Source organism: Bos mutus, chromosome 25, assembly GCF_027580195.1.
Source record: "Bos mutus isolate GX-2022 chromosome 25, NWIPB_WYAK_1.1, whole genome shotgun sequence".
Lineage (NCBI taxonomy): Eukaryota > Metazoa > Chordata > Mammalia > Artiodactyla > Bovidae > Bos > Bos mutus.
In genome coordinates, this window is record NC_091641.1 from 12,984,237 (window position 1) to 13,558,275 (window position 574,039).

General features: G+C 42.9%; 1 protein-coding gene across 1 annotated transcript; it reads right to left on the reverse strand.

The window, feature by feature from the left end:
* Positions 1-3,096: 3,096 nt before the first annotated feature.
* Positions 3,097-417,691, reverse strand: CALN1 (calneuron 1). Its single transcript, XM_070362644.1, has 6 exons — positions 417,380-417,691; positions 371,349-371,473; positions 252,609-252,752; positions 187,499-187,611; positions 27,484-27,640; positions 3,097-10,544 (listed from the first exon to the last, which is right to left on the reverse strand). Exons 2-6 carry the CDS (start codon positions 371,464-371,466, stop codon positions 10,417-10,419), a joined length of 660 nt encoding a protein of 219 aa, XP_070218745.1. The 5' UTR covers positions 371,467-371,473; positions 417,380-417,691; the 3' UTR covers positions 3,097-10,416.
* Positions 417,692-574,039: the final 156,348 nt, after the last annotated feature.

The following is a 574,039-nucleotide window of genomic DNA, read 5'->3' on the forward strand; positions in this document are numbered from 1 at the left end:
TCATTCCTTTGATAAGCTGTCTGGGGCCAGTATCCTGAGTTCCCTTAGGGCTCACAGTAGGGAGTGGCTGCAGTCTGATGGCTGTTGATGGCAGGTGTTTTTTCCTTCCCAAGTGTCTAAGGGCTCAACGGCTCACACTGGAAGGTCACAATTGCTGATGACTGACATCCTTGTTCACTGATAAAAAAGTGAAAGTGAAAGTCGCTCAGTCATGTCCAGCTCTTTGCGAACCCACAGACTATACAGTCCATGGAATTCTCCAGGCCAGAACACTGGAGTGGGTAGCCGTTCCCTTCTCCAGGGGATCTTCCCAACCCAGGGATCAAACCCAGGTCTCCCACATTGCAGGTGGATTCTTTACCAGCTGAGCCACAAGGGAAGCCCAAGAATACTGGAGTGGGTAGCCTATCCCTTCTCCAGCAGCTCTTCCCGATCCAAGAATCGAACCAGTGTCTCCTGCATTGCAGGCAGATTCTTTACCAACTGAGCTACCAGGAAAGCCCCTTGTTCACTGTCAGGGCAGGAAATGTTCCACGTAGCCTGAGAATTTGCCTTTCTAGCAAGTTCCCAGGTTCTAGTTGAGGGAACACACCCTGAAGGCCATTGTGCCAACACGTGGCACTAATAGCACAGAATCTGCCTCCCAATGCAGGAGACACAGGACAGGCGGGTTCCATCCCTGGGTCCGGAAGACCCCCTGGAGGAGAAAATGGCAACCTGCCCCAATTTGATTGGGAAATCTCGTGGACAGAGGAGCTACAGTCCATGGGGCCGCAGAGAGCTGGACATGACCGAGCATAGCGCAGTGCTAAGAGGACTGACCTGTTTCTCTGGAAATGACCCAAATCAGAAAGAGTAGGAACCTGCTGCCCTGGTGCTTCACCCTGAAGACAATCCCCTGGAGAGCAAGCATCCCTGAGCCCAGGCTGCATCCCAGAGCGATGGAATCATGGCATCTGGGGCTGGTCCCAAGACTTTGGATTTTTTTCCCCAGGCAATTCCTATGTGCAACCAGGGTTGGGAACTGCCGCCGTGTTTAAAGATCAGTTAACTTCAAATTATCTTGACAGCATAGAAAAAAAAAAAAAATGGGGACAAGGTTTATGAGAGCCAGAGTGGGGCGCCAAGCCCCAAAGCGTCTACCAGCCTGTCACCTTGGCACAGCCCTGTAGCATCAATGGTACCTTTACTTCTAATTCTAGGAAATTCAGAAGTTGAGAGTGGGGCCTTGCTGCCTCTGAGCACTGCTACAGGGCTGGAGATGTCCCAAGTCAGAAGAGTCTTCCGGCTACACACTGGCCTGTGCTTGGGGGGCTGCAGCATGGCCCCACATACAGTGGATGCCCCAGGACCTGGGGACGATTAGCCAGGGGGCTGGAGAGCAGCCGCGTCCTCTCTTGGTCCATCACCAGTGAGTAAAGCACAAGTGTACTGGGTTGAAGTAAAACCAGGGGGGTGAGTGAGAGCAACCTGGAAACATGACCTCAGTTCCTCCATCAGGGAGGCCACCCATCCTTTTTCGTTCAAGGCCAGGCAACCTGCCACAGGTAGACCTTCCAGAACTGGCAGGAGAAGCGATGGGCACGGCTTTCTAATTTTTTTTTTTAAGACTTTTGACATGGACCATTTTTAAAGTCTTTTGTGAATTTGTTACAACGCTGTTTCTGCTTTTTTATGTCTTGGGTTTTTTTGGCCACAAGGCACACAGGATCCTAGCTCCCTAACTGTGGATTGAACCTGCACCCACTGCATTGGAAGATGAAGTCCCAACTACTGAACCACCAGGGAAGTCCCAGGGCATGGCTTTCTAATTGCACACAGGGTGGCAGACATACCTTTGTTTGAAAGAAAAGCCTTTGAAATTCACTTACCTTAAAAAAAAGAAAAAGACAAAGGCATTCACTTATCACCAGAAGTATGGAAAAATCCCAATAAATTCAAAGATACTTCACCTTCTGAGGGATAGCTTTGTTTTGTCCTGGATATTATCTCTGAGCCTTCAGGCTTCATGATCTCCATGGTCATGGGTCAGACTGGAGTTCTGTTCTCAGCCCTCTGGTGAGTCTTTTGTCCTGCATGACACCCCCTCCTGGAGTAAGTACCCAGGAGAATGAATATTCATCACTAACTATTCCCTTATAATAAAAAATAATTCTTAAAACCCAGATCAGAGATGATAAAAACTAAGTTATTATCTCACTGGAATTTGCCAGAGGCCCCTTTAACAGAAGGGGTGGGGGAACATGTGCTTTTTGTAGAATACTCTATATTTAGAATTTTTAAGCAAAAAGCAAAGCTTAGTGATTTTACCTCGTTAAGTTTCCCCTGAGAAGGTATATAAGATGCAGTACTCAGAAGAGAGGACCCTGAGACACTGCGAGACTCTACTCATAGGAAACTCAAGATTTTTGACTTAAGACATTTAGGAAGATCTCCTGGAGTAGGAAATGGCAACCTACTCCGGTATTCTTGCCTGGAAAATCCCATGGACAGAGGAGCCTGGGGGGCTATAGTCCCTGGGGTCGCAAAGAGTCAGACATGACAGAGAGACTAAGCAGAGCACAGCACATTTCCTTATATATATTATAAGGGAATGTGTGGTTTCTTTTTCCTATGCCCAAGAAGCTTAACTAACATGAAAAATTCCAAATGTTTAAGCAAAAGCTAAGCAGTGCCTGAATACTAATATTGGGAAGGGCTTGGCAAATGGAATCCCAGAGGCTGACACCATTAGCTTGGGTGTCTGCAAAGTTTTCTTAATTAGACTGTCTGCTCCCCAGCCGGAAGCTGGTTCCTATTTCTCACCATATGCTCCATAGTCAGCTACTGCCCCTGCTGTCAATCATTCCCCCTCCGAAGCCTCGCCAAAGACCAGATCCCCGGCAGCTTTCTTGCAGGCTTCTTGCTTCTTGGAAGCGGGTGATGTTGCTGGCCAGTCATCAGACAGATCTGGTTGCCCTTCAGGGTCATGGAAATGAATTTTACGACACTTTTGCAAATAAGACCCCCAGATAACAAGCTGAATCTCTCATCAAAAGAAAAAAAAAACTTTTATTTTTTTCTATTGCATAAATAATGGTAAATTAGACTCTTTTTTTTATACAGATTATATATTTACAGACAAGTTTGGTTAGAGAAAACATCTGGTAAATATGGCAGTCAGGTTTCCTTTATACACTAAGATAACATAATAATAATATGTACTTCATGAGATCAGTAAGTTGCATGCCAAGTTAATTTATATTAGTATTTACATTTTATATAAAGATTTTCTTCTGACTAATCTGCTGACTCTCTCATTATTTAATAGCAGAAATCATCAATGAATACTGAATGGAAAAATAAAAGAGATGGAATATGAATGAGGTAAATGGGAAGATTGTGACCCAGGATTGCAGTCTTAGTGGCCTATTCTGGATAGGAGATCTGCCAAGCTCTTGTCATTCTGCTTGTAATAATCCTTATCTGTGCTCCAATTTGCATCCCGCCATTTACCACTGTGCTTTGGAAAAAAACTCACATCTCAATTCCAAGGACCCCTAGGATCACAACAACCCCAACCCCCAGCAGATGACAGCTTGCCAACCCATTCCCCAGCCAGATTTGGGGGCTGATTTTCCTCCAAGGGCATTGTCTTTGGTGAGTCCTTGGACAAATAGCTTCTTCCTAGACTTCCAATTGGGAAAGAAAATCAAACCCCACTAAGAAGCCATTCAAAGACCCCCGAAGCCTGACTCCCAGATTAGAAAGAAAGCGCGTTCTTTGATTTTCCTTGGAGAGAGCCGACGGCGACTTGTGTCAATTTCCACCAGGAGCTCAGAGGACCCTTCCCTGGCCAATCTAGGACTTTGCAGGAAAGAGCAGTTGGGGCTCACTAGAAAAACAATGACTGGGACCTCCATTTACTTCAGGAAAAGAAAAAGAAAAAAACAGGAGAGAGACATAGGATTTTAGGTTGTCATGGGCAGAGGGCTGGAGACTTGTGTGGACCCTGTAACCGCCCTCTCTCTGCCCTTTATCCTTCATCATGGGTGGATCGCTTCTAAAGCAGGCACCTGTGCTCAGCATCACTCATCAGCCATCTAAGGAGTGTTGCTGGTGCCTGTCTCCCCAGACAGTTAATCGAATTCCTAACAATCCCCAGAGACCGTGACTCTCTTCCTTCTGCAGTGGTACGAATAATTACAAGCCACTATCACACGTACAGGAACTGCTGTTCCAAGGGTCAGAAAAATGAGTAAAGAAAGAAATGATCAAAAGTTGTGCTCTTTATACTCAGTAACTTCCAGTCAGGCTTTTTCAGATGGGGAAACTGCATCTTTTCCCGGAATCTGGCTTTGTTTTACCCTCCTTAGTCAGGAATTCTGATCCATGTGACCTGAGGTACAGTGACCCCATGCCCTTCATTTTGACCCTGGCTCAGACAGGACACAAAGCCCTTCTTGAATGCTCCCTTGAATCAGCAAGTCCTCAGGGAACAAACAAAACCTCCTGTCTACAAGACGCACTGGACATTGCATTGTTTCATCTACAGACAAAGGACACCAAAAGAGATACTTTACCACAACGGCCTCTGGGGATTTGTATTAAAAAAAAAAAAGTTCTTAATACAATTCATAGGGGACATAGGGACCCTATCAAGTGTGGGAATTCACTTTGATTTGTTTCAGATAGTCACAAGAGGAGGGCTCTTCTGAGTCATCAGGTTGACCTTTCCTCTTGTTTTAGAGATGAGAAGACTGAGGCTGGGAGGGAAAACCGCTCAGAATTATCTGACCGGTGGGTGGCAGAGGCACCTGGGGCCCTGCCTCCTCTGATCTTTCTGGCTGACCGAGTTGCTTACATATCCAGTACTAATGTCTTCTCTCCTAGCCTCAACAGGTCTGAGCCCAGACAGAGCACTCTGGGAAAGGCATTTTGGGGTTTGGCAAATCAGCATCCCCCAAGGAAAGGTGAGCTACCAGCCCCCTCTTGAAGCTCCCAGTGCATGTGGTTGGGATCAGGTTGGTGGGCAGCAGCCCTATGGCACTCAAGCCCATCTAGGCTCCCAGGGTAGACCAGATGTATATGGAAAATGTTCAGCGATCAGCCACAGCCACCTTTTAAAAACTTTTTCTCTCCCAGGTACAGGGATGAAGCAACATCATACTTGAATTTTGCATTCCCTGGAATATTCCTCCCTAATTATCCTGCTGCTCTACTCCCCTGGAAAATTCCAGCCTCTACTTCCGTTTCACTTGAACAATAATGTGTAACACTGCGAGAAGCATGGGTTTGAAAGCCAAGCCAGCTTTCTCAAGGAAAAGAGGCAGATGAGAGCTATGCCCAATATGGGGGGCACAGAATTGCAGGGGGGGGGGATGTGCTCAGTGGATAAGCTACCCAAGGCAGGGGCAGAAAGGCAGGATACTTGGCAAGTTTTTCCCAACTTCAGACGACTGTCTTTGGGGGACTGGCAGAACCTGATTCTTTGTGACTATATTTCAAGCCAACAATCACATTAATTTTGCCTCCAAGGCTTTTTGAGTATTGTTATCTGGTCTCTTGAGACCTTATAAAGAGGGTCCTAAACCAATATTCACTAGAAACCATGGCTATTTCAATGACTGTGGACTTAGCACAGAGCATAGGACACTAAGAGAAGTGCTTGGCTGGTCTGCACGCCTGACCTTTTCCCTCCAAACCAAGTGCCTATGACAAGGCCACATAACGGAGGACAGTCCCCTGAGTGACTCAGTCAAAGGAAGGAAGAAGTGAAGCTGAACAGTTCTGACATTTAAATTGTCATGGAGACAGTGTCCGAAAGAGGCAGCCTGAACCCTGCTCTATTTCTCCATTGCTTTAAATAATTCAAATTGAAAACCTTAGCTGTGGAATAATGCTTCTTTTCTGTTCCTGAAGGATATTTTTCCCCTTCTGGGGGAGTAGAGGTGGTGGTGGAGGATGGCTAGAGCCGGATCTTTAGGTTATGAACTCTTCACCCTGGCGTGACTGCAGAAGAGGCCAAGGAGAAATCTGAGCTCATTTCAGATAAATGATCTCCAGGGAAGATGGCTCCACAGTCCTCCTGGCAACACAACCAGTATATTGCCCAAGTTTAGAAGCCCAAATCCATCTGTATCATCATGGTATTATAGAAAAAGGGGCCCCTTCTTTTTGCAGTCGGGTTCCAGGCCTTCTGGGTATCTTAGTGGGATAGAATGAATAACACAATCACTACAGACTTTTGGACAAATAATCAGTGCAGTAAAATGACCAGTATGGTTTGAGGAGCAGAACTCAGTAGCTTCCATGGGGGCAGAGCACAAGAGCACAGCAGAACAGGGCTTCAAGGCGTGCAGCCACGCACGGCCATGCCAGCCGTGCTGAGGAGCTTGGGGGTCACACCCTACTTTTCCGGTCATGTCCTCTACTGTCCCAGGGAGGCTGCTAGCTATTGGTTACGAGCAAAGCTCTCTTTGATTTATGACCTGAGTCTGGACTTAAGCCGAGAGAAGGCGTTTGGAATAAAGGATAAATTTCTCTCTCCCAGCTCTTCAATACATCACTTTGTGATTCTGTGGATGGGAGGTTGGGATGGGGACATGATTATCAAAATAAGCGTGCGATCTTTCATTAGGTTCTTTTGGCTTAACAGCAGACAGGAGACCATTCGTCAGGTGCAAACTGAGACAGGCAGCAGGTTTCAAGACAGAAGACATGTTGTACAAGTCTTGTTCTTGGCAAATCAAACACCTAGAAACTTCTGAAACCACTGGACTGGCCGAGGACCACATGTAAACCTCAGTTCACTTTAGTTCACGTTTCTGGCTTGTGGGAAAGCTTCTCAACAGGCAAACAGATGCTTTTAAAGATGGGCTTAAAATATTTTTTGTTTTCCAGATGGCATTCCTGCCTTTTTGCCCAGATTCAGGGGGTCTTTGCTCTGGGCTCTGGGAGGTGGGGAAGGTACCACCTGGCTCCTGTTCTCCTGAGCAAATAGAAGGACAGGTCCAAACAGAAGAGACAAAGGCAGAGCTTCTTTCAGGCTAATTTCTCCCACCAGCGGGCTATGGATTCGGGGAGTCAGGATGCAAGCAGGCTGAGCCCAAGTGTTTGTTCTTTAAGGAAATGTTCCCTATTTTTGTGAGTCTTGGCACACTCAGGGTGGAATGCAAGGGTTTCCATGGCAACACCCTGGTTTTTTTTTTTTTTACCAGATTGGTGGTCATGTGGGACCCACGCATATGCCAGAAGCCACGGTTAATAGTTCCTGGGCTGGGTCCTGTCTGGGGGCTCTGGGAGTGATGGGAGACAGCTTCTCTGGGGATCAGGGTCTGTACCCCTTGTCTCTCACGCATATGACTCCCAAATCATCACTCGTGTGGTAGGAAGAGGTGGTATAGAGGACAAGAATGAGCCCAGCTTGGTTTGCCAGTCACTCAGCCACCCCATAGGAGATTCCTAAGTCTACTCACAGGGAGGACAGAGTAAGAGTTGAGTTACTCCCTCTCAGCTTCTGCAGAGGTCCCCTCCAGCCAGGGGCCGCATGGCACACTGGAGGACCGGGACTCCTAGAGTCTTCGTCCAGGCACCCAGGAAATCCCACAGTGTGGAAGGTGTTGACTGGCTTGAAGTATCATGGGTGTGGACAGGACTTGGAGTGGGACAGTGGGAAGCCAACATCTTATACCCAGTACCATTGACAGACCATCCAGGCAAAGCTGCCAGGGTGCCAGCTCTTAGCACCCAGAGCCTGCAGGTTGCCACTGCCTCTGGGCTGTTTCCACACACTCAGGTCCTGGCACAGTGTGTGAGGTTACCACGGTAGGAGGTTAACTTCAAGCCCATCAAAGTCTATGGCGTCTTTCTTGCCCTCTCTCCTTAGCAACATCCTTAGAAGTCATCCTCTCTAGGACACCTTCTCCTAGATTTTCTCCTGGGTAGGATGAACTTACTTCCTGGTCACTAGGAGAGATGAAAAGGGTCCTCTTTAGGGAGAGGATGCTGAGGACTTGTTGGGAAACAGGCTGTCGGTGTCTTTCTAGATTTCCTTGCTTACACAGCAGCTAATTTCTCTAAGGTTTAACCCTCATATCCGTCAAGGTCCCTTCCCCCCAGGAGGAGGCACAAGCACTTGTACTTTCTAGAAGTACTCTTTGTTTTTTGCCCTGAAGTCCAGCATCACCTGTAGCACTGCCCTCGCATAGGGCAGGGTCCTTTAAGAGTCATCCCTGGGGTCTGGATCCAGTCTACCTGGTGTCTCTCATACCCCTTTCCCCAGGAGGACATGGCTGAGTCATTCATGGAGTCCCTTTTACTTAAGTCCAGTTAAAAGAGAGAGAGAAGGGGCAAACTGCTTAGGGTGGAAACTAACGGTGAACTTGCCCTGTGCATTCATATTCTGCATTTGCACCTGTTCTTGTTCTGAAGTCTGGTCCTGAGGGATGGAGGTGAGTCAGGCAAGAGGGGAGAGAGGAGAGGCAGATAGACACACAGTGTCTGGCAGGGCTGGGCGGGCAAGAGGGGTGGGCAGGTCGCTGCCTTACTTGGCCTGGATGTGGGGGACCCTGGGCATTTTTCACAGAGGGACTCACTCACAACCTCCCAGGCTCCAGGGAGCTGACTCCTGCTCCTCCCTCCATGCTATGGCTCAAACCCTATTTCTACTTGTGCTCATTTTGGATATTTGCAGTGGGGAAATTTTGAGAGCTGCTCCCGGGCTGTTGTCCAAAGTGCTTGCAGGGGTAATTTGGAAGAAGACCCCAAGCTGACAGCTTGGGTGCTCCAAGTCTGAGAAGACTGGAGGGAGAGGGCAGAAAGGGACAGGAGGCTTGAGGAGGGATTCCAAAACACACACCGCACCCCCAAAACCACTTGGTGCAGCAAAAGAGGAGTCTGGCACCTCCATACTGAATGAAAAGGGAAAAGGGACGGAGGAAAAGCTTGTAGCTCTAGGATGCAATGGAAAGAAAGAGGAGCAAGACAATCCCACCACAGAAATCAAGACCTGAGCTTGGAAACATACAAAGGGAAGTACTACTACGAAAGATTACTGGCTAATCAGACTACTCGAGCTTGGGTGAGTGACGGTGGTGGATATGGCAACTAGGAAAAGTCCGGAAATCAGAGACTTGAGATGGGGTTGGCTTCACTTCCCTTCCCCAACAGAAATGTTTTACTTGTGGAGTCGGCTGAGCTTATTAACATCTTTTCGTTTTCTCATGAAAATGAGTCAGTTGCAGAATCCAACTGCAGGACCATGTTACATGAAATACAATCGTTGGATCCTTCCATCTTTCCCGTTGGGATGGTGTTTCTCTATCTGGGAAAGACAGACTAACAAAGCAAATCTGAAGATGAGAGAAAGGCGAGCGCACAAGGACCTTGACTTACAGAGGTCTCTTACACATGGTGATGTGTTCAGACTCCATCACTCTGGACAGCTGGGGCGTGGCTTGCAACAAACACCTCCTTCACCACCAGCCGCGGCCCCTCCCCATCCCCAAACGACCCAGCCCAAGAGGCAGGGATGTGTGTCGGAGGACAGGCTACTATCAGCAGTAAAGCGATGAGGGACGATGGATGGATGTCACACCTGAAGAAGCCCGATAGATACGTCTGTCTGTGTGTCAGGTTATAGAGATGCCCACGGCTATGCTTCTCTGTCGTCTAAATGGCAGCACAGGCAGCAAAGCTGGGAGAAAGGCTCTCTGCAGATTCCAAAATGCTGGTGCGCGGTGTGCTCTAGGAACAGAAAGCCAAGTGCCGACGGAAACCGAGGGCCCCCCAACTCTGCCAACAAGAGTCCCGTAGAAAAGGCAGTAGACCGGAAGCGGAGGGGTGCACCCTGCAGACCGCCGGGCGCTGCACCCCCTTCAATGGCTTTCCCCTCACGTCTGGGTGGGGAGGGGGCTCCACTGGGTGGAGGAAGGAAGCCAGGGTGGGACAGGAACGTCCACTTCTTCAGCAACCCAGAAGTCAGCCTCTTGGGACTTGAGGGTCGCCCTGGGGTGGGGGTGGAGGTGGAGGTGGGGGGAGTCTCCAGTTGACCCCCGGGGAGAACGAAGGGGGCGCGGTGGTGGTCAGCCTCTCTCTTGCTCCCTCACACCGCCAACCTGGATTGCCATGGGAATCCCGAGATGAACGTAAAGTTTATCTTTTCGAGGTCCTACCGGCGTTTGAAGCGGTCGTCCGGAACTCCTGGCTATTTATTGCATTTGGAAACAAGACCATTAAAGCATTGAAGACAGCCCTTTTGTGCACCTGCCAAGGGGATGGAGTGGGTTTGCCACGACACGGGGTTGCACTGCAACCTTGGGTTCTGCGCCAGACGGTGCCGCGTCTGCACCGTCCGCATCCGCTTGTGTGGAGGACGAGTCTGCCCGCGGGGCAAGCACATGCGCGGAGCTGGGAGCGCAGCTGCTGGGGAGGCGGCTACTCCATGCCGCTCCGGAGGATCTGGTTGGCCGCAATCAGCATGACGCTTATGATGAAGGCCATGGCGAAGGCGCAGATGAGGCTCTTCCGGACACAGGTCTGTCTGTTCTGCTTCTGGGAATGCACTGCGGGGAGGAGAGGAGAGAGGGGAGCAGAGGGTCAGGAGGCGGGGAGAGAGGGTGGGGAGGGGAGAGGAAAACGACACAGTGAGAAGGGGTTGGGGACCGGGCACCTCTTCCTCAACAAACCCAGGGACCAGACCCCAGCATGAAGACTGGTCACTTCCAACAAAGCATCTCCAGGTCAGCTCTGGGAGGACACTGGGCATCCCATGTCCTGGCAGGTGGTAGGAGGTGGCAAAACTTCTAGAACAAAAATCATGACAGATGTGATGTTCATTGGGAGGTACAGGCTTCTGGATGCGATAATGGAGCTACAGCAATGGAGGAAATAGGCAACCTTTTAGAGTGAGTCTCACCGAAGGCATCATTCAGGCCTGCCATGCCCGTTTTTTGCAGAGCACCAGCCTCCCATGTCTGAGGCAGCTGGTACAGACAGAACCAGGTTCCAGTGCTTCGCTACAGACTCCTTCGGGGCTGGAAGACACTTACCTTCCCTAGGATTGTTCCTAGGGTGGCTGATGGTTGAAGTGACTCTAAGCGACTTACAGCATTATGGCGAATATGCATGTCAGTGTCTCAAGAGCAGGGTTCCTGGGTGAGCAGCATGGCATCATCAGGAGCTTATTCAAATGCAAATTCTCAGGCCACCCCTGCATCCCGCAGATCTACTGAATGGGCAACTCTGGAAGTGGGTTCTTCCCAGGTGGCGCTAGTGGTAAAAGAACCCGTCTGCCAATACAGGAGACATAAGGGACTTGGTTTGATCCTTTGGTCAGGAAGATCCCCTGGAGTAGGAAATGGGAACCCACTCCAGTATTCTTGCCTGGAGAATCTCATGGACCAAGGAGCCTGGCAGGCTACAGTCTATAGGGTTGCAAAGAGTCAGATACGACTGAAGCGACTTAGCATGCATGCGTGAGAGTTGGGCCAGTGATCGTCCATGTTTACCCAGGTGACCCTGCGCCTGATGAGATCTGAGACATGGGGACCATGAGCACTGTGGACAGCATGAAGCAGGGAGGCACGAACTCCTCTCATACTTTTTGGAGGCAGGGTGTCCCTGCCCCCAGATTCTGTGGCACCAAGGGTCTAACCTTGGCTCCTGGGGTGGCACTCTCTTCATCTTTCTGTTGGGCAAGGTCTTGTGTCACCATTTTTATAAGACCCACAAGAAACCATTAGTTGGTCTTGATCAGGAAGCAATAACAAATATGGTTTACGAATATAGACCAGAAATAGGGAAATGGAAATAACAAGAAAGGAAAAGCTTTTTTTTTTTTTTCTTGGCTGCTCAGCACATGGGATCCTAGTTCCCTGACTAGGGATAGAACTCATACCCCCTGCATTGGAAGCATAGAGTCTTAACCACTGGACTGCCAGGGAAGTCCCAAGAAAGGAAAAGCTTTGAAAAAAAGAGGGACAGGTCTCTCCTCCAGGCATTGTTTCCCATGACAGAATTTCTTTTCCTCCTTTTTCCTCTTTTCATCTCCACCTCCTTCCCTGTCCATTCCTGGTCCTGCAGTGATGTTTATACACAGTTTCCCACCTACCGTGAGGCAGAAACCCCTTCCTGGGAGGCTGGTGGGAAGGCTGCCTACCTCAGGGCTACTCACTGGATTAGCAGCATCAGCACCATCTGGGAATTTGATATCAATGTGAATTCTCCAGCCCCTCCATAGGATGACTGAATCCAATCTCTGGGGCTGGAGACCAGGAATATGTGTTTTTAATAAGCTCTCCAGGCTCTAGTGATAAAGAACCCACCTGCCAATGCAGGAGACATAGAGACTGGGGTTCGATCCTTGGGTTGAACATGGGAGGGCATGGCTACCCACTCCGGTATTCTTGCCTGGAGAATCCCATGGACAGAGGAGCCTGGCAGGTTACAGTCCGCGGGGTCACAAAGAGCTGGACACGCTGAAGCGATTTGGTAAACGTGCACCAGGTGACTAAGGAATCTCTGGGCCCTCCCCCACTCAGAGCTTTTCATTCAGGAGGTCTGGGTGGGGCCCAAAGGTCTGAGAGAGTTTGAGTTGCTGGGGACCGGAGGACTGCATATGTTTATGTGCGTGAATGCGTGTGTGTGTCCGCGCGTGGGGATGGGGGTATTGTGGAAACCCAAGACCAGGACAGAAGAACATTTTCAGATTAGCTTTCATTTTGCAAAGGGGTCCTTCTGCTAGACATTCTATTGTACGTTGGTTTTTCTTTAGGCCAAATTAACTGGAGAAAAAAAAATATAATTTCCCTTAAAATTACTCTCTGCTAGAAAGAAGCATGGCAAAAGAAAATGGTCAAAGTAGGGTCCACATACCTTTTAAAAAACACCTGCAAAAGAGTTCAAGTTCCTCTCCTCCCTGACACTCAATGGCTCATCTAAAGCCCTAGAAATAGTAGAGAAGAAGCAGGTAGCGTGTGATGTTTCTAGCTTCCCCTGAGACAAGGCGTTGAGGGGCCTCTAAAAATTACATCCACCAGAAAGTTCCTCTAGCAAGCCGCACTCCACAGAGACCCAGCACTCCCAGCACAGCTTCTGTCACCCTCCTCCCCGAGACCTGTTGGCTATTTCTGCCTTCGTCTATCAGGCCTCGGCTTGTTATCTTTAATCCTTCTGGGCCCACTGGGCTTCCCTCGGGTGATTGAAAGTATTTTTGGCTCTGTTCTCTACCACTTGCTCATCATGCCTGGGTCTTAGAATCTTAAAAGTTCTTACCTGGAGGAAGAAAATTTCCTTGGTGCGGAGATGTGCCTGCCCCCAGGAATGGGCAAAACGTGAAAAGATAGCAGCCCTCAGGAAGGAAAAGGGAGGTAGCGTTTGGGAAGGAAGGGACCCAAGTAGAAAATAAGATGAGGAAGTGGAAGTGGCGCATCTCACACTTTCTGAGGACTAGCTAATTTATTCTGAGCTGCTCCTCAGCATAGAAATGCTTCGGAAGGCAGACTTCTACCTTCCTGTCCTGAGGGCTGGTGAAGGCTTAAGGGAAAGAAAAACTGTGTGACTGGGCTGAGGGAGGGATTTTTTGCGGAAGCCCTGCTTTGTGAAGGACACCCAGAAAACAAGGTTACAGGGAATAGGATTATCCCCCAGGAGAGCGGCTGCACCTTTGATCTAAAAATCCTTCAAAGCGTGGGAGGGGAGAAATAAGAAAGGACGGAAGGCCTGGGGACCTAATAGTTGGTTCCTGAGGCCATGAATCTGGATCCAGACCCGAGCCCTGTAAGCAGAGGGAAGCCTCCAGGTCACGCCTGGGTCGCTCTGAAACCCCTCATCATTGGAGTCTGATGTTCAGACTCTGGTCAAGAAGGAGACTCCTTTCACATCCAGTATTTTTTTTTTTTTAATATAATTGCTCTACTCTCTTTAAAAACATGTGTTTATTTAGCTGTGTCAGGTCTTAGGTGCAGTACGCAGGATCTTCATTGGGTCCCATAGAATCTTTCCTTGAGGCACACGGATTCTCCAGTTGTGGCGTCCGGGCTCAGCAGTTGTGGCATGTGGGCCTCGTGGTTTCACCGCTTCTGAGATCTTAGTTCCCTGACCAGGGACCAAACCTGTGTCCCCTGCACTGCAAGGCAGAATCTTAAGCACTGGACCATCAGGGAAGTCACTCGCAGGGAAGTGGTGTGGCAGAGTGAAAAAGTCATGACTTCTGGAGCCAGACCCAAATCTGAATCACAATTATATTATCCCACACAGTAGCTGTTTGACCTTGGGCAAGCCAAGTTCCCTGGGCCTCGGTTTCCTCATCTGTAAAATGGGGGTTAATAAGACCTACCTTGTGGTGAGGATTAAGAACATAGGAAGGTACTGGGATGTTGTCTGTGCCCAGTGAGTTCTAATTCCCCTTTGTAAACCTTGAAAAAACTCTTTAGTTAGTGAACACCCACATCAGTGGGCAAGGTACACATTAGGTGCTTTATAGATGTCCTGGCAGAATTGATAGCGATAGTCCTCAAAGAGTTGAGTACGTCATCCTCATTCAGTAGGCAAGGGCTCTTATGTACGGAGAAGTAGAGTCCAAGATCATTTGACAAATGAAAACGGTGGGATTTGGACCCGGGTCTGATTCAAACATGGAGGTTCCAAAGTTCTGTACAAATTCTTGATCATTTGTTTAGCAATAGAAAAGTGCAGCCATAGAAAGATACAAAGAAAATGCTTTAGTCTTCCCAAAAAGAGAATGTTAACTACACGTTGCTTTCATTTGTCTCAATTTTTAAACTTTAGTTAAAAGGAAATACACTTCAAACACTTGGTGCGGTCAGCAGTGTAACCCGGCGCTAATTGCTGTGCTTGTTGATAATTGAATGCCTGTCTTTGGCTATCAGATATTTGCCTTGCACTATACTTTGGTGTTGGAGAAGGCAATGGCACTTCACTCCAGTACTCTTGCCTGGAAAATCCCATGGACGGAGGAGCCTGGTGGGCTGCAGTCCATGGGGTTGCTAAGAGTCAGACACGACTGAGAGACTTCACTTTCACTTTTCACGTTCATGCATTGGAGAAGGAAATGGCAACCCACTCCAGTGTTCTTGCCTGGAGAATCCCAGGGACGGGGGAGCCTGGTGGGCTGCCATCTATGGGGTCGCACAGAGTTGGACACGACTGAAGCGACTTAGCAGCAGCATACTTTGGTGTATTTTTTTATTCTCGATGTCTGTGCTTGGTTTCCCCAACAAGATGACAGGTCAGCCCAGGATGTACTGGAAGCTGGAGACATGACTTCTCCTCACTGCACTGAGGAAGAACCCTGGGCAAGAGGCTGAACTTCTTTGAGCCTCAGTTTCTCTCTCTGTAAAAGGAGCCAATGATAACTGTTCTGCTAATGTCAAGAATTAGTTCTGAGATAAACCAGCTCATAAAATAGTAAAAGCTAGGTGCAACCGTAACTTGCCAGAGAAATGCACCGTTTCCTCCCTGTATCCTCTGAGGATCAGAGAAAAGAGGTGCTGGTTTTCCTCCTGTTTCCTGCAGGAGTCCTGAGCTGAGCCTACACCAGATGCTCCCAGAACTTTGCCTTGGTCTCTTCCTTCAGTGATTCATCCTGCACTGCAGCCAGACTCACCCTCTTGGAGCCATGCTTGCTATGCGTCACCACACCCTGCAATCTCCCTGCAAAGCTCCCCCACCCCCTGCTTAGCTGGGGGAAGCAGTTCTGTCCAGCTCTTGAGCTCGGCAGGTAGAACCACAGATCACCTCCTATCTCCTTCTGTTCTGAGACCATAGCTCCTTCCCTCCCCCAGTAAGCTCTGTCCCAGCCTGGCAGGTTTCTTCTCTACCTAAGACTCTGCAGCACTGTTCATACTTTTCCCTCTGCTAATGGTGCCTACCTACCTTCCCTCTCATTTCTTCCAGGCCTAACCCCAACTTAACTTTTCCATGAGGCTTCTCCCGAACATCTATCCCGCTCTCAAAGTGCCTCATATTTAAATATTTTTAAATGATGGAGCTCTTTGTCTCTGAGTTAAGAGACTACCAATGCAGGAGACACAGGAGATGCAGGTTTGATCCTTGTGTCAGGAAGATCTTGTGGAGAAGGAAATGGCAACCCGCTCCAGTATTCTTGCCTGGAAAATTCCATGGACAGAGGAAGCTGGCAGGCTACAGTCCATGGGGTTGCAAAGAGTTGGACACGACAGGCATGAGTGTTCTTCTTTGTACCAGCTCTTAATATTTACTTACTTTTAATTGAGGTAGAACCCATGGCATAAAATTCACCCTTTTAGAGTGTACAATCCAGTGGTGTTTAGTACATTCCCATGGGTTGTGAAACCATCACCACCTGATTCTAGAATGTTCTCATCACTTTAAAAAGAAACACCAAACACATTAGAAGTCATTCCTCATCCCCTAGCCTCCCCAGCCCCTGGCAATCGCTGATCCACTTTCTGTTTCTATGGATTTGCCTCTTTTGGGCACTTCATATACACTGAACCATACACTACGTGACCTTTTGTGTCCGGCTTCTATAAATGGCACCCCACTCCAGTGCTCTTGCCTGGAGAATCCCATGGAGGGAGGAGCCTGCTATGCTACAGTTCATGGGGTCACAAGGAGTCGGACACGACTGAGCGACTTCACTTTTACTTTCACTTTCTATCACTTATCCTTTCCAGGTACATCTATGCTGTAGCACTGATGAGTACTTCATTCCTTTTTGTGGCTGAATAATATTCCATTGAATGGATGTGCCTCATTCTGCTTATCCATTCACCGACATTTGTGTTGTTTCTTTTTTTTTTTTTTGCTATTTTAAATAATGCTGCTATGAACGTTCATGTACTGATACAAGTGTTTGTGTGGATGTGATTTCAGTTCTCTTGGGTACAAATTTAGGAGCCAAATTGCTGGGTCATATGGTAACTCTGTGCTTAATTTCTCAAGGAACCTATTCCTTCTTGGATCTTTTTGAACACTTAAAATGGCAAGAATACATCACGCTATTGGTGATCTTTTCTATGTCTTTCTCCTGAGTGTGTGTGTGTGTATATAGAATTTTTTGGCTGTGTTGGGTCTTAATTGCAGCATGTAGGCTTAATTGCAGCATGTAGGGGCTTCTCTTGCTGCATAGCATGGGCTCTAGACACGTGGGCTTCAGGAGTTGTGGCATGTGGGCTTAGTCACCCTGCGGCGTGTGGGATTGTAGCTCCTGGACTTAGTGAGCAATTGAATCTCATTCCCTGGCACTGGACAGTAGGTTCTTAACCACTGGATCACCAGGGAAGTCCTCCAGCTAGATTTTGATCTCTCTCTACATAGTACATAGTACATAGATGTCACAGTAGGAGTCCAGAAAATACAGGGGGATGAAATGTGCATTGGGGAAGGTTGACACAGGAGGACATAGAAGCGAGGTTTTCTGTTTTCTTGAAAGCTCATTAGTGAATCTGTGCAACTCAGCAGACTCCTGGCTGCTGTGACGGGACCTGGGTGTGTAAAGGTGTAGTGATAAGACTGTTCCTTCCCCTTCTTATTTTAACAGAGATTCACACAGCTCCACTGGGCAAATGCCAGGCAGTAGCTCTTGAATTTTTTCCCAGAGACAGGAGTCTATATCAATTTTGCCACTGATCAGCTGGGTGATCCTAGATAGAATGGGTTCAAAATCTTTCTGGCTTCAATTTTCAGAGACACAGGCTCCCAAGTAAGGCAAATCAGGATCATAATAATTCTGGCTAATTGCCTCAACATAGACCCACGTAAGTGATAGTCCTGGCAGGGAGTCTGGGGCCCAAGGAAACGGTAAAACAATATAAAACCCAGCTCAGGTGATTCTCACTCATAAACCAGACCTAGCAGGTCTGGGAGCTATTAGAGGTCTGTGATCCTTCCAAGTCTGACACTTTATGATTGTATGAAATTGGATAGTTCCATAGCCTAGAGTGGAACTAATTAAGAGCTCGCAAAAGAGATTTTTCTATACATCAGTGATAACAGAAATGGCCAGGCACCCACATAACACCTGAAGTTAGAGGTGGAGGATGTGGCCTCTATGGAAACAGGATTGTGCGTTTTATGATGTTTTCATAGGAGGAGGACAGGCCACCTGTAATTGTGTGGGTATGAGCTGGTCTCTTTTCTACAAAACCTTCTCGGGTTTCTAGAGGTCAGACAGCTGTGTCTGGCTTTGCGGGTCCTCCAAGGATCCTTGGTGTGGTGTGGCCAGGTGTTATTGTGACCTTTCCAGTCGTCCTTCCCCCTCATGTAGCAAAATCTATCTTTTGGTTTAGGGATCTGTGCCTTTGCACCTGGTGGAATTCTCAATCCAGGGCCTCACCTTTCCCCCATAACAAACCAGATTGCTAATAGAGTACCCTGAGCTCTTGGCTTAGTCCAGAGATAGGCACACAGGCCACACAGATTTGATTGGAGTCCCTTTTCAGAATGGAAATGAATCTTAACAGAGAGAATCCTGTTTACCTTGGGGAGAGAGAGCCTGCTCAAGAATGATGCCAAGAGGGAAGACAGAACAAAGAGAGAGAGAGATAGCAAGACGAGGGGAGGGAGAGAATGTTGCTTGAGCTCTTTGGTTCCAAGTCAACCAAAGCTCATCCCTTTGACTTTCCCTATTATTTGAGCCAGTGTCTTTTAGTTTGAGGGGGTCTGGGTTGAGTTTTTGTTACTTACAAGCAAAAGAGTCTTGACCAATATTCATGGGAACTCCAATGTTGGCAAGGACTTGACTTTACATATCAAGAGGATATGGTTCAAACCCTGTAAATTTGGTCTCTGGACCATTTTTCAAAGATGTGGCGTTCCAGCATTACATACTCTGCAATGTCTCCAGGTTGAAAAATACAAACAAACAAGAAGAGAACTGGGGCCAGGGATTGGCCAGGGTTTTTTTTTTGGATGTTTGTTTTGAGTGCTTTTTTTTGTTTGTTTTTTTAAATCGTGCTCATGTTCAGTCGTGTCTGCTTGTGACCCTTTGGACTGTAGCCCGCCAGGCTCTTCTGTCCATGGGATTTTTCAGACAAGAATACCAGAGTGGGTTGCCATTTCCTTCTCTAGGGGATCTTCCTGACCCAGTGACTGAACTCTCATCTCCTATGTCTCCTACACTGCAGGCGGATTCTTTATCGGCTGAGCCATGTGTTAGGCATTGTACTAAATATTTTCATGTGGAGAATAGCATTGAAACATATACATTACCATATGTAAAACAGATGACCAGTGTGAGTTCGATACATGAAGCAGGGCACCCAAAGCCGGTGCTCTGGGACAACCTTGAGGGGTAGGGTGGGGAGAAAGGTGGGAGGGGTTTCAGGATGGGGAGGACACAGTTTACCTATGCTGATTCATGTTGGTGTATGGCAAAAACCATCACAATATTGTAAAGGAATTGTCCTCCAATTAAAATAAATTAATTAAAAAAATTCTCACGCGTTATATGCTCATAACAACCATATGAGGTAGGTCATGATATGATTCCCATTTCAGAGATGAAGAAAATTCAGCTCTTAGTATTTATTTAAGTGCTTTGCTCATGTAACCTGTATGTGGTGAGGCAAGATTTTAAGAAAGCCCTGTCCAGAGCTCAGAGCTGGAGTTGTTAACCATCATACCAATTTATCAAAAATAAATAGAGCATAGGGAGGGTAAAGACCTCCCCAGGTCTCTATCATGTATCTCAGAATCTCCTCACTCTTCACTAATGGCTCCAGAAAAACCTCCCTACAGGTTTGCTTTGATAGGTCCCCAAATAGTAGAAGAAAAATCCTTTTTTTTTTTTTTTTTGGTCCAAAGCCCTAACTTTCTTTCAAACTGTCTACTGTCTCACTACCTGCCATGGACCTCACCTACCCCTTAACCTCCAACACCTACCCCAGGAGAACAGGTTTTATTTTAGTAAAGTTATCACCCCCTCTGAGCTGGGAGCAGATGGTGTGGGTAACATGCCATGCCCTTTTCAGCTGGATAGGCATGTGATACCCAAGGTGCACGGCCAGGTCTCCAAATCCAGATGTCCATCTGACATCCAACAGAGACACTCTGATTTCAGCAGGGACGACTTGAGGAGACACAGCTGCAAAATTCTTTTTGACCTTTCAAGGAGCCCAGAAGTATTTGAATCTAGTTGTGACCACCACTGTCCAATCTTTCCATGGGATGAATGGAAAGAAAAAAAAAAAAGGCTCAGAGAGTTTTATTTTTTTCAGTCATTCAGCAAACATTTACTGAGTACCTGCTATGTGTGTGATTGTGCTAAATGCAGGGCATTTTTTTAAATTTTATTTTTAATTGGAGGATAATTACTTTACAATATTGTGTTGGTTTCTGCCATACATCAAAATGAATCAGCCATAGTTGTCTCTGACAACCCCTCCCTCTTGAACCTCCTTCCCATCTCCCACCCCATCAACACCCCTCTAGGTTGTCACCAAGCACCGGATTTGGGTTCCCTGAATCATACAGCAAAGTCCCACCAGCTACCTATTTTACAAATGGTAATGTATATGTTGGGTTTCCCTTGTGGCTTAGCTGGTAAAGAATCTGCCTGCAATGCGGGAGACCTGGGTTTGATCCCTGGGTTGGGAAGATCTCCTGGAGAAGGGAAAGGCTACCCACTCCAGTATTCTGGCCTGGAGAATTCCATGGACTGTATAGTCCATGGGGTCACAAAGAGTCAGAGACAACTGAGTGACTTTCACTTTCAATGTATGTTTCAATGCTACTCTCTCAAATTGTCCCACCCTCTCCTTCCCCCACTGTGTCCAAAACTCTGTTCTTTATGTCTGCACAACTCAGAGAGTTTTAAAGTAAGTTCCCTGGATCACATGGCTAGTCTACACAGGGCAGAGAAGAGAACCTGAATGACTGCATAGGAATCCTCTGGGGCTGCCTGGCCTGGGTCACCCCTCTGGCAGTTGTATCCCTTGTCCATCATGCTGAATGGTATGGAAGAGCTCTGCTGTGGCTTTCAGAGAAACTATTTATTCCCCAGTTGATGACTTTTGCTTGATTTCCCTCTCCCGTGCATGTTGTCAGATTGTCTACAGAACTCCGACAGCTGGTATTCCATTTAGGGACAACACTTGAGGGATGTGTCTTGAAAGGGCTCACACACAGATCCTGCTGCGTGCAATTCTACTCAACTTCCAGATATGTTAATAATATGATTTCATTCGAAGAAATGGAAAAGGAGTAAGGACAGTGAAGAGCCATTCTGTAAAGTGTCTTTGAAATGCCTAAGCTTGAGGAAATGACTCAGGACCACGAATGGAGAGCCAGGGCATGGTTTGGTCAGGTGGACCCAGATTCAAATCCTTACTCGCTGTTTGACTTTGGATAAATGACCACCTTGCTGAGTCTTGGTTTCCTCATCTGTTGCCTGGGGGCCACAGAACTGATCCCTTAGTACCTGCCTACAGGTCAGTCCAGTGTGTTAACAAATGAACAGCACTTGGCAGGCATGCCAGACAGCTATCCCTTATCCCAGTCCTCCTAGACTGGTCAATGTGAGTGAAGGAGTAAACATTCTGGAAGCAAACACTACTGAACTTAACATTCAACATGATTTATCGTAAGAATTCTGAAAAAGGCGTCAGTGATGGGAGAATAGATGATTCAAACACAAGGCCACTGAATTCCATATATGTCAAGGGACTGGAACCAAATAATAAAATGGGAAATTTGCCTCTTAGTGTCACCAAGCTTATGTTCTCCAGAGTCAAAATAGCCAGTGATTACAGGTGGTCCAACCAAAGCAAACCATCTTAAACCTCCCTTATTAGCATGAATGGGTTTCCCGGGTGGCTCAGTGGATAAAGAATCTGCCTCCAATGCAGGAGATGCAGGAGACGAGGGTTTGATCCCTGGGCCGGGAAGATCCCGTGGAGTAGGGCACAGCAACCCACTCCAGTATTCTTGCCTGGAGAATCCCATGGACAGAGGAGCCTGGCAGGCTGCAGTCTATAGGGTCACAAAGAGTTGGGCATGACTGAGTGACTGAGCAGGCACAATTGGGATGGATGGTGAGTGGGCATTGTGAGTGGTCACAAAGTCTTATATCTGACCTGTGCTGGCAGATGCTGACCTATCTATTTCACCAAATAATTGAGACACAAATACTGACAACACATTAGTACATCAGTTTATTCTATCTTAGTAAAGGAATTTTAAAAACGAGGGGTTGAGAGGGCCTGGAAGTTCAGCTTTTAGTGAAATAGTCTCATTGGATTGGGGACACAGAGACTGCCAACTCTGGGTAACACCAGGGAGCCCCTGAACTTAGTGGGGTTAACGACCTGTTATCCAAAGCACCCAGATGTGGCTTGACACCTGGTCAAGTGTCTGACTCAAGTTGATGATTTTCTCCCTATTAAACCAGGTGTGAATGATGGGAAGTCCACATCAGAATCTTTGTGTTAGATTCTTCTAGAGTGTTCTAGGCTCTTCTCTGCCTTCCTGGGGTTTTCTGTAAATGACTTCTTCTGGGGCTCTAGGAAAATCTACCCATGCTGTGAGGCCCTAATTCAGGACTTCCTGAAGATGTCAGGAAAACTTTCCTTATATGTAACTCGGAATTTCATTCTATTTCCTCTTGTCCTTTTTGTGGGAGAAGATGAGAAAAGTAATGCTTACCTAATGATTGCAGAGCCCTACCTACCATGAAGATAAGGCAGATCGGATTATGCAAAGGGCTGTGTGTGCATGAGGTGGGGTGGAGTGGGTGTGTGGTCTGTGTTGACCTAAAAATCCAACAAATAAAGTGAAACCAAAGCAAAATGAAACCTAAAAAGTAGACAACTGCCCCCCGAAACATCTCCTATCAGAGGCACCTCAACCTTCAGACCCGTTTCTTCAAATTTTTCCATTCGTGTGGAATAATCAATACTTCCTAACTTAATGATCAAAATCTGAACACATTTGTGAAAGTATCAGACCCAAGATTCATAAAAGTGAGAAATACAGCCATTGAGGGACTTCTCTGGTGGTTCAGTGGCTAAGACCCCAGGCTCCCACTGTAGGGAGCCTGTGGTTTGATCCCTGGTCCAGGAACTAGATCCCACATGCCACAACTAAAGATCCCGCGTGCCTCAACTAAGACGTGGCACAGCCAAATAAACACAAAAATGTATATTTTAGAAGACTTCAGTGTTAAATTGGCTTTCCTGGTAGCTCAGATGGTAAAGAGTCTGCCTGCAATGCAAGAGACCTGGGTTTGATCCCCAGGTCAGGAAAATTCTCTGGAGAAGGGGGTGGCTACCTACTGAGTATTCTTGCTTGGAGAATCCCATGGACAGAGGAGCCCGGTGGGCTACACAGTCCATGTGGCTGCAGAGTCGGACACAACTGAGTGACTAACACATTTTCACTGTTAAATAAATAAATAAAAGGCTAGTGACCTTTAAAAAAATACAGTCACTGACATAAAATGATGCTGACGGCCTTTGAAAACCCTCCTGTTAATTTCTAAGGGACTCACACTACAGCATTTTCAAACTTCCTTCACACTCCAGAAGCTCCAGCATTGCTGAGCTACAAGACATCTGACGTGGGCTTCTGCAGATTCTGACTCTGCTGCAAAATGCCTGTTTCCCTGGCTATCCCCTCCTTCTTTGCTCTGAAACAGATGTGCCCTTTCACCTTTTTAAGGCAAAGACTTCCTGCATCTTTAGGTTTTTATTCCTCCTTGATTCCTTCCTCTGATACCAAATACAGCAGAATTTCCAAGCACCATGGGTCATCCAGCTTTACAGGCAAGCTAATCAGCATGGGAATATGTTGGCTTCAGCAAAGCTCTAAAAAGAAGAGGAGGAAGAGAGAGCATCCTGGGTGGGGAGCAGCAAGAGGGGAGGTGGTCTGGGAGCAGGGCTCTGGGTCTGGGGGAATGTCCCAGCTCCCTTTCTCCATCGGTCAATTGGGGTTGCTGAGAAGATAAAATTTGGAGAGAGAAGAGTTCCATCGCGGAAATTCCCTGGTGGTCCAGTGGTTAAGAATCTACCTGCCAATTCAGGGGACAAGGGTTTGATCCCTGGTCCAGGAAGATTCCGCATGCCACGGAGCAACTAAGCCCATGTGCCTCAACTACTGCGCCTGTGCTCTAGAGCTCGGGAGCTACAACTACTGAAGCCTGTGCCACTCACAGCCCATGTTCTGTAACAAGAGAGGCCATAGAAATGAGAAGCCCATGCACCGCACCTAGAGAGTAGCCCCTACTCGCTGCAACTAGAGAAAGCCCTCGAGCAGCAACGAAGACCCAGTGCAGTCAAAAATAAATAAATAAAGAGGTCCATCACTGAAAGAAAGAAAGGGAACCACCATGTCCCTTCAGAGTTAGATGCTGCATTTACCAACCAAGATGTGTGATGGTGGATACTGCCAGGTTGGAGGGGGATTCTGAGATGTCAGCCAGGCTACAGGTGAAGTGACTGGACAGGCGAGCGTGCAGCCTGGATCAAGGGTGAGAGCAGACAGGAAGAGGTTGACCGCTGGCAGGATGCGTCAGCCCAAACAGCTGAAGGCCAAGAAGATTCAGGAAGCATAAGCCATGCAATTAGGCCATCAGACGGCGGTAGAAGCAGGGAGAGGCTCAAACTGCCAACAGGCCCCTGTCTGTGGGCAGCAGGCATAGGGGAAAGATGGAAGGGAGAAGGCCACGGTCACCACAAGGTCTCAAATGGACTCTCTCAGTCCTGGGGCACCAGGGTGAATTCTGTGTCTGTGTGTCCGTCTCTTTCCAGACATCTTTGCCCAGAGTGAAATCGGGGAGGCTCCTTCCTGAATCTGGGGAGGGCTGCAGGCATTAAATAAATGCACTGGGGACACGGATCATATCCCAGGTTGGAAAAATCTTACCACTAAACACACGAGGTTGTGTTTGGGGCCAAAAAGCGCTGACGTACTTTAAAAACCCTCTCTGACGTGAAAATACATAAAAGGGATTGTGTAATCAAGGTCACATAGGTCACTCAAGAAAGCAAGGTGCTAATCACAAATAATATTTCTTTTATTAAATAAGACCATGAATTTTAAAGCACAGTTTCCTGGTCCTTATCAATCACCCCTAAATGGGAACTGTGGCTAATCCTATATGAACTAATCATTAAAGCATACCCAGGAAACCCCTAAGTCAGCCATTTATTTTATTAATAGATGAGCTTTGGGGTAATAAAAAGACAGTGCTTAGAGTTCAGATGATTTCCCAGGGCAGTCTGACCTTTCTCAAATTACTAAGACTTGCGACATTTCTCTGAATAAAACACCGATCCATAAACAAAGGCTCTTGTGGAAAAAAGCAATGCCCAGAAATACTCTTCCTACCCGTCTCAAGAGTGTGTCTGACAGCTGGGGCCCACCCCCCAATGCTTCTACTGTGTGAGCACCGAGTCTATCAGCTAAGAACCAGATGGAACGGAGAAGCCAGGCCTGCTGTTATATGAAATTTTAATCCAATCCCTGCCCTCCTCACCGTTGTTCATCCTCCCACTTCCCCTGCCTGCCCAGCTGTAAATGGCATTGGCTGTGACCTTCCTGCCCTAGTGTGGTCTGTGTGGCTCCAACTCCAAATGCAGTCATTGATGCTATGGCCCAGGTCCCAGGCAGGGTGACCAAGGCACCTTCTGAACCACAAGTGGGTTTTGTTCGCTGTGTACACTGCATGCCAAGTCACTTCAGTCGTGTCCGACTCATAGCAACCCTATGTGCTGTAGCCGGCCAGGCTCCTCTGTCCATGGGATTCTCCAGGCAAGAATACTGGTGTGGGTTGCCATGCCCTCCTCCAGGGGATCTTCCTGACCCAGGATTGACCTGCACCTCCCGCATTGGCAGGTGGGTTCTTTACCTCTGGCACCACCTGGGAAGCCAGCACTTTTGAAACCTTTAAATGTGAACAGCATTAACAAGGGTGCATTGCTCTTAAGTTTACCCCAATCCCCTGCCTAGTTCCCAGACTTCGGTTACTTTTGCCGTCGCGGAGGATAAGCCATTTCCCGCAACAGTTCAGCCCAGACAGGGCCCACAGGTGCCCAGGACCAACTCAGCCCCATGTCGTCTGCCTGTTGTGGGGTTCAGCCGGTTCTAATGCAGCAACTCCAAGACCAGGGAACCAAATTGCATTCTGGTCTTTCTGTGACAGCTTACCATCTGCACATATTGGCTTGTTGCAATATGTTCAGGAAAAAAAAAACAACCAGAAGAAAGTAGTAGACCTTTTTAAAAAGTCTCAACCTTAAGTTAAAAATTGCTGGTAGCCTGCTATGCTGTTTTAAGGTAATTTTAAAAAATATCTGTACATCAGAGTTTTAACAGCTCTGACTTTCAAAGTTGGAAAGAGGGATTCAATTATTTAACTTCCCTGGAACTCTCTGCTGATTAGGGAATAAGGTAGGCTTTATTTTTCTTTCATGAACCTAAAAGAAATGACCTCTCATGATCTCATTTTTGGCCCTAGGAGAAGCTATTTCTTCTGTAACTACTTGGTGGGGTTCATCAAAGTTTTTCTCAGCATGGCTTTTTTTTTTTTTGGCCAGTGTGTTCAGAGACCATAGCATAAAAGTAATCCATTTCTAAGGATCTTGTGAAGTAGATGTAACTATCTCGATGTTTACGGGTGAGGATACACACTCAGAGAAGCTACACCCCTTGCCCAAGGTCACACAATTAGCCACTTGACTTGATCCAGTAGCTCAAACAGGCTCTTTGCACCACCCAAGCGGCCCCCACTAACTAAAGGCCCACATCACTAAGCCCCTCAGCAAGTCACAGACCTCAGAGTCACCAAAGGAAGGAAGGGTCAACACAAGTCTTGCAAAAATTCAGAGTTTGGGGGAAAAATAGAAAAAACAGAAACCTACTGCATCTTTGCACAAAGGATATTTTAGCTTTGGTCCTGGATTTGTGGGTTCCATCCATGGCCACTTCACCCCAGGAGTCTGTAAACACATTTTTCATCCAGAGGATGTGGAGGCGTTGGCCTCTTCTAAAGCAGGCAGAGAGCAGAAGCAAAGGTGCTTACTGGGAACTTCCCCAGTGGTCCAGTGGTTAGGAATCTACCTTGCAATGTAGGGGATGTGGGTTCAACCCCTGGTCGGGGAACTAAGTTACTCCCACATGCTGTGGAGCAACCAAGCCCAAGCACCTCAACTACTGAGCCTGTGTACCACGATAGAAGACCCTGCATGATGCAACTAAGACCCCATGTATGTGCTCAGTCCAACTCTTTGTGACCCCATGGTCTGTAGCCCACCAGGCTCCTCTGTCCATGGGGATTCTCCAGGCAAGAATACTGGAGTGGATTGTCATGCCCTCCTCCAGGGGATCTTCCCAACACAGGAATTGAACCCACGTCTTCCACATTGCAGGCATATTCTTTACCATCTGAGCTACCAGGGAAGCCCAAGACCCCATGCAGTCAAATAAATAAATAAATATAAAAAATAAAATAAACACTTACTTTTTAAACTAAATACTGATGATTAAAAAAACAAGGGTACTTACCGCCTTCAAACTCTGTCTGGCAATTCCCCGAGGTCTCATTCAGGCTCTCCTCCTCGTTGATGATGATGTTCTCAATGTCCTTCATCGTTAAGTGGTCCCGGAAGGCATGATAGAGGATGTGCTTCAACTCTTCTAGAGTTATCCTCTGCATGTCGAACTGTGGAGATAAAAGGGGCATGAGAAGGTCTGGGCACACGGGGGTGAGAACTCAGCTTGGGGCATGATGTATGATGTGTAGTTGCTTCAGTCATGTCCGACTGTGACCCCATGGACTGTAGCCCACCAGGCTCCTCTGTCATTGGGATTTTCCAGGCAAGAATCCTGGAGTGGGTTGCCCTGCCCTCCTCCAGGGGATCTTCCCCAACCTGTGTCTTGCGATTTGATCTTCTACATCTTACATCTCCTGCCTTGGCAGATGGGTTTTTCATCACTAGCGCCACCTGGGACATGACTAGCAAGTCCCAAGCCTCCTCTACGCAAACTTGTCCCAGCTTTTCAAGACATCAGATGAGCAGTTTTCCGCCACACTCAGCTTCAAGCACACTTGTGAACTTGCAGGAACTTCTCAGAATTCAGGGAGTGCGACATTCCCCGCTCCGTCGAGACTCCTGGTGAAAAACACGCCACCTGCTCGTTTGGCTTCTTCCTGCTCATCCAGCCATCTGCTATCACCCCTCCACACCTCGCGTACTTTGGAGTTGTGTCACACTTCAGACAATGCGTATGTCTCTAGAAAGTTTTAAACCTTCCAAGAAATCAGCAACTCTCATCTTGCTCTAAGTATGTATCTTGTTCTAACAAGATAAAATGCACGTTTGCACGTTCAAAGTCATGTTTATGCAGAACAGCTGAGAAAAAGGTGTAACGTTTCCACTTATGTTCTTCCCCTGCAAGGGAGATTAACCTTTCTACTCCATTTCTATCAGATTTGCTTCTATCACTTTTTTTGGCCAATGAAACGAGAGTAGAACTCACATAGGGTATTATCGATTAGACACTTTAAGAGCCATCATGTGGTTCTAGTCTGTGACCTTTTCCTTCTTCAATGAGAACAGCATGCCCTAAAAAGAACAGGTCCCAGAATGAGGATAAAGTGGAGAAGACAGCCCATAAAAGAAAAGTAATGTGAGTAAGAAATGTCCTTTGTCATTATTAGCCACAGAGGTTTGGGGCTTCTTTATTACTATGGTATAACTTGGTTTGAGTCAACAATACAGAAATTAGTACATAGAAATGAGAAGCTACCATAACAAAAATTCTAAAATATGATGTGTGGATTCCCGGGTCAGGCAGGCAGTGGGAAATAAGAAAACAGTATTGGGGGCTTCCCTGGTGGTCCAGTGGTTAAGAGTCTACCTTGCAATGCAGGGGACACCAGTTTGATCCCTGGTCCAGGAAGATCCCCCATGCCTTGGGGCAACTAAGCCCGTATTCCACAACTGGAGAGTAGCCCCAGCTCTCTGTAACTAGAGAAAGCCTGCACACGGTGACACAGAGCCAGTACAACCAAAACTAAAAAAGAAAGAAAATGGTATTGGTGGCTGGGAAGATAACAACCCATGTTCAGTGCAGTTCAGTTCAGTCGCTCAGTCGTGTCCGACTCTTCGAGACCCCATGAATCGCAGCACGCCAGGCCTCCCTGTCCATCACCAACTCCCGGAGTTCACCCAGACCCACGTCCATTGAGTCAGTGATGCCATCCAGCCATCTCATCCTCTGTCGTCCCCTTCTCCTCCTGCCCCCAATCCCTCCCAGCATCAGAGTCTTTTCCAATGAGTCAACTCTTCCCATGAGGTGGCCAAAGTACTGGAGTTTCAGCTTCAGCATCATTCCCTCCAAAGAAATCCCAGGGCTGATCTCCTTCAGAATGGACTGGTTGGATCTCCTTGCAGTCCAAGGGACTCTCAAGAGTCTTCTCCAACACCACAGTTCAAAAGCATCAATTCCTCGGCACTCAGCTTTCTTTATAGTCCAACTCTCACATCCATACATGACCACAGGAAAAACCATAGCCTTGACTAGACGAATCTTTGTTGGCAAAGTAATGTCTCTGCTTTTGAATATGCTATCTAGGTTCGTCACAACTTTCCTTCCAAGGAGTAAGCGTCTTTTAATTTCATGGCTGCAGTCACCATCTGCAGTGATTTGGGAACATAGAAAAATAAAGTCAGCCACTGTTTCCACTGTTTCCCCATCTATTTCCCATGAAGTGGTGGGACCAGATGCCATGATCTTCGTTTTCTGAGTATTGAGCTTGAAGCCAACTTTTTCACTCTCCACTTTCACTTTCATCAAGAGGCTTTTGAGTTCCTCTTCACTTTCTGCCATAAGGGTGGTGTCATCTGCATATCTGAGGTTATTGATATTTCTCCTGGCAATCTTGATTCCAGCTTGTGTTTCTTCCAGTCCAGCGTTTCTCATGATGTACTCTGCATAGAAGTTAAATAAGCAGGGTGATAATATACAGCCTTGACATACTCCTTTTGCTATTTGGAACCAGTCTGTTGTTCCATGTCCAGTTCTAACTGTTGCTTCCTGACCTGCATGCAGATTTCTCAAGAGGCAGGTCAGGTGGTCTGGTATTCCCATCTCTTTCAGAATTTTCCACAGTTTATTGTGATCCACATAGTCAAAGACTTTGGCATAGTCAATAAAGCAGAAATAGATGTTTTTCTGGAACTCTCTTGCTTTTTCCATGGTCCAGTGGATGTTGGCAATTTGATCTCTGGTTCCTCTGCCTTTTCTAAAACCAGCTTGAACATCAGGAAGTTCACGGTTCACATATTGCTGAAGCCTGGCTTGGAGAATTTTGAGCATTACTTTACTAGCATGTGAGATGAGTGCAATTGTGCGTTAGTTTGAGCATTCTTTGGCATTGCCTTTCTTTGGGATTGGGATGAAAACTGACCTTTTCCAGTCCTGTGGCCACTGCTGAGTTTTCCAAATTTGCTGGCATATTGAGTGCAGTACTTTCACAGCATCATCTTTCAGGATTTGAAATAGCTCAACTGGAATTCCATTACCTCCACTAGCTTTGTTCATAGTGATGCTTTCTAAGGCCCACTTGACTTCACATTCCAGGATGTCTGGCTCTAGGTCAGTGATCACATCATCGTGATTATCTGGGTCATGAAGATCTTTTTTTATAGTTCTTCTGTGTATTCTTGCCATCTCTTCTTAATATCGTCTGCTTCTGTTAGGTCCATACCATTTCTGTCCTTTATCGAGCCCATCTTTGCATGAAATGTCCCCTTGGTATCTCTAATTTTCTTGAAGAGATCTCTAGTCTTTCCCATTCTGTTGTTTTCCTCTATTTCTTTGCATTGATCACTGAGGAAGGCTTTCTTATCTCTTCTTGCTATTCTTTGGAACTCTGCATTCAGATGCTTATATCTTTATTTTTCTCCTTTGCTTTTTGCTTCTCTTTTTTTCACAGCTATTTGTAAGGCTTCCCCAGACAGCCATTTTGCTTTTTTGCATGTCTTTTCCATGGGGATGGTCTTGATCCCTGTCTCCTGTACAGTGTCATGAACCTCAGTCCATAGTTCATCAGGCACTCTATCAAATCTAGGCCCTTAAATCTATTTCTCACTTCCACTGTAAGGGATTTGATTTAGGTCATACCTGAATGGTCTAGTGGTTTTCCCTACTTTCTTCAATCCATGTTACGCAGTAGCAAAACATTTGGTAAAACTGTTGCCTGTGATAACTCAGAGGGTGGATACATATTGAATAATTCTGTGGCTTTAGGTAAAAAGTTTGGGTGCAGCAGGGTCTAGCTGCAAGTTGCAAGTGGTTGCTCATCTATAAGAAAGAAATCAACTCAGAGTGAAATAAACAGATGATACCTCATTGTAGTTTTGATTTGCATTTCTCTAATAATTAGTAATGTAGAGCATCTTTTCATGTGTTTATTGGACATCTGTATGTCTTTTCTGGAGAAATGTCTGTTTAGGTCTTCTGCCCATTTTTTGATTAGGCTCTTTGTTTTCCTGATATTGAGCTGTATGAGCTACTTAGATATCATGGAGATAAACCGTTTGTCATATTGTTTCATTTGCAATTATTTTCTTCCATTCTGAGGATTGTCTTTTAATCTTGTTTATTGTTTCCTTTGCTGTGCAAAAGCTTTGGTACCTCACACTAGTCAGAATGGTCATCATGAAAAAATCTACAAACAATAAATGTGGAGAGGATGTGGAGAAAAGGGAACCCTCCTACATGACTTACACAGTTGTGTCTGAGTCTTCATGACCCCATGGACTGTGGCCTGCCAGGCTCCTCTGTCCATGGAATATTCCAGGCAAGAATACTGGAGTGGACAGCGATTCCCTTCTCCAGGGATCTTCCCAGCCCAGGGAATGAACCCAGGTCTCCCGCACTGAAGGCAGATCCTTTACCATCTGAGCCGCCACGGAAGCCCTCCAAAAAGTGAAAGTTTCTCAGTTGTGTCCGGCTCTTTGAGACCCCATGGACTGTGCACCACCAGGCTCCTCTGTCCATGGAATTCCCCAGGGAAGAACACTGGAGTGGGTGGCCATTCTCTTCTCCAGGAGATCTTCTTGACCCAGGGATCAAACCCGGGTTTCCTGCATTGCAGGCAGACTCTTTACCACCTGAGCCACCAGGAAACAGAACTAGGGTCTAATGTAATCAAGTAACATTCTTCACCCCAAGGTCTGTTCAACAGGATTTCAGAATTGCTCTGAGGCTTTGGCTGATGTGTATCTTCCCTTGTTTGTTTTCTGGATGAGCACGTTCTTGGTGGTTAGCCCAACTCTGCCATTATTATACACGTGTGTGCATGGTGGCAGGGGAGGGTGATTTGTCTCCATAAGCTCATATGTCTTCAGATCAAGAGAAGTCACCTACATCTTGAGATTCTAGATCTTGAGTCTTCCATTGTCCTTGGGTGGGACTTCCAAGTGTCTTCCTTGGGGAGGGGATGAATGCTTTTTGTGTCTGAAGGGAGGGAAGTGAGTATTTAGGAAAAGAGTGTGGGCTGTAACGGGTTATATTATTTCCAATGATTTCTTCCCCTTTCCTGTCAGAGGATGTCTCCCTGCCCATTCGCACCAGGCTTTGGCCAATAACATGAGAATGAAATTTGTATATGAAAGTGATGGAATTCTGAGGAAAAGTTTCAAACCCATCAGTGTGTCCTGCCATTTCTCTTTTTTTTTCTGCCACAAAAGCACAAAAATAGGGGGTGTTCCTTCATCCTGGTCCCCAGAGTGAATGCAACATGGAGCTAATCCACAGGGGGCATGTAATTTGAGTGAGAAATAAACCCTGGTTGTCAGCCACTACGCCTGACATTGGGATTTCTGCAGGATAACTCACCCAAGACTGAATTCAGAAGTCAATGATTGAAGTTAGACTGGATCATAATGAAACGAAGTTTGAGGCATTTTTTGAAAATGTCTTTTAAATTGTCTTTTTAAAAAAGACATTTTCTTTCTCCCTGATTTCTTTGTAAAGCGATTGCCACCTTCCTTTCAATAATTTAATTGACAAATTAAATTGGGTTACTGGAACTTGCTGGAAACCTAAATGACTCGAGCTCAAAGCCATTTATATGAGTGAGAATAATTGAAGGGGGAGTGTGTGTGTAAGTGGATTTGTTTTCTGCATCACAGTTTAATTGACTGTGAAAGTGAATTCCGAGATACACTTAGGGTTGACCCATGACATCATCTCCCTTTAGATTTGAGAGGAGAACGTGTGGTTGTTAGCCTGGATGTTGAGAGAAGCCTGGAAAAATGTATGGTGAGGATGATGGACCTCACAGATGGGAAATTTGGGGTCCCTCTGCCACGGTTAGAGACTAAGAGTGACAACATCAAAGAGACTCTGAGAAAATGAGCAGCCAGTTCCTGGAAGACCAATCGAAGGACTGCAGTGTCTGAAAAATTCTCCCCAGCTGAGAATTTGCTGAAATTCAGGTATTAGGTGAAAAGAACTTCAAGGGCTGTAAAAAGAGAAGGAAAAATGGAGATTCCAGAAATCTATAGTTTTCCTTTAATTTGGTTCTCTGGGTCAGGTTGAATGTTAGAATACTATGGTTTAAGCAAAATCAGTTGAGTAGAATTCCATGTTTTCTATATTGTCATAATAGATCTTTTACAAGTTTGAAAGAAGTCACTATAAAACAGTATGGGCACAGTGCCAACAAGTTTTTTTTCCATCATGGGCAATCCATTTTTCTTGAGTCAATTTTGAAATTATGTCCTTTCTCAGAAACCCAGCAGAAAGGTTTTCATTATTGTTAGCATGGAACCATGCACAAGAGTACCACAATTTTACATTTCTCTCAATACTTCTTATATCTCACTTTGTATTTTTAACCCTATTTGTCTTCCTTCTAGGTGTGATTTTTGTTGTTTCTTCTGTTTCTAGTGGATCACAATTAAAGAATGTAGCCTGTACATCTGCTGTTTTTAGGACTCTAAGCAGTTTCCCAATATGGTAAAGTCTCTGTAGAGTTAATTACACAAATATAGTTGCCCTTGTTAATTATATTATGTAGCCTTATAAGTATAATCTGTATCTCCTGTAACCTTACTTTCTTTTACTTGAATTGTCAAAGACCATGAGTAATGCATTACAGTCCATGGAAAAGAATCGCATCTCCATATATTGTTTTTTTAGTCTTAATATTTTTTAAATGAGGCTCTTCTTTATAGCAAGACAACTGAGTTCCTAATTCAACAAATGGTTATGGAGGCCAGCTCCACACCAGACACTGTGATGGAGACACAGAGATGAGCAAGACATTGATCCTGCTCTCAAAAGGCAAGCAAACGAGCGATTTTGATTCAGTAGGATAACTGGCTGTGACAAGGGCAGCCCAGGATGGCTTGGAACCCCCTGGGAAATGTCCATCAAACAGCCATATGCTGAGTTCGTCTAAGGACTTGGAGCAGAAGGGTTTCAGGGATGAGGTGAGAATTGTGGTTGTGGTGCTAGTCAATAAACACCTGTATGCCATGATGAGGAGCTCAGTTGCTGCTGTTGTTTCTATGGAAGTATAGTTGGTTTACAGTGTTGTGTTAGTTCCAGGTGTGGGGCAAAGTGATGTAGTTATACACACACATACATATACATATATATGTGTGAGTGTGTATATATATATGTTCTTTTTCAGATCCTTTTTCATTATAGGTTCTTATAAGATATTGAATATAGTTCCCTGTGCTATACAGGACGTCCTTGTTGTTTATTTTATATATAACAGCATGCATCTGTTAATTCCAAACTCCTAATTTATCCCTCCCTCCCTCTCCCCTTCAGTAAGTGTAAGTTTGTTTTCAATGTCTGTGAGTCTGTTTCTATTTTGTAAATAAGTTCGTTTGTATCTTTTTTTTAAGATTCTACATAGAAGTGACATCATAGGATATTTGTCTTCCACTGTCTGACTCACTTCACTTAGTAGGATAATCTCTAGGTCCACCCACAGCTTGGTTGTTTGTTTGTCTTCCCGACCCCAGGGATTGAACCTGCATCTCCCGTGACTGCATCTCCCGGATTCTTTACTGATGAGCCACTGGGGAAGCTGCCAGGCCCAAGATGAAGCCACTTCTACCTGAGGCATCACATTAGCAAATCAAAACCTACATAACTTTCATGTCCCTGTAAACACTTCTCTTGACCAGAAACCCAGGATGTCCAGTCAGCCAATTACCAAATGCCAACCCAACTCTGGGCCTTCTCATCCCAAACAAGGGTGACCTTGTGACCCCAGCCAATCTGCTATTTCCTATGTTTCTCTTCTTTGTTCTTTATTCTTATCTTACAAAGGCTTCCTGCCTTCTGCCCCATGGTGTTGTTCTCAGAATGGAGACTGTCTGCTTCATGAAGCATTAAATAAAGTTTGCTGATATCACCAGAACTGTCTTCTTTAATCATTTTTTAACTGTGGGCTATGGCGACAGATAATCACAATGGTGTGATTACTGACCTAGAGCCAGACATCCTGGAATGTGAAGTCAAGTGGGCCTTAGAAAGCATCACTATGAACAAAGCTAGTGGAAGTGATGGAATTCCAGTTGAGCTATTCCAAATCCTGAAAGATGATGCTATGAAAGTGCTGCACTCAATATGCCAGCAAATTTGGAAAACTCAGCAGTGGCCACAGGACTAGAAAAGGTCAGTTTTCATTCCAATCCCAAAGAAAGGCAATGCCAAAGAATGCTCAAACTAACGCACAATTGCACTCATCTCACATGCTAGTAAAGTAATGCTCAAAATTCTCCAAGCCAGGCTTCAGAAATACGTGAACCATGAACTTCCTGATGTTCAAGCTGGTTTTAGAAAAGGCAGAGGAACCAGAGATTAAATTGCCAACATCTGCTGGATCATGGAAAAAGCAAGAGAGTTCCAGAAAAACATCTATTTCTGCTTTATTGACTATGCCAAAGCCTTTGACTGTGTGGATCACAATAAACTGTGGAAAATTCTGAAAGAGATGGGAATACCAGACTACCTGATCTGCCTCTTGAGAAATCTGCATGCAGGTCAGGAAGCAACAGTTAGAACTGGACATGGAACAACAGACTGGTTCCAAATAGGAAAAGGAGTTCGTCAAGGCTGTATATTGTCACCCTGTTTATTTAACTTATATGCAGAGTACATCATGAGAAACGCTGGACTGGAAGAAACACAAGCTGGAATCAAGATTGCCGGGAGAAATATCAATAACCTCAGATATGCAGATGACACCACCCTTATGGCAGAAAGTGAAGAGGAACTCAAAAGCCTCTTGATGAAAGTGAAAGTGGAGAGTGAAAAAGTTGGCTTAAAGCTCAACATTCAGAAAACGAAGATCATGGCATCCGGTCCCACCACTTCATGGCAAATAGATGGGGAAACAGTGGAAACAGTGGCTGACTTTATTTTTCTGGGCTCCAAAATCACTACAGATGGTGACTGCAGCTATGAGATTAAAAGACGCTTACTCCTTGGAAGGAAAGTTATGACCAACCTAGATAGCATATTCAAAAGCAGAGACATTACTTTGCCAACGAAGGTCCATCTAGTCAAGGCTATGGTTTTTCCTGTGGTCATGTATGGATGTGAGAGTTGGACTGTGAAGAAGGCTGAGCACCGAAGAATTGATGCTTTTGAACTGTGGTGTTGGAGAAGACTGTTGAGAGTCCCTTGGACTGCAAGGAGATCCAACCAGTCCATTCTGAAGGAGATCAGCCCTGGGATTTCTTTGGAAGGAATGATGCTAAAGCTGAAACTCCAGTACTTTGGCCACCTCATGTGAAGAGTTGACTCATTGGAAAAGACTCTGATGCTGAGAGGGATTGGGGGCAAGAGGAGAAGGGGACGACAGAGGATGAGATGGCTGGATGGCATCACTGACTCAATGGACGTGAGTCTCAGTGAACTCCGGGAGTTGGTGATGGACAGGGAGGCCTGGCGTGCTGCAATTCATGGGGTTGCAAAGAGTCGGACATGACTGAGCGACTGACCTGATCTGATCTGACAGCATTCAAGAGCTGTGTAAGAAAGAGGTGGACAAGGTGAGTCACTGTGTGTGGAGGTTGAAGCTGAATGAACTGGTCAGGATAACACCAGGTTTCGTGTTCAGCTGAATGGGAACAGAGGGAGAACAATCTTGAAGAGAAAGGTGATATGTGAACTCGTGGATGTGGTCATTGGCAGTTCGAGAGGGATAACCTAACAGAATAGCCCAAGAGGCAGTAGGTCGCACAGATATGGGCTGATGACCTGACAGTCATTCGCATACAGATGAAAATAAAAGTCATCAGAAAGGATGGTAACACCTGGGAAGAGTGTACTGAATACGAAAAAGCCCAGGCATTGGGAGGATATCAAGAGAAACAGATGGGCAGCCCCCATTATAGAATGGGCAAAGTGTGCATGATATTAGGAATTATAATAAGTATATATTTTGGTCTTCTGTCCATTGTTCCTGACTCACAGCTCCTCAGACGCTTGGAATTTCTTAAGTGAGAAGAGCAATGGAGTATCTTTGTTATCGTATTTGGTCTCTTGTCCTCAGTTCCTGAGAACTGTAAGTGGGTATCTGGTTATTCGTAACAAGCCCCTGTCATCCACAACAGAGTTTATGTTACTGAAATGACTTTTGGAAACCCTCTTCCCTGGTGCCTCAGATGGTGAAAAATCTGCCTGCAGTGTGGGAGACCCAGGTTCAATCCCTGGGTCAGGAAGATCCCCTGAAGAAGGGAATGACAACCCACTCCAGTATTCTTGCCTGGAGAATTCCATGGACAGAGGAGCCTGGTAGGCTACATACAGTCTGTGGGGTTGCAAACAGTCAGACATGACTGAGCAAATCTCTGACAGACAGACAAAAGATGGAGATGGTCACCAGGAGAATCAGTCATAAATAGCTGGAACTCTCAGTCTTATCTCCTGCTATGCAGGGAGTGGAGAAGGGCTGGATGTTCAATCACTCACTCATGGTCAGTGATTTAATCAATCATGTTTATGTCATGAAACCTCATAATAATTCAGAAGGAGGGGGTTCAGAGACCTTCTCAGTTAGTAAACCAGAATGCATCCATGCTCTGCCATGCCAGGCCCCCAGCTCCATGAGGTAGATGCCTCTTTGTTCACCATATGCATCGGGCCTTTATATCACCCTATGCATCAGGCCATCAATTTGTATCCTTTAACAGTCTTGTAATAAACTGGTAATCTAGCAAGTCACGAGAAATGCTGGGCTGGATGAATCACAAGCTGGAATCAACATTGCCAGGAAAAATATCAACAACCTCAGATATACAGGTGATAACCACTCTAATGGCAGAAAGTGAAGAGGAACTAAAAAGCCTCTAGATGAGGATGAAAGAGGAGAGTGAAAAAGCTGGCTTAAAACTCGACATTCAAAAAACAATGATCATGGCATCCAGTCCCATCATTTCATGGCAAATTGAAGGGGAAAAAGTATAAACAGTGACAGATTTTATTTCCTTGGGCTCCAAAATTATTGGATGGTGGATTAGTGGATGGTGACTGAAACTATGAAATTAAAAGATGCTTGCTCTTTGGAAGGAAAGCTATGACAAACCTAGACAGTGTACTAGAAAACAGAGACACCACTTTGCCAACAAAGGTCCATATAGTCAAAACTATAGTTTTTCCAGTAGTCATGTACAGATGTGAGAGTTGGACCATAAAGAAGGCTGAGCACTGAAGAATTGATGCTTTCTAATTGTGGTGCTGGAGATGACTCTTGAGAGTCCCTTGGACTGCAAGATGAAACCAGTCAATCCTAAAGGAAATCAACCCTGAATATTCATGGGAAGGACTGATGCTGAAGCTGAAGCTCCAATACTTTGGCTACCTGATACTCATTGGAAAAGCCCCTGATGCTGGTAAAGATTGAGGGCAGGAGGAGACAGAATGAGATGATTGGATGGCATCACCAACTCAATGGACATGAGCTTGAGCAAACTCTAGGAGATAGTGAAGGACAGAGAAGCCTGGTGTCCTCCAGTCCACCCAGGTCTCAGAGTTGGACACAACTTAGTGACTGAACAACAAGAAGTAAGTAAACTGGTTTCCTGAGTTTTGTGAGCTGCTCTAGCAAATTAATAGAACCAAGGAGTGGGTTGTGGGAACATTTGATTTATAGCCAGTCAGTTAGAAGTACAGGTGACAACCTGGACTTGTGATTGGCATCTGAGGTAGTGGAGTGGGTGGGCAGTCTTGTGAGATCGAGCCCTTAATTTCTGGAATCTGATACTGTCTTTGGGTAGATAGTGTCAGAATTGAGTTGAATGGTAGGACACCCAGCCAATGATGGAGAATTGCTTTGTGGTGGGGGAAAAAAATCCACACATTAGAAATGGGTATAGAATTGTGGCGTATCTTGTTTTCAGTATACCCAATCCATTATTAAAAAATATTTCAGTGCTTTCTGTTTGAAAAAAGTCAATTTTTACATCAGCATGGCTATGCTTGTTTTCTCTCTGTGTGCGTTTTCTATTAAACGTCTCTCTTCAGTTCAGTTGCTCAGTTGTGTCTGACTCTTTGGAAACCCCATGGACTGCAGCACACTAGGCTTCCCTGTCCTTTACCATCTCCCAAAGCTTGCTCAAACTCATATCTATTGAATCAGTGATGCCATCCAACCATCTCATCCTCTGTTGTCCCCTTCTCCTCCTGCCTTCAATCTTTCCCAGCATCAGGGTCTTTTCCAGTGAGTTGGCTCTTTGTATCAGGAGACCAAAGAACTTCAGCTTCAGCATCAGTCCTTCAATGAATATTCAGAGTTGATTTCCTTTAGGATTGACTGATTTGATCTCCTTGCAGTCCAAGGAACTCTCAAGAGTCTTCTCCAACACCACAGTTTAAAAGCATCAATTTTTTGGCATTCAGCTTTCTTTATGGTCCAACTCTCACATCCATACATGACTACTGGAAAAATCATAGCTTTGACTAGATGGACGTTTGTTGGCAAAGTAATGCCTGCTTTTTAATACACTGTTTAGGTTTGTCATAGCTTTTCTTCCAAGGAGCAAGTGTCTTTTAATTTCATGGCTGCAGCAACCATCTGTAGTGATTTTGGAGCACAAGAAAATAAAGTCTGTCACTGTTTCCATTGTTTCCCCATCTATTTGCCATGAAGTGATGGGACTGGATGCCATGATCTTAGTTTTTTGAATGTTGAGTTTCTTCACTCTCCTCTTTCACTTTCATCAAGAGGCTCTTTAATTCCTCTTTGCTTTCTGCCATAAGGGTGGTGTCATCTGCATATCTGAGGCTATTGAAAGAAATGCCTCTCATGTTATATTAAACACATCTCTTTATAAAGGTATGATTCTTGGCATAGACAGAACAAATGCATGGATACCAAGGGGAGAGGGAGGGTGAGATGAATTAGGATATTGGAATCAACCCATATATACTATTGATACTATGTGTAAAATAGGTAACTAATGAGAACATACTGTGTAGCACAGGGATCTCTATTGGATGCTCTGGTGACTTAATAGGGAAGGAAATCCAAAAAAGAGGGGATACATGTAAATTCACAGATGATTCATTTTGCTGTTCAGCAGAAACTTGACACAACATTGTAAAACAACTATACTCCAATAAAATTTTTAAAAATTCATGTTCCACATATTAAATAAGAAACATGTTAATAAAATAAAACATTTTTTATTTTCAAAAAAACCAGGAAACAATTTACAACCAATGAGGACAACATATAAGGAACACCTAACTTACTAGGTAACAGGTATTATCCTAAACATTGAAGGAAATAAAGACTCATGAGAATTAAGCTGAAAAATAAAAGGCATGACTCTTGGGAGGGATAAATTAGGAGTCTGGGATTAAAATATACACACTACTATATATAAATTAGATAACCAATAAAGAAAGACCTCCTGTAGAGCACAGGGAACTATATTTAATATCTTATAATAACCTATAATGGAAAAGAATCTAAAAAGGAATAAATATATAGTATATATACATATATATGTGTGTATATATATATATATATAACTGAGTCATTTTCTGTACACTTGAAACTGACCCAACATTGTAAATCAACTGTTTCAATAAAAATGTTTTTAAAACTTCAAAAAAAAAGCATATTCTTTATAAAGACAATAGAGTTGGATTAAAAAAAAATCTAACGAGATTCTTTGCCTTCAATGGTGGAGTCTAGTTACATTTTCATCTATCATTTAAACAAATTTGACTATACTTTCATTGTTTTATCTCCTGCTTTCTAGCCTTCAGATCTTCCTTATGCTTTCCTTGCCTTTTGTCTTTTAAAAAAAGAAAACCTACAGTATTCCTCATTTTGATTATAGTGGTGGGTATCTTTCCATTTATCAAATGCATTACTTAACTCATAATTTCTTATATTATCAAATTCAAGAAATTGAATTGCATTTTCTCATCTTTCTTTACATATGATAAGAAAACTCATAAACCTTCATATTCCTATCTCTTACCCTACACTTTAAAGTCTTTGTAAGTTTAATTTGAGATTTATCATGGCATGTTTTCTACTATTTTCATCTTGTTCTAGAATAGTATTTGGCATCCACATTTAATTTTGTAACAACATTTCTAACAGCTACTGCTGCTTCATTGTATTTTAATTGACTTCAATGCTCAGTTGCACTTTTCTATGACTTTCTCAACCCCAAGTCCCTGATTTCCATCCAATTATCTGCTACAAAACTTAAAAAAAATGTTTGACAATGAAACATTTGTGAACATTACCTTTTCTGAGTTCTTATAATCTGAAAATACTTAGCTCCATTCTCCACTTCCCATGACAGACCGCTTAGTCTCGTAGAAAATTCTAGAACTGCACAAAATTTCCCCTCAAGCTCCTTTGGAATGTCTCTATTTCCAGTGTTATTTATTGTGGGGGAGGAGCAAAGAGATTGGCCTAACTGCTCACTTTGAAGATAATTTTTTTTTCTACCTAGAAACTAGTAGGAATATTCTATTATCTGTGAAACTAAAAATAAATGTCTTCCATACTCTGCTAAATGATGTCTTTGCATTAATCTTGGCTGGAGTTTCATGAGCAGGCTTTTATTAATAATTTTTACACTCATGTCATTTTCTGCCTCCTGTTTCTTGACAACCACTTTAGATCTTGTCTTTCTCCTGTTCTATCTGATACCTTCCTTTCTCCAGAACACAAATACTTCTTAGATTTCTATTCTTTGTTTCCAAAGTTTTCATCTTTTCTCTAATAATTTTCATCACTTTGTTTTGTATTTCATATAACTCTTTTTTTTTTTAATGTACTGTTAATTCTGTTCCTACTATCTCTAGGGAAGATTTTAATTCTGCAGAGTAATTTTGTTTCCTTCCTAAATCTTATTACTTTATATCATTTATTGTATTATGTATTATATTATTATTTTATTTATCCATTCCTTTTGTGCTCCTGCCCAAGGTTATGGTTGCTGCTCTGAAAAAAAAAAAAGATCTAAAAGTCTCTTGCATCACTTTTTTTTTTTAATTGGGGTACAGTTGCTTTACAATGTTGTGTTAGTTTCTGTTATACAATGAATTGAATCAGTTATGTATATACATATATCTCCTCCCTCTTGAGCCTCCCTCCCACCCCAGCCCTATCCCAATAGGGTCCTCTGTGATAACCCAGAGGACCAAGCTGAGATCCTTGTACTATATACAGCAGCTACCCACTAGCTATCTGTTTTACACATGCACATAAATTAATCCCAATCTCCCAATTCATCCCACCCCCCGTTGCATCACTTTTAAAGATTAAAATATTAAGGAACATGTGACAGACCTCTTCTACAATTCTCACATGATAACTCCTTCTCTGCTCTCTTTTCCTTAGACTTGCTAAACTGTAATTAATCCAGTGCTATGGTTATTATTGTTTCTAAATACACAAATGAGAAACTGGTGACCCAAATGCTGGATTTGCCAATGGAGAAAGTGATGAGGATGTTTTGGGGCCCTATTACCCAGATGGTTGTGGGGATTCTGACTGAGCATCAGGCACTGTGTGTGTGTCCGTGAGCTCAGTGCACAAGTCTTACAGCCATTCCTCAGCTGCAGCTTTGTGATACAGATCATCTTGCTCAGGAAGCCTGGTTCTCCTAAAGCAGGAAGATGGCTGTTCATCCCTGATTCATCTAGCCCAGCGATTCTAAAGTGTGTTCCCTGGACCAGCAGTCATCTGGAAACCAGTTGGAAATGCAAACTTCCAGCTCCATCCCTATTCCAGAGTTGAATCTGTTAGGTAGTTAGAATAGGAAACAGGAGTCCCGAATGGCCGGTGGCTAAAAGACAAGGAAGGGAAAAGCCCGCGAGAATAGAACAAAAGAAGGTCCAAGGACCAGAGTGAGGACCTCAAGTAGAACAAACAACACTCCTGGCTAGCCCAATTTACATAGGGCAGGCCCAGGGGGAGGAAAAAAACATATAAAAAGAGGAGCCAAAAGGCGGGGGCTCTCTATCTCTCTCTCTCTTTCCCGTGCGCTGGTGCGCTCCTCCACTCTCTTCTCTTCATGTCTTTGGGTTGGCATGCCCTCACGCTTCGAGGATGGATTCTCCTGCTATCTTCTAAATAAAATAGAGCTGTAACACTGATTTGTCCAAAAGCTATAACATGGTCTGTCCAAGACCCGAGAGCTGTGACGCACCAAGGGCTTTAATGTCTGTCACTCCAAATCTTTGTTGTGATGAGACCGAACCGAGGAGCATACACTCACCTGACAAATCCTAAAGGAAATCAATCCAGAGTATTGATTGGAAAGACTGATGCTGAAGCTCTAATACTTTGGCCACCTGATGCGAAGAGCCAACTCGTTGGAAAAGACCCTGATGCTGGGAAAGATTGAAGGCAGGAGGAGAAGGGGATGACTGAGGATGAGATGGTTGGATGGCATCACCGACTCGATGGACATGGGTTTGAGCAAGCTCCGGGAGATGGTGAAGGACAGGGAAGCCTGGTACTGCAGTCTATGGGGTCGCAAAGAGTTGGATCCAACTGAGTGACTGAACAACAACAAAGCCCCATCCCAGACCTGCTGAATCACAGGCTCTAGGGGTGGGTCCCAGGAACCTATATCTGACAAGCTCTCTAGAGGATTCCAATGTTCACTCAAGGTATATAGGTAAATGTGTTCACTCATATATACCTATGTTTGTACAAAGGTATATAAAGTTTTAGTTCAAAAAGGAGACTCTTCTCCCAGCATGCAGCTGCCCACGGTGGTGGTGAAACATCCAAGCCTTCTGTGCTCTCCCCTTCATCGTACACTGGGAATCATCATCTTTAAATAGGTGCACTGGGCAATTGGAATGGACATACATACATAATTGATACTATGTATAAAAGAGAGAACTAACGAGAACCCACTGTGTAAGCACAGGGAACTCGACTCAGTGCTCTGTGGAGACCTGAATGGGAAAGAAATCCAAAAAGAAGGGATATATGTGTACGTATAGCTGATCCAATTTACAGTAAAACCACAACATTGTACAGCAATTATGTTCCAATAAAAATTGATTTAAAAAATAAATAGATGCATAAACAGAGGAATTGATGGGTCATAGAAGACAGGTAGCTCCGTGGCTCCAACAAAGATCCTTCTCTCAGGATACTTTCTGTTTTTCTCTTCTGGGGAATTGATATAGATGGTGGGGTGAGTCAAAGGATTCCCCTGGCCTTTTGGGGGGTCATCTCTCCTAGTTGGACTCAGAGGAAGGAGCATGCAGTATTGGCTGCAAGCTGGACCCTCTAGATGCCCCCCTCCCTCCACCAGTTCAGAGGGTTCGAAGGCGGGCAGCCCTGGAGCCTCAGAACTCTTTATCGCTGCTCTTCCACCGGGAGTTACTTTTGTCTGCTTATCAGCTTCTGCCAGTAGCTGGTGAGGCCTCCGAGCATGCACGGTGCCCTACACAGCATTTACACCCTGTCTTCTCACACAGCCTGTCCCAGCTGGATGCAGGACATACACTTGCTGAATGAATAACTGACTCCTCCACTGGCTCCAAAGCAGAGACTTCCCTGCATGCCTTTGCTCCCTCACCCAGTACCGCCCTCACCATATCTGTGAGAAGCCCAGGAAGCGCTCTCAGTGCAATGAAACCTCCCATGATCAAATTCTCTACCTTTTCAAGGTGAAAAAGCTGAGAAATTGAATGTGTTTTCCTGCTGAGAGAGGAACCTCAGGGGGCCCTGTGCCTCTAGGCAAGTCCCGAATCCTTGATCAGATAAAATGCGCCTGCTGAAAGGATGGAGCCTCTGCTCTCTGCTGGGTGCTATGGTCTCCAGACCTTTGTCCCCAGGTCCCATCCCTGCCTGAAGCTGGAGACCTGCACAGCTGGAGGCCACCTCTTCCTCGACCAGCTTTTGGATGAATACTAACTTATTTCAAATTTCACAGAAGGTGTGAAATGAATTTGATGACACAGACCTTTCTCCTCTGGGGAGAAGACAGTGGGACAGGCCCACATCTATTCTTTCCTCTGCTCATCTTCAGGAGGCATCATGCCCCCGAGACAGAGGGCTGCGGGGAAGATCAGTGGGTCAGCGCTTCTCAACCAGGGGTGGAAATGGTTACATTTGTCACGGTGGTGACCCCTGTAGTCTGGGGCATCTGGATATGTTCTGGGGCAGAGTCCCACCCACATGGCTCATATATTTATCTCGGTGCAGCATAAAAGTATCAGTTTAGTTCAGTCACTCAGTCATGTCCAACTCTTTGCAACCCCATGGACTGCAGCATGTCAGGCCTCCCTGTCCATCATCAACTCCCAGAGTTTACTCAAACTCATGCCCATTGAGTCGATGACGCCATCCAACTGTCTCAGCCTCTGTTGTCCCCTTCTCCTCCTGCCTTCAATCTTTCCCAGCATCAGGGTCTTTTCAAATGAGTCAGCTCTTCACATCAGGTGGCCAAAGTATTGGAGTTTCAGCTTCAACATCAGTCCTTCCAATGAATATTCAGGACTGATTTCCTTTAGGATGGACTGGTTGGATCTCTTTGCAGTCCAAGGGACTCTCAAGAGTCTTCTCCAACACCACACTCCAAAAACATCAATTCTTTGGTGCTCAGCCTTCTTTATAGTCCAACTCTCACATCCATACATAAAAATATAGCCATTTACTAAGTGTGCCCTGAACCTCATGTGGCAAGGTCATGCAATGTCATTAGAGCTATAGAACTTCCTGCCTGCACCTTTTGTTTTGTGGTTGGTGCTATATCATGGGCAACACAGGTTCCTCTGTCTAAGAAGGAGACCTTCCTGGAACTTCCTCATTGGTTCAGTGGTTAAGACTCCACCTTCCAATGCAGGGGATACAGGTTTGATGCCTGGCTGGGGAACTAAGATCCCATATGCGGTAGAATATGGTCAAAAATTAAAATAATAATAATAAAATATAAAACTTGTTTTAAAAAAGTTTTAAAAGATTTATATTTTAAAAAAGGAGACCCTCACAGGTGTGTCCCACCATCAGCCTGCCAATGGTACCCAGATGTGAAGTGCAGGCAACACCAGGGAGACTTCTAAAGTCCTTCCTGCTCCAAGATTTTTTCCATATGAAGAATAAACAGTGAGACTGAAATGAAAGGCTGTAGGAGTCCCTCGCCCCAACCATGAACAAAGAGGCAGGTACACCTGGAGGCTCAAACAAGGTGCACAGGTTGGGCAAGGAATGGGAGACTGGTAAGAGCACTGGAAAAAAGAAAAACAAACCAACCAACAGTGGGTGTCAGGCTGGGACGGCACCATCTGGACTCAGGCAGGTGTCCCTGCACTTGGGGCAGAGGACACGAGGACACAGAGAGGAGGAAAGCACTGCACTCTTTAGTTCTGTAAAGTGAAAGTGCGTGAAGTCTCTCAGTCGTGTCCGACTCTTTGCGACCCCGTGGACTGTATGCTACCAGGCTTCTCCGTCCATGGGATTCTCCAGGCAAGAATACTGGAGTGGGTTACCATTTCCTTCTCCAGGGGATCTTGCCGACCCAGGGATCAAACTCAGGTCTCCCGCATTGGAGGCAGACGTTTTAACCTCTGAGCCACCAGGGAATCCCTTTGTTCTATAAGGTATTGTTCAAATCAGCTCCTGGACTGGGTTGTAACACAGGATTCAGCCTTTGCAAACTCCCCCTGGAATGCAGTGGCGACTCAGAAGAAAGATGAAAACCCAGAGTCACACCCAAACTGAGATGGAGCACCTATTTACCACCAAGATCTGGAAGGAATTTCCCACTTCCTGCCAGCCCTATGGAGTGGACATGTGACTCCGAGTCCGTAGCTGACACTGACACGCTTTGCCTTCTGGAAATGTCTCCATTCTGAGTGACGGCAAGAAGGGGATGACACACCCACGGCAGGGTCCCCTCCCCGTCTCTGCTCCTAAAGCAGCTCGGACCCCAGCCCTCCTGGTGAGTGACTCTCCCTCCACTCCTCTTCAAAGGTGATGGACCACAGGGCAGCTGGAGGGGCTGCTGAAGAGGCCCGTTTCTCCCCATCGCCCGTCCAGCACCTGAAGTGGGCTTTTGCTGTTCCCTCTGCTCTCATTTCCACGCCAGGTGGCTCTGCCCACTTCAGGTTGCAGTAGTGCCTCCAGCTCCAAATTTCTTGTAGAGCATGGTCCTGAACACAAGACAGCCACATCAGTGATGCTCAGATGGAGAAATGGTCTCCAAGCTCTGGAGGAAACTGTGTGTCTACTGACACGCTATTGCCAAGAGTCCAGGGTCAGCTTGACTCTCTGGACTGTCGCCCTGTGACAGAATCAGGCTCCACAGAGGATGTGTTTGACCAAAGTGTGGGTGAGGGGAGGCTGCATTTCAACTGGCAAGTGCCCTTCCAGATGAAGATCCGTAATTCAGAGAACTCGTCTGGGAGCTGAGCTCACCAATGGGTCCTCTGGCTGCAGATCTGGGAAAGGAGGTCCCCCAAGACTGGTCTGTTTGGATACCAAATGCTTAGCATCCAGCTGGCCTGAATGATAGCAGGTAGGAGGGAAGGCTGGAAGAAGGGAAGCTTCTTCTGTGCCAGGTACATCATAGACCTCATTTAAGCCTCACAGGGGTTAATGTATTCAGGAGGTGGAGCCCACACTACACCCATCTTACAGATAAAGATGGTGGAGTCAGAGAGGTTAAACAACGTGGTGGAAGATAAGGAGCAAAGGGATGGGATGTATGACTTCAGATATGAACTGTCTGTGTGCACACGTGTAAACTTATGAGAGTTTGAGTTAGTCCTACCCCTGAAAAGTGGGTTTTGTGGTGGATTGAATAATAGCTCCAAAGTTACCCACATACCAGTCCCAGGAATTCATACATCTGCTCTTTTATGTGATAAAAGGGACTCTGCAGACGTGACTAAGTTAAGGACCTTGCAATGTGGGGTGGAGGTGGTGATTTCCTTGGCTTATCTGGGTGGGCCCTAAGTATTATACTTACTAGGGTCCTTCTGAGAGGAAGGCAGAGGGACATCTGGCTAAAGAGGAGAGGCAGTATAATGAAGGAAGCAGAGACTGGAGTGATGCTTTTTTTATTTTTTTGAGTTTTAATCTCTGGCCATGCCATGCAGCGTGTGGGATCTTAGTTCCCTGACCAGGGATTGAACCCAGTCAATTGGATGCATGGTGTCTTCACTAGACTGCCAGAGAAGTCCCCGGAGTGATGCCCTTGAAGATGGAGGAAAGGACCACAAGTCACATGATGCAGGCAGTCATCAAAAGTTGGAAATGATGGGAAAGAGTCTCCCCTCAGAGGCTTCAGAAAGAACACAGCCCTTTGGTTTCAGCCCAGGGAAACTGATTTCAGACTTCTGATCTCCAGAACTCTAGGAGAATGAATCTGTGTTGTTTTAAATCACAAAGCATGTGATCTTTTGTTACAGCAGCAACAAGAATCTAATACAGGCCTACATTTGTTTTCGTTTATAAAGTAAAACATTTAGGTCTGGAAAGAAGTCGTCTCACGTCTGTAAGTTTGGACACGGGGTAAGCCGGGGTTTGCTGGGTGAGGTGTCACAGTTCCTGGATGCACAGTTTGGGGGCACAGGATAAACTGTGAGTGCTTTCCTGAAGACCTTGCTCCCCTGAGACACAGGGAGAGGGTCCTAATGGGGCGCCCACTCTGGCCAACTCCTGGGAGATGTTTGCAGAGTCTGTGGTGTCTGAGGATGATGAGATGGGAAGATGGGAAACATGCAGGAGAGCACGGGAATAATATTCATTTCCTCATAGCAACTCTTGAGAATAAAAACATACAAAGTTCCCCTTTGCAGATCTAAAAGGATGTGCTGATGAGCCCAAGGGGCTCATGCTCTTAATGTGAGATAGGGTGTTAATGAAAGACAGATATGACTGAAGGGGAAAGAAGGCATAATGAAGAAGCCTCTGTGTGTGTGTGTGTGTGTGTGCGTGCGCGCGTGCGTGTGCACATGTGTTCTTGGTAGGAAAAATTGTGAAAAAGTCTGTAACCTTGATTTCTGTGTGAACTACGTAGTTCTGTGTAGACTGTCACATACTGACTGGATGGTCCAGTGAAAGCTACTGAACTTCTCTGTTCCTCAGTATTCCCTATGAAAAACAGAGAGAAGGACTTCCCTGCAGTCCAGTGGTTAAGACTCCGTGCTTCCACTGCAGGGGGCATGGGTTCGATTCCTGGTGGGGGAACTGAGATCCTGAAGCCTGCAGGCTAGAGTGGCGCAGCCAAAAAAATAAAAAGACAAATGAAAATAGAGATAATGTTATTCATGTCATTGGGTTGCTATCTGGATAAAGATCCTTTTATTCTAAAAGGCACAGTTCCTTGGACTTCATACATTTTGCTTCTCCAACTCTTTGTTTTGCTGTGGCTCACAGATGAAAAGTTATGTGCAACCTGAGTCACTGGGCTAGTTATCACAGATGTAAGACTCAACTGATGCCTACATGCCACGTCAAGTCCCTTCCTCACACTTTAGCTGGCAATGGTGGCAATTTCAGAAAAGAAAGTTAATCAGCTGAGTTATCTGCACCATCACATACATAAATACAGAAAGAGGTTCAGAGTATTTGGGGGGATTGATGGAAATGTCCTATGTGCAAAGACTCAACTCATGACCTAGAACAGGTTCTGCCACTATCTAAGTGTCCTTAGGCAGGTCACTTAATAGCTTGGACTCTATTGCCTCATCTGTTGAATAGATAATAGCAATAATAAAAATATAAGAATAGTAATAATGAGATAATAACAATAATAAAAGCAAGAAAAAGATCTGCCTTATCCACCTCATAGAGATTTTGTGAATATCCAATCAAATAAGAAATGTTAAATCTTTTTTAATGAAAACTGCGAGGCAATAGGAATATAAGGCAGAATTTTGATAGCCTGTTAATGATGGGCTATCCAATCTCATCTCTAATTTAGGTTCGTAGTATCCATGTCTGCTCCAGGCTGGAGGTTGAAGTTGGCCAACACATAATTCTGTCTGTCTGAGAAGAGTGAGACTTATGTTCCTCATGGCCAGAGCACATCAGCTTTTCTTTCTCATTTTAAGAATGTCATTTAGGCTTTCAGGATGCTCCTGACAGCCTCCATCTGGCTTTCAGCAAAGCAGTAAGATGATAATCACTGCATCACTTGTCTCACTCCGGAGCATTCCTTTGACTACACCTGTGACCCTAGACAAGTCATTCTTGCTGAGTACCTTCAGAGAGAGAAGAGGGCCATTTGTGATAGAGGTGGGGGTGGGGTGGGGGTGAGGGGAGAGCCATACAGTAACCCACTGCAAATATAGATAAGAAAATGTGGATCTTTGAGACTTTGCTGGTGGTCCAGGGTTAAGATTCCAAGCTTCCAATGCAGAGGCATTTGATCCCTGTTCAAGGAACTAAGATCCCTCATGCTGCATGACCAAATAAATAAATGTGTCTATTAGAAAAAGAGAAACTGTAGACCTTCTCAGGCTGTACAAATGAATGAGGTTTAGATTTATCCTGATGCTGTCTGCATGAACTGTGACCATTCTAGACATGAATACTTATTCTGAAACAAGGTCAAGAAGCCAAGTGACCTCCTGAAAATCCTTTCATGACCCCCCTGGCACCTTCACCACGGAGTCCAAGGTCTACAACGCAGCTTCCCATGTGCTTCTAGCATCTGGCCTTGCCATCCACCCTGCCTCATCCAACCCCCTATACCTGAATCCTTCCCTTGCCATCCATCCTAAGCTCCTCGAAGGCTGCCACATGTATTGGATATTCTTTCATCTCTGGGCTTTTGTCTATTCCCTCTCTCGAAAACACACTCTCTGCCCCATGTCCTCCTCCAAACCAATTCCTCTTTAAGACCTCAACTTCTTTGACATTGCTATGGTCAGCCTTTTGGTGTTGCATGAGGTTGAATGCTCTTCAACACCTGCAACAATGTATGAAGATCACCAGCTGACGTTTCTGCTTTGTCCACTAGACTACAAGATACTTTGGAATAGACCTGTTGGCAATTTTATCTCCAGAGTACCTAGCAGAAGTTAGCCCTTGATCAGTATTTGTTAAATTAGAGAACGAATGCCTGTTTTCTTGAAAAATGGGTTAAATGCATTAGTAACCAATGCATCAAGAAAGACCCCCGTGCATGAAGAGAAATGCATGGCAAATGAAAATATTCAACAAAAGGGGCCTTGAATGGATAGGAGCATTGAAGCAAAAAGAGGAATGGAACAAGATCTAGTGACAATGAAGAGAGCTAGAGTATATGGAAAATATGGGATGCAAAGTATATGAAGAAAAGAAAAGATGACCAAATAGAGGCTAAAAGAATCAGAAGACCCAAATCAAATGGGTCTAGGCTAAGTGGAGTGTAATAAAGAAAAGGAGCATGTAGAAGTGAGCAAAAGCATGGCAGGGTAGGGCTGTGTGTCCCTTCCATGACATAGAAATATTACTATCAATTGTTAAAAATTAAGATCCTTTGTTCTGAGATTGAGAAGTAAAACTAAAGTGGTTATTTTTTTCCTTAGAACCTGTCATTAGTTAGAATATCCTTAGCCCAATTTTATTTCCCAGAGGAAACCCTGTGCAGTTCAGCAACCTCCTTCTTCCTCCAGGAAAGAGCCAGACTGGAGTTCAAGGTTAGGTCCATGGTCCTCTGTTCATCAACCAAATCACAAAGGTAGATTGCATTAAGCCATGTGCCTCTTTATTTCAGTAACTGGAACCCAAATATGGTGTGTGGGTATGTAGGAGACACTCTGTTTTACTAACTAGACCACAGTCATGGCACTTGGTTAAGCCCCTGGCCTTCTGTTTTAGAACAGATCACAAGTGCAACAATGTGGTCAAGCTGCACGGTCATCTGTTCAGTAACCAGATCACCAATATGGCCCTTGTGTTAAATCGTGCTTTCTTCTGTTTTCCTCACCAGATCACAAATAAGGCACGTGGTGAGAAGTGACAACTCTGTTTTAATAACCAGATCACAAACAGAGCATGTGGGTAACTGGTAGGAATTTCCAACTTAGGAACCGAACGACAACCTCAGACCGTGGTTAAGCAGTGGCCTCTCCCTGTTAATAAACACATCACGCGGCTGGAGGGAAGCATTAACTCTCAGATCACAAATTGAGCGCCGGGCTAAGCTGCCGCAGAGCTGCCTTTATTGGATTCAATTATACATCCCAGTCTCATTTTTTAAAACTTTATTTGTTGCCTGTGAAACTCTAATTAGCTAAAGAAAAACAAACATTTTATAGAAATGAAATAACTGAGGTCATAAAATCACCAGCTCCATACAAGCACTAAAAAGCCAGGTGGAGATCGTTCAGAGGAAGTTACGGAGTTGAGGTAAAGGATTCTGGGAGAAACACACCAACTGCACCAGATTGGGTGATGTAAGGACATTTGAGCAGCAATGAGATAGACCGTGGACAGTCCATTTGAAGCTCTTTTGAAATTGTGAATCATAGCATTGAAGAAGAGAGTCATATTATAATTTGATTTATTGCAAAGCAAATATTTACCCCCTCCTCCCATTCCTACCATTGACTGGAGATATTCCTGTCCCATTGGTGTTAGACTTGGGCAGGTGATTTGCTTTGGCCAATGACACGGTTTTAGAAAAGATTTACCTCTCCTCCCATTTCTACCATTGACTGGAGAATATCCCTGCCCCATTGGTGTTAGATTTGGTCAGGTGATTTGCTTTGGGCAATGAGACACTTTTAGAAAAGGCAGAGGAACCAGAGATCAAATTGCCAACATCTGCTGGATCATGGAAAAAGCAAGAGATTTCCAGAAAAACATCTATTTCTGCTTTACTGACTATGCCAAAGCCTTTGACTGTGTGGATCACAACAAACTCTGGAAAATTCTTCAAGAGATGGGAATACCAGACCAGACCACCTGACCTGCCTCTTAAGAAACCCGTATGCAGGTCAGGAAGCAGCACTTAGAACTGGACATGGAACAAAAGACTGGTTCCAAATAGGAAAAGGAGTACATCAAGGCTGTATATTGTCACCCTGCTTATTTAACTTCTATGCAGAGTTCATCATGAGAAACACTGGGCTGGATGAAGCACAAGCTGGAATCAAGATTGCCGGGAGAAATATCAATAACCTCAGACATGCAGATGACACCACCCTTATGGCAGAAAGTGAAGAAGAACTAAAGAGCCTCTTGATGAAAGTGAAAGAGGAGAGTGAAAAAGTTGGCTTAAAGCTCAACATTCAGAAAACGAAGATCATGGCATCTGGTCCCATCGTTTCATGGCAAATAGATGGGGAAACAGTGCAAACAGTGGCTGACTTTATTTTTCTGGGCTCCAAAATCACTGCAGATGGTGACTGCAGCCATTAAATTAAAAGACGCTTACTCCTTGGAAGGAAAGTTATGACCAAACTAGACAGCTTATTAAAAAGCAGAGACATTACTTTGCCAACAAAGGTCCATCTAGTCAAGGCTATGGTTTTTCCTGTGGTCATGTATGGGTGTGAGAGTTGGACTATAAAGAAAGCTGAGCACTGAACAATTGATGCTTTTGAACTGTGGTGTTGGAGAAGACTCTTGGGAGTCCCTTGGACTGCAAGGAGATCCAACCAGTCCATTCTAAAGGAAATCAGTCCTGGGTGTTCTTTGGAAGGACTGATGCTGAAGCTGACTCATTTGGCCATCTGATGGGAAGAGCTGACTCATTTGAAAAGACCCTAATGCTGGGAAAGATTGAGAGCAGGAGGAGAAGGGGATGACAGAGGATGAGATAGTTGGATGGCATCACCGACTCAATGGGCATGGGTTTGGGTGGACTCCGGGAGTTGGTGATGGACACGGAGGCCTGGTGTGCTGCAGTTCATGGGGTCACAAAGAGTTGGACATGATAGAGCGACTGAACTGAACTGAAACAACAAGGTCCTACTGTATAGCATAAGGAGCTATATTCAATATCCTGTGATAAAACATAATGGAAAAGGATAAGAAAAAGAAGGTATATATATGTATAACTGAAAACGTTTTCAATAGATGGGGAAACAATGGAAACAGTGACATACTCTAAAATCACAGCAGATGGTGACTGCAGCCGTGAAACTGAAAGACGCTTGCTCTTTGGAAGAAAAGCTATGACAAACCTAGACGGTAGATTAAAAATCAGAGACATTACTTTGCTGACAAAGGTCCATATGGTCAAAGCTATGGTTTTTCCAGTAGTCATGTATGGATGTGAGAGTTGGACCATAAAGAAGGCTGAACAACGAAGAATTGATGCTTTTGAGCTGTGGTGTTGGAGAAGACTCTTGAGAGTCCCTTGGACTGCAAGGAGATCAAACCAGTCAATCCTAAAGGAAATCAATCCTGGATATTCATTAGAAGGACTGATGCTGAAGCTGAAGCTCCATACTTTGGCCATCTGCTGTGGAGAGGTGACTCATTAGAAAAGCCCCTGATGCTGGGAAAGATTGAAGGCAGGAGGAGAAGGGGACGACAGAGGATGAGATGGTTGGATGGCATCACTGACTCAATGGATATGAGTTTGAGCAAGTTTTGGGAAATGGTAAAGGACAGGGAAGCCTGGTGTGCTGCAGCCTGTGGGGTCACAAAGAGTCGGACATGACTGAGTGACTGAACAACAACAATAACTGAATCACTTTGCTGCACAGCAGAAACTAATGCAACACTCTAAATCAATTATACTTCAATAAAATAAATTTTAAAAAGCAAAAAAAAAAGTTGCTGCCTTAATGAGACTTATACTATTTTATGGCAAATTCTTTTCTATTACTTATCTTTCTTTATGCAAAGGATATTTGTATTGAAGGAAATGAGAACAGACAAAATTTGCAATCTGTGAAAGGGATTCAAGACATAAAAATTGCAGGAGAACTGAACATTATAGAGACTGAAGAAAACGTACTTTTGAAAACTGTTTATAGGAAATAAAAGTAAACTTTATCTAGCAATTGTGTTATGCTTCCTGAGGTAGTCATTGGTTGGCCAAAAGTTTGAGTTTCCCAAATCATCTTCCAGAGACTTCAAATGAACTTTTTGGCCAATCCAATATATACACAAATTTATTGATTAGAAGAAAGCTGGTTACTATAAAAAAGGAAATGTTTTAAGAGGGCTTCCCTGGTGACTCAAATGGTAAAGAATCTGCCTGCAATGCAAGAGACCCAGGTTTGATGCTTGGGTTGAGAAGATCCCCTGGAGTAGGTAACGGCAGCCCACTCCAATATCCTTGCCTGGAGAATCCCATGGACAGAGGAGGCTGGTGGGCTACAGTCCATGGGGTCACAAAGAGTCAGACATGACTGAGTGACTAACACTTTGACTTTTCAGTGTTTTAAGAATATAATAATACCAGAGCAGAAAGGACAGAGAAGCAGTAAAGAGCAAGATTTACAGAATAGAAAATAGACTCAGTGATTCAGATGGCAAAATAAATATTAGCTCTGACCTACAGAGAGAAGGATTCAGGGATGAAAAACATGTAAGAAATGGTAAACATGAAGAACATAAAATAGAGATATACAGAAAATCATTATTTCTAAAGAAGAGCCAAGAAGCAGCAGAACAAAAGCAAGAACCAAAAAAAAAAAAAAGAAAAAGAAAAGAAAAATCCACCCACTTTCTAAAAATTTAGTTCTCTGGATCTTTTAGGGCTTATTGTTAAGCGGGTAACATCATTTAAAACTGTCAACACAAATAGATGTATCTCAATGATGTGTTTGAAAAGCAAGAATAAAGAATAAAATTTTGCAAACATTTTGGCATAAAAAGTGGGTGAACAATAGGGTAAGAGAATCATGTCCTATGCAGCTCTTAACTCTAGGACACAGTGGTGAGATGTAATGGAGATTTAGAGGAAAGAGGTTTTAGAATTTGACACCTGGTGGGGTTATGGTTCATCTACAAAGCAACAGAGCATAAATCAGCTATGCAAGAGCTCAGAAAGCAAAAAATTCAACACCCTTCATAAATAAATTATTGAAAATCCTATCAGCCAACTAAGAGATGAATCAAAAAAGGGAATTCAAGAAGGTAGAAATCATGGTATAATGGAAACTTTTCTGAGAACTGAAACCATCCAGATCTAAAATGTAGTGAAATAAATGTATAGACTTGACTACAGAACCAAATGCAAATGAGGTGGCTATCTCTTAAAAGGGAAGATATAATACAAAACCCCAACAATTTAACCATAATCCATTGGATTTAAATCCCATACTGTGTAAACAGATTTTTTAAAAAGTAGAAACTAGAGGAATAAAGAGGAGAAAAAAAAGTTCTATGTAATTTCTTTAAATAGGGGCAGAGTTCTTAATTGCACTGGTTACTAGATGGATGTTAAATGCCAATTTTGGTAATGGGCACATTTGTCATGTTTCTGATTTTAACAGAAATACCTTTAGAGGTTGTATATAATTGTACTGTTTTTTTCCAATTTTTTTTTTTCTGTAGAAAATAGTTCCAGGAAGTGAAATGTTCTGCAATTGCACTCCACCTTAAAATTAAAAAAAAATCTTTCATGGTGAATTTGAATGAGAACTGTGGCATATGATTGATTGCCCTTACTGGAAATTAAAACTATGATTAGTATAAATGTTTCTGAGCTGTCTTGTACTGATAGTTAAAGAGATCAGCTTAACCTTTTTTAGTGTAGTGTTTGCCAGTAGTTAACCAGAGAGATGTTTTCTTGGGTAATATTGTAGGTGACATTGTGTTTGACATGTAGCTGGCATGTCCACTAACAACCATCCTGTTCCAGGTGGGCATGTGACCCATTTAAAAAAAAAAACAAACTGTATTTATTTATTTTGGGCTGTACTGAGTCTTGGGTCCTGCGCAGGCTTCTGTCTAGTTGCAGTGAGTGGGGGCTGCTGTCTAGTTGCAGTGTGTGGGCTTCTCATTCCGGTGGCTTCTCTTGTTGCAGAGCACAGGCTCTAGGGCTGCTGGGCTCCCGTAGTTGCAGCTCCCGGACTCTAGAGAGCACAGGCTCAATAGTTGTGGCACATGGGCTTAGTTGCTCCACTGCATGTGGGATCTTCTTGGCCCAGGGATCGAACATGTGTGTCCTGCATTGGCAGGTGGATTCTTTACTACTGACCCTCCAGGAAGCCCTCATGTGACCCATTTTTAAAGACATGTGCTGTGACGCCTGCTGAGGGTCTTTGGGAAGGAAGCATTATGTCCTTGTGGCTAGAGACAGAGAGTCACAGAAAGAGATGGCTCCTCTTTAATCTCCGTGTACTGTCATGTCTAACTGTGATGTCATCTTGTCACCAGTGTGAAAGTGACCTTGTTCTGGGATCACATTTTGTCTATGTTTTCTGAGACTGCATTTGGAAAGACTCAAAACCTGCAGCGACTCGACAGTTGGGGCTGAATTATCTGAAGATTCATTCACCCACGAGGTTGGCGGCAGGGCTAGGAGGATTCCAGACCAGGACTGCCAACAACCTGCTTGTGGGGCTTAGCTTCCTCACATCATGGCAGCCACAAAGTGGCTGGACCTCTTACGTGGCAACTCAGAGCTCCAAGTGCAAGTGTTCCAGTACGCAGACAACGCAGGCCTTTGCTGACCTAGCATCAGTGGGCCTGGAAACATCACTTCCACTGCATTCTACTGGTTAAAAGAAGCCCACCCAGACACAAAGGGTTGGGAGGTGGACTCCTCTCTCAACGGAAAGTCTACCAAGGTCACATCACAGAAGAACAGAGCACGGAGGCCATATTTGGAGAATACAGTCTCCCCAGGCATCACCATGAAGGAGGAGAAAAAGAACAAACCCATTGACTCACCCAACTCTGAAGCTCATTCGACTCTGAACTTCTGTTTTCTGTGATAATTCCTTACCCTTTAAGCCAATTCGAATTGCTGTTTTTGCTACTTGCAGCAAAAGCATTCTAACAGAAACAAACAGCTATTAACACCCCACAGAGCCAAGAGTGTGGAGAAAATTGCCCAGACAGTGTTTGTGTGCTCATAAAGAGTGCAGACATTTGAGGAAGATAGATGTGGAGATTTAATTGCTGGGTCTTCTTGGGCATTTACCCAACCTCTGAGGGCTAAGCCTCAGTGTCCTTATCTGTAAAATGGGAACGTAGAGTTGTTGTGAGGATGAAATGAACCAGCATTTGTGACATGTTTATCGCTGTGCTGGGCACAGAGAACACAATAAATGACAGCCTTCACCAGCACTGTTTTACCATGAAATATATGACATTTGGGGGAAAGAACCATGTTTAGGATATATATCCTTTCTATATTTTACTAGGATATGTCTGTGTGTTTAGGTATTTATTAGACTAACCTTCTTTCCCCCCGTAAGAATGTGTTTTTGAACATAAAAACTGTCGCTGGATCTGTCATAAAATGACAGCCGAGGGATCTTCAATGTCTTAGTGGAGAAATTTGGCAGAAACCTGGAAATCCATCCAAACTGAGTTAAGTAACAAAGAAGGGCTGTTTTGGAAGGATAGAGGGTGGGGAGATACAGAATTACAAGGGAGGGGCTTCCCTGGTGGTCCAGTGGATAAGAATCCTCTTGCCAATGCAGGGAACACAGGTTTGAGCCTGGTCTGAGAAGATCCCACGTGCTGTGGGGCAACTAAGCCCGTGTGTTGCTGATCCTGAAGCCTGCGTGTGCTAGAGCCTGTGCTCCTCAGTGAGAAGCCTGCATGCCTCAACTAGAGAGTAGCCTCCACTCGCCTCAACTAGAGACAGCCTGCGTGCGGCAATGAAGATCCAGCACAGCCAAAAAAAAAAAAAATAAATAAAGAATTATAACAGAGAAAGTGAAGGATACAATTCTCAAGACATCCATGATCCATAGAAAATGTGAAAGCAGGGCAAGGGCACCCCAGGAAGGCTACTCCCTGTCCGCAATCTGGGATTCTAAGACCCTCAACACTTTCTACTTCTCTGTGTCCACGGCAGGAAAGGGCCCTGCACCTTTCAGTTCATGCCAACAAAGACTGACTAAGATCACTGAGGGTCAACTTCAAGAAGGAAAGCATCTCCCAGCCCATGTCGGTCAAAGGTCCACCTGGGTTCTGGCTGTGACAGGAGGGAGACATGCGTAGCTTTGACCTCACTTGGAGAGGCAGGGGGAGGAGGATATATGGAGTCACATGTCTGCCTCAGAAGGACAGGGGTCACTGGGTGTGACATTTGGAGAATCACAGCTTGAGCATGGAACTCAGATGATTCAAGAAGGAAATGCCACGTTGCTTTGCTGGGGCTGTTTGTGGCTCCTCTGGGAGGAGTGGGGTCCACCCTGAGGGCTTGGCACTGTTCTCCAGCTGACTCTGACTTGCCTGGCGTCCTTTCCAAATGTCTCTTCTGATGTTGATAGCTGCTACCTTGTGTGGGTTCCCAGAGACTCAAAATCCATCTTTGGGGGATTCAACTCTTGTTTCAGAAGAATCAAAGATGATTCAGAGCTCTCAGTATTTTGCCCCTGTGGCTCAGCTGATCCTTCCTGGGATGCTGGTGGCATGGTCAGCAGCACAAGAGCAAGACATCCAAGTTTACAGTCAGTTCTAAGTTCAGCAAACTTGTGTGCAGCTTGGAATCCAGCCAGCGAAATGCACTGGTACATTAGCTTCTGTTTCCATTTGCAGTCTTTACAGATGCCTGCAAGCTGTGCTTTGAAAACATGGTAATACACTTAGTGAAGTAAAAAAGAAACAATAGGGCCTCTTGAAGCTTTCCTGGGTTTGAACCCCAATAACTATGAGTACTTCTGTAAGGAATTATCCCAAAGAGCCTATGGGTCTTTCCCTGAACCCTAGCATTGCCCAATTCCTTGGAATTCAGTTAGATTGTATTATAACTACTTTAGAATGAAATACTGCATTTTATCCAACCATAATCTATTTAGCATTTTTCTGCTCTCAGTGTTTCTTGGAAAATCAGTGAAGGAAAGTCCTGGACACTCAGAATTCTAGAGGGGTAAGAGGTTGTTAATTTGTTCTCCACTAGACTTTAACAGACAGAGATATGAGGACTGGACATCCTCAGAGCAAGAAATGTGGGTAGCGACTTCCCTGGTGGTCCAGTGGTTAGGACTCTGCGTTTTCACTGCCCAGGGCACAGGTTCAATTTCTGGTCAGGGAACTAAGGGCGCAAGCTGCACTGTGTGGCCAAAAAAGAAAGAAATGTGGGTAATAAACATACTTTATAGCCATCTGATACATGTCTTAGGCTTATTCTCCCTCAGCCTTGATTAACAAGGGGATAATCAGGTCTTCCCTGGTGGTCCAGTAATTAAGATTCCAAGCTTCCAGTGTGGGAGAAATGGGTCTGATCCCTATTCAAGCAAATAAGATCCCTTATCCTGCATAGCATGGTCAAATAAACTAAAAATTAAAAACCAAACAAATAAAACAAGGGGATAGTCATATTCTCCTCTTTGAATATGTCTTTTCTATGGTCCCTGAAGATCTCTTAAAAGTTGAGGCAGCTGGTAGATGCACTGGGCCACCATCCTGACTCACAAGTATAGAAAATGGCGGCCAACCACACCAACAAACCAATCACAAGTAAGAGTAAAAACTGAAAAAAAAAATTTTGGGGTTATTTCTCCATTTTAAAAATGAATGCTTTAGAAATATAGATTGTCTTCATTTTGATCTTTCACAGTTTGAAATGCACTGGGCTCTTAGAATCCTAGAATCTTGGTCCAAGCCAGCTGGAGTGCTGAAGCAGCCCATTGTTTATTCCTACAGCTTCTGTAGTGGGCAGGAGAGACTTGGAGACTGATAATGGAATTGATGATTGCCTAGTCTTGGGGTTCTGTAGCAGGCAGCAGAGGCTTGGAGATTGATGCTGGAGTTGATGATTGTCTAATCCTGGGCCAACAGGAACTCGTTGCAGAGGTTATTTGCTGCCTAATCAATCCCTACTCTCCCCTTTGTTCTAAATCAGTCACTGCGATGCCTAGCCTCCCTCACAGTTCGGTTCAGTTCAGTTCAGTTGCTCTTTGTCCAACTCTTTGTGACCCCATGAACCGAAACATGCCAGGCCTCCCTGTCCATCACCAACTCCTGGAGTCCACCCAAACCCATGCCCATCGAGTTGGTGATGCCACCCAACCATCTTATCCTCTGTTATCCCCTTCTCCTCCTGCCCTCAATCTTTCCCAACATCAGGGTCTTTTCCAGTGAGTCAGCTCTTCGCATCAGGTGGCCCTAAGTATTGGAGTTTCAGCTTCAACATCAGTCCTTCCAATGAACACCCAGGACTGATCTCCTTTAGGATGGACTGGTTGGATCTCCTTGCAGTCCAAGCGACTTTCAAGAGTCTTCTCCAACACCACAGTTCAAAAGCATCAATTCTTCGGCACTCAGCTTTCTTTATCAACCAACTCTCACATCCATACATGACTACTGGAAAAACCATAGCTTTGACTAGATGGACCTTTGTTGGCAAAGTAATGTCTCTGCTTTTTAATAAGCTGTCTAGGTTAGTCATAACTTTTCTCCCAAGGAGCAAGCGTCTTTTAATTTCATGGCTGCAGTCACTTTCTGCAGTGATTTTGGAGCCCAAAAAATAAAGTCAGCCACTGTTTCCCCATCTATTTGCCATGAAGTGATGGGACCAGATGCCATGATCTTGGTTTTCTGAATGTTGAGTTTTAAGCCAACTTTTTCACTCTCCTCTTTCACTTTCATCAAGAGGCCTCCCTCACAGACAAATTCAAAAGTAGTGAGTAGAGCTTGGAGTAACAGGAGGTTACTGTCAATGGGCAACCCTTTCCCTCCCTCCTTCCACTTCCTTCCTGCCTAGCCCTGATGGCTGGAGCAGCCATCTTAAGACAATGAAGAAGAAAGCAAGCAAATTACGGAGACCTTGACCTTGACTGTAGCCCACAAGGTTCCTCTGGGATTTCCCAGGCAAGAATACTGGAGTGGGTTGCCATTTCCTTCTCCAGGGAATCTTCCCAACCCAGGGACTGAACCTGGGTTCCTGGCACTGCAGGCAGATTCTTTACTGTCTGAGCTACAAGGTACCCTCCTGTATGAATGTTGTAAGGATTAAGTAAACAATCCCTGACAACAGTATATACTAAGCAGTACAAGTTCCACATTCTTTTTGTTTATAAAGAGAGCTAAGCAAGGTTCTTCATGGTGAAGCTAAGCATTGGTGTCCTCATTTATCAACTGCGGCTGATAGATGAAACTGACCCGTTATGCTCACTTCATGGGCCCCTGGGACATGAGACATGTTAAAATGCCTAGTCTTGTAGCAACAGGCCCTCAATAAATGTTCATTTCTTTCCCCTATGAGCCCCCTTTCTTCTTGTGTGGTGACTGAAGCCCACACATCAGATGCCCTTAGTAGCTCTACACAGTGTACTTTATTTTCTGGATTCACAGATAAGGGAGAAGAAGAGGAGTTAGGGAAGCAGACCAGACACTAAGCTTCAGGTGACTTAGGAATTATCTCAGCAGCTGTGTAGTCAATGGGATGCCCTGGGCCTTCTGGCTTTGTAGAGATGGACCCTCAAGGTAGGAGAGTCATGTCCCATCTGAACAAGAAGCGCATTGTGATGCATCTTCTATTTCTTTGGAAGGCCAGCCACTAAAAGAGGAGGCCTGATTTTCCAGGGGTGGAAAAGCTGTATTTCAGAAGCCTCAGGCTTGGGGTGGAATCCTTTTCACGTGGGATCCACTTCCTTCCTGATCAGATGTCACTTTCATCACCACATGACTCTTCCCAGGGAAATATGTTCAAGCAAGGTCCATTTTCTTCTGCTTCAGTCTTACTTCTTTATATTGGCTTAAAAACAGGTTGCTAGAGACTTCCCTGGTGGTCCAGTGGCCAAGAATCTATGCTACCAATGCAAGGAGCCTGGGTTTGATCCCTGGTCAGGGAACTAGATCCCACATGCCACAACTAAGACCCAGCACAGCCAAAAACATAAAAATAAATTTAAAATAAATATAAAAAATTGTACTGCTGCAGGATACAATGCAGTTTCTCAGTCTGTGCTCCCCTTACCCTGGAAAAAGCTTGCTTACAGAGAGAACCAGCTTCTCAAGTACAAATTTGGTATTGAGCCTTTGAATATCTATAAGCAGACAAATAACAAATGGGGAAATAATTTTGTCACTTAAATTGGAACAAATTCCCCAAATAATTTCTTGTTATCACTTTGATGAATCAGACTCCAGAGTTCCTAGGGAATATATCAAAATAGCTAGTTCAAGTTTTTAAGGTGATGGAAAAGGATTAATATTGAATGGGCTGGAGGGAATTAACGCACTTGTGGGAAGGGCAGAAGAGAAAAGGAAGAAAATCTGGATAAACTAAGACGTGACTGTAAAACAGACTCAAGGCTGCTAAATATGTTGGAAGAAGGGAAGAAATAGCATTGTAGATTAAATTCCACCTTAAACTGAGGATCTATGCCTTATTGAAAATATTACATTTTTTAAATTAATTAATGAATTAATTAGACCGCACCAGGTCTTTAGTTGTGGCACACAGTATCTTCCATCTTTATTGCGGCATTCAGGATCTTTAGTTGCAGCGTGTGAACTCTTAGTTGTGGCATGTGGGATCTAGTTCCCCAACCAGGGATCAAACCCAGGCCCCCTGCATTGGGAGCATGGACCCTTGTCCACTGGACCACCGGGGAAGTTCTGAAAATTTTACATGTTACAAACAAGAGAGAACATACTCTCCCATCTGTGCTCTCTAATTGTATCTTATTAGTTAAGCTTCACATGGCTCGACTCCCATCTCCTAAGTCTGAAAATCGGTGTCAACTGAGCATTTCATACTGGACATCTATACTGACAGAAGGCATTGCTCTTTCCAACTTGACATGCATGCTACCTGCCGTGAGGACTGAGGCAGGAAGGCCTGGGTGGGCTCACACTTGTGTTGTTTAGGTGTGCTCTGCCACTGTGTGTGTCAGTAACCCACCCCTTCTCCACTGTTAGAGGCCAGCATCCAACGTAAAAAATCTCTTGGCAACTTGGTGTGGTCCCTGGCCCATATCCTGGTCTTCCTCTTGCTCACCCCCTGCTGCCTGACTTCTGTGTGAGGCTTCTGACTTCCTGCCCTTTTCCCTAGCCCTGAGCTGTAATGCAGAGGTTCATCAGTATTGCCAGGAAACGGGTTAGAAATGAACATTCTCAGGCCCCAGAGACTCTGGGGGCAGAGTGGGGTCCAGCACGAAGAATCTGGGTGATTCTGACATATCACTTCTGGTGCTGACTTGGGTTTTCTGCTGGGTTGAGGCACTCTCTTCCCGGGTGCCCCCTGCTTCCAACCACACACGAGGAGGGCTGGATCTCAGGCACTGAGCGGGGCATTACAGGTATGCCAACAAAGAATCTCCCTGTGAGGTTAGATACACTTCATACTGGGTATATATTTAGGTCAAGGGCTACAGAGGTTGAACCCTCTCAGATGGTGTATCATTTGCAATTCTGATTATCTTATTTTACAGAGATTAGAGGACGTTTGGGAGATGTCAGGCTGGAGGTAGAGGCCAGAACAAGGCCCTGTCCATGGTTACGAAAGTAACATTACTGATCCTTCATGATGAAAGAAGGGCTTTTGGTTGTCTGCTGAACAGGAAAGGCACCAAGCATTGATCTTTGGGAAGCTGCATTAGTGAGGGTTCTGGGTTCTCCAGAGAAACAGAAGAAACAGGAGACAGATATTTTACGCATTCGCCACAACTGTGTTCCTCCATCCTCTTGTTGGTGGGAGTGCAGTAGCGTCTAGTGTGTCTAGTTCGCAGCTATGATGATCAGGCTGTTCTGAACCACCTTGGGCACATTATTTCACGGACTTGTATTTTCACTTCTCTTGGGAAAATTCTGGGAGAAGGTGCTTGGACTTAGGGTAAGTACATATTTTACTTTATTAGAAATGGCCTAGCTGTTTTCCAAAGTGATGGTACCATTTTGCGTTATTACCTGTAATATATCAGAATCCCACCCACTCCACCTCCTTGCCTACATTGGGTACTGTCAGTCTTTTCATCTTCAGCTTTCTTTGTGGGCATGAAGTGGGTAATTCATGGCTGTTTCAATTTGCAATTTCTCTGAGATAGTCAGTGTTGTACATATTTCCACTTATCGTGCTTGTTGGCCATTTGTGTGTTTCCCTTTGTGAAGTGACCAAATATTGTGTACATTGTTTATTGGGTTGTTTCTCTCTGCACCTTTCAGTTGTAACTTTATACATACATATATCTGTATATGTGTTTTCTCAGATATACATATTAAAAATATCTTTTCCTAATCTGTGACTTTCCTTTTCATACCCTTTAGTGGTTCTTGTTAAGGAACATAAGTTTTAAATTTTAATGAAGTTGAATGATTCAGGTTTTTCATGGTTAGAGATTTTTGTGTTCTGTCCAGAAAACTTTTGCCTATCCCCAGGTTGAAAAGATATTCTCCTATTTCTTTCTTGTCTCTTTATAGTTCTGGCCTTTTGGGTCTATGAATCACCCTAAATTAATTTATGAGTATGTGTGTAGGGTGTGAGGTAGGGGCCAAGCAGATGGCAGAATTTTAACTTAAATCTGGATCCTAGATTTTTGCTTAAAAAGTATCTCCACAAAACATATGCTAGAAGAAAACACTCCAAACTCATGACAGTGGTTTCTCCTGAAAAGGCATGGAGTAGGGAGAGACACTTCTAGGGTAGGCTAGGGTCTATGGCCTCTGTACAGCAGGAAGAAGATTCAGAAGAAGAGACCTTTGGCCCCTTATCCTTAAGAATAAGGATGTAGAGTCTCTCAGGGGGAATGAAACAGTCTGGGACCTGGGACCCTTTGCTCCAGTGCTGCAAAAGTTGTATCTGGACACACTTCTCCTGGAACAAAAAAAATACAAAGAAACTCTAGGGGACTAAAAATACGCTTATGCCTATGCAGTTGGGGCAAGTTCTGGACAAAGGATACAAAAAGACTGAAAAAGCCCAACTGCCACTTCTGAAGAGCCTGGAGCAAAAACCAGGTGTCCAGAGCAAAAGCAGGGTACTGCGTATGCCCCCTGAACTCAACACCACCTGAGGGGTGGGCAAACCATCTAGCCGCCCCTCCAGACTGACCCCTGGACATATCCTTATCCCCACCTTGTATAAGGAACGGCTCACCTCCGCTTAGGGAGTGAGCGAGCAAGGGAACCTGTTGTTTGCTGTTGCTCCCCCACTGCTGCAGCAGGGGCCCAAATGAAGCCTTGCCTGAAAGAAAAGGAAGAGCATATAAAACATATATCAACTAGATCAGTAATGTATCATTGTTTTTAAAAGGAAAGAAAAGGTCAGAAGCAATTGTAGGAAGTTGGTGATATTTTGCATAGTAACTACATTGTGTTTTTTGGAAAGGCATGCTCTTTTCCTTATTTAAATTTTTTTTCATAATTAAAAGGAGAAAAAATACATTATGATATAGCAATAAAGAAGTTATTTTGAACAATTAAGATTGGCAGCTTTATGTTAGACATTGCCAAATCTCTCCGGAAGGAGTACAGAAATTTTCAGACTTGGAGAAGCTATGTGGTTGAATCATTCTTTGTGAATGTCTGTCACTCAGGAGGTGATATCTGTCAAGATACCAAGAGAAACTATTTAATATGAAGCTAAACATAATTCAATTAAGCAAAGCAAAGAAACTATGGCTCTTCATAAATATGAATAGCAGGAAACCTCAGAATTCTTTGATACATCTCAAACTCAAACAAAAACTAAGTTGTCATGATGAGGGATATATATTGTAAAAAGCTGGCTGGTGTTCTGAGGTTCTGTCTAAAGAAATGTTGATGGCCAAAAGTGATTTAGGATTTAGGACAGAGAGTGATTCTCCATACCAAATATGAATACAGTTAAAACATAACCTTTGTGCTAATAAAAAAGAAAGTATCACATAATGCTTGCATCAATGTTGTTTGTACCATGGTCAGTCAAAAATTTATATGTGTAATATTTGTTTTCTCTTTCTGACTTACTTCACTCTGTGTGACAGACACTAGGTTCATCCACATCACTACAAATGACCCAGGTTTGTCCCTTTTTATGGCTGAATAATATTCAACTGTGTATTTATACCAAATCTTCTTTCTCCACTCATCTGTTGATGGACATTTAGGTTACTTCCACATCTTAGCTACTGTAAATAGTGCTGAAATGAACACCAGGGTGCATGTGTCTTTTTGGATTATGGCTTTCTCGGGGTAGAAGCTCAGTAGTGGAATTGCTGGGTCATGTGTGAATGTGTGTGTGTGTGTGCATGCACCTAGTCATTTTAGTCATGTCTGACTCTTTGCGACTCTATGGACTGGAATCCACCAGGCTCTTCTGTCCATGGGATTCTTTAGTCAAGAATACTGGAGTGGGTTGCCATGCCCTCCTCTAGGGGATCTTCCCAACCCAGGGATAGAACCTGCATCTCCTGTATCTCCTACATTGCAAGTGGATTCTTCACCCACTGAACCACCTGGAAAGCCCTTGCTGGGTCATATGGTGGTTCTATTTTTAGTTTTTTAAGCAACCTCCTAAAATCTAGAAAGATGGTACAGATGAGCCTGTTTGCAGGGCAGGAATAGATATGGAGACATAGAAAATGAACATGTGAACACAGGGGAGGGGAGGGGAGGGGAGGGTGAGTTGAATTGGGAAAGTAAGATTAACATATATATACTCTTGATGAAAGTGAAAGAGGAGAGTGAAAAAGTTGGCTTAAAGCTCAACATTCAGAAAACTAAGATCATGGCATCTGGTCCCATCACTTCATGGCAAATAGATGGGGAAACAGTGGAAACAGTGGCTGACTTTATTTTTTGAGTTCCAAAATCACTGCAGATGGTGACTGCAGCCATGAAATTAAAAGATGTTTACTCCTTGGAAGGAAAGTTATGACCAACCTAGATAGCATATTGAAAAGCCGAGATATTACTTTGCCAACAAAGGTCCATCTAGTCAAAGCTATGGTTTTTCCAGTAGTCATGTATGGATGTGAGAGTTGGATGATAAAGAAAGCTGAGTGCTGAAGAATTGATGCTTTTGAACTGTGGTGTTGGAGAAGACTCTTGAGAGTCCCTTGGACTGCAAGGAAATCCAACCAGTCCATCCTAAAGGAGATCAGTCCTGGGTGTTCATTGGAAGGACTGATGCTGAAGCTGAAACTCCAATATTTTGGCCACCTCATGCGAAGAGTTGACTCATTGGAAAAGACCCTGATGCTGGGAGAGATTGGGGGCAGGAGGAGAAGGGGACGACAGAGGATGAGATGGCTGAATGGCATCACCAACTCGATGGACATGAGTTTGGGTAAACTCCAGGAGTTGGTGATGGACAGGGAGGCCTGGTGTGCTGCAATTCATGTGGTCTCAAAGAGTCGGATACGACTGAGTGACTGAACTGAACTGAACTGTGTATATAAAATAGATAGCTAGTGGGAAGCTGTGGTATAGCACAGGGAGCTCAGTTGAGTGCTCTGTGACAACCTAGGGGATGGGATGGAGGGGAGGGAGGGGCTATGTGTATATAGATAGCTGATTAGCTTTGTTGTACAGCAGAAACTAACATTGTAAAGCAATTATATTCCAATTAAAAATTTTAAAATACACCAAAAAAAAAAATAGTGTATGTTCTAGTGAAGTGTTTAAAGTGAGGTGTTTGGAAGGGCAGGATCAACATCATCTGAGTGCTCTCTATGGATGCCAATCCACAGGTTTCACATCTGACCCACACAGTCTCAACTGGTACTGCCAAGAATCCATGATTTATGAAGCTCTCCTGGGAATTCTTTTCTGCTGGAAAATTACTGCTCTAGTGGAAATTTGACAATTTGTTTTTTGACAGAGGGCCCCTGTGATGGTTCATTTTCTGTATCAGCTTGACTGGGCTAAGGGATGCCCAGATAGGTGGCCAAAGCTTATTTCTGGGCCTGTCTGTGACAGTGTTTCTGGAAGAGATTAGCATGTCAGTTGGTAGACTGAGTAAAGAAGCTCACCCTCACCAACATGGGCCTCATGCAACCTGCTAAGTGCCTGAATAGATCAAAAAGGTGCAGGAGGAGGGACTTGCTCTCTGCTTGAGCTGGGACATCCATCTCTTCCTCTCGTCAGACATCAGGGCTCCTAGTTCTTGGACATTTGGATTCAGAATGAATTATATCACTACTTTCCTGGGTCTCCAGCTTGCAGATAGCAGATCGCAGGACATCTCAGCTTTCATAATCACATGAGCCAGTTTCTATAATATCTCCTCTTATGTATGTGTATGTGCGTGTGTGCATATGTGTGTGTGCATGCTAACTTGCCTCAGTGGTGTCCGACTCTCTGTGATATCATGGCCTGTAGCCCACCAGGCTCCTCTGTCCATGGGATTCTCCAAGCAAGAATACTGGAGTGGGTTGCCATGCCTCCTCCAGGGGATCTTCCCGACCCAGGGATTGAACCTGCGTCTCCTGCAACTCCTGCATTGCAGGTGGATTCTTTACCGCTGAGCCACCAGGAAAGCCCACATGTGTGCATATACACACATACATAAGGGGAGATTTATTATATCATTTATGTCTCTTATTGGTTCTGTTTCTCTGGAGAACCCTGATACAGCACCTAAGCTTCCTTTCTGTGCTTGGAGCATCCTCCACCCTATGAGCCCTGAGAAGTATATCACCCATCACCTGAGAAACGCCAAAGACCATAAATGCCACCAGCTTCCCATGCAACTGCAATTCAGGTGTGTGACCCAGGCTTGGCCAGCCAGATGTATCATCCCAGACATTGCATCTGTAGCTAGAGCTGCAGAGAAGCCCGCTAGAGGTTCTGTCTGACTTTGGGCAGTGCCACTGTGACACAGAGTGGGACTGTGAGTCTAGGGCTAGCTGGAGCAGTGGTGTCTAGACTCTGGTGCCAGCTACAGTCTCACGTATTTCATTTACCTTCCCAAAGCCTAGTCCGCCAGCCTTCTTATCAAGTCTATCAGATACCCAATGTTATTAAAATAAAATTATTTTATTTAAATTAGCTAGAGTTGGACTTCCCTGGTGGTCCAGTGGTTAAGAATCTGCCTGCCAATGCAGAGGACACGGGTTCAATACCTGGTCCAGGAAGATTCCATATGCCATGGGGAAACTAAGCCCGTGTGCCACAACAACTGAGTCCACACTCTACAGCTCGTGAACCACAACCAACTACTGGAGCCTGTGCACCCTCGAGCCTGTGCTCCGCAGCAAGAGAAGCCCCTGCAGTGAGAAGCTCACACACTGCATATAGAGAGTGGACCCCACTCACCGCAACTAGAGAAAGCCCACATGCAGCAATGCAGATCCAGTGCACCCAAAAGTAAATAAAATAAATAATAAAAATGTTAAATTGGCCAGGGTTGATTTCTGCGGCAGGCGCACAGCATCCTAACAACATGTGTATCTAATGCAGTGCTTAGTGATTTGTTTTACTTGTTTTTTCCCTCTGAAGGCTCTTTTTACTTTAATGGTATATTTTGGAGACAAAGGCATTTTAGAATGTTTTTAAAAAGTCATATATATGAAGATACCTAATCTGTATTTGGAAGTAAAAAATCTGGAAAAAAAGGAAACAGACTGCTCTGCTTTATTTTACATTTTACTGTATTTTATTATTTGTTTCCCCAGGGATATACATTAAGGTCCAAATAAAAAATTAGAAACAGTTCTTATTTTTGGACAGGATCATAATGCCTGTGTGTGTGTGGCATCTGATGTGAACTTTAAACTTACCAAGGCTTAGGTAGTGAAATCATATTATTCAAATGGACCAGCCTTCTATCTTAAAAATATCAGAAAATCACACAAAGATTTATGTCAGTACTATCTACTATAGTTATTTGTAATTAGCACAAAGGAAATGAGTTAAATCACCTCACAAATGGGCAACAGCTACATAAATTTTGCTGTGTCCTTATTTAGAATCTTATATGGCTATGAGATATTAGAATTTTGAAATGTTCATTCCATGTCTTCACGCTTTCTGGCACCATCAAAGCAAATGCCATCTTTCTGAGTTAAGAATTCAATATAAGGGACTCATAAGAAATTTGTGAAATGGGAATTCAGTCTGTGAATCAAAGAAAGTTAAAACGCTGGCTGGGACTGTGGCTCATCCATCCCGGGTGAGAGCTGTTGCCTAGGGCATCTCAAAGAGCTGATCCCCTTGGAAAGCATCAGAGGAGGTTTGCACCCATCCATTCCTTCCTTCTCGACTCCAGCCAATTGGAGGTCTCACTGACTCGTTTGCCCTCCCCTGTCCTGCTCTCTTGGCTGCTCAGTTGCCCACACTCATTTCATCAGACCAGCAGCCCAGGACTCTGATCGCCCCAGGCACAGAATCGGCAGTCCCTCGTGAATTCTAATGTAAAGTAAATTGTTTAATTTACTCGTTCCACTGGAGAAGGATCCAAGGACTGAGGTATCTTTAACCAAAATGACTTTTGAAAATATAAAACAGTAAGTAGAAAAGGAATGGGCAGAATAAGTAATAGCTGAGTTTCTCTGGTTCAGAAGCTCCACAGATCACACAGCGTTCATAGGAACATCGCTCATTCTATTGTCAAGGAAGGAAAGGGGAAAAGTTGGACAGTAATAAAAATGTTACAGAAGATTTAAACTGATCAAGTGTCCCTAAACTCCGAGTGCCAGGGTTCCTCTCCTCAGGGGCAGTTTTTCCTTTCTCAATTCCTCCCACGACACCCAGTCAGCCAACGATCTGTGTGGCTGTGTTCCTATTACTCAATGCTGTCTTTGAAAGGAAGGTTTGTGGGTTTTTTCAATCAGAGGTGCCTATGAATTTTGATTTCTCCTTCAACTTCTAACTCCCAATTTACATCGTGACCCTTGGCTCTATGAACTGATGCTGATGACAAGAATTCATTGTGGCTAGAACTTGCTTCAATACGAGATTTATAAAGAAAAAAGAAACACTAACTTGATGCCGGAGAAAATATACTGCCAAACAAGGGGGTCGCTTTTGGGAAGACCCCAGGCAAGAGTCTATCTGTGCAACTGACTGTAAGACCATAAATGATAACAGGAAATCGTGGCAGCTGGAGCAAACTGCATCATCTAAATCTCCCCCCAGTGTTTTCATTAAGTCTCTGGAATCCACATTCCACCCCAGATAATGATTTCTCAATGTACATTTCTAGCTCTAATCTCTCCTTTGGGCTCCATGTATGTGTATCTAGCTGTGAACTCTGTTGGATGTTTGAACAGAACAGGAATCTAAAATTTAGCATGTCCCAAGTTAAGTTCTTCATTTCCACCTCCATGTTCTTTTTGGTCTCAGAAAATGTTACCATCTTCCTTCTAATGACACCCAAATCCAATAACACCCAAAACCTATTCCATTGTCCACATAGCACAATCTTGAAAGATTGAGGGCAGGAGGAGAAGAGGGTGGCAGAGAATGAGATGGTTGGATGGCATCACTGACTCCATGGACATGAGTTTGATCAAGCTCTGGGAGATAGCGAAGAACAGGGAAAGCTGGCATGCTGCAGTCTATGGGGTCACAAAGAGCTGGACATGACTTAGTGACTGAACAATGGACAACTGATGTTAGTTTTATTTAAACTTAAATCAGATCTCCAACCCTGTAACTATGGTCCTTCAAATGGCTTTTCATTGCAACAGAAAAAAAGTACATTTTTCTCCATTTATGGCAAACAGAATTCTAAGATAATCCCCAATGACCCTCACTCTTCTATAATTCCCTCCTTTTTAGTGCAAGATACCACTCCTATGATTAAGTTATTAGCCAGTACACTTTGAATTCATCAAAGTCAATTACACTGGGAGACCCTGACCAAATCAGAGGATCCTTTAAAAGAAGGTGAAGTCAGAGAGCCATGCTCCAGCTGGCCTGGCAGAAAGCAAATATCCATGCTGTGAAATGACTATGTGGTCCACATGGCAAAACTGTGGGCAGACTCCAGGAGCTGAGAGTGGTTGCTGGCCCACAGCTAGGGAAAAAACAGGAACATCATTTCTGGAGCCACAAGAACAGAATTCTGACAACAAACCACAATAAGCCTGGCTGAGCCTGAATTCAAAATGAGCATCACACTGCAGCTGACACCTTGTGAAGCCCTGAGCAGAGAATCCAGCTGAGCCTTGCTCAGACTCCTGAGCAATGGGAACTGGGAGATAATAAATTTGTATTGTTTTAAGCCACTTAGTTTGGAGCAATCTTTTATGTGGCAATAGAAACTGAATGTAGTACGGTTCTCAAAGTCTTAATTTATTTGGTTCTTCCCTGCCTCTCTGGCTTTGTCTGCTATTACTCACCCTCCTCACTCATCATGCAGCTATTAAAACATAATTTCATCACGTGGTTAACCTTGGAGGGACACTTAGAAGGCTTCCGGTATATTGAAATATTCCGTTTCTTGATCAGGATACTGTTTGGGCAGGTGTTTCATTTATGAAAATTCATTCAGAATTTCAGTGTGCATTAAGATTTGTGCACTTTTACTTATGTATGATAGATTCAATATAAAGCTTATTTAAAATTACTTTTTAGATTAATATCTAATGACATGACAAATGCTTATTTTTGATATTTAAGTGAAAAAAGTCCAAATAAAATTACCAATTTTGGAAAGAATAGCAAACAGAACTTAAAATATATTTATAGCAGTTTTATGAGGAATGCAAAAATTATTTAATACTAGGAAATTTGGGATATAAAGACTCTGATGCTGGGAGGGATTGGGGGCAGGAGGAGAAGGGGATGACAGAGGATGAGATGGCTGGATGGCATCACTGACTCGATGGATGTGAGTCTCAGTGAACTCTGGGAGTTGGTGATGGACAGGGAGGCCTGGCGTGCTGCGATTCATGGGGTCGCAAAGAGTCGGACACGACTGAGTGACTGAACTGAACAGACTGAATTACATGTATATTATGCAATACACACATTACATACATGTATTATATATGTATATGCAATACATATATGTATTATATATATGTAACTATAAAATAACATATTACAGACATTTACCCCTACTTTTGCTATTTATTGTATATTAATTAACATAAACATGTAATAGGTTGAAAAATGCGAATAACTGATAAATTCTGGAAAGAGATTTGAAAAAAAGCAATGTTCAGTTCTGATTTTTAAACCTCTTACTAAGCTAATAATGGGATGAACAGAGCCCTTAACATGACTGGGATTATCTAATTGAAACCACTAGTTAACATACTATTTGATGGGGGAAGACTAGAAGTGGTGCAATTAAAATCAACAATAATACAGGATACCTTTCAACTTCAAAATACTCAAGAATTTCATTACTCTAGAATTTCAGACTAATATAGTATAGGCATAAAGTAGAAAAAAAAGATTTGTTATGGAAGTAAAGAGGAAGAATCACATTTAATTTTTTAAATAAATACATTTAATTAATATTTGCAGATATTTTGTCTACTAGAAAATCTGAGAGCACTTATAGTAACACAGAACTAGTAGAGAATGATCTGAAATGAAAATAAACATACAAAATCAATAGCTATCTTACACATCAGAAGTCTATTAGAAAATACGAGGAAAAGATCCCATTGACAATAACATAAAAACTACAAAACACATCAAAATATCTTTAGAAGCATAAAAGGCATTAAGCCCACTAGCACTAGACCACATTTGAATCTGTTTGATGGTGGGTTTCGGGAAAGATATCCTTTGGTGTTTTGTCATATGTCATATAAAACATAACAGGCATTCAGTAGGTTTTGAATGTGAAGTCAAGAAAGAGCAATTCAAGCTACTTTGCCACCATTTTAACCCGGGAATAATTTCACTTTTGTAACATATTGCATATATTTTTAAGTTTGTATGAGTAGTCTATGCCATACCCCATTCTTTCAGTTATTATGAAGGTAAAAATGGAATCTTATAATACAGTTGGAAAATATCATAGAAAGGTAAGTGAGTGAGGCTGATGACTGCTCCCATAGTGTACTGAGGATGGAGAGGTGGGGTCACCATCTCCGTGGGCTAGGCCTCAGCCTTGCTGAACAGACCCCTAGGGTTTTTTCCTAGTGCCCAGGTGGCCAAACCCAGATGACCACTGGTTAATGCATTGTAGGCAATAGACAAGGGCAGTAGTTATCTCTGGGGAAGGAGGGTGGGGCAAGCGGTGGGCATGGGCTTTCAGTTCAGTTCAGTTCAGTTGCTCAGTCGTGTCCGACTCTTTGCAACCCCACGAATCGCAGCACGCCAGGCCTCCCTGTCCATCACCAACTCCCGGAGTTCACTCAGACTCACGTCCATCGAGTCAGTGATGATTTGTTAAAAAGTAAAGAGGGACTTTCCTGGTGGCCTAGTGGTGAAGACTTCCTTCCCATTGCAGGGGTGCAGGTTCCATCCCTGGTCAGGGAGCTGAGATCCCACAAGCCTCCCAGCCAAAAAAAAAAAAAAATTCCCAAAACATAAAACAGAAACAATACTGTAACAAATTCAATCAAGACTTTAAAAATGGCCCACATAAAAAAAAAAAAAAATCTTAAAAAAAATAAAAGAGTGCTCTAAAGCACATATAGCAAAACGTTAACATCTGCTAATCTGAGTTGCTTGTTATCTTTTCATACTTGTCTGTATGTTTGAAATGATTCATAATTAGAGATTACTTTTTAAGAAAAAAGGCTGAAAAGAAAGACAAAATACTATTAGCGACTGTTTTTGAAAATGGATTTCCCCCCTTTTAAATTTTCTGTATTTTACAAAAATTTTATATTGAGTCTTAGTTACTTTTATAATTAGGAAAACATAAATTCTGAAACAACTACTTTTGTAATTAAGAAAAGCTTAAGTCATGTAACGCATCAACTGAGATAACTAGGAATGTACCGAGGAATACAATGAATCAAGGATGATGCTGATAAAATGGCAAATGGAAAAGGCAATGACAAAGCACAAATGTGGCTAAATCTCATGAATCTGTCCTTTACTTATTCTGAATTAATTAGTGGACAATTGGGTTGGACCTTGCACAACTGGTGAGGAATGACTTTGCTTATCAGGACCAGGTGGCATTCTCTACTTGATTCGTACTCTCTCCTGTAGTCCAACCACACAGATCCTCCAGGCAGGGGATGTGTTTCCTACAAGTTTGGTTTCTCTTTCCATTCCAGAGATTTCTGGGCCTAGACTGGCTGATGTGGAGGGGGATTCCCCAGTGGCTCAGACAGGAAAGAATCCACCTGCAATGAACGAGACCCAGGTTCAACTCCCGGGTTGAGAAGATGCCCTGGAGAAGGAAATGGCTACCCACTCCAGTATTCTTGCCTGGAGAATCCATGGAATCCATGGACAGAGGAGCCTGGGGGGATACAGTTCATGTGGTCGCAAAGAGTCAGACATGACTGAGCAACTAACACTTAACACTGGACTGGCTGACAACCCACCCCTGGAAAGGAATGATTCAGCACAAAAGGGGAGCAAAACTGAAGGGAGATTTTCAACATACTTATAAGAACAAACTCTTAATAGCTGTTAGCTCATTAAGTGTTGAAATGTAAATATTGTAGCTAATTAAATACAGCTTTATTTATTCATTTTAGCAAGATTCAGTGGAACTTCAATTATAGAATAAATTTTTAATGAATAAAAGAGCTTTTCAAAAAACTATGTATTTGCCAACACTAACTGACCTCTTTTTTTTTAATCACTGGGAATGATTATAAAGCCTCATTTCCCTGGTATGTATGGCCTGTTGGACTCTCTCAGACAAAAAATGGGGCACATTCAGATTGCCCTCTACTCCAGGTCTGCACTCACACAGCTGGTTGTGGCTGGAGGAGAACACCCACTTGGGTTGCCTGGACTCACCGGAAATTCACCACTTCCATTCCCAATCCAGTCCTGGGTGAAGGGCAACCACATTTTCCTGTCCACCCTCTCCTCCTTCCCTACCAAGGGGTCACACCTTCTCTTCCCCTGCCCTCACTCCCATTCCCCACTCTGTCCTCTCTACTGATGACTTGCACCTTCTACTTTACGAAAAAGCTTCAAACAGGAAGACTAGCACGTCCCCCAGATTCTACCTCACCTCACTTCCCTGCACCAGAACCAGTACACTGGCCCTCCCTTCCGTGCCCCTGCCAGGGCCCCCTTTCTTCTTGCCGGGTAGCTCAGCCCGCTCATTTATCCAGAAGTCTCCCTCCCCTGTGTCCCGCATCATCAATTTTCCTCTCTACTGGATCTTTCCCATCAGCATACAAATGAGCTATTATTTGTTCTTACATTACAAGAACAAAAACTCAAACCAAAACCTGCTTTGACCCCATTTTCCTTCCAGCTACCTCTCTATTTCTTGTCTCAGCAACTCTTCTAAAGCTGATGCTGCTGAGCGACCTCTTGTCCTCCATTCACTCAACCTCCCATTCCACCATGCCACTCCAATCCCCTTGTCAAGGTCACCGATGACCTCCACACCGTTAAATCCATTGACTCATTTTTTTAACTTGATCTAATCAGCAAGTTTTCAATATACATCGTATCTCGTAACACGAATGTTGAGAATGAAGAAGGACACTAACTGTGACAGGATAACAGGTGGACTGTAAAATGTGTCTGGCAAATCAGGAAGGAGGTATGATTATCTCACATATCACAGCTTTGGACAGCTTGAAACGTTTTCTTTTGTTTTCCAGGATGCCACACTCCTGGACCCATTCCCTCTCTGCCTCTTTTCTGGTCCCTCCCTATCATTCAGACCTCATCACATTCAAGTGCCCAGGTGGGTTCTCGGAACTTTTCTCAACCTACCATTACTTGCTGGTGACCTCAGCCAGATCTCACGGCCAAGACGCAAGTGATTATCAGAGATGTGCCTCTGGCCTGGACCTTCCTTCTAGACTCCAGATCCATGAATCCCATTGTCTCCTCCTCTTCTCCACCTTGATGTCTAACTGGCATTCCCATCTTACGTGCCCTACATTAAACTTGGGATTGTTTTCACCATGTCTTCTGGCTTCACAGTCGTGCACATCTCAGTAAATGGCAAGTCCATTCTGCCAGTTGCTCAGATCTCAAGCTTTAACTCCAGTTGGCTCAGTCCTGACTCTGCTCCCTTATATCCAGAAAACCTTGTGTCTACTTTCGAAGCATATTCAGAATCTAACCATCTTCCCACCTCGTTGCTACCAAGCCAGTCACATCATCCCTCATTTAGACTGGTAATTCTCCTAACTGGTCCTCACTTCAGCTCTTGCCCTCTTTCTGTCTGTGCATCACACAACAGCAGGATGATCAAGAAGGGACATCTTCCTGTGGCAGTAAGATGGCACTTCCCACCTTACATCTCTGACTTCGTCCCTACCGCTCCCCACTTGACATGGGACTCCTCTTGTTCCTGAACCACCCCAGACTTGGCTCCTCCTCTGGGCACTTGCACTTTCTGTTCTCTCTCCCAGAATGCTCTTCCCCCCGATTTCCATGCTTTACTCTCCTCTTTTATGTCCTTCCTCCCATGTCACCTTCTTAAGAGATATTCTCCAGATCAGTTTAAATGACAACGACCCTATTCCTCACATGGCCTGTCACCCTGCCCCACTTTACTACCCACCAGAATATAGTCCATCATATATCATAGTATAGATCAGTATTGCCCAATAGAACTTTCTGCAACTGGACAATTTAATTGATATGTGAGATCTTAGTTCCCCAACCAGGATTGAACCCATGCCCCCTTCGATGGAAGCATGAAGTCTTAACCACTGGGGCACCAGAGAAATCCCTAATGGCATTTGATTTTAAATAACTTAAGTTTAGGTAGCCAGGTGTGGCTTGTGGCTACTGTACTGCACAGAGTAAGTCTATAATTTATTACACTTTACTGTAGCTTACTTATCTCCCCACTAGTTTGTTCAAAGGTTGGTTACCTATAAATATGACCTTCATGACTGTAACATCCATAATCTGCTCCACTACAATGTAATCTCCACAAGGGCAGCTTTCTTCTATGCCTGCACAGAATGGGTGTTCAATAAATATTTGCCGAAAGAGCAGTGGTTACCTCAAGTTTATCATTTTAAGTGCCAAAGTTTGTTTCTACTTTAAACATTTTTTAGCAATCATTCTAAGATCTAGCGAGTATGTCCTTTTCCTAACTTAGTACCAAAATATATGGTTTCCTTGCAATTTCAATGTCACTTTCTGTACAGAAATCATGATGCTGCAATAAATTGTGTCCTTAGAGACCATTAATGTCATCCTTTCATTAACTGCACTGGAGTGCTGGGTTTTTATAGTCTTTCTACTAACTGACTGTTTATCAGTAAGCAGTCCTGCCGCTGTCTCTAATATGCAGCTTATTTATTTTTCAACAGAAATAACTGGAAAAAAGGCTTGAGGGTGCTTCTCTTATCCTACAGAGTCAAATGCATAAGATTTGTGACTTTTGCTGTGGTTACACTCACGGCCTGTTCAGAGAGGTTGGTTGCCTGCAAAAACAACCTTTGTGAAAATAATATCTATAATAACACAGAGGGTTATGGCTGGTTCCCTTTGATAGACTAGAAAACAAAAATCAAAGGATTGCAACCTAAGGCCACTGAGCTGGAATTAAGACCCAAGTGTTTTCCTCTGAGTCCAAAATTCTCTCATTGAATCCAGTTCTTCTCAAAAGTGCAGGTTCAGCTAATTTGCTGGTTGATGTTGTTGTTCATTTGCTAAGTCATGTCTGACTCTTTGCAACCCCACGGACTGCAGCATATCAGGTTTCTCTGTCCTCCACTATCTCCTGGAGTTGGCTGAAGTTCAAGTCCACTGAGACAGTGATGCTATCTAACCATCTTATTCTCTGCTGTACTCTTCTCCTTTTGCTTTCAATCTTTCCCAGCATCAGGGTCTTTTCCAAGGAGTCAGCTCTTCGAATCAGGTGGCCCAAATATTGGAGCTTCAGCTTCAGCATCAGTCCTTCCAGTCAATATTCAGGACTGATTTCCTTTAGGATTGACTGATTTGATCTCCTGGCAGTCCAAAGGACTCTCAAGAGTCTTCTCCAACACCACAATTCAAAAGCATCAATTCTTTGGTGTTCAGCCTTTTAATTTGCCTGTACTGTACAGTAAGTAGAGAAGTGATCAATAGAAAATGTGTTTCCATGACAGATTATACATCAGGAAATATTTCTAGATTCTTTCAGCACCTTCTGGGGAATAGAGAGATCCATTTGTCAAGAATGAAGACCTAAGAGGATATCACTGCCATCAAGACTAATAACAGGATTCTGAAAGGCGATTCTTCCTTGAGATAAACAAGGTCATGTATAGCAGAAGCAAGTGCATGCGCACTGCAGTTAAGTTCTCATTCTCCAGCTTGGTTTACAGAGCAGGTGATAATTTTGCAATCAAAAGACAGTGGATATATGAACTAGTGGTGACTTGGGTACAGTCACCAGCCACTGCAGGTCAACCAGGTCTGGAGGACAAGAGAACAACTTTTTTTCTGTGATTCCCCTGGAATATTTTTCTTTTTTCATTTTTTAAGTTGTTTTTTTTTTTTTTTTTTTTGATGTGGACCATTTTAAAAGGCTTTGTGCAAATTGTCACAACATTGCTTCTGTTTTATGTTTTGATTTTTTGGCCAAGAGACATGTGAGATCTTAGCATGTGGTATCTTCTTGACCAAGGATTGAACCCTCATGCCCTGCATTGGAAGGCAGTCTTAACCACTGGACTGCCAGGGACGTCCAACCCCTGGAACGTTTCTAACAAGAAGAGTTTCCTGGCAATGCTTTTGGCTTTTACCATGATTTCTAAGACTCTGAGTGGTGGAAGACAAGTCTGGAGGAGACCAGGGTTCAGTAAGGAGTTCAAATACATAAAGGCCCAGAGTGGGAAGCTAAGTCAAGGCACCAAGACAAACAAGGTGGCAGGCATCAGGAGAGCTGTGTGTGTTGGGATGGGGTTGGGGGTTGGTGGGGCTTCCCCAGTGGCGTTAGTGGTAAAGAACCCACCTGCCAATGCAGGAGACAAAAGAGATGTGGGTTTGATCACTGGGTCGGGAAGATCCCCTGGAGAAGGGCATGGCAACCAATACAGTATACTTGCCTGGAGAATCCCATGGACAGAGGAGCCTGGTGGGCTACAGTCCTTAGGGTCACAAAGAGTTAGATATGACTGGAGCAACTTAGCACAAACAAGGGGTTGGTAATATGAGAGGGTGGCAGGGACGCAGTCAGAGAGGTGAGGTGGGAAGTACCACCTTACCGCCATGGGAGGATGTCCTTGCTCATTTGGACAGAACAGCAAGGCACAAATCTTATTCATTTGACTGACTGACTGGTTAGGCATCCAGCTGTTGTGGGGTGCACAGACAGAATGGGGGCAAGGGCTGAAACAGGGACCAGTTAGATTTACCAGTTGTCTAAATAAGCGATGATGGTGACTTGGACCAGCATGGTAGCAATGAGGTGGGAAGATGGTTAAATTCTTGATGTGCTTCAAAAGTAGTGACAAGAGGATTTTCGGGATATAAAGGAGCAGAATCAGGGCTGAGCCAGCTGGAGTTAAGGCTTGGGTGTGAGCAATTGGCAGGACGGACCAGCCATTTACTGAGGGCACTAGCTGTGCTACTGAGGTGTGAATACAAGGAATGATGCAGGAGTCGCTCTATTTCCATAGATACTAGGAAGAGAGGATGAAGAGTGTGCCCCAAGTCCTCTGCTCAGCCACTGACCAAGCAGCTGCCACCAGGGCACTTGGAGAATGATCTGGAGAGTGGATCAGCAAGGAGCTGCCTGTCCTGCCCTGGAAGGAGAGAAAAGGGTGGGCTCACGGAGTCCATGTAAGTTCTCACCACACAGAAGAGGCTCAAGTTCCAGGGACCCCTATACTTTCTGTGCCTAGGAGATTCCGCAGGGAGGAAGGGGTCTGTTGGTACTTTTATCACTTCCTACTCAGTCCACTGCAGTGAGGAAAAGGTCACGCCCATGGACCAGGGTCAACAGGAAAGGTGTGCTTGACTGTGAGCACAGGCTCAAGGTCAACAGTCCAAAGGAAATTTTCAGCCCCCACCCCCATGGGAACCTATTTATCAGAGGAGAGGTTGGGGCCATTTGGCCAAGAAACCACATAAGTGACTTGCTCTGCTTCATGGTAGGTTAATTTTTGGCAGTTATCAAGGAAAAAGAAAAGCTTTTTAATGAGAAAGTCCACAACTGAGAGCGTGGAGCTAACTTTTTGCAATTCCTTGCAATTCTTATTCCCATAACCCTATAATGAAGTAGATACACCATTCTGTTTAGTAAGAGGAAACATGTGATTTAGAGAGAGGAAGCATGTAAGCAAAATGAATCCATATAAAATGGTTAGAAAAACACAGTAAAAATTCCAAAAAGGCTAGCCATTTTTACTGCCCAAAGCTGTCCAGGTTGCACGTGGCAGAACTAAGAGCTGGACCCAGATCTGTCAGGCTCTGACCCTCTACAAGATTATTGTTTCCAATTATTTTCTTTTTTACTTATGTTTTTTTTGTTTTTTTTTAAGTTGAGCTGGTCAAAGAGGAAAGAGCTCCAAGAGTCATTTATATACCTGCATTTGTAGCTCATGTACAACAGAGGAGCCTAGTGGGCCCTAGTCCATGGGGTCACCAAGAGTCAGACATGACTTACTGACTAAACAACAATTTGTATTTCAGCTTATCAGATTCATGTTGCTTTCCTCCCAGCCTCTTAGCTTCAGATAATTTATACAAGTAAGTAATTAGAATCCCTTTTTTCAGTGAAACTAATGAGACAGGAAAATTGATGGAGACAGTAACTTCTGTTTTATTCTTCCTACAGAAGGACACTCAAAAGAATGAGAAGAACACATTAAAAGAAAAAAAAACCGTTAAAACATATAATAGATGCTGAAAAGACATTTGATAGAAATCAACAGCTGTTCCTAATAAAAATCCAGATTAAAACTTGACTAGAAGGAAACCACTTAAATATAAATGTACAGGATTCCATAAGATGTTACAGAAAAACTGGAATGAACTCTTTGGCCAACTCAATATTAATGACCACCAGAGCCCAACAATAAATTTTATTCTAAGTGTTGAAACAGTAAAGCCATTTCAAATTAAATCAGGAACTAGACAGGTACATTCGCTTTTGCTATTACTTTTTCAACATTGTTCTGTAGGTCCTAGTAAATGCAGCAAACAAAATCAAGAAGGGTATACACATGAGAGAAAAAGAAATATGATCATCATTTTGTTGACAACGTCATTGCTGGAGATGACACACTACTGGAACTAAAGAGAGATTTTTAATGAAATGACTATGTATAAGATAAATATTTAGCCATCTTACAGTTTTCTTTCTAGTTCAGAAATGGAATGGGAACAGTATTTAACCCCATATAATTATCTCAAACTGTAATTATTTATAAATAAATTTGATAAGCCAGGAAACCATTATTAAAAAATGATAAAATCTAATGGATGACAAATGAAAAGACAGGTTTTTTTCTCAAATATAAACACTTAATGTCACAAAAATGCCAATTATCCCAACAATGATACTTTGGATTGGCCAAAAAGTTCATTTGGGTTTTTCCATAAGATGTTAGGAAACATCTCTGGCCGACAAAACTTTGGCCATACAGACTTTTTGACCAACTGAGTACAACAGATTGAAATTTCCCATTGGAAACACAAGTTTTGTTTTGTTTTGTTTTTAATTTGATGAACTTATCTTAACATTCCTCTCCCAACTTTGAACCATGCAGATGACACACCCTCTTATGGCAGAAAGTGAATAGGAACTAAAGAGCCTCTTGCTGAAGATGAAAGAAGAGAGTGAAAAAGCTGGCTTAAAACTCAACATGCAAAAAACTAAGATCATGGCATCTGCTCCCATCACTTCATGGCAAATAGATGGGGAAACAATGGAAACTGACAGACTTTATTTTCTTGGGCTCCAAAATCACTGCAGATGGTGACTGCAGCCATGAAATTAAAAGATGCTTGCTCCTTGGAAGAAAAGCTATGACCAACCTAGACAGCATTTAAATAGCAGAGGCATTACTTTGCTGACAAAGGTCCATCCAGTCAAAGCTCTGTTTTTTCCAGTAGTCATGTATGGATGTGAAACTTGGATCATAAGGAAGGCTGAGCACCAAAGAATGGATGCTTTTGAACTGTGGTGTTGGAAAAGACTCTTGAAAGTCCCTTGGACTGCAAGGAGATCCAACCAGTTATTCCTAAAGGAAATCAGTCCTCAATATTCATTGGAAGGACTGATGCTGAAGCTGAAACTCCAATTTCAGCTTTTCGCCACCTGATGGGAAGAGTTGACTTATTAGAAAAGACCCTGAGTCTGGGAAAGACTGAAGGTGGGAGAAGAAGGGGATAACAGAGGATGAGATGGTTGGATGGCATTACCAACTCGATGGACATGAGTTTGAGCAAGCTCCGGAAGATGGTGAAGGACAGGGAAGCCTGGTGCTGCAGTCCATGGGGTCACAAAGAGTCAGACATGACTGAGCAACTGAACAACAACAATCTTAACATTCATTTGAAAGAATACTCAAGAAGAGCCAAGAAAGTCTGAAATAAAAGACTACGTGGGAGGACTTCCTCATGGTTCCCTGGTTAAGAATCCACCTGTCAATGCAGGACACATGGGTTCCATCCCTGGTCGGGGTGGATTCCGAGTGCTGCAAAGCAACTAAGCCCACGAGCCATAGCTACTGAGCCCATGTGCTTAGAGCCTGTACTCCACAAGAGACTTCACAGCAATGAGAAGCTGGAGCACAGCAGCTAGAGAGTAGCTCCTGCTCACAGCAATTAGAGAAAAGGCCCGCATGCAGCAACGAAGACCCAGTGCAGCCAAAAAAAAAGACTACATGATGGGGTTTTGCTTTAAAAGATACTGTGACATAACAAGGTCATCTGAGAAAGCACATTTTAATGTTAGCTTGCATCAGAATCTGCTGGAGAAAAAAAAGAAGAATCTGCTGGAGGGCTTGTTAAAATACAGATTCCCAGGCCCTATCCAGAGCTTCTGATCCATTAGGTCTGGGGGCGGGGCCCAATTATCGGTATTTGTAGCAAGTTCCCAGGTGATGCAGCCTCTGCTGGGGTAGGGAATATTCTTTGAGAACCGTTACGGTAACAAATCTACATCAGATCAGATCAGTTGCTCAGTCGTGTCTGACTCTTTGCAACCCCATGAATCGCAGCACGCCAGGCCTCCCTGTCCATCACCAACTCCCAGAGTTCACTCAGACTCACATCCATCAAGTCAGTGATGCCATCCAGCCATCTCATCCTCTGTCGGCCCCTTCTCCTCCCCCAATCCCTCCCAACATCAGGGTCTTTTCCAATGAATCAACTCTTTGCATGAGGTGGCCAAAGTACTGGAGTTTCAGCTTTAACATCATTCCTTCCAAAGAAATCCCAGGGCTGATCTCCTTCAGAATGGACTGGTTGGATCTCCTTGCAGTCCAAGGGACTCTCAAGAGTCTTTTCCAACACCACAGTTCAAGCATCAATTCTTCGGTGCTCAGCCTTCTTCACAGTCCAACTCTCACATCCATACATGACCACAGGAAAAACCATAGCCTTGACTAGACGGACCTTTGTTGGCAAAGGAATGTCTCTGCTTTTGAATATGCTATCTAGGTTGGTCATAACTTTCCTTCCAAGGAGTAAGTGTCTTTTAATTTCATGGCTGCAGTCACCATCTGTAGTGATTTTGGAGCCCAGAAAAATAAAGTCTGACACTGTTTCCACTGTTTCCCCATCTATTTCCCATGAACTGGTGGGACCAGATGCCATGATCTTCATTTTCTGAATGTTGAGCTTTAAGCCAACTTTTTCACTTTCCACTTTCACTTTCATCAAGAGGCTTTTGAGTTCCTCTTCACTTTCTGCCATAAGGGTGGTGTCATCTGCGTATCTGAGGTTATTGATATTTCTCCCAGCAATATTGATTACAGCTTGTGTTTCTTCCAGTCCAGCGTTTCTCATGATGTACTCTGCATATACGATGGTGTGATCACTGACCTAGAGCCAGACATCCTGGAATGTGAAGTCAAGTGGGTCTTAGAAAGCATCACTACGAACAAAGCTAGTGGAGGTGATGGAATTCCAGTTGAGCTATTCCAAATCCTGAAAGATGATGCTGTGAAAGTGCTGCACACAATATACCAGCAAATTTGGAAAACTCAGCAGTGGCCACAGGACTGGAAAAGGTCAGTTTTCATCCCAATCCCAAAGAAAGGCAATGCCAAAGAATGCTTAAACTACCGCACAATTGCACTCATCTCACATGCTAGTAAAGTAATGCTCAAAATTCTCCAAGCCAGGCTTCAGCAATACGTGAACCGTGAACTTCCTGATGTTCAAGCTGGTTTTAGAAAAGGCAGAGGAACCAGAGATCAAATTGCCAACATCTGCTGGATCATGGAAAAAGCAAGAGAGTTCCAGAAAAACATCTATTTCTGCTTTATTGACCATGCCAAAGCCTTTGACTGTGTGGATCACAATAAACTGTGGAAAATTCTGAAAGAGATGGGAATATCAGACCACCTGATCTGCCTCTTGAGAAATTTGTATGCAGGTCAGAAAGCAACAGTTAGAACTAGACATGGAACAACAGACTGGTTCCAAATAAGAAAAGGAGTTCGTCAAGGCTGTATATTGTCACCCTGTTTATTTAACTTATTTAACAAATCTACATAATAATTAGCAATTACATTAAATTAAAAAAAAAAACAACAGTAGAATAGACTAGAGAAGCCAGAAACTAGCCTAATGTACATGAAAGTGAAAGTGAAAGTCGCTCAGTCATGTCTGACTCTTTGTAAGCCCATGGACTCTACAGACCATGGAATTCTCCAGAATACTGGAGTGGGTCTATCCTTTTCCAGCAGATCTTTCTGACCCAGGGATCGAACCAGGGTCTCCTGCATTGCAGGCAGATTCTTTGCCAACTGAGCTATCAGGGAAGCCCCCATACATGAATATTTAATAAATGACAAAGTATATCCATGAGGTGTGACTGAAAAAAAGTATGATGCATGAAAGTTTGTATAGTGTGGTCTCAAGAAAAAGGCAATACTCTGTGTGTGTAAATGTATGTATCATGTGTATAGATGGTTAGCATGGGTTGAGGGAAATGAAGATGGGAGAGAAGAGGAGTAGCAGAGGCCTAGCCGAAAGGAAAAGAAAAAAATAGCAGTGTCAAAAAGCTACCAACATATATGATATTATCACATTGATATATTTGCATAAAATCACACATGGCCATGATTAATGGTGTGTTTATGACTGTAGAGTTTGAACTGTGATCCAAAGACAACAGTAACTATGTTCCAAAGTGAGATGCCAGGCACTCCCATCCATCATTCACTCCACAAATAAATATTACATGGCTACGATGTATGAGGCTCTGATCCAGACAGCAAACAAAATAAAGCCCTCTTTCACGGAGTTCACATTCTAGTGAATCTGTGCCATGATGAATTTATCAAACAGAAAGTAAGAGAACCCTGTTACTGGGCCCACATCACAGGGGTTGGCACCATTGGGAAGACGATGCTCAGGAAGAGTCCCTCCCATTGGAAGAGGGAGGCACCCGCCCCTCCTCTCAAGCCTTGAGAAGGGTCTCCAGTGGGATTCCTGCAGCTCAGAAGCAGAGCGGACTGTGGGCTGATTTCTGCCTGGGAATTTAGACGCTTGCTAAGTGGCAGAGGAGGCTAGAGGGAAGGAAAGAGGGCTGTGTTGGGTATTCTCCACTCCCAGAAGTTGCGGAAATAGTAGAGTGGCCACATAATTTTTTTGTCCAAAACGGGACACTTTTAAGTGTGAAAATATTATGCTCAGAAAAGAGGCATAAATAGAATGGTCCTAGGCCAACTGGGTGTACAGGTCCCTGTAGACACTGGATGAGCTTCTCATGGACCAGATGGGCCATGTGAGACAGAGTTGGTATGGGGCTGTCCACAGGGCCACTGTAAAAGAATATATATGTACATAATACATTGAATATATATTGATCTCTGATCCTGGTTCCTGGCACTGAGCTCCTGGAACCCTTATAATTTCCCAAGTGATAAGAACACTAAGAGCATCTCTTATTCTAATATTTGGTCTTTGATCCTGGTTCCTGACACAGAGCTCCAAGCACCCTTGGAATGTCCTGTGTGACAGGACTGACTTTTGCTCTATGAGGCGACTCTTGGTTGGCTCCTGGTTAACTTCAGAGTTGGGGCTGGTCACCAGAAAGACCACGCCATCAAAACTCAATGACACATCATCTCACAGTCGTTAGGATGGCTATTATCAAAAACATAAGAGATAACAAGGGACTTCTCTGGTGGTTAGACTCTGCACTCCCCATGCAGGGGACCCGGGTTCAATCCCTGGTCAGGAAACTAGATCCTATATGCTGCAACTAAGAGTTTGCGTGCTGCAACTAAAGATCCTGCAAATACATTACCACATGTAAAATACATAGCCAGTGGGATTTGCTATATGACGCAGAGAACCCAAATCTGGTGCTCTGTGACAATCTAGGGAGGTGGGGTGGAATGGGAGGTAGGAGGGAGGTTCAAGAGGGAGGGGACATATGCATACCTATGACCAATTCATGTTGATGTACGGCAGAAACCACCACAATATTCTAAAGTAATTATCATCCAATTAAAAATTAAATAAAAAATACTCCACATTCCCTAATGAAGATTGAAGATACTGCATGCTTCAACCAAGACCTAGCACAGCCAAATAAATACATGACATAAATAAATATTTATCAAAAAAGGAGAAAACAAGTGTTGGTGAGGATGTGAAGAAAAGAACCCTGCCTGGTGCACTGCTGGTGGGAATGTTAATCGGTGCAGCCACTACAAAAATCAGTATGGAGGTTCCTCAAGAGATTAAAAACAGAACTACCACACGTTTCAGCATTTTCACTTCTGGTATTCATCTAAAGAAAATAAAATCACTATCTTGAAGAGGTATCTGTACTTACAGTTCTTTGTGGCATTATTCCCAGTAGCCAAGATGTGGAAACAAACTAAGTGTCCATCAATTGATGAATGGATAAAGAATATGTGGTATGCGTATATAATGGCATTATTATTCGGCCCATAAGGAGAGGGATATGGGCATCATGAATGAAATTCAGGGGCATTATGCTAAGTGGCCTGCCTGCCAATGCAGGAGACTAAGAAACGAGGTTTCAAATCATTGGGTCGGAAAGATCCCTTGAGGAGGGCATAGCATCCCACTCCAGTATTTTTTGTCTGGAGAATCCCAAGGACAGAGGAGCCTGGGGAGCTACAGGCCATATGGGTCGCAGAGCTGGACATGACTGAAGTGACTTCACACGCACGCACATGCTATGTGAGGAGGTTTTAACCAGCTGGCAAACCCAGAGAGCTGAGATGCCAGATCACCACAATGGTGCCAGTCAATAGAAACACCCCCTCCTTCCCTGCATTCTGGCCCTGCCTGCTCCTTGACGTCCTGGTCCTCAGAAGCCACAGCTACGGGGCTGAAGGAGGAGCAGGAGAACCAGGTGGGAACAGAGAGACATGTCACCTAAGCCTCTTCCCTAATAATTGTTTCCTCCCAGCAACCCAAGAGACTGGTGACTTTAAATCAAATTTGCGTGTTCACGACTAAATGGAGACTGTGTTACGTGACTTAAAGTGACGATAGCACAGAATGTTTTTATTGTCTGAGAGGGACCGGAAAAATCTGCCTGAGTTTTCCCCTTATGTCAGGGGATAAAGCAGAAAGGATGCTGAGAGATGAAAAGAGAATTGCTTTATTCCAAGAGTGCATTTGTTCAATCTAAGAGTTACATCAACTTACAAAATACATAAATGAATTTCAATAGATAAAAACTGAGATGTACTTTTCTCTCCCCATTAGAAGAAGGTTACCTCTGCTCTGAGTCGGGGATACCATATCTTGGGGGTCATAAATAGCTGAAGAGTTTCAACACCAAGAAATGGAAAGGTCTGGTATAGGGAAGATAACCTCATCCACATTCCTATCTGAATGTTCTGTGGTGGATAGGCACTTCCTTTCCAGAGGCTGAGAAATGGCATTTCTGAGAGTTGTAGAGATCTGACCTTTCTTGAAGAGGTGAGTGCAAGATAACTGTCAGGCTGGTCAGTCTTTCCTCAGGCTCAGAGAATGATGTCCAAATATTAAGGATACTCTGAGGGGCCCAAGAGATAGCAGAGAGGAAGTTCCCAAGCATCATTCCACAGCAAAGGGCAGGAGGGTAACCATGGCAACCTTCAAAGAAGGGCCAGAGGATCCTCCCAGGGCTTTGGGTACCGCTTGGATTCTCACAGGCCTCTAGGATGAGGAGGCACTCCTAGAACATGACAGAGATTGAATTTCCTGACACGCTGGTGAAGGAATCTTAGAGCCAGATTAAATCTGATTGTGAGGTGAGTTAATAGACACTCGGGAACACAGCGGATTTTGGCTATATTTGTCTATGCCCCGAATGTGCACTGTAAATGAAAGTCACAGAAAGCAGAAGAGTTTCACATGTTCCAACAATTACTCAAGGGTGATTAGTTTGATCCTTAAATTGATCTCATCAACCTAAGGTGAGGCTGGGAAAGAAATTAACCTGACACAGCGCTAATTCTACATTGGATGGCATTCTCAGGGTTGACTCTATTTTCTGGAGCAGCTTGGATGCCGCCACAGGAGGAATGTAACTACTTCATCACTATTGTCGAGTGAACTTTGCTCTGCCTTTCTGTGGTTGCATGGCTCAGTCTGGCCTCCAAATTCAGGAATGACCCCAAGCCCAGTCCACCTCTACTGACCTCCTTTCCATCCCCTCCCTTTTCCCATCTGGTTCTCTGTGGATGACTCTTGTATTTATTTCTCTGGTACAATCTCTTCCCTGATGAGATGGATAAGGCATGCCCTTCTTGTGTTTCTCCTTTCCTCTCATGGTATTTCCACACTCGTGATACTCCTGACATTAGATGTACAGGTTTTTCCCACATCAAACAATTGTCTGTAGGACACCAGTACCTAGGAAAGTCTGTGGCACAAAATAGGGACTCCAAAGCATTTGATGCTGAATGAATAAATGAATGAACCTCCACATACCTAACAATGTAGAATGAAAACAGGAATGAGAGGCTGCCTTTAAGAGCTCTCAGAACTCAGAAGCATAAGGCTCCTAAGTTGTCAATTCCTCTTTTCCCCTTCCTCCTATTTCTTCTTAGGAATACAACGAGCAAGAGGTAACAACCTAAACAGCTTGCACATCTCAGGAGAGTCGAGATGCCTCCCTCCCCTGTAGCAAGGCATTAGACAGGGCTGAAGAATTACCCTATCAAGCCACAGAATTCCGTGAAAATCAATGGGATGGGAAATGGGACAAAGGCTACAGGTCCTGGGGAAGGAGGAGGTGGGTAGTGGGCCATGAAGTCATCAAACTCTGTACTTGGGCCATGTTGGTCCATCAGTGGTAGGAGATGCTGGGGACAGATTCTTAAAAAAAAAAAAACACAGTCTTTCTCTTAGAAAGTGAGCTCTGTCTGGGCAAAGTGAGTAAAGTCAGGAAAGTGCTGAGCTTAGCACATTTAACGACAAATGAAACAAATAAACAAGAGTGAGATGCACTGACCTAGGGCAAAGAGACTTGCCAAATGTTTCCGACTATCACAGATCCCTGACTCTCCATCCCTACAATTCTATTTTCATCCTTGTCCCTCTTCGGGGAGAAATTCACAGGAGTATTGCAAAGGTTGCCATACAGCCTGAAAATCAGGAAGGAACCACAGAAGTAATAAATTCATTTCCATAGTAACAGGCTCCAAACCACCCCTGCTGCCAGTAGAATGAACCGATCTGATTCATTCCAGCAAACGTATCCACAGGAATGGTGCAAAGAAGTCAGTCTGAGAGTCCAGAGAAATAGCTTGCTCAGAAATTCAGGGTGGGTTCCAAGTCCTAACAAACAATCTGACACAATTTTAACACAACTATGAAAGGAAGTAGCAAGTTTTCTCTGCTTTGAAGGGAGTGATTCATCATCTCACTGTAACCCACAAAGCCCTCATCCCCTGAGGCAAATGTCCCTTTTGAAAGCTTCATTATTAAATCCAGCTGGGTTCACATGACAACTCAAAGTCATGGCACCCCAAGCGGCCCGAAGTGCCCCGGGAGAGATTTCAAAGCCAGCCCTTCCTTCAGTGTCCACCATTTTCACCGCTTCTGCTTCACCTAGCAGTCAAGTCCTTGTGCTGAAAGGGATGGAGACATAGGTTCACCTGCTCATTCGTTCATTCAACAGTTCTGACATGTCTTCTATTCTATGGGTGTGGTATTAAGCACTGAGGAGGCCAAAGGGCTGAGAAAGGGCACTTGTTCTTAAAGAACTCATATTCTGCTGGGGCACAGGGACATGTCACAAAGCCACAACAATGTGGAAATGTCAAAATAGGATCAAGAACTTAGAGGAGAGAGTCTACCTCAATCTGAGGTGATGGAGTTGCATCTTACAGAATGAATGAGATTCTGCAAAGGGAAAATTCTTTTCTTTAAAAATGTTTAATTGGATGATAATTGCTTTACAGCATTGTGTTAGTTTCTGCTGTATGACAATGTGAATAAGCTCTTAGTATATGTATACACACATTCAAGGGCTTCCCAGTTGGCGCTAGTGGTAAAGAACTCATTTGCCAATGCAGGAGACCTAAGAAATGCAGGTTCAATCCCAGGGTCAGGAAGATACCCTGGAGGAGGTATGGCAATCCACTCCAGTATTCTTGCCTGGAGAATCCCACAGATAGAGGAGCCTGGTGGGCTACAGTCCATAGGGTCGCAAACAGTTGGACACAGCTAAAGTAACTTAGCACACATGCATGCGTACACACATTCCCTCCCTCTTGAGTTTCCCCCTCCCCTTCCAACCCATCCCTCTAGTTCATCACAGAGCAGTGAGCTGAGCTCCAAAGGGAAAATTCTTAACAGAGGAAATTCTAAAGTTTCAAACATGAAGACATAACAAGGATGGTGCATACAGGGAGTGGTGGGGATTGTGTGTGGTCGGGTGGGGGTGTTGAAGGAGAGCTGTGTGAGGTTGGCAAGGCAGGTTAGGTTTTTTATCAGGCAGGACTTTGCAACTCTATTCAAGTCTGTGGGCTTGATCCATTAGGGCAAGTGCACTGGGCAAACACTGCTGATGGTCTTTGGCCAGCAAGTTCGTGATGATGTCTGTAGTTTAGGAAGAGAGCCTGGACAGCAACTGCGGAGGCAGGGAGACTAGATGGCGGGGCTGGGGGTGTGCTCTAATCTGTAGGAGTCAAAGCAAGAGGTGATAAATGTGTGACCTAGGACAGTTGCTGCTGTCCAGAGAGATGGGATGCAGACAAGACATGTTTAGGAATTTAGAATCATCAGAACTAGGTGACAGGATGGAGTTGGAGGATGAGGGAGGAGGAGTACAGGATGACATGGCTTATCCTTAGTGACAGAGTGAACAATGCTACTGAAAATGTGTGTGTAGAACAAGCTGCATCGGAGGAAGAGCACCTCTGATGGTGGAAAAGGTGAGTGGGCTTGAAGGTCGATCATCCTTCACTGCCCAGGACAGCCTCCCACTACAAAGAATTATCTGGCCTCCAAATGTCATGTTGAAGTTGAACAAACTTGTTTTAACCTGATGGCTACAATCTAGTTAAATGAGATAAAAATTAAATTGAGATTAAAACTAAAATAAGTTAAAATGAGATGTTTCTGGGATGTCTGAGGTTATGTTCAGAATTTCTTTCTTTAAACATATTTCATTTCATTTTATTATTCATTGTTTAAGAAAATATTTATTTGACAGTGCTAGGTCTTAGTTGCGGCATGCCGGAGGGATGTGAGGTCTTCAGCTGGAGATCCTTTTTAGTTATGGGATGTGGGATCTAGTTCCCGGACTAGGGGTTGAACCTGGGCCCCCCTGCATTGAGAGCATGGAGTCTGAGCCACTGGACCACAGGGAAGTCCCTATTATTCATTTTATTTTTATTATTTTTGACCACACCACATGGCATGTGTGATCTTAATTCTCTGACTAGGGATCAAACTGGCACCCTGTGCAGTGGGAGTGCAGAGCCCACCACTGGACCACTAGGGAAGCCCAGCTTAGAATTTCAAAAACACAGTACTGTGAGGTGGAGCCTTAGGATTCCCTCTGAGCCTTCATTCTTCTCGAGACTTGAATCTTTGTGGGAATGGAAGGAAAGACTTAAGGAGAGGCTAAGGAAATAATGCTGGGTCAAAGGTCATCTTGGGGCACTCTGTGGATGTTTGCTTTGCCAGTCAGGGTAGAGCTGCCTCCCATGGTGCTGCCCAGCAAGATATTATGAAGTTGATAAAACCTCGCAAGATTTATCAAGCTTGGAAAATTTGGTCTCTTCTATTTTGTCAAGTTGCCCAGGATTCAAAAATCCCATCGCTACTGAAAGTGGGTCCTGGCACCTAATACCCTAACCAGATTTCCAAGTCCTATTCCTTCATCACATCCTCTGGTTGAATTTATATACGGGTTTATTTCTGGACTAACCCATCATTCTGTTGATTTCACTGATTTAAATCCTGTAGCGTTATAAAATGTTTTATTATTCTGTTGAAAACGTTAATTATTCTTTCCAGCATCACTCAACCCAAAATTTCTTTTCCTCTTCATATTCTCAAGATTTTATCCTTCTAGATAGAATTAGAATACATCTGTCATTTCACTAAAAGTTCCATTGGTATTTTGATTCATATTGCATTAACTTATGCATTAACTTGAAAAAATAACCTTATATCTTTACTATATTTATTTTGCTTTCTGAGAGATAGATACGCTTCTTTAATCAAATCTTATTTTAACTCTTGGTAGTTTACTTTATATCATTATTGTATATTTCTTATTATGGTTATTCTTCTGTGCTTTGTTTTTGTTGTTCTTAGGAATGAAGTCATATTCCATATTTCTCACTGATTTTTTCTAAATAAGGAAAACTGACTTTGTAACATTTTTGTTGTATTGTGCTTTATTGATGAATTCTAATTTTATTTCTAGAATTATATCTAGTGATTCTCTTGTCAGTTTTATCACATTTTAATTGTTCTGCTTGTTTTTAGTTCATTGGATTGCCTACAACTTTTAGATGAATGTCAAGTAATTATGACGATCATGATTTTTTATTCAGTCGACTAATGATTATTTTGTTTCTGGTTTTGGTGGGAATGTTTCCCGTGCATCATCTTTGGCTGGGTTGATTTCCCCTCTTCCCTGGTGGGTGAAATTTCTGATTTGGTCTCATGGGGACTGAATTCTGACATAAATATTGCATTCATGCCACGAGGCCACCAGAGCTGCCTCTAAGAGTTATGATAGAATAACAAACTAATACAAAGGGGAACAAAATTACCTTGAAAAAAGAAACTGAGAGGAAGAATTAGGTCTTCCAGAAATGCACTCACTGGTTACATCCACCCAGACAGAGTTCACACTTGACTCCAGCTGAGTACAAAGCAACACGTAAATAGTTCCACAACGTTGTTGTCTTAGATGCTGAACTAGTTGGAGGGCTGTTACAAATTTCAATTGTTAAGAAGCTTGGAACCATGCTGGCCATAAAAATATCTTGATATGCTTATTTCCTGAAAATAATGATCTCAGTAAGCCATCTAAAATAGGAGTCGAAAGCCTATATAATGCCTGCTGTGTCTCAGAAGTCAATTGAATTCTACAAAGGGCACTGGTTATTATGAAAATGACACATACAATGTCTTTCAGTTTCAATAATGTATGCTTAATTTTTTAAAACAGTCTGTTCATTTGGAGGCATCACCCAGATGTGAGAAAGGGTGTGACTTGATTGCTAATGTCACATTTCTTTGCAGGACATGAAGCCTCACAGACAACGTGAATACTTAAAACTCTGGGACTCTATAAACTTGATAGTTGATGGCTGATTTGTCACAAACGATCATCTCTCTATTAAGTCAGCATGTCCTGGGAGAATTTGGTTCTCTCTTGCAAGCTCAGCATTTTCTAATGTTTAATAAAAGATTAGGTTTCCAAGAAATAGCTGAGCTGGTTAAAATGGGATCCACTTACAAGTTCTGATGCAACAGTTTCCAAACTCTCACTAAAATACGTGTGAAAGAACAAGAAATAATAAACGCTGTAATTAGACCAGAATCTTGAAGGAATCCACAGATGAAGGCCTGTGGTGATGGATTAACAAAGCCTTGTGTAGGTCCATGAAATTTCTTCCTCTAGTGTATGAACAGAAGGGGAAAAAGGCTTTGGAAAACCATCAGCATCTCCTTCAGGCCCTGAGAGCCACAGACTAAATCAACAACAAAGCTGTTGAAGGTGGAAGAGATATGGGGGTGCTGTTAGCCCCTCCCTATCTTCCCTTCCACCATAATCTCTTTCTCTGCCCATGTGGAGTCTGCAACCCTCAAATAACACTCTGCTCCCAAGTACAGGACTGGAGAGCTTCATGGAAGGAAGGTCCTCACTTGCAAAGCCCTACATGTGGACCAATTTGGAGACTGGAATGTGCTGAGGTAGAGGTTTTCCTGTACTTTATCTTTTCTCTGTTTCAGGAAACCAGAAAATAAAGGAAAGTGAAAGTGAAAGTCGCTCAGTTGTGTCCCACTCTTTGTGACCCCATGGACTATACAGTCCATGGAATTCTCCAGGCCAGAATACTGGAGTGGGTAGCCTTTCCCTTGTCCAGGGATTGAACCCAGGTCTCCCGCATTGCAGGCAGATTCTTTACCAGCTGAGCTGCAAGGGAAGCCCAAATAAGGCCACAGAAAGACCTCATCTCAGTCCAATAGAAACTTACTAGATGAACACTGGTGAAAAGCAAACAAAACACAAGTCCCTGGAAACCTGCAAGCAGCTCTGGACTTAAACGCATCCTCCAGACACAGATATGTCAGGGTTTTTCTACCAGCAGCCAAAGGGGCTTCCCTGGTAGCTTGGTGGTAAAGAATCTGCAAGTCAATGTAGGAGACTTGGGTTCGATCTCTGGATTGGGAAGATCCCCTGGAGAAGGAAATGGCAACCCACTCCAGTATTCTTGCCTGGGAACTTCCATGAACAGAGGAGCCTGGTGGGCTATGGTCCATGGGGTCACAAAGAGTCAGACATGACTTAGCGACTGAGCATGCACACACCAGCACCCAAAGTGTCAGTGAGCAGAGCCAAGGATTTGCCACACGGGCCATGTGTTGGTAAATACTAACTCTGCATACATTTCTTCTTGTTCAAAATCCAAAAAAAAATTTTAAACTTAACAATGGACCTATGGAAAGCTACTCTAATCCAAAGTAAAGGGGATATAACCATGAGTACTCAGGGTAAGTATGTATCTTTGATATATATTTCCTAAAGATACAGAAGGCAATAAATCGAGTATTTGTTCAATATCAACAGGATACAAGGAGAAGAGGAGCTGGAGAAAGATAACATCTTTCTAGGCTTCAAAATATTTCAATACGTAGTGTTCACATTCAAGGTCCAGCAAACATTCAAAAATAGTGTGGCAAATGAAGAGAACACACCATGAGCCAGGACCAATAGAAATAACAGAGAATAGAAACAGACCTGCAGGGGCTTCAACACTGAGGTTACAGATACAGACTGTAGAACAAGGAGGCTTACAATACGCATGATGAAATAAACCAGGCTTGACAATTTTGGCAATGAATTGGAAACTGTCAAAAAGAACACAGACATTGCAAATTTTAAAAAGAAACAGAGAAAAGAACTAAATGTGATCATCACCAAATATTAAAAAGTTAATGGAAAGGGTTCAGGAGCAGATTTTACACAGCTGATAGAAGGATTTATGAATTGAAATATAGGTCAGACAAATACTCCAGAAATAAACAGATAGAGGTAGAAGAGTATACCAGACATAAAGGATGCAGGGAGAGGATCTGACATAAGATAATTTGAGTGGCAGAAGGAGGGGAAAGAATGTGGCAGAAGTACTATGTGAGGATTTAAAGGCTCATATATGCAATCCATGGTTTGAAGAAGCCCAATAAAGCTCAAGGAAGACACATAGAAATCTATGGGACTTCCTTGGCTGTCCAGTGGCTAAGACTCTAAGCTCCCAGTGCTGGGGGCTCACGTTCAACCCCTGGTCAGGGAACTAGATTCCACATGCCACAGCTGAGAGTTTGAATGCTACAATGAAAACCCAACAGCCAAATAAATAAATATTAAAAAAAAAAAATCTGCCTTGCAATGCAGGGGACTTGGTTCAATCCCTGGTCAGGGAACTAAGATCCCACATGCTGCAGAGCAACTAAGCCCATGCACTGCAACTACTGAGCCCAAGCACTGCAATAACTGAGCTCGTGGGGCACAGCTAGAGATCATGCACCACAACAAAATATCCCACATGACACAATAAATGTTCCATGTGCCTCAGCTAAGACATAAGGTAGCCAGAAAATAGATAAATAATTACAAGCATTTTTTTTTAAAAGAAAGAAATCCACAACTAGGGTCTTCACTGGTGGTCCAGGTTAAGACTCAGCACTCCCAATGCAAGGGACCTAGGTTTGATCCCTGGTCAGGGAAATAGATCCCACAAGCTGCAACTAAGAGTTCACATGCTGCTACTAAAGATCCTGCATGCCACAAATAAGATGGAAGATCCAGTGTGCTGCAACTAAGATCTGGCCCAGTCAAGTAAATATTTTTTAAAAATCCACAGCTAGACAAGTCGTAGTAAAACTGCAAAATGCAAAGAGAGAGCAGAACCCCTCAAAGCGGCCAGAAAAAATAATGACAGACAATCCTTAAAGAAGTGAAAAATAGACAGCTGACAGATTACTTTCACAGAAATAATATTCATTGTATTTTTAGCAACAACAGAAGCAAGAAGAAGATGGAATAATACAGTCACATCAAGGATGGGGAAGGAGCTATTTGCCTAGAAATTTATTTCAGAAATAAGGGGCACAACTATCAGAAATTTGAAGGCCAAAGTATAATGGTTGCTGCTGCTGCTAAATCGCTTCAGTCATGTCCAACTCTGTGCGATTCCATAGACGGCAACCCACCAGGCTCCTCCGTCCCTGGGATTCTCCAGGCAAGAACACTGGAGTGGGTTGCCATTTCCTTCTCCAATGCATGAAAGTGAAAAGTGAAAATGAAGTTGCTCAGTCGTGTCCGACTCTTTGCGACCCCATGGACTATAGCCTACCAGGCTCCTCCATCCATGGGATTTTCCAGGCAAGAGTACTGGAGTGGGTTGCCATTGCCTTCTCCGATAATTGTTGAACTCTATATAATCATATATCTATGAAACCAAAAAGAATCAGATTCAATAGGATTAATGAAATTCAGTAAAATCCCGAAACTTCTCTAGAGCAATATGATAAAGAAAAAATTCCACACACACACACTCACCACACACACACACATACACACACACACACACAAAACTTCCCTCTTCTATCGATACTTTCCCTCACAAACCCCCAACCACACACATACCCTTTATAAAATGTCAAGAAATAAAGCTAACAAGAATATATGAGACTTTCATGGGAAATAGTGAAAATCTCCACTGAAATTTATAAAGGAAAAATAAACATTTAGAGAGCTATTCCACATTCTTGAATGGCAAAAGCCTATATCTTAAAGGTGCCTGCTCTTAAAGTAATTTAATAAACATGCCAATGATATTTACTTTGGAATTAGAAAAAGCATCCTAAAGTTGATATGAAAAATAAACATAGAATAATAATGTGAAAGGACTGAATCTCCAGATATTAAAGCATAAAATATAGCTCAGAATAATTGACAAGCTGTGGTAATGATGGAGTAACCAACATATGTGTCTGTGGCCCAGAATATGCCTCGATGTATACAATGTATTAGGATATTTGGTTCTCTGGGGAAAAACTCAAGTGAAATACTCATCATGTAAATAAAAGTAAATTCTAGAAAGATTTAAGAATTTAATGTTTCTAAACCAAGCTATATAAAAAAGACCTTCATGACCCAAATAACCACGATGGTGTGATCACTTACCTAGAGCCAGACATCCTGGAATGTGAAATCAAGTGGGCCATAGGAAGTATCACTAATGAACAAAGCTAGTGGAGGTGATGGAATTCCAGTTGAGCTATTTCAAATCCTAAAAGATGATGCTGTGAAAGTGCTGTACTCAACATGCCAGCAAATTTGGAAAACTCAGCAGTGGCCACAGGACTGGAAAAGGGCAGTTTTCATTCCAACCTCAAAGAGAGGCAATGTCAAAGAATGCTCAAACTACCACACAATTGCACTCATCTCACACTCTAGCAAAGTAATGCTCAAAATTCTCCAAGCCACACTTCAACAGTATGTGAACCGAGAACTTCCAGATGTTCAAGCCGCATTTAGAAAAGGCAAAGGAACCAGAGATAAATTGCCAACATCTGTTGGATCATCGAAAAAGGAAGAGAACTCCAGAAAAACATCTACTTCTGCTTTATTGATTATGCCAAAGCCTTTGACTGTGTGTATCACAACAAACTGTGGAAAAATTTTCAACAGATGGGAATACCAGACCACCTGACCTGCCTCTTCAGAAATCTGTATGCAGGTCAGAAAGCAACAGTTAGAACTGGACATGGAACAACAGACTCATTCCAAATCGGGAAAGGAGTACATCAAGGCTGTATATTGTCACGCTGCTTATTTAACTTATATGCAGAGTACATCATGCAAAATGAAAGGCTGGATGAAGCACATGCTGGAATCAAGATTGCCAGGAGAAATATCAATAACCTCAGATATGCAGATGATACCACCCTTACAGCAAAAAGGGAAGAACTAAAGAGCCTCTTGATGAAGGTGAAAGAGGAGAGTGAAAAAGTTGACCTAAAGCTCAACATTCAGAAAACTAAGATCATGGCATCCAGTCCCATCACTTCATGGCAAATAGATGGGAAAACAATGGAAACAATGAGAGACTTTATTTTGGGAGGCTCCAAAATCACTGCAGATGGTGACTGCAGCCATGAAATTAAAAGACGCTTGCTCTTTGGAAGAAAAGCTCTGACCAAACTAGACAGCATATTAAAAAGCAGAGACATTACTTTGCCAACAAAAGTCCATCTAGTCAAAGCTATGGTTTTTCCAGGAGTCATGTATACCCATGAGAGTTGGACTATAAAGAAAGCTGAGTGCCGAAGAATTGATGCTTTTGAAGTGTGGTGTTGGAGAAGACTCTTGAGAGTCCCTTGGACTCCAAGGAGATCCAACCAGTCAATCCTTAAGGAAATCAGTCTTGAATATTCATTGGAAGGACTGATGCTGAAGGTGAAACTCCAATATTTTGGCTACCTCATTTGAAAAGACCCTGATGCTGGGAAAGATTGAAGGCGGGAGGAGGAGGAGACGACAGAGGATGAGATGGTTGGATGGCATCACCGACTCAATGGACATGAGTTTGAGCAATCTCCAGGCATTGGTGAGGGACAGGGAAGCCTGGTGTGTAGCTGTCCATGGGGTCATGAAGAGTCAGACACAACTGAGCAACTGAACTGAACTGAACTGAACTGCAACCAAGCTATGGCAGGCTTCCCTGGTGGCTTAGCCATAAAGAATTCACCTGCAATGTGGGTTTCATTCCTGGGTAAGGAAGATCCCTTGGAGAAGGAAATGGCAGCCCACTGCAGTATTCTTGCCTGGGAAATCCCATGGATACAGGAGCCTAGTGAGCTACAGTCCATAGGGTCACAAAAGAGTTGGACATGACTTGGTGACCGAAGAACAATAACAACAAACCAAGCTATAAATCATAAAAGTTAGAAGGATAGCTATCTAACTCATGACTAAATGGGGAAAGAATTTTTAATTATAAACACGATGGAGTAAATAACAAAATTAAAAATTTCTGGTTCTGTCAACTTCAAATTTTTAAAACTTTACCATGACAAGAAATGAGAAACAAAACAACAACACAAAGGAAACTTGTAAAATATTCTCCATGATTGTGATAGCCATTTAACATCCTGAATCTTGGAGCTTTTGTACATTAATAAGTGAAACAGTTGCTTTTAGAGATTAATAAGGAGACAGTTTGGGTCACAGAAATGAAAATGCAAGTAGCTCTGATTATCTTTTGAAATGGCGTATTTAAATGAGAAACTTAAAAAAAAATATCAAATTGGTAAAACTTAAAATACATACATATATACACATTTATGTATTATTTTGACATATATTTTAATGCTGAGAGTGTTTAATGTTGTGAAATGGACACTCTCAATGGCTCTTCTGGGGGCAGTGTACTTGGTGTAACCTCTCCAACATGTTCTGTCAGTCATTACTATAAATGCTTTTTGCTGTGGAGTTTGGCATCAGTTAAACATAACCGTCCATTCTCCAAGCTTTGGAAAGTGCAGTTCAGTTATAGACAATGTATTTCCGGGCCAGGAGCTAGCAGGCAGTGAAGGAAACTAAGACACTGAGCCAGAGGCTTGGGATGTGTGGGGAGCTGTTTACGGGGTTCAGAATTCAGGGAGGAATACAAAGCCCAGGACAGCAGGCACAGGTCACAATGAGGTTAAGATCAATGGATATCAAGTTTCAGTTAAGCAAAATGAATAAGCTTTAAAGATAGGCCATACAACAATGATCTTGGAGTCAACAATCAAGTATCGTACACTTGAAATCTGTTAAAAGGGTAAATTTCATGCTAAGTCTTTTTACCACAATAAAATTAAAAACAAAAAGCAATAAACTAACTTTAGTCAGGAGCCAAGAAGACAGCAGGGCTTCCCTGGTGGCTCAGAGGTTAAAGTGTCTGCCCTCCCTGGGTCGGGAAGATCCCCTGGAGAAGGAAATGGCAACCGACTCCAGTACTCTTGCCTGGAGAATCCCATGGAGGGAGGAGCCTGGTAGGCTACAGTCCATGGGGTCGCAAAGAGTCGGACACGACTGAGCGACTTCACTATACACTATAAGAAGACAGCAAAGAAGGCAGCTCAGCTGGATGGAAGAGCCTTGACTCAGCAAATAATAGAGAACAGGAGCTTTAGACCAGGCCCTGCATGAATGCTGTGAATCCAATTGTAACAAGATTGATGCATTCTAGCACCAGGGAGTTGATAGTGTAGCAAGGGAGACTGGAAATAAGATAAAAGCACTCCATCTGCTCCTTAAAGCAGGCAAACAGACAAAATAAGGCAAGTTTCCATTGAGTGTGATGAAGGAAATACACATGACACTGAGACAGAGTTAGGGTGTGGGCTCTACTTACAGAGTAAAGAAGAAGGGAAGGAGGTGAGACTGGCAGCAGCCCAGTGACAGTTGTGTTGTTCAGGTGGTAAACAGGTGCACAGTGTCTCTTTGCGGGGAAAGACATGGCTGCATGTATCTTTTTCTTTTTTTTTTTTTAAGTATAGTCAATTTACAACTTTGTGCTAGTTTCAGGTGTACAGCAAAGTGACTCAATTATACATATCTTCTTTTTTAGATTCTTTTCTCATATAAATTATCACAGAACATTGAGTTGAGTTCCCTCTGCTATACAGTAGCTCCTTGTTGGTTATCTATCTTATATAGACTAGTGTGTGTGTATTCATCCCCAGCTCATGATTTATTCCTCCCCTCTCTACTTTGGTAACCATAAGTTTGTTTTTGATTATCTGTAAGTCTATTTCTGTTTTGTAAATCAGTTCATGTACTTCTTTTCTTTCTACTTATTTCAATTAGATTTCACATACGTGTGATACCCTATGGTATTTGTCTTTCTCTGTCTGGCTGACTTAGTATGATCATCTTTAGGTTCATCTGTGCTGCTGCAAATGACATTATTCCATTCTCTTTATGGCTGAGTAATAGTCCATTGTATACATGTGCCACGCCTTCTTTACCTGTTCCTCCATCAATGGACATTTAGGTTGCTCCCATGTGCTGGCTGTTGTGAGCAGTGCTGGTGAACACTGGGGTGCATGTATCCTTTCAGATTATGGTTTTCTCTGGATATAGGCTGCATGGACTGTTGAGGCCCATGGCTCTGCTCCACTTACTGCCTTCATGCATTTGGATGGGGAGGTGTCCTGCCTGGTTCAGGTGGGGGCTGGAGGGCAGGGCCTGAGGCTTCCACCCTGGGCGGGGCCCTGCTGGCTATGGAGCGGGAGCTGTGCTCTGGATGTGGTTTGTGTGTGTGCTTCCTCTGGCCTTTGCTGCGTAGACTAATTGAACATTTAAGTGATTGTTCCACTTCATAAAGTATGGTCCAGGGAGGCACTGTGCAAAATGCTAAATCAATTTATTTCTAAACAGAAATGAGGTTTTAAAAAATAAACCAGTTAAATGAAGTCTTGATGTATTTCATCACAGGGTCCACAGAACAGTGCACTTTCCTCTCTGTAAAGTCATGTTCACACATTCTTGCATGGCAAAGCAAAATGATAAATTGGGGGAGGTGGGGTTTGAATGGTAACATTTCTTTTCTCGCTTTCAAAGGTCAGTGATTCTCCATGCATAAACTATGAAGAACACCAGGCGGGACTTCAATATCAGCAGAATAATATAGTGGGTAAGAACCTGGTTTGCAGTCAGGAAAAAGACCTGAACTCTAATTTCAGTTCTTTTTTCATGTGGTTTTGGGGGCAAAATGCTTAACTTCTGGGCCCCAGTTCCCTCATGTCTGAAAGCAGTAACACTTACTTTACCAGGTCTTGCTGAGAATTAGACGATTCATAATAACAGTAGTAATCAACCCATATTAAGCCCTTATTATGTGAGAGGCATAAAGGTTAGCACTCTGTGGATTCTCAGATGCAGATATCTCTGAAAGGTGAAAACAGCTGAATTCCCATTTTAGAGCTGGTATTTGTAATGCACAGAGTATACAAGGCTTGTTCTTCTACCAGTCTGTAAGATGACTTGTCATGCTCATATTTTGTATTCAAAAGTGTTAGGTCTGATGATATCTTGTCCCCAGAGATAAAAGACTAACAAAAAATGTATGTGCATGAATATGTATGTGTGCATGAAAGATTACTCTATCAAATTAGAAATGTTCCCACAGAAGATTACTGTGGATTTAAGATATAGACTTCAAACTATTACTCTAATCATCTTTTGACATCTATTTCACTTATGTTGGCCACCCATGTGGCATGTGAAATCTTAAGCTCCCCTACCAGGGATCAAACCAGCACTCACTGCATTGGGACCAAGGAGTCTTAACCACTGAACCTCCAGGGAAGTCCCTGTCCTAGTCATTTTTACTTGGTTCTGTAACCCTTAGGACACAAGATTTTTCTTGACTTCTCATTTTGCATCTGCAATGAACTCATATTTAATCCTCCCTCTCATTCACTGACTCTCATTGCTCTCAACCTCCACCCCAAATTATCCCATTTTGGGCCCTTGCCTCCCACTAATTTAAGCTTCAAATGTTGCAAACTGGGACACTTCTTCTATACTTACACCCCATAATTTTTTTTTAAATCACATTGTTTTATTTTGGAATTATCTTTCTTCCAATTTAGACTCAATCACAGAATGTAAGAGAATAGCTATTTCCAATGCCAAAGGAAGACAGAACATAAATCAAAAAGTTCATGTTGAAAAGATACTGAGGCTCCTGGAGGAAGACCAAACCTAAAGGTGACCAGGGAAGTAGGGAAGCTCCAGGGATGGAAGACAAAAATTACTTTCCTTTAATTTTCAACATTCTCAGATTTAGGGGAAGAGCAGACAATAGTAAAGGACACCATGAAATGCACTGAACAACGCATAACTAGGCTGCTTTGATCCAAAACTCTACTTTCTCTCCTGTCCCTGTTTGGTGTCTTGACCACTTCCTTAAGAAGGGTTAGGCCATTATACCTTAATTAAAGGTTGTAGAGTCTCTCAGTGGGGAATGAGTCCAACTGGGACTAGAACCCTGTGCTGCAAGGCTGCAGTGTTGTGTGCACACAGTTGGGGCAGATTCTGGACAAAAGATGCAAAAAGACAAAAAAAAAAAAAAAAAAGCTGAACTGCCACTTCTGAAGAGCCAGGAGCAAAAGCAGGGTACTGTGCTACTGTGCCTGCCCCCTGCACTCAACACCACCTAAGGGGTGGGCAAACCACCTAAGCCACACCTCTGGCCAGACCCCGGAACATACCCCTTCCCTCCTCCCCTATAAAGAACAAGCTTGCCCCCCTCAGGGAGCAAGTGAGCAAGGGAACCTGTTACTTGTCCTCACTCCCCTCCTGCTGCAGCAGGGGCCCCCATAAAGTCTTGCCTGAATTTCTTTAAAAAAAAAAAAAAAAAAGTGGGATAAGACGAGCACAGAAATGTCCTCCTCATTCAGCATTCAGAAAGGAAATGGAGCCAGGGGCTTTAACAAGTGGTCAACCCGGCCTGCTTGAGCTGACAATGCCAAGTCAAAAGTGTTCACCACCAGTCCCTGTACCAATGAATTAACTGGGCCTTTTGATCCAGGACACATCAGGGAAAATCCATATCTATATCATCTAGGGATGTCCATTAGGGGATCCAGCAACTTCTTTTTTTCTAATTTTTATTTTACGTTGGGATATAGTTGATTAACAAAGATGTGTAGAATGGGCATCATCAAAACATCTACAAACAATAAATGCTGGAGAGAGTTTGGAGAAAAGTGAAAACCCTCCTATACTGTTGTTAGGAATGTAAATTGGTAAAGCCACTATGGAAAACAGGATGGAGTTCCCTAAAAAACTAAGAATAGCGCTACCATATGATCCAGCAATTCCACTCCTAGTGGTATCTGCAGAACACCATGGTTCAAAAGGATACATGCACCCCAGTGTTCATCACAGCACTGTTTACAACAGTCTAGACAGGGAAGCAACCTAAATGTCCATTGACAGAGGAACAGATAACAACTTCTAGTCATACTTTTATGCATCTTCCTGTTTCCTTTCTGGACATAAAACCTTAGGATTATATAATCATAATCTTATTTTTATACAATATTTAATTTTAAGGTTCCCATTGTGTTAAACTAGCTTTACCTGTCAGACCTAACTTCCTCGAGATGAAGTCATGTTGTAAGGACAGATATATTCTTCTCATACAAAAAAATGATTCCTCCTTTACACAAACACTTGCTGATTAAAAAACAAAGAGCAAGACAAAAACAAACAAACAAACAAAACCTATGCTGGCTGCTAAAGTGGGTATTTTGTGTCTGACATCTTAGGCATATTACCTTCATTGCCCCATAATAATCCTCTCAACCTGTGCATCTCAGACTGATGGGATGAAGTTGGGCAGACACTCATCAGAACAGGATTGGGATGAAATACAGGCCACCCCAACTTTATGTCATACTGATGGTACTTCAAGCTGAAAGTCAGATTTCTCCCCAAGTTACATGGTGGACCTTTGATATCACTGGGTTCCCTTTATATGAACGCTGTTTATAATTCACAAGTGGATGCACTGTTTAGGAGAATCTGGGTTATGCTGCTGTAACATGCCAAAGACCGTCAGTGACTGTCCCTCAGAGACAGAGGTTCCATTAGTTTATGATGCTGCCATGTGGACACAAGGCCCAAGGGTTTGCCTTGGTTGGGGGAACATGTGCAGAGTCATCTAACGGCTCTTAAATGTGTTCGTCCCAGAAGCAACGCACACTGATTCTGCTTTAGTTTCACTTGCTAAATCAAGCCATGTGGCCATGCCTAACTTCCAGGGGATGGGAAAGGTACTCCTCTCATGTGCTAAAATTCAAGATCAGGAAATCTTGGGGAACACTAGCCATGTCCACATGCAGGACATTTGCTGGTGTGGGCCACTCAGCATCCTCACCTAACAGGGCAGGTAATCCAAGCTGGACCAACTGTACCCTCTCTCCAGGGTATCCAATCCACCAAATGCTTCAGCTGGCTCCTCCCAAACAATGTTTATTTAGCCTGAAATACCACTGAATGAGCTGAATCTGGAGATCAGAGTCTCTCCAGAAAACTTTGAGTGGAGTTCTTGAGCGGAATTCAAAAACAACAGGAACAAAAATGGGCTCGTTCATTCTAGCTGCCTCCCTCAGCTAATCCTGTCAGTTACGCTCTGTTATCTAGCCCGCCTTCCCCGGAAGCTGCCCTTGCTTTAAGGGTAGTATTTATTTATAGATTTGACTGTGCCAGGTCTTAGTTGCGGCATGCAGGATCTTTAGTTGAGGCCTGCAAACTTTTAGTTGTGGCATGTGGGATCTAGTTCCCCAATCAGGGATTGAACCAGGCCCCCTCCACGAGACGCATGGAGTCTTAGCCACTGGACCACCAGGAAAGTCCCATTTTCTTCCCCTTTTTGCTCAGCCTGTTTCATTAGCTTTTCTATGAATTTTGAACCCTACCAATAACCCATTCCAGCATTCTTGCCTGGAAAATTCCATGGATAGAGGAGCCTGGAGGGTTATAGTCCACGGGGTTGCAAAGAGTTGGACACAACTGAGTGACTAAACAACAAAACTTTCCCAATATATTCCAATATATTTTTGCTAAGTAATACAGAATTTTTGTTACCTGCATCCAAAACTTTCCAAACAGAAAAAAGCTGAAAACAGAATGCCCAGCTGATGTGATCTGGGCGTGAAAGGATATACTGGTGGGTATGTATTGGCTGGGACATGCAGGAAAGAAAATCAGACTTGAAGCCAGGAAAATCGGGTCCCAGTCTCAGCTTTGTCATTCGTCTTGCTGAGCAAACCTGAGCAAACCCCAAAACTCATCTGTATAATGACGCTCTGGGACGAAGATCTGAAGTTGATCTTCAAAGATCTTCCTGGCTCCAGTGAACCGTGACTGTGTCATTTGGGGACTGCAAGCACAAACTCTATATTTTGGTTCCTGATTGAAACTAAAACCAGGCCCCACACTTTGATAAATAACTTGTCAACTCCACACGTTTGCCTGGAATCGCATTAGCCAAGGAATTCGTGGATTGCTTATATTTTATGTTTCAAATGCACAGAGATCCTGACATCGCTCTGGGGACAAACCATCCACGGTGGGAATTCATCTCAGCATCAGGAGTGACATTCAATCCAAGTGATGATGCTCATCACTCACCTGATTCCTACTCATCGTCAGTCACATCTTTTAGTTTTTCAAGATGAGTTGAGGGTGTCCTTCATTTCTACATCACCTTAGTAGCCATCCCCAAGAAGCAGAAGAACCTGATATTTCCAGAACACTGAGATGTATTAATATCAATAAAAGTAATGATTATAAAACTTTCAGCTCTCTGGCTCTGATTAGAATAACCCCAGGCACTGGGCAGAGAGAAAATCCTAAGTATTTCTCAGCAGGTGGGTGCACAGATGAAAAATGAGATGACTTTTCCTATGAATAAGTTTCACCTCTGATTAAAATTCTGCCCAGAAGAAAAGGATGATGTTACTGAGATATGAATGACTCACTAAATCAGAGGGGTCTTTCTGTACACATTATCCTTCCTGCCTTTAGCCAAAATAGACTCTTCCCTCACTCTTAGATTTATAAAAAGGGATTTTTCAAGATATTCAGCCCTGGTGAAGTAAGAATGAAGTCCAGGCACTACTGGGCATTGATGATGTTTGGTCTTGCACACACATGAAGGGGCTTCACCAAATCACAGCAGACAGTGGTCAGCGGAACCTCTGAGCTGTTGGTTCCGCATGCTGTGGTCAGAGACAACCTCTGGTAATGAGATTTTTTTTGCCTCTCTGAAAAGCTGCCCGAGTTGAAAGGGCTCAATCTAAAGGCTTGAGCGGTTGAGCAGAAGAAGCATTGGTTACCCATAGATTCCAGAAGGTCCTGACAAGCCAGGGCCCCTCATGTGAAACTTGAGACTTTCTTCTGGGTGCAAAATCCTGATGGAATTTGCCCAGCAAACACTCTCGGTTCATAATTTGAACGTCTGGTTGCTTTAGGAGCTCAGGTTCTCAAGTGTTTCAAAAAAGCTGTTTTTCTTTTTAACGTGGTTACAACTGTTATACCTGCGGCCACTTATGAATAGAGAAACCACCCACGCAAAAGAGGTGCCTGTTTGCGTTTGATGTCAGAAATGTGGCTTGAAGCGTTTCCGTCTGTAATGTAGGGTAGGGGGTTTTTTTTAAATGATTTGCTTCCCTCTCCACTCCCCAGTTCTGGCTACTTCCCAGCTAGGACTCACCCAGCAGATTAATTGAGTTCCTGCTGACCTTGGCAGGACAGTAGGAACCCAAGAATTTGGCAGAACGGAAGCTGTGTCAGTGCAACCCAAGAAGCAAGGAGTCCGGCTGGGGATGCAGTGGCTTGGGTGGGGATTACCCTCTGTGTCCGGGAATCCGGTGTCCAGTGATTGTGTTATGGCCTTCATCCTGGATCTGGCAGCTCTGAGGTGTGTTTTGCAGTGTTGGGTTCCAGGACACCATCTTGTAAAAACAATCCACACGTGGGATTCTCACAGACTCAGCACTTTTGGCTCAGACAGGCCTGAAGAACTGAGCCAAGGGTGCAACCGCGCCAGAAGTCCTCAGAGCGAAGGCTTGGGGTGCTGAGCTGGTGGCGAGCCAGCACCTATAAAGTGGAGGCTGGGTGCAGCATCCAGCACAAACATTTGCAGATGAGGCTTGAAAGAGTATTTCCCATTAAAGCCTGATGCTTGGACCAGATGTGCACCCGACCCCCAGGGCTACCTGCTCACCCCGGCTGGTTGCTGCTTCCTGCCAGGAGGAAGAGGTGAAGGGGTGAAGAAAAAAGAGCAATGGAGGGCTTGCCTGGCTGGGCATGGAGGCTGGTTTCCATTAGTTCCGAATTCCAGCAGTAAGTCAGTCAGGGGTACTCCTTGGCTTGCTAGGCTAAGTCTTACAGCAACTCTTAAAAGATTCTGCCATCTAGCTTCTGAAAGCTCCTCTAGCTGGGGAATTACTCAAAATATCAGAGGGTCAGGAATGACCTAGGGCCAGTGTTTCAGCTGAGGAAATAAACAAAATCCATTCCTTGGGAGCAAATGCATTTCAGGTTAATGGTATGTGTTGCAAAAGGTTTCTCTTTGAGTTCTCCTTTGGCTCCAGATTCTTCACTGACAAAATATGGATAATAATATCTAACTTATCTAGAAAATAGCGTTAGCATAAAAATCAAATTGAATAATGCATAGACGAGTGCTTTGTAAAGTGTAAAGACATAGGCGCCTACCATTCATCCTTACCAATAATGAAACACTAAAGATGCCCATGTGTGCTGCCTGGGTGAATCATTTTCATGAAGCTCTGTGAGAAAAAAATGTCTCTTGTCATCCTTGTCCAGCTGAAGACTTCCCAAAGTGTCAGTCTGCTCTCCATGAAATGGCATATCTGGGTGAATCAGGGGTGTGAACCAAGGCTTCTCAGTATTAAGCTGATCCAAGACTGAAATTGAACGAAGATATTAACATCTATGAACCCTAAGTTGTTTCATCTGCAAAATGGGAACACAAACTCAGTCCCTTAGAATTTCTGATGATTAAAGGAAATGGCGTGGGACTTCCAGGGTGGTCTAGTGGTTGAGAATCTGCCTGCCAATGCAGGGGACATGGGTTTGATCCCTGGTCTGGGAAGAGCTCACATACCTCAGGCAACAAAGCCCACTAAGCCCGTGCACCACAGCTACTGAAGCCTGCATGCCTAGAGCCAGTGCTCCACCACAGGAGAAGCCACCACAATGAGAAGCCCCCTGCTCACTGCAACTAGAGAAAGCCAGCGTGCATCAGTGAAGACCCAGTGCAGCCAAGAACAGGCAGTGGTGTGTGCAGGCTGCTTTCTCACCAGTAGAGTGAGGCATGTCGAGGTTTTTGCTCCTTTGTTTGCTTTTGCATACAGGCACCAGAATGGGAAAACCTGGAGGGACAGTTGGCCCTAGACCTGAAATTCTCGAAGAAGAAGGTGTGGGGGACAAAGACATCCCTCACCTTCCCAGGCAGAAAGTGCATGTCCCCGGGAAGGTGAGAACCAGCCTGGACCATGAACACTGGCTGAGAGTCACCAGGTAGGGGCCCTTCTTGGTGTCCACCAAGTGCTCAATCCAGCCCCAATTCCTTGGAATTCCATCTACCTCTTGAGGCCATTCTCAAGTCCTCCCTTCCTTTGTTAGATATTCCCAGACTTCCTCATTTAGAATTTCCATGGTTTCTCTAATTCTCCCACCTTTCTTGGTCCTACTACCTTGAGAGCATCCTTCCAGTTTTCATAGTTTATTATTTGTGTGCATCTTGGGCTATCTCCCCTATGAGATTTCTGAGAGCAAGGAGTATGTATTTTTCATCTCTGTGTCCCTTACATTGCTCCATAATGATATCTGCTTTTTGAAATATATTTCAAACTCTCACCTCATCATCTGTCTCGAGCCAGTCCTATAAATAAGCAATGAGAGCTATCTTTCCCTCATCACATAATGCCTGGGATATTGCAGCACTTCTTTATAGACCTCTTGTCTTCAGACTGGCCTCCCCGATTCATCTTATTTGAATGCCATTTTAATATCGTATTTAAATTTTCCACTCAAAATATTTTAAAGGCTTCGCACTGCCTACATGAAAAAGTAAAAACTTCAAAGCCTGGAGGGAAAGACTTTCCACCAGCTGGCTCTAGTCCAGAGAATAAAACTCTTCTAATGCATACATTCCCAAACCAGTGAGGCTGGTCAGCTCATTCACTTGCTCACTCTCCTGTCCATCCATCCATCCATCCAACATGAGTTAAGTGCCTGCTCTACACCATCACTGTGTTAGGTTGCAGAGATTTATATATAAAAAGGCACCATCCCTGACACCAATGCAATTACTATCCAGTGGATTGAAAGAAAATAAAGAAAATATTACAATTCTAAGGGATAAGAGATCCCAGCAGTGTAGAAAAGCCAGTGCCCAGGTTGGCCTAAGGGAGTCAGGGGAAACTCAGCAGAAAAGGGACCAAGTCAAAGTGATTTTCCAGGAAGACCCGGTAAGGTGGGGTAAAGAGAGGGAATTTGATACAGAGAGAAACAAACATGGAAGAAAACCAAGGACATTAAGAGAACATGGTGTAAATTTATAGGTGGTTCAGGAAGACATATTTGGAGCTGAACTCAAACTAAAAGGGATCCTTGAGGTGTGTGAAGTAGTATTGATTATTTATGTTAGTATTGCTCAACTCGTGTTCCTGAACTCAGTTTTGAGAAGCAATCAGGAGGACTGCCATCAGGATAAAAAAAATTTTAAGTGTCCTACGGTTAAAATTTTGCGAAGTATTGGGTTGGTCAAAAAGTTCATTCCAATTTGTCTGTAAGAGCTTGTGGCTGAACCTGAGCAAACATTTTGGCCAACCCAATAAATACATGCTGTCTTCCACTTTGGGAAGTTACAATATTCCTAAGCATATTAAAGGTTCTGCTAAGTCTTGCAGGACAACAAGCTGTTTAAAGTGTCTCAAATTGATCTAGCCAAAGAAAATACCACCACTGTGTATTCCCTGCAGGATGGGATCCAAGGACTGCCAACAGTATGGAAACACTGGTCTATACTTTACCCCCACAAGGGCTTTGGGAACAAACACATTGGTTTTGAATATTATATCCATCACTTCCTTACTGTTTGATCTTGGATGAGTTACTTAAATCTTTGATGGACAGTTTCCTCATCTGTAAAATGGACATAAAATATACTTTCTCTATAGGGTGGTTTCATTAAGCACATCTGCCTGACTCATAATCTGAGCATAAAGAAGTCCCTTTCATTATCATTGGCTCAAGATTATGAATCAAACACATTAGCTGAACCTTCTGAGTTACATAGCTAGGTTCTTCCCTTCAAATTCTAGTGCCATTTCTTTACAGTGGTTCTCAAATGGTTCTTGTTTACTGATACTCACACGTCAGTCTAAAAGAATTCCCTGAAATATTCCAATTATAAAATTGTAAAATTATAAAAATTATAATAAAAAGAAGAAAAAATAACCTTAATACATGTGTGATCATGAACATACCCATCTTCTTACATAAGGTACCATAATGTTGGAGTAACCTGATGCTCTATAGTGACTGAAAAATAAGCTATATAAAATGTAGTCTGGAAACAGAAATATTTACCATGTTCAGTTCAGTTCAGTTCATTTCAGTCACTCAGTCATGTCTGACTCTTTGCAACCCCATGAACTGCAGCACGCCATGCCTCCCTGTCCATCACCAACTCCCAGAGTCCACCCAAACCCATGTCCATTGTGTTGTGTTAGGATCAAGATTATGGTATGTTAGAGTTGGAAAGAATCTTAAACAGCAGAGTTTGAAAAGCAGGTGAGGCAACACTCTTTTCCATATATGGCCTAGAACACATGCTGTATCATTGACCTTGAAAAAACCCTTTCTCACTTTGCCTCACTACTCCCACACATCCTTGAAGATACAGCCCAAGCAGCATTTCTTTTGAACATCATCCTTGACTCCCCAGGTTGACTTATGTAAAACCCTCTGGGCTTTCTGAACACTTCCATTAGGCAACATTTAATGCTTTCTTACTATGTTGGGTGGCGCTAGTGGTAAAAAAGCTGTCTGCCAATGCAGGAGACGTAAGAGACACGGGTTCAATCCCTGGGTCAGGAAGATCCCCTGGAGAAAGACATGGCAACCCGCTCCTGTATTCTTGCCTGGATAACCCCATGGACAGAGAAGTCTGGCAGGCTACAGTCCATAGGGTCACAAAGAGTTGGACATAACTGAAGCAGCTTAGTACATATGCACACCATGTTGAAAATTTTTTTTCATAATGTGAGACTTTCAAGTTAAGTTTTATTTGGGGCAAAATGAGGACTGCAGCCTGGGAGACAGCATTTCAGATATCTCTGAGAAACTGCTGAGGAGGCAAGTGGGGAGCCAGGTTATGAAGAAGTTTTTTTCTTCTTCAAACTTTAAAGTTCTTATTTTGTATTGGGGTATAGTCAATTAACAATATTGTGGTAGTTTCAGGTGAACAGCTAAGGGACTCAGCCATACATAGGCATGTATTCTCCTCTAACCCCTACTCCCATCCAGGCTGGCACATAACATTGAGTAGAGTTCCATGTACTATACAGTAGGCCCTTGTAGGTTATCCGTTTTGAATACAGCATTGTGCAGATGACCTTCCCAAACTCCCTAACTATTCCTTCCCCCTCGAGAAGTTTTGCAACAAAGAGCAGGTAGTCTGAACATCAAATGATTATTGTTAATTAAAGAAAATCAGATAACCCTAGTTAAGGAATTTAGCACTTTTCTATGTATAGGAATATGCAAGAGTCTGGTCTCCCTGAGATCATTCCTGTGATATGCAACTCAGCAATCTGGGATCAGGATCCTGTTTTGTATTCTGAATTCCTTCAGAGCTCACTGTCGAGAGTGGCTGCAATCTGATGGCTGCTAAATGGCAGGTATTCTTTCCTTCCCGAACTCCCTCAGGGCTCACCAACTTACCATGCTTGTTGGCTATAACTGTTTATGACTGTGACATACTTGTTTACTAATATGGCAGGACATTTTCCATTTCTCTCCAAGTGGCTACTATGGAAGGGGATCCAAAGATGCAATTGAAGGCCAAACAGAGGTGGTCCTGCCCTCCTGGAGCTTAGAGCCTGATGGGACAACTGACACCAAACAGGTAAACAGCCAGGCAAAGTACTGTGAAGGAATTGCTACGAAGGAATAAAAGAGATGTGAGAATCAAGTGATTTTGTTTTAATGGTTTACCTTGCTGTCTTCTCTGCTGGTTGTGAAGTATTTGAGCATAATATCCGGTTCCCATTTGTATAACTTGGCATAGTACTGTGCGCACATCTTCTGGGCATGTATCACCTCTGGACTGAGTAAGTGACTGCTAAATTCAATAAGTGAAAACCGGGATATGTAGGTCTTGCCTGAAGTGACAACTAATTAGTGACAATTTAGGGCATTACTCTTGTTTAAAGTGGAAGAACACTTGTAAATTCACAGCCAACCTCAGAACAATGACTTCTGTGTCCTGTTGGTATTTGGGTTTATTTGACTGTTTGGTTCTCTCAGGCCCTGTAAAAACACAAACATAATCGATGGCTTCAAACTAGAATGGGCTCGAAGGAAGAATGCATTTTATTTAGGACATGGAGGCTTCCCCCCTGCACTTGTGATTAAAGACAGGAGGAAAATATGTATGATTCATCCAATTAACCTCAAAGGTGTGCCATTCAAGCAAAGTTCAGACAGTAGACTCACCCCATTATTCCAAAATCCTTCATTAAACCAGTTCTATCTGTAGCCCACTCCTTCCTCCTTCCATGTGATTCCGAGGGCCAGAGAGTGTGACCACCTAACTTAAATAAAGAGCTAGCTGTTTGTTTCCTCTGGGTGCCAAGAAGATTTAGAGCAATGACCTGGCTCAGGGATAATATCCTCATATACAATTTTCAGATTCTATGAAAAATTAGAAAGTGTACATAAAGATGTTCTCATCCCTCCAGGAGAGACGTAGACAGACATGCACACATTTTTTAAAGCATCACTAGAGACAACACAGCCCTCTCCCCCAAGGTCACTTGGTTTTTAAAAGCTATCGGTGTCAGGATCATCTTTGATGAGTCTGTAACCAGACGCTCAAGACTGAGACTTGGATTTCAGGTGTTTTTGCTTTTTACAGTGGCTGATAGAACTAACCCCATCTTCCTCAGAATCTACTTTTCCAGATACAGATTATATTTTCTTGGTAGGAAATATGAAATTAAATAATTTCCAAATTTTTAATATAATAGTTAATATATATAAAAGAATGCGGGTATATTTCTTGTGACTCTATTAAGCATTATAGACCTATGAGGCCGTTGTCCACCGTAAGGCCCAGAACATAACCAATACTCTTGCCTTTATCTATGCAGTCTTCCTCATCCCATCCTTTTGCATACTAGCTCAGATAAAACAGTATTTGAATGCTGGAGAGAGTGTGAGGAAAAGGGAACCTCCTACACTGCTGGTGGTGATGTAAACTGGTGCGGCCACTATGGAGAACAATATGGAGGTTCCTTAAAAAACCAAAAATAGAGTTACCATATGATCCAGCAATCCTGCTCCTGGGCACATATCCAGAGAAGACTCTGATTCTAGTTTCTGCACCATTATGTTCAGAGCAGCACTATTTACAAGAGCCAAGATATGGAAATAACCTAAGTGACCATCAATAGATGAAACGGATAAAGAAGATGTCGCATATTTTTTACAGTGGAATACTACTCAGTCATAAAAAGGAATAAAATAATTCCATTTGCAGCAACACAGATGGACTTAGAGATTATCATACTAAGTGAAGTAAGTCAGACAAAGACAAGTACCATATGATATCACTTATATGTGGAATCTAAAATATGACACTCGTTAATTTGCCTATGAAACAGAAACAGACTCACAGGCACAGAGAACAGAGGGGAAGGGAGTAGGTGAAGGTTGGTTTGGGAGTTTGGGGTTAGTAGATGTAAACTCTTATATATAGATAGACTGTATAAACAACAAGGTCCTACTGTAGAGTACAGGGAACTGTATTTAATACCCTATGATAAAGCATAATGGAAAAGAAAATTTAAAAAGAATGTGTGTGTGTATATATGCTGCTGCTGCTGCTAAGTCGCTTCAGTCATGTCCGACTCTGTGCGACCCCATAGACAGCGGCCGACCAGGCTCCCCCGTCCCTGGGATTCTCCAGGCAAGAACACTGGAGTGGGTTGCCATTTCCTTCTCCAATGCATGAAAGGGAAAAGTGAAAGTGAAGTCGCTCAGTTGTGTCCGACTCTTCGAGACCCCACGGTCTGCAGCCTACCAGGCTCCTTGGTCCATGGGATTTCCCAGGCAAGAGTACTGGAGTGGGGTGCCATTGCCTTCTCCAGTATGTATATATACATGCATATATATAAACTGGGGCTTCCCTGGTGGCTCGGTGGAAAAGACTTCGCCTGCCAATGCAGGAGACTTGGGTTCAATCCCTGGGTCAGAAAGATCCCCTGGAGAAGGAAATGGCAACCCACTTCAGTATTCTTGCCTGGGAAATCCCATGGACAGAAGAGCCTGGCCAGCTACAGACCATGGGGTTGCAAGAGACTGGAACACGCTTAGCGACTAAACAACAATACGTATAACTGAGTCACTTTGCTATACACCAGAAACTAACATAACACTATATACCAACTATACTTTAATTTTTAAAAAAATCACCTGAGGGGTAGGAAACACTATTTGAAGACTGTGTTTCTAACTTTTGTTTTTAAATGGCTGTAGCTTTTTTTTTTTTGTATAAGATTTCCTTTTCTTTCTGTCTGCCTTCCTGATTTCTCTTTAACTTGAAATTTCAGCATTTTGGCTACGATTTCCCAAATTTCCAAGAATTCAATGCAACATGACACAGACTATAACCACCTGAAAACAGCCCTCATCCCAGTTCTTCCCTCCCATCTTTTATTCTACTGTTGCTATGCATCTAACTTTATAAGTGCTACAAACACGCAAAACCTTACGACTATTTTTACTGTAAAAGGCCAGTAGAGAATTCCCTGGTTGTCCTGGCATTAGGGCTTGACTCTTTCACTGCCCATTCCACAAGCTTGACTCTTTCACTTCCCATTCCACAAGCTGCAGTGTGGCCATAAATCAACAAAGGTCAACAAATCAACAAATTTTTAGAGTGATTAAAAATTAAATTTATATTGCCCTACATTTCAACTATTCCTAGAAATCTTCATTTTTACACTTAGGTCCACGTTTCCCTCATTATCTTATCTGTTCTGCTTTAAGAACATCCTTTTCATTTCTTGTCATACAGTTTCGCTGGTAATGAATGTACATTCCTTTAGGCTGAGAGACTTTTTAGAGTAAACATTCTAAGTCACACTGCTGGGCTCACAGAGATATTGATAATTATGAGCCTTGGAGGAGTCGGTGGGTGTCAGCTCCAGGGCCAGAGAACACAAGTGGATGAAATACAATTGCAGGACAGTCGAGGCAGCAAAGATGCAGGAAACTAGAAATGGATCTCAGTGCAAAAGTAGCAGCTATGCTCAGCTTCATTGAGGCTGCCATGTGGGAATGCAGGCCTGCTCTTTCCAGAACAGTTGATCTGAGTTGTTATACGAAATCGCCCTATCTTACAAAGCAAACAAATAAAATAACAAAACAGAAGCAGACTCTCAGATACAGAAAACAAACTAGTGGTCATCAGTGGGAAGAGGGGTGGGGGAGGGGCAAGTTGGGGTAGAGGATTAAGATGTACAAAGTCCTCCTTATAAAATAAACAGGAGACAAGGACATATTGTACAGCACAGGGAATATAGCCAATATTTTGTAATAACTTTAAGTGGAGTATAATCTATAAAAATATTGAATCACTATTCTGTACACCTGCAACTAATATAATATTATACGTCAACAATACTTTGATTGAAAACATAAAGAAGAAATCACTCTATTTTAACTTGTTGGCAACCAATTAAAAATTTTTAACTTGCGTTTTCCAGACAAAATAGGGCTTCGGGTTAGGTCTGGATCACGGGTCAGCAGTTTGCAACCTCTGTCTTCCACAGCTTTCACGACAACCCAAAAGAAAGGAATTACCAAAGAGAGATCATGTTTGATGAGAACTGTTCTTTTTTCTATCTCATTCTGAAAACATTCTATCAAGAGTGCCAAGTCCTAACCACTAGATCACCAGGAATGGTAAAAACATTCTATTGACTGGACTTGATGGATATCCCAGGGAAAGTTGTTAGTATTCATGGGATATGCAACGCTGAGGTCACCAGCGTAAACTGAGTCATCTCTGGGTCTGGGCTAGATGCAAATGCTTGGGAGGTCCAAGACAAGGCAGTGGTGGGGGCTTTACCAGAGAACAACTGGACAGAGATCCACTAGCATGTATATCCACCCAGCAAAGGCGTTGTCAGCTTTTTGTAGACCAGAGAGGGTTGCAATGAAGAAAAGAGAGCAGGGGACAGAATAGAAATTATTTACAAGACTGAAAGAAAGACAAGGCAGGGACTTCCCTGGTTGTCCAGGAGTTAGGAATCTGCCTGCCAATGCAGGGGACGCAGGTTTGACCCCTGGTCTGGGAACTAATATCCCACATGCCATGGAACAACTAAGCCCATGCACCACAGCTACTGAAGCCTGCGCCTCTAGGACTCATGTGCTGCAACTCCTGAAGCTGTGGCTTAACTTTAACCCTAACCCTAACTGAGAGGATGATCCAAATTAATAAAGATGATTACATTGTCAGACTTAGCTGGTGGTTCAGTGGTTAGGAATCCACGAGTTCTATATCCTGTCTGGGAAGATTCCACATGTCATGGGGCAACAAAGCCCAAGTGTTCCAGCTACTGAAGTCCATACACCCTGGAACCCAGGTCCTACAACAAGAGAAGCCACCACAATGAGAAGCCCACGCACCGCAACTAGAGTAGCTCCCACTCATTACAACTAGAGGAAGTCTGTGCACAGCAAGGAAGACCCAGCACAGCCAAAATAAAGAATTAACATTTAAGAAAGAAAGACAAGGCAGTCACGGCCCCAGCAAGGAGTGGAGAGGTCTGTCTGCTAGGAGCTAGGTTGTCTGGTCATCGCAAGGAGCGAATGAAAAGGCACCCCTCCTGTCACTGTACACAGCCCTGCTTTCCCTTCTCCCTCCTTCAGCTATGAGTGGGATGAGCAAGCTCATCTGGCCCATGGTAACAGAGGACACTCGGCCACAAAAGGCAACCTACAGGAGAAAGATGCATCCGGTTTTTGCTCTTCTCTGAACTCTTGCCTATAACCTCACTTTGACAACACAGGCAGAGGGGGAGTGCTGACTTGTCAGCATAGTATAGACTCCCAGGTGTGCGGGGTGAAGTTGTGCAGCGGATTGGGAGATTCTTAAAATAATACCCTGGAAGTTCTTCTCTGCATGACTTGAAACCATGTCAGGCCTCTAATGGCATAGCCTGCTGAGTTAGAAAAAGGCTTCTAGAAACCACAGTTTTAATCTAACAATAAACAGTCTCCCAGGGCCTCTTAGGCATGGCTGCATAAATCTGACTGCTTAAAAATAGAGGTGCACGGAGCTCTGTTTCACTTCATTGGCATTGAACACTGAGCCACTGAGACTACCCGACCACTCTCTGGGTCTGTGGGAACTTCTGATGGGAGATAAATGTTTATTCAGGGATCCAGGACACAGAACCCTCCATGTTGGATGCTGGACTGCAACAAAGGCTCCACGTGGACGTCTAGGTCTCGTCTGCCAAGCTGCTCTCATTTCGTTCATTGACCTTCCTGAAAGGCATGCTCAGTTTTGTTCCCCAGTCCCAAACTCCACTAGGCAGCTCTTTAAATATTCCAAGGCTGTGTCTAAGTCTCCTTCATACTTGCTATTTTTTTAAGGAAAAAAAAAAATCCAGGTCCCATCAACCACTACTCAAGTGAAGCAGAGGCCATGGTTCCACCAGTCTGGTTGCCCTTTTTCAGAAGCACACTTATTTTTATCCATGTCCATATTTATTCAACACAGATCCATGCAGCACTCAGAGTGGTCCCTTGAGGGAGTCAGGGAAGGTTTGACATTGTAGGTGACATCAGACTTGAGGCTTGCAGAAGCAGGAGTTCAGCAAACAGAGTGGGCAATGAACCCAAGAGATAAAATCTGGAAGCATCATAGGGATGAGGGTTGCATGGTCTCCTGGTGCCAAAGAGTTCCCAGTTACCATCCGCCAAGAATGCTGGACCTTCATGCTGTACAGATAATTTCCAGACAGAGATAAGCAGCTGTCCCTACCCTGTCTAGAAAAAGAGGGTTTGTTACTGTTCACTGTTATATCCTCAGGGCCTGGAAGACAGAAGATACTCAACAAACATTTGGTAAATAAATGAGCAAATGAATGGAGTGAGGTCAGCGATAAGAAAGGCAGGAATCAGGGCAGGGTCATTGATCAACCTTCCAAGAACTTCCTATCAGGGAATACAATAGCCATAGAGTGTGTGTGGGTGGTGGGGGGCAGGAAAGGGTGGATGAATGAGGATGTGAGGGATGTGAGAATGAAACTGAGCGGGATCCTGTGGGGCTCCTGGCACAGAAGTCTTTACATGTCCCTCATTCCTTGTTTGCAGGGAACTAACTCCAGCCTCTATGACCTTCCCTGAGTCCCAGTAGGCAGATTAAAACAGTTTCTAATCAGCAAAGGGAGGGGATGCAGAGACAAGGGAGAACAGCCAAGAAACAACAGTGAAACCTCGGGGCAGGGTCCCGGTTCCATCTCAAGGGATACACCTAACAGTATCTCTGAGCTCTTTATAGAACTGAGCACTCCTACAAATGGAAGATGTCAGCTTCCTTCATTCCAGAGAAGACCACTTAATGTCAGGTTAAAGGACTAGAGAAGCTCATCAAGAGATTACCTGAGGTCAGATTAAAGGAGTGCAGGCCCCGCACACACCCTGAGCCCCACCCTTGAACTATTACTATAAAACTCCTCACCAAATCCTCCTGGGTTGGGACACACAATTTTTCAGGACAGGGACCTACTGTGTCCCCTTTTTCCTGGAAAAGCAATAAAGCTATTCCTTTTTACTTCACCAAAAACTCTGTCTCTGAGATTTGACTCAGCACCAGTGCCCAGAGGCCAAGTTTTTGGCATCAAGAGGAACAATATAGGGACTTCCTTGGCGGTCCACTGGCTAAGACGCCATGCTTCCAATGTAGGGGGCCTGGGTTCAATCCCTGGTTGGTGAACTAGCTCCCACGTGCCACAACTAAAGATCCTGCATGCTGCAACAAAGACCAAAGATCTTGCATGCCACAACTAAGATCTGGCATAGCCAAATGAATAAACAAATATCAAACACAAAAAGACGAACAATATAAGGATGGTGCCTGCATATAGATCCATCTTGAGTCTAGAGAGGTGTGGTGGAATGGTAGGAGGGGAGACAAGGTTTAGAGGAGCAAGAGACAGTCCAATACTTGCACTTACTGCTTCCAGGACAAGTGAATAAATGAATGCCTGAATCTTAAATGGAATGTTGGAAGGAAGCAAAATGATAACAGAAAAAAAAAAAAAAGACTTTCAGCAAAGTGTTAATAAAAGAATAAGAGGACAGAGTAAAAAGCAGGTATAAATATTAAGCTTCTTGCTGCACAAATGGTAGGCAAGGGCAAGTCAGGTCAGGAAGCAACAATTTTGGGCAATAGATAGGATTTAATCTGTGCTTACCACATGCTAGAGATGGTACTAGACATATAGTGGTGACCACAGTACTAATATACTTAGTGCTTGTAGAGGATAGTTAGTAGTGATGATGTGTGTGAGATAGAAGCTTCAGTTGTGTCTATTTGGGACCCCATGGACTGTAGCCCACTAGGCTCCTCTGTCCATGGAATTCTCCAGGCAAGAATACTGGAGTGGGTTGCCATTCCTTTCTCCAGGGGATCTTCCTAACACAGGAATCAAACCTGGGTCTTCTGCATTGCGGGCAGATTCTTTACTATCTGAGCCATAATTCCTCCTATTCTATAGTTGGGGAAATTGGGGCAGGAGGAGGCAGTAAGATGCCCACGTTACACTGTGTGGAATGATGGAGCTGACTCTGGGACTCACAGACAGTGCTCTGGGTCCACTGTCCACCATATCACCTACTGGGCTGCACACCTCTAGAAAACAACATGCTGAGATCCAAGGGTGGGGTTCTGGCTGCTGCTAAGGTTGAAATCCAACACAGCTTGCTGGCTTCCTTCTTGAACCTATCCTGGAGAGTTCCCAGGAGCAAGGATTGTATTGGCATTATACCTCTTAAGAGAAACACTGGATTTAAATTATAAATGGACATATGCTTCGACCTAGCAAATTCACCTCTACAAATGTATCCCTCTGTTATGCTTGAACATATATAAATGATAATGCACGAGGTTAATTGTTTTAAAGAGCATGTAGTAGCAAAATCCTGGAAACTTCGGTCCATCAACAGAAGCTGATAATGATATAAAAAGACTGTTGTCTCTAAAAAAATACTGAATCCACATCTCACACCATATGCTAGCATAAATTCCAATGTATATCTAAATGTAAAATATATATACTATAAGTACTAGAAAAACATGGAGTGAGGATGGATTTTTAACTATGACACAAAAAGCCAAAAGCCACAAAAGAAAAATTCATAAATTTGATTATATAAAAATTTTTAATAAAAACTTTTGCTCTGTCTTTAAAAACTTAAAATCCAACTGACATACCAGAAAAATTGTTGTAGCTTAAATAACACAAAAGCTCTAATTTACTTATTATATTAAAAGCTCCTATTAATTCACAAGACTGTGTTTTCACATAAAAGACAGGTTTATATATTTTCAATACAAAGATCCAAACTAACAGCTAACAGAAAAAGAAAGAACTGGCATTTAAATATATAGATTCCACATATTTTGATATGGCATATTTTCATTTTCATTCAGTTCAAAACATTTCAAATTTTATTGTGTTTTCTTTTTGACCCATGGCTAATTTAGGAGTGTACTGGGGATTTTAAATTTCTTTTTTATTTATTGTTTTCTAACTTAGAGCCATTATGATCAGGAAACATACTTTATTATTTCACTTTTGAAATTTGTTGAAACTTATTTTAAATTCCACCATCTGGTCTATATTGGTAAATGTTCCATATGCACTTGAAAACAATGTATAATCTGCAGTTGTTCGAAGAAATATTTTTAAACATCAATTAAGTCATTAATTTGTTATTCATCATGCTGAAACCTCCTGTGTCCTCACTGATTAATTGCTTGCTTCTTTTATCAGTTACTAAAAAGTATGTTGAAGTTTAGAAATATAACTGTGGATTTGTCTATTTCTCTTTTAGTTGAGTCAGATTTTATTTTCTGAATTTTGAAACTCTACTATTAGGATGCATATAAATTTAGAACTGCAACATCCTTTTGTTGAGTTGACCCTTTTATCGTTAGTAAGGCTTGTCTTAAAGTCTACTTTGATATTGATATAACTACACTACTTTTTTTTTGGTTCATGCTGGCTGAATACATATGTTTCTGCCTTTATATTTGCAACATTTCTGCATCTTTATATTTAACTGTGTCCCTTGTAAGCTGCATACTGTTGGATTTTGATTATTTTTAATTTTGAAAATCTTTATCTTTTATTAGAATACTTTGTCCATTTAATACTAATGTAATTATTGACATATTTGGGCTTAAGTATACCTTGGTATTTGCATCCTTGAGTTATAAAAGATGATTTTGAATTAGTATACTCAGCACTTCTGAGAAAAATGCAAAGACCTTACAATAGTTTAACCCAATCTACTTCCTTTCCTTTTTGTACTATTGGTGCTATGCTTTTAATTATGCATATTTAAAACCCTCTGTGATAAATGTTTAGTCTTACACAAAGTTTCTCCATTATATTCAGAAGCATATGTCTAGAGGAATAACAAGACTCCAAAGTTCAAATAACAAGTCAAAAAAAGCCATGGACATACTTATATCAATACTGTAAATCTATTCAACAAAGGACACCATAGACAAAGTTAACTGATGGAGGGAAGACTGAGAGGCCGTATTTGCAATCTCTTAAAGTAACCAACAGTTAGTACCTAGGACACAGCAAGATAGGAGATCCAGCATTAAAAATGGGCAAAAATTATGGATAGGCAATTCATGTAAAGGTAAAACAAATCGCAAGTTTACAAAGAGACATTCAATTTCACGAGTGAGTAGAGAAACGCAAACAAACAATAGAGGTGTACCACTTTACAATTATCAAATTGGTAAAAATAAAAAAGTCATATAAATATTATGAGAATAATGAAGAGAGAGCCTTCTATACTGATATCACCATGAGACCAAGTTGGTATCACCATTTCAGAAATCAATCTGACAGGCAGTACATACTTTATAACCCAGCAATCCTGTTCCAAGGGCTTTCCAGGTGGCTCAGTGGTAAAAAATCCAACTGCCAGGAGGAGAAGGAGATGCTGGTTCAGTCCCCTGGTTGAGAAGATCCCCTGTACAAGGAAGTGGCAACCCACTCCAGCATTCTTGCCTGAGAAATCCTATGGACAGAGGAGCCTGGAGGGCTACAGTCCATGGGGTCGCAAAAGAGTCAGACGTGGCTTAGCAACTAAATAACGACAATCTTGTTTCAAATGATGTTCCAGGTCTGTAAGGGGACTTTTATGGGGATATTTATGTCAACAATGTTTGAGGATTAGGGATCGGAAGACATTCTAAGTGTCTATCACTAAAGAAATTAAAGAGTAAACTGGGGCGAAAAAAGAGTAAACTGGGATGGATGTGTATAAGGGCATGCTCTGTGGCAAACAATGAACTAGAGGTACATTAAATTTAGTTAATGAAATATATTAATTTAATTAATGAAATTAAAAGACACTTGCTCCTTGGAAGAAAACCTATGACCAACCTAGACAGCATATTAAAAAGCAGAGACATTGCCAACAAAGGTCCGTCTAGTCAAAGCTATGGTTTTTCCAGGAGTCATGTATGGATGTGAGAGTTGGACTAGAAAGAAAGCTGAGCACCAAAGAATTGATGCTTTTGAACTGTGGTGTTGGAGAAGACTCTTGAGGGCCCCTTGGACTGCAAGGAGATCCAACCAGTTAATCTTAAAGGAGATCAGTCCTCAATATTCATTGGAAGGACTGATGCTGAAGTTAAAGCTCCAATACTTCAGCCACCTGATGCAAAGAACTGACTCACTGGAAAAGACCCTGATGCTGGGAAGGATTGAAGGCAGGAGGAGAAGGGGGTGACAGAGGATGAGATGGTTGGATGGCATCACCAGCTCGATGGACATGAGCTTGAGCAAACTCCAGGAGTTGGTGATGGACAGCGAAGCCTGGCATGCTGCAGTCTATGGGGTCACAAAGAGTCGGACACGACTGAGTGACTGAACTGAACTGACGGGTACATTTAGCAATTGTTTAGATCTTAAAAACATAATGTAGAATGAAAAAAAGTAAGATATAGAAGGAGATCTATAGCAGTATAATATTCAAATACACTTTAAAAACATCAATAACAAAACAACACACTATTTTAAAATATATAGTAGATACAGTCCTGTAGAGTGCTTAGAGCTCAGGCTCCCTGCATAAATTGCCTGAGTGAATTCTCCCTCTGCGATGTGCTACATGGGAAAGTTACTTAATATATCTGTATCTCAGTTTCCTCATCTGTTAAGGGAGAACAACAAAAGAATTTATCTTGAAAGAATTTATCAAGGCTTCGCTGTTGGTCCAGTGGTTAAGAATTCACCTTGCAATACAGGGGTACCTGGGTTCCATCCCTGGTCGGGGAATTAAGATCCTACCTGCCTCAGGGCAAGTAAACACGATTGCCACAGCTACTGAGCCTGTGTGCCACAAGTAGAGAATCTGTGTGCTGCAACAAATGACCCCGCACGATGCAACAAAGATCCTGTGTGCCCCAGCTAAGACCCAAAGCAGCCAAATAATTAAAAAAAAAAAAAAAGAATTTTTCTCACAGTGCTGTTGAGAGGATTAAAAGGGATAGAGTATGTAAAAGATGCTTAGAACAGGGCCCTGGTAAATTGCTTAGAGTTATCAACAATTATTGTTTTCAAAGACATTGACTAAAACTTTTAGAGTGGGTATGCAAAGGTAGGATGGAAACAAGGGAGTAAAGATGAAGATGAAAAAAGTAATGACATAAATCAGTGGCAGGGGTGACAGTCTTTCATGCACTGAAGGAAAAATAATGTGTCCTGAACCAAATAATAGTAATTAACTCAGCTTTCTGAGCCTGAGATTCTCCCAAACTTGAAAGAGTTAAAACCAAATCCTGTTGCTGAGTACTAAAGTGTTACCTTCTTCTTCAGAGGAGCTCAGTGGTCTAAACTCTGACTTATATGACATGTCTGTGGGGTTGAACAAGACTGCTGAGTAAATTCATGAATAATATTTCTACCGTGGCTGATTAAGTTATTTACAAAGCTAATTTCTGTTTAATGAGTTAATAAATAATTATGAATTAGTCAATTACTTAATAAAAGTCTCACACTGAGGATCTGTTATGTTTACAAACACTTGCTAGCCTCCCTCTGATCTTTGAACTGTGTTTGTGAAGAAACTGGGTACCGATTTGGTACCTGTTGCTCAACATCTCTGGAAAAGAAGGGGGAGAAAACACACTAATGGTTTCTCTTAGAGGTGACCACACTGAAATCCAGCAAAGTGAGCCAGACGCAAACGGCACAGTTCAGCCCTGAGACAAGGCAGAACCCAGGGAGTGCCAACACCAGCGGCATAGACCAGAAGTGCTCCAGGAGTTGAGAGTCATTAGTGGAGTGATGCCCTGGGCAGGTTTCTAAAGGATGTATCCACAAAACCGCCTTCTGCTGAGGAGATGCAGAGGGTCAAGACCACTCTGGGGACAGCTCCTGGTGGAGGCCTGAATGCCTGCTTTGTAGATCCATCAGGCATCAGATTCCAAAATCATTTCTGGAAATAGTAGTCTCCAGGGAAATGGTAGACTCTGGGTTCATTTTCTTTTAATTAGCTGAATCACATAACAAGAAAAAAGTTCCTCCGAAGGAGGGAAATCAGGGTGTCTTCATACATTTCTATTTCTGTCTGTTTCCAAAGACCTTGAGTAACAAAATCCAATTCACATAAATAGAGCGGTGATGATAAAGGTAGCCTGAATTTATATATTATCTTACATCCCGAGGGCTCCAAGAACTTTTAATACAAACACATAATTTTCCACACCTGTCTGACTGAGACAAGCCCTGCACAGCCTTTTTTTCCGGAGATGGAAAATAGAGTTTGTGGCCTGCGGGTGATACCTGACACACTAGAACCAGGCAACCTGATTGTGAATCCCTGGTGATGTGTGATGGCAGGGAAAACTCTAGTTTGCAGTAATCTGAACCCTGAAGGGAGTGGCTGCAGTTGCAACTGATAACTGCCACCTATTATGCGCTAGCTCTTGCTGGGAGTTTTCTGTTCATCTCAGTTGATATGACCAAACCATGAACCAAGGCAATTTTACTGAGAGGTCAGAATGGAAAAGCATTAAGTTACAATTTACAATACAGTTACAATACTTACAATAAGAACGAGACCAGGAATTTAATCCTAAAGACTCTCTTACCGCACAACTTCCCTGTGTTTGTTTTGGAATTTCTGAAAATATTATTGGACTTAAAAGTTTTTTTATTGTACTGGAGTTATTATTTTTCCCCTAAGAATTTCCACATAAGTCAGGTTGCTTTGTAATCCTCTTGCCACAATGCAGCTATGATTAAGAAAGTTACCAATCGTAAATGGCCATTTGCTGTTGTTGAGTTGCTCTTTGTGATCCCATGGACTGTAACACGCCAGGATTCCCTGTCCTTCACTATCTCCCGAAGCTTGCTGAGACTCATGTCCATTGAGTTGATGATGTCATCCAACCATCTCATCTTCTGTCACCCCCTTGTCTTGCCCTCAATCTTTCCCAGCATCAGGGTCTTTTCCAATGAGTCAATTCTTTGCATCAGGTGGCCAAAGTATTAGAACTTCAGCTTCAGCATCAGTCCTTCCAATGAATATTTGGGGTTGATTTCCCTTAAGATTGACTGATTTGATCTCCTTGCAGTCCAAAGGACTCTCAAGAGTCTTCTCCAGTACCATATTTCAAAAGCATCAGTTCTTAGGTGCTCAGACTTACCTATTTAAATTCACCTCTTTGGGTGACCTTTGGTATTACCAACCTCTTGCTGTTGAAATACCCTTTGTTCTCAGTTCAATTCAGTTCAATTCAGTCGCTCAGTCGTGTCCGACTCTTTGCAATCCCATGAATCACAGCACGCCAGGCCTCTCTGTCCATCACCAACTCCCAGAGTTCACTCAGACTCACGTCCATCGAGTCAGTGATGCCATCCAGCCATCTCATCCTCTGTCGTCCCCTTCTCCTCCTGCCCCAAATCCCTCCCAGCATCAGAGTCTTTTCCAATGAGTCAACTCTTCGCATGAGGTGGCCAAAGTACTGGAGTTTCAGCTTTAGCATCATTCCTTCCAAAGAAATCCCAGGGCTGATCTCCTTCAGAATGGACTGGTTGGATTTCCTTGCAGTCCAAGGGACTCTCAAGAGTCTTCCTTAGAACCCTTAGAACCCTTCCTTAGAGTCCTTAGAACCCTTTGTTCTAAGGACCAATATTTAGAGATATTAAAGCTAGTGTTTCCCAATGATTCTCCGCAGTTTCTAGAACCCACTGCTGCAGTCATAGGTCAGCGCTTTCTATTCCCTCGATACCTCAGAATCAGACCACCTTTAAGTCTGGGCTTAAGAAATCCTTCCTCCAAGAAAACGTCCATGCCACCCATGGGATTCTTGCTTCCTCTCTATTTAGGACTGGTTTACAGGAATACAGAAAGGGGTAGATGTATGGATGACTTTAAAACATCTAGTCCTGGGAATTCCCTGGCAGTCCAGTGGTTAGGGCCAAGGTTCAATCCCTGTTTGGGGAACTGAGATCATACAAGCCATGAAGCAGAGCCAAAACAAACAAACAAAAAATCATCTAGTTCCAAAGAAAGACATCTGATCTGATGAGAGGAAGGCTAACAGCATCATAAACAGTAGAGATGAAGAAGCTTCCTCAGATAGCTGCCTCTCAGAGAAGCATCTCGTGTGCTTTCCTTTCCTCCTCTCCAGGGAGGAAGGGATGGAGGTAAATCCAGTGATACATTCCCTGGGAGCCTGACTCCCAGCTTTGGTTCAGACTTGCAGAGGATGTGCTGGTGGAGCGTGATGGGAAGGGGCTCACTGAGCAAGCACCTGGGGAAAATGGTAGGCAATTAGGTGACTCAGCACCAGGTCTGGGCACAGTGTGTCTGCAGAGAAGGGGTTGTTCTGCCTGGACTCTGCTCTGAGTTGGGGGAGAGGGTCCTGGTTACCCCTCCCCTGAAAAAGAAAGTGAAGGTGTTAGTCACTTAGTTGTGTCTCCCTCTTTGCAACCCCATGGACTGTTTAGCCCTAGACTGCCTAGCCTAGCCTGCCAGGCTCTTCCGTCCATGGGATATCCCAGGTAAGAATACTGGAGTGGGTTGCCATTTCCCTTCTCCAGGGGATTTTCCTAATCCAGGGTTGAACCCGGTCTCCTGCATTGCCCACAGATTCTTTACTGTCTGAGCCCCCCAAACATATTCCTCCCAGGGGCACATGGCAAATGAAAGGTGACTTGATGGGTCTTCAAAATGCTCCAGCTCTATGAAACTTGTATATTACAAGGGTGCCATGACTACCTGGGTTGGGAAGATCCCCTGGACAAGGAAATGGCAACCCACTCCAGTATTCTTGCTTGGAGAATTCCATAGATTGAGGAGCCTGGTAGGCTACAGTCCACGGGGTCGCAAAGAGTCAGACACGACTGAGCAACTTCACTTCACATGACTACCTGGGCAGGAGTAGCAAACACACGCTCCTCTGGACGCCATTAGATTTTGTTTTCTCTGCTGCCAGTTCGTCATTATTACAGCACGACAATGCTGGACATTCAGGACTGGCCATGAAGATGATGGACATTCAGAGGAATGACGCTGTTCCCCGACTTCCTGGAGAGGAAGCTCTTAAGGGATACTTGCTCACGCTGGTTTTATCCTGCAGCTCAGACCTGGGTGAGTGACGAGAGATCCTGGATATAACCTGCTCCAACTCCATCATTTTATAGATGAGGAAACTGGGATGGGGGAGGGGGTCTTAGTCCAGGGTCACAAATGGACAGGTAGAAGGATTGAGCGTAGGATCTACATCTCTGGCTGTCACTACTGTGCTTTTTGAAACTCCAGACTATTTCTTGCTCAAAGAATCTACTCCCTGTGTCCCTCATACCCCAATCCCCAAAACCACCAGAGTCAGCCTTTGGATGGATGGATTGGAAACCATGGATCCAATCAGGACAAACCTTTGTTTAAAGTCACAATGGTGTCCCACCAGAGGAAAAGTAAAATCCAGGCTCCATGGTGGCCTGGACATTCCCTTTGATTTGCTCTGCCCATCTGCTGCCTCACTGTGCTCTAGCCAGACAGGATGTCTTGCTGTTCCAGGCACATGCCAAATTCCCACCTTAGGACTTTGTACTTGCTGTTCCTTCTTTGTTTTATAATTTAATTTTATTATTTGGTTACACTCAGGATCTTTAGTTGGGGCACGTGAACTCTTAGCTGCAGCATTTGAGATCTAGTTCCCTGATTAGGGATCAAACCTGGGCCCCCTGCATTGGGAGCCCAGCGTCTTAGCCACTGGACCCCCAGGGAAGTCCCTGTACTTGCAGTTCCTTCAGCACAGAATGCCATTCCCACTGTCCTTCTGAAAGCTGGCTCCACCCTTGATTCCTTTCCCAGTCATTTCACCTCCTTGGAGAAGCCTGCCCTGACCAGCTAATCCCAAGGAGCCCCGCTCTCTATCACCCTGCTTTATTTTCACCTTAGCACTTCTAAGTAAATTACAAGTTTATTGTTTGTTAACTGTCTCTCCCTCTGTTTCATTCACCACTGGTTCTAAAGCCTGCCTGGCACACTGTAGGCTCTTAATAGCTATGGGTTTAATGACTCTATTAAAGGATGACTATCATGGCCACCCTTAGGACACAACACACTTTTTTGGATGGCATCCTGGAATTTGATCTAGCACCCAGTGGTTTCAGGAAAACATTTCAGTGAAGAAGTAAATAAGAGGAACAAGGCTTTCCAGCGTCCAAGAGAACTCAGAGAGGAGTTTGGCTTGTTACAGCATCTCAAAATATGCTCTTTGGACTTGAAGGTGTCACATTCCATACAAGACCACACAGATAACAACCAGAAAACCAGCAGCTTTGGCTCGATGGCTTGTTCTGCTTGGTTCATCCAGCAGTTGAAATCAAAACCCTTGACTCTGAAATGCAGTCAAGTGACCTGAACAATTGTGGATCTTCTTTCTTCTTGGGTTTTTTTTCTGTGCTCTAGTTTGTCAAAACTGCTGCAGCCTTCCCCTCTCCACCCCCGCCCCAGGAGGCAGCCTCAGCCATCAATCACTTGCCCAAACTAACAGATGCAGCTGCTGATTGCAAAGTGAGAACCGGGGCAGGACCACCCCAGAATGGAGTCTGCTTTCTAGGGCATCTCGAAGGGAAACAATTGCTTGCTGAAGCATGAAAAATGAACAGCCTCGCCTTTGCAGCAACTTCCTTCTTGTGTCTCAATCAAGTCACTGATCTGGTGAATTAGATACGCTGAGTGCAACTGCTAAACGGAAGAAATCAGAGGCCACTTGGCAGCACTTTCCTGGGCCATGACATCCTTGTGCTCACGCCCTCATATTCCTGGTTCCACCCTGATGCTCCAACTTCCTCCCATGGCCTCCTACACATAAACTGAAATCATTTCTTCCTGTACGACATTGGTACCTGTCCTCTGCCTTCCATTTACATGAGACCCTCTCAGTCCTTACCTGGACTCTTACAGGAGTATCCTTACTGATGCCCAGTCTTCCTTCCACGGTCTGCTAGGATCATTCTTTCTGAAACTAAGTTCTCAACCTGCTCTTGTCAGCTCAGCACTGTGGGCCCCCTGCCTCCTTCTCACCTTCACATTCAAAATCCATCAGGAAGACCTGTCCAGCTTGTACTCACCCCTCAAGTCATCTCCATAAAATCTGCTTTGCTTCCCCTAGTGGTAGGAAGTGTTTCCCCCTCTAAATGCTATAAATGCCTCTGCACTTCTTGTGCAGAGTCTCAGTCCTCCACACTTTCTACCTTGACTTGTTGGCGCCCAGAGATTATCTCCTTCACTCTGTTCTCTGCATTCTCCACACAGCCGTGTGCCTTGCATTGTAGATGCCATCAGCACACATTTCTGTTAAGAGAATGGGTTTATTATTTAGAGGGGTTAAATGATCACTTTAGGCAAATAAAAGGGCTATATCATTGACAGATGACATGTGCAATTACCTCTTTTTCTCCTTTACACATTATCAAGGCATTTCTGAAAGGTCTATTTCATTTTTAATATATACGGTTTTCATAGTGCTTTTAGCTTTCTAAGATGTTTTCACATCTGTTATGGCATTTTAGTTGCATAACAATTCTTCCAAGATATGTGGGAAAGTGTTTTGAATAATTGTAAATAAAATTTCCTGAGAAAGAACTATGCACTGGGTGTCATTTATGTGTTAGGCATTGTGCTAGGTATTAGGATTCCAGTGGGTAGGAGGGCCTGAGGCTAAAGACAGAGACTGACAAACACAGGAACAAATTCCATATCATGTGGCCAGTGCTCTGATGGTGCAGATGTATGTTTCTAGGGACACACAGGCCCTCTCCCAGTGGAATATAACTAGGGACAACCTTGAAAAAGAGGGAGAAGATGGTCTGGCAAGAGGGGATTGGAGTCAACAGTGCAAAAAAAGTCACAACTCAATCGCAGAGGAAAGAGAGGACCTGGCTTTTTGGAACAACTGCAATTATGATTGTTAGAAAAGCAAAGATGAGAGGGGAATAGAGAATGACTGCTATCATTTTTAGGGCAGTTACTATTACTCTCAAATTTACAATGTGGAAACTGAGACTCACTCACAAAAGGAGAGCAACTTAGAAGAATGCCTATAAAGAGCTAATGATTACCCCCAAATCCCTTTGGGAAAGACCCCCATGAAATGCAGTTTTAATCACAGTCTGGGTGCAAACCAAGCTCAGCTCACATACCCTTCCTATTATCTCTCACTTTACACCAGAGACTTCTTGAATCTTCTGGTTTCTGTCACTTATTCTTTCCTAAGAGAATTATCAAAAGACATCAGAAGAATTCTACAAGACTGAGAGTGAGGTCTTTTATATATAAATTTGACTTTGGTTATTAAACATCTCTTTAAAATGCTCTTAGTGGGTAGTTAGGAAGGCAATGGCACCCCACTCCAGTACTCTTGCCTGGAAAATCCCATGGACAGAAGGGCCTGGTGGGCTGCAGTCCATGGGGTCGCTAGGAGTTGGACACGACTGAGCGACTTCACTTTATTTTTTCACTTTCATGCACTGGAGAAGGAAATGGCCACCCACTCCAGTGTTCTTGCCTGGAGAATCCCAGGGACGGGGCAGCCTGGTGGGCTGCCGTCTATGGGGTCGCACAGAGTCGGACAGGACTGAAGCGACTTAGCAGCAGCAGCAGCAGCAAGATTCAATAAATGTATAAAGGAAGTCTCCCTAATCCTTTAAATCACTTGTCATTGGCCCCCAGATAAAAAGAATATACAGTAATATAAAGACAAATTTTTTTTGGCCTGAACTTCATACTTTACAAATAATAATATAATAATTATAAAGAAAGGCAACATTTACTGGTACCACCAGATACTGCTGTAAGTGCTGGTGTGTTAACCACACTACAATCCTAAGAGATGGGTTCTATTAGCATCTTGCTTTACGCTTGAAGAAACAGAGGCACAGAGGCGTAAGATACCGCACCCAAGGTCACAGGTTATACAACCAGAACACGTCCACATTAGCACTCTGCGCCTCGTCACTATCCTAGATCTTTTATATAGAGCAAGCAATTGCATAACTACTATTTTTTGAACTTATCAACTCTGAGATCTTATATGTACCTCATTTTGGAAATTCAGGTTCTGAAAGCACAATGTGGCTTGTCCAGGGCCACTCATCCCATTCCTTGGCCCAGATGGCCCCCTCATCGCCAGCTGTCCTGTCTGTGACAGGTGAGGAAAGATTTAGGCTGCCTCTCCAATTGCAAAAAGAAGGAAAACCTTCCCAGAAGATAGCTATCCAGAGAGGGTAGAAGCAGGCACAGCCTGGAACCTTCATTAATAATGATGATGACAGAATTAATGCCTTACACCTAGATAGCAATTTTAATGTTACTAAACACTTCCCACAATGTCCTTGGGAGGTGGCCATGAAAACTGGGCTTTTCCTCCATTTGGTTAGATAAGAAAACTGAGGCACTGGTTTCATAACCTGCTGAACGAACTTATATTTTGGTGAAGGAAGACAGACGATACATTAAGAAAAAGCCTTCACATTTTATGAAAGAATGTGAGGCATGCTCTGGGAAAAACTAAGGCAGGACAAGGGGGATAAGCAAGGCCAAGGAAGGGACAGGAGGAAAGGAGATGCTGCTGTAGGTAGCGGGGTCAGTGAAGACCTCTCAGCCCCTGACGAGAACAGGGCCCTTAGGTGTTTGGGGGAGGATCTCCACCCAGAGGAATGGCACATGCAAAGGTCCTGAGGCAGGCACCTGCTTGTGTGAGCAGCAGCAAGGAGGCTGGCCTGGCTGCGGTAGGCGAAGGTGGGAACAGAAGCAAAGGCAGCACAGGCAAACCGGGGAGCGTTTTTCTTTTATTTTTTTAGCACTTAAAAAATTTTACCATGTTGTGTTAGTTTCTGCTGTACCACAAAGTGAATCTGCTGGAAGCACAGATGTATTCCCTCCCTCCTGAGCCTCTCCCCACCCAGTCCCACCGCTCCAGGCCATCGCAGAGCTCCGAGCTGAGCTCCCTGTGTCATACTGCAGGTTCCCACTAGCTAGTTATTCTACACCTGGTAGTGTGTCAATCCGAACCTCCCAATTCATCCCACCCTCTTCCTCCCCCACTGTGTCTACATGTCCATTCTCTACATCTGCAGCTCTATTCCTGCCCTAGAAATAGGTTCAAACAGACTGAAGGGGGAGCAAAAGAGTGACACAGTCTGCCTCACATTGTAACATGGTAGCTCTGGTTGCGTTGGTCAAGTAGGGCAAGCGGGGCCAGAAGCAGGAAGATCAGCGAGGAAAGTCTTGCACTAAGCCAGGCAAGAGATGATGGTGTTTTGAACCAGGAGGAGAGGGGAGAAGGAACTAGATTCTGCATTTGTCTTGAGAGGATTTGCTGGCAGAATGGATGTGGGGTGTGAAGACACCGTGGCAATAACAAAGTGAGGATGGGACTTTCCTCGTGGTCCAGTGGTTAAGAATCTGCTTGCTAATGCAGGGGACACAGGTTCAATTCCTGGTAGGGAAGATTTTACATGCCATGGGGCAACTAAGCCTGTGTGCTACTACTACTGAATCCATGCTCTAGAGGTGCAACTACTGAGCCCAGACACCACAAATACTGAAGCCTGTGTGCCTAGAGCCTGTGTTCCACAATGAGAGAAGCCCCCGCAATGAGAAACCCTTGCATCATAACTAGAGAAAGACCGCTTGTAACAGTGAAGACTGAACATAGTCAAAAATAAAAATAAACAAATAAATAACCAAGTGAGGATGTGAGAGGAGTCTTGAGTTCAGGGCAGACATCTGGATGCATTCATTTGGGAGCCTTTAGCATAGAGAGGTATTTAAATCCAAGGGCATGGGTAATTCCAGCAGCAAGAAGAATCAAGGCTCCCCAGGGTTTAGCAGCAGGGGTGAGGAAGGCTCAGTAAAGGAGATGGAGAAGGAGGAGACACAGAGAATGGGAGCATGTGCCGTCCTGGCAGCCGAGTGAAGGGGGCATTTCAAGGACAGCATGGCTGACTGTGTTGAGGCTGCTGGAATGCCAAGAATATACGGATCAGACTTGACCTTTGGATTTAGCAACGTGACGGTCATCCGTGACCTTCACTAGAGCCGTTTATGGAAAGGCAGGAATGGGACTCTCTGGTCGATCAGAGGAGATTCAGGAGTCAGTGCAAGAAGGGAACTGGTGGCAGTGAGTGGGGCTAGACTACTCTCTGGAGGGTTTTCCATGGAAAGAAGAGATAAGAGTTATAAATCAGAGGGGGTGGGGTATGAGCAGAGTTTGTTTTGCTTGGTTTTCCTTTGTTTTTTTGCTTTTTTCCTTCTGGAGTTCAGTTGCTTTACAGTGTTATGCTTCTGCTGTACAGCAAAGTGAATCAGCTACACGTATACATATATCTCCTCTTTGCCATCACAGAGCATCCTGTAGAGTTCCTATGCTATATAGTAGATTCTCACTAATTATCTATTTTATACATAGTAGTGTAACTATTTTAATCCCAATCTCCTAATTCATCCCACTCCCCACTTTTCCTCCCCTTGGTGTCCATACATTTGTTCTCTACATCTGTGTCTCTATTTCTGCTTTGCAAATAGGTTCGTCTGTATCGTTTTTCTAGATTTCACATATATGTGTTAATATACAATATTTGTTTTTCCCTTTCTGACTTGCTTCACTCTGTATGAGTCTTGCTTGTTGCTTTTTAGGGTGAGGGTTGTCTTAAGATGTTTCTATCATCAAGCCGATGAACCTATTTGTTCTTTTCTTTAAGCCTCAAGATGCTCAGTGAGGTAGGCATGCTTCCCACTTTGTAAGTGAGCTCTGACAACTAGTGAATTTAAAGATGACATAGTAAATGGCACAGCTGGAGTTCAAACCCAGGTCTGGTCAGCTCCAACATGAGTGCTTTCCCACTGTTCCATGTAGGACGTGGAACAGGCCATATCAGTTTCAGTTTTCTTCAAGTCAGGAACCAACTAATCGTACACTACCATGTGTAGAATAGCTAGCTAGCGGGAACTGGCTGTATAGCACAGGGAGCTCAGCTCAGTGCTCTTTGATGACCTAGGGGGCTGGGATGGTGGGGGAGTGGGAAGTCTAAGAGGGAGGGGGTGTATACCTGTAGCTAATTCACTTCATTACACAGCAGAAACTAACACAACATTGCAAAGCAATTATATTCCAAAACAAAACAAACTAATCAATATCAGGTCAGGATATGGGATAGACCTAAGGGTTCAGGATCCAAGCTCAATGGGCCTATGATACCCTGGAACTCAGGGGAGCCACATAGGCTGGAGACAGATTTTAGCAGACCTGACTAGGATATATTTAATGAGTGGATGATTGTCCCTAGGCGGAAGATCAGAAAAATAACATATTTCAGGAGGACCTGGGTGCTTGAGACTGAAGTCAGCTTGTACAGTCTGGCAGCCTGGTGGTCCCTCGTGATCCTAGAGCTGGCAGTTTCACTGAAAGCCCCCAATCTGGAACGTGTAGAGTGAACAGTCTGCATCTCTGGCTTTTCAGTAGCAGAAAAGAACCCTTTTTGCGATGGCTGGGGTGACTGTGTTATGCTGTGGGGGAGGAGCAGCCAGCAAGGCAAAGCCGGCAGACACGGGTGTCTGGAAATTTTATGATTCTGTTATTTCAATTCAAAGTCTTGATTGAACTTAGCAATGCAGACACGGCGAGCCAGGAACATTTATATTTTTTATTTTTTGATAGCTGGGCCCTTCATCTCCCTTTGCGGGAGCTTTATGAATCGGTGGAGAGTGGGGAAAGTTAAATGAGACACCGAGAGAGACTCTGAAATTAATCATCTTGTTTTTATCTCAGAGGAAGTCATGGTTTAAACACCCGAGCAATCTAACAGTCACTCAGGTTAGATTGACAATCCTCTTCCATTTTCTGTTAAAGGATTCTGATTTACCCTTTGGAGAAGGTTGATAGAAAGTGGGTGGGACTGTGACTCTTTGATTCATGGTTAAACCTAATACTTTTCTTGACTCCAAGACATTTATCATTATTGTTTCTGGAAAGATGAAAACATCAAGAAGGCTGATATCAGGGTATTAAAAAGTAAAACAAAAAGGTTTGAAGAATAAAACAAAGACAGTCTTTTGCTGTAGGAAACTCAGGAAAGAAATAGTTCAAAAACTCAAACCCCCAAAGACACTGCTTCCCAAACTTGCCTCCCTTCCTATCCCCATGTAAAGCCCTCAGCCTACTGTCTCCCATACTGATCACAGCCAACCTAGGATGCTCTGCGCAGCCTTACAAATTTTAAAGCTGATTGTAAGTCACTGATTAAGTAACTTCAGTTCTCAGCATACGGAGGCAATTTCTAGGAGGTGAGTGAGACAGAAATGAGTGATTGATACTCTGGATTTTGTTGGTGGAGGTTTTATAAACAAAGTGGGGAGAAATTGAGCGTTTTTATTTAAGACTGGGAAATCCTTCTTCAAATCTACTATAGTACGTTTGGTGTTTGGGAAGTTCGCTGAGGTCACACTGACTGCTGTCTGTACCACTGTCCCTTGTACAGCCTGCAGTAGTCTGTCTTCTTTCTTTTTAATATTTTATTTATTTATTTGGCTGTGCCGACTCAGTTGGAGCACGTGAGATCTTTGATCTTTGATCTTTAGTTGCAGCATGTAGGATCTAGTTCTCTGACCAGGAATTAAGCTCGGGCCCCTGCACTGGAAGTGCAGTCGTAGCCACTGGACCACTAGGGAAGTCCCAAACCTTTGACTTTTGCTGAGACTCAGTTGATCTTTTTACTTTCTTTCCTTTATGGGTTGTGCTTTTGTTGTCATGTCTAAGAACTCTTTGCCTAACCCAAGGTCAAGGTCACGAAGGTCTTTGCCTAACACCAAGGCCACAGATTCTGATCCACCCGTTGTATTTCCAACATCGGGTTCAGTTGACAAAGCCTCTGCAGTGCTATTTAGATCTGTCCCATGTGTGTGTGCCATCTGCCAGCCAGTCTGGAACCCAGGTGATAGTCTACACTATGAATGAGTTCTCCAAGACTTTGGTTCAGAATGAGACCCATGACTGTGTAACCTGGGGGTGAGCCTGGAAGTCCATACAAGTTCATTAAGTTGCTTTTCCAAGGTCTCTCCTCTCTGTATGTGCCCAGCAGCCCCCACCTTTCCTGCCCCTCTGGCTGAAAGGTAGAGCTTCAGCTTGTACACTCTGCTATAATAATTCCTACAACTGGTTCTGGGGGCCATTGGCCAGTGCAGGAGAGTTGGGGTGAGGAGAGTCCATCAGGAGGATACTAACGGGCTGGGAGTTGGGCACCTTGTCCTGTCCTCATCCTGACCCATCTGAAATGAGCTCATTGTTGGCTGGATCTGCTCCCCTCTCAGAAGAACCTTGACTCTTGGCTTCCTCAGTTCCTGTTTCTCATTATAGAGGCATATCAAACTACCTCAGTGTGGCCCCTGTGGATGGTCTTCCCATTTGTTAAGGGCCTCATTGATTGGCCCAAGACACTTGGATTATCCAGTTCTGGGGAGAAGGGAAGACCCTTTTACTTCTTCTCTAAGGGACTTGATTCTCCCTTCCATCTTAGGAAAGTTCTCTGAATTACACAAAAACAACAGAGTCTGGATTCTCCAATCCTATGTCTGTGATCCACAGGAAAGGACAGGATACACAGGACAACTTGCTCACCCTTTATAACTGATCACAGAGCAGTAGCCGCATTGTGAAGTTCCCTCCATTAGACGTTGTGTTGCCATGTCTGCAAGACCCAGCAGAAGGGCAGCTCCTTCCCCACCAAGGGACCTGACCCATCACTGCCCACCTTGACAGGCTGTATCTCTCACCTAGCCTCACAATAGACATCACCCATAGCATTTTCCTGACTGAGAGATTAGACCCTAGGGTCACTTCCATACACATTAACTGACCTCTCCAATTGGCTTTCTCCATGATGGGTGACCTGGAGTGTCAAGCCCCACAGATGCTTCTACTTTGGGATACTTGTTAGTCACAACAGATAGTCACAGACTGTGATCTACAGCAAACCACTCTACTGGAGGCTGTGGCATTATCAGAGGTTAGGAAAAACAGTAAACTCAATGGTTCCCCTCCCCCAACTCCCTTTTAATCATGTTTAGTTGCATCCTCAGAATGTCTACCAAAATGACTAAGAATCTTTTCCCAGAACATGGAGAATCGAGGCATACCAATATTCCCAATGAGTTGGAATATTATATGTGCAGAAGAAAGTTGGAATTTAGGACATCTCTATATATTTCAAGTATTTGATTTTTTAACCCTTCTAGCTTTGGGGGAGGGGATGGATATGTGCAGGGAATATTTGCAGCAAAGGTAAGAGATGATTGCCACCCCACCCCTATCTCTACGGGCACAGGGGACCACAATCAGACTCCATGGCTTATAATACCAGCATCTACTGCCACTCCTTGGCAAACTGAATATAGTATGTCTTCACAGATATATCCCTTCACTTTATCATCAGGGTGCAAACACCTGTGTTTCTATCTGACCAAGATATTAAGATCATTTATTTGAATTTTACATAATAAGCAAAGTCACTTTAATTATCTCTGTAATGGATGTGAATCCATTGAGTCCATATGAGAACATTTAAGACGCAGAAAAATCACTTCCCATTAATTCATTCACAATGGCAGGCACTGTGCTGGATTCTGGGTATACAATGGCAAAGAAGACAGACAGGGGATTGGAAATGGAGCCTACACTCCCTGGGGACCTCTCCTCTAAAGACAGATATTTAAACCGTAATAGAAATTTGCCTTTCAAATGTATTTATAAATAGCACCCAGTTGTGCTCAATGATAGCATATGAGATTTATCTGAGGAAAATGTTACTTATATTTCTACCTTGGGAGTCAGCCTCAGAGCCCAGCAATTCCCAATCTCTTTTCTGACATAAAACGCTTAGTAGATTATGTTCACACTTGTACCATATTCCCATGGGTACTGTTTAATGAAATTCTCAAACTCCTTTCTCTCCTTGTTAAAAAAAATATGAAATGAAAACGAATGCTGAAAATTCTCTATCTACCATCCCTCCAATCCATTTTCTGCACCTCCCTGTCCTAGGCCCTGGGAAGCTAACCCCTATTGTTGCATCTCCTACACAGCCTTGCTTCTTGGCTTCTTGTTGGGTTAGGCCAATAGGAGACAATGATGGAACTCTCAGGGAGAAGTTGGGGTATTTCTCCTCTGTTTTGCTTCCTACTAGGGCTGTGTTGGAGGAGACTCTTGAGAGTCCCCTGGACTGCAAGGAGATCAAACCAGTCAAACCTAAAGGAAATCAATCCTGAATTTTCATTGGAAAAACTGATGCTGAAGCTGAAGCTCCAATACTTTGGCCAACTGATGTGAAGAACTGATTCATTGGAAAAGACCCTGATGCTGGGAAAGATAGAAAGCAAGAGGAGAAGGGGATGACAGAGGCCGAAATGGTTGGATGGCATCACTGACTCAATGGACATGAGTTTGAGCAAGCTTCTGGAGATACTGAAGGACAGGGAAGCCTGGTGTGCTGCAGTCCACGGGGAAGCAAAAAGTCAGACACGACTGAGCGACTGAATGAAGGAAGGGCTGTGTTACTCTGGCAGAGGCTGTGTCCCTCGATGACCCCAGTTCCCACTGGGTGGTGCTCTTCCAACTCTAATGGGGTTCCAGTGACCCTTTCCCTTCAGTCCTTGGTGGGATGCGAATATCTTCCAGCTATATTAGTCTCTTAATCTCTCATTTCTTCCAGTAACCTGCCTACACTATGTAAGCAATCCTTCATTAACACCTCCTCATTTGTGTCTGGGTGTATTCTATTTCCTCATGAAATTCTGATACAAAATGCAAATGATGGAGAGGTAAATTATTATAGGAATAACCTGAATCCACTCACATATGCACACAAAAAAATTGATGTAGTAGGAGTGAATAACTTGTAACAAACCTCATTCCACGTTGAGGAATGGCTGGCCATGACCCAGCTGTATTTGGTCTCTCTGTGCTTGCTACCAACGTTTGGATGGACATTCTGCGCTATATAGAGTGACTATTTCCCCTCCTTTTAATCCTTTTTATTGGTGAGGTCAGGGACTCAAAACAGTGAGATTGACTAGGAAGATTTTAAATTCCACTAGAAGCCTTTGATTATTCAAAGACCTTTGAAAATTCCATCTTGGCTGTGTTGAGGAAAAGATTTCTCTTCTAAATCTTATCTACAAATGGCTGAAAATGTAAAACCAATTTTATCTATATGATGTCACAGCAAATGTTGATCACCAATGCCTGATTTGTTAGAAAAATAAAAAAACACAAACCTTGATGAGGAGTGACCAGGAAAAGTGAAATCAGAAGCAATTGGCAGAGATTTCATCAATTCTACACAATGTCTAGGAACCTTGGAAGATTCGGGTACAATAAAGTCTTCCATAAGGATCTAAGTTTGGCTTTCAAATACTATAATGAGGGCAGACCCAGACATGGGTATTCAAGATTTGAAACTGTTATTGAAGTTTTAGAATATCTGATACCATGGAAACCTGGAAAGTGTGCTCTTACTAGTGTCCCAAATTAAAGTCACCTGCCCCTCATACTAATCGCTAACTTTCTTCTTCCCTTTCTTATTTTTCCTCCTCCCTTCTTCTCCAAATCCCACTCCCTTCCCTCACCTCTTGATCATACACTCTAATGTGATTGACACGTCTTTATTCATATTCTTTTGTAATAGAACAGATAACACCTGTGGGTCGCTTATGTTCTAGATGCTTCACTTACATTAACTCATCTAACTGGGATGACAACACAACAGTTAGGTACTGACATAACTGAGGCACAAAGAAATTAAGTAATTCACCTAAGCTGAGATTCAGACCCCTGAAGTCTGGCCCCAGAATCCATAATCTTAAACTGTCCCTGGAACACTGCCTCAAAATACGTGTTAAGTGCCCACAGGCTTGACACTACACGAATGTATCATGCTATGAACCCCACTGTGTTTTGTATACTTTTGAGATTCATCCACATGGCTATATAAGTACACCTGAATTGTTGCAAAGTGTTTCATATTATAAACATGAACTAAATCATTCTGCTAGGGATGGACACCTAGGCTACCTCCAACTCAGTATCTCAGACAGACCATGATTGGCATCCTTTTATATATCTGGTGTGAGGATGTCTGTAGGATGAATATCCAGCCTGGGATTTCTGGGAATATGCATACTTAATACCATTAAGCTCTTACATTTTGCTCAGGCAATTTTTTAACTCGGTCCAGGAAGTACTCTTTCAATCATCCATCTATGCATTCGTTCATTGCCTACTGTGTGACAGGCATTAAGCAAGGAATGGAGGATATAAACAAGAAAATGTGGATTCTAATCACGCTGAGCTCAGGACCAGCATGCCAAGTCACTTCAGTGGTGTCTGACTCTGTGTGACTCTAGGGGCTTCCCAGGTGGCACTAGTGGTACAGAACCCACCTGCCAACGCAGGAGATGTAAGAGACGCAGGTTCAGTCCCTGGGTCGAGGAGACTCCCTGCAGGAGGGCACAGCTACCCACTCCAGTATTCCTGCCTGGAGAATCCCATGGACAGAGGAGCTCAGGGTCTAGTCCTTGACAAATTAAAAGTGTTTCCATCAAAGGAAAAAAAGACAAACACTGTGTGATCTCCCTGAAATACAGATGCATTCAACTGATTGAATATTTCATTAATGCTTGTTTTCTTCTATGTGAATCACAAGTCTGGGCTTCTCAGACAATATTCTAAATGAGGTAGGTGGTCTTTAGGTATGACTTCTCCAGTATCGAACAATACAATATTCTATCACCCTAAGGAGAAATCTCTATAGAATAACATGGTTTTATTGACTTGGGTTGACCTCTGAATCAGCACCCTAGCAGCACTGCCAGAGTCTGAGTTGGTAGAAATAGTTTTTGAGAATTTAGGGGAAAAGAGAATGGATTCTGGCTCACATTTTTCTAAAAGTGAGCTGTTAATTGCTTGGATATTACTTTTGGAAAAGCTCGATCCTCTGTGTGTGCCCTTTCCTCCAACCTTCTGAAAGGAAAACTAAAAACCGTTCTGTTTGCAAACAGCATGATTTTACCATCAGGAATTAGGATTAGTTTTAACAGACACTGAATTCATTTTAGAAAAAGAAGGGCTTCCAACCTGTTATTAAAAAACAGTAACAACAAACAAACATTAAGTGCTTTTAAATGGCTTATAGCTAACTTCCTATGAAGAAAATCACCTTGCCCATTTCCCAGAGACTCATTTTCAATCACGACCACAGCCAAAAGCCACGCTGCTCAAAGTTCAGAGCTGGGTGTATGGGAATGACCATTTGTAGTATTTCCCAATTTAAAATTATTTCAACCTCGTTCTGAGACACAAAAGGGAACACCAGGATCACTCCATTGATTTCCAAATAACTTTGCAAAGATAACTTGATATTGACAAGCCTAGAAGATCTTCTTTTCTCTTTGAGGGAAAGGAGGGTAGCTTTCAGGTCAAGATCGTGGGCTTCTTAGAGCTTTCAACTGTTACAGATACAGAGTTCTGCATATAACCATCAACAGTATATATCTGCTCATACATCAGGGAGTGTAATGTTGAATTCCAACAAACACAATGGTCAATAGAAACCTAGTGAGACAATGTTTACTTTTCAGGTTATCCTGAAGGATATGTAATCCATCCCTTCTGCTGTAAAGGGTCAAGTGATAAATATTTTGTTTTGTGAGCCTCATGGGGTCTGTCCTAACTACGTAACTCTACTATTATGATGAGAAAGTATCCTTAGACAATACACACTAGTGTGGCTACATTGCCCTTACTAACAAAACAGGTGACAGACTGGACTTGGCCTCTGGGCTATACTATGTGGACTCTTGCTTTAGGAAAACTGTTCTTAACATTTCAGCAGGCGGGTGGGGCAAACAACGGTCACTATCTCCTTTGAAAGTCGGATGAAAGTTATAGTTCTTCTCCTCAAAACAGTTCAACTGGATTAATTTTATGTGCAACTTTATAAGTTTCAAAACCCCCAAGAACCTTCCTCTAGACACTCTAATCTATCACTGAATTCTGTCAGAACAAGAGAATAGCAGAGAGATATGCCCTTGGTTCAGCTTCCCCAATAGAAGTTGTTTCTTGAATATTCTTTGACACAATGTCATTGGCTTTCACTAAAAACTGTTTGGGGAAAAATATCTTTGGAACTCATTTACATGTTTACTCTAATAATATAATGAGCAAGCAATTAAAAATGGATTCAACCCAAATATTAAACCTAAAACAATTAAATGTATAGAAGAAAACACGAGATCCTGAGTTAGGCATAGATTTCTTAGCTAGAACACATAAAATATGAATCATAAAATAAATAGCAAATTGGACTTCACAAAAATTGAAGGCTTCTTTTTTAAGAAGACATTGTGAAGACAATGAAAACAGAAGCCATAATCTGGCATAAAACACTTGGAAAATATTACTTGTTTTTTTGCTTTTAAAAAACAAACAAAAAACAGTTGGCAGAATGTATAAAGAACTTCCCAAACTCAATCATAAGAAAATAGTCAGTACAGTAAAAAACGGGTACAAGATTTGAACATACTTATCACTAAGAAGATTAAGCAAATGAAAATCATAATGAGGTGACACTTAGAGTGGCTAAAATGTAAGAAAAAAATCAAAGCTGAGAGATCAAGTGCTAGCAAGGATATCAAGCAACTGAAATATTCATATACTGCTGATGGGAATTTAAGATGGTACAGCCATTTTGGAAAATATTCTGGTGTATATATATCAAGTGTATAAAAACAAATGATCTTACTGAATGTGGTCTATGTACTTTTCACAGGCTAATTATTTTTTAATCAAGGTATAGTGCGCATAACAAAATAAACACATACATCCTGGAATATGTAACAAATCATAGCAATGTCTCCTCCTGGCACAGAAGAATCAAAGTGCAGGCCAAAAAAACCATAATCCCATACCACCACGCAGGCCCAACATGTTTTATTCATTTCTGATGCTTGCCTTTATGAAGATTGAGGAAACATGTTTTATTCATTTCTGGAGGCTTCTTTTCACAAAAAATGAGAATCAAAGATAGCATTGTTGGAAAAAAGTAAACAATGGTACACAGGAAACAGAGGAACAGTAAAGTTTATCTTGGAGAAGAAAAAAGACAGGGCAAATAAAAAAGCTGTCTGTAAATATTTTACACATTTTCAGGTAGAAGAGAGGAGGATTAATTCTGACTTGTCCTTTTGAATTAGAAGTGAGACTGAGTATAGGCTGTACCAGGATCAATTGGGGCTTAATGTAAGAAATATGTATATTTTAAAAAAATTTTATTGGAGTATAGTTGATTTAAAATATTGTGTTAGATTCTGCTGTACATCAGAGTGAATCAGTTATATGTATACCAATATTCACTCTTTTAAAAATTATCTTCCCACATAGGTCATTGCAGAGTATTGAGATGAGCTGCCTGTGCTATACAGTAGGTCCTTCTTAATTATCTATACTATACTGTATATGTGCATTCTGTGTGCTCAGTCGTGTCCAACTCTTCACAACTTCATGGACTGTAGCCCTCCAGATTCCTCTATCCATGCGATTTCCCCAGCAAGAATACTGGAGTGGGTTGTCATGCCCTCTTCCAGTGGATCTTCCCAACCCAGAGATAGAACCCATGTTTCCTGCATGGCAGGCAGATTCTTTACTGCTGAGCCACCTGGGGAAGCCCATTTTATATATAATAGTGTGTATTTTTCAATCCCAATCTCCCAATTTATCCCTTTCCCCCTCTTTTCCCTCCTGGTAACCTTAAGTTTGTTTTCTACATCTGTGACTCTATTTTGTAAATAAGTTCATTTGTATAACTTTTTTAGATTTCACATATAAGTGATATCATAAGATATTTGTTTTTCTCTGACTTACTTCACTCAGTATGACAATCTCTAGGTCCATCCATGTTAAGAAATACTTTTCTAGTGTAGAGAAAGAGTTTCTGGCAGTGGATATAACCAAACATAGGCTGGATAATCACTTAGCTAGCATCTCACATAAAGATTCATTTAGACACGTGTTTGCTCCCTTATAATCTCAAGATTCAATATTTATTTACTCCTATGAGAAAACAATACCCTTCCAATATGAAACAAACTTATTTTGACTCAGCAAAAACCATTATTTTCTTCCTCATCAATTTGTTTTGTTCCATTAAGTTGTATCATAACCCCAATATGTCAAGACAAATTAAAAGGTTGTAGCAAGCAGATGTTCTTCCAGGCTCTTAAAAAATGAAATACAAAATTGTAACTAGAGTTTTACGACTCATATTTGCAAAATACACCCTTTTCTTGCATGGCCAGCTGCCCTTTTTTGTGCCCTCTGGAATCAGGCAGGCAAGACAGCACTCTCTGAATGGAAGTTAAAGTGATTTCCCACTTTGTCCTCGTGCTTTAACACTTAGGCAATAAAGCTCATGACATTTTCAATAAAAACCCAAGAAAAAGAAGCGCTACTTATTCACAGAAGACCCCAAGCCAGCATCTTCTGGCATTTCCCCATTCGAGAAAGCCCAGTCTTTGCCAAGCAGTCAGATCTACAATTTAAAACTCATGTCCATCAGCTCAAGGGACTGAGGGTTATGAGTTCTGAAAAACTGAGAGCTGATTTCAGGCTGGCTTGAATGCTTAGGTCCCAAGGCAGCGGACGCCACTCCTCCCCATTCCCAGCAAACACAAGTAACTAGTGAGAAACATCCTGAAGGCAATTTAGGTCTGATAACAAAACTAGTAACTGAGCAAAAGAAAGAGCAAAAGCCACAGTACGAGTGGGAATTGCAGGCACAGCTATAAAAGAAGACATGGAAGTGGGAGAATAGTATATTTTCCGAAAAGGCAGAGTATAAAAGGGCTTCACAAGTGGTGCAGTAGTAAAGAATCCTCCTGCCAATGCAGGAGATGCAGGATACACGGGTTCGATTCCTGGGCCAGGAAGATCCCCTGGAGAAGGAAATAGCAACCCACTCCAGTATTCTTGCCTGGCAAATCCCATGGACAGAGAAGCCTGGGGGGCTACAGTCAATGGTGTCGAAAAGAGTCTGACATGACTGAGCGCAGATGTGCGCGCGCGCGTGCACACACACACACACACACACACACACACACACACACACACACAGTATAAAATAGGCCAAAAACAAATGACCTGGATAGACATTTTTCCAAAGAAGACACACAGATGTATATGAAAAGGTAATCGACATCATTAATCCTCAGGGAAATGCAAATCAAAACCTCAAGGAGGTGTCATCTCACACCTGTTAGTGTGGCCATTATCAAAAAGGCAAGAGATAACCCCAAAGAGATAACCCTCCCCTGTTGGAGAGGCTGTGGAGAAAAGGGAACCCTGTACCCTGTTGGTGGAAATGTAAATTGGTGCAGCCACTATAGAAGACAGTAGGGATGTTCCTCCAGAAATTAAAAATAGAATTTTCTCCAAATAAAGAGAACTATCATTAAAGATAGCGATCCCACTTGGGGGTCTATATCTTGTTGTTGCTATTGAGTTGCTAAGTCATGTGTGACTCTTTGTGACCCCATGGGCTGCAGCCCTCCAGACTCCTCTGTCAACGGGATTTCCCAGGCAAGAATACTGGAGTAAGGATGCCATTTCCTTCTCCAGGGGATCTTCCCAACCCAGGGAGGAAACCCACGTCTCCTGCACTGGCAGGTAGATTCTCTACCACTGAGCCACCAGGGAAGCCCCTGTATCTCATATACATATATAATGGAATATTTTTCAGCCATAAAAGAAGCAAATCCTGCCCTTGGGGACAATATGGATGGATCTTGAGGGTAGGTCAGATAAAAATGAGTTAGAGAAAGACAAAGATGTTTTGATCTAACTTATATGTGGAATCTGGAAAAGTTGAACTCTTAGAAATGGAGAGTGGATTTGTGGTTGCCAAGGAAAGGGGGAAATGGGGAGATGTCAGTCAAAGGGTAAAACTTCTGGTTATCAGATGACTAAGTTCTGGGGTTCTAAAGTATAGTATGTTGACTAAGATTAACAACATAGTATTGTATACTTGAACATTGCTAAGAGAGTAGATCTTAAATGTTATCACAAAAACAACAATATTTAAAAAGGTAACTATGGGAGGTGATGATGGAGGTCTTATTGAACCTTACTGTGAGAATCATTTCCCAATATATACGTGCATCAAATCATCGCACTGTACACCTTAGAGGTACACAACGTGAGGTGTCAGTTCCATCGCAATAAAGCAGGGGGGGGGGGCAGGGTGGGGGGACAAAGAAGCCAAAAAGAGGAGACAATTGATGATGTCAAAATGCACCTAACTCTCCACCCCAGGATTAACATCGTCCCCAGAAACCAAAGTAAATCCTCCATAGCAAAGATTGTCAGTACTTGCACAGATCTTAAGTTAGAAAGTTCCACAGAAGTATTAGTACATTAGAGGGCAAGTGGGAAGGACTCAAAACAAGAGACAAATATTCACTGAGCACCCACTATGCACTGAGAACCAAACCAGATATTTTATGTACCTTATTCATTTGATCTTCACAACAATTGCAAGAAACAGTATCATACTACTCTCCCCATTGTACAAGTGAAGAAACAAGAGGGAGGGAGTATTTAATCTATCTGTTCAAGTTCAACCCAAATAAAAAGAGCAGAATATAGGCTCAATACCCACAAATGGATCCAGCAAATGGACACACAAGGGCCTCCAGATATCTGGACCCTAATCATTAGAATTTCTGTAGCCCTCTGAAACTTTCAGTCTTCCAGGGCTACATAGACCCAAAGCTCAACAATGACATCCAGCTAGTTCTGAATTCCCCATAGGATGCCTTAACAATGAATATTTGCTTTCTGTTGCATGTGTGGGAAAAGAAACAGTGTGTATCTGACGTCAAAGTTACTTTGCCCAGGGACTCCTCTGGCGGTCCAGTGGTTAAGAATCTGTCTTCCACATAGAGAACAGACTTATGGAACAGGGAGGAGAAGGTGAAGTGTATGGAGAGAATAACATGGAAACTTAATTACCATATGTAAAATAGATAGCCAATGGGAATTTGCTGTATGACTCAAGGAACTCAAACAGGATCTCTGTATCAACTTAGAGGGGTGGGATGGGCGAGAGATGGGAGGGAGGTTCAAGAGGAAGGGGACATATGTATAACTATGGCTGATTCGTGTTGAGGTTTGACAGAAAACAACAAAATTCTGTAAAGCAATTATCCTTCAATTAAAAAAAAAAAAAGAAAGAAAGAATCTGTCTTCCAATGCAGGGGATGTGGGTTTGACCTCTAGTTGGGGAATTAAGATTCCACATGCTGCAACTACTGAGCCCTCAAGCCATAATTAGAGAGTCTGAATGCCACAGTGAAAAATCCCACATGGTGCCATGAAGATACCGTGTGCCTCAACTAGGATCTGATGCAGCCAAATTAATTAATTAAGTCTTAAAAAGTTACTTTGCCCAAAAGATATCAAGTTATGGGGGCCTCGCTGGAGAATCATGATATGGAAGTCCAATCCATTTTTTTTAAAAAACTGCTTTAGTTCATATCTGAAAGGAGAATATTTTAATCTTCTTTTGTTTTTGTTTGCTAGGAGAGAGTTCAGTCACCTCCCCATAAGCAGAAAAAAAAAAAAAAAAGAACCAAAGTGTGATCATTTGGCCAAAGGCGTGTCCACATCTCCATTCATAGTTTGTCCCAAGTGATAAATGGTGTCAGACAAAACTGTCAGATGAGATTTAGAAGGTGTGCCGGGTAGGAGCAATCAATTTCCAGATCAGGGAAGTTAGCCGGTTTTAATGAGCTCTTTGCCGCTGATTACCATACAGCTTTTGATGTCAAGCCTCACTGGCACATGTGCTTGGCCATGATTGATAGGTGTTTTAATGCTTCTAATTTGATTCCTATAAAGCCATCAAGCATCTGCTGTTTCAGCTGCAATCAGGAGAGGCTGGTTGGAGACCTGCAATGCACGTGGTTAGAGTATGATCTCAGATTTTGCAGTTCATAAAAAGGCCAGGTGTCCAGCGCTGAGTACTAGGAGATGCCCAGCAGGTCACAACCATGCTTACCCTTTGAACCCCTCCCATCATCCCCAAACTGAGTGGTGGGTTCCTTGAGGGTAGTCTCATAGCAACCGACACAGGAAGGTACTCAATACAATTCTGAAAAAATTATCCTGCACTGCTTAACAGACGCATTTCCTAAAATCTGAATTCTGCTTCAAGGGTCTGTTTCTGATGTTCACACCACAGGAAAAAAATGAATAAACTGGTAGATATGAGCCTGTAGCCGACAGACAGCAGACTCACTGTGTCGTCAGAACAGAAATGTGTCTTCTCTTTCTTTGCTCAAGACGTAGGCTTTTAAAACCAAGGACACACTTATACACTGTAAACCTCCATTAAGAATTTTAGACTTGGCGAATTTAGAATTTATGATAATTTGGTGCAAGTGTGGCTAAGTCTTCCCCTTCATTATCACTGGGAAAAAAAAAAGAGCTGCCTGGGCAAACAAATTGGGTAAACAAAATTACAGAGTTATGTTTAAGTAACTTGAGAAAGAAGAAAACTGCTAGAGACTTTGGCAGTTTAATTGAGGGGATAAGATGATGCTAATTACCAATGTCTCTCAGAGCTTCCACTTAAAAACACTTTTTAAAAAGTCGCAGTTAATTCCAATTACCTTCAATATTCAAAAATGTGGAGAAATGCCATGATAAAGCTCCATTTCTTAAAAATGCCTAAGTAATGAGATATCGCTAATGAGTGCAGGACGACTTTCCCTATACAGTCTGAAATGATGCAGTTCAACCAAATATGTAGTCAACAACATAATCATCTTTTAAAAAACATTTACTTATTTATTTGGCTGCACCGGGTCTTCACTGCTGCATGCGGGCTTTCTCTAGTTGCGGCAAGCAGGCTTCTCGTTGCTGTGGCTTCTCTTGTGGAGCATGGGCTCTAGGGCAGGGGCTCAGTAGTTGTGGCACACCAACTTACTTGCCCTGTTGCATATGGAATCTTCCCAGAGCAGGGATTGAACTCATATCCCCTATGTTGGCAGGTGGATTCTTAAGCATTGACCACCAGGGAAGTCCAACAGCATAATCATGTTTATTAATGTGAATCATCCTTGCAGTTGTTGTTCAGTCAGTCATGTTCGACTCTGTGACCCCATGGACTGCAGCATGCCAGGCTTCCCTCTCCTTCACTATCTCCCTGAGTTTGCTCAAACTCATGTACATTGAGTCAGTGATGCCATCCAACCATCTCATCCTCTGTTGCCCCCTTCTCCTCTTGCCCTCAATCTTTCCCAGCATCAGTCTTTTCCAATGAGTTGGTTCTTCGCATCGGGTGGCCAAAGTATTGGAGCTTCAGCTTCAGCATCAGTCCTTCCAATGAATATTCAGGGTTGATTTCCTTTAAGATTGACTGGTTTGATCTCCTTGCTGCCCAAGGGTCTCTCAAGAGTCTTCTCCAGCCAGTTAGGGTTAAGGTTAAGGCAGAACTACCATGTTGTTTGCTCGACTCCTGGGAAGGAATAAATGATCAGGTTCTGCCTGACTTCCAGGCCCTTGCTCCACTGATCCCTTGGGTGTTTTTTCCTGCTACTCTATTGACTGATCATTCCATCCCTAAGGGCTCTTGGACTGAATCTGTGGACAATAGTCACAGCTGTGATCCTCTGTGACCTGGATGAGTTGGCAAGAATAAGTGGGCAGATTCTGGCAAGTTCTAAGAAATAAGCCAGCAGCAGAGATAGCTGTGACTCAGAAAATGTAGGAGCAGATGTTGTATTCTCCAGTCCTGCTGTCAATGGGAAGCAACTTCCCCAGCCCTGGGGGAAAAGAGCTGGTCAGAACCTGGTCCTGGCTCTGCTCACGGCCCTGTGGCCCCCACCAGGACAAGGCAGAAATGATTAGATTAGCAATTTGGTTGGAGGCCAGCACGGGCTCCAATTGGGCAGCAGTTGTGGAAGCTGGGACGAAGGCTCTTGATATATTTTGTTCTGTGTTCTCATTAACCTTTGGTCTGGGGGAAGAAGGTCCTGTCCTCCAGCCAGGAGCCACAGTCAGGCTTCACATCTCCAGAGCCTTCCTCTTAACCCAATCAGTGCCTGGGTCAATGCCTCACCTCAGGAAGGAGGTGCTGTGCACATATAGATGTGTTTCTGTATGCAGACGCACCCCAGACAGACAGGCCCAGGAGAGGTGCTGCGGCTGCGGTACATGTTTATGAGAGGAACTGAGGATATTTTAGCTTCTTTTCTGCTTGGGCACTGACTTTCATACCCTCTTATTCCTTCATCTTCTGTTCCTATCAGTTCCAGTGTGAAACACAGTATTATCAGCTGTATTAAGGTGTTTCTATTTGAGATCTCAAGTACACTCTATGCCAGACTTAGGGTTCCATGAGAGACAATTTCCAGCTATATACAACTGATTTAGAGGGTTCTTGAGATAAATATCTTTTTTTTTCTTTTTGGTACTTGGACTTAAGTCATCTCTTGACTTTTGGACAGTGATTTCAGTCAAGAATAAAAAAGTGTCATGGGACAGAGGGGTGTGAAACATATGAGGGTAAAGAAAAAGCTGCCCAGCTGGTCATGCCAATGACTAAAGGGTCATGCACAAATAGTGTCCCCAGGTGGGGTAGATTAAGAAACCAGAGGAAAAGGCAAATTTGGCAGCTGGACCGGACACCCTAGGCAGTCCTCCCAGAGATGAGTGGTGAGGATGGTCTGGAACCACAAGCTCCCAGTGCTGTCCCCTCCCCAAACAGAAATATCAGGGGACTTTGTCTTCAAGCAACAGTATCCTCTACAGATTTCTTCATGGAACCTAGCCCAGGTTCATATCAGCTGGAAAAAGAGAGCCAGGTGAGGAATGACTGAGATGTCCCCAGAGGTGGGAGGTGAACTGGGACACTTATCCTATTTGACAATACTTGTGCTTGGTGGTGAGGGCTTAAAGACACAAAGAGGTTACCCGCTTCTTCCCACCAGATTTTACAGTCAGAGGGATGGGTGTATGATACTCAGCTGACAGGCCTGTCCCATGGGTGATGGAACCTTCAGGGGTTTACCTGATACATATTTATACCATGGTGCTTACAAAAAGCAATGCAAAGAAAACACCACCCGTCTTCATGTCTACCAGCTCCTGAATCAAAGCCAAGCAAACTAATATACATAGTGGCTGTTACACACATACATGTGCTAAAGCAAACAGGCTTAAGATCTGAATTTCCTTCTTTAAGTCTGGAAACTTCCCTACCATGAGTGTCTTGGTGGGAATCTGAACTCACTTCTCAGAATAAACCCTCAAAAATCAGCTTCTATGGCTAACCCTCATTCAACCAAATGCAGTCATACATCTCCAGCCCATGTTGAATCTTGAGACCTTGCTGCACAACATCAGGGACTCTTGAGAGTTCTTTATGGAGCTGGTGGAGGAGAAGCAGAGGACAATACTGAGGATGGAGGGAGCACCAGCTATGAGACTTCTACTCAGGAGAGGAGGCCACAAGTTTCCAACCACCCCTGGGGTTGAGAGAGCACTAATTCTAGGGAGGCCAGAGAATGCAGGCACACCAGGGTATGGGCCAAGGTGCCCTTGGTGATGATCAGCATCACCCAAATTCTAGACAACACTGTCAAGGATAGGAAAGAGGTGGCCATGGTCTAACTTATTAGTAACCTACAGATGCTAAGTAATTCTGAATTTTGTTGAAAATTCTTAAGCATATATTTTATATGTGAAATAACACAAATACAATTTATACAGATGGCTCAGTGGTAAAGAATCTGCCTGCAATGCAGGAGACCTGGGTTTGATCCCTGGGTTGGGAAGATCCCCTGGAGGAGGGCATGGCAACCCACTCCAGTATTTTTGTCTGGAGAATCCCATGGACAGAGGAGCCTGACAGGCTATAGTCCATGGGGTTGCACAGAGCTGGACATGACTGAGAGCCTAAGCAGCAGCATTGCACAATGTATAGCTTTCAAACAGGAAAGAAAAAAGGGAGTAACCTGTTCAATGGGTGACAATGTCATTGACTCAATGGTAAACAGAAAACACAAGATAAGGATTGTACAAATAAGTCCAAAATCATCTATATTCCTTAAATATACACAAGCACACATACCACACACACAGAGGAAGTAGGCTAAACTTATCTATTTAAACACAGACAAACTGGTTGGGTTTTTTAAAATCTAGCTATATTGTACTTATAAAAACAAGTCCAAGGAAAAATACACAGAAATATTGAAAATACATAGACAGGAACTATGTTAAAAGAGCAGACATTAATACATAAGAATCTAAAAAGTTGGAGAGATAATAAACCAAATCAAAAGATAACAGTAGCTAATCTTCTCCAAAAAAGTCTATAAACTATTAAGCATCAAAAACTAATCAAAAGAAATTCTGTTGTGATGAGGTCAAGAAAAACATTATGTGAAGTCAGTGAAGTTATTAGGTTCAGGGAAAAGAGAACAAAACAGGTCCTCCAGGCCTTGCAGAAAAGTCATAGCTCATTGGAAGATGCAGGGAAGAGAAAGAAAGAACAGGCAGAAGTGTGAAATGGTTGGGATTCTTCTGATCACATAAATAAGGAGGCTGAGAAAATAGTAGAAGTCCAACCAAGCAAGTTTAAATGCTCGATTAAGGCTGTAAGGTGTGTAATCCGTGCTGGGTTACCACAGCATTGGGAACACTCACCCCATGAAATAAACAGTAATTTGAAGAGAGATTTAGTGAGTCCCCCTTAAAGAATCACAATAGCAAAAATAGCAAAAGATAGTATTATGAAGGCAAACACTTTGAATTATATATAGAAGGGTTAATTTGTCCCCACAGATTCAGAAAAGCATCTGGGTAATGCAGACAAGTTCCAACATACAGTGACACTGGCTATACCAATGTAAGAAATAAACCACGGAGTTACCCATCCAGCAGTTACCGAGCCATGCTATCTTGACTGCTTTACTCATTTCATCTAGATTATGCTACCAAGGGAAAAATGGAAATTCTCTCTCTCCAGGGGAAGTGGTGATTTAGTTTGAGTTTGTTATAATACAGGCTGAAATTATTCTCTCTACCTTTACTAGTACTCAGGAGAACTGAGTCACCCAGAAGTGGGAGTAGAAGAATGAGTCAAACAAATCAATAAGAAAAAAAAAAAAACCACCAAATTGAAAATTTGGCAAAGAATATGAGTGGGCAAAATGAAAGAACAAACTAGAAACACAGAAGTCCAAATAAATGAAGAGGAAATAGGCAAACTACCTGAAAAAGAATTCAGAATAATGATAGTAAAGATGATCAAAAACCTTGAAAGCAAAATGGAGAAAATGCAAGAATTAATTAACTAAAACCTAGAAGAATTAAAGAATAAACATGCAGAGGCAAACAACACAATTACTGAAATTAAAAATACTCTAGAAGAATCAATAGCAGAATATCTGAAGCAGAAGAATGAATCAGTTAATCAGTTCAGAAATAACTTCTGAAGAGCAGAATAAAGCAAAAATAATGAAAAGAAATGAGGATAGTCTAAGAGACCTCTGGGACAATATCAAACACACCGACATTTGAATAATAGGGGTCCCAGAAGAAGAAGAGAAAGAGAATGGGTATGAGGAAATTTTTGAAGAGATTATAGTTGACATTTCCCCAACATGGAAAAGGAAATAGTCAATCAAGTCCAAGAGGCACAAAGAGTCCCATACAGGATAAACCCAAGGAGAAACACACCAAGATACATACTAATCAAACTAACAAAAACTAAACACAAAGAAAGAATATTAAAAGCAGCAAGAGAGAAGCAACAAATAACATACCCCATATGCTTAACAGCTGATCTTCCAGCAGAAACTCTGCAGGCCAGAAGGAAATGGCAGAATATATTTAAAATACTGAAAGGGAAAAATCTACAACCAAGATTACTGTACCTGGCAAGGATCTCATTCAAAACTGATGGAGAAATCAAAAGCTTTTCAGACAAGCAAAAGTTAAAAGAGAATTCAGTACCACCAAACCAGCTTTACATCAAACGTTAAAGGGACTTATATAGTCAAGAAATACAAGAGAAGAAAAAAGATCTACAAAATCAACCCCAAACAAGAAAATGGCAATAGGAACATATATTACTTTAAATGTAAATGGATTAAATGCTCCAACCAAAAGACACAGACTGGCTGAATGGATACAAAAACAAGACCCATATATATGCTGGCTACAAGAAACCCACTTTAAACCTCAAGACACATACAGACTGAAAGTGAGAGGATGGAGAAATATATTCCATGCAAATGGGAAGAAAAGAAAGCTGGAGTAGCAATCCTCATATCACACAAAATACACCTTAAAGAAGATTACAAGAGATAAGGAAGGCCACTACATAATGATCAAGGGATCAATCCAAGAGGAAGACATAACAATTGTAAATATCTATGCACCCAACATAGGAGCACCTCAATACATAAGACAAACACTAACAGACATAAAAGGAGAAATTGACAGTAACACAATAATAGTAGGAGACTTTAACACCCCACTCACACCAACAGACAGATCATCAAAGCAGAAAATGAATAAGGAAACACAAGTCTTAAATGATACATTAGATGAGATGGATCTCATTGATATCTTCAGGACATTTCATCCAAATGCAGAAGAATACACCTTCTTCTCAAGTGCATATGGAACATTCTCCAGGATAGACTACATCTTGGGTCACAAATCAAACCTCAGTAAATTTAAGAAAATTGAAATCATATCAAGCATGTTCTCTGTCCACAATGCTATGAGACTAGATATCAATTACAAGAAAAAAAACTGTAGGAAACAAAAACACATGGAGATTAAACAACATGTTTCTAAATAACCAGCAGGTTACTGAAGAAATCAAAAGGGAAATAAAAAAATGTCTAGAAACCAATGACAATGAAAACACAACTCAAAACCTATGGGATGCAGAAAAAGCAGTTCTAAGAGGTAAGTTTATAGCAATACAATCCTACCTCATGAAACAAGGAAAACATCGAATAGACAGCCTAACTTTACACCTAAAAATCCTCAAAATTAGTAGAAGGAAATAAATTATAAATATCAAAGCAGAAATAAATGAAAAAGAAATGAAAGAAAAAATAGTAAAGATTAATAAAACTAAAACCTGGTTCTTTGAGATGATAAACAAAATTGACAAATGTTTAGCCAGACTCATCAAGAAAAAAAGAGAAGAATCAAATCAACAAAATTAGAAATGAAAAAGGAGAGGTTACAACATACAATGAAGAAATACAAAGGATTATGAGACTATTATGAACAACTCTATGGCAATAAAATGGATAACCTGGAAGAAATGGACAGATTCTTAGAAAAGTTCAATCTTCCAAGATGGAACCAGGAAGAGATAGAAATTATAACAACCCAATTACAAGCACTGAAATTGAAGCTGTGATCAAAAATCTCCCCAAAAACAAAAGCCCAGGACCAGATGGCTTCACAGGAGAATTCTATCAAACATTCAGAGAAGAGCTGATGCCTATCCTTCTAAAACTCTTTCAAAAAATTGCAGAGGAAGGAACACTTCCAAACTCATTCTACGAGGCCACCATCACCCTGATACCAAAACCAGACAAAGACAACACACAAAAAAAGAAAACTACAGGCCAATATCACTGATGAACATAGATGCAAAAACCTTCAACAAAATTTTAGCAAACAGAATTCAGCAACACATCAAAAAACTCATACACCATGATCAAGTTGGGTTTATTCCAGGAATGCAAGGATTCTTCAATATATGCAAATCAATCAATGTGATACATCATATTAACAAATTGAAAGATAAAAACCATATGATCATCTCAATAGAAGCAGAAAAAGCCTTTGACAAAATTTAGCACCCATTTATGATTAAAATTCTTCAAAAGATGGGCATAGAAGGAACCTACCTCAACATAGTAAAGGCCATATATGATAAGCCTACAGCAAACATTGTTCTCAATGGTGAGAAACTGAAAGCATTCCCCCTAAGATTAGGAACAAGACAAGAGTGTCCACTTTCACCACTATTATTCAACATAGTTCTGGAAGTTCTAGCTACAGCAATTAGAGAAGAAAAAGAAATAAAAGGAATCCAGATTGGAAAATAAGTAAAACTCTCACTGTTTGCAGATGACATGATACTGTACATAGAAAACCCTAAAGAGAGTATCAGAAAATTACTGGAGCTAATCACCAAACTTAGCAAAGTTGCAGGATACAAAATCAATACATAGAAATCACTTGCATTTCTATACACTAACAATGAAAAATCATAAAGAGAAATTAAGGAATCAATCCCATTCACCATTGCAACAAAAAGAATTAAATATCTAGGAATAAACTTACCCAAGGAGACAAAAGAACTGTACACAGAAAATTATAAGACACTGATGAAAGAAATCAAAGATGACATAAACAGATGGAGAGATATTCCATGTTCCTGAGTAGGAAGAATCAATATTGTGAAAATGGCTATCCTACCAAATGCAATCTACAGATTCAGTGCAATCACCTATCAAATTACCAATGGCATTTTTCACAGAACTAGAACAAAAACTTTCACAATTCATATGGAAACACAAAAGACCCAGAATAGCTAATGCAGTCTTGAGAAAGAAGAATGGAGCTGGAGGAATCAACCTTCCTGCCTTCAGATTATACTACAAAGCTATAGCCATCAAGACAGTATGGTACTGGCATAAAAACAGAAATATAGACCAATGGAACAAGATAGAAAGCCCAGAAATAAACCCACACACCTATGGGTACCTTATTTTTGACAAAGGAGGCAAGAATATACAATGGGGCAAAGACAGCCTCTTCAATAAATGGTGCTGGGAAAACTGGACAGCTACATGTAAAAGAATGAAATTAGAATACTTCCTAACACCATACACAAAGATAAACTCAAAATGGATTAAAGACCTAAATGTAAGACCAGAAACTATAAAACTCTTAGAGGAAAACACAGGCAGAACACTCGATGACATAAATCAAAGCAAGATCCTCTATGATCCATTTCCTAGAGTAATGGAAATAAAAACAAAAGTAAACAGTGGGACCTGACTAAACTTAAAAACTTTTGCACAGCAAAGGAAACTATAAGCAAGGTGAAAAGACAACCCTCGGAAAGGGAGAAAATAATAGCAAATGAAACAACTGACAAAGGATTAGTTTCCAAAATATACAAGCAGATCATACAATTCAATACCAGGAAAACAAACAACCCAATCAAAAAGTGGGAAAAAGACCTAAACAGACATTTCTCCAAAGAAGACATACAGATGGCTAATAAACACATGAAAAGATTCTCAACATCACTCATTATTAGAGAAATGCAAGTTAAAACCACAATGAGATATTACCTCAGACTGGTCAGAATGGCCATCATCAAAAAGTCTACAAACAATAAATGCTGGAGAGGGTGTGAAGAAAAGGGGATGCTCTTGCACTATTGGCGGGAATGTTAATTGATACAGCTACTATGTAAGATGGTATGGAGATTCCTTAAAAAACTAGGAATAAAACCACCATATGACCCAGCAATCCCACTCCTAGGCATATACCCTGAGGAAACCAGGGTTGAAAAAGACACATGTATCCCATTGTTCACTGCAGCACTATTTACAATAGCTAGAACATGGAAGCAACCTAGATGCCCATCGACAGACGAATGAATAAAGAAGTTGTGGTACACAATAAAATATTACTCAGTCATAAAAAGAACACATTTGAGTCAGTTCTGATGAAGTGGATGAACCTAGAACCTATTATACAGAGTGAAGTGAGTCAGAAAGAGAAAGATAAATATCATATTCTAACACACATATACAGAATCTAGAAAATGGTTCTGAAGAATTTATTTACAGGGCAGCAATGAAGAAACAGACATAGAGAATAGACTTATGGACATGGGGAGAGAGGAGCAGAGGGTGATATGGAAAAAGTAACATGGAAACTTACATTACCATATGTAAAATAGATAGCCAAAGGGAATTTGCTGTATGGCTCAGGAAACTCAAGAATGGGCTCTGTATCAACCTTGAGGGGTGGGATGGGGAGGGAGGTGTGATGAAAGTTCAAAAGGAAGGGGATATACGTATACCTATGGCTGATTCATGTTGAGGTTTGACAGAAAACAACAAAATTCTGTAAAGCAATTATTCTTCAACTAAAAAAAAGAAGGAATAGGAACGGGAAAATCACAAAAGAGAAAACTCAAATGGCCGATATTCATAGGAGGAAAATGATCATCCTCTCCAGTGTTTCACGCAGAACAAACTAAGACAACTATGAAATTACCATCTCACATGCTGCTTGTTGGCAAAGATTGTTTCCAAGGATGCAGGTAAGCGGGGCCAAATGAAATACGGGTGAGGTGGTGAATTGAAATGAGGTCTTAGGAAACAGTTGGAAAATTCTTAACGGAGTTGACAATTTGTACCCCCAGAACACAGCAATTCTAATCCCAGGTATATGTCCTAGAGAAACTCACACACAGATACTTAAGGAGATTTTAATAGCAGCACTACCTTATAATAACAAAAACCTGGAAATAATCTAAGTGAGGAGGGTATGAGATGGACGACCTCACTGATGGTAAAATGAACTACTGTGCAGCATTTAAAATCATCTAGGTCTATACACATCAACATGGGTAAACCTTGAAAAGCATCTTGCATGAAAACAAAATCCTAGCTAGTTACAATACTATACCATTTAGATGAAACATTAAGATGAGATCTTGTTCTAGACACACACAGAGTGTGTAGGAAACTGGCTGAATAGAGATGAAAGTCTATCTTTGTGGGCTCCACCTCCATTTGATACCTTTTATGTAAAGCTGCAAAATAAATGATTGTTTACAGAACATACATACATAGTAAAAGTCTAAAAATATGAATAGAAAAGATAAAAACCAACTTTGGCATAATGGGCAAAAGGAAGGAACATGAGCCTGCATCTTTATTTAATTTCTTAAGAAATTCTGGAGCAGATATTGTATCATGTTACCATTTCTTCAGTATGGGTAATGTATTATGTAACATCATGCTTGTTCTATTTGCTCTATGCTATCCATGTCAGCAAAATATTGAATTCTTAAGACTTAAGAGTCTTGTGAATAAGAAGTCATGGGCTACCAGGGTTTTCACCTAGGGGCAGTGAATGGGACCACTCTGAACGTTGTAAAGGAGCAACAGAGGACAAAACGTTGTGTTTTGGTGATGTCACAAGTGATGCTTACTCAGCATCCTGTTACCACAAGAAATCACTGCTTTAAGCAGATGGCCCACATGATGCCACATAAGCAGAGGCTGTGGGGACTGGGGAGCAGGTCCCCAAGGCTGGGTGGGCCATTTGTTTCCCCAGTGGGGGCTGAAGGACATGCAGGCTATACCCCTGGGTGGGGGGCCCAAAGGATTCCCCAAATTTAGGGAGACAGGCGGGAAGGGAGGGGTTGGCTAGGCCAAGGGGAGCCCCAGTGGGAAGGCGTGGAGGCACAAGGAAGTGGTGTGTGGTTGGGACTCAGTAGTTTTGGAATCTCACTGGTAGCTTGAACCCAGCCAGGGGCACCGGGTTCAAGGGGTGAGCAGGGAAGATCAGAAGAAGCTTTGGAATCTGGACTCTGTCCTGAGGGAGAAGTGGAGCCTTTGAAAGATTTTGAGCACAGGCATGACCTTGAAGGATCACCTGTTCAGTTTTTTGCCTTTAGGCAGATAAATGTCTAAATCTTTCCACATGGCGGGCTTGTCTTTTTTGCAACATCTCCAAGGACAGAGACTCTGCAGTCTCCATCCTTCATCCCTCACAGTGTTGGAGCAAATATAGCTGGGAATGGAGAAGGTGACTGCTGGAGGGCAAGGCAGACAGGGAAGGGAATCAGGTGCAATTCTGGGAGCCAACAGGAACAGGGGTGGGGGAAGGGGAGGAGTGATAAAGCCATGAAGACTGCACTGGGTTGGACAGAAAGGGGTGTGCCCAGATGCAGAAGTCTGTAGCAGGAGGATCTGATGTAGTGATGGTGGCAGCTACCATCAGTATCATCATCATAAACATCACCGTCATCATAGCAGCAAACACTGATACCTTGCTTGTCCTGTGTCAGGAAGTGATCTAAGAGCATCACACAATTCAGTTAACCCTATGAGGCAGGTATATCACTATCCTCATTTTAAATACAAGGAAAATGAAGCAGAGAGGAGGACATGAAATCTGATTTTGGTCCCATAGCTCATCAGAGGCAGATCTAGAATTCACAAGCAGCCTGTGATCCTAACCATTACACTACACTGCCTCTCAAAAAGGAACACTGAGAGAGTCCTGGTAGACAGAGAAAAGTTGGCAGAGGGTGTATCTCAGGAGGATATTCAGTATCTCAAACCCATTGTCCACGTGGAAAGGGTCTCTCAAGATGAAGAAGAGAATGGGGTCCAGGTACAGGACAGTGTACCATGAGAGAAGGGATGACTGCAAGAAGCTTGTCTGGATGCTTGCTGTTTCACTGTGGAGTATCACAAACAGGAGGGAGGGGACTTAACTTACAAGCTCCTCAGAGGTGGTTTCCACTTCATTCTCAATATCCCTGATGAACTGTGGTGCTGGAGAAGACTCTTGAGAGTCCCTTAGACTGCAAAGAGATCAAACCAGTCAATCGTAAAGGAAATCTACCCTAAATATTCATTGGAAGGACTGATGCTGAAGCTGAAGCTCTAATACTTTGGCCACCTGATGCAAAGAGCAGACTCATCAAAAAAGGCACTGATGCTGCAGAAGACAGAAGGCAGGAGAATGGGACAACAGAGGATGAGATGGTTAGATGATATCACCAACTCAACAGAAATGAGTTTGAGCAAACTCCAGGAGACAGTGAAGGACAGGAAAGCCTGGCATATTGCAGTCCATGGGGTGGCAAAGAGTGGGACACGACTGAGCGATTGAACAACAGCAACAACATCCCTGTTATAGGGATATTCCTACTATAGATAAGGAAGCAGAGGCTCTGCAGGGTAGAGTAATGGGCTTACTGTCACACAGCAAGCAAGAGGCAGATCTGGAGGAAGACAGATTGTTCAAAAGTCCTGGGCTTTTTTCTATTATTGCCTACTGCCTCCCTGGGAATTTCCCAAGTCTCCACCAACTGGATACAAGTGCTGGCCCAGAGTCAAACTACATTTGCTTGCTAATTTCCCCAAAGAATACACACAGGAGTAAATAAAAAGGAAAGCCAGCCCAGTACCAACTGTGAACTGAAGATAAGAGAAGACCACAGGCCAAAATCTGGGAGGAATTTCCCCTAATTGCCATGGTCCTGGATATGAATGTGGAAAGAAACCAACGGCTATATATACCCTTGAGTCACAAGAGGAAAACACAGTCCTGAAGAAGTTGAGAAACCACGCTAAATAGCCCCTGTGCCCTGTGACCAATACCAGGACACTGGGGAAAATGGATTAGAAAAAAAAGTTAGCATAGTACTTTTGAAAAGATAATGAAGATCAAGGGAAAATAAACATTATGCTGACTGGGGCAGCGAGGTGGGGGGTGGATAACTGAAAAAAAAATCATTGTTCAAAAAATGATACCTTAAAATATCCAAGAGGATATGCTCATTATGAAATAGAAATAGGAAGCTATAGGAGAAAAAAAGTTGAAATAAAGAAACAGAAAAGAAAAAAAAATGTTAAGAAACTCAAAAGCTAAGTGAAAAATTAAAATTACATTGAAGGTCACATAGGATTAATATGCAGAGGACCAACTTTAGATTTTCTCAGAGTTAGGATGGAAAAGGAATGAAACAGGAAGATAGAAAGTGACAAATAAGAAGAAAGAAAACAGAAGTTCATCTTAAGAATTTTATGTTACACAGGGAGGAAAACAAAACAATAAGAGAAGAAGTAATAATTAAAAAGATAATAACAGAAAACAGTACTGGGTGGAAGAAAGGCCCGAGTTCACATATTAGAAGAGCTCCCTGAAAGCCAGGCAAAGTAATATAAAAAGACTCATTCTGCGCAATATAAGATTTTACATAAGTAAGAAAGATTATAAGCACTGGGCAAAACAAAACAGGTTCTCTGTGAGGGATATAATCAAGTCATCCTCCAAATTCTTCCCTACAAAGTACAAGACACAATGGACAGACAGCTAAAAGTATATCCAGTGATGCATTCTGCCCACCATTTTACTTAGAGGAAGATTGTGGTGGGCACCATTTATAGTGTACCCAGCAGCCACTTACCTGCCATCTTCTTTTCCTAAAGAAACCTGATTTAATTCAGGAGAACAATAAGTTGAGCCCTGAGGGTACATCATTACAGATTTAAGCTATTATATTCATCTCTGCCAGGTAGGTACCCATCTTCTCAGCCTCCTTTGCAGCTAGCAGTGATTTTGTTTGGTTGATGAAATTTAAAGGGAAAACCTTCCAGAGCCTTCTGAGAAAGTCTTTTCCTTGTAAGAAAGAGAATCATTCTCAGAAAAAAAAGAGCTTTTGCTGCCATCTCCACCCCATTCCTCATACAGTTCTGGTGTCCAAAGCTGTAGCAGCCATCTTACAACCAGCAGGCAACATATATGAAGATGTGCTTTCAACAGTCTGAGGATGACGGAAAGGAAGACTGAGGCTCAGAGACCTGGGCTGACATTACTGAGCCTCTGTCCCATTCTGACAGCTCACTCCAGACTTCTTCTTACCATTGTCTACTATTTAATCTAGGGTTAGGTTTCCTATTCCTTATAACTGAAAACATTATGAATATGTGTTAATAGGAAAAGCACAAAATGGAAGTCCACCATAATCAGTACATCAATAGGCTAAACAAAATTAAACAAGTTTCTCAAATGAAGGCAATAACAGAGTTTTTACTAAATTAATGGACATTAGTTTTAGTTTTTACTAAACTAGTTTTAGCTTTTACTAAACATTAGATTTTACTAAACTAATGGACATTCAGAAAACTAAGACCATGGCATCTGGTTCCATCACTTCATGGCAAATAGATGGGGAAAGAGTGAAAACAGTGGCAGACTTTATTTTTGGGGGCTCCAAAATCACTGCAGATAGTGACTGAAGCCATGAAATTAAAATCGCTTACTCCTTGGAAAAAAAGTTATGACCAACCTAGACAGCATATTAAAAAACAGAGACATCACTTTGCCAACAAACGTCCGCCTAGTCAAGTCTATGGTTTTTCCAGTAGTCATGTATGGATGTGAGAGTTGAACTATGAAGAAAGCTGTGCACTGAAGAATTGATGCTTTTGAACTGTGGGGTTGGAGAAGACTCTTGAGAGTCCCTTGGACTGCAAGAAGATCCAACCAGTCTATCCTAAAGGAAATCAGTCCTGAATATTCATTGGAAGGACTGATGTTGAAGCTGAAACTCCAATAATTTGGCCACCTGATGCAAAGAATTGACTCATTTGAAAAGACCCTGATGTTGGGAAAGATTGAAGGCGGGAGGAGAAGGGGACCACAGAGGATAAGATGGTTGGATGGCATCACCAAGTCAATGGACATGAGTTTGAGTAAACTCTGAGAGTTGGTGATAGACAGGGAGGCCTCGCATGCTGCAGTCCATGGGGTCACAAGGAGTCGGACATGACTGAACGACTGAACTGAACTGAATGGACATTATGAATCTCCTAGAGGTGACCTGCTTGAAATAGGAAGCATTTCTATAATTTATTTGACAAAGGAACTTTCATTTTCCTTCTAGGAAACATCTGGAAAAGTAGAGTTCTATGTAAAACACTATGAAAAATATTAATAGGATATTGAGATTAACATTTTATCACCCAAGAACTGTATATTCAACCATTTTTCTTTCATGGGAAAAGTTAACAAAAGGATTATCTTTAAGTTTGCAGAGGGCTTGGAAAACATTTTTCGTGAGTAACTCTCTGATCCCCAGTATGAAAAATTACAAAGTTCTCTAGTCAACTGAGAAATGAATTACAATTAACAATTCAAATGTAAGAATTTTAAAGGATAAAGAAATGACAATGTAAATAAAACCATTTAGAAAAATTAGCTGTTATAAATGTAGTTACAAAAGTAAACACCAAGACCAAAAAAATATTCTGGGACAAGAAAATTTAATGATTAAAGGATCTATTTAATAATAATTGGATTTTAGCCTAGGCAGCATTTTGTAGATTTGTTTCTCCCTGCTATTTCCTGCCAGGTACAACTATAACCTGTGGAAATAATGTAAGATATAACCAAAGGAGAACTCCCAAAGGTGCTAAGAGGAAGGTGAACAAGTCTGGGAACCAGCACTGGAGGAACAGCATGGTGCAGGATATTTTAACCTTCACCCAGTGGAAGAAAGCAACCCATATCTGATATTTCCTGTCCCTAAATCTAGCAACAGAAGGTAGGCTCATTCCTCCCAAGACTGAACGGGAGTCCCTTAGACCACACCAAGCAAGCCCACAAAGGGCCATGGGGATCTACTGGGGGCCCCACTAGATAAGCACCCAAGGGAAGTGCTTTCCTTCTCTGGCAGGCTTGAAATTCCCCTCAGTCATGGTGATTAACAAGGGAGCCTCAGCAAGAAGGATCTCCACCCAAATAAAGGCAGCACCCAGGAAACCTCTGTCTTCATGGGTTGGAGACTCTTTACTTCTGCCCAGAGTTTGAGGGCAACAGCAAAATGGATCTCATTGTAGATTCACTGGATCAAATGGATCACAACAAGCACCTGGCCTGGGGAACACCGTTTGGTCCCCAGAGGCAGAGGAGAATCCCACCACAAGACATACTTAGCTAATGAAGCCTCTCCTTTCCTGCCTGAACGTCTCTTTCCCCAAGAAAAGACACTTGTCAACCTGGCCTAAGGACATCTCCTTTCCACCTCTTGAGCAACACAAGGAGGGCCCAACTGGGGGCCCCTGCAGCATCAGATAAACTAAGTTGACCAAAGTATCATCCCAAATGCTCTGAAACGAAGGTGTCATCAGAGACATGGCCCAAAAAAATGTAAGACAGGATCTACATATTAAGCCTAAAGAGGATGTTGTTGTTTTTGTTTAGTTGCTAAATTGTGTCCAACCCTTTTGTGATCCCATGGACTGAAGCGCACCAAGCTCCTCTGTCTGTGGGATTTCCCAGGCCAGAGTACTGGAGTGGGTTCCATTTCCTTCTCCGGGAGATCTTCCTGACTCAGGGATCAAACACACATCTCCTGCACTGGCAATTGTATTATCTACCACTGAGCCACTAGGGAAGACTAAAGAGTATGATTATCTACTAAATAAATCTTTAAATGCTAAAATACATTAACATATAAGGCAAAAATTCTAGCTTATAATAGAAAACCCCCTATCATATAAAAAACCAAGAAAATCACAACCTAAATGAGAAAAGACACTCAACAGACACAAACACTGAGATGAATCAGATGTTGGAATTAAATGACAAGGATTTTAAAGGAGACACCATAAAAATCCTTCAATGATCAATCACAAGCTTTCTTAAAACAAACTAAAAATGAGGAAATCTCAACAAGGAAATAGAAGTTATAAAAAAAAAAAGAACCCAATGAAAATTATAGAACTGAAAAATATAACTGCAGAAATAAGTTGTTGAACAGGAGAGTAAAGTAGAGATGGCAGAGGTTAGAATCAATGAACTTGAGGATAGGTCAATAGAGTTCACACAATATGAACAGTAGAAAAAAATAGACTAAATGAAAAAAACAAAAGAAATTCAGGGACCTGTGCAACAATAAAAAAGTTACAACACTCATCTGAGTCCCAGAGAGGGATCACAGAATGATAAACAAGAATGATCAAAGAAGTGGCTAACATTTTCCAAATTTGGTAAAATAACAATAACAATAATAATAATAACATGAACCTACAAATTGAAGAAGTTAATCATACCTCAAACTGGATGAACCCAAGTAAATCCATTCTAAGATATTTCAGAATTAAAGTTTAAAAAATTAAAAACTCAGAAAAATTCTGGAAAGCAGCCAGAGAGAGATGATGCATTACCTACAATGAGAAAACAATTCAGATGACAACAGATTGCTTCTCTGAAATCATGGCAACCGAAGGAAGTGGCATAACATTTTTCAAGTTCTGAGAAAGAAAGAAAAACAACTATCATCTGCAGGACACAACTGGCAAAGTTATCCTCTAGGAATGAGGGCAAACCAAGAGAATCTCAGATGAATAAAAAGTAAAAGAATTTGCTGCTATCAAATTTATCTTTGAAGACTGCCTAAAGGAAGTTCTACAGACAAGAAAAGAAATGATGAAATAAAGAATCTTGAAGAATCAAAAAGGAAGATGGGATATTAAAAAGAATAAAAATATCCTGCTGCTGCTGCTAAGTCACTTCAGTCGTGTCCGACTCTGTGCGACCTCATAGATGGCAGCCCACCAGGCTCCCCTGTCCCTGGGATTCTCCAGGCAAGAACACTGGAGTGGATTGCCATCTCCTTCGCCAATGCATGAAGGTGAAAAGTGAAAGTGAAGTTGCTCAGTCGTGTCCGACTCTCAGCAACCCCATGGACTGCAGCCTACCAGGCCCCTCCGTCCATGGGATTTTCCAGGCAAGAGTACTGGAGTGGGGTGCCATTGCCTTCTCCAAAAATATCCTAGGTCAATACAATAAACTGTTCTTTTATTCATGAATTTTATAAGCCAATTTAATGATTGGGACAAAATTATAATACCATCTGATATTGATACGTCAAAGTAGAAAGGCAAAAGAAGTTAAATGTAAGTACTGTCTTCCCAGTCCACCTAAAGAGGCAAAATGTTGATACCAGTAGATTGTGAAGACAAAAATATGTACTGTAATACCCAAATCAACCACTATGAAAACTATACAAAGAGATACACTCAAAAGTACTATAAATAAATCAAGATGGGATTCATATAAGTGTTCAAGTAACCTGCAGAAAGATAAGAAAAACAGAGGAACAAGGACTAGAACAAACAAAAAGAAAACAAATAGTAAAGTGGCAAACATATACTTCAGTAATTAAATAGGAATGGTCAAATTACAGCAATCAAGACACAGAGACTGACAGAATAGGTAAAAATACAGCCCAATTGTATGCTGTTTACTATACAAATATTAATTTTAAGAAGCAGGAGTGGCTATATTAATATCCAATAGTGTAGATGTGAGAGCAAGAAAGTTACTAGAGGGAAAGAGAACATTACATAATGGTAAAAGGATCAACTCACCAAGAGGATCAGTAAAAGTACATATGATCTTAAATATGGACACAACAAAAGAGAAAAAAGAGCCTCAAAATACATGAAATAAAATGAATAGAGCCTAAAGGAGAAATAAATCTTCAATCATAGCTGGGGACTTCAATACTACCCCTCTTAGCAAATTACAGAACTGCTAGAGAGAAAATTGGCAAGGATATAGAGACCTAAACAGCACAAACAACCAACTTAGGATCCAATTTACATATATAGGACATTCAACCCAACAACAACAGAAAGTAAGTTTTTAAAGTGCTCATGGAAATTTCACCAAGACATACCATATCTGAGACTATTCAACAAACCTCAAAAATTTATATAATTGAAATCACAGAGTTTGTTCTCTGATTATAATAGAATAAAACTAAAAACCAGTAACAGAAAGATACTAGGAAAATCTCTAAATACAAGGAGATTTAACAACACATTTCTAAATAATTTATGATTTTAAAAGACTATAAATAAAAATATGGAGAACTGAATGAAAAGATAACATGAATCTACAATCAAAGTTCCTAGAAAAAGGGAAAAACAAAAAACCAAATACAAAATCCAAAACAGTCAGAAAGAAGGAAACAATAAAAATAAGAGTAAAAGCCAATGAAATTGGAAATGAGAAAATGATACAGAATATCAATGAAACAAAAAAGGAGAGCTTTGAAAAAATGCAAAAAAATTTGCAAAACTCTAGCAAGAGTGCCAAAAGTAAAGAGATCTAAATAAATGGAAAGGCATATGTTCATGATGGAGAGACTCAATATAATAAAGATGTCAGATCGCCCCAATTTCATCTATAGGTTTAATGTAATTCTATCAAAATCTTAGCAAAGTTTAGTAGATATATACAAACTTATTCGTGAGTTTATATGGAAAAACACAGACTCTTAGAATAGCATAAACAATCTTGATAGCAAGACTAAAGTAGAAGGAATCATGTACTTGGTATTAAGGCTTTTGATATAGTTATAGTAATCAAAATGGTGTTACATTGGCAGAAGGATAGACACATATACCAGTGGAACAGAATAGATGCCCAGAAATAGAACAGACAGAAGAGGATATATAGATGGCATATTACCACTGGAAAAGCTTGGCCATCAGGGAAATGCAAACTGAACAGTCAGCTATCACTACATTTCTAACGGAATGGCTAAAATAAAAACACTGACAATACCAGACCTAGTGAACATTTGGAGGAACTGGATCATTTCACATATTGTTGGTAAGAAGGTAAAACATCCCTGTCACTCTGGAATACAATTCGGCAGTTTCTTATAAAACTAAATATGCTATTATTTTATGATGCAGCAATTGCACTCAAGGGCATTTTTCCTCAGTTCAGTTCAGTTCAGTCACTCAGAGTCATGTCTGATTCTTTGTGACCCCACGGACTGCAGCACGCCAGGCTTCCCTATCCATCACCAACTCCTGGAGCGTACTCAAACTCATGTCCATTGAGTCGGTGATGCCATAAAACCATCTCATCCTCTGTCATCCCCTAGCATTTATCCTAGAGAAATGGAAATGTATGTTTACACAAAAACCTGTACACAAATGTTAAGAGCAGATTTATTCATTCATAATAGCCCAAAACTTTAAACAGCACAGATGTCACTCACAGGTGAACGGTTAAATTAAATGTGGTACATCCACACCATGATATATTCACCAACAGAAAAGAGCTAACTACTGATACACACAACAACTTGAATGAATCTCAAGGATATTATGCTGAGTTTAAAAAAGTGAATTCCAAAAGGTTACATACTGCATGATTCTCCTTATAAAAATATTTTAAAATGACAAAATCTTATGAGCTAAAAACTGAATAGTGGTTAGCTACAGTTAGGGATCGGGGGTAGATGTATGAGAGTATGATGACACTGTTCACTGTTTTGAATGTGGTGTTGGACACATGAAACCTCCACATCTGAAAAAACTGTCGAGTAGTGAACCTACACAGACATGAACATAAGTGCACATAAAATAAGGGAACTATGAGGAATACTGGTGAATTTTATGAATGTCAAAATCCCATTTATGATAATGTAATATGACTTTGCAAAACATTGCCATTGGGGGAAATTGGGTGGATCTTTCTGAATAATTTTTTAACACCACATGTGAATCTACAACCATTTCAATAAAAATGTTACAAAATCAGAATATGTAATAACAAGCTATATTAACAGAAATTGAGAAGAGAAATGAGAGAATAAATATAAGCCCATTTTTTCTTTAAGGAAATGTCAGAAGTTCTTTATTCCTTTCACTTTAATATTCAGAAAATGTAATTTAAAATACATATTTCATAAAGGTAAAAAATCAGGAATAGGAATATAACAAGAAGAGCTATCTTTATGTTTAATTTAGAGGATAAAGCATACAGAACAGTATAGCAAAAGACAGAAAACAAAGGACACAGATAAAAACGAAACTATATGACAACTGAACTGTGAACACACATCAGTTATAAACCAGTGGATTAAACCACTTTATTTAAAGACAAATTCTCTCAGATCAGCTTATAAAGACAAGTCTGACATGATTCTTATAAAGAGAGGGACACCTGAAAAAGTAGAATTTTTTAAAGGAAAGAACATGGCTAAGGAAATAACCAGTAAAACCAACAACAACAACAAAAGAAAATGAATCGCTGCTACTGCTGCTAAGTCGCTTCAGTCATGTCCGACTCTGTGCGACCCCACAGACGGCAGCCCATGAACTGAGGTTAGTGTTACTATCAGAAAAGGAATATTCAAGATAAAAATAGTGGGTGGGCCAAGAAGGTTATTTGTAGATATAAATGGTAATAATAGATGCATCATGGAAATGACACTATTGTATTTAGTGACGAGCTCTGCCTCCAGCATAAAGCCTGTCCCTGTCCCCTTGTCACTACCTTAGTTGCTTCCACCCTAGTGCAAGCCATCAACATGGCTCTCCTACTTTTGAATAACTTCCAGAGTCCCCATCCCCATTCTAAGCCCCTATATTCCATCGACAGTGGATGGAATTATTACCACAGCAGTGATAATGTTATTTGCATGTAAATCAAAATATACCCCTCCATTGCTTAAAATACTCCAAGGAGTACTGCTTCTACATAAAATCATATCCACACTCCTTGTCTTGATGGGACCTGAGACAAAGAGTTCTCCCATAAGTGTCAATTCACTCCCTCTCCTTTTTTAAAATTTTCAAAAAAAGTTTTAGCCGCACTGCTCAGTATGTGAGATCCTAGTTCCCCAATCAGGGATCAAACCAGTGCCACCTGCAGTGGAAACGTGGACTCTTAATCACTCCACCACCAGGGAAGTCCCCCATAAACTCTTTCTTGCTGCTGCTGCTGCTGCTAAGTCGATTCAGTCTGTCCGACTCTGTGCGACTCCATAGACGGCAGCCCACGAGGCTCCACCATCCATGGGATTCTCCAGGCAAGAACACTGGAGTGGGTTGCCATTTCCTTCTCCAATGCAGGAAAGTGAAAAGTGAAAGTGAAGTTGCTCAGTTGTGTCAGATTCTCGTAGCGACCCCATGGACTGCAGCCCACCAGGCTCCTCCATCCATGGGATTTTCCAGGCAAGAGTACTGGAGTAGGGTGCCATTGCCTTCTCCGATAAACTCTTTCTTAAACAGCAACAAAAAGGAAGTGAAAGTCGCTCAGTAATGTCTGACTCTTTGCAACCCCATGGACTATACAGTCCCTGGAATTCTCCAGGTTAGAATACCACAGTGGGTAGCCTTTCCCTTCTCCACAGGATCTTTCCAACTCAGGGATCAAACCCAGGTCTCCCGCAGTAAAGATGGATTATTTACCAGCTAAGCCACAAGGGAAGCCCAAGAATACTGGAGTGGGTAGCCTATCCCTTCTCCACCAGATTTTTCTGACCCGGGAATCAAACAGAGGTCTCCTGCATTGCAGGCAGATGCTTTACCAACTGAGCTATCAGGGAAGCCCAATAGCAAAATAAATAAATAAATAACCCTTAATTTAAAAATCTGGGACCATGGCTGTCCAAAAGAAAGACTACCATTTCCAAACATGCCTTGCTGCTGGGTGTGGCAACATGACCAACTTCTGGTCAACCACGTGACTAGCTTCTGGCCAATTGGACATAAATAGAAGCCACGTATGCAGCTTCTTCAAAGATTTGTGTTCCATTTCCCTTCATTGGCTTTCTGATGGGTGGATGCAGATGTGGACATAAGCCACAGGGATAGGGTGATATTGGAGGATTTCAGAGTAGTGAATCAGATGGCAGCAGAGAATTTAGTAAGGGTGATTTCTATTTGCTTCTCTTCTGTTTGTACCACTGTTAGATTGGTTTCAATCACATTCTGCTGAATGTATATCCCAACATAGGACCTATAGTGTCCCACAAAAGCTTATCTTTACACAGACATCCCCAATCTCATCTCCTACCACTTGCCTACCAAGCTCTAGTCAAGCTTGTCCCTCCTCAGGGTCCTAGAATTTGCTGTTGCCTCCCCATGGTGAACATTTACCCTGGAGGTTGCACTGCTGGTACTTCCTCATGATTTAAGTGTAAGTTCAAACATCATCTCCTCAGAGAAGTCTTTTTTTCATGTTCTATTTAAAGTTGTGTAGTACCTAACCTGGGGATTTCCTGGTGGGGAAAAAAAAAAATCCCCCTATTAAAGCAGGAGACCGGGGTTTGATCCCTGGAGAAGGAAGACCCCCTGGAGAAGGAAATGGCAACTCACTCCAGTATTGCCTTGAGAACCCCATGAAAAGTATGAAAAGGCAGAAAGATAAGACACTGAAAGATGAACTCCCCAGGTTGGTAGGTGTGTAATATCCTACTGGAGATCAGCAGAGAAATAACTCCAGAAAGAATGAAGACACTGAGCCAAAGCAAAAACAACGCTCAGCTGTGGATGTGACTCGTGATGGAGTAAAGTTCGATGCTGTAAAGAGCAAGATTGTATAGGAACCTGGAACGTTGGGTCCATGAAACAAGGCAGATTGGTAGTGCTCGAACAGGAGATGGCAAGAGTGAACGTCAACATTTAGGAATCAGCAGACTAAAATGGACTGGAATGGGTGAATTTAACTGAGATGACCATGATATTTACTATTGTGGGCAGGAATCCCTTAGAAGAAATGGAGTAGGCACCAATAGTCAACAAAAGAGTCCAAAATGCAGTACTTGGGTGCAGTCTCAAAAATGACAGCATGATCTCTGTTCGTTTCAAAGGCAAATCATTCCATGTCACAGTAATCTAAGTCTATGCACCTACCAGTGATGCTGAAGAAGCTGAAGTTGAACAGTTCTATGAAGACCTACAAGACCTTCAAGAACTAACACCCCCCAAAAATGTCCTTTTCATTATAGGGGACTGGAATGCAAAAGTATGGAGTCAAGAGATACCTGGAATAACAGGCAAATTTGGCCTTGGAGTACAGAATGAAGCAGGGCAAAGGTTAATAGAGTTTCACCAAGAGAATGCACTGGTCATAGCAAACACCCTCTTCCAATAACACAAGAGAAGACTCTACACATGGACATCACCAGATGGTCAATACTGAAATCAGACTGATCATATTCTTTTCAGCCAAAGATGGAGAAGCTCTGCTGCTGCTGCTGCTGCTGCTAAGTTGCTTCAGTCGTGTCCGACTCTGTGCGACCCCATAGATGGCAGCCCACCAGGCTCCCCCATCCCTGGGATTCTCCAGGCAAGAACACTGAAGTGGGTTGCCATTTCCTTCTCCAATGCATGAAAGTGAAAATTGAAAGTGAAGTCGCTCAGTCATGTCCGACTCTAAGCGACCCCATGGACTGCAGCCTACCAGGCACTTCCGTCCATGGGATTTTCCAGGCAAGAGTAGTGGAGTGGGGTGCCACTGCCTCTCCGTGGAGAAGCTCTATAAGTCAGCAAAAAACAAGACAGGGAGCTGACTGTGGCTCAGATCATGAACTCCTTATAAAGTAGGGAAAACCACTGGACCATTCAGGTATGACATAAATTAAATCCCTTACAATTATGGAGTGGAAGTGACAAATAGATTGAAGGAATTAGATCTGATAGAGTGCCTGAAGATCTATGGACAGAGGTTCTTCACATTGTATAGGAGGCAGTGATCAAGACCATCCCCAAGAAAAATAAATGCAAAAAGGCAAAATGGTTCTCTGAGGAGGCCTTACAAATAGCTGGGGAAAGAAGAGAAGCAAAAGGCAAAGGAAAAAAGGAAAGATATACCCATTTGAATGCAGAGTTCCAAAGAATAGCAAGGGGAGATAAGAAAGCTTTCCTCAACATGAATCCACCACGGGTGTACACCAATACAATATTGTAAAGTAATTAGCCTCTAATTAAAATAAATAAATTTAAATTAAAAAAAGAAAGCTTTCCTCAGTGATCAATGCAAAGAAATAGGGGAAAACAATAGAATGAGAAAGACTAGAGATCTCTTCAAGAAAATTAGAGATACCTGGGGACATTTTATGCAAAGATGGGCACTATAAAGGACAGAAATAGTATGGACCTAACAGAAGCAGAAGATATTAAGTAGAGGTGGCAAGAATACACAGAAGAACTATACAAAAAAGATCTTCACGACCCAGATAATCACCCAGATGATCACTCACCTACAGCCAGACATCCTGGAATATGAAGTCAAGTGGGTTTTCAGTTCAGTTCAGTTCAGTCGCTCAGTCGTGTCCGACTCTGTGATCCCATGAATCGCAGCATGCCAGGCCTCCCTGTCCATCACAAACTCCCGGAGTTCACTCAGACTCATGTCCATCGAGTCAGTGATGCCATCCATCCATCTCATCCTGCCCCCAATCCCTCCCAGCATCAGAGTCTTTTCCAATGAGTCAGCTCTTCGCATGAGGTGGCCAAAGTACTGGAGTTTCAGCTTCAGCATCATTCCCTCCAAAGAAAGCCCAGGGCTGATCTGCTTCAGAATGGACTGGTTGGATCTCCTTGCAGTCCAAGGGACTTGCAAGAGTCTTCTCCAACAAAGCATTATTATGAACAGAGCTAGTGGAGGTGATGGAATTCCAGTTGAGCTATATCAAATCCTAAAAGATGATGCTGTGAAAGTGCTGCACTCAATATGCCAGCAGATTTGGAAAACTCTGCAGTTGCCACAGGACTGGAAAAGGTCAGTTTTCATTCCAATCCCAAAGAGAGGCAATGCCAAAGAATGTTCAAACAAAGAATGTTCAAATATACTGCACAACTGCACTCATCTCACACGCTAACAAAATAACGCTCAAGATTCTCCAAGCCAGGCTTCAACAGTACATGAACCGTGCACCTCCAGATGTTCAAGCTGTATTTAGAAAAGACAGAGGAATCAGAGATCAAATTGCCAACATCTGCTGGATCATCGAAAAAGGAAGAGAGTTTCAGAAAAACATCTACTTCTGCTTTATTGACTATGCCAAAGCTTTTGACTATGTGGATCACAACAAACTGGAAAATTCTGAAAGAGATGGGAATACCAGACCACCTGATCTGCCTCCTGAAAAATCTGTATGCAGGTCAGGAAGCAACAGTTATAACTGGTTATGGAACAACAGACTGGTTCCAAATAGGAAAAGGAGTACATCAAGGCTGTATATTGTCACCCTGCTTATTTAACTTATATGCAGAGTACATAATGAGAAACACTGGGCTGGAGGAAGCACAAGCTGGGATCAAGATTGCCGGGAGAAATATCAATAATCTCAGATATGCAGGTGACACCACCCTTAAGGCAGAAAGTGAAGAAGAACTAAAGAGCTTCCTGATGAAAGTGAAAGAGGAGAGTGAAAAAGTTGGCTTAAAACTCAACATTCAGAAAACGAAGATCATGGCATCTGGTCCCATCACTTCATGGCAAATGGATGGGGAAACAATGGAAACAGTGACAGACTTTATTTTCTTGGGCTCCAAAATCACTGCAGATGGTGACTGCAGCCATGAAATTAAAAGATGCTTGCTCCTTTGAAGAAAAGTCATGACCAACCTAGACAGCATATAACAGCATATATTAAAAAGCAGTGACATTACTTTGCTGACAATGGTTCGTCTAGTCAAAGTTATGGGTTTTCCAGTGGTCATGTATGGATGTGAGAGTTGGACTATAAAGAAGGCTGACCGCCGAAGAATTGATGCTTTTGAACTGTGGCGCTGGGGAAGACTCTTGAGAGTCCCTTGGACAGCAAGGAGATCCAACCAGTCCATCCTAAAGGAAATCAGTTCTGAATATTCATCAGAAGGACTGATGCTGAAGCTAAAACTCCAGTATTTTGATCACCTGATATGAAGAAATGACTTATTTGAAAAGACCCTGATGCTGGGAAAGACTGAAGGTAGGAGAAGGGGATGACAGAGGATGAGATGGTTGGATGGCATCACTGACTCAATGAACATGAGTTTGAGTAGCTCTGGGAGTTGGTGATGGACAGGGAACTCTGACATGCTGCAGTTCATGGGGTCGCAGAGAGTCAGACATGACTGAGCAACTGAATTGAATTGAACTGGCATTGTCTTTCTTTGGGATGGGAATGAACACTGAACTTTTCCAGTCCTGCGGCCACTGTGGAGTTTTCCAAATTTGCTGGCATATTGAGTGCAGCACTTTCACAGCATCATCTTTTAGGATTTGAAATAATTCACCTGGAGTTCTATCACCTCCACTAGCTCTGTTCATAATGATGCTTCCTAAGGCCCACTTGACTTCGCATTCCAGGATGTCTCGTTCTAGGTGAGTGATCACACCATCATGGTTATCTAGGTCATGAAGATCTCTTTTGTATAGTTCTGTGTATTTTTGCCACCTCTTCTTAATATCTTCTGCTTCTGTTAGGTAGGTCCCATTCTGTCCTTTATTGAGCCCATCTTTGCATGAAATGTTTCCTTGGTATCTCTAATTTTCTTGAAGAGATCTCTAGTCTTTCCCATTTTGTTGTTTTCCTGTATTTCTTTGCATTGATCACTGAGGAAGGCTTTCTTATCTCTCCTTGCTGTTCTTTGGAACTCTGCATTCAAATGGGTATTCCTTTCCTTTTTTCCTTTGCCTTTTGCTTCTCTTCTTTCCCCAGCTATTTGTAAGGCCTCCTCAGAGAACCATTTTGCCTTTTTGCATGTATTTTTCTTGGGGATGGTCTTGATCACTGCCTCCTGTACAATGTGAAGAACCTCTGTCCATAGTTCTTCAGGCACTCTATCAGATCTAATTCCTTCAATCTATTTGTCACTTCCACTCCATAATAATAAGGGATTTGATTTAGGTCATACCTGAATGGTCTAGTGGTTTTCCCTAGATGGTTGGATGGCATCACTGACACGAGGGACATGAGTTTGAGTAGGCTCCGGGAGTTGGTGATAGAAAGGGAAGCCTGGGGTGCTGTAGGCCATGGGGTCACAAAGAGTCGGACACGAGTGAGCGACTGAATTGATCTCAACTGTGGATTTTAGAGGATTCATCAGCCAGACCCCAAGAAGTCTCCACTGGCTCCACACCTGCCTTGTTTCTTTCTCTCTTCCCTCTGAACTTGAATGCAAGATATTACCCTTACAAGACCCAGTCCTCTTTTAGATAACTTTGAATGAAAATTCTATGCTTTCCTGAGGTCGACAGTATATTCATATTACACACAGACCCTGTGTGTTAGACTTTTAAGTAGATTAAATAAAGAAAACAACTTTACCTGTAACATGCGAAGATTCCACTGGACATAAGCCAGGAGTTTCCTGGATATGACCAGTGACTTTTTCCTCTTTTTGCCTGAAGTTACCTATCAGCCCAACCCAATCACAAAGCTGAGAACCCATCATGAATTTATTTAGAAGGGATATTTAAAATTAGTATTAACATTATTTTTATTCTGATTATGAAATCAATGCAGACATTCTTCTAAAGGGTGAGTTTTCGATATACTAACTGAATATAAGGTGACTGATACATTGGAAACTGCAGCTGGCCTCAGGCCTCCTGTGGCTTCTGGAACAAGTAGCCACCCAGCTGCTTGGGGTGACCACTGCTTCTCAGAGGCTTTGCCTGAATTCTTTTCCTCCAGGCAGCTGGCAGTCACCATTTTGATTATAAACTCTCATGTAAATTTTGTGTACTTTATTTACCATAGCAATGAGTACATGTATTAGAAAGTCTAACCACTTTTTTTGGCACTGAAAACAGTTGTTTTACAATGTGATTTTGTTAATTTCATTGAATAATAACAGAATAGATCCTATGGCCTAATTGTAGAAATTTCAGAAACTACATACAAGGATAAAGAAAATTTACATTCACCTCTATTCCAAGTCATAATTAGTATTGTCAGAATTACTACATTTTCCCCAGTTTTTGTCTCTGTATGAATATAAATGGATATATAATAGTTGTAGGACAAGGATGTAATTACACTGTAAATTAAAATCTCTAGATCGTAGAGTGAAAATATTATTTTAAAAAATTGCACAATATTCCATCTTTGTAAGTACATTTTTCTACACCTCTAACTAATTTCATATGACAGAGTCTTAGACGTAGAATTATTTTTAATTATAGGGTTTAACATTGGAAAAGTTGTAGAAAACTATCAGCAAATAGTTTTCAGAAAAGTTTTACAATTTACATTTCTACTGGTAGTATATGAGTTTGCCCATTTCCTCCCTCTTGACAGCACTATTATATGTTTTATTCTTTTCCAACTTAGTAGGTGAAAACTGTTATCCAATTACTATTTTAGTAGATATCCCTTAGATTTCTAGTGAGGTTGAGAACTGTTTTAATGTTTGTTTAAAGTATCCATCAATTGTTATTTCTTATCCCACTCATCTGTTATCATATCTAGAGGTTTCCATATTGTTTTAGAAATGCTCTCCACATATACCTTAGTCTATTGCTGTATTTTTTCCTATTACTTTTTAAACTACTTATTTCTTTATTTATTTGGCTGCTCTGGGTCTTAGTTGCAGCATGCAGGGTCTTTAGTTGTGGCACCTGGGATCTAGCTCCCTGACCAGTGAGAGAACCTAGTGCCGCTGGGACTGCCAGAGAAGTCTCCCAATTACTTTCTGAAACATCTTTTCAATAGTTTAATAGTTTTTATTTATGATTCTTCTGTTGCTTTAATGCTTAGAAAGGCAATTCCTACTTAGAAAATTAGTTACATATTGACATGTAATTCCTCCATCTTTTAAAACAGTTAAAACATATACTGTTATATGGACTAAAGACCAATGATACTTATAAATATGAGTAAATGAGGGAAAAACCCAAATGACCAAGGTTTGAATCAGACCAGTAAGCCTTACTGGATGCCTGCCCCATGTGCCAGGATCGCTGAAATCTCAGTAGCTCTCAATCTTGGGCAAACATCAGAGCCACCTGGAGGGTGGATTGAACCCAGATACCAGCTCCACCCTGGAGTTTTTGATTCAGTACTTCTAGGGTGGGGTCCAGGTGTTTGCATATCTAACATGTCCCAGGTGATGCTGATGCTGCTGGTTCAGGAACCAGACTCTGAGAACCTCTCCTGAGTTTTCCATGCTCCATATTTCGCAGGCAGTAAAATCGCTTTGGGGATTCAAGCATTCACTGTCAATCTAACAGGCCTCATGATGGGCATGGCTGCTGAAAGCTATTTGGTTCCTAAGATGATTAAGAACAGCAGCTTTGGATCCCAAACTCCGATAGAGTGGCACGTTGACAAAATATTGAGGAGAGAACCATTCTGTTAGTGCCAGATTTGATGTAAGAAGCGACTCTGCCTGCTGGAATGCAAGTTATCCATAAAAGAACAAAAGTCAAAATCCTGGTATTTTCTAGGTTTTGGTCACATGCAACAAACACCTCATGTGAATGAATATAATTTCTTCTGTCTCACTTGCTTTCCCTGCAAGTTTTATCCAAGGTCGACCTCACAGGGCAGATAATTTACAGTTTCACAGATGAAAACATTGTAGATACTTCATAGTTATTTGACTAGCTGGGGACTATATTTACTTTCCTTTCATCTTTTTCTGATTATACAAGTAATGCATGCCCATTGTGAAGCTTTTGAAAAATATAGAAAGATATGATCACTCATCATGCTATCACATATGGAATGTCACTGTCAATACTCTGACATATTTTCCCCAGTTCTTTTATGCATAAAAGATTTGGCATCATATTGTACCTGGAGCTTTCCAGAGTGTTTCTTTCCTGTGCACACAGATGTGAGATAAACTAGACCTGTGTGTAAACAGGCAAGTAAAAACTCACTCTGGAGCAGGCACAAAGAGCAGGAAGCCCTGTGAGTTTCTTTGTTCTTAACCTCCAGCCCCAAACCTGTTCCCACACATCCAATGCCATCCACTGAATAGATCCATTTGCTTAAATATTGATGTGTTTCATTTCTTAAATCAGAAACTGTAAATTAGGGACTTCCCTGGTGATCCGGTAGTTAAAGATCCACCTTGCAAATGCAGGGGACTCGGGTCTGATCCCTGATCAGGGGCCCAGGATCCCATATGCCGCAGGGCAGCTAAGGCCCATATACTTGCAACTACTGAGTCCACGTGCTTTAGAACTCGTGCTCTTCAACAAAAGAAGCCAGTGCGCTGCAATAAGACCCAGCACAGCCAAAAAAAACCCTGTAAATTAGTCCAGTCTTAGTGAAGTTTATGCATAAGATAAAAACGTGAGCCAAGGAGCCAAGGTGTTCTACCTGTACCTTCTACAGGTACAGGTAAGTCCTGATAGTAAGACACCACTGGCTCCTCTCCTAGCTAAGGGTGGGACTCATCTCTCTCTCTTTAAAGGGAGAAGAGTTTAACAGAAGTGTTGGTTGAACCTGGATCACCAGAGCTGCATGATCTCCCGTGATGCTGGTCATTACCTCTCCCATTTGGTCGTTACCACAGTCTGCGAGCTCGTGGCAGAACACAGCTGTGCACAGTGCTGGAGGTCATAGAGGAGGAAAGATGAAGGGCTGTTGTGGGGACTCAGGTGAACCCTCGATGCAGATGTTTCACAGCATGGGAGCATCTGTTGCATTAGATACCTTCTTGGGTACAAGTGGCCTTGTGGTGTGTGGTGCAAGTGACTGGCAGAATAAAGTGACTTTGAGGATGCTGTTGCTCTACAGTTGCAATGGAGTTGAAGTGTTGAGCATGAAAGCCCTCCCCCGCCCCCACCCTGCATCTGGCCCTCTCAGCTCCTCCCTCCCCTCCTCTCCTCTCCACCACTAACATACACCAAGTTCTGCTCAACTACATCACAGCAGTAACAGCCAACACACACGACTTTGATGAATAAAGGAGAAGACAATAAGAATTCCACAGGTTATTATTTGCTACACAAGGGAGAGGTTCTGAACTGGCAGCCAAGAAATCTGTGAGCCTCACACCCAGACTAAGTACCCAGGGAGGACAGACACTCTGGGGCATGGCCCTCGTGTTAGTAGCCAATCAATTTCATCTTCACTGATACCAGTTTCCTGCAAAGAGCCAGGCGCTCAAAACTTTGGGGATGAGCACCAATTGATAAATAGCCCTTTTTGCAGAATCCCAATTGATTTTCTTCTCCCCTTGGCCCTGTAGGCTAGAATGCCAGGAATGAGTGAGCCTTGGAGAGCAGACTTAATTTGCAAGGTGAGCCTAGGGCCTGGTGGGCTCACTTCTCAGAACACAGAGAACATCCACGGTCAGTTTTCCTCTAAGATAGGGAGAAACCAAAACCTGAAAAAAATGAAAGACCGTGACAGCAGTGTCAGGCCAGGAAGCTGAAGCCAAAGTACAGCCACATTCCCCTTTGTGGTCGCCGGTCTCCAAGGCGGTCCTCAATGACCCCTCCTCTGGGGATTCACTGGGAGGAGTCCTCTCCCTCCACTGAATGCGGATGCACTTTGTAACCAATAGGACTGAGGTATAGTTGAATTACAGTGTTGTGTCAATTTCTGCTGTAGAGCAAAGTGACTCAGTTATACATATATATATACATTCTTTTTCATATTCTTTTCTATCGTGGTTCATCATAGAGTATTGAATATAGTTCCCTGTGCTATACAGTAGGACTTTGTTGTTTATTCATTCTCCCCATACCAGTTTGCATCTGCTAATCCCAAACTTCCAATCCAACTCTCTCCCACCCTCCTTCCCCTTAGCAACCACCACTCTATTCTCTGTGAAGGACTGTCTTAAACATCTTTTATAAAACCCATAGTGATTGTTAGACTACGGGATAAGTAACAAGTTCTTACTAAGTACTTGTTGGTTATATGCAAGATGATAGATTAAGACTAGAGGTACACTGCCGACTGCAATCCTTAACTAGATGAGAGAAGTATCGTTGGTTAAGGGAAAAAACACATCAAGAAATTAAAGAAACCACCCTGTGTTGGAATGGTATTTTACATGTCTAAACTATAATTGAATTTAACTTGACAAATTATATTCACATCTTAAAAATAATTATTGATGAGCCATTCCCCAAATTCCATAATCATAAAATAATATTCACATTTTAAAATTAAAGAATATAAAGAAATGACTTATAGCACATCAAAATAGTTCAAAGGTCATTGTTACTTGGAATTTCTAAGACAGCTTGCAGATAGAAACAGAAGCAAATTGAGAAGTATCAAATACAAATTTTGAGATAAAACCCTTCTGTCTTCTTGAGAGATAGGATCCAAACACACAAGGCAATCATATCATCCTCTCAGCAGGGACCTCCTGAACCAGGAATGGCAGTGAGCACAGGTAATACCAATATGTCCTTCCTAGGTGTCTTCAGGAAAAAGGCTTTTGTGAACCAGAAGAGGAGGAATCTCATTTCTCCAAAATGTAAAACTATTTTTGAAATAAGGAATAAATAGGGAGATATTTCACTCTTCCAAGACTTAAAAGAGTATAGTTTTGATACTTGTTTTCAGGGGACCTAGGAGAATCTCAGGAACAGGGGAGCCTGGTGGGTTTCCGTCTATGGGGTCGCACAGAGTTGGACACAACTGAAGCAATTTAGCAGCAGCAGCAGCAGTATGATCTCAACTTAGTTGTCCAGTTCAAGAAATGTACATCAGTCGAGCCCAGAAGAGAGCATCATATGCTGAACAGAAGCTCAAGAATTCACAGTCAAATGTTAGTCCCAAACCCATGTTTACTATCAAATCTAATCTTTAAACAAAATCTTAACTCACCTGCCAGAATATGCTGTCTATTGTGTTTCCAAGGAAACCATCGCGACCTTCTGAAGACACCAGTTTGGGGCCAAGAATGGTCATGAATTCATCAAAATCCACCTGGCCATCCCCTGGAAGGAGAAGATATAAGTATGAGTTGAAAAGTAGCTGAAATTGACCTACCCAATGTTTATTTCATTATTTCACTGGAAATATGAAATAAACATCTCCGTGAAATAAAATCATGAAATAATTTGAAATAATGAAATAAACATCTGGGAGTAGATGAATAAAATAAACATGAAATAAACATCTACATGCTTTTCTACACAGCATGACCTTGATCAATGAAGAGCTGGAACCATTTCTGAAAATTGTGCAACATCTTAAAATACCAAAAGACAACCAAAAGAAACTGGCAACAATTAGTACCTCCAATACCACCTATCCCTAATCATTTGTTACTATTTATATCTAAATCCCAACCAACACCTCCCACAACCTCACAGGTACTGTAATTCCTGGACCCCAAGTTGCCTAGCTGTACAGGAGAGAAATCACACCTTTATCCCAATCTCTTCCTTCATACTGGTCAATCACACATAGATTTAGTCATCAAGTCTTACTGATTTCACTTGTTAAATACCTGTAGCTGCTCTACCTTCTTCATTAATTCAATTGCTAGTCCAGTTCCAAAAACACTGTGGTAGGAAAACGTTTCCAAGGATGAATGTTCTAATAATAATTACAATATTACTAGTAGAATGACTTTTGTCCTCATATTCTCACCTCCATACTTTCTTCCATACAGTTGAGTTCACTTCTCCCAAAGCCTATCTGATCCTGCTTTATAAACTTCAGTGGCATCTTTGACCAAAAATAAGGAAACCACCTCAGAACCCACCCACCTCAAGTCCCACTATGCCTTTTGACACCTTTTGCTCCCCACCTCTGCACAAGATGTCATGCTATTTCGGAGCTCCAGACCTCTGTACACACTGTTCCCTCCATTTGTCTACTGGGTAATCTCTAACTTGTTTCATAAGATGAAGCTGAAATATCATGTTCTCTTTTGATATTTTTCCTGACCATTTCTCATCTCACTAGACAGAGTTGGGCAAACTTCTGTTTCTCCTACTAACTTAATGTGCACCTGTTTAGAACTGATTACCCTCTATCTCAGCCACTAATGTGCATGCCTGTCTCCCACCTAGATTGTTAGCTCTGCAAGGCCAAGGACCCAGTCTGAAAAGTCTCTATATTTGATACCATGGTGGGCACTCAAAGTGCCCTTAGAGAATGAATGATATCTCTTGCTTGTATTTTCTTTGCTCAGTTCAACATGTATTGGAACTTCCATGCTAGAGCTGACACTGGCCAAGTGAACTTAGGCCAACTTAGACAAAAGCGGACCTTCAGGGCATGGCCTGAGCCCCCAGGATTCATCAGTGTGGCATTCTGCACGGACTGCTTGGGAGGGTGTCTCCACCAAGAGTCACCACACCTTGGTCCCAGGTGAAAAAGACAGCCCAGGTGGCTGCATACAAGCTTGCCAAAGTGCAGACATATCAATCCACTCCCAGAGTGTAATAGCCTTCCATGAGCCTTTGCTGAAAACCTACTTCCAAAATTCAAGCAGATGTCATCATCAAGATGTCAATAATTCAGAAAAAGACAGTCCAGGAACAGATCCAAGTGTAGATAAAACTTCCAAGAGGATAGGAGAAGCATGACAAGTCAGTGGGAAAGGGAAGACTAAGCCACCAAATGGGGTGGGGCAGTCCAAGGACCACTGAGAAAGGAATGTACCTCTTACCATTCGACAAGATGAAAGGATCTAAAATTTCACCCTGGCTGGTCATCATCAGCCGACAACAAGTTAGCATCTTGCCTTTCAAACCAGCAAATACTTCTTAAAAGAATACTGTTCAATGCTGGCAGAGATGTGGAGAAGACATGAGCTCTCTTATGCACCCCTGTGTGCTCATCCTGAACACTGACTAGCAGGATTCAAAATGCTGTATCCTGCTGGTTCCTTTTCACTTAACAACTTCACTTTTAAAGAAAAAGACAAAGCAAGGAAACTACCTTAAATGCAGTCCAAGATGTTTACCCAAAGATAAATCATCCAGTATTTGTGAAAGTAGAAAGCTGGAGGAAGCTGAGAATGGCCCAGTCTTGCTGGTATTCACAATGAGTTAGCACCACATGGCTCCCAGTCTAGGACAGTCACACTTGTTATGCTCATGCACTAACCTGCTGCTCACCCCAAGTTGCTCCTGCTAGTCAAACCTGGCACTGGGGACTTCCCTGGCAGTCCAGTCATTAAGAATCAGCCTGCCAGTGCAGGGGACATGGGATCCTTGCTCTGGGGACTAACATTCTACAAGCCATGGGGCAGCTAAGCCCCTGAGCCAACTACTGAAGCCAGAGTGCCCTAGAGTCCATGCTCTGCAACAAGAGAAGCTACCATAATGAGAAGCCTGCATGCTGCAACTAGAGAGTAGTCTCCGCTCACCACAACTAGAGAAAGGCTGCATGCGTCAATGAAGAGCCTGTGTGCTGCAATGAAGACCTAGTGCAGCCATAAATAAATAAACAAAAAGCCAGTGCTGGATGGCCAAAAAGTCTCAGACCAGAAGATGCATTCTCAAGAGAGAAAGTGTCACCTTCAGTGAGATGGAAAGTGATTCTTAGGGGACAAAAAATATCTTAGGCATTACAATCATTAGTGGCCCTCCTAAGGTCACAGTACATAAAGAGACATATGCACACTATATCTGTACTATTAAAATGCCATGGGGTTGGGGCAACTAGAGAAACAAGTGTCTTAAAAGGCATCTGAGCAGGTGAGTGGCAGAACAAGAAGGAGGAGCAGGACAAGAGGAAGAAGCAGACAAGGAAGAGGAAGTAGTTTGAGAAACACTAGACTAGATAATGTCTCAAGTACAGTAAGTCCCCTCCGTGCCAATCGTCAAGTCGTGAACTTTCAAAGATGCAAACGTGCATCTAGTTCCAGCAAGGAACCACAACCTGTTCCATCAACGTCAGGCATGAGTGAAATTGCAGCTTGCCCTCCGTCTCCTATTGCTGACAATCCTTCAGTTCCACCATCTCCCACCTCCTCTCCCTCCTCCAGTTGGTAACCCCTGATGCCAGCCCCTGGATGCCAGCTGTTGTGCTGTAGTAGTATAAGATGAGAAATGTTTTCTTTATTTTTTGTGTTTGTTTTTTATGTATTAGTTGTGTGGAAAGTATTATAAACCTATTACAGTATAGTATGATATAGCTGATTGTGTTAGTTGGGTACCTATGAACAAATTAGACTTAAGAACAAACTGGACTTACTAATGAAACCTGTTCATATGTAGGGGACTTACTGTACTATGGTTCTCCTTCCAGGGACCTCCTTCTGAGGTGCTGGTCTAGTAACAATGGGCATCACCCCAACCGTCTGTCACCCAGGGCAACGGTTCATAAAGGTTTAGAAGCTCGAAGGTGTGGATCATTCTTTTACAAAGACCTCATAAGACCCTATCTAAAATACATCCACTGGGCTGGGTCATACAAGCTTCTGGCCGGGGTGTAGTAGGCACTCTTACTTGGGAGCTGAATGGAATGGGGATGGGGGAGGTCCAGAGTATGTGCCAAGTATATTTCTCAGTATATTAGGCACCTGAGGACCAGGAGGATGAGGCTGTTATTAAACAATCTAACTTTCAGGTAAGAGGAAAGTGATCACCCACCTCTCTGAAACCTCCCCCCAACCCAGGTGATGGGAGAGCAGCATGTGGAACTGGAGTCCACACAGAACCCTGGTCAAAGTCATCAGGGAGCACTCACAGATGGTGCCCTTGGCTGAGAACATCAGCCTCAAAGTTGACAAATGGAAGTGATGCTTCCAACCATATCCTGACCTCGGTGAAGGGAGCAGCTTTTTTGCTCCCGAAACCGCTGACCAGAAGGGAAGAGCTTGGGTCATGGTGAGCAGCCCCAGGGTGGTGCCAGCTACAGTGCAGGGGCACAGGGGACTTGGCAGAGCCTTTCTGCTAGTTGGAGGAGAGGTCTGGTTCATGGAAGGATTTGTTTCTAGCTATTAAGCAGAAGACATTTGGAACCTCAGATTTCTTATTGGTCAAAATGTGATTCTCTCCTCCATTTTTTTTTTCCATTATCAATGAGCCAAGGGAGATTTCTGCAGGCCCATAGTTGGAGAAATAAGAGGGATGCCTCTTTGACTTTGTCTATGTCTCTTGGGATCTTCTCAGCTCTGGCTCCTGAGCATGTGCATATTGCACATTTTCTGCAGACCCTCAGTACACAGAGTCCTCCTTCACATACACAGCTCGTCACTGGTCTTGCCAGGAGTACAAGATTCTATTCAGATGGAGACTGAATAAAAGTCCCCTTCAGCAGATCCTAGTTTAAAGGATAGACAGGACTGGGAACACTCCGTAAGCTTTCAAAGCTGCTCCTAGCAGTCTGGCCCCACGTCCACCTCACCCTACCCCACCCTGCATCCATCCCAGGAGTACTGAGAAGAGTATAATTTCAGACATATCTCCCTAAGTTCCTTATACAAAAACTAGCCGCCGGCAGAGGCAAAGTCTGGGAAGTCTGGTGATGATCTTAACATCTAACATACTGAGCATTCACAATGCCATGGCATCATTGGAAGACATTGCACAGCCTAGTTCACTGAAGTCTGCCAGTAGCCCATTTTACAGATGAGAAAACTGATGCACAGAGAGGTTCAGTAACTTGCAGAAGCTCACACAGAGGAGCAGAGCGGTGATTCCCAACCCAGCAGCTTGCCTATGCTTTTGCCTCCTCTCGGGAGGCCAGGTGATGTATGACACTGTCAGGAACACTAATTCATCTGACCCCAGTGTTCCCTGGCTGGGGAATGCTGTGGCTTCTGGCACAAAGAGGCAAATTGAAATCTAAGTTGTCTTTTTGTCTAGTTATCAAGTCTCAGGGCAGCTGCTGGAGGCCTTTATTAAGCATTTAAAAGAGTCATAATAAGTAATAGGAAATATTGATTTAACATTTGCTATATGCCAGACACTGAACTCAAGGTCTGACATATTACTGTGTTTGATTCCATCCCAACACTGTGAATAGGTTCTGCCCTTCCACATTCTACCCTTGAGAAAACTTCACCAAGAAGAAGTTAAAAGGAGCTGGGTCAAGGCTGGTCAGCTAGTATATGCCTGCCGAGGGATCAACTTGGAACTCTTGATTTAACCCCCACGTTGCAAAGCCTCCCTCTATGTCAGAGGCCCCAGTACAATTCCTGTTTCAGGTTACACCTCTCTGCAAAGTCTGAGAGTATAGTATGTTTTCCTACTGAGCTTTTAGGAAGGAATTTAGTGGGAACTGGGAAAATGGCCTTTAGAGGCTTTAACACAAATGACCACTGTCTGAAAGCTCTTTGTTCCCCCAAATTGCCATCCTGCCTGCAATGAGGGTCTCAGTAATTCTCCTTGGAGGGTCAGTTCTCAGAGGATCCAGGTCTCTCCCATACAATCCTATAGGCACCCTCTTCCACCAGGCCTGGCAGGGTGACATCAGGCAGGGGACATTCACGTGTCCCCTAAAGACATCAGGCTGGCATTCACGTGTCCCCTAAAGACAAACCGGACATCTTCCCAGACCGCCCTCCCCTGACCCTTCACAGAATGCAGCGACCTCCGAATGCAAAAACTTCATTTGGTTAAATCATTTTACGAATCTTTACAAGTAAGTGCAGAGCAAAACAATGAAACTCACTCCAATAAGGAATCATTCCTAACCTCCCCCATGCTTCCAATATTATGATCCACTTAGCAAGACAGGCAGGAAGCTAACCTGCCCAGGACCGCATCTGATTGCTTCCCACTGCTATGTAAGTCAGAGTAATGAACTTGAACGAGGGCAAGAAGCTGCGGGAGGGCCAGGACTGCACAACATTCGTTAAGACCAACCAGCTGAAACTTTCACCAAGAGGTAAAATAACAATAAAAATCCCTGCAAAATAAAAGGAAGGAAAGGCATATTCAGAAAAAATGATGGGTAAAGAAGGGTAATGAGGAGATAGCTTGGGAGGAAGAAGAAATGTCTGCTTGAGACTCTGTTCCAATCAACTGACTCAATTCCAAAAGCACGGAGATGTGAGGTGTACGGTGGGGCAAGAGAGGGATGAATAGACACAGGCTTACCCTCCAGGAGGTTGCAATCCATCACCCAGGGCAGAATCTAGTAGGGGCTGGGACTGACCTAAAAGCATTGAGCTAGGGCAGCACCACAGTAGGAGCAAAGGCTCTAATTTGGAAATTCTCGATGGCTCAGGAGTGAGCTGAGAAACAGAATATTTCCTGCCATATCAGTAAACAAGGATATCACAGTCATCGGCAATTGCAGCCCTCCAACATGAGCCAGTGAGCCCCGAGGAAATTCAGGGCTGAAAAGAACACCTGCCATCTAGCAGCCAATAGATTGCAGGCACTCCCTGTGGTGAGCCCTGAGGGAACATAGGGTGTGAAAATACAGGATACTGGCCCCAGATAGCTCAGGTGCATACCTGAGGAATGATTTCAGTGAGCTTAGACTCTTGCATTTTCCCATACTTAGAAAAGTGCTAAATGCCTTAACTCGAGATATCTGGTTTTCTTCAATTAATAATAATATTTTGATGTTCCTGATAACCTGCGCGTTATTGAAATATTGTTGTTGTTGTTTAGATGCTAAGTCGAGTCAGACTCTTCGTGACTCCATGGATTGTAGCCCACCAGGCCCCTCTGTCCATGGGATTTCCCAGGCAAGAATACTGGAGTGGGTTGCCATTTCCTTCTCCAGGGGATCTTCCTGACCTGGAATCAAACCCATCTCCTGCATTGGTAGGCAGATTCTTTACTGCTGAGCCACCAGGGAAGCCCCTTATTGCAATATATCCTAGCTATATAGCCTATGTATTTAGTTCTCCCCCTGGTCTCCTCAGAGTGGTTTCTCGGGGCTCTCTTTAATGCTGTCTCCTGAGCTACAGTCCTCATTTTGCCCCAAATAAAACTTGACTTGCAGCTCTCATGGTGTGCACTTTCTTAAAAGTCAACAGAACCCTTAACCCGTAAGGGAGGGGAGGTTCTAGCAAGCTGAAAGAGGAGATGAGCATCCTGAATACTTCATGGACCCCAGGAAGGATGTTGTGTGACTGGAGCAGTAACCACCCTCCCTTTATGCTGGAACAAGGACTCCTGTGGGAAGAGAACAGGACAAGATAAGCCCTGCTTGTTTCTGATGCAGCGTCAGTGTGAAGTGTCCAAGTGGGGAGTGAGAGCATCACCCCATCCACCAACTCCACCCAGTGAAATTTGTGTGCCTAATGCTGAGAAGGCAATGGCAACCCACTCCAGTGTCTTGCCTGGAGAATCCCAGGGATGGGGAAGTCTGGTGGGCTGCCGTCTCTGCGGTCGCACAGAGTCGGACATGACTGAAGTGACTTAGCAGTAGCAGTAATGCTTCCACATCAACCTCTTATAATGTGTTAGGGACTGAACTGTGTCCCTCCAGAATTCATTGGTTGAAGCCCCAACTCCCAGTGTGACTATATTTGGAGACAGAGACTTGAAGGAAGTGATTAAGGTTAAGTGAGGTAATAAGGGTGGGACCCTAATCCAATAGGATTGGTATCCTTTTAAGAAGAGAAACAGGGACTTCCCTGGCAGTCCAGTGGTTGGGACTCAGTGTGTCCACTATAGATATCATGGGTTCGATCCCTGGTTAGGGATCTAATATAGACCTCAAAGCAGCTGGTGACACAAGCAAGGTTCTTCCTTGTGAAGGCTTGACTGTGGGCAGCAGGCTGGCTCAGCCACTATTCTGAAAGGACTAGCATGTTCTCTCCATCCTCTGCCTCTGTGCTCAGAATTTTACATACTTAAGTCCTCCTACTTCCCAAACTGCCCAATCCTCAACCTGCCTGTCAAAGCAGCTCCAAGGCCCAGACAACCCTAAGCAGTGCACAGGCCGCCGGCAACCTAGCATCCCGGGAAGCCTGTTTCTCATGGGAGCTGGACGTTAAGCAGAGCTTTTACACCTCTTATGCATCCTAGAATGATAGAAAAGATGCTTCTACTTCCGCTTTATATCCAAATGGGAAATTGCAATTGACCACAGTAGAAAGTGGGCTTCCCAGGTAGCACAAGTGATAAAGAACCACCTGCCAATGCAGGAGATGTCAGAGACATGGGTCCGATCCGTGGGTGGGGAAGATCCCCTGGAGGAAGGCATGGCAACCCACTCCAGTATTCTTGCCTGAAGAATCCCACGGACTGAGGAGCCCTGCAGGTGGGCTATAGTCCATAGGGTCACAAAGAGTCAGACACGCCTGAAGCAACTTAGCACACACACATGCACAGTAGAGAGCTGAGGGATAGTGAGATAAAGGAGGGAGTTGGTGGAGGGTGGAGACATGTCCTAGCCTTGGCACTGCTCACTCTCACTTCCCTTCCGAATAGGACCAGGAAGTAATCAATAAGGCTGGTTCTCAGGAGGTGTGCAAAGTTTGTGCTCACAGCTGGGGCCCATGCTCCTCTGGTATTGTTTCCCATCTATGCTATGGGTCCATCCAAGCCTAATCTGCTTAGAGTTAGCACAGCCATGCTACCTCCTCTCTTATTTTCTGCATACGGATATAGCCCACGGGCAAGGCTGAACATACACAGGCACTTTTTTCCTTATTCCTATTGCTCTTATATTCACATCTTCCTCGGGGATCCATGTGGAAAAGAAACTGTCAAAACAAGACAGACCACGCATCTTACTAGCACCAAACTCGCCTTCTACTCCAATAGCTGCAAGGTCATTTCTAACCTTCAGAGAATAGTGTTGACTAGAAAGTTTCGGATCTGAAGTACATCAGGGAGTGAGTTATGAGAAAATGGATGCAGCGACTTCAGAATAATCTTGACTTGAGGATCACAAGGAACAGATATTGAGCACAGTTTTATGGACTTGTTGGTCCTTTGGATAAATGTCTATTTAGTTCCTCTGCCTATTTTTAAATTTTTTTTTCTATTTTATGTTGTACAGATGTTTTGGTGTGGACCATTTTAAACGTCTTTATTTAATTTATTACAATAGTGCTTCTATTTTATGTTTTGTGCTTTTGGCTGCAAGACAAGTAAGGGATTTTCAGCTCCCTGACCAGAGAGATAAGTCAGCCTCTCCCATCAGGAAGCTTCCATAAACCTCTTATCCTTATCATCAGAGGGCAGACAGAATGAAAACCACAATCACAGAAAACTAATCAAACTGATCATATGGACCAGTCTGGCAACCCACTCCAGTGTTCTTGCCTGGAGAATCCCAGGGATGGGGGAGCCTGGTGGGCTGCCGTCTATGGGGTCACACAGAGTTGGACATGACTGACGTAACTTAGCAGTAGCAGCAGCAGTGTCTAACTCAATGAAACTAAGAGCCATGCCGTGTAGGATCACCCAAGACAGATGGGTCATGGTGGAGAGTTCTGACAATACATGATCCACTGGAGAATGGAAGGCAAACCACTTCAGTACTCTTGCCTTGAAAACCCCATGAACAGTATGAAAAGGCAAAAAGATAGGACACTGAAAGATGAACTCCCCAGGCCGGTAGGTGCCCAAGATGCTACTGGAGATCGTGGAGAAATAACTCCAGAAAGAATGAACAGATAAAGCCAAAGCGAAAACAACGCCCAATTGTGGATGTGACTGGCGATGGAAGTAAAGTCCTATGCTGTAAAGAACAATATTGCATAGGAACGTGGAATGTTAGGTCCATGAATCAAGACAAATTGGAAGTGCTCAAACAGGAGATGGCAAGAGTGAACATTGACATTTTAGGAATCAACGAACTAAAATGGACTGGAATGGGTGACTGTAATTCAGATGACCATTATATATACTACTGTGGGCAAGAACCCCTTAGAAGAAATGGAGTAGCCATCATAGTCAACAAAAGAGTCTGAAATGCAGTACTTGGGTGCAATCTCAAAAATGACAGAATGATCTCTGTCCGTTTCAAAGGCAAACCATTCAATATCACAGTAATCCAAGTCTATGCCCTGAACAGTAATCCTGAAAAAACTGAAATTGAATGGTCTATAAAGACCTACAAGACCTTCTCGAACTAACACCCCAAAAAGATGTCCTTTTCATTATAGAGGATTGGAATGCAAAAGTAGTAAGTCAAGAGATACCTGGAGTAACATGCGAATTTGGCTTTGGAATACAAAATGAAGCAGGGCAAAGGCTAATAGAGTTTTGCCAAGAGAATGCACTGGTCATAGCAAACACCCTCTTCCAACAACATAAGAGAGGACTCTACACATGGACATGACCAGATGGTCAATACCGAAATCAGATTGACTATATTCTTTGCAGCCAAAGATGGAGAAGCTATATACAGTCAGCAAAAACAAGACCGGGAGCTGACTATGGCTCAGACCATGAACTCCTTATTGCCAAATTCAGACTGAAATTGAAGAAAGTAGGGAAAACCACTAGACCATTCAGGTATGACCTAAATCAAATCCCTTACAATTATACAGTGGAAGGGAAAAATAGATTCAAGGGATTAGATCTGATAGACAGAGTGCCTGAAGAACTATGGATGGAGGTTCATGACATTGTACAGGAGGCAGTGATCAAGACCATCCCCAAGAAAAAGAAATGCAAAAAGGCAAGATGGTTCTCTGAGGAGGCCTTACAAATAGATGGGGAAAGAAGAGAAGCAAAAGGCAAGGGAAAAAAGGAAAGATATACCCATTTGAATGCAGAATTCCAAGGAATAGCAAGGAGAGATAAGAAAGCCTTCCTCAGTGATCAGTGCAAAGAAATAGAGGAAAACAATAGAATGGGAAAGACTAGAGATCTCTTCAAGAAAATTAGAGATACCAAGGAAACATTTCATGCAAAGATGGGCACAATAAAGGACAGAAATGATATGGACCTAACAGAAGCAGAAGATATTAAGAAGAGGTGGCAAGAATACACAGAATTATACAAAAACAGATCTTCACAACCCAGATAATCACCCAGGTGATCACTCACCTATAGCCAGACATCCTGGAATGCGAATTCAAGTGGGCTTTAAGAAGCATCACTATGAACAAAGCTAGTGGAGGTGATGGAATTCCAGTTGAACTATTTCAAATCTGAAAAGATGATGCTGTGAAAGTGCAGCACTCAATATGCCAGCAAATCTGGAAAACTCTGCAGTGGCCACAGGACTGGAAAACGTCAGTTTTCATCCCAGTCCCAAAGAGAGGCAATGTCAAAGAATGCTCAAACTACTGCACAATTGCACTCATTTCACATGCTAACAAAGTAATGCTCAAAATTCTCCAAACCAGGCTTCAACAGTATGTGATCCATGAACTTCCAGATGTTCAAGCTGTATTTAGAAAAGGCAGAGGAACCAGAGATCAAATTTGCCAACATCTGTTGGACTATAGAAAAAGCAAGAGAGTTCCAGAAAAGCATCTACTTCTGCTTTATTGACTATGCCAAAGCCTTGACTGTGTGGATCACAATAAACTGTGGAAAATTCTGAAAGAGATGGGAATACCAGACCACCTTAACTGCCTCCTGAGAAATCTGTATGCAAGTCAAGAAGCAACAATTAGAACCAGACATGGAACAACAGACTGGTTCCAAATTGGGAAAGGACTATGTCAAGGCTGTATATTGTCACCCTGCTTATTTAACTTATATGCAGAGTACATCATGCAAAATGCCGGGCTGGATAAAGCACAAGCCGGAATCAAGATTGCTGGGAGAAATATCAATAACCTCAAGTATGCAGATGACACCACCCTTATGGCAGAAAGTGAAGAAGAACTAAAGAGCCTCCTGATGAAAGTGAAACAGGAGAGTGAAAAAGTTGGCTTAAAACTCAACATTCAAAAACTAAGATCATGTCATCTGGTCCCATCACTGCATCGCAAATAGATGGAGAAACAATGAAAACAGTGACAGACTTTATTTTCTTGGGCTCCAAAATCACTGCAGATGGTGATTGCAGCCATGAAATTAAAAGATGCTCCCACTGCTGGGCATACACACTGAGGAAACCAGAAGGGAAAGAGACATGTGTACCCCAATGTTCATCACAGCACTGTTTATAATAGCCAGGACATGGAAGCAACCTAGATGTCCATCAGCAGATGAATGGATAAGAAAGCTGTGGTACATATACACAATGGAGTATTACTCAGCCATTAAAAAGAATATATTTGAATCAGTTCTAATGAGGTGGATGAAACTGGAGCCTATTATACAGAGTGAAGTAAGCCAGAAGGAAAAACATCAATACAGTATATTAACGCATATATATGGAATTTAGAAAGATGGTAACAATAACCCGGTGTACGAGACAGCAAAAGAGACACTGATGTATAAAACAGTCTTATGGACTCTGTGGGAGAGGGAGAGGGTGGGAAGATTTGGGAGAATGACATTGAAACACGTAAAATATCATGTAAGAAACAAGTTGCCAGTCCAGGTTCGATGCACGATACTGGATGCTTGGGGCTAGTGCACTGGGACGACCCAGAGGGATGGTATGGGGAGGGAGGAGGGAGGAGGGTTCAGGATAGGGAACACATGTATACCTGTGACGGATTCATTTTGATATTTGGCAAAACTAATACAATTATGTAAAGTTTAAAAATAAAATAAAATTTAAAAATAAATAAATAAAAGACGCTTGCTCCTTAGAAGAAAAGTTATGACCACACTCAGTTCAGTTCAGTTCAGTCACTCAGTCGTGTCCGACTCTTTGTGACCCCATGAATCGCAGCACGCCAGGTCTCCCTGTCCACCACCAACTCCCAGAATTCACCCAGACTCACATCCATCAAGTCAGTGATGCCATCCATCCATCTCATCCTCTGTCATCCCCTTCTCCTCCCGCCCCCAATCCTTCCCAGCATCAGAGTCTTTTCCAATGAGTCAACTCTTCCCATGAGGTGGCCAAAGTACTGGAGTTTCAGCTTTAGCATCATCCCTTCCTAAGAAATCCCAGGGCTGATCTCCTTCAGAATGGACTGGTTGGATCTCCTTGCAGTCCAAGGGACTCTCAAGAGTCTTCTCCAACACCACAGTTCAAAAGCATCAATTCTTCGGCACTCAGCCTTCTTCACAGTCCAACTCTCACATCCATATGTGACCACAGGAAAAACCATAGCCTTGACTAGACGAACCTTTGTTGGCAAAGTAATGTCTCTGCTTTTGAATATGCTATCTAGGTTGGTCATAACTTTCCTTCCAAGGAGTAAGCGTCTTTTCATTTCATGGCTGCAGTCACCATCTGTAGTGATTTTGGAGCCCCCCAAAATAAAGTCTGACACTGTTTCCACTGTTTCCCCATCTATTTCCCATGAAGTGATGGGACCAGATGCTATGATCTTTGTTTTCTGAATGTTGAGCTTTAAGCCAACTTTTTCACTCTCCACTTTCACTTTCATAGAGACTTTTGAGTTCCTCTTCACTTTCTGCTGTAAGGGTGGTGTCATCTGCATATCTGAGGTTATTGATATTTCTCCCAGCAATCTTGATTCCAGCTTGTGTTTTTTCCAGTCCAGCGTTTCTCATGATGTACTCTGCATAGAAGTTAAATAAGCAGGGTGACAATATACAGCCTTGAAACATACTCCTTTTCCAATTTGGAACCAGTCCGTTGTTCCATGTCCAGTTCTAACTGTTGCTTCCTGACCTGCATACAGATTTCTCAAGAGGCAGGTCAGGTGGTCTGGTATTCCCATCTCTTTCAGAATTTTCCACAGTTTATTGTGATCCACAAAGTCAAAGGTTTTGGCATAGTCAATAAAGCAGAAATAGATGTTTTTCTGGAACTCTCTTGCTTTTTCCATGATCCAGCGGATGTTGGCAATTTGATATCTAGTTCCTCTGCCTTTTCTAAAACCAGCTTGAACTAGACAGCATATTAAGAAGCAGAAACATTCCTTTGCCAACAAAGGTCCATCTAGTCAAAGCTACGGTTTTTCCAGTAGTCATGTATGGATATGAGAGTTGGATCATAAAGAATGCTGAGCACTGAAAAATTGATGCTTTTGAACTGTGGTGTTGGAGAAGACTCTTTAGAGTCCCTTGGAGTGCAAGGAAATCAAACCAGTCAGTCCTAAAGGAGATCAGTCCTGAATATTCATTGGAAGGACTGGTGCTGAAGCTGAAACCACTTTGGCCACCTGATGCAAAGAAATGACTCATTTGAAAAGACCCTGATGCTGGGAAAGATTGAAGGCGGGAGGAGAAGGGGACAATGGAGGATGGGATGGTTGGATGGCATCACCAACTAAATGGACACGAGTTTGAGGAAGCTCTGGGAGTTGGTGATGGACAGGGAAGCCTGGTGTGCTGCAATCCAGGGAGTGGCAAAGAGTCAGACACAACTAAGCAATTGAACTGAACTGAACTGACCAGGGATTGAACTTATATTCCCTTCACTGGAAGGTGATGTCTTTACTTCTGGACTCACAAGGAAGACCCCATTTTTCAATCTGATTACTTGGGTGTTTTGGTTAATGTGTTGGACGACGTTGTTTAAGGACACAGCCTTGCAACTAGTGGAGAAACAAGTCCCAGAGGTCTTATACACACTACAGTGATGGTAGCCGACAAAAGTGTATTATAAACATTAAACTTGCTAAGAGATTAGGTCTTAATTGTTCCCCAAACTGGACAAAAATAATTGCATGGCATGACAGAGGTGTCAGCTAATGCTAGTCTAGCATATTCCATACTCCACTATAAGTGAACGTTGCTCAGTCGTGTCTGACTCTTTGCAACCCCATGAACTACATAGTCCATGGAATTCTCTAGGCCAGAATACTGGAGTGGGTAGCCTTTCCCTTCTCCAGGGGATCTTCCCAACCCAGGGATCAAACCCAGGTCTCCCACATTACCAGTATAAATGTATCAAATAAAAAAGAATGAGGGAAGCTGCCTCCTGGTCGGGTGGCCTGGGTCTGGGAAGCCAGGCATGAAGATCACCAGGCAGAAACATGCGAAGAAGCATCTTGGCTTCTTCCGCAATAATTTTGGAGTCCGCGAGCCATACCAGATACTGCTGGACAGCACTTTCTGTCAGGCTTTAAATTTAAAAAAAAAAAAAAAAAGAATGAGGATAATCTCTAATGTGTCTTCATTCAACTTTCCATAAAAAAAATCCATGAAACTAGAAAAAGACAAAAAAAAAAAAAAATCACAGAAGTTCTAAAAGCTGAGGCTACCCATCAACCACTTGAAAAAAATCTAAGGAAATGTTTGCCAGCCACAGAGCAAGTGAAGCAGATGGAGAAATAAAACGGGTCATCTGTGCAGGCTGCACTCTTGGAAAGGGAGCTGCAGCACCTGCCAAGAAGTGATGGGAAGAGGCATGAGCATCATTCTTGGTCCTCGCCAAGCTCGGAGACCCAGACTCTGCGAAACCTAGAGACCCAGGCAACCAGCTCCCAAGTGTGTATGCCTGGGCTGCTAGGAAGTCTGGCACCTTGTTCTTGTTTCTTGTCATCCTTTTCTCTCCTTTTCTGGTACCTCCATTTGTAGGTACAACCCCAGCATAGCACACGAGGAGAAGTTCCAGCACTGACCAGCATTGTGCTACAGGCTCCAGTCTCCACGCCCTAAGCAGGGGGGAGACTGTGGGAACCCAGAGTGTAATAAGTGTTGGGAATTGTTATCATTGTTTAATATGCTGCTTCTTGATCATGATTCTTATCTTTTAACTTTTGGGGAGCTGCATCCCAAAGCATGTCGGAATCTTAGTTCCATGCCCCCTGCATTGGAAGAGCAGAGTCTTAACCACTGGATCAAGGGAAGCCCTTTGATCATGATTCTTTTTTAAAAACATAAATTTATTTATTTTTATTGGAGGCTAATTACTTTACAATATTGTATTGGTTTTGCCATACATCAACATGAATCTGCCACAGGTGTACACGTGTTCCCCATCCTGAAACCCCCTCCCACTGATCATGATTCTTTAACCATAAATGCTTCTCAGATTTAAAAAAGTGGTGAGTGTAAGCATGAAAACAAACCCTGCCCAGTATTCTTTTACTGAATACTTATTAGTCACCAAAAACTACATGAGGTATGGCACACTTCCTCCCCATAAGTGGGTATTCGGAAACTCAAGTGGGAAAAGAAGGTGACCAGTGACACCCACACAAATGATAGTTGGTTAATTCCAGGAACCAGGTCTCCACATTAAGAACCGAAAATGAAGGGAAAAAATATGGGTGAGTTCAAAAAGAGAGGAGAAACATTATCCTGAATACCCAAAGAAAAATTTACTCCTGAAACTCATTCACTATTAGAGAAGAAGGCTTAAGGAACACCTGCTTGTATTCCCAGTATGATAGATGAAAGCAGCCCTGTGCAGGACTTCCCTGGTGGTCCAGTGGTTAAGACTCCTCCCTCTCAATGCAGGGGGCCCACGTTTGATCCCTGATCAGGGAACAAGACCCACATGCTGTGACTAGAGATGAGGCATGCCACAACAAAGATCCTGCATGCAGCAATGACAATCCCACGTGCCACAACTAAGACTCAGCACAACCAAAAGGGAAACAAGCAAAAACAGAAAGAAAGAAAACAGTCCTATGCAATTAAGAGATTGTACAAACATATGAGGATGAGGTGAAAGACATGAATGGAAGGAAGAGGGACCCAGCTTCAGTGAGGAGAAAAGGTGAGGACACCATCAATGCTCTAGCAAAGTCAAAGTCTACTTGGGATCCACTGGCAGAAAACTATGACTTCTTTTTGTTTTTGTTTTTATTTTTATTTTTTAAATTTTATTTTATTTTTAAACTTTACAATATTGTGTTAGTTTTGCCAAATATCGAAATGAATCCGCCACAGGTATACATGTGTTCCCCACCCTGAACCCTCCTCCCTCCTCCCTCCCCATACCATCCCTCTGGGTCGTCCCAGTGCACCAGCCCCAAGCATCCAGTATTGTGCATCAAACCTGGACTGGTGACTCGTTTCATACATGATATTATACATGCTTCAATGCCATTCTCCCAAATCTTCCCACCCTCTCCCTCTCCCACAGAGTCCATAAGACTGTTCTATACATCAGTATCTCTTTTGCTGTCTCGTACACAGGGTTATTGTTACCATCTTTCTAAATTCCATATATATGCGTTAGTATACTGTATTGGTGTTTTTCTTTCTGGCTTACTTCACTCGGTATAATAGGCTCATCCACCTCATTAGAACTGATTCAAATGTATTCTTTTTAATGGCTGAGTAATACTCCATTGTGTATATGTACCACAGCTTTCTTATCCATTCATCTGCTGATGGACAAAACTATGACTTCTAACTCAAGCCAACAAATAGGTTCCCAGACCCATTACATAGAGTCATTGCGCTAGACCTGGGGATGCTAAATGAACATAGAGGACATCAACTCTGTGGTCTAGGAAATTCGAGTTCAGCTGGAAAGAGAGCCAAACAAGGCATCACAAGTGTGTGTTGACTATAAAAGTATTCAATTCAGTTCAGTTCAGTCGCTCAGTCGTGTCTGACTCTTTGCGACCCCATGAATTGCAGCACACCAGGCCTCCCTGTCCATCATCAAATCCCGTTTGGTTCACTCAGACTCATGGATGGACAGACTCATGTCCATCAAGTCGGTGATGCTACTCAGCCATCTCATCTTCTGTCATCCCCTTCTCCTCCTGCCCCCAATCCCTCCCAGCATCAGAGTCTTTTCCAATGAGTCAACTCTTCTCATGAGGTGGCCAAAGTACTGGAGTTTCAGCTTTAGCATCATTCCTTCCAAAGAACACCCAGGGCTGATCTCCTTTAGAATGGACTGGTTGGATCTCCTTGCAGTCCAAGGGACTCTCAAGAGTCTTCTCCAACACCACAGTTCAAAAGCATCAATTCTTTGGTGCTCAGCTTTCTTCACAGAGGCAAAAATCAGAGAAACTTGATATGATCTAGGACAGTTCTCCAAGGTAGGAGGAAGGAGAAAGGATGCTCAAGAACACTCATTGTGGTGCTAGAAAAGAATATCACTCCATCCTTATCTTTTTAATTTTTGGTATGTGTTAGAAGGTCCTTGTGGCTCAGCTGGTAGAGAATCTGCCTGCAATGCAGGAGACCTGGGTTCGATCCCTGGGTTGGGAAGATCCCCCGGAGAAGGGAAAGGCTACCCACTCCAGTGGGTGTCCACTGGGTTCCCACAGTCTCCCCCCTGCTTAGGGCATGGAGACTGGAGCCTGTAGCACGATGCTGGCCAGTGCTGGAAATTCTCCTCATGTGATATTCTGGGGTTGTATCTACAAATGGAGGTACCAGAGAAGGAGAGAAAAGGGATAACAAGAAACAAGGCTATCCACTCCAGAATTCCAAGGACTGTATAATCCATGGGGTTGCAAAGAGTCGGACATGAAGAGCGACTTTCTCTTCACTTCACTTCACTTCAGAAGGTCCAAAGTTTATTTTTAGAGTAGTGCCTGGATATAATATGATAAACAGGGAGGGGGCAAGGATGCAAGAATTGAAAAGGGCAAAAAAGAGAGGTCATTGTGTGCTGGGAAAGCCAAAACCTGTACATATCAACTTGCTATTTATATGCTTCTTCTTGGTAAGTCTGTTACTTAAAGTAGTGTATTAGTATATTAATTTTATGTAGGCAAATATAAGTGTTATTTGGAAAATATCATATTATGTTGGAGGGGAGAGGAGCAATTGCAGTAGCAGTAATAAAGGTAGGTGCTGCTGCAGCAGCAGAAATAGTTGTAGGAATAACCTACAACCCTAAGTTACTCTAAATAAAGACAGAGGAAAATAAGAGAGAAAAGAAATGATGAAAGAGAAGATGATGGGGACTTCCCTGGTGGTCCAGTGGCTAAGACTCCATACTTCTAATGCAGGGGGTCCAGGTTCAATCCCTAGTCAGGCAACTAGACCCTACATGCTGCAATGCAGATCCCGCACACAGCAACTAAGACCTGATGCAGTCAGATAAGTAAAGAAATACATTTTTTTAAGTGGTTATCTCTATGGATATCACAAAGAAGCTGAGTTAAATATAAGATCTCATCAGGACTTTTTAAAACCGGGAAAAGAATGTGTGTTAGTTGCTTAGTCGTGTCTGACTCTTTGCAACTCCATGGACTAGAGCCTGCCAGGCTCCTCTGTCCATGGAATTCTCCAGGCAAGAATACTGGAGTGGGTTGCCATTTCCTTCTCCATGGAAAAAGTAGGAGTGACCTCCTTAAAAGAGTAAGAGTGATCGACTTTAAGACCAGAACAGATATCCTCATGCAGGGAGGAATCCCCATTCAGATAAGTAAGGCCTAGGATACTTGCTATCATTTTCATTCAATATTATTCTCAACATGCTGGTCAATATTATGATGTGAAATGGAAGTGAGAAATAATCACCTCAGAAATGGAGAAGACAAGATTACCACTATTCAGAGGGCAGTATGATTGTCTAGAAAGAACAACAGTCATTCTGGGAAATTTAGTAACAGTGGCTATGCAGCGGACACACATTTAAAAATCAGTAGTTTTCTTGTGTGACAGCAATAACCATTTAGCAAACTTAACGGAAAAGAGACCAGAGACTTCTGAGCCTGCAGCTATATACCAACTGGCTCTCCCTCCCATCCTCCTGGCAAGTCCCCTCTGCTGTAGGCACAGACCCAGGTGGGCAGGGCTCTCAGAGATGATGGAGCACAGGTGGAGGGATAGTACAGAGAAGGGGTGCCCAGGGGCCGGCAGAAAGGGGGCCTGCCTCACCTGGGAGTCTCCTAGAGAAAGGACCTCACCTGTGTACATGAGCTAGATGGGTGGCAGGGGCGTCCTGATCCACTGACTCCTAAAATTTGTGGAGAAAAATTTGCTCTGTGGGCTGGGGTCTCCATGCTTCTGAGTAGGGAAGCCCCCAGAGGGAGGGCTTCCCCCTGCATCCTCAGAAAACAGGCATTTCTTCTCTGCTCAGCTACAAGATGGAAACTGAGACTTCTCTCTCCCTGTAGCTTTTTTTTGTAGTTTAATTTTTATTTTATACTGCGGTATAGTTGATCTACAGTGTTATTAGTTTCAGGTGGACAGCTAGGTGATTCAGTTATACAAATACCTGGGTCTATTCTTTTTAGATTCTTTGCCCAAAAAGGTTATTACAGAATATTGAGAACCTTTCCCTGTGCTATACAGTAGGTCTTTGTTGGTTATTTATCTTATATATGTGTGTGTGTGTTCATCCCAAGTTTCTGATTAATCCTTCCCCCACCATATTTACTCTTTGGTAACCATAAATTTATTTTTAATATCTGTAAGTCTGTTTCTCTTTTGTAAATAAATTCATTTGTTTCTTTTCTTTCTTATTTTTTCTAAATTAGATTCTACATATGAGTGATATCATATGGCATTTATCTTCCTCTTACTTCACTTAATATGAAATCTCTAGGTCCATCCATATTGCTGCAAATGGCATTATTTCAATCTTTTGTATGGATGAGTAATACTTCATTGTAGGGCTCCCCAGGTGCCTCAGTGGTAAAGAATCTGTCTACCAATGCAGGAGTCATGGGTTCGATCCCTAGGTCTGGAAGATCCCCCACAGAAGGAAATGGCAACCCACTCTAGTATTCTTGCCTAGAAAATCCCATGGACAGAGGAGCCTGGAGGGCTACAGTCCAGGGGGTCACAAAGAGTTTGACATGACTGAGCTCACACACACACACATATGGTTTCCCAAGTGGTGAGTGGTAAAGAATCTGCCTGCTAATGTAGGAGATGTGGGTTTGATCCTTGGGTCAAGAAGACCCTTTGGAGTAGGAAATGGCAACACACTCCAGTATTCTTGGTTGGAAAATTCCGTGGACAATGGAACCTGGTGGGCTACAGTCCATGGGGTCACAAAGAGTTGGACTACTACATACATATATACATATGAATAAAATGATTTCCTCATATGGATCCTAAATGCCATTTTCAAGTTTGCTTGCACGATCAGTCATGTCCAACTCTTTGTGACCCCATGGACTGTAGTGCTCTGTCCATGGGATTATCCTGGCAAGAATTCTGGAGTGGGTTGTCATTTCCTCCTGCAGGGGATCTTCCTGAGCCAGGAATGAAAATACATATGTGTGGGTACAGGTATACACACGTACAATTTTACTGAAATATTTTAAAAGTCTTTAAAGACAATGGCAAATAATACCATGACCCTTGACAGAAAGATTATTGTAAGGATATTAATTTTTTCCAAATTAATTTATATGTTTGAAGCAATTCCAATAAGAGTCACTATGGAATTTTTCTGAAGCTTTCCCAATGACTCTTAAGGTCATTTGGAAGAATAAGCAGGCAAGAAAATCTTTAAAATAATTAAGAGCAGTAATGCTGTATCAAATAATAAAATGTATTACAAAACTACAGTAATGAAAAAAGGACTGATGTAAGAATGAATAGGAGATACAGGGTTACTGAGAAATAAGCTATAGGAAATATAGATAATAAACAGAAATAATTGAATAGAAAATAGGTTTATTTGACAAAAGGTGTTGGGAAGATAACTTAAGAATTTAGACAGAAAAATCCATTTTTGCTCCTCACTTTCTATTTTACTCTAAAACCCTAAAGAAATGTAAAGGAAATATATATGTGAATAGGGAAAAACTTTTCTAAGCTTCAAATCAATACAAGAAAAGCAGAAAAGATTCACAGACTTGGTAACATACTTCTTATGTTAAAAAAATTCAGAGATGAAATTATTATTTAGCAATAAATGAGGAAAATTCTATGTCATGAACTTGACAAAAGGGTAATACTGCTCAAATACAAAGAAATTCATTAAAAAGACATAAATGCTAAAGGATGTGAATAGATAATTCACAAAAGAAAATATGATTGTTAAACATGTGGGAATGTTCAACTTCAATAGTATGAAAATAAATGCAAATTAAAGCAATAATAAGATGGCATTTCCCACATCCCCAGTGCGTGAAGATTTTATTTTTAAGTGAGAAGACAGTGTGCAGTCTGCCGAGACTCCTCATCCCCCGTGATGGGAACAGGTCTTGGCAGAGCCTTTCTGGATATTAATTTGGCATGCCATTTAGATAAAAAGTTCCTCTTTAATGTTTTTCTCTTTCATTCCATAATTTCTTTTCTGGAACCTGTCCTAAGGAATTAATCAGAAATTTGGATAACTATCTCTGCACTATGTCGTTTATCATGGCATTATTTATACTAAAGAAAAACAGAAAAGAATAAAGAATACAAACAGGAAATGAAAATCAACACACCACTCAGAAACAACATATGAGTCTTCTCTTCTAAGCAAATAAATAAAATAACTGAAATAATATTTTCCTGTCCTTTCTACTTGACATTCAATTGTGAACATTTATCATGTTATTAAAAATCTTTATAATATAATATCAGTCATGTAACACCTCACATGGATCCATAGTTTTTTCAATAAGTCTCGCACCTTTGGAAAGTCTGAAAGTTTCTATATGAGCCTGTAATTGGGTTATAATAAAACAGAAAGCTATTTCTCTTGTTTAAAGCTTTTAAAAGGTCCATACAAAATAGTTCTTTTTTAATTTTTACTTTACATTGGGCGTGTAGTTGATTTACAATGTTGTATTAGCTTCAGGTGTATGGCAAAGTGGCTCAGTTAGTTATATATATACATATACATATCTCCATTCTTTTTCAGATTCTTTCCCCATAAAGGTTATTACAGAGTCTCCTGTGCTATACGGTAGGTCCTTGTTGATTATCTACTTTATATATGTTGTTGTTTAGTCACTAAGTTCTGTCCAACTCTTTCAGACCCCATAGACTGTAGTCCGCCAGGCTCCTCTGTCCATGGGATTTCCCAGGCAAGAATACTGGAGTGGGTTGCCATTTCCTTCTCCAGGGGATCTTCCCATCTCCTGCATGGCAAGTGGATTCTTTACCACTGAGCCACCTGGGAAGCCCATTTTATATGCAGTAGTGTATGTATGTTAATCCCAAACTCCTAAGTTAGGAACTATCTTATATATGTATTATACATACAATAGTTCTAAAGGGTTAATGGTTCTCTTGGAACAAGCATGCGGCTGAATCTTGAGGACTTCCTTTGTGGATCATGCACCACAGCTTTCTAAGTTGTACAGAAGTAGGGTGTCCCTTTGTACCAACCTATCTTACACAGAATGTTACACAACCACCACCCAGATCATTTCATGCAAAATTAGAATTGTATAGAAAACTGTTCTTCTGGGGCCCCACTGTTACACGACATATAAAAAAAAATTACAGCACATTAAATATCTCTAAATGCTGCACATCTCATTGCAATGAGTCCCTTGATGATAATAAGTTCGATTGTTCTACTTCCAGAAGTTATTAGTTTGATTGAGTACAAAGTAGGAGTAAATACTACGGGGTGGCTGCTGGAGCTGATAAAGGCTGTAACCACCTGGGTGCTTTAGCCCACAGCCAGGGGTGTCTCCATAGAATGTGTCCACACACTGACCAGAAGGCCAAGCAAGGGTCCAGGACTTTGGAAGATGGTGACTTCTGAACAAAAATAGTTGAGGAAAAGAACTTTACCAAATTCCCTATGAAAACTATGCCTTTGCCCCATGTAGATCACAGGCATTGGTCACAGTGAGAGACGAGGTAATACCAAAGGAGAGTAATATGCAAAAGAACCTAAGACAGACTGCACTAAACAAAAAGAGTTAAAAATAATCAATTACTGGAATCGTCTGACTTGAAAATATGGTCATCAACAAGGAGACATATAATCATTTTGACATGTTTCCATTTCATTGAAGATTCAAGGTTTTAAATTTGGACTTAAACCTAGATGTTATGGTTCCTGGATTGGGAACATCCAATTTCATATATATTTTTAAATGGAAACTTCAGAAGTATATGAAACAGTTCAGAAAATTCCAGGATGTATAAGAGATATGCAGAACTTATTTCTTTTAAATGAACTCTTAAAAAATATTTATCAAGGAAAATTAACAAACCACTCTTCAGAATGTAACCCAATCTATGATTTCAGTCTTTCTTTGTTCCTGTATTTCCAAGATTTGATCTCCTAACCTAAGTCAGCGGGGATTACTTCCTCCCAACACCAACCCTTTCTCTTCTTTAGCAACAGGAATGGAGTATGAGAGCAACACTCAAGTGAAAATAGTAGAGATGAAGGTTTCTTCAAAAACACATGCCAAGGAGAGATGGACAGACTGAACCCCAAATCCTGACACTCCTCATACTTAGGGTGCTCTCTTAAGTGTTCTGCACTGACAAAAGCTTCCTGAAAGAAAAATCCAGTATGTCAGCACTTAAACTAAATTTAATAGAAACTATGTATTTGGCAATGAGTTTGCTTTGAAATCTTATTATAAGCACAAAATTTACTCCGGAAAGAAATTGAATTATAATAGATTTCAGACAATGGCTGTCAATCACAGACCCAGGTGTTCACAGTGTACCAAAAGGGAAAGATTCGTGAGAGCTGATATTCCTATTTCTGGTGGTCCTGGGGCATCACTCAGCATTTTACAGACCCCTGACTCTCCATGGCTCAGATATAGTGACCTCATTTGCAGTAGAACATTCAATTCATCATGTAGGCTGAAGAAAACGTTTGCTAAAATTTTCCAAGGGTTTCTGGCTATGGGTAGATAGATTCCACCCCGTGTCTTGCACTGAATGCAGCTATAAAATCTGGACAGAAGGCCTGCAGCAGCAATTTGAAGATTCTGAGAAGTAAGCAGTAGTAGAGGAATTAGGGAAGAAGATCTGAATTTCAAGTACCACGAAACCAGCAAAGAGTTTACTTTTTCCTGTGATATTTCCAGGCAAGAGGCACTATGGTGTGAAGCCTGGGAGTGGACCTTGGTGTGGACAGTGAGACCCCAGGAGGTTCTCTAGTGGTGGCTTTGGGTGTGGAAAGGGGGTCTGTCAGTGCTCAGAAAGGGTGGGGGAAATACTGAATGTTTTTTCACTTTCCCATTTCCTCATGCCCCAATCTGTACGATCCTAAAATCTCTGAGCGGGGGCGGGGGGACCTTCTGCTTTGATCAAAAGAGTCATTGTTTCAAGGAGGGAAAAATCCCTGATGATTTTCTCTGTTTTTATACCGTTTGAATCAAGTGGGTGTGCATGGAAAGAGCACAATAAAATGGGACAAATAAAGTTCTCAATTTCTGACTGTAGGAATAAAAAAACAAAAGAATTGAAAAGTGTCAGGAAGGTCTGAGAGAGTGAGGAGCTTGGCAAAGCTCCTCCATAGTATTAGTTATGAAATCCCAAGCTTACTCACACAATGTTCATGCAGCATACCCTAAACAGCTTACCATAAACTGAATGGGGAAATTAACCACTACTCAGATCCCAGAAGGGCCAGTGGGGTGTGCACAAGCAGAACAGATCTGAATAGCTATACAAAAGCTTTGGAAGCTGGACAGTGGAACCATAATCCCAAGAAAATTGGTCAGAATCAGTGGCCTCAGTTCAGTTCAGTCGCTCAGTTGTGTCTGACTTTGCGACCCCATGAATCGCAGCACGCCAGGCCTCCCTGTCCATCACCAACTCCCGAAGTTCACTCAAACTCACGTCCATCGAGTCAGTGATGCCATCCAGCCATCTCATCCTCTGTCATCTCCTTCTCCTCTTGCCCCCAATCCCTCCCAGCATCAGAGTCTTTTCCAATGAGTCAACTCTTCGCATGAGGTAGCCAAAGTATTGGAGTTTCAGCTTTAGCATCATTCCTTCCAAAGAACACCCAGGACTGATCTCCTTTAGAATGGACTGGTTGGATCTCCTTGCAGTCCAAGGGACTCTCAAGAGTGTTCTCCAACATCACAGTTCAAAAGCATCAATTCTTCAGCGCTCAGCTTTCTTCACAGTCCAACTCTCACATCCATACATGACTACTGGAAAAACCATAGCCTTGACTAGATGGACCTTTGTTGGCAAAGTAATGTCTCTGCTTTTGAATATGCTATCTAGGTTGGTCATAACTTTCCTTCCAAGGAGTAAGCGTTTTTTAATTTCATGGCTGCAGTCACCATCTGCAGTGATTTTGGAGCCCCCAAAATAGGCTCTTACTGTTTCCACTGTTTCCCCATCTATTTCCCATGAAGTGATGGGACCGGATGCCATGATCTTCGTTTTCTGAATGTTGAGCTTTAAGCCAACTTTTTCACTCTCCTCTTTCACTTTCATCAAGAAGCTTTTGAGTTCCTCTTCACTTTCTGCCATAAGGGTGGTGTCATCTGCATATCTGAGGTTATTGATATTTCTCCCAGCAATCTTGATTCCAGCTTGTGCTTCTTCCAGTCCAGCGTTTCTCATGATGTACTCTGCATAGAAGTTAAATAAGCAGGGTGACAATATACAGCCTTGACATACTCCTTTTCCTATTTGGAACCAGTCTGTTGTTCCATGTCCAGTTCTAACTGTTGCTTCCTGATCTGCATACAGGTTTCTCAAGAGGCAGATCAGGTGGTCTGGTATTCCCATCTGTTTCAGAATTTTCCACAGTTTATTGTGATCCACAAAGTCAAAGGTTTTGGCATAGTCAATAAAGCAGAAATAGATGTTTTTCTGGAACTCTCTTGCTTTTTCTATGATCCAGCGGATGTTGGCAATTTGATCTCTGGTTCCTCTGTCTTTTCTAAATACAGCTTGAACATCTGGAAGTTCATGGTTCATGTACTGCTGAAGCCTGGCTTGGAGAATTTTGAGCATTACTTTACTAGCATGTGAGATGAGTACAATTGTGCAGTAGTTTGAGCATTCTTTGGCATTGCCTTTCTTTGGGATTGGAATGAAAACTGACTTTTTCCATCCCCGTGGCCACTGCTGAGTTTTCCAAATTTGCTGGCATATTGAGTGCAGCACTTTCACAGTATCATCTTTCAGGATATGAAATAGCTCAACTCGCCTAAACCCAACTAAATCAACTCCCTTCTTAAACAAAAATATCAACATTCTTCATAGGATGTAAATAAGGCTCAGAGTCTCATAGGTAATATTCTAAATGTCTAGAAAATAATACAAACTTACTCAACATATGAAGAACAAGGAAACTTTCTATCTGCACAAGAAAATACAAACAGCAGATGCCAATGACACATGTATTGGAATTATCTGAAAGAAGCTTAAACCAAACTATTATGGAAATACTGCAACAAGTGAGAGCAAATATCCTAGAGAGAAAAAAAGACATAAATTTTCAACAAAGAAACAGATGATATAAATAAGAACCTAAATGATATTTTAGAGCTGGACAAAAAGCACCAATAACAAAACATCTCTATAGATAAGCTCAATTACAAAATGGAAATGATAGAAGAAAGAGTTGATGAACTTAATTAGTATCAGTAAAAATGATGGATCCTTCTCCTCTCCTATGATTAATGTCCATTCTATCTGAGTCATACAAGGAGACGAGAAAAGCTACAGAGAAGAAAAAACATTTAAGGAAATAATGATTGAGAACTTTCCAAATTGATTAGCCAAAATAAACCACTAGAGTTAAGAAACTCCATGAATCACAAATAGGGTAAACCTAAAGAAATACAAGCTCAGAGACATCATAATCAAATTGCTGATGAGTAAAGACAACAACGTCTAAAAATCAGCCAGAGTGAAAGGATGTATTACCAACAAGGAAAAGTGAAAGTCACACAGTCCTGTCTGACTCTTCAAGATCCCATGGACTAAGTGAAAGTCACACAGTCCTGTCTGACTCTTCAAGATCCCATGGACTATAGTCCATGATCCAGGCAAGAATACTGGAGTGGGTAGCCGTTCCCTTCTCCAGGGGATCTTCCCAACCCAGGGATTGAACCCAGGTCTCCCACATTGCAGGCAGATTCTTTACCAGCTGAGCCACAGGGAAGTAACAAGTCAAATGATGGCGAACTTCTCATCATGAAACATGGAGGTCAGCAGAAGAGGAACAGAATATTTGAAGTGCTAAGAGACAGACTTTCCAGTGATCCAGTGGTTAAGACTTCAAGCTCCCAATCAGCAGGGGCAGGTTCCATCCCTCACTGGGGAACTAAGATCTCACACAGCACATGCCCAAAAATATAAAAAGAAATCAATGTGCTAAGAGAAAAGAACTGTCAATTCAGAATTCTACATCCAGTGAAAATATCTTTCAGGGATGGAGGCAAAACAAAGACATTTCATATGAAGAAAAACAGAGAAATTCATTGTCAGCAGACAAAGAAACTTCCTCAGAGAGAAAAAAAATGATACCAGAGGAGAACTTAGAACATCCAAAGCAAAGGAATGGTAATATCTGGGTAAAGGTGATAGACTATCCTAATCCTATTCTATTCTTTTAAAAAATGCTTGCAGATTGAAAACCAAAAATTACATGTCTGGTGGAGTTTTCAATGTCAGTACATACAATATATAAGCTCCAAGCAAGTAAGACAAAAGAAAAGGATTGATTCCTTAGATAATACAGAACTCACCAAAAATGAATAAAATGACATAAGCTGAATAGTCCTATTGAGGTAATTGCATTCATAATTTGAAACTTTCTGAAAAAGAAATCTAGAGGCCCAGATGGCTGCATTGGCAAATTCTACCAAGCATTTATGGAGAATAGTATCAATTCTACACAATCTCTTCCAGAAAAATAAAAGAGGAAGGAACATTTCTCAGCTTATTTTATGAGGCTAACATTACCCTGAAACCAAAACCAGCCAAAGACATTACAAGGAAAACACACAAAAACCAACAAACAATCTGGAGTCCAGTATCTCTCAGGAACTTAGATACAAAGGATGTGGGGGGCATGATCAAGCAGTTCTGTACTTTGAATGTGTTCATGGTTCGAAGAGCTGACTCATTTGAAAAGACCCTGATGTTGGGAAAGACTGAAGGCAGGAAGAGAAGGGGAATACAGAAGATGAGATGGTTGGGTGGCATCACCGACTCAATGGACATGACTTTGGGTAAACTCGGGAAGTTGGTGATGGACAGGGAGGCCTGGCGTGCTGTGGTTCATGGGGTAGCAAAGAGTCAGACATGACTGAGCGACTGAACTGAACTGATGGTTATGTGAATCTACATGTTAAAAATTCACAGAACTGTACAACCAAAAGAAGTCAGTCATACTGTATGTTAATTTAAAAATCAAAATTAAAAAGACGAAATCTTCTAAGGCTCTAACTCTCAGACTGCATGACTTAGCAGGCTTTAACATTTGCAAAATCATGTAAAATCTTTCAAAATGGTATGAGGTGATGCAATGTAAGAAAAGGGAGTTGGTGGTCTCTTGGGAAAGGGCCCGTCTGGAAAACGTTTGGAGAGAGGAGCCTGGTGGGCTACGGTCCATGCAGTCACAAAGAATCAGATGCAACTGAGCACGCACACATACCAGCCGTGAGTGGCTAAACTAAACCAGCCAAAAACTCTTATTATCTCCAGACTTATCGTGAGTGCTAATAAAAAGTTATATTATTCCATGTTCTGGCAGCCGAAAGTGTCTAACTTGAAGAGTAAGCCTGGATATATATTTGAACTACTCTGAACAGCTTTTATTGATGAATTGGATACACACCTTGTTAACAGAAAATCAGGGAAAACCATGTTTTTCTCTATAAAGATTCTATAAACCATCAAGGTGTAATTGAACCTTTAACTGAGAAAACTATTCAAAGCCAATTAAGGTAACATAAAACGAACCACTTTTGGCAGACACTTTTGTTGTCCAGATGGACAATTCTAAACAATCCAATTAGATTGGGAAACTCATCAAATTAGGTGGGGAAGGGTTTGGGAGCCAGCTCATTTGGCTATGCTAGATGGTATAATCCTACTGAAAACTATATTTTGCAATAAATGTATTATTTTAATGTAGGAAGAGGTGTTTGTAAATCCTGGCATCAAATCTTCAGACTCAAGGTCATTTCCTTCATGCTTCTTGATGCAGGACCCCTACATGTCCAGTGAGTGTTTGCTCAGGCATTTCAGTTCAGTTCAGTTCAGTCACTCACTCGTGTGCGACTCTTTGCGACCCCATGAATCACAGCACGCCAGGCCTCCCTGTCCATCACCAACTCCTGGAGTTCACTCAGATTCACGTCCATCGAGTCAGTGATGCCATCCAGCCATCTCATCCTCTGTTGTCCCCTTCTCCTCCTGCCCCCAATCCCTCCCAGCATCAGAGTCTTTTCCAATTAGTCAACTCTTCACATGAGGTGGCTAAAATACTGATTTCAAATTCATCTTTGAAAAAAAATTCTGACTTTGGTTTTAGGTGGTTCTAGCGCTAGGAGTCGGACATGACTGAGCAACTTCACTTTTACTTTACACTTTCATTCATTGGAGAAGGCAATGGCAACCCACTCCAGTGTTCTTGCCTGGAGAATCCCAGGGATGGGGGAGCCTGGTGGGCTGCTGTCTCTGGGGTCGCACAGAGTCAGACACGACTGAAGTGACTTAGCAGCAGCAGCACTACTATTATACGTGTGGTCATGAACAGACATCAGGCTATTACATCTCAATGACCTTGGCACTTATACATCTAGAATAAAAAAAAAAAAAAACCCACGAGCTACCTTTAAATCAACAATACAACCTATCCTCAAATCTTGGCCAACAACTTCAACTCCTAAGTCTAAAAAAAGTGTAGTGTGACTCACCCAATCGTGTCTGACTCTTTGTGACCCCATGGACTGTAGCCTATCAGGCTTCTCTGTCCATGGAATTCTCCAGGCAAAAACACTAGAGTGGGTAGCCCTTCCATTCTCCAGGGGAATCTTCCCAACCCAGGGATAGAACCTCATCTCCTTCATTGCAGGAAGATCTTTTATTGGCTGAGCCATTGAGAGGTGACTCTGAGGCATTGTTCTAAAGTGTGTTCCCACTATAATTCAATTGTCTATGGACTGCTGGAAATGTTAGTACTGAAGAGTTATGGCACGTCTTCCTCTATGTCAAACTTTGCTTTCCCAGAAGCAGCTTTCATCCATTGACTTTTATTCTAGTCCTGAGGAGTCCCCCAGAAATTGTTTAATTCTTCAAGCATGACAGCTCTTTGACTATCAAATGGCAACCTAAAATATTTGAAGACAACTCTCATGACCTCCCGGAATCTTCTCTACAAAGCAAGCGTTCCCGATTCCATCTGATGCATCAGAGAACATGATCTGGAGTCCAGCTAGCATCCTGGTCCTCCCTGCCACATGTGCTGTATGGGATCTTAAAATTAGGAGGCCAGAACTGAAACCCATACTTCATCTGTGGTCCAAACAGTCAGGGGAGAGGCGGATAATGACTTCTCTTGTTGTGACACAATACCTCTAATTACACAGCCTGGAAGTACCATTCCATCGTTCTATGGATCCACGTCTAAGCCAGTGCCAAGCATCTGCACCTGTGCTGAGAGCTGTCCCTCTCTTATCATGCTTTTCGCTTCCTATTCTTGCATCGCTGGTTGTTAGGAGGCAAGGGCAAGGCCTTACAATTGTTTCTGCTCAGTCTCAGCTTGTTGGATTCAGCCTAATTATTCCAGCCTGTCAAGACCTTTTTGGATCCTAATCCCATCATGCACTGGCTTCAGCAAATCACTGCCAAGATTTTTGAACAAAATAAAGTTGGTGGCAAAGCCCCGAGGTGTGTTGCTAGGAACCTTCCCTTGAGCACAATTATTCATCCAGTTACAAATTTACCTAATTTTAGTTTAGCATTCAGCCTATCCTTTTCTAGCTTGTCCATTAGTACTTTTCCATATAAAAATTAACCGGCTGAATTTGGTGAAACTCAAATACACTCTTTCTAAGGCAGTCATTTCCCATACTATTCAGGACATATATTTTTTTTCAATAAAAGCAAATGCTTCCAAGATCAAGCATTCTTTTCTGTTTATTGCAATAAACCAAATTCAACCATACATGAATTGATCTGCCTTTGGAGACAATCACACTGTGAATTTTAAAAAGGTTTCAAACATTCACCAACAACAATAATAAAATTATGATGGAATTCTGTGTGATTTGACTTCTACAAAGGCCAGTGGAAGTGTCAGAAGTCAGTAAGGACCAACCTTTGAGAACTCCCCACTCTAGGACACCTGTTTGCCCTGGGGTATCTGATGATACATGGAAACTATCTAAGGACTCCTGAGGGTCATTATGGACATTGCACACCAGTAGTGGAAAAGGACGAACTCCCAGTGTTAGAGGTGCTCAGGTTCAGTGTGATCCAGGCACACGTTCCAGAAGAGGGCACCCCACCAGACCGAAGGAGTTAGGAAGTGTTAGATCCATACCTTTACTGGGGACTTTGACAATAGTAATGATAAAATGAGCTTACACCTTTGATCACTTATTATGTGGCAGACACATAAGAAATTGAAACACCCAACTAATTTAACCCTCACAACAACCCTAGGGGGTTTATAGACAAGAAAGTGAGGCACAGAGCAGCCAGGAGTCACTGAAGAGGACTTACTCAATATGTACTTACTCCTTCAAGTAGGCTGAGCTGAAATACTGGTTTGGCCAAAAGGTTTGTTCAAGTTTTTCTGTAACATCCTAAGGAAAAACCTGAATAGACCTTTTGGCCAACCTAATAGAAAGACAGGCTACTTCGATGTTTTTGTCCAGTGATGGGAAGATGAGAAAATAGAGGCAGAAATTCAAGCTGTCTGAGGTCTACAGAGCCAAAATGGGTCCTTCACATCTTCCAAGCTTCCAAAACACTTTAGAGAGCAATATTTTGTAGGGAAAAATTTATCTGTATCAGGTATCTCTCAAAAAAAAAAAAAAAAAGTATAGAGAATTGGTCAATAAGCCACTTTGCTAAGGAGGAATGGGCATGGGCTGCCCAGTGATGCGCTGAACAGCCCACCCTGTCACGTGTCCATGCATCACATGGCGTGGGCAGTGGTACATCAAGGGTTGGCCTCCATCCACCTCTGCCATCTCTCTCATTTTCATAAAGTGGTTGATACAAATCAGAGGTCAACGGAGAAGAAATTCAGCCAGTTCCATTCCACCTCCCAAACTCTGTGGAGTATCTTAATTTTTCAAAATGTAATCCCTCCATCTCTCTTTATGTCTAAGTGTGTGGTCTATTAGTCATTGTTTACACGTCTGGCTCCCCTACTAGACGATGAGTTAACTAGACTAATTCAGTCATCTCATTAGCACCTACTAATTTGTGTCCACACGTTCACGCATAAATATCATCCTGAATCAAACCTCAAATAATCTATTTTGGAAAAAAATTCAGTGGAAATTTTAAAAAACAACAACATGTTTTGGCTAAAAAGGACAAGGATGGTGGAGAATAGCAATCTCTTTACTTTTTAAAAAGTATGCACTTCCATCAGTAGAGGATTTGAAAACACACAGGACATTCAGTTATTCATAAATTAGATGCATGGCCTGTTGTCAAATATTAACAAAGTTCCACATTCTTCTTGATTTTAGATTCAAAATACAGATGAGGAATTCCTAGTACTTTTTTACCACAACACAGTGGATTTTTTTCCACACCCCTGGACTGCCTTCACACCACTTGGATTCCAGTGGTACATATCGTGATGAACTTGAAAGGATCCTGGATGATAATCATGGCTTTCCATTAATTACTTGTTGACCTGGGCCCAGTCATTCCTCCTCTTTTCACATCATTTTCCATATTTTTCTATTGGACTAATGCTCACTTAGCTACCTTACTCAAGATAGTTAAAAAAAAAAAATTCTGAAAAGGTTAAACCATAACAATGATGCAAAATAATGCTATTTTTTAAAGTCTTTATTGAATTTGTTACAATATTACTTTTGTTTTATGTTTTGGTTTTTTGGCCTCAATGCATATGAGATCCTAGTTCCCCATCAGGGATGGAACCCACACTTCCTGCACTGAAAGTTCAAAGTCTTAACCACTGGTCCAGGGAAGTTCCAAACAACACTATTTTTATTATCATAATTTTTATATTGATAATTGCAGGAAAACTGGGGGTGGGGGGAAGATACATGGAGAACTCTCAGAAGTAGAAGTAGACTTATTCTAAGCTGCAGTAGAGTTCAGAACAATTTTTGAGAACAGTAAAAATCACTTTCCCATTAAGGACAATTTGACTTGTCAACCAGGACATCAGGTGTCAAAGCACATGGGGAGCAGAGGTGACACTGAGTGGCTGAGGACCCATGGGGTGAATTAGACTTCACTGGAACCAGCCTGATCACCCCATCAGAACTCTCTGACTGTGGGACGGGTGGCCGTAGAAAGTACTAGATTCAAGCAGCTGCTGCTTGGGAGACATCAATCAAGGACAAGTGGGACATTTGCCTGTAGTGAGTATCATCCTGTATAAGCTTCCTGTGGCGGCTGTGACAAATCATCACACACTTGGGGGCCTACAACAGTAAAAACTTCTCTGACAGTTCTGGAGGCCAGACACCCAAAGTCAGCATCACTGGGTCAAAATCAAGATCACTTCCTCCAGAGAAACTTCCAGGTTCTGGTGTCTGCCTGAGTTCCTTGGTTTGTGGCTCCATCACTCTCATCTCTGTCTGTTTCCACGTGGCTTTCTACTCTGTACATGCCAAATCTGTCCTCTGCTTCCCTCTTATAACCCCGTGCTCTGTGACAACCTAGAGGGGTGGGACGGGGTGGGAGGTGGGAGGGAAGTTCAAGAAGGAAGGGACATATGTATACCTGTGGCTGATCCATGTTGATGTATGGCAGAAACCAACATAATATTGTAAAGCAATTATCCTTCAATTAAAAATAAGTAATTTAAAAGAAAAAACTTCCCCCCCCACACACACAAATAGAAGAATAGATGTGGGACTTCCCTGATGGTCCAGTGGTTGAGAATCTGCCTGTCAATGCAGGGGACATGGGTTCCATCCCTGGTCCAGGCAAATCCCATGTGCAGCAGCGCAACTAAACCCGTGCACAGCAACTACTGACCCCACGTGCTCTAGGGCCGGTAATCTGCTCACCAAGAGAAGTCATCCTAATGAGAAGCCTGAGCACCCCAAAGAAGAGTAATGCCTACTTGCCACAACCAGAGAAAGTCTGAATGCAGCAACAAAGACCCAAAACAGACACAAAAAAATAAAATTTTAAAGAAGAAGCTGATCTTTAAAAAAAAAAAAAAAAGAATAGGTGTGAAGGCACTTAGGGTCCAACCTGATCATATAGGATTATCTCCTCAGCTCAAGATTCTTCACTTAATCACATCTTTGAAGATCCCTTTCCCAAATAAGGTAACATTTTTCAAGTTTCAAGGCTTAGAACCTACTGTCTTTGGAGGACCACTTTTCTGTGTGCCTTCTGCTCTCCAGTTCTCCTTACCCTTTGTTAAGGAAATTAAATAAATAGTCTTGTTCAGGCTTCAGAGACAAAGCAGAGCAGCCTCTGACCTTGCTTCTAACCTGCCTGGACATTGCCCTGACTGGGAGTGACTGGGAGTGACTGCCTGCTGTGAGTGCAAGACTGGCAGCACCATAGATAAGATGGGTGGGGGTGGGGGGTGGAATCTTAAGATTGTTGAGACCCTGGAGAGGGCCTAGCCAATCAAGCTCCAGGCTTAGCAACACTCCAAGTTTTACACAACAAAACAAACAGCATTAACATGAAACCAGGCTTGCAGTTTGGTCACAGATTGACGACATACCAGTTTGCTTCTGTCCTGGGATTATAAATGGGAACCGAACTGCAATCTGAGGTCTTATCCACGGAGCCGATGTGCTGCCTGGGACCCTTTTCCCAATTGAGACTCCAAGTGTGCTGTGACACAGGACTTCTCAGTGCTGATTAAGTCTGGATATTGGTTAAAACCCAACTTGGTGATGTATTCTCTGCTCTATGTCTCTTTTCTTTTAAGGTTAGTATGTTGAAAAGAAGCTAGATAATTCTCTAATAAATATCTGTATTATTTATTTGTATATAATGAGTGGCTTATTTTGTTAACAGATCCTTTGAACCTGAGACAAAAGTGAAAACTTTTGGCAAAACACCCTGAGATCCTATGATCGTATGGTTAATGCATATGCAACAGCACAAAAAAGCAGGGTGTTACATAAACGGCATAATGAGCTTAAAGCTGAGAGGAGGCAGAGCCAGACCGTGGCCTCCTGAGGGTGTACAGAGGTCCCCATAGAGAACGTCCTTCCCTTGAACAGAGCATCTGTCCCTAAACCCCACAGGGCACAGAGGACAGTCTTGGTGCCTGACTGTCCTCAAGCAACTCCCTCCAGCCCTGGGCTGTCCCAACCTCTTCTCCCTTCCACCTGATCTTTTCTAATTGCTTGAGGAAAAACTCTTGTCACTACAAAGCAAAAGGTCTCTCTGTCAAGACCAGTTTGGTCAGCCAACCACAATAACACATATGAAGGGAGAGGGCAGATGAAGGTGAAATGCTGTCACAAATGTCGAATACTCATTACATTCTCCATCTCTTTTCTTTCCAAAAAGTTAGAAGAAAACTTGCACTAGGTCATCATTTTCACACTGCTTCCTGAGGATTCCAGGCAAGAACAGGTGAAGTCTGCTCTGGGCCAGAGAATTTGTCCAACTGTCCCAGGCCCTCTAGGAGGCTCCCCCTGGCCTGGCCTTCTCTCTGCACAGAGGCCTCTGGGACCCAGTTGGGTTCCTCTCCATGACAGGGAACCTCAAACATTGACTATATCCCTCCCGCTCTGGATCACTGTTTGTGATTCATGAATCTCCTTCACCACTTTGGAATCCACTTACATCTCTCCCTTCTCTCTTCTTCAAGAGGGAGGAGTTTCCTGAACATATTACAGGTCTATGAAGTAGGACTTACTTTTTGTATACAAAACTTGTCATTCGAGATCAAAGGGACCCCAAAGCACCAGTTTCAAAATCTGATGTATAATCCTGGGTTATAGATTTTAACTGTGTCCCCTCTTAGCTTTTGCGGCTTCTTTCTGAGGGGACCAGACTCTGTCATGTGTTTTTGTAAAATACACCCCTGCCCCACCCTGATGACTGTTTCTTAAGTCTGACTGGAGGTTTGGTTCAATAAACCTTGTGAAATTAAGCAGAAGTGCTTTCAATCCCAAGGCCTGATTGAACCCACCTGGAAAGTCAAAACAGAAGCAGGTGGAGAGCCTCCCATCAGTCCTGATTTCTTTCTAGTTCCCCATGGCTCCAAGAACCTATAATTCCAGGCTACAAGTGTGGGTGTTAAACTTTAGCCTGGGGGGATGGGTATCATAAGATCATAAGAGTGTTTCTCTGGGAACAGAAGAGGTAGGATTAGAGTTTCATTTAGTCCCTCTTCCAAAAGTTTTTGCTGAGCACCTATCATGTGTAAGGGGTCGGGTAACCAAGGGACTCAAAGTCAACATGCCAGGTGCATGCAAGCACGCTAAGTCGCTTCACTCCTGTTCGACTCTTTGCGACCCCATGGACTGCAGCCCACCAGGCTCTTCTGTCCATGGGATTCTCCAGGCAACAATACTGGAATGAGTTGCCATGCCCTCCTCCAGGGGATCTTCCTGATCCAGGGATCGAACCCATGTCTTTTATGTCTCCTGCATTGATAGGTAGGTTCTTTACCACTACACCCACCTGGGAAGCCCTAATATGCCAGAACCCTACACTTAAGATGCTGACCATACCAAATGGATAGAGAGAACATGTATACATATAAATATAGAAGTATGATTCAGCCTTAAAAAGGGAAATTTTTCCATTTGTGACAATATAAATGCTATTATGCTAAGTGAAATAAATCAGACAAAGTCGAATACTACACAATCTCTTTATATGCATAATCTAAAAGAAATCAAATGCATAGATACAGAGAAAAGATTGGTGGTTACCAGAAGTGGGGGGGTGGGGTGGGGTGGAGGTGGGTAAAACGGGTGAAGGTAATCAAAAGAAAGGTACAAATTTCCTAAAGATAAATAGGTCCTGGGGATCTAACTGACAGCATGGTGACTATAGTTAACAATACTGTATTGCATATTTGAAAGTTGCTAAGAGAGTAAATCTTAAAAGTTCTCATCACAGAAAAAAATGTAACTGCATATGGCGATGGATGATAACTAAACTTATTGTGATAATCACATCACACTACATATCAAATCATTACACTGTACACCAAAAACTCATACAACTTATGTGCCAATTATAGCTTCATAAAAATTAATACATAAGAAAAGAAGCTGACTATCCCACAGAGGGCAATAAACACGAGTCCAACTTCCACATCAGTCTTTCTTAATGAGACAGGTAAGACCAGCCTTTGGTCAATTAACTGAGAAGGTAAACCAGAGAGGTCACATCAAGTCATGCTAAGAGTTCAGAGAAAGAAAATATCACATTTGGACTCATGAGTAAAACCACTTCCAGAGAGAAAATGCAGTCCAAGCTGGGCTGCAGAGGTGAGGCAGTGCCCTAGTCATCTGTGTAGGACCCCTCAGGGCCCACCTCGATGAGTCTGTGTGGCCAGCTCCCCACCATAAAACGAATTGCGCAGCTGCCGGTTTTATGAGAAACCCGCATCAGATACGGTTTCTTTACATCCTGCTTGCCAAGTGCACAGACATTCATCTATTCTACTAATCAACAAATATTTACAGAGTATCTATCACATGTCAGGCACCATGCTAGGAGCTAGGGGTGCCAAATGTAAATTTGAGTAGAACACGCTTGGGAGAAGGTTCAAACTTCATGAGACAAGATATATTTTTTAAAAGATTTATTGCGGGGAGAAGGGACACAGGTATACGGCTGAGTCTCTTTGCGGTCCACCTGAAACTGTCACAACACTTTTAATTGGCTATTGTTGTTTAGTCATTAAATTCTGTCAAAATCTTTTAGACTGTAGCCCAGCAGGCTCCTCTGTCTGTGGGATTTCCAAGGCAAGAATACTGGAATGGGTTGCCATTCCCTTCTTCAGGGGATCTTCCCAACCCAGGAATCAAACCCGTGTCTCCTGCATTGGCAGGCGGATTCTTCACCACTGAGCCACCAGGGAATCCATAATTGGCTATGCTCTGATATAAAATAAAGAGTTTAAAGGAAGATATAAGGGTTACAGTTAGGTGCTATAAAAATTGAAGAAAGGAGACATGTCAAGGTTCTCCAGACAAGAAGGACGCTCCAGGACTGGAGGTGTACTGGAACAGGGAGGCACTGGGCATGGCGTGTGCCCTGATTTGGACAGACAATAGGGCAAGGGTACCTGAAGCAAGAAAGATGCCCACTCAACTCTGGATGAGTTCTGACCAGTCCTAGGATGAAAGGAGGATGGTGCTCAGCACATCTGCGACATCAGGAAGGCAGCTGTGAGCCACTTGCTATGCTGCGGAAAGATCTCATTGGCAAAGCTGGAGAACCACCTCCACGATGACTGAAAGTGGCTTCGAGGTCACTGGACTGGACCAGGACCCTGGACCAGCCAGAGGCAGGGAGAAGTTTAGAACCCACCTCAAAAAGTCTCCAGCACTCTCTCTCTTTCGCACAAACCCTCAATTTCCAAATCCCTTTTCCTCAACAGGGATCTTGCCTTCGTTGTAAAAAAGTCTATAGGGATGAGTATGTGTGTGTGTGCGTGTGTTCATATCCCAGGATCTCAAATAGACAGGCATGTGTCCAAGGGGACAAATGACAGGGGTTAAATAAGAGCTCACTCACTGTGTTTGTATTTGACTGTCTTGTACCCAGTGACTGGCAGGCAGAGAACACCCAGAGCAACACAGACTGTTTTCCAGTAAAATGCTGCTCTTCCTGTGTCCCTGGTGGCCCAGATGGTAAAGAATCTGCCTGCAATTTGGGAGACCCAGGTTCAAGCCTTGAGTCAAGAAGATCCCCTGAGAAGGGAAAGGCTACCCACTCTACTACTCTTGCCTGGAGAATTCCATGGACAGGTGTTACAGTCCATGTGGTTGCAAAGAGTTGGACACAACTTAGCAACTAACACTTTCACTTTCCTATGTCTACTTACCTGGTAATTGTAACCTGCAGATGACTGGAAACCTCTAGGCTCCTTCTTGCCTAAAACCACCCTCCCCTGTCAAGCTCCAGGAGAATTGTACAGGCTTCCAGACAGTTTCCAAAATGAAGTTGTGCGGGGCCCACAGGTCTGTGTCTGGAAGGCACCGTTACCATGGCAACCCTAGCTAATGAATAGTTATGTAAATGAGGGGGAAATTTATTCATCTTTTGCCAGTTGTGCTAAGTGCCTGCCCTTTTTGAGGCTTGGGCAAGTGAGGGGTGGAATGTTAGAAAAGCATATGTTTCCTAAAATTTTGGTGAAATGTTTGCCTTCAGAGCATACCATGAGAAATGATTATTTTTGGTGGTGCCCCCATCAAGCAATTTATCTACAGCTACCTACTTTGAGAAGGGAACCAGGATTAAATAAAAATACATGGAACAGGCCACCTGTACTTAGGGCCCCTCAGGAAAAATGGCAGCAAGCATTTAAATCACAAGCAGTGAGCCCAAATTTTGATCCACGCGGGTGATTTGTGTCATAAGTAAGGCTTAAGAGACTCCAAGCTATCCCGGCAGCCAGACTAACAGGGCTTGCCTTCCCTCCCCTGATTCCTAATTAAAATGCCCTGAAAATCCACAAACACACAAAAACTGGCAACAGCAATTTATCCAAGTGAAATCCAGAGGCCAAATCTGCAGACTATCAAGTAAGCACACTGTCTGGAGGTGGGCCCCCTGGGTAAGAATAGTTCAGTCCTTGCGACAACTGGGAAGAAAACAGCCCCTCCTGCTCTGCAAATAAATTATGTTCCTGCAGGAATCTTCACCCGTATCATTTTGGGAGACCCGGGGCAATTTACTTAGTATCTCTGTGCTTCTACTTTCTCACCTGGAAAATGACATCAGTGAAAGAACCCACTTCATAAGGTTGTGAGGACAGAAGAAGTACTGGATGGAAGCTCCATACAGGCAGGGATGTGGCTTGTTCAGTATCCCCACAGTTCAATGCCAAGTGCCTAGAATGTTGTGTGACACATAGAGAAGGTATGGATGAAGAAGGTCACCTGTTACATCAGCAAACAAAGGATGTTGGGGGCCATCAAGCCATCAACCACTGTAGCTGCCCTGACTGTGCCACCTGAGGGGATTCAGGATGGAGAAAAACAAGATACTGGCCCTAGATAGGTAAGGTGCATATCAAAGGAATGATTTCAATGAGCCCAGACTCCTGTATCTTTCCACCCATAGAAAAGCACTAAGTTCATTAACTAAGATGTCTGGTTTTCTTTAACAGAAATCTTTCAATGTTCTGACTATCTGTTTTTTTTTTTTTTTTAAACTCCTATTAATATATAACCTGGCTCCTCCCTTACCTCTTCAGAAGAGCCCCTCAGAGCTATACGAGAGGCTGTCTCCTGGCTTAAGTCCTCAGCAAGTCCACTGAATAAAACACAATTCTCAACTTTTAGGTGCTTTTTTTTTGGTCAAAAGGGGTTTCTCAAGAGTCTAGGGAATGAATGAGTTGACTGTTTACTAACATTGAATGCAATGGGGAAAGGGTGTGAGGCGTGTACCAGGGGGAGTCCCCTGGGGTACTATGCCCTTGGGCCTCTGGCACAGGAGGAGAGATGTCTGCACAGGGGTGAGGAAGTACCCACAGAGCAGGGCACACTGGATGGAGATGTGCTGGAACAGGGAGGCACTTGGCAGGGTGTTTGCTCTGATTTGACAGAGAACAGAGCGGGCGTACCCGGAGCAGGAATGAGGCCCACTCAATCCAGTGGGACACTCGATGAGCTCTGGCTAGTCTGGAGACAGGAAGAGGGCTGTGCTCAGTAGATCTGAGACACTGTCAGTGTGGGCCACGGGCAATCCATGGGGCCTGTCTTTTGGCAAATGTACAGCTCAGGCCTTCTTAATTTGTTGCTCATTTGAGAACCAGTAAATGGTGTTCTATCTTTGGGATAGCTGAAAGGATTTTGCTTTAGGGTGGAAAAAGCAAATTTTACTGCAGAAACCACAAGAAATGTTTTTTAAAAGTATCTACTTCTTGTTCTCAGAGAATCCTAGAAATCATGGACTCAAACACAAAGCAAAAGAAGCTAGGATTGCATTTATGGTTGGAATGTGGAAAGTCACAGAGACCACCCTCCTCACTTGTAATAAGAACAAGCAGGATAAACCAGAAAGTCATAGTTTCTTTCTTTTTTTAATTCCATCCGAGAGCTGAGGGATCAAAGAAACTTAAACAAACTAAATTCCAGGAAGTGATGAGCCCTTCCAAGCAGAGAAGCACCACTGTCTGCTTTCATTCATGGTGCATACTGGGTTGAGGAGGAATCAGCCTGACTTCTAACAAACTTGCAGGGGCTGTGTGTGGGCTGCTGTGATAGATTCGAATCCCAAGGAGCCCAGATGCAGAGCACTTACTCTCTACCACTCACCACCTGCATCCTCGGGACCTTCACTGAGTGATTGAAGCAAATGAGGTGAAAGCTGGGGGAAGGGGGCAGGAGAGCTGAGAGAACTCCTTCTGAGGCCCCCGGGCTTCACAGAGTGTCTGCACTTGTTCTCTAAGGACCAGGAACAGGCAGCAGAACGAAGACAGAGCTCCTGCACAACTCAGAAAACCAGGCGAGGGAAGATAACTCCCCTTAAGCTGCAGAAAACCTGGCAGCTCAGCTCTGAAGCAAAAAGAGATCTGTGGGGTTCCATCAGGGCTGTCAGGACCGGAAAGTCCTGACACCCACCTCAGAACCTTTGAGACAGTAGACTGGGAGGTCCCAGGGGTGGCGGTAATAGAATAATGGTGAGTTACTGCTTAATGGCTACAGAGTTTCTCTTTGGGGTGACGGAAGAGTTTTGGAAATAGAGATTGGTTAAAGGTCCGTCTAGTCAAGGCTATGGTTTTTCCAGTGGTCATGTATGGATGTGAGAGTTGGACTGTGAAGAAAGCTGAGTGCCGAAGAATTGATGCTTTTGAACTGTGGTGTTGGAGAAGACTCTTGAGAGTCCCTTGGACTGCAAGGAGAGCCAACCAGTCCATCCTAAAGGAGATCAGTCCTGGGTGTTCATTGGAAGGACTGATGCTGAAGGTGAAACTCCAGTACTTTGGCCACCTCATGTGAAGAGTTGACTCATTGGAAAAGACTCTGATGCTGGGAGGGACTGGGGGCAGGAGAAGGGGACGACAGAGGATGAGATGGCTGGATGGCATCACTGACTCAATGGACGTGAGTTTGAGTGAACTCCGGGAGTTGGTGATGGACAGGGAGGCCTGGCGTGCTGTGATTCATGGGGTCGCAAAGAATCGGACACGACTGAGTGACTGAACTGAACTGAACTGACTGATGGCTGTACCACATGGTGGATGTACTTAATGCTGCTGAATTGTACACTTAAAATGTCTAAAAAGGCAAATTGTATATTATATATATTTAACCACAATTTAAAAATTCAAAAATAAAGGACATTTCCTGTCAGTCAAAACCTAAGATTATTCTTCTCTTGGAGGTGTATAGTCAAAGACATGCTAAAAGACATTAAGGTTGAAAGGAAATGAAACCAGAAGAAAGCTCACATACGAGAAAGAATAAAGAACACCAGAAAAGGTGAAATGGTGATAAATACAATATAAAATATGGAGGTATAAAATACATGACAACATTCATTTATATGTTGTAAGATTCTTAGATTGTTCAGGAAGTAGCATAAGATTATTCAAAGAAAGATGTGATTAGTTAAAATGCATTTGTAATCTCTAAAGCAACCACTAGATACATATATACAAAATAATATGGCTAATAAGGGAGTAAGAGGGATGAAATAAAATACTGAAACACTCTCACTTAACCCAAAGATGGCAGAAAAGGAGGAAGAGAAGAAAACAGAATACATGGTTCTAACAGAAAATACAAATCCAGTCTTATCAACAAGTACATAAATTGTAAATAGACACGAATTTTTTTTTAATGTCTAGCTGGATAAAAAGGAAACCCAATTATTTGAAGCTCCTAATAAACAGGTTTTAAATATAAAGGTGGTAATAACTGAGAAGTAAAAGAGCTGAAAAAGCCTGCCAGACACACGCTAAAGCAATAGAGCTGGTGTGGCAATATTTATATCATACAAAGGTGACTTCAAGACAAAGAGTATCATCAGACGTTTCATAACAACAAAAATGTCAGTTTATAAAGAAAACATAATTTTACATGCGTGTGCATCAAAATATACACAAGAAAAAATTATAGAACTAAAGGGAAAAACAGACAAGCCCACATAGAGAATTTAACACCTCTTGACAGTAATGATAGACGAAAAAAAGTTTCAAGGAAATTATAGAAGATCTGAACTACTAAGTGTAAGGTGAGTAGAGAGAAAAAGAGAGCAAGCCAGGCAGTCAGGCAAGAAAAGGGAAATTTATTAGGGGGAAAAGAGAGGGTGACTGGCCCTTAAGGAGAACCAGCGTCCTCCCTTTCTGTCAGGGTCTTTCTTATACTCCACCAGTGAAAAATTCTCTGAATGGATGGTTACGTAGCCCGAGGTCTGGAATCTGGTGGTCTCGCAGCTTGCAGGATGCCATTTGGGTAATTTGGTGAGTCTCAAGCATCACTGTGATCTATTCTTTGTTTGCAAGGTCGACATAACGAGCCATCTTATCAGTGAGACCCCATGTGGACCCTATCACTGACCAGTGTGACCTAATAGACATTTATAGAATACTACACCCAAGGGTGCAAAATACACATTCTCTTTAAATGCATAAAGAAACACATGCTAGGCAGCAAAACAAGACATGGTAAATTTCAAAGGGTCTAATTCATACAAGGTATGTTTTCTGATGGCAATGATAATCAAATGATAATAGTAAAGATACTTTGATGATATTTTTTAACAATCACAGTAAGATATCTATAAAACCTTCTATTAGTTAGAAACTAAGCATGGTATCTCTAACCCACTCAGGAGTCAGAGGCAAAAAAAAAAAGAAAAGAAACAACACAGGAAAGAAATTAGAAAAGATTTTAGGGACTTCCCTGGTGGTCCAGTGGTTAAGACTTTCAATGCAGGGGGTGTGGGTTTGATTCCTAGTTGGAGACCTAAGATCCCACATGCCCTGCAGTCAAAAAAACCAAAACAAAGAACAGAAACAATATTGTAACAAATTTAATACTTTTAAAACAGTCCACATCAAAAAAAATCTTTAACAAAAGATTGCAAACTGAAAATTAAAAAAAAAAAATCATATCAAGATTTATGGAATACCAAAGATGTTGAATGCCCAGAAAAGAGAATGCAGCATTCCTTATGCAGCCTGGAAGACTAGGCATGATCTCTTCTGTCTCCATTTCCCCTTTCTCCCAAAACACATCCTTCCTGTGTGCCACACATGCACACACACACACACACACCTGATCATTACAAGAATACTGGAAAAACAGGTGAGAGGAAAGAGGTGAAGACACTTTCCAAACTTTAAAATATTCTTGTATAAGCAAATAATTACTATCATTGTCATTCATGTGGTTACAACATTCCAGGATCTGTCTTTCTGGATAGCAGCAGGGAGGAGTGAGAATCCAGAAAGGACAGAGGTGAAACCACAGTCCCATTATTCTTCTAGGTCTGCAGCTTCTTGTGAGGCATGAGAGTCACTGATTTGACTTTTGGTTTCCTCATCTGTAAAATGGGTGTGTGCTTACCTCCTTACCATGTGAAGGAAGTCCTCAATCAATGTTAGTCTAACTGACTTCTTTTCTCTATTCAAATCAAACCTAGTTCTCTGAACATGTAATAAAATTTACTATAATTTTCAAAAAAGGATTTATAGAATACATCTAAAGTTTTAAATACTTGTGTTAGAAAACAGAGGTCTAAAATCAATGATCTAAGTTTCCATTTTAATAAGTTGGATGAAGAAGATGAAATTAAACCCCTGTGAATTGAAAAAAATAATTTTAAAATAAAAGCAGAAACCAATGAAATGAAAACAAACAGTAGAGAAAATTGTCAAAGTCTAAGCTAGTTTATAAAATGATTAAAAAATACTTTAAGAAAGTTGATGAAAAAAAAAACAAAGTAAAAATAACTAACAATGTTAGGAATTAAAGGATGGCTCAGTGGTAAAGAATCTGCCTGCCAATACAGGAGACACAGGTAATGTGGGTTCAATCCCTGGGTCAAAAAGATCGCCTGGAGAAGGCAATGGTAACCCACTCCAGTATTCTTGCCTGAAAAATCCCATGCACAGAGGAGCCTGGCAGGCTACCATCCATGGACCCGCAAAGAGTTGGATATAACTGAGCGACAGAGTGTGCACGCACAGACATTAAAAAGATAATTAGAATATATTAAGAAACATCTGTGTCAATAAACTTGACAACTCACTAAAAGGAACAAACATCTTGAAACACAGAGGTGACAAAAATTAATGCAAGAAGAAACAGAAAATCTGAATAGCTCTATGATTTTGAAGAAAGTGTTTCATAATCAAAAAGCTTCTCACATAGAGAGATGAATAAAAAATGATACAGCAAATATAGCATTGTAAAATCAGTGTGATGAGTATATAGGTGCTCACTGTACGAATTCATTCAACATTTCTGCATAATTGAAAATTTTTATAATATAAAAAAATCCTTTCAACAAAGAAAATTCCAGGTCTAGAGAGCTTCAAATAAACATTTAAGGAAGTTAAATGCCAGTTTCAAACAAACTCATTCAGAACTTAAAAGAGAAAAAAACACTTTCCAACTCATTTTATAGGACCAGCATAAACTTGATATCTTGGCAAAGAAAGTGCAAGATTATAGCCCAATATGCCTCATAAACATAGAATCAAAAAGCCTTAGCAAAATATTAGCGAATCAAATCCCGCAATAGCTGAAAAGGAAAATACATCATGAATCGTTCTGGTATATTCTAGGAATATAGAGTTGGCTTAATGTGAAAATATATCAATGTAATTCCATATATTAGCAGAATACAAGAAAAAATATGATTGTTTTGATAGATGCAGAAAAAGAACTGGAAAAATTCAATGCCTGTTCAAGATGAAAACTCAGCAATCTGGATAGAGAAAAGAAAATCTGATAAAAGCATCAACAAAAAGCTTAATGGTGAAAGATTTTCCCTAAGATCAAGAAAGAAATAAAAATGTCTCCTCTTATCACTTTAATCAATCCTAGCTGGTGTGGCAAGGCAAGAAAAGAAGTACAGAAGACATAAAACTTAGATGGGAAGAATTAAAACTACTAGTCACGAACACCTTTGTGAATGTAAAAAAGCCCATGGAAGCTATTAAAAATTACTAGAACTAGCAAGACAACAGAATACAAATTCAATTTTAAAAGCCACTCTATATCTACATACCAGAAGCAAACAAACTGAAAGTGAAATTTTGAAACAATACAATCTACAATGACATCAAAAATCATCAGTACCATGAAATAAATCTAGGGTCTTCCCTGATGGCTCAGTCAGTAAAGAAACCATTTGCAATGCAAAAGACCCAGGTTTGATCCCTGGGTCAGGAAGATCCCTTGGAGAAGGGAATGTCAACCAACTCCAGTATTCTTGCCTGGAGAATCCCTTGGACAGAAGAGCCAGGTGAACTACCGTAGTCCATGGTGTAGCAAAGAGTCGGACATGACTGAGCGACTAACAGGGATAAATCTAACAAAAGATATGCAAGTCATTCAAAGCAAAACATATAAAATACCATCGAGAGAAGTTCAATATGATCTAAGGATATGGAGAGATAGCTCCTTCTTATAGACTTACTGTTGTTAGTATATCTATTCTATTAAAATTCATCTACAGATTTAATGCAATCAGCATCAAATCCCAGATAGTTCTGTTGACAAAACTGACAAGCCAATTCTAAAATCTGTATGAAATGAAAAGGATCTAGAATAACCACAACAATTTTGGAAAAGATGAACAGTTTTAGGACCTATGTGCCATGATTTCAAGACTTGACATAAGGGACTTCCCTAGTGGTCCAGTGGTTAAGACTCCAATCTTCCAGTGCAGGGGGAGCAGATCTGATCCCTGATACCAAGATACCACGTACCTTGTGGCACGGCGATAAATAAATAAAGAAAGAAAACTATAGAAATCAGGACAGTATGTTAGTGCACAAAACAGAGCAAATAGATAAACAGAGCAGAAGACAGAATCCAGAAATAGGCTGTCACATTTATGGTCAATCAATACCAAACCAAGGTTCCAAGTCAATTCAATGACTTGGACAGAAAATATATATTTTTAAACAAATTGTGTTTAAAATAACCAAAAATTAGTACAGGGCAAACTGAACCGCAACTTCTACCACACTCCATACACAAAAACAAATTTCACATGGATTGCAGACCTAAATTTAAAAGCTAGAATCATAAATCTTCTAGAAGAAAATGTAATAAAATATTTTATAACATTATTGATGTAAGTAAAATCATTAGACAGGAATCAAAAAGCACTGGACATGAAAAAAGTGATAAGCTAGATTTAATCAAAACAAAGTATCTGCTAGACAAAAGACTCTATCAAGAAATCAATATATAAGCCACAGAGTAGGAAAATGTATTTCTCAAGGAACTAAAGACATTTTCTATATTTTATACTATGGTATGAGTTATATAGCTGTTCACTTTCATGCACTGGAGAAGGAAATGGCAGCCCACTCCAGTGTTCTTGCCTGGAGAATCCCAGGGATGGGGGAGCCTGGTGGGCTACCGTCTATGGGGTTGCACAGAGTCGGACATGACTGAAGTGACTTAGCAGTAGCAAATCCCTTAACCCGAACACTCAAGAAATATGCATTTTAGATTATTTGAATTATGAATCAATTAAAAATTAGAAATCAGTTAGTAAAGGCGAAGTTGAAAAAGAAGCTGGAGAAAATAAGGAAAGAATACAGCAAATCTAAAAAACTACTAGCAGAAGTAAAATGCAAAATATAAAACCCTCCCTCCAGAAACTAAACTAATACCACTAAACAGTGATTCAGTTCTCTGAGAAAAAAAAATATATATATATATTTATATAAGAAAATTATCCGGATGTCAAATTAAGAAAAAGAAGATAAGTACTTATAAAACTAGAAATCACAAAGATGATGTATTTATAGATTAAAGGACATCAAAATATAAAGAATGACAAGTACACATTTACATTAACATTTCAAAACAAAAAGAAATGTGTGATTTCTGGGGACAAATAATCAAATTCACTAAAGAAAATGATCTTTTGAATAATTAGTAAACATAATATAAACTAAATACTGATATAGAATACTCCCGAACTTTTATGTTTATACATTTCACAGGAATATGTGTCAGAATATTGAGAAATAGTTATTTTATAATCACTTCCAGTGCATAAAAAGATGGAAAAGTCTCCAATACCTTTATAAGTTCAGCAAAACCCTGATACAAAAACCTGCCAAATGGAAAGAAAAGGTAATGGATCAATTACTTTTCATGGGTATACATACAAAAGCCTAAAGAAAACCCCAAAACAGTAGCTAGTCAAACACAACAGGATGTTGTGACAGAAACTCATCCTGAAGAATCATGCCTGAACCATAGAAGATTTTCTAATGTTAGTAAATTCAATTAAATAATACATAGGATCAACAGGTGAAATAATAAAAGCTATATAATTATCTCAATAGATGTCAAAATTTACCTAATAGCCACGATTGCTTTAAAAGAGAAAAAGGTAAACCAAGAATAGGATATATTAGCCTAACATTATAACTAACATTCATATCAAACAGCAAGCAATTCCATTTGCAAGTTTAAGTTCAAACTCTGGGGCCTTTTCCATTAAAGTCAAAAACAAGAAAAATGTCTGAAATCATCGTTATTGTTTGATCTAAAATTTCTACCCACAGAAATTAGGCAAAAAAGAAAAATGAGATGGACCCACATAGCACAGGCTCAGAAACTTCAGAGAGCATTTTTTTTTTTTACAGGGATTCTAGATATACTGGGATAATAAGAGACACCTGCTTGGATTCCTCTTCTATTTTGCTAGGTTGCTGACTAAGTACTGCCTATAATTCCCTTACACCACTCATTCTTTGCATAGGGCTAGAAGCGGATTTGCCTGCTCTCCTGTTCATCTCTGCTGAAGCCTAGTCCAACCTGATCATGAGTCAGAATTAGGCGCTGGATCTGCCTCTGCTGGAAAATCAAGAATTAGGCGCTGGATCTGCCTCTGCTGTGAAGGGATGCTGTGGCTCAAAAGTCACAACCAGTTACTCAGAACTCAACAACTACCTCACTCTCAAATAGATTTGCCAAAGAATGTTTGAAAAGTATTTACCATATTTCCTCAACAACATTGGGAAGATGTCTTATCAATCAAATTAGAAAACTGACAAGAAAATAATCACAGAGAAGGCAATGTCATAGAAATAAAATCCAGTATAATTCTCAGCAGAAAACCTGAGAAGAAAAGAAAAACAAACAAACAAAATATATATATATATGAGAAATGCAGAAGACTGAAGAAAAAGAAAGAGAAACAAAAACTGTGGGGGGAAAAATGCAGAGATCACAGTCCAGGATCTAAACTACTTAAGGCTAGAAAATTGAAAGTAGCTCAGTCATGTCCAACTCTTTGTGACCCCATGGACTATACAGTCCATGGAATTCTCCAGGCCAGAATATTGGAGTGGGTAGCTGTTCTCTTCTCCAGGGTGTCTTCCCAACCAGGGATCGAACCCAGGTCTCCCACATTGCAGGTGGATTCTTCACCAGCTAAACCACAAGAGAAGTCCAAGAATGCTGGAATGGGTAGCCTATCCCTTCTCCAGTGGATCTTCCCAACCCAGGAATCGAACCAGGGTCTTCTGCATTGCAGGTGGATTCTTTACCAACTGAGCTATCACGGAAGGCTAGAAAAAGAGACTGAAATCTGCGGAGTGAAAAGGGTGTAAAACAAAAAGGGTGGGAAAAAATATTGTCTAGGAAAAAACTTGAGAAAATTGAAAGAGTGACTCATACTGCAAGGAACCCTAACAGCAACAAAGCACCAATCTCCGTTAGCAACTATAACAGAGTGAAGTAAACAGACTGCTGAGGTGTTCATACTTCACAGATAATAATCACATCCAAAAAAAATTAGATTGCTCACAACGAATAAACAGCAGGTTGGTCATGAGCTTCTTGACAATATGTAAAACCAAAAATAATGGAGTACCAATTGTAGAACTTTAAAAGCAAAAGGCTGAAATCCAAGAATTCTATACCTAAAGCAATATGTCATCTGTGCAAGTATCAAGAGAAAGATATTCTCAGATTGTAAATATTCAGCAGATTTAGAATTGAAGTAAACTTCCTCAAAAAAAATAACAATGAAATTTTAGAAAGTTTATGCAGGAACAAATGTATATTAATTAAAATAAGAAGCAGAAAATGAGTTGAATATGGCTGTCTCTAAGCAGTCAAACCAGTTAAATGTACAGGCAAAATAAGTGTTTCCAATATGATTATAAAATTGATAATATTCTTTAAATTGAAAATAATAAAATTGGTTTTAAAAAAGGAGGAGGCATATTTATAATGGCAGTATATTGAAATTAACAAAGAATAGAAAAGAGAAAAAGTGAAAACAGTTAATTTCTCATCTTTCATATGAGCAAATATTATTAATTTGTAACTGATGTTAGGAGTTAAATTCACAAAAACTATATGGCCATTATTAGAAAAATTGAAAGCAAGACATCTAACTTTCAAACAACTGAGAGGGTACTATTTTAAAAAAAGCAAAACAAAAGCACCCTTTCTATATGAAAAGTCAACCTACTGAATGGAAAAAAATACGTGGGAATCATATATTTGATAAGGGGTTAATTTTCCAAAATATATAGATAGCTCATAAAAGTCAATAGCAAAAAAAAAAGAAGTCTTATTTAAAAATGGACAGAGGATCTGCATAGACATTTTTCCAAAGAAGACATGCAGATGGCCGACAGGGTCATGAAAAGATCCTCAACATCACTAAATACCAGGGAAATACAAATAAATACCACAATGAGATATTACTTTACACCTGTTATAACGGCTATCATTAAAAAGACAAGAAATAACAAGTGTTAGTGAGAGCTTCCCTTGTGGCTCAGATGGTAAAGAATCTGCCTGCAGTGTGGGAGACCTGGGTTCAATCCCTGGGTTGGAAAGATTCGCTGGAGGAGGGCATGGCAGCCACTCCAGTATTCTCGCCTGGAGAATCCCATAACAGAGGAGCCTGGCGGGCTATAGTCCCTAGGGTTGCAAAGAGTCGGACATGACTGAGCGACTAAGCACACAGCACAGTGAGGGTGTGGAGAAAAGGAAATGCTTGTGCACTGCTGCTGCTAAGCCGCTTCAGTCATGTCCGACTCTGTGCGACCCCATAGCCGGCAGCCCACCAGGCTCCCCCGTCCCTGGGATTCTCCTGGCAAGAACACTGGAGTGGGTTGCCATTTGGTAATGTAAAACTGGTGCAGCCACTAGGGAAGACAGTACAGAAGTTCCTAAAAAAATAAAAATAGAAATATCATATGATCCATCTGGATCCACTTCTGAGTATTTATCTGCAGAAAATGAAACACTAACTCAAAAAGATACCTGCAATCCCTTTGTTCACTGCAGCATTGTTTAGAAGAGCCAAGATATGGAAACAAACTGTCCATTGACAGATGAATGGATAAAGAAAATGCAGTGTGTACACACACACACACACACACACACACACACACAGAGGAATATTATTTAGCCATGAAAAAGAAAACCTTGCTATTTGTGGCATCATGGATGGAACTTGAGGGTACCCGTGAAATAAGTCAGAGAAAGACAAATAACGCATGATCTCATTCATATATGGAATCTTTAAAAAAAAAAAAAAAGTCAAGCTCATGAATACAGAGCTGGTGGTTGCCAGAGGCAGGGGATGGGGAGGTGAAATGGGTGAAGGCAGTCAAAAGTTACAAACTTCCAATTATAAATAAACAAATCATTGGAATGTACTGTACAGCATGGTGACTACGTGTGTGTGCTAAGTCGCCTGAATAGTGTCCAGCTCTTTGCGACTCTATGAACTGTATGTAGCCTGCCAGGCTTCTCTGTCTAAGGGATTCTCTAGGCAAGAATACTGGAGTGGGTTGCTGTTTCCTCCTCCAGGGGATCTTCCTGACCCAGGAATCAAACCCACCTCTCTTTATGTCTCCTGCATTGGCAGGTGGGTTCTTTACCACTAGTGCCACTGGGAAGCCCCCACGGTGACTACAGTTAATAATAATTCTGTATTGCATAATTGAAAGTTGCTAAATTTCTAAGAGAATAGATCTTAAAAGTTCTCATCAGGAGAAAAATTTCACTATGTACAGTGAATGGATATTAACTAGACTTACTGTGATGATCATTATGCAAAATAAATAAATAGTAAATCATTACACTGTATAGCCAAAGTTCAGTTGTATGTCAAATGTCTTTCAATCTTAAAAAATTCACTGTAGTCAAAAAAAAAGAAGACAAATTAAATACATTAAGTGCACATCAGTTCAGTTCAGTCGCTCAGTCATGTCCAACTCTTTGCGACCCCATGAACTGCAGCACACCAGGCTTCCCTGTCCATTACCAATTCCTGGAGTCCACCCAAACCCATGCCCATTGAGTCGGTGATGCCATCCAGCCCTCTCATCCTCTGTCATCCCCTTCTCCTCCTGCCCTCAATCTTTCCCAACATCAGGGTCTTTTCAAATGAGTCAGCACTTTGCATCAGGTGGCCAAAGTATTGGAGTTTCAGCTTCAACATCAGTCCTTCCAATGAATACCCAGGCCTAATCTCCTGTAGGATGGACTGGTTGGATCTCCTTGCAGTCCAAGGGACCCTCAAGAATCTTCTCCAACACCACAGTTCAAAAGCATCAATTCTTCGGCGCTCAGCTTTCTTTATGGTCCAATTCTCACATCCATACATGACCACTGGAAAAACCATAGCCTTGACTAGATAGACCTTTGTTGGCAAAGTAATGTCTCTGCTTTTTAATATGCTGTCTAGGTTAGTCACATGGTAACCAGCATAAAGCAAAATGATAGAATTAAGACCCAAATGAAAGGTTGGAAATAAATGATAGGTCAAGCTTTCTCATAAGAAGGCTCTCAGAATAATTAAAAATTTAAACACAGTGGCACATATTGCTTTATACCCCTAACAAAATCACACAGAAAGGGCGTGAGGAACATGCCCCTTCTGTGTATTTCAGGAACATGAAATACCATGTTCCTGGAAGAAGTTGAATAATTCTGAGTGTTCTCCAATGACCACACATAACAATAAATGTTATGCAAACACAAGTGGAAAGGTTACATAGCAAAAATCAACAGAAAGCAAAAGCATAATTTCAAAAGTGTTTCAAGAATATTTACATTGATAAGAGGTAAAATCCACTGTAAAGACAACAGAGCATTGAAAATTAAAATAAATGCTGTTAGAAGTAAACTGAGGAAGCAAGGTAACAGCAGTGGGAGATTTCAATACATCATATTAATTTACCTTGGATAAAATAACTAAAATCACAGGCGGAAGGGATATAGGTAATATGAAGATAACTTCTATGCATATATAAAAGTCTTATACCAAAGAGGCAACACCTTCATAAAAGTTCATCTTATTCTCACTTATAAGGAAAATCCTAGCAAAGAGCAGGCCATATTAATTTTCCAATGTACAAAAAAATAGAAAATTTAAATGTAAACTAGAAATTTAAAACCCTACTGGACTTGGAAATTATAAAATACTTCTCTCAAAAAATTGTAGAAGAGCAGAGGAAATTAAAAACTACAATAAAATATTATAAAGAAAACAATGGAACAATTAAAACTATCTATCAAAATTCTGAGATATTACTAGTGTCTTCTCAGTGGCAAATTTATTGTCTTGGTTGCCTTAATTATTAAATAATGAGGAATTAAAATAAGAAATCTACCAAAGTTGCTAGAAATGACAACAAATAAGTGGAACAGAAATAAAAACAGAAAATCAAAACATCCTATGATGAAAACTAAAGGAAGTGAAGAACTGATTGTCACAGCAGGGAACAATACCCTCATCATGCACTGGTCCATTTAGGTAGAGTTGTGAACTCCCAAGTTGATAGGGACCACGCTTGTCCATCAAGAGAGCAGGCAGGTGTAAGACAGTAAGGAGTGGTAGAGACTGTGGCATTTGCCCTGCCTAAAAGGACAGCTACTCAACTTCACCAAATCATTGCAATGAAAGAATGCAAGTCCAGACTTGCCAAATTCTCTTATATTTTTAAGAGGGAGAAATGCAGATTTTTAATATGATACTTTTTCTGCTTTATAAAATGATGTGTGAGCCAAATAAAACATGGCTAAGAGCTGAATTTGGCTGGTAGGCCGTAAGTATGCAACTTCTGATTTAGACTACTTATTTCAGCTTGAATCAGTTTCAACAAGTTATATTTTTCCAGAAATCTCCATTTCATGTAGACGTTCAAATGTATTTGCACAAAACTGCATTGTGTATTCTTTTTAAAAAACTTTCATATTTTTTTCTCTTCTAGTTCAGTGCTCTCTTAATTCTTAATTAAACATGCTTTATTTGTCAATGTATTACATTTTTTCCCAAAAAATCAGCTCTTGGATCTGCTTATTGAAAAATTTTTGGTTTTTCATTTTAAAATTTTCAAGTGGGTGGGATTCTTATTCAAATGTTTGTTATTACTTTTTGGTTTATTGCACTGTAGTCAAAGAATGTGCCTATAATATTTGTCCTTTGGAATTTAATTAGGTTGTCTTTGTGGCCTAATACACAGCCATGTTTGTTAACATTCCAGAATCATTTCAAAAGAAGAGTATTCTCTTTTCAAGGGAACAAAATTTATTGATATATTACATGCATACACAGGCACATATTCACATACACACACGTTCAGTGTCATTCAAATTCTGTTCCTTAGTTTTATCTATAGAATCAAACTGAAAGGAATGTGTAAAATCTCTCATAATCATTTCTGCCCCTATTCATAGTATTTCTAAACTTTTCTCCTGAAATAAAATTTTTGCAATAAATGTTACATCCTAATGAAAAACGAAAAGCCTAAAATCCTTAAGTCATCATTAATGTTGTTCACCAAACATTTCTAATTCATTCCATTCTAGTCATGGAGTCAGATTCAACTTCCTAATAGCCCTTGATATGAGGCATGGCCACATGACTTGCTGTAGCCAATGAGATGTGAATAGAAGTGACAGAAACTTTAAGAGTCATCATGTGATTCACTCAGTCTCTTTCCCTTGCCTCAGCTGTCATGGAAGCACAGACAGAAGCCTCCCTCTGCCAGGATTCCTGAGTGAGGATGACTAAGAGGAAACACCCAGCCAATCTACAATGGACATACAGCATGAGTGAGATGTTCTACTTTGTGGTATTGAGTCACTGATATTCGGGGAGGATTATTTATTACTGCAGCATAACTTAGCCTATCCTTACTGAAACACAAACAACAACAACAACAACAACAAACATAGACAATCTGGAGAAGGGAAAAACAGATAACTAATCAACATATTGAAAATACATCATCTCACTTATGAGTGAAAACTAAGTCCCCATTTTTCACCAATCACCTTAGTAAAGATGTATTAAATAATACTCAATATTGGTCAGGGTGTTCTGAGATAGGCATTTTCTTATATTCCTTTTAGTAAATTCTGCCTGAGTGAAATATTATTTCTGTATAAGGAATTTCAGCAGCTTCTTATCTTTCACATAATACTCTCTCTCCTAGGAATTCAGCACAATCTCTGTTTTCACAATGACACAGTACATGGTACCAGGAGGAAACAAACTTTCCAACTGGGATTCTGAGATTGTCTTGCTTATCTATGATCCTAAATGAAGTAATGACCTTCTTCCTAATGAAAAATGGTATACTGTTATCTATGGCATGACCAGCATCATAATTAATTAAATGTCATCTGTGGTTTCTTGGGATAAAATAATCATCGAAAGCAAGGCTTTCAAAGACCCGTGTAGTTACTATGTTTGACCTTTATAGTAGCAATGATGACTACAAGGGCTGTAGGGGGAATGGCTGCTCCAATAAGCTCAGGCCCGGAAACTCTCAGCTAGGTTACAGTCAGAGAACTAGAGTGCTTCTAGGGTAGCCCCAAAATCATCACTTATTTCTTACAACCTCAGGGAAGACCTCAGATTTAATTGGGTGGCCCACAGAATGATAATGAAATCACAGACTCATCAAGTCACTTATGTGAAATTTAAGGTACTGGTTGGAAAGAAGTGGGACCTGAGACTTAGAATGGGGAATTCTGTGTGGATTCAGAAAATTGAATGATCAAGTCTCCCTGATGTCCACTCTGATACTTCTCTGAGGTCAGACAAGATCAGTCTGAAGAACTTGTGGATCATGAAAACTGGAAACGAACACAACTTTTGTGTTTGCCTTGAACAGAGATGCCCACTTTTAAGATCTATTCCTACCAAGTTTCACTGACTCTAAATCCATGACTCCAATCAGATCAGCACATTCCAGGAGAAGTCCCAAGTCCACTATGGGAGACGAACACAGAGTCTCAAGATGTTGCTAATTTGTATTGTTGTAAACAGTGTAGCCATGAGTTCTAAGGTATTAAAATAAGAGAGACAGAATATAATACCAGATACTCTTAATGAAATGGGTGCATGAACCAGAAATTCTGTTTTCATTATGTTGGATTGAGTGGCAGCAAACAGGTTGAACAGTTTAATCTTTAGCAGAAACTTGGGTTCAGTGTGGGCAACTGTCAAAACAATTGAGATGGCAGAGTCTTCTTAGAAAAATGCAGAGGGAGGAGCTACCTCGGGAGATAGGGATGTTGGAGTGGATTTGTCACAAACACCCACCATCACTACTTATCCCGAGAAGCCCAAAAGGACGCCCCTTTGCTAAAGCAGCAAGAAACCCAAAGACATCATCTTCAGTTCATAAACTCTGGTCTAGAATCAGGCTCGACTCATTCAAGAATAATTTGGGGAGTGGCTAGAATTTATTATCCAGCCAAAGCTGATGGCAGGAGACTGTCTGGAATAGCAACTGATAACCAAAACACTCACATAGGTTTGAAATATCTACGTGACATCATGACGGGAGTGTGCGTGCATGTGTATCTCTGTCCCGTTAAGTCACTGCTTCAATGCCTCGTTGTCAGCCTAAGTGACCTATATCCACTAAATCACAAAAAGAATAACAACATATTGACAAGATATGTTGTTGAACAGTCAGACGTGACTGAGCGACTAAGCATACACACGCATAGTCTAAGGCATACCATCAGAAACAGGAAGCAACCCAACCATGTTTCCTCATCTGACAATCTCTCCCATGGAGTTCAGGCTAGATTCATGGAGCTCTTACTAGCAGTGTGACCTGGGCAAGTAACTTGAAACCTCTGTACTTCATTTTCCTCATCTCTAAAATGAGAATCATATGAGTCCCTATGGCTGTTATGAGAACTAAGTTAATAAAGTGCCAGAGTAGCAGTCTACAATGGAGACTCCACTGTGTTAGCTACTACTATCATCACTCTAAGTCATTATTGGAAGCATGGTGAGCACTACAGAAGTCTTAGTTATCGCTGTCATTACCTAGCTAAGATTTACCATAATGAAGTCAAAATAAGTTCAGCAGTAATTCCCTAACAGAATGAAATGTGAAATAGTTTGATGCCAATCATGCTTATTCACAAATGCAAACACATAAAGAGAGATTTTCCTGTGACTGACCGTCACCAGGACTTTGTGAATTACTTCCAGCTTTTAAAGTTACACATCTTCCCCCAGGGTTACTGGCAGGAGATTAAGGAAGGACTGCACTCCATGGAAAAGACTGTCAAACAAGAAATCATGGTTGGGTTGCTTCCTGTTTCTGATGGTATGCCTTAGACTGTGTGTGTGTGTGTGTGTGTGTGCATTCAGTCATGTTGGACTCTTTTCAACTCCACTGTAGCCTGACAGACTTCTCTGTCCATGGGATTTCCCAGGCAAGAATACTGGAGTGGGTTTCCATCTCCTTCTCCAGGCAATCTTCCCAACCCAGGGACTGAGCCTTCATCCCCTGTGTCTCCTACATTGCAGGTGGATTCTTTACCTGCTGAGCCATCAGAAAAGCCCTTAGACTAGCACCTCTCAAACTCAACCACGCACGTAAGTTCTTGTTAAAACTCAAGCTCTGAATCAGCAGGTCTCAGGTGGGCCTGAGGGTGAGCACTGCAAGTAAGCTCCCAGGATATGGTGATTCTGTGGGTCCCTGGACCACAGCTGGAGAAGGGAGGAAGCCAAGGCCCCAGCATACGCAAGCATTGGGAAGGCCCCCACTTTCAAGCAGGACTGACTAGTCCTGCTTCGTCATATCCCCAGAGGAAATATATCCTTATTTGCTTTTCAGGCATTTACTCCTCCTCAGACCTTCTTGTCCATACAAATACATAGGCTTGAAGATTTCTCTCAGCCAAAGGTTTTCTTTTAACTAGAAGTCACCCAGTGATGTTGATGGACACACTGCTGTCCATACCTGGCTGGATTGTTAAAGGATGAAGGTTCTTGTGCCTCACGCTGGGGATTCTGACTCAGCGCATCTGTTTAGCATGTTTCCATTTCTTCTTTTTTTCTTGTGCACTGAAGTTAATGCACCTCTGCTTAATGCTAAAACCCCAGGTACTTCCACCAGATCATCCCCCTTCATGAAATCTGTGGGTGAGCATCTTCCCTCACACACAGAAAGAAGTGTGTATATAGACAATGGAATATTACTCAGCCATAAAAAGAATGAAGTAATGCCATTTGCAGCAACATGGATGGGCCTAGAGATCATCATACGAAGTGAAGGAAGTCAGGTAGAGAAAGACAAATAGTGTACGATATCACTTAGATGTGGAATCTAAAGAAATGATACAAATGAACTTATTTACAAAACAGAAACACACTCACAGCCATTGAAAGCAAACTTAATAGCTACCAAAGGGGAAAGGGTGGGGGAAGGATAAATTAGGAGCCTGGGATTAACATACATACACTGCTGTGTATAAAATAGGTAAACAACAAGGTCTTGCTGTTTAGCACAGGAAAATATATCAATATCTTGTTATGACGTATAAGGGAAAAGAATTCTAAAAGGAATAGCTGTATGTGAATGTATAACTGAATCACTTTGCTGTGTACTTGAAACTAAACACAACATTGCAAATCAACTATACTTCAGCACAAAGAGAGAAAGAGAGAAGAAAGAAAGAAAAACGAGAGACAGAAAAAAAGAAAGGAAGGAAAGAAGGAAGCATGTATTTGAAATCACAACATAGACCTAGGCCCATTCCAGAGCCTCCACACGAGTACACTGACACGTTTGACTGTGAAGTGGAAATGGGCTGTACTGGGAATTAAGCATAGACTTTTCTGTCTTCTAGAAGATCACAAATGAAAATAGGAAAGTCATAATCATATGACTGATCAGCAAAGTGTCAACACATGTAATGAATGGGTAGGAAAAGAGGGAACATACAGACACACAGGCTAACAACGGGGACCCTGCCAACTCTTTCATGTGACTCTGGCCATAATTTCATTCTTTGAGCTCAGTGGTTTGCCTCAAAATTAAGCAAAAGGGCATCTTGCCAACCATAAAGTTAAGCAAATTCACACATAATGGACACCAGAAAAATCTTTTCTAAATGGAACAAAGCTGAATCATACTCACCATCCAGACAGTGGTGAACCTAAAAAAAAAAAAGAAAAACAAACACAAAAAACCCTACAAACCTGTTGAGGGATAATAATTCATTTCAAAACCCCAAACTTGTTGGAATTTCAAAAGATTCTGCATCTTTGAGGCACAGAAGGGAAATTAAGAATGCAGAGGGCAAGGGCTGCATTTGTTTTGTTCCTTGAGTGCAGGAGAGGTGGAGACAGCTAGGAACGGAAGATTGCATTAAGAAATATGAGCGGGGACCCAGGCAGAAACCATGGGCTTCTGAAAGCATCTCCTGGTTTGACAGTTTCAGGAAACTACTTACAAAGCTGGCTGGGTTCACTCCAGATGCCCACAGTGGTGTAGTTGGTGAAACCATTATGATGTAGAAAAGAGTCAAAAACGTCCCTTTGGTCTTAAAGATATCAAGCCCCTTTTCGCCAGTGGGCAGTACAGGAAGCTCCAAGGGGCCCCAGGAACTGCTGTGGGAACCACAGAGCTAATGAGAGCAACAGGAGCATGGCAGAGCCCACAGTCACTTTCTCAACTTGCTTCTATAAAAGATTTAAGCTTTGGAGATGTTTTTGTAAGGTGACTGTTTTATCATTTCTAAGGACAGTACTGCAATGCACTGGAGAGAAATGGATTTCCCGATGCAAGGAGAGCCTTAGGTCACTGAGTTTAAATGGTTCTAGGAGCCTGAGGAAGAGAACTTCAGACTTCCAGAATCTGGGCTGAAGGTGAGATGCTGGCAAAAGCATCTGGGAAACATGAGTCCTAGTCCCCAACTGATGTCAGGTCAGAAGTCACCTCAGCTGCAGAGGCTAAAAGAACCTTTGCAGCCATAAAGGAAGCACTGGGCAACTGGGAGTTTGGATTTTCTGTTTATTTAACTCGGGGCAGTTCAGCCTATGCGGTATACACACACACAGGGTCAGTCCCAGCTCTGAAGTCTAATGGGCTATGGTCAGGAGAGCAATTCCAGACCCTACTACTGCCTGTCTTCCATTCTGCCCTCTGGAAAACCGGCTCCCCCCGCCACACACACACACTGGAACCGTCTGCCTCCCACAGGCTCTGTGTCCAGGAAACCAGTGAGCTCCCTAATCCAGGGAGATTACTGCTACACACAGAGTCAGCAAAGCACCCCACTCCCCAGGAACCACCTAATGAAAGCCTCATGGAGAGACTAAGGTTGTACAGACTCGGTCTAATTCCATCTGGGCCTCGTGCCGAAGGTATGACCTCACCAGAAAGCAAAACGGCAGGGACCCCAGAGAGAATGGATCGGTGTGTGGGCCAGACCTGCCTCAAATCACGGCCAGCTGGGATGCACGGAGGCACCGCCATCTCTCCCGATGCCCTTGGATCCCAGGACCAGGGTCAGGAGGCATGGTCATCTTACAGTGAAGAATCCTAAGTTCTGGCCCAAAACCCTTGTGTGAGTGTGTGTGTGTGTGCATGCGGCATTATTCTCATAAAAATCTCTGCCATTCCACAAGTTTCACACCAAAGAGAAGCTTAATTAGGTAGGGCCAAATGTCTGCAGAGAATCTCCAGTTACAGAAGCTGGGAGGAAGGATATAATTAGAACCTGACTTAAAAAAAAACCACCACCAGAATAGCTCAAAAGACCCCACTAAGAGAAGGACACTGAAAAACAGTCAATCCACGTATATCCAGAACTCAGAACCCAGAAATTTCACTTACCAGTGTCACTGACAAATAACATAAAGGCATTTCCGCCTCAGCCTGGGTATTTCTCCCTTAGCTCTTTCCCCACTTAGGCATTGATTGCGTTGCAAAAGGCAATTCTCTTTGCCTGCACTGCTGCATTGCCTTCATTTGTTGTATATTGATTCTTTTGTAGGCAACAAAACAAAAGTTTGAGGAAGCTGCACTTCAGATATATATGATTATGGCTGATTTGCATTGTTGTATGGCAGAAATTTGTAAAAAAAAAATTAATATATTTAAATAAATGAAGAAAAGTAAATAACTGTGCTTTCACCTGATGGGGTCACCATGAAAAAACAGATGATTTAGGCTTCTGTTAAAGGAACTAATAGAATTCTCTATATGCTTTGCTTGGAAGTCCCGCCCTCGGCATTGGTCACTAAGAATGATGTTGCAAATGAATGGGTGAAACCTGGCATCTCTTAAGCTGCATCTTGTTGGCTGCTTGAGTCCTGATGGGCTCCTGGAACAGCACCATCACCCGAGGCCCCCAGGGGACTCCAAGCCCTCCTGCAATCAGGGAGGATTTGCAATAATGTAAAAATTCCCCATGAGCCAGGGTCTGATGAACGAATAGACAGACAGCAAGGATGTACTTGGATGAAGATCCATAAAACTTCCATGGAAGTAACTCTCCCATGATAGCCCCCAGCTCATTTTGACTAAATGTTGCTAAGTCCATTTGCTTTTAGTCCATCTGACCATGTTTTATTTTGCTAAGTTATGAGAGAAGACTCAAAGGCACAAAAACCTTCTTAATTCTACAAAGAAGATAGGTTAAAATTTCTATTATTTTAAGGAAGAAACTCTTTTTTCCTGGAAGTGTTTCTCTGAAATGATGATGGGAATCCAGGGAAGAGATTTTGCTATACAACATGTGCTTTGCTCCAGCTTTTCAGAAATATTGGGCTAGCCAAAAGTTCATCTGGGTTTTCCCATAGGATGGTGCAGAAAAACCCAAAAGAATTTTTTGGCCAATCCAGTACCTCTAACTATAAAGCAAAGTCGAATCAGGCCTGCAAAGACCCAGAGAGTCACAATCAATCAGAGATGTAAGGACAGAGCCAGCACTCCATGTACAACTGAACATCCCTGATAGAACATCTCTTTCCTGAACCAGAAAATAAATGCCCACAGCTGCACTTGGTGGTTGGGACTGGGGTCCATTCACCATACAGTCACCATTAAATTATCATTTTTCCAACAAACCAGCAAGATAACAGGACACAGCTGTGTTCAATTAGTCTGCAGACCAATCAAACCCCTCACTACCAGGGTCTTCATCTGTCTCTCCCAAAAGACACCCTGCCCCATCCTCTGTTTCCATTTAGCTGGCCTTTACTTCATGTTCTACACAAGAATCCCCAAAGTCTACCACTTTGGACCCCTTACACCTGGGATCAAGCTGCTTTCCAGAGAGGGAGAGTGTGTGTTGAAAAAACAAAATTAGGGGACTTTTCTGGCAGTCCAGTGGTTAAGACTTCACCTTCCAATGCAAGGAATACAGGTTCAATCTCTGGCTGGGGAGCTAAGATCCCACATGCCTCGTGGCCAAAAACCCAAAACATAAAACAGAAGCGATAATATAACAAATTCAATAAAGACTTTTAAAAAATGGTCCACATCCAAAAAAAAAAAACCTAAAATAAGAAAGCTGCTTTCTGGACCTTCGGCCAAGGCAGGAAGGTCATAGCCAGTTTGGGATAAACTCCTAGGGTTTTAGAGCAGGAAAGAATCTTAAGGATCATCAAATGCAGTCATTTTCCAGAACCGTTTAGGGATAGTGAAACACTTTCCCCCAATGAGACTGTATGTAGAAACCAGTGTGTAAAAGAGAGAAAAGAAGCTGTTATAGCCAAAAAATGGAATGTGATTTAGCAATAAAATGCAGTGAAATAGTGATACATGCTACACTATGGATGAACCTTTCAAATATTACGGTAAGTGAAGGAAGTCAGTCACAAAGGACCGTGTATCCCATGATCCAGAAGAGCTAAGTCCATAGAGACAGAAAGTTGATTAGTGGTTGTCCAGGACTCGGTGAGGGATAGAGGGACAGCCTGGAGCATCCCATGGACAGAGGAGCCTGGTGGGCTACCGTCCATGGGGTAAAGAGTTGGACACGACTGAGCAACTAACAGTTTCACTTTCAGAGGGAATGGAGGTGATAATTCAGAGGTACAGGGTTTCTTTTAGGGTGATGAAAATGTTCTAAAATTGATAATGCTATTGGTTGCACAAATCTGTGATACACTCAAAGCCACTGAATTACACAGGTTGCACAGGTGAATCTTAGGGTGTGTGAATTCTGTCTCAACAAAGCTGTTTTGAAAATGAAACAGAATCATTTTCACTGCTCCACCAGCCAGGGCCTCCCCCCTCACTCGGCTCCCTCTAGTGGCCCCAGAGCCACCTCTGCAGACCCCTGGAGGTCTGTGGAATGTGGTTTGAAAAACCCAGATTTGGTTCAAGTTTCCATGCCTGAAATGTAAGCCAGGACATGAATCCAAGTCTTTTGACTCCAAGTCTCTATTTTGCAAGGCCCTTCAAACCCAAGATCTCTGATGAGTCCTGGCTCATCCCAGGGGATGGGGATGGGGGTAGGGGGTGGGGATGCTGTGGGCTCCAGTCTCACCGTCCATGTCCAGGCGTTGCATGATGATGGCCAGCTCCACCTCACTTGGCATGTACCCCAAAGAGCGCATGGCCATGCCCAGCTCCTGCTTGGAGATGAACCCATTTCCGTCTCGGTCCAGAACCCGGAAGGCCTCTCGGATCTCTACAACAGAAATGCAGAGAAAGTCCAATGGTCACAAGGCATGGTTGACTGCAGGGGTCCCCAGCCCCCGTTAGGAACTGGACATGAGCAGTGGGCCAGCAAGTAAAGTTTTATCTGTTGCTCCCCATCGCTCGCATTACCACCTAAACCACACCTGCCCCTTACCCCACCATCCATGGAAAAATTGTCTTCTGTTGTCAAAAGGGTTGGGGACCACCGCTCTACTGCATTGAAATGATAGGCAACTGTCTGCAGAAAACTCCTAATTACTTTACAAAGAGTGATGTGTCAAAACCCTTTAACCTGATTTTAAAAAGGGGGTGGCCAGAAGAGGAAGAAAAAAAGAGAGAAAAGACGGGGAGGGAAGGGGGTAAGAAACAACAAACAAACAAAAAAAACCCCAGAAAAACAACTTTGGAAGGAGGAGATAACTAACCCTAAGCAGCTAACATAATGTAGTGTTGTGTTAGTCGCTCAGTTGTGTCTGATTCTTTGCAACCCCATGGACTGTAGCCCTCCAGGCTCCTCTGTCCATGGAATTTTCCAGACAAGAATACTGGAGTGGGTTGCCATTCCCTTCTCCAAGGGATCTTCCCAACTCAGGGATCAAACCTGGGTCTACTGAATTGCAGGCAGATTCTTTACCATCTGAGTCACCAGGAACACCCAACACAAAGTAGGGGGTGCACAATTAGACAGGAGTCCCAGCTGGGAATCGCATTAGCCATGGACACTCCCCGGCAAGGCTGAGGTTTCTCTTTCAGTGGGGATAAGACGGGAAGACAGTGACCTCCCAGCTTGGGCTAGGGAGGAAAGGAGAATGAGAGTCCCCATTGCGGACTTACATTCAGCTCCCTGCTGCCACAGAGCTGTGCAGAAAGCTTTCTCAACCTCCTAGGAGGACAGGAGTTAAGTATCCTGCTGTTTTTATTTCATTCCTCTAATTTACAGCTGTTTTATGGCTATAAACAACCTCAGATCAATAAGAGTGTCATAAAAGCCCCAGAGGCATCTTTAATCACATTCTCTGGGGCTGGCAGAGAACTTGACTCTACCATCAAGAAGGTCATTTCCCCCAGTAGGGGGACGCCCATCCTCTTACCCACCACCAGAGCTGCTCTGCTTTCCAAACCCAGAGTCCCTCCCTCCAGAGCCCTGATCTCTCTTCGCCTTCTGTTCATCGTGGGTTGGCTAAGCATTTTCTAACACCTCACACTCCTGTGAGGCATGAGAATTCGATTTGAGATCACAGTCTAGAGATGAGAGGTACGTCAATTGTATCTGAGCACCAGACATGGACAGCTTTGATTTTCATCAATAAATCCAGTGTGAGCTCAGCTGCGGCAGCTGCCAGCACTCATCGGGGCCATTCAACAAGCTGCCTTTACCTGAGGAGCACGGGAGTTAGGACTGTGGAGAATAAAGACAGTGATCTGCCCAGCATCATGGTTCCCCTCCAGAGACCCATACTCTAGGTAGGAAGATAAGATCCAGTCAAAAACTTGCAGGAACTCTGAACTAATGCAAGACATCGGCCCTAGCCATTTACAGTTGTCCCTTGGTATTGGTAGGGGATTGGTTCCAGGACCCTGTGCATACCAAAATCCACAGATGCTCAAGTCCCCTAATATAAAATGTATAAAATGGAATTGGGTAGCTAGACCTTGTATCCACGGGTTCAGCATCCATGAAGGGCCAACTGTAGTTACCACTTCTCTAAATATCTAACTATCCTCCCAGCAAGCACACTGAACCCTGACCCAGGCATGCTTTTCCTTTCCTCTTTGCATTAATTTCCTGTGGTTCCTTTAATCAATCACACAAATGTAGTAGCTTAAAACAACAGAAATTTATTCTGTCACAATCTGGAGGCTAGAAATCTGAAATCAGGTGGTAAAGAACCCTCCTACCAAAGCAGGAAACGTAAGAGACACAGGTTCAATTCCTGGGTCAGGAAGATCCCTTGGAGGAGGGCATGGCAAACCATTCCAGTATTCTTGTCGGGAGAATCCTATGGACAGAGGAGCCTGGCGGGCTACAGCCCAAAGGGTAGCAAAGAGTCCGACACGACTGAGTGATTTAATATGCACGCTTGGACCAAAATCAAGATGAGGACAGACTACCCTCCCCCAGAGGCTCCAGGGAAGATTCTTTTCCCACTTTTTCCTACAAGTCTACTTTCCTTGGCTTGTGGCTGCAAGGCTCCAATCTCTGCCCTGCGGTTACCTTCTCTTCATCTGTCTTTGATCTCCCTTTGCCTGCCTCTTACAAGGACACTTGTGCTTTCATTTAGAGACCACCATATAATCCAGGATAAACTCCTCAACTCAAGATCCTTAATTTATCGGCAGCTGCAAAGACCATTTTTTCCAAAGTAACATTTATAAGTTCTAGGCTTGAGGATCTGATTCCTTTGGGGATTGTTTTTCAGACCTCTGCACTCTCCCAGCCAGTTCTTCCATCTGAAACACCTTGACATCCTCTTTACCTGCCCAAATCACATTGGTCCTCCAAGGCCAAGTCAGGGGTTGTGTGTTTCACAGCAATGCCCTCACTCACCACAGCCAAGTTACCTCCCTCACTACTGATTGGTCAGCAGGACATTTACTACTGCCTCATGACACCTAGCCCATATCACCTAGAAATATGAAGAAATCAAGGTGCCGAAATCATGGCTTCTGTGAGCTACAAGTGCCTTGTACATTTCATTCAAGGCTGTACGTTCCCACCTATGTGCTGAAGGAGGTGCTAGACAGACAGCTGTTCAATAGATGATGATTCTGAACAAGTAAGCACCAGATATCAGCAGCAGATTCATTATCGATACTAATTCAGCATGCTGGATGCGTTCCATGAATAAATGTGTGCTCCAGCAGAAGGAAGACTAGTCTGGGAGTCAGGACCTTGGGCTCCCAGCCAGGCCTATTAGCGAATTAGGTCTGCAGCCAAACCCTGAGGCCTTGGTTTGTTCATGTGTAAAATGAACCAGGTTGGCCAAGAGACTCCGTGAGGTCCTTTGAGCCCCTTTCTAAGGATCCGTGGACATCGTTACAGTATTTAAAAGAAGAATAGGAAGCCTGTGTTCTTCTTCATACCCTATTAATCTGCTGTTCAAACACCCCTCTTTTTTCCACTGATGATACAGAAAACATTTTAGCCCTTTCCAAATTCTGAATTAAGGGGTTTGTCTGCATGTTTAGACTTTTCTCGTCAATGAGACATGCCCAAGATTATCTAAAGCAGCCATATGTTTTCCAACCATGTGCTGGGTGGACCTAAAACAGCTTACAGTCAGTGCTCAGCTCGAGATCATGGCACGCAGCACTCAAGGACCAGGGCAGAGGTAATGCCTCACTCGGCCTAAGTCCAGACACTGAGGGTAGGGGGATGTAGACGGAGGGTCTCCTGAGATGGGAATCAGCTCACAAAGAAGTCCATCCAGTCCCCATGATCAGGGCAGCCCTGTCCCTCAGCCTCAATATCCCCATCTGAAAACTGAGTTGGGCTGGATCTCCTTCCAGCCTCTGTGACAGGGTTTTACAACAGGTCTGACAAAACCGTGCAACAGTAGAAAATTTCAGATGATGATAGGACCCTTGCTGGGGTCCCAGGTGGGCCAGCCTGATGGCCAGCTGCAGGCTGAGCCCTGCCCCTGCTCTCTGGACCACTTCCTTTCCAAGGCACCATCTCCTCTTCCCATCCCTCTGACTCCATCCTCAACTCTGGGCTAATGCTGTCGCACTGAAGGATGATCCCCTTCTGTTGATAGGGCCTGGCCTCAGCCCTGTGGTCCTTCTGCATGCCCTAGATCTTACCAGGGAAAGAGCCTGCATCCTGACATTAGCTACTCCAGAGGGCTTGGTTAGGGATGTTTGAGAATATGACCTGGAAGTGAGAGCCTTGGTGGCTACACCCTAAGTTGCCTCACCTCTGGACTGTTGGAATTGGTAACTCAGACCTCAGATGGGGATCCCTCCGGAACTGCCCTGCTTGAAGGAACATGTTCCTTTGAGGCCCCAAATCCCCATGGTTTTCCTGTTTGCAATATGCATCCAGGCTGGCCCTGCTTCAGCCCAGGACAGGATGGAGAAGAAACAGCTCAGCTCAGAGTTCTGTTTTCTTTCGCCCCAGGTCAGTGGGACAAAGTCATCCTTCTCTGTTTGCTCCCAAGGGGACTTTCCTGGCAGTTCAGTGGTTAGGACTCCAAGCTTCCACTGCAGGGGATGCAAGTTCTATCTCTGACTGAGGAACTAAGATCCCACATGACATGTGGTGCCACCAAAAAAAGGAAAAAAGCTGGAGCTTTGGGGAAAAATATCAACAAAATTGATAACTCTTAAGAAATAATCAAGCAATAAATTATTTTTTTAAAAAAGAATATCTACCTCTGTTGTGTGTGTGTGTGTGCACGTGTGCACGCATGCACAGAAGCAGACAAAGCTTACTAACTTATTTTTCTTTCAAAATAACAGAAGGGGTGAGGGGGAAGGTACAAAACTAGAAATCCATAATGGGAGCCTCTGGACATTTAATCTTTCCAGTGAAGGGAAAGCCCAGGAAACGAGAAGCTTATTAGAAGGAAATGGGTCTTGCAGTCTGAGACATGTGATGTGTGCCTCATTTTGTTTTTAATAGCAGAACAGGGTGTGAGAAATATGCCCATAAAACGGCGGAGACATGGGAGCAGGCCGGATCTTTCTGCCTCCGGCTGCAGACAGCCAGGGTGCAGCACGAAGGGGCTCTGGCCACCTTCCACATCCTCGGGAAGTGGAGACCACAGATCAAGTTTTCAAGAATGACTCAGTCACGTGGTGTGCTTTCCACTGGAATGTATCCCCTCTTTAGGATGAAGTCCCTTGTGCTCCGGAGTTATATAACCATGCTGTGCTTTTGGTCTTTGATTGCATTGCAGTCTCACGCAACACGTGCACACCAGGCACCAGCATGGCCAATTCTACCACATCTAAGATGCCTTGTGGACCACAGGAGGGACATCTATGATGGCCACAGGAGCCTGTCCAACTGTCATTGTGTGGAGTACAAAAGGTAACATTGTAAGACACATCTTCTGAAAAAAGGATTCCATTCTCTGCCTGTGGAATCTTCTAGAATCAAAGTCTGCACTCCCACAAGGATCTGAGCCTCTTCTCCTTGGAATGAGGCTAATGTTCTGAAGCAAAGCAAGACCTGGGATAGAAATGGTCCTGCTCTAGAGACCGAGAGATGTACAGTGCATTATGCCAGCAAATCTATTTTCTTAAATATATCTGGAGCCACCACTGGTACCTGCTACATTCTGACCCAATGCCTTCTGAGAACCATGCTTTGGTTCCATGATGCTCTCTAGGGTCATAGCCAATTCAGGCAGAAACAATGGTGGAGGCACATCAGTCAAGCCACCTAAACAGAGTGTGTATCAGATGAAATCCAGATACCAGGCAGAGTCAGTATTTATCTGCTAATGGTCTAGCTCTGAAGAATCAGCTGAAATTCATTGTGCTAACTGGCAAACTCAAATCAGTAATGAAGAACAATCTTTCCTATCTCATTTCTCATTAGCTTGAAATCTGTTTATTATCCACAGAAAGGTATGTTTAGGAAGCACTTGGGTTTTAACCACAAAATGTGAGGTCTTTACCAATGAACAAGATGCCTTCTTTTGATTCACATCATTGAGAAACTGCAAAACTGGAGAGATACAGCTCAGTAAGGCTAGGCGAGCAATTATGAACTAGTAACACAAATGCCAAAGAATTGACACTTTTGAACTGTGGTGTTGGAGAAGACTCGTGAGAGTCCCTTGGACTGCAAGGAGATCAAACCAGTCAATACTAAAGGAAATCAGTCCTGAATATTCATTGGAAGCACTGATGCTGAAGCTGAAACTCCAATACTTTGGCCACCTGATGTGAAGAACTGACTCATTGGAAAAGACCCTGATGCTGGGAAAGACTGAAGGCAGGAGAAGGGGATGACAGAGGATGAGTTGGTTGGATGGCATCACCAACTCGATGGACATGAGTTTGAGCAAGTTCTGGGAGTTGGTGATGGACAGGGAGGCCTGGCATGATGCAGTCCACGGGGTGACAAAGAATCAGACATGACTGAGTGACTGAACTGAACTGACTGAACTGAACACAAACACACCAGATTATAAGATACAAGTCTGGAGCTCGTTATTTGGGAGAAATAATAGGACAGGGGCTGAGCCAATGACAATGAATGGTTATTCATTCATTCACTGAATAGTTACTGCATAATTATCATATGCCAGATGAAATCCTGAGATATACAGGGAGCCAAAGAAACTTTCCAGGCTCTGAAAAGCTTACATTCTAGTTGGAGAGACAGAGGGTGACCAGATATTCATAACAGAGAATGACAAGCACAATAATACAAGTCTACATAAATCTCATGGAAGTCCTTCCTTAGGACAGAGACAGCTCTGTGAAATCTTTTGAATCTTAAGGCCACAGAGAGAAGGGAAAGGAGGCTGAGTGGGGAAAATGTACCAAGATGGGTATGTTCAACATCCTGGCTGCACAGTGGTTATAGAAACATCGAGAGACAAAGGGGAAGAAGTCTTATGCTAAGACAAGACTGAAAGAGCCCTAGAAGCCACCCAAGCTTTACCTTATAGGCCAGGGGTTGGCAAATCTGTCTGTGGCCAAATCTGGTCTACCACCCTGTTTGTCAATAAAGCTTTATTGGAACACAGCCATGGCCATTTTCTGACATACAGTTATCCATTGTCGACTGCTTTGGGACCACAAAAACAGAACTGAGTCATTGGGATGGGGAAGGTTTGGCTTACAAAGCCTAAAATGTTGACTTTGGCTTTTTAAAGTTTGTTGACGTCTGTTGTATGTCACAGAGAGTTCTCAGCAGTTCTAAATTAAAAAAAAAAGAGAGAGAGAGAAAGGATCAGATTGGTTTGTAAACCGAGGGCTGGCAAAGACTATGTGGTAAAGACTATGGTGACAAGGAATGAGAAGCAGAGCTCTTACCTGAGGCTGTCACGGAGGCTAAGTGTGGATAAGAACCTAGAGCTGCCCCTATAGCTTCTGGGAGGGGCAGAGAGACTTCTGAGTGGTCAGGTCAGGTCACCTGAGTGTCCCCAGGTTACAAGAGGGATGAGTTGAGGATGATGCTGAGGATTCTAGTGTGCCTGATGGAGTGAGCAGTGACGATATTAACTGAGAGAATTCAGGAGGAAGCACAGGGTTTCAGAGAGGGGAGGAACATGGTATTTGGCCACCTGGAGTCCAGGGCCCTGAGAGATACCCAACCAGTCAGGTCTGGTGAATACACAGAAATACAGGACTAGCCTTTGGAGATGGTGATACTGAAAATATGATGAAGATGAAAATAGGAATAGAATGACCATAATTGCATAAAAAATGCTAGTTCAATCCTGGTGCAGGTTTTAGTGCGAATGAGTTCCAATTTAATCATAATCAATCAATCTGCAAATACAACTAATTGGTTTCAGTAATTAGGGAACGACAGAGGTGAGAGCTGAGGCAGCAAGGCAGCGGGGCTCTGAAAGAGGAGGGAAACATGCTGGGAGGAGGCAGGGATGCAAAGAAGAGTGTCCTGCATTGAATAGTGCTGATGCCAACAGATGGGGGCAAGATGAGGGTTATGATGCTGCTTCTTTTAATTCACTTTTTAACCTAGCTTTCTTGGTACATTTTAAAGGGGGTTAAAGGAGCCTCCTGGTGGCTCAGAAGGTAAAGAATCCACCTGCACTGCAGGAGACTAGGGTTTGATTCCTGGGTCAGGAAGATCCCCTGGAGAAGGAAATGGCAAACCTATTCCAGTATTCTTGTCTGGGAAATCCCATGGACAGAAAAGCCTGGCAGGCTACAGTGCATGGGTTGCAAAGAGCTGGACACAACTTAGCGATTAAACAACAAAGGACCCTCACTCCTAGTTATTTGCTATTTGAGATGTGATTGCATTCATTTCAATAAATGCTCATTTATTGACTGTTCCTCCCTGAGACTATAACAGTATCTGGGATCTACAGTTAGAATTCAGGGTTGAGCATGGCTCCTGTAAGTTCCCTGGCCACCCCCGATCCCACTCTGGCTCATCAGGAATCACTGTTAACCCTGAGGGCAGGCAAGAGGCAGTGTTGGGGAAAACAGTTCAAAGGCACAGTGCTCGAGGCTGGTGGGACAATGGTTCAAGGTCCATACTGTGGATCCCTGGTGTCACTACGCTCCTGGCCTTTCTCCTTACCTCAGGGCTCAAATGATACCTTGAATTCACAAATCAAGCCAACTCCCTCCCTAGCTAGCATTTGGAAAGAAAAGCTTGTCAGTTATTTACTAGGTGGAGAAATTACAGACCGAATAGGTCACGAAAAGTAATCATTCTTTCTTAACATAGGGCAGCAGAAAGCCAGGGGCATTTCTAAGGGTTTAGGAGCTAGATCAGAGTTTATTTGTCCCCAAAGTTTACATCTCCATAGATTAAGCTGAATTGATTTTAACATGCCAGGTCTGTTGAAGCTAATGGAAAATTCCCCAACAGCAAAAGAACAAAGCAAATGAGAACTGAAAGTAACAATGAAAGCCCATCTGGACCATGGGCTCCCAGTGATGGACTGACTGCCCAGCATGGATGAAAGGAGAGCCATTAAACTGATTTGAATATGGATGAGAGTGAGCATTGTCAGAGGGTCTCTGTACTGAAAAACAGCGTGAAGAGTGAAGAAGAAAGGAAGAGGACATCAAGCAAGGCAGCAGTTTTCTTTGTCTTGAGAGATTCTGGACTTGACCTCTGTCTGGGATGGGGACAACCCCCGTCAAAAGACTAGAGCTAGATCTGCAGAGGAATGCTACATTTTCTAGTTCCCAGGTGGCTCAGTGGTAAAGAAACTACCTGCCAATGTAGAAGACACAAGAGACATGGGTTCGATCCCTGGGTTGGAAAGATCCCCTGAAGTAGGAAATGGCAACCCACTCCAGTATTTCTGCCTGGAAAATTCCATGGACAGAGGAACTTGGCAGGCTACAGTCCTTGAGGTCACAAAAGAATCGAACACATTAATTGATGCTTTTTACAAAAAAGCCTCCAAAATATAAAGGAAAAAAATCTATAATTCACTGGCAAGTAATAACCATTGTTAATATATATTAGGGTGCTTTATTCCAAACTTTTTAATGTACAAATATCCTTAATTAAATTGGGATCAAGCTCTCTCTAGAGCTTTATTTTTTTTTTTCATTTCAATCTTCCATATTGTTAAGTAGTCTTTAAAACATCATTTTTGATGGCTGTGTAGTATTCCATTAAATCATGATAGCCAAACTGATATCACCAAACTCCTAGTGTGGGTCATTTAGATCATTTCTGATTTTAAATAATGCTGCAGTGGAAATCTTTGTACATATATTTTCATGCATTTTGATGTTTATCTCCTTCAGATGATATCCTAGGAACAGAACTATTAGGTCAAAGGCAAAAACTCTTTTAAGGTATTTAATAGATATCGCCAAATTGCCCTCTATGATTCATTTCTACTCATACCACTTCTGACATCAAATGTGTCAGAGTTTTCCCCACACCAACTAATTCTCCAGTTCTCTGGATACTAATCTGTTGTCCAATGATTTAGTCTAATTCTGACACTAACTACTTAGAGTCAGTGCAGACCCTGAAGCTTAAGTCCCCCAAAACTGTCCTCACTTTAAATGCCAGTCACAAGTCTAGGTCATCTGGACTTATGACCAGCTGGCTATAATGTCAAGGGTTCCCACAAGTCCTCTTTGGATTTAATAATTTGCTAGAATAGCTCACGGAATTCATAAAAGCTCCTTATTTACATTGACTGGTTTATTATACAAAGTCGAACTCGGGAACAGCCAAATGGAAGACACACATAGGACCAGGTAAAGCGGTTGCAGAGCTTCCATATCCTTTCTGGGCTCACCACCCTCCCAGCACCTTGATGTACTCACAAATCTGAAAGCTCTCCAAACCCCATCATCTAGGGTTTTTATTGGAGGTTCCATTATGTAAGCATAGTTGATTGAATCTTTGGCCATTGGCAACAGAATTCAATCTCCAGACCCTTTTCTCTCCCTGGAGGTCACTGAGTGAGTCAAAGATGCTCAGTCATGTCCAACTCTTTGCAACCCCATGCACTGTTGCCCGCCAGGCTCTTCTGTCCATGGAATTCTCCCGGCAAGAATACTGGAGTGAGTTGCCATTCCTTTCCCCAGGGGACTGTCACTTGATGGGGTTAAAAGTTCCAACCTTCCAATCATGCCTTGGTCTTTCTGGCCACCAGCCCCCATCCTGAAGCTATCTAGGGACCCCAGCCACCAGTCATTTCCTTAGCATACAAATGACACTCTCATCACTTCAGAGGTTCCAAGGGTTTCAGGAGTTCTGGGCCAGGAACTAGGGAGGAAGACCAAATACATATTTCTTATTATATCATAATATCATACTCTCCAAAAAAGGTAGTATCAGTCCTTACCATCCTCCATTTTCATCATTTCTATGCATAGAAACCCAATCTCCTATGAGATATACTGTTCATCCTGCCATTCTGAAGTGCAATATCCAGATGATTATAATGGGAGGCTTCAGGAAAAGGGAGACAATTCAGATATTGTCTCAAAAAGACCTGCAGGGTAACTGCAGGACCTGAGTGGACCCTACACTCAGCACAGAGCCTGGCCCAAAGGATGTGCCCAGAAAACACCCACACTCATGGCTGAGATGAGGAAACTGAAGCTCAGAGAGAAGAAAGGGGCTCCCCTAATATGAGAGGAGCAGGGATAAGAGGGGAGAGACCTGCCCTCCTGGCTTTAGGTCAGGACTGTTTCCAGGGCAGGATGCTGGGTTGTTCCTCTATGAGGAGATGGACCAACTCCCACAGCCCAGCAGACTAGCTGCATCCTGGGAACAAGCCTGGTGCTTCTCCCCAGAAGGAGTTATTTCTCACAAAGACCCATTTCTCCCACAGCAACAAGCACCTTCTCAGGGAAATAGCCCAAGGCAGAAAACAGCCATCGTACCATTTGGCACATAAGGCAGTACTGCATGGATCTGCAAGCAGCAAATTGAGTGGAATTTATCTGTGAGCAACATGGTAATAATCAATATAATTAATTTTTCATTAAGTCACACTGTTCCTAAGCTGAATATCCTGAGATCAGAGACTAATCAGCATCTGAGAAATCTGTGGATTTAGCACTGATATGGTGGCCAGAAGAGCAAGATCCAAGTTCCAGAAATAAACCTGAAGCAAATTGCATGGAGAGAAGGAGAAGGCCTCTCAGGCACGGCTCAACCCTCCCCTCCCTGGGGTCTTGAAAATCCTCTGGAAAAACTAAGTTTATCTTCGTGTTGTTCAATTCAACTCAACCCAACAAATATTTCTTGGGCACCGACTGTGTCAGGCACCCTTCTGAGTGCTGCTGGAGACCAGGCCCCAGGACACCAAGGTATAATAGCAAACAGGGGACTTCCCTGGCGGCCCAATACTTGAGAATCCATCTGCCAATGTGGAGGACACAGGTTCAATCCTTGGTCAGGGAACTAGGATCCCACATACTGCAGGGCAACTAAGCTCATGTGCCACAACTACTGAGCCCAAATGCCCTAGAGCCCGTGCTCTGTAAGAGAAGCCACCACAGTGAGAAGCCCGAGCACTGAGCACTGCAGCTAGAGAAAGCCCACACACGGCAACAAACACCCAACACGACCAAGTAAATAAATCTTTTAAAAAATAATAATAGAAAACAGGACATCGGTCAGGCAGAGGTGGGGCCCTGACCAAAGCCCCCAGTGGGAAGGAACTGTGGAGGATAGCTTAGTGGCTGGAACTCTGATTCTTTTTCTGGCTCTCACAAAGCATTATTCTAGAAACCAAGTCTTTTCCCTGACCTCTGGAATCCCTCCTAGGCTGAAGACAGAAAACAACGTTCTAACAAAAAACTAACCACTAAACCCAAGAAGCTGAAGCTCCAATACTTTGGCCACCTGATGCAAGGAGCCAACTAATTGGAAAAGACCCTGATGTTGGGAAAGACTGAGGTCAGGAGGAGAAGGGGATGACAGAGGATGAGATGGTTGGATGGCATCACCAACACAATGGACATGAGTTTGAGCAAACTCCAGAAGATGGTGAAGGACAGGGAAGCCTGACATGCTGCAGTCCACGGGGTCACAGAGTCAGACATGACTTAGCAACTGAACAACAACAAAATCCAAGAAAACAAGAGGGGCTCTTTCATGGTTTTGTTTTTTAATGAGGCAAAAATTATTTTTAAAGGCGATACAGCTTTGAATTCTTTTGTGTTTTATTTTTGTTTTTTAAATTTTGTTGGAGTATAGATGATTTACAATTTTGTATTAGTTTCAGGTGTAAAGTGATTCAGTTATACATACACGTATGTCCACTCTTTTTTAGATTCTGTTTCCATATAGGCCGCTACAGAATATTGAGTACAGTTCCCTGCGCTATACAGCAGGTCCTTGTTAGTTATTCCTACCTTATAGGAATATATAGTAGTGTGCACATGTATGTTAACACATTATCGACTGGACATGTACTATGTCCTGTCAATAAATGCCACAGGCATTAGTTTCTGTAAAACCCCCTGGTCAATAATGTGCTAACTGTAGGCTCCTGATTTATCCCTTCCTCCTTTTGTTTCCCCTTTGGGAACCATAAGTTTGTTTTCAATATAAGTTCTATTTCTGTTTTGTAAATAAGCTAATCTGCATCATTTCTAGATTCCACATATGAGTGATATTATGATATTTGGCTTCCCTTAGTATGATAATCTCTAGGCCCACCCATGTTGTAATACAGCTCTGTTTTGATTCTATCGATCCAGGCTTAATGAAAAGACTTGCAGCAGCCAGTGCACAGACTCAGGGAGCCAAGGAGGAGGCCTGGGTGGCTCACGAAGTGGACTCAGGACCTCCATTGTGACCCAGATGCTTCTGTTCACCACTAGGCAAGGGCGACCTCCAGGAAGCCCAGCCCCCAGTCCACCCTTCAGTGGAAGTGGAAGTGGGCTGCAAAAAGACAGTCAAAGAGCATGTCATGGACCTTCAGAGCGAAATACCTATGGCAATATCACACTTGGGTATTAAAATTGATGCCTCATAGCCACTCCCTAGCCAGGGAAAGCCAAGACAGCACATAGCCTTTTTAATTCCAATTCACAGTAACAAATGCATTGTACATCATGACAGATGTGTAATATAGTTGTAATATACACAGGGGAGGTGTATGAGTATATTAAGTTGAACCATACAAAATTGCTTTTATATAGGGAAAAAAAAAGGTCAAACAGCAGCAGTTTATCCTGGCTCCAGGTACTATGTAAAAGCTAAATCTGCTGTGTGTTTACTAGTCCCAGGCGCTGCTCTGAACGATCCTTGTCTATCAAGCTCATTTATTCCTGGCAACAACCTATGGATGATTGCCCTTCATCTCAGGCGATGTGGTTCTAAGTGTCAGGGCAGCGATTTGAGTGCACTCCTAAACTTCATTGTTGTTGCTCAGTCATGTCCAACTCTTTGCAGCCCCATGGAGTACAGCATGCCAGGCTTCCCTAAACTTCATAGTCTACCTCTTTAAACACATACTTCCTGAAAAGGACACACTTTTCCCACCTGTGACATATTTTAGTTTCTAGTCTATTTATTTCTTCTTATTTTTTTTCATGCATACCCCAGTCAGCAAGTTTGATCTCCCTTCTCATGCATGATTCAGGCCCCACATTTTGAGAAGCTCTGCCCTTGCCCTTGTCTGGGTTCCCCAGAGCAGTCTCTATGACTCTCTGGTACGATTTCAGACTCTCCCTAGCAGCCTCCAAGCTCCTCCTAGGATGCTCCGGGCATTTCTCTGTCTCCGCTAAATCAATGCCCTCCTCCCTCATGGCTGCTATCTTGGGACCATATCATTTCCCACTTCTGCACTGACCAGTCAGCTCTCATTCACTGCCACAAAGCAGCACAGCTACCCAGCTTTGCACCCCTGTCTACTTAACAGACATCTTTCTTGGGTCCCAGAGGGATGTTACATTCTGGAGAGTTAGAGGAAAGTCTTTGTTTTTTAGCACCCCCATAGGCCTACCAATCTTAGGACTCAAGACTTCCCCAGTGACAGGTTTAGTTTTAAGTCTGCTATTGCTGCTGCTGCTAAGTCACTTCAGTCGTGTCCGACTCTGTGCGACCCCATAGACGGCAGCCCACTAGGCTCCTCTGTCCCTGGGATTCTCCAGGCAAGAGTACTGGAGTGGGTTGCCAGTCTAAAACCTCCCAATTGTGTCTCCAACCCCAATCTACTGTCTGCCCCCGCCCTCTGCCCTACCTGTAACAACATCACAGGGTGTGAGCAGCTTTTGGTAGGAAAAAGCTCTGTGCAGGAGGCCTCTTTGTCTTGTCACCAACCTCAAACCAGGCTCTTGTCATCCTCAGGCTCTAGCACTCCTTTCAAATCTCACTTTGCTTTTGTTTTTTTGGCCAAATCTATTGGCATATGGGATCTTAGTTCCCCAACCAGGGATCAAACCGAAGCCCTTTCAGTAGAAGCTTGGAGTCTTAACCACTGGACTACTGGGAAAACTCCTCAGATCTTTTGATCACACAATACCTTGCCTAACTCATAGGTTCTTTCCATAGATCAAAGAGTAGAAATGAAGAATAAGTAATTAACAGATGATCAGAGAGTTTCCTCTTCAATAATCCATGAACAAATTATGTGAACAGGATAGGATCTAGAGAACACTCACAAGAAATCAACAGGCTCGCACACAGTGGGGTGACCATGACTCTGACCTCCCCCAGCCCAATGATTGACTGAGCTTACCTCCCTTTTTCCTTTTCAAAGCTTTCATGGCAGAGCAGACTCTACAGAGATGGTTTTGGGGGACACTGAGTCTACCATCTCCTCAGATTGCCAGCATTCTGATTAAAAGCAATTTTCCTTTATACCAACATTTATCTCTCTCACAAGTATTGATTTTTTGAGAATCGAGCAGCTGGACCTGAGTTCAATACCAACATTAGGAATGAGGCAGAAGCAGGCATATTCTGCCAGCCATGGGGATTTACCAGTTTTACAGACCAAGCCTGACAAAACAAGAGGACAGTGACAGTCACGCGTGTGTAGCCTGACTTGCTTGCTCCTAATTATCCATATTTAGTTCTTGGGCCAGCTCATGTCATGCCCCAAAGACAGGCTCAGCTCATGAAATAAAAATCCTCATACAGTCATCTTCCAAACAATTCATGGCACTGAGACTCAGGGCAAAATGACAAATGGTGGAAGTTGTAGGAATTGACTCGAATTCAGGAAAGAACTCCTCTTCTGTTGTGAACTTTTTCAATTTTAACTCTTGTCAAACCTGTCCTTCCTTTGCTCACTGGCAAGGGTGCACATAAACACAGCCCAGTTTTGTTTCTCATATGAAAACTACAGCTGCCCCAAACTTGTTGCCTAGAGAGAGGCTGTTGTTGTCATTCAGTTGCTAAGTCATGTCCAATTCTGTGTGACATCATGAACTGTATCCTGCCAGGCTCCTCTGTCCATGGGATTTCCCAGGCAAGAATACTGGAGTGGGTTGCTATTTAATTCTCCAGGGGATCTTCCTAGAGCAGGGATCAATTTCGAATCTCTGGAATTCGAGACAACATGAGGGACTTCCCATGTGGTCCAGTGGTTAAGATCCTTCTTCCAATGCAAAGGACACTGGTTCAATCCCTAGTTGGGGAACTAAGATCCCACATGCCACAGGATGACTAAGATGGAGAGCCACAACTAGGGAGCCCATGCACTCTACAGCCATCGAGCTGCAACTGCTGAACCCACGCACCACTACCAGAGAGTCCATGCAACACAATAAAAGATCCCACATGACGCAACAAAGATCCTGATGCAGCCACTTAAGTAAATAAATATGAAAAAAAAAAAAAAAAAAATAATGTGAGCCCAAGCCCCGCATTGAACTGTGCAATGAAAAAGACAGGTTTGGACTGGTTCAGACACTTGTGAGAAGTCCGAGGAGCAACCCCCTCCATTAGCTCACCAAACTCCTGCAACCTGTCCATCCCATTGCTTCCTACTCTACTGTGCCTTCCTGAGCATGGATAAAGGACCTGGATATGAAAGGAATTGTTCTCCATTGCAGGTGACCCATTATCAATAGGAAGCAATTTATTTGCTTAAAATATCCAATTTGCTCATTTTGTTTTAATGTGCTGGTTCTCTATCAAATTAAGTCTGCACCTCTGAAAAGACTATTTGCAAAGCCTGGCACTGGCTCCAGCTTGGGAAATAAAACTGAAATCCGCTGAGGCAGACTGATCCTGCGCCAACCTTCCAATATTACAAGGGCAGCTCAGGAAAGGGGAGAAATTGCTTTAGGAATTCTACCCAGACGCTAAATCCTAAGGGAGTCACAAAAGAATAAGCCAACCATTCCAGAACACACAAGTGCACCCACATGCACACACAGATCATTCCAGATTTCTCTTAAAGAAAGAGGTAACCTGACTGACAGACAAGGTGGAAGCTGAGGACCACATCTGGCCATGTGGTTATTCGGATCATGGAAGCGAACAGTGTGATAAAGGAAACATTTCAATCCATGGCGGAAAAGAAAGGTGGCTTCATACCGAGTGCTGTAACAATCAGCTGAGAACTTGGAAAATACTAAGTTATAGATAAACTTCACATCATCTACCCAAACCTACTTTTGAGAAATTAAAATATAGAGGGAATGAAAACTATAATAACTAAACAGCAAAAGAAGTTCTTTCTAAAGAACTGAAGGTTGGGAATTCCTAGTGGTCTGGTGGTTAGGACACTATGCTTTTACTACTGAGGGCCTGGGTTCTAATTCCTGGTTGAAGAACTAAGATCCCACGAGTTGTACAGCACAGCCAGGAAAAAAAAAAAAAGGGAGGCAGACTGATACATTAAAAAACCGGTAACTCAAATAAACAACCTAAAAAATAAACCAAGATGAATCAACATATGGCAAACAAAGGGATCATCGTGGCTATGTAAAAGGTTTTACTGGAAGACCCCAACAGAACAATGGAAAAACACAAATGACTTGTTTCCAAGGGGAAAAATACAGACAGCCCCAAATCATATAAAATCAAGTTCCATCTCATTATTAATTTTTTCACTTGTGGTACATTTTACTATTAATTTTTTAGCACAAGTAGAACCATAATACACCATGCTTTGTCTATTGAATTTATACTCAGCCAGTAAGGATTTGTTGGTGTCCACCATGTGCCAGCTATGTTCTAGAAGCTAGGCTTTGATAGGACCACGCGAAGATCCTTGATACCGTGTACTTGTATTCCAAGGGGGTGGGGAGGAGACAGAGAGTAAAAAACAGGCCTTTTGTAAAATGAATAACACCAGGTGTAGGAAGGTGATACATGGTAAAAGGTAGAGGGAACAGCACTGCAGAACTGGGCAGGGAGGGGGAGAGGGGCTTGCAAGGAACAAGTTCCTGAGTAAACACAGAGGGAGGGTAATTGAGGCGCAACAAGAAGACATTTGAGCCAAGGCTTCAGAGCAAGGCGTGTAGCCATGGGCTTTCTGGGCAGGAGTGTTTCAGACCAGGGAACAGTCAGGACTAAATCCTGAATGCTGGAATGCTTGGAATGCTGGGAGGCTGGCCAGGGGGTGAAGTGGCAGAGGTGGGATGGAGTGTCAAGGGGAACTGGATGCAGGGAGAAGTAGCAGGGAATACTGGAGAGAGACTGGTGGGAATGCAGATCATTAGGCCCTTGTAGGCCATTGTCAACACTTTGGATTTTACTTTGAGTGAGGAGGGAGCCATAGAGGTTGTTGAGCTGAGGTGTGACGTGGTTACATGTGGTTTGTGTTAAAGGGATGCCTCTGTCCAAAGAAGATATACAGGTGGCCAACAGCTACACAAAAGGGGCTAAAAACATCACTAATCTTTCAGATCAGATCAGATCAGTTGCTCAGTCGTGTCCGACTCTTTGCGACCCCATGAATCACAGCATGCCAGGCCTCCCTGTCCATCACCAACTCCCGGAGTTCACTCAGACTCACGTCCATCGAGTCAGTGATGCCATCCAGCCATCTCATCCTCTGTCGTCCCCTTCTCCTCCTGCCTCCAATCCCTCCCAGCATCAGAGTCTTTTCCAATGAGTCAACTCTTCCCATGAGGTGGCCAAAGTACTGGAGTTTCAGCTTTAGCATCATTCCTTCCAAAGAAATCCCAGGGCTGATCTCCTTCGGAATGGACTGGTTGGATCTCCTTGTCTTGCAAGGGACTTGCAAGAGTCTTCACCAGCACCACAGTTCAAAAGCATCAATTCTTCGGCACTCAGCCTTCTTCACAGTCCAACTCTCACATCCATACATGACCACAGGAAAAACCATAGCCTTGACTAGATGAACCTTTGTTGGCAAAGTAATGTCTCTGCTTTTGAATATGCTATCTAGGTTGGTCGTAACTTTCCTTCCAAGGAGTAAGCGTCTTATCTGATCTGATCTGATCTGATAGAAGAAACCAACCCAACACTGTAAAGCAATTATCCTCCAATTACAAAATTTAAACATGGATCTTGCTTGGATCCTAAATAGAGCAAATCTTAAATGGCTTATGTATTTTGAGATACATAATATAGAAGTAAATGGATTTAAGTTAGAGAGCTATACTGATGGGATTATGGATGAAATGATTATGGATGTTCCTCTAAAATACTCCAGGAAAACATGCAGGGGCCAAGGGTGACAGAATGAATGCGACTGGCAAAATGCTGAAAATTCCCTGAAGCCCAGTGGGGGCTATTTCAGGGTTCACACTCTCCTCTCTGTATTTCACTAAGACTGATGATTTCCATAATAAACTATCTTAAAGGCATACATATCTTTAGACCCAGCAATTCCTTTTGTGGAAATTTATATTTGTGTATACAAAGATTTATTTACAGAGTTACTTATCACAGCCTTATTTTTAATAATCAAGTGGGAAACGACAAAAAATAGAGGCAATCTATTTAAATAAATGATAATAAATCATTCGATTGGAAGCAGTAGAAGGATCAGAAATTTGTCTGGATATGGACAGAAATTTAGTATATAATAAGAGTGACATTTCAGACAAAGGGAAAAGATGGATTTAATAATTAATTTTAGGACCAGTAAGTAGATATATGGAAAAGATTAACAATGAAACTATACTCCACACTTTATACTGAAATATAGTTCCAAAGAACCAAAGACTAAATATGTTAAGATGAAGCCATAATTGTAAGAGGAAACAAAACATGAGGAAATTTTTTATAATCTGAGTGAATAACACTATACTTAGTAGGAAACAAACACCAAAAGCCATTAAATAAAAGACTGACAAATTCTAACTAAAAATTTAAAACTTCTACATGGCAAAAATCACTGTAAACTAAGTCAAAAATGAGAAACAAAATAAAAATATTTGCAATTTATATTACAAATGAGGAGTAGATTCCTTCACATTTAAAAAAGCTGGTATATATCAATTTAGAGGGCTGTGATTCCATACACAAGGAGGGTACCCGGTGGCTCAGACATAAAGAATCTGCCTGTAGTACAGCAGACCCGGGTTCAATCCCTGGGTCGGGAAGACCCCCTGGAGAAGGAAATGGTAACCCACTCCAGCATTCTTGCCTATGAAATTCCGTGGACAGAAGAACCTGGTGGGCTACAGTCCATGGGGTCTCAAAAGAGCTGGACAAGACTGAGCGACTAACGCTTTATATATCAATAAGAAAAAGAGCCAACCAAAAGAAAAATGTTCAAAGAATCTAGGCAGACAGTTAGTCCCCAGGAAAGAATTACAAATGGCTCTTAAATATATAAAACAATGTTCAAAACAACTCAAAAAAAAGAGGAATGCAAATCAAAATCACATTTGTATATTTTCACCTGTGAGGCAAGTAAAGATCAAGAAATGTGATAACATCCTGTATAGATAAAGCCAAGAGGAAGCAGATCCTCTGAATCTTTGGTGGTAGAACTGTAAATCAGTACAATCTCTTTGAAGTGCAAAATGGTGATGTCTATTCTATTAAAAAGGCACGCTTTAGCTCAACAAACCTCTAGAAATATATGTTACAGCTCCATTCATACACGTGGAATGAAGCATGGATCAGGCTGTTGGTTGCCACAGGGATTATATATACATTTTCTTTTTTGAGTATAGCTGCTTCACAATGTTGTGTTAGTTTCTGTTGTAGAGCAAAGTGAATCAGTTGTATGTATACATAATCCCCTCCCTCCTGGACCTCTCTCCCATCCCATCTCCCATTCCACCCACCTAGGTCACCACAGAGCACAGAGCTGAGCTCCCTGTGCCATACAGTGGGTTCCCGCTACCTACCTGTTTTACACGTGGCAGTGCACAAAAGATAGATTTAATGGCATTAAGGAATTATTGTTAATTGTGTTAGGTGTGATGCTGGTATTACTTTTAATTCTTTTTGTGTGTTGTGTGCTGTGTGTAGTCGCTCAGTTGTGTCTGACTCTTTGGGACCCCATGGACTGTAGCATGCCAGGCTCCTCTGTCCATGTGGATTCTCCAGGTAATCTATATTAAAACAATTCCAGGTGAAATGATAAAATGTCCGGGATTTGCTCTAAAATAATACAAGGAAGAGAAGGGTTGGCAGAAGGGGTACAGTTAAAACAAGCTTGGTCCAAAATTGTAGCTGGGTGATCGGCCCACATGTGTTCATTACACTTGAATTTTCCATAAGCAAACACCACAAATTTAAAAGATCAGAATCAACTCAAATGCCCATAAAAAGAAAAGAAGTTCAATAAACCAGAGTACACCCAAGGAATGGAAGAGTATGCAGATGTAAAAAGAGTAAGAATGTTCTTTATATCCTAATGTGGAATGATAGGCAAGATGAATTATTAAACGAGAAAAGCAAGATGTGGAAAGGTGTGTGTCACATGCTATCGTTTGTGTAGAAAGAAGAAAGAAGAAAAAAAAAGAGGACACAAACTTCCTTGTAAACATTCAGGATCTCACTGGATGAACACGTTCAGTTCAGTTCAGTTCAGTCGCTCAGTCGTGTCCGATTCTTTGCGACCCCATGAATCGCAGCACGCCAGGCCTCCCTGTCCATCACCAACTCCCGGAGTTCACTCAGACTCACGTCCATCGAGTCAGTGATGCCATCCAGCCATCTCATCCTCTGTCGTCCCCTTCTCCTCTTGCCCCCAATCCCTCCCAGCATCAGAGTCTTTTCCAATGAGTCAACTCTTCCCATGAGGTGGCCAAAGTACTGGAGTTTCAGCTTTAGCATCATTCCTTCCAAAGAAATCCCAGGGCTGATCTCCTTCAGAATGGACTGGTTGGATCTCCTTGCAGTCCAAGGGACTCTCAAGAGTCTTCACCAGCACCACAGTTCAAAAGCATCAACTCTTCGGCACTCAGCTTTCTTCACAGTCCAACTCTCACATCCATACATGACCACAGGAAAAACCATAGCCTTGACTAGACGGACCTTTGTTGGCAAAGTAATGTCTCTGCTTTTGAATATGCTATCTAGGTTGGTCATAACTTTCCTTCCAAGGAGTAAGCGTCTTTTAATTTCATGGCTGCAGTCACCATCTGCAGTGATTTTGGAGCCCCCCAAAATAAAGTCTGACACTGTTTCCACTGTTTCCCAACATGTAGGATTCAAGAAAGCCTGATTCCCCTGGGAAAGAGAACTAGGTGCAGAGGAAGGACAGGACAAACACTTTCACTATATACACTTTTCTTCCTTTTGAAATGTGTCCAACTAATGTATTATATATTCAAATAAAAAGTACGGTTGTTAAAATATTCAGTAAATCATTAATGGTAGCTATTTTTGCAGGTTAGGGTTATAGGTGATTATTTTTCTTTTCCAAATATTCTACGTATCTCTGAAGTAATTTGGGGGAGAGAGTGAGGTTATATTTGAAAAAGAAAAACCAGGAAACAACTTAACCAACGAGCTTGACTCAACCATCAGATGGAAGGTGACCCACAGACTCCCCATGCCTGATGTTGCCACTGCCCTCTTTCTTCCCCCACCATCTGGGGCCGTGCACTGAGCATCCACAGGTCAGCAGGGACCAGGCTGGGTGAGGACCTAATGCTGATGAGATCTGGCTCTGCCCTTTAAGCTCTTATTGTGGGGCAGCTGAGGAAAGAGGCAGAAACACAAACAGGCAATCACAGTGCTATGAGATGAGTGCTATGCTGTTGTTGGTCAGCCACTAAGTTGTGTCTGACTCTTTATGACCCAATGGACTGCATGCAGCATGCCAAGTGCTATAATAATCACAACTTAAGAAAGCTGGGAGTCAGGGCGGGGGAGTTTCCCAGTGTCATAGGAGGAAACTGATTCTTCAGTGGGGAAAATGCATAAGATTTTTTAAGATGGATGGTAATTGGATTCAGGATTATATGGTGATGATTCAGTCTAGGGTCAACGATGCAATGGCTGACCCTATTTGTTATTATAATTGGCCTCCCTTGGTGACTCAGCACTGAAACAGTTCCTAATCATCTACTTAGGTTCTCCAGTGCAGAGCTGAGCTGAATCTACTCACTCATGGCTCCTCTTCAAGCTTTTTCACTTTGACCAGGTTAAAGAACAAGAATCTCTCTACATTCCCAGACTCTGGCTCTTCTAAGTAAACTCACTATCCTTAGCCACTGCTTCTTGAATGGCTTTTACTTCTAGTCCATTCAAGAAACCCAACACCTGGCCACATTCTGGTCCTCAGCCTTATCCAACATTGTCCAACTCTGAAACATGAAGCACTAACATTTCTTTCTCATACCACAACCTCATATTTTTCCAAACAGTCACTGCCACAAGCATGCTCTTTTACCTTTTTAAGACCTTAATTCCTCAGCATTTCTCCAGACTGTCAGCCCGCCCTTGTCTTTCTTTCCTGTTCAGCCCCACTAGACAAGCTACCTAGAGCCCAATTCAATTCATCCACTCTCTTCCCAATACTCTTACCATCACCTCCTAATTTCCTGTGAGGCCTCTTCTGTGCACCTCAAGCCGCTTCCCCATCTCCACAGTCAGACACAATCCTTTCCCCATCATTCTATTCAAGATCTTCATCATTCTCTTCCAAATCCCATCCCATTTCCTAAAACCATTCCCAAAGTTGTTCTTCATAAAAGAAAGGAGTTATCAGTCCAGAATGGTTCTAATTTTTCACCGTTTTCCCCCTGTAAACTTACCTACCACAAAATACATTCTCATTCCCTCTCTTGTTTTAGATAAGAGGTATCCCATTCCATTCTACTGGATTATTCACTCCAGTAGTCATGTACGGATATGAGAGTTGGATCACAAAATAGGCTGAAAGCTGAAGAATTGATGCTTTCAAATTGTGGTGCTGAAGAAGACTCTTGAGAGTCCCTTGGACTGCAAGGAGATCAAATCAGTCAATCCTATAGGAACGCAACCCTGAATGTTCATTAGAATGACTGATGCTGAAGCTGAAGCTCCAATACTTAGGCCACCTGATACAGAAAGCCAACTCATTGGAAAAGACCCTGATGCTGGGAAAGACTGAAGGCAAAAGGAGAAGAGGGCAGCAGAGGTTGAGATGTTTAGATAGCAACATCAACTCAATGGACAGGAACTTCAGCAAACTCAGGGAGATAGTGGAGGACAGGGAAGCCTGGTGTGCTGCAGTCCATAGGTTTGCAAAGAGTCAGACATGACTTGGCAACTGAACAACAACAATCCCATCCCATCTGTGTCGGCCTCATCTAATGGGACTCCCCAGAGACTCTTGACCTCATCCCCCTTCCAAACTCTTGGCCACTTGCTTTGCTGTAGCTGTTGCCAGTATGGTGACTCAAATCGGAGTCCTTTAGGGCCCTGTGACCCCAGGCCTAAAGCCATGGCCAGGGTCTCTCACTCCACTATGGTTTCTACGTTTGGATGAAGCAACACAGAAGTGTATGCAATCTGTTCTCCAAGTGGTGGCCAAATGGGTCTGATGACACTCCAGAAGCACAAGAGTATTCACTTCCTGAAAATTCAGTTTTGACCAATTCGAAAGAGAAGAAAGGAAAGAGCTAGGAAATAAACTTCCTCTCCATTCCTCTCTCTACTGGACTTTCCAAACAGTATTTCTCTACACTACCTGGAGACATACTGCATAGCTGAGACCTCAGGACACGGTGGTCAACCTAGCAATGCATCCCTTGGTGTTTACTTTCCATTCTTCTTTCTCTCACTTCTCTTTTCCTACTCTTGCTACCCTATGTTTGCACCTCCCCGAAGACCTTAGTACTTAACCCTTGCCTCAGGCTCTGCCTTTTGGAGCTAAGGTGCCATGCAGCTTATGAGTTCCATTACTTCCTTCTTATTAATGATGCAATGACTAACTCCATTACTTCCTTCTTGTCCAGAAACTTTGAACCTTAGTTACCCCCTTACTTCTATAGCATATCTTTTTGTACATATAGAAAAGCCCAGTGAATGATATAAGCAAATCCTTAAAATCCCACAACCAAACTCTATCAAATCTTAACACTTTGCCATCTGGTTTAATTTTTTTAGAAAAACACAATGAAATTAGACATCACAGATACAAATGAAGTTCTCCATATCTCTCTCCTTGTTTTCCCATTTCTCTCCTACTCCAGATATAATCACTGTCTTGGTTTTGGTATTTATCATTCCCATTCCTGTTTTCTAAAAATCTTTATTTCTTATAAAATGTTTCAAATGTAAGTCCAAAAAAGGAAAATAGAGTAACAAATGTTTACCTAATCCAGGCTAATCAGGTTTATATATTATAAGTTGTTTATTTCAAAGCTTGCTTTTTAAAAAATGGTTTCATGGAAGTATAATTTACATTCAGTAGCTTGAAACCCCTTCCCTATAGACCACCTCCCAATTTTATTCCTTTTCTTTCAACCCAATAGTAACGGCCATAATGATTTCAGTAATTACTGTTGCTCACGTAGCTCAGTGGTAAAAGAATTTGCCTTCAAATGCAGGAAACGCAGGTTCAATTCATGGGTCAGGAAGATCCCCTGAAGGAGGAAATGGCAACCCACTCCAGTATTCTTGCCTGGAAAATTCCATGGACAGAGGAGCCTGGCAGGCTACAGTCCATGGGGTCACAAAGAGTCGGACATGACTGAGCACACAGGACTTCTTCACCTTTATTGTGAATATACATGCATTCATGAGTGTGTGCATGTGTATGGGAATGGGTGGGTATGCATATCTAATATAAAGGATACACACACACATATATATGTACATGTCGACTCATATAATGCTAGTTTAATGATTATGTAGTATTCCATCTCCAGTTGATTGGTAGATATTAATAGGTTGCTAAAATGTTTTTATATGAAAGGTATCATCACAATGAATATTCTTGCATCCTGTGTAGACACTGCCTCTACTCTTAGCAGCTGCACAGAAAGTTTCAGGCTGGGGGCCAGGAAATGATTATGCCCAAATAACGCTGGGCTTGCTTCCACTTTTTGTGCCAGCTCTGTTTCTGATAATATTCTCTGTCCCTGCCTAATGAAATAAAGGCATTAGCATATGGGAGGGGTCTCTCCCAGACCACATCAGCCACCAGGAAGGCTGAAGCATCAAGTGCATTTGATGGACATTTGATGTTCAATTACTAAAAACAATGTTGTAGATTATTAGTCATATAAAAATGTTCATAATTTATTGTCAAGTAGAAAAAATTTCTAAACTTCATGTGTTATGTGATCATCATATTGAATGATGAGATTATACCAAGAAGAGCTAGGAATTAGTCTGAAGGGGGACTATTGGTAGCATCAAAATAAATACTCACAGAAAGAGATTGATGATCTATTACATAAAACATTCTGATATAAATGAAAGAATGAATGTGGATAAGAAAAGGCTCTTGCTTACAGCGTAATGCCCACAAATCTAGAAGCAATGATGGACTTGGAAAAACCATCATTTGATAACTAGCACAGTAATAATTGATTCAGGCAAGAATCAGTAATGGATACTAAACTAGTGGGTGAAAGTCTAATGCAGATCAGATATCTGAAGGGAAAGTCACTTTACAATGAGAAGCCTGGCAGACTCTAGCTTAATTCAGTGATCAAAGTTAATATCATCAGTAATGGGACAAACCATCATTATGTGTCACCTGATCAGATGCCATGAGAAAGACACATCATCATCACCTCTGTGACATTTCTGCCAAAGCCGCACAACTTAAATCTAACCACAAGGAAACATCAGACAAACCCAACATGAAGGGTATGTTACAAAGTAATATCTTCAAAGATGTCCAGGTAGTGAAAGTAAAGTAACAACACAAAACCTGAGGGGCCTGTTGAGACTGCAGAAAACGGAAAAGACATCACAGAGAAGTGCTAAACACGATCATAGGTGGCAGGATTTAGCTATGAACAGCAGCACTGGGAACACCTGAATGGAGACCATAGATTAGATAACGGTATTACACTATGTTTCCTGATTCTGATGATTATGTCATGGTTATGCAGGAAGGTGTGAAAAATATGCACAGAGAATTCAAGACTCATTGGAACATCATATCTGCTGCTCATTCTAAAAATTGTATAGATTTGGAAGGGAGCAAGACTGATGCAATAAATGTATTCAAATGTCATTACTCAGGGAACCTGGGTGAAGGACATACAGCGGTTCATTGTACTATTCTTGAAACTTTCCTCTCAGTTTGAAGTTATCTAAAATAAAACAGTAAAAACAAAAAAGACTATGCAACATCAATTTCATTACATCCCTGTGATAGAATTTACACATAATCAAGAAACACATTTGATAAGTGACACAAGAAAGCCTTTTTTCTTAAAACAACATTTGGATAAGAACTTACAAAAGCAACATGATTTTTAAATTATTTTTATTAATTTTTATTGGAGCATAGTTGCTTCACCATGTTATGTTAGCTTCTACTGCACAGCAAAGTGAATCCGCTACACGTATACATATATCCCCTCTGTTTTGCATTTCCTTCCCATTTAGGTCACCACACAGCACTGAGTAGAGTTCCCTGTGCTACACAGTAGGTTCTCTTTAGTTATCTATTTTATACATAGTATCAACAGTGTATATATGTCAATCCCAATCTCATAATTCATCCCACCCTCCCTTCCCCCTTGGTACCCATATGTTTGATCTCTACATCTGTGTCTCTATTTCTGATTTGCAAATAAGATCATCTATGCCATTTTTCTACAGTCCATTGTGATTTTAACTATTAAAACATTCCTAAGGATAAAAAGACAGAAAGGAAATACAACTGAATGTATAGGTCAATGATCATGGAATGGCAGTATTCCAGATGATTGCAGGCAGTTGGGAGTGGTCGTTAAATTTTCCTTTACGTGCCCATGTGTCTGATTTTTATAAGTACCACATGTGATTTTTAAAAACAAACCAAAGCCATGAATGAAGTGAGGGCTAGAGGACAAACACTCTCTCCCTTCAGGGGTCCGTTTTTCCTGGGACTCTATGAAATCTCAAACGGGAAACCACAAAACTCAAGGCGTCTGTTTTATACCTGATTCCTTTGGAAACTCCTTGTTTCCTTCCAATTCATATTCATCAATTCAGCTGTGAGGAGCAAACTGGTCACAGACTCTGCCCTTTGAGGGGCTTCCAAGGTGTGTATTTTAGCACAGGCTGACAACTGAGTTAGCTAATCTCCAAAGAGGGCGCCTGCCATCCCATTCAACAACATAAAAAGCAATTTGTATGTGGGGAGAAAAGCCATTTCAACATGAAAATTGGTTCACAACAATATACCTGATAAAAAAAATGACACGGAGGGGAACTGTTGGCAGACCTGCCTCCCCTCCCGCATCCTCCCTATTTAACTCATCATCTTTTCTTTCGGATGTGTCACCTCGAATGGAAAATGAAGGTCTCTCAATGGAGAAACAAGTTGGGACAATTTTTTAAATTCCAGAGCAGTGAACCGGGACTGTTCACACATTCTATGAGAGAAAAAAAATACAAAAACATTTCGTTACTCTGCTCTTTCCCCTGAACACATTCTAAAAGTTTCAATGTCATTATCCACAATTCAACCTCAAAAATACTCCCTTGACCCCTCCCTGCTTGGTGACTGTGCCTCCACCATCCAGGGTAGTGGGTGTAAAACAAACAGCACATCCAACCACAGCTTGCTTGGCCTCATTCATTTAACAAGTATTGCTGCTGTTTAGTCCCTCAGTCGTGTCCCACTCTTCTGCGACCCCATGGACTGTAGCCCTCCAGGCTCCAGTCCCTGGTTCATCGGATTTCCCAGGCAAGAATACTGGAGTGGGTTGCCATTCCCTTCTCCAATCCAGGGATCAAACCCACACTGCCTTCATGGGCAGGCAGATTCTTTACCACTGTAGCAAGTATTGAGTTGGCGAAAAAGTTCTTTGGGGTTTTTCTGGAACATCTTATGGAAAAACCCAAATGCACCTTTTGGCCAACCCGGTATTTATGGGGCTGCTGTCCAATGCCAGGCCAGAGCCCACTGTGATGGAGAAAGGCAGACCACCCCCTGACTCCAGCTTCAATGTGCCAGGCTCTTGCCAAACTGGGTCTCTTCCCACATCTCAGCATCCCTCACCCACTCCACACCAGATACTGCTTTTTGCTGTATCAGAACCAGATCTTTTCTTCCTAGACTACAGACTATTTTGCTACTCAGAATACCCTTTTCCGTTTGTCTTCTGCAAATGACAAATACCTACTGAATCTTTAGGATTTATAACCAAAGTCAGGTTTCTTACCAAGCTTTCCTTGGGAAGGGAGGGGCGAGCTCTGATTCTCTCTGGAATTCTGTGGACTATTCCACGAGGGCAGCTAGGAAGTGTGCTCAGAAGTGACCTGGGCTCAGCCCTGCCCCCCTCACCCCTGAACTTCCTGCTGGAGCTGTCTCAATGCTTCTGTACAGGGGGCAGCATAGGGGGGCCTGCTCAGAGGAAATCCCGAGGAAGGCATTTCCTCTGGCCATTTGTCAAAGGATGGTAGACATAGCAAGAAGCCCCCTCGGGGATAAAACCCTAGCCCTGCAGGTGGGATGCCATTAGTCTGGGACCAGTCACTTCTGCCCAGCGAAGGAGGTTGGGGCACGCAAGGCCAACCACCTGCCAGATGGCACTTCATGAACATGTCCCCATGAAATACTGTCTCTTGTAACTGCTCCTGTGGCTACTGGCCCTCCATCTGTTCCCCCACACAGAGGAGCTCAATAACTGTCTGTCAAGTGGCAGAATAAATGAATGACCGGAACAGCACTGGGTAGATCTCAAGTCGTGTGAGCTGACCCCATGCAGGAATAGTAGGATAGCCTGGGCAGGGCCCAGAAGCTGCATGCGGTGTCCTAGGTGGCAGTCTGTTGGAGCTCACGGACTCATAGAATAGACTAGAATGTGGCTCTGATTCTGTACACACAGTCCTGGCGGCCCTGGCTCCTGGGATAGGAAAGGGAAGATGTGTTGAGGAAAACCACTGCTGCCTATCTCAGGGCACTGGGGCCTTGCCTGACAACCCTATGGCAGCTGGTGTTCAGGTGAGAGGAGGCAGGTGGGACCCTTCTGAATCTCCCTCTAATGGAGGGTAGAGGACACCCATCTCCCAGTGGGGAACATGGCAGACTCGGGCTACAGCAGCCCTGGGGAGTGAGCCTAATCTGGCACAGTATTATTTGACTGACCCAAGGCCACAGTCACTGACTCCAGCCTCTCTGCCTCCTGGGAAGGGTGGCAACAATCACCCAGTGGGAAAGTCAATTTCCCTGCCTCTCTTTTCCACTTACAGGCCCACAGCAGGGAAGGCCTAGTGTTACAGCTTCCTCCAGTTCCTTGACACTGCAAAAGGGTTATAAGGACAGACAGTAGCTACTTTTTCTTTAGCAGAATATATTCCCAAATCTGTTACCTATGCAAGATGGGGCCCAAGCTTCAATCAGGTTGTCAAAGTGAAAGTGTTAGTTGCTCAGTCATATACAACTCTTTGCTACCCCATGGACTGTGGCCCACCAGGCTCCTCAGTCCATGGAATTCTCCATGCAAGAACACTGGGGTGGGTAGCCATTCCCTTCTCCAGGGGATCTTCCCAATCCAGGGATCGAAACCAGGTCTCCTGCATTGCAGGCAGATTCTTTACCATCTGAGCCACTAGGGAAGCACCCAGTCAGGTTGAGAAGGCCCCGATTATTTGACTCATTAAGTAAAGGGAACTGAGTTATTGAACACTGGGACAGAAGAAGCCAGGCAAGGTCCCTGTTCTCATAAAACTTACATTCCAATGGGTTAAAACAGATGACTCATGAGTAAGCAAGAAGGAAGTTTCAGACAGTGGCGAGGGCTATAAAAAAATAAAATAAAACATGCAGTGTGTGGAGATGACTAGGAGGAGAGTGAGAGGCCCTCACCAAAGACAAAGCATCATGGCTGAGACCCAAAGAGATAAAGGAGCCCGTCATTCGGAAAGCTGGTGGGACAGCAACCCAGGCAGGGGAGCAGCCAAGGCAAAGATCCTAAGAGGGTGAGCCTGATACTGAGAGAAGAGAAGGAAGGTGCGTGGACTGGAGATAGTGAGTGGCACTGACAGTGGCTATGTTAAGGAAACACTGAGGAACCACGGTTGCAAGAGTCCAGGAGCACAATCATAGGAATAACTCAGAGAAATCCATAGTTATGTTCCTGGAAGCAGAAATCTGAGATGCTGCCAAGGCAAGCACAGGATTCCCTGGAGGAAGACTGGTCTTCAGACTTAACTGCCCGCCACCATCCAAGGGAGAGGGGCCCAGACAGGACTGGAGACTTTGCAAGTTCTCCTTAAGGCTCTGAATGTGATAGAAGCTTCCCCCAAGCTATGGACAAGGTCCCCTTAGGCTGCAATAAGATGACCCAGGTCTTCCCCAGCTGGGGAAGGTTAGCCAGGGTCATCCCATAGGGGAGAGGCACAGGAAGCATAAACAACTCCAAACAAGGCACCGTTTGTCCCCAAACTGTCCCTGGTCACTTGGACAAATAAACCCAAATACACAGCTGTTTTCTCAGTGCCTGAAGCTATGTCCCTTCAGAACTGAGTATAAATCAAAACTCTCATTGGAGGAAGATAAAAACTCAGGGCTTACTCTGGGCTCTCCGGGCAAGTAAATTGAGTCCCTTTGCCTACACGTCAGTCTAAGATGGTGACTGTTAAGACTGACACTTTTAGCTTGCAGATCCGAATTCACTTCCAAGCAGTGTATTTAAGGATCTGCCTCTAACACCTCTGGGCTGCAGAGGACCCACCAGCCAGTGTGACATCTACACATGGGCTCCTATACCAGGAAGCATGCCCACTGTGCCAACACGAGAGGTCCTTCTGCACCCTGCTCTTTGGGAACATATGGGGTGGGCATAGGGGTGGCTGAATCTTTAATCAGAATTGTCTGCCTGCTGCCAGCACTGGATTTCCAGAAACTTGCCAGACAAGAGACTCTCTCAGGGTAGGAAGGTCTCCATTGTTCCCTGGGCCTGTGGCTTCCATCAGAGGACATCATCTTTAGAGCACTCTGAAGGCTTTGGTGTCCACAAACCACTTTCACAGTGTCTGTCTGGCTGTCTTGAGATGAGGCTCCCCTGTTTCCTGGGTAGCCTAAACCAATAACAATTCACATTCCAGCACAGCGGAGTGGACTTGGCCAGAAGTCACTTTTTTGAGACTTAGACCTTAGGATGGAAGTTCCTAGGACTGGGTGCTATGATGAGATGCCCTGGAATGGAGTTAGAAGCATCCTTTGAACAGTATAGCATCAGGCTGGATCGGAGAAAGCTGGCATGGGAAGATATAAAATGATTTTAACTTCTAGAAAGATGAAATCATGGCCAGGGACCTAACAAACTGCTTCCTTTACTAAAGACAGCAGGGGAGGGTGGGGAGTAAGGGGGTAGGGGAAGAGGCAGGCTACCAGATTGCTTTAACCAAATGGAACTTCACCTAAGAACTTTGTACTTTTAACTCCCAATGCTCTCAGTATACTTTTCTGATGATTATCCCAGAGGGGTTACACTTGCCAACAGCAGACTGCCCAAACAAGTTCAGTGAAAAAAGCCTCAAACACCTCTGGTTAGTCTATGAAGACCTGGATGACAGAAGCACGAGGTGAGTTCACACAGGGATTGACTCAAGGACACTGTCATGAGGGCATCCATATTGCACTCTGTTATTTGCAAAGGTCACTGAGATCCCAGGCAGTAAATGGCCTGAGGAACCTTTGCTCCTTCTGCTGATATCGGTAATTGCAGAGGGCCTGTATTGTAGACTGAACTGCATCTCCACAAAATTCATATGTTAAATCCTTAGCCTCCGATGTGACTGAGAGATAACACTTTTAAAGAGGTAGTTAGGGTTAACTGAGTTCATAAGGGTGGACCCTAATACCATAGGACTGGTGTCCTTATAAGAAGAAGAGACATCAGCACACTCTCTCTTTTTATGCACACAGAGAGGAAAGGCCAGGACACAGCAAGAAGGTGGCCATCAGCAAGCTAAAAATAGAGCCCTCACCAAAAACCAACCTTGCTGGTACCCTGAACTTAACCTTTCAGCCTCCAGAACGGTAAGAAAACACATTTCTGTGCTTTAAGCCACTCAGTTTGTGGTCTTCTGTTCTGGTAGCCCAAGGTGACTAACACAGCCTCATTTTGGGTTCAAAAACTGAGTATCTCCCATTTGGCCAGACACAAACCCTTTGTACTAGGGCTGCTGCAACACCACAGTAAGGACAATAATATTCACATCCTATTTCTGCTGTAACAAATGACCATAAGCTTCGTAGCTTAATGCAACACAAATTTATTCTCAGACAGTTCTGGAGGTCAGAGGTTTGGTGTCTTTCAGGGCTAAAATGAAGGTGTTGGGAGGGATGGCTGCTTCTGGAAACTCCGGGAAGAAGCCTTGCTTTTTCCAGCTTCTAGAGGACGTTCAGGTCCCTTCTCTCCACTCTCAAAGCTGGTTGTGTGGCATCTTTTTTCTATGAGCTCCTGCCTCCCTCTTCTAAGGGCCCTTGTGATTACATTGGACCCACCCAGATGATCCAGGAAAACCTCTTAATCACAACAGCAAAGTCCCTTTGCCATATAAGGTAACATGTTTACAGGTCCCAGGGTCAGGATGTGAGTACTTTTGTGGGGGCTGTCATTCAGCCTACCACAGGCAACAGCTATAAGCATTTTGGGGGGATTCCCAGAAGAAGCCAAAGTCCAGAGGAGCAGAGTCCTGTGAGGCCACCCGTGTTCAGCAGTGGCTTCTGAGTTTATATGCAGGGCAGTTACAGGTTAGCAGCCAATGGCTGGCCGTTCCCCAGGGAGACCAGGAGCAGAGGCACTGAAGGCAAAACTGCAGACAGAGCCCCTTTGTCCTCAGGCTGTGTTGCAGGAGATGCTCCCTAGCAGCAGCATGGGCAGCTGGACACACAGAGCCAAGACTCAGGCCACCAGGCTTGGCTATAGCCCCATGCTGACAGGCCGGGAGGTCTGGCTCTGAAAGCAAAGAGGAACTAAAGACCTTCTTGATGAAGGTGAAAGAGGAGAGTGAAAAAGCTGGCTTAAATTTCAACATTCAAAAAACTAAGACCATGGCATCCAGTCCCATCATTTCACGGCAAATAGATTGGGAAAAGTGGAAACGGTGACCAACTTTTCTTTTCTTGGGCTCCAAAATCACTGTGGACGGTGACTGCAGTCATGAAATTTAAAGATGCTTGCTCCTTGGAAGAAAAGCTATGACCAACCTAGACAGTGTATTAAAAAGCATAGACATGACTTTGCTGACAAAGGTCAAAGTTAAGGTTTTTCCAGTAGTCATGTATGGATGTGAGAGTTGAGCCATAAAGAAGGCTGAGCACTGAAGAACTGATGCTTTTGAACTGTGATGCTGGAGAAGACTCTTGAGAGGCCCTTGGGCTCCAAAGAGATCAAACCAGTCAATCCTAAAGGAAATCAACCCTGAATATTCATTGGAAAGACTGATGCTGAAGCTGAAGTCCTTTGGCCACCTGATATGAAGAGCCAACTCATTGGAAAAGATCCTGAAGCTGGGAAAGGTTGAAGACAAAAGGAGAAGGGGATGACAGAGGACAAAATGGTTGGATGGCATCACCGACTCAATGGACATGAGTTTGAGAAAGCTCTGGGAGATGGTGAAGGGCAGGGAAGCCTAGTGTGATACAGTCCATGGAGTCACAAAAAGTCAGACATGATTTAGCGACTGAATAACATCACCACCAACAGCAAAGAACCAGCCTATAGAAACAGGCCTTCTGTTTCCCTTGTTGCCACACCAATGACCTTCTGCAAAAGGTTTTGGTACAATTCAAGCCAGGTAAACCAACATATGGAGACATTCTCTACATACCCTTCAGACACAGATGCCTCACCAAGCAGAGTGTTCTCTCTGTGACATGACCCCTCACTCTGACCACTCCAGCTGAATCCTCTGGGCAGCAGTACCTACTAATGTACCTCACGATGAGGGAATTAAACATCATGACCCTGTCTGACACAGTGACGCTGCCCTTGATGTCCAGAGCCTCAGAGCCTCTCAAACATGGGCTTTAAACCACAGCAGGGGATTTCCCTGGTCGTCCAGTAGTTAAGCATTTGGCATTTCAAGGCAGGAGGCGTGGGTTCAATTCCTGGTTGGAAGCTATGATCAAACATGACTTGAGGCCAAAAAAGCAAGACACAAATCAGAAGCAATATTGTAACAAATTCAATAAAGACTTAAAAGCAAATAAATTAAATTTAATTTAAAAATTAAAAAAAATAAACCATACAGTGGGACTTCCCTGGTGGTCCAATGGTTAAGACTCACTGCTTCCACTGCAGTGGGCATTGGTTCGATTCCTGGCAGGGAAACTGAGATCCCATATGCCGAATGGTGCAGCCAAAAGAAAACAAAATCACACATCATTTGATGAACTCCTAAATCTGTGTGTTGGGGGATGGTGGCTGTGCAGGGCTTGAGGGGACACCAGGATTACACACAGAGGGAATGATCACCATGGAAGAGGCAAACATTCATGGAATGCTGATGGGAAAGATAAAATAACACTCTAAGTTGCTAATAAACACTGGCAGGATGAACAAACAAATGTACTGAGCCCACCTGTCCCAGTGGGAGAGCTTGACTGCCAATCTGGGGAAGTGGGGGCTCAGAGCTAACTCATTCATTCATTTACCCACCCGGCAAATATTTGTCTAATGTGTGGTGTGCCAAGTAACACACTCAGCAAAGATATACAAAGATGAATCAGGCATGGCTCTTGTCCTCATGAAACTCCTAATCCACGGAGATAAACAAGTACATTAAAAATGTCAATGTGAATGATAAAAACAGCAATAAATATATGTAAGAATGTAGCAGATATACAGAAAAGGGAGTGATTGACTTTGAAAATTGACATTTTTAACTATTCGATCTGCCCGTCATACAACAAATATTTCTTGAGTGCCAACAATATACCAGGCTCTCTGTGGGCACTGGACACACAGGGGTGACAGGACACACAATCACTGACCACACAGAGGTTAATTTTCACCTATGAAATACCCAGAATTGGCACATTCATAGCAATAGCAAGAAGACTGGTAGTTGCCTAGGACTAGGGGGACTGGAAAAAAAAGTGGGAAATAGCTGCTAATGGGTATGCATATTTGGAGGGAATGATTAAAAAATGCTCTTAAATTGATTGTAATGATGACTGCACAACCCTATGAATATATTAGAAACAATTGAATTGTACTTTTAAATAGGTGAATGTTTTGGATGCGAATACTATCTCAATAAAGCTGATTTTTTTAAATGATGGTGGTAGAGAAACATAATTAAGTGGTCACAATAACTTGTGAAGACTTCCAGGATGGAGAAGTCCAGGGGCTTCCAACAACGTCTGGAAGATTTTCCAGCAAAGGTGACACTGAAATTGAAATTTATTTCTAGGGAAGGGCTTAGGCAAAGTTAAAAGCTAAAACCATTCTAGAGGGAAGAAAATGCATGGTGCATTTGAAAAACTGAAGAACATTCTAGAAAGCTTGAGAAGAGGACAGATGTGAGAAGGAGTGGGGAGAGGTACAAACGCAGGTACAGACCACTTCACGAAAAGCCTTACAGTTTTCACAAGGCCTGACCCCATCTCAGAGGCAAAGGGAACATTTGAAGGTTTGAAGAGGGCACTGATGGAACCAGGTATGCATCTTAGTCATCTAGCCAACAAATGTCTGATGACAACACCTTTGATGTGGGAGGCCGGGTCTCAGGCATAATGTTGGGAACAGAACATACTGCCTCAGGCAGTATACATAGTTATGAGAGATACTGACAATAAACAAGCAAAGAAATGAACCAGGTATTTATGCACTTGTGGTAGTGCTTCTGCTACCAGAAAGACTCCTCTGGTAGCAGGAATGGGGGAGAACGGATTGAAGGAGAGTAAGACTAGAAACACAGAGAAAGAATAGGAGGCTCTGGACATGGTCCAGGAGACAGATGAGTGTGTATGTGTTAGATCCTATTTCACGCCTCTCTAAAATAACAGCCCCTCTAGCTACATCACCCATCCCAATCTTCTTTCTGGCCAGAAGAAGCTGCCTTCCATTATACCCACTGAACACACCAGAAACTCACTTTTCCAGCCTTCTTTAGCTAGAGCATGGACAAGTGACTCAGTGATGACCACTGGGACCCAAGAGTAAGTCTGCAGAGGGATATCTTAGAAAGGACTTCCTCATGCATAAAAAATGGCATGCAAGCAGGACGTGTCCATCTTCTTTGCTTCATGTGATTGTGTCTACAAGTGAGCTGAGAACTGTCATAGCCATCTTGTGACCCCAGGGGAATAACATTACTTAAGGATAGTGGAGTAGAAAGTTTGAAACCACTTGTGTCTTGATGATATTTATAATTCATTAAATTAGCCCTGGAACTGCTCTCTTACTTTTTACCATGTGAGATTTATAGAGAAACAAACAAAAAAATCTTATAGAGATTAAGTTGTTTTTTGTCAGATATTTTATTTACTGCAATCCAAAACAGTGCAATGTTGGGATGCTGGCAGTGGAAGTTTAAAGAAGGGGGCAGATGCAAAATTATTTAGGAGGAAGAAACAACAGGGCTTGGTGATTAATTATTAGTGGAGAAACAGATGTCCCTGAAGTTTGTGACTTCAACAGCTCACAAATAGACTGTCATTGGCAATGTCAGGGAACACAGGAAGAGTATCTGATGCGGACAATGTGGAGGTTCCTTTGATATGTCCAAGTGAAGGCTGATTGAGAATGGACAGAGAGGCAAGGGCAACCACCCCAAATAAATCCAACAAACCTATATACTATTACATAGTATATGTAGCATTATATAGTGTGGTATTACAGTTAGCATAGCCTAGTTTGTAGTATAGTGAATACACAGTATTATAGTACTATAATGGGCTTCCCAGGTGGTGCTAGTGGTAAAGAATCTGCCTGCCAATTCAGGAGACAAGGGTTTGATCCCTGGGTCTGGAAGAATCCCCTGGAGTAGGAGATGGCAACTGGCTCCAGTATTCTTGCCTAGAAAATTCCATGGACAGAGGAGCCTGGTGGGCTATAGTTCATGGGGCTGCAAAGAGTTGGACATGACTGAGCACACGTGTAGTACTATAATAGTATATACATATGCTCAAAATTCTCCAAGCCAGGCTTCAGCAATATGTGAACCGTGAACTTCCTGATGTTCAAGCTGGTTTTAGAAAAGGCAGAGGAACCAGAGATCAAATTGCCAACATCCGCTGGATCATGGAAAAAGCAAGAGAGTTTCAGAAAAACATCTATTTCTGCTTTATTGACTATGCCAAAGCCTTTGACTGTGTGGATCACAATAAACTGTGGAAAATTCTGAAAGAGACGGGAATACCAGACCACCTGATCTGCCTCTTGAGAAATTTGTATGCAGGTCAGGAAGCAACAGTTAGAACTGGACATGGAACAACAGACTGGTTCCAAATAGGAAAAGGAGTACGTCAAGGCTGTATACTGTCACCCTGTTTATTTAACTTCTATGCAGAGTACATCATGAGAAACGCTGGGCTGGAAGAAACACAAGCTGGAATCAAGATTGCTGGGAGAAATCTCAATAACCTCAGATATGCAGATGACACCACCCTTATGGCAGAAAGTGAAGAGGAACTCAAAAGCCTCTTGATGAAAGTGAAAGTGGAGAGTGAAAAAGTTGGCTTAAAGCTCAACATTCAGAAAACGAAGATCATGGCATCAGGTCCCATCACTTCATGGGAAATAGATGCGGAAACAGTGGAAACAGTATCAGACTTTATTTTTCTGGGCTCCAAAATCACTGCAGATGGTGATGCAACCATGAAATTAAAAGACACTTACTCCTTGGAAGGAAAGGTATGACCAACCTAGATAGCATATTCAAAAGCAGAGACATTACTTTGCCAACAAAGGTTCGTCTAGTCAAGGTTATGGTTTTTCCTGTGGTCATGTATGGATGTGAGAGTTGGACTGTGAAGAAGGCTGAGCACCGAAGAATTGATGCTTTTGAACTGTGGTGTTGGAGAAGACTCTTGAGAGTCCCTTGGACTGCAAGGAGATCCAACCAGTCCATTCTGAAGGAGATCAGCCCTGGGATTTCTTTGGAAGGAATGATGCTAAAGCTGAAACTCCAATACTTTGGCCACCTCACGCGAAGAGTTGACTCATTGGAAAAGACTCTGATGCTGGGAAGGATTGGGGGCAAGAGGAGTAGGGGACAACAGAGAATGAGATGGCTGGATGGCATCACTGACTCGATGGACGTGAGTCTGGGTGAACTCCAGGAGTTGGTGATGGACAGGGAGGCCTGGCGTGCTGCGATTCATGGGGTTGCAAAGAGTCAGACACGACTGAGTGACTGATCTGATCTGATCTGATGGATATACTATAATAGTATGTTGTAATAGTAATACTATATAATGTGATACATAGTATATATCATATACTAAAATATATCTATATAACTAATATATATTTAGTTATTAGCATATAATATATATATACATATACTATATATAGATACAAATCTAAGAGCTAAACTTGTGTCAACTAATTATATATCAGTCAACACAGGTTCAGCTTCTAGATTTGTAGCTGGCTCATTATAAGGACTGGATGTTGTTTATTTTACATATATATACATATATGGACTTCTCTGGTGGCTCAGATGGTAGAGAATCTGCCTGTAATGCAGGAGACCCAGGTTTGATCCCTGGGTTAGGAAGATCCCCTGGAGAAGGGAATAGTTACCCACTCCAGCCCACCGTCTATGGGGTCGCACAGAGTCGGACACGACTGAAGCGACTTAGCAGCAGCAGCAGCAGCAGCAGCCAGTATTCTTGCCTGAAGAATTCCATGGACTGAGGAGCCTGGTAGGCTATAATCAGTGGGATTGCAAAGAGTCAGACTTGACTGAGCAACTAATACACTTTCATACATATATGGAATATATACATATATATGGAAATGGTAGAAAAATTTCATATGTTAGTATGTGTTAGCTCCTTTTTGAAGTTTTCACTGAAATTCTATAGGGAAGGGACAAACGTCCACTAAAGACAGCTGTCCTTAAAGCAAAGAGAGAATAAAATACAGCTTTGCTATTACTCTGTACCTTCAGCTTGGAATCAAATTTTACTGAGAGCCACATAATCCATTGCCTTGGATTTTAAAAGTCAATTTCTGTGCCCTAAGCTAAATATATAAAAATTGTGGCAGAGAATATTTGTTCCAGTAATGGCAGACTAGCTTTTATCAATCTAACCCTCCCACAGGTAACAATAACTTCTAAATAAAATATAGAAAGTAAATATTTGACGGCACAGGCTGGTGATCAAAAGCAGACAAAAACCAAATGGTATTGGACTCTTGAGGGGGTTAAAAAGACCATAAGGAGAAATCCATGCTTATATTGCTTTTCTTCTGAGGCCATTCCTGAGTCTGTATGAGTCATGAAGTGACTAAAACTTAAGGTGGAGAACCTAAAGTTTTAGTGGCTTGAAAGATTAGAGACAGAGTTTGGGGTCACCAGAAGAGTTGAAAATAGGAGATTATCCCAGAAAAAAAAGAAACTACAAAGGGAAAAACACTTCAAATCCATGGCTGACCTTCGAACTGGTCAGGCACAGGAAAGAATTTAAGGATCCCAACAGAACACAATTGCTATAGGCTGAAAGAGCTGAGCAGAGACTTCAGCTTCTCCCCTCCACAGCATGGGCAGAGTTTGGGTTCAAGTCACATCTAGCTGGAAGAATTGGTATAAAGCTTGGAATTTTCACTCAAACAGCTATTCCTCTTAATAAAGACTATATTCTGAGACTAATGGATTCATCCTAAGACCCAGGGCAAAATTTAAATGAAAATGCCATAAAAAAGTATAAAAGAAAAACTTTAAGTTCCAGGTGATTGGCCAACAACAGTTTGACTACCTGCTAGAATAAAAACATCATTCCAAAAAAAAATTAACTAAAAGTTTCTACAAGGCATTATCCAAAATGTACAGTATACAACAAATATTTATTAGAGATGCAAAAAAACAAAAAAGGTGTCCCACAGCTAATGGAAAAAACAGTCAACAGAAACCAAAGATAATCCAGATATTGAAATTGGCAGACGAAGCCCTTAGAACAGCAATTATAAATAATTTCAAAGACTCAAAGGAAAATGTGTCTTAAGGAGTGAACAGATGGGGGAAGTTCAGAAGACAAAAACTATTAAATGAACCAAATAAAAATTCTAGATTCAACAGTATAATGTCAGTAATAAAAAATTCACTGGATGGGCTTAACAGAAAAATAGACGGACAGATGAGTCATTGAACTGAAGGCAGATCGATAGAAATCATTGAATCTGAAGAAGAAAAAGATACAGAAAAATATTACTAGAACCTCAGTGTCCTGTGAGATATGGAGATATAAAATGATGCAACAACTTTGGAGAATGGTTTGACAGGTCCTTACAAAAACCAACTTTATACCAATCCAGAAATTTGACCCCTAGGAAAAACAGAATATATAACCACCAAAATAAATGTCCACAAAAATGATCAAAAAAGTTTTCTTCGTAAGAGCCCTAAATGGAAAACAACCTAACTGTTCATCCTCAGGATACAGGATAAACAAATGAGATGCAATAGAATTATACGTATCCATCTGAAAAAGATACACCCAACATGAAAGCGCCTAAGCATACAAAGCAAATGGGAACAGATCTGAAGGGAGAAACAGAAAGCAATATAGTAACAGCTGAGCACTTCAAAACTCCATGTTCAACAATAGATAGATCACCCAGACAGAAAATCAATATGGAAACATAGTACTTGAACTGTATTGGGCTAAAGAGACTTAACAGATAAACACAGAATATTCTATCCATCAGCAGCAAAATATACATTCCTCCCAAGGGCACACAGAACATTCTCCAGGACAGATTATACATTAGGCCACAAAACAACTTTAAGACTGAAATCATATCAGGTACCTTTTCTAACCACAATGGTATGAAACTATAAATCAATAAGAGCAGGAATACTAGAAAATTCACAGATCTGTGAAGATTAAACAACACACTCCTGAACAATCAATAGGTTAAAGAACAAATCAAATGAGAAATGAAAAAAATTTCTTGAGACAAGTGAAGGAAACACAATATACCAAAATGAGATACAGCAAAGATAGTACTAGAAGAGATTACTGTGATAAGTGCCCACATTAAGAAAAAAAATGATCTCATATAAACAACCTAACTTTATATCTCAACGAACTAGTGAAAGAAGAAAAAAAACAACAAGCCCAAAGTTAGTAGAAGTGGGGAAATATAAAGACCACAGCAGAAGTAAATGAAATAGACTAGAAAGACAAAAAATGATCAACAAAACTGAGACTTTGTGTTTTGAAAAGATGAAATTAAGAAAAAAAGAGAATATGTCAATAAGTAAAATTAGATATGAAAGAGGAAACATTACAACTGATACCACAGAAATACAAAGGATCATGAGAGACTATACTATGAACAATTACACACCAACAAATTGTATAGGCTAGAAAAAAAAAAAAGGATAAATGCCTAGATACAAACACTCTACCAAAACTGAATTATGAAGAAATAGATAATCTGAACATGCGATAACATGTATGTGATTGCATCATTAATTTAAAATTTTCCACAAAAGAAAAGTCCAGGAGTAGCTTTACTGGTGAATTATCAATTCTTTTCAAACCCTTCCAAAAAAAATTTGAAGGAAGCACTTCCAAACTCATTTTACAAGTCCAGTATTAACCCTGATAACAAAACCAGACAAGTACACTACAGGAAAAGAAAACTACAACTTCATATCCCTGATGAACACAGATGCAAAAAGCCTCAATAAAATATCAGTAAACTAAGTTCAAAAATATACTAAAAGTCTCATACACCATAATCAAGTAAGATTTTCTCCTGGGATGCAAGGATGCTTCAATATACATAAACCAATCAATGTAATAACATTAATAGAATTAAAAATAAATAGCATGTAATCTTCGACAGATGCAGAAAAAGAATTTCACAAAATTCAACATCTTTTCATGATACTAAAAAAATACTCTGAATGAATTATATACAGAAGGAATATGCCTCAACATAACAGAGGACACAAATAACAAGATCACAGCTAATGTCATACTCAGTGGTGAAAAGCTGAAAGCTTTTCCTCTAAGATCATGACCAAGACAAGAGTGCCCACTCTTACCATTTCTATTCAACAAAGTATTGGAACCCCAAAGTAGAGCAATTATGCAAGAAGAATAAATAGAAGATATCCAAACTGGAAACGAAGAAATAAAATGACATCTGCAGATAATATGATCTTATTGACAACACAAAAGATTACACGTACACACACATACACAAAGAAAATGTAATCTAGGAATGTGAGAAAATATTTGCAAACCATATATGTGATAAGGGGTTAATATCAAAAATATATAAAGAACACATACAACTTAATAGCAAAAAAAAAAAAAAAAAGACATTTGTCCAAAGACATACAGATGGCCAGTAGGTATACGAAAAGATGCTCAACATTAGTAATTATCAGAGAAATGCAAACCAAAACCATAGTAAGATATCATCTCACACCTGTTTAAATGGTTATTAACAAAAACACATGAGATAACAATTGTTGATGAAGATACAGGGAAAAGAACTTTTGAACATTTTTTATGAGAATGTAAACTGGTAAAGCCATTATAGAAAACAGTATGCAGATTCCTCAATAAATTAAAACTACCATGTGATCTGGCAATCTCACCTCTAGGCATGTATCAGAAGGAAACAAAATCATTATTTCAAAGAGCTATCTGCACTCCCACATTTACTGCAGCATTATTCACAATAGCCACGATATGGAAGCAGCCTAAGTGTCCATCAACAGATGAATAAAGAATAGAATATTATTCAGCCATAAAAAGGAAATTCTGCCATATCGACAACATGAATGAAACCGGAAGGCATTATGTAAGTGAAATAAGCCAGGAAGAGAAAAAGAAAGAGAAACGGAAACACAGTATGGTATCACTTTTATGGGAAATCTAAAAAGTTGAACTCATACAAACAGAGAGTAAAACAGCAGTTGCCCAGGGCTGGGTATGTGGGAAACAAGGTGATATTAGTCAAAAGGTACAAACTTTCAGTTATAAGATGATTAAGTTCTGAAGATTCAATGTATAGTTAATAATACTGCACTGTATACTTGAAATCTGCTAAGAGAGTAGATCTAAAGCATTCTCTACAGTATTTTTTTTTAAAAAGGTAATTATGTGAGATGAAGGATGTGTAAATTGATTATGATAATCATTTCACAGTGTGTATTCATATCAAATCACTATGTTACACACTTTAAATATGTTACAATTTTGTCAATTATACCTCAATAAATCTGGGGAGAAGAAGAATACAATCCTGGTTGCATCCCACAGACATTATGTTGTATGAATGAAGACAGACACAAAAGAGCACATACTGTAAGATTCCATTTATATGAAGTCCAAATACAGGCAAAATGAATCTACAGCGATAGAAAGCCACAGAGTGTTTGCCTATGGGAGGTGAGGATTGAACAGGAAGGGGGACTGATGGAACTTTCTGGGGTGAGGAACTGTCTTAATACAAGGCTCAGCAAACTATGACTCATTGGTCAAATCTAGCCTAGGTCCTATTGTATAAATAAAGTTTTATTGTAACACAGTCACACTCACTTGTTTACAAATGGTCTATGGCTGCTTTTAGATGACAGAGGCGGAGTTGAGTAGGTGAAATAGAGGATGGCCCACAAACCATAACATCTGGTCCTTAACAGAAAAAAAAAGTGGGGGGGGGGGGTGGCTGCTGACCTCTGTTCCAGTGTGTACATATTCTGTGGGATAACACAGTTACATGGGTGTAAACATTTACACGCAGGGTTGGGTTGAATTATGTCCACCCCAGAATATATATAATATAGTGAAGTAATGCCTACAATGTGAAAGTATTTGGAAACAGGTTCATTAACAATATGCCTGGCATCCTTATGAGAAGACAACCATGTGACAGAGAAAGGCAGAAGGCCAGTGACAATGAATGCAGTGATTAGAGTTATGCAGCTACAGGATAAAGATGCCAAATATGACTGGAAACCCCCAGAAGCTAGGAATAAGCAAGGCAGGACCCTTGCCTACAGACTTCAGACTTTGAGCCTCCAGAACTGTGAGACAATAAACTTCTAATGTTGTAAGCCATCCAGTTTGCGGCACTTTGTTACAGCGGCCCTGAAGAAATAATACACGTGATTACATAGATATATGTATTTACTAGGTTACATGAACATACACATTTACCGAAACCCATCAAAATGTGCACTGAAGACCTGTGTGTTTCACTGTTTCTAAATTGGTAGTAAAAAGGGAAAAAAAATTTTTTTTAATATTTAAGCAAGGAAGCAGATGCCTTATCAAGATACATGATCAGAGACCCTTATAGCAAGGAACAGATTCAGCATGATTTCTACCCATTGGAATCTACTGTTTCAAATTTCTTCAAGATAATTGCCCATAAATTTAGGTCTAAGAAGGCAGAAACTTATAGGAACAGATAAGAATAATCAGATTTTTTAAATGATATCTAAGTAAGTTCTTTTGTTATTGTTGTTCAGTCACTCAGTCATGTCCGACCCTTTGCCACGCCATGGACTGCAGTATGCCAGGCTTCCCTGTCCTTCACTATCTCCCAGAGTTTGCTCAAATGCATGTCTACTGAATCGATGATGCTATTCAACCATCTCACCGCCTGTCATCCCCTTCTCCACCTGCCCTCAATCTTTCCCAGCATCAGGTTCTTTTCCAGTGAATCAGCTCTTCGAACAAGGTGGCCAATGTATTGGAGCTTCAGCATCAATCCTTCCAATGAGTATTCAGGGTTGATTTCCTTTAGGACTGACTGGTTTGATCTACTTGCAGTCCAAGGGACTCTCAAGAGTCTTCTCCAGCACCACAGCTCAAAAGCAACAATTCTTCAGTGCTCAGTCTTCTTTATGGTCCAACTCTCAAAAGCCGTACATGACTACTGGAAAAACCATAGCTTTGACTATGCAGAATTTTATCAGCAAAGTGATGTCTCTGCTTTTTAATACACGGTCTAGGTTTGTCATAGCTTTTCTTCCAGGGAGCAAGTATCTTTTAATTTTGTATAGGAAAAAGAGGGGGTGGCAAATGAATTATAAATATACCAAGTATTCTTCGAAGGCTATGAGTGGATATAAGTCTACTCATTGGCATCTTCTAGCATGAAAATACCAAAGTAAAAGCAGTTGGTACTTCCTTGGCAGTTCAGTGGTTAAGAATCTGCCCTCCAATGCAGGGGACATTGGTTCAATCCCTGGTTGGGGAACTAATATTCCACATGCCATGGGGCAACTAAGCCCATGTGCTGCAACTACTGAGCCCATGTGCCCTAGAGCCCACATGCCACAACTAGAGAGAAGCCCATGTGCTGCAACTAATACCCAACACAGTCAAATAAATAGATTTTTTTAAAAAGTAGAGCAGTTTCTAATAAAAGCAGCAAGAAGAGAAGACAAACAAGAACTGTTAACATTTATTGATGGCTTACTAGGTTCTAAGTGATTTATATGCATTGCATTATCAGTTCAGGTAAGAACACTTGTACCATGATAATGCTGAGAAACATGACCAGTAAGGATTCTAGAGTCAACCAGCTATCTGGGACTGCTACCAAAATTATGTAGAAAAGAGCACCAGACTGAGAATCAGTAGATAAGCAGCAATCTAGTTTTAACACTACAACTTATGTGCTCTGTGAATTTGGAGAATTACTTAATATCTCTGGGATAGCTTTTCTTTTCTTTAAGGCAATTATCCACAGGGTCCACTTAAGATTTAACATTCTAATTTCCAACCTATTTAGTCTGGCTTAAGTAACTTGGCTCAAGTAATTTGGCTAGATTTATAACAATTCATAAAACATTTATGAAACAGCATAGTCCTGTCAAGGGAGCTATAGCAATTGATTATCCCAAGCTCCAAACACTTGGCATAAATGGTTAGGGCAGGATATAGATGACAGAATTCTGTCAATAAAGATAATAACTTTCTAAGAGCTCTCAACATTCTAATACAGCAGCCGTGAACTTAAGGAGGAATTATTGTCCAGGTAAGATGTGACTTTGTTGTCACAGCTATAACAATCTACAGCCAAAAGTCATTTTTATTTGATTTGGAGATACAGTAATGATTTTTTTAGATAGTAAAATGACTTATCCCCTGAAGTCACCATTAAGTTCATTGACATTTTGTCAGGACACACATTTTTTTGCAAAAAACAGACAAACAAAGAGTGACTTGGATCGTGAATTGGAAAGAAGGCCTGAGATGAAACTGTCATGTAGACAAAACTGATAACCTTCAGGGTGAAGAAGCAAAAGTTGATTTTTTGTGAAGTATACGGTGAATATGTTGGAATAAAAAGTTATTCAAGCTGTAGAAAATTACATGGATTTGTATTTATGTTTAGCATCAGTAGTAAAATTACATTTTCTAGTGAATCTACAGCTCAGGGCTTTAAAGCATAGATCTTTTAAGATGCACCAAGCAGAATTCCAAGGATTACAAGAAATGTTTTATTTATAATGTTTGCAGGAAACTAGACACTGTGCCCATCTGTCTCTTCCAATATATTTTTGAAACCAGATTTATGGACTATAACTAGAAAAGTAAAAAGGGACCATGTTCTGACTTCCTCTCAGTGTAATTCAGTCTATTATTATATTTTTTCTTTGCTATAAACCTGCCAATACCATTTACCATAGTACCCTTTATTTGTCAGTTTCATAGTAGTAAGCTTTGTGTCTTTTTTATGATAACTTCTTCAAGGATGCAGACAGTAATGTCAACATGTGATTTATTACCCCCTCCTCTACATTTCCACATACTTGATGCAGCGGGAGAGAAATAATTACTGAATGAAGGGCCGGAACTCTGACACTGCATCTCCTTACTATGAAAAGGACTTAAAAGAGAAAAATGCTCCCACCAAAAGAGAATTTCATTCTCTATGTCTCCTACTGGCCTTTTGTTTATACCCTCACTCTCTCTCTCACTTATTCTTTTGCTGCCATTTAGTTCCACTCCCTTGTCTACTTATGGCCTAGATTACTCTGAAGCTAGTCTAAAAAGCACCTCATATTCTTCTAGCAAACATCATCCAGGCTTCAACCACAAAGAACTCCACTTCAAGCCAAGAAGATGAGCAGCAGTCAGCAACCACTTGCAAGACAATGTTTAAAAGGATTTTTAACCACAATGCAAAAGAATATTAAAAAAGAATATATACATATATGTATAAATATCTAAATCACTTTGAGGTACAGCAAAAATTTACACAATGTTGTAAATCAACTGTACTTCCATAAAAAAATATTAAAACTGAAAAAAATTAAGCAAAAAGAATTTTTAAAAGTTCACGGCCATTTTTAAGTAACTCAGTCAAAGTCTCAGGAATGTCAGGATGAATGTTAGTCCCAGAGGCATTGACTCTCTCACTCCCCCAGAGAACAGTAAGCTTCAAGAATGAGGAAGAACCCCAGACACAAGAGTGTATACTGTATGATTCCATTTATATAAAACTCTAGAAAATGAAAACTGATCTGTGCCTAAGAATGCAGATCAGTTAGGGACAAGGAAGAAGGTGTGTGGAGGAAGGGATGAATTACAAGGGGAATAGGAGGTTTGGGGATGAGATAGAAATCTTTGATGTCTTGATCATGGTGGTAGTTTCATAGGTGTGTATTTTGTCAAAATGCATCAAATTGCACACTTTAGGTGCATTTATTCTCTGCAAACTATATCTCAATACCTTTTTCAAAATGATAATAAACTAAAGCCAATTCAGAATAGGGTGAGGGAGCAAGAAAGCATTCCATCTAAGAAAAAAAGTGAAGATTCTTGGGGAACGTAATTCCTGCCATTAGGGGTCTGGTGGGCAATCAAATTCAAGACCAAGGTGACCTGGTGGAATCTGAAGGCAACAAACTTCACCTAAAAATAAACAACTTCCTAACACAGAAGAATAATCTAAAAGAAAAACTGGCCACCATGTTGAAGAGGGAGTTTCTTGGTACTGGAGATATTCTTGGAGAAGCGGGGCTGACTAAGACTTCAGAGAAACATTTTTGGAAAGGTAGAGATGAATTTTAAGGCTTCTTTCAACTTGAAGATTCTAGAATTCTGCAAGACTGGACATTCCCTGTTGTTTACTGTTAGTACAGAAAAGTCCAAAGATGGACTTCCCTGGTGGTCCAGTGCATAAGATTCCTCCTGCCAATGCAGGGGACATGGGTTCAGTCCCTGGTGTGAGAAGATTCCACGTGCCTTGGAGCAACTAAGCTTGTGCACCAGGACTACTGAGCCTGTACTCCAGAGACCCCACTTCACAACAAAAGAAGCCACTGCAATGAGAAGCCCGTGCACTGAAACAAAGAGCAGCCCCTGCTCACTGCAACCAGAGAAAGCCTGCACACAGCAGCGAAGACCCAGCGCAATCAAAGATAATGAAAAGAAATTACAAAAAAGGAAAAGAAGCCCGAAGTCAACATCATCTCCTTTTACTGGATGATTTGCCCCAAAGACAATTAAAATGTCAGGATGGGATTAAGTAGGAATTTTCTGCCCTCTTCGTTTGGTATCCAACCTTGGTCTTTCTTTTGGTCCAGGAACACGTTCACTGAACATAGATGACATTTTTAAATTGTATTTATTTATTTATTGGCTGTGCTGGGTCTTCGTTGCTGCACAGGCTTTTCTCTAGTTGGGGTGAGTGGGGGCTATTCTCTAGCAGCGATACGCCAGGTTTCTTATTGTGGTGGCTTCTCTTGTTGCGGAGCTCAAGGACTCAAGAGCTCTAGGGTACTTGGGTTTCAGTAGTTGCAGCATGTGGGCTCAGAAACTGCAGCTCCCAAACTCTAGAGCACAGGCGCAGTAGTTGCGGCGCATGGGCTTTGCTGCTCCACGACAACTAAGGATGTGGGATCCTCCTGGATCAGGGATCAAACCTGTGTCTCCTGCATTGGCAGGTGGATTCTTTACCACTGAGCCACCAGGGAAGCCCGCAGAGATGACTTTTGCTTTCCAAAAGCCCATATTATCATACATAACTTGCCTGAAGTGAGCACACCCACTGGTGGAAACACTGAGTGTAATTTGTGGGAGTATATTCTCAACATCACAATCATGTGACATTCACTCACATCTTCTGCTGAAGCAGTGTGTTGCAGAGATGCATGCATGTCAGCCTTAGGCATCATGATAAACTACAAAAACTGCAAGAACTCATTCATTCATTCAATCTGTCAGTCAGCCAATGAACACGTGGGCACTCTAATGCATCAGGAGGCTCTCCTCCCTGCTTTGACAGTGAATTCTTCTCACTGTAATTTCAAGTGATGAACCTGACTTTGGGAGGAGGAGACACGTTTAAGGACGTTATATAGAAACAGACCTCCTGGGAGTTCAAGTAACTTAGGCCTGGCTGGAGGGTCAGTGTTAGACAGATAAATAGTTCAGGATTTCCGTTGTTAATTTCTGATTATGCTCGAGAAGTTTGGGATTCATATCCTCTAAGCCAAGCTTTCTATTGAAATGGGACAACTTCTGGAGATCTGATTCTAACATAGGATAGAGAGTCATTTCCCAGGACTCCAGCCACCCAGGCAACCAAGCTCTGGTTCTTTCTTAGCCCTGCTCTAGCTCTCTCTTTTGTGGACAAGTCAATGTTCATTCAGAGCTTCACCAGGGGCTGAGTAAGTGTGAAAAAAAGAACCCACTCAGATCCAACCATTTATCTTTCCCGCCAACTGCTCTCACTCATACAGGGAAGGCAGCAGCTCATTTGGTCAGTAGGCTTGATCTGAGTATTTTTAATTTCATTGATCTCACTGGCCCCAACTTAAGAGGATAATAGGAAGATGTGTTTGCATTTAGCTCTTCCAAATAACACTGGGAAAGTGCAATGGAAAAATCCGTAAGCTGTTCAGAGGGAGAATAAGGTCCAGTGTGCACTGGGTAAAGGAAACTGAATCCAGGAAGAATAAACAAAGGGTTGGAAACAAAGGTAGAGTCAGGCCCAGGAGGAAAGACCCTCCCCTCTTTTCCAGAAAATCCAGATCATGCTCTGGTCAGCACTGAGAATTATTTTAGCTCTATATTAAAGTTCTACATTAACAGCGGGAAGTGCACGCTCTGTAGAAGGCTGCACTTAATCTTTGTGCAAGAGATTAAATTGAATAACATCCACATATAATCACTAAGATTACTAATTTGAAAATGAATTCTTTTTTTAATTTAGGGAGATGACAAATCTACCTAAAGCATCTTTTAGTATTAATAAACTTACATACTAATAAAATTTGAAAATGGGTTCTTTGACATATTTTGTTTTTCACATGCTTAGTGCTTTTTAACATATCACTGATGTCTATTTCAATTAGAGACTACAAAATTCATTTTGTCAAATTTAGAGTTCATTAAAAAAAAACCAGTAAATTCTGAAATACTTTAACCTTGTATTTTACATGTGCTTGATAAAATCTGAAGTCTGAGCTTTCCCATATTTTAATGGTCTTTTGGTCTTTAGGCATCATGACTTAAAGACTAATTCTGAAACAATGATGGTTTTCTTTGAAACATACAACACGTTAAAGGAAGATTGGTAATTTTTTTGGACTAAAATCAACAAAGAGTAAAATTTAGATATTTTATCAAGTGCAAGTAAGTTCTTAGTTAGACTCAGACTTCAGTTGGACTGTTAGGCTGAAAGTTGATCTGAATTAGAAATTCTTAAAAATAAATTCCTCATTATGACTTTCAAGGGCATTCAATAACATTAGGAAGCAGATAAGAAAAATGTTTTATTTATATATCTAACCAGGACAGCTCTGAAGACTAAATAAATTTCATGGGTAATTAATATCATTTGCACGAAAAATAACATGCCTGAAATTTAAAATCCTTTTTTAAAGAACATAGACTTTTCTTGAATGTCCCTACTCTGACTCAGAGTGATGACTGGCCCTGGTGAACACAGGGGCAGCAGAACCTCTTTTGTGACTCTTAGTTCTCACAATGACCCATTAGTCTTTGGACTTAACACACCATGTATCTCATAAGTTTTATGACTTTAATCTATGATTATATGAAAGCTAAACTTACTTCCACTTAAAAATGATCAATAAGAACACAAGTCTTCAGCTTATTCAATATATCTGTATCATGAGAATTTACTGGATTCCAACTCCATCTCAGGCACCGTGTGAGGTAGCTGGATGACAAAGACAGATAAAACACAAGCCCTGTTCTTAAGAGGGATGGATTAGAGCTGCTGTTATGAGCACAGCATGCTGCCCATCAGCTCTTCAGAATCAGGTGGGCAGCTTGTCGTAAACCATTTATTGCTAGCCGCAGATAAGAGTATAGATGTTTGCAAATGGCTTGTTTTTTGAACAGTAAATGAGAAGAAGTCTGGTGTCAGCCTTACAGTGCCGCCTATCTCAATGCATCTCAATATTCAGAAGGCCAGGAGGAGCACACAGTTGGATCTTTACACACGGCAGGGAGCCCTATACACCTGCATCATTGATCAAGCGTGTCATCGTCTAAAAAAATGCACCTAGTAACAGAAATGTATCATCAGACAAGTATTAATATAATACAATGTGATATGTTCTCACAGTGCTACAGGAATGTAGGTAAGTCTGTGGTTCAAAACATCTCAGTGAGAAAAGAAACAGAAGTCAGGCTTTGAACAATGACACAAAACCAGTGTTGATGAAAAGCAGGACAGGGCATTCTAGCAGGTATGAGCTTCTTCAAAGGCACAGACTTGTAATAGCCATATGGACACAGCTGTACATTGCGAGTGGCCAGAAGACAGTGTGTGCTTGTAAAGCAGCAGAGAAAGGTGGGGTGGGGTCAGGTGATGAAAGTGCTGACAGCCAGGACAGGGCGTCTGGATATTATCAGTGAACCATCAAGGTTGTGCAAGCAGAATAATACGGTCACATCTCCATTTTAAAAGGGTAACTCAAGGGAAGCAGGGCAGGGGACATGAATAAGAAGGGAGAAAAAATGCAGAAAAAAGATGAGCTGGAAGCTTACTATAGTCCTGATGAAAAAGCATGAGGCCTAGAAGTATTACTGAATTTGCCAGGTAGAGAAAAGGAGGTTGAAATTGAATCAAAAAGCTTTTCAAAAGTGAACCTTAAAAAAATTGGGTGACTGAGGACACGTGAGAAGTCAGGGAGAAAGAGACTAGAGGATGACTGAGGTCTCTGAGGGTCAAGAAGCAGTAGTGGAATGGCAATTCCATTTACTAATGAGCCAAGTCAGAGTGCAAATGGATTAAGAATTCATATGGAGTGTGTTTGCCAATAGGCAGGTTGCAAAAAACATCTCAGAGAAATAAACTCTTCCGGATTTCCATCTTGAAAATACAGGCAGAGCCACTAACATCTATAGCCTGTCTATGTTAAAAATTTAATGTTCTCCTTGTAGTAAATTATGGATGTCCACTTATACCAGGATGCTGTCCCTAGAGTCAAAGAAGAGTCCCAAATTTGAGGTCGAGGTTGCTTAGCAACCAGAGTACCCTTGAGCAGAGAAAAATGGACATTTTTTCCCCAGTAAAGTCTTTCACAGATTTCAAACAGGAGCAGGGAGAAATGATCATTAAAAACTGACCTTAGGACTTAGGTACAAAGAAAACAGAAGCTGTTCCACCAGCAGGGGGCATCGCACCTTCTCCAAAGCGTTAGTGGCTCAGTGGTGTGTGACTCTTTGTGACCTGGTTGGACTGTAGCCAACCAGGCTTCTCTGTCCATGGGATTTTCCACGCAAGAATACTGGACTGGGTTGCTATTTCCTCTTCTAAGGGATCTGCCCCACCCAGGGATCGAACCTGGGTCTTTCGCATTACAGGCAGATTATTTACCATCCGAGCCACCAGGGATAGCAACCTTCTCTAAAAAGCTTTCTAAAATCCTCAATACATATTAGTGTCCGTTTCCCATCCTTGACTAACCCTGGCACACAATAGTGTCTTCTCACTGGTACCATCCTGGAGGCACAGCCCTGCACAGCGGTTAACTTTTCAGTTGTCTTCTCCAAAAGGACTTGACATGTCTGAAGCCTTGATCTTATAGGTCATGTTCTCACTGAAGAGCCTGGTATTGAATCCTGACTCTGGCCCTTACTCTCTGGCCATGAGCAATTCTTCAATGCCTCTGTGCCTCAGTTTCCTCATCTGTAAAATGGAGCTAGAAATAGTGCCCTCCCCCACCGTGAACATTAAATAAGTTAAAATATTTAAGGTGTTTGACACAGGCCTGGCACACAGTAAGCATTCAGTAATTCTCGGCTAGGACTGGTGTTCCGGAAAAGGCAATGGCACCCCACTCCAGTACTCTTGCCTGGAAAATCCCATAGATGGAGGAGCCTGGTGGGCTGCAGTCCATGGTGTCGCTAAGAGTCAGACACGACTGAGGACTTCACTTTAACTTTTCACTTTCATGCATTGGAGAAGGAAATGGCAACCCGCTCTATTGTTCTTGCCTGGAGAATCCCAGGGACGGGGGAGCCTGATGGGTTGCCGTCCATGGGGTCGCACAGAGTCAGACACGACTGAAGTGACTTAGCAGCAGCAGCAGCAGCAGCAGGACTGGTGTTCTTATTATATGTGTCCTCTGCCGTAACTGGAGAGAGCAGGGTGAGAATTCTGCAGGTGTGTAGGGGACGAAGCAGTCAACAGCCCGAGGCATCTCTTCATGGGTGTGAGGATTTTGCATCCTTTGGACAACAGGCCCAAAGAATCTTTTGTAACCGAGCAGCACCCTGTGGGTACCTCTGTCAAGTTTATGATTAACCTCCTGAACCTTTATTGCTTTTCTTGTTCAAAATTTGTTATCCTCAAGATTGAGGAATACCAAAGAAAAGAGGGAAATTGTAACCAAACAGGACTATGGGGTGCTGGGGAGGAGGACAGGCCTTCCCCTATATCCGCTGCTTTAGCGCCTCTCTGAAGAGTAGTATCTGAGGCACATTTCCTGAGTTCTTTTACAGATGTAAACCCTCCCCACCAACAATTGGAAGTAGCTAACTACTTGATGACCATAAGCACAAAGCCACAGGCCACCTGGAGCAGGCACACCCTGCTCTCTCACCATCAGTCAATCAGAGAATCGTGCATAAGCTGATCACAGACCCTGCGACCGGCCTCCCTCACCTAGCCCTTAAAAGCGCTTTGCAGAAACCCTTCAGGGAGCTCAAGGCTTTTAAGGGCATGAGCCACCTCTCTCCTTACATGGCCCTGCAATAAACCTTTCTCTGCTCCAAATTTCTGTGTTTCAGTTTGTCTGGCCTCACTGTGCATTGGACACAGGAACTTGCATTAACACTTTCTCTGGGTCAGCACCTCACCCAAAGAGTCCAAGCATAGAGTTTCCTCTTTGGAAAAATGTACACCAACACATAAATGGAATATGTTCTTGAAATGCTGAAGACTGCCTCAAAGAAAAAGGAAAGACAAAAAAGAGGGTGAGCCTGTGACAAATGGCTGCTCATGCTCAGCCATGTCCCACTCTTTGTGACCCCATGGACTGTAGCCTGCCAGGCTCCTCTGTCCATGGGATTCTCCAGGCAAGAATACTGGAGTGGGTTGCATTTCCTTCTCCAGGGGATCTTCCCAACCCAGGGATTGAACCCATGTCTCCTGTGTCTACTGCATTGGTAGGCAGATTCTTTACCACTGTGCCACCTGGGAAGCTCTGACAAATGAGTAGGTGGGGGAAATTAGAGATTTTTCAGGATTGTTTAAAAAGCTTTCCTGGAAAGACCCTGAGATGAGCAGAGACAGGCACAGAACTCACCCTCTCAAGGCCGGCAAACCAGGGTGTGGTGAACAGAATTATGGCCCTCCAAAGTTGTCCACGTCCTCTGATGATGTCACCTTCCACACAAAAGGGATTTTGTGGGTGTGATTTCAGGATTGTGAGATGAGGGCGATCCTCCTGGATTATCTGGGTGGGTCCAGTATAATCACAGGGTTCTTACTAAGAGGAAGACAGGGAGAGTCTGAGGAGAGGTGGGCAGGGACGCAGAGTCACAGTGATGCCGGCCAGGAACCGAGGAACACAGGCAGCCTCAAGAGGTTGGAAAAGGCCAGGGCTTCTCCACTAGACCCTCCAGATGAACACAGCTCTGCGGCCCCAGTTTAGACTTCTGACGTTCAGAAGCAGAGGATAACAACTCTGTGTTGTAGTAAACCACCAAGATTGTGATCGTTCTTAAAACAGGAAACAAATGCCCAAACAGAAAGTGGGAGGTCTGTGAATATGTCAGAAGACAGGAGACAGCAAGAGACAAGTTACGGGCAGAGCAAAGAGCGTGCCACTGGCTAAAAAGTGATGGGATAGGAAGGTTGTTTAGAAAAAGAGGAACGTGAAACCTATTTGAGCGTAATGCTGCTGCTGCTGCTGCTAAGTCGCTTCAGTCATGTCCGACTTTGTGCGACCCCATAGACGGCATCCAAGAGGCTCCTCCGTCCCTGGGATTCTCCAGGCAAGAATAATGGAGTGGGTTGCCATTTCCTTCTCCATGAGCCTAATGGAGTTTGGTCAAAGAATGTGATTGCTGTAGTCAGTTAGGAGTTGTAAGAGAGTACTATTAATATTATTATTATTCTTGTCCTGTTTTCTGTGGGGGAAAACTGTGAGACTCTGAAATGGATGAAAAGGATTCCCGGGTGTCTTGTCTAACATACTTTGCCAGGTTCTCTCAGTCTTTCATCAACTTTGAACTACTGTATAATCTGTAAGTTTGGGAAAATTAATAACAATGCAAGCAATTCTTTCCCATAGAGATGCCAATTAGTAGCACTGAGTGCCCAGTAGATGGACCATTTTGCACCCATTTGTAAATCCACATCAGTATTTCCTATTTGCCTGTATATGTCTGGTCCTTGGACTGTTCCTTAGAACAAGGCGTATCATCTTACTGGCTCTCTCAACTGATGACTTAAATATAGTCTTTGATGCATGTTCATTTTATATCTGTTCCTTGGTGGCTCAGATGGTAAATAATCCGCCTGCAATGTGGGAGACCAGGGTTCGATCCCCAGGTTGGCAGCCCACTCCAATATTCTTACCTGGAGAATCCCCATGGACAGAGGAGCCTGGCAGGCTACAGTGCATAGGGTCGCAAAGAGTCAGACACGGCTAAGCGACTAAGCACAAGCATACAGCATGATAGTCATGAGTTCACATTTTCAAAAACACACCCTGTAATATTTAACTAGGCTAGAACTGTAACATAGCTGGTAAAACCAAAGTTGTCTTATGTCCGTCTGCATTCCTCCTTCCCAGGAGCTGACTTTATGATACCAAACAGTACTGCCACAGGGCCAGGTGCCTCGAGGGCCAAAACCACGGTACTTTGACAAAGGGTAAGGTTGATACTCGGCTTCCCCCTGGGCAGGGGACCTGGGACAGTGGATAACTGCTGCCTCTGGGACTATCACCAAAGGAAAGCTTGATATAGGAACTAGGTGGGTGAGCAGTGAGGGTCCCCAGTAGGAACCATCACTCCACAAGTCTTTCATCTTCAGTGCTCCCACACACACAGAGGGTGTTCCCCCATCTTGGTCCAGAAGAGGCAAACAAGCATCCTCCCAACAAGACTCTCCCTGCCTTCAGGACTATGGGTCTGGCAGTGAGAACAATGAACAGAAGCAGGAAGAACAAAAGAGTGGTCCTTAGATGCTGTTGTATATAATCAGGGCTAAAAGAAAGAAAACTTTAATATAAATTATCTTCAGAAATGGTATAGACATAATCATGGGTGAGAATCCTCAGTGATTATCACCTACAGGAAATTAGCCTGCCTATTAATATCCCAGCCTGTGGAGTTGATGTCAAGGAGCCAAGAAGTTATATTGTTTCTTCTGTATCCAAATTTCCAAAATAACATTCACATACTATGAGAAAAATGGACATTTTTGCTTTACTCTTAGCTTTATGGAAAATGATTTTGTTTCTCTAGCAGCTAAAATTTGGCTCCTGGGTTCAAATAGGATTTTTTTATATTAGAATGATAAAGCTTTAGTTGGGAATAAGTATTGTACCTTATTAAATCATTTCAATAGGTATTGAGATTCTTTTTCTTCTCTTTCTTAAACTATTAATAAGATGTACTGTGTTAATTATTTCATATTGAATTATCCTTGCATTTCTAAAATGAGCCTTCCTATCTTGGAGTGCCATACATTGAATGCACGTAGCCAAATTCTGTCCCCTAGTAAATTTGTTTGGACTTTTGTGCCTACATAGCATTTTCTAAACTATTCAGCAGGATACTATTAAATGTGTAATGATTTTTTTAAAAGGGCCTATTCTCAGGCTTGAGAGATGGTAGGTTAAAACAACATTAGCGGGTCTCTCCTACATGAATACTCAGAGGCTCTAAAGTGCTGCGTGCTCTATGAATCTCAAAAAGGGGGAAAGATCGTGCCATATTTCCCAAACTTATTTGACAAGGGAACTTTTTCCCAGCACATCTATTTACATTTCTAAGAATGGTGCGCTATAGAACACCCATTTTCAAATTGCAGGTTAATCAAAGAACAAGACTTGTTTATTTGTTTCTGAAATTCCTTTATCAAGGTTTGGATTCAGGATCATGTTTGCATAATAGAACAAATTTTATAAATGAGTCCATGAATCAGAAGGGATTTTTAAATAGAGGAATCACCTATACCTTGAAAATTTGAAAGAATTCCCTGTAATTCCACAAAATATCTCATGAGAAAGGGACTTTTTTTTTTTAGAAGTTTTATAAACTCTTTCCAATATTCATTGGAAGGACTGATGCTGAAGCTGAAACTCCAATACTTTGGCCAGCTGGTGTGAAGAACTGATTCATTGGAAAAGACCCTGATGCTGGAAAAGACTGAAGGCAGGAGAAGGGGATGAGAGAGGTTGGATGGCAGCTCTGGGAGATAGTGAAGGACAGGGATTCTTGCCGTGCTGCAGTCCATGGGGTTGCAAAGAGTCGGACATGATGAGAGACTGAACTCAATAAAGTCTCACTTAGTACTTTTTTAACTCTGCCCTAGTTGAGTCTCCTACTTTTAGCAGGTTAATTTTTTTTTTCAGTTAAAAAATGCATTCTTTTGTTTAAAGATTAAAGCCTGATCAGCATTCCATGGTATGTTCTCATGTTTAAATATGCCTCCTCACTGTTGTCTTATACACATTTTCATTTCTAACTTTGTTCATCTTTTGCATGTGTTCCTTGAACAAAGACTGAAGTGAGGACTACAGAGTAGAAGCCAGGCATGAAAATGGCTAAGTTATTATTTGGGGAAAACTCATGATCAGTGTGAGGGACAGACACATAAACAAATAATTTCGATGCCTTGTAATAAGGGATGCAATTGGAATAAGGCAAACAGGCTGCGAAGACAACCTTTAATGGCTAACAGACTGAAGGAATTGATGCCATCTTCAAAAAGATTCTAAAAAGCCAATAGAGAATCACACAGCAGTTAGGAAGAGGCTACAGATCATGAGAAGAGAGGGCAAGAGAAGAGAGAAAAATGGTGTGTGAATTAAGAATTGCTACATAGCACGGGGAACTCTACTCAATATTCTGTAATGATCTATATGGAAAAAGACTCTAATACATTTATATATAATGACAAAAGGTAGATTCGTTGCTTAGGGTTTGGGACAGGCGTCATGAGAAGTTGAGGGGAGGGAAGTCTAAAGGGTACAGGGTTTCTTTATCAAGCAATAAAAACATTGTAAAATCGATCATGCTGATGGACACACAACTATATGTGACACTATGGGCAGTAAGGGGCCCTGGGAGATATTTTAAGCAGGAAAGTGATGTGATAAGGTTAAGATGAAGAATTCTGATGGCAATACAAAAAGACAGCCTGGAGCAGCTGCAGACTGGAGGCATGGAGATCTGCTAAGATACCATGCAGAGCGGGGAAAGTAAGTGGTTCCTAATAACCGAAACAAGTATAACTGACAAAGACTTGATTGATTGAATGAGGAGTGTGATGCTATTAACCAAGATAGAAACTTGTTCCAAAGTGGAGCAGATTTGGACAAATGGATTTTCTTACCTGATCCCTTCCCTTTTCTTCCTCCTTCCCCTCATTTTATACTTGTTTACATTAAAATCAACTCCTCAGTCTACAATATAAGACACTTCATGGTCTGGCCTCTCCCCATGCCTCCAGCTGTATTTCTCACCATTCATCCCATTTCAACCCTCAATGTCAGCCAAGTCAAATCACTTTACGGTTCCTATTACCCAGTATAGCTTCATTGTTAGCTGTCTTCAGGCATCCATTCATCCCACCACCACTGCCCTGATTGTCCAACTGTGACTGTGCACACATATTCATCTGTTGAGACTTTGTTCCTCTGTTCATTCCCTTATGGCCTTTCCAGTAGAATGACCACTGCCCTCCCCCTATCAGTGAGTCAGGTATGGGCTTCCCTTATTTAAATACAGGCACATACTTAGATCCCTAAGTGTCCTGCTGTTGGAAAATAAGCACTCCAAAATCAAGAGCATATCTTATCACCCAATTCTTGGTGGCTAACATAGCATAGCACCTCAAAATAAATGTTCAATGAATGAATCAATGAAAAAAGATGATCAATAAAATAAAGTCATTACAAGTTGCAAGATGTCATATGTGGTCCATCAATGGACAAATGAATAACCAAAACGTGGGATATCCATACAATAGAATATCATTCAATTATCAAAAGGAACAGTGTACCAACACATGCTACCACATGGATAAATCTCAAAAATGTTAGGCTGAGAGAAAGAGGCCAGTCACAAAGACCACATACTGTATGATTCCATTCATGTGAAATGTCCTTAACAGTCAAATCCATAGAGACAGAAAGTAGGTTAGCTGCTACTGCCCCACCCCAGTAGGCTGGGGGGTGGGGGCCATGAGGAGTTGAGGGGATGGAAGTCTAAGGGGTACAGAGTTTCTTTATGAAGCAATAAAAATCTTGTAAAGTTGATCATGCTGAGGGACACACAACTACACGACTGTACTAAATGCCATTGAATTGTACACTTAAAGCGGGTGAGCTGTGAATTTGTGAATTATATATCAATAAAGCTGTTACCAAAAAAAAAAGATGTCAAATTTGGAACCAAATATAATTCATTAATGAGAAAAATGTTTTAAAAGGTCAGAGAAGCACTGGGAGATAAGCCCCACTGATGGTGGATGAAAATAGGGGAGTGAGTAAGAGTTAGCACATATTAAACTCTCACGGTGTCACTTATTATGCTATAGGGACTTTATCTGCATTTTCTCCTTTAATTCCCATGAGTTAGATATTTTTATTCCCATTTAGAGGTGAGAAAAAACTGAAGAAGGGTCTTCCCTGGCAGTCCAGTGGTTAAGACTTCTCCTTCCAATGAAGGGGGTACAGGTTCCCTTAGTTCCCTGCTTGAGGAACTAAGATCCCATGTGCCTCCTGGCCAAAAAAAAACAAAACAAAACAACAACAAAAAACAGAAGCAATATTGTGACAAAAACTTTAAAAATGGTCCATGTCAAAACATCTTGAATGAAAAAAAACTGAGGCAAAGATAGTTCCAGTCACTTGCCTAACAGCAGTCAAGCAGTGGGCAAAAGCCAGGATTTAAATGCAAGCAGACGAGCTCCAAAATCCACATGCTTTGACCATTTTGCTTTGTTTATGGAATTGGTGGGTATGTTGGAGTTTTTCCTTTTCAGTTCTTGCAGAGAAGTTTAACTTTTAAAGTTCTTTGGTTGACTCATGTGTTGCTTTAATAATGGAAGTACTTAAATCTCTGAAATTACCTCCTTGTAATTTTTCAGTGAACTTCAGCTGTATGTCTTTTGCACTGACCTCATTTTTTGTTGTCCAAATAATTTGTTTTTTTCAATACTTGATTTTCTCTTGTTGGTTTTTCATTATCAAATGGTAGCTTTGCTTCTTCAGACTGGGTTACCTTATTCCCAGAGAATGTGGCTGGCACAGTTTCTGCATTGAGGGATTTAATACATTTTCTTTGTGATCTACCATTATCAAGTTTTGTAAAAAACCCCATGGACTCTAGAAAAGAAGGTCCATTCTCCCTTTTGCAGAGGAGGTGCCAAATGTTACCCTGCTATAGTAAATATATTTTATCATTTACAGACCTTCAAAAGAGAAAATTCCAGTTTCCTCTTAAATTATTTTCAAAATAGCAATGGCCTTCACAATAATACATTCTTAATGCAAGCAACACACTTAGAAGTTAAAAGGGGAAGAATACGTCTGAGTAATTCAAAAGGCCAGGAAGAACCTAGCCATTTGTAATCAGATATTTAGATACTGGCAAAGCTTTTAACTTCAGCACTATGAATGGCCATAAAAAGATATAAACCTACTTGTAAAAGACTTGGCTTCCTCTGCTTTTTACATAATCAATTTGACATTTGAATTTTGGCAAAGGATCGCAAGTACCTTGCTTTATTTATTACCTGAGATTAGATAAAAACATCACTGTTATCAAATCCTACCAGGCTTTTTCCTAAAATAATGTGCAATTTTTCAAGCAAGGATCACTTTGTCCTGACATCAAAGTCTACAGAACAGGATTTCCAAGTATATTATACATAGAAACCACTCTCCTCCCACCCCTCCTACCCTCTCTTCCCTGCCTGCTACACATCCCTCCCCTTAAAATAACCCACTCCCACCAATTCTGCCTTCTACCAACCACTACATTTATAGTAAGACACCAACCTAAAAAAGAACAAGGAAGTACACAAAGAATTCATCATCAAAATGGTGCCAGAGAAGAGCGGAAGGGTCCTCAGGCACTATATTTGTCATTCCACACAGTATACAGACCATACTGAAAGGCACATAGATGCCCAGGGACCACATGCTTGCTGTTATATCCACACCGAGAAGATTTTTATCCCTGGGTACAGTCTAAGAGGTGCTACCATCAGAGAAGGGTGTCATTAAGACCTCACCAATCCCTATAGTGACCTCTGTGCTCTCAAAGGCACCCCATGGAAGGAAGGGTCTTTCTAGAACCATCTGAAGAATAAGAACTAGTGGCTTAAATGGTAGCATCTAATGCCCATTCTCCTAGCTTCCCATGAAAGTCAAAACCCCAAAAGATGGGAACTCAGCTCATCCTCAAAAACAAAGCTGATGGTTGAACTACAGCCCAACTCCAGATACAATCTCCCCACCTCATCCCCAGTTAGATGACTGATTTGACAAAAAGTACTCAGGTCTGGCTTCACGGTATCCCCAGCTCTGCTCATGAAATAAAGACAGTCATCTGGGAAAGTCAGCAGGATGCTTCAGCTGACCTCTACTTACTATCCACCCACCTGCCTCAGTCTTCACAGAACAGAAAACTGTGCGGCAAAGCAATGAATTTCCCAGGACTTCTCTGGCAGTCCATGGTTAAGACTCCACCTTCCAGTGCAGGGGGGCAGGTTCGATCCCTGGTCAGGGAGCTAAGACCCCACATGACTTGCAGCCAAGAAACCAAAACATAAAATGGAAGCAATATTGTAACAAATTTAATAAAGACTTTAAAAATGGTCCACATCCCAAAAAAATCTTTTAGAAAAGAAATTGGTTTGTTTTTTTTTTTTTAAAAGAAATGAATTTCCCACCATCCAGGGCACTCTGCACCCTGGGCTCTCCCTCCCTCCCTCACTATATCCCATCATCCTTCTTCATACATTCTGATCAATTAACTCAAAAAGAGCCAAATGAATATGAAATGTGGGGAATGGAGAGGATGGCAGTGACACAGTGATGCATTTCTGAGGCAGTCTGCATGGGGACATAATAGTGAGGAGTCCAGGTTTTGGAGCTGACTGCCTGGGGTGAGTCCTGGAGTTGCACCTATGAGCTGTGCAACCGCGGTTAAGTATCTAAACCTCTCAGGGCCTCCTTCCTGTCTGTGGATCAGAAATCTTGAGTGCCTCCCTCTTATTTTAAAATATGGGAAGTACAGAGAACAAAACTTGGCCATAGTAAGCACTCAGGTTCCCAGCACTGGATAATGAGTCTCTCATACTATCTCATTTAATCACCACAAAAATGTTTGGTGTCCCATTATACAGATGAACCAAGGCTCAGAAAAGCTATGAAACTAGCCCAAGGCAATGGAATGAGCAGAGAAAGAGCTGGGACTTGAATTGAGGGCTGACATCAAACTTAGCAGCTCTTGATCCACACACCATGCTCCTGCCCTCCATGGATGAAGTTCAGCATATGAGGACAAAGGAAAAACCAAGCTGGGTAGCAGTATGTGGTGATGACAGTTGTTTTGCAAATGCAAACTATAGGTTTAAAATAAAACAGAGCCAGACACTGGGGACATGACAAGATGTCATCATGTCAAAGCAGTAGCTTTATCAGGAGAAAGTTGACTAGATTCGAGACCTAAATTCAGAATCTCTTGAATCACAATTGACTGTAGCTTTAGAAAGAGATCTGACTGCCCATCACCCAAGTGGACAGAAGGTGCAGCCCAGAACATTCCACATACCCTGTCAGTTGTCAGGAAATCATTCAGACAGACCTTGTTTCAAAACAAAGAGTAAAATCTGACAGGGAGGTCTGTAAAACTACTTCAGAGCAGTATCCTAGAGTCCCAGGAGAAGAGCATGGCTTCAAAGAATTCAAGGACACACGAATTTCATGAAACAGGAGCAAAAATCTATAGCAAGAGAATAGCCCAAGAGAAAAAGAAAACAAGAGGAAATGAAAAGGGTTGTAATACAAGAATTATAAGAAGTCAAAATGTATTTAAATATCCACGGAGGTGAGGAAAGAGAGATACTGCAGAAAAATCAAATCAGAGATGTGAAGAATACACTTGAGAGGTTCCCCATGAATGTAGAGGAAAAGGATCAAGAAATTAAAGTAATGAGAATGATAGACAAGGGAAAACCAATTTTTAAACTCCAATATAAAAATAATTGATTTTTTCAGAAGAATAGAATAACTAAAGGAAAAAAAGGAATAGAAAACACTTTCTCTTGACCTTTAGAAAAATCATATTCTATGAAAAGAGATCCTCACATGGACATATCTTAGCAAAATATTTATTAAAATGTTGGAAAAATCAAAACCATTCAAAGAGCTGAGGGGAAAAAATACTTAGAAAAAAAAAGATCAGAGCAATCCTAGATTCTCTGTAATAAAAGTTCTAGAAAACATGGAAACACCATCTAACAGTTGAGGGGAAGGATTAGAGACCCAAGATTTTGAAAATGCACTTGTGCAGTCTGACATCTGTGAAGCCAATGTTTGGCTTTTCCTCCTTTGAGAATGTATACCACCAATTACCATCTTTAAAAAAAAAATCAATTTAAACTTATGCCCCAAAATGAGCAGGTCATGCTATAATGGAACTGGGGGTTTTCCCTAATTAATTTGGGCTTCTCAGGTGGTGCTAATGGTAAAGAACCCATCTGCCAATGTAGGAGACAAAAAGAGACATGGATTTGATCCCTGGGTCGGGAAGATCCCCTGGAGGAGGACATGGCAACGCACTCCAGTGTTCTTGCCTGGGGAATCCCATGAACAGAGGAGCCTGGAGGGCTACAGTCCAGAGGGTTGCAAAGAATCGGACAGGATTGAAGCAATTTAGCACTTAATTTAGTCCCCAGACTCCAGCATCCAAGTGGGTTAAGGACTGTGGGGATGTTTCTGGATACCCTGGGCCAAGTATTCTGTGAAACTGCCTTTCTCTATTCACTTCCCAGGACCAAGAACACATCCTACAGCTGACAGTTCAAACCACAGGTTTCCCCACCACTTCAAACAATAGCAGGTGCTTCTCTGCTCCATTCTAACTAGCAAAGGCTAAAGTATTCATACTGTTGCACACCATAGATGAATAATACAAAGAGTTTGCTTCTCCTTCCCCCGAACAGGGCAACATAAACAGTTTAAAAGGTATTTTCATCACCAAACAACTCGGTTCTGATTTTCAGTTTATGACTTAATAACATTTTAAAATAAAATAGATAATTCATGAGAACTGACTATACAGCACAGGAATTCTATTCAGTGATCTGTGGTGACCTAAATGGGAAGGAAATCTAAAAAAGAGGGGGTATAATGTCTCACTGATTCACTTTGTTGTACAGCAGAAACTAACACAATGTTGTGAAGCAACTATATTCCAATTTAAAAACAAACATTTTTTTGAAATGCAGAAGCAAACCACATGCAATGCCAAAAATACAGACAAGCATCCATAATCCTGATGCTCAAAGAGAAACATTGCTAATCTACATGGTATTCATGCATTTCCATACACATCCCTCTTGAGTACTATTTTTCATATGAATGTATTTAACTGTACACAGTTCATAGTTTGCTTAAAATGTATCATACAATTTTCAAAATTCCCAATCAAAAAATATTTTGAAGGGTCGTACAGCATTCCACACCATGAATAATGGTGTTCACTTAATGAATTCCTGATTATTGAACAGTATAGGAATTATACTATACAGTACATATTACACCATGCAATGAAACAACCATAGTTTAGATTCAGAAGCAAAATTTCCTGAGATCAAGTCCTATTCCAGCACTTACAAGCCATGCAACATTAGATCAACAGTCTGTGCCTGTTTCCTCATAAGCGTAATGGGGATTATATTAATAACTACAGGGATTACATTAACAACTGTACTTAACTCAGAGTTGCGTGGATGAAAAGAATGAATAAATGTAAAGGCTTTAGAACACCCTCTGCAACATGGTAAACAATATGTGCTGTGCTTAGTCACTCAGTCGTGCCCAACTTTGTGACCCCACGGACTGTAGCCCTCCAGGCTCCTCTGTCCTTGGAGATTCTCCAGGCAAGAATACTGGAGTGGGAGGCCATGCACTCCTCCAGGGGATCTTCCCAACTCAGGGATTGAACCCAGGTCTCCCGTATTGCAGGCAGATTCTTTACCAGCCAAGCTACTAGGGAAGCCTGGTCAACAGTGTACGTTTAGGTTATTCTTTTTCCAGTTCTTTGGTACAATGTGGAATGAACATCCTTCAGGATATACCTTAAAAGCATAAAAACTCATATGATTATTTTTTTGGATAAATTTCTAAATGGAATTGTTGGGTCCAGAGGCAATTCACTTTTAAACTTGTGTACACATTATTTAATTTCATATCAAGAAGCTGTACAATTTTATAATCCCAACCACAAATAAATGAAAATGCCTATTTTCACACAGCCTGACCAATACTGGATATCTATTTTTTTCTCCCCCAACTCTACTAACCTAATGGATAAAACCGACATTTTGTTTCCTTATTTTGCATTTCTATTATGAATAAAGCCGACCATTTTTCGGAAGGCTTATATGTGATTTTGATTTTATTCTGTTTACACAAAACCTGTTCAGGTGCTTTGTCCACTTTTTGTTAAGGAGTATTTTTCTACTGATTGCCAAAAAATTTCTTGTATTAAGAATAAACATTTACCTTTTACATTGGAAATATTTTACCTCAGTTTGTCATTAGCATTAGCTATTACAAACATTTGTTTATAATATTTTGGTTTTTTAATGCTTTATATTTTATAATATCAAATCTACCAAACTTTTCCTTTATAATTAAAACTTTGATGTTACAGTTGGAAAGGCATTCCTAAACCCAAGTTTAGATATATTTCACCTACACTATCATCTCTGACAGGTCTGTGGTTTCACGTTTCATACTTTAACTCTATCCAAATTCAATTTATTTATGAATTAACATAAGGAAAGAAACTAACAATTTTCTCCCCATATGTGAACACACTTTCCCACCCATATTCACTAAATCTTTTTCTTACTGACTTCAGATCTTCCCCATGTATTAAACATGTAAACTCAAATATACCGCTGGCTTCTCCTTTCCATTTTCATGTTTTTCTTATTCTGACAAGAGCCCCACTCTTCATTATAATAGTTTTCAAGTGAATTCTAATGTCTGGAAGAGCAAGTGCTCATTCACCATTTTGTTTTTGTTTTTTAAACGACTTAATTGGCTCTTCAGAGCAATTTGTTCTCCAGATGAACTTAGAATTATTCTGTCACACTGCCCCCAAAAAGGCCCTGTGGGACTTTTGTTGTTGCTGTTATATTTGAAACACAACAGCTGTTATTCTATTTGTTTTGGGTTCTTCGGAAGTATGAATTATCCACATGTTGGATCTTCACTGTCTAGCCTCTGTGTTCATAACTTTTCAGATAACTTTTAACTTCTTATCCTTGTCCTCTTCATTCTCAGGTTTTTCTCAACCCCATCTTCCTTATCACCAAATAGATTCATTGTAATATTAAGTCTGCTCACTGGTGCTTATAACACTACCTACAGCTTTGGTCCCAAATGACTTGCTTCCTTGCATTCGCTTCTAAAGTTTTCATCTTGGTCTGCTGCCTTATCATCTAAGCTTATCTTTCTTATGTTTGATCTCTTGTTTAGAGTCTATAGTTTCTTAAGTTTCCTTATGACTAAAACAGATGTTGACTAAAATTTGTTTTTGAAAAAAAAAACTTTTTAAAAATATGCCCTTTCTTTGCTTTGAGCACGATATGTTTACCTCCATTCATGCTGCAGATTTGTTTATAGATCCCATATTGAAGGCTTTTATTCCTCTTAGTCTTCACTGAGAATACACTTAATTTAGTCTTTGATGATTGGAGAAGGCAATGGCACCCCACTCCAGTACTCTTGCCTGGAAAATCCCATGGATGGAGGAGTCTGGTAGGCTGCAGTCCATTGGGTCGCTAAGAGTCGGACACGACAGAGCGACTTCATTTTCACTTTTCACTTTCATGCATTGGAGAAGGAAATAGCAACCCACTCCAATGTTCTTGCCTGGAGAATCCCAGGGGCAGGAGAGCCTGGTGGGCTGCTGTCCATGGGGTCGCACAGAGTCGGACACAACTGAAGCGGCTTAGCAGCAGCAGCCTTTGATGATATTTTTCTCATATGGCACCTGGAAGCTGAGAATCATATTGAGTGACTGAGATCCCTATGTTTTTATGAGAAATAAAGACTAATCATCTACCCGAATGCAGACGTTATCTGTTATTAACCTCTCCTTAATTTTTTTTTTTTTTTTTGCCAAGACACGCAGCATGTGGGATCTTAGTTCCCTGACCAGGGATTTAACCTGTCCCCCTTGCCACAGAAGCACAGTGTTCTAACCATTAGACTGCCAGGGAAGTCCTAACCCCTCTTTATATCACTGCCTAAACTGGAAAGTTTTCTGAACAGTTCCGCTATCATCTCTATATCGAAATGTTTGATAAGATACAAATAACAAATCATTACAAAAACAAAAAGACTCTAAGTAACTACTCAAAACATGGGTAAGATCTGAACTTTGTACCATGGCTAACAAGGACTTCCAGGATCTGGCCCTTCTGCTTTTTCTTCTCCTCTCTCTCCCCTACCCTAGCCACCCTGGCATCTGTCTTTCAATCAAGCACAAACATATTCCCATCTTTGAGTTATGAGTTGAAACTAATACTTTGCCTTTGGGTATTCCCATGGCAGACCATTTCTTCCTCTTCAGGTCTCTTTTCAAGAGTCCCTCCCTGACCATCATAACTGCCCACCTTCCCATGTCATTCCTATCTCACCAGCCTGTTTTATTTTCTTGCTAGTATTTTCCAGTACCTAAGACTATCTTGCTTATCTGTTATCTTATATGTATATGTCCCCTGTCAAAGAAATATGTAAAACTGGTCCATAGCAGTTTTGCCAATTGCCAAAGTGTGGAAGGAGCCTAAGTGTCAGATGAATGAATAAAGAAGATGTTATATATAATATATACAATGGAATACTACTCTGCCATAAAAAATGAAATTTTGCCCTCTGCAGCAGCATGGACGGACTTGGAGGGCATTATGTTAAGTGAAATAAGTCAGACAGAAAAAGGCAAATACTGTATTATATCATTTATGTGTGGAATCTAAAAAATACAACAAATGAGTGAATAAAACAAATAAACAAAAGAAGCAGACTCATGGATATAGAAAACAAGTCAGTGGGTACCAGTTGGGAGAGAAGCAATATAAGGCAAGGGAAAAAAGAAAAATATATGTATCTGTAAGAGCATGGATTTTCTCTGTCTTTTCATCACTGCAACTCCAGAATCTAAAACAATTTTGTGTTAACAGCAGACATGTAATGTTTGTTGAGTGAATATTGATTATACAATAGGTGGGACTCTCAGTTTATTTTTCTCTTATTTGTCTTTACTTTTCATATTTTATAATAAATTACATTTATATTACCTTTATAGTTTTAAATGTGTATTTTAAAGCAAGAAAGTCTATGTAATTTTTAAATGTACAACTGGATTTTGAAGTTCTCAGCAGCAAATTGTTCTACAAAATCTGTGTGGATTTTTCCAATACATAAAAGAGACAAAAGAAGTATTTTATTATTATCAGTGAGTTTTAAGGGCTTCCCTGGTGGCTCAGTGGTAAAGAACCCACCGGCCAATGCAGGAGATGCAGATTCCATCCCTGGGTCGAGAAGATCCTCTGGAGAAGGGAATGACAACCCACTCCAGTATTCTTGCCTGGAGAATTCCATGGACAAAGGAGCCTGGTGTGCTACAGTTCACCAGATGGCAAAGAGTCAGACATGACTTAGTGACTAAACAACGAGTTTTAAAGTTCAGACTATAATACCTGCTTCTTATAAAATCAACCATTAAAACAATGAGGCTATTTCAATGAAAACTTAAATTTTAAACTGAAGAGTATGAATGAAAGTTTCTCTTATGACAATCTCAGATGACATTCATTTATTTTAATTTAGTCATTTGGTATGGAGAAAAACTCTGATTCATGTAGATAGGTAGTTGCAATAGTAAGAGTTTTTAGTAAGTCACTTGTTCTTATGACATTCTTAAATTTAAAAGGATATCTAAAAGTTATTCTCAAGTTTATACCATCACAAATGAACCAAGCTACACAAATTTTCACACTAGTAGTTTCTAATAAATTTTGTTTATTATGCATTTGATTGTGTGTTATTTTTGTTACAGCTCTAAATAAACTGGAATCTATTTAAAATACTAAATGTGGATATGACATTTACACAAACCACTGAAGCTTGTCCACGGAAGATGGCAGTTTCATGGAAAATATTTTAAAAACTAGAGGGGGATACCTCCTACTGGCAATTGTGTAGAAGTTAATATGCAGAGTCAAAATACTTGAAAAAAGTCACTCATATTAACAGTGGTTCTATCTGGGTTGTGAAATGTTTGGAGCTCTTTACTCCTTCTTCTTGCTTTTCTGTAATTTCCAGAGACTTTTTGGATGTATGTGTATTAATTTGTAATGAGGAAAAAAAAAACTATTCTTAAAAAAGTTAAGGGCATATGCAATATGTATGAATCTCACAAACAAAATGTTGAGCTAAAGAAGCCAGACACAATAGACCATTTGGTTCCTTTTTCATAAGATGCAAAGACAGGAGAAGCAAATACACTGTGTTAGAAAAGAGGACTGTGGTTACCCTCTGGGAAGGCTTGGGACCTGGGAAGCACCACCACCTTAGCTCTGAAATCCTGGTCATCTACCCACACACCCTTCCATCCTTCCCTTCCTCTTTCTTTTTATTCTATATATCAATGGTGTTTTTAGTATGTTCACAGGTGTGTGCATATCCAGTCATCACCACAGTCAACTTTAGAACATTTTCATCACTTGGAAAAGAAACCCCATGCCCTTTGGCTATCACCCCATCCATAGCCTTAAGCAACCATCAGTATATCTTCTATCGCTATAGATATACCTATTCTGGACCTTTTGTATACATGGAATCATATACCATGGGGCCTTTTATGTCTGGATTCACTTGGTGAGCCTCAGGTTTTCCAGGCTCATGTTGTGCTCCCTGAAACAGGTGCTGCTTACCCGACTTTGTGAAAATTGTCTGAGCTGTACACTACATTTTACATATTCCTATGCATATTGGATACTTCAATAACAAATCCCAAACAATAAAAATCAAACACAAAGTCCAAAGAGCATGTTCCAGCAGTGTCCACCTGAGGCTGTTATTTCTGAAGATGCTTGTCCTCCCCATTCTCCTCCACGTTGCGGGGTTGGGGGAGGTCCCTTCTCAGTCCCCCTCCCCTACTGAGGACAATGGTAGGTGGTGAGGTTTGCTGATAGCCTTTTGGCCTTTTCCCTTTTTGACCCCACCTCCCACCTCCTGCCACGCCCAACTCTGAACAAGCCCTCTGTTAGAACATTTTCATCACTTGGAAAAGAAACCCCATGTTCTTTGGCTATCACCCCATCCATAGCCCTAAGCAACCACCAATATATGTTCTAACAGGCACGCTGGTAGTTCCTTGCTTTCCTACCCCTGACCCTAATAAGACTCCTCTTGTGCGTATTCTATCCCTGACAGCCTTGATGCAAAATTATAAATTATTTTTGTTAAGATATTTTGTGCTGTCAGGGTAGTCATTCTAAAAGGAAAATTTGATTGCTACACCTCTAATGAAATCTTTCCAAAGGCTCTCCATTGCCAACAAGATTAACTCGGGCTCCCAGCAGCCTGACCCTGTGGGCTGTCCTGATCTGCCCCTTTCCCAGCTTCACAGACCTCAGTCTTTGCACCTCTTTTCCTAACCTATTCCTGCTCCAAAGGGAACCCTTGTTTCCCAAATCGAAGCTTCTGACAAGGGGAGCCTTTGAGGGTTCCCCAAATCCATACACTCTTCCACACACCTTGGCTTTGGCTGAAGCTGCTCCTTTTGCCTCAAGTACCCTTCCCTTCTATTCCCTTCCCTGGCTGCCAGGTAAACAATCATCTGCCTATCTGTCTTTGGTGCCTTGTGTAAAACACCTCCTCCCTACTCCTCATAGCAGGGATGACCAGCTCATCAGCAAAGTTCTATTTTGCCTATTTCATCACCTAAAAGGCCATGGGGAATAGCGTGTCTCTTGTCTCCTGACTCTGGGCAGGTTGACTAAATCCCCCCTGAACCTTAGTGTGTCCATCAATAAAATGACATTAATAACAGAACAGCTCTTTGGGGAATTTCCCTGGTCCATTGGTTAAGAATCTGCCTGCCAATGCAGAGGATACGGGCTCGATCCCTGGTCAGGGAGGACCCCACATGCTGCAAGACAACTAAGCCCCTGCGCCACAATCACTGAGCACCCCCGCTAGAGGCTGTGCTCCGCAACAAGAGAGGCCACCATAATGACAAGCCCAAGTGCCGCAACCAGAGAACAACCTCTGCTCACTGCAACTAGAGAAAGCCTGTGCACAGCAATGAAGACCCAGAGAAGTCAAAAATACATAAATAAAAATTTTTTAAAGGAAACAACTCTTGGGGTCCTTTTGAGAATTAGAGAACACACTTAAAAGCAAGTGTCTGGCACATCATATGTGTTCAATGAATGCCAGCTATTATCACAAAACTTCACAGAATGCACCTGTTCTATTTCCGTTCTATGTTTCTAAAATATGAGCCCCTGAGCACCACCTTATTCATCTACATTGCTGCCAATGATGATACATCCTGCAATGGCATCAGGCCTGGGTTTGAGTTTATACCTGGCCACTCATTCGCTGGGCAGTTTCCACGTCTCTAAAGTGGAAACGTGTTGGTGTTGTTAAGAGGATTTAAAGGAGACGAGGATAACATGCACTTGGCACACACTCAAGCCCACATTAAAGGCACAACAAATTGCTTTATATATCATTTAAGACCTGACTCATAATAGATGCTTGAGAATAACCTTTGTCCTGGCTCCAAGACAGCAAATTGTTTTATACTTCAGAACCATTTTTTTTTTTTTTTTTAACATCATAAAGGTCTCAGCCTGCCTGATATGAAAGCAACAGGGAAACCAAGGACTCTGGTGAAGGAATGCCCGCCCCCAGGCCTCGACCAAAGCTGTTCTGAATCAGCAGCCTACTACCAATGATGCTGTGGGGTTAGTGTCAAAGCCCTGACTTAATATGAACACATTTCTAAAGAGGGTAGCATGTTACCCTGTAAAGAGTGACAACACAGAACATCTTTCATTGAGGGGAATTTTTGACTGGGGGGCCCCCAAACTGAAAAGAAACTCAATAGAATCACCAGAAAAAGCTCCCCTGGTCAGGACCTAAGGGCCCTACTGACTCCCAGGCTCTCATTTAGCAGAGCATGTGATCAGATGAGGAATTTCTGGTCAGAATAAAAATCACTCTCAGGAAACAGGGCCATTTCGGTAGAAACTGTTAAAGTACTAAGACACGTTCTATCCTGCCTCATCATGATTATTGTTAATGCATCTCATGTTCTAATTAAAAATAATTCAAATCTGTTCCCACGTCCTCTATCTCCACTCCTAGCAAGTTGCCCAGGATGGTGGCTCCTGCCTCCGAGTCAGAGGAGGCCAAGTGGCAATCCTTCAAGGACTTTTCTGCAGCATTTGCTCTGGGTCTTAATATGGGTTCCTGAAACAACAAAGCCCAAGGCAAAAGCTTATGGGGCAGAAAAGGCAAATCGAGAGAAGCAGAAAGCAGCTTAGTGGTTGCCGGGGCTGGAACAGGAACAGGGAAGATGGGAAATAGCCCCGGGGATGTTTGGGGGAAGATGGAAATGTTTTAAAATTAGATTTTGGTGATGGTTGAGCAATGCTGTGAATTTTATGGTATATAAATGATACTTCAGTAAAGCTATTTAAAAAAACAAAAAAAAAACCCTGGAATTCCCTGGCAGTCCAGTGGTTAGGACTCAGCCCTTTCAATACTGTGGGTGTGGGTTCAATCCACGGTCCGGAAACCAAGATCCAGCAAGCTGGGCAGCACTGCCAAAAAAAAAAGCTGAAGGGCTAACACTTTATTGGGAGACAGAGTCCCAGACAAGCAAGAGAAAAGCGATGGGCAATGAGGCAGGGAAGGGGGTACAGATGCTCAGGAAGATGGCATGGCCACACCTCCTCGCTGACACCTTTGTGAAGGTGGCCTGTCCCTGAACTGTGGGTCCCAGGTAGAGAGGAAGAGGCGTGCACCCCCAGGCCCAGTCTACACCACCCACCCCGCACTACTAGGTTGCATATGAGCCCAAAGAAGGTCTAGCAGCTTCGAGCACCTCAGGGGCCACACAGACTAAGGGGAGAGACTAGGGTGCCAGGCAGAGGCACTGTTGGGACGCGCGTTGAGCCAGTAGAGGGTCTAGGCGCAGCTGCCATGGGTAGTCTGTGGTCTGGAGTGGCAGGGGAGGTAGAGGGGTGGCTGTTACAATCAGAGGAGAAGCTGGGGTGGCACTAGGGTGGCCCGGCCTCAGATGACAAAGATCTGGGTGCACAGATCTAGGTGGTGCCTAAGCTGAATCTGGTCCATTCTGCAAAGCCTATACCACCAGATGACGTCATATTTACAGAAACCTGGCCCAAACTGAAATGGCACCTGTCTCAAACATTCAAGTCAGAGGAGAGAAAAGGCAGTGAAGACCCAGTGGGAATCACTGTAGTCCCATAATACTCTGAAAGACTTAAAACCAAGAGATAACTTCCCGAGTAACTACTGCCTTCATATAGTGGTCATGGATGCACCGCCAGGATCTCCCTTCAAGAAAGAATCTGGACTTCCTTGACGGTCCAGTGGCTAAGACTCCATGCTTCCAATGCACTGAGGCCTGGGTTCAAACCCTGGTCAGGGAATTAGATCCCACTTGCTGCAACTAAGACCCAGCACAGCCAAGTTAAAAAAAAAAAAATTAATTAAAAAAAAAAAAAAAAAGATCTTTCTGACCCAAGGATCAAGCCCAAGTCTTCTTTGCATTGCAGGCAGATTCATGCCCTGGAGAAGGAAATGGCAACCTACTCCAGTATTCCTGCCTGGGAAATCTCATGGACAGAGGAGCCTGGCAGATTACAGTTCATGGGGTTGCAGGAGTCAGACACAATTAAGCAACTAAACCACCACTACCACTCACTAAGCATAGTCAAGGACCTTTAGTTCCTTCTCAAGGACTATGAATAGCATAGCCTGTGAGCTTTCTTGTGGATACTGAAATCCCCACCAGGTGGAAGAAGTTAACTATGTGATGACCAGACTGTACCCACAAAATAAGCTGCCACAGTTCCAGAATCAGCCTCAAAGAAGTGGAAACAAACTGACCCTGGAACTGAAGATTAACTGCACCTAAAGCAACCAAGATGACACTATTCAGACCACTGATGACCTATTTCAGGATGACTAGCAGAGCCGACTCTGCTGTTTCTGCATGTAGTCCCTTCTCTGTCTTTAAAAGCTGTTGCCATTGATTGTCAGTGCGGGGGAGTCAGCCTTTGGACAGACATATTTCCCTCACCCACCCCTCCTCTGGTTGCCAACATCCAAAATAAAGCAAACTTTCCTTCCCACCAAAAAAATAAAAAAGAAAGAAAGATCCTGCCTCAGCTCTGGGACCATGGTCACACTCTTCCCAGGAAGCCCCAGCCAAGGGGACTTGGGCCACTCTGATCAACACAGGACTCTGATGGGCAGTCTTTGCTGTAGAGTTGCCCACTGGTCTGGCCAAGGCTTGGTCAGATCTTCATCATAGTCTGCAGTTCTCCCTGCCCAGTCCTGCTCTGGCCCCTTATGTTTGACAGGCATTATTATCTCCATGCCTCCCCCCTAATAAGCCCTGCACCCTCCATCTCAGCCTCTGCTCCCAGGAAGACCCAGCTGACACGCTTGATGACCTTAAAAGTCACGGTGATGCCCCCTTTCCATGTACAAACCTAACTCTACAATCGGTCACAGTCTTACTTCTAAGGCAAAGGGTTCTTGTCCTAAGGGTCATGAACCCCCAAAGAGATTCAGTTCATGGGGGACACAGTCTAAGGGGCTGGAGTCTCTTTAGTAGATAGCCAAATATTTGGAGGAGACCTAGAGGTGTGAATCAGTTTTCTATGGCTGCTGTAACAAATTGCTATAAACTTGGTGGCTTCTAACAACAGAAAAAAGTACTATCTTAGAGTTCTAGAGGTCAGAAGTATGACACTGCTGCTACTGCTGCTAAGTCGCTTCAGTCGTGTCCGACTCTGTGCAACCCCATAGACGGCAGCCCACCAGGCAAGAACACTGGAGTGGGTTGCCATTTCCTTCTCCAATGCACGAAAGTGAAAGTGAAGTCTCTCAGTCGTGTCCGACTCCTAGCGACCCCATGGACTGCAGCCCACCAGGCCCCTCCATCCATGGGATTTTCCAGGCAAGAGTACTGGAGTCAGGTGCCATCGCCTTCTCTGGAAGTCTGACACGGGTCTCAGCAAAAATCAAGGTGTTGGCAAGGCTGAGTTCCTTCTGAGCCTGTAGTCTGTTTCTTGATTATCCCAATGGCCAGGGGTTGCCCACATCCCTTGGCTCTGGGGTCCCTCCTATCTTCAAAACCAGCAACACCGGATGAGTCTTCCTCCTTCTGTATCACCCATCCTGAGTGTCCTACTTTCATTTCTCAGGACCCTTTGATTATATCGGTCCCACCTGGATAATCCAACATGGTGTCTTTATATGGGGGTGAGTTGCCTAGCAACCTCAGTTCTGTCTGTGATCTTAATTCCCCCGTGCCATGTATAATAACTCTCAGGTGCTGGGGATTAGGACATGGGCATCTCTGGAGGTGCCAATATTCTGCCTATCACCGAGCACAGCCCGATGGATGATGCCTTGACCTTGGGAGGTAGAGAAGCATCAGCCTGGAGAAGAGAAGCCTGGGGTGAGTGGTTCTAACCTTCTCATCCCTTTCTTTCCCTCTCACCTGTCTTCTCACTCCTGAGGTCTGACATAAACTGGGGCTGGGGAGATCTTCTTGCTGGTGGACACTGGACACAAAAGTCAGGTAGGTCTGGTGCCCCTCAGATGCCCAGATAAAGCAAAGGACAGTGTACCTGTCTGGTTCCTCTCCCCCAAGCTCTTTCTCCAAGAGGCACATTTTCAGCATTTTAAAATCAATGTGTGAATGTGACAAGATGTTACAGGAAATAGTGAGAACACCAGTGAGGACTCAGAAAGGTGGCAGTAAATGTCTTTTTGAAGGGTTTGCTTCCCTGCTGATGAAGATGAAGGCCTGTCCCACCCCCAGGTTCCCTCTAAGACTGCACCCTCCGTAGGATGTGGCTAAACAGACAGGAGGGTTCCAGAAAAGCGAGCATAGTAGAGCAGAGTCCCCAGGTGGGTAGTAGAACTCAGGAGCCTCAGGATAGCGGCAGGTCTACAGCTGAGCATCCTGCTGCTCATAGTATGACTAACACCAGCTCCAAACATTATTTGAGAAAACAACTCTATAAAGCACTTGTCCATGCCAATAAAGCTCTCTGCCTGGCCCTGACATCACCGCTTCTATGGCAACCAGTGCACTTCAAAGAGCAAAATGTGGGAGACTGAAAAACAGAATTAAAAACTGAAGGCACTAAGTCGTGCTAAATAAGTGAATTGGCCAGAAAGTCACGAAGAAAAGTTGAGAGGCTGTCATCAAAGAAGGTCTGGAGAGATGTCACAGGCATCGTCAAGTCTGGACCAGAGTGTCCCAAGCAACGGTGACGTGGTCTGTTTTGTGATTGCTTGGTTTTCTGTTCTACGGGGTTGGGAATGGGGTGGGGGAAATCTCTACCCTCACCACACAGAAAATAGCATGTTCGCTGAAGAAGTTTCCAAAAAATAAACATTATTTTGCTTTAGTATACAAGGTCTAAATAAATGTTAATTGTCCTTCAAAGAACGAAAGGCCACTCATGGCAACACCGGACATGTAGGTTCAATGTGGCCGCTGAGTCCTTCTTAGCCACTTAGTGGATGTGATCCAACAACAGTAACAGTAGAGTCTGCTCGGGCTGCTTTAACAAAATACCAGACCGGGTGGCTTAAACAGCAGATGCTTACTTCTCATGGTTCTGGATCATGGAAGTGTCAGATCAAGGTGACAGACCCAGCTTGCAGACTGCCGCCTTCTTGCTGTGTCCTCACGTGGTAGAGAGAGGAAGTTTTTGGTATTTCTTCTTCTAAGGGCACTAATCCCATCATGGGGACCTCATCTGAACTTAATCACCTCCCAAAGGCCTCATCTCCTATTACCATCGCCTTGGGTGGTTAGGATAACAACCTATGAATTCTGGGCGGACACAACCTTCAGTCCATAGCAGGCATCGTGTCTACTGTTGGAGTCTCCTCCATAGGGGGATAAGGCCTCAAGATCCACTCAGCGATATTGATACTTTGGCTCAACTCACCTCACCTGTTCTAGCCAGAAAAGTCAAAGGAGATGAGCCACTATTCTGAAGGCAGCCTCTAACCAAAGGAGCTGGGGGTCTGGACTGGTGACCAACCCTTCTCCACCCACTCAGTCAGAGTGCTCCCCACCCGCAGGCAGGAAGCAACACCCAACTCCTAGCATCAGCCCCATCCAGAGCCCACTGCCCTACCCTGTCCAGCTCAGCCACACCCCGCTCTGCACCATCTGGACGCTCCGCTCAGGGATGGGCCAGCAGGGCTGCCCACCCCCTGTGATAGACAGAGACTCTGGAAACCTCTGGGGTCCCGTTTTGGCCATTTGATCCTAGAGGTGCACATGGGCCCCTGGGTATCTGAATAGAAGAGCGTGGGAGGTAGGGAGGGCTGTACCCCTGCAGTCCTGCTCTGCTGCTCAGTGGGCAGCTGCCCACCCTACACCACTCCTCACCGCAGGCTCCTGAGGCAGCCAATTAAGCATTTTATAAATTATATTTTAGATATATGTTTCAAACTTGAAAAAAAAATCAAGGGGGAGGAAGAGGTGCAGATCTGGCTGTTCCAAGAGCAGCTGGATGCAGAGAATTGCAGAAACCCCGGGCAGCACACAAGTGAAACAGGAAACATCCCCACCTGGGGTTCCCCACCCTGACTCTGATTCTGCCAACCTGCACTTTTATTGGATACACACTGTGTAAATGAGATCACAGCCATTCCACTCCCTAACTACCTCTAGTCATTCTAAGATCCGACCATGAGCACAGAACATACAAAATCCCTCTGGAGTGGCCACCACACAGCCATTCTTCATTGAGTAAAATGCCTTCTATTGAAGAGTCAACTCAACTTTTGAGTCAACACGGAAAGCAGAGATGCACACCACTCAGTAAACCCTGACCCAACTCTCCATTAAAATCCACACACACACACACACACCTACCTATACACATACACACTTACACACATGCATACTTAAATACATACACTCATAAACATGCACACATATCTCTACACATACATGTGCGTGCATACACATACACACAGACAATGGAATAAGAAAATAATGTATATAAGAGAATGTCACATGTGAACAGAAGAAATTTCCATGGCTAAATTGTGAGTAGGGTCAATTTGAGAAACAAAATTCTGAAACAGGCAAGAACTACCTTCTAAACCAGAACAGTATAGATATCAAAGAATGCATGAAAATACTTTGACTAACCCACTATAGAAAAGAAAAAAAAAAAATTCAACCTCACTTCTAATCAAAGTAAAACCAAAAGACAGCATTAATTAAAACTACCAAATAGGCACCAACTTTTAAAACTCTAAAGATAATGTTAGTAAGAGAGAATGAAATGGAATTTTCATACATGGTTGGGAGAAGTAGAAATTGAGACTTTTTTTAGGCAGCAATCTGGCCATATATCACAAGAGCCCACAACATTTTACACACAGGGAACCAGTGTTTTCACTGGTCCGAGTCTGGATTTTAAAAAATGATCACAAGGAATTCCCTGGTGGACCAGTGGTTAGGTCTCTGGGCTTTCACTGTCGAGGGCATGGGCTCAATCCCTGGTTGGGGAACTAAGATCCTGTAAGGCATGGCTAAATAAATAAAATATAAAATTAAAAATTTTAAAACAATCACAAATACAGGCAAAGATTTCTTCTACAGCAACTCATCATGGCAGCGCACATGATCAGGGAAAACTGGAAATACGGTTAACAACAGGGGGAGGACTATATAAATGATATTAAAGGTATCTCTCCATTAGCTGTGTTTTTCCAGGAAGCACTTCCTTTTAAGACCTGCCATTAACCCGTTCTGCCCCCTTAGGCAGATTCTGCCCCGAATCAGCTTCTGGCCTCCTGCTCAGGGCTGCAGTGAGTCTCACCAAGATAGGGAGTTGACTTTCTGAATCTGAGATGAATTACGATAAGCTGAAGCAAAAACATCTGTGGGGGGATGAGGGGGAATGAATAGAGGAAGGAACACAAGGGTGCAGGATGGCCAATCAATCTTACTTATTTGAGATTTCTACCCTCAGGTTCCTTCCAAAGGCTAAAGTGACTTGATTTCCCTATGAAACTAAACCCACCAAAAAAAAAAAAGAACAATTAACAATAAGAATGAAAGGGACGGAAAAGAGATAAAAGGGGCAGGCATCTAGTTGCCACCAGACACTAGGGAGTGATTATTACAATAAGGTACAGAATTTAGCGCTGTGGCTCCTGACAGCTTCAGTAGAATAGGAAACCCTTTGGGTAATAGAGTTCTTACTGTCTGATTAAAAACAGAGAGAATCCATTGGAGAGATGCATTATTACCACGTACTGAAATTAGATGGAGATATTCATACTTTCTTCACATATGGCTTTATATAACAAGGATGAGAATTCACAGGGAAAGCTCCCTCTGGCCTCCTTGGATGTGAGCTCTCACACCTTTTCACCTTCTCAGTGGTCCTGTGTCTCCTTCACTAGACAGTAAGGCTCAGAGGGCAAGAAGGGTCTAGTTCCTTCTCAAACCTTCTCGTTTGTACCCAAACCACCTTTAGAGAAGCATGACTGAGGCAGGGCTGCCAGGGACACACTAGGCTCTCAATCCATGAAAGCTGGCTCAAGTTCAAGTGGCATCTGACTGCTGTCTCTGAGACAGCGTCCATTTCCCACTAGATGCCAATGAATAAACAAACAAAAAGACCAAAGAACAACACAGAGTCATTTCTACAACCTACAAGTCAGAGGGATAGATTGGAAAACAGAGCTGGTGGCACACCCATGCCGGCCAAGATAAACGGAACCCCAGCTAAGGTTGACCCACTCCTGAAACTCTCCCCAACGCCCCACTCCATCATCAACCCAGCCCACCACCAAAATGCCAGCAAACCTTTCTGAATAACGATGCTTCACTACTAAGGTGCAGAATGGAACAATCATAGAAGAACTTTTGGTTGGGTGGCTATCTGTGTGTGGGCTTTATGCCAACCCCGTGCCCATGCTTTCCCAGAGATGCTCTGTGTCAGAATCTGGGGCATTCCACCAGCCCACGTATGAGGAACTGCTCTCTGGTAATTCTGGGGTGCACAGGGCTCCCACACAGGCACTTAAGAACATCAGTGCCACCACATGCATGGCTTGGATGGGCCAGTGCTATTTCCTACCCACCCCTCAGGACCTTTCTTTACACCACTTTACGAGCAAGGGGACAGGTTGCCAGGGTGAGCCATGGGCTCCCAGGAAAGCTGTCAACGCTGGGGCAGGGGCAGTCAACCAGAAGGAGGATGGCTGGTTTCCTCGCTGCTGGGTGCTTGGTGGGCTGTCAAGTAGAGGGGAGAAGAGATGATCTGGTTCTTAAGGGCCAGCAGAGCTGAACTTGATCTGAAACTGAGGCTAGAGCTGGGCACAGCATTCAACTACCAAGGAGAACCACAGTCCCGAGGAATGACTTCCAAAGACCTGGTGGAGGGCAAGCACAAAGAAACATTACCTATACACTGAAAAACTAGAAACGAGCCCACACAGAGAAACTGCTCCTTCTGATCACAGTAAGATGGAAGGTGATGGCTTTTTTTTTTTTTTTTTTTTTAAGTATCAGATCAGATCAGATCAGTCGCTCAGTCGTGTCCGACTCTTTGCAACCCCATGAATTGCAGCACGCCAGGCTTCCCTGTCCATCACCAACTCCCGGAGTTCACTCAGACTCACATCCATCGAGTCAGTGATGCCATCCAGCCATCTCATCCTCTGTTGTCCCCTTCTCCTCCTGCCCCCAATCCCTCCCAGCATCAGAGTCTTTTCCAATGAGTAGCTGATTACAATGTTGTGTTAGTTTCAGGTGTACAGCAAAGTGATTATATACATTATATATACTATATGGTATAATATATGGTACAATATCAGTTACACATATTATATAACTGATATTGCATATATGTATGTGTGTGCCAAGGCAAGAGACATAAGAGATGTGGGTTTGATTCCTGAATCGGGAAGATTGCCTGGAGGAGGGTATGGCAACCCACTCCAGAATTCTTGCCTGGAGAATCCCTTGGACAGAGGAGCCTGGCAACCTACAGTCCATAGAGTTGCACAGAGTTGGACACAACTGAAGTGACTTAGCACACATACATATGTATAAATTCTTTTTCAGATTGTTTTCAATTATAGGTCATTATAAGATATTCAATACAATTCCCTGTGCTATACAGTAGGTCCTTGTTGTTTATCTGTTTTATATACTGTAGTATGTATATGTTAATCCTAAACTCCTAGTTTATCCAACCCCCTCCCTTTCCCTTTTGGTAACAATAAGTGTGTTTTCTATGTCTGAGACTCTATTTGTTTTGAAAATAAGCTCATTTGGAAACTGATTCCTTGATAGACATTATAGGGGGATAAAGAAAACAGCTGTTTTCACCCACGGCTGCTACACTTGCTTAGAAATAGAACCTACTGAACTGAAGGAAGACAGTTCTGCTGCTTAGAAAGAACAGGATAGTCTCAGTACTTTCCCTGAACCTGGTTGTTCATGGACCCTTGGTGGTTCCCAGCAGGCCCTTACCCAATGAGCTCAGACCAACCCTGATGTCTCCTCATCTCCGGGAGGCTCCATCACTTGGATCAGCTGCAGGGGTGCTTTCTGGGCCAGCAGGGCAAACCTCGGGCAGAGCCATCCTCTGGTGCATCCCTGCATACCCATGCCTACCCCCTATTCCTCTTCTGTGCATGAGTGCTAAATCACTCAGTCGTGTCCAACTCTTTTCAACTCCATGGACTGTAGCCCACCAGGCTTCTCTGTCCATTGGATGGATTCTCCAGGTAAGAACACTGAGGTGGGTTGACATTTCCTCCTCCAGGGGATCTTCCCAACCCAGGGATCAAACCTGAGTCTCTTATGTCACCTGCATTGGCAGGAGGGTTCTTTACCACTAGCACCACCTGGGAAGCCCCTCCAAGTGACTTAGTATTCTAAGTGCCCATTCCCAGTCAGATGGGGTAGGAAACGACACCCCAAAGGGGTCCTTTTCAAAAAGTGACCAAGGGATTTCAGCCATGTTTGTGGATCTTCAAAAGGAGCAGACAGACGGTTCGAAGGGATCATTTTCCATTTTCAGCACCTAAGACCAGTGACTCGACAGGAAGATCAGACATAGCTCAGTCTCTGAAGGCAGATAACTCAGTGTGTATTCCATTTTAAAGCCAAGCCCTCCGCGATACCTTGATGATTTTGTAGAATTTACACGGAAAGGGCAGAAAATGTCACACCATCTTGTGCATTCCCCACTTCCCTGTGCTCTTTGCAAGAAAATCAGACTCGGCTGCTTCTGAACCCGTGACAAGCACCCACATGCCTAAGGCATGCAGTTTCAATTACACATATTTTCTGTGAGCAAAAGGGTACTGGGAGAGAAATAGCAGTGGGGATACCATTTCTGAATGGTATCCAGACTCTTATGAACCACAGTTTCTTCACCTGCAAAAGAAAGATGATTCCATCTACCTCTCAGGGGCGACATGATAGCATAAAGCACAGACACACCTGGAACAGAGTACACCACCTTAGTAGGTCCTGTCCATTCCCCTCTGGGGCCTCAGTTTCCTCACTTAATAAACTGCAAGAAAGGGTAGAGAAAAGAGACAGCGATAATAGATGACCCAACTTCAACCCCCTACATTATTAGCATTCCCCCTCAGACATGTCATCCAAAGTCAAACTCCACCAACTATGTTTTCCTCCAGGCTTACATGAACAAGATGTATGTTATCATTACCAACTGCATCTTCCCTGGAGATGAGAAGGGGAGAAGGAGGTCTCTGGACCATTATGAAGACAAGAGGGGGAGGCACCAGAATGTGGGGGCAGCTCCTCCTGGGTCACAGCGTGGACTGTGCTGTGGAGCCAGAGGAGCCTGAGGAGCCAGGCTGCTCATAGACACCCTGACCCCGATCTCATTTCAGCGGAGCCCTTCTAATGCCAGATTTCAGGTTCACAGCAAACAGGAACAGTTCAGACCAGGCTCTGGAATACTGAATATCTGCAGTGTCCATCAGTGCAGCTTTGCCCTTCCTTGTGGTGGGAACTTCCATCAATGCAACAGCCTAACCAGGGTTGAGCTCAAGTCAGGGAGCTATCCATGGACCCAGTGGCTATTTGTCTCATCTATTTAAATAGGCCAAGGAGACAAAGTAGTCTTTCTAAGGGCTAGAAAGCTTTCCTTCTCCCCACCCCCACATTCCAGCCTCTGTGCTTCTGTAACACACATCAGTAAGTATTCCTGAGATGAGTGAATCATAGAATAATTAGTTTAGAAATCTTGCTTCCCCTCTGGATTGAGATCTTCTCTAATGAAATTTTAGGGGTGATAGATATGTTCTGAAACTGGACCGTGGTGATGTATGCACAACTCAGTAAATTTACAAAAGTCATGGATTCATAAACCTAAAACAGGTGAATTTTACAGTATGTAAATTATACATCATTCAAGTTTAAGACCCATTTCAAACTTCTGATTTCCATAACTGTATGATAATAACTCTGTAATATTTTTAGCCACTAAGTTTGTGGTAATGGTTTACAAGCAGTCATAGGAAACTAACACAGGGACCACATTGCAGAAATCCTTGATATTCAGGGTGAGAGCAGATTTAAGGGGAAGAGGGATAAACTGGAACTATGTTTTGTGAGATTAATTTTTGGCAGCATGTAAGGTCCCCTAGAGCAATAGGAGGGAGGGAGCGGGGTGGCCAGGCAGGACATTGTTCTTGTGAAATGGTGAGGAGTGGAGCTGCTGGAGAATGAGGGGAGAGGGTAGATACACATGATCTGGTAACTTCCTGAATGCCAGGGCCAAAAGAGACTCCAAGAGATCCACAAGGCTGGCACAGTGATCCCATCGACCGGGTTGGGAGAGCTGACTGCCACAGGAGGGCAGAGGTACCAAGAGGAGGTGGAGACATGGATAAACCAATGGAGGCATCAAGCAAGGAATTTACAACTTGGGTCAAAAGCCTGGCAGTTGCAAGTGCCAAGATGAAAGCCCAAAGTGACTGGGGTGGTAGAAGCAGACACCAGCACGGCACGGCAGAGCCTGGAGGGGACAACTTAGGTCATGGGCACATTTAGGCATTAGGAGAAGCTGAAGTGGCAAATCAGGTGGCAGAGTACGAGCCTGAGGAGCACAGGGTTTTGAGGTCATCTGGGACCCTCCCAGGGCTAATTCAATGCTGGTGTAATAGTGAGAACTGGATTTACAGGGATAACTGGAGTAAGAGATTGAAGGAAGAAGAGATATTATCTTTTTCTTTAATTTTTAAATGTTATTCCTTTTTAAAATTTTAAAATTATTATTATCTTTAAAATTTTTATTGGAGCATAGTTGCTCTACAATGTCATGTTAGTTTCTGCCATACAGCAAAGTGAATCAGCTATATATATATGTATATATATATATCCCCTCTTTTTTGGATTTCCTTTCCATCTAGGTCACCACAGAGCATTGAGTAGAGTTTCCTGTGCTATACAATTGGTTCTCTTTAGTTATCTATTTTATACACAGTAGTGTATACACATCAATCCCAATCTTCCAATTCATCCCATCTCCCCTTCCCCATTTGGTATTCATAGGTTTGTTTTCTGCACCTGTGTCTCTCTTTCTGCTTTGCGAATAAGTTCATCTACACCATTTTTCTGGGCTTCCCTGGTGGCTCAGTGGCAAAGAACCCCCCTGCCAATGCAGAAGATGGGGATTCCATCCCTGGGTCAGGAAGATCCCCCGAGAAGGAAATGGCAACCCACTCCAGTATTCTTGCCTGGGAAATCCCATGGACAGAGGAGCTTGGTGGGCTACAGCTGATGGAGTCGCAAAAGAGTCAGACATGATTTAGCGACAAACAAAACAAAACAAAACAAAAAACCCTTTTTTAGATTCACACGAAGCAAGATGGAGAAAAGGAGAGGATTAAATGGTAGCCAGTCAAGGAGCTAAATGGAAGAAAAGCATTTCTTACTATCAAAGGCTCCTGAACACACTTGAATTCTTGGGGGAAAGTAGGAGGGTGGATGATAGATTAGGACTAGGGGCAGGGAGATGGGGCGTTAAGAGTTTGAGCAGAGAGAAGGAGGTGGTGTAGGTGGTGCTAATGGTAAAGAACCTGCCTGCCAATTCAGGAGACTTAAGAGCCGCAGGTTCAGTCCCCGGGTGGGGAAGATCCCCTGGAGGAGGGCATGGCAACTCACTCAGTATTTTTGCCTAGGAAATCCCATGGACAGAGAAGCCTGGTAGGCTATGGTCCATAGGATTACAGTCAGACACTTAGCATGCACACACAAGGAGATGGTGTAAACAAAGAGACTTAAGTGAAGAGAGACAGCATGACTAAAAAGGGATCAAATGATATTTTACTAGGAAAAAAGTAAAGTTGAGAAGAACTCGCCTTGGACAGCCTCAATCTTTTCTGGCAAATAGAGAGGCTGTCAGAGCCTTATGGAGAGCAGAGAAAAGCTAAGAGCTCAGTTTTGGATGTCAACAAGAGAAGAAAAGAAACATCCATCAGAGCCTGGCCAAGATTAGACTCTATCTTGGTGCCTCCAGCCACCTGGTATCACCCCCAAAAGCCTGACACAGCTGAGGCTGATCCATCACAAATCCTGAACTGTCGCTTCTACTGTTATCTGCATCTGGTTTGTCTAATCTTACCAACTTCTTGAGGACAGAGACCATTTCTAATTTAAGCTTGCATTCACCTTAGATCCTAGATCTCAGAAATGGTCAAGGAGGACTCAGCGATGAGTGGCAAGGCATGGAAGAGGAGCAATATTTAGAGAACAATATTCGTGCCCAACATATTGTTTAAAACTTGCTTTAAAGAAACACAACTAAAAAAAAAAAAAAAAAAACACAGTAGATAAAAACTTATAAAACAGACAAATTAAGATGACCCTGCCCTACAGAAGGTCTTTAAATACTGAGCTCCATTAAGGCATTTTTAAAAGAATCTGCTTTATTGAAATCCATGAACTCCTAAAGAAGTATCATCATGGTGTAAAAATTATTTAACACCAGGACAGACAGGCTTGCAAATGAAACCCTTCACAGACTCACCAGAAAGAGTCCCACACACCATGCTGTGCAACAGAGAAGGATGCTAAAGCAGCCTTCACGGACTCCACTATGAAAGGGCTCGCTCGGGACTCCACTCAGGGGACCTGGCACACTTCTAAAAGTATGAAAAGCTCTCCATTTCCCCTGATGCTGGACTCTGCCATGATCTCTCTCGCACAGTTGTCTTATGTTGTGATTAAATCTGTCAATCAGATCTCTGCCTCCTGTCCTCAACTTGGCCAGACAATTCTGGAAGGTCAAGTCAGGACCAGATTTCTCTCTAAGCCCTGCCCAGTCCTTGCCCCACTCTCACATACCTGCACCATCCCCACCTACAAGATGAATTACTAGCACCTGAAAGGATCGTGTCCTAATTAAGACCAAGCTCCAGAGTTCAGAAGGCCTGATTTCACATCCTAGTTCCAGCCCTTACTAGCTGCAAAATCTCAGAAAAATCACCTAATCTTTAAAAGTGGAAGAGTGGTCATTTAAGTTTAAGGACTATTATGTACACAAGACGATGCCTGTCACAGAATCAGGACTCATTAAGGTTCAGTATTACTATTAAGTCTTTAATGAATAACTGATTGGTTTATAGGATTGAAAGCAAAAACACAAAATACCCAGAGACAAAGTATTCAACAGCATCAGATTTACTCATGTAGTTCACCCACCATCCAGATCTACCAGAAAAGAAATCAACAAAATGGGGTGATCTCTCCCCAAGGAAATTCTGCTGAAGACACACAAAACAGAGGCTCAAATAAATATTTTGAATAAAACAGGCAAGCAGTACTTCTGTCCATAAAGATACAGCAAAGACACAATGAGAAACCTAGTTCGTGCTATTCATCTGGATGCAATGGAAGTTCAGGGTTGCAGTTTGTTGTTGGTGGTGTTGTTTTTTTTTGCTTTTGTATGATGGCAGATAATACCAAGCCCTCCCCAAATCAGATTATCCCTACAATTTTTCTGACTGAAATACCCCAGAGCAAACTGTGCTATGGGGGAAGGTGAATAAGGGAGGTCATTGATTTTCAACCTAAACAATATAATAGAAGTACTTGTGAGTTAGTTGCTATTATTTCATATGTAATATTCATGGTCTGTATCCAAAGGGCAGGTTTATGTCCTACGGCACCCCTCAGGACCTGTAGTTCTGCCCAAATTAGTGGATGTGCAGAGAAGATGAAGTCTGACTAGTTGGGGGAATTCTTACTATGCTGATAGGAGTAAGTGGAATGGATCTGAGGTATCATGACATGCAGTCTTGCAAACATCTGGCAAACATCTGGAGGTCTGAATCCTCCGCCCCTGGCCCGGAAGCTGCGGTCAGGGGTCCTCATTCCAGATGAGGGAGGTGAAGCGGAGAGCACAGGCCCAGAGAGGCAGCCACACCAAGTAGACTGAGAACCAGAGAGAGTGGCAGACCAGGAGGGACAGAGGCCAGAACAAGATCACAGGAAGATCAGCACACAGAGCAGGGAGAGGAGACGCCAGACCAGGCCTGAGCATCAGAACAAGGAGAAACCCTGAAGGCCCATCCGCAGGCAGTTGGACCATGCAGGGGGGCTTTTTAAGATGCTTGGGGCTGATCTGTGGGTGGTTTGACTTCACTCAAGAGCCCTGAGCTGATGGAGTGCTTCAAAATGCCTAACACAAAGGCAAAGAAGAAAGGGACCCAGGACTTCCCCGGCAGTCCACTCTACTTCCAATGCAGTGGGTACAGACTCACTCCCTGGTAGAGGAACTAACTTCTCGCATGTGGTGTGCCACAGCCAAAATAAATTTTAAAAATTTTAAGAAAGGTGGAGATCTTTCTCTCCACTCTCCACCAACCTAAGTTCCTGTGTCTACTCGTGTGGAAATCTATAAGAAAGACAAGACGGCAGACACCTGGGGAATGGAACTGTTCCACAAAGAGTGCCCAAGAAGTATTACCACGCAAAATGGAAGTGCCTGCAACATCACGGCCCTCTCTGCCTGGCCACGAATGCATAAAATAAGAGATTTTGCCTGAATAATGCATGTGCATAATCTAGCATCTTAAAGCATTTGAAGAACAGAGGTGGTTTCCAGAAGCTTGTCAGGGAAATGACCCCAAAAAGAAGGAGACCTGTGAAAGACAGGCAGGTTCAGCAAGTTCCAGGTGAGGGCTGGCTGTCCAGGGATGGTGTGGTTTGGTTGTGGGAAGCACTGAAACTGTGCTCAGCAATAATTCAAGTTGGTTCTAAGGGTACATTGAAATGGAGTCTCGATACTTGAACTGTTTTTCTTGGCCTTTTCCATTTTATGTAGAGCCTGCTTTAGCAGCGAAATAAATTGCTAGCAGGACAGGTAGCAAGGGGCCTGAGCTGTCAGCACTTATTTCAGAGGAGTTCATGGAATGAGGGGTATCAGTTCAGTTCAGTTCAGTCGCTCAGTCGTGTCCAACTCTTTGCGACCCCATGAATCGCAGCACGCCAGGCCTCCCTGTCCATCACCAACTCCTGGAGTTCACCCAGACTCACGTCCATCGAGTCAGTGATGCCATCCAGCCATCTCATCCTCTGTCGTCCCCTCCTCCTCCTGCCCCCAATCCCTCCCCAATCAGAGTCTTTTCCAATGAGTCAACTCTTCCCATGAGGTGGCCAAAGTACTGGAGTTTCAGCTTTAGCATCATTCCTTCCAAAGAAATCCCAGGGCTGATCTCCTTCAGAATGAACTGGTTGGATCTCCTTGCAGTCCAAGGGACTCTCAAGAGTCTTCTCCAACACCACAGTTCAAAAGCATCAATTCTTCAGCGCTCAGCTTTCTTCACAGTCCAACTCTCACATCCATACATGACCACTGGAAAAACCATAGCCTTGACTAGATGGACCTTTGTTGGCAAAGTAATGTCTCTGCTTTTCAATATGCTAGGTTTCAATATCTAGGTTGGTCATAATATAGTAGAAGAAAAAGATTATAATGAGACAGACATGTCCCACCATGGTCAGACAGCTCCCACTGAAATAGACTAGGCTAATCCGCCAGCAATGTGGGAGATCTGGGTTCGATCCTTGGGTTGGGAAGATCCTCTGGAGAAGGGAAAGGCTACCTACTCCAGTACTCTGGCCTGGAGAATTCCATGGACTGTATAGACCATGGGGTCACAAAGAGTCAAGACACAACTGAGCGACCTTCACTTTCACTTTCACAAGGAGCAAGAGGGAGGGGCCTCAGATCTCCATGTCCCCCCAACTGACAGTAAATCATGGGTGTGTCTAAACCCATCTGTGCCTACACTTCCTCATCTGTCAGATAAGATGGGGCAGGTCATAATTTCTTTCCTTTCTTTCTTTATTTTATTTTATTTTTGGCTGTGTTATGTCCTAGTTGTGGCTCTAGGTCTTATCTCCAATTGTGGCCTGGAGGCTCAGTTGCTCTATGGCATGTGGGATCTTATTTTCCTGACCAGGGATTGAACCTGTGTCCCCTGGATTGCAACCACTGGACCACCAGGGAAGTCCCATGCCATGATTTCTAGAGCATCACCCATTTGAATGTTCCATGGTGTTCTGCCATCTCAGCTCCTCCTCCAAGTGCAGGGACAATGTGTTTCACTTCTGTTATATCCTGCATGAAATAATTCTGCACACGAGTAGTGTCAACATACAATAAAATTCAGTGCACTACTGTCCCAGGTGGCTCAGTAGTAAAGAATCTGCCTGCCAATGCAGGAGATGCAAGAGATGCTGAATCTCTGGGTTCAGAAGATCCCCTGGAGGAGGAAATGGCAACCCACTCCAGTATTCTTGCCTGGAAAATTCCATGGACAGAGAAGCCTGACAGACTATAGTCCATGGGGTTGCAAAGAATAAGACATGACTGAGTACACATGTATACATACTGTATTTTATATGAAAATAGCAAAACCTTTCTAAACTCTGAGAATCACATTTCTAAGGCGTTCATTTTCTAAATCCCCAAGGTCAGTGGGCTGGTAGGTCAGCTGGCTCAGCAGGCTAATGTAATTCTACAGAAAAACCAAAGTGTGGCTTGTCTAATGGTTCAGCCTGCCCAGGCCCTGCTGGTTGGCAATGAATGTGTCCTCAATGCCAGCAAGTTCAGAACAGACAGCAATTACAGCTTAGATCAGCACCATCCCCTTTATAAAACCAGTAGAATAAGCCTCAAAGCACCTGTCCTGCTGAAAGCAGGCGAGCTTTGGACAATCACAGCCAGGAAAGGTAGGGACATTCAAAGTCAAGCCAAGGGTTACACAACTTGGTGGTTTCCAGTCCAGGTCTGAACTGTGCCTGAGTCTCACTGCAACGCTGAAATCAAGTTTCAAGTTTAAATATGAGTGAGTCTTTCTTACAACCAGCTCATTGCTCACCCTAAAGTTCTGTCTTGGCATGTGATGTCTTTAACATTCTCCAGTGAGCATGGGGGTCCTTTAAGGGGAGTCTCACAGGATCTCGGCTGCTGCCATTGCTCAAAACACTCAAGGAACCTTCTTCTGAATGTCCGTTAAAGCCCGTGTCCAAGGAAGACAAATCAAGCTGGTTCTAGGGCCATCACGCCAGCAGCACTACCAGTTCAGTTGGTCAACTGGTCCACACAGTTTGAACAGCTATCAGTTAATGCTAAATCTCTCTCAAAAAGAGAGAGAATTTGTTACTGGTCAGTATATTCCTGAAGGGCTTCCCCAGTGGCTCAGATAGGAAAGAATCTGCCTGCAATGAGGGAGATCCAGGTTTGATCCCTGGGTCAGGAAGATCCCCTGGAGAAGGGAATGGCAACCCAGTCCAGTCTTCTTGCCTGGAGAATTCCATGGACAGAGGAGCCTGGCGGGCTACGGTCCATGGTGTCGAAAAGAGTCGGATGCGACTGAGCGACTAAGCACAGCACAGCACCCTCTGGGTTATGATCTGGTATCTATTCTGGAGAAACTAAGAGACACCATAAAAAACCCAAACAAACTCTACAATTTGTTATTGTGAGATAAGTGAGGTATAAGCCAAGTTAGAACACAGAGAATAAATTCTGTCTAGGTGGGATAAGGTTTTGGGGGTTTCATAGACAAGGTGGCAATTGAAAGAGAAGGGGGTCGGGGAGGATCCCAGCAGATAAAGAAACAGGCAGAGGGACTTCCCTGGCGGTCCAGTGGCTGAGACTCCATGCTCCCAATGCAGGGGACCCAGATCCAATCCCTGGTTGGGGAACTAGATCCCACATGCTGCGGCTAAGAGTTTGCTTCCTGCAGTGAACATCCTGTGTGCTGCAACTAAGACTCAGTGCAGCCAAAGAAATACAAAATAAATTTTTAAAAAGTTTTAATAAATAAATAAAATAAAATAAAATAATTCAAGGATGGGTAGAAAGGGCTGCCCAGACAGAATAAAAATATTTATAAACACTTTGGAGATCAAAAATGTACTTTTTCTGTATTACTAATTGACAAAGGGGTGATCACTGCCTTTCTCAACTGTATCTAGTAATAACTTCTGTAACCTAGCACTTACATGGAAGAGAGAAAAAACTCAAATTACAATGAATCAAATTACACCCAACCATTTTTGCCTTTTACCCCCAACTCCCCATGGCTTCATCCTTGTCGTGAGCTAGGGCTTCTCCCAGAAGGGAAATCAATCAGGACATTAGTCAGCAGCAGCATCACATTTCCCCATCCCCAAACATCATCTGCAACATGTTCTCTCGGAGGAAGGTGCTTGAGTGAGGTGAGGCAGAGAAATCACTTCCCTCCAGAGGTGCCGGCAGGCTGATCATCTTCCCCACTCCCTTCAGTTTGTTCAAGTTGTCCTGCATGCCCTGTGTCAGGCAGCTGGGTCCAACCGTGGAAAGGACCATCATCACCCTAGCTATCTGTTGCTAGGTGCTAGTGATGTGCCAGGCTTCACCCACAACACTACCTGGTGTACTGGAATGTGAGTCATTTTAAAGTTGAGTAAACCGGGACTTCTCTGGTGGTTCAGTGGCTAAGGCTCCACACGGGTTTGATCCCTGGTCAGGGAGCTAAATCCCACATGCCGCAGGGTGGGATCAAGACTCACCCAGTGCAGTCAAATAAACATTTTAAAAAATAAATAAATAAAGTTGAGTATACTGAGAACCTTCTCCAATGCATGAAAGTGAAAACTGGAAGTGAAGTCACTCAGTCGTGTCCTACTCTTCACGACCCCATGGACTACAGCCTACCAGGCTCCTCCATCCATGGGATATTCCAGTCAAGAGTACTGGAGTGGGGTGTGTTCTTGCCTGGAGAATCCCAGAGACGGCGGAGCCTGGTGGGTTGCCATCTATGGGATCACACAGAGTCCGACACGACTGAAGTGACTTAGCAGCAGCAGCAGCATACTGAGAACCTGCCTGCCAACACCAGAGATGTAAGAGACCTGGGTTCGATCCCTGGGTCAGGAAGATCCCCTGGAGGAGGGCATGGCAACCTACTCCAGTATTCTTAGCTGGAGAATCCATCCCATGGACAGAACAGCCTGGTGGGCTATAGTCCATGGGGTCACAGAGTCAGATAAGACTAAAGTGACTTAGCACACACACAGGCACACACAAATCAAGATCAGAGAGTCAAAGTAACTTCCCAGATGCTAGTCAGCTAGAGGCAAAGCTGGGCTTCTCACCCAGGTATATGTGATTCCAAAGCCAGGTCTTTGCTGTGCTTGAGCCTCAGACAATTCAAAAGCTCAATTCTTTTCGCCACAGGAAGCATGCACAAGTGTTCTGCTAGTCACTGTCTCTACATTTGTTTTTCTCTTCCACCAGCAACAAACTGCCAAGAAACGCAGCTGCCCACAAAGTCTCCTGGTCTTTGGGACAATGCTTATATCATTATGCCTCCTCCACCTTTTTTAATTGAAAAAAAAAAAAAGTCACTATAAAACACAACTCAAACATCAGATGTACGTAGACTCTATTTCTTTTCTCCACACAGGGTCCCTTCTCCCACCCCTAGAGCCACAGTTTCATGTTATTGACAAAAGTCATTCCAAGTATCTTCCTGGGGGGAGGTCTTCCTAAGTCCACTCATGTTTCGTCTTGGGGTGAATAAGCAAGTCTTTAGGCAGTGAGACCTCTGGACCATAGGAAGCCCTACCTCAAAAATGCCATCTCCCTCATCTCTCCTTCCTTCCCTCAAATACACCTGAAGTTCCTATCTTTGGCAGAGGACAGAAAGTATCATTTCAAACTTAAGAACTGGCCTGAAAATGTTGACACCTTCAAGACAGTCAAACTACTCCAAACTGACTCCAAGTATGAGGACTTGGCTCTGGGGGTAAGTAACCAACTGTGTCAGGGCTTCTCGGTGGTGCTAGTGGTAAAGAACCTGCCTGCCAATGCAGGAGACTCAAGAGACATGGGTTCAATCCCTGGGTCGGAAAGATGCCATGGAGGAGGGCATGACAACCCACTCCAGTATTCTTGCCTGGAGAATCCCATGGATAGCGGAACCTGGCGGGCTACATCCATGACATTGCAAAGAGTTGGACACAACTATGTGATGGAGCACACACACAGCAAATTACCACAAATCAATTTACTCTTGTAGAGTGCTGGAGATCAGAAGTCCTAAGTCAGGGTTTGAGGAGGGCTGCATTTCTTCCAGAGGCTCGGGGGACTGATCTACCTCTTTGCATTTTCCAGCTTCTAAAGACTGCCTGCATTCCTCAGTTTGTGTCCCCTTCCTCCATCTTCACAGTCAGCAGCGTAGTATCTTCTAATCATTCTCTCTGTTTGCTTTAATCCTCATATTCTTTCTGACTCCGAGCCTCCCACGTATGTGTGCTAAGTCGCTTCAGTTGTGTTGGGTTCTTTGTGACACTATGGACTGCAGCCCAGCAGGCTCCTCTGTCCATGGGAGTCTCCGAATAAGAATACTGGAATGGGTTGCCATTTCCTCCTCCAGGGGATCTTCCCAACCCAGGAATGGAACCCAGGTTCCTTTATGTCTCCTTCATTGGGAGGCCGGTTCTTTACCACTAGCACCACCTGAGCCTCCTGCCTCCCACTTATAGGAACTCTTATGATTACATAAGCTCCCACTCAGATAATCCAGGGTAATAGTCTTATCTCAAGATCATAATGTAATCGCATTTGCAACAGACCATTCACCACGTAAAGTGACATATTCATAGGAACCAGGAATAAGGACATGGGCATACTTGGCAGTGGGGAAGGGGGTGGTTATTCAGCCTACCAGAAGACCTGATAAATTTCAATCTGAATTTTTTTTCAAAAATATCATTTCAATCACATTCTGAGAATCAGAACAGTCTATAATAGATTACATTTTTGGTGCTGTAAGAGGCATTTTCCAAAGGGTATTTTAAATTTGATGGTATTCCAAGATACAAAAGAAAAGTAAAAATTAAAAAAAAAATTTAATCAAGACTATGAAAAAAAGCTAGGTAAAATAAAAATCACATAAGCAGTGGTAGGTCACACATTCCTTCGTTAAAAAAAAAAAAAATTGGAAAATCACACAGCTTATGCTAAAAAGCAACTAGAAATCCTATAGTTCCAAGTGACCTGATTAAACACGGGACATGCCGATTCATCATTCTACCCAGTGCCTTCTCCCGAGTGGGGACAGACTCAGGCCACCACTGCCTAGCTCAGTGTTGCTGCAGCTGAAACTCCAATGGACTCGCCAGGCCCATGTTGTAAACTGAGAACCACAGAGGCACCATCTTCCTGTACAAAGCACCAGCCACAAGCCAGTGCACATCCCAGAAAACCATCACCCTAACCCTGCAGAGAAGCCACTAGAGAGGCCACCCAACCACATCCACCCCCTCTGCCAGGTCTAGAAGTCAAAAGCTTGACCAAAGTCACATGCTTAATTACTGGAATAGGCAGAATCAGCCCAGAGAGTACACCTTTCCCCAGGCAGCCAGCAACACATCCACGGAATCTTCAACAATAAATAAACCTTCAATGAACCTTGCTGGGGCCTGGGAAGATCCTTCCTTTGATTCAGCCTCTTCTCCACAATTTCCATAGTCCCCACTCCAAATCTTTCCTCTTCCCCTCCAACTCCATCATACTCTCTCTGACACTCCGTCCTCAGATTCAACGATAAAATTCTATCCAAAGCCACTCAGATTTCTTTTTTCCTATCTACTGACTCCTCCCCTTTAAAAAACTGAGCTTATTGGAAAGAGAACGACAAATACCGTATGACAGCACTTATATGAGGAATCTAAAATAGGACACAGATGAACCTATCCATGAAACAGAAACAGACTCACAGACATAGAGATCAGACTCACGGTCGCCAAGGGCGAGGGGAGGCAGGGAAGAGAGGGCAATCTGGGATTAACAGATGCACACCACATATATAGAGAATGGGTAAACCACAAGGTCCTACTGTATAGCGCAGGGAACTATATTAATATCCTGTTACAAACCATAATGGAAAAGAATGTGAAAAAGAATAGATAGGTAACTGAATCACTTTGCCATACAGCAGAAATTTACACAACACTGTAAAATAACTATATTTCAATGAAATATTTTTAAATGAGCTTATCCTCTGAATTAGAATTATGAGAAGCTAAACCACCATTAAAGGTTAACACTGTGGGGGATGGGAGTCAGACAGCCTAAGTCCTTGACCTGGCTCGTCCTCACAAGCTGTGTGACCTTGAAGCAGTGACTTAACCTCTCTGTGCCTCAGTGGCCTCACCTGGAAACGAGAATCCTAACAGCAAGGGCCTGGCAGAGCAGATGTGAGAACTGGATGAGAGGGGTGCAGGGTGCACAGTGGGCTCCAGAGCCTCTGCTCTTAACCACTCAACACACTGAATTCACAACTTGGGCTTTTATTTCTCCTGTAGGTATTAGCTCTACATAACTGGTGCATTGGTTCTCATAACTTTCCTGTGTGAGGCAGGATTAATTCTGAGATAATGCCCATTTTACTGAGAGAGAAACTGAGACTCAAGAAGCCTCTGTGCTGTCTGTCTTGCCCAGTGCACTGCAGAGTCTCGCTAGGAGGCTTTTCTCATTGGGTTTCCTTAGCCTGGAAATAGACAGTTGTACAGCTGTCTTCTCTACAAATCGCTGGGTTTGGGGGAAGGGGGGTTGTCTGGGGTCTTTTTTGTTTGTTTGTTTAGCATTTCCCCAGGACTGGATCAAATCTGGGAAGAACGTAAAGAACATGACTGTGAGAGTGGAGTGGATTTGTCTCCGCCTGGCAATTTGTTAAGGCCATGAAGGTACGACGTGATGTGTGAGCACCCTGCCCTGGATCTACTGTCTGCTATCCCCACTCATCAGCCTCCCAAGCGACTCGTAACCATGCCGAGCACACACACTGCGCCGCTTTCTCTATGAAGACAAATGTGTTTTGCCGTGAGTAGGCAATGCTTTGAGCCAAAAAACATATTATAATAAAAAACTATCATCAGAGGCTTGGAGGAAAACACGATCCCTCTACAGTTGTGTGTGTGTGTGTCTGTGCATGCCTGCACATGGAGGGGACAGTCTATTTCTGAGCGCACAGGGGTGACAGGGCCACAAGTCAACCTGAAGCCATTAGCACCTAGCTTGATGTCTTATCTCCCTTAAATAAACATTCTTTAAAGACAGAATATACTGAACAGATGGATAAGTTTCAAGATTTAACAACCTGTGGGGACATTATTACTGTTGTACCTCTATGCTCCAAGAAAGACATTCCATCTTGAGGAGTTCTTGCCTTAATCATTGGCAAATGAGCCCTGGTCACACCCAGATGATGCGGAAATGCACCGTAGGCCCTTTACCCCTGGGTATTACCCACATCTCAGGACCCCTACCTGGTTCTCCTGCAGCAGAACCAGTGTATGGCTGAGGGTCAAAGAAAAGGAAGGAGGAAATGAGAGCTGGATAAGTGAGGAGATCGAGCCTTTGGGATGATGATGGTGACAAAGAATTACAGAGAAATAGCCTACTGTGTGTGTGAAATAAATATGAGTATAAATGTGGATTCCTCTGCCCTGCTTGCCCAGTACAATTACATCAGCAAAATGTTGTTGGATTGTAATAACTGTGATGGCATGTCAGGGGTGGAAGGGCTACTGTGGTCTGGGGAGTTCCAGATGTTCTATGGAGAAGGTTCAGGGTCAAGCCCAGAAAGTACCCCTGAGCCCTATACACACACACACACACACACACACACACACACACACACACACACCCCTGAAAAAGATGTAAAGGTGACACCAAATTTCATATTCACAGATGAGACTTAGTTTTGTTCATTCACTTTGAAACATCCTTCACCCTTCCTAATTTGCTTCAATCCACTTTAGAAGAATTGGCTGGGGAGAAGAAAAAGGAAAGAAATTCAGACTTTCTCTCTCATCTTATTCCTTCCCCATAGCCTGCAAGGATACCAAGCAAGGATACCAACAGCCCCTGTAGAGCACGCTGCCATGCCCACATGTTACATGCTCTTCCCAACAAGGTGGGAACTATATGACTCCATCTTATAGATGAGGACATGGAGATGTGTTTTTAAAACTTGCCAAAGCACAGAGATAATAAATGACAGGTCAAAGGTTTGAATCAAGTTCAGGCTAATCCCAGAATCCCTGGAATTCACCACTGCAGGCAAGAGGTCGAGTTCTTTTTTTTTGGGGGGGGGGGGGCGGTGTTGTGCTGCATGGCATGCAGGATCTTAGTTCTCCAGTCAGGGATTGAACCTATGCCCCCTGCAGTAGAAGCACAGAGTCTTAACCACTGGACTGCCAAGGAAGTCCCAAGAAGTCAAGCTCTTTATCCTTGGCCTGAGAGTGGCCTAGGGCAGTTCTCATTTTAGGTGAGTGACATTTGGAGTAACACAGTCTATTTGTAGGTCTATTTAGTGGAGAAAACTAGAGAGTATTTCTATGGTACCCTGAAAAAGAGATTTCTGTGGCCAGGAGCCAGTGTGTGAACTTCTTTTAAAATCTAAGACAGCTAGTGGGTTTTAGGCAAGTTTCTCACTTGAAGAGTTTGAAAAAGAGGGCATTATCAATCAATCAATAAAGCAAATTAATTGAGCACAAATAGGTGACCTATTTTTTTTAACCCAAAGAGTACCTCCTCCTTATATGGGATTTTGGCTTTTGAGAATATGAAGGATGCCATATCCTTCATAGTCCCACAAGACTAACCATGACATATAAAGCACGGCTCAAGGACATGAAGGAGCTTAACTGGAGATGTGGTCCCTCCCAAACACCCAGTCACCAGTGACTGCCTGTGGTCCAAGGAATGAATGGCTTCTGGGCCTTGGGTACTTGTCTTTGGCTCTCTTTCCTTCAATCCATCACTTCAAAATAATGAAAATTCCAAAATCTTTATCTTAAGGCTAATGAGTGCCAGAATTTAATATTGAAGGGCTTGTTGACTGTCTCAATGGGATATCTTCAGTTCTTATCAGCTTCTTCCAATTCTGTTCAAACTCCCGTGTCCCTGTTCTGTGACTGGCATCGCTGCACCTAGTAACCTCATTAGTTAACCATACACCTGACTCCTCTTGTCCTCACCTGCTTCACACCCACACATCAAGACCTACAATGTGGAGACAGGATAGCATGGGAGTTAGTGCAGAGTGGGGGCTTTGGCGTTGTTACTGTTGTTTAGTTGCTAAGTCATGTCTGACTCTTTGTAACTCCATGGACTATAACCTACCAGGCTCCTCTGTCCATGGGATTCTCTGGACAAGAATACTGGAGTGGGTTGCCATTTTCTTCTTCAGGTGATCTTCCCCATCCAGGGACTGGATCCACATTTCCTGCATTGCCAGGTGGATTCTTTACCACTGAGCCACCTGGGAAGCCCGGGCTTTGGCATTAGAGGAAGTTACATACAAATCCTAGTCCATTAACTATTATTTGTGTGACCTTGGGCAAGTAATTTCATCACTTTCACACCAATCTCCCTCATCTGTATAATGAGGACAATGATGTCTGCAAGAGGTATTGCAAACATTAAACTGGATAAAATAAACACTGCCGTGAGTGTGTGCTAAGTCCTTCAGTCGTGTCCAACTTTTTGCACCCCTTTGGACTGTAGCCTACCAGCCTCCTCTGTCCATGGGACTCTCCAGGCAAGATTTACTGCAGTGGGTTTCCATCCCTTTTCCAGGGGATCTTCCCGACCCAGGGATCAAACCCACATATCTTATGTCTCCTGGACTGGCAGTCGGGTTCTTTACCACGAGTGCCACCTGGGAAGCCCAAACACTGCCAAGTGTCTGTATTTTTAACATCCCAAGCCCACTTCTCTCTGGCTCGCTGTCATTTGCTGAGCTTAACCCCTCACCACTTCTCCCCTGACTATGAGAGGCTGGTGATGCTCCAGCCTCTAGACCCACTCCCCTCATACCCTTTCTCCACATCACAAGTGCAGTCTTCATAAAGAACCTCCCCAGCATGCATGGATGCACCTTGTCCAGTCTCCCAAAGGAAAGCAAAACAAAACCTTTATGGAGTAATGGGTATAAAACGTCCAGTTCAAGAGGTGTGGATAAGCAACTTGTGTTACCCTTTGTTGAATCCCTTTAAGAAAACGACAAGGGACTTCCCTGATGGTCCAGTCATTAAGAAACCGCCTTGCAATGCAGGGGATACAGGTTCAATCCCTGGTCAGGGCACTAAGATCCGCGTGGCAACTAAGCCCATGTACCACAACTACTGCAGCCCTCGAGCTCTGGAGCCTGTGCTCCGCCACAAGAGAAGCCACTGCAAGAAGCCCGCATACTGCGACTAGAGTAGCCACTGATTGCTGCATCTAGAGAAAGCCCATGAGCGGCAACAAAGACTCAGGACAGCCAAAAATAAAACGAAAAAAATACCTTATTAAACAAAAAAAGAATATGACAAAAGATATAGAGCTTCTCCCCAGGAAAAAAGCACTACGTATAAACACACAAAATAGTCAGAAGCTATAGGAGAGTCGGACACGACTGAAGAGACTCAGCAGCAGCAGCAGCATAGGAGAGACACAGACCCCAGCTTTAAAAACCCTGACTTAGAACATTCTTCAGCCTGGCTTTTGGTAATTTCATTGTTCATCCTAACCTGTCCTCCAGGTGGATTAACCTCAATCACTGAGGCTTCAAAATCTGAAACAGCACATTTCTTCACGTGCATATTCAGGGTCCCCCAAATCCAGCAAGAAAATCTAGCAAGCAGCTGAAGACTTGTTTCCCAGAAATCGATGGCACCTTGGAAGGGGTCTTAAAGAAAGTAGCATCAAATTAGGATCAATCAAAACTCAGAAGTTTTTGCAGCCTCAGTAGGTGCAACTAAAAAACTGCACTTGGAGGTCTGGGAAGCAGCACCAGGGAGGGGCAGGAAACACTGACCTCTCAGGTGTGTCCCGTGACCCCCTTTCCCCAGCGCTCCCCACCTGAGCACCAGATGGCAGAGAGACTAAGCTCTGTAAATCCTACAAGATGCTTAGGGGCATCAGACCAAGAACTGTAGAACCCATCCTTCCTATAACGCTTCGAGACAGAGACATTAGATTGCCGCCCAGATGGTTGAGGTGAGCTATGTATCCTGAGGCTCATTTTACTGGATACCAGCAGAGTAATAACCAGCAAAGCCAACTGGCACCAGCCTAAGAACCAGCCCTATGCCTGAGCATGAAAATGGTAGCACATTCCTCAAGCCAGCATGACTTAGGTCCTGGGGCCATTCGTTTTAGCAGCTTTACAGGGAGGGAAAAAAAAATTACACTTTTTTTCACTATCACTATAAAACTTTAGTGTTACAAACAAACCATTAATACTGAAGTTGACGTTTCTAGTCTGGGAAAAACATTAAAACAAAAATAGCCTTGAATTTTAACCAGATGAGGTTAGGGGAAACTTAGGAGAGTGAGAAAAAGCCAGGAAAGGAAACTCAATAGGAAACGGATAGAAAATTACACCCAGCAAAACCGATGCCTAGACTCCTCCATTTCCAGAAACCATCACTACTGCAACAGAGAGGAAGGAATGGAAGACTTCTTTTCAACGTGTTGAATTCAAAGAGCTGGCAATGTCCCCTCCCAAGAGGGAATGGGTTTGGGTTATGCGGCCATGACTTCAGCCTTCCTGTCTCCCATTACCATCTCCCCTCCAACCCAAGGAATAAGTCTTGTGAGATATTTTTAAAATGGAAATTTATGAGCATGTTAATTCCTGATCCTTGGAAGTGACAGTGAGGAGTTGGAAGGCCTGAACTGTCAGCCACTCACAAAATTTTACCATGTCTAATTCTATTTCTCAGGACAACCTAAGGTTTGAAAGCTGGTGTCACTAGCTCAAACTCTTAACCTTCATTCCAGTGAGGACAGGGTCTTTGAAAGGTAAAGTGCTGAGGTTAAAGCCAGAGGAGTAGGAAAGGCATCTTTATGGGCTTAAACACTGAGAATTGTGATCGGGTGTCCAGATTCTTCCACACTGAAAGGTCTTTCCAATTAGGGGCAGTCACCTCCTGAAGCAAGCCTGTCTTGACAGGACAACTGCATAGGACACTGGTTAGTGTTTTACTCTCTCCTCCAAGGAGCCAATCTGCCCCAAGGTGGAAGTAATAATCCTGTCTGGATGTGTCTTGTCATTCTTGTAGTGACCATCACCATCATTATTATCATAACAACAATAATAGCAATAATTACTATTATTGATACTATTGAGTCGTGAAGTCACTCAGTCGTGTCCGACTCTTCATGACCCCATGGACTGTAGCCCACCAGGCTCCTCCATCCATGGAATTTTCTAGGCAAGAGTACTGGAGTGCATTGCCATTTCCTTCTCCAGGGGATCTTCCCAACCCAGGAATCGACCCCAGGTCTCCCGCATTGTGGGCAGACGCTTTACCATCTGAGCCACCAGGGAATTGATACTATTACTGTTACTATTTATTGGGTACTTACTACATACTAAATACAATAGTAACTCACTCTGCATATATTATCTCATAATATCCCTTTAAACTACATACTGTTATCCACACTGTACAGGCTAGAACATCTTACCTGGTGGCTCAGACAGGAAAGAGTCTGCCTGCAATGAGGGAGACCCAGGTTCAATCCCTGGGTCAGGAAGATCCCCTGGAGCAGGAAATGGCAACCCACTCCAGTATTCTTTGCGTGGAGAATCCCTTGGATGGAGGAGTCTGGAAGGCTATAGTCCATGGGGTCGCAAAGAGTCAGACACAACTGAGCAACTGACACATACAGGCAAGAAAACCAAAACTCATGGAGCCTTGAAGTAGATCATTGACTCTAAATGCCATGTATAATCAACCATATTTCACCACCAGATATATCATCCCAATTCTACTCTCACTATAGAATGGATCAGTTCAGTTCAGTCACTCAGTTGTGTCCGACTCCTTGTGATCCCATGGACTGCAGCACGCCAGGCCTCCCTGTCCATCACCAAATCCTGGAGTTTACTCAAATCATGTCTATTGAGCCGGTGATGCCATCCATCCATCCCATCCTCTGTCATCCCCATCTCCTCCCACCTTCAATCTTTCCCAGCATCAGCGTATTTTCAAATGAGTCAGCTCTTCGCATCAGGTGGCCAAAGTATTGGAGTTTCAGCTTCAACATCAGTCCTTCCAATGAATATTCAGGATTGATTTCCTTTAGGATGGACTGGTTGGATCTCTTGCAGTCCAAGGGACTCTCAAGAGTCTTCTCCAACACCACAGTTCAAAAGCATCAATTCTTCAGTGCTCAGCTTTCTTTATAGTCCAGCTCTCACATCCATATATGACTACTGCTGTTGCTGCTGAAAAAACCATATCCTTGACTAGACGGACCTTTGTTAGCAAAGTAATGTCTCTGCTTTTTAATATGCTGTCTAGGTTGATCATAATTCTCCTTCCAAGGAGTAAGCATCTTTTAATTTCATAGAATGATTAATCAGGAGCAACTAGCTCACTTTGGGACAAATTTTATGGCATTCTTTTATTTAGCAAGTATTTCTGGGGAACTTCCCCAATGGTCTAGTGGTCAAGACTCTGCAATTCCACTGCAAGGGGCATGGGTTTGATTGCTGCTTTGGGAACTAAAGCAAAAATGGATCCCACATGCCCCATGGTGCCACCAAAAAAGAAAGAGAGAGACAGCAATCTAAATTTTTAAAAACAAATATTTCTGAGAACTCACTGTTTGTCTAAACATTCAGTACATTTGCTCACAGGGATGAACATGGTGTATTTGGGGCCCGACGTCATAATGAAACACACCCAGCAAAAGTTAATGTTCTCCTGGAGGCATTTCGGGTCTCTACCATCCAGCCTTCCCTGTTGGTTCCACTCTTTCTGCCCTGCTAAATCTCTTCCTTTCACATTTCAACAAATGAACTTGAAATACAGTCTATATATGTTAGAAAAAGGACAAACTCCCATGCTTTGAAACTGTAGATCCATTATCTCTAATCTTATTCAACAATACTTCCTCCTTAAAAATAGTAAGCAGAAGATTCTTCAAAGTATCATTATGTGTAAGACACTAATTTTAAAATGGGAAAATAGGTTTACAGGTTGGATTAATTGTCTGTGGTCATACGGTTGCTGATTTGGTGGGTGTAGGTTTGGCTGTGAGTGAGAAAAACAAATCAGAAGCCAATTTCTCTCTGTTCCACTATCCTCAGGCACCCAGCGTCATTCCAGCTCACCACTCTGCCACCTTTGTCTTCATGGTGCCAAGTGATGACATTCCCACGGCAATAATAAGAGGGAGGAAAGGATATAGAAAGGGCAAAGTGCAGCAAAGTTGCCCGATGTCACTTCAGCTTAGGTGTCATTGGCCAGAACTTACTAATATGGCCATACCCAGTTCTTAAGGAGACTGGGAAATGTAGTCTGTATTTGAGCACACATTTGTCCAGCTAAAATTTCTTCTACTGAAGAACAAATGATATTGGGGAAGAGCTAACCCACTCTATTGTAGCTGCTAAGTAGTAAAATTCAGACAGTCCACATCTGTGAGACTGCTGAGACCCTACTCTGTCAGGTAGGCTTTAATTCTATTTTTGTAGCAAAGATTTTTGGTCCTCTCTTCCTCACTGCATAAAGAAATTGCTAAGTACGACTTTAGAACACTCTATAACATTTCATTAGCTTTCAATTCAATAGCTAGAAACCATCTCCAAGCTAATGTGTATGTGTTTTGGTGGTTTTAAAATATACCTGCTTATGCTTTGATAATCATCTCTTCAAAAATAAAGCTTAATTCCACTTACCTTAAGTGGGGGCTCTATTTAGTGACTCACTTTTAGCAAATATATGGGGCAGAAGTGAAAATATGTGACATCTGAGACAAGATCATAAAAGGATCATTCATTTTAGAAAAAGTCAGATCCCATGTCATGAAGTCACTCAAGTAGTCCTATGGGGAGGCCCTCATGGAAGGTCCTGAGACCTCCAGTCAACAGCCTTGGAAGCGGGTTTGGATGGATTTCCCAGTCACAAACCTTCAGATGACTGCAGTCCCATCAGGTGTCTTGACTACGACCTTTTGAAAGACATGGGGCTAGACCAGCCACCTGTGCCACTCCTGAATTTCTGATCCACAGAAACTGTGAGATAAAAATGTTTGCTGTTCTAAACCAGCAACTTTAGGAGTACTTTGTCACACAGCAATAAAGGTCTTCCCAGTGGCTCAGCGGTAAAGAATTTATTTGCTTGCAATGCAGGAGATGCAGGTTCAATCCCTGGATTGGGAAGATCACGTGGAAAGGCAAATGGCAACCCACTCCAGTATTCTTGCCTGGAGAATCCCATGGACAAAGAAGTGTGGTGGGCTACAGTCCAGGGGGTCACAAAAGTCAGACTTGACTTAGTGACTAAACCACCACCACCACAACATAGGTCTCAATGCAAATTCAGTGCTCTTCCGATTTGAGAATTAGAGAAAGTAGAAAAGACCACCTTGATAGACAAAATCTGTATTTCAAATGGCTGTGTCCTAGCTCATGACCTGCTTTTAAATATTTTGTAGATGTGTTTGGATGAGATGCTCTGGATACTGCTGTGAGGAGGAAAAACCAGTAAGTCATTCCTGCTAGAACATATTGCTAATATCACATCCCAGGAAACAGCTGAACCTGCTGTTGGCCAATTATCACCAAGAGAAACAGCTCAGTATCAATGAAGCCAACATCAGAATGATGAGTTTTGGCAAACTCTCTTCAGTATCCAGATGGATAATGCTGAATAATTCTACTCAACAGGTTAACTTATTCAGTTATCTGGGGAAGCACCGTGGAGCTTAATTACCTTAGCAGATCTATTAGGATGCATTTCTGTTGAAAGTAGAAGCTTCCATGGAAGAATATCAAGGGTATTTTATGATAGAGATGAATTGTTAGATCTTGTTCCACAAATATCCCAAGTCAAAGGTCATGCTTCACAATGCAGATCCTTGAACTTTCATACCAAGATATCACCTCTGCCTACTATCTCAAGCAGGGGGAGAGGGAAACCAGAGAAACATGTCCCAACACGGGTACTTGGTATCATCTGGTGGAAAGACTTTTTAAACTACAATCTGCCCTCCTCTCTCTGCATCTGGAGTCTAAAATTAGCACCTAGTCCTTCACTGAGAATCACCATCATCAAAAGCCACCATTACTAGGGAAAACAGGTTTCAAAAAACCTTCAGAAATTAGAGGCTGAGAAAAAGTTGAAACCTACCAACACCTTTGACATAACAATACAAAGTTCTTGTATGTTGGGTATTTTTATTATGGACTTCCCTGGTGGCTCAGGTGGTAAAGAATCTGCCTGCAATGTGGGAGACCTGGGTTTGATCCCTGGGTTGGGAAGATCCCCTGGAGAAGGGAAAGGCTACCTACTCCAGTATTCTGGCCTGGAGAATTCCATGGACTATATAGTCCATGGGGTTCTAAAGAGTCGGACACAACTGAGTGGCTATCACTTTCACTTTCAAGGAGCTCTTATTTAAAATATAGATGAGAAGATGATTCTTCCAATGGGATCCTTGAAGGCTGTGATTGGAATAAGGTATGTTACCTTTTTGCCCCAATCAATTGGAAGTTTGGAGCTAAATTTAATGCTCACAGTAAATGTATTAGTTTTAGGGGCCGTCATGTTTTTTTCTTCCTCTTGGTATGTGAATTTTTATTTCCTATTTCTATTCCGACAGCCTTTGCAGTTTATGTTTCTTCTTTTATCATATGATGTCTCTATCACTTTGGGAAACATGCAGCATATAAATTACCAATGAAGAAAATGAAAGTGGCAGGGATAGTACTCAGGTTTTCTTCTTGGTCACAGCTATCAAAAAGCACTTTCAGAACCAGGTGCAAGGAACTCCAAGAAGACTTAGGCAAATGTCCCTTTAAGGAGTGGGCCCTCAGAAGCAGCTAGCATCAGAGAAATCCCTCCTTGGCACTGCTAACAAAGCTCCACAACTCTCCACAAATGACTTACCCTCTCAAGGCTCCAAGGCAAGTCAAGCCTCCAGGAGAAAGTAGCCAGGTAGATAAAAGGCCCAGGCTGTAAGGCTAATTCCCAGCTCAGAAGCACAGCTATCTATCTGGCACTCCCACTCCTGTTGGATGATGTGGCTCATTGTGTAGGTTTTATCGCCTCCTCTGGAGAGAGAACTCTGAGCCATCAGCCTTCTCAGATAAGAGTTGAGAGCTTCTCTTCTTGTGACAGTAATGTTTCTGCCTTCTTAAAACCCCACTTGAAAGGCCTGGAGAGGGAAGGATCTCAAAAAAGGCAAGTAGGGTGTGCCTTTGGGATTTCTAAATCAACCATCAAAAGTAGAGAAGGAAAAAAAAGGGGGTGGGAGGAGTCTTCTTTACAAGAAAATATATGATGGACCAGACAAATGAGGGTGGAAAGGGGCTCTTCAGAGCTCACAGCACAGAAGGCAGACTCCTTCCAACGTGCACTCAAGCCCACCACCAGCCTTTTCCTGGGCTGCAGTGCACCTCTGCTCTTCATGAGAAATACACTGGGCTCACACAGAGCTTTAAAAATATCTCTCCACCCACTGAAAGTCTGATTAATCAGCCAAGTTCTCACCCAGGTGTCACAGAGGTGGCAGTGATATATATGATAGTGACATGAGGGTGCGGGGAAGGCACAAAGGGTCTTACTTAGCAGGCAGGAGGATTCGGAGCATAGAACTTGAAAAGCATGAGCTCTGAAGCCAGGTGGCAGTCTGCATCCCAGTTTCAGCACGTGCAAGTTATGCGACCTTGGAGAAGGTTATTAGTGAACATATCCCTTTTCCACCTCTGCAAGAACGAGGTTCATAATAGCACCTGTATCATAGAATTACTGAGAGGGTTAAATGGATTAAATCATCACCTGCATGTTGAACAGTTCCTGGCACATAGTAAGCACTCAGTAAACTCCAGTTGTAATGATAGGATGAGGATAACAATGGACAATGTTGAAAGTTACAAGATGATTAGGTGTTTCCCAGGTGCATAGAACATTCTTGAAAGAAGCAACTAAAATAAAGGCAGAGAAGCAAGAGAGATGGTGAGGCAGCAGGAAGCCATCTGGAAGGCAAGGTGGGAGTGAAGCAGACAAAAAGGAAGGGTCCAGGCCACACAGGGCTTCATACACTTTGTCACAGCGATGCGCTGTAGCTAACAGCTGGAGGCTGCAGAGAGCCATTTCAGAATTATCAGCAGAAGTGAAACATTAAAGGGTAAAATGCTAGAATGGTTTAAAATTACTTTTAACTGGTTCAGGTTAAAAAAAAAAAACTACTGATAATAAGCTTTTACTGTGACAAAGTAACCATATGAGAACAACCCTTCCATGGTGTACAAGCATAAACCTAAACAAAATATATAAAGCAACTGTTTTCAGGTCATAAACAACAGGCAGCACAAGACTGCAATTGCAGGGTGAGAGGAAATTCATATGGTGAGCCCCATGTCCTCCCTGGCTCATTGCCTGGGGACAATTTCCCAACCATAGTCTTATGTTGGGGTAGCAGAAGGGGCTGGAATTTATAGGGTCAGGCCACAGAGAGAAGAAAACTCGGCAGAGAGGGGGCCTCAGAAGCTTGTGTGTGGGTTCCCTGTGAGTGACTGGCTGAAGGCTGGGCAGCCCAGTGCAAGCTGAGATTAAACCAGACTTACCAGGGAGCAGCCACTATGAGATTGAAAATGGAAGACAGCTATGAAAATTTAAGCATCTGTAGGGGATATCTGAAAAATCTTATTAATACCCCAGGCATCCAGACACCAGAAAGACCACAGCTTAAGAGTAAAACATTCTGAAGGTCTACATAAGATCCACCTGCACAAAACCTAAAACCAAGCCCTGACAAGATCCACAAGGAAGACAAGAGTTTGGAAGCTGAGTCCCCGTCAAGTTAGACAGGCTTGGGAGCCAGCCACCATGGGATTTCCAGAGATCTACCCTAACATAAAAACAAAACAATCAAACCAACAGAAGTTTAAGGAGGTCGGTTAGTAATTGAACTACCTATTAGAACCAAAAAATCAGCCCTCTTCAAAGAAAGCTAACAGAACACAGTTGTTACAACATAGCACTTACAAAGTTCAGCATACAGTCAAATATTAACAGGCATACAAAGAAACAAGAAAACTTGATCATAATCTAAAAAAAGACAATAGAAATCAACCCTCACATGGCCTAGAGCCTAGATGATGGATTTAGCACTAAAGACTTTAAAGAGCTATTACAAATGTAAGAAATATGTCCAAAGAATTAAAGAAAATATTGTTTAAATGAGTAAACAGAGTATCTCAGCAAATAAATGGTAACTATAAAAAAGAATCAAATTAAAATTCTAGAGTTGAAAAAACTGTGTGTGTATGTGTTGAGAGAAATGGAAATAGAAAGAAAGCAAATGCTGCAATATTAGCAGTTGACAAAGGGTACACAGCTATTCACTGTACTTACCAGAATCTCTATAGATTAAAAAATTTTTAGAAATGATTAAAGAAATATTAAAGACATTATTGTTTTATGTATATATCTTTGTGTGTGTTATTGTAGGACAAGAAGGAAAATGTGATAACTTAATCAAGTTTGTATTTGAGATGCTCTCTTCCAGTGAAATGGAACTGAACTGATACAGGGCCTCATCCTGGATGAGGCACAAGATCACCTCTTGGTGACTGCAATTGTCTAGGAGGTGGGGGACCTGGTCCAAGAAAACAGCAACATGGCTGGAGAAGAAGAAAGACGATCTGCAAGGCTTTGCCAATGCCATGTGTAGAGTAAGACAAAAGCGGGGGTGGGGGTCCAGGATGATCCCCAATTTACCATCATGCCTTACTGGGTATAATAGGATATAATTTTCTGGGAAAAAATCCAGAGGAGGGGCAATTTAAGAGAAAAAAAGAAAATCTGTTCATCTTTGGACATTGGAATTTAAGGAACTGTATATAGGGCTATCAGAGAAGGCAATGGCACCCCACACCAGTACTCTTGCCTGGAAAATCCCATGGACAGAGGAGCCTGGTGGGCTGCAGTTCATGGGGTCGCTAAGAGTCGGACACAACTGAGCGACTTCACTTTCACTTTTCACTTTCATGCATTGGAGAAGGAAATGGCAACCCGCTCCAGTGTCCTTGCCTGGAGAATCCCAGGGATGGGGGAGTCTGGTGGGCTGCCATCTCTGGGGTTGCACAGAGTCGAACACGACTGAAGCGACTTGCAGCAGCAGCAGCATATAGGGCTATAAGTAGCAGATCTAAAACTCAGGAGGGAGGCATGGATCGAATATAGCTATCTTGAGGTGATTGGTACACAGTTGCTCCTAGGGATGACAGCAAAACCAATCCTAGGAGACAACAGTGCATCAGGAGTGGGCAGAAGATGAGGGAAATGACAAAGAAGTAGAAAAGAGGGAGGAGGAGAGCCAGCTAGCGGCAAGGATGCCAAGCCAGTGACAAACCAAAACCCAGGGTGTGAGCAACGTTGCCAGATGCCGGATAAACATTGAGTGTCTACTGCATCAGGCAAACAGGAGGCTATTGAGGAAACTGGGGTGTGCTGATGCAGTGGGTCTAGAAGAGTCCAAATGGAGGTAGCCAACTACTAAAGTGGTACTTATGGTTACAAAGTTGGATTGATACATCGCTCTAAAATTCAAATTAAAATACTCTCCAAAAAGGTAGAATAATGTATGCACATCCCCAGAAACATATATTGTGAGATGTACACATATGTCAGAGGCTGAGGAGACATTTTCACTAGTTGCCACACTAACTAAACTAGTGTAACATAATTTCCACCCACCACAGAGGCACATACAGAAGACATGGCTCATCACCATTATCCGCCCTGCTAGGAACCCAGAGGCTACACCGACCAGCAAATCAAGCAATCGATCTCTATTTCACAGCATGTGTTCTCCACAGAGATCTACTCCTCAACCCAAACCCACCTCAGCAGCATCTTTCTTATTTTTAATTTTTATTTTATATTGTAGCACAGTTGATTAACAATGCTGTTAATTTCAGGTGGACAGCAAAGTGATTCCATGATGCATACACATGTATCTATTCCTTTTCAAATTCTTCTCCCATTTAGGTTATTATAGAATATTGAAGAGCTCCCCATGCTATACAGTAGGTCCTTGTTGGTTATCTATGTAGCAGCACCTCTTTTCTAAGCTCCTTTGGGGAACACAACTCTCTAAGGGTACAGGAGCCATGGGTGAGTGTGTCTCATCCCCATTATTTGTGTGAGAGTGATGAGAACCCAAATGTACCAGAATGTTGAATACAAGCTTGGGAACAGGAAAGAGACCAAAAGCAGGGAAGAATAAAGGAACTAATAGAATTCTGTGGCATAAGAGAGCCAACTTAATAGGAGGGGCCATCAAGAACCCACTTCTGATCAGCAGCCATGTACTAGAGGAATGTCTTCTAGAAACTGGACTCTCCGGTTGGGGCTGAAAGAGGGGACGTTACCCCAGGTCTGGAATAAAGTGAAGATAGAATGAAGAAGGCTAAAGGCTCTTTATAAATCTTGTTTGCTGACAGATCCTGGGTCTACAAGAAACTTCCATTGCTGAGTCACAGAACAGAACAGAAAAAGCAAAAGGGAACATATAAAACCATCTTCTAATGGAAAACAAAGGTAGCATCAGCTGGGAGACTTGGAGAAAAACAGATTTTTATTATAAAAAGATCTCTCTATATAATTTATGACAAGAAACAGAAGAGACTTGGATAAACTGTGTACAAGTTGTTCTCAATAAGACAAAGGGTTGGGAGAGAATAAAAAAATATGACTCCAGTAAAAGACAAAGAAGTTGCCATGAGAAGAGCACAGCCTAAGACTACAGCAGCAACTCAAAGACTACAGCAGCAACTCAACGACTACAGCCTAAGAGCTACAAATTGGAAACAAACTGAATACCTGCCAAGATAGAATGGATAAAAAAAGAGAATAGGATAGATAAATAAACTTAGGTATTTACCTCTCAAGAAACACCATATATTGATGAAAATGAATGAACTTCATCTACCCTCAAAAACATGGTTGAGTCTCACAAGTATAAGGCTAAACAGAAAACCATAAATATAATGTGACCCCCTTGAGATGAAGGTAAAACATGAAAACAAACAATGATAGGTGACTGAGGAAGAGATAATAGGAAAAACTTCAAAGGTACTTCAGGGTGCTGGTAACACCTTATTCCTTAACCTGGGGGGTTGTTGCATGAGTGTTCATATTTGATAATAATCGAACTGTACTCTCAAACTTTTCTGTATCACACTTTGACCAAAATGTTAAAGGATAGCTACTGAAATAAAATCAAGCTACAATGAAACTGAAACTTTCAACCATAATGAAAATAAGTTCTAAAGGCAATAGTAAAAATTGTTTTAAATGACACCAAACAACTAAATCCATGAAGTGGTAGACAGACTCAAGAATGAACAGAGAAGTGCAAAAAAAGAGAAAAATGATGTGAGAAGAGACCCGTTTTGTGGAAAATATCAAATGAAGATCTAGCATTCGAATGGGAGGCACTCCTGAAGAAAAAAAAGAAAAAAAAAACAGAAATAACAACCATTCAAGATGTGAGAGCAAACTAACCTAGGCTAGAAGGAAGACCCAAGACATTAATCCAAGAAGCTGACACTGTGACTGGCAAGAATAACGTGAAACACCCACACTCGGACATTTCACAATGGTCACGGAGAACCATGAGGAAAGCATTTGCAACATCACAGCTGCAACAGAAGGGGAGGCTAAACTACATCCTAACAATGCCAAACTGAAAACAACCCCAAAATACATCCTGAATGGAACAGATACAGAAACTGAGATATATTTATATACAATGGAACACCATAGTTCATGAAAATAAGTAAACTTCAGAAAGAAGCAAGTTTAGTTTAAGACAGCCTCACAAGATTATTCAATAAATAGCACTGAGAAAACTGCTTTTAAAATATTATAATTCATGTGTCTAATAAAATTCCACATGACACATTCTAAAAACACAAGATCTACTAATAAATTCTGTATGTACATAAACTCCCTGGGTAGATTGTAAACTCCTTGGACCAGACAACAAATATTATACTTCTTTGGGCTCAGAGGTTAAAGCATCTGCTTGGAATGCGGGAGACCTGGGTTCGATCCCTGGGTCTGGAAGATCCTCTGGAGAAGGAAATGGCAACCCACTCCAGTACTTTTGCCTGGAGAATCCCATGGATGGAGGAGCCTGGTAGGCTACAGTCCATGGGGTTGCAAAGAGTCGGACATGACTGAGTGACTTCACTTTCACTTTCACTTTCTTTCCACCCAGAAAACATTTGGGTAAACATTCCTGTAATGAATGAGTAATTAGGAATGAATATATGAATGAACACAAATGAATGAATGAATGAATGAACATTAAGATCTCAACCAAATCGTCACTGCTGAGTTTGTTGGGTGATTTCCAACTCCAGTCTGACCAACTTGATGCAGCTTTGCATTATTCCCTCCTGAACTTTGTTTATAGAGAAGAAATAGAAACTTCTCAGAGTGAATGGCAGAGGGAGGTAGCCTGCATGGCAAGTGGCCCTGTTCTCAGAGGGTAACCTCTCACGGACTGGGTGGCTTTGCTCCTTACACTGAAGGAAAGGGACACTCCATCCCCAGTGACAGTCACTGACCAGGTGAGGGAACCTGCCCTTGGTGATCCATAAGCCCGAGGCTATAGCTATGGCAGGGTGGGGATGGTACCCAACTAACATCTGTGCCCAACGTGGCCCGACCACAGAGGATGCTTCAGTATCCACCAGTGGCCAACACATCAACTCCCTGTGCAACACCCTGTGTCCTGCAGGGATAAATGAGTGGACCCCCAAACAGTAGGATGTTAGGGCTCACCTGACACAAGGCAGTCCCAAGAGAACAGCAAACAGACATCGTCTCAGAAACGGCAGTTTCCCTAAAAACCAACCTGCAGTCCTCTGAACTGATGCAAGCCAACGTAGTACACCTGCTCTACACGCAGAACACATCTTCACAGCCCTGCCACAGCCCCAAGATGCTTGTAACAAAGCGTGAGCAGTCATAACTCAGGGTTCACCTTGGCAAAAATAAATAAATAAGCAGAAGGAATCTTCCATCAGAAAATAAATGGCCTTTCTCCAGGCTCAGAGTATGGATTACCCTCCTAAAGAACAAATACAGTATTTTCCCCAGCCAACATCACACCATAAAGTCCAACTTTACTCAACTAGGGACCCCTGACCCCCACCCCTTCGACATATATCCAGAGAAAACTATAATTCAAAAAGATATGTGGCACTCAAGTGTTCACTGCAGCATTATTTACAATAGCCAAGACATGGAAATCACCTAATGAACACCAGCAGATGAATGGATAAAGAAGATGTGGTACATATACAATGGAATATATTAGTCATAAAAAAGAATGACATAATGCCATTTGAAGCAACATGGATGCTAAGCGACGTAAGCCAAAGACAAGTATCATTTGATATCACCTACATGTGAAATAAAACCATGATACAAATGAACTTATATATAAAACAGAGACAGACCCAGACATAAAAAACAAACTGGTTACCAAACGGGAAAGGTAGGGGAGGGGCAAATTAAGAGTTTGAGATTAACACACATACACACTACAAATGGCAACCCACTCCAGTATTCTCGCCTGGGAAATCCCATAGACAGGGGAGCCCAGCGGACTACAGTCCATGGGTCACAAAAGAGTCAGACACAAGTTGAGAGACTAAACAACAATATATAAAACAGATAGACAACAAGGACCTACTCTATAGCACAAGGAACTATATTTGATATTTCGTAATAACTTAAAAGGAAACTTAAATATCAAACTATATTTGATATTTCGTAATAAAAGGAAAAGAATATTTAAAAATAGATACATACGTATGTATAACTGAATCACTTTACTGTATACCTGAAACTAATACAACATTTTAAATCAACTATACTTTAAAAAGAGAGAGAGAGAGTTGCTTGAAACACATAGACTTTTGGCCCAGTTCTCATGGTTTCTGCTCCATGGGGCTAAATACACAGGAGGCTCTTGGTCCCTCCTGCAAACTGGTGACTGAACGGGGGGAACCTACTCAAACAAACACCAGCACCCCACCCCCCGAATCAATGCACCACTGCCCAGCTCCCCACTGGAGCAGACCCCTGCTCAGGACACAAGGAAGACCAGGCCTCACCTCACCTGCCAAACACCCACAGCTCAGCCTCAGTCTTCTTTGTGGCCATCAGAATGGGCTCCTTTTGGAAGCAGTCAGGGCTCTATTTTTTGCTTCCAAGTCCTTGTCTGAATATCCTCTAGCCAACTAAAGGCAAGGAGATATGCAGGCACAGCTTTCCTCTCTGGTCCTCAGTCTGTCTGGACACAGTGAGCAGCTGCTGGGCCTGAGGAGCCTGGCTCTGGCCACATCACTCCCCCTTCCTCTGACCCCCTCCGGCCTCTCCCCTAAACCCAGCCCACTGGGCCCTGAGCTTCACTGCTTCATCATGGAAATAAGCAAGCCTCTACAGGGAGGCCTGGGAGATACCATGAGTTCAGTTCCAGGCCATTGCAATAAAGCTTATATTAATATCACGATGAAGGGAATCACTGAATCATTTAGTTTCCCAGTGTGTGTAAAAGTTATGTTTATGGACTTCTCTGGTGGTCCAGTGGTTAAGACTCCAAGCTTCCACTGCAGGAGGCATGGGTTCAATCTCTGGCTGGGGAACTCAGATCTCATAGGCCACACGGAGCGGCCAAATAAATAAAATAAAATATCCTTTTTTAAAAAGTTGTGTTTACACTACATTGTGTAGTTTATTAAGTGTGCAAAAGCATTATGTCCAAACAGTGTACGTACCTTAATTAAAAACCATTTTAGCAATAAAAAATGTTAACCAGCATCTTACAACGTAGTATTGCCACAAACCTTAGATTTGTTTAAAAAAACAACAACAAAAAACTGCAGTATCTGAGAAGTGCAATAAGGCAAAGTGTAATAAAACGTGGTATGACTGTCGAGAAGTAAGCAAACAACATGGGCAAGAGCAAGAAAGCTATCCCATGTCCCTGTCCTTGCTTGTTGCATCTCCTGCTGATCAACTGTGAAGCAAGTTCGGCTTCCCTGGCCCAGAACTGAAACTCCCCACCTTTCCCTTGGAAGAAATGTGCCAAGAGAAAGCGCACTGGTTCAGACTATTACACTTAAAAGCAAAGATACGGGCCATCTGAGGTAATTTTAACTTCCCTATTTTAGAAAGTAAATTTCAACTTCTTGTTTTAAAACAGTGTGTTACCAGGAACACAGCATTCCAAAACAAGACGGGAAACCGATCTGACTTGGCCTCAGCAGATGTAGTACCTAGGCAAACATCTGGCCAAATCAACCTAATTCTCTATCCTAAAAAAAAAACTCTGTCTTCCTCATTTTAATTTTTTAATTAAGGAGTTGATTTCACCAGGCTACAGAGGGGGCACTGTCCCAGGATGAATTCAGTCACCATGTTCTCTGGTTCGTTCCCAACCCTAAGGCAGGGTTACACTGTTACAGAGGCAATCAAAATAATTGCTGGCTATTTCCACCTGGACACAGATTTCAAATGATTCTGATCTGGACAAGATTCAAAGCACCATTCAAAGGCCTCAAGTCAACAGACGGCCATTAACAGGGCTACAATCTCCCCAACAGCTGGGCCCCATCGTGGACAAGAGGGAAACAGAGCCACACTATGGGTGATCAAGATTCCATCAACTGGAAAATAACATGTGGGGAGCTGAAGGCTGTCTCCCAAGTTGGTATCCAAAGGAACCAAAACATTCACCATAGATTTTTCAGGGCACCAGGTCCATCTCACACAAAGAAGTCGTCTGGGCAAAAGTGATCTCTGAACTTGTTCCTGCCGCATCATGGTTAGACCTGGCCACAACTGATGGCCAGGGTCTTAGATGCACCACAGCCCCAGATGGCTCCCTTGGGTGGCTAACCTCCCAGGCTGGGCGGGCTCCTTACCGTCCAACTCCTCCACGGAGATGTTAGCCAGCTGCTCGCTGTCGCTGCCAGCAGAGAGAGATCTGTTGAGGTAATTCCCCTTGTACAACAGGCCAGCGGTCACATGGTGAAAAGGCATCTTCTCCCTGCTCACGAGAGATGGGAGGTAGAGGGGGAGAGAAAGACATCATCATCCATTCCTCTTTTCCTTCCTGAAGGACCATCCCGGTGTTTGGACGGCCAGGGGTATTTTTTTTAATAACAATAACATTGGTAGAGGGAAAGTCAGAGAGTACCAGGGTCCCCCTAGCCAGAACGATTCCCAAATGCCCCCAAATTCTATCCTTTCCTTCACTGTACATCTTACTTCATTTTCCCCATTTAATAATGAACTTAAGCCATGGGGTTCTGGCAGACTGTGGGATACCCTGGCATCAACCAGCTGTCTCTCCATGCAAACAAGGATGCACTTGCTCCTTTCTCTGGCCTGATAAACACTTTCTCTGTCCTCATAAGAAAGGATTGAACACCCTAGAAATGTGAGTTTATCCAGGGACCAGATGTCTTAGCTATGACTGTATAGAAATCCAAGTGTTTCATTTTCCCCAAGTAAAGCAGGTATTGCACTTATCCTGCACTCAAAGCAGGTCGGACGTGCCAGGCTCTGAGCGAACACAGGCAACAGCCTGCACCTCTGAGAAGCGGCCCTGCGCCTATTAGCACGAGTGGCTCATGAGCACAGCCTTCTGAGATGTCAATCACACCTGACCTGCTGGAAAGGTGGGCAGCATCTCAAGGTGTCTCAGAACGAAGCAGCTTCCAGGACTCCCACAGGAAATGAAAGCATCCCCTTAGACCAGACTAACAAACCCTCCGGGATCCTCGGCCCAGAGCACTACCGCTGGGGGTGTGAAGTTCCCACCAGTGCAAGGGGGCCAGAGGCTCCAGACTAAGGTGAAAGGGAGGGACGAGAGATACAGTTAGAAAGTTGGTCTCTCACAGCATGGAGGTTCCTCATACAACTAAAAACAGAGTTGCCAAATGATCCAGCAATCCCACTCCTGGGCACATACGCAAACAAAACTCTAATTCAAGAAGATACACGCACGCCCGTTTACAGTGGCACTATTCACAGCAGCTGAGACATGGAGACAACCTAAATAGCCATCAACAAATGAACGGGTAAAGATGTGAGAGACATACACACACACAATGGAATACTACTCAGCCATTAAAAAGAGTGGAATAATGCTATTTGCAACAACATGGATGGACCTAGCGATTACCAAAGTAAGTGAAGACAGAGAAAGACAAACAGCAAACGATATCACATATGTGGATCTAAAATACGACACAGATGAACTTATTTACAAAACAGACTCGCAGACACAAGAACAGACTGTGGTTGCCAAGGGGTAGGGGAAGCAGGGAAGAGTTTTCCTGGGAGTTTGGGGTGGTAGATGCAAGCTACTACATTTAGAATACATAAAAAGTCCTACTGTGTAACACAGGGAATTACGTTCAACATCCTGTAATAAACCATAATGGATAAGAATATGAAAAAAAGAAGAGAGAGAGAGAAAGTTGGGTTTCCCCATAGCGGAAAGAGCAAGTTCTGTTATAGTGAGTGAGTCATGAGGCATATCTGGTTCTGCTTCCCCATCTGCAAAGGGGGTAAGAGGATAGAGAAGCCTCTGGGTGGAATTGGGGAACAGGCAGGAAAGAGCAGGAGTCAATTCCCGGGTGCAGGTAGAGGACACCCTTTTAACAGAGCTCCAGAAAGGTGAACAGGGGCACAGGAAGGGGTAATCTTCCCACCACTAGGGGCATGCAAGCAGAGATTGAGGCCTCCCTTGCCAGGGGTTCTGTGGGAGAGAAATGGCCCCTGTGTTGTCTTCCACACACCAATCATCCTCCAAGTGAGTCCCTTGTAGAGTCCCTCTGGGCATTAAAATTTGCATCTGTGTGTTAAGCCAGAGTGGTCCTAACAGCCCCTTAAGGCACTGCTGAGCAACCAGGTGTAAATTACAGAAAGAGACAGCCAACAGAAGGCCAGTCTCTGGGGATGACTGTTCAGGGCTTCCGGGCTCCCAAACCTTGTGTCCCTCAAGTCACACTCATGACAATCAACTGTCCCTGGTGATGGATGCTGTGGGGGCAGGGTACTGTCTTCTTTTCCCTGTGACACTACAGGCCTGAGTGACAGGCCGGCAGGATGCCCCTTCCTCTCTCTTCCTCCTGACTAGAGTCCACTCCAGCATACTCCTGGATGGACTGAGAGCTACTGACTTAGAGATCAACCCATGAGACTCCTAAGAGCTACAGGGCTTGACCAAGAGCAGGAAGCCGGTGAGTGGAAGAATCCATTCTAGAACACAAGCCTCCTAAGCTCTCTTTCAATTAAGCAACCTTAGCTCTCCACCAGACATTTCCACCCGGATGTCAAACCCTCATTTCAAACTTAAGATGTCGAAAAATGAATTAATTATCTTCAAAAAAAATAGGCCACACTTCCTGATTTCTCTATTTCTATCAAAGGTACTTTTCTCTCATCATAACACCTGGGACGATTCTCACAAATGTTCAGGGCCCTGAAAAGTAAAACAGACACATGGCTGAGGCTGGAGCCAGCCACCAGCCTCCAATGCACCCTTAATTCTTTCCACGGCTAACATCCCTCCATCCATGGGCCGATCGCAAGTGACAGGAGGGAATCACAGAGTATGCAAGCCTTTGACAATTGGAAGGGGCACATCTCCAGCTAATTATAAGTCAGACTTTTCCCCTCCCAGCCAAATCTATCCTTATACGTAAACGGGCAAGAATCTTTCTTTGGGTGACTTCCCTGGTGGTCCAGTGGCTAAGACACCGAGCTCCCAATGCAGGGGGTCTGGGTTCCATCCCTGGTCAGGGAACTAGATCCCACATGCCACAACAAAAGATCCTGCATGCCACAATGAAGACCCAGTGCAACCAAATAAATAAAATAAAATTTAAAAATAATAAAAATAACAAAAAAAATTTTTAAAGAATCTTTCTTCGGAAGACAACTTCAATTACCATCACCTCTTTTCTCAAAGTTAAATTCCAGACCAAACAGGTTTAAAGATGAGAATCAGACGCACAAAGTAGGGCCACTCTCCCTTTCCTATGGCTAGCCCTGATTTGGGGCACCATGTGCCACTGTGGTCATTTCAGCCTAGACTGAGTCCCATGGTCCTGGGAGTGATATATCCATACTGGCTAACATTTCCTGTGTGGTTTCAGCATCCCTCTCAGCACTGGCCCCAGGACCCAGTCAATCTGTTGTTTTAACCATCGTTTAAATCCTTCATAAACATAGGAAAGCACCCACACTGATCTCTAATTTTGCCACCTGGAAGGAGGCCCCACTGAGGTCAGTAAGGCACGGAAAGCATTTCTTCCCACGCCACCGCTCATGACTCCAGTGTCTCAGCATTTTATAAACCTCTTCCCATGATCACCTTCTACTTGGTTGTCTGAAGCTCTGGCCCCACCACACGCATTTTTACAGCTGCCGTAACAAGGTTATACTCAAACACATGTGTCCAAGCCACATTCAGCTGCAGAATAAATGCTGAGTATTCTGCAGAGAAAACTGGTCGCAACTGAGTCCCACTCGATAGACCAACATAATTTGCTTCTGGAAAAAGCAGTCTACAAAATTAGATACATATTCAGTTCATTCACCCGAAACTTTCGCTCAAAGTCTAGTGCGAAAGGAAACACGTGCAATTGAGCCATCCGTAGAGATAAATAAAGTCATGTTCGAGAAAGGGAAGAACATTATCCCAAGTAAGCTAAAAACAGCCGCTGCAATTAAAGACTAAATTTCACCCCAAGCCACCTGGGGAAATCCAGGCTTTTAAGGTTCTCTGTTTGGCTATGGAAGGAAGGGAAACAAATCAGTTCATCAGCAAAGACAGACGTGGTCCTGAACTAAAGCTTAGAGATGGGTCCTTATATATACATTTAAATAGTTATTTTACTCATTGAGAACTATTAAGTGACTGTTTATCATGTGAACATTTTTTTCTGTATTTTCTGTGAATTTGTAGTTTCCTGGCTACGAAACACGACTATCTGGTCAAAAGCAGTGTTAGATTTAAATCCTAGCTCTGCACTGATTAGCCATGTAGGTAAATAAATTAACCTCTGTAAGCCTCAGCCTTCTCCTCTGTAAAACTGGGGGCTTGACATGTACTGCATAGGATTTTTGTAACCATGAAATAAGATAAGATACAGAAAGCACTTGACTTAGCCTCAGAAATGTTCTCAATAAATATCATCAGTAATTATTTGCTAAGGATTACATGAAGTGGGATGCGGGGCAGAAGAAGGTCACAATATGTCAGGTGGAAGATAAAACACGCTGGCTTTTGAAGGAGGATCAGGAAGAACCTGGCCAAGGGTGAGTTTCAGAGAGAAGCTGGCTGGCATTGCATGCCATGGATGCGCCAAACAATTCAGTGTGTATACAACAGAGCACCAGGGGCCCCAGCACTAAGCGGTGTCAGCAAGCAGCTGACTGTACCAGGCTCTGCTCCTGCTTAGTTGCTCAGTTGTGTCCGATTCTTTGTAACCTCATGGACTGCAGCCCACCAGGCTCTCTGTCCATGGGGTTCCCCAGGCAAGAATACTGGAGAGGGTTGCCATTCTCTTCTCCAGGGTATCTTCCTGACCCAGAGAGTGAACCCAGGTCTCCCATATTGCAGGCAGATTCTTTACAATCTGAGCCACCAGGGAAGCCTGACTGTATCAGGAGGAGAGGGCTATTTGAATGAAAAGCACCAGCGATGAAAAAGAGTCTATTTCCTGGGTACCACCAGGCTCCATGGTCATATCAAAGATGAGTTGTCAGGAGGCTAAAAACAAAAGAAGTTCCTGTTTTCAGGATTGAGGAACTGGTACACTTCTTGGCAAAGTAACAAACCAAAGAGGCTCACTCCCCTTGCCTTGAGATGATGCTCTTCAGTGACAGTTAATTTTCTGTCACCTTGACTGGATCACGGGGTGCCCAGATATTTGGTTAAACGTTATTCTGGGTATGTCTGTGAGAGTGTTTTGGGGTGAGATTAACATTTAAATTGGCAGTCTGAGTAAAGAAGACTGCCCTCCCCAAGGTGGTTGGGCCTGATCCAATCTGTTAGAGGTCTGAATAGAACAGAAAGGAAAAGTAAAGGAAAACTTGTTCTTTCTGTCTGAACTGTTTGAGCTAAGACACTGGTCTTCTCCTGCCTTTTGACTTGGGCTCAGGCTGGAGCTTACACCAACAACTCTCCTGGGTCTCTGGCTCACCAGAGCAATTCCTTACAATAAACTTTTTTCTATGTGTATATATATATATATATTCTATTGGTTATATTTCTCTGAAAAAACGTAGAGTAATATAACTTTCTTTTTTTTTCTCTGCAGTACCAAAGACCCAGGCACATTGCTGTAGGCTGATATTATTATTCTGGATAAAGAGTATTCCAGGACATAATTCTGCAGGGCCTCTGAAGCAGCACTACTCAGAGTGTAGTGTGTGGACCACTGCCAACTGAATATTATTTGCTGCTTGTCTGCAATGAGATAAGGACAAGAATTGAATGAAAGCTTTGAAATTTTTATACCAATTTGGAGCATTGTCCAAATACCTAAGCATGTGAACAGTGGACTTGATTTTTTTTATATATCTCTGTTTTTTTAACTTTATTTTTCCACTAATTCACGCTTTCTGCATTTTACAAAAATCAGTCTGCCAAGGATGGAGGTGTTAAACAAAAAATGGGAAAAAAACAAACAAAAAAGACAAAACACTAGTCCCTCCCCACAAATAGTTTAGTTTGAGAAGTAATTCTCTCTAAACTACTTTGTTTCATCAATTACTGGTAATGGGCTACAGAGAGAGAAGAAGAAAGACATCTAGAGAAATCCACCTGAACTTCTTTCCGAAATTTTCTCAAAGTGCAACTTAAAGTAGTTTAGAGAGAAGTGCTTCTCAAACTGACCATGCTGGAACTGCTTTTTTAAAGGAGTCTGGATCCAGTTCCTTCGGTCCTTAGCACCACTGGGAAGCAACAATCCCCGGTCTATGGCTAGGCAGGGATCATCCCTCCCAGTCTGCAACACGGCTAGGAACAGAAGGGTCTGAGGCATGGGCCCTGCACGTGAAGATGTGAAATTTGCTGTAGGCCTTCCCCATATTGCTTTTGATTAGGGAAGAACTGCAGAAAACCTCAGATACCCTAGAAATGCATGTCTCCTCCTCAGAGTCCAAGAGTTAAATTACAGGGACAAGAAGATCCCTTCTCATTCCAGCAAAGATGCACTAGATGGATGCCAGCAGAGCGTTTGGCTAAGTACTTACAAAACAATTGTGTTCTCTTATACAGATCCTGCAGGGGCAGGCCAATTGGCAAGGAGGGTTTGGACAGAGCTCAAATCAGACAGGAATGAGTAAGCAGAAAACACCAACGTGAGGGGCTAAATAAAAGTTCTGCATCATTAGAGGAGGAAGCACTTTCAAGAAGATGTACAGCCAAAAGCAGATTGTCAACAACAGTATGATACAAGAAAGAAGACAATAAGTTTCTGGTTACATCCTTAAAAATAAGAAAGCAGGGTGCCTGTGAAATAAGAATAAGAACGCAAATTCATGAGGAAATCTCAGAGTACAGTGAGGAGATATCAAGTCAAAAAGAGAAGACAGCTTGCTAAGAGGCAAGCTGATTTGGAAAAGGTGCAGGTCTTTGCAAAGCAAAGGAGAAACCCAAAAATAGTAGCAGAAAATCTACATTAATGGCAACAAAGAATATCTCAAGTAAACAGACTATGCAGCAAATAATATAATGAGCCATGGCCCCACCACCCAGACTGAATATGGGCTAATATTTATCCTCATTTGCTTTAGCTTTCTTTTTAGAAATATCTTATATTGAAGCCCTGCCCACCTATTGTATTTCTCCACTTCCTTCACTCTGCTGCAACAACCCTATTCAGGAGGCAGAATGTATCCTTCTGGTTCATGGTTTTATGGGTATAATTATATAGAATATATTATATTATTGCTCTGGGCTTTCCCAGTGGCTCAGACGGTAAAGAATCTGCCTGCAATGCAGGAGACCCAGGTTCGATCCCTGGAAAGATCCTCTGGAGAAAGAAATGACAACCCACTCTAGTATTCTTGCCTGGAGAATTCCACAGACAGAGGAGCCTGGGAAGGCTACAGTCCATGGGGCTGCAAAGTTTCGGACATGACTGAGCAACATACACACACACACACACACACACACACACACACACAGTATTGCTGTATCTATCTTTCAATTTACATAAATAATATATCACAGTATACATATGCTCTTGCAATGTGCACATTTCAATCTATCTTAGAGCTTAGGGACTTAGCCAAATCCATATACACATACCTAATTTACTTTTAACTGTGCCATAGCTTTCCATATTGCAATTTATTTATCTACTATCCAACTGAAAGAAAAGCACTCTGCAGTGAACATCCTCATACGTGTCTCTTTGCATATACTTCGGGAAATTTCTCCATCCTTCACACCTAGATCAAATATTACAGCATTTTTCCAAAGTGCTCTCCAAAGTGGTCGGCTTAGCTGTCTATCGCTATATAACAACTTACCCTTGAACTTAGTGGCTTAAAACAGCAAATATCTATTGTCTCACAGGTTCCATGGGTCAGGAATCAGGAATTGCTTCTCTGGGTGGTTCTGGCTCAGTCGGTCTTATGAGGTTGCAGTTAAGACACTGACCAGGGTTACCACCATCAGAAGGTATGCCTGGAGCTGTGGGATCCACTTCCAGGACGGCACTCACGTGGCTGTTAACAACATCCTCGGGGGACTCTCCAGAGGGCTGCTTGGGTGTTCTTATGATAGGACAGCTGGCTTCCCCAGCAGGTGTTCCAAGACACAGGAGGAGGGTGCTTTTATGAACTGGTCTCAGAAATCACACAGTCACTTTCAACACGTTCTATTCATTAGAAGCAAGATGCTAAGCGAAGCCCACACACATGGGGAAGGAAATTAGGCTCTATCTTTTGAAAGATGAAGTATCAGAGAATTTGTAGACATCTTTTAAAACCATCATCATAGTTGTAACAATTTACAGACCCACCATTAACCGATCAGCATGTCTATTTCCCCCAGAGCCTTGCTGACACTGAGTATAAGCAGACCGTTTCATTTTTCTTAACTAGATTTCCTTGACTGCTAGTTCAGGCATCTTTTTATATGGTTTTTGGCCATTTCATTTCTTTATTTCATTGTAAGTCTATACTTCATCTGAGAATTTACATTTAGATTTCTCTTATCATGCCTTTAAGTATAGCCATGTTTAATAACTGGCTCATAAAATTCCTGAACATTTAACAAGATCCACACCCTTGGCACCAGTGCCACCAGCTTCACCAGTTGTAGCTTTCATGGGCTGGTATGAGCTGACTGCAGCACACCACTGGATGAAGGTCTCTTTCCTGACCATTTCCAGCTGTTGCTACAGGCAAGAAAAGTCATGCAAACATGATGCTTTCTTGCAACAGTGTTCCTCTGTCCACTGTCTAGTTTCCTGGCTGTGAAGGAGTGGTCAAGGTGTTGGCAGAAGAGCAATGGTTTCTGAATCCTCAGATGAACTTCAAGTTCATCCTCCAGCTTTTGAGGAGTCAAGAGGAAGTTTTAGGAACAAGAAGCATATGCCAGTGGGGTCTCAGTGGTAGTAAGCCTCCTAGAGTGTTGATCTGAATTATTCTGGGAGTCATTCTGGAGACTCATCCAAAATCCAGTCCTTGAGCCCTTCAACAATTTTGTAAGCATCAAACTCCCTGTATTAAATCCCTTCCTTCTTTAAATACCCAGTCCCTGAACTCTACTGGTCCTTGAACTAAACCTTAACTGATACTGTATCTTCCAACTTTCTTTAAAAATTTTTTTAAATTTTTCATTTTTTAAAATCTGTGTATCTATGTTATAAGCAATTTCTTCAAAATTATTTTTACATTCACATTCTTTTTTTCAGTTGTAACGTAATTCAGTTACAACTGTAACAGTTACAGTTTAACCTGTCTGCTCGGTTTTCATGTAAATGATGATGTTTTCCATTTCTAGGAGTGTAATGCTTCTTTTATAAATCCATCTTTTATTTATCACTGAGCATAATCTTTCATTATAATCTTTATTCTCTGTCCTTTTCATATTTTCTTTTGGAATGTCATTCTGTTACCTCAGTTTCTTAAGGCACTAATCTTCTTTTTGGTGCTTCTCTGTCACCAGCAGTAAACAGTTTCCAGGTGTGATTTCCCTTTGTGGGCAGGAGCATCTTCAGTGGGTGTCATTTTCTCCCTCTGGAGCCGCACCTGCGTAGCGACCCACATCCATGGCACTGGTCCCCCAGGCTTCACCAGTCGAGGACAAGTTTGTCTGTTCATCCTTAGCTTGGAAGGCCTGCACCACGTGGGTTGTTCAGTTGTCGACTACACCCCCACCCCCACCCCAGGCACAGGTTTGCAGTTCTGATTTGTCACGTGTGCCTCTTCCTTTGGCAGCCACAGTTCCTAGTAGACAAGCTTCTTGGCCACTTTGCTGAGCGGTGGGCTGACTGACTCTAATCCCCACTTACGAGAGGGGCGGCCATCAGTAGAAGCAGGGTCTCAGTTCCTGTTTCCTGCCTGCTATGGATTTAAGCCCACGCCTTTCTTCCCTGCATGGACATCAAGACTCCCAACTGCCAGAGTCTTATGGGGTGCTCTTACCCTGCAGCAGCACCCACCCCTACTCTTTCATCTTTAGGCTCTGAGTCTCCTCTTCCTTTCTTTTTCACACTAGGTTATTTTAGTGTGAAAATAACAGGAAGAATGTAGTCAGGAAAACAGAGCCTAGGTCAGCTAATTCATTAAAAGGATTTGAAACAGTGAGCTATCTACCAAGCAGGCAGAAGGGCTGCAAAGCCCCCCAGAGCCTGGTTAGCAGCGATCAGCAATAGCAGAAAGTTATTCCCACCCCTAGTCTGGAGGCACATACGGAAAGGGCTGTATTACCTGGACCTCAAAATTGGGGTGCCCAGAGGAACTAGAACTGGTAGAGGATGCCCAATAAGATCTGAGACGGTGCAAGGGAAAGCTCTGCTCTGCAAAGATCAAGGACAGGAACACTTAAGAGACAGAGGCACCATGGAGACATTTGTCAAAGGCAAATCCATCTTCACCTCCTCACCTCCTGCTGGCACCTCCCTCTGGTCAGGGAATCTGGAAATGTACTTTGCTTGAATGGATCTTACTATACAGAGTGAATTAGGAGGAAAGAGAAGGATAAATCTGTAAGCAAGCAAGCACACAATTGGTTGAGCTACAGATTTAACTTTTTTGTTATATTTTTATCCTGCATCTCTGTATTTATGGCAGGAAAATAATCCACGTGAGCTTAGTGACCACACTGACAGAACCAGAAATCCTTACAACATTTTTGAATTTCAAAGATAAGGAAAATTCTTCTGAGCATCCAGATTGGAAAAAACAGGTTACCCACAAAAGATCAAGACGAAACTCAGCTCCCTTCACAATAGCAAGCATCCACCAACAGAGAAACTATCCCCAGCTGCCTTTAAGGGTCACTTAAAATGAGTAGAGAAGTTTACCAAATAAATTATGGAAAAAGACTTAAAGGCAAAGGTCAAAGAAAAGAAAGTTCTAACTGCAAAACAATTCAAAATAAAAAGCACTGAAAATATAGTGAAGGTCAGTGTACATTTCAAAAGAGTAAAATCCAAAATAATCATATATTAGTCACAAACCTCTGTATCACGTATCATATCATTATAAAGTAAAAATAATTTAAATACATTTTTGATATATTAAATTGGTGAATATTTTAAAGATACTCTCTAAGCCTTTGGCAAATCACCAGGACAAAAAAATAAAAACAAAGAGGATATGAATGAGGTAGACATTTTTCTATGGAGGCTGATATAGTGTGTGTATGTGTATGTGTGTGTGTTCCCATTGCCCACCCAGAGGTCACTTTTCAGATATCTGCAAAACGTACAAAAATTTATCAAATATAAGACCACAAAGCAAGCTTCAATAAAGATCTTCAAAAGCAGGTCTGACACAATTGAATATAAATAGAAACAATAACAAGTCAATATTTTAAATGCTAAAATGGATATTTTCTCTAACTTTATTGAGCTATAACCAACATACAGCATTGTGTAAGCCTAAGCCATACAAAGTGTTGATACCCTGATATGTTGCAAAATGATGACCACCACAGCTTTCCCTAACACCTCCATCATGTCACATAATTACCCATTTTTCTGTGGTGAGAACATTTAAGATCTACTCTCTCAGCAGCTCTCAAGTATATAACACAGTGTTATTAACTATAACCACCAAGCTGGACCTTTGCCTTCTAGAATTTATCCATTAAAATGGAAAATTTTAACATACTCCTATATCAAAGCTTAAATTAAAATTAAAATTATAGACTATATTTAAAATTTTAAAAGGGAAATGATTCTTATTAAAAAGCATATTAGGCATAACAAAGTAGCATTCAGATAAACTGCGAGGTCTTTTTAGTATTCTTAAGAGAAAAATGCAAACACTAAATAAGTCTTCAACACAAACTTTTTAGAAAAAGAACAACAAAATAAATTAAGAAAACAGAAAAAAAGAAATAATGAAAGAGATAAATTAGAAAACAGATAAATTAAAAGAGCTGGCTCTCTGAAACAAAAGCAATTAACCAGACAAATCTCTGACAAGTTTATTAAAACAAACAGAGAAAGCACGAATAGAGCAGTCTGAAATATGAGAATTCTACGTGCAACTCTAGACTAATAAATTTAAAACACCACTTAAATGAACAGTTTTTCTCTCAAAATACAGAAATTGGATTTTTATGGAAAGCTGTGACTTAATATTATTCATGCTTGTTGAAAATCTTGACATAACATTTTGTTATATAGTAATCTGAAGATATGGTTTTAGGTTGTGTGTATGTCCATACTTAACTTCTGCCATAACCAAAAATACACCTCAGAAAAATTTACAGATCCAAATGGAAGAAAAATGTCATTGTCAGTATTTACTAAATCATAATATTTGCTCTCCAATCCATCCCACAAACACGTCAAGATTTTTGCTGATATTTGGCTGGTAAAGTTTCATCTCCCTTAATGTCAACAGATGATTTTGCAAACTGATTGAAAGCGGTTGCATTTTCTTATTTTTAACCAAAAATACTTGATCTCTTCACTTAGAAGATTAAGAAATTAACAAAATTCTGTCTCCACTTTTTTTTACTTCACAGATTTGAGCTTATAGATAGCACACTCACAATACTTTTCTAATCACAAAATCAAGTAATGGTTGAAACATTTCCAGAAACATCCATTCTCAAAACTGTTCTTTCCCTAGCATGAATTTCCTTTAAAAAGCATTTATTTCCTCAGTCTTGTTAAAATGTCATCTTTAAGTCTATGTAGCAGACGACATCCTGCCATCTCAGAAGAGATCACAAATGCAGACCATTTGCCTGTTTATGACAGAAAGTGTGTGACTCCGATTTTTGTTTGACAACTCTTGGAAGAAATTTGCCCTGATAAAAGCTGCACACTCTATTGTGGTACGAAAGCCATCTAGAATCATTTTCCATCTCATTTTAAAGACCAGGCCAGGTTTCATTATTCACGAAAGTGAATACAGATCAACATTTTAGATAGTATTTTAGAAGTTTTTTAATTGTTTTGGTCAACTTTTGCCCAGTCTGATGGCTTATCATTTTAACCCATAAAGTGGTTAATTAAGGTCTCCCTGGGAAGCACAGGAAATGCCAACTCAGCCATTGCCTTGTGATCCACTTGGGCCTGCATGATCAGGATGATCCAAAAGCTGGGGCTCACTGGCAGATATCTTGTTTATTTTCTGGATATTAGTCTAGTTAAAATTGATTAATATAATCTCTAAATCTCCCTAGTCAGGCATTTGTGTCACAAGTAACTGGTGACAAGTGCACAGGGAAGGTCCTATGGCAATGCCCTCCTTTATGGGACATCCACCTTCCTGAACATATCACACCTGGCACACACATGGCCAATTGAGGATGTAAGTGCCACTCTCTACAGTCGGTATTAGCAAAGCTTAATTCCCTTCTTTGTCTTTTTTCTCCCTACAACCCAAAAAAACACTTCACACACCTCACTTTGAAAATCACAGCAGACACATTGCCATTAAAATGAGAAAAAAGACAAGATGCCCATTACTTCTGCTATTAAGTAACACTTCCCTAGAATTTCTATTTAATGCAGTCAGACATAAACAAAACCACCAGACTATTTAAAAGGAATAGACCAAGAAAAAACCAAATAAGCAAAAACCTAGAGTGAAATATATGTAAATGTTTAACTCGTCTTTTATAGTTAAAGGACATTCACAGTTTAAATATGGCTCAAGAAATTACAAGGGAAAAGACTGAGAACCTTACCACTACAAAAACATAAACTTCTAATCATTATAAACACCAAAAATAAAATGAGGTAAACGGGGAGTACAAAAAGGACAGAAGCAAACACTTCGCTAAACTGGAAAGACAATAACTAAATAAAACATATAAGGGGTTTCCCCGGTGGTCTGGTGGTTAAGACTCAGCACTCCCAATTCAGGGCGCCCAGGTTAGATCTCTGGGAGGGGAACTCCTATATTGTAGCATCCCATATGCTACAACTAAGAGTTCACATGCCACAGCTAAAATATCTTGCATGTCGCAATAGATCAAAGATCCCAGCTGCAACTAAGATCAAAGATCCCAACTGCTGCAACTAAGACCTAGAGCAGCCAAAATAAATAAATAAAAATAAACATAAAAAATATGAAAACAATAGTTGAACTCCTAAGTAGTCAAGAAGTGTAATTTGTATGCTGCTGCTGCTGTTAAGTCACTTCAGTCGTGTCCGACTCTGTGTGACCCCATAGATGGCAGCCCATCAGGCTCCCCCATCTCTGGGATTCTCCAGGCAAGAACACTGGAGTGGGTTGCCATTTCCTTCTCCAATGCATGAAAGTGAAAAGTGAAAGTGAAGTCGCTCAGTCGTGTCCGACTCTTAGCGACCCCATGGACTACAGCCCACCAGGCTCCTCTGTCCACGGGATTCTCTAGGCAAGAGTACTGTGGCTATCTGCTTTTTCAAGTGGGGTAGGGGGTACTTTTAACATGCTAGTTACACTGTAATGGGACTAGTACTTTGTAGCAGTTAAAACAACAGCTTGGAGAAAACAATTTGGTCATTAGGTATCCATTCAAAAAATGGTTCTCACCCTTTAACCCCAAAATTCTATTGTTTGAAATCTATCCAGAGATAAGGACAAAGACTTGTGCACCAAAAAAAAAGCACTGTGTTGTATTTAAATCGGAAAAACAAAGACAAGAAATGAAAAGAAAGGAAGAAAGAAGAAAACAAAACAAAACAGAAATCTAAAAACCTAGAAATCAATAAGCAAAATACATTTATATCAGAGTATGCTGTATATCAATGTTGTTTCTTAAATTTTTAATGATGTAGAAATCTTTATAACATGCTCTCAACTCTACAAAGTATTTCAAGTCGGAAAACGGAACATATTTTTCTCTCCTAAAATCCCATTAAAATCACGGTATAAAGGGACAAAATGGAATAAAATCATAAAACTTTGAATGTGGAGAAGAGGGAGAACATAACTCCAAAACATCAGCAACTCTCTGGAAGGTAGAATTACTTGCCTCATTTGATGGACAAGATTGAGCAGAGTAATATATATACATGTGAAATTGCTCAGTCTGTCCGACTCTTTGCGACCCCATGGACCGAAGCCTACCAGGCTCCTCTGTCCATGGAATTTTCCAGGCAAGAATAATGGAGTGGGTAGCCTTTCCCTTCTCCAAGGGATCTTCCCTGAAAATTAAAAGATGCTTGCTCCTTGGAAGAAAAGCTATGACCAACCTAGACAGCATATTAAAAAGCAGAGACATTACTTTGCCAACAAAGGTCTGTCTAATCAAAGCTATGGTTTTTCCAGTAGCCATGTATGGATGTGAGAGTTGGACTAGAAAGAAAGCTGAGCACCAAAAAATGGATGCTTTTGAACTGTGGTGTTGCAGAAGACTCTTGAGAGTCCCTTGGACTGCAAGGAGATCCAACCAGTCCATCCTAAAGGAAATCAGTCCTGAATATTCATTGGAAGGACTGATGCTGAAGCTGAAACTCTAATACTTTGGCTACCTGATGTGAAGAACTGACTTTTAGAAAAGACCTTGATGCTGGAAAAGATTGAAGGCAGGAGGAGAAGGGGACAACAGAGGATGAGATGGTTGGATGGTATCACCGACTTGATGGACATGAGTTTGAGCAAGCTCCAGGCATTGGTGAGGGACAGGAAAGCCTGGCGTGCTGCAGTCCATGGGTTCACAGAGTCAGACACGACTGCGTGACTGCACTGAGGGGACCTTCCTGACACAGCAACCGAACCCTGGTCTCTCACACTGCAGGCAGACTCTTTGCCATCTGAGCCACCAGGGAAGCCAAATGAGCAGAGTAAGGAAGGGCTGAAAGTGTGACAAGGGAAGACCGTTCATGGTGGAGAGAGGAGTGGCAGGGCGCTACAGAGCACTCCCAAGTTAACTGGTACAAAGAACTAAATGGAGATGGGGTGGACCCCAAGGGGACTGATTAAAGCCCTTTACTTGGAGCACCAAGCTGAGTCTCCCATTCAGAGAACAAGGTTTTTTAAAAGGAAAGATGTGCCTGAGGGCTGGAGGGGTGTCTTGGGGTGAGACTCTCTTCCTCTGGCATTTGCATGGGGGCATCCTGTTCATCCCCTCCTGGTATTGAATCTTAAGATGAGTCTTGTTTATCAACATGGCCCATGCTCTGAAGGTTTGCTGCCATCTCTCATTTGAGGGAAAGAAGGTTTTCAGAGGAAACCTGACTCTTGTTGGCATATTTCATTCAGACAAGTCAGGAACGCCAAGGGCCAAACAAGAATTGTCAGACACTTCAGGAAAATCAGCATTACCAAAAAAGGTGACCCTGGAAATAACAAGGATGATTCTAGAAAGAGTAGACAATTATTAATAGAAAGAATGTTCATGTAATACTTCAGGTAGATCTGAAAGGCTGCCACGAAAAATTTGCAGTCTGAGATTAGGAAGTCAGGGAAGTGAAAATTTTGGCTGGAGAAAAAAACAGAAGAACTAGAGGAACAAGTCATGGAAAACACAGACAATATAGCAAAATAGAAGTAGAAATTTCAATTAATAAACAGTAAAGATTAACAAAGAAGGGCCACACCCACCTAAGAAGCATTTCAGAAAGAGAGAACACAGAGGAAAGGAAGTAACAGAAGAAAAAACTTCAAGAGCCGATGATATGAACCTTCAGACTGAAAAGCCCTGTCATAGAGCCAAAACTTCATCAATCATCCAAAACTTCATAATGTTTCAGAACACAAGCATAAAGAAAGCACTGTCAAGCTTCTAACAGAGACGAGACAACTTGCTAATGAATGACAATCATACAGGCATCAGGTGCAGATCAGCATCATCAGCTACTAGGTGACAGTGAAACAAGTCCTTTAGCCTCACAGTAAAAATTTACACCCAGTCAACATCCAATCAAGAGAGAGGCTTAGAAAGCTTTACATCCATGGACACTTGCAAACAGGATTACTCAATAAATTATTTCAGCAAAATACAAAGAAATCCAAGAGATCAGAATGTGGGATGAATATCAAGGGTGAAATCTAAGGATGAGGTGTGACCCTGGAGGATCACCATGGGGGCAAATCGGACTACGAGTCCGGAGGGCAGGAAGGAAAGGGACTCACAGCAGCCTACAGTGGCTGAAGCTGAATCATCTGCCCAAGAAGAAGGAGAGGCCAAATCTCCATAACAAATGTCAAATATAAAGAGATACATGTACCCCAATGCTCACTGCAGCATTTTTTACAATAGCCTAGACATGGAAGCAACCCAAGCATCATCAACAGGTGAATGGATAAAGATGCGTTAGACACATACAATGTGATACTGCTCCACCATAAAAAAGAATGAAATTCTACCATTTACAACAGTGGACATGGACCTAGGGAGTATTAAGCTTAGTGAAATAAGTCAGACAGAGAAAGATAAATGCTGTATGTTATCACTTATATGAGGAAACTAAAAAATAAATAAACCAATATATAGAATTAAAAAAAAAAAAAAACAGACTTACAGATACAGAGAACAAATGAGTGCTTACCAGTGGAAAGAGGGAAGGGAGAGAGACAAAAACAGGGATAGGGAATTAAGAGATATAAACTACTACATACAAAATAAATAAGCAAAGGAGACTTCCCTGCCAGTCCAGTGGTTAAGACACTGTGCTTCCAATGCAGGGAGCATGGGTTCAATTCCTGGTGGAGGAACTAAGATCCCACATGCATCATGGTGTGGCCAGAAGTTTTTTTAAAAAGTTAAAACAAAGAAACCAAAAAATAGATAAGCAAAAAGGATATATTGTACAACACAAGGAAATACAGTCATTGTTTTGTAATAATTTTAAATGGAGTATAATGTACAAAAATATTCAATCACCGTGTTGTATACCTGTCTGAAACTAACGCTGTAAATCAATTACACTTCAAATAGAAATACTATTTATGTCATCAATTCAAAACAAAACCTCTAAAACACTTCTAAAAAATGTCAAATATAAACAGAACGGACTTCCCCTCCCTCCTTCACTCTTGCTTCCAAGTTATGATTTGTTTGGATCTTTTTTATGCATTTCTCCTACAAATGGCAAAGGGTTAACAATGCAGTGTTTGTTTCTGCAGGGGAAAATATTTACATAATCATAGTATTAGAAACACTATTATTTTTGAATCTGAAATCGATAGACAAATCATGGAAGTTCCCATTCTAGACAAAGAACAGAGTGTAAATGCTTGACCCTCTGATGCTCCAGTGATTGTTATTGCTTAGTCGCTAAGTTGTGTCTGACTCTTTGCGACCCCATGGACTGCAGCACACCAGCCCTCCCTGTCCTTCATCATCTCTCAGAGGTTTCCCAAGTTCATGTCCATTGTAATAAAAGTGATTTAAAAAAAGGAAAAAGGATTGTGGTGTGTGAAGTACCTCGTCTTTCATGATGGGGGGTCAAACGTATTGTTTAAAGTGAACAAAGCAATAAAGATTTAAGCAGATGAGCTGAAGCAATAAAGCTATTTAAAGATTTAAAAACAAAAATCACTGTTGGGACTTCCCGGGGATCCAGAGGCTAAGACTCCCTACTCCCAATGCAGGGGGCCCAGGTTCCATCCCTGGTCAAGGAACTAGATCCCACATGCCACAACTAAGAATTCAAATGTCACAACTAATTTTTAAAAAGATCCCATGTGTCTCAACTAAGACTCGGCATGGCCAAATAAATAGTAAATATTTTTTAAATACACTGCTATGCTATGCTATGCTAAGTCACTTCAGTCGTGTCCGACTCTGTGCGACCCCATAGACGGCAGCCCACCAGGCTCCGCCATCCCTGGGATCCTCCAGGCAAGAATACTGCAATGGGTTGCCATTTCCTTCTCCAATGCATGAAAGTGAAAAGTGAAAGTGAAGTCGCTCAGTCGTGTCCGACTCCTAGCGACCCCATGGACTGCCGCCTACCAGGCTCCTCCGTCCATGGGATTTGCCAGGCAAGAGTACTGGAGTGGGTTGCCATTGCCGGGTCTTAGTTGAGGCACATGGGATCTTTTTAAAAATTAGTTATGACATTTGAATTCTTAGTTGTGGCATGTGGGATCTAGTTCCTTGACCAGGAATGGAACCTGGGCCCCCTAATACACTAAAAATTGGTAAAAATAAAATAAAAATAAAAATCAGTGTAAGGTGAAAGGGAAGTGAGTGAAAGCGTCTCAGTCGTGTCCGCCTCTTTGCGACCCCATGTACTGTACAGTCCGTGGAATTCTCCAGGCCAGAATACTGGAGTGGGTAGCCTTTCCCTTCTCCAGGGGATCTTCCCAACCCAGGGATTGAACCCAGGCCTCCCGCATCGCAGGCAGATTTTTTACCAGCTGAGCCACAAGGGAAGCCCAAGAATACTGGAGTAGGTAGCCTACATTTTCTCCAGGGGATCTTCCCGATCCAGGAATCAAACCAAGGTCTCCTGCATTGCAGGCAGATTCTTTACCAACTGAGCTATCACAGAAGCCCCAGGTAAATGGGAGGGGTGCTGTAAAGCAACAGGGATCTATCATTCATAATACAGGATGGAGAGATTCCATTTAAAGTGGAGAAACAAAAACACAGAAGCACTTATCTGGAGCGATTTCATCCACCACAGGCACTCACAATGAAAATAATTAAAAATAGTCACCTCTGACACGTAAATAAAGTTTAGCTGGTAAGAACTCTTACATTTCATGTATACCCATTTCTATTGTTTTTTTATTATCTTATTCTTGTATTACTTTTATAAGGTCAGGCCATAAAGTTATATGGAGAATGTAATTGTAAGTATATAAATATAATTACCTAGTCACACATATATAGATATATTAATACATACATATTCATAGGAAACGTTATTTGAAGGAAATCAACTAAAATGTAAATACCAGTCACTGATGAGTGATGGATTTACTGTTATTGCATTCTTATTATTTGAACTTTTCACACTTAGTGTGTGCATGCATGCTAGTTGCTTCAGTTGTGTCCAACTCTTTGCAATCCTATGGACCATAGCCCACCAGGCTCCTCTGTCCATGGGATTCTCCAGGCAAGAATACTGGAGTGGGTTGCCATGCCCTCCCTCCAGGGGATCTTCCAGATCCAGGGATTGAATCCTAGGCGCTTGCATCTCCTGAATTGGCAGGCAGGTTCTTTACCACTAGCACCACTTGGCAAGCCTTCCACACTTAGTACCATGGGTCTATTTCATTTTTAGAGCTAGAGCTAGAAAGAAACTAATAGGATTTTACAAACTAAAGAGCCTGCCTGGAACTCCCTCCACGTGGAGGGAGGGTACCAGGGAATCTGAAGGCAAGATCAAGGCTGCTTCGAGGTCAGGACTCAAATGACTCACAGCCATCAATGAGCACATGATGTGGCTACAGCACAGGCCCTCGAAGAGAAAGCATTGACTGGAGGACGTTAAGGGCTAGTGTCAACAACAGGCTGTGTCAACAAGAACGGATATGCATCTCCTAAACCAATCTTGATTCTGAGTGGCACTGTCTCTCCGAGAATTTCCAAGGATCGAGAGCCTTCGGGTAATTAGACGAATGCACCTGCTGGAAGAAGCTGTACACCAGCATCACACGGATGCTGAAATTCTCCTGCCAACAGAGAGGCTTCTGGCAGATGATTTTGAGTTGTTCTTTCTGAATGTAATTACACAAAAAGTTCAACTGCTTTTTAAGTCTCCTCCTGAAGGCTATTATAACCTTTTTTAATTAATAAGTTGAATATGAAAGGACTTGATTTTAATATATTTTTATGTCTCTTCCCTGACATCCAAATAATATATATATATATATATCTGTCCTGCTATCTCTTCTAGACATTTCTGGCTGCTGGGGCATCTGTATCTTCACAGACACCTTTCTGCAAAGATGGGGGCTTCTGTAGGCTGAGTTGGGAACCCTCCACCTGAGACAGTGTGAAGCAAGAAACTGTTGGATCTGTGGGAAATCGCTGCACATGGTCCCCAATGTTGATTGTAAAGAGGTCTCCAGAATGGCCCTTCCAGTTCTTTACTAGCTGCCAAAGCAAAATATCTTAGACTGGGTAGCTTAAACAACAGAAATTTGTTTTCTCAGTTACAGAACCTAGAAGTTCAAGGTCAAGGCAGCTGCTTTCTCACTGTGTTCATACATGGTGGAAGGAGAGAGAGAGCAAGCAAACTGTGGGGGCTCTTCTTATAAAGGCACTAATCCCATCACTAATCTCATGACCTCATCTAAACATAATGATCTTCCAAAATCTCCACTTCCAATGACCACCCCACTAGGGAATAGGGCTTCAACATATGAATTTTGAAAGGGACACAATTCCTTCCATAGCACTAACCAAGTTGAGAGTAAATATATTTGAAGATGGACGAGATTAAGCAGGGGCTTCCCAGGTCTTCCCAGGTGGCTTGGGTGTAAAGAATCTGCCTGTCAATGCAGGAGGCACAAGAGCCTCGGGTTCAATCAGGGGTCGGCAAGATCCCTTGGAGGAGGGCCCAGCAACCCCTCCAGTATTCTCACCTGGGAAATCCCATGGTTAGAGGAGCCCAGCAGGCTACAGTCTGTGGGACTGTGAGAGAGCTGGACATGACTTAGCAACTAAACAACAACAAGACCAAGCAAAAGTCTAAAAATCTGCTGCTTCTCATTATTTTTTCAAACTTGAATTAGCCCTAACTTATGCAGAAGAGGCTATAAGAGATAGACAGACAAGGGTACAGGACCCCAGGAGATTGAACGTCATTTGGGCCAATTTACATGAAAAGCATGTAAATTAGATTCATTCAATCCATCATTTGAATGGAAAGTGGTTTGAAATTTAACTATTATTTTGGAGTTGAGAGCATAAGACTATCTGGAAATAGGGCAATAGCACTGAGGACAAGGACTTCATTTTTTTCTAAGATTTCTTTTCATTCTGCTGTAAAACTGAGGATATGCCCAGGGATGGCATTTCAGGTAGGGGGCTGAAGCAGATCTAGCCGCAAGGAAGGTCAGTTCATCCATTCAGCTGTTGGGGCAGTATGGACTTAGATCACCTAGAATGCTATGATCCAGGATGGTGTTACAGAGGAGGCACAGCCCATGTCCTCAAGATTAAGGACTATCTGAGCCATGCAACCGCTTGAGAATTGTCAACTTAAAAAATATTCACAACCTAAAAGTTGAGAGTTATGTTTTATTTGGTGGAAATGTTTAGGACTTCAAGCCTGGGAGACAGCAACTCAAGTAACCCTAAGAGAACTGCTCAGAGTAGATAAGGGGAGAAGCCAGGTTATATAGAAATTTTGCAACAAAGGACAGGTAGTCTGAACATTGAAAGATTATTGCTAATTAAAGAAAACCAGACATCCCAAGTAAAGGAATTCAGTGCTTTTCTATATATGGGAAGATGCAAGAGTCTGGGCTCACTGAAATTATTCCTTTGATATGCGTCTCAGCTATCTGGGGCCAGTGTTCTGTGCTTTTCACATCCTGAGCTTCCTTGCGGCTCACCATAAGGAGTGGCTGCAGTCTGGTGGCTGCTAGATGGCAGGCACTCTTTTCCTTCTGTGTTCCCTCAAGACTCATCAGCTCACTGATGACTGTGACATCCTTGTTTACTGATATGGCAGGAAATATTATATTTCTCAGAACCATCCACTTAGAAAGAACAAGGCTCAGAAGCAAGCATCCTGACTGAGCCTGTGGTCCAGGTGGTATCTGAAAGCTGACACTGGGCATAGGCCTCTCACCTGCAGGCTAGACACTGAAGCCCTGCAGGCAGCCATGCCCAAGGTAGCACGTGGCCCCAGGAATGTCACAAACAGGACAAAAAGGTCACCCTGGCAGCAGGGCAGAGGACAGCGAAGGCAGGAAGGCAGTCACCTCAGGAATATCTGCTGGCAAGAAGAGAGTCCTAGCTGATGGGAAAAGTCACATGCAGAGACCAAAAATGAACATAACCCAAGATGCTGAGTTCACTGGGAGGACATCCCATGAGGCCTCTCCATCACAATCAAACCTTCACAAACACTCTGTAGTAGAGAGGAGTCTTTGTGAATGTTTAATCTTTAGTATAATCTACTAAAAGAAATGAGAAGCTATTCTATGCTCAAGAGACAAGAAAAACCAGACAGCATCAGCAACAACAAAAATCCATAAAGTAGGGAGTTCCCAAGCAGTTCAGGGACTGGGACTCTACACTTCCACCATGGGGGTATGGGTTCAATCCTTAGTTGGGGAACTAAGATCCCTCATGCCACACAGCAAAAAAAAGAAAAAGAAAATCTCCTGAACTGAATAAAAATGAAAACACAACATATCAACTTTTTTTAAAGTTATATTTTAAAAAATCCAGAAAGTACAACCAGACACTGAGCTCTTCAAACACAATGTTGCCCCAGCATTGAGCCCAGCATCAGCCATAGGAGTACTCAAAATATATGTTGGATGAATGCATATATGAATGAACAAATGAATGAATGATATGGAGAAGCCTGCCCTCCAGAGAACCAACATGACAGAGAGGAAACAAAATGATTCTTCTGGAGTCACTATCCTTTCACTGTGAACCTAGGATGAAACACATCCCTGGGGCCATTAGAGGCAGAAAAGAAAAACTCAGGAATGAGAATTCTCATGTAGCCATAAGGATGCTAGAAGTTTCTCTGGGGACCATGCCCATCTGGCCTGAACATACCAAAGGAAAATTTCTGAGACTAGGTCAGGCATAAACAGAGGGACTATTTTTAGAGTGATTACTGTGTGATAGGCAATTCTAATTAAGCAATGTTAAGTAATGTCTCAGTTACACTTTGCTAGGCAGGATTAATATTATCCCCCCATTTTACAGATGAGGAAAATGAAGTCATAAAATTTACAACTGCTCCAAAGAGTGCAGAGTACATCAGTGGTAGAGCAGGAACTCAAACCCAAGTGGCCTGGCTCCAGAGGTCACACCTTAAGACAACCTCCCCAGCTGCCTCCTAAGACAGGGACCTAGAGACAGGATCCTGTGAGAGAATGTTCAGAACTCATCCTGGGACAGACAAGGAACAACAATGAAGGCATTCGTTTATTCTAGAAATGTGTATTTGCCTTTCTGATGCCATAATATGAGAGAGGACCTCTGTTCTGTGAGATGTGCACATTAGTCTGTCTACAAAGAAATACACTGGAGGACTTACTCCCTTATGGTCCAATGGTTAAGAATCTGCCTGCCAATGCAGAGGACACAGGTTTGACCCCTGGTCTGGGAAGATTCCACATGCTGTGGGGCAACTAAGCCCACACTCTAGAGCCCATGCTCTACAGCTAGAGAAGCCCCCTCATTAAGAAGCCCATGCACTGTAACTAGAGAGTAGCCCCTGCTCACCACAACTGGAGAAAGACCATGCACAGCAATGAAGACCCAGCACAGTCAAAAATAAATAAATAAAATAAAAATTTTTTAATAGAAATACATTGGAGGCCAGTGTGAGACTCAAAAGGTCCAAGAAATTCAGGAGTGGAACGCTCTCCTCTGACAAAGGGTCCCCGCCAAGGTCATGTGGGTTGGAAACACAAACCTATCAGGTGTACAAGGCAGTACAAAACACCCAAAAACAGGGTGGAGGGAAGCATTCACATCAGTTAACAAATGGGGACTCCTGGAATGCAGCGAAGTGACCATGATGGAGGAAAGGAAGCCACCTTCAAGAGCCCTTGGCTGCAGGCATCAGAGGCAAGCTGATGGATCAGGAGTGGCAGGCAGGGAAGGGCACCAAGAGGCAAACAAACCCGAGTGCAAGGTCCCCCACTGTTTGCTGTCTTCTTCTGTCCTCCAGTCAGCCAGGAAAAGCAACACTGGATCACTTCCCACACTGCACTCCCAGCCAAAGAGATACAAAAGCCAACCTAATTTAGTCATCTTCTCCTCACTCTCTCCTAAAATGACCTTACTCACCAGGGCCAGGGAGATGGTCCAAGTCTGAATGAGGATGTGCTTTGCCTGGGCTTCCTGCTTCAAGGATGCCCAGGGGTAGGGAGGTTTTCAGACCCAGAGGGTAAGGTGCTGACACCTCCAAAAGGACATCTGCCAGCCCTCTCCCACCTCAGTGCCCTACCAGAGTTTCCTATCATGCCCCACATACCGCCCCTTCAGGTCATCAGCCTCTGACTGATGTAAGTGGCTCTTCCCTATGTCCACCTTAAGGACCTGCTTGGGGAGGAGGCCTTTGCCTTCAACCTCTTAGCACTCACATAGAGGCAGCACAGCTGACAGGCATTCAAGCCAAACAGACCCCTGATCCAGTCCTGGCTCTGCCACATTCTAGTGGTAAGGCCCTACCAACACCACCTTTCTGAGTCTTAGTTTCCCCAATCCATGAAATGGGAATCAAAAGTATTGGGCAGTGATGGGTGCTGCCTGGGATTCTCCAGAAAATGCTTAGTGCAGAGCCTGGCACATGGAACACATCTGCTCCTGGTTCTCAGGATCCTATCACCCACAGAAATGACCTCATTCACTAACATTAGTGGGTCAGGAGGGTCCAAGGTGGGAGAGGAAAGAGCAAAAAGAATGTGACCTCAGTGGCTATGATGCTGATACCCACCTGGTGCCATCTTAGACAAGACCTTGGAGAGCTCTAGACCTCAATCAGCAACTGGGATGGAGGTAGGGAAATCTGATGACATTGACATTGAAACATACCAGGAAAAGTGTGACATTTTAGAAGTGGCCAACAAGGAAAATGCAGACGGTCTACTATGAAAGGATCAAAAAACATGGAATATATATGCTGTTGTTCAGTCACCCAGTCGTGTCCAACTCTTGGTGATTCCACGGACTGCAGCATTCCAGGCCTCTCTGTCCCTCATCATCTCCCAAAGTTTGCCCAAGTTCACATCCATTGCATCAGTGACGGCATCCAATCATCTCACCCTCTATTGCCCACTTCTCCTTCTGCCTGCAATCCTTCCCAGCATCAGGGACTTTTCCAGTGACTCAGCTGTTCACATCAGATGACCAAAGTACTGGAGCCTCAGCATCAGCATCAGTCCTTCCAATGAGTATTCAGAGTTGATTTCCCTTCAGATTGACTGGCTTGATCTCCTTGCAGTCCAAGGAATTCTCAAGAGTCTTCTACAGTCCCACAGCTCGAAAGCACCAATTCTTTGGCACTCAGCGGTCTTAACGTCTTTTGGGGTTGGCCAAAAGTTTGTGTGGGTTTTTCCATAAGATGTTACAGAGAAATTGAATGAAAATTTTGGCCAACCAAATACGTGTGTGTGTGTGTGTGTGTATGTTTTAAAGAGGAGTAAGTTGACCTGTAAAGGTTCTGATGCTACGCATGCGTGTATGCTCAGTCACTTCAGTCATGTCCAACTCATTGTGCCCCTATGGACTGTAGCCTGCCAAGTTCCTCTGTCCATGGGATTGTCTAGGCAAGAATATTGGAGTGGGATACCATACCCTCCTCCAGCAGATCTTCCCGACCCAGGGATCTAACCCCCGTTCTCCTGTGTCTTGTGCATTGCAGGCAGATTCTTGACTGCTAAGCCACCAAGGAAGCCCTTGAATGCCATGGCCAAGCCCAGACTTTAAATAAAAATATGGATGACCCAGGGAATAGGAAAGATGCACAGGAAAGTGGGTGATAAAACAGGGAAGGAGCAAACCAAAGATGACAGAAGGCACCTGCCACAAGGCAGCCATTTCCAACCACGTAAGATCCACTCATGCCTGGAACATTCAGCTGACATCTCCCAGCATTGCCAAGGGCCATCTGCCCAGACTACAAGGAGAAGTCTGGTTCCAATGAGTCACTCCTTTATGGTGTGGTGATTTTTGCTTTCAAACGCAGGTTGTATCCACTAGCTGTATTCCCCTTGACAGATTGCGCTTTGAACCTAAGGGGATAGAAGACTGGATTACAGGTAAAACCATGCATAGTTTACCTGCACACCAAGAAATCCCCATTCCAGGGGGATTTTTGTTTTTGCAATATAATTTTTAAAAATATAACTTCATTAAAGATGCTTCAGGTTTAGAAAATTCAGGAAGGACAAGTAAGTCAAAGAAACAAATGACAACTGCATCCTTTAAAGAATAGGATGCAGTGCCCACAAGGATGTAGGGGCCAGTCTGTACAAAGGACTGGTGGGGCAATGGGACCTGATGGCATAATTCCTGTACCCAAGCTCCTTGGCCTCTGCCACACAGAGCAACTCCCAAGGACATCAAAGGACTTCTAAGACTATCTGGTCTTAGAAGCCACTGAATACTACTCAACTTTTAGCTCTATGTAATATGCTATATTAATGATTTTTTTAAATTTAGAAGTAAATATTTATTCAGTCTTAGTTGTGAGGAAACATTTTCTATGCATGACTTTCAAACTTAAATATTTAAAGGGGGAGGATAAAAAATTGATTAAAACATCATCAAAAACCCAGTAAGTTAAAAATAATATAAAAGAAATAAAAAGGTAACCAACAAACTTGGAAATTTTTGCAACATAGAATAAACAAAGGGTCCTATTCTTATTATAGTTCTTAATAGTTCTAAATTAGTTGAAAATATAGTTCTAAATTATTTTTTAGAAATAGATATATCAATACATAATTCACAAAAGGAAAAATCAAACAGCCAATAAGCACATGAAAAAATGTGTATGTTTGCTTATGGTTCCATAAATCCAGAATAAAACAATAATGTAAAACCACCTGGCTACCAAATTTCAAAAATGAGTTAATGCCCATAGCGGATGGTGAGGATATATAGAAATAAGTCATCAGAATGAGCCATCCCACATTATCAGAAGTGGGAATGGGGAAAAAAAAATCTTTAATAAAGATTCCCAAATCCTTGATCTGTTCATTCCATGTCTAAGAACTTATCCTTAGAAAAATAACACGTATCAAAAACAACACAGAGCACAGCCATTTGTGGAATAGAGTGCATTCATTAAAAATGATGAGGTGGGAACACATATAACAACCTGGAGAGACACCCACAATATATTCAGTATAAGAAAAAAAAAAACCAGCTTATACAAAAGTATTCATATCATGACTCCTTCCAATAAATAGAGGACTATTTCATAAATACATATAAAACACCCACACTTACAAATACAAATTCTGAGAGCTTTTATCCTCAAGCTGTGATCCTTGAGCTATCTCTGGGTCCACAGGATTAAGAGTAAATTTTATTGTCTTCTCTTCACTTGTTCTCCAAAGCTTGATGGCATGTTTTTCACTTCTGTACTTAGAGCAGCATTTTAATACAAGACAGGCAAGACCAGATGGCAGGAATTTACTCCTTCAGAGGGCCCCGTTGGGTTGGGGAGTCTGAGTTCTCATCATCCCACAGGAGAGTTTACTCCCAAGTGCTTCTAAACCAAGACTGAATGCATCTAACCTGGGTGGCTTGGTGCTACAACTGTTCCCACAACTCAGCTCACTCCACCTGGCTGGCTCCACCAGGGGACCCATGGCAGCCAGCATCTGGCAGGGCAGGATGACAGATCAGCAAATGATGGGGACAGAGATCCTGACCCCCAGACAGTCCTGGTCTAGGAAGTGCCCCCCAGATACAGCCAGGAGCTCTGAGCCAGAGGAAAGAAAGGGGCGAGGGCTGTGCGCATTTCTTCCAGCTCCTCCAGGGGAAAGGACTCAAGGACCTTCCAGGAGGTACCACTGACTACCAGCCCTGGTGAATGCAGAGACCTAAAGGTTTTTCTTTCCAGCCACACCATGCAGCATGTGTGATCTTAGTTCTCCAAATAGGAATCCAATTCGTGCCCCCTACATTGGAAGTGCAGAGGCTTAACCACTGGACCACCAGGGGAAGTCCCCCAAAGACTTTCTTGATAACAGTGAAATGCAGAGATTCATGCATGCATTGGAAAAGTAGAAAGAAGAATGTTAAGTCACCACACCCTTTCTTGCCTGGAGAATCCCACAGACAGAGGAGCCTGGCAGGCTACAGTCCATGGGGTCACAAGAGTCAGACACGACTTAGTGACTAAACCACCACCATTGGAAAGGTAGAAAGAAGAATGCTAAACCACCACACCTTTTCAGAAAAATATTTATGCAATAAATCAAACCCTAATTTCCAGTGATCTGCATTGGAGAAGGAAATGGCAACCCACTCCAGTATTCTCACCTGGGAAATCCCATGGACAGAGAAGCCTGGCAAGCTACAGTCTATGTAATTGCAAAAGGGTCAGACATGATGTAGCAACTAAGCAACAATAGGTTAAACTGTATTTCCCAATGATCTACACTGTAATATCTGACCTGTGCCATTATTTCTGATTGGGCTTCCTTTTGCTGTTCATGGGGATGGTTTCCCCTGCCCTCACCTCTCTCTGTTAATTACCTACTGATCTAGAAACCTCACTTAAATTCAGGAGGGGAGTTCATTTTTAAGAAAGCCCTACAGTGAATCATTTTATTTCAGTGCAATAATGATTCCCTTATTCATCTGTTCAGATTCAAAGGTCCCTTTAAGAAGCACCTTAATTTTCCTTGTTTCCTTTCCTGCCTCTTCTCTGGGAAATTCAAGGACCAGAAAGAAGAGTTTTTTTAATTCATTTCCATTCCTCCTCTGCTAGCACCCATCATCTCCATCTTCAAAGACAGCAAATAATCATTGAGCAAGTGATGGAGACAAAGGTTACTTGCAATGAGAACCATCTTGCCAACCAACATAGGTCTGTTCTTCCAACATTAACATCCATGTCTTAAGGCCACAGAGGGCCAAAAGCACAGCTAGTTCCCCACAGCACTTCCCTCCAATTAAAATTAAGAAACATCTCCTAACGTCTTACAGGCAAAGCACTGTGCCCTAAACAGAGGAGAAAACATACAAATACACACACACATGCATCTACACACACCACCAACCCTCTCCATCAGAGACGGAACAGCAGGTGAATTTTTTGAGGGTCTATTTCCTCCTTGGAAGAAAGCAGATACCTTCTAAAATCCCTTTATTTTTTACTTTTCCAGGACTCTGAAATTCTAAATTTATCTAGCCCAATCCAATAAGAATTAGAGTAAATGTCGAGGTAACAAACATATTTGTATAATAAAAACTACACAAACACAGAGGAAGGAGAAATAAAATCCATCATGGGGATCAAGAACACTCCACCGGGAAACTCAGATTTAACTGCCTTGAAATGTCAAGGGGCTTCTAGGCTGCAGAAGCAGCTGGCGCAGAGACATACATGGATCGTGAAAGTGACAGTGGTCAACCACCAAGGAGACCAAATGAAAGGCACTAAGGTGCTGGAATTTCAACCTCAGTGAGATGCAGCTGGAAGGTTCTAGAAGTCCTGAGCGGCATGACTCCCATCGTGTTTCCAGTGGATGGACCTGGAGGAATAGGCTCAAGTCCAGGCCAAAATAACAGCAGTGCCAGTGGGGTTGGAATGTCGGTGCCCGTGACACACCCATCAATCACAGGTGGGTGGAGACAGAGGGTCAGAGATGACAACCAGCATCTTATCCTGATCATCCTTGGGGCTCAGGGCTGAGGGCCAGGCAGGAGAATGTGCTATATGTTGTGGAGGAAATGGTCCATTCTGTTTGGGACACGCTGAGTTTGGAGTGCCTATGAGAATACTTACATCTCATGTCTGATAAGAGGTTATGTTACAAAAGCTAATTAAAGTGTGGAGGGAAAGAAGATTGTTCCAAGAGAGAAACTAGAGAGAGTGTGAAAAGAAAGGGGCCAAGGCTCAAGAGGGAGGGGATGTATGTATATCTATGGCTAATTCATGCTGATGTATGGCAGAAACCATCACAATATTGTAAAGCAACTATCCTCCAATTAAAAATAAATAAATTTTAAAAAACAAAGGGGCCAAAGCATCAAGTTTGGGAACAGCTACATTTGAGGGGTAGAAAGGGAAATATAGGGCTTCCCAAGTGGTTCAGTGGTAAAGAATCTGCCTGCAATGCAGGAGACACAAAAGGTGTGGGTTCAATCCCTGGATCAGGAAGATCCCTTGGAGAAGGAAATGGCAACCCACTCCAGTATTCTTGCCTGGAAGATTCCATGGACAGAGAAGCCTGGTGTGCTGCAATCCACCTGATGGGCTGCAATCCATCTGGTGGGTTGCAAAAGAGTTGGACACAACTGACTGACGAGCACATCAGTTCAGTTCAGTTCAGTCCTCAATCGTGTCTGACTCTTTGCGACCCCATGAATCGCAGCACGTCAGGCCTCCCTGTCCATCACCAACTCCCAGAGTTCACTCAGACTTACGTCCATCGAGTCGGTGATGCCATCCAGCCATCTCATCCTCTGTCATCCCCTTCTCCTCCTGCCCCCGATCCCTCCCAGCATCAGAGTCTTTTCCAATGAGTCGACTCTTCGCATGAGGTGGCCAAAGTACTGGAGCTTCAGCTTTAGCATCATTCCCTCCAAAGAACACCCAGGGCTGATCTCCTTCAGAATGGACTGGTTGGACCTCCTTGCAGTCCAAGGGACTCTCAAGAGTCTTCAACACCACAGTTCAAAGGCATCAATTCTTCGTTGTTCAGCTTTTTTCAGTCCAACTCTCACATCCATACATGACCACTTTTTGGAAAAACCATAGCCTTGACTAGACAGACCTTTGTTGGCAAAATAATGTCTCTGCTTTCGAATATGCTATCTAGGTTGGTCATAACTTTTCTTCCAAGGAGTAAGCGTCTTTTAATTTCATGGCCGCAGTCACCATCTGCAGTGATTTTGGAGCCCCCAAAAAATAAAGTCTGACACTGTTTCCACTGTTTCCCCATCTATTTCCCATGAAGTGATGGGACCAGATGCCATGATCTTCGTTTTCTGAACGTTGAGCTTTAAACCAACTTTTTCACTCTCCTCTTTCACTTTCATCAAGAGGCTTTTGAGTTCCTCTTCACTTTCTGCCATAAGGGTGGTGTTATCTGCATATCTGAGGTTATTGATATTTCTCCCGCAATCTTGATTCCAGCTTGTGCTTTATCCAGCCCAGTGTTTCTCATGATGTACTCTGCATATAAGTTAAATAAGCAGGGTGACAATATACAGCCTTGACATATTCCTTTTCCTATTTGGAACCAGTCTGTTGTTCCATGTCCAGTTCTAACTGTTGCTTCCTGATCTGCATACAGGTTTCTCAAGAGGCAGGTCAGGTGGTCTGGTATTCCCATCTCTTTCAGAATTTTCCACAGTTTATTGTGATCCACACAGTCAAAGGCTTTGGCATAGTCAATAAAGTAGAAATAGATGTTTTTCTGGAACTCTCTTGCTTTTTCCATGATCCAGCGGATGTTGGCAATTTGGTCTCTGGTTCCTCTGCCTTTTCTAAAACCAGTTTGAACATCTGGAAGTTTACAGTTCACGTACTGCTGAAGCCTGGCTTGGAGAATTTTGAGCATTACTTTACTAGCATGTGAGATGAGTGCAATTGTGCAGTAGTTTGAGCATTCTTTGGCATTGCCTTTCTTTGGGATTGGAATGAAAACTGACCTTTTCCAGTCCTGTGGCCACTGCTGAGTTTTCCAAATTTGCTGGCATATTGAGTGAAGCACTTTCACAGCATCATCTTTCAGGATTTGAAAGAGCTCCACTGGAATTCCTTCACCTTCACTAGCTTTATTCATAGTGATGCTTTCTAAGGCCCACTTGACTTTACATTCCAGGATGTCTGGCTCTAGGTGAGTGATCATACCATCGTGATTATCTTGATCGTGAAGATCTTTTTTGTACAGTTCTTCTGTGTATTTTGCCACCTCTTCTTAATATTTCCTGCTTCTGTTAGGTCCATACCATTTCTGTCCTTTATCAAGCCCATCTTTGCATGAAATGTTCCCTTGCTATCTCTAATTTTCTTGAAGAGATCTCTAGTCTTTCCCATTCTGTTGTTTTCCTCTATTTCTTTGCATTGATCGCTGAGGAAGGCTTTCTTATCTCTTCTTGCTATTCTTTGGAACTCTGCATTCAGATGCTTATATCTTTCCTTTTTGCCTTTGCTTTTCACTTCTCTTCATTTCACAGCCATTTGTAAAGCGTCCCCAGACAGCCATTTTGCTTTTTTGCATGTCGTTTCCATGGGGATGGTCTTGATCCCTGTCTCCTGTACAATGTCATGAACCCCTCTGTCCATAGTTCATCAGGCACTCTATCTACCAGATCTAGTCCCTTAAATCTATTTCTCACTTCCACTGTATAATCATAAGGGATTTGATTTAGGTCATACCTGAATGGACTGAGCACATACACACATACAAAGGGAAATATGGAGATAGAAAAGTGTTACGGGCTGAATGGTGTCTTTCCCCAGAATTCATATGTTGAAGTCCTAACCTCAGAACATGACCGTGTCCGGAGATAGGTTTTAAAGAGGTAATTAAGTTAAAATGAGATCATCGGAGTGGGTCTTCATCCCTTATGACTGGTATCCTTATAAGAAATAGAACACTGGATACAGACACAGGGAAGGCCATCTGAAGACAGAGATAAGGCGCTGTCTGCAAACCAAGGAAAGAGACCTGGAGCAGATCCTTCCCTCAACCTCTGAAACCAACCCTGCTGATACCCTGATCTTGGGCTTCAGCCTCCAGAACTATGAGAAAATAAATCCCTGTTGTTTAATCCACTCAGCCTGTTGTGCTTTGTTACAGCAGCCCTAGCGGACTCATATAAAAGGCCAAGAGGTGAGAATAAAACCATGAGAGTTCACTCAGGGGGAGTTACCTGAGGAAAGGGTGACTGATGGTATCATATATTGCCAAGCATGAGAAGTGAGTCCACATCATTAGATTTTAAAATGAGGCTGTCAGTGACCTTTCCAAAAGCAAGTTTACGGTATATTAAGTATTTAAGACTTACTCTCATAGGGGCCCAACAGTAGGGTCAGCCAGCAGCCAAGGGTTAACAGAAAAGACAAGAATAAGGTCAAAGAGTGAGAGTGACAGGGGCAGAGCCTTCTTTTCAGAAGCTTCCCTTTAAAGAGAGGAAGTGAAATAGGATGGCAGGCTAGGTAGGTGGCAGGGTCAAGTGAAGTTTTAGAGAGACTTACGACGATGAGATAAAGAAAGGAAAATTTGAGATCTGACAAAGGAGAAATGGAAACACATGAGATTCATGGCACAGTCAAGTTTTCCTTGTAAAAGAGTAAGGATACATCTTCCTTTGAAATGGGAAGAAAGGAGAAATTTTGAAGCAGAAATGATGGAGAATGTTGAGGTCAAGGGAAGAGGCAATGGGATACAGGCCCCAATCTCTCAAAGCAGGAAGCAAGGATAACTGCCAAGAACACACGTGGGAGAGGAGAGGAGGACACTGACAGAAAAGACTCGGGGATACAACCAATGTATTTCTGGTCAAGAAACCAGCCAGAATTCAATACAAGGATTTGCAGAATGGATTTAAGACCTACCTGTTGTTGAACAACCTACATTTTTAGTAGAATTGATTTAGCTGACTGAGAACTTGAAAAAGTGAATGGTTGGTTTCATTCAAAGTCAAGGTTGCAAAGTGAATATAGCAATAGGTCAGGAAGGTCAACATGTACAGGGAATTCAGAATAGAAATCATAGTGCAGGGTTCTAGGCTACCCATGCCAAGGACCTCTAAGAGACAGAATTGAAGGTTGAAGTCAGAAAGAGGCAGCCAACAGGCATTCGGCAACAGGGGTCAGAAAACTACAACCATGGGCCAAAACCCAGCCCACCTTCTGCTTTTGTAAATAAAGTTTTATCACAACACACCTATTGATCAGTTCAGTTCAGCCACTCAGTCATGTCTGACTCTTTGGGACCCCATGACTGCAGCACCCCAGGCTTCCCTGTCCATCACCAATTCTTGGAGCTTGCTCAAACCCAGGTCCATCAATTCGGTGATGCCATCCAACCATCTCATCCTCTGTTGTCCCCTTCTCCTCCCGCCTTCAATCTTTCCCAGCAGCAGGGTCTTTTCCAATAAGTCAGCTCTTCGCATCATTTACACCTTGTCCATAGTTACTTTCCAGCTACAACAGAACTGAGTCACTGCAACAGGGATCACAGGACCTGCAAAGCCCAAAATACTTACTGTATACCTCTTGACAGAAAAAGTTTGCCAACCCCTAAGGAATGGACATGAAAATCAGATAGCAATACCAGACAGGCAGAAAGAGAGGGAGAGCCAAAACCAGGCTAATCAGAACCCAAGGCAATGGGTATGGGCTGAGAGAATGAAGCATGAGGGCCCCCAAGCCCACAGGGCAGAGCAATCATGGCACAACTTAGGCAAGGACTGGACCCAGGAGATACAGGCCAGAGAGCAGGCCTGAAGAAAGGGAGAACTCGGGGTGTCCCATTAGTCTGCACAGAACCCCCACTGGAAGCTCATATTAGGGAGATAATATCAACCAATATGAACAGTTCAGCAAGGATGAGGCAGAGACTAAGGCAGAGTTCTCACCCCTGAGTTTAATGGGAAGATGAAAGCCAGAATTGAGTATGTGCGTGGCCAATAAGAGAAAGTAGAAGTCTGAAAATCAAGTAGGACACAAGTATCTGATGCTTCCATATACACAGTTGCCCCACAAGACATTCCAAACCTACATATTGAATCCTCTTCTTTGTTTATGAACTAGGGTTTGCCCAGAGGTGGGCCCATCATGGACACATCTACAGAGAGCTAGAAAAGCAAAGATGGGGGAAACAGGAGAAGGCCAATGTCATCAGCACCCACTCCAGCAGTATGAGGGAGCAGGCCTCCACTCAAAGGTCAAAGGGTGCTCCAGGAGGGGAATGGCAGACTTGGGGTCTGGGTGACAATGTCCTGTGGAAGTCCTCTGCAGCCCCTGGCATGTCTTGGGTAATCAAAGTTACAGAGGTAGTATAGCCTGGTGACTTAAGGACATGAGTTTTAGAGTCATGAGTCAAGCTTCAGTACTCATTATCTGCGGGACCTTCAATAAAGTACTTAACCTCTCTGTGGTTTGGGGTCCTCATCCACACAAATAGAGACAGTTGCAGGATCTACTTCATCAAAGCTTCACTGAAAGAACTGAAGGAGTTAACACACACCAAGTACTCAGAAAGGAGGACTTATATAACCATTAGCTATAATTATACTGCCTCATCTTTCTACTAACTTTCATGTGCCCGTAAGTCTTCTCCCACTCTGTTTAAAGACTTGACCTCCTAGGTCAAAATACACACACCCTGAGAAAGCAGTGTCCATTTCGGTCCTTGAGTTTCACACCCACCGGTCTTCATCTCAAGTTAGTTTCTAAAGCATAAAAGTGACAAGGCAGAAAATGTCCCTGCCAGCACTGACATGCTGAAACAGGTGTCTGGAGTTGAAAAAACTGGGGGAAAAAAAGGATCCAACAAAATATAATTTATTAGTCATCACCTGCTGAACATGTCATGGCTGGGTGATAAATGCCAAGAACATCAATTATGAACTATTCTTACATCAGGTTTAACATTATCCACCACGACATCCAGAAACCTATATGTTGAGAATGTTCTTTATTTGTTTGGACCACAGGAGGAAAATATTTGGAGTAGAAATGGTAAATGTAATTGTTTTGCATGATGCAGGGCAGCCTGCATCAGCATCCCGCCTGGGACTGGGTTGTTGAACATCTGTCAACGTGTCAACTCTAACTGCAGAAGCAAAGTGCTTAGTCGTGCTTCTGCATCCTTACCTGAAGCTGCAGGGAGAGGATGGAGAAACACAGATATTATTGGCAGTAATATTTCTGGATTTTGAGACATTTTGATGGAAAAACACAGGTATCATTGGCAGCAATGGTTCTGGATTGTGAAACAGGTGTTTGAACATGACTATAACTAGCCATCTTTCTGGATGCCTGTGTCGTTTGATTCCCCTGCTTCAGGAGCAGCATGGGGTGGGAGGGAGGGGGATCTTTTCCCCAGGATTCATCCTGTCATGTCTCTCCTCCTGGTCTCGCATTCACAGCAGCCCCAGCCTGATGATCTGTGACTCTGGACAAACCTCTCTGAGTCTTAGCAGACTCCTCTCCATAACTGAGTGGTTTAGATAAAATAATTCCTATGGTCCTTTCCAGCAGTCAGAACCTCTGATTCTGACTCTATAAATGCTGACCAGGGACAAGACAACATTCTGGATCCAGAAAGACAAAAATAATGCAAGTGATTTGTAATCATGATGCTAACTTTTGGGCTCCAATACCTGAGCAATAACATTTCAATATTCAGAGATGAACTTTTAATGAATATTCAATTGCTCTATTGTTCTTTATAAGAATACAAAGTGGAAAAGGCAGGATCCGGGCCCCCTGTTCTCCAAACTCGGATGAACTAAGGAGGCCATACTCTCATGAAAAAGCGATGATCCCAGAAGCCCTCCTTGTGAGGCTAAGTAAGTCTGGAACATGTTTCTTCTAACTGGGCCCTGTTCTCTGGCAGCACCTCAGTTCAGTTCAGTTCAGTCGCTCAGTCATGTCTGACTCTTTGCGACCCCATGGCAGCACCTGGAGCTGGTTAAAAATGCAGGCTCCCAGCCTGCTCCAGACCCGGCATCAGAACTTGCACTTGAACAAGATCCTCAGGCGATTGGCAGGCACTCTCCTTAGAGGAAAGCAAGTTGGCTGTACAGTGGAATCACCTGGGGTGGGGGTGGGGCGAGAACCTTGTCCCATTTCGCTCCCTCCCCCACCCTCACAGCGACGATTCAGGTTTCACTGGCCTGGGATGTGATGGGGCACTGGGACATTTTTAAGGTTTCCCAGGGAACTCTAACATGCAGCAAAGTCTGTGAAGTACTGAACTAAACTCTCAAGTTCAGGTTCTAAAATTCAAATTCAGAGCCAGCCAAAGAAAAAGTGAAAGTTGCTCAGTCATGTCCGACTTTTTGCGACCCCATGGACTAAACAGTTCATGGAATTCTCCAGGCCAGAATACTGGAGTGGGTAGCCTTTCCCTTCATCGAGGGGATCTTCTCAACCCAGGGATCGTACCCAGGTCTTCTGCATTGCAAGCGGATTCTTTACCAGCTGAGCCACAAAGGAAGCCCAGAGCCAGCCAACCTCCCCCTAGAAAGATATGCATCACCTTTCCCAAGATCACAGCGGGGTCACCCACTCCCTGGAGTTCTACCTGATGAAGGGTCACCGTCCCAAGTCAGGCCCGGCCTCTGTCATGTACCTTTGTGTTTAAGATCACGGCCCTGTAGCCCCCAAGGTCCTGCAGGACACGGACACTCCCAGGGAAAGCTACCTGGCAGCACTGACTTGCTATTTCTTTCTTTCTTTCCTTCTCTCTGTCTCTCATGACAACCACAACACTCCAAATTAGAGGAAAGAACTCACTTATTTAGCAACACCTCTCATGCAAGGATCTCCAAGTACAGGGAATCCTCCGGCCAGCGGCTGGAACCCGCAGCCAGGAGAGTCCAGGGCACGTCCTCCCTGGCTTCAGTTCCTTCTAGTGTGCCAGATTCTGAGTCAGCCTGCGTCAGAACGAACGCCTTTAGCCCAAGGTCTCTGTGTGAGGACCCACTGACAGTACCCACCAGCATGTCTGTTTCCCTCCTCTTCAATTATATGATTCCTCCCTGTTGCCTCCTGCCCTTTGAAGGCTCCATGGATTCTGTGCTTCTGGGGTTTTGAAAGACACATCTACCTCCTTGGGTGTGAGAAGTTGAGAACTTTGGTGTTTATGTAAACACCAAAGGAGCCTTGTAGGAGCCTACATGTAAACACCCTGTAGGAGCCAAGCTGGGAGCCAGCAGTTCTTGAGTATACCGGGGCTCACAGGTTGGTTAGTGTTGGTACAACTAACTTGAGAGTTGAGTCTCCAAATGAAAGGAGAACCACCAGCCTCAGCTGAGGGCAGATGATATGTGTGGACTAGCTACCGCCAAGTGACTCGGGAACGAAAGGGACTGGGACAACTCACCAAACAGACTTGAAAACGCCATCCCCTCAGAGGACTCTTCGCAGCTCTATGTTCATGAGTCTGGCCAAAAGAAAAGTGATTTGACTAAAGTGATTTCACAAAGTCACACCTGATCTTTGTGGTAGAAAGTCTGCTTCTCTTTGGGAGAAGAGGGAAGGTGGAGATTTAACTAGTGAGTTACACATCTATCTCTAGAGGGGAGTCTATAGTGTAGTGGTTCCCATCCATCACTGGTGAACCTGGGACCCTGAGTTGTCTGTTCATTTCTTCATCTGTAAAATGGGGGAAATGCTCATAATCAGAGAGTGGATGACACGTAGTAAGTACGATGCAAGTTTCCTAATATTATTTGTCACTTCCCGCTGGATCTGGAGTGTGTGTTTATGTGTCTGTGCATCAAATGAATCATCTACCATAGACCAGATGAAATAACAGAGCAACTGGTTTTAAGAATGAGCAGTGGGATGCTGGAGGCTGAATGGCTCCATCAATGTGCAGTACAGATGTTTTGAGGTTTTTCTTACCAGGCTATAAAAATGTTTACACAGTAATTAGGCCTGTTATCAGTACACAAACAGATTACACTTTACAGAATGAATGAACAGCACAAAAGCCCTCCCATTTTTCATCAGGTTCAGCATGCTTTCCTAATTCTTGGGTTTACCAAAATAAATTCATTTTTCTGACAACACGGAGCGGGTGCCGAGTGTAGGGAAGAGGCCCTGGGGTGGGGAAATCGACTCTGTTTAACAGAACGCATGTCATGTCCTCTCTCCGGTCCTTCTTTCTCCCCATCTGTAAAATGAGATAACCAAGGTCCCTGCTCACTCATCAACTCCATGGTTCTATTACTTTTCAAGCATTCTCTTCTAAGAACGTCTTTGCTCTCCTCTTCCCCAAGAAAGGATGTGTTTAATTAAAGAACTGATGGGAAAGGTAGTAATTCTGCTGAATCACATGAGTCTCCCATCCAACACAGGAGCACGGAGTTGATGGCAGTTCAATCCTGACACTTCAGCCCCCAAGGCCAGTCTGCAGGATGAGACCATGAAGCACTTCCCAAACACATCCATGGCTCTGAGTAACACTCCATGGAATGCTTTGCTTTTCCTGTTTTCAAAGGATAATATTCCAAGGTAATAAACATGTCACCAAAATAATGAACCAAGCTCCCTGACTTGCACTTTCAAGTTTTCAAAGGAGCAAACTTGTGTTAATGAAACAAAAGAAGTGATTTGTAATCATAAACCCAACTTTGGGGTTCTAACACTAGAGTAATATTGTTTAAATGCTCAGAGATGAACTTTTAATGAATATTTAATTGCTCCATTTTTTATAAGTATAAAGTATGCTTTCAGTGAACACTCTGAATACTGAAAAGGCAAGAGGCCGTTTCTCCCAGCTAAATGATGTGTTCAAGTTTCCTAATGATTTTGTTTCAAGGGGGTAAAGGTCATCAAGGTTTCAAGCTCTAGAGGAAGGAGTCTGGGAGAGTCATTTGGAGAAAGGGTGACTTGTTACAGCAATATTCCAAAATCCTTCAACAAAATATAGATGGAGGTATTTGAAATGCTGAGGAAGAAAATCTAATGATACATGTACAAAAATATGAATGATCTGGGGAAGGAGAATGCAGAAAGGTGCTTTCGTTTTTTAAGGTAACATTTCCATATGGCTTTAATTACTTTTTTTAAAAAAAACAATGTTTGCTTTCATAATGAAAATATTTTTAAGCATAAAACAAAGAGCCACCCACTGGACAGCTTGTACAAGGTTAAGCACCCTAATTTCGGCCCCAACCAGGACCCATGGGTTTTTCACATTAAAATTTCCAGAAATAAAATGGTAGGAAAAGAGTGTTTAGTTGATACAGTCTCAAAACACCCCATCCATGACATTGGTGATCATCAGTGAACACATTAAAAAAAAAATTGGTTCTGATTATAAAAGAAATTTGAGCTCATTTTAAAAAAATCATTCATAATGCCAATTCCTTTGGACAAGCACTGTTAACATTTTAAGTCCACTTCTTTATATTATTCTTCTACACCACATTTTTAAACAAAACTGAAATCATACTAGAAATGTGGTTTTGTCCATACCCACATTTAATTGGTACATGAGAAACCACTAAATTAAGGTCACTAAAGCATTTTCTCTCCATCTGTTACTCTCAAATACTACATTTCATTTTAGACTCTGATGAATAGAGATTCACATTCTTGCACTAAGGTAGTACACACAGAAGGCACAGCTGCCAGAGTGATCTTTTGAAAACAGAAATTGGATCATGTCAGTTTGCTGTTTAAAACCCCTCCTGGTCCTCCTAACTAATTCAGTATCAAATCCAAACTCTGCAGGGTGACCTCCGAGGCCCCCCATGAACTAGCCCCTACTTCTCGGTACACATCTCCTGCCATGCTAGCCTCCTTCCTGTTCCTCAACACACCCAGCAGTGTCTACCTCAGGACCTTTGCACTGGTAGATGACACTGCCTGGAAGTTCTTGCCTAGACCTTCTCCCAACTTACCCAGCTTAACTATGACTCCTCAGTAAGAACTTTCTTGACCACCCAATCTGAAGAAATCCCTGCCTTTTCCTCCATGATATCACCTAATTTTATTTTCCATTTTTGTTTTTACATTGTCTTACACCACTAGAATATGAGAATACCACCTCTATCTAATTGGCCATTGTCCCTGGTACCTGGTACAGAGATGCTCAATAAATACAGGATGAATGAATGAAAATGCTTTCAAACTACCCAGATTTGTGGGGCATGAGCTAAAGTAACCTATTTAAACAGGCCTTATCCTCAGCAGCACTGCCCCTTAATGAGACTTTTTAAAATAGGCTGTTACCTTCTCCCTCGGCCTGGTCACAGAGAACTGCCCACAGCTCTGCCAGTGGGGAAACAAGTGAGTTATTTAGTCTGGCCAGACTTTCATTTTGCTTATCCACCTCGTTACCTATGCTGGAAACTCTGTGGTCATGCTACACCCTTCCCTTCTCCTACTAATACTCCTACTCAATCAGTGAGTCCCACCAACTAACCCTCCTGTGGAGGACACGCCCAAGTCTTCCAGCAGATTTATTCCAGCTTCCTTTCAGAAAAACTACATCTCCCCAGTCCAATGAAATTTCAGAAAGCTATTCCTGATATGAAGACCCAAAGCTTTGCCAGTTAGAGATTTCCTCTGAGCATTTTGAATATAGCAGAATAATAATAATAATAATAAGATGATGATGATGATGGAGGGAAAGGATAGAGATCATTTACTTTCATAGCATCACCTGAGAGAAACCATAAGACTACTCCAGCCACCAAGATCCCCTCGACTACCTAATTCCCAACTGCTCCAAGCCTGGCTCTTCAGGCGTGTCCCCAGCCCTGTGAATTTCCATCAGAGCTTGTACAACATTCTCCTTGTGGGCTTTAGTTGCTAGCTGGAGCTGGTTTCTGTTGCTTGCAACCCAGAAACCCTAACTGAGAATTCTCCTAAATGTTTGCTCAATCCATCTCTTCTCCTCCATAGTCCCCACCATAGCCTCAGCTCCAGCCACCTCACCGGTATCTACGCCTCTGGTCTTCTCACTGCCAAATCCATTCTCCACAAGGTCTCCAACCAGACTTACCTAAAACTCCAATCTGACCTTGCCACTCGCCCCCTAGTCCTGACCACAAGCATCCTGCTACCATTCCAGCCTCTTCTCTCGTCCTTCCCTGCCTCACTCTTGAAGCTCCAGGGGGTCCAAATTACCAGTTGCTTTATCATATTTTCCATGTGTTTTCTTACCTCTCCCATAACATCCTCTGCCTGGAATACCCATGGAGGACTGGCTACTTCATAGCCATCCTTCAAGCTCAGCTCAGACATCAGTGTCACACTAGACTGACTGCCTCCCATCTCTGCTCACAAATGTGTATCCCTCACACATGGTCTGCCTTCCCCATTAATGTGTAAATTTTCTGATGGCAGCCGCTGTGTCATATTCATCTCATGTTCATTTCTATATCCATACCACATAATAGGCACTGAATACATTTTTGTTCAATGTTAAATGATTAAAAACATCATTCACTCAGAAAGCCCCAGGTTGGATGCCACAACTGTGCTTTCATTTTCCTCCTTTCAAACCACATGCAGAATTAGCCTCCAAGGGAGCCACTGAGGGGTCAGCCAATGCCTTGCCCATCTTGAAGGACAGTTTCATTGTTTGCGAGTTGGGATGCACACTGTCTTAACAAGCACTGGAGGCTGTGGCTTGTTGCGCCGCCTAATGGTTCTCCATCATGAAAAGACATTTCAGACACTCTGACTACATCAGGTTAAGCTTCAAGGGAAGGGCAAAGATGTCACCCAATTCCATACCACTGTGGGCACAGAGAGGGAACAAGCGACCAAAGGCACCACCATCTATAATTAAGCCAGCGTGGACTTGAGCCCCACATGGCTCCAATGTGGGCACACGTGGAGGGCAAGGCCTCCTTCCCTGACCCACTGCACAAGACAGAGCTCCTTCCATGCCTGAGTTTCCTTGTCAGGAATAAGGAATGAGATGCTGCCCTGGATTCATTCAGCACAGAAGGGGCACCCGCCTTGGGTCTGATCCTCGACAAGGCACTGAAGGTCAAAGGTTACTAAAACACTCTTCAGATCATAAGCAGCAGGGTACAAAGAGCCCTGGACCTACAATCAGGAACACCAGCCTCTTAGAATCAAACCCTAACCCTGCCTCTTACCCACAAACTACCTGCTCACATGAAAGTTAGTTACCCACCTTCAGCATCAGTTTCCAAATATGAAACATGAAGGTTACGTGAGCTCCAATGTGTAGAAGTGTCTGACATCAAGAAGGGTCCCAGAAATCTGAATTAAGAGGGTGTGCAAAGGCCTTAAACGTCCAAGTTCTCTTTGAGCCACCAGAATTCCTCTCTATGTAAGAACTAGCGCCCCCTTCTGCCACCCAATGGGCACTGCAGAGGCTGTCGGAGCCGGAGTGGGCTGCCAAATCTAGCTAGCAGACAGTGCCAGGACCTAAGACCAGCCCTCAGATACATCTCTCCCACTGTTGATCCAGAAGCACGCAGTCCCTCCCAAAGCCACTTGCAACGGAAAAGAAATTTCTAGACGGCCGCCTAACCTTGCCCAATGCTTGGGCACTGATCAGAGGCCTCCCACTGTGGAGATAAATGTTAACCAAGCAGCCTTCACACCTGCACCCTCACCTCACCCCAATCCCCACCATCCCTTCGCAAGGAAAGGGAGCCGTGGGTCTCCATCACGTCCTGCGCATCATGTTCTCCATGGAACCAGCTGAATGAAATTATTTTCTTTCTGCAAAGCCCTTTGCAGCACCCTCACTAAAGGCCTGATTACTGGCAGTAGTTACAGTCCGAGTTCAGAGAAAGGTAATCTCAATGAACAATTCTAAGAGGATTTAGCGCTCCTCCAATAAAATATCCGAGGGATTGGGTTTCCAGAGAGTTTTGTTTTCATTACTCCACTTGGATACAGTCAGTAACCAACATCAGTGTTGTAGACCAGCTTCTTGGTAAACATAGCTGTTTTTCAGGCAGCTACTGCCATTAAAAACCCACATGTCTGCAGTGAACTCAGAAAGGGGCGGGGGGGCGGGGGGGCCTCAGCTGGGCCTCCATTAGAACAGGCTGCCGGGAAACACTGCCCAGGGGCATCCATCAGGCATGTGTAGGGGCCAACTGCCTAAGGAACTAGCAAAGTTTTGCAGCTCCTGGAGCCCAAGAATCCATCCTTAGCTGGGGGTGTCTCAAGAGAGCAGCAACACAGGCGCCGTCCGAGCTGCCTCCAGACTTCACAGCCTCAAAGAACCAAGTAGCAAAGACAATGGAGATTCCATCAACACCTCCTTCTACCTGCAACACTTTTTTTTCCCCCAAAAATAGATGAAATGAAAACCACCAACAAACCAAGGAGGAGAGCTGCGGTCAGGGTTGGATGAAAGCCGTGTCCTCCTCTGGCCTCAAGACAATTTCACACCAAATGGCTTTAAAACCCTTTCCAAGGCTCAGAGGCCTGGACTGAAAGAGAGTTTATCTTTTGGACTGCGAGTCAGCAGTTAAGGAAGCAGAACGTGGAAATCCTAAGAGTTATGAGTTTTCACTTTTGCACGAATGCTCTGTGTGTCTGGACACACGAAGGGAAGAAATCTACCCATTCCTCCTAGAGAAGGCCACCCCAACCCCATCCCTGAGGCTGTTCTTATATAGTTATTACTAGCACTAATCAGACTTCAGTGGGCACGACCTAACACAGCCACACACACCGGCACTGAGCTGTTCTCCCCCGAGCCCAGCAAAATACGGAGCTCAAGGCCTGGGGATGGCGCCCCAGTCTTGGGACCTCAGGAACTGCAGGCATCATTTCACGGGGCAAAGGACTTCATCAACACAAGGAAGGCGCTTTCCGCACACACACACTGGCCCTCAAAGAAAAAAATGCAGAGGGAAATGATGCTGGGGATGGGGGCAGAGGGCGCACGTGGCTGGCGCCTAGATAGCAAAAAGTAGCCCTCGCTCCACGTTCAGCACCCCATCCCGTCGGGGTGAGGCATCCTCCGCTCTCCCTGGCCCCGAGGCCGTCCCCAGAACTACCTGCTGCTGCCTAGGCGCCCTCAGGCCAAGTCTGAAGAAGTTCACTCCGCGTCGCGCCAGTCCGGGGACGCTGGGGCATCCAGTAAACCCAGACCGCCCGGCGGAGTCGGCGCCCGCCTCTGGAAGCTGCCGGGGACCCAGAGGCCAGCTGAGTGACAGCCAGGTCCCACGCTGGGCTGCCGGAGGGCTCCGGGTGATCCCGCGCTCCCCAGGGCCGGCAGACACCGGGCGGTGGCGGCGAGGAGCGTGCGCCCGGGAGGGCGAATAGCCCTCGCCGGGGCTGGAGGTGGAGGAAATCCTCCCCCGAATGCCAGGACTCCCGGCTTCCCGGGTACCTGGAAGCCGCCCGGCTCTCCACCTGGGCTGCGGTGCAGTTCCTCTCCCTTCCACCGCCCAGGCGCCCGCGGCCGGGGGCGCGCAGACAAGCGGCTACCGGCGCCGGGGACTCGGCGAACGGCGCCCAGCCTGCAGCCCGCACAGTTCTGGGACACCCGGGTGGGACACCCGTCGCCCTGCCCGGACCCCACGCCCCCAGGCGGGCGGACACCCGCCACCCCCAGGGAGAGCAAGGAGGCTCGGGCAACCCCCAGCCGCCCGGTGCCCTCTTCCAGCGCCAACAGGTATGGGAGGCGTTGTCGCCAGCCCGCCCACTCTGGGGCTAGGGCCCGCCACAGCCCCGGGCTTTGGGCACGGTGCAGAAGGGCGGACGGAGGGAAGAGGCGAGGGCGGGAGCGAGCGGGCGGCGGCACTCACCTCTGGCTGGGCCGGGGCCGGCCGCGCGGGCCCGCCGCCCCGAAGCCCGGGTTCCGAGGCGCCTCCGCGCGCGCCGGGGGCTTCCTCCGAGGCCCGCAGGGAGGAGGTGGCGCGGGGGGAGGCGCCGGCGGGCAGCGCTCAGCCTCACACTCACACCCCCGGCCGGCCGCCGCGGCCCCGCGCCGGCATCCTCGCTGCCGCCGGCTCCCACGGCGCCCCGGGCTGCTCCCCAAGCGCGCGCCGGGGTCGGCGCGAGCCCCTCGTCGGCTCGGAGAGCGATCTGGGCGCGCTCCTCTTGTCCTTGTCCTCGGCTCCCGTCTGGGGACGCTGCCCCGCACCCCGGCTCGGCGCGCGGCTCTACCCCTCCCGCTCCCGCTGGCCGTGCAGAGCCCCGGCGCGCGGGCTCAGCCCATGTGCGCGGCTGCCTCGCTGCGCCCCGAAGCCTAGTGGCCGAGGCCCCGCCGGAGTTGCGCGCCCTAGAAACTCCATGCAGCTCCGGCCTCCTCCCCGGGTCCTCCCCAGCGGGCCCCCCGGGGCCTTGAGGCAGCCCGCGGCGCTGTCCCCGCCCTGCCTTCGCCCGCGTCAGGAGCCGGGTTTCTGGGCGCGCCTCGCCTCGGAGGGTCGGGGAGCCCCCACCCCCACCCCTCCGCCTCGCCAATGGCTCCCTCGGTTTCCAGGCAGCGCAACCTGAGGAACGCCTCGGCGCGCGCGCACTCACACTCGCTCACACACACACACACACACACGCACTGCACACACAGGCACACGCGCGCGGGGGGCGAACTGGAGCTTGGCAGACGGTCCTCCTTCCTTCCTCCCCAAAGAAGCTGCCCACGTTAACTCCGGCAAACTGCTGTTCCCCGTATTGGACAGCTCACCGAAGCGCCCCCCACCTTAACTACTTCATCCCCGGCGCCAGGATCACACCTGCATCCGCGCCCAGGGCTAGGGCAGGCGCCGAGTTAAGGTACTGGCGGCCAGAACTGGGGGAGGAGGAGGGTTCGGGGTGCCCACCGCAGTATCACCTAGGGAGGCACTTCTGCAGCGACCGCCTGCTGACCTCTGATCCCGCTCCCGGGGGTCTGAGAACACGTGGTTTGGCCCCTCACCTCCCTTCCCAAGGTCACAGAATGGATTCGATGAGGGGTTGAGGGTGCCTGGACACAGGTGTGAGCTTGACATCTCGAAGACTGTCTGCAACCTGCCCTCACACTGCCCTCTGCCAAGTCCATACCCAGATCGGCCCCTTTCCTCCCCTGCCCCATGCCTCAAGGGCAACCCTTTAACCGAGTCTCCAGTCACCTTTTCTAGTCCCCCACCTGTCTACCTCCCATGTGCCCAGAAGCTGACAAACTACACAGTGCTACCAAGGTTTGTGTTGCAAAAAGAAAAAATCAAAAGCATCAAGAGGCATCTCAGTCTGTCCCATAGACAAACACCTACCAGTCTCCTTCTGCCCCTCCCAAGGGTGTGCCATAGGAGAAAGAACTCACCTGGCTGGAGCAGACTAGTCTTTCCTGACAGCACCCTCTTTTCCAAGGTCCCCAGTTTCTTGCCCCCCTCTAGGTGGCAGAAAGACTATGCCACCAGCTCAGATTCTTCCAATTCCCAGTATCAAAGAAAAGAGATACATAAACATTCTCACACCAATCAGAAGCAAAGCAGGCAATACTGCCCTAAGCCTCTGGTCCAAATAGCTCAGTAATCACCTCTCTTCTGGCTGGTGCAGGTGCCAAGAGAATGTGGGCATTGGTGCTGCCAGCCAGGGGCACAAGTTAATCAGGGTCCCCTCCTTGCCTGCACCTCCTGGTTTGCACCCTGGGTGTGGTTCCTCTGAGCCCTAGTAACACACTCATTGCTGATACTATACCTTGGGCATTCAACCTTTGCTACCCTGTATTCTCCTATCTTTTCTTGTACCTGCCCTACTTCCCAAATTATCTTCTTAAGCCACTGGCTGAATCTTATGTACATAGTTCAACGATGTACATAGAAATCGTTTCCAGAAGTTTTTCTGAAAGGTCACAGGCACATGAACTAATAGAGTTGGTAGAGTTCAGAAGCATCTTTCCCTCTGAAAGTTTGGATGAAAGCTGCATCTTCTAGCAATGTTTCCTCCCCTAGCAATCAGTTGTTTTGGCATTTTCTGGATGGCAACCAGGTCACCAAAGAGCCTTAAGCGAGTCTATAAACACACATGGAGCTCCTAGTACAAAGTAGATTTAACCCTTTAACCAGAGGAGGACACGTCTATCAGATCTCTGCCCTCACTGCTTGTGTGAATGTGGGTAAGTTGTTTGTTCTCTCTAAATCTTGCTGTCCTCTATAAAGAATGGACTGTGGACACAGAGGAGGAAGGAGAGGGTGGGATGGACTGAGGGAGCAGCACGGACATACATACGCCGCCGTGTGTGAAGTAGCTGGTGGGAGCTGCTGTGCAGCACGGGGAGCTCAGCTCCGTGCTCTGTGCTGGCCAAGAAGGGCTGGATGGGGGATGGGAGGGAGGCTCCTGAGGGAGGGATATATGTATACAGATAGCTGATTCATATTGTTGTACCGCAGAAACTAACACAACATTGTAAAGCAAATACACTCCAATTAAATAAGTAAATAAAAACCTCACTGTCCCCAGTGAGGTAAAAATGGGGATTTTATCACTTTTATCACTTTTATCACTCAGCCCTTCCCCTGTCTTTCCTTCCTTTATTTTACCTTCAATAAATATCTTTACTTCAAGTGCCCAAGACAGTCAAGGGTAGGGGGTGATGAAGGGTCTGTTGCATTCTGAAAAGAAATGAGCAGAAAAAGAAAAAATCATCTGGGTACGTGTTGGAGGATAACGTTTTCCATGTATCTTATCAAAGTGCAGACTATGGAATGCATTGGCTTCTTTACAATACACATTCTTTACTTTGTGGCAAGAGGTTAGAGTGGTTTGTTAGGCAGCAACAGATAATCAAAACGAAATTTGGTACCTGGAAGTAGACTGCTGCTGTAACCAACACTTAAAACATTGGCTCTGGGACTGGACAATGAACAGAAGCTAGATGTGCCCCATAAGACTGTTAGTGAAAGCTGCAAGGGCCTCAGGAAGACTCTTGGAGAGGACCTGAAGGACACTGAGAACACTGTTCCTGGACAAAAGAGCACCTAAGCCATGGACTGATGGGTCAGTTAGCAAGACATGACAGATGAGAAGGCAACCTAATGAGTTCATGGACCTGACTAGAAGAGTTCCAAGTAGAGCACAGAAGAAGCCAACTGGGCTTTTTGAGATGCCTATGATGAAAGACAAGCGGAGATGAATTAAAGCAGAAATTATTCCCCTTTTTGTGGTAGAATTTAGAGGAAATAGAACCAGGACCTGCTGGGTTAGAGTGGAGAACTGTTCCTCCTGATTCTGACATCTCCTTGCAAAAACATTCAAATCCCGGGGCAGTAAAATGTGGTCTGCAGATAAAGATGAAGTTAGGGATGAGGCAGTCAGAACTTTTGTTAAGACCTCACACAAGGACTCCCCTGGTGGTCCAGTGGTTGAGAATCTGCCTGCTAATGCAGGCAACACAGGTTTGATCCCTTTCCATGAAATAAGATCCCACATGCCACAAGGCAACTGAAGCCCATGTGCCTCATTAGAGAGTAGCCCTCATACAGCAGCAAGGAGCCCAGTGTGCTACAGCAAAGACCCAGCACAATTAAAAAAAAAAACCTCACACATATTTAAGTGCAGGCCTAAACGAGCTTTCAAGAATCTTAGAGATATGGTGCCTCAGCCGCCTCACCAATAGCTTGAGTCACAGTAAGTCCTCAATAGTTTTAAAGAAAACATATCAGATATGCAGATGACACCACCCTTATGGCAGAAAGTGAAGAAGAACTAAAGAGCCTCTTGATGATAGTGGAAGAGGAGAGTGAAAAAGTTGGCTTAAAGCTCAACATTCAGAAAACTAAGATCATGGCATCTGGTCCCATCACTTCATGGCAAATAGATGGGGAAACAGTAGGAACAGTGGCTGACTTTATTTTTGCAGGCTCCAACATCACTGCAGATGGTGACTGCAGCCATGAAATTAAAAGACACTTACTCCTTGGAAGGAAAGTTATGACCAACCTAGACAGTATATTAAAAAGCAGAGACATTATTTTGCCAACAAAGGTCCGTCTAGTCAAGGCTATGGTTTTTCCAGTAGTCATGTATGGATGTGAGAACTGGACTATAAAGAAAGCTGAGCATTGAAGAATTGATGCTTTTGAACTGTACTCTTGAGAATCCCTTGGACTGCAAGGAGATCCAACCAGTCCATCTTAAAGGAGATCAGTCCTGGGTGTTCATTGGAAAGACTGATGTTGAAGCTGAAACTCCAATACTTTGGCCACCTGATGTGAAGAACTGACTCATTTGAAAAGACCCTGATGCTGGGAAAGATTGAAGGCGAGAGGAGACGGGGACGACAGAGGATGAGATGGTTGGATGGCATCACCGACTCGATGGACATGGGTTTGGGTGGACTCCGGGAGTTGGTGATGGACAGGGAGGCCTGGCGTGTTGCGGTTTATGGGGTCGCTAAGAGTCAGACACAATGGAGCGAATGAACTGGAACTGGATCAGTTTGGGACTAAAAGGGACAGAGGTGGTACAAAAGGAAAGAAGGCCTCTGGATCCCCAACCCTTAATGGCTGCACACAGGAGCCATTTCTTCTGAGGGAGAAGAACTCTTGGAGGAACCAAGAGCCCAAAAGATAAAGCCAAGAGCCGTGAAGAATCATTCCCAAGAAGCAGGACTGGGTCTTAATTAAAGAACTGATGACATGCTCCCAGCTGGATTTCAGAACTGCTGTGAACTGGAGTGACTGCTATGGGAAACACTACCTACATCCTCCCTTACTGAATGGGTGTCCATTGCAATTGGGCTTCCCCCAGGGCTCACTGGGTAAAGAATACATCTGCAGTGCAGGAGACACAGAAGACAGGTTAGATCCCTCTGTTGGGAAGATCCCCTGGAAGAGGAAATAGCAACCCACTCCAGTATTCTTACCCGAAAAAATCCCATGGACAGAAGGACACTATCGGACTAGATTCCATGGGGTTGCAAAGAGTCACTCAGTCACAACAGCGACTGGCAGTCACACTCAGTAAACTCTATCAAAGTTACTGTATCTCTGCCTCACTGCCGTATGTGGGGTGTTTAGAGGAGAGGCAAAAGGAGCTTACAGATCTTCAGGCTGAGAAAACCTGCCCTGAACCTGCTTTAGATAAACAGATCCAGGACCTGTGAGCATGGTGCCCACAAGGAGATGAGACTTTCTGGAGCTTGTGAATGTGTCTGGATATGTTTTATGTTAGAAGAATATAAATAATGCTTGGCTGAAGGGGAATTTTTGACTGTGTTGAATTAAAGATGGCTTTAAATTCTTTAATATTCCTGTCATCAAGTTGGAATCTACGGGACTTCTCTGGTGGCTAAGACTTCATGCTCCCAAGGCAGGGGGCCTGGGTTCATCCCCTGGTCAGAGAACTAAGAGTTCACATGCCACAACCAACGATCCTGCATACCACAACTAAAAAACCCTGCATGCTGCAAGTAAAGATCCCACATGCTGCAACTAAGACCCAGCCCAGGCAAATAAATTAACTTTTTAAAAAAATTGGAATCTACATCACTCTTCCCTTGAATCTGGACTATCTGGATTCCTTGATATCCTGCTCTAGCTAGGATACGTTACTTCTTTAATCGAATAAAGAATTAAAGTTATTTTTGTGCCAGGTTCTAGTTTAGGACTTAAACCAGAAGCTCTTGTTTTCTGTCTCTTGAAACACTCTCTTAGGGCTCTAAGTCACCATGTGAGAAGGCCAATTACCCACAGTCCACCATGCTGCAAGGCAGCTCAAGCTAGCTTGAGCTGGAGGAAAGGAAGTTGGGAGGTAAGGAAGGAGAAATAGAGAGGGGGGCTGTTGAAGGAGAGAGAGAGATCTGGTCAGTCCTCAGCTATTCTAGCCCCTGCTGTAAGAGTCCTCCCAGCTGAGGACTATATGAATTCCTGACCTACAGACTAAAAGAGGTAGTATAGTAATACATTGATGTTTTAAACCATTTAATTTTGGGGTGATTTGTTATGCAGCAGTAGATAACCAGAAAGAATGTGGTAAGTTGGAAAGATTTACAAACTATATTGTAGAGTGAATTGCAAAACAATACACATGACAACATTCTTGAAAAAGAAAACTTTGCACATAGTGTCCATATATACATAATATAACTAGAATGCTATACATGACCTAACTCTGGAGAATCAGTACTAAGAAGATTTCTACTTTTAGATATACATTCTGTGAACATTCTGTAACAAAGGTTTTTCATATTGGCTTAATTTTTAAGTGAGAAAATATCCCATATTTATTTTATTTCAAAGCAATAAACACTTTGTATACAACCATAAAAAGAATAACACACTCTCTGCTTTAAAAAAAAAAAAAAACAAAGGATTTACTCTGTGACTGGATTATTAGTGAAAAGAGATTATATTGATATATGTGCTGATAATTCTTTTCATCTCTAGGATAAAGAAAATTTAAGTTCCCAACAAAGCAAAAACAAGTTATCAACAAAGGGGAAGAAAGACTGGCTTCAGGAGTGTATGTAACACTAGATCACAGAATTAAAATGAACCAATAAACAGGATAACTGGTCTCATATAGGACTTATACATATATTTAGGTTGTTATCATGTATGAAACTAAGAAGAAAATAGTTTCCAAATGAAACAAATGAGAAAATAAATGGTCTTTTTTTTTTTTTTTTTAACATATTCTGGAAAAACACTCAAAGACTTGCATTAGCCAATTAAAAAAAAAAAAAAAATGGAATCAAAGTGAAGAACTCAAGAATGGGTCCAGGAATCCAGAGAGAAGGAAAGGGCACTGGTGTGAACCTGAAATTCTCTGCTGCCTTTGATTTTGAAACATTACCTGATTTCCAAGTTGCATTGGACCAAAAGGCCAAAAAGAAAGTACTATCTCAGAAATTTTGAGAATATCACAGACTTAGAGAGAAAATAATCAGCTTGCAGTACTACCAAGACAGTCAGGACCTGAGGGACTAAAATCCATGGAAAGAAAACCTCAGAAAAGTGAATGTATTATTCTGTTCCACTCTCCCCCTAAAGGCACTTGCCTCATTTTAAGCAGCACAGAGTGAAAAACAAAGAAAAGAAACCAAGCCGAGGCTAAGTGGCTACACGGAGAAGGAGAGTACTTAGGAACCTCACAATGCCAGCAGAATGAAAAACTGGAGCTTAGAACCTGACAAGGAGGAAAGCGCAAATAAATACCCCAGGGTTTCATCTGAAGCTCTTGAAAGACAATATGTATTAAGATGAATAGCAGACCAGAAGTTTTAAGAGAATCAAATTCATCTTCAAATTATCTCAATTATTGTTAGTAAAAGTTGATCTACATCTCTCCTAACTGCCTGCTAGATGAAAACTGTTATCTCTCTGAGGAGACAGAACAACATGTAGAACCACAAAACATTTCAAATATAATATCTGGCATTTAATTTTTTAATTGCCAAACATGTCAGGTAATGAGGCCAAAATAAGAAAAACCAACAGAAAAACCAACAGACAGTAAAAACATAGGTGATCCAGATACTTGAGTTATGTAAAATGAACATTAAAATAACTGCGATGCATGTTCAAGAAAATGAATGATAAGACAAAGAAATTTACCAGGGAAGAACTAGAATTTATTTTGAAAACAGAATAAAGTGGTAATTCTGGAACAACAACAACAAAAAATTCCTTCAGTAGATGTTCTTAAAGCAGGACCAACACAACAAAAGAGATCAGTGAACTGTTAATTAAGTCAGAAGAAAATATCTTATTGAAGTATAAAGAGAGGAAAGAAAGAAAAATAGAGAAAAGAGCTTAAGAGATACATAGAATATCATTAATGGTCAAACATGTAATTGAAGTCTGAAAAAAAAGGAGGGGTTGGTGGACAGAATGTGGACAGATAAAATCTTGGCTGAGAATTTTCCAAAGACTGATTAAGCCACAATTTCAGGAAGTCCTAATAACTCAAACAGGATATGTGCAAAGAAAGACATACATGGGCAATCATAATTACATTTCTAAAAACCAATGACAAAATATTAATATTAAAAGAACCCAGTCCCTCCTGTTTACACACACACAAACACACTACTTTCAAAGGAACAACAGATGACTTCTCATCAAAATGACAAAAGTTAAGTATAACTTAGAAACATTGGTATAATCTTTGATGTGTTAAAAGAAAACAACTGTCCATGTAAAATTCTGAATGCAGTGAAAATATCCATTAGAAAGAAAGCTGAGGAATTTTTGCTTCTAAGCTAGCGCTAGACTTACCCCCATCCTACCTCCCACACTGTTACCACTAGAAAACTTCGTATAAAAACATATAAATTAACTGTTTTCAATAATTGGACAATAGCCAGTGAAGGACTGTAATCCACATGAGAACAGAAAGAAGTAAGAGGAGCCCTACAATTGCCCGGTCTCTGCCTAGAGTCATTTTCTGTACAATGTAGAGGAAAAAGAAACCAAAACAGCACCGTGGTCTCACTGAGCTGAGGAAACAGAGCTCACTCTTCATGGAGGCTTAGGGAGCTGGAATTTGTCAGGCAGAACACTGGAGGGAGAAAACTGCAGCAAAGAGCTGAGAAAATCTTTATAGGGATTCCTGCGAGTTCTGGGTTGATAACTAAGATGCACATTCACAGGATAAAATTCCACATGGTCAGGCAAAGAAGAGCTGGTGGAGGGCTGTAAGTTGAACAATTCCTAGAGCTAAGAAAGAACTGGAAGACATTTAAGTTCTGATGAGCCTGAGTGGACAAAACACCTGCGATTCTGGTAGAGACCGCAGGTAGATTGTACCTTAGAAGTAGGACTGAACTAGCCTTAGGATAGAAGTTACTCTACTGCCATAACCAAGCTTTAAAAACCATCAGATAAATCAAGCCAATTCTCAGGTAAACTCACCTGGGTAAGAAACAAACTTCAAAACTCTTTAAGGACAGCAACAAAATCCAGATATTTGAAAAATAATTAACACTAAAGCAGGCATAAAAGAGGAAAGAGGAAAGAACAGACAGGACAATAGAAAATAAACATTAGGCTAGTAGATTGAAAACTAAATATACTGTGAATTACATTTAATTTAAAGAGTTTAATGCTATAATTAAACAGCAGAAAACATCAGGCTGGATAAAAAATACAATAATACCCAAAAATAGACTGTTTACAAAATGCACTCTTTAAATATACAAACACAGATATGTTAAAAGTACAAGGATAGAAAAATGTACAAGAATGAAAATGTACAAGAAAAAAGTACAGAGATGAAAATATTAATCATAAGAAATATGGAACAATTACATTAAATATTGGACAAAATGTATTGCCAGACATAGAGTTAATTAATAAAGATAAAAAGCCAATTAATTAAGAAAATATAATAATCCAAAATGTACCCATAATAAAGCTTTTAAAATAGGTGAAGCACAATACATGAAGTAAAAACCAAATCCACACACGTAGTGGACACACCTCCCTCAGCATGGATAAAACATGTAAAGATACAGAAGATTTGTGAAACACTAGGAAATAACTTGACCAGCCTGAATTTATAAAGCATTGCATTAGCCACTGCCAGATACACAATCTTTTCAGGTATACATGGAATGTCCATAAAAGACCATATGTTGGGCCTCAGAATGATTCTCAATAAATTAAAAAATATTGAGATCACACAGAAAGCATTCTCTGCCCACAATGGAAATGTATTAGAAATAAATAACAATAAGGCATTTAGAACATTCTCAAATATTTTATAAATAAAACACAGTTTACATAATGCACAAGCCAAAGAATAAAAAACAAAGGATAAAAAGTCAAAGAAAAAAAATTAAAAAAACAATTTTTAAAATTTTAGAGCAAATGAAAATGAAAATGCAATGTGTTAAACTTTGTAGAATGCAGCTAGAACAGTGCTTAGAGAGAAAATTATAACTTAAAATATTTATTTTAGAAAAGATTTAAAAGTAATATTCTAAGATTTCACTCTAAGAAGCTAGAACAAAAACAAGTTAAACCCAAAGAAGACAGAAGGAAGGAAATAATAAAGGTAAGAGAAGAAATCAATGAAATAGAAAATGTACAAATAATAGAGAAAATCAAAGAAAATATAAGTAAAATTGGTAAATCTCTGCTGCTGCTAAGTCGCTTCAGTCGTGTCAGACTCTGTGCGACCCCATAGATGGTAGCCCACCAGGCTCCCCTGTCCCTGGGATTCTCCAGGCAAGAACACTGGAGTGGGTTGCCATTTCCTCCTCCAATGCATGAAAGTGAAAAGTGAGAGTGAAGTCGCTCAGTCGTGTCCGACTCTTAGCGACCCCATGGACTGCAGCCCACCAGGCTCCTCTGTCCATGGGATTTTCCAGGCAAGAGTACTGGAGTGGGGTGCCATTGCCTTCTCCCGGTAAATCTCTAACCTGATTTTAAAATCTGGAGAATATACAAATTACCAAGATCAGGCCTAATGGAAGGGACTTCAGTATAAATCCTAAAGACATTAAAAATAACAAAGAAATATTATAAATAACTTTATTCCAAAAAACTTGAGCACTTAGACAAAATAGAAAAAACTCCTTGAAAAGTAGACACAAGAAGAGATAGAAAATATGAATAGTTTCATACCTTTCAAAGAAATTTAATTCATAATTAATAACCTCCTCCTTCCAAACACAACAAATCCCTTTATGCTCAGATGACTTCTCTGTTGAATCCTAACACACATTTAACAAAGAACAAACACCAATCTTATAAAAATCTTTCAGATTTTTATACAGATTTTTATACAGAAATACAGAGTAACACATCTCAGGTCATTTTATGAGACCAGTGTTACCCCATTACCAAAATCAGATATAAAACAAATATAAATGCAAAAGTTTTAACAGTGTATTAGCAAATGGAACCCAACAATGTATAAAAAGAATGATACGTCTTGGCAAAATGGGATCTTTCCCAGGCATACAAAGTTGGTTTAATTTTTTTTTAATTAATCAGTGTTTTAAAAAATCAATTAATTTTTCATATTCAGAGGAGAAAAAATCATGATCATCTTAATGCATACATATAGAGCATTTGACAAAGTTAACACTCATGCACAATTAAACATTCTCAGAAAAGTAGGAATAGAAGGGGAAATTTCCTCAATTTGATAAAAGACATTACAAAAAATGGACAGCTACAATTATACCAAATGGTCAAAGATTGAATGCTGTCTCTAGGAAACCAGAAAGAAGGCTTCTATGGAATATTTGCTGGGGGCTCCAGCCAGTCAAGTAAATCATTTAAGATAAATAAAATGCAAACAAATTAGTAAGAAAAAAGTAAAATCATCTTTATTCAAAGTCAACATGATTGTATATGTAGAAAATCTTAAGGAATCTACCAACGACGACAACAACAACAAAAAAAACAAGCTTAACTTTAGCAAGGTCACATTCTGTGAGATCAGCACTACAAATAAGTAACTGGAAAATGAAATTGGAAAAATAGCACCATTCACAATAATATCAAAACCATGAAATACTATGGATAAGTTTAACAAATAAGTCCAAGGTCTGCATACTAAAACTACAAAACACTAGTGAGAGAAATTTTAAAAGATCGAAACTAAATGGAAAGATATAACATGTTCATGATTTGTTGGAGTTTTGATATGTTTAAGATGTTAATTCTTCCCCAAATTGATCTATAGGTTCAGTGTAATCCAAATCCAAATGCCAGAAAGTTTTTCTTCAGAATCTAAAATTTATATATAAATGCAAAATTGTATTGATATATATACATACAATAGCCAAAACAATTTTTAAAAAGAAGAAAGTTGGAAAGGACTACCTGATTTTAAGACTTACTATAAAACTAATTAAGAGAGTGTGGTTTTGGCAAAAAAATAGATATATAGACCCAAGGAAATAATAGATCAGGAACAGATCTACATGTATGTGATCAACTGACTTCTGACAAAAGTGCCAAATTAACTCTTACCTTATCCCACACATAAAAGTAAATCAAAATTAGATCATAAACCGCAGAACTTTTAAAAGAAAATATAGGAGAAAATATTTGCAACTTTGAGCAAGTAGAGTAGATATTTTAGAAATAGGACATAAAAAGCACAAATTATCAAAGGAAAACACTGATACTTTTACTACTTCAAAATAAAAATCTTGTACTCCAGAAGACACCCTTGAAAAAAATGGAAAAAGCCACAGATTGGGAAAAATGGGGAATTCCCTAGTAGTCCAGTGGTTAGGACTCAGCACTTTCACTATCGTGGCCTGGTTTCAATCCCTGGTCTGGGAACTAAGATCCACAAGCTGCACAGCAGGACCAAAAAAAAAAAAGGGCCACAGATAGTGAAAAGTTTTCTACACATATAATTTATATTCCTATATTATATGTAATTTGTATGTATATAATGCGATATATCTGGCAAATAATTTGAATTAAGACTATATCAAGAAATTTGGGGGGCTTCCCTGGTGGCTCAGTGGTGAAGAGCCCGCCTGCCAATGAAGAGTCATGGGTTCGATCCCTGATCCAGGAGGGTCCAACATTGGGAGGAGCGGCTAGGCCAGTGTGTCACAGCTGTTGAGCCTGTGCTCGAGAGACCGGGAGCTGCGACCGCTGAGCCCATGTGCAGCAATTACTGGAACTCCCGCAGCCTGGAGCCCCCTGCTCCACAACAAGAGAAACCACCGCAATGAGAACCACTCACTGCAACGAAGAGTGGCCCTCACCTGTCTCAACTGGAGAGAACCCCGTGCAGTAACAAGGACCCAGCACAGCCAAAAATAAATAAATAAATTTTTAAGAGAACTCTTGTAACTCAATAAAATGAAAATAATTCAATTTTTAAATGGGCAAGTGATAGGAAATTACTTCACAAGAAAGAGAAATGGCCAATTGCATATGAAAAATGGTCAACTGTGTTAGTCATCAGGGAATGCAAAGTAAAACCACAATGGAATACTGCTACACAATCAGTAGAACAGATACATTTTAAACACCTGACAGTACCAAGTTCTGGTAAAAACGTGGAGCCACTGGAATTCTCATACATGTTCTTGGGAATATAAATAGTTCACTCATTTTGAAAAACTGTCCATTCTTTATAAAGTTAAACACACAGTTACACTATGATTCAGCAATTTCAGTTGTAGGTGATTTTCTTAAAGAAATGAAGTCCACACTGTGACTTTTACATGAATGTTCATAGCAGCCTTATTCATAACTGTCCCAAACTGAAAATAATCCAAATGTTCATCACTGAATGAATGGATAAACAATTGATGGCATGTGCATACACTGACATACTGCTCAGCAATTAAAAGGAACAAAACTAGATACCTACCATATCACGGCTGAATCTCAAAAATGTTATCCCGAGTGAAAGAAGCCAGACACAAAAGAGTATATATTCCATTATTCCATTCTTACAAAATTCTAGAACAGGAAAAATAAATCTAGAGTGACAGAAAAGTAAATCAATGGATGCCTAGGGTACAGACTGGGGCAGGGTGGGTAGTGTTGACTGCCAAGGGGCACCAAGGAATTTTTTAGGGTTGATGGTATGGAAATGCTTATGTCTTGACTGATGGTTATACACATGTGTATACATTTGTCAAAACTCATCTAACTGTACACATAAAATGATTGCATGTTATTGTATGTAAATTGTCCTCAACGAACTTAGTTTTAAAAGAAAAAAAGTGAACCCTTAAAAATATTATGTTTAAAAAATTTGTGAAATAAATACATCTTAAACATACAGATAGAAAATTTTTCACAAACACCCATCATAAAAGAAATGGTAGACTGAATTGTTCAGGCAGAAGAAATAAGATTCCAGATAGAAGAATGTAGATAGTAGAACAGAGAGCTTGGAAATAATAAATAGGTGGTAAATTTAAATAGCAATTATTATATTTTAATCTTCTAATAATACATCTTAATAACAATGTTTGGTAAGTTGTTAAATATATAAAGAAATAAAATCCATGATAACAATTGTACAAAAAATGGGAGTGAATATAGTTAAAAGTATTCTCAGGTCCTTACATCATATTGAAGTGATAAAGATCTATACCAGTGGGTCAAGGATATACATTGCAATTTCTAGGGTAATCGCTAAAAGAATAATAAAATGATGTATAATTAGTATCAAGGAATGTAATGATAAAAACACTTGATTGAATTTCAAAAAAAGGGAAGGAGAGAGAAAAAGGGGAACACAGGGCAGATGAGATGAGCAGAAAGTAAATCATTGATTGAAAGCCAAATAAATCAGCAGTTGCATTCAATATTACCAGACTAAATATATTCTAACCTCCAGACAAAGACTGTTAGATTATTTACAAATAGATTAGATATAGATTTTGCTCCAAATGAACACACATTAAAGAGGAGGCTGCAGGATTTTCGAACATGAAAGGGTGGTACATGCAATCACTGTCTGAAAGAAAGTTGGAACAGGTGTGCTAATATCAAACAGAATGAATTTTAAGGCAATTAGAGACTTGGGGCTTTTCTGTGGGTAAGAAGGAAGCTAGGATGCAGAATGCATGCCATGAAGGTGGCAGGTATGTTTAGTAGGTAGCAGTCAATGTTATTTTTACATAAATCTTTGTTGACTTTGCCACTGATGACAGATGGAGAGGAATCAATAAATTGCACTTTTTCTCTCTCTGGTTGGCTTTTTTTTAATGCTGGGGCCAGGAAGACAGAGATCAAAATGTCAGCTTCCGTATGCTGCACGCAGAATTAGGTAATTTACCACCTGGCCAGTCACAGGAGGTGATGGGCCAATGAAAGCTCAAGGCCAGCAGTGCTTTTCACAGATAAGAATAGCCCATGAGAAAAAGAAGGAAAGGCTAAGCTATCCGCATTTTTCTTCCTCCAAACTTACCAATTGGAGATGTGGGCAAGAAGACAGCAATTCTAGTAGTAGTAGCAATACTAACTGATATCACTCCGTGTGGAAACATGAAATCCAAGAAAAGATTTCCTACCACTCACTTTTCCCTCAGTATTCCTATAAACATATTTCTCCACATTTCTGCCAATATTGAGTGCTATGAATACTTAAAATTTTACCTATTGATTGGGCTAAAAATGTTATCTTGTTACAGAGAAATTTTCCAACTTCAGTTATTGCCTGGACCTCATTTTTGTAAGATTCAGATTGGGTTGGTTTAGCATGACATATTTAAAATATTTTAAACATTCAAAAATCTCATCCCTGACAATCATGTTATAGAGCTAAGATGGAGAAAGCACTGACATTTTTATTGGGGGAAGGATGAACCGGTGACAGCAAATATCTCTCTCTGCCTTGGATGTTCTGCCTTGATTAGAAATTAGAAATTATTTCTGGTTGAATTCCTCCCTTTCCCAATCAGAAAGCCAGGATATGTGAAAATTGGTGATGCCTGGACACAGAAGCACCCCAACCCGCTCTTCCCTAGCCTCTCTGTTGTAAGCTGATCTGAGGTGAAGGGAGGCCTGGCTCCTTCTGAGCCCACCCACCTCTCCAGGTCTCTGCTCTTGTTCCGGGTGGGGGACACTATCAGGATGTTCTCTGACTGACAGCTCTGTGCTGGTTCTCAAGCTCAGGAAACTTGGTCAACCCCCAGCATCCTATTTCATTTTGGTTCCAATTGTGCTGTGTCTGGCAACAATTCTTCAGCATTTGTAGAGAAAGGATAAGGTTGTCCCCAAGTTTCAGCTTAGTTTTCATTTTAGTTGGTAACGCCTCTGTTAATTTTGTAAGTTTCAAGGAAGAGGCTTTAAAAATGTCTACTTATGCTGCCCTATTTCCTGGAAGTCCCTCCTTCCTGCCCTGAATTTAAAAAATAAGCTCAGAAGTATTTACATTGAAAAGCAATAAATTCTTGCTCCAGGCTTTCTCACCCGCCCTGAGGCAACTATGTTTAAACAGATCTTTTTCAACATGTACAGACTAAATAAGAGGCTCAGGCTTTCTCCCTTAACTTACAGATACTATATATTTTGATTTATGGGGTTTTTTAACATCTTTGATTATTTACCGTATCGCTTGGGTTGGACTAGGCTATGTGTCCAATTCTATCAATTTTGCTTTATGTATTGGGTTGACCAAAAAGTTCACTCAGGTTTATCACTAACATCTTACAGAAAAACACAATGAGCTTTTCGGCCAACCCAATATTTTGAGCATATGTTATTAGGTATTTCCAATCCATCTCTAAGTCCCCTCACATGGTTCAAAATTCCAAAGTAAAGAACAATATTCAAGAAAAAGCTCCCTACTACTACCTGTCTACCAGACACTGCTCTCCTCCAATCAAGCATTATTACTACCTTCCTATGTGTCCTTCCAAGTACATCGTACAGGTATATGCTGCTGATTTCTATAAAAGGTACCACACTGTATACTGTTGTGCACCATCCTTTTTCACTTAGTAGGATACTGTTTTTAGGTAAAATTTACATCTAGCAAGGTGCCTGTATCTTACATGTGCCCCTTGGATGACTTTTGTTAAATGATAAACCAATGTGGCTTCGCTGGTGGCTCAGCAGTAAAGGATCTGCCTGCCAATGCAGGAGATGCAGATTCGATCCCTGGATCAGAAAGATTCCCTGGAGAAGGAAATGGCAACCCACTCCAGTATTCTTGTGAGGGAAATCCCGGGGCAGAGGAGCCTGGTGGGCTACAGTCCATGGGGTCACAAAGAGTTGGACACAACTTAGGGACTAAACAACAATGGCAACATCTATGTGACCACCTCAAAATCAAGATTCAAATATTTCCATTAGTTTCCAGAGTTGCATTAGCTTTTAGTTTCACACCATACATAGTTCTCAGTTTGTTACCTTGTCTCCATAGCCAATAGAACACTCTGTTCAAGGTGCCATCCTTTCTCTACCAGCTTATCCGGCGGCCCAGTGATGGGGCTCCCAGCATGGAACTCCAGCAGAGTGGTTTTCTCAAAGGCTCATCTGGTCTGGGCACTATCCTATCTATAAAATACACTTCTGTGACTTTTCTTCACTCTCTGGAGGAAAATGTAAATTCTTCCATGGACAATGCCCACCACCCCCCTGCAACGGCCTGGTTCCATGACCTCTTTGTGCTTCTCTGATACTATTTTTTACTGTGTATTTGTTCTACCTTTCCACACTACTGGCCATCAATGAGTTCTGCCTGTGTGCCTGGCTCCTACCCATCTCTCAGGTGTTCCCCTGGGTTCCTTTGACTTCAGGACTGTGCTCTTCCAGCCCCATCTTCACAAAAGTCATGGTACTTATTCTCTGAATCTCAGCCATCACTTCTTCAGGGCAGCATTCATTTCCTGCTGACCTCCCTGACCAGCTCATATTGCTCTGTTAAATGCTCCCCCTTTACAGAACTAATTGTAACTGAAGGTTTACATTAATTTATGTGATCATTTGATCAATGTCTGTTTCCCCCACGAGAAGGTGAATTCCATGGGGACATGGGCTATATCTACTTATGTTCAACATTGCATCTCCAGGGATTATCACAGTCTGCACTTTATACCTTCTAATTGAAAAATAAATTAACACATTCAGCATTTTTTGCAGCCATTAAAAAATGGAAACAGATCCATAACTTCATAATAAATTCATATTGATTCCAAAGACATTTTCTAAAAGGGAGGAAAAGAGGGACAGCTCTTTTTTGCAGAGAAATGCCAACTAATAAACATAAAAGGAATAACAGAAATTTAAGTCATCACTTTACAACCACTGCAGTCATGATTGGTATAGGCAAGAACTGTCAGTCTGTCTGTTTATGTATAGCTCTCCAGCCAAGAATGGTTTCACATTTCACATTTTTAATGGTTGGAGGAGAAAGGAATATGTGATGGAGATCTTATGCACTCTGCAAAAACCTAAACTATGTGCGATCTGACCCTTTACAGAAAAGTTTGCCTACCTCTGCATTAGATGAGAGATGGTTGGAGAACAGAATATGGAGAAATCTGGCAGGCATGACTTTAACTAATGATTAACTGTAACATAACAAATAATGGGGCATGCTGGCGTGTAGGTCCGAACATGATACGCTGATAGAATAACATCACGTATGGAGTATTCCTGCCAAAAATAACCTGATTCCAAACACAAGGAAACATCACACAAACTCAAACTAAGGGGCCTTTTGCTCAACTCAAACTGAGGGGCCTTTTGCTCAACAAATGACCTCAACTCTGCAAAAATGTCAATGCCATGAAATACATGAAAAAAGGCTAGGAAACTGTTCTGTATTAAAGACCTGACAACTTACATGTAATGTGTAATTATGATTGCATCTTGGATTTAAAACAAACAAATAACTGTAAAGGATATGATGGCAATTATGGCAACAATCAGGGAAATTTTATGTTGGTCTGTATTTACTTTACTATATCAATGGTTAAATTTCTTGAGTATGATAATTATATTGTGGTCATATAAAGGAATGCAATTGTTCTTAAGAAATATATGCTGAATATTTAGGGGTGAAGTCTATTGTGATGTCTTCAATTTATTTTCATCTAATAAAGATTCAGGAGAGAGAGAGAAACAGACAAAATGGAGGGGGTGATGTGAAGGGGTAGGGTTTTTTGTTATTGTTGTTTTTAATTTTTTGCAATTTTCTCTAGATTTAACCTTTTTAATTAAAAAAATAAAGAATGCAAACATCATACATGCTTATATAAGCATTTTAAAATGAGTTTAATAAAAACCAAGCTGATAACATTGGCTATCAGTCATCTCTCAGAGCAGGGTAGAATGGGGTGGCATTTGACAGAAGGGTAACTACCATAACATTCCTTATTCTTTTCTCCCCCTATTTTTTTGTCATGCGCATGCATGTGGGATCTTAGGTCCCAGACCAGCAATCTAACCTGTGCCCCCTGCAATGGAATTGTGGTATTTTAACCACTGGACCAGGATGAGATGGTTGGATGGCATCATCGACTTGATGGACATGGGTTTGGGTGGACTCCGGGAGTTGATGATGGATAGGGAGGCCTGGCGTGCTGCAGTACATGGGGTCGCAGAGTTGGACCGACTGAGCAATTGAACTGAACTGAACTGAACCACTGGACCACCAGGGAAGTCCCAACCTCCTTCATTCTATTTACTTCTGCATTGCTGGCATTTGTTACAATAAGAATGTATTTTTTAAAAATGTTTTGTATTTTAAAAAGCTTAGTTTTGATAACTTTAAAAAAAATCTCCATTGTTTATTCATGTTTAAATTAGGAGTGAAAGCGTTAGTCACTCAGTCATGTCCGATTCTTTGTGACCCCATGCACTGTAGCCCACCAGGCTCCTCTGTCCATGGAATTCTCCAGGTAAGAATACTGGAGTGGGTTACCATTCCCTTCTCCATGAGATCTTCCCGACCCAGGGATGGAACCCAGGTCTCCCGCATTGCAGGCAGATTCTTTACTGTTTGAGCCACCAGGGAAGCCCAAATCAGGATTAAACATCAATGATTAAGCATGTTTAATCATGATTAACACCCAATCTCTCTTGCCCCACTTCTGGAGCCCATGGGTTTCCCTGACCTGGCAACCAGGGCTTAGCAAGAAGCTTCTAGAACCCTGGTCCCTAGGGCTGGATATTAAGTATCCATTGGGGCTTCCCAGGTGGCACAGTTGTTAAAGGATCCACCTGCCAATGCAGGAGACACAAGAGATGCAAGTTTGATCCCTGGATTGGGAAGATCTCCTGGAGTAGGAAATGGCAAACCACTTCAGTATTCTTGCCTGGAAGATTCCACGGACAGAGGAGCCAGGGGTGGTCTAGACCCCAGGAGTCGCAAAGACTCAGATACAACTGAGTGCATACAGACAGACAGACATATAAGATGAATGTTAAAGATTCCGCCTATCCAGAGGTTAGTTTATAGATGTTTTTTAAAATGTTTACCATGATATCATAGGTATCTTACACTTACATGTTAGACTATGTTATCATAGTTTACCAGGTTATCATACACTGGACTCAGAAAGAGGGGGAGGAAAAGGAGGAGAAATAAGAACAGTTGGAAGAATATAATCTGTTTCCTTATCTTTCAGAAGAAAGTTTCAAATAGGACCTGTTTTATTTCAAGCTGTTTAATTGAAAAACATGCTTCAGCATGTAAATTAAAGTTATAAATTAGTGGAACTAAATATCCATATATACATATATATTCCAAATCACCAAAGAGAAAAAAATATTTAATTATATGACATATTATTTTTTAGAAGACAAATGCACATAAAACTCACCTTTTAAAAGAAAAAAAGTATACACGTGTTCCCCATCCTGAACCCTCCTTCCTCCTCCCTCCCCGTATGCACCAGCCCCAAGCAACCAGTATCGTTCATTGAACCTGGACTGGCGACTCATTTCATATATGATATTATTCATGTTTCAATGCCATTCTCCCAAATCATCCCACCCTCTCCCCCTCCCACAGAGTCCACAAGGCTGTTCTATACATCAGTGTTTCTTTTGTTGTTTTGTATACAGGGTTATTGTTACCATCTTTCTAAATTCCATATATATGCGTTAGTACACTGTATTGGTGTTTTTCTTTCTGGCTTACTTCACTCTGTATATGGCAAAACCAAATACAATATTGTAAAGTTAAAAAATAAAATAAAAAAATAAAAAGAAAAGAAAAAAAGTATCAGGCTAGGTTTTATATTTTAAGATACAAAGAGCTGAAAGTAAAAGAACTGATAGCAGGCATTGGTGGGAATATACATGAGTTAAATGTTTTAAAGAGCTATTTACAATATATGGGCTTATAAATATTTATTTACAATAATAAGTCACTGGCTTCCCCAGTGACTCAGACAGTAAAGAATTCACCAGCAATTCAGGAGACTCAGGTTCAATCCCTGGGCTGGGAAGATCCCCTTGAAAAGGGAATGGCTACCCACTCCAGTAGTCTTGCCTGGAGAATTCCATAGACAGAGGAGCCTGATGGGCTACAGTCCACGGGGTCGCAAAGAGTCGGCCATGACCGAGCGACTAGCACTTTACAATATTTGTTAACAATTACCATGCATGTAGCCTTTCATTCATGTTTCTCTTACAGGAATTCCTTTCTGTATTCCTTTGTATGTGTTTGTGTATTTGAGCAAGTGCATAACTATGTTCATGGAAACATTGTAGTAATTTCCAAAAGAAGGAAAGGAAGCCTTGAAACAACCCTAATTAGCCACTAAGTCATTTTAGGGGTATTTTCTTTTTGTTTTTAATTTTAGAAAATAAGCAGTAGTACATTTAATACACCAGTTTAAAAAAATGAGGTCAAGATTGGTTTATATACAGTGATATAGAGAAAGGTCCAAAATAAATGATTAACTGAAAAAAGCAAGTTACAAGACAGTATGTTAAATTTAGTGGCATTTGCCTAAAAAGCAATTTTGTTTATATGCTGATATGTGCACAGAAAATAACTCTAGAAGAACATTCCCTCAACTTTAGCAGTGGTCAGCTCTGCACTGGGGGATGAAGGGTAACTTTTGCTTTCTATGCATTTTCTGTGTTTTACATAAGTGTTGTATCAATATAATAGGGAAGTTGTCTGAACTTTGTGTCCTAGTTCCTGGCACAGAGCTCCTAAAACTCCTGGAATTTCCCAAATGATAAAAGAGTGTCTTTGCCATTCCTGAGCCCCTGGATCACCCTTGAGTTTATGCTAATTAGGTGAGTCATGGTGAGCCCTATCATAGCTTCACAATAGAGGCTGGTCAACAGAAAGAGCAATCTCATGATTGGAGGGTTGGAACTCTGAGCCAGCCTGACCTCAGGGAAGAAGCTGGAGGTTGAGTTAAAACACATAGCCAATGATTTAAACAACCGTGCCTATGGAAAGAAACTCCAATAAAAACTCTGAACACCAAGGCTTGGTGGAGCTCCCAGTTGGTGAACACATCAGTGTTGCCTGGGAGGGTGAAATGTCCTGATTCCATGAGGCGAGAGCCCAGAAGCTGTACATTCCAAACTCCCCCTACATGTCTGTTTCTGAGTTATATAGTTTGTAACCATCTGTATAAGCACTTCCTAAGTTCTATGAGTCATTCTAGCAAATTATTGAACCTGCATTTAGATTTAAATTGAAGAAAGTAGGGAAAACCACTAGATCATTCAGGTATGACCTAAATCAAATCCCTTATGATTATACAGTGGAAGTGACAAATAGATTCAAGGGATTAGATCTGATAGAGTGCCTGATGAACTATGAACGGAGGTTTGTGACATTGTACAGGAGTCAGTGATCAAGACCATCCCCAAGAAAATGAAATGCAAAAAGGCAAAATGGTTGTCTGAGGAGGCCTTACAAATGGCTATGAAAAGAAGAGAAGTGAAAGGCAAAGGAGAAAAGGAAAGATATACTCATTTGAATGCAGAGTTTCAAAGAATAGCAAGGAGAGATAAGAAAGCCTTCCTCAGTGATCAATGCAAAGAAGTAGAGGAAAACAATAGAATGGGAAAGACTAGAGATCTCTTCAAGAAAATTAGAGATACCAAGGGAACATTTCATGCAAAGATGGGCACAATAAAGGACAGAAACAGAATGGACCTAACAGAAGCAGAAGATACTAAGAAGACATGGCAAGAATACACAGAAGAACTATACAAAAAAGATCTTCACGACCCAGATAATCACGATGATGTGATCGCTCACCTAGAGCCAGACATCCTGGGATGCAAAGTCAAGTGGGCCTTAGGAAGCATCACTATGAACAAAGCTAGTGAAGGTGGTGGAATTCCAGGTGAGCTATTTCAAATCCTGAAAGATGATGCTGTGAAAGTGCTGCACTCAATATGCCAGCAAATTTGAAAAACTCAGCAGTGGCCACAGGACTGGAAAAGGTCAGTTTTCATTTTAGTCCCAAAGAAAGGCAATGCCAAAGAATGCTCAAACTACTGCACAGTTGCACTCATCTCTATTAAAGTAACGCTAGTAAAATTATGCTCAAAATTCTCCAAGCCAGGCTTCAACAGTACATGAACCATGAATTTCCAGATGTTCAAGCTGGATTTAGAAAAGGCAGAGGAACCAGAGAGCAAATTGCCAACATCCGTTGGATCACTGAAAAAGCAAGAGAGTTCCAGAAAAATATCTACTTCTGCTTTATTGACTATGCCAAAGCCTTTGACTGTGTGGATCACAACGAACTGTGGAAAATTCTGAAACAGATGGGAATACCAGACCACCTGACCTGCCTCCTGAGAAATCTGTATGCAGGTCAAGAAGCAACAGTTAGAACTGGACATAGAACAACAGACTGGCTCCAAATCGGGAAAGGAGTACGTCAAGGCTGTATATTGTCACCATCCTTATTTAACTTACATGCAGAGTACATCATGAGAAATGCTGGACTGGATGAAGCACAAGCTGGAATCAAGACTGCCAGGAGAAATATCAATAACCTCAGATATGCAGATGATACCACCCTTATGGCAGAAAGTGAAGAAGAACTAAAAAGTCTCTTGATGAAAGTGACAGAGGAGAGTGAAAAAGTTGGCTTAAAACTCAACATTCAGAAAACGAAGATCATGGCATCTGGTCCCATCACTTCATGGCAAATAGATGGGGAAACAATGGAAGTAGTGACAGACTTTATTTTGGGGGACTCCAAAATCACTGCAGATGATGACTGCAGCCATGAAATTAAAAGATGCTTGCTCCTTGGAAGAAAAGCTATGACCAACCTAGACAGCATATTAAAAAGCAGAGACATTACTTTGCCAAAAAAGGTCCGTCTAGTCAAAGCTATGGTTTTTCTAGTAGTCATGTATGGATGTGAGAACTGGACTATAAAGAAAGCTGAGCGCCAAAGAATTGATGCTTTTGAACTGTGGTGTTGGAGAACACTCTTGAGAGTCCCTTGGACTGCAAGGAGATCCAACCAGTCCATCCTTAAAGAAATCAGTCCTGAATATCCATTGGAAGGACTGATGCTGAAATTAAAACTCCAATACTTTGGCCACCTGATGTGAAGAACTGACTCATTTGAAAAGACCCTGATGCTGGGAAAGATCAAAGGTGAGAGGAGAAAGGGACGACAGAGGATGAGATGGTTGGATGGCATCACCGACTTGATGGACGTAAGTTTGAGTAAACTCTGGGAGTTGGTGATGGACAGGGAGGCCTGGTGTGCTGCAGTTCATGTGGTTGCAGAGTCGGACATGACTGAATGACTGAACTGAAATGAACTGAACTGAAGCATCCTGGGAATCCCATGAACTTCAAACTGATGTCTGAAGTGGGGATAGTCTTAAATAGGACTGAGCCCTTAGTCTGTAGGGTCTGCACTAACTCTAGGGGGTTAGAATCAGAACTGAACTTCAGTAATCAACTGGAATTAGAATAGAACAGTTGGTGTTTAAATAACAAGCATATACTATTTTGTAATAGAAATTAAAAGTTTGAAGTGAAAGTATGGATAATGTTGGCCAGTTCAAACAAGAAAATGAAATTCACAGTTTAAATATCAGAGAAATTTGAATTCGAGATGAAAATGGTTAAACAGGATAAAGAGAGTCACTTAGTAAGGATAAAGCGTACAATCCACAGTGGAAATATTTCTAATGTACAAAGTACAAATGCAACAAATAACCTAAGGAAAAATCAATTGAAAAACTATTATGAATAATATTCACTTAGGTGAGAGGTTATAGAAATATGTGCCATAATCAATAGCTTTCTTATATATAACAGTAACAAGATATGAAACATGATGAAAGCAAAATAAAATTCCATTCACAACAGAAACCAAAAAATAATCTATATGGAGAAAATGTTTAAATTCTACTAAGGGATCTATAGGGTACAGATGAATAAAGAAAATTTAAGTAGAGAAACCCACATTACCATTAGAAAAGAAAAAATAAAAAACACTGTAAGGAAGTCAAATCTCCCAAAATTAATTTCAAAATTCAGGCAATCACAATCCAGATCCCAGTGGGATTGACACTGGAATTTGATGAAATGATTCAAAAGTTCATCTGTAAGATTCAATGTTTCCAAATATTTACAAAATGACAAATGTGAAGAATTAGCTATAGCTGGTGTTAAAATATACCCTAAATCTATAGTAGTAAAAACCTCATCAACTAATTCAGGAGATAAAATAAAACTAATGTGTATGGTTTATTATCTGTCTTTATATCTCCCTCTGAAAGTTAAGCTCCATGAGGAGAGGAGTTTCACCTCTTTTTTTTTTACTGATGTAGCTCCAGTGTTTAGAAAGTGGATGAGTGGATGAACAAAGTACTAGAATGGAGTTCTCAGTACAGAAATAGATTTAGAGATACTCAGGGATTGTGGATACTGATATACTGAAATTTCATATTAGAACAGAAACAATTAACGTGTTGGATCAACTGGTTAGCTGTTTGGAAAGGAACTAAACTAAATTCTTTATTCCATATGGTAAAAAAGATTCCAGGTAGATCAAAGATGTAAATATAAAAAAATACAATGACAATACACTACAAGAAAAATACAGTAGTTCTATTATAATCCTGAGGGGCAAGAATCCTTCTAAAATATGAAATGAAAACGGTAAAGGCAAAGATTTTAAAAGTTGATCCCATTTAAAGAAAAAGCAAAACAGTAACAACAACAACAAAACATGTGCCCCCAAAACACCCAAACCAGCAGCCACAATACATGCACCCAAATTAAAAGGTAAACAAAAGCCTGAAATAATTGTTTGCAACACAGATGAGTCAAAGAATTATTTTCCTCAGCATATAAAGAATGCATATAAATTAATGATTAAAAGGTAACAATAAGATAATGAGCAAAGTATATAAAATGAGGAGTACAATTATAACAAGATATTTAAATTCACTAATAAACAAATATAACAATGCAAAATTTGAAGTTATTCTTCTCTTATCAGATTGACAGAAGTTAAAAATACAGATAAAATTCACAGTGAGTGAAGAGATAGGAAAATGTTGCCTTTAGTCAATGTTAGTGAGATTGTACCCCTTTTCAAGAAGGAAACTGGACAACATGCATCAAAATTTAAATGTACGTGGCCATACCCTTGGATGCAGAATTTCAGTTCTAAGCGTTTATCCTGAAGTGATAACCAGTGAATTACAAAAAGAAATGTTTATAAGGATATGAAACAAAGCTTATTATTGAAAAACTGAAAGCAAAGTAGAAGTCCATCAATAACAAGTAAATGATTAAAGCCCGGTACACCCATATAATGAATAATATTAATTGACATGGAAAGATGCCTACAAGTTATTGTTCAGTGATTAACACAAGTTACAAAACAGTTTGTCTAATATGATATCATTTATTCAGTTATATACATTTAAGTTGCATGTATAAGACCCAGCAATTTCTTTCATAAGTATATAACTAATAAAAAAAAATGTACATAAGCTCATGAAAGACATGCACTCAAATATTTATAGCAGCATTATTCATAATAGCCCCAAACTGGAAACCACTCAGATGCCTACCAACAATAAAATGGATAAATAAGTTATGCTATATTCACCCAAGGGAGAAAGAATGAACCTCTGCTGTGAATGAACTGCAACACTAAAGCCTTATAGATGAACCTCACAAATAGAATGTTGAATGAAAATAGACAAATAAAGCAGAATACATGCTTCATAATTACATTTAAATGAAATTTTGAATCTGGCAAAAGTAATCTTTTCCATTAGAAGTCAAGACAGTAGTTGAATTGGGAGATTAAGATTGACATATAAACATTACCATGTGTATAATATAGATAGCTAGTTAGAAACTGCTGCATAGCACAGGGAGCTCAGTCCAGTGCTCTGTGAGGACCTAGAGGGGTGGAACGGGGCTGTAGGAGGGAAGTACAAGACGGAGGGGATATATGTATACATATAGCTGATTCACTTCCTTGTACAGCAGAAATCAACATTGTAACATTGTAAAGTAACTATATCCCAATAAAAATAAATAATTTTTTTCAAAAACCGTCTAAGGAAAGAAAAAAAGGCAGTAGTTATCTTTGATTTGGTGAAGAATAGGCTATGACTAGGAGTGGATATAAAGATGCCTTCTGGAAGGCGGCAAGGTTTTGTTAACTCATTGAATCCTAGTTACCTGGGTATGTTCAGTTTGTGATCATCTGTACTTCATTTTCACTTTTCACTTCCATGCATTGGAGAAGGAAATGGCAACCCACTCCAGTGTTCTTGCCTGGAGAATCCCAGGGACAGGGGAGCCTGATGGGCTGCCGTCTCTGGGGTCGCGCAGAGTCGGACACCACTGAAGCGACTTAGCAGCAGCAGCAGCAGTACACTTATGATTTGTGTACTTTTCTGGACACACGCAAACACACTCAAAGTATATACATGCACAGAAAGATGTCAGAAAGGATACTGGCAGAAATGTTAATAGTGGTTTTATCTGATGAAGGAGTTCAGCATGATTTAGCTTCTTTCTGTGTAATTTGTATCACTAGATTTATATACAGAAAAACACAATCTAACTGAAGGAATGAAAATAAATTTACTGAACATTCACCTCAAGAAGTTAGAAAAATAAATAATCAAAATGGAGACAGGGTTGAATGAAGTAATCAAGATAAGAGCTAGGTAACAATCAGATAATATTGAGGTAGCCTGAAAGGATTTGATACACTTGCTTTCAAATGACCACTAACGAACTTATATTTTACAGAAAAAGACACAGTGGAAAATAGCATTTTAACTATAAACCAAAAAACTAGAGGGATTTCTCCTGATTTCACCATCACAGAGAATGATTTGAAAACTCATTTTAAAAACAGGCTTATTGAGGTATAATTTACATAAAATAAACTGCATATAAAGTGTACAATTTGATGTGTTTAATGCATGCATGTATACACCTGTGAAACAACTGCCACCATCAAGATGAAAAATATACTCACTGCCCTCAAGTTTCCTCATATCTCTTTGCAATTTTTGTTCCTTCACCTTTACCCTTCATCCATAAGAATCATTACAGCTTCTATTTTCTGGAATTTTACAGAAATTATAGCATTGTACTATATATGCTTTTGTTGTCCGGCTTCTTTATTAAAGCATAATGATTTTTTAAATCATCCATAATTTTGTATGTAACAATAGTTTGCTGAGTAACATTAAATTGTATAAATAGGTAGCAATTGGTCCATCACTAACCTAATTCCAGTTTTGACTATTACAAATAAAGCTGCAATGAGCAGTCATGTTTAGTCTTTGTTCGAACATGCACTTTCATGTATATAGGTTAAATATCTAGAAGTGGAATGGCAGATCATATGGCCATGTATTCATATGGCATGTATAAATAACGCAAAAAGTAATGTATTAAGATGTATGTTTAACTGTCTAAAAAAAAAAAAAGCCAGATTGTTACACAGTGACTGTACCATTTTACATTCCCACCAGCAGTGTATGAGCATTCCAGTGGCTTTGCTTTCTCATTATCACTTGGTATAGACAGTCACTGTAATTTTATATGTTTTAATAGGTGTATAATAGCATCTCATTGTGTTGTTGATTTGCATTTCCCTAAGGAGGTACAGTGGTAAAGAATCGGCATACTAATGCAGGATATGCAAGAGACGTGGGTTTGATCCCTGGATCAGGAAGATCCCCTGGAGTAGGAAATGGCAACCCACTCCAGTATTCTAGTCTGAAAAATCTCATGAACAGAGAAGGGTGGTGGGTTGCAGTCCATGGGGTTGCAAAAAGTTGGATGCAACTGAGTGACTGCTCATAAGCACAAGCGCAATGATTGATGATGTTGAATCATCAATCTTCTCAGGTGCTCGTCTCATTTGCTATCGGCATATCTTCTTTGGTGAATTATCTTTATATCTTTTACTAATTTTTATATTGGGTTTTTTTAATTGAACTTGGCAAGCTCTTACATGTTTTGGTTACAAGTGTTTTATAAGATAGGGCTTCCCTAGTGGCTCAATCTACCTGCAATGCAGGAGACCCAGATTCGATCCCTGGGTTGGGAAGATCCCCTGGAGAAGGGAATGGCTACTTACTCACGATTTACAAATATTTTCACTCAGTCTGTGGCTTGTCTTTTCATCCTCTTTGTTGTTGTTTTCAGTCACTCAGTCATGCCCGATTCTTTGTGACCCCATGGACTGCAGCACGCCAGGCTTCCCTGTCCTTCACAGTCTCCCAGAGCTTGCTCAAACTCATGTCCATCGAGTCAGTGATGCCATCCACTCATCTCATCCTCTGTCATCTCCTCCTCCTGCCTTCAATCTTTCCCAGCATCAGGGTCTTTTCCGGTGAGTCAGCTCTGTGCATCATGTGACCAAAGTATTGGAGCTTCAGCTTCAGCATCAGTCCTTCCAATGTATATTCAGGATTGATTTCCTTTAGGATTGACTGGTTTGATCTCCTTGCAGTCCAAGGGACTCTCAAGAGTCTTCTCCAACACCACAGTTTAAAAGCATCAATTCTCCAGTGCTCAGCCTTCTTTATGGCCCAACTCTCACATCCATACATGACTACTGGAAGAACCATAACTTTGACTAGACAGACCTTTGTTGGCAAAGTAATGTTTGCTTTTTAATATGATGTCTAGGTTTGTCATAGCTTTTCATCCAAGGAGTAAGCGTCTTTTAATTTCATGGCTAGAGTCACGATCTGCAGTGATTTTACAGCCCAAGAAAATAAAGTCTTAGTGTCTTCCCAAAATATAGTTCTTAACTTTGATCAAGTCTAGTTTATTAATTTGTGCTTTTATGGATCATTCTTTTGGGGTCATATTTTTAAAATATTCACCTGATCCAAGGTCACAAAGGTTTTCTCTTATGTTTTCTTCTAAAAGTTCTATAATTTTTTTTCTTTAAATGTAGGTCTATGATTCATTATGAGTTCAGTTGTATATATAAGTGAGATGTAGAGACTGAAGAATATATGTATGTATGCAAGTATTACGTATGGGCATCCAGGTGTTTCAACAAGCTTTGTTGATAAAACTATGCTTTCTCCATTGAATTGCCTTTTCACTTTCCTTGAAATAATCAATTTACCAGGCTTCCACTTCTGGGTAAGATGAAGTTAAGTATACTCCACCTATATCTTCCACTGAATGCAGCCTATGATCAGAGCAGAATACATGGAGCAGCTAATTGAAGACTCTGAAAATAACTCCTAACAGGCAAATTGGGGAAGAACATGAAAACTCAAAGGAGTTTTGAGTTGAACTCAACTGTTGAACTCAACTGGTGGTGAGTTTAATCCTTTCTTTTTTTCTGGTATTTACAGGTTTGAATTCAAGGCAACCTGAAACTTGAAAATGAGCGTTAGCATAACAGAGGAGGTTCTAGAAGATGCCTCAGGTTCTCGGTGGATGAATAGGAAAGTTGTTTCCTAACACACAAAAGAAGAATGGAAATTCCCCATCATTCTTTCTTTTCTCTCTGTGCTCTTGTGCCTCAGCCCCTGATAGGAAACTTGGAAGCAGAAATGGTAGTGGAAATGAGAGCCAGTATAGGTGTAGTCATGCATGATCAGTCGTCTCCAACTCTTTGTAACCCTAGGGACTGTAGCCCGCCAAGCTCTTCTGTTCATGGAATTTTCCAGGCAAGAATACTGGAGTGGGTTACCATTTCCTACTCCAGGGGATCTTCCCAACCCAGGGATCAAAGCCGGGTCTCTTGCACTGCAGGAGGATTCTTTACCACAAAGCCACCTGGGAAGCCCATGAGAGCCGGTGTTGTTGTTAAGTCACCAAGTTGTGCCCGACTCTTTGCGACCCCATGGACTGCAGCACACCAGGTTTCCCTGTCCCTCACCATCTCCCAGAGTTTGCCCAAGTTCACATCCCTTGAATCAGTGATGCCATCCAACCATCTCATCCTCTGACACCCTCTTCTCCTTCTGCTTTCAATATTTCCCAGCATCAGGGTCTTTTCCAATGTGTCAGCTGTTCGCATCTGACCAAAGGTGACCAAAGTATTGGAGCTTCAGCTTCAGCATCAGTCCTTCCAAAAGTATTTAGGATTTATTTCCTTTAAGATTGACTGAAAGCCAGTAGCAACATAAAATTCTGAGGAAGGAGAACCGTACTCACTGATGAGATAATATGTGGTCCCTAAAGAGTGGGAAGGATCTCCATTTCTTTTTGTCTCCCTCCGTCCTCCCTTGGCTTGTCCCAGACACAAGTGCAGTTGCACAAAGGGTACAATAAATTGGGGTAAAGTTTCAGCTTTCTAACTAGAGAACCAAATTAGAGAGTAACAAGGAAATATTAATAAAAGGATAGTGTTGTTCAACTCAAGTCTGAAATAGGGTTAAGCTCTCCAACTGTGACTGTAGATATGTCTATTTCTCCTGAAAGTCCTATAAGTTTTTACTCCATGTATTTCAGTTTTATTTCTTTTTTAGCCTTTGTTTCGTTTTGTTTTGGCTGTGCTAGTTCTTATGGCAGCACTCAGCATCTTCTATCTTTGTTGCGGCATGCGGGATCTTTAGTTATCCTAAGCGAACTCTTAGTTGCAGCTTGTGGGATCTAGTTCCCTGACCAGGAACTGAATCCAGACCCCCTGCATTGGGAGCACAGAGTCTTAGCCACTGGACCTCCAGGGAAGTCCCCTACTCTATGTATTTTAAACCTCCGCTATTCCCAAGTTCTCCCTTCCTGCACTGAGCCCTGGAAATTCTTCAGGCAGTAACTTGGGACAATCATAGCACTCATTTTGTTTCCTATTTCTCATGTCTCCCTAGTCGTCACTGCACTATTATAATACCTTGAAAACCACTGTTTCATATACTTGTCAGTTTTCTGTTGTTGTTGTTACTGTTTCAGGGGAAGCCAATCAGATGATGTTGTAACATGTAGGAAGGGAAACATCCTTAAGGTTTAAGAAAAGAGCCTGTTCTTGAAGATACCATCTTAAGAAACAGAAGTAAATTTTAGAAACCATGTCCTCAGGGTCATCATAAGGATAAAGAAGGCATGAACTCTGTGAGACAGGGACACAGAAAGAACAAACCAAGGTGAAGGCAAAGAGGCAAATGGGGAAAGGAGAAAAAAGGAAAGAAACATCTTGCAGAATGAAAGCCCTCATCAGAAGCAGTAATGACCCAGTTTCATTCCTTTTCATGGCTGAGTAATATTCCATTGAATATATGTACCACATCTTCTTTATCCATTCCTCTGTTGATGGACATTTAGGTTGCTTCCAAGACCTGGCTATTGTATAAATAACTAATGAGAACCTACTGTATAGCACAGGGAACTCTACTCAGTGCTCTATGGTGATGTGAATGGGAAGGAAGTCCAAAAGGGAAGGGGTATATGTATATGTATAACTCATCCATTTTGCTGGACAGTAGAAACACAGCATTGTAAAGCAACTATACTCTAATAAAAACAAACTTTAAAAAAGAAGCAATAAAAAGTAGATGCTTCATTGGAAAATAAATCAAAGCTTTGATATGAGAGAAAAATTAGAAGCACTCTCTCAGTATGCAGAAGGAAAGAACAGGATATAAATATGTTGAGAGAAAAAATATATACACAGGGCAAAGAAATGGAGATGCAACCTGAGAATTATAGGTGTTCCCAAGAAATAAATCAATACTATAGAAAAGCCATCATAGCAAAGAAAGAAGAAAATGTTTTGAACTAGTTAAAGAATAAGAATGAAGATCATAGTGGATCACATATTCTTGGCAAAGTTAATAAGAAGAGACTCACACATAGAGATGTACTGATAATTTTTTTTTAATTCAAGGATAAGGGGGGGTGGGAATCATTGGACTGCACAGGCAATACACAACACAATACACACACAAACACACACAAAAACTCCAAGCCTCTTGGAAGGACTGTAAGATGAATCAAAATTGTATGTGCTGGTGACAAGCCCTCCAGCTGATTGAAGTTCATGGGCATGGTCCAGCCATGGCCCAGCACCAGCCACACCAGGAATAGAAACTTTCCTGTCAGGCACCAGAGGTTCACAAGAGAGGAGGTATCACCTTGATGATGAAGGATGATAAGAAGAGAATTATGTCAACTGTCAGGCTGCAGTCAAGACAACCGGTGTGCACAGACATATGAGAAACACCTCTAGAGACATTGGGGAGCTTAAGTTCCCCAAGAATGAGTGGCAGGTAGTCAGAAAAATGCTACCTGATGACTGTTCTCATCACTGCATTTAAATATCAGGTCTGTTAGAATCAGGTCTGCCTCTGGAGAGCAGAACCTATATGATACTATCTTCACTTTTGTGCTCCATAACTGGCACAGAAGGTCCTGTGTAGCTCCAAATACACAAACTTGCTCATAATTCTGGGAGGTTGTTCTGGGAAGGTGTGGGGGTAGTTTTTATACCAAAGAGGAGAAAAGTCCTATAAAAACATGGAGTCCTTCCCACCTAGAGAAACAGCAGGGATTTCATAGCTAATTTCCAATCCAGTGTAGCTAAAGGTGGGGGTATAAGGCAGGTGATCCTGTTGTAACATGATCATCACAACAATTCTCATTTCTTGTGCATAATTGCATCCCTGAGAATGACCCAGAGAGAGAAGGAGACAAAAAGCTTTCTCCATTATGGGTAGGGGACATTTTGCAGATTATGTTGCCCTTAATAAAACAGTTCTCTTCTTTTATAAGGACCTATACTAAACTATCTCTGGGAATTACTGTTTGTCCTTGGGAGGGGACTGCTCACAAATGTGAGCATGCATGTAAATTCTCTCCAAAATTCCCACCAGGAGACCACAGGGAGAATGAAAGCATATGTAGATTTCAACTAATAGAGCTAGAAAAATTGGATGTCCATATGCAAAAAAAAAAAAAAAAAAGATACAGAAATTAGACCTTTCATAAAAAATCAAAATGAATCATAGACATGAATGTAAAATGCAAAACTATAAAATCTTTAGAAGAAAATATAGGAGAAAATCTAGATGATCTTGCATTTGGTAATGATCTTTCTGATAAAAGCATGATCCATGAAAGAAAAATTTGGTATGTTGAATTTTATTAAGATTAAAATCTGCTCTACAAAAGACACCATCAAGAGAATGAAAAGAGAAAACCACAGACTGGGAGAAAGTATCTGAAAAGCATGTATCTGATAAAGGAATTATAGCCAAAATATACAAAAAAATCTTGATATTCAGTGATGAGAAAACAAACAACCCAGTGAAATAGATGGGACAATCCCTGAATAGACACCTCACCAAAGGAAAAATACAGATGGTAAACAAGCATATGAAGAGATACCCCACATCATATGTCATCAGGAAATGCAAATTAAAATAAGATACCACTGCACACCTATCAGAATGGCTAAAACCAAAACCAAAAGTGATAATACCAATTGCTATAAAAAAAAATATAAAGCAAAAGGAACTTCTGTCCAGCTGATGTAATACAATTATGGTACAGCCACCTTGGAAGAAAGTTGGGAAGTTTCTTAGAAAGCTACAGATAGTCTTAGCATACTTCTAGGTATTTAGCCAACTAATTTGAAATCTAATATTCACAAAATACCTGCATGCAGATTTATATCCCTTCAGTTCAGTTGCTTAGTTGTGTCTGACTCTTTGCAACCCCATGGACTTCAGCACACCAGGTTTCCCTGTCCATCACCAACTCCCAGAGCTTATTCAAACTCACATCCATCGACTCAGTGATGCCATCCAACCATCTTATCCTCTGTCATCCCCTTCTCCTCCCGCCTTCAGTCTTTCCCAGCATCAGGGTCTTTTCTAATGAGTTAATTCCTCACATCAGGTGGCCAAAGTATATAGCATATTTACTTGTAAATATATTTATATGTACATATGCAAATCTAAAATATATAGATTTATAGCACCTTTATTCATAATCACCAAAACACTGGATGCAACAAAGATGTTCTTTAATAGGTGAATAAATTATGGTGCATCTATGAAATGAAACATTATTCAGCAATAAAAATAAATGAGATACCAACCCACAAAAAGACACCAATGGATCTTAAATGGATATATGCAAATGAAAGGAGCCAATATAAAAAGGCTACATACTGTATGTCTCCAATTATTTGACACTCTAGAAAAGACAAAAATATTGAGATTGAAAAGGTCTGTGGTTGCCAGAAGTTCAGAAATCAAAGGGAAAGGTTGAATAGGTGAAGTTCAGGATATTTTTAGGGCAGCAAAACTATTAATATTCCATATGATATTATAATTGTGGATACATGACAATATACACTTGTCAAAATCCATTTAACTTCAGCACAACGATTGAACCTTACTGTATGCAAATTAAAAAAAAATAATTTAGGAGATCAATAGATTTTCAGGATGGAATACAGAATGTGACAAATCAATCTGTATTACACATGTATATGAAACAACCTCACAGAAGAGACAGGGAAAGTGCTGACATAGGTAACTCTGGAAATGAGTGGACTCTGAAGAATTTTAGTTGGTAAAACTGTTTCCCACAGGTGTATGTATTAACAGTTCTGATACTGCTCTACATGTTAACACAGTTAAACAAGTAGGGACTTCCCTGGTGGTCCAGTGGTTAAGAACCTGCCTTCCCATGCAGGGGACACAGGTTCAATCCCTGGGGAACTAAGATCCCACATGCTGCAGGGTAGCTAAGCCTAGGCATCACGACTAGAGAAGCCTGAGCGCTGCAACAAAGACCCAGCACAGCCAAAAAAAAAAAAACCACAATTAAGTAAATGGATGGTGGATAGTAGGAGCCAGATTTCTCTCTGTTGGAGTGGGAGTTTACAGGTAACAAAGGGGAGGATGCTAGAAGGATCTGTGTTAACGGAGTTGAGTTGGAAACATCAGTATAAAGCTATATTTAGCTTGATACAAGTACAGATGCTACATATAGAAATATACATAGATATATGTATATATATAGGTTAATGTTTACATAAATATTTTTTTGTTCTGTCAGGTGACAGGGCCTAGAAGCAACAATGCTTCAACAGCAACAAGCATGCCTAGGGCTCAGATCTTGGTTTCTAACACCATTCTCTAAGAAAAGAAACCAGGCCAGGAAACTGGGTCAGGAAGTACACAAGATGAGCTTGGAGCATCCTGTCATGCCAGGAAATAAGAAAGTGTTCAAAAGGCAAGAGCCAAGAGCTCCCAATAACCAAGGCTGCAACCATTTGGGCCACAAAACTAAGTTGTATGGCATCGTCAACTACATATAAATATCCATGAGTCCATAATATGAAAATACATGGTTGCAAAACTAAATAGGGAAAAAGATAAAATCTCCTGTACAAAATAATTCCAGACAATCTATGTAGACACTCTGCCTACATGGAGATGGGCACGACTCATTTCTTGTGTAGCCAGTGCAGTAACTTCCTTCCAAAAAATACAGTATGGAGAAAAGAGAAAAATTAGTAACTTTGCAGTGGAGAATTCTGACAAACACATCTCTCTTCTGGGGATTCCTTGGCGCTGCCCCTGTGACAGACCAGCCGCCTCCTCATTCAGTGTCTATGCCCACAGCGACTCAGTGAGATTCAGGGGATCTGCCTCCATCTACTCTCCACACATTGAACCAGACCAGAGATGACATCCTGGGGCAGGGGCCGTGTCTGGTGGGCTTCCAAGGTCCCCCAAGGAGGAGTGAGGTCAGAGCTCATCCTCAGTGCTGACCTCAGGCAGCCCCTGGGCGCCAAGAGAGATGGAAGCAGCACATGCCTTCTCTCTCCTGCCTCTTTTTCGTTTCTACTCTTCCCTTTAACTTTTGACGAGAAAATGAAAAGAAGCCAGGAAAAGAGGCTAAGAAATGCACCAGAGAGGAGTTCTGGGGGACTCTCACTCTTGGAGGCTCGAGGACAGAATCAAGGGGCCCATGAATTTGGGTGGGAAAGAGTATACCTTTATTGTCATCAGTCTCTAAATGGAATCTAGCATTTCCTTCCATTGTGAACGCAAGTCTCATGGCTCAGTGGAATTAGCTGTACCGTGGCTTTGCCTACCAGGTTACAGTTGTCAGAATTATCTCCCCGTGTTGTTTACACTTATGGCCACAGTATTTCAAAATTACTGTTGTTATTACACCCACTGCCAGATCTTATTATTTAACACATCAACAAGGAAGCACATGTATTATTATATCACCCATTTGTTTTGTTTAATATTGCCACACTATACTTAAAAATAATTGATTTCCTTTATTGGTCCCTTGAATATTCTATTTCATGCATTTAAAAACACAATTCACAGGCTTCACCAAACTGCCAAAGGGATGCAAGCATGAAAAGTCCCTCTAAAAATATTTTTGTTTTTTCTAAGATTTCTTTGTAGATGGTAGTTTTTCCCTGCCTTGAAATTATTTTTTCTGACTCTAAGAAGATTTCTTTGTAGATGGTAAATATTCCCTATGTCAGTTATTCCCAAACTTTCAGTAAAATATGTGATTTATATCCATCTGCTGTGTGATGATGGCTGGGTGGGAAATTGAGAGGAGGCAAAAAAAATCGCACCCATACGCCAGCACTGCCCCTCCAGGGGTTTGTGACTCCGTAGCTGCTGCTTATCGGGAGAATATGGTGGCCCCCATGTGACTGGAAGTGAAGCTGCACCAAGCTGAGATGGTGCTAAGCCCTTATATGGGGGCAGGAACCAGAATCAGCTGCAGGCGGACTGACTTACATACAGACCCAAGGTCTAATCTGTTTCCCCGAAATATAATATGAGGAGATAGCCAGGGTAAGGGAATGAGACAGACCTTTGACCAACACCAACACAGTGGTACCAACTACTGCTTTTCTTTAAGTAAGTTCCATCAAAGTTCTGTGTGATCACGACCCAATTAATTATACTCTGAGTGCCCCCTAGAGTTGTGGAGTGGACCACTTTTTAAATTGATTAATTAATCCATTTTGGTCACACTGCATGGCATGTGAGATCTTAGTTCCCCAACCAGGGGTCGAACCCATGCCCCCTGCATTGGGAACACATAGATTCTTAACCACTGAACCACCAGGGAAGTCCTTGCATCATGATATAGGTGGCCTGGCCACTCTCTCTCCTGGAACATACTTTATCAATTTTCCTGAAACCCTGTCCTGGTCAATGTCTCTGCCCATGTGGCAAAACTTCCTCTACTTGCCAACGTGGATCTTTCCTCCCAGTTCCTTTTTCCTCCTGGAGTCTGGCACACACCAGGTGAGGGTAATTAAAAGGCAGACAAACACTTTTCTAACATAATCATGTTCTGAGTTATGCACAGGATTCTCTGATCATTGGGAAAGCCCTTTATCTTGACTCTCCCCGCCCCAACCAGCATCCTATTCTTCCATGCTGCTTGGGAAGAATCCAGAAGATGCTAAAAGAAGTGCAACACTGGGACCACATAACAGAAGGATCCAGGATCCATGAAGGCAAAGTGTGGGAGTTTTGAAATGTGGGTCCCAAATTCTTCGAATCTCCTTACCACTGATATGTGCTCTCTATGCCTCCACCCCCTGAATCCAGGAGGATTTGGACTACTTTGACTGCCATAATATGCTAGAAGTGATGCTTCCAAGGCCAAGTCATAAAAGGCCAACCAGGTCCCAGCTGGTGCTCTTGGAAGGTTCATCTCTAGATGCTTGTCTTAGAAGCCAGATGCCACGCTGGGAAAAGCACAAGCCATGTGGAGATGTCATATGTAGATACTCCCAGCTGAGCTGGTCCTTCAGCCAGCCCAGGCACCAAACATATGAGTCACCAAATGAGTCTATCCCCCGGCCATCTGAGTCTTTCCAATAGAGGCACCAGACATCCCAGAGCAGAGATAAACCCCCATTGAGTTCCTGACCCAGAGTCTCCATGAGCATAAGGTGTTTGTTGGTTTACACCACCGAGTTTGGGGTGGTTTATTGCAAAGCTGTAGTAGATGGACTAAGAAGAGACAGAGTTCCAGGAAGAAAAGATTCCTGCAATGGCCACATATGGACCATGGACAGAGAGCTGGATGTGGCTCCGAGGGGAGAGTCTGGGGAAGGAGCACCTGGCAAGACAGGCCCGAGGGTCCTTTCTGTCCCTCTAGTCCCCTTTGAACTCTGTGATGGACAGGACTGGCTTAACCTTAAGGGAAAGTGCTGTTTTCTACAGTATTCTGCTGACAGCAAGTCTGTTAGGGCATAGATTCCACTGCCTCTCCCTCCCCCTGCCCCACTTTCCCAATAGGAGTAAAATACTCAAATTAAAATTTGATACAAACACAGGGAACGTGCTTGATGATTTAGATCAGGTCCGGGAATCCTCCATTTTTTCATAAAAGAGCTTCTGTTAATAAAAGAATGATGAGGTGATACCCCAAACATCTCCCTGCAATCAAGAACCTGCTTTTGAAGCCCAAGATTTTTGTCTTAAAAACTGGTGTCCTGCACAAGAACATATCAAGCATGGTTTTAATATTAAACCATCTTCAATTACCTGCCATAAGGTGAAGTGGACATTGCATGAATGGGTACCCCGTTTATCCAATGATGCTAGACATCCTCGATCCATTGCTGCATCCCCCATGCAAATGCCAGGAGGACAAGCATATAGCATCCTAATACCCAAAGCTCTGTCAAAGAAATCAGATTCCTAGGGGCCAACTCTGTTACTGAGCATGGGGCACTTCTTGAGGAATGCTTATCAATGTCAATATTAAACATCAATTTGTGGCATATTTCATAAAACAAGAGTGAAATAATGCCATTTGCAGCAACATGAATGGACCTAGAGATTATTACATGAAGTAGGCCAGACAAAGACAAATATTACATAATATTACTTATATGTGGAGTCTAAAGAAAGGATACAAATGAACTTAGGTACAAAACAGAAACAGACTCACAGACTTTGAAAACAAATTTATGCTTACTAAAGAGGAAAGTGGGGGGTGGACAAATTAGAAATTTGAGATTAACATATACATATTATTATATATAAACTATTAATGAACAAGGACCTACTGGTATAGCACAAAGAACTCGACTCAATACTCTGTAGATTTACATGGGAAAAGAATCTGAAATAGAATGGATATACGTATATGTATAACTGAATCACTTAGCTGTATACCTGAAACTAACTCAACATTGTAAATCAACGATACCCCAATATAAAATAAAATTTAAAAAATTTTGAAGAATTTTTTTCTTAGAAAAATCATGCAGGAAATAATGGATCCTGAATGAAAGAAGATTTCCAAGAGACTGAGTTAGAGAATCTCCAGAGTGCAAGAGTGATCAAAAATTCTCAGCTAAGATCATTTGTAATATTCTCTGTAGAGTCCAGAATTTACACTTTGGCTGTGCATGTAGAAATCTTTTCTTCATGAAGACTATGTTCTTGATCCCATGCCCCCTCACTCCCTAAGAGACAGTACTCCATTAATTATCACCTTCAAGCCCTTCTCCTCTCTTGCCTCCTTCCCCTCCATTCCAGTGTCCCCTGTCCTCAGAAGCCCTTCCCTTAGGTAAATTGGTACCTAATTGTGGAGAGCAATTTGGCAAATCTAGCAAAAGGAAAAAAAAAGTATATACTTTCTGACCCAGAAATTTCACTTCTAGAAAATTTATATTTAGATAGACTTGCACAAGTTCATAAGGATAAATAGAGCTGCTCATTGCAGCACTGCTTGTGAAAGCAAAAACGGCAGCCTAAACAGCCATTGAACTGGAGAAATCAATCACAGTACAACAGAAAAGGATGTTGGCAATAAATTGTTGAATGAAAAAACCTTGTGGGGTAATGTGACCACATCAGTGAGAACAAACTGCATATTTAGATGGATATGGGTTTATTTATTCTAGGAATATTACACAACTTCAGGGGATGAAATTCACATTGTATTCTTGTTTTATAAGTGAATGGCAGACCCTGGAGCTGTATAACTGCCTGGGTTGTGTGTGTGTGTGCACGGTGATGCTTCAAGGCACGCCCTGTGCATGAATTTATCCTAACACATAAACACTATGGTGAGTATCAATCCATCTTTTCCATGAGCCTATAACCTATAAGAGGAAAGGAATCATTCATTTCAATTCCCAACACCCAGCACAAAGCCTGGCACATCAATTATTGGTGTTTTTGTGAATACATGGGTGTTAGCATTTCTTGGACCCAGGAATACCAGTTATGTATCATTTCCATAGAACTAGGTATGCCCTAGGAAGAGGAAATAAACACTTAGTAGGTGATTTTTTCACCTTTACACACACCTATACACACATATTTACTCATATCCAGGTTCCAGGCTCAAACTGTGTTTGGAAAAGTTGATTTAAGCCAAGATAAACCATTTTCTTTGCAGTAGGATATCTCTAGGATTTTAATATGCACTGATGTTCTCTAACAAGTAGATATGGTGAGGAGCATAATCTGAATTTTACTGACCATGAAGCACTTTTAGAGGAATATTTATTAACATTGATGTCTGAGGATCATCAATTTGGAACATGCTGTATTAGAAGAATCACAAAGGAAGTAAATAGGTCCTGAGTGATAGGGTCAGACAATCTCCAGAAGAATGAAAGAGTGATTAAAAGTTTCTTAACCAAGATCATTTGAAATTCAAACTGGATGGCTGGACCTGCTAAAGGGAAACGGAAAAGATCTGACCACCCTAATAAGAGTACATGAAGCATGCTTGCTGATGTGAAATTGTGTCAAGAGAGGAGAGGAGATGTGTGCTCAGTTGTGTCTGACTCTTTGCGACCCCATGGACTGTAGCCCACCAGTCTCCTCTGTCCATGAGACCCTCCCAATTCTTCTGGGGACCAGGGTGAGCTGTTGGTGAAGGTCTCAGGAAGAAGGGAATTGGGGTAGCAGATTCCTGGGTCCTACTTGAAAATTTTCTGATTTAGTAATACATACATAGATTTTGTACACTCACCAGATAAATTTTGACTATACCTTGGCATTGGTCCTTCTGCTTTAACACTATCCCTTGTTCCAGTCAGAGCAGGATCAGTGGCCTGATGTGGGGAGAGACCACATCACAGCAAGGGAGGGCTGAGTAGCGAATGAAAAATGGAGAAATGGAGCAAGTGTAGGCAATTTTTCCAAGAAGTTCGAAGAACTTTTTAAAAGTTCATATCAGAGCTTCCCTGATGGTCCAGTAGTTAAGAATTTCTCTTGCAATGCAGGGGACACAGGTTCGATCCCTGGTCTGGGAAGATCCCACGTCTAAGCGCACAACTAAGCCCACGCACCACAACTACTGAGCCCATGCTCTGGAGTCCGTAAGCCCAACTACTGAGCCCACGTGCAGCAGCTACTGAAGCCCATGTGCCCTAGAGCCCGTGTTCCACAACAAGAGAAGGCAGTGCAATGAGAAACCACACACACTGTGATGAGACGGGCCTTCACTCTCCACAACTAGAGCGACAAAGACCCAGTACAGCCAAAAATAAGTAAACAAATAAAATGTTTTTTTAAAAAGTTCGTATCAGCCCTTTATTTTTTTCCAAGATACGTTGCGTCAGAACAAATGTTATGCTTAGGGAAAGATGAAAGAAGCTGAAGAATAACCAAGGAGGAACAATTGATGAAATAAGGTCCCTGAAGAGAGGGTAACAGGGAACAGATGTCTAGGCTCTTGCGGCAGCTGGTCCTCAACCTGGTGAAAGGCTTCCTCCTCTACCATAATCCTCAACCTGGTGAAAGGCTTCCTCCTCTACCATAATGGGCAGGGAGTGGCAAAGATGAACCTGGACGCAGAAAATGGGACAGAGGTGCTCAAGAAGTTGCGAAGTTTCCTCCCGGGGCCTTTGTTTTATTTGTGAATGAAGAAGTGGCATCATCCTTAGATGAGTGGGTAAGGGGTGAAACAGTCATGGTGGAGAATGAAGAGGAGACCTGGCTGCTAGAAGAATCTCTTAGTCCCAGTGCGGACCCATTGGGATTGAAAGCTATGAGTTTTGAGGGCCACCTACCCATGTCTTGTATCCATGTACGGTTTTCTCTACATCCTAAAACAGGAATAACAGTGTCAAACACCATCAGGGAGGTTGTCAAAGAGGACAGCATTGCAGTGTGAGTTGTCTGCAGTTGAATTTGAAGTAACATGAGGTAGAATTGTTGCCTGGTCATTCACACGGTTTTAGCTTCCTCCTATCAGGACTCTGGGCAGATGAAAGACAGAAGCACTAAGACATCCAAGGAGTATGGGGGTGAGAGGTGACATGCTATGAAGGCTGAGCAACAGACCCCACAAGTGAAAAGTCTCACTGTTCATTTCAAGGGTCCTGAAGGGCCTCCCCACCCTCCCAAACACATGCAAATCTTGATTCAACCAGAATGGGTCATCTCTTTTTTGTTCTACATACTGGGATTTCCCCAGAAGACTTATCTAGAAAGGTTTTGTTAGCAAAAAAAAAACAGAAACAAAAACCCTGAACACCACTGATGAGACCTAACCTTTCCATTCAACCCAATAATGAGCCTGAGGCCCCCAGTGAGTTGACGGAGGTGCCCATGGCTGCATCCTTCCGCAGAACCATCCAGTGTGTGCTCTCTCAAGGATGTAGGCCCAGAGTTGATGCTCGGTGATGAGACATTCTTATTAGGGCTGGTGACATGAGGGCTGCTGAGGTCCAATAGAGCTCTGCATTGTGGGGAGGGAAGAGCAGTGGCCATAGTGGGGCCACGGAATTCCCTGGGCACCTGTTAGGGACCTGAGGAGGAGAAATGAGGATGGGCGGGCCATGGGCAGGGGGCAACTCGGGTTGATGATTCCAACCTAACTAGGGAAGCCAGCTTAGTAATCAGGCAATAAAACTTTGAGTTTCATCTGCCTCTCACTGCGCAGGACCTTAAATCATGGAGGAGTTTATGGGTCCTGTTTATGAAGAGACTCTTTATAAGCTATTCAGAGAAGGGGTGGGAGGGAAAAGTAGGGAGAGAAAGATTTCCTTTGAATTCTCATTGCTCTCAGAGTCAGCAATTTAATGAGTCATACATTCTAAATACTTGCTTTGTCTACACATTTTCATTTCAAAATACTAAAAAACAATTTGTTTGGAACATGGGCTATTTTTAGCTCATATATCAAGAGTGCACATCCATTTCTCCCTATATTAGAAAAGCTCCCTTCAGGTTGGGTTGGAGGAGCATGGTAGTGGGGCTGTTTATTAGCAGTAGATTGTTGAAGCTACCTGGGCATCTCTCTGTTCCCTAGGACTCTCTTCCAGTTGATCTCCTAGAACTGCTGACCACTCATGAGTCAGCTTCAGACTCAGAAGAGTTTCAGATCTCAGAATATGGACAAAGGGGAAGAGCATCTTTTCAAGCCTCCAGCCTAAAACATTAGTACCTAGGTGGGCCAGAGACAAGCAGGGATCCACTGCTGTGGGTCCCTGTGAGACTATTCAGAGTAGAAGAGAAGGAACATCCCCATCTACAGGTCATCTCCTCCAGATCCATCAAGAGAAAGCCTGGCCAAGACCTAGGAATAGACTTTTGGGGGAATCTGGTAAGCTGCCAGGCTGACAAGCAGGAGAATAGGCAGGGAGGAGGCTATTAGGTCCTACCTCTCCGGTTCCTGCCTCTGCGTGAGGTCTCTCTCCACAGGTCACTGTGGTGCCCCCAGCCAGCTCCAGCTACGCCACTGTTTTTGTCCCATCAGTGATCATTCACTCCTCTGGGTCTCCTGGGGACCACCTTCTTTTAAAGGCTCCAAGGACTTCCTTGGCGGTGCAGTGGTTAAGATGCTGTGCTTCCATTGCAGGGGGCCAGGGTTCCATCTCTGATCAGGTCATGCCATGCGGCATAGCCAAAAAAAAAAAGCATTCAAAACTGCCTATTCCTAGTTTCCATTGAAATTGATATCATTTACAATTTAAAATGTCTACAGATTATCTTCAAATTAATACACAAACACAAATTAATGTTGGACTACCCTGGCAGTCCAGTGGTTAAGACTTTGTGTTTCCAATTAAGGGAATGCAAGTTCAGTCCCTGGTCAGGGAATTAATAGTCCATGTGCCATGCAGAGCAGCAAAAAACAAAAATAAAAAAATAAAGGCAAAAATATATAAATAAAGTCACTAACTTAGAGCATGACTAGCAAGTATCTTACCAGCACTTCATGGATAGCTGACCAACTTCAAGAATGGAATACAAAGCCATTATGTGAAGGACCTGGGGTGAGGAGCTGCTCGACTCCTCTGGTTGTGGTCTCGCCACCATTTCCATCCATGTATTTATAGTGGAAGCAGCCATGCTCATACCCACTGACCTTCCTCCCCTAGACAGTGAGTGTCGACTTCATCAGGAGAGGGCAGCTATGAGGGCTTCCCAGGTGGCACTGGTGGTAAAGAATCTGCCTGCTACTGCGGGAGATGTGAGAGATGTACATTCAAACCCAGGGTCAGGAAGATACCCTAGAGGAGGAAACAGCATCCCACTCCAGTATTCTTGCCTGGAAAATTCCATGGACACAAGGGCCTGGCAGGCTACAGTTCATGGGGTCATGAAGAGTCAGACACAATGGAGTGCTCATGGATGGGCAGCTATAAGCCTGTTCCCCCAGGGAATTTTGAATTGAAACCATACAAGTTCCCAGTTGAGGCTGACTGCCAAATTGGTAGCTATTTGAAAGGACTAATTTTCACATGGACAGAGAAACCAAAGAGATGAAAACCGGCAGAAAACTTAAATGGATTTTCTACATCCCTGAGGCTTTGGATTCTCTGAGACATGTTCCCCCACCATCCACCCTTGCCTGGATCCTCTGTTGGAACGTTAGGTGTTTCTCTTTTCACTGAAGTAAGTAAGTTCTACTGGATTTCCATTACTAGCAACTAAAATGGTACCAGGAGTTGGGAAAATGATCCAGGGCAGGAAAATGGGGTGTATGGAGGAGACTCTTTCTGACTTTCTAATTTGCTGACCCTGCCCACATCAACCACAGCCACGTGGGCCCAGACAGTTTTTCAGGTCTGAGGTCCCCGATGCCCTGTAAGCAAAACCCAATACCTATACTTTATCTGAAGGAGGCTCCTAGCGAAGGAACTGGATGACAAGGAGACAATGTACTCTGCAAGAACTCACTGCTGGAAAGTGATATGAAAATGTGTTCCAGGTGAGCTGTGTTCCCTCTCCCTCCACGTCCAAGCCCTGGTGCAGAGACTGTGACCACCATCCATCTCTTGGTCCTGTCTTACCCCTCTTCCTTTTAGCTGTCTCTCTCTCTCTCTGCCCACTGCACAAAGAAATCTTTGAGAAATGTGTGCATTTGCCCCCAAAGAAGGAGTAAACAAAAGTGCCATGTGCACTGTGTATGAGTGGGGGTGTGAATGTGTGATGAGAACAGGCAGAGATTCTCAGCCCTGGGGTCCAAGTAGATTTCTTACTCTCCCCGAAAGGAGAAGTTGATGGCTTGGGAGGAGCAGATTCATTCATTCCTCTTGGGATACTGCTGTCCCCAAGAGACAAGAGAAACTAACCTGCCTAATTCAAGCCCATCACAATTCTGGCTCCAAAACTCGAAAACCCAAAGTCACTGGAACAAACAGGGAAATATTTGTAATGTGGGTGTGTGTTGAGTAAACAGGGTTTCTGACTACATCCGACTTCTCTGTCTGTCTGCTGCATCATACCTGCACATTCACTAAGGTGGGCAACTCTCTGTATCCTCTGTAGCATCAGCCTCATCTGTCATTTGCCACAGACCCTGTAGGACATACAGAACCATTTCTCTGTCCCAATCCTTACCTTCCTTCCCTCAACACCACCCATCTCCCAGGGAAAGTGCCCAGGATGGTACCGCTTATCCCAGCCTAAGAATAAACCAACCAGGAATTTCATCTTGGACTGGACTTTGTCTCCTGCTGGGGCTCCTCTTTGGCTGGGAGGCCCAGGCCAGGTTGTCCTCTGACTCCTGACCAGCCTTCTGAAGCAGACCCTTCCTCTGAGCCTGCCTTCAGTGTATGGCATTCCAGTTTCATGTTGCCCTGTTCCAGATCTGTCCTCAGAATTGATGAGAAGGGCACACCTGCAGGCCAGCATGCCCTTGGCCAGGGGTTCTGCCAGCTCCCACGCTGATTCCCAGTGAGCTGTATTGGAAAAGGTTCTGCATAGAATCTTATAGTATCTTGTGCTGGGCCCTGCAGTCCAGCTCCCAGTTATGGAGAGAAAGTGCTGAAGTTCGAGAGCTCTACTCATCAGAAATGTGTTCACTTCCTTTGGGCTTCCCTGGTGGCTCAGATGGTAAAGAATGTGCCTGTAATGCAGAAGACCTGAATTTGATCCCCAGGGTCAGGAAGATCCTATGAAGAAGGGAATGGCAACCCACTCCAGTATTCTTGCCTGAAAAATCCCAAGGACAGAGGAGCCTGGCAGGCTACAGTCCATGGGGTTGCAGAGATTCAGACTTCCTTTAGTTCGCCATAACCCTAATCATGAACTCATGGCCCCCACCATGAACACTCGTGGCCCCCACTAGGAGCTAGTGACAGAGAGGGCTGGAGATCCCATTCCAGACAACCTTGGGGAGACCACAGCAGAACATACCCATTTAAAGGACTCACCCAGACCAACTCCTCAATGTCAGCATCACATAGATCAACATTTCCTTCTACACAAAACCACCCAGAGTTAAAATTCCTCTTGAGTTTTTACAGCCATGAAAAACCAAGGAAAAAAAAGAGCTCAAACCTTGGGAAGCCTGTGGCTCCGAACACATACAACCCCTCCCCCTGAGCTGACCTCCTCACCCATAAGCAAGGGAGTAGCAGGATGATCTAATGGTTAGGAATAAGTTTTGTATTCAGAGATGTGGGTAGGAGTCCTGGATTGACCTTTGCCTTTGTGATATGGCCTATGTGATGCTACTTACCAACTGTCTTACTTTTCCCCTGCAAAAATGGGGTTAATAACACCCGTATGGGGTTGTTGTGTAGGTTAACTGAAATTACCTATGCAGAGCTCCCACTTCTATGCTGCCATGGAATATGCACTCAGTAAAACGTATCTGTTGTTTTTTTTCTAATAAGCACCCCCTCCAACTTGATCAGTCCCTGATAGCATCAGCTTTCAAACCCATCCCCTCACCCATCCACACAGCTTTAATTTCAGATTTAATTAATGAACAGCTGTCAGGCTCAAGATAGATCGTCAAATCTCTGGCCCCACTGGGACATGCATCCCCTTGGGACCCCTCCCGGGTGTCCTGTCCCTGGACACTCAGCACAAAGGCTCCCAGCCCCCACACCACCCCCTACCTGCGGGCTGAACACAATCAACTCCTGAGCAAACATTCGAGAAAGCTCGTTTCTCCGGGGGGTTGGGGGTAGAAGACTTGCCAAGTGGGGAAGTCGGGGGCCTGGGTCCTCGGCGGCTCCTCTCCCCCTCCAGGGGCTCCTCTGCCCCCCTTTTCCTCATTCTCAGGCTTTCCCTCTCCGGGTTGCTCAGGCAGCCGCATCGGGGGTCCAGGGCGATGTTTTCAGAGAGATTTGTGAGCACATCAAGGGAACGTCAGCGGAGACACTGAGACTCTGCAAGGAGTTGACAGAAACTTACTGCCTGCACAGCGCTGGTGGGTTATTTACTCAAAGTCAGTTGCCTAAATAATTCACACCCTCCCTTCCGTGTTTAAACAGGACAATGATTAGAAACACAATCCTGGCACAAGAAATATAATTACAGTTGTGACAGATGTTTAGTTATTAATAAGGCCTCAATGTCACCAGAGGGTATTATTGCACAAGAAACCAATAATGTGCCTTTGGAACCGACCTTCATATTTACAGGTTCTTTTCCACTCCCATTCCCATGGGCTTTGCCGTGGTGTAAGCTATGCAGAGGTAGCCTGAATAGCCAATGTGATTGCAACTTGCAAGAAAGCCCAGCACCTTGCCAGCAGAATTTGTTTCCTGGCAGTTGACATCGACAAAGCCACAGAAACAAAGTGTATATGTGTGGGGAGGGGTGCAGAGGAGTTTGCACAGCCATCTAATGGAGTGGACTCTTGCCAAAGCTCTTAAGCATGTGATGCTGCTCGCCAACCCAACACAACATCATCCTAACTTCCTTAGACAAAGCAAAGAGCATCCCAGACTAAGTGCCCCTTTACCAGCTCTGGTCTAAAGTTGCCCCTCATATGTATAGAGCCTCTGGGTTGGTTTGATGTCATCAAGTGGTGACTTCCTCTCACGCCTCCCCTGACCCCAGACATCTGGTCAACCCCTTTCTTTACAACCCTGCTTAGGTTAAGGCACCTGGCTAGATTAAGGCACCCCTCAACTGTGCCTATATCTGCTGTCATCCACAGCCTCCCTCTTTCCCTCCATCCCCACAACACTGCACTAAGAAAAGCTCCAGGTAGGGAATCATTCAGATGCATGTTGTATCACCTGGGCCCAGGCTGAGACAATCTGAGAATAACTGGTGATCAATAAAACACTTATTGAACTAACTATTTAATCGATACTGGTTCTCTTTAGTTTCATACTGAAGTTTAAAAACATGATAATAAAACAAAGAATCTCCAGAGATGTGAAGTACAAGGAAGTTAACTGCAAGAATCTTGGTGATGCAAAGAAATCGCCCTGACCATGGATGGAGCCCCTACCTGAGAAAGCTGGCCCCTGAGGGGGGATTGCTCATGGCAGCAGGTGGCAGCTTCTTCCAGAGACAGGCAGATGAGTCTCCATCCCTCAGGGCTCGGCCCCAGCACCTCGCCTCCTGGGAAAAGGCTCCCTACTCTACTTGCAGCCTTCTGATTCTGACCAGAGGCACATTTCCAAGCTTGGGAAGTGTTCTCCTGGAGAATCCAGCCCATAGGAGAAGAGGCTCAGAAAACAGTCTTAGGAAGCATGAGGCCTTGGATGTGTGCAAACGCGATCACTGTCGTAAATTATGGTTGCAAATCTGTATATGTGGTAGGCACTGCCAGCCCTACCCCAGGTCAAATAGGACAGGCTCAGCCCTAAGCCTAAGGTGTGTCAGTTACTAGAATGTAAGACACACAGACCATCTGCATGCTTTGTACCTTCCATTTTGAGCAGAAACCCTCATCATCTAGTTCTGGGCTGTGTCAGAGTGTGTCTGGTTGCTCATGATCTACAGTATCTCTGATTCTCTGAAGTTTGTGGCAAGGAGTTGGGTCCTCCCAAAATAAGGTGCTGGATCTCCTATGACTGCGCTGGGTGTGCCAAGTCACTTCAGTCATGTCCAACTCTTTGTGACCCTATGGACTGTAGCCTGCCAGGTTCCTCTGTCCATGGATTCTCCAGGCAAGAATTCTGGAATGGGTTGCTATTTCCTTCTTCCCAGAGGATCTTCCCAACCCAGATATTGAACCTGTGTCTCTTGTGTCTCCTGCATTGGCAGGTGGGTTCTCTACCGTGAGCACCACCTGGGAAGCCATGACTTGGCTGGGACCTCCCAAAAGTTGGGACCACAGAGATATGCTATAGTGAAAAAGCTTCCCGAAGGCTTGTGTCACCAAATGAGAGTATAACACATACAGGCAAGAGCATTTGTCTGCAGACTCACCTCCCCCAACACTGCTTCAGGCACGCACACACACACACACAGTCACAGATCAGTCTTCAAATATTCACAGCCCATGTGTGATCTCAACCCCAAAGTCAGCCCCTAACCTTGGACAGACACACAAGGAGGACTCAGCGACAGCCACACACCTGCACATACACGACCCCTATCAACATGAGCACCTGTACACACCCTCACACACATATACACACAACTCTCATGTTCACACACACTACAACACCCACTTGCCCACATGTGCTGCACTCACACCTATACTCTTTGAGTCTCTAGTTATGTTAAGTTAAAAATGAAAAACAAGTTTCCTGTGTCATTATACTAGAAATGCAAAAGAAAAGTGACATTTTATTTTCAGATATGCTTTTAGTTGCCATGACAGTGCCAGCACCATGAAAGCTGTGATTGGTGGCAAATGCAGATTTCTAAAGAGAGTAATTAGCTCCCCATACACAAGAATATCCAAAGGGTGCCCTCCCTCACCAGTTGCCTCCAGGCCCAGTGGACACCAGGGCAGGGGCAGCCCCCAGTGGTATTCTGGCTTCCAGGATGGCAGGTGACGGGATCTGCCAGGAGTACTTAGCAGGGATGTCCAAGCTGATGGTCACAGAGGCTTCAGAACCCAATCCACTTAATTACTTGGAACTTGCTCGAAGCTCAACAGGAGCGTGGCACTGGAGGTGGCAGTTCCCCACAAGGAACAACTGCTCCTGCTGCTCGACTGGCCTCTGGTGCCCTTCACTGCAGCACCTGGGATGTGCCAGAGAAACACAAAGCCAGGGGCTGGTCCCTCAGCCGAAAAGGGAGCTGGCCTCTCCAGCCAGAAGCCATCTCACCAGAATGCTCCTCCCTAGGTCACGACTAGCCTGACACACAATGACGGAAGCCAAGCCACCTTTCACAGGATAGGACTGACTGCCCACTGCCAACTAATGAACCACCCTAAGTCAGAATCTGGATGGAAGATGGACCTGCATCTCCCCATGTCACCAGGAGCTTCTCAAAGACTGAGCCGTGGTACATGCACTTCCAAGTCACCAACGGCCTTATGCACCTTGGGACCCACAGTACCTACCTACAGGAATTACTCTTTGTCCCCAAATTAACCGGTTACCTCATTTCCTCGTGAGACACCTAAGGGCAATAAATTTCCAAAATTTCTCCTCTGAGTCCATTTGCCAGTTATCTTTATTGTCATCATCTGAAAGATTGGCCAGGAGCTGGTTTTTGAGCCCAAGCCTTGAAGTCAGAACTTTGGACTAATTGCTGGACCCATATGAGTGTTGTCTTCAGCATTTCATTTCAGCAAATGACCCACCTACATCCTTTAGCACCTAAAATGTTCCCTGAGCACTGGCCACTCAGTGTGAGTCACTCTGGGCTCCCCAACATGTGATGCTATCTTCATCCTACCCTCAAGGTCCTCCACTGACCCCACTGCAACCTATAATATGCAGAGACTAAGGTAGTGGCATAGTTAAGAACATGGCTAATTGAATTAGACCATGCAGTTCAAATCCTGGTTCTGCCACATATGGGCTGTGTGATCTTAGACAACTTTACCTCTCGGTGCTTCAGTTTCCTCACCTGCAAAATAGACTTGATAATAATAACACCTACTTTGTAGGTTGATATAAAGTGTTTAGCACAGAGTAAGTACCATATGCACTAGCTATCATTATTCATTCCTTCCTTTTTCCCTTAATAGGCAGTAGCTAAGCACCTACTCTGCTCAGATGGTGCTAGACTGACACCATAGAGTCAGGCAGGGAGAGGCAGAAGTGAATCCACTATAGGAACAGCCCCACAGAGCTCAGAATCAAGCTGGGGGCACAGACACAAACACAAGACCAGAGAAGGAAGCTGCTCCTACTCCTTCAGTTTGAAGAGTCAGTTTGTCCCTGAGGGTATTTGGGTGGGGAGGTTTTGAGTCTCCTCTTCAATGCCACAAAGTATGTCCTTAAATGGATCCCACACCTGCCTCTGAGCAAGGGGTCATATGGATATAGTCTGGGAGAAATGGTCAACCTCATCATTCTAGCATCTGTGGCTCTGAGCATCCATTTGGGTGCTCAGGTCACAGGCAAACTCAGTCCTTCACAGATTTTTGTCCCTGTTGGAAGATCTAAAACTACAATCACTGTGGGAGCAGGGGATGGATGAAAATCTAATGTGTGTGAATGGAGTGTATGAGCCAGCATCGTTTATTGGCATGAATAATTCATAAATACGGGGTAGCTGGTGCTATTCAGTTTCTGGAAAACCCAATAAACAATGCTTCTCAAGCTGATACTCTAAGACCCAGTTCAAATATCCACCAAAAATCACTCCATTCTATTGTGATCATACTGGGCATCAGGTTAGAGACTCTTGTGTCTTGTGTTCCCTAATATAGTTGGCAGCTGTTGATGGCCACATTATCCTGAATAATTATAACTGAGTCCTCTGTTCCTGTTTGACAAGGGTTTTGCATGTGGGTCTTTTCTATCAAAACCCTCTATATAGGTGTCATCAAATTTGATTCACAAGTAAAATTTATTTTTGTTACAACTGAATATAATCCTGTTTTTTTGTTCACCACTTTTAATAAATTTGTTATTGGGTTTTTTAGAGTACTTCAAGTATACATTATTATTAACTAGTCATCGAACTGTACATTAGGTCTCCAGAACTTAGCCATCTTGTAACTAAAAGTTTGTACCCTAAGGTCAATATTTTCCCTTTGTCCCTACCCCTTAAAGCCTGATAACTACCATTCTGCTCTGTTACCATGAACTTAATTTTTTTTTATTTTTAAGATTCCATGTGGAAGTGATATCATGAAGTATTTGCTATTCTGAATCTGTCTTAATTCACTTAACATAATGTCTTCCTGGTTCACCCATGTTGTTGCAAATGACAAGATTTCCTTATTTTTTATGGCCAAATTCCACTGTATGTAAACACCACATTTTCTATATCTGCTCATCTGTTGATGGACACTTGGGTTATTTCCATATCTTGGTTACTGTGTATAATGTTGCAGTGAACACCAGAGAGAAACTATCTCTTCAAGACCATGATTTTATTTCCTTTGGTTATATACCTAGAAGTGGGATTGCTGGATCTTATACTGGTTCTATTTTAATTGTTTTAGAAACCTCCATACCATTTTTAGTAGTGGCTATACCAATTTACGCTCTTACCAACAATGCACAAATGTTTCTGTTAATATAATTCTGTTTTGAAGGTACCTTCTGGACAAAGTGTGGAATGGAGAGAGTCATGCCACGTGGGATTTGGTGAGGAACAACTTGCCTCTTGGCAAGAAGTCAGAGACATAGTGTGAGGTCCAGTCAGCCCCCAAGCTAAGTCCTGCCTTCACTGGAACATGTGAACACTGGAGCTCCTCTATAGAGGAGAGATGCTTAAAGAGATGATGAGCAAAAAAGTCTGTGCTGGTGTTTACTGACTCTGAGATGCTGTCATTCTGGGAGGTAATTGTTCACCAGCCTCAAGTATTTTAATACTAAAGAGCATTCAAAAGCACAAATAAAAATATACAATAACCTGCTTGTTTACACATAGGAAATCTCCAATGAGATCCTGAAAAATGCAAAAGCATATGCTAAGTGCTCCTTTCACTGTGACATAAAAATGAAAGTTTCTTTTCTCTCGGTCTTGTCAAAAAACAATTCAATATCAAGAAAATAAAATGTATACGAGGTAAAGCCAAGATTCTAAGCCTAAGTCAGAAAACTATTAATAAAACTGCAACACAATTCTGCAAGTGCTACGTCTCAGGAGCCCCAGTGTCCCTTCACATTGCTGGCTCAGGCTCACATAAGCAAGACATTCCAAATCCTAGATCCTCAAAATGAAAACCAGGATCTGTAAATAGATCAGAGTGACTTAAGTTGAAAACCACAAAAAAATAGGAAACAATGAATATTTCTTGAATATAAATACATATATCAACAACAGTTCAAAAGCCAGCATCCAGTTTCTTACTTCTGAAGAAATATCAGAGACTCAATTGCTAAAATTAGGGAAAAGTCACTGTCACCACCACTATCCACTGCATTTTCACTGTCTCCTCTACTATAAACACTGCATTGTGGGCATTAACCAACATGACTAGACAAGCAATTAGAGGCATAAGATTGGACAGGAAGAAACAAAATAAAATTAATCTCTCCTTGAAGATGATATGATTATATATCTGGAAAACCCAAAAGGATTCATGAAAAAAAACCTATTATAAACAATTTACTGGCACTAAAATAGACACACAGATCAATGGAACAGAATAGAGAGCCCAGAAATGAACCCACATTTATGTGGGCAATTAATCTACAAAAAGGATGCAAGAATATATAATGGAGAACAAACAGCCTCTTCAAAAAATAGTGCTGGGAAAACTGGACAGCTCCATGCAAATGAATCAAATTGGACTATTTCTTCACACTATGCACAAAAATAAATTCAAAATGGATTAAAGACTTAAATGTGTGACCTTAAATCATAAAACTTCTAGACGAAAACATGGGTTATAAGCCTTTTAACATTGTTCTTAGTAATATTTTTTTTTTGTTTCCCTCTTCAAGCAAGGGAAACAAAAGCAAAAATAAACAAATGGGACCATATCAAATTAAAAAGCTTTTACACACTGAAAGAAACTATCAGCAAAATGAAAAGACCACCTACTGAATGGGAGAATATATTTGCAAATGATATATCTGATAAGGGATTAATATCCAAAATATACAAAAACACGCATTCAAATCAGCATCAAACACACACACACACACACACACACATCATACAAATGGCCAACAGGCACAAGAAAAGACACTCAACATCACTGATTATCAGAGGAATGCAAATCAAAACCACAATGAGCTTATCAACTCACACCTGTCAGAAAGGTTATTATCAAAAAGACAACAAATAACAATTGCTAGTGAGGATGTGGAAAAAGGGAACCCTTGCACACTGTTGGTAGGAATGCAAATTGGTGTAACCACTATGGAAAACAGTAGGGAAATTATCCAAAAAATGAAAAAATAGAACTACCATATGGTCCAGCAATTACACTCCTGGGTATTTATTTGAAGAAAATAAAAACAGCAGTGCAAAAAGATATACACACCTCTATGTTCATTGCCTCATTATTTATAATAGTCAAGATATGGAAGCACCTAAATGCCCATTAATAGGTGAATAGATAAAGAAGAATGTATATATACATTGGATTACTACTCAGCTGCAAAAAAAGAATGAAATCTTGCCATTTATGGCAACATGATGAACCTAGAGGGTATTGAAAATGAAAAGTGAAAGTGTTAGTCGTTCAGTTGTGTTCAACTCTTTGCAACCCCATGGACTGTAGCCTGCCAGGCTCCTCTGTCCATGGGATTTCTCAGGCAAGAATACTGGAGTGGATTGTCATTCCTTTCTCCAGGGGATCTTCCTGACCCAAGGATCAACCCCATGTCTCCTGCATTGCAGGTGGATTTGTTACCATCTGAGCAACAAGTGATTCCCATTATGTTAAGTGAAATAAGTCCAACAAAGACAAGTGTATGATTTCACATATAAGCGGAATCTAAAAACCAAAACAAATGAACAAACCTAACAAAACAAAAACGGAGTTACAGATACAGAGAACAAACAGGTGGTTGCCAGAGGGCTGAGGGGTACAGAAAGAAAACAAGTAGGTGAGAGAGATTAAGAGATATAAACTTCCAGTTGCAAATTAAATAAATTATAGGTATTAAATGTACATTGTGGGAAATATAGCCAATAACCATGTAATATTTTTTATGGTGACAGATAACACTTAGAGTTACCAGAGTAACCATTTTGAAATATATAGAAATATCTAGTCACTACCTTGTATAACAGGAACTAAAATACTGTTGTAGATCAATTATACTTCAAAAACAAATAAACACAAAACTCATAGAAAGAGAGACAGATTTTTGGTTGCTTGAGGGAGACTGGGAACTAGATGAAGGCAGTCAAAAGGTAGAAACTTCCAGTTGTAAGATAAAGTACTAGGGATGTGATGGAAAATTTGATAAATAAAATTAACACTGCTATATGTTATACAGATTCCCAGGCGGCCCAGTGGTAAAGAATCCACCTGCCAACGCAGGAGACTCGGGTTCAATCCCTTGGTCTGGAAGCTCTCCTGGAGAAGGGAATGGCTACCCATGCCAGTATTCTTGCCTAGAGAATCCCATGGACAGAGGAGACTGGCAGGCTACAGTCCATGGGGGTGACAAAGAGTTGGACATGACTGAGTAACTACACACATATATATGAGTTATTAAAAGAATAAATTCTAGGAGTTCTCATTACAGGAGACTATGTTATCTATTTCTTTAATTTTGTATCTATATAAGATGATGGATGTTCAGTAAACTTATTGTGACAATGATCTCATGATGCGTGTAAGCCAAATCATTGTGCTGTACAGCTTATATTTATACAATGCTGTAAATCAACTATAGGGTTTCCCAGGTGGCTCAGTGGTAAACAACCCACTTGCCAAAGCAGGAGACATGGGTTCAGTCCTTGGGATGGGAAGATCCCCTGGAGAAGGAAATGGCAACCCACCCCAGGATTCTTGCCTGGAAAATTCCATGGACAGAGGAGCCTGGTAGGATACAGTCCATAGGGGTGCAAAGAGTTGGACATGACTTAACGACTAAACAACAGCAACAATGTTATCTATAGCTCAATAAAACTGGAAGAAAAAAATTTTTTAAGAAAAACCAATTACAAATAATAAGAGAATTTAGTAAAATTGTAGGGTGTAAAATTAACATCATATTATTATACATCATATAAAGAAATAATACTTGGTTAAAAGAAGCAATATATGAGCAGAACCTATTTACAAAGGCAAAGTAAGTAAATTAGAATTGCTACATATTTTTAAATTATATCAAAAGGAGAAGTAAAGCAATTTCTAAAAACAGAAAATAAACTAAAACATGCAAATACAACTTATTTCAGGTTAATGGCTTAAATACAGAAAGAAGAAATTTTTCAAATTAATTTAACACATAATTTTTTGACTCTAAATTCCAACTGAGACATATCCTCAGGACAAAAACAAACAAAAAACCCTAGAGAAAGTATATGTAACTAATGTCATTAGGAATCAAGATTTTCAGTGTTAGAGAAAAGAAACATAAATATAAACTTTTAAAGCAAAATAAAAACCCTGAAATGTAATTTGAATGAGAGTATTAGCATGAATGCAGGATTTATTTTTCTCTTTCAAGATAATGTAGGACCCAGTTTTGTCTCTATAAAAGCTTTAATGAGCACCATTAGCAGGACTGTGGTCTCTAAATACCATTTCTAGCTGTTGAGTAATCAGCTCCAGGGGATGAAATGTAAAAACTCAGCCTGGGACTTCTTATCAAGGCTGAATACAGGTAAACTCCCAGCGATGCCAACTGACAGTGGAACAAATTTGAAGAAATGTCCAACGGCCAGATGTGCGGAAATTTATTATCTTGAAAATTGTTATGAATGAAACTGCTGAGGCAACAACTAATTATTACTTTTAAAAAATTATAAATGAAAGAAGCAATGACTCTACCTTTTCTATACAGACTGTATTATAAGACAAAGTTCTTCTTTAGTGAGGAATCACAGCTAAGAAATTAAGAAGGAATGATAGAATGAGAACATCGCATTTTATCACCTCAAATGAAGTAATAACTCTAGGGAATCATCATCAATGGCTACTAAACCATTAGGTGTAAGACTGATCATGAACTTGATCATGGATGAATCAGGCTGACAGAACCTTAAACCTTAATTAACATCAACAAAGCGGGATAACCAGACATGAAGTGTCTTCTGATGTGAGGCAAGAGAAAGCGCATGGCATGACCTAAAAGTGTTCTTCATATAAAGAATAGAATACGAATCTAATCAAGCCCTCAGTTATAAATAGAAGGCCACAAGAGCATAGAGAAATAATGTTCAACAACACGTGAGGATAGAGGAGCCAAAACCAGAATGTGGGGAGTTTATGGGAAAATTATACCATCTCTGTAACAAATTTATGGTATGGAAAGAAAAGAAGGGCAACGATGATGGATTAAAAGATACTGAACAGAACTATCAACCAACTGTAACGTGCAGACCCAGTTTGAATCTGGATGTGAATAAAGTACATAACTAAGGCAGGCTTCCCAGGTGGTGCTAGTGGTCAAGGACCTGCCTGCCAATGCCAGAGAAGGAGAGCATGGAGGGCGTGGAGAGCATGGCACACAGTCCAGTATTCTTGCCTGGAGAACACCCAGGGACAGAGGAGCCTGGACGGCTACAGTCCATAGGGTCCCACAGAGTTGGACGCAACTGAAGCAACTCAGCACGAATGCACGCACATAACTGAGGCAACAGGGAAAACAGAACACAGAGATGATATAAGAATTGTTAATTCTGTTGGGACTGACAATAGTATTTTAGTTGTAGTAAGTAAAAGGCATCTTTATCTGTTAGAGATACATAATGAAGTATTTACATGTAAATTACATGTTATAAGAAGAAAAATAAAACAAGATTGAAAGAACATCAGTAATTACTGAAGTCTGTGTTTGGACACATTAGTTTCATTATACTAGTCTCTCTTAATTTGGTGTATATTTGAAACTTTCCACAGTTTTCAAATGGTTGCAAGCAGAGCCTGGTGGATCTGGATCTTAGCATAGTATCTTGTGTGTCTTAAAAGAAAAGAAATACACTCTGGACACATAAGGTCAGTTCTGCATTCAAGTGGGACTGACACTTAACAGCATTTGCTGAGATGAGTAGTTATGGAGGTGGGGAGGCCAGGTTAGAAACCAGGGCTCAAGGACTTCCCTGGTGGTCCAGTGCTTTAGAATCTGCCTTGCAAAGAGGGCGTGGTTTCAATCCCTGGTCAGGGGACTAAGATTCCACAAACCGCAGAGCAGCTGAGTCTGCGCACCACAACTACTGAGCCCTAGCACCACTACTAGAGAGTCCATGCGCCACAACGAAAGATCCCACATGCTGCGACTAAGACCCGATGCACCCAAATAACTAAATAAGTAAATATTTAGAAACCAGGGTGCAAGACAGGGGTCTCTTCTTAGCTTTCCTGGGCTGGGTAGGATATCACTGCTCAGCCTTGTCCCTACAAGTATGCTCAGAGCTTGGCATCAGCAGACATCTAGTAAACGTTTGTTGAATGAATGCCAGACATTATCAAGTCAATCATCTATAGGATGTGCTGTAATACGTCTTAAACAATCCGCCCCTGCTCACACTAGCCTATGACAATGACTCTAACCTCTGTAATCACAGTTGCTAATCATAGTTGCTCCCTCGGTCCCTGGCATTGTTACAGCAATTGTTTTCAAATGTGGGATCTCTACACAATAAAGTGTCACCATTGGTTCTAAGGTAAATGGCAAGCAAGTTGTTATTAAAATAGTAAAAACTAATAATAATAATAAGAGAAGTAAATTGTGAGTCTTACTTCATAGTACCAGGATATTAACATAACCAGACAGTCTTGCATGGAACAGCACAATAGGAGGCAACATCTATCTACTGCCTCTTCGAAGGCCCTAGGAGGCTCAGTTCTGCTCAAGGTCCAAGGACAACAGGCAGAATGTCTCTTCCCCCAGGCCAGTAGCCCCAGCAGGACTTGGATTTTACCAGCCCCAGCCTCTTGGGCCCAGTTATTCTGCTGGGACCCCATGCTGTTCCCTCACCACCTACTGTCACTCCAGCCCTGGATGACTTGGCCCCACATCCATCCTCTGACCCTAGGACATGGGACCTGAAGCGTCCGAAGTCAGATGGTGTCCTGCTGGCTGTGTGGTCTCGGGCTTCCCTGTAGGCAGGCCCCCTTTGCCCTGATCCCCTCATCATCAACACCAGCTGGTTCCGTCTATCATCAGTTCCAAGACTAATTATTTCATATTTTAACAGCTCTGAAATCAAGGTACAATCACTGTCATCTTGAATTGGATGAAATAGCTAATAATCATTACACAAATTGAACACTTACTCTGTGCCAGGCATACTTTGAGGAGCTTTACATGAATTTACTCATTTAATCCTTATAATATCCTGATGAGGCAGGTGCTAAGATTAATACTGTCCCCATTTTAGAGATGAAAAAACCGAGGCTCAGAGGTGGGCAGAATGGCAAGCTGTACTCCCACACACCGCTCCTTACCCAAGCTCCCCACTTAGCAGTGCTCCCCCAGCCCCGAGTGGGGCCCCCAGAGCATCCTGGCAGGGTCACTCTGGTCACCAGCAGCTCCTCTCTTTACCTAGCGCTCTGTACATATGTTGTCACTTCTTACATGTGCCGTAGCCTGAACATGGGTGGCAAACACTGCACATCCTGCCCCTCAAGCACGTCAAGAACATCAGGGGCCAGTGGTGTGCTCTCAGCTTTCAGGTTCTCGGCATCCTGTCGTGAACGGTGGGGTGGGCTGGTGCCTTCACTGCTCCACCCTGTTCCCCTCACAGGGATGAGGCTCAGGGCACCCAGGCTCCCAGCTGGGATCAGGGCACTGTGGACTTTCATTGTCTAAGGACAATGGAAGGTACTGAGATGAATCCCAAATCCGTGCTTAAAGTGCTGCCTGCCTCCTGGACCCCACCCTGGCACAAAGGGGCCCCAGCTGTCACCTGCAGCACCGCTGAGCCTGCCATGCCCTTTGCTTTCAGTGTCCCTCCCCCAGGGCCAGACACTGGATGAGGTGACCCCCAGCCCCTCTCCCCCAAACCTGCCCCACTGAACCTGCACTAGAATGAACAAAGTGGAACAGCAAACATACCCCACATTCTGCATCAAACTCCAGGCCTTTATCAAAGTCCTTTGTCCCCATCACCAATAAAATTTTCCAGAGCCAGTCAACCATGGGACAGAGGAAAACCAGTGTCCTCAGCCTCTCCCTACCTCTTCCCCACAAAAAAACTCCCAGATCATAGAGGTTACAGTCCAGGGCTGGCTTTCCCTACAGGACAATGTTTATCCACTTGTCTCCTGCACACAGCTGGTCCTGCTCCTGCCAGCTTCCTGAGAATGTTCCATGAAGGCCATGCAGGCTGGCACCCAGACCCCAGAACAGAGCAGTCCCACCTTCAGATCTGGGGGCTGCCTCATGCATGGACAGTTGTCAGTGTCTGTTTCTTCACTGCCAGGCATACTGGCAGAGGTTACAGAGCCAGATTCCGCTACACATGTGTACACACACACACACACACATACACACACACACCCTCTCTTCTGCTTCCAGCATGTCTTTGCTGTCTCTAAGGCTTTCTGTTTTAAAGAGCCCCCTGCTAAAATTAAAATACTCCTGAGAGCAAAGAAGCTTTGGCAGCTAATAACTTAATTAGCAGCTAATATATCTTCTCATCGCCCTCGTCAGGTGGGGAGCAGTGAGGTAGGAAGCTGACTCATGGGCTGGAGTCAGACTGGAAGGATGTGTGATCAGGGAGTTTAGCAGAAGGCCCGGGACAGCCCGTGGTGGGACTGGGGCCAGACCATCCATTTTGTGTGTCCACTCAGAACTGGGTCCTTAACGAGGGCTTAAAATTATGTGCTAAAGGGACTTCCCTGGTGGTCCAGTGGTTAAAAACCCACCCTCCAATGCTGGGAACATGGGTTAGATCCTTGATCCGGGATGATCCCACATGCTGCAGGGCAACTAAGCCTGTGCACCACAACTACTGAGGCCACACTGCACAGTCGGCGCTCTGCAACAAGAGAAGCCACCACAGTGAGAAGCCCGCGCACCACAAGCAGAGAAAGCCTGGGCACAGCAACAAAGACCAAGCGCAGTCAAAACCAAATACATTTTTTTTACAAATTATGTGCTAAAATCAAACATGCAACCAGAGAAAGGGACCAATCTGGTCCCTCCACCCCTGAGTTCACAGTTGGGGAGACTGAAACTCAGAGAGGTCAATCCATTTCTAAAGGTCACACAGCTTCTCTCTCAGGCCAGAGGCCTTCCTGATGCAAGCCCAGGAGCTCTCACACCAGGCGGTAGAAGGACGCTCATACCACCTTCCCAGAAACCCCCAATGCAATCACCCTCATCCCAATATGGGAGCTTAAAACTGTCCAGAGATATGAAAGAAGAGCAGAATTTGGAAATAGCCAAGGTAAACTGCCAACACGTGGCTCAGTGTGCTCCCTGCCCTCAGCCTTCCTGGCTGCTGAGTATCTTTCACAAGCAGCTCTTTCCATTTTTGTGACATGCCTGGATGGCCTGAGACTCCATTCGGCATTTAATTTCCCATCCCTGTGACTGTTTTCTTGCCTCCAAATGTGTGTCCTGAATTCCAGGTACGCCGTAGACTGTAACTGTGTCCCCACCAAATTCATGCACTGCAGCCCTAACCCTCAACATTACCATATGAGACAGGCCTTTAAAAGAGTAAGCAAGGTTAAATGAGGTCATAAGGGAAAGGTCCTAATACAACAGAATTGTGGTTTTAAGAGAAGAGGAAGGGAGGATGTCCCTGGTGCTCCAGTGGTTAAGACTTCACCTTCCAGTTCAGGGGGCAAGCGTTCAATCCCTGATCAGGGAGCTAAGTTCCAACATGCCTCACAGCCAAAAAACCAAAACATAAAAAATAAAACAGAAACATTATTGTAACAGATTCAGTGAGGACTTTAAAGATGGTCCTCACCAAAATAAAAAAAGAAAGAAAGAAGAGGAAGTGATCTATCTCTTTCTCTTTCCATCTGTCTCTTTCTGCCATATGAGAAGGGAGACTTCTCCAAGTCAGGAAGAGAGCGGTCACCAGAAGGTGACCATACTGGCACCCTGATCTCAGACTTCCAGCCTCCAGAACTATGAGAAAATAAATGTTGTTTAGGCCACCCAGTCGGTGGTACTTTGTTGTGCAGCCCAACCTGACTAATACAGAAGGTTAGTGTCCTTCTCCTTTCCAGGGCACTAGAATCTAATTCATACTAGTGTGTGACCCACTGCTGATTCGTCAATACTATTTCCTTCTTACGATGAGATGGGGGATGGTGATTCCAAAGCCTTCAGGGACTGGGCAGTAACAGAGAGACAAAGCAGCCAGTGTCAAGCAAGTGGATGACAAAAGTGGAACGGTTCACCTTGTCCAAAGGGGTGGCCACAGCTCCTGGCCAACTATGGTGTGAGGGAATCTGGCCCAGCATGGCTGGATGTATGTTTAAAGAAAAGCCAGAAATCTGGATAGTTAAAACAATAAATCAACTGATTTTAAGGGCTGGCAACTACTTCAAAGGTTTAAAACACTTTGTGCGAAAACAACAAAATTAAAAAATGCAGCAACACAAAACCAAGCAATTGGGGCTTCCCTGGCAGTCCAGTGGTTAAGACTCTGCCATCAACATGGGAGACTCAGGTTCAAATCCTGGTCAGCGAAATAAGGTCCCACATGTGGTGGGGTGCAACCAAAAATTAAATAAATAAAACGAATGCATTTCTTAAAAAAAAAAAAAAAAGACAAACAAAACACCAAACAACAACAATGGCAAAGCTCTCTGTGAGCTGGCTCTGGCCCCAGGAGCCACCAGTTCACAATCTCATTTTAGAAGCAGCTCCTGGGAAGTTCTGGAAGCCAGGGCAGTGACTAAGGTGCTGGGAGCCCAGCAGGTGGGAAGAGGCCTTGGACAGAATGTCTAGCTGCAGGGCACAAAGTGGGTCACTGGCCTCACCATGACGACCCAGCTGGGTGGTGCAATCGAGCTCTCACCTGTGGCTTCCTTCAACAGTACTCACCCTGATGCCTGACTCTGATGTATCATCCAGGATTCTCCATTAAAAGGCAGCACAAAAACTGAGAAACAGCCTTGGCCCCCAACTCAAATTTCCTTCCATGCTGTAGTGCTCTTCTTTCAGAAGCTTACTATTGATGCCTATATAGGCCCTTTCACCCCACCCTTGACACTTTCCAAGCCTCGCCCTAGAACTCCACACCCAGTTGAAGACTGAGCTGGGCTGGGCTGGCTTATTCAGGAGGCATGGAAGTGCAGGGTGGCAGCAAGAAGCCGCAGGGAGCTCAAGGCGTTGGTCCAGGGGCCAAAACATGCTTCAGGTGCTGGGTCGGCTGTTGGAAGGGGCTCAGCTTCTCAGGGATTCCCAGGAGAGGCCTGAATCTTCATCCAAGCTGGGGTGCAGGACTATGCTCCATGAGTACAGTTGAAGGGGTTCAGACTGGATCTGGAGGCCAGGGTTCGGGAAGCACGAGTGCTGTTTGATGCCTTCCACCCACCTTTCCAGGTGGCACTAGTGGTAAAGAACCCACCTGCCAATGCAGATGACATAAGAGACATGGGTTTGGTCCCTGGGTCAAGAAGATCCCTTGGAGGAGGGCATGGCAACCCACTCCAGCATTCTTGCCTGGAGAATCCCATGGACAAGGGAGCCTTGCCAGCTACTGTCCATAGCGTCACAAAGAGTCAGACAAGACTGAAGTGACTTAGCAGGCATATACCCACCTTCCCAGCAAATTTGGCTGCCCATAGTTGAGGGCTGTGGTCATTAGGACACTAAAAACATCCTGCAACCCCTGCTCCACCTCTCCAACCCAAGTGAGACAAAGATTAAACATCAGACAACAAAGTCAGGGTCAGAACCACCCACAGTTTGTGTGGACAAGACATCAGGGCACAAGGACTGCAGCAATAGGTCCATGGGGGCTTTGCTCCCATGTGTTGCAGCCCCAGGCTCCGTAAGCCCCGCTCTCTTAGCTGCCAGCCTCCCCTGCTGGCGCTGGTTCCACTGTGTGTTTGAATGTATTCATTACATTTTAATATGATTATGTTCAATCCAGTAGACTGAGACAGATTTGCCCAGATGTATAATTAGTTTCTAAGTGCCTGTTATTCTTGGTGGCAGTGTTGGCAGAGGTTTGAAGAATGGAGAGGAGTCCATTAGCTCTTCATGTCCATTAGTCATGGCTGTGGGGGCCTCATCAATGGGTCTGGGGGTCACCCTGTCTGCCCTGGGGTGTATGGACCTTAGGCTCCATCACAGTGATCACTGGGTCTCCAAGTTCTACACAGAGCCCCCCTCTATCTGTGTGCTCTTCCCCATTCCTTACCTTTGGTGGGGTTGTCCTCGCCACTCCCACCCCAGAGCTCTGGATGATGGCAGTCCCTACCCTACAGGGTATCCCTGGCACGTGGCACAATGTATATTCATGTCTGGAGGTAACAATTCTCTCTCCAGGTGAGAGAGCTGTCCTCAGGGGTGACCACTCTTCTGATCAATTTCCTCTGGATGGGCGCACAGTGGTTCAGATTCTTCACATCCCCAAATGGTATTAATAACTTTGCTTTGTGACAGACCCCAACCCACAGAGGAACCTGGAAGAAAGAAGATCCTGAAGAACACTTGGTCTTTTCAATGGTGCCCAGTGGTACCTTTGGGCAGGGGATTTGCTGGTTATCTTTAACTCAGTGCTCACATCTGGGTTGTGCTGGGTAGTCCTCTAGACTGGGTTTAGGCAGTGCTATGTGTGTGTGCCAAGTCACTTCAGGTCATGTCCGACTCTGCAACCCCATGCACTATAGCCTGCCAGGCTGTTCTGTCCAAGGGATCCTCCAGGCAAGAATACAGGAGTGGGTTGCCATGCCCTCCTCCAAGGGATCTTCCCAACCCAGGGATCAAATCTGTGTCTCTTACATCTCCTGCACTGCTCCTCTTAGTCCTGACTTCAGGGATACTGGTGTTCCAGACCCCAATCTTTCCTCCAAGATAGTGCTGGAGTCATCTTGAAGACCCACCCCATTTTCCCAGCATGCCTAGGGTGGATATGGAGATGAGGTGCTCGCTATCACCCTAATCCTGACCTTAAGCCTAACCTTAGGGTTGTATGAATACATAACCAGCAAGCAGTTGGGGAAAAGAAGGCAAGATATAGTCAGGCATAAAAGTTTTAGACATGACCACACTCCATCCTGGCTGTGCTCCAGCTAGGATGAAATAAGTCCCCGATCTCACTCCATACCCTGCATGCAACACTGCCTCCTACGGCCCCAGACAGGCAAGCTTTTGGCTTTCCCCTACGTGGATGCTGCCCAAGAGGCCTCAGTCACTGCAGATGGAGATGTGAGTTTCAGGGCTCTTTTACCTGCAGCTGTCACAGGAGGCTGAGAAGCTGCAGGGGCCTGGGATGCTTCGGGTTCCTCCCCTAAGCATCACCATGCTTTCAACAAGAACTCTGCTCAGAGACCCAGCTGGTTACAAACCCGCTTCCCACCTCCTCTGCCCCAACAGGTCCCTCTCTTTAGGGGACCATCAGCCCCACAGAGCTCTGCTTCCAGTACCAAGTGCCAGGGCATCAAGCTCTTGGTCAACTTCTTAAAAGATTCCCTGCCAGTGAGATTCTATGTCAATGCACATTTATCATTTATGTTTTAAATTCTTCTTTCTGATCTTTCAGGTAAATCCCCACCTACCCACTACTGTATTCCTGCCTGGAGAATCCACAAGGACAAGAGGAATCTGGCGGACTGCAGTCCATGGGGCTGCAAAGAGTCGGACACGACTGAGTGACTAAGCACAGCACACAGCAGCAGGTGTTGAACTCACACTCCCTGCATTGGAAGGTGAATTCTTAACCACTAGACCACCACTATACCAACAAATGTCCATCTAATCAAAGCTATGGTTTTTCCAGTAGTCATGTATGGATGTGAGAGTTGGACCATAAAGAAAGCTGAGTGCCAAAGAATTGATGCTTTTGAACTGTGGGGTTGGAGAAGGCTCTTGAGAGTCCCTTGGACTGCAAGGAGATCCAACCAGTCCATCCTAAAGGAAATCAGTCCTGAATATTCATTGGAAGGACTAATGGTGAAGCTGAAGTTCCAACACTTTGGCCACCTAATGCGAAGAACTGATTCATAGGAAAAGACCCTGATGCTGGGAAAGATTTAAGGCAGAAGAAGAAGGGGACGACAGAGGATGAGATGGTTTGGATGGCATCACTGACTCGATGGACATGAGTTTGAGCAAGCTCCAGGAACTGGTGAAGGACAGGGAAGCCTGGCGTGCTGCAGTCCATGGGGTCAAAAAGGATCAGATACAACTGAGCAACTGAACAGAGACCACCAGAGAAGTCCCCATCTTGTTACTCTCTTTTAACCTTCCCATTAACTTCGTGTCTTGTTGGTTTTATCTCAGACACCACTCTCATCAGTTTCATTGTATTTTTATCACTCAATCTTTATCTTACTGTGAGTTCAGGTATTCAGAGTTGCATTTCTATTTTGTGCTTTTCTCTTTAGTTCCTCTTATTTTTCTTTCAATCTCCAGTTTCAAGTTCCCCACTTTCTATCATGCCCGTCATTGTACACTTATGCGTCCTTTATTTTTCTTCAGCACTCTTTTCTTTTTTGCTTTACCAACCACCCCAAAGAAAGTCTAGCCCAAGTCAGGGAGTGAGGGGCTGCACACAGAAGAGGCAGGAGGTGTCCTTCCTTCTCTCCAGATAATCTGACCCCCTGCCACCCACAAAGATCCCTGAGATGCTGCCCCTGGGGAAGGGTAGCAATTCTTACCTCCCTATAGGGGACACACATGCTCTGCAGAAAGGTCTTTGCATCCTGGTGTTCCACAGCACACAGGTGGCCTAAAAGGAGCCCTCTCATCTTAGAATCCAGCTTCTCTGCAAAATTTGTTGTTATTGCTTAGTTGCTAAATTATGTCTGATTCTTTGTGATCATATGGACTGTAGCCCACCAGGCTCCTCTGTCCACGGCAAGAATACTGGAGTGGCTTGCCATTTCCTTCTCCAGGGAATCTTCTCCACCCAGTGATTGAACGTGTGTCTCCTGCTTGGCAGGTGGATTCTTTACCACTCTGCCACCTGGGATGCCCTCTCTGCAAAATACCTGCATTCAAATGTGTGCCCTCCTGAGAGAAGGAGCAGGAGAGGCCTGGCTTCCTGCTGCATAGCAGGAGAGCCCCCAGGACGACTCTGTCAATGTTGAATTCCAGACTGAAACTTCGTGTTTTGTAAGATTTGAAAAGGCACTTCTGTTGGGGAGCCTCTTCAGGCTTCCCTTCCTCCACCTTCAAGCGTAATAAAGGCCAGCCTGTTCTGTCCAGCAGGCTCCTAAAACACAGGCTCGACGGTAGGGCAGCAATAAAATCTGAGGCTTTTCCATTTTTCAAGGATCTTAAAGTTTCTATTCGTTAGAATTGAGAGCTAATGCTTCTAGTGCCTCAATCTGACGGTGCTTTTAAAGTATGACCATGAATTCTGGACAAGCTAAACCCACCCAACATTTCTGAACCATCTCACCTCCAAACCATGGGCCCCTATCAAAAATATGAATAGAAAGCAGGCTTGTTCTTGCCATCCTTCTTATTTTCTACCTCTTTATTTTTGGCCATGCCATGTGATTTTGTGGGATCTTAGTTCCCCAGCTGGAGATGGAGCCCAGATCCACAGCACTGAAAACCTGCTTCTTAACCCCTGGACCAACAAAGAATTCCCTTATTTTTATCTTTATAACTTGAGGCCCATCCAAGATGAAATGCCTAGTTCTCAGGATTCTGGCAGATCTGAGGCTGGGTCCATCTCTCAGGATTCTGTCCCATGGACAAGGCAACTGCTGATGATTTAATGAACCCTCAAGCTCCAGGCCTCACTGACATGATCCCCCCAGGAGTATCTGCACTGCTGCAAGATCTTAGAAAGAGGGAACTGGGACTTCCCTGGCAGTCCACAGGTTAGGATTCCACACTTCGACTGTAGGGCACAGGAGTTCGATCCCTGGTCAGGGAACTAAGATACTACATGTAGCCAACAAAAAGAGAGAGCTGACTGCCATGTCCATCCCACCTGCACAATCTCGCTAAGGGCCCCTCCTGTCAGGTTTCTACCAGGGACTGCTTTCCTCGAGCCACAGCTGCCCCTGGTGGTATGACACTGAATTCTTTCTTGCTCAGGTGTGTCGGCTACCCTGAATTATGAAAATGAATATGTATCATTACTAAAGCTGCTAACATTGATGGAGCACTTCCTAGCACCAATCTTGTCAAGCACTTTGCAGACCATCACCTCATTCAGTATCTCTTCTGTTCCTCACAGCCATCCCATGAAACAGGAAGAATTCCTGATCCCGCTGACAGACGAAGAAATGGGGATGAGAGAGGTTGCAGAATGTGGCTGAGGACAGGCTCCCAGATTTGAATCCAGGCCTGTCTATGCACAGAGTCCAAAGCCTGGCCTTCCCATGGCCCCTTTCAGCCCAGAGAGATGCTCTCTGCTGGGTTCAGGACCCCATCATCAAAACTGGTGGTGCTTCTCCTCCCAGGGTGCTCTGGGAGAGAGTCAAACACATCAAGGAGCCCAGATGAGAGGCAGCAAAAAGACTCAGACTGAAGATGAGCTGCTGCCCCAGTTGGGAGCTTCTCTTTTGGGCTGCTCTAGTATCCCCACTTAGGCCAGGAACCAGGAGGGATTTTCTGCCATTGACTTCTAGAAATGAAAGGATATACAGCAGGATAGGAGGTCCAGACTTGAATCCACACAGCGTTGGACTGAATAGAAGAGCTTCACCTGGGCAGAGGAACCAGAAGTGGGAGCACGCCTGGCAACAGTCCGGTTTCCGATGAGGCTGTTGGCCCAGATCATGGCTACTGATTCTCTGCTTGAAAAACTGTGAGCCCAAATTTCCCAGAAAGCCAGACAGGGCTGTTCTGCTATGACCACTGGGCTGAACTGATCACTCCAGGAGTGGTCTCTTAGGAACACTTCTGACAACCTCACCAACATCTTTGTTCTGGGTATAGTGACTAGCTATGGTCAGCACTGACCCTGGTGCCTGCTGCTCTTCCAAATTCCCACTGCTGGGCCCATCGTCCATGGGGACATAGGTCTCTTGTAGGTAATTACTCTTGCCCAAGCCTCCATACTCCTGATCTAGACGACCAGAGCTGCCTGCTTCCACTCCTGCCTGTTCTCCAAAGAGTAGAGCAATCTTTGGAAAGCATGAAATAGATCACAGGCTGTCTTGTTTAAAATCCTCCGTGATAGGACTTCCCTGGCAGTCCAGTGGTTAAGATTCTGCTTTCCGATATAGAGGACACGGGTTTGATGCCTGGTTGGGGAACTAAGATCCCATATGCTGCAAGGCAACTAAGCCCACACACAATATGTAGAGAAGCCCCCAAACGCTGCAAGGAAAACCCAGAACAACCAAAAGCAAAAAACAAAACAAAACAAAAAACCCTCTGTGATTTCCAATCATACACAGAGTAAAATGCCAATGCCCTGCCATGAACTACGAGCCTCTATGTAATCTAGCCTCTGACTACTGCTCTCTTGTTTCCATTGCTTGATCCCTGCTTCTCCTGCACACCCAGCTCATTCTTGCCTGAGTAGTTGTATACCTAGTGCTCCCTCTGGAGAGCTCATGCCAGATCCATGAACATTTGGCTTCTTCTTATCATTCAGGTCTCAGCTCAATGTCACCTCCTAAGAGAGGCTCTTCCCAATTACTCAGGTGAAGTGCCCCCTCCACATAGACACTCCAGACACTCTGTCATATTTTTTTTTCCATCATCACTTTTATCACTATCTGAAATGATCTTATCTATCTACTTGCTAAATTTGGAAGTTCTACTTATAATAATTGCAGAGCAGCTCATAGAAGACTAACTCTCCTGCAAATAACAATCATGAATTCTGGGCAATATCTAAAAGACAATGTTCAAAGTCACTGAGAGTGACCCAAAACAGGAAGAAACTGATAGGAAGTTGATATTTGGGGGAGGGAAAGAGATTTCCCATTTTTACGGTTTTCATCTGAAGGCAACCCCTGTCTGTGCCCTGAGAAGCTAGAAGCTGAAGTCTGATTTTTAAGGAAACAGAAAAAAGAGTTTGGGTAATCAACAGTAGCTAAAAAGCATGAGGGATGGACCAGAATGGAGAGTCACAAAAGTGAGACCCAAATATCCCTAATAACTCAGCTGAACCTCTGGTTTACCTGAGCTATACACCCAGGGAAGACTCAGGCAACCCAGCTAAGCCTAAGAGAACAGAATGGACATTTCAGCTCCTGTCCAGCCAAGTTAGCTTCCTGCCAAAACAAACTGACAAACAAGTCGATACTCTTCAGATGCACATAACAGAACCCAGAGTCTCTGCCATGTGTCATTCACAATGCCCAGGACTCAATTAAAAATTACCAGATGTACAAACAGGCAAATGTGACCTGAACCCAAGAGAAAAGGTACCAAGCTCAAGCGGATTCAAATACTGGAACTGGCTTAAAGACATAAAAGAAAATAAAAGACAATATTTCATTGTCCGTTTCTCCTTACTAGAACATGAGCTCCTATAAGTGTGGGAATCTTATCAGTTCTTCTGTTCTTTGCTCTAATCCAGCACCCAGAATAGCAAATGGTGTGTAGAAAGCACCCCAAAATATGAACATGATGTAAAGGAGGACTGTATTTCTTCCTCTTTATTCTCTTTCTTTATAACTTGAGGCCCCTCTTAGAGGAACTGAACACCAACAGGGAACAGAATGATCATTATTCTCCTTTGAACAGAGGGCATGGTTTTATGATCGTGATTTCCTAGTGGCTGTTATAGACAGGTGGCTTTGATCTCTAATTATTGCCAAAAAGAGAGTATGTAGATCAGCTACTCTGAAACCCAGTGTCATCATTTTTTCAGAAAACGTTCTTCATCACTTAACTGCCTTGGAGTCAAAAATATGTATATAAAATTAGCTCATTCCGGGACCTACAATTTAATTTGTGGCCAGTTTATTTCAGAGGAAATGATGAAGTCTTAAGTTAAACATAACAGGTTTTTTATGGGGAGGTTCATCACTGAGGTGGATGTTTACATTTTTTCTGGATTAAAAGTTTTTCCTTCCAGGTCAGAGTTGGAGTTGTTAGACCCTTGGTCTGGACTCTACAGGGCACCTCAAATTCCCCTTGAAGAGTTTTTCAGATCTGCTGCAGGCCCGGTGATATTGAAAAGGAGTAACAACACCTAGTGCACAAGCACTGGCCAATCATAATGGACGCTACTCAGGCACCAACCAATCAAAGAGAAATCAGTTAGAAAGCGGCCCGTACCTCACAGATGCATCGCGAATAGCCTTCTATTCAGGAAGGTGTCCTGGTCACCTCCTCGGTTTCCGTTAAGAGGATTCCAGGGCCCCCTTCAGCTCCACCACCTGTTAAAGCATATGGGACTGTACCCAACCAGCCGCCCAGGGCAGCTGCCCTCTGAGTACTTGTCAAGGAGAATTACCTCAAAATTTGTCGCCCAGGGCTCATGCTGTTTGGAAAACAACCGCCCATTAAATTAAGTTAAAGCCATTTTCCTAAACCATGATTTTCAAACTACCATGACTGGTGGGGAAACCCTTGCTTCAAGTAAATGTTATGAGGAATCCCAATATGAAAAATGACTGGGACAAAGCTGAGGGTTTGGGGTAGGTAAAACCCTCAGCACACCCGTTTTATCATCCTCCCAACACATAAACACACACACACACACACACACCCTGTTAAACACTGCAGCAGCCTCTGATACCACACCTTGGAATCATCATCATGGAAAAAGGCTTGAAGGGAAGGCAGCCTATCATCTCAATTCTGATTGAGTCAGACCTCCAGACAGTGTTTTGGGGCAGCTCTATCTCCCTAACCATCCCCACTACCATGAGGAATGTTCTAAGAGGCAACCCTATTAAACTTCTTGCCACATGGACAGTAAGGCCATGCAGGACACTGCAATTTGTATTACACCATGCAATTACCCATGAGGAATATTTCTCTCTACCTCTTCCCTGATACGGAGAAGGCAATGGCACCCCACTCCAGTACTCTTGCCTGGAAAATCCCACAGACGGAGGAGCCTGGTAGGCTGCAGTCCATGGGGTCGCTAGAGTCGGACACGACTGAGCAACTTCACTTTCACTTTTCACTTTCATGCATTGGAGAAGGAAATGGCAACCCATTCCAGTGTTCTTTCCTGGAGAATCCCAGGGACAGGGGAGCCTGATGGGCTGCCTTCCATGGGGTCACACACAGTCAGACACAACTGAAGCGACTTAGCAGCAGCAGCTTCCCTTATAGCTCAGTTGGTAAAGAATCCACCTGCAACACAGGAGACCTGGGTTCAATCCCCGGGTTGGGAAGTTCCGCTGGAGAAGGGAAAAGTTATCCACTCCAATATTCAGGCCTGGAAAATTCCATGGACTATACAGCTCAGACACAACTGAGCAACTTCCACTTTCACTTTCTTTCCAGTAACAGGAATAGCTGTCCCTTCTCTGAGCAGTTGGTTTGCTCTTATGGCATGGATAATGGGTCTTTAAGAAAGTCTGCTTCCTTCTCTGTGTAGGCCAGCAGAAAGTTCAGGGCTGCCCCGGAGTTCCACCTCTAGCAAATGCACAGGATCTGATGTCATGAATTTTGTGTCCTAACCTCATTCCTGGCTCCATTCTTGCTTTTGCTGTCTTATTTTCCCTGTCTTATTTTCTTTGTCCACTTATTTTTTCATTTAATTATGTCTTGCAGTTGGATATGCATCATTGCAAAACCGCCTTGCATCCTTCCTGGAACAAGGTGATGAAGATATAAATGGATCCTAAATGTGGGGTTTCTGCAGTGCACCATGGCTCTCATAAGTTGGCCACTTTATGACCGACTTCAGCAGGGACCAGCTCTCACATCAGCAATTTCACTGTCTTTTAAAACCAGGAAATCACTCTGCCTAGCCAAAGAGATGATGCTGATCAACTAACTAGATTTCACTTTATTACATATTCATGTAATCTTGTTAGCGCCTGTGTGCTGACACAACCATGCCAAGAGGAGGTGGGAAAGGAATAAACCCATCACTTTGTTTGAATCCAAACATTTGTTACTTTCCCACGTGGACTATCCTGAGGCTTTGATGGGGCAGAGGAAAGGAAAGGGAGGTTTTGGAGTGTTAGACAGTCACTGAAGCTTAGATGTCTCACATTTTTTCTAGTCTAATTTCATTTTCCTCTAAATCAGTGACTAGAGGGGAGAAGCCATCTGCACCACCATTCAGTAGTCTTAAAAATATAGGATATGCTCCCCGCAACTTCCCACCCAAATGGCAGTCTTAGTGACCTAGGGTCAAAAAAACCCCACAATACTAGTGTCCCAACAACAGCAGTATATTCACAGGAAAGCAGAAACACCATCACTGGGCCTCCCCGGCTTTTAATATGAGGGTGAGCTCTGAGGCTTAGGCATCAGTTATACGCACAGGAATAAACAGAAACAGGCTGGAGAAAAACTTCTCCCAGAGGGACTGTAAAAACAAGGAGAACTCCCATACTAGCCCTGGGTTTTTCAGCTCACCATGGAGTACACAGATCATAGCAAAGCTGGGAGCCCCCTAAACTCAGGGCCTAATCCCCCCAGGATTCCATGATGGTGCATGTGGTTCCTGGTATGTTATGGGTGGAAATCCACAAAGAAACAGTGGGTTGATGAGACCTGTAGCAGAGACATAAGAAAACTCTCAGTCTTGGCAGTTTGAAAACACTCTGAGCTTTTCTTTTTCACTTTTGCTCAGGCAGAGGTGTCTCTGGGTTCAGGTGAATTTACAGTCTAGCTGGTCTCGAGTTAGCAATAAGAACCCAAGGCTAAAAACCAATGAGGATGTCGCCATCGGCTCAAAAGCACCTCTTAGTGGGTTGGAGCCAGGATCAAGACAGCAACCTAGAGGACTTCCCCAGTGGTCCAATGGTTAAGACTCTGTCTTCCATCGCAGGGGGGCATGGTTCTTATAGGGGCGGTTAAGGCCCCACATGCTGATGGATGCAGTCAAAAATTAAAAAAAAAAAAAATAATAAGGAAACCTGGGAGTTGGTTCAAAATGCACAGTGGAAATCAGGGATCCCCAACTCCATCCTAAGGTCTCGAGGGAGCATCTTTCTCTGAAACAGAGGAAACCTTGTCCTCCTGCTTCCCATAGAATTGAGCAGCAGAGAAAACACCCTCATCTCATTTCTGAAGAATGCTTGTAAGACCCAGACAGCACAGGTGGTGATGGAACCACTGGGAAAAAGCCTTAGCTGAGCAGAGGAAAATTTGGCCCCTTGATTAGGTTCTCAAAAAATGCCTAAGGATATGGCAGGAGAGAATGTGGTAGAAGCCCACAGGCAGCAGCTTTCCATTCCATCCCAGGATTAAAGATGGGGAAGAACCCAGGCCTCCTGAGCATAAACAATGGTGAGACGACGGGCCGGAGTATCCACGGCTCCCTCGGCCTCCCCGGGACCCCTGTGAAGTGGACAAATGGGCTGCCCTCCCATGGAAGCGTGACCTGAAGTCCCAGAGAGCCCTGGGCACCACCGGGGAAGGGCAGCAGCCATCAGCGAGAGGCGAGCCGTGCTCTCTGTGAATCTGTGAATTTGCTGCCCCACTGGGACTCTCCGGAGAATTCCAGGAGCCAACTCTCGGCCTCCCTTTGACAGAGTCACTTTTCATCTTCTCTGGCTTCGGGCGCCAGCCAAACGCACACAGGCGAAAATCAGTTAATAACTATGCACGTTTTATAATAAATTTTAACAATTTAAGGGTCTAGTACAGCTTTAGTATAGTTTTTATTTCACCACACTAATTCAGTGCGTAATAACCTGCCAGAGACACAGAATTCACTTGACATATGCTCTGAGAGCCAAGATAATGGAATACGAGGAGGGAAACCTTGGGTCACACCCAGCGAGGCATTCGTCCCTCCCCTGGGCATCAGGGAGGGGAAGCAGCTCTCAGAAGGCTGGGAGTACACTGTGACCTGGGTCCAAGCTGCGGGTTTCCCTGTGTTTCTGTTCCCCAGGGAAGGACGGGCGGGAGGGATGGACTAGCCTGGACTGTGCTGTATTTAAGGACGACCTGACTCCTCTGGGATTTGTCTCAGAGCACACAGCCTGCCCCACCGCATTCCTTGGCTCTTTTGGTGGCTCATCTTCTTGGGGCTGGCAGTGGGCCATCCTCCTCCCCTCCCAATTCAGGCCTGACCTGAGGAAAATGAGATCAGACCAAAAGAAAACCTCCTAGGAACCAGATCTAGCTTCCTTCCCTGCCTTCCCTGCCCACAGCACCTCCCCAGCAGGGTTCTCAGTGCTTCCCCAGACCAGCACCTGTGCATCACCTGGGAAGCTCTTAACCAACCAAATTCTCAGCTCCACCTCAGTCCTACCTAATCTGACACTCTGAGAATGGGGCTCAGAGAGTCTGTGTCTTAATGAACCCCCAGGTGATTTTGATGCATGCTGGGATTTGAGAAATACTCAAGTTTGAGAGATCAAGAGGGAATGTTCTGGAAATGCCCATTGAAGCTGTGATCCAGCAATCCAGAGATCTGGGGTGAGCTCAGCACTGTTATCTCTATGCTGCCAGGAAAACATAGGCCTTAGTCTCCTCATTTGGAAAAATAAGGACACAGACTGGACACTCGCTAAGGCAGCCCTGACATCCTGGGACAGATGGCTGAAATGAAGCCCAGCAGGTGCCCCACAGTGCCCCTCACTTCAGGGAGAAGCCTAAGTGGATCACATCCTACAGCTCCCACAGGGGTATGTGGTTGCTAAAGCATCTCATCATCAAAACAAAGGAGAACAATGGCAAGGAGAGGAGTCGTTGACCAGAAAAAGTGAAAGAGGGATAAACCAGGTCGAGCTGAGTGTGTGAGTGTGTGTGTGTCTGCACATGTGCCCCAGGAGAATTTAGCCTGGTCCTTGCTCCTTTAATTTTCTTTGCTCTCCCCTTCATCTCTTTCCTCTGTCTCTTGGCCATCTATTTCCCTGAGAACGTGATTAAGCCTCTCCCATTCTATTAAGAAGTAAACATAATGCTTTCTGAGGTTTTGCGACTCCCTCTATCTGCCACCCTCTCTCTCCTCCCCATGAGAATACACCCCCTCGGAACATCGGTCTCCACTCAAAGCCATCATGTCACCAGAGGTCAGCTCCAGTGACCTCCCTCAGTCTGGCTTCCAGGAAACTAGGAACTGTGCCGGGTGCCTCCTACTTTCCGAATCAGAGTGTTGCTCCCTGGCCTCGCTCATATCCATGGCAGCCCTTCCTCTCCAGGTTCTGCCTCCTGATGCTAAATAACTGCCACCCTTTGAACTTCAGTATCCTTAATTTAAGTTTTTATATTTTTATACATTTATATGTGTGTATATATTTCAGTACATACATACATGTAAGTTAATAGTATCCAAAATATGCTATGGAAATAGACAAGGTATAGTCTATCCAATTTTTTCAGTGTCCCTTAAATGAAATCCCAGAAGAAAATATTCTTTTAGAACTAAATGCCAGAAAATTTCCCTTTTCCTTCATTGTCTACCTCATGGACAATAAAACTCAAGAAGCAATTCCCAAAAGAGTCTGAAGCAGGCAAATCGACAATGTCAGTCCCTGTGGAGAGAGGGGGAATCTGGGGTGTGAACACTGTCCTAGTTCTTGATCTGAGTGCTGCTTAGATAGTGTGTTCAGTTGGTAAAAATGTATGAAGCCTCATAAATAATGACATGAGAACTTTGGGCATATACATTGTTCTTCAGTAAATATTTTAAGAATTTCCCATTTTTCCTTTTTTAAAAATTGAAATGTAGCTGATTTACAATATTATGTTAGTTTCAGGTGTAGAGCAAAATGATGCAGATATATATCCTTTTTAAGATCCTTTTCCATTATAGCTTATTACAAGATGTTCGGTATAGTTCCCTGTGCCAGTAGGTACTTGCTGGCCCATTTTCCTTTTTTCTGACCAGAAGTTCTTATCAGATTGGTGGCTCAATTATATTCTTTTTTTGCACTGTGTGGCATGCTGGATCTTAGTTCCCCAACCAGGAATTGAACCCGTGCCCCCTGCAGTGGAAGTGCAAAATTCTAACTGCTGGGTGGCCAGGGAAGTCTCTCAGTTATATTTTTATACAACCCTTTGACCTTTAATTGTGCAGTCTATCTTTTTCTGATCCTGCTCTTCTAAACTGTATCCTCCTTAGTACAAAATGTTTGTCCTTAGTTTCTGATTTAGATATTTTCTATTTCACTATACATCCACTACCAAAATGCTATCCAAAATGCTTTATGAAAGTAGGCAAAGTAGAAATGAATAGATCTTCTTTCAGGTGGAAAAAGTCTATTTTTTGTCTCTACATCCTTCATGCCTGGCATATAGTAGTTATTCGATTAACGCTGAAAGAAAGAAAAGTCTATGTGTAAAGGAAAAGAGAAAAATAGGACAAAAGTAAATGGAGATCTTAGGAGTCAAGAAAGGTTCTTTTTAAGATGAAAGAGACCTGAGCAGGTTTCTAAGCGTGTTGGGAAGAAGCCAAGAGAAAAAGACAAGTTGAAAATGGAGAAAGTGATCTATGAGCCTTGCTCCCAGGAGGCTAGAGGAGATAGACTACAGGAAGGGGCTGAATTGTCTTATACAGAAGAGACACCTCTTCTTCCGTCTCTGTGACTGGTTTCATCTCTTCTCTTTAACCTGTAAATGGTTGTAACATCTCAGAATTCAGGCCTGAGTCCTCTCCATCTGTAATCAGTCTCCTGATGATCTCAACAGCTTTAAATACCATCTGGATTCATGGCTCCCCATGCTGCATCCAGCCCAGATCCCTTCTGTGAACTCAGGGCAGCCCACTCAACATCTCTGCTGGGATGTTCGACAGACGTCGAAAAGTTAGCAGAAGAAACACCAACTCCTGATCTTTTCCCAAACCTGCTCCACCCACAGCCATCCTCATTGGAGGCCAAAGAAGCTTGAATCATCCTTGACTCATCTCTTTATCTCACACAAGTATCCAGTCCATCAGCAAATCTCATGGTCTCCATCCTTAAAAAAAAAAAAAAAAAATCAAGAATCCTAACAGTTTGCACATGTCCACTGTTAACTCCTGCCCAGGCAACGTCCCCTCCCACTGGGGTTTGGTAATCCCCTTCCAGCTGGTCTTCCAGCTTCCCTTGCTCCCCATCATTTCCCAACACAATAGTTAGACGAATCATTTTTAAAATGTCTCTCCTCTGCTCAGAACCCAGAACAAATTTCCCATCTCACTCAAAGTCAGAGCCCAGGGATTTCCTGGATGGTCTGGTTGTTAAGACATTGAGCTCCCGTAGCAGAGGGCATGGGTTCAATGCCTTGTTGGGGAACTAAGATCCCATGTGCTACAGGGCACGGCCAGACAAAAAAGACCCCAAGTTCTGATGACTCCATCAAGAGCCCAATACCACTTTCTCCCCATATCCTGTTTAGGATCACACAACCCCAGGCCCAGCACTCTCCCTGGATCCTAACCTCCTTCTCTCCAGCTCTGTTTCTCTCCAGAACATGCTATTTACAATTTACAATTCACCTTTCTGTTGCTTATTTGTTGTCTTTTCCAATGGCTGAAAGTTTCACAAAAGCGGGGCTTTCAGTCTGGTTTGTTAACTGCTGTACCAACCATTGCCTAGAACACAACTTGGTATATGCTTGGTGCTCAGTACACACTGGTTGAATTCTGTTTTCGCAAGTGGTTCTTTTTCTTATCTCCTTTAGAATAAGTCCCCTCCTTTGCAGGCACCCAAGGCCTTTTGCCGTGTGGTTCCTGTCCACCTCTCCAGCCTCCTCTCTCACCACCTGGCCCTCAGAACACGGCCAGATGGGATCACCCACCACCACCATCCCAGAGCCTCTTCTACCTCTGGCCTTTGCGTATGTCACCTCCTCTGCCAAGAATGCTCTTCCAAAGCCGCCTCTCTGGGGACTCACTTTGGGGGTCATGTAAATAAGCGGCCTGAGCCCGAGTCAGGGCGAGCCCTCTGCTGTGGCCTCCCAGGCCCCCAGCTCCATAGCCTGCACCATCTGCATGGATGCCACTTTGCCCACTTGTCTGCCCCTACTTGAGAGCAGAGGAGCTGTCACCCTGGGCTTGCTGCCCTCGTGAATGTTAGGTGGTGGTATCACTTATTATTACTATTACTATTATTTTTGACAACAATTTATTAAATCAGTGACTCTCCCCAGGAACTTACTTGGTGGTCCAGTGGTTAAGAGTATACCTCCCAATGCAGGGCACGCAGGTTCGATCCCTGGTTGGAGAACTAAGATCCCTCATGCCATGCAGCACAACTCCTGAGCCTGCAACTAGAGAGAAGCCCTTGGGCTGCGCAACCACTGAGCCTGTAAGCCACAACTAGAGAAAAGACCTCGGGCCACAAGGAAGGTCCCGTGTGCTGCAACTAAGACACGGCACAGCTAAATAAACAAATATTTTTAAAAAATGACTCTTCCCAATAGGCACTATCAACATACAGATCAACTTATTGATGAACTACGGATCTATTAATTGACTTGTTCTTCACACCAGAGTGACAGAGCGAGTTTCCCTTTTCAGAGCCTCTTCTTCAAACATGACAGAGAAGGGTGGCCCACGATGAAAGGAGGCAGAGATGAGTTCAACACTCAGCAAGCAGAATGGTTTCCAGGACACGCCTGGAGTCCACGGGCTCCTGCTCCAGGTCCTACTACAGGGGATATTTTGTATGACAGTTCAGATTTCCCTACAAAAGGACATATTTGAGTCCAAATTTATGACAGTCACAGTGTTTTTTGATGTGCCAGACTCTGCTGCATCTCTTAAGTAAATTGAGTGAGCGGTGGTTTAACTTCACCATTAAAAGATCACCTATACTGAAGGTTACAGGTCCACAGACCATCGTGTATTTGTTCAATAAACTTTCATGTAATTTCAGGGCCACTCCAGGCCCCCTGATGGCACAGACCAGGTCGTCCCTGCCCTCAGAGAACGCATGGGCCAGCAGTCAGATAAGGAGCCACTGGAGCCATTTAAATAGTTCTGTCCTTTGTGATGGGCTTCCCAGGTGGCGCCAGTGGTAAAGAACCCGCCTGCCAATGCAGGAGATGTAACAGAGGTGAGTTCTGTTGCTGGGTCAGGAAGATCCCCTGGAGGAGGGCATGGCAACCCACTCCAGTATTCTTGCCTGGAGAATCACATGGACAGAAGAGCCTGGTGGGTTACGGGTCATAGGGTCGCAAAGAGTCAGACACGACTGAAGCAACTTAGCACAGCACAGCACACATCCTTTGTGATACAGCTTTTTAACTGAAGGCGGCTGCCTTCATTGGAAGGAAAGAAAAGATTTCTTGTGTTCCTGCTGTGTTCCCAGACCTTAGCTAAATTATTCCATTGAATCCTGACAACTTTACTGTATCACAGATGAAGAAACTGAAGCTCACTAGGTAACTGGCCCAGGCCACATGCTAGTAAGCAGTAGAGCTGAGGTTCCCGTCCTTTCCGCTCCATCACCCTGGTAATAGAGAGCCCGCCAAGGCCATTAAATGACTACCCATGGACCACAGAACTCTACGAAGCTGCCAGGTCTAAACAAACTCCACTGGGACCTCTTTATAGCTTCTTGAAAGCCAGCAGCCATCCAATAAATTTTAAAATACACAGGCACACACATTCACATACACACATCATTAAGCTGAAAAGAAAAACTGATTCAAAGGAACAGACTATCTATTTACTTTTTGTTAATAGGCCTGGCCTGTCCAAGGACATGTCTAGTGACATCCATTCAGGCCTCTGCCTGCCCTGGGAGGGATTCTGTGAAGCCCACATTCTTTTGGCTCAAGACTGAAGTGACTTAGCAGGAGCAGCAGCAGAAAGTGGAGGAAGAAGGGTGTTGACCCTTGGGCAATCAGGCCTGGGGAGGCAGAGGGCCTATGACCATTAGGCCTCAAGGGGGTGAAGGGAGAAGGGCAGGAAGAACAACCCATCGCTGCATGAGGAGCACCCAGGTTGGAACCTCTGTCTTTGAGCTCAGCAAAGTACTCTCCTTGCCATGACCACAGTCCCACCTAGCATCCCAAGGCCAGGTGAGAGCCCAACCCTCAGTCACACTGTAAACAGACCAGCTGAAAGCAAAGCCAGGAAAGGGGTACCAAACCCCTCAAGGGCTCCCCCAAACTTCATCCTGCTTCCCAGGTGGCTTTTAGTTTACAGGAAGCATCTCTTCCTGGATGCCTCCCTCAGAACCTCCAAATTATTACCCAAATCCACAATGGGCACAGAGATTAGGAATTCCATATCAAGGGCTTCACTTGTAGGCTCTGAATAGTCTCTCCTAACCAGAGTGTTGCTGCCATGGCTGAGGGTTTTATTATCCTGAGAATACAAATCATACTGCAACCCCGGTCTCTGGGAGGCAGAGATGCTGACTTCCACACCGTCCACCCAGAGAAAGTTCCCATCCTTTGCTGGGGGATCGGAAAGGATTTCATTGCACATGCTATAACTACTGTCAGTGTAAACAGTTGGTGACTCTGCAGGGAATGACTTTGATGGGGGGTGGGAATCCCCACTCCTATGAGCTATATTTTGGCCCCGATCCCCCTCAAGACTTGAACAGCAGCATTTACCATCCAGAGTGTGTAAAAGCCCCTAGAAACATCAGTAAAAGTGCTCTGTCTCCTAAGCTACTTTCCTGGGTTAGGGCTTGCAAGCCTCCTCTCAAGGCACAGGGACCCCATGTTTTGGGTTCCCGGGGACTGGTACCCAGGACAATGAAAATGGCTCCCTCCTCAAGGGCCTGGCTTTCAGGGACAACTGTGAAGTCGTGTCAAGCTGATTAAGAGGAAACCTTTCCTTCGGGTACAACTCGAGAAGAGTGTTTCACCCAGAAGGAAGCCGTGGGGGCGAAAGCAAATCAATGAAGGATTTGCAGATAGATGTTCTCTGGGCCCGAGTACAATTTACAAAATGCAATGGAAAAGAAGATAAATCTCCTCCCTCTCTCTGCCAGCCTACAGCATATTCCTGAAGAAAAACAACTCTTTGCCACAGAACCTTAGCCTCAGCAAGAAGTGAGTTTCCTCAAAAGGCACAGGGAAAGGGTTACGAATTCCTGAAATCCTACAGCAAGCGTTTTAATCGAGCAGCATCTAGAGTAAAGGGGACGGGAGGTGCCAGCACAGTGTTCCTGCCGGGACAATGTACAGAGAGAAAGTTCTATGCAATGAGTTTTCCGATAACACTGGGGCACGACCATCGTCAGACTGACGGAGAGTGGCAGGTCATCGATTTAAGAAGCAAGTCAAAGTCAGGCTTATGCCCTTTTCATGCTGACCCAAGGGAGGGGACCCAGCCAGGCAGGAAATGGTTTGGCAGCAGCCCGAGCTTGAAGAAACACGTTCCCTGGCTCCCCCAAGCCACTTGGGCAGCTAGGTGAAGCCAGGGCCAGAACAAACACATTGGAAGTTCCCTCCAGACCCCGGCCCCTCCCCTTCCTCCAAAACCCATGAAAACTTGATTTGTCTCAACTAAACACAAGCTGGGAAATTGGAGAGGCAGAGGGGAAGCGGGAAAGAAAGGCGGGCCAGGCAGCGTCCATGCAGTCAGTTGTGTTATTGATTTAGAGCCACACAAGCCCCAGAGTGCCATTGACAAGGATCATACCTCCTGCTGATCTCGGGGGAAATTCTCCAAGATCCATGGCTGGGAGTTAAGGAGAATCTCTAAGCCATCAGGAAGAAGCGGAGCACCGCAGCTCCTCAGAATGATGGACCAGGGCGAGCTTTAATTAACAGGGTCTGATGCCTCTTCTTTTTTGGTAACTGAGCAGATTTAAAGGGCTAGAGTCCCAATTTGGAGGGTGCCGGTGCTGCTCCTGCTGCCGCCTTTGCTGCTGCTCCGGCCGCTGTGCCCGGCTGCCGGAACAGTTTCCTGCAGAACCTCTCTCTTCAGCAAGGAAGTGGAGCAATGAAGGTGGAGAGGTGCAGCCAGGAACCCCAGGGGGTCATGGGCTACGTGGCCTGAATCAGAACTGCAGGACTGTGGACCCAGGCTGCTGCCCATCCGAGTGAGTGCCACGTCCTGCACACAGTCTCCCAGCCCGGGGAGAAGGGCTGGGCTCCTGGTGTGCAGGTGCCTGGAGGAACCCCCTCTCCAGACGTGAGACTGGAGGGACAGTGCCAGAGAAGCGAGCAGCATTGGCTCTGCTGTGTGTGTCCCTCCTTGAGAGGACCGCTGGGTGACAGCCACCGTGTATGCTGCACACACACCCTGCTCATGAATACACATATCTGTCCATGTACACACGCATGCCTGCTCATGTACACACACACATACCTGCACATGTACACACGTCCACCCAGGTACACACATATCTGTCCATGTACACACATGCCTTCCCGGGTACACATACGTGCCTGCCCAGGTACACACACACCTGCCCAGGTACATACATGCCTGTCCAAGTACACACACATGCCCATCTTCCAGACACCCAGGTACAAAGACCCATGACCTGCAGTGAGTCAGACATCCTGTCCCTATACCTGTATTTTACAGGCAGATCAACAAGGGAAATAGTTGTAATACAGAGGGAGCCTGGGGCAAGGTAGTAGGGTACAAGGTTGGGGGTCCGTACCACGTGCTGCCTTTTGGGGAGCAGAGCTCTGTGTCAGGGAGAGTGTCAGTTCAAGACCATAACCCCTAAAGCCCCTCTAGTTATACAGCCTCTCTCCACCCACTTCTACTGTCTGTTTGTGAAGCCTCACCTTGGATAAGACCTCACAGTTTCATCCTCGCACTCACTATCCTGGGCTTGGCATCCTTACAATAGTTGATTTTCTCTGTGATACTTCAGCCAATATAGTAGCACCTTGTGCAATATTTTTAATACCACTTCCCCACAGTAAGCAGTCGAAACACATCCAGCCAACTGGAGCTCAGCAAACTCAGGGCCCAGTTCTTGGAGATGGGGGGACCTGAGCTGCTGGATGGGGTGAACATCAGACCCCACCCAGCTCTGCCACAAGCACAGGTGTGACCCTCTCCTCATCCTGAGCCTGGATTTTCTCATCTGCAAAATGACCAGGTTAAACCGAGCCAGCAGCACGCTTCCCAGAGAGGGCAAGCAAAGAGGGAGCCATGTGGACTCTCAGAAAGCAAGCTCCACTATCCAAACACCAAGCTGGACCACATCTACTCGGTGGATGGGGATGGCACACTGCAGAGGGCATCCACTAAAAAAATCTCGAGAACGCTGTGTGGAGTTATCTCCAAGGGCCTTTGAGTTAATGAGGGATGGAGTGGGGTGGACACACTCTCCTGATCACAGCCTCTCCTCTGAGCCAGGGGTCCTGCCCAGAGCCAGCTCTTGCTGGCCAAGGTCAGGAAGAGACCACTTGCAATTCCAGCTGCAGCTCAGGTAAAACTACTGACAGTTCCAGGCTCTCCCACCAGTCCATCCAGTCTCTTTGCCCCCACTGTGCCCCTGCCCAGCACCCTCTTCTCACCCTCAGACTCCACTCCCTTAAGCCCCCTGGCAATATAAACTCTGGTCCCAGCAAAGACCCTGCTATATCTCCCATGCAGATAGCAATTCCACATAACTTCCTGTCTCCATCCTCCAGGGAGATGTGCATATGGCAGTTTCTCTCTCCTTGAAAGAGAGCAAGCAAGAAAAGCAGAGAGGTCAGGGTTGGGGGATGAGATGGGGAATGTGTGCCTAGCACAAAGAGGGTTCCCCTGGACTCACAGCCCCAGAACCTTTTGGCACCTCAGGACATCTCAGGTTGGTGGCCTCTGTTGTCAATAGAGCTGGTGCAGCAGAGACACACTCAAGAAACCACACAATAAAAAAGCATTGGAGGGGACAGTCTCCTACTATCAATTCTTGAGGGTCTCTTTCCCAGTTTTCATGAATAAGATCAAGTCCTACATTTTTGAGATTGGCAACAAAGAGAGTGCTTCCATGGGAGGAACGGTGGCCTCCATACCCTCACTCAGGGAACCCCAGGTACTCTCCCCCCGGACCATACTACACCTTGACAGCCTCATGGCCCTGGGTGCCCTGTGATGCCAAATGCCAACAGTTCATGTCTTCCCCAGGAACAAAGGGCTATGAACCCAGACAGGAAGCTAGGCCCCCAGGGCTGAGCTCTGCCACTGCCCCCAGCTGGCCCTTAGGAGAGGAGGTCATCCCAGCCCCCACCACGGGGAAGTGCCTGGTGATGATGCTCACCTCTCCAAATCCAAACAGAAGAGACCATGGTCTAGAAAGAAGGGCGGTCCCCCCCACTCCATCAGTCTGAGGTCCACCATTTCTATCCGTTTGCTGCAAATGATGACCTGCCTTTTCTCCAGTGATTGACAAATGGGAAAGTCCAGTCTCTTCATTACTAGCTGCAGAAGCTTAACTTTATCTGACTTCTGCAAGATAAGCTTATCAGAATACCATTCAGGAAGCCTCACTCTGTAGACAGTGGGAATGATTCCATGGAGCCTTGAAACTGGCCTGGCCCCAAATCTGCTTTTGTGAATCTGGTTATTCACCCTGGCCCCTCTGCACAGGCCAGCTGCAGACGCTCTGCCATTCTGGGACTTGGCTCTCAAGACCACTGTCACCAGGCACCCCTGGCCCCTGGCTTCCAGTTTGTTCAGCCAAAGGACTCAAGGGAGATAAGAAAGCCAGGAGTAGATAAGAAAGCCAGGAGGGAGAAAATGCAGAGAGATGGCTCCCGCCCCCAGATTTCTTTGTTCCTGCTAAGACCAGACCTCACTGCATCCCTTCAAAGGTCTAGCACCAGCTATGCTGGCCCCACAGAGGTATCAGCAGCTGGGTCCTGCTCCACTGCAATCAGACCACCAGCCATCCACCCTACCCCACTCCTCCCCACTCCCATGTCCCCTTGCCTGTGGTCCTGCTGGGTTGATGCCTCCGTCAGGGCCCCTCTTAGTACAGGTAAGACCACCTCTTCTCTTGTGTTCCCCAGCCCTAGAGATGGTAGCTGTTCTCGCAGTGATTAATTCTTGGACTGTTTCAGCTTTCCAGTTCCTGTGTAACTAATCCTCTGTGTTAAATACCATCTGTTTGAAATATCTAGTGTGGTTTTGTTTTCCTGACTGGACAGGAATTTTCCTTGGAGATCCCAAATTGGAGTGTTCTGATAGTCATGTCCAAGTCAGAGTCTGAACATTCTGGCACACAGCACACATTTTGGAAATCAGTGTTAACATTTGCAGGTTAAAAGAAATTACAAGAGAAAGAAGAAAGTTCTAAGATCATTCTTCATGCTGGAGCCCACAAGCACAGCCTTATGTTACATATTTGTCATTTATTACACCAAATTTGCAGATATCAAAAAGAAGAGAAAATACTGCTGGTCTAATGTTAGATCTACTGAATTCAAAATAAAAGATTCTTCAGGGCAACTTAGGAAGTCAACCTCAGAATGGAACTGAATGTCAGCCCAGGACTCGGGGTAACTTACACAATTGTTCTGCCTCCTGTTCGACTATGTTAGGTGCGTTGGGTGAATCTTAGTATGTTTCACTAATATTTTGGAACTTGAGTGATGTAGGCTATTAGGGAATTGGAGAGCCTTAATTCATCTCTCATTTCATCCCCTTGGGGGTCTGATGTGAGAACAGAGAGCAAGACAGAATTATTCCTCTTCTACGGGCAGGGGTAAAAATGTGAGGAAAGGAGGAAAACTGTTTTTGCAGTCCATCACATCATCTTGACCTCTGCCCACTCTCCCAGGATGCCACTCCAGCACGGTCAGCGTGTACTACCCTGGAGATATGGGTCTGTGCAGCCCTCCCTCTCCACTCCCAATGCAGCAATGCCATGCAAGCCCTTTTCTCTCTCAGCTGTTGTCCTACAAGAAATTTCTAAATGAATCCCTCTCCTTTCCTCCATTCACCAATGACGCCCAGTGTCCTGCAAGGCACTGGAGATATGGGGGCAGACAGCACAGATGCAGCCCAGCCTTTGGGGAGCCCAGAAGCTTGAGAAGACAAATACCAACTGCAAAAGGGAACAAAAGCAAAGAACAAGAAACACCCAGGGCGATCGCCTGCTCTCATCTGAGGACCAACTTATCTGTGGGAATAGGGGAAGGCTCCTGAGGAGGGACCTGGAGGGCCCTCCAGGTTGATGTTGTGACAGGGGAGGGATGGCTCTCGACAGACAGAACAGGCTCTAAGGCACCAGGCACAGGCAAGGAGGATGCCAACACTGACCAAGCAGAGGCACTGGTGTGTAGTCAGAGGGAGAGGCAAGTAAGCAAGGGACTCCCATGGTGAGAAGTCCCTTTAAAAACTGTCCATCAATATGCAATAGCTAAGGAATCTGCTGTACAATCCAAGTCAGCAATGAAGAAAACGTGAACAAGGCTTGACAATCAGAGCACAGGTAGTCAATGGGTCCAGAATACAAAACATTTGTTACTCGTGGTGTTTGAGATAAAACCAAACTCCTTGATCTACCTAAAAGGCCCTTTGTCAACTGCTGACACCAATCTACCTTTCATCCCCTCTCATCTCCTCCCAGCCCCCTCCTCCTGCGGCTGCTGCTGCTAAGTCGCTTCAGTCATGTCCGACTCTGTGAGACCCATAGACAGCAGCCCACCAGGCTCCCTCATCCCTGGGATTCTTCAGGTAAGAACACTGGAGTGGGTTGCCATTTCCTTCTCCAATGCATGAAAGTGAAGTCGCTCAGTAGTGTCTGACTCTTCTCGACCCCATGGACTGCAGCCTACCAGGCTCCTCTGTCCATGGGATTTTCCAGGCAAGAGTAATGGATTGGGGTGCCATTGCCTTCTCCGCAGCCCCCTCCTAACAGACATCAATTGGCTCCAGCCACATGAAACCACTTGCAACTCCCAGAAGAGGCCAGCCTCATGCATCGAGGCTTAGTTCTGCTATTTCTCCAGCCTGGAATGTCCTTCTTTGCTGCCTTAGTGAACTCCTACTTATCCATCAAAGCCCTACCCTGATGTCACCCTCTCTGGAAAACTTCTACCAAAGATCACCTTTCCTCCCTCCAGCAGAGAGAGGGTCCAACCTCCCCTGTAACATCCCCTCCCTGGATAGCTACATGACTGTCTCCCAAGAACAGCAGTAGGTGTCCTCCTATTCTTAGGGCTGGTACAGATTCTACTTTAAATGAACTAGAGAATATATTTCCACATTAACAAGCTTAGCTCCCTAGTGTAAAATGGAAACTTTGTAAAACTCACATCTGTGAAGTTCAAATAAAATGTCAATAATCTGGGATCCACTAACGGCCTACAATCAAGGGATAGTCTGCTCAATAGACAAATAGTTGTCTTGGGATGGTTGTCCAGTGGCTAAGACTCCATGCTCCCAATGCAGGGGGCCCAGGTTCAATCCCTGGTCAAGGAAATAGATCCCATATGCCACAGCTAAAGATCCCACATGCCACAATGAAGACCAGCACAGCCAAATAAATAAATAACTTTTTAAAAAATAAATAAATTGCTGTCTTATTTGTTAGAATAAATCACAAGTAATGATTTATTGATTTTCTCATTTTCTGCACATTAGTCAATTTTCTAGAGTGGTTTCAATATGTCCCTGCCGGCAGAAGTAGGCTAGACCCACCCAGTCCAAGAACCAGAGGCCCCTGCTCCTATAGAGCTACCAAAACAAAGTACATGCATAGGGTCCCAGTTTAAAGGCAGTGTCCCAACTTGGCACAGCATCCACGAGTATGGGATATGGGTGTGCAAGATTTGGAGCCTCTAGCTTACGAAAGTGCCAAAGTCAGGGGACTTCCTTGGTGGTCCAGTGGTTAAGACTCTGCCTTCCAATGCAGGGCGTGCAGGTCCAATCCCTGCTATCAGGGAACTAAGATCTCATATGCCATGCAGTGCCAAAAAAAAAAATAAAAGTGCCAAAGTCCAAACGTCAACATACAGCCTTCTCCCCAGAAGATAAAAAGACGTCCCCCTCATTCCTCGGTGGTAAAGCAGAGATGCAGATCCCCAAGCTTACTGCCCCAGGATTTTTGTGAGCCCATGGGATCAACTGGATAAATGTAAGGTCTTGGTTGAAGTCTTTTCTTGAGTCCCAGCTCTAACTTCTTGATCAGCTCTTAGGCCCTGTTGCTGACACATCATGGCTCAGCCTCCATGGCCACATTTACCTGGTGGATGTGGATGGTGGATCAGATGTTGCTTTTCCCCCAACCCCAATCCCCCACTACAGAGTACAGAGCTTTGCTTTCCTTAATCACTGGTGTAGCTGAATTCTGCTTCACCACCCTGAAGTTAGAGGGCTCAGAGGATCTTGAAATTAGCAGATGGGCAGACTACTTTGTTCTCTCCAAGCAGCCAAATTCCTCTCTCCAGCTCCCCTCTCACTCCTCCTTCCTTCTCTCTGTCCCATTCCAGGGTTGAGAGGGTGGCACACCTGTGCCACAAACACCCTATAAGAGGGCATGACACACTCAAAGCATGAACTGGGCACACGAGAAGTTATCAGTGAAATCTGTTCCCAGATGGCAGGGGTTCAGGGCCTCAGGAGCCCCCTCTAAGTCCAGACACAGGGGTGCAGCCTAGGCAGACTCTGGGCTCCCAAGCTGCTCACTGGCTAACACGGTGGCCTAGGGAGGCAGGGAGACATCCCCAGGTGAACTTTCTGGAGGTGATGAATGGCTCACAGCTTGATGGATAGTTTTGCTCCGTCGACCTGACCTTGGGCATCAGCACAGCTGGCCATCCTGTCCAAGCCTCTAGGAATAGAGCAGCCTTGCAGGGTGCTCTGGACCATGGATATCTGTGCATCAGTGTCACCTCCCTAAATCACACTGCTGCCACTTGGCAAGGCCATCTACCAACATACAAAGACCCAACTTCCTCTTTCTATCTCATAGCTGGACCAGATGCCAAACTCAACAATGAAACCATTGGCTTCTAAGAAAACAAACCAGTCAGACAAGGCTATGTGTACAGATGCTAGCTGAGACCAGAAGTGAAGCAGAGCAATGTCTACAGCCCAAGGATCCTGGCTCCAAACACAGAAAACCCCCTGCAGAGAGAGGGCTACAGTCAAGCCGCGAGACTCCAGGCAAAGGGCAGCCCCACCAGGGGCAAAGGGGCCACTACCCAATCCTACCTCCAGGGCCTTTTCTGGCCAAGAGGTGGGAGCCTTACAAGGGAGCTTGAGTGGGGAATTAATCAGGAGCTTCCAGGATGGCCCAAAGTACCCACTCCCCTTCCCAAACCAAAGACCCCCATGTGGCGCACTTCAGTCCAGCTCACTGTCACAGGCCACTCTGAGACTTCCCTGGCCAGAGTCCTTGTTAATCCCTATGCAATTTCAAGACAACTGATGCACACTTATCTTTGAAAGTCAGAAAACACAAAGAATCTTTTCAAATGCCACTATCCAAGGGTCACCACCAAGAAAATTTATTTATTGCCAATGAGCACCTGGCAAAAGCTTTCTTTCCCACCGCTTGGCTTCTTTATAAACTGTGACCAGGCACTAAAGTGATTGGGTTCTGAGTCTCTCCTGGAGGATCCAGCCTGCTTGCACCCCACCTGCCAAGCCAGCAGGGGCAGAGGCTGGGCCACAAAGGCTCAACACCTGCTTGGGTAGGCTGTCTGTGGAGGTCAAGACCAGAACCCCCTTCATCTGCCTTCTCAGGTTCAGGAACTTGCACATTTTCAGGCTGGTTAAAGACCAACCTGGAGCCAACTACCATTTCTTTTAGAAACTCAGAGAACTCCAAGAATCCAAGGACAGCTCAGAGGGGAATGAGGAAGATCACTGCAGGAGGATCACTACAAGTGATCACTACAAGTGCAGTGGAGTGGAGGATCACTAAAGGAAAAAAACATGGCAGGCCCTGAGACTGCTGAATCCGCATTGGTGAGGAACGGGACAGACCTGGTCTCTTACTGAGTCCCTCCCTCATTGTTGGTTACAGCTAACTGTCCCCACCCTCCACTACCCCAGGGGCGCTGTGCAGAAGGGGTAAATGCTCATATGGTCTCCCTTCCACCTTGAAAACCAATGATGTCAAGGGCTCTGCTGTGTCTTTGTACAACCATGAATAGATGGGTATCTCTTGATTGGGTTCTGTATGCAACTGGACTCAGGGACACAGCTAAAAGCTAGGGCAAAGAAGGTAAAATATTACTTGACAAAATAATAAAAACACCAGCCTTATTTTGTATATTATTGTCCCCAGCCAAGCTAGACCACAAGACCCCTCAACAGTAATAAGAATAAAATGAGTCTCTCCCTTGAATTCATGTTATAATAGTGGCCAAATAGCAATATTAGGCATATCCATCTCAAGAGCATCCCACTACTAGCCCATTCCTTCATGCTAATCCCACATATTCCTGGCTTTTTCATCTTGCCCTCTGTTTCATGAAGCCAAGGTCCCACCAAGTCCGTTAGCTAATTACTCCTAAGCCCATCTGAGATTGTTCATTGAACTTGGCAGAGCAAAGCCCACTCTAGACTCTCTTTCATCTTGCCCTCTGTTTCATGAAGCCAAGGTCCCACCAAGTCCGTTAGCTAATTACTCCTAAGCCCATCTGAGATTGTTCATTGAACTTGGCAGAGCAAAGCCCACTCTAGACTCTCCAGTGCAGCCATCCCAGGTAAGAGTGTAGCCTGAATGACTCCAGCTTTGGGAAGAACACACTGGAGCCAAGTCAGAGCATCATCCCAAACTCCCTCCTCAACCACAGGAAGGACCATGAGGGTGGCTTGCGGCTCCCACTTGGATTCCAAAGTTCTGGTCCTTGGGATGGACACCATCACAAGGCAGAGGTGTTGAGGGTGGAAGCCACCAACACCCTACAGCCCAAACTGGGGTCCATCTCATACCTGAGAATCTCTTGGTGAGAAATCAAGAGTGGTACACCTATGGCAACACCAAGGCTTTCCAGGAACTACCAATCCCTCTAGAGTTCTCCACATCTGCCTAAGGTCAGAGAGAAACAGCCATGGATACCTCTGTCCAGCTAATGCTTCAGAGGTTATTAAACCTGGACAAGGCACAGGAGGGCATCTGAGATGTCTCTCTAGCGTCTTCAGAACTTGATAGAGAGAAGAGAATTTGGGGATCAGGGTGCAGACGGATACTCTCCTGGATAACTCTTATTTGCTCTTCATGGCTCCACCCAGACATCACCTCATCCAGGAAGTCTTCCTTCATGTACAAGATTAGGCCCCCATTCTCTGTGCTCTATAAGCATCATGTACATCCCCTTTTAGATTTATTACACCACATTTTAAATTTCCAGTGGCCCTTCTGCTCCCAAACACAGCCTAGGGGCTGTGTCTTACTCACCCCTATGGGAAGCTATATCCATGACCTCCTGCATCTGCCATGAGCCTGGCTACTCCCAACCCAAAACTTGATCTTTAAGACCTGGTTTGTGTCTATCCACACCAAGATTAATAGCTTTCCTCTCACCCCCAGCCCTAATTGCTGCAACTAGGGGAAAATTAGAAGTGGAAATTAAAAACAGAGCTCTTCAAGGCCAAACCAATAGAAGAGGGTTTTGTAATGTCACAGTCAAGGTTGGGAAAGAGACAGACACTCTTCTAGCATAATAAAGTCCAAAAATTATGCTAGCAGGAAGACATGAATCTTATATGTAGATCACTGAAGTCTGTGGGCAGGAGAAATACTTGCAGTATAAGTGATTTGTTGTTTAAAAGAGTTTGCAATGATCATAGAGGAACAGAAAGAAAAAGCAAGCTTCCACCCAGAGGGCAGGGTCCCCTCCCTTCTCTTGTCTGACTGCCAGGCTCCAAGTCTCCCCCTCCCTCTGAACAGCAAGAAAATGAATGGGACTCTTAATACTGATGAGGAGCTGGGACACCCCAACCAAGGGAATAGACCCCACCCAGGCAAGGAGAAAAGCAAAATAGAGTAGAATGAGGATGAGAAACAGGTCCAGGTGGGAGAGCTGGTCAGCCAAGAGCACATCCACTTGGGGACCAACAACTTTCGTAAGTCTGGTCAGGGGGACACCTGGTTCACACGGTGCAAGGGTTTGACACTCTTAGTCTGGGGCCACCATGCTCACCCCTCAGCCCATTGCCCCCTCAGTTCTGTATAGTTTAGATTTTATCACAGGGACCTGGATTGAAGAAAAGACTGAACTTCCCATGAGGTTGTGTGTGAAGGTATGTTTGCACACAAGTGTGAACAAGTGCTTGCCTGGCAAAGTAAGAGAAGGAACTAGTCCCCCTTCCCCAGGTCAATAGCAGGCTCCAAACACAACTATTGGGTCACTAATGTAGGTAAGATGGCCCCCGGAAGAGGGCACCCAGCCACAAGGAAGTACACGGTCTAGTGTATATTTATAATTGAGTACAGAAAATGCTATATAAGAAGTGCAAGATGCTTTGAGGACACAGAGAAAGGGCACCTTAGGACTTGGGAAGGCTCCCTACGGAAGGTGATGTCTGTGTTAAGCTCTAAAGATCAGGCAGAAGTTAGCCAGAAGCATGTCCATGAAATGTCCCCCACCTTTACCCTCAGAGAACAGCTACAAGCCCTCTTGTGGGTCTCAGATAAGGAGATCAGTGTGGGTCACACCTACCTCAGATGTGCAGAGCCAGTCTAGTCCCTTGGTGAGGCCCCAGAGCCCAGACCCTCTTACTTACCTGTGTCCCGGAAGGTGGTTTCAATCCCTTTTCCTGGAGCTGCCAAAGTGGTCCTAATCCTGCCAGCTGCGCTAAGAAAAAGGATTTGCAGTGTCTGCAGAGCTGGGGAGCCCCACTCCAGAGCTGGCCCTGGCCTGGCCCCTTGGAGCCCACTGAAGGCGTGCCAGACCCTGGCGAGGCCAGCTGCTCGGGCTCCAAGAGGAAGAAGAGAGCCGCGAGCTCCCTGGATCCCCGCCAGGCTCGCCAGCCAGCCAGACAGGTGGAGGAGGAGTTGGAGAGAGCCTGATAAAACCTCCAGAGGATCAGCTTAACTCAGGGGAAGCCCAGGGGGCTGACCTAAGGAGCCCACTGCAGAACCCCACCCAGGCACGAGTGGGTGGATCTCACCCTCTCTTACACACACCCTGGGTAGAGTTCTATGGGACTGGCTGTTGTCTCACTCTAATCTTTTTTTCTTTTTAATATATCTTTATTGAAGTAAAATTCACACAACATAAAATTAACCTTTTTAAAGTGAGGAATTCAGTAGCATTTAATATATCCACTATGTTATACAACCACCACCTCTATCTAGTTGCAAAATGTTTTCATGGATCACAAAAGGAAACCCTTCCCATTCCTTCCCACCCCCAGCCCCTGACAACCACAATCTGTGTTCAATCTCCATGGATTTGCCTATTCTAGATATTTCATATAAATGTAATCATATAATACGTGACCTTTTGCATCTGGTCTCTTTCATAATGTCTTCAAAGTTCAAGGCATAATGTCTTCAAGGTTCATCTACTTTGTTGTACCAGGTATCAGTACTTCATTCCTTTTTATGATCAAATAATATTTCATTGTATGTATACCCATAATTTGTTTATCCATTCATCCACTGATGGACATTTGGACTTTTTGGGATTGGGTACAAGTATTTGATACCTGTTTTCATTTCTTTGGCGTATAGATCTAAGAGAGAAATCACTAGGTTATATAATAATAATATGTTTAACTTTTTGAGGAATCACCAGTGTTTCCCACATTGACTGAACCATTTGACATTCCCACCAGCAATGTACATGAGTTCCAAATTCTCCACATTCTCACCAACAATATTTTTTTTTCTTAATAGTTATATCATTGTGACTGTGAAGTGTGATCTTGTTGGGGTTTTGATTTACATTTTTTTTAATATACTAATTTTATTTTTATTTGATTTGGCTGCACCAGGTCTTAGTTGCGGCACATGAGATCTTCAGTTGTGGCTTTGGGGATCTAGTTCCCCGACCAGGAACCAAACTCAGGCCACCTGGACTGGGAGCGCAGATTGTTAGACAAAGGACCACCAGGGAAGTCCCTGCATTTCTGTAATGACTAATGACACTGAGCATCTTTTCATGCAATTGTTGCCTATTTGAATATCTTCTTTAAAGAAATGTCTATTCAAATCCTTTGCCCATTTTTAAATTGGATTGTCTTTTGCTGATGAATGATAAGAGTTCTTTATATATTCCAGACCCTTATCAGAGATATGATTTGCCAGTATTTTCTCCCATTCTGTAGGCTGTCTTTTCATTTACTTGATAATGTTCTTTAATGCACAAAGTTTTAAATTTTGATAAAGTCCAATTTATCTATTTTTTTCTTCTGTTGTTTGCACTTTTTGTGTCATATATAAGAATACATTGCCAAATACAAGGTCATGAATATTTACTCCTTTTCTTTCTTCTATGAGTTTTATGTTTTAGCATTTATATTCAGGTCTTTGATCCACTATGAGTCAATTTTTGGGCTTCCCAGGTGACGCTAGTGGTAAAGAACCCGCTTGCCAATGTAAGGAATGTAGGAGACCCAGGTTCAATCCCTGGGCCCAGAAGATCCCCTGGAGGAGGGCATGGCAACCCATTCCAGTATTCTTGCCTAGAGAATCCCATGGACACAGGAGCCTGGCTGGCTATAGTCTATAGAGTCACAAAGAGTCAGACATGACTGAAGCAACTTAGCATGCATGCACGAGTTAATTTTTGTAGAAATAGGGAGGTCCAAATTCATTCTTTTCTCTTTTCTTTTTTAAAACACAATAGAACTTTCTCACTTAATGGATGCCCTAAATGAGTGTTTATGATTGGTGGGTAGCTCTTCTTCAAGGGGTGGTGATAGGGATAGAATAGGATGACCAAATATTTAGCTCAGAAATCCCATAAAGGAGACCACAATAAGACTAATGATCACTCAATAAAGGAATGGAAAATTCTGGAAATAATGTGGGCTTGCTTGACTCCTATCACTTAGCATCAAAGTCAGATTGACTTGCTTAACGATAAAATCAAGCTATCTTGCTTAGTAACAAAACCATACAACAGAAGCAGGAGACATGCCCCCACAACAAGAAAACAATGGTAGCATTAGACGTACACGCTGCCCAGTGAGCTCAGTGAGTTGATAACCCCCAAAACATGTCCTTTGGCCCTGAAGACATGTTCTTTGCGCAATGCCCCCAAACAATAAAATAGTAGAAAATAAAGCCTACTACCTGCCCAGTGGTATCATCCAATTAATGACCCCCGAAACAAGCTTTGTGCACACAAAAAAGCAATCATTTATGGAAAGGTGACTTTTCAAAACAAAAGACCCTCATTGTACTGAGACCTGAAAATATTTTTCCAAAGTGCTCTGAGAGTCCTGGTCTGACTATATAGGGGGGCACAAGTAAACTTCCCTGCCCTACCTGGGAGAGGAACTGTTGATGGAGATGTGACATCTACTCAAGAAAGACAAAGATCTCCCCATCTCCTCTCTTCCTCTGATTACAAAAATGTAACCCATTGAGTACCCAGGGCATCGCAACACTTGCCTGCCTACCTGTGAACCTTATAAGCGTCCTATTGTAATAAATTACTTCTCATCTATCACTTTGCCTCTCACTGAATTCCTTTATGCATTGTGACATAAAGGACTATGGTGCCAGAGCTCTTCAGAGCCCTGGAAATAACACCTACATGGTTTCAGTGAGTCAAGCTTCTTCTACCTTTGGTTATTCAATTAATGCCTCCAAGGTTTCTGCACTTGTGTGTGTCAAGTGGAAGGAGAAATTAACATAGAAGGTGTACAGGCCAGACTTAGAAGAGACATACATCAGTCCTGCCCACATTCCATTGCCTAGAACTCAATCGGTGTGGTAGCCATAAAAATGCACCCTTCTGGGCTCCGAATGTAGGAAGAATAAATGACTGACAGCCCAGCTGCTGTCCATCTGGATTTACCATCAATTTCATGCAGAGGGAGGACATGCTTCTGCGTTGCTCCCAGCCAATGACTAATCATGGCAGAGGGTTGTTTTTTTTTTAATCAAAATACTGCTCATGTATAATATTATCTCAGTTTCAGGTGTACTACATAGTGATTTGACATCTGGATATATTATGAAATGATCACCACAATGAGTCTAGTAACCACTTGTCCCCATACAAAGTTTTTACAATACCATTGACCATACTCCTTATGTGGTACATTACATTACCCATGGCTTATTTATTTTACAACTGGAGGTTTGTACCTCTTAATCCCCTTCATCTATTTCACCCCCTCAAGTCCCTCCCCGCTAGCAACCACCTATTCGCTATCTGTATCTATGAGTCTGTTTCTGTTTTGTTATAGTCATTCATTATTTTTTTTTAGATTCCATATATAAGTGAGATTGTATTCTATTTATCTTTATCTGACTTATTTCACTTAACATAACACCCTCTTTATCCATCCATATTGTCATAAATGACAAAGTTACATTTTTGTATGACTATGTAATATTCCACTGTATATGTATACCACATCTTCTTTATTCATTTATCTATCAACAGACACTTAGGTTACTTCCATATTTTGGCTATTGTAAATAACACTGCAGTGAACATGGGGTGCATATATCTTTTCCAATCAGTGTTTATGTTTTCTTTGGGTAAATACCCAGAGGTGAAACTATTGGATCTTATGGTAGTTCTATTTTTAATTTTCTGAGGAAATTTCACATTGTTTTCCATAGTGGCTGTGCCAATTCACCTTCCCACCAAGAGTGCACAAGTTTCCTTTTCTCCACATCCTCACCAACACTTGTTATTTCTTGACATTCAGACAGGTGTGAGGTGGTATCTCATTGTGGTTTTGATATGCTTTTCTCTGATGATTAGTGTTGTTGAGCATTTTTTCATGTGTCTGTTGGCTATCTGCATGTTTTGGTTGGGGAAAATGATTATTCAGATCCTCAGCCCATTTTTAATTGCATTATCTAGTGTTTTGGATGCTAAATTGTATGAGTTCTTTGAATATTTGGATATTAACCCCTTATTAGATACATTGTTTGCAAATCTCTTCTCCCATTCAGTAGGCTGCTTTTTCATTTTGTTGATAGCTTCCTTTGCTACATAAAAGCTTTTTAGTTTGATGTGGTCCCGTTTGTTGATTTTTGCTTTTGTTTCCCTTGCCTTAGGATGGATGGATGTTGTCGCTTCAGTCCTGTCTGACTCTTTGCGGCCCCATGGACTGTAGCCCGCCAGGTCTCCAGGCAAGAATACTGAACTGGGTTGCCATTTCCTCCTCCAGGGGATCTTCCATCCCAGAGACTGAACCCGGGTCTCTTACATCTCTTGCATTGGCAGGTGGGTTCTTTACCACTAGTGCCACCTGGAAAGCCCTTAGGAAACAATTTCAAAAAAAGGCAACTGCAGTAATTGCTACCTTCCGTTCTCCATAAAAGCAGGAGGTATCATGAAGTGAAAAGAATGTGGGCATAGGTGGGTTTCAAGCCCAATTCTGAAGTTACTAGCTTTTAGTCTTGGGCAATGTATCCTCTCTGGCCTTCGGTCTTATCGTGGTAGAAAATGGGCTGTTGTGAGAATCACATGCATATGTGCAACAAGATACATAAAACATCTGGCCCAGAGTACCTGCTCAGTAAATAGCATGAAATGGAACTGAGAAATGACCATGGAAACATGATGCATCCTGACTATGCCAAGATGTGATATACCCACTCTGGAAGGGTGTGCATTAAGGGTAGATCTCCGGATTGCTTTAAATTCATCACAGGCACACCCTGAGTCAGGCCAGGCAGTACAAGAGACAACACTGGTCTTTTTTTAACATGTCTTTACATCCTTTGCTGTAAATGAGCTTCTTTACTAATGAATGAATGAATGAATTAAAAGTCTTCTGTGGGATATCATAATGATGTAACAGGAAAGAGTTGATTTTGACTCTTCCCTGCTAGATCTGTTTCTTGGACTTTAACCCTTGTTTTGTCACTTTTGTTGTTATAATAATACGTAAGGGACTGCCTCAGAGAATCCTGCCCCTCTGCCTGATTGTTAAGCTAAAGTGCCTTTGTTCAGAACCGTGTCCACCTGTAGATGGCAGTAAGGAAGAAATTAACACAACCCCCTGCCTGAGGCTTGCCATTCTAGGAGATATTTGTGAGATTAAATGGCCTTTTTACTTTGTTTCCTTACCATTCCCCCGTCTCTGATCCATAAAAGAACCTGGCATCCAGACTCCGACAAGATGGTTAATTTGAGACATTAGTCTGCCATCTTCCCGGTCCGACAGCTCTCCAAATAAAGTTGTATTCCTTGCCTCAACACCTTGTCTCCTATTCATTGGCCTGTCGTGCAGCAAGCAGGGAGAGCTTGGATTCAGTACCAATGGCAAGCAAGGCTTTCTGCAATCCATAAATAATGCTGTCAGAAGCTTGGTGAATTGGGAAGGCAAATACAGGATGAGGGTCTATTTCAGTGATAACCAATCCCTGTTTCCTCCCTGATAGAAGGGATCCAATATAACTAATCACCTACATTTCTATTGTTAAAAAAAAAAAAAAAAGAGGCAAGACAGAGCTCATGGGGTTAATCTAACTGCTTCTCAGAATTTCTTTTGTGTGAAACATTCCTAGAGGTTCAGGTAAATCCCTGAATGAAGACAGATATATTGAACTGGACTCTCCTTTGGAGAGCAAGCCCATTATGGACCTGGAAACCTTCAGGGGAAACCTTCAGGGCTGCACAGCATCTGGCCTGAGTCAAGTACTGCAGAGAGATGCCAACAGTCAGTAGTATTTATCCCTGAACCTCCCTGAGAAACTCACCCACCTTATCACTGGGCACAGGCTGGCCTGTACCGCTTCTGAAGGTTAGGTGTCTCTGCACCACCCTTGACAAAGTGGAAGCCATGTGGTCCCTGCCTCTGGGATCACATGCTTCCAAACCAAAGTTTGTCCAGGCTACCTGTGACTGGTGGAGCTTCAGTCACATGCTTGTCTCCAGCTGTGAGGATGGCTGCAGAACCTTATTCCTCAGCTTTGTGTTGGAGAGGCACCAACACATCATGGGAGGAATTCTCCCAATACAGACTGGGTGGCCAGAGGAGCTGAGTGCTGAGTTGTTCACTACTCAGGGTGTCTTAATGAGGTCCTATTTAACACTGGTAAACAGAATACTGCTCTTCTGTTCTCAATCACACTGCAGCAAAGGCAAGGAAATGGGTCAATAGAAAAATGAGACATGACAGGGTCACCTTCGCTAGCCCTATCAACCACAGTCACAGAAACCCTCCTTCCTGCAGTGATACATCCTTGCACTGGGTAAATGAATAAAGGAATGGACAAATGAGACAGTGCAGGCAGATCTTCTTTGCCTCTGCAATAATATCTGGCATGTCTGAGATTGAGCCCCAGGAGCTACAGTCTTGTGCTATAGTCTTCCCACTCTCATCTCTCCCTACCCATGGGCCAAATCTAAAATGAGGTGCTTTTGCCTTGTTTTCAGTTCTCCATTGGGATGTCCTGTAGCCTGAATACCCCTGCTAACCTTCCCACAAGAGGCTGGATGCAGCCCGTATCCCTGGAGGTTGGCCAGCTGTTGGCTCAAGGCCTGCTTTCAGGAGATTTACATCTATCTAACAATATATGGGAGTAGGGATGTTACTAGGGGTCTGACTTTGATATCACCTGATGCGGGGAATCCTCCTATCTGTCCTGTCCCCACTGGGCTAGAGTTGACACTGGCCCCAATCGAGTGCACCCACATCGAGATGAGTCAGCTTCCCTGTGCCTGTGCTCACTACCCCTCACCATCAATCAAAGCTGCCAATGTCCCAGAGTACCACCTGAGTCACAACACTCCCTACTTATCCCCAGAGTAACCTTTCCAATGATCTCAGGAACTGGGCATCCCCAGGCCTTTCAGACTGAGAAAATGGCTCCAGCCTTTCCAGTTCCATCACTCGCTCTTTCACAGGGATTTTGGCTAAAACATTGCCGTCAAAGTATGACTTTCAAAGAGTGAACACGATTCTCACACAAATGTGGAATGAAACACGTCAAAAACTTATTTAACTTATTAATGAGAGATCAGAGCATTGAGTAAAGCTGATTCAGAAAGCATTTGAGGAACTGAGTGTTTACAGGTTTTTGACAAAAGAATAAAGTTGTTAGGTTAGATACAACACTGGTTCATGTCCTGATAGTTCACTAAGATCATAACACTTGGATTTATCTTTCTTACCAGGCAAAAATCAATTGTATCTCCACTAGGAAAACAAAACAAAACAAAACATTGAGTTAACGTGTAACTCCACAGTACCTGGGCTCTCAACCAATGATGAAACAGTGAGTCAAACAAAGGTACATTCCCCTATAATTAAAAAATGCTCAGGGGACTTGTACAACAATGCCCTTGTGTGATGCTGAAAGAAGATATTGTCCTTTCTTCGCCTTATTTTCAAGATTTAGATTTTTTTTTTAACTTTGTGGATGGGTTGTGAATGTCTCCCTAAGACCTGAGAAAAAGATGCTCTCAGGAAAATGTCATGAAACATGAACCTGCAAACTTTAGAACCCTGTAATGAAACATCATGCCCTTCAAGGACAAAGACCAACTCTTGGCAGGATACCCACAAGCTCTGCCTGTCCTGAGCCCTTCACCAGCCCACTTCTTGCCACTTCTGCACAGGCACCCAGAACTCTGATCCATGCACACCCCTGAATACACTGGCTTCTTTCATCCTTGGCTTTGCCAGAATCTCATTATACCCTGTGCCCCCATAGAGAGAGGAGCCTGGCAGGCTACAGTCCATGGGGTCACAAAGAACTGGACACGACTGAGCAACTGAGGATGTGCGTGCACGTGCATATTATACCCTTGAACCTGAAACACTCTTTACCCAACTGTCCATCAGGACGACTCCTGTGCTAGAGAGGCTTATTCTGGAAATCTGTCCTCAGCTTGGGGAATCAAGCCCTCCTCGTACAATATTTAGACGGTAATTCTGGCAACATGACAGATTACTGGGTCCTTAACACATGCTAGTTTTTGTCCTAAATAATTTATTGATCTTATCCAATTTAAACCTGACATGAATGGCTGAATAAAGATAATTTTATCCCACTTTCCATTTAAAAATCACATAGTTGGAAAGTGGTCAAGGCAAGACTCAAACACAGATCTTCCGGATGCATAACTATATTTGTTCCTCTACTCCAGAATGCCTTATTTTTCACACTGTTAATGCCAATTTTCATGAATTCAAGGAAATGAGTTCCATGCCACATGTCCCCAGCACAAAATGCCGAAGACTATCTGAAAAATTGGACAAGCCCAGCTCCCACAGAGAGATAGGAAGGACATGGAAAAAGAATGTCTACTGTGGAGCTGGTTGAGAGTCGCTGGGAATTCGGGAATGACCTCAGCTGGCAGAATCTAGCCCTTGGGTGAATAAACATCTGAATGCAGAGTTCCAAAGAATAGCAAGGAGAGATAAGAAAGCCTTCCTCCACGATCAATACAAAGAAATAGAGAAAAACAACAGAATGGGAAAGACTAGAGATCTCTTCAAGAAAATTAGAGATACCAAGGGAACATTTCATGCAAAGATGGGCTTGATAAAGGACAGAAATGGTATGGACCTAACAGAAGCAGAAGATATTAAGATGTGGCAAGAATACACAGAAGAACTGTACAAAAAAGATCTTCACAACCAAGATAATCACGATGGTGTGATTACTCATCTAGAGCCAGACATCCTAGAATGTGAAGTCAAGCGGGCCTTAGAAAGCATCACTACGAACAAAGCCTAGTGGAGGTGATGGAATTCCAATTGAGCTATTTCAAATCCTGAAAGATGATGCTGTGAAAGTGCTGCACTCAATATGCCAGCAAATTTGGAAAACTCAGCAGTGGCCACAGGACTGGAAAAGGTCAGTTTTCATTCCAATCCCAAAGAAAGGCAATGCCAAAGAATGCTCAAACTACTGCACAATTGCACTCATCTCACACGCTAGTAAAGTAATGCTCAAAGTTCTCCAAGCCAGGCTTCAGCAATACGTGAACCGTGAACTTCCAGATGTTCAAGCTGGTTTTAGAAAAGGCAGAGGAACCAGAGATCAAATTGCCAACATCTGCTGGATTATGGAAAAAGCAAGAGAGGTCCAGAAAAACATCTATTTCTGCTTTATTAACTATGCCAAAGCCTTTGACTGTGTGGATCACAATAAACTGTGGAAAATTCTGAAAGAGATGGGAATACCAGACCACCTGACCTGCCTCTTGAGAAACCTATATGCAGGTCAGGAAGCAACAGTTAGAACTGGACATGGGAAAACAGACTGGTTCCAAATAGGAAAAGGAGTACGTCAAGGCTGTATATTGTCACCCTGCTTATTTAACTTATATGCAGAGTACATCATAAGAAACACTGGGCTGGAAGAAGCACAAGCTGGAATCAAGATTTCCGGGAGAAATATCAATAACCTCAGATATGCAGATGACACCACCCTTATGGCAGAAAGTGAAGAGGAACTCAAAAGCCTATTGATGAAAGTGAAAGTGGAGAGTGAAAAAGTTGGCTTAAAGCTCAACATTCAGAAAACAAAGATCATGGCATCTGGTCCTATCACTTCATGGGAAATAGATGGGGAAACAGTGGAAACAGTGTCAGACTTTATTTTTGGGGGCTCCAAAATCACTGCAGATGGTGACTGCAGCCATGAAATTAAAAGACACTTACTCCTTGGAAGGAAAGTTATGACCAACCTAGATAGCATATTCAAAAGCAAAGACATCCATCTAGTCAAGGCTATGGTTTTTCCAGTGGTCATGTATGGATATGAAAATTGGACTGTGAAGAAAGCTGAGCGCTGAAGAATTGATGCTTTTAAACTGTTGTGTTGGAGAAGACTCGAGAGTCCCTTGGACTGCAAGGAGATCCAACCAGTCCATTCTAAAGGAGAGCAGTTCTGGGTGTTCTTTGGAAGGACTGATGCTGAGGCTGAAATTCCAATACTTTGGCCACCTCATGCGAAGAGTTGACTCATTGGAAAAGACTCTGATGCTGGGAGGGATTGGGGGCAGGAGGAGAAGGGGACGACAGAGGATGAGATGGCTGGATGGCATCACCGACTCGATGGACATGAGTTTGAGTGAACTCTGGGAGTTGGTGATGGACAGGGAGGCCTGGTGTGCTGCAATTCATGGGGTCGCAAAGAGTCAGACACGGCTGAGCGACTGAACTGAACTGAATTGAAAGATGAACATCTGTAAGCAGGACATAACATGGGCAGCCCAGTCATTCTGGACAAGATTCATCTCAATTAGGGTAACAAGCTCAGAGGAGGACCTTGACATCTCAGAGTATAGTGAGGGTGCCTGGCCCCCCGTCTTCAAACGACTGCTGATTCCTCTCCAATTAGTATAGTGTCTGACACACTGGTGTACAGGGGCAAATTGTGAGTATATCATAAATAATTGGGCACCAAAAACAAAATCAACATTTGCAAATCATGTAATTAAAATAATAAATCACAGGGGGTGTACTGTAGGTTGAATGTGCATGTCCCTAAAGACTAATGTATGGATCTTTTACTCACAAGCTTGTTTGCTATGCTTATGGGTCCTTTTTAAATTTTTGCTAATATATTTATTGTTTTTTTGTTTTGTTTTGATTGGGGTATAGTTGCTTTACAATGTTGTGTTAATTTCTGCTGTACAACAAAGTAAATCAACTATAAGGTGATATACATATATCTCTTCCCTCTTGAACCTCCCTCTCACCCCCACCCCCACCCCCATCCAGGCATCTGGGTTACCACAGAGGACCAAGCTGAGATCCTTGTACTATATACAGCAGGTTCCCACTAGTTATCTGCTTTACATGTGGCAGTGCACATACGTCAATCCCAGTCTCCCAGTTCAACCCACTCCCTCCCTTCTCCTCGTGTCTACCCATTTGTTCTATACATCTGTGTCTATTCCTGGCCTGCAAATAGGTTCATCTGTACCATGTTTCCAGATTCCATGTATTTGTGTTACTATATGATATTCGTTTTTCTCTTTCTTACTTCACTTTGTATGACAGACTCTAGGTTCATCTGTGTCTCTACAGATGACCCAGTATTGTTCCTTTTTATGACTAATATACCATTGTATATATGTACCACATCTTCTTACTGAAGCATGTATTCATATATTTTACCCATTTTAATGGGTTGTTTCCTTATTATTAGGTTTTGAAAGTTCTTTATATATTCTGGATATGAGACTTTAAAAACATATTTCTCCCACAAATAAGCTTCTGTACCTTGCCTTTTAACAGTATCTTATAGATGGGTGAATTTTAAAAATTTTGATGAACAAATGTATCAGCTTGTTATTTGTATGGATTATGCTTTTGATATTAAACTAAATTTTGCCTCTGTGACTGACATTTCATTTAGCGTGGTGTTTTCTAGGTCCATCCATGTTGTTGTAAATGGTAGGATTTCCTTCTTTTTAAAGCTGAATGATATTCCATTGCATGTATATATCATGTTTTCTTTATCCATTTACCTGTTGATGGACATTTAATTTCCTTTATATGAGGTATCTAAACTATTCAAATTTATAGAAGCAAAAAAATAGACTGGTGGCTTTCAGAGGATGAAGGGAGAAATAGGAAGTTGTTGTTCAGTGGGTATAAACTTACAGTTATACAAGATGAATAAGTTCTAGAGACCTGTGCAATATAAACCCTACAGTTAAAGACAGTGTTGTGACTTAAAAACATTTTTAAGAGTATAGATCTCATGTTAAGTGTTTTTACTATACACACATGAAAAAAATGGGACACAAGGAAATTTTTGGAAGTGATGGACACTTTTATCACCTTAATTGTGATGATGGTATCTGGATGTATAGATACGTCCAAATTCACCAAATTATAGATATTAAAATGTGCAGTTTTTTGTACACAAATTATACCTCATTGTGCTGAAAAAAAGTTGGAAGTTGCAAAGACTTTCTCCTATGTTTTCTTATAGAAATATTATAATTTTAGGTTTTATATTTGGGTCTTTGATTCACTTTGAGTTAATTTTACCTATGATATAAGGTTTGGATTTAAGTTCCTTTTTTGTATATGGATATTCAATTGTTACAGCACTATACCAGTGCTAGACTGGTACCAGCCTTTGTCCACAAAATTGTCTTTACACTTCTATCGAAAGTTAATTGTCTATATGTGAAGTGAAAGTCAGTCAGTCATGTCCGACTCTTTGCAATCCCCTGGACTGTATAGTCCATGGAATTCTCCAGGCCAGAATACTGGAATGGGTAGCCTTTCCCTTCTCCAGGGGATCTTCCCTACTCAGAGATTGAACCCAGGTCTCCCACATTACAGGCAGATTCTTTACCAGCTGAGTCATAAGAGAAGCCCAAGAATACTGGAGTGGGTAGTCTATCCTTTCTCCAGCAGATTTTCCTGCACCAGGAATCAAACTAGGGTCTCCTGCATTGCAAGTGGATTCTTTACCAACTGAGCTATGATGGAAGCAGTGAAGGTATATTTCTGGACTTTCTATTTTATTCCATTGAAGTTTTGTCTACTTTTATGCCAATGACATACTGTCTTAACTATTTAGCTTTATAATAAGCCTTGGGATTGATAGTGTTAGTTTTCCAACTTCATTGTTTTTTTTGTTTTTTTTTACAATGTCTTTGTCTTGTTTTGGTATCAGGGTAATCAGTTGGGATATACTTCCTCCGTTTCAATTGTCCAGAAGAATTCCCATGATTTGGCATTATTTCTTCATTAAATGTATAATACAGTTCACCAATGAAGATGTTTACTCTCATCTATGCCACCACTTTTGATGTACCATTAGTAGTTATGATCATCAGTCACAGAATTTATCTTGAAATTTGTCACTATTTTAATTAAAGGTACTTCCCTGGTGGCTCAGTTGGTTAAGAATCTGCCTGCAATGCAGGAGACCTGGGTTCGATCCCTGAGTTGGGAAGATTCCTTGGAGAAGGGAATGGCTACCCACTCCAGTATTCTGGCCTGGAGAATCCCATGGACTGTCTCATGGACTGTACAATTTTAATTAAAACATGTTTTTAATTTTACATAAATCTCATTAAAAATAAGGAACTGATGAGTTTAAGTGGTGCTGTCTACATACATGTTGTGTATAAGGTAGATTGATCCATGGTCATTTTGTGTACTTTGAAAGTGAGCTGTTACTAGACCAAATATAGATATAATAACAATGCAAATGGAATTCTCAACAAAGGTACTATGCTGCTGCTACTGCTAAGTCGCTTCAGTCATGTCCGACTCTGTGCGACCCCATAGACGGCAGCCCACCAGGCTCCCCAGTCCCTGGGATTCTCCAGGCAAGAACACTGGAGTGGCTTGCCATTTCCTTCTCCAGTGCATGAAAGTGAAAAGTGAAAGTGAAGTCTCTCAGTCGTTTCTGACTCTTAGCGACCTCATGGACTGCAGCCTACCAGGCTCCTCCGTTCATGGGATTTTCCAGGCAAGAGTACTAGAGTGGATTGCCATTGTACTATGGTAATAACAAATGTAAATCTTTAAATCATATCCTTTTCTACAATACAATAAGATTTGTTCATGCTATCTCATCACTGTATATAGTATTAAAAAAAAAATTTAGTGTTTTAACTTTTGTTACCACCATTTATTTTTTCCTTCATAGACCTTTTTCATTTAACCATTCATTCAACAAATATTCATTGATTGCCTACTTCTGTAATAAAACTCCAAGTTTAATTAAATTAATGGCTACTTTAATTACAAAGTTATAAAATGCATCTGGGGCAACCTTTTTTGCTTCTCTACAAAAACATAATGGCAGTCAAAATCCAGGGATATTCATGGGAGTGTAGTGTCCAGGTGCACATGATGCATCATGCATGTGTCACATGTAAACATAATCATCATAGATGTGGATGTGTCTCTATTTGCTGTTTGATGAGGGTCAGGGATGGATAAAGATCTGCAGAAATAGACAAGTTAGGAAGAGTGTTATGAAAAAAGAAAAGATGAGTAGCCACAGAAGAAGGATCAAAAGGAGGTTATAGGCCTTTCCTGGTGGTCCAGTGGCTAAAACTCCAAACTCCCAATGCAGGGGGCTCATGTTCAATCCCTGGTCAGGGAACTAGACCCTATGTGCTGTAACAAAGATCAAAGATCCCATGTGCCCAAACTAAGACTCGGTGCAGCCAAATAAATAATAACTATAATAATAATAAATTTTTAAAAACAGATTTAAAAAAAGGAAGTTATAAAGGTTTGACACACACGGCAAAGACTAGAGAAGCTTCTTCTGGACATTGACTTTAGAAAGAAAACTCTGCCATGGGGGATGAGAAAATAAGACCAGAGTGGAGGGCAGCGGAGGGTGGGTTCAAGGTCGAATACTTTGGAAGTTACTGGAGATCAGAGGGGCCAAGTCTCATCTCCCCGCCTTTCTCCAGGATTGTAGCTGATAAGAGAGCACGCACAAGAGGAGCCAAATGGATACCAGAAGATTATTGTTACTAGTGGGCCAGATAGTACCCATGATGCCAGAGAACAGGACATTCTGCTAAACTATGTTAGTACATGCACCTTGGACCATGTGGGTCTCCTCTCATTGTTTAGTCCCTAAGTTATGTCTTTGTGACCCCACGGACTGCAGCACACCAAGCTTCCCTGTCCTTCACCATCTCCCAGAGTTTGTTCAAACTCACGTCCATTGAGTCAGTGATGACACCCAACCATCTCATCTGTCATCCCCTTCTCCTCCTGCCTTCACTCTTTCCCAGCATTGGGGTCTTTTCCAATAAATTGGCTCTTCACATCAAGTGGCTAAAGTATAGGAGTTCAGCTTCAACATCAGTTCTTCCAATGAATATTCAGGGTTGATCTCCTTTAGGACTGACTACTTAATCTCTAAGATCCCACCAACTTCAGGGTTGATTTCCTTTAGAATTGACTGGTTTGGTCTCCTCTCACCCCCACCAGCTTCATGGAGGATCAAGGATCCCAGGCTGGCCTCACACACCCAGATACTTCTCAAAACTGACCCCCACCCTGACCCAGGTGTGCTCACTCACAGAGCCAGAAGCCGAGGGGAGCCCATGGACTCTCTTACCCACCCAGGAGGCAGATGGCCTAGAGAGGTGTAGTGGAATATTTTATGCTTCTGAAGCACAGTGACTCAACCCCCGATTACGTGGATCAAGCCCTGTTGGGTTTTAAGAGCCCATCAGCCACTCCCTGTCCAGACGAAGAACCCAGTAAGTGGTGAGAACCGGTGTGGAGGTGTTCACCCCAACACTCCTCCTCCAGGACACAGGCCAGAGGGCATCTCCACTTTGGAAACATGCAAAAACAACAACAAAAAGGCAAAAATGACTCTCCCTTTACCAGAAGGAATCGTTAAAGCTTCTCTAACTTGAATTCAAGACACATTTGCTGAGTACCTGAGGTCCTGGCCCTCCTGAGGCTTGGATTTTGGACACAATCTTATCTGTAAATAGTCTTAGCAGAAGTCAGAAAGTAGAGTTCAGAGCTTTTTATTTTTTAAGTCACATTTTCCTTATAACATTTTCCTCACAGCTTAAGCCTGATGTCCTAGGAAGTTGAGGGATCAGGCCCAGGACAGTCTAATCTCAGGGAAGAGCTTCTCTCTATTAAAGGGGCTGAATCCCATCAGTCTGGCTGGCTGCTGGATCGGCAGAACGAAATGTGACTTCTTGGCTGTTGGCCTCAAGGGAGCCTCTTGAAAGAGCCTTTATTTGATGTTCCTGAAAACTGGAAGGAACAAAAAGGCTGGGGGCAGGGAGTGGCAATAGAGCGAGATCCAGGAGTCAGTGAGGATGAGAGGGAAGGCCCGGTGGGGTGGCACCCTGTCCAGGGTGGGTGGGCCCATGCTGCAGTCCCAAACTGCAGCCCCCTGCCTGGCCAGGGATGCTTGCAGACTCAAGAGGTGGAGTCTGGCTGCATTCCCTACAGGGGCCTCACACAGACCCTTCCTCAGTACTCCCCCATTTCAGGGCTGCTGGGACATGTACCTCAATGCCTTTTCTTTTTTTAACATTTTTGGCTGTGCTGGGTGTTCGTTCCTGTGTGAGCAAGCTTTCTCTAGTTGCAACGAGTGGGAGCTACTCTCTAGTTGTGGTGCGTGTGCTTCTCATTTTGGTGGCTTCTCCGGTTGCAGAGCATGGGCTCTAGGGCATACAGGCTTCAGTAGTTGTGCCACATGGACTTAATTGCCCCATGGTATTGTGGAATCCTCTCAGACAAGGGATCGAACCCGTGTCCCCTGCATTGGCAGGCGGATTCCCAACAACTGGACCACTGGGGAAGCCCCCCAGTGTCTTTATTGTATGCCCCAGGTATCCGGGAGCCCATACATGCCTGAGCCTGCACACATGGCCAAGCCTCTTGGCTCCTGGCCACGGCTCTCTGGATAGCCCCATGCTGATCATCTCAGATACAGATAACTCTCTTAAGCCTTTCCCTCTTTAGACAAAAGAACTGCAAGCAAAGCTTCAAGAGATTAGGGACTGAAGAAAGATTGAAAAAGAGACCCTGTCTTCTCCCTGCCAAATAGAAAAAGACTTGCCACCTTGGTAGAACGCGTGAGAGTTCCCTAGAAATGGCTTCTATTGGATGGATTTCTGCAGAGATCCAACAGCCAAGAACACCTGAGGGCTTGGGCATCTGGCAGGTTGGAGACCCCTCAGAAAACACAGTAGGGCCATAATTATGCAAGGATAAAAAGAAACAAAGAACCATTCAGGCAAAAAGACTGGCAGAGAGAAGACTGCAAAATGTTAGGAAATTAGATTACATATGGCAACGACCCTGGAGTCATCCAGGCTTGGATGCTCATCTCAGCTCTGCCACTTACCGGCTGTACTGCCTTGGGCGTGTTGTCTAACTTCTCTAGACCTCAGTTTTTGTCTCTGCAGAGGGAAATAATAGCATACACTTCAGAGGGTTGTGAAAATTACATTACGTAATGTTTGCAATTACCCAGTAGAGTGCCTAGTCCTTAAAATAATGCTCAAAAATTGGAAACGATTGATTATTGTGGCTTCTAAGCAGTGAGACTACGGGTAACTTTTTCTTTTCTTTGCTTATATCAACCACATTTTATATGATAAACGTGTATTATATATGCTGAATCACAGCTTGGCAGTCAAGAAAGGTTCTTTCCATCTACGGTTTATTCAGTGAGGCTCATCAAAAGGGTCTTCAGGCCTGCTGAGAGCAAACCAGGCTTCTGCTGGAAGAACCTCTGCATGGGGACCAGTGGATAATGGGACCCAGAGGACCAGAAAGGAGGGTCTCTGAAGACAACTGCATTGTTTTCCTCTCGCTTAAGTAACCAATGATCCTGAAAGAACACCAGCATTTCTACATGCAAGTAGTAAGAAAACACTGAAGTGCTCTTTCAAGCACTATGCTCTCCTCTCCAAGATGCTCTGAGCCACATTCGTTTCCTGCCAATGTCACATAATGGGCACAATTTCCCTCTAGCCTGAGATATGGGGCAAACCCTGGGAGGCCAAACAAGAGACTCAAGCAGTCAAGCAGGTTCTACAGACTGGTGGACACAGCATAGAAAAGGAGCGAATTGAGAGAGTAGCATTGACATATACACACTCCCATGTGTAAAACAGATAGCCAGTGGGAAGCTGCTGTACAGCACAGGGAGCTCAGCTTGGTGCTCTGTGATGAGGGGTGGGATGCAAGCTCAAGAGGGGATATACATATACAAATAGCTGATTCACTTTGTTGTCTAGCAGAAATTAACACATTGTGAAGCAATTATACTTTCAATAAAAAATTAACTTTTAATCTGAATCTGTTTTTTTTTTTTTTTAAGGCAGTTTTTCCAAGCCCCATCACTCCCCCAGCCTCACCCTTCCTGTTGGGCACAAAGGCTCAGGCACTTCAGGCACCTGGGCAGTAGGCAAGGTTGCCAAAGCTTTTCAAAATACAGTAATTGCAAACAGCAAAGACAGCAAACAGAAAAAAGAGACAAGTGGAGATTCACTGCCTTTTCTGTTGGCCTCCAACAGTAGAACTACATTTATACCCAAGAGTGTAAATCAATAGCTCATAGAAGTTAGAACTGAGGATGACCTTGCAGTTCTAAGCCTTGATTCCCATATGAAAGTTTATTTACTGACATGCCCAAAGTCAGTGAGAACTCAGGGAGTGATCTTGGTCAATTCAAACAGCAAAGCCTGGACCAGAAGCCAAGCCTCCTAATTCCTAGGCAGGGATGCTTCCTCCAAAGATGGATATTGAGTGAGTGTCTGTTGCTCAATCATGTCCAACTCTTTGTGACCCCATGTACTATAGCCCAACACGCTCCTCTGTCCAGGGGTTTCTCGAGGCAAGAATACTGGAGTGGGTTGCCATTTCCTCCCCCAGGGGATCTTCCCCACCTGAGAATTAAACCCACATCTCCTGTGGCTCCTGCATTACAGGTAGATTCTTACCCAGCAGTGGGATTGGTAGCCTGAATGAAAACACTGACTTCTCTCCCAGCCTAGTCATTATCTGTCAGTGGTAACAATGGATGAGGCCCTCACAACACCATGACAATGATCAGAAAACAGACTGACCGCCAAGTGCTGGAACAGATGTCTCTACACCAGTGCTATCCATAACGTCTGGACAATGATACATTCGGTCCTTAAAAAGTCATCATCTCCATCACTGATGTCTAACATATTTTCAGAGACTAAACCAGGGGGATAGACAAGATGAACATGAATATTTAGCTGAACATCATTAACAATGTTTTAAACTTTGAGATATAATTCATAAACCATGTTATTCACCCATTAAAAGTATACAATTCAATGGTTTTTAATAGATTCATGTAATTTTACAACCCTTATCCCAACCTAATCTTAGAGTATTTTTATCACCCCCAAAAGAAACTCATCCCCATCCTCCCCCAATCTTCTCCTGTCCTGGGCCCCCACTAATCTACTTTCTCCCTCTACAGATTTGCCTATCTTAGACATTCCATAGAAATGGAGTCACAGTATGTGGTCCTTCGTAATTGGCTTTCTTCATTTAGTGTAATGTTTTCAAGGTTCATTTATGCTCTGTATTAATTCTTCTTTACACAGCTCTTACAGCATCTTTTCTGGATCTTGCAAGGCTTTCTAGGCCATCTTCAAACATCTTGGTTACTACTGGAAATCAGAATGAAAATAAATTCTATTTACCTAAACTTTTTGTGTGCTAATGGAAGTGCATGAGTGCTAAGTCGCTTCAGTCATGTCCAACTCTCTGTGATCCCATGGACTGTAGCCCACCAAACTGCTCTGTCCGTGGGATTCTCCAGGCAAGAATACAGGAATGGGTTGCCATGCCCTCCTCCAGATGATCTACCTGACCCAGGAATCAAACCCACATCTTCTGTGCCTCTTGCATTGCAGGCAGATTCTTTACTGCTGAGCCACTGGGGAAGCCCCGTTGATGGAGGTGGCATTATATTATTTCTAAGGTGAAATAAATCAATTTGTATACCTGTAGCAGCAGTCACTAGATACCTCAGCTTCAGAAATGTTTAGCTGTGTTTTGTGGGTATAGTTTTCTGGTCATATATCAATCTAGGACTTACTGCATGATAAAAATTATCACCAAAATAACAGAGCCATGGAACTTGGGAAATCTCCCTATTTCAAAAAAGGACTCTTCATGCATCTCAGGAATGCACTATACTGCCCTCTGCTGAGTAGTATGTCAGGAAGACTAAAAATCAAAAGAATATGAAAAGACACCAAAGAGCCAGAGGACCTGTTTCTGACAAATACCTTTATTTGTTCATTATTCAAAAACTATTTTAAAGAGCATCTACTCTGTGTCAGGTACTGAGCTGGTACAAACATGCGGCAGTAATTTTTGTCCTCCAGGAAATCCTTGACCTTGAGGAGTTTTCTCTGTCACATGCTGGAACTCCTGTCCAACACAACCTCCTCAACTTTAGGAATTCACCAGACCTGAATGCTGCCCAGAACATTTGTCTTTGGTTCTATGACAAAAGCAAGCCAGAGGAAGATGATAAAATGTAAAAACATCATAGATCCCTAGAACTAACGAGAACTGGAATGAGATTCCATAGTTCCAAATCCCTGTCTCCTGCAATGGCAGGCAGATTCTTTTCCACTGAGCCACCTGAGAATCTCCATCTCAAAGGTTATGTGTAACAAATCACCCTAAAAAACAAGTGACTTAAAATAATAATAGTAATTAATTATCTCGCAAAGTTTCCATGGTCAGGAACTCATGAGCAACTCAGTGGGTCATTCTGGTTCAGGGTCTCTTGTGGGGGTTATAGTCAGATGTCAGCTGGGGCTAGAATCATCTGAAAGTCTGACTGGGGCAGAAGGGTCTGCTTCCTGGGTGGCCCACTCTCATAGTTAGTAAGCTGATATTGTCAAGATTGCTCCTCTCCACGTGGTCCTCCCACTGGACTCTTTGAGGGTCCTTACCACATGAGGGCTGGCTCAAGTGAATAATGTAAGAGACCAAGCTGAAAGCTGCAATGCTTTCTAAGACCTGGTCTTAGCCACCTACCATAACTGCCACCATATACTATGGGTCACACAGCCAGACCAAATTCAGTGCGGGAAGGACCTACACAAGGACATGAAAAACGGGAGGCAAGAGTCATTGAGGGCCATCTCAGACTGGCTACCACATTACTATTCAGTTTTGTGTTTTGTTTTGTTTTTTTTCATTTTCCACCCTGAAGGTCAAAGTCCAAATTCCTAGCTTCAGGAATTTGTTGGACCAGGTTGCTGCCCAGAACATTTGTCTCTGGTGCTGTGTCAAAAGCAACCCAGAGGAAAATGATAAAATGTAAAAACACCATAGATCCTTAGAGCTAGAGAGAATTGGAATGAGATTCCAGGTATTCACTCAGTCACTGACTGAATCCTTCTGGGCAGGAGTTCAAGGTCCTCCAGCTCTGACTGCTCTGTCCTCAGATGGCCCTGACATCCTCTGCATGTTGAGTCAGTTCTTCCTCTGCGTGAGACCTTCAAATGCTTATCAAGAGCAACCATGTTCTGCCAACAAACACTGATTGAGACTTACTCAGCATCAGAGCCAGTGTGACAGCTACTGGGGATGCAGCAGTGAACAAAATACAGTTTTTGCCTCCCAAAAGCTCATTTCAGTTTAGCTTCCTCACTCTACTCTAGGAGGCCCACGCCATACCCCATGAGCAAGGGACCCCTTGTCCACCTTCTCTATATCTGATCTCAGAGAAGTCTCTTCTCTTTTGCTAAAGCTCTTCTGGTAGCAAATAACAGAGAACAAAATTAAGATTGCTTCAAGAAACCAGATAAAAAGAATTAGGATGGTAAAATTGTTCCAAATCTGATACAAATCTCTGATGTTCTTAAAGCATAGTTTAAGAGACCTGAAGTTGATGTAGGGAAAGCAACAGATTTTTAAAATATTGCTCTAATACCTAGCATCCTTCCTTAACTTTTACTATAATGAAAGCTTTTTTTTCTATAGATGATTTTGGATTTTCATATCATCTTCAAATAACTCCAATTCTATTTCTTCCTTTCCAATTCAGATATCGTTTATTTTTTTCTTGTTTTATTCCACTTGTTAGGATCTCCAGTATAACATGGAATGATATGATTTAAACTAAGTGATAAATATGTTACAGGGTTTCATGAGTAGAATGGATACATTGGAGGAAGAGAGAAAATCTCAAAAAAGATATGGAAACTCTAAAAAGGTATCAAGTAGAATATTTAGAACTGAAAAATACAGTATCTGAAATTTTTTTAAAAACCATAACATGAAATTAAGAGATGATTGAATGAGAGGGAGTAGAAAGATTATTACTGATTTAAATACAAATACATAGAAATTATCCAAAATGAATCAGTAAAAGTATTTAGAAAAGAGACATACAGAACTTCCATATCAAATACCAAATAGAGCCATAGTATCAAACATTCTAATATATGCTTAATTGGGTTTCAGAAGATAGGGAGAGAATAGAGAATAAAAAATATTTGGAGGACTATTTGTAAAAAAGTTTCCAAACTTAATTATAAACATCAGACATCATATGTAAGAAGCTTAACAAACCTCTAAAAAGAATCAAAACCAAAACCAATCAAAAAAACAACCAGTACCTAGCTACATCACAGATAAAAATCAAAGTGAAATAGAAAATCTTACAAGCAAGCAGGCAGAAAGGACATATCATATGTAGGGGAAGAAGTGAAGTGAAGTGACGTGAAAGTCTCTCAGTTGTGTCCAAGTCTTTGGGACCCCATAGACTATATAGACCATGTAATTCTCCAGGCCAGAATACTGGAGTGGGTAGCCTTTTCCTTCTCCAAGGGATCTTCCCAATCCAGGGATCGAACCCAAGTCTCCCGCATTGCAGTCAGATTCTTTACCAGCTAAGCCACAAGAGAAGCCCAAGAATACTGGAGTGGGTAGTCTATCCCTTCTTCAGCGGATATTCCTGAACCAGGAATCAAACCAGGGTCTCCTGCATTGCAGGTGGATCCTTTACTAACCAAGTTATCAAGGAAGCCCATATGGGGAACTTCTCATCCAATAAATGGAGTACAGAAGACAAAGAAACAATATCTTTAAAGTGTGGGAAGAGAAAACTGTTAACTCGGAAGTCTATACCCAGTAAAACCATTCTTCAAAACTGAAAACAAATATATTTTCAGATACATCAAAGTTGAGATAATTTGTTGCCAGCAAATCTGCCCTGGGAAAAGTGCTAGGGGAAGTTCTTTAAGCTGAAGGAAATGACACTATTGAAAATTTGAACCTATAAAAAGGCATGAGGAGTACTGGAAATGGTTAATATGTGGGCAAATATACAAGAACAATTGTTTCTAAAAGGAATGAGCCTTTTTTCCCCTAGATATGGCTTTAATCAAGCAATGAACAGATCATCCAAGAAGATACAGTTTCATATAATAAAGCCTGCCCTCCAGAGTTGCATTTTTTAATCAAAACAACTTGAGTATGTGAGGGAAAAATTTGTTTTCATATAGAAACTAAGTATATGATTTTCCAGCTCAACTACCTCTCTTTCCAAATCAGTTTATGTAAATAGTGCTGTTCATTCATTTGAAAATTAGTTATGACTAATTTTAGTCATCTAACATTAAAGCCACCATCAGTTATGATTTTTGCTGTAAGTTTCCAGCTCTAACTTCCTATGCCCCTTCTGTGGGCCTCATAGACTTACTTTCAGATCATTTCTGCTTCTTCTGACCTCCCTTTCCCTACCAACACCCTCCTCTGCTTATATAACCTCTTCAAATCCTTTGAACCCAGTGCTTATTACTTTAATGGATGACATCTTGTTTCTTAAAATTAAAAAAAAAAAAAAGCAAACATGAAAACCTGGTAGCAGAGATTAATTCTGGGTGATAAAGCACTGGTGTTATTATTTATTCCCTGTGCATTTCTACTTTAAAAACTTATTAAAAATTTCCAGTGATTTCCATTTCATAATCACTATGTATGAATCAATTTCTCTTAAGTCATTTTTTCTCAAAATAATAATAATTTACATGCGTGATTCCATACAGTATTTATGTGAAAATATTCAAAAGAATAATACCTAAGTTACCACATTACTTATTTATCATAATGAGGAATCTGCTCAAAGTAAGTGTTTCCATTTGTGATGAGAATGAAATTCATTGACTAATAAATAGTCTCAGGACTTTATTTTTTTACCTGCTGAAGACAATTTTGTCTTTCCTCTCTGCCCACACCCTCCAAGAAGAACCTTCAGTTCAGTTCAATTCAGTTGCTCAGTTGTGTCCGACTCTTTGCGACCCCATGAATCGCAGCATGCCAGGCCTCCATCACAAGAAGAACCTTGGTGAGATGAAATAAGGAGAGTGGGTAAAAAGACATCCGAATTGGAGAGGTAAAATGCTTAGGGACATTGGGGTAAAGGGTGAATAACTGAAGGTTTCAAGGTTAGGTGACTCAAGTGATTAGCAGTAAGAGGGAACTTCAGTGGAGAGAAACAGAAACTCTAACAACAGAGGACCCATTAAAATATTCTTTAAATAAATAAACACTGGAATTAAAATCTTTTTAATTGCTGACTATGGTTTCCTCTTTGTACTTAGGTTGTCAAGATTCATTTGAGTTCCATGCTTATCAATGACTGAAAAGTATCTTCCTGCCATACTGTTGGGAAAATCTTTGTAACCTTGAGAAGGAGTGGTCAGAATACTACATTCTCCTTGCTGAATTTCATTTAAATACAGTGATGGTAGATGTTTGGCTCTGAAACCTTCAGAACATTTTATGATTAAGGTTTGAAAATATAAGGTATAATTTCTTAAACATCTGAGCACTTTAACATATTTTTCAAGCTGTGAAAGCCTCTCCATTTTATGTATGTGCAGATATACACACGTATTGTATATAATGCATATTATATATAATTATAATTCAGACACCTGATTATGTCTTATCAATGACTATTATACACATTCAAAACTTTAATTTCACCTATTATCACTCCACAGAGTAAATACTTTCACCATTTGGTACCATTTTCACCTTAGAGAATGGAACATTTATTCTGTTTCTTTCTTGACTTTTAAGTATTAACTACTGACTTCCTAGTGAGTACTTAAAACTACTGACCTTAAGTATTAACTACTGAGACTTAAGATTTAACTTTCTCATGAAACTTTCCTCATGTCCTTACAATTTCGAGTGAAATCAATATTCAGTACCAATGTAAATATGACTCAAGGCTGAGTGGTGTACTTGGAAACATTTCTCCTTTAGGCAACATCACCTTGAAGTCAGTCATGATTGTCTCATTATATCATCTCTTATTTTCTATACCTATCAGTAATTGTATATAAATGTATAATTCTGAATTACTCTAAGCAGCAGATGGAAGGCAAGGGAACACTATACCATTTGGGGTGTCGGTTTGTACTTAATCCCCCTGTGTTCACTGTAGTACCTGGCCCAGTGCCCCAGAGTCCAGATTTCACTTACATCAAGATCTCCAAATGTTACCGAGCCCACGTTCATTTTGCTCGCCACAGGAGAGGCCAACAAATCGGCAGACGAGTTGTTCAAACACAGAATAATGACTTTACTGGGAAAACTAGCAAACTGAGAATATGGCAAACTAGCTTCTCAAAAAACCGTCTTCCCTCAGTCAGGTTCCTTTTAAGCACAAGAGTTGGGGGAGGGGCCCTCTGTGGCACTGACCAATGGCTGAGCAGGACAACCAACGGTCGCTGGTTGACAGTTGCTCACGGAAGTCGCTGGCTTGGGGGAGGAGCCTTCTGTGGCACCAGCCAATGGCTGAGTGGCTGCTTATAGCAGGCGCTTGCCTCACTGCCACTGCACCAGGAGCAGAAATGTGCGACTCCAGAAAGTGGTCCGGTTTGAAGTATCCAACCGCTCCAGCAGTGTCATCATCCAGCTCTAGGTGGACGGAGGCATTCAGGAGGCAGAGTCCACAGTGGCCATGTAGAAGCGGTTGACTTTCAGTGATCACTGTCCGATGCAGCGGGCACTGCCGTGGGCTTAGCCCACCATGGCCCCACCAGCCAGCCCATGACTGCCGAGATGGCCCTGGAGCTGATGCCCTCGGAGTACAGTGGGTGGGCAGCAGGAGCAGGCCAGCCTGGTGGGCTAGGCTCGGCCACACACAGAGAGGTGCAGTGGAGCGGCCCCTGCCTCAGTGGAGCATGGGGGCTGGCATCAGGGAAGTAGGAGGGAAGGTCCCATCATCCCTTGAATTGGGGCTGGGAAGTCCACCACTACACATGGGGGAGCCCTGCAAGTTTCCACTAAGGTGGACAGGGTCACCGCAGGCCGGGGTGTGGCAGAGGACATAGAGAGACAACTTCTCTCTACAGACTTTCCACCAACCCTCCTGTCTTGAACCCAAGCTGTATCCCCACTTTGAGAGCGACCTGTGGCCTCTGGAGTTCAGACAGGCACTTCCATGTTACTCTCAGCCTTTCTCCTCTGCAAGCTTGAGTGTCTTGCTCTCTCTGGTTTGCTAAGTTCCTTTCCACTGTCCCATACTTTGTTTCTATCATGACTTCTGAAAATCAATTCATCCAGTACCAGTAATGGTCTCTGAGTCTGCCTCCCCATTGATGAAACAGTCATTAAAAAAAAAAAAAAAAAAAGAAACAGTCATGCTCTCCTCCTGGACCTGAATCCTGGGGTATCCTGGGGTATCCAGCATCATCCCACGGGCTCTGAACATCTCTGAGGGTTGATGGCCAGAGCCGAGGACATGCCAGAAATGCTAACGCTGGACTGATGCTTTGCTAATGGTCAAGGTGCAAATGTCTTGGTTTCTCAATTACTCCCTGAGAGACTGCACAAAGACTTTTATTCATATTTTTGGTTACTGCTTCTATATCCCAGAGTTCTGGAAACAAGCCAAGTCACCCATAGAGGGGATGAAGAAGAGAGAAGAGAGAGAAAAGGGAGGCAGAAAAGGGGGAAATGGGGAAAAAAGGAGAACACAAGACAAACAGACTGATGTTCTGCTGTGTCCTGACTCACCATTACGGTGAGTCACCATTAGGGTATCCCCTTCCCTCAGGCACATGGTAATGTCCCAAATGGGGAGACCCCCATATCAGGGTAAATGCTTATGGCAGTCAGCATTGAGGTTCAGGCTGAGATGCCCGCAATATAAAGCTTAAGGTGATAACAGCAAACTGACTGTTCTGCTTAACCTGTGTTGGGGGTGGTGGTGTCATAAACCACCTGTATCTTTGATTCTTCCTACCCTCTCTCTGATAAACCTTTTTTCATGATGAAATATTATTCCCCAAGCCCAGCTGGCTGATGGATTGGGCAACTTACAAGACTAACTTCAATGAGTCCTTTGAAGTAGATGGAAACACAGGCTTTGTCAAAATGGATGTCATCCAAGGTCACTGTTTCAAGGTTGGCAGCATAATTTTCTTTCATCACATAGGTCTTCACTTGGTCCTCGGGTTACTTTGCGTCTGTCTGCAAATGAGTTTTCTGCTCTCTCCCAGAAGAGCCCACAGTCCTCCCATCTCTCTCTTCCTCTTCCCACACACATGGAGTGAGCAGGGTCTTGCCCCAAAGCTCTAAGGTCATGGAAGGAAAGCCAGAGGTGACCCCAATCACCCCAGACCACCTCTATATAAAAATTCAGGGAAGAAGTTCACAAAAGGCATCTTTTAGGAGAAGAGGTTGCAAAAGGGTAGCAGTTGGGAGCTGAGAATAGAGAAGGCCAGTGCCCCAGATCTTTGGTTTTCTGTGGTATTAAGAAATGTCAGTCTTTATTATTATTATTTGTATTGGAATATAGTTGATTTATAATGTGTTATTTTCTGCTGTATAGCAAAGTGAATCAGCCATATGTATACCTATATCACCTCTTTTTTGAATTTCCTTCCCATGTAGGTTACAGAGCACTGAGTAGAGTTCCCTGTGCTATACAGTCGACTGGTTCTCAGTAGTTATCTATTTTAAACATAGTAGTGTCAGTATGTCAATTCCAGTCTCCCAATTCATCCCACATCCTCCCTTTCCCCACTTGGTGTCCATACATTTGTTCTCTACATCTGTGTCTCTATAAGAAATGTCAGTCTTTATTACCAGTTGCCAGTCTCTACTGACTGCTGAGTGAACTTCCTAGGTGGCTCTAGTGATAAAGAACCTACCTGCCAATGCAGGAGAAATAAGAGATAGGGGTTTTATCCCTGGGTCAGAAAGATCCCCTGGAGGAGGGCACAGCAACCCACTCCAGTATTCTTGCCTGGAGAATCCCATGGACAGAGGAGCCTGGCGGGCTACAGTCCATAGGGTCACAAAGAGTCGGACATGACCTAGCAACTAATGCTTTCAGTTTTCTTTTCAGTGTTAGTACATGAATAGGTAAACAGACTAATGGAAAAGAACAGAATATCCAAAAATAAGTGCAACTACATGTGGAATTTTAATGTATGATAAAAGTGACAGACACCTTGAATCAGTATGGCCAAAAGAGGATTTTTCTTGAGTCTTTTTATCAGGGGAGGCAAACTGGTCTTGCCCCTAACACACCCAGATATTAAAAGTGCCTGTGTCAGCACTTCCAAAACAAGTGTCCTCAGCTTACAAGAAAAACATGTCAACACAAGCTATAGAAAATAGTTGGCTGAGGACAAGGAGAGTGGATGAGATGAAAGAGATGTTTAACAGCATTCTGAAGCAAGAATAAAAAGTGAGATTGTGGGACTTCCATGGTGGTCCAGTGGTTAGGAATCTACTTGCCAATGCAGGGGACATGGGTTCGAAAACTTGGTCCAGGAACTAACATCCCAGATTCTCTGAGGCAACTAAGTCCAGGTGCCATAACTACTGAGCCCATGCTCCTCAACAAGAAAAGTCACTGCCATGAGAAGCCTGCATACTGCAACTAGAGAGTAGCCCCTGCTTATTGCAACTAGAGAAAGCCAGTGAGTTGGCTCATCTGGCTTTTTTGCAGAAATTGAGACCCTGATCTGAAAGTCACATGAAAATCCAAAAAGATCCAGGAGTTTGAGCATTTACAACTCCTGATTTCAAAACTTATTATAATATTAGTGCAGTAAGCTTTTCCAGTAAGTGGTATTAGTATAGAGATAGGTAGATGATAGAAAAGAATTGAGATATCCCCCAAAATAAATCTCTACAGTTACAGTCAATGGATTTTCAGCAAAGATTCCAAGAAAATTCAGTGATAAAAAAATAACCCTTTTAACAAATGGTGCTGGGAAAATTGTGTGTCACGTGAAAAAAAAAAAGATGAATTTGCACTCCTTCCTGACACTATACACAAAAACTAACCCAAATGCATCAAAAATTCAAATGTAAGAGTTAAAACCTTAAAATTCTCAGAAGACAGAGGAGAAGACCTTCATAATCTTGAGTTAGGCAACGGTTTCTTAGATATGACACTAAAAGCACAAGCAATTAAGGAAAAATTGATAAGCTGGCTTTCATCAAAATTTAAAGCATTTATGCTGCAAACAGTACCATTAAGAAATTAAAAAGACAGCTTATAGAATGGGAGAAAATTTTTGCAAATCATATATCTGATAAGGCATTTGTATCCAGAAATTTGAAGAACTCTTACAACTCAATAATAAAAAGTTAAATAATTTTAAAATAAGCAAATAATCTTTGTCCAAAGAAATGGCAAATCTACACAGTCAAAAAGTAAACTAGCAATTGCCTACAATGCAAGGTAAGGATGGGGAATCAGTGTAAACTGTCTAGAGGATTCTTTTGGAGTGATGGGAATGGTCTCAAATTAGATTGTGACAGTGTTCGCATAGTTCTGTAAATAAGCTAGCAATCATTTAACTGTATGTTTTAAATGGATGGATTTTATATTATGCAAATTACATGGGGGGGGGATTAAAATAAAGCTATTTTTTAAAAGTGGACAGGCTCTATATAATTGCAAAACCAGCCAAAGAACCCAGCACCAATGGCTGTTACTCTTTAATGGATTCTTGTTAAAAATATTGCCTCACCTACACTCTTAATGGTTCATAAAACTGTGGGAAAATCATGCACATTAATGACACTGAGTTAAAACGTGACTCAGAAAGTTAATTTTGAATGTGAAGAAGTAGTCATTAATCCAATGGTGCTCAAAGTGTGGTTCCTGGACCAGCAGCATCAGCTTTCCCTGTAACAGTGCAAATCTGGGGCTCTACTGAATCAGACCTCCCAAGTCAGAAACACTGGGAGTGCAGCTCAGCAACCTGTGTCTTAACAAACACTCCAGGTGATATGGATGCTCCAGTTTGAGAACCAAAGCCTTATCAGTCATTTCACTTATATTTTTCTTTTCATGTAGGTATAAAAGAAAAATGGGCCTTCCCAGGTAGCAGAGTGATAAAGAATCCGCCTGCCAATGCAGGAGACTCTGGTTTGATAATTGGGTTGGGAAGATCCTCTGGTGGAGAAGGCAAAGGCAACCCACTCCAGTACTCTTGCCTGGAAAATCCCATGGATGGAGGAGCCTGGTAGGCTGCAGTCCATGGGGTCGTGAAGAGTTGGACACGACTGAGCGACTTCCCTTTCACTTTTCACTTTCATACATTGGAGAAGGAAATGACATCCCACTCCAGTGTTCTTGCCTGGAGAATCCCAGGGATGGGAGAGCCTGGTGGACTGCCGTCTATGGGGTCGCACAGAGTCGGACAGGATTGAAGCGACTTAGCAGCAGCAGCAGCAGATCCTCTGGAGAAGGGAATGACTACCCACTCCAATATTCTTGCCTGGATAATTCCATAGAAAGGGGAGTCTGGCCAGCTATAGTCCATGGGGTCACAAAGAGTCAAACACAACTGAGCAACTAACACACACACACACATACACACACACACATCAATACATACACCTACATATATAAACACACAGAGATATAATTTTCTATATAATTTAATTATTTTCTCTCTAAAATCTTTAGCAAAATGGGCAAAGGACATAGTTCTATGTATGTCTCCTTTTTATGGGAGTATAATTTATTAGGGATTAAAATTCTCAAAATGTCCCAATTTTTTTTGTTTGACCTCTTGAGTCTCTTGACTGATTCTTAAGAGATTCTGGATTCAATTCTAGCTCAAGCAACTCCTTTGGAAGTATAAAAATCAATCAACTTGGATTTCTTTTTTCTCGAAGCATTTTTGGTTTTGTTCTTTTGTTTTAGTATTATAAGGCATGGAAGGGAGCTCTGGTCCTTAAAACAATGAACTGGAAAGCAGCTATGTAACTACAATATACCAGTCCTGCCATCTGATATAAAAGGAACCATGCCACCACCAATCCTTTTTTCTAAGGAAAAAAAAAATAGTGAATAATACATTTGTTCTGTAATTGCCTATACAATTTTAAGAAATTAAAAAGATATAACTATAAGGGGTCTTCATTTCTTCTTAGTTTCTCCTGGTGTGGGTCTATTTCATTTGTAGCTTTGGTTCTGGAGAAAATTCTGTATCTGTTTTTTTCCTTATACACATCTTTCTTTTTCTCTGTCGCTAGAACTCCCGTTATTCGGATGCTGGACTGCCTCCAATAGCCCTTGAATTTTCTATCTTTTCCTCCCCCATTTTCCCTCTCCTGTTGCTCTATGTTACGGGAGGGTTCCTAATTTTATCTTTCCTTCTACCGAGTTTGTCGTGTCTTCTATTACGCTTTTAATTTCAACATGTTCCTTTTTGTTCTGTGTCCCCCTCTTTTTCTTAAAGTAGCATCCTGTTCTGTTCTTGCTTAATGAATGCATTATGCTCTCTTACTTCTCTGAGGTTATTAATGATTGTTCTTTTTAAAACTTCTTTTTTCCTGAATTGTTTCTGTTTCCTCCTAGGTGCTTGCTTGTTGTTTGCATAATAAATTTTCACATTAGAGCATTTCCTTAGCCTGATGTTTTTGGTGTTCTACTCATGTTTAGAAACCGAGGACAAAGAAGCTGGTTGGAATGCATGAACCCACAGACTATTGTCTTGCATGGAAGGTAGTCTGACTGGGCCATTTCATTGGAAATACCCAGGTGTCAGATCTAAGTCTTTTTCCTGAGTTGATCAGGACTGCCGGCAGGAAGCTGCCTAAATATGGGGGCTTAGTAACAGGAAAGGACTAGGGGTGAGTCTCTGTATTCAGAATCTAAATAATAATTTTATTCAGTACGCAAGTCACCTGCCTTCAGCTGGGCTAGTGGTCCCCATCCACCACAGCCCATACATACTTCTCAGATAATAAACCTCTGGTCTTTGCCAGATGGAGGAAGAACCTTATGGGCTGTACAGCAGGGTGGGAGTGGGGATCAAAGATCTGACTGCTTTTTTTCTTTTTCTTTCCACTTTGAAACAATTTTAGACTTACATCAAAGTTACTAAAACAGTGTAGAGAGTTCTGTACACGCTTCACTCAGCTTCCCCCAGACGAATCGTAGTACAGTGATCAAATTAGAACCAGCCAAAAGAAGAAACACACAGGGCAGAGTCTGATAAGTCATTTTTCCCTGTGGAGTCATGGACGATGTCATATCTTGTGAGCCAGGATGTGTGACAATACACATCCCCAAATGCCAACCAGGCAGCCTAGAAAACTGATACACTGGGAATTTAGCTTTTGGAAGGTTTTGAACTACAAATGCAATGTCTTTAATAGTTATAGAAATATTAAGAGTATCTCTTTCAGGAGTTATTATGTCTCAGATTAGGAAGCTAAGGTACAAAAAAAATAATCATTCTTAAATTATAGACCAAGTGAATGGGAAAGTAGGGATTCACACTTAAGCAACTAAATCTCAGGGTTCATGTTTTAAAATTTATATCTCACATAGTTTTTACTAGGTTTTTCATTAAAATTATATACAATATTAAAATAAAATGAATAAGAATTTTTCAACCAAAAAAAGTACCTATTTCAGCTTGACTTAGTTTTAGTACTTTGTAGTTTTTGAAGGAACTAGTCCATTTTCTAGGTTATCAAGTTTATGATGCAAAGATTTATTTCCTTTTTATTTCTTAAATTTATGTGAGTTGTATAGTGATGTCCCCCCTTTCATTTCTGATATTAGTCATTTGTGTCTTCTCTCTTTTTATCTTTGTCAAATTTCTTTGAGAGAAATTTATTAATTTTAACAGTCTTTTCAGAGAATGAATTTGTGGTTTCATTGATTTTTTTTCCCGACTGTTTCCCTCTTTCTGCTTGATTTGGGTTTATTTTCATCTTCTTTCTCTAATTTCTTGATGTGGAACTTTCAATTATTGCTTTAAGGCATTTTTTCTTTTTTTCATTATGAACATTTATTATTATAAATACCCTTCTAAGCCCTGCTTAGAAAGTCAAATGCTGATATATATTATTTTCATTTTAATTCAGTTCAAAAATAGTTTCTGATTTCTCTTCTGATTTATTCTTTGGCCCAGGTATTATTTATAAATGTGTTAGTTTCCAAATATGTGAGGTTTTCCAGATATCTTTTTGTAATAAATTTCTAATCTAACAACACTGTAATCAGAGACTATACTTCGTATTAATTGCATCTTTTTGTATGTATCAAACTTCTGGCCTAGAATATAGTCTATTCTGAACAGAATGTATATTTTGCTGCTGTAAGTGTTCAGAACTGCCATCCCAATACATGATGCTTTGGAATATTGATTATTTTGAGCTGAAGGGACTTGAGACACAGCAGATGAGAACGGCGCTCTGACCTTCCCCCTTTTACATAAAAGCAGGCATAAAGTTTCCCATGAGAAAGGTACCCTCCCTGTACCAGGAAGAGAAGACTATTCTTATGATCAGAGATTGGGAGTCAATGCCAAAATGCACCTGTTCAAACAAACTTACTAAAATAACCCTCATCTTCCATTAGCTTCCTCATCTATTTTCTGGTCCCTGTTTTACAATTTACTGCCCTGAGCCCAAGTCCCTTTACTTTGTCCTATTCACACAATTTACTGCCCTTTGTGTAAAAAGATATATAAGCCTTGGGGCCTAACAGCCTCTTCAGATCTTTTCCTTTCTGGAGACTCCTATCTGCATCTTAAAATGTTAAATAAATCTGTACACCTTTTCTCCTGTATTAATGCATATTTAGGGAATCCAGAAAAACGGTACTGATGAACCTATTTGCAGGGCAGGAATAGAGACGTAGAGAACAGACTTGTAGACACAGCAGGGAAAGGAGAGGGTGCGATGAACTGAGAGAGTAGCATTGCCATACAGACGCTTTACCGTCTGAGCCACCAGGGAAGCCCCATATACACACTACCATGTGTAAACTAGCCAACTAGCAGGAAGCTGCTGAATAACACAAGGAGCTCAGCCTGGTCCTCTGTGATGACAGAGGGGTGGAATGGGTGGGGGGTGGAGGTTCAAAAGGGTACTGTGTACTTACAGCTGATTCACAATATTGTACAGCAGAAACCAACACAATGTTGTAAAGTAATTATCCTCCAATGAAAAAATAAATTAAAACCTTCCTATGTCAGTTTAATTCTTAGGCCAGCCACAGAAACTCAGAGAGTCAAAGGGATGTTTTTCCCTATACTGTTGTTGAATGGAGTGTTTTATAAATAAAGTCAAGCTGATTGATAATGTTGTTTAAGTTCTTCTACATCCTTACTGATTTTCTGTCTTCTTGTTTTATCAGTTATGGAGAAGATTGTTGATACATCCAACTATAATGGTGGTTACAGCCACTTCTGCCTGCATTGCTATTGGGTTTTGCTTCATGTATTTATTTCAAAGCTCTCTTTTTTAGATTCATAAGTGTTTAGGATCATTTTGTCTTCCTAATGCATTGAGTTCTTAATCATTATGAAATGACCTTTTTACCTCTGGTAATATTCTTTGCTCTGATATCTACTTTGTTTGATATTAATATAACTACTCAGCTTTCCTAGTAGTTGCATTTGGCATGGTATATTTATTTCCTTCTTTTTACTTTTAACTTATTTGCGTGTCTTTATATTTAAAGTGACTTTCTTGAAGACAGGATACAGTGAGGCAATAAATTTTTGTCCAATTTGACCATCTCTGCCTTTTAACTAGAAGGATGTCTACATGTGCCTTTTAATTTAAAAGGTGTTAATACTGTTTATAGTCAATGTGATAGTGATTAGTGATATGGTAGAATTTCATTCTACCATTTTGTTACTTGTTTTCACTTTACCCTGTATATTCTTTGTTCTATTTTTCTCACCACTATGGTAAAACGCTTCTTAGCACTCTATCCAGTGCTGTTATGGCTGGTGGGAACAGGAACTCTTCCTGTTCCTGTTGGACCCCTGTAGATTGTTCCTGTCAATATTTTCAAAGGATTATTTCCCATCACCAAGTAGTTCCTCACATTCTTTGGAGTTCAGCTAAAGACTAAGTACCTTTGTTAGATCTCTGGCATTCTCTCTCTATGTAGCTATCTTCTCTCCAATACCCTGCCCTGAAATCTCTATACATCTTGGTCCCCCTGGACTCCCAGCCCCGTGTCCTCAAGGCAAGAAGACTTTTGGGCTCTGCCTGGTTTCCCCTCCAGGAACCACAGCCTGGAAGTCTCTCCTCAGGCTACAGGTTATAGCAACCCTGGGACTCATTTCACGGTTTCTTGTGTTTCAGGGATTCCTGTTCTTCATTTCAGCCTGGTGTCATCTGTCTTCATTAATTTGTATATTTTGTCTGTTTTTATATTTTATATAAAAATATACTTTGGATATTTTGCCCAATTTTTGGTTGTTTCAGGCAAGTGGGTAAATCTAATACCTGTTACTTCCTCTTGGCCAATAACAAAAAGCCAGACACATACAAATTTTATTTTGAAATAATTTTAAATCTGCAGAAAAATTACAAAGACAGAATAGAGAGTTCCCATATACTCCTCACCCATTTCCCCCTAATGTCATCATACATTATCACAGTAGTTTTTGTCAAACTGGGAAGCCAACATTTCTGTTAAACTAAACTCTAGACTTTATTCTGATTTCACCAATTTTTCTACTAAGGTCATTTTTCTCCCTGTTCAGGATTTGATATATCTAATTTAAGAAATGTTACTTTTAAAAGACTTATATTTTGACTGTGCAAAAATTATTTCTTTAAAAATGCAAAAACAAACTGAAAAATTGAGGAAAAGATTTCAAAGGAAACAAAAGAACAATAGCTTTCAAAATCAATTACTTCTTAACCAGTATGTAAAATACTAACCCACCAATTTAAAAAAAAAATGGTCAAAGGACATGCACCAACAATTTAAAAAAGAAGAAATACTATTTATTGGCTAACGAACATAAGGAATTTTAAACTTGACTGGCAATCAAAGATTTTTTTTTAACCAACCATACTGTCAAGGACTTAAAGAATAACACTAGTCAATATCATTAGGCAGGTCCTCCATACACAGATAGTGACAGCATGATGTCCTACAACTGGTCTGAAAAGCCTTAAAAATGAAGGCCCTTGGACCCATTAGCTTCCCCAGTGGCTCAGCAGTAAAGAATCCACCTGCAATGCAGGAGACTCAGGTTCAGTCCCTGGGTCAGGAAGATCCCCTGGAGGAGGACATGGCAACCCACTCCAGTACTCTTGCCTAGAGAATCCCATGGACAGAGGAGCCTGGCGGCTATAGTCCACAGAGTTGCAAACAGTCAAACATGACTGGATCGACTGAGCACAAACCCATTAAGTTCACACGAAGGAATAAATCAGAAATGGGGGCAAAACTCACTGGGTACACTGCCACCAAGTCCTCCATGTGTCACCCCAACTCCTCTGTCTGCTTCCACAGCCCCTGGGGGCACCCCACAAGGGCCTCCATGTGGCCCCTCTTTCCCTTGCCAGCCTGCTTCCCCGAATGCTGGGTGAGGCCATCCTAACTCTAGGATAAGAAGCAAGATGGGGAAGAGAAGGCACAGAAAAAGAGGAAGAAAGAGAATAAGAGAAGGAAAGAGAAAAAGGGAAAGGAAGAACAGTACTTCTATTTAATGGAGAAAAGAGAAATAATCTAGATATCCAGCAATAGGCAGATATTAGAATATATATATATAGAGAGAGAGAGAGAGAGCGAGAGCGAGAGAGTGTGCAGTCATTAAAAATAGGTTTTTATAGAATATTTTATTGCATGGAGAAAATGTTCATTATAAATTTAAGTGGAAAATATAGGCTAAAAACTATCATTTAATTTTTCTAATGATTTTTAGATATTTATTTATTTGGCCGTGCCAGGGCTTAGAAGCAGCATTCGGGATCTTTGTTTCAGCATGCAGGATCTCTTTTTAGCTGCACCAAGCAAACTCTTAGTTGTGACATGTGGGATCTAGCTCCCTGAGCAGGAATCGAACTCAGGCCCCCTGCACTGGCAGCACAAAGTCTTAGCCACTGGACCACCAGGGAAATCCCTCATTCTCATTTTTCAAGTTAAAAAGTATATGTTTATGCAAGCAAAGAAACTCTAACCATGGTTTTATTGGGGCTATTGAGTTATAGATTATGATATTTACTGTCATCTTTGTGTTTTTCCATACTATCTACTCTACAATAAATATAATAAAAAATAAGACTGAATATTTCCTTTTAATTTCTACATGACTTGCATGTGGCTTATGGAACTGACAATATGTTTCTTATTCCAATATCACCTTTTTGGTCCCAATGTTCCTACTTTTCAGGAGCCCTCCTTCTGTGTAAGTGATTAAGTGCATAGATTTTTCTTTTGAACAAAAAGACAATGTTTTCAAAAGTTCTTGGGAGACCCATCTAGAAGAAATGAATAAATTCCCTAAAGAAAAAACAGACAGCGGACCATCTGTGTTTCTCTCTTTTCTCCTTGTCTTTCCCAGTTTCTCCCTTCCCCAGTCCCCCTCCCCTCCTCTTTCTCCCCTGTGTTCAAGACTTGGAACAAACCCTGAGGCCAAGTCTAACAGACTAACTGGTTTGGAGGGAAGACAGTGAGCTTCCCAGGTGGCACTAGCAGTAAAGAACCCGCCAATCTGCCAATATAGGAGATATAAGAGACACGGGTTCAATCCCCAGGTCAAGAAGATCCCCTGGAGGAGGGCATGGCAACCCACTCCAGTATTCTTGACTGGAGAATCCCATGAACAGAGGAGCCTGATGGGTTATGGTCTACAGGGTTGCAAAGAGTCAGACACAACTAAAGCAACTTAGCACGCATACAAGGAGACCTAAGGAGACATGAGGAAGACTCCAGAAGGCCATCTGAGGACAGATGGGAGGACATCTGTCCTGCAGACATCCTAGGAACGAGTTTGGGTTGGACTAGATCTTTATGATATCCTGGAAAAGAGATTTTGGTCCACATCATTTAAAAACACATCAAGGGTACATACAATGGAACATTACTCAGCCATGAAAAGGAATGATACTGGGTCATTTGTAGAGACATGGATGGACTTAAGAGTCTGTCATACAGGGATAAAGTAAGTCAGAAAGAGAAAAATAAATATCATATTATATATTAACACATATGTGGAATTTAGAAAAATGATACAGATGAATATATTTGCAGGGCAGGAATAGACATGCAGATGTAGAGAATAGACATGCAGATACAGGGCAGGGAAAAGGAGGGTTGGGATGAAATGGGAGATTAGGACTGATGTAAACACACTACTGAGCTTCCCAGGTGGCACTAGCAGTAAAGAACCTGTCTCCCAATGAAGGAGAATTCCACGGACAGAGGAGCCTGGCAGGCTACGGTCCATAGCGTCACAGAGCCAGACACAACTGAAGGAACTTAGCATGCACACATATACACCACCATGTGTAAAATACCTAGCTAGTGGGAAGCTATTGTACAGCACAAGGGGCTCAGGTCCGTGTTCTGTGGTGATCTAGAGGGGTGGGATGAGGGAGGGGTGGGAGGGAGGTTCAAGAGGGAGGGATATATGTATACATACAGCTGATTTACTTCATTGTACAGCAGAAACTAATACAACATTGTAAAACAACTATACCCCATTTAGAAAAAAAAAACACATCAGGAGCTTTAAAGACATATAAAGAGACTTTAAAGTTAATTTAGGCAGTAACTGCAAAATTTACCCTCCAGACTTGGAGAATCTCCATGTATATATTTGAGCAGTCCTTGATTTTCTTTATCAGTACTTCTCAAAGTAGTCTGAAGACACTAAACATTAGAATCTTGGCTAATTCAAAATGTTGACTTCACCCAGTCAAAATGTTGATCACCCCCAGACCTACCAAAGGTGAATCTCTGGGCAGTGGAGCTTAGGAATCTGAATTTTAACACATACCAAGAAGACTGATAAACATTTACACTCTGAGAAACATTTCTCCATATTCTGCTATTATCCATCAGTGCAGAAAAGTGGCCAAGGCTAGTCAGATGTGTAGAGAATTTCATTTTTTCATGCAACAGCCAATATATATCTGTATTTCCTACTATGTGTCAGGCAATGAGTCTAGTTCCATCAGATCACAGTCTAGGAGGAAAGGATATGTATGCTTATAACGGGGAACAATTAATTTTCATTGGGGAGATTGCATTAGTGACGAATATTCAGCTGCAAGTTATAGCCAAAAGCAGCTTTAAATTACAGACATTTAATTATCTATAAAATCAAAAGGTGTAGAGGGTAAGGATTCTGGACTTGAGGAGGAGGTCAACAGAAATATCACAGTTCTTGCCCTCTTAGCAGGCTGCCAGAGTGGAGTAAATGTCACCTCCTTTGCCTTAGATGAAATATTTCTTTTAATTTAACCTGAGGTCACATTAACTTTTTTTTTTTGGCAGCCACATCCAGTCTGACTCACATGATGTCAACTACTATTCTTAGTTTTTTTATATGTGCTGCTTCTAAGCCACTTACTCTGGCATGTATTTTGCACAAATTTGGTTTTGTTTTGCCATGCTGTTTTTTATTTACAATTTTAAATTTAATTTAAAATTTTAAAATTAACTTTTCCAAAACTGATCCCCTGCAGGATAGCCTCACAGGAAAAGGAGCTCCTGAAAAGCACAGAAACTAACTACAGCCCAGTGCTTAAAGCAATCAGTCCCATTCAACCACAAGGCTTGGACCTCAGTCTCCCCAACACGCATCACAGGAGAAGGTGCTGCCTCAACTCTGAGTTCTGTGATAAACCCCACCACTGGCAACTGCAGGAATAATCCCTAGCCTCCAGATCACGCTAGGAAAGTAGACGATGCCCATTCCCCCAAACACACATCTTTAGCTGGTAGGATGGGGCTAAACCTAAGATTCTGTCATATCATGCTGTTTATCCTAGCCTACAATTATGTGAAGTGTATGTTTTGCCTGCTGCTTTTCTAATTATGTAGCTTAAAAAATCTCTCATCTTGAGAGTGTGGGGAGATGAAGGCAGTTAGAGTTTGCAGAACCAAGTAAAAGAAAGGAGAGAGGGATACAGAAAGACAACCTCAGGGATCTGTAGAAAGTTCCCCTGGAGAATTCATCCAAATTGGTCAGCACATTAGTGTAGGGAAAATTGCCTGAAGCTGGGGAAAGAATCATCCAAAAGGATTAGAGTGAGTGGTGCCTGGTGCTCACACAGGCACAGGGATAATGCCTGTTCCCACTAGTTAGGTGGGGGAAAAAACCCCTATAACTCGGAGCCTAGAGTAGAGTGTTCAGGAGGGTCTTGCCTCAATAATGAGGAATCATTACCCTCAACTGAACACTGCTGATTCCACCTATGAAATCTTAAAAGCAAGACCGTTAAAGGATCAAACTGTTTCTGAGTTGCTTCACTGCAATCCAGAACAAAAGTCAAGAATATAGGAATAAAAAAAAAAAAATCCAGCATCTCATAAGGTAAAATTTACAATGTCTTACATCCAATCAAATATTTTGACAAAGCATGCAAAAAGAAGGCAGAAAACAGGACCCATTGGGAGGAGAAAAGGCAATCAACTGAAAATGCCTAGAAGTGACAAAGATACCAGAATTATCAGACAGGAATATTAGAACAGTCTTATATTATGTAAGTTCAAAAAGTTAAGTAGGGACATGGGAGATATTTTTAAAAAGATGAAAACTGCAATGTCTAAGATGAAAACTACAGTGGATGGTATTAATGATAGATTAGACACCGCAGAAGAAAAGAAAGCTTAGTTATTAGTAAGAGAAATTATCCAAAATGAAATACACAGAGAAAAATGAATTTTAAAAAATGAAAAGAGCATCAGTGAGGTGTTGGAACACTTCAAGTGGTCAATATACATGTAATCCCCAAAGCAGGGGAAAGGACAGAAAAAATACTTGAGGAAATAACTGTTTTCATCATACTCTGATGAAAACTATAAACCAAAGCATATCGTTATCAGTTGCTGAAAACCAGGGATAAAAAAGAAAGCCTTAAAAGCAGCAGCAGAGAAAAAAGGACACGTCACATATACACGGACAAGGATAAAATTATAGCAGATTTCTTATCAGAAATTAACAAGAATGATAATAAAGCAACATCTTTATAGTCGTGAAAGAACAAAGACAGAGAACCTAGAATGCTATACCCAGCAAAAATGTTTTTCAAAAAATGAAGGTTTTCAGACATAGAAAGGCTAAAAAACATAATTATTAACTGAGCTAATAATTGTTGTTAAAGGCATTTTTCAGGAAGAAGGAGGTATATACCAAATGCAAGTATGGATCTACACAAAGAAAGAAAGAACACTAGAGATGATAAATATATCATGTTGTTGTACAGATATATTTGAAAGATAATTGACAGAGTATACAAAATAAAAGCAAGGTATTCTGGAGTTTATAGCATATGTAAAAATAAATCATAGGGCAGCAGTAGCATAAAGGTTATGGGGGAGAAATGGAAGTCTGTTCTTGAAAGATTCTTATCCTGTATGTGAAGTCATATAATATCACTTAATGTATTCGATAAACCCTGAAGCAGCCACTAAAATCTTTAAAAAGTGTTAAGACTTAATGAGCCAACAAAGGAGATAAAATGAGATCATAAAAAATATTCATTAAACCAAAAGAAGGCAGAAAAAGAGGAAAAAGAAATCAAGAATAGACAGGATACATAGACAATAATTAGTGAATTCATAGATTTAAGCCTAAAAATTAATAACCCATTAAATCTAAATTGCTGTAAACATGCCACAAAAAAATCAGAGATAGTCACATTGGGTACAAAAGCAAGACCTAATTATATGCTGCCCTTAAATTGCACTCAAATATAGACAAATAAAACAAATATAAATTAAAAAGTAAATACATTTTAAAAGATATACCACGTACAAGTAGTCAAAAGAAAGCTGGAACAGCTATGTTAATATCAGGTAAAGTAGATTTCAGCACAAAGAATATTACCAAGAAGGTCATTTCATAATGATTCAGGGGCCAATTAATCAGAGGGCATGACAATTCTAAATGTGAATAATAAATGTTTTAAAATAAATGAAGCAAAACCTTGGAGAGTACAAGAAGAAATAGAAAAATTACAGGCATATATTTCAATGCCCATTCTCTCAATAACTGACAGAAATAGAATCAGCAAGGATACAGTAGATTTGAACAATATTAATTTGATTTGATTGACATTTGAGAGCACTTTACCCCAACTGCAGCAGACTGTATATTATTTTCAGGTGCACAGAGAACATTTATTGAGACAGACCACAGTCTAGGCCATAAAGCACATCACAATAAATTTAGAAGGAATCAAGTCATACATAGACAAGAAGACATTCAGAATGAGACAGATAATGTCACTACAGATTGAACAGATATGACAAGGATTATAAGGAAATATTATGAACAACTTTATGCTTATTGATTCAACCACTTAGATGAAATGCGCAAACTTTTTGAAAGTCACAAAGTTCACTTAAGAAGAAACAGGTAAACTGAAAAGTTCATATCAAAGAAATTAAATCTGTAGTTTTAAAACTTCACACAAAGAAATCACTAGGCTGAGATGAGTTCACTGTTGAAGTCTACCATCTACCAAAAAATAAGACCAATTCTGTTCAATCTCTACCAGAAAACTGAGTGACAAATACTTCTCAACCCAATCTATGAGTCCAACATTATTCTAATACCAAAACTAGACAAGGACCTTACAAGAAAATAAAACTATACAGCCCAATATCTATTATAAATATAGTTGCAAAAAATTAACAAAACTTTAGAAAATTCAATTCAATGATATGTAAAAAAGAATACATCATGACCAAGTGAGGTTTAACCCAGGAATATATAGTCGGTTTATTATTCAAAAACCAATCAGTGTAATTCACCATATTAACAGATTAATGAAAAAGGAAAACTGTACATATATCCCAGAAGATGCAGAAAAGTATTTGGTCAAATCCAGTATCCATTCCTAATTAAAACTCACATCAAACTAGAAATAGAAGCGAATTTCTTCAGCCCTGAAAAGAGGTATCTACAAAATACTATAGCTAAATCATACTTAATCATGATTGAACAGTTTTCCTTTAAGATCAGAGAGATGACATTTCTGCTCTTACCACTTCAATTCAACAGTGTACTGTACCCAGTGGAATAAAACAAGAAAAAGAAACGAAAGTGACCCAGATTAGAAAGGAATAAGTAAAACTCTCTTCATTCACAGATGACATGATTACTGGAAACTACAAAAAAGCTAGGAGAACTAATAAATTAGTTTTGTGAGTTTGCAGAATACAAGATCAAAAAAAAAAAAAAATCCAACTGTGTTTCTACATACTAGCAATGAACAACTGGAAACCAAAATAAATGAAATAAATGCCATACACACAGCATCAATAAAATATGAATGGAACAAACAATCTGATTTTCAAATAGGCTTAGAACACGAATGGACATTTTTTCAAAGAAGAGATGCAGACATGGCCATCAGGTACATGAAAAGGTGCTCAGCATCACTAATCTTCAGACTTCCCTGATGGCTCAGATGGTAAAGCGTCTGCCTACAAGGCGGGAGACCTGGGTTCGATCAGGGAAATGCAAACCAAGACCACAAAGTGATATTATCTCAACAGTTGTCAAAAAGACATGATAAGAAGCGTTGGTGAGGATGTGGAGAAATGGGAGCGCTGATGCACTGCTGGTGGGAATGTAAACAAGAATGTGGATGGATCTCAAAGTAAATACACTGACTAAAATTTTAAAAAGCCAGAAAATAAAGAGTACATACGATTCCACTTATATAAAGCCCCATAAAATGCAAACGAATCTTTAGTGACAGAAAGCAGACCAGCAGTTGCCTGGGAGAGAGGAGAGGAGAGTTTATAAAAGGTACAAAGAGATTTTAGGGGGTGATGGACTGTCCACTATCTTGATGGAGGTGATAGTTTCATGGATGTATTAGGTTGACCAGAAAGTTCATTCAGGTTTTCCTATAACACCTTATGGGAAACTTTGAATACATAGGTCATGTTGATCAAACTGTCCATTTCAAATATGTGCAGTGTACTGTGGGTCAATTATAGCTTAATAAATTCATTAACAATTTTTAAAAGGTCCTCGGGTCAAGGACCAGGGTCCCGCTGCTGGAGTCTGAAGTCCTCAGCAGGCCCAGTGTGTGTGCCTCATGGTCCTTCATCCTTGTCTGCACACCTGCTCCGAGAGCAAGAGGAGGCTGTTACCTGAGGGAACGCAGGAGGCCGTGGTTTCCAAACTGTCTTGCCCTCAAATTCTCGAAGTGGAGGGAGGGGTTGCCCTGCTCAGGAAACTGGAGCTCCTGGTTTTCCTTAGAGACTGACGAGCAGAATGCGCCAGAAATCCAAGAAGACTTGAGTCCTTTTCACGTGGGCAATGGTGGGAGCAATTGGTTATTGGTCCAGAGAAGAAAACCTCAGGGAGCAGCTTTATCCACCTCTGAACTTCCCAACTGTGAGAACCAGGACCAGACCTGAGGACTACTGACAAGAGTTATCTCAACTCGACCAGAGGAACCTCCCACTAATGGTTTCATCCCTCAGGGTGGTGGTAAGGTCTCCATCACCAGAGACCTTCTGTTCTGGACTGGACAACACCACGTTAGTATTCTATAGAAATAACAGAAACACTGGGAAAGTTGGGTTTCACGACTTTGAGGGTCCCTGCCAGGCCTATAAATCTTTGATTTTTCTAAAATCCACATGTGTTCTGTGTGACGTGCTGACTAAAAGGTTATTATTAGCTTAACATTGGGATGATTCCATAGGAAAGACTCGAAAGAAACACACACACATAGGTATTAAAAGCCTCAATTTGCTGAATGTTATTAGCCCTCATCACACTGCCTTCCGCTAGACGTCTGGAAAGTGATTCTGGAAGAGATGTGCCTGCCTCTAAACTGGAGCTGGGAAGCTAGGGGGCTGATGACAGGAGTTGCTGCCCTTACACGAGGAAAAAAATACAGGAGGGGCTCTTTTCAAAGCTGTAACAGAGTCCAGTAAATCAGCATTCCAATGCCCAGTCCAGCCCTCTGCTCCACACGGAAGGAGAGGAACATTCACAGGGACGCATAAAATGGAACCATTGCCCATCTCAGGATGCTCAAAGCACCATGACAGCTATGATCCTTGAATGAAGCTTCCTGCAGAGGGCTCCTCCCAGGAAAACAGATGGGAAGAGACTGAGAGAAACTGATCATAAACATGAACACAATTCTCTTCATATTCCTTCAAAATTACTCAAGGCCTTTCAGTTCATTTTGGGAATCCATCTATTCGTGACAAAATAGGACAGGCTCTCTCTCGAGGAGCCGCTTTGGTTTCTGAGGTCTAAGGAGAGGACAGAGACTAACCCACCCTGCCCCTTCTGCCCCCAGCAGTGCTCTCACATTTCCTTCCGTGGCAACAATGAGATGATCAGGTTCAGAGGGCTGCTGGCAATCAAATTAGAGAAACATCAAATAATTCTAGGGCATTTTCTTTCCTCTAATTTCCATTTGCCCCTGAGAGGAAATGAACATTTTAACAGCCTGAGAGAGTGAAACTGTCGGATGCTGTTGCCAGAATGGGAGAAAGAAACAAGAAGCTTTCTGAGCTGGTCGGGAAGGGGAAGGAGGCGGGGGGACGGGAGGGCCTCGGTCCCATAAAATCTGCAAAGACCTGTGACAGCCAGGGAGGTGGGCTCCTAACAGGGAGGCTGGAAGGCATCGCTCCACCAGACCCTCTGTGTCTCAGACTTCAGTGGGGGGCAGACTTGGGACCCCTGAAGCTTGCAAATCGCAGCCCCACCCCCAACTCTCTCCAGTTCCTTGGACCAGCATACATCTGTCTGCAAGAAGTCTGTCTTGGTTTCCCCTGGCAGGTCCAACCCAGGCCCCAGTGCCTCCAATAAGGCACTCACCCCCGCCCGCTCCTGCCGTCCACCTTCTTCTGGATTCTTTTTCCAACCTTCCCTCCTTATTCCAGGTGCTGATGAGAGTCCAACTAACAATGGATAACTCTGAGATCATGCTGTGGAGGCCTCGGTACCCCTGTCCCAGGCTGTGTACCCCCACCTCAATTGAGCCTCCCCAGATGTGATTCTGCTCCCCGCATCTTCTCAGGCTGCTGGCATTTCTTCATCGGCCCATTCCTTGAGGCGGGCCTTGGGCTGCGTCTGGCTTTCCTCTTGAGATGGTTAATGTTATGTGTCTACCCGACTGGCCACAGGATGCCCAGATGAAACATTATTTCCAGGTTGTCTATTAGGTTGTTTTTTTCTGTTTTTGTTTTTTTTTTTTTTTTGCTGAGCCACAAAGCTTGTGGGATCTTAGTTCCCCAACCAAGGACTGAACCCGGGCCCCTGGCAGTGGGAGCACTGAGTCCTAACCACTGGACCACCAGGGAACTCCCCATATGAAGTTGTTTCCAATGAAATTAGCATCTGCATCAGTGGACTCAGTAAAGTTGATCTGCCCTCCCCAGTGTGGCTAGGCAACATCTAAGCCACTGAGGCCCTAAATAGAATAAAAGGCTGAGGAAGGAGGAATTCGCCCCTTTTTGTTTCTCTGCCTTACAGCTTCAGCAGGCATATCTCATCTTCTCCTGTCCCTGGCCTGGGATTTATCCCACTAGCTCCTCTGGTTCCTAGGCCTTCAGACTCAGACTGAACTACACCACTGCTCTTCGGGTCTCCAGCTCGCAGACAGTAGATTGTGGGGCTTCTCTGGCCACATAATTGCTTGAGCAAACTTCTTTTTTTTTTTAATATATATTTTATTTGGCTGGGCCATGTCTTAGTTACAGCACACAGGATCTTTAATCTTTGCTTTGGCACGCAAGGTCTTTAGTTGTAGCCCATGGGATCTAGTTCCCTGACCAAGGATCGAACCCAGGCCCCCTGCATTGGGAGTGTGGAGACTTAGCCACTGGACCACCAGAGAAGTCCCTGAGCTAACTTCTTTTAATCAATATTTCCAACTTCCTATTGGTTCTCTTTCTCTTGAGAACCCTGACGGTCCACCCACCTCCCTAACTGGCAGGTCCATGTTGCTGAGACCATCTTGTTCTATCTCAAATTCAAGTTCTCCAGCCTAGGATGCCCACACGTGGCACAGGTATGGGTCATTGCTCCCATCTGCCCTGGTTTGATGCTGAGTCAGGTGTGAGCGTAGACAGTTACCAGGACATTTATTTCCAAAGCCCACTGTCGAATCTTCTCTTATAAATAAAAATGCAGGTGAAAAAAAATAATTCTAATGTAGCTCTTTGGTGAAACAAATCAACAACCCAAACCTAGTCTTCTGTGTAAGAAAGAGAAGATGCACTTGCCAGTCCTGACAGAGCTGCTTGCACTAATTTCGATTCAATGACCTCAAAATACACATGATTCATCAGAGTATCTGGGGTTTCGGGTTCCAAGACATAGGTGATCCAAGTGAGACACAGGCAGACCCCCAATCAAGACGCATTCTCAACAAAGTACCTAGAGGTTGCTGCTGTGTGTGGAGTGGGGCTCAGTTGGATTGCGGGGAGCTCTTCCCATATATAAGCGATCTCCTTGCAGTGGAACACACACTGAGGGATCCTTCCTCCCCTTCTCCTCTGGCAGCAGGTATAGTAACATTTCCTTGTACTTAAACAGACTCTTTGGTCTACAGACCCTTTAGTCTTAGAACATTTTGCTTTCATCTTTACCTTAGGTAACAAAGCTACAGAAGATAAGATGAGGTTTCTGAGGTCCGAAGAGGAAGTAAAAATTGCTTCCCTCATCCCTTTCGAGGATTTTCCAGTTTCTGTCCCCGAACGTGTGTTGCTATGGTGATAGGAGGAATGGCTGCCAAGAGTGGGAGATGGTGACAAGTTGCAATGGGAACAGGGTTTTGAAGGTTTAATGAGTCTTCTCCAAAATGCACCCCTTTTAACCACCTAGCAGGGGTCCCATGATCCAATGGGCAAGTAAGAAAACCTCCCTAGAGTTTTCAAAATATAAATCTCTGTCTTCTCTGCATGACCAGCAGCATCTGTATCGGTCTGATTTTGCCATGCTGTGCTGTGCCATAGCAATTTGCTGGTGTGCAGTTGCTTCAGTCATGTCCAACTCTGTGCAACCTCATGGACTGTAGCCCACCAGGCTCCTCTGCCCATGGGATTCTCCAGGGAAGAATACTAGAGTGGGTTGCCATTTCCTCCTCCAGGGGATCTTCCCAACCCAGGGATCAAACCTGTGTCTCCTGTGGCTTCTGCACTTCAGGCCGACCCTTTATCACTTAGCCACCTGGGGAAGCCCAAAATGTATGTCATATCTGCTCATATACCACTGGCCAAAGTAAGTCCAACAGCCAAGCCAGAAACCAGTGGGACAGGAAGGGTATCTATCCCTCCCATGGAGGAGGCAATGGGGCAGATGCTCAAGAGATGGGCCCAGAGAAGGGCAGTGAATATGTGCACAAATCATGTAAACTACCGTGGCCCTCAAGGAAGATACAGTCCCTTGAAAGAGGATCCTGGTCTGCAGACACCACATATCAGGGCAAAAAATATCAAAGGTACAAAATATTTTTAATCCACTGGAAGAGAACTGCGATACAGATATTATGAGTCATTCAGAAATGTTCTTGCTGCAGATCAGTAAAAGGAAAAATTGGTCCCGCTCAAACTCAGAAAACCATTTAAGGCCTTTAAAAAACCAAGTGAGGTGCCCAGGCATTTTGAAAGAGGCCATTAGTGATAGACGTGGCAAGTTACCCCTGACTTATTAAAAAAGAGAATGATTTTAGAAATGAGCCCATTAGGAAGGACTTGTGAGATATTAGGGCCCTGAGAACTGGTTAAATAGGAGGGAGGGGAAGTAATGAGGGAGGTTAGAAATCTATTATTTGGTGAGTCTGCCAAAGGAAATCATTCCTATGATTACTCTTCGCACAGGTGATAATGACTTTGCAAGAGGTTTGCCCAGAGCTGGGCACTGTCAGGGAAGGTGATGGGGACACAGTCTCTCTCTGCGGGGGCAGGGGAGGCAAACATTTAGACCATAAGAGAACTCCACATGCAATGGACCTTATGAGACTTGTATACAAAGGAGCAGCTCCCTGGGGTGGCGGGCATGGAGGGCCCCTCAGGGGCCCTACTATCTTGGACATGTGTTGAAGGGTGAACAGCTAATCCTTCTGTAAGGGAGGGTGGGAGGGGACTCAAGGTAAGGGAACCTTGGAACTTCCCTGGTGGTCCAATGGTCCTTGCTTCCAATACAGGGGACTTGAGTTCAATCCCTGGTCAGGGAACTAAGATCCCACATGCTGCATGGTGCAGCCAAAAAAAAAAATAGATGAGAGTACCTCAAAGACAGTTGGCTAAACAAGCTCATGGTTCAGAGGAGAACCCAGGGTTGGAGCCATCCACGTGGAAGTGATCAAGACCCAAGGGGGCGAGGGAAGGCTGAGGTCACAGTGTGGGGTCGAGAGAAAGGGGAGTTGAAAAGCCTGGGTGAGAATCACCTGGCCCGGGGACTATGCTGAACTGGATTCAGCGGCATGGGCAGAGCAGACGAGGCAGAGAACTAACTGGAGGTGAGAAAGAGGATTTCTTCACCTTGCCTGACTTTTTATTCATGAGGATGGGAAAAATGAAGCTTGATTTCAGGGGAAAATTTCCAGTTGTTGCTTGGGGGAAACCTGAAATGACTAGGGACACGCTCATGAAATAGAGAACAGGTTGGAAAGCTTTTTAACCACAGAAGGAGGGTGGCGGGGGCCTTGGCACCCTGAGAGAAGGGAGCCTGCCCTGCACATGAAGAAGCACCCCGATGCCTGCCTCGCCACCCCCAACAATGTCCACACCTCACCAGGTCAGAGAAGTGGTGGGTTAAGGAGAGAAAATCTAAAAGCATTATAAACACACTTTATTTCTAATCATGTTTGTGTGAGGCAGTGATGGGGGGTGTATTTCTTATTTTCCAATAAAATTAAATAAACACACAGGAGCTTTGGTAAACAGAGCACAGTAAAAGGAGTGTGCAGGGATGAGGGCTTGATGTGACTTTCTCTTGGTTTTTTATGAAATAAATTTTAGTCCTCTCTTCACCCCCTGCCCTGCAGCAGACAGCATCGCTGTTCCACCCCACACATAATATCTGTAACATGATGAATTACATCAGCATCCTCTCCTCCTGCAAGACGGGTTGACTCTTTCGGAGGGGATGTGGGGAAGAGTCGGGTACGATGCTGGGGCCAAAGAAATGACCAATTTGAGATTCTGAGTCATGAACTGTCATAATTAGGAGGCAGACAGAGTGTGCTGCTGTTGCTGTATTTGCTGCCTGTTCCTTGTAAAAGCTTTGGGAATTAAAATAATAGGCTTAAAAAAAAAAAAAAAAAACAGCCAGCTAGGGCTCTACCTAATGGCCTGCACCTGGCCCCTTAGCAGCAGACAGACCCAGACAGACCTCTGGCCGACTAGTCCTGGAGAAGATAGATTGAAATGTCACCTCCGGGAACCTCCCGCTCTGTCCCAGGCAAAGGAACAAGAAAGAACCCAAAAAGAAGGAAACCTCCTTACTCCTGGGAACAAACCATGGATGAGTCCCAGAAACCCTGCCAGGAGGGTTTGGGAAATGGGATGACCTCCTAGGGAAGGATAACTTTGTGATCGCAAACTCAACTGCTCAAGGACAAACACTCAACTCTTGACCACCCTCTTAGGAGAGCAGGGTCCTGCTGAGATGATTGGTGGAAGTAGGGGAGACCTGGGAAGAGGGGAGGCTGGCTGGGGGAAGGGAAATTGCCTGCTCTGAGAACCAGACCGCCTGACATCGTGACAACCCCATATCACCAGCATTCTCCATCAGCAAGAGGCTGGCCTGGCCCCACTCACAACAAACCACCATTTCATACTTAAGTGACCTGAGAAGGGGGCAGAAGGGAAGGCTGGGTTGGGAAGCCCAACCTTCCTGCCTTTTAGGTCTCTATCCAACAACCCCAGGAAATTTGTTTTTTCATATTTATTTGGCTGTGCCAGGTCTTAGATGCAGCACGTGGGATCTTTAGCTGCTGCATGGGAATTCTCAGTTGCTGCGGCATGTGGGATCTAGTTCCCTGATCAGGGATTGAACCTGGGAGCCCGCACTGGGAGTACGGAGTCTTAGCCACTGAACCACCAGGGAAGTCCCAACAATCCCAGCATTTTTTACAGCCCTTGTGGATGAAGACTTTTGAAAGAGTTACTTTGGGTACCCAGCTTTCTGACTCCCCTCCTCCTTGCAGGGTGCTGAGAGGTGTGTCAGACCCAACATTGAGTTGCATCCTGCCCACCCCCCCACACACACACATCTCACTCCTCCAACAGTACCTTCCAAAGGCAAGACTCAGCAGGAGATGAATAGAAGGGGCTGACTTCTCATTGGTCCAGAAAGTCTGGTAGCCATGAAGGGTGGGAGCTGTCAAGGCTACATCTCCCCCAGCTTCCTGCTCATACAATCCTGATTTTGCTCAAGTACCTGGTAGAGATGATTCTGGCCACAGTCTGCTGGAGGCTTCTGGGAAAGGCATTCACTCTCTGAAGGGCAAGAGCCAAGCAAGCATAAAGTTTTTTTGCTGCCCTGGCTTCCCTGCCTTTGAATATGGCTGTCACGCCTGGAGCTATGGTGACTGTATTGTGTAGACAGTAAAACAGAAAGAGAAAGAATTGGAGTCCTGTTGGTATCACTGAGTCGCCAAAGAAAATGCAGAGCACACCCCCAGATGCCATACCATGTGAGATGATTAAGTGCCTGCTGTACTTACACCACCGTCGACACAGGATTGTTACCTGCAGCTGAACGCACCTTGAAGGACCTTTGTGGTCTCCTCCTCCGATCAGCCCATCAGTGGTGCTTACGCTTGCCCATCTCTAGTTCAGATGCTCCCTGGGTACCCAGCCTGACAGTTTCACCTGTGCCTCCTGAGTCAGCCGACAGTTAAGAACAAGTGGTGGCAAACCTTAGGTCTCAGAATGGAACCTGGGGTAACCCTGGCTCATGACCAGGCCAGCTGAGACTGTGGGAGTCTAAAGACTTGGGATTCCAAAGAGAAAATTAGTGGGAGGTTGCCATCATGTCCCAAAGACATGCTGGGCCAAAGTCCCTATTAGTTTTCTGAATTCTTACAGCAAAGCAGAATTGACGGTTAGCCCAGGAAGGGGCAGGATCTAAGCCTTTCTTTAGGGAGCCAGTGGGACAGCCTAGGGGGATCTAGTGGGACAGCCTCCAAAGCTGTCTTGGAAGGTCGTAGAAGTAGCAGCCGCCCTGGGACTGGCCTCTGGATCTGAAGCTTTCACTGTCGCATGTTGTCATTTGAAGGGCATGAGAAGCCCACTCTCCCCCAAGAAGTCCCCTCCAAAGTCTGAAACATCAGCACTGACCATAACGTCTTTGGGATTAAGCTGTGCTCTCCTTCTTGTCCCCTGAAAATTCGAAGTCCCCACACTGGAGCAGCATGAGGGGTGTGCCTTTCTCTGGGAGACTTGGGTGGAACAGAAGTCACCAGAAACCAAAGGGGAAAGGATACAGCAGGGTCTACAAACATCTTCTGTAAACAGTAGATCATTTAGGCACCGAGAAGCCCTATGGTCTCTGTCACAGCAGTTCACCCTCGGCTGCTGCAGTGTGAAAGCAGCCACAGACAATGTGCAAATAGATGGGCGTGGCTGCATTGCAATCAGTCTTTACTTATAGACACAGAGATGTGAATTTCATATGATTCTCACATGCCATGAAATGTCATACTGGGTGCTAAGTCGCTTCAGTCATGTCCGACTCTTTGCAACCCCATGGACTGTAGCCTGCCAGTCTCCTCTGTCCATGGGATTCTGCAAGCAAGAATAGTGGAGTGGGTTGCCATGCCCTCCTCCAGGGGATCTTTCCCACCCAGGGATCGAACCCGAGTGTCATATCTCCTGCATTGGCAGGTGGGTTCTTTATCACTAGCGCCACCTGGATCACCCTTCCGATTTTTTTCAACCATTTGAAAGTGTAAAACCCATTCTTGCCTTTGCAGCTGTACAAAAATAGGACTCAAGCTAGATGTGGCTCACGGGGCCTGGCTTGCCAATCCCTTGGATAGGTTTTTTGCTTTTTTTTTTTTTTAAAGGAATTCAGCTTGAATCAGATTTATTTTAATTAATTAATTTATTTTTGGTTGTGTTGGGTCTTGGTTACAGCATGTGGGATCTTTTGTGGCAATGCATGGGCTCCTGGTTGTGGCCCTTGGGCTCAGTAGTTGTGGTGAGTGAGCATAGTTGTCCTGCAGCATGTGGGATCTTAGTTTTCCAACCAGGGATCAAACCTGGGTTCCCTACACTGGAAGGCAGATTCTTAACCACTAGACCAGGGAAATCTCCATAGGAGGGTATTGTGTTCAGGAGAAGAAAATGAGGAGTTGAGAAGTCACTGATCTGAGTAAAGGGTAATCTTGTTGACGAAGCTTGGAGAGACTCCAGCTGAGATGGGCTGCCCAGAGAAGGGAGCTCCTGGGTCAGATGAGGTCATAAAGTGTTGATTTTCTCTGGGCCTCCGTGCTCTGGCTCACATGTCAGCAAGGTGATGGGCTCCCCTGGCGAGTGGACCACAGGCCCAGGGAAATGTGTGAACGTCCCAGAGGAGTGACAGTGAAAGGCAGAGGGAGTTTTATCACCTGTACAGGCTCCAGCTGTGCATGGGGAACTTCCTGGATGGCATGGACCCCACACAGCAGTGGGATGACAGGGACCTGCACCCCTGGGCCACTGGCTGGCTTGGAGCGAAAGAAGCCACAGAGGGAAGGTCTTGGAGAAATGGGAGAAGAGACGCCGAGCCAGCCCTCCCAGGAGTTCGTCCTCCAACCAGACTCAGTAAGACAGAAGAGAAGACCTCACTGGGGACCGGGACATTACCAGCAGAGGTGGCAGCCAGGCGGCAGACAGTGTGCTTTCACTAATGATGTGTGCTAGTAGATTAGCCAAGACTTTATTGCAAGTGATAAAACCAGCTCCAATGAACCCAAGTGGGAAAGGTGATTTGTCGCTCTCATAATGGGATGCGTAGGGAAGCTGTGCAGAGAGATGCCTGGATATGGGCTTGGAGCCCTGGCAGGACTCAGGCTCCATCTCTCAAATCAGCCTCTGCAGGGTGGACTTCAAGAAATCCACGGAAGGCCTTCAATCGCTCCTGTTCACATCTGGACTCATCACCATACCCAGCGGGCGGTCATAGCCACTGCCTGGTTCAGGTCATATGGCCAATGTCAGGGCCGGCAGGGGCGGGGGTGCAGAGAGAGACTAAGAGCACAGGCTCTGCAAGACATCCCCCCACCCCCACACAGTGGGTGAGGGTCAGTGGGGGTGTCACTGTGGGTTGAACGAAGAACAAATGCCCCCACAGAGCAGCCCATACCACCCACAGCAGGCCTGAAGGACTTCAGTCCTTCTGAATGAAGACTCCCCAAGTTGAATGAACACACATCACTGCCACTCTCAGAACAGCCAAATGGGCCCTGAGGCTCAGCTCTGGTTAAGGGTGGCACTCCTTCAGAGCCAGGGTGGTGATGGAGGAGGTGGTGGCCAATAAAACCAGAGCAGGTTTTTGCAGAGCTCTGAATTTGCCCTTGCTGCCCCTGGTCAGAAATGGCCTTTTCTTGTTTCTTCCCCCTGGTAAACTCCTATTCATCCTTCAAGACACAGTTCAAATGTCACCTCTTCCATGAAGCTCTCCATTCTCCAAAACCAAGATGCTTCTCAGTTCTGCTCCTAGGAGTTCTGAGAGTATTTTGCATTTAATTTGCTGATTTTTAATCTCTGGCTCATGAATACAGCTTCTCTCCAGGACAGGGCAGGGACTGAGTCAGATGATGTGAAGCTTCGCTTCTAGCACCCACAGCAAGAACCTGGGTCTTAGCAGGTGCTCTGTACTTCTTTGGTGGGTGCATAACATACACATGCAAGATATATATTCTCTGTGGCAGATGGAGTTGTCCACTTTTTCCCTCACCCATCTCTCACACTGGAGACTGAAAATGTCAGACACTTGCACTCTCAGCCTCCCTTGCACCTGGAGGTTGTTAAATGACCCATTATGGCTAATAAGACTTAAAGAGAAGTCTGTAAGGTGTTCTTCCTTTTTTGATTAATAGAGCAACTCAACAGAAGAGAGGTCTCTGCCTTGTCCTTTTCCTACCTGGTTTTGAATACAACAGTGAGAGAATGTGATGCCTGGAGCTGTGGCAGCCGTCTTGAGACCATGAGGCAACAGTCTGAAAACAAAAGTCAGTATATCTAGAGGGTGTGGTGTAAAGCTTGGAAACTGCCTGAGTCTTTGATTATTCATCCCTAGATTCAACCTGGAACCACCTACTTTCAGATTGCTTACACGAAACAATAAAAATCCCTATTGTTCAAAACCACTAGTTCAGAACCATTAATTCTGCTACTAGTAGCAGAGAGCATGCTAAGTGCTACATGCTTTCATGACATGACAGCAGTTAGGGACTCTACGGTACAAACATCTTTTTCTATCTATGGCAGTTTAGAATAATTAGAGGACAAAACCACCTAAAAATCAAGCATCGTGAAAATTTTTATCTCCAACTATCAATCATTTCAAGTACCAAGTGATCAATAACGTACTGTGACTTGAGCATAAATCCAGAGGTCAGAACTCTTGAGCATGTGCATCTAAGCGAACCTGCTCAGTGTGGCTCATGTCCTTGGGGGACCATTACAATCCACCCCAAGACTCCGACCCTCAGGACAGGGCAATATGAATAAGGATGCTCTGCCAAAGGCTATGAATTCTGCAAATGTGTTGAAAAGCTCTGGGTGAAAAAACTGGGGTGAAAAAAACTCAAGGACAATGTATACTTGAACCAGCTAGCCAATGAAGTAATGTGAATGAGGTTAATCACAAACACAGGAGTCGGAGTCTAGTAGCTGAGCAGGAGTTGGTCAGGGGGCTGGATATTAGGGATGAAGCAGTGGCATAAGCTGTTCTCCAGGACCAGGTGGTAAGCTGAGTCAGGCTGAGGAGTGTGGACTTGACAGTGGGCTTGGAGGAGGCATGGGAAGGTTTAAGCGGAAGGGACACAGTAAGATGTGCATTCGAGAACCTTTACTCCTGCTGCCTGCCTGGTGGTTGGACAGAGTTTGAGGTGAGGCAGAAAGTTATAGCTTTTACCAGGGCCTGCCATTTAACCCCCAAGCCTGGAGGCAGAGGTCATGCCCACAGCCTGGCATATAATGAGGCAGGACAGACAGGACTGGGCCCAAGGACAGCCTCCTCATGCATAAAAATTAGGCAGAAGGCAAAGCCACCTCCTCGCTTCAAATTTCCTGAGGCCATGACACATGGAGGAATGGCATCTAAAACAGAACCTCTGTAGCATCTGAACAATAAACTCTGACCATGAAAACCGTGGAGCATGTGCAATAAAACTGCACAGGTTGCTGACGACCCTGAACAACCTTCCACCTGTGGCTGCTCGACTAGTGAGAGACACTTTAAGGAAAAACAGCTCTTGGGTTCAGTTCAGTTCAGTTCAGTCGCTCAGTCGTGTCTGACTCTTTGCAACCCCATGAACTGCAGCACGCCAGGCCTCCCCGTCCAGCACCAACTCCCAGAGCCTACTCAAATCATGTCCATAGAGTCGGTGATGCCATCCAACCATCTCATCTTCTGTCGTCCCCTTCTCCTCCTCCTTCAATCTTTCCCAGCATCAGGATCTTTTCAAATGAGTCAGTTCTTCGCATCAGGTGGCCAAAGTATTGGAGTTTCAGCTTCAGCATCAGTCCTTCCAATGAATATTCAGGACTGACTTCCTTTAGGATGGACTGGTTAGATCTCCTTGCAGTCCAAGGGGCTCTCAAGAGTCTTCTCCAACACCACAGTTCAAAAGCATCAGTTCTTCAGGGCTCAGCTTTCTTTATAGTCCAACTCTCACATTCAGTCTCTACGTGACTACTGGAAAAACCATAGCTTTGACTAGATGGACCTTTGTTGGCAAAGTAACGTCTCTGCTTTTGAATATGCTGTCTAGGTTGATCATGGCTTTTCAAACAGCTCTCACAGTGCATGTAATGGTGGCTTCAGGAGACAAACGCACAGATGCAACCTGGTGCCACTGAGGCCTCACCTCGACTCTCCTGCCAGTGAATATTCCACCTCCTAATCAAATGACCTCCTTCCATTCAAGGGCCTAAAACAAGATAAAAGGGGGGAATCAACAACTCTGCCATGTACCCCCTACTTTCAAGGACACCTGCACTCGAAAAATGTGTCCTTCGCTTTTGCCTCAATAAACTGCTTCTTTGTTCTTTTTGCTCCTCAGCCTCAGCGTGTGTGTTTGAGTTTTTTGTTCCTTGCCTACATTCTTATGAATGCGCTGAACAAGAGTCTGGACTTTTGATAAACGTTTTCTGGTATCAATAGGAAACTGTTAGTTGTTCAGTTATGTCTGACTCTTTGCGACCGCATGGACTATAGCCAGGCAAGGTTCCCTTTGTCCATGGAATTCTCCAGGCAAGAATACTGGAGTGGTGTAACCAGCCATTCCTTTCTCCGGGGGATCTTCCCGACCCAGGGATCAAACCCATGTCTTCAGCATTGCAGGCAGATTCTTTACTCTCCGAGCCACCAAGGAAGCCAGGGTTCTCAGTAAATGGCCAGGAATTACTTCTCTGATTTTGTGTCTCCCCAGCACCATGTGCAGACTGATGAACACTGCTGGGTTCTATCTGCCAGGAAAAACAATCCAACCCCAACCACATGGCACACACTTACCAAGAATCTGCATCCACAGGCTCTGAGCTGCGCCCTCCCCGCCAGGGACATCTTCACCTTCACCATCCCCCAGACACGAGGCATTGCTTTTCAGGCTGAACCCCTGTCCCCAGCTCCCACACTGCGGCTCAGGAGCTGACTGTGCTACCAAGGAAGTGCTGAGTCCTGGCCCCCTGGGAAGGGGCCAGCTCAGAGACAAGTCAGAAGAGCCCAAATTCCTGGCCATTAAAGCCTTAGTAGTAGTGTTAGTCACTCGATCGTGTCCGACTCTTTGCGACCCATGGACTGCAACCCACCAGGCTCCTCTGTCCATGGAATTCTCCAGGTAAGAAAACTGGAGTGGGTTGCCATTTCCTTCTCCAGGATTAAGGCCTTACGTAAGGCCTTGCCCCAGGAATCCCTATTGCTGTGCACAGCAGGTGAGTGGCAACAGTTCCAAGCCCACCTGGCACCCTGCAGACACCATAACCTAACCACAGGGCTCCCCTGCTTAACCCAGATGTGCCCAATGCCCTCAAAGCAGTACTCAGGTGGGCTTAACCCTCTTGGCATAATCTCACAAAGCCCCTTCCGCCTTGCTGCCCCAGACTGAGGCTCCTGAGCCCTCTTTCTATGGCCTCACCTCCCCCTCCTCTGGAGGCAGGTGGGGCGGGGTTGTGAACACAGTGAGACTGGCATTTGCTAATCCCTCCCTGAGCTGGGGTCCTGTGTTGGGGGACAGTCCAGGCCCTCTTTCCTGCCCAAGTGATGGGCAGATCAGGGAACTGCAGGCTCCTCCTGGCAGAGTGTGGAGGGGAGGGACCAGGTGCTTAAAAAAAAAAAAAAACACTTCAATTTTTCCACAGTCCAAGTGATTTTATCCCACTTCTCCTTAGCCAGCAATCAGAGTACAAATGTCTAGTAGTCCTCAGTGAGAGCCAGTTAATTAGCTACACAATCTGCTTCCTCAATAAGGAGGAAGGTGAAAGCGTTAGCTGGAGTGTCACAGTGCTTGATCAGAACTGGGAAGATCCCCTGAGGAAGGGAATGGCAACCCACTCCAATATTCTTGCCTGAAGAATCCCATGGACAGAGGAGCCTGGGGGGTTCCAGTCCAAGGGGTCACAAAGAGTCAGACACGACTGAGAGACTTTAGACCAGACCAGAGAAGGAATCACAAAAGGTCTGCCTAGTCCAATTTTCTGCAAATACACGCTCCTTTCTCACCAAGAAATGGGCAGCTGCCCTCACAGTCCGCTGCAAACTTACTTGCCTTAAATTGAGGGCTGTGGCCATTAGAAGGTCTCTAACATCGAGGCTGGAATTCCTGAAATCAGTGAGGAGAAATCTAACCGTGCAAGAGCTCCTTCCAAATAAGAGGGTCTTTTTCTCCAGAAAAGGCAAGGAAATTTACAACTGTACCAAACAACTTGAAAACCTAGTCATGAGAGTAACATACTTTATTATATTGAATGAAAGGAAATCAGTAAAGGACAAGAACATCACACAGGCTAATAGCCAATGAGATTAGTCACTGCCAACTTGCAGTAAATCAACGGTGCCCCAGGAAGGGTTCATCAATTTGTATTTAAATAAAAAGTGAAAAAAGCAACCCAACACACTGAAAGAAAAACAAAAAAGAGTAAATAATCTTTCAGCTGACAAAATATGCTGTTTTGAATAGATTTAACTCCAACTATAGGCTGAATTCCAACTTCAGGATCTTATTTAAAGAAAAAGCTTAAAGGCTGACTCCACAAGGTAGAAAACACATTTCCTCATACCTTTTACAGTGCTAGACTAATTAAAATAATAGATGTTCATTTATTGGTTGTTTCATACATAGGATTTTTATATAATTACGATGATAACTGTGATTTTGTATTCTGAGTTTTAAACTCAGCATTATATCATAAACATCTTCTGTCAGTAAAAAGTCTTCAATTGTTTGTTCTCTATGTCTGTGTCTCTATTTGTTTTTCAAATAAGATTATCTAAACCGTTTTTTCTAGATTCTACAGATTGATACTAAGTATAAAATAGATATATAATGAGAACTTAATGTTTATAGCTCAGGGAACCCTACACAGTGCTCTGTGGTGACCTAAATGGGAAGGAAATCCAAAAAAGAAGGGCTATATGTATACATATGGGCTTCCCTGGTGGCTCAAATGGTAGTCTGCCTGCAATGCCGGAGACCCGGGTTCAATCCCAGGGTCAGGAAGATCCCCTGGAGAAGGGAATGGCTACCCACTCTAGTAGTAGTCTTGCCTGGAAAATTCCATGCACAGCCCATGAGGCCTCAAAGAGTCGGACACAACTGAGTGACTTGCACTTTTAACATGAATAAATATATCTGTTTCACTTTGCTGTATAGTAGAAACTAACGCAATGTTGTCAAGCAACTATACTCCAATAAAAAGTAATTTTTTAAAAAAGCCTTCAAATACTTTCACTGGTGGGCACACTGCCCTGTAAGTATTGATCAGGACCCCCATCCAAGGGATGTTCTTTGGTGACTCACTTCTTGCTGCCTCTGAAACTGTTTCCAGTCTTTTCTTGATCTATCCCCACCCCTCACCACAGGTTTCTGTGGTTCCACAGGTCAGGTTATTCTGTCTCCTGTGTTGAAGATGTCAGGGGACCTTCTTTTCTGTCCCACGCCTACCTGCTAGAGGTTCTAGAGGTGTGACCTCTCCACTCCTCACTTTACACTCTCTTCTAAGGTAACCTTGGCTCTTCTTAAGTATAAGAAGTATACTTGGCTCTTCTCCAAGAATAACCTACACCAATGACTATTCATACCTTTCTTCTACCCTAGACCTGTATGCCTGACTGCTGGCTCAACCTTCCCCTTGGAAGCCTTGGGCGGTTCCAAGCCCACATGTCCACAGACGAACTCAGGATCTCCCCCAGGCCTGGCCCCCTTCCAGTCTCAGACAGCCTGCAGAGTGGCACCGTCATCTCTCCTGTTCTCAAGCCAGAAACCCAGGAGTCATCCTTGACAACTCATCCCTCCTGTCTCCCTGCTCTCCACCTCCCCCACCCATCAGTGGCCAAATCCATCACTGTTTCCTCCTAAGGTCTCTTTCGAATCTACCCACTCTCCTCCATTCCAACCACCAGGGCAGCACACAAGGACATGTACTGCTGAAAGGCTACCTCCTGGGCAATCACCTCTGGCCTGATCTGCAAGAATACCTATCACTCCATCGCCTTCCCTTTTTGGTCTTTCCAGGCCATTTTCCAACCAGAAGCTAGCGTGATCGTATTAAGATGCAAATCTAATTACGCTGTTCCTTTGCATAATTGCTCTTAGGGCCTGGACTGGCCTACGTCTCCCTGAGTCATCACCATTCTGTTCCCCTGGTTCCCCTGAGTGGCCAGGCTCTTTCCTACAGCTTTTGCAGCATCCTCCAGCTACTGTGGCCTGCCTACAGCTACTCAAAGGTGCCACGATCCTTCCCTACCTGGTCTTTGAGCATGCTCAGTCCTCTATCTGCAATGTTCTTCCTCCCCCGACTTC

Excerpts from the sequence above, each read along its gene's own strand:
- CALN1 (XM_070362644.1), bottom strand. The coding sequence starts at position 371,466 with ATGCCTTTTCACCATGTGACCGCTGGCCTGTTGTACAAGGGGAATTAC. Across the intron at positions 252,753-371,348 it reads CTCCGTGGAGGAGTTGGACG|AGATCCGAGAGGCCTTCCGG; the intron begins GTAAGGAGCCCG and ends TTTCTGTTGTAG. Across the intron at positions 187,612-252,608 it reads GCAACGCCTGGACATGGACG|GGGATGGCCAGGTGGATTTT; the intron begins GTGAGACTGGAG and ends TTCTCCTTCCAG.